This window comes from Stegodyphus dumicola, chromosome 9, assembly GCF_044657685.1.
Source record: "Stegodyphus dumicola isolate Sdum_Otavi_A_Nest chromosome 9, ASM4465768v1".
NCBI classification, from domain to species: Eukaryota; Metazoa; Arthropoda; class Arachnida; order Araneae; family Eresidae; genus Stegodyphus; species Stegodyphus dumicola.
In genome coordinates, this window is record NC_140776.1 from 124,431,987 (window position 1) to 125,008,702 (window position 576,716).

Below are 576,716 nucleotides of genomic sequence, written 5' to 3' on the forward strand. Positions count from 1 at the left end.
TTTTTTATACTACACACTGAGGGACTCCTATGCAGTTCAGAGCTTACAAAAGTCATTACAAATGAACTCGCTGCATACTACCAGTGTTTCACGGTTTAAGCAACTCAATCGTTAATGCGCTTGACTTGCAGATGATTCCATCTAAGGAAAGGAATAACCAGATTTTTTTCATATGATATACTTGTTGTTTTTATACCTCAAAGGAAATGTATTGTTTTTGCCTTAACTTATACAGTCATACACGATAATTTATACAGTCATTCACATATAATTCACAGATTCTCAGTGAGCTGAATCAGTCTGCTTTTTATAAATTGAGAGATGTTAAAGCAATATATTCCTTTGCGCGAAGCAAAAGACCCACCTTTCACGGCCCGTCAAGCATAGATGTTTCATTCGTCAAAGGATAAAAAATTTAATTTTAAAATACAAGCAAACTGTCGTTTAACACGGTAAATGTTAGCAATAAATGTACTTCTTAAGAATTTAATTTTTTTACACTTTTTTAGTTCTTTTGAATATTTGCGCTTTGTTAGCACTCAAAGACATTTCTAATGCTATAATTTTAATTGATTAGAGAAATTAATTGGTATAAAATCATTTGATTCTTAATTTTAAAGTTTGTTTCACAATTTTAAAGCTTTAATATTTTTCTAATACAGTCAAAAGTCGTTAATCCGGACTCGTCGGGAGTTCGGCGATTCCGTATTATCGATTTTTCCGGATTATAGATCATCAGTTTAAATCTCGTAAGATGGCATGCTGAAATTCTAAAATTAAAAATATGAAACCGTAATTTATGAAATAAAGAACAATTATGATCTAAAGGGTATCAAAATTTACAAAAAAAAAAGCTTAATATTTATTTGTTTACTTTATTAAACATTTCTTTCAATGTAAGTTGTTTAAGTTGCTTCGTTTTATGTGATAATACTTTCTCTTTAATTCTATAAACAGACATAATTTCTTGTTCAGTTACAAAGTTCCGCTGTTCAAGTCCCGTATTTGCTGCGCCGAGAATACCGACTAACTTGTCAATCGAATTTTTTTCGTTTTCACTAACCTCTCTGTCACCTTCTTCATGTCTTTATCCATTTTTTACAGCAATTCCACTTTTTGTTTGATGGACATCAAAACATACTTTCATTTTGTAGATCCATTGGGAGCTCCATCATCGTAAATTCTATTTGTCATAATCGAAAGTTCAAGTTTACTTTTATAAAATTGCTCTTACAGTCTGAAAAAAGTAATAAGCCGGATCCAGTTAGAAGATTAAGGAACAACGCAATCATCAGCATTAATTTTAATAGATAATTAGATCATTTTAGCTTATACCGTTCGTTATACATTAAATGCGCACGCGAAAACGTATTCTGCACTTGCGCACACGCATATGCGCAGTCGTAAAGGTCTTACGCGCACGCGTAAACGCCTATGCGCATGTGTCTACGCGGCACATGCGCAGAAAGTTTTTAGCTTTGAGTTTCGGATTATGGGTGTCCGAATTAACGACTTTTGACTGTATCTTGAAATTTTTAATGGTAAGCTCTTTAGTTGACCGCAATCTGAAGATCTCAATTTCCAGTCTTTTTATTCATTTTATTTTTGATTTTAAATAGTAATCAGAAAGACAGGATAAAACATACTGTAGGAGGGTGATTTTCTGAGACTGACTGGAAATGCATGTTTCTTAGGAGACAATTAATACAGGATATAATTTTCATAATGTCTGCTAGAGGGGGGCATCTGCCTCCGGGCGCAGAATCCAAGGGGCACCAAACTGATGTTAGGACATTTTAAAATTAAATGTTTTCCATCCTTGGCAAGCAGTAGGGGGCGCAAAATCTTCAGTTGTCCTTGGGCGCTGAAAACCCTAGCTACTACTCTGGTCTGCTATAAAATATAGTCAGAGTTTTTTAAACAATCCCAAATTAACGTCTTTAAAAAATAAAAATTTCCCCCTCGTTCATTGTCTTGGTAGCAACAAGCCGCATAAATTCTTAAAAATTAGGAGACAATAACTTACTACAAGATTTTCCAAATTTACATATTTTACTTTTAACAAAGTGAACGGTCCTGGGAAAATATTTGAGCTAAACTGCAAGGAATACATTGTTAGCTCTTCCGGTTTCAAGTTTTAAAGATCATCAAATTAGTATTCGTCACATTTAGATAATAGTGAAATATTTCACATAAATTAAGACAATTAATAACATGCTCTACATTTTACACTATGATTAATTATCAATTTCAGCTGCAGCTTCACTGCATAAAAAGATTGTTATTTAAATACGCTGGATTTGGCAAGAAGTCGGCAAATGTGTAGCAAATTGGAGGAATTGAAACTCCGAGGGCAGTTTGCTGCATATGGATAACTTGAAGAACAGGGTGAAAAGGTCGTTCTAGCCTTGTACGTGTTCTCAGGATAGCTTGTCGTGAAGTATAGCATATCTTTAATATATTCAGTTCTTATTAAGCAACGTGTTCTTCATTTAACTTCAGTGGTTTCACAGCTAAATTACACTTCAATATCTTCATTAGCGTGAACCCACTTTTTCATCTTTATACTCTTTACGTTCTAATAATAAAATGAAGTTTATTTCTAAGAAAGCATATTGAATCCAGTAAAGAAATCAAATTCCAGTTAATAATGCTGTAAATACTCAGATAGATATATATGAAATGTATTTTAAGGATTTCTTGACACACACTATGTTAATTCATTGCAATGGTAACTGGTTGCATTTTGATTCAAAATATTTACTGCATTAATTACTGACACAAATTAGCACTTGGTTTCACTAACTTAACATTAACTTCACTTGGTTTAATTCACACAGGTACATTTTATATATTAGATGATTTAAGTCATTATCACTTAAAAGTTTCTGATTATCAATATGCAGAATAATTTGTAAACCAAACTTTACATGCATCTTACAGCAATCAATAATTTCCATCCGAATAGATCTAATTTTCTATTGGAACAGTAGAGTAATCCTTAATATTCCGAAACAAACATTAAATTGTTATATACAGATATACAAGCATATATATAAACACTCTCATTACGAAAAACTAAATGTACAGGTAAAAGTATAGTTTGGTACCCGATGGCGAAATTTGGCGGTACATGGATACCGATTTTGTGCAGTTCTTTGACTAGTTATTTTGGCTTGCGAAGCACAAAGCCAAAATAACAAGACAAACAATTGCACAAACTCGGTATCCATGTACATATCGACTTATTTTCACTTAAAAAAAAAACCCTGAATTGCACAAAAATGGCATTGCGCACTGTTTTAACTTTATCCATGTACACGTCGACCTATTTTCACTTAAAAAAAATCCCAGAATTGCACAAACTTGCATTGCGCACTCGCTTTACTTTGTCCATGTACACATCGATATATTTTCACTTAAAAAGTCTAAGGAGCTCCAAATTCAACAATATAGGCAAACAAAAAATACATAATCCCAATAAAATAAATTTTAAACCAAACAATAAAATAACATAAAAAAGGAAAAACATGTTATACATTTAAGCACTACCAAAAGCAAATATTCACTTACCATGATTTTCGATTTCTCTTCGTACACCCAGAGCCACATAAAAATCAAAATATCAATCATATTCAAATGACTTTTTTCAAACCAGGTACTCTTTCTGATCGAACGCTTCACATAGTGACCATCTGAACCTTTCTTCCTACAAACCCATCTAAATGGTTTTTACGTTCGACTAGAGGCATATCCTTCCTACATACAGGACACTTATAATAGCTACTAAGTAAACCTTCATTTACACACCAGTCAATTAAATCTCTTTTTCCCCTTTCGCTACAAATTGTACAGAAAATTCAAATTAATCTTACTACATTCGATCATTCTACCGTCTAAAGAATCAAACCAACACGCACCACAAAAACGCTTACAAAACATCCCATGATTCAAAATTCCCAGAATCATGCACCCGATTACGTCACAATAGGGTTTCCATAACATTCAATTCCTTAGGCTACCATAAATGAAACAACAACTTCACCATAATACAAGTGGTACCTTAAAGTATACGCTACCCAAATGTACATTCTAAGAACGCACTGCGTAACTCCCAAGAGCGGAATGTAAACAAACGTAAGAAATGTGACATCACTCATGTGAGCAGAGTTAATGGTGACTCTCATCTGGACTGTCATTGGCCAAATTCAAGCCGTTGTCCTAGCAGTGTTCATTTTGCTTTTATGCGCCCCGAACGCATGTTCCTAAAACGTACTCGCCGTACCCTCTGCTGTGACAATGCTGAATCACTATTGGCTGACCGACTTGCTACGTAAAAAACGTCACTTGTTTGGTCACGTGACAAGCCGATTGCATGGATTCTGAAGTGTTGTGGAAGTGTAATTTGTAGTTTGTTGTATAAAACGTAATAAATTTTGTATGCATATACAATTCTGAATTAATAATAAACCACTAAAAGGTACAGCTGGTAAAGAATATAGAACACAAACCTCTTCAGACATAACGCTTGAAGTATTTTATTTGGACGGCATAAGATATGTTTACTGGGAAGACACATTTCGGCAAACAAAATATATAATTATGCAAAAGAAATTTCGTTACCGGACCATAAAAGTATCTATTATTGTACTTTAGATTTTCAAATATCAGAGGTTGTGAAATAATGTAAGATAAATTTGATTTAGCATAAGAGATTCAATTTTGAGGGAGTTGGAGCTTGGCATGAAGGGATTTTTTAAATTTATTTCATAATAAAACAAGATTGGTTTTGTATTCTTGAAAATTTTTGGCAGAAGAACAGTTTAATCTTTTAATATTTCATTGGTATCTTAATATTTTCTGGAACAAAAAATAAAAAATGGAGAACTGTTAATATTTGCAGTAATAACCGATATTCTGAAAAAGAATATTGTTTTTGATTATTTAAAAACATAGAGCAACTTCTGATGATGTCCGTCTTTTAAAAAGGTACGAAAAGGCAAACTAGAACACTACTTTGTCATTGTCACCAGTAATATATCAAAAATATTTGTTTCAGTTTCGGATGTGGGTATTCATTTGCATACTAATTTATGTGAATCACAGGAAAAAAATAAGCATTCAAAAACTTGGAAACAGTCATTATGGTATTTCTAGGCAAAGTTTGGCATGATGAATTAATAATTTCAAAAAGTTGTGTAGTGGATTTGTCATTCGGAAAGCACTTTGTAAGGTTGGAATGTGCTCAGAATATCGTGGTATGCCTTGAATAATAAGAAGAAATGCTTACCAGCAAGGGTCAGAATTCAATAGAGCCAGGATTGTTGCCTATAGAGAGTGTGGATTATCGTTCTGTGATATTACCCATTGCACTAGTCGACATCCAACCACTGTTAAGCGAATATGACATGTATGGAATGCTGAGGATTATACTGAATGGCATGCATGATCTCAATGCCGTCCCATGATTAATACCCGAGAGGACAGGCATATTGTGAGGTCAGCCCTCCAAATTTACAACCACATCATAGACCATTAGTCAGAAAATGGGCAGTTTTGCAGCATGCCCAGTATCTGCTCGTACGGTGTGTCAACGTTTGCATCAGCATGGACTATCAGCACAGTGTCCATTACTTTAGCTTTCTTGACAATGCAGCACATAGAAAGATGGCTACTGTGGTGTGTCCACCAACAAAGCTGGATATAGGAGGGGCACAATGTCGTCTTTTCAGACGAGTCCTGTTTCTGTGTGCATTATTCTGATGGTCGTATAAGTGTCTAGAGGCTCCAAGGAGACCACACATCGCCTGGTTGCATTCAATATCGGCATAGGAACCCTAATGTGATGGTATAGGCAGCCACTGAGCACATGGCACACACATCTTTAGTTCAGATCGATGGTAATTTGAATGCCAGATCGGTACATTTGTGACATCTTACATCCAGGGGTTGTGCTATCTTTGAGGCCTGCCAAATGCAATCTTCCAACAGGATAATTCAAGACCACATGTTGCACATTGTGTTCTGACCTTCCTCGGTATGCAGTGTGTTTGATTGCTGCCCTGGCCTGTACGGTCTCCAAATCTGTCACCAATTGAAAACACCTGCTCATGGTTTGCTGAGGACTGGCCTAGCAACCCTCTCCATCTAATACGATTGATGAAGTGTGGCATAGACTTGAATCAGAATGGAATGAGATGCCGATTTCTGTCATTCAAGCGAAATTCTACTCAGTGCCTAACCGGATAAAGGCCGTTTTAGCTGCCAGGTGGAGCAGTTGTTTCGACTGATTTCGCACCCTGGTAAACCCCCAAGCTGCTTACAAATTTAATCATTTTGTCTTCATGCCATACTATTTACATACCACAAATATTTTTTTTATTTGCTTTCCTTCATGCTGTAGCAACAGTTTTAATGGCTATTAATGTATTATTGAGTAACAGTTATCTAAGAGATTTCAAGAGTAAGTACTTTACATAGTTTATAAAACTATTGCATATTTCTGTATAAAAATTCATGCAGGATAGATAGCGCCTAAGGATTTCATGCAGCCAGCAATGGAGTTGATAACACATTCATATTCGATGATTTTCTTTTATACTTTTCCCAACCACCAGTAGATTGCAAATAAAAAACAAAGTGACTTACTATTACAACATAGCCAAACTGTCCTGAAGTAAACATTAAGAATATGTACAAAGCCAAAATAATTATATTCGCGTAATATGTGCATGACACTTTGTTACTAATAAATATCAGAGTGTCTTGGATCAAATTAATATTTTAACAGATGAAAAATTAAGTTTGACACTAACATAAGCAACTGCAGTTTTTCATTATCATAGTGGCAGGGATATCTTTGAAGATATAATTAATGGCAACTACTAGACAGTTACAGGATCGCTATATATGTGTACAGTGGTTCTCTGCTTCGAAATCAGGAACTCTCTATTAATGGGTTATATCTGATAATGTGAAGTGTCCATTGCTGGAGGCGACTTACATCATCATCATGTTGGGAAAATATTTTGCATCATGACATAATTTATGTGCACGATAAGATACATAAAACTGTTTTGAGTGATATCAGCTGTAAATTTAGAAAGACACTTGGTACACTCCCTTAAAGTGGTTTTTCCATAGGTCTCAGGCATTGTTTAAGATTACATAAAGCAGTCAAGTTGATTCGTGATGAATTACTAACTCTATCTCAGATTTTATTATACTTATGAAAACTACAGATCTTGTTTAATAAAAAGCACCAGAAATAATCACTGTCTTATAGACTAGCCATTTAGTCGCTCTCATACCATTTGCCATTGTGCATAATGATATAAAAGTAATGCCTTAGTAGCACTGCTCAGTCAACATCATGATATTCATGAAATTTTCTAAGGGATAAATCAAACAAAAATGTAAGCAAAAGTCTTCTAAAAGATTATCTTCCCTAGAAAATACCAGCCAGATTTAAGATAAAAATACAGCACGTCTTCTGAGAAGAAAATAATTACTTACAAAATCATGTTTCCAAAACTAATAAAGCACCTAATTATATATTAAAATTTCAAAAGATCTACACAATTGATATTCAACTAAGTCTTGCATATCTATTATTTGGCTTCATAATAAGTTGTCTAAAATGAAGTAGTCATATTAAAAACAATATATTTTTCTTAATGATGGTTATATAAAATTTCTTAATAGAATGTTTTTTCTGAGTAAATGAATTAGAGTTTAAAATGATAAATATAATAGTTGTAACAGACCTATTTAAGTGTAATTGAACTATTTTATTCATGTCATGAACTGTAACCGAACTATTTTATTTAAACGCCATCTCGTGGCGATATGAAAAAACGTCAGTCGACCTCCAGCCGCCATGATGAAAGCTTACTATGTTATGTTATTCTCAATGTTTGATGTTCCATTTGGTATATGTTTCATTTTTTATGTATATTTCTTTTGTTTGTAACCGTTCCTGTGTGCTCTGTTAATAAATCCTTTTAAAGCTAGCCGGCATTAGTGTCTATTGAGGAACGGCTACATCACATTGGCGCCCAACTAAATTTGAATCCAAAATGGCGCAACAAAATGTTTAGAATTTCTGTTTGGCTTTAACAAGTTCTTACTCCCGAATTTAACTTTTAGTTGCTGGAGATCGGCTCAGTTTCTTTTCAGGTTTGGACTGCTGGTCAAAAATTCTAGAAACCAATTCTGGAATTAAAATTGTCATACCGTGCTGCTAGCACATCGAATCATCAACTGGACAATTTCAACGGAAAAGATAAGTTTCGTTTACATTATCGTTTAATCTGAGTTTAAAGTTCTTTTAAACTGATTATTTATTATAAGCTGCTTCTTAAAGCAAATGTAAATTCTTTACTGAAATCTCATTTATTGATACTACATAAGAGTATTAAACGAAAGCAAACAGCTTTCTGTTAACCAAACGTTATTTCTTGAATTGTAATTTGTTATTTTAAAATGTTAATTCGCATAGTAAATTAATTTGTGAATAATATTGTTTCACTGAATACATGTTTTGATGTTAAAGTTTGAATATATTCATGGACGTTGTTCATTAGAATTTATTAGTTTCGCTTCTGCATACAACAGCAGATGTTTCCCCCCCCCCCGCGGAAATGTTTAGACTAGCGATGATTTATGATGTGTTTACGTCAAATCTTTTATTATTTTTATTTCCTTTGAGTGCTTTTGTTCCTTATTAAATGTTTTATTCTACATAAAATAAAATATTGTACTTGTTGATTTATCTTTCGACGAACATTTTGAGAAGATGATTATAGTATAATACTTTAAGAAAATACGATTGTTTTCCTTTAATGAATGCATGTCTTAAAAAATATTTCTTGAAGCGAAAGAAAATCATTATGAATAAAATCGAATGACTATTTAAATAAAGTAAAAGAGTTACTAAGTGTGTGTTGCTTAATCAGCTTAATATTTTGTTAAGATTAAGATTTCGAAGAATTCAGCTTAAATACAAAAGCTTATGGTAAGACATTTATGTATGTTTTGTATGTTTGCTAACTAGTAAACAATTTTTGAGCAATTTATTATATGTTATTTTCTTGATACAAGTTGAATTTATGAGGGCATTTTATGATATTTTTACGACTTCGAAATAATAAACTTTGTGAGTATTATTGTTTACATTTATAAATACTGTTTAATAGTGGTATATAAATGTACGAGTAACATTGTGTACATTCATACATGCTGTTTAATAGGGGTATATACATTTTACTTAAAGGTATAATTATTAATTCTAAAATACTGTATTGTGAATAAAATCGAAATAACAACAAATTCAACTTCATCTTTTCCCTCCCCCCTGACCTCTCATATAATTATGGCTTACCTTGCCAAAGCACGAAAAGAGGATTTAAAACTCTCGCTGCAGAACTAGGTTTCACTGTAAACGACACTATGCGAGTAATAGATCTTAAAGATCTTATTGTCAATTCTGACACTTATGATGAGGCTTTTACCAGGAATCTTCTGGAAACTTTAATCGAAACTAGACAACAAAAACAACGTGAAAGCAACGATCTGGAGACACGTCAAAGAAAAGAACAAGAACTTTTATTAGAATTGGAACGTTTAAAATTAAACCTGGCAGCTGCTAGCTCAAACCCTAACTATGCCGCCTTTGCTTCAAATGCAGCTATTGGAACAAATATTCAACACCTAATCCCTAAATTTACAGGAACGTCTGACATTGCAACCTACCTGCAAATTTTTGAAAGACAATGTGAGAAATTTAATATAAAACAAATAGATTATATCACTCATCTCCTACCTCTTCTGCCTATAGACATTTCGCAAATTATTTTAAGAGAACCAAAAGACAAATTAGAAGATTATTCTTACATCAAGAAGATTCTGCTACAAAGATTCAAATTAAATGCTGAATCATTTCGAATTAAATTTACTACACACCAAAAACACCCTGGGTCTTCATGGAAAGATTTTACTTACGAATTAAACAATTATCTCGAAGAGTGGCTCCATAGTCTCGATGTTACAGACTTTGAATAACTCAAAGACTTGGTCCTGACGGATCAGCTTAAAAGAAGAGTCAGTAGTGACGTTAAGGAGCATTTTATTGATACTTGGGGAAAAATAAAGAGTTCATCTGAATTAGTACAGAAATTGGATGATTATGAAGCTGTACGTGTTAAAAATACGAACTATAAAACTGAACTTCCTGGCAGGCGGAACTATTCTTACAAACCGACTAATCCATCCAAACACAAAGTGGAAAATCGAACAAGTGACATACAGGGAACTCATAAAACCTTTTTAAATCGTAGTCAGCAACAAACAGAGGAAACGCGACCTCCTTTAATATGCTATGGGTGCGGAAAAACTGGTTTTATCAAGTCTAAATGTCCAGACTGTAACCCCCCAAAGACTTCAAATTCATCAAATTTTGGCACTATCCAAATCCGATCCTGTTTATCTTCCACTCGGACTGCTGTATTTCCAATTAGTATTGGTGGTGTTTCCGGTCCAGCTTTCGCCGACACTGGTGCTAGTCACTCAATTGCAAGTGAATCCCTCTATCATATTCTGCAGAAACAAGATGCAGTATTTGAAAAGACAACACTAGAGGTGTCTTTCGCTGATGGTTTGGTATCTGAAAAAGAGGTACTTCGCACCGAACAAATCATTCTTCTCGAAGGCAGAGAGTTCAAAACTCCGCTCCTTGTGTTTCCTGATGCCAAAAATAACTCGACTCTGTTAGGAACTGACTTTCTTCAAAAAGCTAAAATTGTTTTAAATCTTGCTGAAAATAGGTGGAACTTTTCTGATGAACCTCGAAGAAAATATAGCTTCGTGAAACCTCATCAATCCCAAGTACTGGAAGAAACCCCAGTTGTTGTAAACAACTGCGAACTACGAGAAAATGAAGGACAACAATTAACTGCAGCCCAACGGCTTGCAACTGATGCATTGCTTAACAAATATCACACTGTCTTCAAAGTAGGGGGAGAAGCCACTCCATTCATTGAACACCATATTAACACAAGAAACAGCCCCCCTGTTTCAGTCCCTCCATATCGAATGAGCCCAAGTAAGAAAGAACTGTTGAAAAAGGAACTTGATTCCCTTCTAAAACAAGGTATCATAAAAGAATGTGAAAGCCCCTATGCCTCTCCTGTGGTTCTGATTCCCAAGGCAAATGGAAAAGTACGGTTATGCATTGATTATCGTAACCTAAATGCTCAAACCGTTCCAGACACTTATCCTTTGCCACGTATAGATGATTTGTTGAGTGAAGCAAAACCGACACCTTATATGTCAACTATTGATTTGAGATCCGGTTATCATCAGGTGAGAGTAGCTGAAGAAGATCAAAATAAGACTGCTTTTGTTTGCCCTTTTGGTACATATAAATTTACGCGAATGCCCTTCGGATTGAGAAACGCTCCTGCCACTTTTTCTAGATTGATAGATAGGTTCCGTTCTGGACTTAATAATGTGTTTGCTTTGACATATTTAGATGATATCATCGTGCTGTCATCTAGCTTTGAAAAGCACCTTTCTGACTTAGAACAAGTTTTCGAACGTCTATCGTTATTCAAGCTCAATGCTAATCGTGAGAAGTGCCACTTCTGTTGTGAAAAAGTGAAATATTTAGGGCATTACATTACTAAGCATGGTATAGCTGTTGATCCACACAAGACTGCTGCCATTGCAGACATGCCATCGCCGAAAACTGTTAAGCAAGTGCAATCGTTCGTACAAACGTGTTCCTGGTATCGTCGATATATTCCAAATTTTTCTCAAATAGCCAAACCGTTAACGGATTTAACAAAGAAAAAAGCGCTGTGGAAGTGGGAAGCACAACAAGAAAATGCTTTCCAAGAGCTGAAATCCAAATTAATTAGCCCGCCGATTCTTAAGCAAGCTGATGGAACGAAGCCTTTTATCATTCGCACAGATGCTAGCAATGTAGCCATTGGAGCAGTGTTGCTACAAGGGGAGAAAAATGAAGAACACCCTATAGAATATGCCAGCCGCTTGCTGACTGCATCAGAACGAAACTATTCCACCATAGAAAAAGAAGCCTTAGCAGTAGTATGGGCACTCAACAAATTTAGAGGATATGTTGAAAGCCAGTCTATCACAATCACCTCTGACCACCAACCATTGAAATGGCTGATGTCTTTAAAGTCACCAACTGGTAGGCTCGCAAGATGGGCCTTACAAATCCAATCCTACAATCTGACTATCAATTACATTCCTGGACGATTGAACTATATTGCTGATCTATTGTCTCGTCCTATTTGTGAACACTCAAGTACAGATTCTTGTCAAGTATGTGCTGTCTCTGTCGAAATCCCTACTATTAGCCCTGCAGAATTAAGACAATCACAGCTAGAAGATGATGATCTTCGGAAGATCATCGAAACTTTTGAGAGTCCAGAGAAAGAAGCAGACTGTGCAACTTGGACTGGAAGAGGCTACGTTATGAACAGAGGAGTTTTGTACCGATATTCTCCTGATTCAGAAGAGGAAGAAGCTCAACTAGTTATACCTCAAAAAAGAAAAGCAGAAATCTTGAAAGAATATCATGATTCGCCAACGGCCGGTCATTATGGATCTGAAGGAACATTTTATCGAATAGCAAAAAGATACTACTGGGTTGGAATGAGAAAGGATATAGCAGAATATGTCAAAAGCTGTCTCGAATGCTGTCGTTATAAAGCCACTAATCAAAAGCCATCTGGCTTACTTCAAACTCCAGTCTATGCTCAACGTTTTGAGACCTTGTCAATTGATCTTTTCGGCCCCCTTCCTGAAACACCGTATGGTGAAAAATGGATTTTTATTGTGCAGGACTGTGCTACGAAGTGGACAGAACTATTTGCTTTAAAGGAAGCCACGGCCAGAGAATGTGCCACTATTCTTTTGGAGGAAGTTGCCCTTCGATTTCGGTTACCCAGGAAAATAATAAGTGATAATGGTACCCAGTTTACTAGTGCTGTTATGCAACAACTATGCTATATCTTGAACATTGATCAAAGTCTTACTCCTGTCTATCACCCACAATCTAACCCAGTTGAAAGGAAGAATAGAGATCTGAAACCACGTTTAGCAATACTTGTTGGTAACGACCATCAGTCATGGAAGGATAAACTGCCATTAATAAGGTTTGCTTTGAATACAGCCAAATGTGATTCAACTGGACATTCTGCTGCTTTTCTTCAATTTGCACGAGAGTTACGAACCTTAGATGATGTAAAGCATGATATAAAAGCCGTAATTGAGAACGATAATTTTGTTCCCGAAATTACTCCATATTTGAAACGTTTTGCAAGAAATGTACAACAGGTACGAGAAAGAGTCGAATTGCATCAAGATAAACAGAAACGTTATGCTGACAGAAAACGAAGAGAAACGGCGAAATTCGTTCCTGGAGATAAAGTTTGGGTCACCCTCCATCCAATCAGCAAAGGTCCACTGAAGAAAACTGCTAAATTCATGCCCAAGAGAGATGGTCCTTATGTGATAGTGACTACAAGATCTCCAACCACTTATGATATTGCCGATCCTCATGAACCAGACAAAATTCTCGGCAAGTATCATGTTTCAGCCTTGAATCCATATCAAGATCGAAATAAGTTTCAAAACACAGCTCGTGTAACTCCAGTGGTTCCCTTAAAGAAAAGAGGACGCCCGAAACGTGTAATACCACCCGAATCTGCACCTGTTGCACAAGGTGCTGGTGACGCTAAATTTCCTGCTTGTCAAACTGGAGCCCATTCATCTGATTCTCCGCCCGCTGCGCAAAGTAGACAAAGGTCAGTTCCTGACTTCTTGCCGAGACGTCTACGAAGTCAGAGGGGGAGGATGTAACAGACCTATTTAAGTGTAATTGAACTATTTTATTCATGTCATGAACTGTAACCGAACTATTTTATTTAAACGCCATCTCGTGGCGATATGAAAAAACGTCAGTCGACCTCCAGCCGCCATGATGAAAGCTTACTATGTTATGTTATTCTCAATGTTTGATGTTCCATTTGGTATATGTTTCATTTTTTATGTATATTTCTTTTGTTTGTAACCGTTCCTGTGTGCTCTGTTAATAAATCCTTTTAAAGCTAGCCGGCATTAGTGTCTATTGAGGAACGGCTACATCACATAGTGCTATAATAAAGCTTCGTAGGACTAAGGCTGGATTTCCTGCTAATTTGTACTTTAGATTTTTTTTTCTGCTTTGTGGAAATTTTCTCTTCTTCATAACATCATGCTTTTAATGTACCTTTAAAAGCTAATGAATTAATTTTGACAAGTATTTTGCTTGAGAGATGCTCTCATGGAAGCTACTAAATGATATTTGTCTCATACCTGCTTTTCCGATTAGAAAATACATGAAAGACCAAACCAGCCATGACCTGCCTGAGATCAGTGTACAAATATTTTCTGTCTTTAAATATGAAGCTAGATTAAATGATGTATGTTTAGTAAAACTCTTAATCTTTATAATAAAATATACATAAATATAGTATACCTACATAAATATGTATCACAGAACATTTGCTTAGATACAGTTAGGATAACTTCTCTTTTTGATGTTATTTTGCACAGATTTTTTAATCAAAATTGTCTCTAAAGTAATGTGCTATAGTTTTGTTTTGAGATTTAGAATAATGTCAGACAAAACTGGACAAAATTTATATTTTCCTAGATCCAAATTTTCCAACTTAATGGAAATAATGACATTCATCACATGAAGTAAAAAAAAAACATGAATGCATTTTAATGAAAAATTAATAACAAACAGCAATACCACTTTCTAGGAAATGATGATTTAAGTGAAAGAAATATTAATTAGAAAATATGTAAACTTACGTTTAACATGTATGTTACAAAAGTGCATAAAAGATAACAAGTTAGGTAAAATGTGTTTCATCAAAGAGTAAAATCTTCTATTAATGATTTACTATTAATAAATTATTAGTAGTTATGTGTACATTTGAGAAAGAGTATGAAAATCATCAGTACAGCGAATATGTTCTATTGATATTATCACTTAACGCACTTACCATTTGACTGTTAATAGACAAAAATATAAAAATTTCCACAATTTATTTGCAGAAAGAGTGTGGATGAATCTAAACAACATAGGAACATTTCTTTAGATCAGGAGTTCTCAACTGGTGGTATGCAAAGAAGCAAAGTATTTTTAACTATTAAATTAAAAAATTAAAACCCAACATCCTGATTGAGTTTTTTTTCTAACATTCGTAAATTTATGTGATTTGAGCTTTGTTCAGGAGTGGTGGTGGTATTAAAGGTTTTCAATTTTTGTTTAGATGGTACGCGTTAGTCAAAAGGTTGAGAACCGTTGCTTTAGATTAAATATTAGAAGAAATGATAATTGCAGTTTGTCTAATTTGTAGATTTCCACAGTGATTAAATTTTTTGGGGTTAACATTAATATAAATAACTGTTGTAATCATAAAACACTGACAGCCATTAGAAGCATAACATTACAGAAGACAGTAGGTAAAATCATATTTATTATACAGATAACTTTTAATACATGACTTACTGTACATGTGTGAGCAAATCAGTTAGACTTGAAGTATATGGTTTAGAAAACAGACTTTGAATATACCACCTTGTACAGCCATTGCATAAAACTGCTGCATGAAGATAAACAGATACTGGATGTGCACATAGAATATGTGAGAAAATGAGATTTCAATTATTAATGTTCAGCTGATGTAGCCATGGGTAGCCTGTGGTGTGCTAGTTTTCTATAATCATAGGCCTGATATATTCAGTAGATAACAAATCTGATGAAATCATAGATCAAGAGAAAAATAGATAAATTAAAAAAATGGTGGGAATTTAGGAGTTGTTCTCTGTTATGTGCCAGACATTCCTTGTTGATCACTAATTCTAGACAGCAGTAAGCTTCGAAAACTTCAGAGCAATAATAAATGATTCAGATTTTAAAACACTGCTTTTTTATTAGTATACATATAATAATCAATTTATGAAATGAACTTGAAACTAAAAAATTACCTTGCATGCTACAAACATTTTATGAACGTTGATCACATAGCACACTTTTAAATGGTTATTGATTTCACATTTTTTGTACCCTGAGTTTTCATACTGCATCATCTAATACATTTGAAGTCTTCCATTGGGCAAACGTTAAGGAGTACACTTTTGTACATACCTGATGATAACATACATAGCAAAACATTTGTTGTACGTAAAGACAATCTGGATAACTTCTCATTCTTTACTTGGATTCAATCATTATAATATGTGTAATATTTTCAATATCAGAATTTTTAAATCTGATAAGTCATTTACAGTAGCCCTAAACGATGGTGACTGTTCAACTGCACATTAAACATGTAGGCTCTTTTTGGGGGTGGGGCGGGTAATTTATTTGATTACAGTGTAGTAACTTGGCTAAGGGTAGAGATACTTTCAAAGAGAAATTAGCTTATATCTATTTCATATATGAGGAAAGCTACGAAAACACACATGCAGCCAACCCGTTCGCAAGGATGTGAACCCCAGGTCGAATCATCAGTATTCAACTACTTTACTTCTTGGCTGCTAACGAAGCCAGAGCTAGACATTTTATCACCTAATGCAATAACTGCTGCTTGCAAATTATGCCGTCCAATGCCTGCCTAAATTCTAAAAATTTTGACGCTCCTATATCCTGCCATCCATTGCAGTCATACAGGTTGCCCTGGCCACCGATGAGCATTAAACATGAAGGCAACTGAAATGTAATGGCAACATACGATTACACTTGGTTTCATACCTGTATGGGGATGCATAATGCGTGACATAATGTGCCATTTTGTTGATGCAGACCTATGGATGTGATCCTTGATGGTGTTGATGTATTAAGATTTATCTGGAAAAAATGAATTTTATATTATTTATCCTTCTATTTGCAAAGTTCTATGCATAACTATAGCTGTAGTCACTTATAATGTTCTAACAAGAGTTTGGTTAGGTTATTTGAATATGGCAAAGCACACGAGGGCTGCTTATTTTTTCTAACAAAGGTAGCTGAAACAATGTTCACTTTAAAAAACTCCTTGATGATGCAGATAACAATGACCAGTACATATGAAGAGTAGTTGCTCTGTAGCACCCCCTTAGTTCTGAGCTGCAGAATAATATAACTGTAACAGCCATAAATATAGAGGTATGTTATCTTAATCAATGAGTCAAACTAGTAAGTTCATTGCTTAAGCATTCACCAGCTTTAGGAAAGCAAGATCAAGTAGGGTAGTGCTATTTTTTTTAATAAAGAATCAATGTGCTTTAACAATGATACTTCAAATTGTGACTAAGGTATCTATTGATTATTTACTATATCTCAGATTTTTAGAGGTAGCTATTTCCCTGCAATGATGCCTGCGTGTTTTCTTTGGTGGTAAAGTGCCAATAAATATTTAACTGTAACAGTCATGTATAATCATAACTGACTTCTGATAATTGTATACTTAGTTTTATATTTCATTTTTGTTAGCCATGTTCTCCTTTTATAAATATGGGTCTCTTTGATTTACTAAAATAATGAAAATAGAAAACTGTTCGTTTTTTCTAGCTTCAGATTGCTATGTCATCGGATAGTAAAAATCTCATAGAATGAAATTATAATCATTCCAAAAGCATATTGCAATAGTAAAGTTCTGATATATGCAGCTAAATCATTATGTGGAAAAAAGAAAGTGGTTTGAGGGTTTAATTTTTGTTCATCACAATTCACAAAGTGTATGACTTACTCAAAATAATTCTAAAATGATGAATTTTGGTACTTTCTAACTATCTGAATCTCACAAAAATGCTGTGAAAAAGTACCGATGGTATACACCATGTTGCGAAAAAGAATTTATGTGGCTACACATGTCACTAAAAAGCATTTATGTGGCAACCCAAGTATACACGTAACATTCTCCCAGATATCACTTCTCCAGATATTTTCACCATGTAGTTGCAAATTATGATACTTCCTATGGGAATTTCAGCATTGGGGTGGACCACATACTGCAGTTTCTGTTGTCTCAGGTGAAATCTTTGGCAACATAGCTTTCTCCATGCACACAGCATAAAAGGCATCATATGCCTCTCTTTCCTTTCTCATTTTAGGATTCTGGTGCTAAAATTTTGCAATTATCTGATTTTTGTTTTAAGAAAAGTTTATAGGGAGAACAACGGTGAAACAAAGCCTAGAATTATGTGTATCTTGTGTGGAAAAAGAAGAATGTAAAACAATAGGTGGTGGTGGATGCATTGTTGAAATAAATTTAAAGATTATGCGAACAAATATTCCTCTCCTAACTCACCAACGAGTTTGCAAATGCTCTTCAATGTTGCCAATGAGTTCACGACTTTTCAGTGGGTCTGTGGTAAGAATCTAAATTCCATATATCTTACAGCTCTTGTTAAAGATGGAATTAAACACAGTAATTTTAATTTAAACATAGGAATTTTAATTTAATAACTTAATATATTTAAACACAAAAACCTATCGCTATGTTTCCATTAATGAAAGAGCAATCATCACCAAACAAAAATATTGGTGCCGAATGTATTCTAAAATATTAATGGTAAATTTAAGATTCATTCAAAGTGCAATTTATAACAGTTCCAAATAATCCCCCATCTTAAAAAAAAAAAAAAAAAAAAAAGTTATGAAATAGAAATAGGTAATGGAAGTGACCTGTATTTTAAAATATAAATGAAAATTTAGGATAATCCAAGCAATGTTTATATGTCTAAAGAATATATTCCTTACCACCTTATGCATACTAAAGGTTACTGATAGATTTAACTGACAACAGTTACTTTTGAAACAAGAATATTATGAAAGCTTCATAGGTTACATTTAATGGATACATAATTATATGCCTACATTGCTGTACCTATGAATGTATCCATTAAATATAGGTTATTAATGGATACATTTTCATAGATATAGCAATGTAGGCATATATATTTTGCTGTAAATTGTTTGGTAAATGTTATCCAGTAAAGGAAAAGACCACACGTGTGTTTTCTCTATATCACTACTTTGATCATAGTCAATCCTTAATAATATCTTCGGATCTCCAGGGTGAAAACTGAGATAAATTTAGGTGTATAATTGTAAGCTTTGTAATCTTGTTCTTAAAAATGTAGTTGTATCAAGATAAAACATTTAATAAACTATGTTAAATATTGTTCTTCGAATATTCCATTAGAAAAATAGCTATAAAATACGGTATAACCTAGTACCCATTTTCCTTCTTTTGTAGTGATCCGGTATTTTTCATGTGTGTATTGCATAAAGTATAAATATATATTAACATATGAATTAATTCAGGTGTACATAAAATCACCTCATGACTTCTTAACTGATTTTTTAAAGGATTAAAACATTACCGCTGTAGGCTATAAAGCGTTTTTTATTAGATGGGTTAGACATGCTACTTTGAACGAGAATCTTAACAAGTATCGTAACCTTTACCACGTGACAAAACAAATGACGCACAAAGCTCTATGTTACGTCTTTATTCTTCTAACCAATAGCAGCTATCACAGCAGGGGGTACAGAGAGTACGTTTTAGGAACATGCGCCCCGAACGCGTACTTTTACTTCCTCCCTAGGAAACGCAACCCGTGACTAAATTCGGCGATTTATCAGGTCTTGGCGAAATTATGACACCAAGCGCATGCGCAAAAGAAAATCACGCTGTCTGTTTATGTTTCAAATTTGTGATGGCCGCGAGTATCTCAAACGAGGTGGGAAATGAATTTTATAAAATTTTATTTGATGGATATTCCTACGAAGTAGTGTCTTCCATTTGTGTCAACATGCAACACTAAATAAGAAAGAGGCTAGTTTCGGAAATAAAGAATGTTTAGCCGCTTTGCATATCAGAATTAAAAAAAATAATAAGTATACAAGATGTCGTGATGAGTATGTAAAAAAGAATCTTTGCACTTTGATTCAAGTTTCATTTCGGCATACACATCGATGCGATGTTGCTGAAGCGTGGAATTGCTTGCGCAAGTGAGTGGGTGAAAGAAGTATTCAACTAATTTCGTGCCGGTAAAATAATAATTAATAATATAATATTTTTATTCTGCTGTACATCCACAGAATTCACTGTTAGTAAATACCGTCAAAATGGTGACGATAAAGGTGACGACATAGAATTGTTGTGCCTAATGGGCAATATGTTTTATTACGTTACGTGATATTGAGTACCTCATATTTCGTACAATGAATTTTACTTAAGATATCAGCATTATTTTAATTGCCCTAGTTAAGAAGCTTTGAAGGCATTTTTTGCAAAAGCTGAAAGCACATTAGATTGCAATTGTTAGGCATATTCATCCATTACATTATGGAATAATGAATAAATTTATAGTTTCTATATGTATATTGAAATGACAGCTTCAGAATATAAATTAATTCAGACACGATAGAAGGAAAAATCACTTAATTAATTGATTATTTAAAATCAATTAATTGAATGAAGCAATTAATAACACATAGTAACTTTTGAATTCTAAATATAATCACAGACTCCTTTAATACTAACATCAAAAACGTCTACTAAATCATTGACCAAGAGTGCACTTGGTTATGTCTGTCATTTAATTCTTGACACATTATATTCGACGATATGAATTTGCCCAGCTCTATCTCATTTTGAAACAATTATCAGGAGATAGATCCGAAGATCATCTACCCCGTTTCCGTTCCCATTAACTCTTGAGGACTTATTGTTCCATGCTATATACCAGGGCTTAATTTCTAAAATTAGAAGTGCCAGAGCCCTATGGAAGACTGTGACGAAGGAAAGAAAAAATAAATAAATAATTAAAATAGCTAATAATTAGATAATAAATTAAAATTAATTAATTAAATGAAGAAAAATGTAAAGATAAAGAGAAATTTAATAAATTATTAAATTAATTTTGAATAGTTAAATAGGAAAAAAGTATCGGACCTCGTCTTATGTGAGGCATTGTCCGGAATGACAATTCCAGTTAGCAGGGTTGCCACGCTACCTGGAAAACCTGGAGAACCGGGAAAAGTCAGGGAATTCGAAAATTGACCAAAATATTCAGGGAAAAGTCAGGGAATTTAAGTATTTTTGTCAAAATCTGGAAAAGTCAGGGAAGTTCATACAACGATCCAGCCAAAAAAAAGCGATTTTTGCGCCGATGTCGGAAGAGGTAACTTTTTTGGCGAATTATGTATCACGTGAGTGTCATTCGGGTAGCTGGCATAGAGCCAATTTTCGAAGCTCCAATTTGATTGTCTTTTAGAAAGGCAAAGCAACTTTTGGTTTCCAATATTCTCGAGAATCGCATGTGCAGTGCATGAACTAAAGAAAGTACCTGTTCTCGTATAAAACAAAATGGGTTTAATCCTAGTATACGGTAACATGGAGGTTAGAATCAAAGAATATGTATTGTAAAGAAGGAAAACCTCTCTGCAACAGACGTGGCTGTGGCTCCGTTCCATCATAGAGGGAAAACAGCTGTGCATGTCTGATATATCTGTTGCCAAAGCTCGAAACCGGTGTCGAAGTTCGAAGGTCACGTTATCAAGAGTTCATAAAATGAATATCGTTTAAAATTTCTTTAACCACTTGCGCTAAAAAGACGTGCCACGCACGTCAAGATGCTTTTGTCTCAAACCGCGAGCGACGTGAACACGTCGATAAGCATTTATCTCAAAAATGAAAATAACGTAGTGCACACGTCGCCTAACAACGAGATTGTTTATTTTTCGAGTTACAGCTCTGGATTGCACTCGCAGATGCGGAGCGGCGTAAATGAGACACTTTACCGCTTGTTACTCGTATATTGTAGCGCACGGCACCGCAACCGTGAAGTTTAGTCTTAGCGCAAGTGGTTAAACTCTAAAGGAAAAGAAAATATTTTTTGGCGCAAGTAAATTAATTCATGGATTAGTTATTTTCAGGGAAAAAAAAAAAAAAAAAAAAAAACTACGAAAATCCGTTTTTAAAATTATTGCGAAAAATCCAAGAAGAAACGTCCTTTGATAAAACGTTTCTTCTTGGATTTTTCGCAATAATTTAAAAGCGGATTTTCGTAGTTTTCTTTTTGTCAAAAAGCGTTTCTTCTTAACACGTGTTTCTCAATTTCCTGTACACATCGCGGAGAGGGAAATTCTGGCCTCCAGGTTCCGTCGCCAAATCCCTTGGCAAATTTTCCCTCCGCATTCTAGCGGCGTAATAGCATTTTACTTGTATGGAACCTTTTCTTCTTTACATAGACGTTCTTTGGTTAGAATAATGATGGGATTTGGCGACATCTTGATGCGCAGTAAACGGGTCATTTTGGTCTTGGCGACAATTTTCAAAATCGTGCCAAAGCCTTACCGTATACTAGAATTTTACCGCAAAATCTTTTTAAACCTTTTTTTTTCTTCTTTTTAATAAATACCTTGCCATTTTTCAGTAAAATAAAAAAATAGTAATCAGTCATCTAGGCTAGCCATGTAATATAACTATATTCGCTAAAATATCGTTGATTATTCTAATTCAATTTTTAAGTAATTATTTTTGTTATTCATATAATTTAATGTCGCTTCTTCCCTCTAAATTTATTTATTAGTAGTAAATAATATTTCCAAATTTCAGGAAATTTTCTCTGGCATAATCCTGAAATTAATTATAGCAGTATGATGACATACCAAATTTAATACAAATTTAATGCACATATTTTTTCCTTATGTATGCTGCGAAATAAATATAAAATACCTCAATTTATTAAAATAGATTTCTTTCTTTCGTTTAGCTGCAGAATGTCTGCAAAAAAAAGCCTTATTTTATTCCAGATTGGGAAGATTCTAATTTCAATCTTCAGTGGAGAAAACAACAACTATTATAATTATATTTGTGTTTTCAAGTGTTAAGGTGCCTTTTAAGAACATACCTCACGCAAATTAAATTTACCTAAAATCTAACCTAACTATTTAGCATTGCATTGTGATTTATAAGGACTGGATTAGCCTTGTGTTGAACTGGTGATGATCATGAGTAATAATTAAATAAAACATACATTTGTTTTCCAATATATATATCTTAAATTTTATTAAGTTACTTAAGTGGAAAACTAAACAAAATTATCAAACAAAGTATATCAAGAATAATTAAGAATAAATGTCCTCTGGGATTTATTAAATAATTAAGTGAATTTGCTACACAATACAAGTAATACCATAATTAATTTACCTCTTAGTACAGCCAACGTACATTACGCGGATAGACTGGAATTTTCTTGAAATACACCTGGAAAACCTGGAAAAGTCAGGGAATTTCATTCTCCTGTTTGAGTGGCAACCCTGAGTTGGATGCTAAGAAGCAGCTCAGCTAATTTCCGTCTGAGTTTAAACCCTGATTATACATAAAATGTACTATTCCAAGAGATGACAAGTATCACTCTTTTTTTGCAGCACCCCAAGGAAAAAAGATAAAACGATTAAAGCTTCACAAAGGAGAATAGTGAGAATTCTAGAAAGAGTATGAGGGTATGGAAAGCAATTTAACTGAAAAGTGTAGCTTGGAAGATAAAGAGGGAAGAGTTCAAGACTACCTGATCGCGGTGCCCTGTCGATATAATTCTAGCCGTCAAGCAGAAAATTTCCCTGATTACTTTTCCTGAATACAATGTCAGAATAACTATAAAACTTCTCGGTACAAGTGGCAGCCTCCCGTTTGGTTACATCATTCAGAAAGTCTACAGCTCTGCAGAAGGAAGTCACTAGCATGGAACGTCCACGACCAGGGTGTCACTTCTAGTTCTTTAAGGGAATACAAAATTTACCCGCTCTCATAAATTCATTGCATAGCCTGGAGAATAAGCCTTTGACATATAATCGGAGGCTTTTCTTTCCTCAAAATTCTCAATCTCTGTGCAATGCTTGAGTGCGATGGAAAGACAAGCTTGCATTCAGAAGTTAGAATCGGATTTTTAAGACATCTTTTCTATTAAAACAAAATTTGTGTGTTAAAATTGTGGTTTACTTGCATAAAAAAAGTGCCTGAGCCCTTTTATTTAGGGCTCCGGCTGAAATTATAATTTATCTCGAAAACTGAGAAGTACCGACGCAATTTAAGCTCTGCTATGTACACAAATGCCACAAAGTGAAGTGAAATTTAAATGCCACCAACCTGTACCCCTTTAATTCTCATTCTAAAGTTTTCAAAATAAATACAGATTTATCATATGAATACAAAACAAAAATATATGTGGTACTCAATTTTTTTTTTTTTTTTTTTTTGTTCATTCTTTAATAATCTCTTATGTGACCTCAATAATTTGAAAGAAAAAATGAAATTATATCTGAACAATGGCAAGTTCTGTATGTTTAGTAGAAAGCCCACTCAATCCCTAAATATTAAAAATAAATATTTAGGATTAATAAATATTTGGAAATTTATTATTCCCAAATTATATGATTATAGTAACTAAATCCTTTATGCCACCTCTCTTTTACAAAGGTCTTAAATTTACTCTCAGAAAGAACTAAGGGTTGTAAAAAAAAGCATGGATTTTCATTTTTCTAGAATGAAAAAAATGAAATTATTATTTAATATTTTTATTTAATGTAATGACTGCAAAAATGTACGCCTTAATTTTAAGAAAGTATACTGATCTAACACAGTTTTTTCAAAATGTTTTGATCATGTATGAAAATAAATTTTTGTTTATTGAATATATTAATTTTAATATTTTATGCTAACCATAACACAATATAAACATGAATTGCCGGTGCTGTGAGCAAACAGGCATAGAAATCATAGGAACAGTACACACTCAAGCAATGGTTAAGATACTACTCGATGATCCTCGTTCTTCTTTCTGCATAAAAAAATTGCATATCTTACTATCAGATCTTTGACAACTTAGGATACCAAACATAATCATTACTCAAACACCTGTAATTATAATGCACTTGTTGGCCTTTTAAATGCTAATTAATAATATATATATTATTAATTAGACTATGCATTTATTTTATCATTTTATATTTTAATTTGTTTAAATATAGTTTTAAAGTTTTTTTTTTCTAATCTGAGAACCTTTTTCTTTTTAAATTAATGGTAAATAGTCCTTTGATATACACCATTTTGTTTATAAAATGTTCAATGAGAGACTGCTTTCATTATGTATTAAAAAATCTGATTTTAATTAAAATTTGAAAATTGTTCTGTAATTATATCAGCTTGACACTATTAATTAAAATAATTGCCATCATTTTTAAACTTTAAATTTCAAGATGGTTATTTCTTGTAAGTGCGTAGTGCATATTAATAGCACATAACCTAAAATAGTAACAATATAATTAAGACACAATAACACGCCGAATAAATACTAATTCAGAAGTCAAACAACAAAAATCAGCGTTATATTTTCAAAACTTTCACAGCTAGTTTCGATGGTTTTATCGAACCACCATCCTCAGCTGCAAAACCGCAAATGAACAAGATAGGAAATAATGATTAGATAAGATAAGAAAGCCTGCACAATAATAAGCGAGTGGCGCCATCTGTTGGTGAAACCAGAACTAAAACATAATTTTTTAAAGGCCAAAGGTAAAGATGGATTGGAATTAGGATCGTTAACAAGAACAGAAAGATTTTTTTGAATGTGAAATGCCTCTAGAAAATCCAGTCCTCCAATGGAAGATGTTTTTTGAATAATTTTGGCAGCAGAAAAATTGAAAGTGTGATTTTCGGACCAACAATGTTGAGCAACAGAAGTCTTCTGTGTTTCATTTTTTCTAACATATGCCTCATGTTCCTTGACGCGAAATTTTAAGGCTCTCTTAGTTTGGCCAATGTAAATTAAACCACACTGGCAAGGAATCCTATAAATATCCCAAGAATTCATATCCGGAATGGGGTCCTTGAGTATGGAACTCGGAATTTTATTGATGGGAGAATAAACAACCCGAAAGTTAAATTTCTGCAAAATATGTGCAACTTTATAGCTAACTGATGGGAAGAAGGGAATGACAACAGAATTTTTATAATCTCTTAAAGTGTGCCTTTTAGTGTGTTAAGATGAGAATTTTTTAACTGCTTGATTAATAATGTTGGGTGAAAAGCGCCTGTCAATAGCTATTGCTTTTAAATAATTTAGTTCTTCATCAAGGGCCAGTTTGGAGGAGCAAATTTGAAGAGCACGGAAAACATAGGAATAAAATGAAGCTAACTTTTGTTTAGTCGGATGACATGATTTAAAGTGTGGTGGAAGGCAAATATATAACGCTGAATATAATTTGAAATTATTAATTGAAAGTATAACGCTGATTTTTGTTGTTTGACTTCTGAATTAGTAACAATATGCCAAACTTATGGTGTATATAATCCTGGTTGTATAATAAGAAGGAAAAAATATTAAAAACAAATCTTAAAATATTTTCATGCTTTTAAAATGAAATATATTTCTTGCAAGAGAGGTAGCACATAAAATTGTCATTTTGCCAATGTAATTAATATTTAAACGCTACAATTGTCAAATTACTTAGCTGACACATTAGACATAATTTTTCTCTTGTAGTAAATGGTTCTATGCTGTAAATCTTATGTCGATTAAGAATTCTCTTAACCTGTTCAATGTCCGTACGATTGTCATTAACTCCAATTTGCTGGCATGATAAATGCTTCTATATATTTTTTAACAATTTTCATAAAAATTAAAATTTGTAAGAAATAATTTCCAACATTTAGGATTGTGCACTGTTGTAGTTTAAATGAGAAATCAACTAGGATTTGATAAAATAACATTTATTTACAGACTTCAAAAACAAGCATGAGACATACCTAGGTATAAAATGGTTAAAAATTTCTGCATATAATTGTTCCAATCTACAACTGTATTGCATATTACAAAACTCAAATGAGGTCAGTCCATGGTACCAATGGTACATAAATTTTACAGCTCCAAGGAAATTTAGATGCTATCTTTCAAACCAAATGCGAGATCAGACTTTTTTCAGTGCGAGATCCATGATTAAAATGTTATTTTGTGTATCATAATTGGTTGTTTAATCATTATTTTGGTGTATCATAATTGGTAAAACACATCATTTCAGGATTATTTTTATAAAATTTTCAGCTATGAGGAACTTTTTTTCTGTAGTAAATTCATTGCTTCCTCTTCATTTTTTTTTTTTTTATAAATCTCAGGAAACTTTGCTATTGAACAAGAATTTCTATCTATAGAATTAAAGAGAAAGTGTTTTCACAAAAAAATAAACAAGTTACATTGAAATAATTATATTGAAATAATATTTATTTGTTTGCTTAATAAAGCAAACAAATAAATATTGAGCTTTTCTTTTTTGTACATTTTGAATCCCTTTAGGTCATACATACTTTTTTATTTCATAAATCACCATTTCATATTTTTAATTTTATAATTAACATCTTACTGAATTTAAACTTAAGATCTAATATGCAGTAAAATCCCAAATCTGAAATTGCCAATGTCATGAATATTCTAGATCTTTGACTTTGTACTATATCTCTAACAGCAGTCAGTATAAAGCCATGCTATACAGGATATAAAAAATTGCAGTGACAGCTTCTTTTTCAAGGATGTTCATAGTCTGAACAACATTTTGTTGTTTCAGAAACGCTGCTTAGCACAGCCAAAAACAAGTCCAGCAGACATTAAATTAAATTGATGGAACATCGTGCATAATTTTTTAAATTTCTCTATTTAATTTTAAATCTCTCATATGCTCAGAATGAGAATGTCAAACATGGCCCGATAAATAGGTTCTGCATGCTTTCATAGAGGACTGGGAAATAAATTACATCTTCTGTTTTGAAATGACATCAAAAGGAACAATTTCTAGATTTCATTACAAATGCTTTATATATTGCAGTCCAATGCACAATGACTATGGTTAGTATTAGAAAAATGCCACAACCCAAGCTGTACGGCATGTAAATTATATTTATTTAATGAGATTAAGAAAGTGTAATAAACAAATAATAACACATGAATATTTGGCTCAGTTCACTCATAAAACCAAGATGACTTAGCTGATCACATTGTTGCTATCTTCAGCAAGTTATGACGTATTTTAACACTGTTTTTTGCAGTGCCCATATAACAGAAAAAGTACCCACATTTTTAATAACAGTTTTTAAATGGAACACTATCATTATGAGTTACAAAATATACTTTTTATGTCTTATTAGGGCAAGTTATTAAATTATAAATTATAGAATTTTTTTTAAGTTTGAAAACTAACAGACTCTTAATGAAGAAAAAGTTACAGAAATGATAATTACTTATGTCAAAGTAAGAAAAGATATATTTATAATTTATTTAAATCTGTTATTAAAGGGATAGTAATAATCAATTACTCAAGTATATGTTAAAATCTAAAATGAACCTAACACTTATAAATGTAATAATTACTTAACATGATCTTTCAAAATATATTATCTAACTATGTTACTTCTGATTAACATTTCTTACATGATAAAATATTTCTCAGATTGAATTTTTCTTCGAAACTCAAATACATATCTTGAATATAATGCCACTCATGATATGTCTTCATATACAGTGGCTCCCAAAAGTGTTTGTGGAAATTATTTTGAATAATTGATAGATGGCGCTAGGGTTGCTTGTTAATGCGATGCGACGTGCCTTCTGAATTTCCATAGACTCTCCACCGGCAGCTCGAGAGATGGATGTTTAGATGCTTCGCACACTAATTGATTAGGAACACTTCGGTTCCTATTTAAAAGATTTCGATTGCGAAAGCAAATAGAATGTTTAATAACTGAAACACCATGTTTTGATTAATGATCTGTAAATATTGTACATATTAAAAGGGATTGATATCGATTTATAGATCTTAGAATATTTTGAAACAGCTGGTGCATAACGGCCGTAAAGAATTGGATTTAGCACATTGCAAGTGTGCGAAGTCAGCAAAAAGGTAAGACTAAATTTTCTAATTTGTAGAGTAACTATGGCGAAAGAGTCTGTTGCTAAATTAAAATCGAAACGCAAAGTTATTAGGACCACCGTGTCTAAGATTCTAAAAAAATCGAATCGGAATTGAATAAAGAAGAAATTGGTACAAATACATTAGAAGAAAATTTAGATCAATTAATCATAAAATCGAAAACTCTGAGTGAGTTAGATGCCCAGATAGAGCGTGACTTGAAATCAGAGGCGGAAGAGTTCGAAACAGAAATTCTATCTTGTATGGAATACGAAGAGAAAATTCAGTTATGGCAATTCTTAAATAAAAAATTGAAAGAATTAAATAAAGTAACAAATTCGGATAATCAAAACTCTCTTAACGAAACTAACTCTAAAATCGAAAGCAATAAATGTACGCGTCTGCCAAAATTAACCATCGCTAAATTCTATGGAGATTATACCCAGTGGACAAGTTTCTGGAACTCTTTTAAAGTAGCAATCCACGATAATGAATCTTTAACAAAGATCGAAAAATTTAATTATTTAAAATCGTACTTATGCAGCAACGCTGCAAACGCGATAGAAGGTTTTTGCATTTCGGAAACAAATTACGATGAAGTTATTGAAATACTTAAAAACAGGTTTGGCAGGAAAGATATAATTATAAACTCACACATGCAAAAACTCCTGAATCTTACCTCAGTAACCAAATCCAGTGACACTTTAAAACTTCGCAAACTTTGTTACACTATAGAAACTCAAATACGTAGCTTGAAATCATTAGAAGTCACATCGGATAAATACAGTTATATGTTGATTCCAGCCATAATGAAAACTCTGCCGTCTGATGTAACTTTAGAATTCAATCGTAAAACGGATTCGTCAACTTTTTTTAATGTTGACGAATTATTGCAGTTTGTTCGTTCAGAACTGGAAAGTCGCGAGAGAAGCCATCCTTTGCTCTCCACTCATAAATCAGAAAACACTTCCTGTGTTTATAAAGAGAAGGGTGGGAAAGGGAGTATCGTCAATTCCACTCAGCAGCTGCTGGCGCCGGTTAAAGAAAACAAAACTACTAATTGCTGTCTGTTTTGTAATACATCCAAACATGTTACTGAAGGCTGTGAATCACTGACAGTTGATGAGAAGAGAAATTTATTACGTAAACATGCCAAATGTTACCTTTGCCTGAAATCAAACCACCGTATAAAGCAATGTCGAAGCGATCTCGTCAGCTCCAAGTGCAAAGGTCGACATAACCGTTCAATATGCTTTCGCGCTGAGGAAGAACGAAATGAAAAAAATAAAAGTATAGAAGATTCGTATGTTCTCTCAGCATTCTCACGCAGCAAAATTAAAACTATTTCGCTTCAAACGTGTTGCGTAACACTTCGAAGAAATGCGCGGTCGGTTTTAATTAGAGCTCTACTGGATTCAGGTAGTATGCGTTCCTTCCTAAGCAAAAAAATCGCGGACAAATTGAAGCGTCCTGTTATTCGAACAGAGAATCTTTCGGTATTTACGTTTGGAAATAAAACACCCATTAGAAAAACATTTGACGTTGTTAAGATAAAATTACAGAACAAGGAAACACCGAATTTGAAAATCGAAATTGAAGCTCTCGTGACTGAACAAATTTCAAGTTCTGATTTACCACCTCCTAATCTTGATAGACACATTTTAGGCAAACAGTTAGATGGTTTACAACTCGCAGACTCTTGGGATTGCAAAGAAAAAATTACTCTTTTGATAGAAGCTGATCATTATTATGATGTAGTGACTGGGAAACTTAAGCGTATGAACAAACATTTAGTAGCTGCTGAAACGTTATTCGGTTGGTCTCTGCTAGGTTACACTAAAGGTACAGCACACACGTCCACAGCCTTTATTATCATAGTTGAGGAAGATATAATATCTGATCAGATAAAGAAATTTTGGAAGATTGAAGGTTTAGGTATAAAACCTGAAAATGAATCATCCGACAATACCATAATGGAAAAATTCGAATTGGAAATTTTATACAAAAATTCTCGTTACAAGGTTAGGCTGCCATGGAAGTCTGATAGACAATATGTGTTACATGACAATAAAGCAATTGCGCTGAAACGATTTGAGAAACTTGTAAAGCGATTTCAGAATAACCCTGAACTCTTTTATTCGTACCAAACAGTTCTACAAGATTATTTAGAACAAAACATCATTGAACCAGTTCCAGACACTGTTGATAGTGAATCTCAAATCACATTTTATTTGCCTCACAGAGAAATCGTTCGTAGTGATCGAACTACTAGTAAACTACATATCGTATTCGACGCGTCTTCACATGGACCTGATGAAATCTCGTTAAATGACTGCTTGCATATTGGTCCAAATTTGTATCCTGACATTTTTGAACTTCTTTTAGCCTTCAGGCTTCATCCTGTAGCATTTACAAGTGACATAAAGCAGGCTTTTCTTCAGATAGAAGTAGATGAGAAAGACAGACATGTAACGCGTTTTCTGTTTACTAAAAACCCATTCGATGATCCACAAAATTTTATAACTTATCGGTTCACACGTGTGTTATTTGGCGTAAATAGCAGTCCGTTTTTACTGACTGCAACCATTAAACACCATTTGAAACAATATGAGAAAATCTACCCTGCCACTTGCGAATTTCTAAATGATCACATTTATGTAGATGACATCATTGGATGACACCAAAACGTTGAACTTGGTTTCAATACCAGTTTAGAATGCGTCAGCATTTTTAGAGATGCTAGTATGATTCTACATAAATGGCACACCAATTCTCAAGAACTGCGCGAATTATGGATTAAAGAAGATTTTGAATCCAAGGAATCTAGTCACGTTTCGGAAGCTAGAAATCCTCCATTGAAAGTATTAGGAGTCGCTTGGGACAATCAAAGCGACATAATTTACTTTGCTGTAAAAAATTTGATAACATTTCTATCAAAACAAGTTAATACTAAACGTTTTGTCCTACAAGCAATAGGACGAATTTTTGATCCTGTAGGTCTATTATCACCGTTTGTACTTATAGTCAAAATCATATTGCAACAAATTTGGACACTTGCTTTAGATTGGGATGATGAACTACCAAAAAATTTATGTTCTGTATGGAAAACGTGGTGCAAAGAAGTTTTCCACGATATTACTTTTCTGCAATCGGTAACAGTGATGTGGAAAAGATTGAACTGCATTGTTTTTCTGACGCTAGCAAAAAGGCGTATGGTACAGTGGCGTGTCTGCGTATAATTTCTAGCAATGAACAAATATTTACGGTTTTTGTTGCTTCAAAGACTAGAGTAGCGCCTTTTCGTTAAAAATCGTATTCAGGAAATACAAAATTTGACATTCCCAGAAAATTGGCATTATTGCCCTGGTAAATGTAATCCCGCTGATTTGGCTTCGAGAGGAGCTAAACTTCGAGAGCTGAAAAACAATTCTATCTGGTTTCAAGGACCAGAATGGCTTAGAATGTCGTCTGAATTGTGGCCTCGACAGAATGAAGAGAAACCTGTCACTGAAGAAGAATTAGAATACCGTAAGAACATTAATGATATTTATGAATTTGTGTGCACAGCAGTTGAAGAAAGGCTTATAGACATCTCAAAATACAATGTACGTCCAAAAGTAAGTTCCGTTTGGTAATAAAAGTAAATTGTGTACAGCTACAGAAAAGTTATTTATTGCACAAAATTCAACAACTCTGAAACTACTTTTCCACATAACTGCCGAAATATTGCAGGCATTTGTCATAGCGTGGCACAAGTTTTTGTATACCTTCTTCATAGAAATTTGCCGCCTGTGTCTTCAACCAGTTGGAAACAGTTTCTTTCAGCTCGTCGTCACTGTTCAAGTGTTAACCGCCAAGGAAAGACTTGAAATGTAAGAACAGATGAAAGTCGCTAGGAGCGAGGTCAGGGCTGTACGGAGGATGGTCAAACACGTCCCAGCCAAATCCCTGTAGGAGGTTTTTCGTCACATTTGCAGTGTGTGGTCGTGCGTTGTCGTGAAGAAAAACACCTTTTGACAGCAATCCTCGGCGCTTATTCTGTATTGCGCGGCGCAATTTTCGAAGTGTCTCGCAATAAGCGTCTGCTCTGATTGTTTGACCACGCGGTAAGAAATCAATGAGTAAGATGCCTTTCCAGTCCCAGAACACTGTGCACATCATTTTTCGAGGTGTCAAGATTTGCTTCGGCTTAACATTTGCTGGGGATGAAGTGTGCCTCCATTCCATTGATTGCCGCTTTCTTTCAGGCGTGTCGTAAGAAACCCAAGTTTCATCTGTGACTATCTGTGTCAGAAATTTTTCGCCGCTTTCAGGATAACGGGTCAAAAACTGAAGTGCACTACCCATCCGTTTTGTTTTGTGTTGCTCAGTAAGAATCTTTGGTACCCAACGTGAGCAAAGTTTACGAAATTTCAGTTTTTCGGTAACAATTTCATGCATTAGTGATCGTGAAATTTGGGGAAATTCCATAGCGAGAGCACTAATTGTAAATCTTCGGTTTTCATGGATCTTGTCATCAATCGCGTGAACCAGTTCTTCTGTAACCAAAGATGGACGCCCACTTCGTTCTTCATCGTGCACATCACTACGTCCGTCATTGAACTTTCGAACCCATCTTCATCAGCAAATAGGACATTATTCCAGTACGTTTCGGGTGTATTTATCATTGATTTTTCGAATAAAAGGCCTAAGCTTTCTGTTTTTCTCACTAACAAAAAAACTTTTTACGGGCAGAACGCCCATGTAATCCAACTTCTCTGAGAACTTGTCGAACAGTTTCAGGTGAAATTGAAGTAGAAAACTTTGCATTAAATTCTGCAGAAACTTTTACAGCACTCAAACGTGGGCTTTTCACAAATTTTCTAATAATAAATCTCTCATCACGTTTAGTTAACTTTCTCGGTTGACATTTTCTTACCTTGTTTTCAATCCAATTTTCTTCTTTAAAGCGTTTTATCACATACTGTACTGTAGAATTGGATAAATTAACTAATTTAGCGATATTTCGAATTGATTTACCACTACTATGGTGAAAAATGATCAATTTTCGAATGCTGTTTGTAATTTCTTTACGACTGCGACCCATTTTTCAATAATAAATATAATATTATGAAGTAAACGATAAAAAATTAAAGCAAACGATTTTTTAAATGCCACCACAATGCAAAAATTAAAAAAAAAAAAAAAGCAGCGAACGATAATTCTAATTTTGAGTTTATCTAAAAATATTTCAGTGTACAAAGACTTTTGTGAAATAAGATGTTTGTCATTTTTTGATTATTTATTTCTTAAAAATAAAATTTTGCTATATTTAAAAAATATTTCATGTAATTTTGTTATGAATATATTATAGAGCTATTATTAAAATCTCATTCAGAAAGTTAACTTTTAATTAATGGATAGAGCCCTATTTCAATGAAAATCATAAGTTTACGAACACTTGACAGCGAAGGCTGTGTCCGTCTGCATAGCACCCCCCTGAAGCAATTTTGATCTAAATGATCCGCAAGCAAGTCTTCTACATAAAATAAGTATAATACGGGTCCAAGAATAGATCCTTGCGGAACGCCGGCCTTCACGTGCCTATTTCTGGAGGTATCTTTACCTATCTGTACATAGAAGGTTCTGTTTGAAAGGAAAGAGTGAATGATCTGTATAAGTTCTCTGCTGAACTTTAAGTTAATCAGCTTGTAGATTAGCCCCTCATGCCAGATGCGGTCGAATGCCTTCGCGACGTCTAGCATGAGTAAGGCAACATATCTCTTGTTGTGCAAAGCACCGCCTATGAATTCATTTAAACGTACCAGTTGTTTTGTGGTCGAAAGGGCTTTGCGAAAACCAAATTGCTGCTCTAACGGGAGCTTATCGAGATGAGGTTGAATCCGGGTGAGGAGGATCCGTTCTAAGATCTTGCCCATGCTGGGAAAAAAGCTGATGGGCCTATACCCTTCTGGTTTTGTTTGATCTTTCCCCGGCTTTGGAAGCACAATCATCTTGGCGGTCTTCCAGATCTGTGGGAAGTAACTGATGTAAAGGCATGCATTTAAAATGCCTGTGTACCTCGTGATGATGTTGATAGTGAGCCATTTTAAGCGACGTTATTTACATTGTCTAATCCGGGTGCTTTTCTATTTCTGAGCTTCTTAATTATATTTAAGACTTCTTGTGGCGAAGTGAGGTCGAGTCTATTATGCGTAGAATCAGTATTCATCCAGTCCGATACTCTGGAGCTGACTTCAGTCCAAAACTCTTGATTGCTTGGGGTAGTATTCGGGGAGAACTGTTTCTCAAAATGTTGAGCAAGAATATTACTTTTATCTATATCAGTGAGAGCGATACAATGGTCATTATAGATTGGCCTATTAACCGTGGGCTTATTCTTTAAGCGTTTAACAAACGACCAGAAAGAGTTACTAAGCTCGTTAAAGCTCTCTATCTTCTCGTCCCAAAGCTCTCTGCGATCTTTATTGATCTGCTTTTTAATTTCTCTACTGAATCTGTTCAAAATCCTCTTACTATTGGGGTCAAAGGTGATGTAGAATCTCTTTCTGAGTGTATTCCTATCTTTGATAAGATTCTTGATATGCCTTGGTAATTTGTCAGTGACCTGATGCCTAGGAATTTTTCTGGTGGCTTTGCTGTAAGCATTTTGGATATCTGCAGTGAGGTGATTGATCGCGAAGTCAATATCATCCGGAGTGCGTAAGCTTTGAGTATCCGTATGACAATCACTAAGAAATTCGTGGAAAAGTTTCCAATTAGTCGTGTTGATAAGGTCCTCAGTAACGTCCTTATTCGTGCCTAGTGTCGCGACGACCGGGCAGTGGTCAGAGTCAAGATCTTGATGAACTTCAAGGTTGAAGGAAAAGGCAGTAGTGGACAAGAAAACATCCAGAATATCGCCTATCCGTCGGTTCTGTGGTAGATAGATGTACTCACTTGGCACGTGTAAATAAACAGGGTGATTTTTGATAAATTCAGACAGCTTTGTGCCGTTTTTATTCGTTCTTCTACAGCACCATTCCTGGCTCTTAGGATTTAAGTCACCCGCTAGAATGATCTGTTTATTTGTATCTAAGATCTTGGCAAGGTAGTTAATATCAAGCATAGTCTGCGGCGAGTTATACATAGCATTAAAGTACACACTTCGGTAGTGAGGAAGGAGGACAGACACAGTGACAAGTTCATACCCATTGTAGCGTTCATCATTAATCATGCAGGACTGTATTGAGCTTCTGACATAAATAGCGACTCCCCCCCTCGGTGACTTAGACGATCGCATCTGTAACATTTAAAATTAGGAATCGTCATCCTTAAACTCGGCGTAGCGAAGGTTTCGGTTATCATAGCCACGTCGATGTCATGATTCGTAAGAAAATCGGTAAGTTCAGGAATCTTGTACTGAATGTTACGAGCATTCCATGTCATAATATTGATAGGGGCTCTAATTGGTCTAAAAATTGTGTCATTATCAGTAGTTGATGAGGACTTCACTTCTTGACTGGTTTGTTTAATTTCCTTGACCTGCTGGGATATCTGAAAACCAGCATTTTTGATAACGGAAACAAGTTCCGCTAAGTCGGTGAAGACCTGTTTGGCTTCACTCAGAATATCAGAATAAAGTCCGGAAGATAATGCCTGGGAATATGATTGATTCTCAATGACTCTATGTGTTAAGTTTGGCTGGCTTTCTTTTGGGAAATTTCTCACATCCCCTGAAACTGGAAGTGTGAGAACCCCCGCAGTTTACACAAAATAAGGGTTTATCATTGTTGTTTCGATCAGGACAGTCTTTACCACATCTGACACATTTGGGGGCATAATTACACCCCGCTTGGGTATGATTGAACCCATGACAACGAAAACATTGTAGGGGTCCTTGTCTGCATAGATATTCCTTGAATTTGATTTTCATATCACATAAGTAGCGTTTGTTGTATATTTCCTTTGACTTGTTACGAATTTGGTATTTAAAAAGCTAATGTTAGTTCAATTACAAATTAAATGGTTTTATTTCTCGCGCAGTGCAGCGCGTGACGAATATTAAAAGAAAGCTAAGCCGGAAAATTGAAAATACAAGAGCGCGTGCATTAAATAAATAAATATCTCTTTTTGATTTCGAGAAAGTACTGGAAAATTCTAGCGCGTGATTTTAAAAGCTTATAAAAGGAGGAAAACATCTCAGTTTGTAGTAGTTGCTTAGTTTTTGTTGTTGCTTAGAAAACTGCTCTTGTTGATTGTAGCGAATTCGCGGATTAGCGTTCTTTAGCTGTTTTGAATTACGTTCTATTGGACATTTGAGTAGTTAAAAGATAACTACTGTGAGATATTGTAATACTGCATGATAATTTGAGAAAATTTAAGCATTTTTGTTGTGATAATAATAAATTTTTGTTCATTTTTCATCGGACTTGTGCATTCATTTCATAACGAACCCGTACGCACGCAACAATTTTTGGTGTCAGAAGTGGGATTTGAATGACAATAACAAGAGCGATGGAAGAGCAATTAAGGCAGTTGATCTCAGCCTTTGCCTCGTTGAAAGAAGATATGAAATCTAATCAGGAAAAGATTGAAGCAGGACAGGAAAAGATTGAAGCAAGACAAGAAGAGATGAAAAGAGAAATTACCTGCATAATAGAAAATAAATTTGAGGTTATGGGAGGCAGAATAGACGCGGTTGAAATTAAAGTTGGACAAATTGAAGAAAAAGTCTTTTCTGTGAAAGAGCAAATAGAAGACAGAGTTTCGGCAGTGGAACAACAAATAGGTTACAGAGTTGATTCTGTCAAAGAAGAAATAGAAGGAAGAGTTAGTTCTGTTCAACAACAAATCGAATCCCAAATTGATGATAGGGTTTCTGCTGCCGTTGCCAAAGAAGTTGACAGCCTAAAGAAGTGCATAGCGATGGCAGGAAGCAATTCTGAAGGTTTTAAATTTCTATCTATGCCTGCTCGCTCCTCTCTGAAGCTATGCACATATGATGGGAAGACATCATGGCAAGTGTATAAAACACAATTTTCTATCGTTTCGGATGCGAATGGATGGGATTCCCAAACTAAGGCCTGCCATCTCGCCGCTTCTCTGAGAGCAGACGCAGCGGATATCCTGCAGACGCTTCCCGAAAACCAAAGACTTGACTTCGAAGCTTTATCCGGCGCATTGGAGCTGCGCTTTGGCGAGAAATGTTTAAAAGACTACAGCAGGCTTCAATTAAAATCCCGTCAACAGAAGCCCACCGATTCACTCCAGGAACTCGCCACGGATGTTGAAAGGCTGTCCCACCTCGCCTTTTCGGAGTGCCCGACAGAAACAAGAGAAATCCTGTCGCTGCAATATTTCATCGACGGCATCCGGGATCCTGAAATACAGAAAGCTCTTCGAATGGCAGGACATAAAAAGCGCTCTGTTGTACGCCATGAAGTTCGAGGCAGCCCAGCAAGCAACTAGTAGAGATCGCTACCCAGTTAGAGCTGTGCGAGTCCATGAGCCAGTGAATCAACTGATGGCTCGTTTAGATGATTTAGCCAGACAAGTCGACGCTTTGATACGGAGTAGGAGCGAGAAGAAAGTGGCTCTAAGGTGTTGGAGATGTGGTAGTGAAGGTCACCTAAGACGGAATTGCAGAACACCCCAGGGTACGGAATATAAAGCAGATGATTTTACCAGACAAGTCAGTGGCTTGAGACGGAACAGAAGTGAAAAGAAACTAATTCTAAAATGCTGGAACTGCGGAGTTGAAGGCCACATACGAAGAAATTGCAGAACATCCCGAGGTACGGAAAATAAGACCATTTCCCAGCAACGACGCAGTAAACAAATTAGTGACCATATCGAGGAACGGAGGTTGTCAGATAATGAAAAACCTTGTTTTAAAGCGCTTAAAATTTATACAGTGAGTGGCAACAGTAACGGAATGTCCATTAATGGGAATATCGATGGAGTTCCTTGCAATATGATCATTGACACAGGAACTAATGTTACCATCATTAGGAAAGATTTAGCTGAACAGTTTAAAGATAAACTTATTTGGACGCCATCCTGTGTTACCCTTCAGACTGCGTCTGGTGATAAGATCGACAAAACTGGGAAGTTAAACGTAAACGTCACGTTTGGAAGTGCCGCCTACCATCACACGGCTTATGTGGCGGATATCACAGATACATGCATACTCGGATTGGACTTTTTAAGGAAACACAATTTTTCCTTAGACTTCAAAAACAACAAACTGCTTTCAGCATCTGGTGACATGACTATACATCCTCAGAAGAGATCCTCACTTGGAAATACCGACGCCTTGTCCGAAAGACCCAGCTCGGGAAGCCGCCGAAATCATGCTAGGGTCGAAAAGAAACGCAAGACTACCAGCTATTCTCCATCTCAGAAGCTCTTCGGTCGAGACCTTCGTCTGCCTTGTGACCGCCTGTTTGGTCGCCCTACGGATGCGCCTTCATCGCCTGAGGAACACATCCAAGATGTCCAGGCCCGGTTTGAGGGGATGCACCGTTCTGCACGAAAGCGAGTCAACTTGGCGACGGAGAAAGTGAAGACCAGATACGACACGCGAGCTACTAGACATAGATCCAACAAAGGAAACAAGGTGTGGTTGTGGAACCCGATTCAACGAAAAGGACTGAGTCCTAAATTACAGTCACCTTCGGATGATCCGTATACAGTGCTGAACAGACTAAATGACGTCCTGGTTCGGATTCGTAAGTCTTCGAACTCGAAACCTAAAGTAGTTCATTACGACAGGTCATTACTATGGCCATAGTACATAATGTAAATAATTGTAAATAGTGTAAGACCATGGTCCTTTTTGTTTTTAAATGTGTATTTGATTTGATTTGTATTTAGTATTTGATTTGCATTTAGTATCTGATTTGTATTTGATAGCATTTGATTTGTTTTATTTATTGCATTTATTGTTCATGTTGTTTATTATTGTAATGTAATACTTATTAATGCATTTACGCCACAGTTGTAAGTTTAGATTCATGTCCAGGGATTGTACTGCCCGGGACGTGCAGTCCTTGGCAAGGGGGCAGTGTTACGAATTTGGTATTTAAAAAGCTAATGTTAGTTCAATTACAAATTAAATGGTTTTATTTCTCCCGCAGTGCAGCGCGTGACGAATATTAAAAGAAAGCTAAGCCGGAAAATTGAAAATACAAGAGCGCGTGCATTAAATAAATAAATATCTCTTTTTGATTTCGAGAAAGTGCTGGAAAATTCTAGCGCGTGATTTTAAAATGTTATAAAAGGAGGAAAACATCTCAGTTTGTAGTAGTTGCTTAGTTTTTGTTGTTGCTTAGAAAACTGCTCTTGTTGATTGTAGCGAATTCGCGGATTAGCGTTCTTTAGCTGTTTTGAATTACGTTCTATTGGACATTTGAGTAGTTAAAAGATAACTACTGTGAGATATTGTAATACTGCATGATAATTTGAGAAAATTTAAGCATTTTTGTTGTGATAATAATAAATTTTTGTTCATTTTTCATCAGACTTGTGCATTCATTTCATAACGAACCCGTACGCACGCAACAGACTTTTCATTTTTAGGAAAGGAAATTAGGAACAATGGGAGTTTAGTGACTTCCCCGTTGCGTCGTCTGGTCATCTGTTTTGGTAATTAAGTTGGTAATTAAGTTGTTCTAAATCAGATTTGATGTCCTCGATCAGGGTTTTGCTAGTGAGTCCCCGTAGGACAACTTTTAAATATCTATCCTCAGGGAGGATATAGGAGTGACGTTCCACTTGTTTTTCCTTTAGAATTCGAACTATGGATCTGTAATCGTCTGGGAATTGAGTCATGACCCTAATACCATCGGATATATTTACTCCATGAAATTTGATTTTATTCTGGTGGAAAATAGTGCTAATTCCTTTCCAACTCAGTTTGTTTTCTTTGAGAGTGATAGGAGGGATCTTTGAATTACTATTGTTTTGTGTCTGTAAATTAGTGTTTGTTTTATTGGAATTTTCATTATCAGATGGATTAGTGTTCATATTTTCATTAATCTGATTTTGTGTATTATCGCTGACTGCTACTGTCATAGCGTGTTCATTAGAAATGGTATCCAGATTTTGTGGCGTATTTTCAGATGATCTACTGAGTTTTATTTTCTTGAGATTTGGTCTTTGTGTGCGTTTGGTGACTGTCTGATCACTTTTGGTTTTTGGTAAGTCATCGTGCGAACTGGTAGGTTGATTAAGTGAAATTTCATGTACATGATTTTCGTGTAATTTGATCGGACTTCTATCTCTGTCACTTTCGATATTTGCATTTTGAATCAAGTTATCAGAAGTTTTATTTTTATCCTGTTGTCTTAACTGAGAGTTAACCGCAACTAGCATATCCATCATACTGAGCAAGAAATTGTGCATTTTACCTTCTGTGTCGGTAAATGTCAAATTTTGTTGTCTGACAATTTCGAGCTCTTTAATTTGTATTCTCACAGCATCCAGAATCGCATCCATTTTTCGCAATCCAGAATCCAGTAAATCCGGCGCCCAAATCAGCAATCCAAATCCCGCGCCCCGGGCCCACTCGAAGGTGCCCCGGCAGACGGATGAGCGGGCGAAAGTCTACTAGGCCCCTGACTCACACCTAACAGCGTGAGCTTAAGGGTAACTAAGCAGACACAACGACCAAAATCCAATAAATTACGCGCACGCAATAATTTAAATTATAATAAGAAAATTAAAATTAATCAAGCTAATTAATTAATTAACAATTAAGTTAAGTTAAATTCTTAACGCAATTAAGCGCTGCAACACGCGGTAGCAAAATGGCGGGGTATCACTCGTACCAGCAATCAAGCGTAATTCGCAAGAAAAAGCGAAAAATAATTTCTAAAATCATAAAATAAATCAAAATAATAAAATAATAAAAGCAACAAGGCTTTCATAGAATATACAAACCGCCGATTAGCATTTAAAAATGCTGATTCAAGAGGATTGAGCATGCATGTGGTCGCACTCTGTACAACACGCTAAATCAGACAGGGCGTACACGCAGAAACAGGATCGGTAGCAGGCACAATCTCGACGACGAACCTACTCCCTTGGCATCCACCCCTCGAATCATGATGAACAAAATTGTCAAGTAGCAGACAATAATTTATACTTTCAAAAATATACCTGCAGTTAAAAAAAATTTCCAACGAGACGATTTTTTTTAAAAATTTTTATGTGTTAATTTGAGCAGTTAATTCAGTTGCCATTTGAATGTTCTTACGTGGTAGTTATCAATCGAGTGTTTTTTTTTTTTTTTTTTCCCTGTGTGCTTTTGCCATTTTTTTCTGCGTATATTTCTTAAGATAACCATTATCTATGGATTTATTTGTGATGCTGAGAGAGGTGAGTAAATGTACACTGCTTAAAAAAAAAAAAAAAAAAAAAAAAAAAGGAGGGACGGTCTATATCTCCCGTTTTACTGGGCCGATTGACAAAATTCAAATTGTGTTTTTCATATCTCGAAAGCGCGACTTAGGATATATATATTAGATTTATATATAAGATTGTTCTAACAGGTATTTTGACTCAAAATCGAAGTTTTTCTGAAATAACATACCAATTTTTTTTCTATAATTCCATTCTACGACTCAAATTGTGCCCAAAATTAATTTTTTAAAAATTTGGTGCGAAATTTACGAAGAAATTCAAGAATTTATCTTAGCGAATTTTTTTCAGTTTGCGCCTAAAAGAATTCACCTTGGAAAACTTCTTAATATATGATATATTTTTCTTTCCTTTCCATTGTGCAGGACGAAAAAAATGTCACCCCGTTCGTACTTTCAAATAATATTAAAGTGCCTAAACCACATTTGATGTTATTATTGCTTTTAACAAATATGCCAAATTTCAAAACGCGTCAGTATATAAATTCACGTATACCTTCTGAAATTTTGAATAAACAACCGTAATTTCTTGCAGGTGCGCTTAGAAATACATCTACTTTAAGATTATAGTAATAATTTTATAGATTATAATTCAAAATTTTTTCGAAAATTTTATAAAAATTATTTTTAAATACAAATTTTAAAAATAAATAATAAAAAATGAACGAATTTTATTTGGAATGAACCTAAATTTCAAAATGTGAAAGGAAAAATCAATAAGTTTAATAAAAAAGATATGAATAAATATATACTGTTACGGATTTGGTATTTAAATAGCTAATGTTAGTAGACTTATAAATTAAATTATTTTATTCCCCGTGTAGTGCAGCGAGTGACGAATATTAAAAGGAAAGCTAAGCCGGAAAATTAAAAATACAAGATCACGTGCATTTAACATTTAATAAATAAATAAATATCTCTTTTTGATTTCGAGAAATTGCTAGAAAATTCTCGCGCATTTAAAAAGCTTATATGAGCGGCATGAAAACCTCTCAATTTGTAGTTGTTGATTTTAGTTAGTTTGTTGTTGTTTTAAGAGTTTGCTTAGAAAATTGCTCTTGTTGACTTTAGCCAATTCTCGGATTAGCTTTCTTTAGCTGTTTTGAATTAAGTTCTCTTGAACGTTTGAGTAATTAGAAGATAACTACTGTGATATATTGTGATACTGCGCGATTATTTGAGGACATTTAAGTTTATTTTGTTGTGATATAAATAATAAATTTTCTTCATTTTTCATCAGACTTGTGTATTCATTTTGTAACGAATCCGTACGTACGCAACAATTTTTGGTGTCAGAAGTGGATTTTTTTGAATGCCAATTACAAGAGCGATGGAAGACCAATTCAGGCAATTGATGACTGCATTTGCTGTTTTCTAAGAAAAGATGGAAGGGGCCGTTAACTCCGTTAAAGAGGATATGAAATTGGGCCAAGCATCTGTTAAAGCAGAGATGAAATAAACCAAGAATCCGTTAAAGACGAGATGAAATTGGGCCAAGAAACCGTTAAAGAAAGATGGAAGTTGTTCTGGAATTTTTTAAACAGAGATGAAAGCTGTTAAAAAGGAAATGAAAATAGTTCAAGAGGAAATAAAAAAAAAGATGACTTGCATTGTATAATAGAAAACAAATTTGAAGCTTTGGTAGGCAGAATTGACACTGTTGAAAGTAAATTTGGACAAATAGAAGAAAGAGTTTCTTCGGTAAAAGAACAAGTAGAAGAAAGAGTATCTGTTGTGGAACAACGAATCGAAGGAAGGGTTTTTGCCGTCCAACACCAAACTGAACAACAAATTAATGACAAGGTTTCAGCAGTTGTGAAAGAAGTCGATAATTTAAAGAAGTTCGTAGTGACGGCAGGGAGAAATTCTGATAGTTTCAAATTTTTACCTATGCCTGCTCGTCCCTCTCTGAAGCTATCGATATATGATGGGAAGACCTCTTGGCAAGTATATAAGACACAGTTTTCTATAGTGGCCGAAGCAAATAGATGAGATCCCCAGGCTAAGGCCTATCATCTCGCCGCTTTTCTGAGAGCAGACGCAGCGGATATCCTGCAGACGCTTCCCGAAAACCAGAGACTAGACTTTGAAACTCTATTCGGCGCTTTGGGGAAAAGTATCTGAAAGACTACAGCAGACTTCAACTAAAATGCCGTCAACAGAAGCCCACCAAAACACTTCAGGAGCTCGCCACGGATGTTAAAAGGCTGTCACATCACGCCTTTTCGGAGTGCCCGACAGAAACAATGGAAATCCTGTCCCTTCAATACTTCATCGATGGCATTCGGGATCCTGAAATACATAAAGCTATGTCGGATGTTAAAGATTTGAAAAGCGCTCTAGTGCACGCCATGAATTTCGAAGCAGCCCAGCAAGCCACTCGTAGAAACCGCCACCCAATCAAAACTGGTCAAGTCTAGGAGCCAGGGGATTAAGTCACTGCTCGTTTAGACGATTTAACTAGACAACTGAACGCCTTGAGACGGAATATTGGTGACAAGAAACCGACCGTAAAGTGCTGGAACTGCGGTGCTGAAGGACACGTATGACGAAAGTGCAGAACACCCCAGGGCACGGATGTTAAGACCGTTCCTAGCAAGCACCAGGGAAACTAATTATTGGCCATCTCGCGGGGCAAAGGCTGCCAGATAATGAAAAACCTTAGTTTAAAGTGCTTCAGATTTCTGCTATGAGAAGCGGCAGTAATGAACTTTTCATAATAGGACATATTAATGGAGTTCCCTGTAATATGACGATAGATACGGGAGCCGACATTACCATCATCCGAAAAGATTTGGCTCAACAACTGAGAAGCAAACTTATCTAACTTATCTGGACGCCGCCCTGCGTTACCCTCGAGACTGTGTCCGGAGAGAAGATCGATCGACATCGACGAAAAAGTAAACGTTAACATCTCGTCTGGAAGTGCCGCTTACCATCACATGGCGTACGTAGCAGAGATAACTGATTCTTGCATACAATTTTTCCTTAGACTTAAAAAATAACGACTTGCATTCTACATCTGAGGACATAGCCCTATTCGGAATTAATGATGAAGGAATGAAATATATCCATAAAATTATAGCTCAAGACGATATCACAACACCTGCAAGAACCGAGTTTTTATTTCCTGGATCCATAGCCGAAAATAGAAATTTCCGCTACGGCATCATACAATATCCCAATAACTGTAATAGCCCAAAAAGAGTACTAGTAGCCTCAACACTCGTCGACCTATCGAGAGCGGTTATCCCGGTGAGAGTTGTCAATGTAAATGAGAAGGCGAGAGTTATTAAGAAAGGTGAAGTGGACAAAAGCATTAGTTAAAATAAATTACAAAGTTTGACAGTTGATTATTCGCAAACTATTGAAATTTAAACCAAATTTGTGGAAATTGGAAAATGATAGAAAAATTTATGGAAAACTTTATATATATTTTTTAATATCGCGTATACTCACCTCGGTCACATATACATACCTCATACCTTGATTTCATAGACTTTGATAAGACTAAGTGTTGATCAAGTCTTCTGGAGTTGCACGCAAATCTTCTAAACGTGCACTTTTCAGCTCCTGGAGGGTCTGGAGAGGAATTTGGTGTGCTGAAATTCAGCGCCCTAAGGCATTCTACACATGCTCAACTGGGTTCAAGTCAGGTGACTAAGGCGGCCAATCCATTTGAGTGAATCCATTTGACATGTTGTGTTTGCACGTATACTGACACCACATATGCTCGATGAGGCTGAACATTTTCACTTATTAGCAAAAATTTTGAGCTAACAGCACCCCTAAACTTGGGGTTCCAGTATCTTGCCCACATATCTCCAAGCAGTTACAGTATATCATTGAAAGATATGCAGCTCGGTGCAGCCACTTGTCATAATTCCTCCCAAACCATTAAACCATAGTTGTGGGATATTTCACGGACATTGGGATATTTCACGGACAAGGGAAGCAAGTTGCATGTTAATTCCTCTCTCCAGATCAAAAAAGTCTGGAATCACTGTTCAGACTATATCTGGATTCGTCAGTAAACAATACTCTGGCCCAGTCGTCTTGGATTTAATGAATATGAAGACAGCACCAGTTTAAATAGGTCCTCTGGAAGCTGGAGTGTGTGAAATACAAACCATTGGTTTTTCTTGCATACAGTTTAGCTTTGTAAAGCCTTCGTGCAGCTGTAGAATGGCTAATTCGAGTTTCTAATCTGCAAGAGATTTGGTTTTAGACCAAATCTCTTGCAGTAGCTTCGTGGTTTCTTCGAGCCGATAACAGAAAACAGTCTTGTGATGCCGTTGTCGCTTTTGGCCACCCTTGACTAGGCTATCTGTCAGCTGATCCAGTGCTTAAAAATTAGCTCCAAACTCTTGATATGGCACTTTGAAGGATATTTAAATCTTGGGTACCTTAATTTGTATTTGACCACCATTGATTATAAAAATTCAACTTTCACTTAAAAGATGCCTTTGAACCATAACTACTGAATAGTCTCAGAAACCACATTCACTTTAAACAACACCACTTTCATCTGTTGGAATTGCTCTCGTAGCTTTTCTTGGCCGGCTTTTATTTCTCTCACTAACTTATTTTGTCCAACAGTCATTTCTTAATATCCGGCTTTCATGTCTTCTCATACGGCTTTCATCTCCTCCAGCTCGGCTTTCACCTCAGCCTTCATCTCTTCTTATCCGGCTTTCAACTCTTTTTGTCCGGCCTTCATCTCTTCCAGTCCGGCTTTTACAGTTGCTAAGATGTCCGTCAATTTCATTTCCTACACCATGGCTTTTTCCTTTCCGGATCAGTGGCATTCACTCGCAAACCCTACTCCTGACACCAGTTGATGCATTCTGCGGATTATGGATTTGGAATGATTGGCGACATTACTTGAAAAAGGATCAAAACACAATTTGTAACCCAGTATTTCACAGGAGAGTTCCAAAGATACGCTTACAATCGTCGGAAAACTACGATAAACCCGCTGAAAAAATCAGCAACACAGCCTTCTGGCTATCAGGCTATAACGGTGAAGACAGCTTCACGGCAAAATATTAAATACATTAAATACAGCTCTTGACTTGGTGGATCGCTCTCAGAGCTGAACACTTTCAAGGCACTCTTTACGATAAAGCAGGGCTTATGTAGCTTTTTGTCCTGCCTTCGAGAACATTCTGGGGCAAACCGGTAAGAATTTGTTGCAGAATGTTCTCGGTCCGTCTATGGCATATCGCTAATTTTGTCGCCAAATGGGCGATTTCGTTCAAATATGGCAACTTTGCCTCTCCTTGTCATTTTCTTCCAACCTTAAACCTGCTTTTCGGAGAAGCTATCTTACAGCGGCTGGACATTTCGCAACAATATCAAATTAGCACGAACGGGATTCTAACTGATTCATTAACTGCACATAAGGGGTTCTAACTTCATCAGTCTAATCTCTACTTAAAATAATCTCAGAAAATTAAAACAATCAGTATCTTTATCAATTTAGCCCCTTGGAAGTCTTTTGATAAAGATACTGATTACTTTAATTAATTTTTTCAGTTTATTTTAAGTGTTAAACTTTGTGTCTTTGTTCATTCAGAAACAGGGACACAAAGTTACTTCTTTCATTACGCCAACCCGTTGATTGATGATAGAGCGAAAGATGTAATTTTTTTTTTCCTTTTCATTTCTGGTTTTGGCCTTTTTTTCATTTATCATGCACTTTCCTATTTGCCTCAATGTTAAATGGACCTGCCTCTGTAATCTTAATTTCCTGGTGGAGCTTCATGACCGCACTGTTGCTTCTTGAGGCATTTCATGTTACATTATACAAGAGGTACTGCGATTTACATACAATGTCACTAAAATTATTTACTTATGTGCAAAATTCCTAACAATATTTTTCCAGCAACACTACTTTTTCATTTAAATTTGAACTTCTAATAATTTGTTGACCTATGTCAAAAACCATGATTTGTTATTTTATTCGTCATTACGAAAATAACTAATTCACTTTTTGCTTTTAACATTTTAAAAGTAACAATGATGATCTGGTCGCTTTTAATGCAGGTATTATAAAATGACATTTTTAACACTGAAAACAATCACAATGAATATTATTATTAGATATCTAATTTATATTGGTTTAGTATCTAAGCAAATAGTACGCTTAAAAAATGTAGATAATCAAATAATGTTTACAAAGGAATGTTTAATTTCAGCCCAAGAAATTGCAGAAAATATAATCCTCAGAGTTGTACACAGTGCGCAAGGCAATACAAGTAGAGCATCAACGCGTTTGCGCAATATCACTAATATGCACGCATGCGTAATAAAGAGTTTTAAAATTCAAATGTACATAAGAACATAATTTTAACTTAATATATATGTTACTGATTCATTCAAAGTGTTCTGTAATAATTAAGGAACATAATAATATACATATTTGAATATTAAAGCATTCTAAAATCCATAATTTTTAAATTCATATTTATACTGGGTGTCACCCGCTGAGTACCGCTCTGTTGCACCCCCTGGTGACGCCACTGGCAACAGCTTCAGTGGATAACATATCCGATTGTCGCAAATAAAACTTGTTTCGAAGTTAACAAGCTAAAATAAAAGTAAAATTAAAAATGATTCATAAGAAATTTACTTTTTTTTTTAAATTAAAAATGATTCATAAGTAATTTACTTTTTTTCATAAGTAATTTACTTTTTTTTTAAAAATCATTAAAAATACTGATTGTAAATTTTAATAAAAATTTCTGATCACAATATGAGTGGAGAAAAATATTTTCTTTTAGCAAACTTCAGGAAAAAAATACATTTAAATAAAACACATTTCAAAAAAGCTATTCTATATATTTTTTCTAAAAGGATTCGGAAAATAAATACTTCCGATTACTTTATTCCATCTAAAGTAGAATCCCTTTTTCAATAATAGATGGCAGCACTAGAGATCCTTGGATCGTTAAAAATTGGGGTCGTGTTTAAGAGCAATCATCCAACTCATCGTGTCTTCAAAGCTTTTCTCACCAGCTCGGCAGTTTTACTTTAAAAGCTTGACTTCCAACTAATTTAATATGTAATTTTTTGGGGGCTTATGCCCGCTTATTTGATTAACTTGAATTTTCTCCGAGTTGCGCATTAGTTTAGTGCTTATTTTCAAAATACCGCAAATGGCCACAGAGCGACATGCCATAGTACAAGTAAAAACTCAAATAGTTGACGCCTGAGTACCCACCATGGAGATTACGATGATAACGTTTTGCAGATTGTCAGGACTGTCACCTTCCCCCACGGCACTATTTTAGTAAGCTTCATCATAGACACGACAATAGCAACAACTAGGGATTTGAAAAGAAAATTTAACGTGCGCCTGAAATTGATTCCGCGTCTCCGTAAGGGATGATGGTGCATGCAACGAAAAATACAAAGTTATTAAACTCAACATTTCGGTTTTGGGCATCGTTTGAGCTTTTTCGGATTTCTTGCTTCTTTTTCGAGCGGGAATGGCTGGATAAAGGAAGTTTTCGCCCAATTCCAAGCAACACCTCACGCAGCAATGGCAACATATTTTTATGAAACTACCTTGGAGAGTTATAACATATGTGTGAACAAAGTGAAATCTTTAAAATCTTTCACCCTAGAATATTTATTACTAGACAGCTGTCTATGGAACTTATCATACTTCGTTAGAAATATCCGAATTTTATTTCTATTATGGAAAACCGGGCACATAAAGAAGATTGTTTCGCGCTGACATCTGGTGGCAGAATAGAACACTAAATGAAAGAAGCGGATTCATCGTAAGAAGATGGAAGTTATCTAAACCTCTCAGGATCGTATTAGAGGGCGTTACTGTAATAAGATAAAAAAATATAAATTTTAAATGTGTCTTACATTTCGCCCAAAGGGATTTTTTTTAGCCTTCTCTGTTTTACCTTTGTTTATTAAATGTTCTTTGCACTTAAACCATAAAATTCATTTCAACAGTAATATTGCAAAATAATTTTAAAATGAGCATATCTTTAGAATTTCTGATACACGGTCTCGTGCGCTGGAGATTATTATTTATTTTCCGTGCAGTTTTGCCATTTCGGCTTTGAAATCGTTGAATATTTTAATCAAAAATTCGTTGAAGTGTTACAAAATATGAAATCGGTAATAAAACAAATTTCAAATTCAAATTAGGGCTTCCATATGCCCATATTCTATGGAAGATTACGTTATTCAAAACTTGATGTCTCTAGGTACCGTTGTTTTATCACAATGAGAGAAACGTATATACATTTATGCAGGTTCTTCATTATTTAATTTCTTTAAATATAATACAGGGCGATAATATTTGGTTGCAACAATTCGGAAAGTGAACCGACATTTAAAGTTTTCAACGCAAAATTACAAAACGAAATTAATAGCCCTTCTAGGCTAACGCCCTTTGGACTGAAAAAAAGGGTGTATAATGTTTCCCGCTTAAGACGCAAAACACGTATCAAAATTAGAAATGATTTTAATTTCACAATTAATTTTGACAGATATTAATTTTAGAATTTTGAAAGTAATTTGAAATTTATTGTTTTTATCTAAAATTTAAAAAATATAGAACATCTAAACAATGATAATATTCCTCCTTTATTGAAAGCATTGTTCTTTCATGCCATTTATAAGACAGTTTTATTCATTCATAATGATTCTCTAATAAAGTTATTCTAAAGAAGAAGAAAAAATAATAAAATGAATTTAATGAATCTTGATTGCAATTAATAAAAATACACGTGAAGAAATGCATTTATTGCTTTTAAGTCGCATACTTTGTTATTCGATAACGTATACTATATTCAATTTGAAAGAAAAATTAAATATTTGAAGCTTTTTCGAATGGCAACGCACTAGTGCATGGAAGATTAAATATATTACTTAGGACAATGAATACAAAAATCGCCGAGTTTGTTGATTGAATTCGAAAGATATATTTCATTTTTCAGAGCGGCAAAGCATTCCTTTTTTATATCGTTGAATTTTGTGATTAAATTAGAAACATTGTATTAGAGGACGTTTCTGTATTAAGATAGAAAAATATAAGTTATAAATGTGTCTCTTCTAAGGTCAATTAATTGCTAGGTCAAAATACTTTTCGTTGAAAAAAAAAAAAAAAAAAAAAAAAAAAAAACAGAGCAGTATAATGTTTTTCGCTGTGTAAGACACAAAACACATAGCAAAATTCTAAAAAATTTTAATTCAGCACTTAATTTTGACCTTACGCTTCGTTGAGTGGCAACACTGAGCTTTTACATTGGTTAGTTTATAAGGTATTTCTCCCACCTTCTTGGCGAGCCTTCGTGGTGCGGTGGTCTGCATAGTGGGCCGTTATTCCAGAGGTTCGTGGTTCGATTCCCGGCGAAGGCAATTGCTTATTTTTCATCTTGCCTGCTTTCCCCCCCAAATAAAAACTAATGTCTCTACAGGTTTATTAGTCGGAAGTTCATAAAATTGCCCAAAATACGAAATAAATAAAAAGAAAATTCAAAATTAGGTGTTCTAGGCGCTCTTTCTCATGCGAAGTACTATCTGCTCAAAACTGGGTGTTGCCGCTGTGCCGAAAACATATATAAATATGCACATTCTTTGTTACGATTACACTAGCTGGACTCATTAAAATAATTATATTACATTTTTAATAACTAATTTAGACAGTTGGGCGCGCAAGTAACTAATCTCATTAATGCTCACAGGTATTGTACATTTTATTAGATATCAAAATGTAATGAAGTTTCAATGAACATCCGTGAAATGATAAACAAATTTGCTCTGAAAATGAAAGTTATTTTGAAAAATGAAATGAAACTTGTACTTGAGTTTGAATCTGAAAATTTTGTTTAATTATGCGGAAATAATATAGATGCACTATTATTTTTTTTTATCAAAGCTAGTTATTTACAATATAATAACCATTAATATCTAGACACTTCTTCTTAGCTAAGTAAAGCATGTATAAATATTTTTGTGTGAATGTCACTTTCCTATAAGTTTAACCCCCCCTCCAAAGACAGGCTTTAGCAATTAATAGACATTGGCCACTACTAAGGGGAGAAAACGGTGGTCTCTTTATTATGGATGCATTTGATAGGTTGACCACTTTTGGCTTCTATGAAGGGGACGGACAAATTACATCCATGTTTTCTTCGGGATTCGGACCCGGGCCCTTCGTTACGGCAGTCAGAGTCAATCACAAACCACTTTCCAGTCTTAGCGACAGCTTACTTTTAAGTTAAACAGATTAAAATAATTTACTTCCCATTTAAAGAAATTCGGAATATCTTTAAGGATGCATTTTTGTTTCGACAATACTCATGACGAAAATATTCTTATCCAATAACTGCTTATTCTAAAGTTAAAATTTAGAACGTGTTTTCATTTACACAGACACTAAAAGCATACACTTTGATAGCTATTAATAACTTCTTTATTAGGCACAGTTATTGAAAACTTGTTTCATTTCTAATATCGCAAAAGAAGCAATACAGTTGTACCGCTGTAAACATCCTTTCTGAAAAGCGTCAAATTTGGTATACCTCATAAGGTATTTATTTCTCCCGCCTTCTAGGCACGCCTTCGTGGCGTAGTGGTCAGCACGCTCGACGCGTATTCGAGAGGTCCGTTTATTTTTCACGTCTTCTACTTCCAAAATAATCTTTCACTACCAGGATTTGGCGATCGGGTCCCCTAAAATCCAAGTCGCCCTTTAAAAGGAGGAGTACATAAAGTATGTCTCCCGCTTTCTTAGCATGCTTTTGTGGTGTAATGGTAGCATATTCGACGCGTATTCGGGAGGCCCGTGGTTCGAGTCCCGGCGAAGGCTTGCTCATTTTTCATGTCTTCCAGCATAAAAAAATCCTAATGTCTCTGCAATTATCTCTCGAGACAAGTTGAAAATGACATAAAAAGCTGCAAATTTTGAAATTAGATACCCTAAATAATAATAAATAATTTGAAATTCACTTTTATCGTACAAGAATCAAATTTTTATAATTTTATTTTCTCATAATGAGTATGAAATTTCTTTAAATATTAGCAGAGGAAACGGGAGACCTCACTGAAAGTTAAATTTCGCTATTTGTCGAAAGTTACTTTTTTTTTTTTTAAAATTTGAAACTGTCAAAACATGAATATTTTCATCATTTAAAGCACTTCTGCGATTGGAAGTATGTCTACGACCGACGATAGAGAAATTATAGGCTGGCTGAGGGGTGGGTGGATATATATATATATAAATATACTTTTGACTGCAATAACAAAGGGAAGTTCACAACTAGATGTTATAACAGCTTCATATACAAAATTTCAATTTTCTACGGCTAATCGTCTTCGAGTTATGCGAGATATAGATGTACTTACAGGTCACGAAAAAGTCCCCTTTGAATCCACTTAAAATCCGTTTTACGACTTTTGTAAAACAGGAGTCCTTTATTCTAATACGTACGTACAGATACCATGAACCCCCCAAAAATAAATAAAAATAAAATAAAATAAAAAATAAAAGGTCCAAAAATGGATCCGGGGACGGTCTAAATGGGCATTTCCGTTGAAATATGATACCTGAAATTTTTCGCGATTACAATACTTCTTTTACTTCGTTTAAGGAAAAAAAAAAAAAAAAAAAAAAAAAAACAAAAAACAAAAAAAAAACAAAAAACAAAAAACGTCCAAAGGGGCGTTTTTTAACATTTTGTGTGTTACCTTTCTTTATTAAATATCATGTTCCTCGCACTTAAACCATAAGATCCAGTGCAACAGCAATATCGCAAAATAGTTTTAAAACGAACATATCTTTAGAATTTCCGATACAGAGACTCACGCGCTGGAGATAAAAATGTTTTTTCTGCACAACGTTGCCATTGCTCGCTTTGAAATCCTTGAGTTTGTTAATCAAAAATTCGTCAAAGTTTTAAAAAATAGGAAATCGATCATAAAACAAATTTCAAATTTCAAATTTGGTCTTCCACATGCTCATATTCGTTGGAGGATTACGTTATTCAAAATTCGATGACTCTATGTACCGTTGTTCTATCACAATACGAGAAATATACATACATTTATGAAGATTTTTCATTATTAGTCCAAAGGGATTTGAATCCCGAAGGACTATTAGTTTCGTTTTGGCATTTTGCGTCGGACTCATAAATGTCGGTTCACTTTTCAAACTGTTGCCACAAAATGTTAGAGTCCTGCATTATATTTGAAGAAATTAAATAATGAAAAATCTGCATAAATGTATGTATATTTCTCGTATTGTGATAAAACAACGGTACATAGAGTCATCGAATCTTGAATAACGTAATCCTCCAACGAATATGAGCATGTGGAAGACCAAATTTGAAATTTGAAATTTGTTTTATGATCGATTTCCTATTTTTTAAAACTTTGACGAATTTTTGATTAACAAACTCAAGGATTTCAAAGCGAGCAATGGCAACGTTGTGCAGAAAAAACATTTTTATCTCCAGCGCGTGAGTCTCTGTATCGGAAATTCTAAAGATATTCTCGTTTTAAAACTATTTTGCGATATTGCTGTTGCACTGGATCTTATGGTTTAAGTGCGAGGAACATGATATTTAATAAAGAAAGGTAACACACAAAATGTTAAAAAACGCCCCTTTGGACGTAATTTAAAATCTGAAACATTTCAGATTTTTTTTTTTTTTTTTTTAATTTCTTCAAATATAATGCAGGACTCTAACATTTTGTGGCAACAGTTTGAAAAGTGAACCGACATTTATGAGTCCGACGCAAAATGCCAAAACGAAACTAATAGTCCTTCGGGATTCAAATCCCTTTGGACTAATAAAAAACTGTACTGAAATATTTTCTCCGGCTTTTATATGCTTTTTAATCGTGCCCGAGAACATTCTGGTATTTTCTCGAGTTTTCTGGAAAGCAAAAGACTATAGTTACGAGATATCTATTTATTAAATTTTAAATGAGCGTGCTCTTGTATTTTTACTTTTTCGGCGTAGCTTTCTCTTAAAACTCGTCACGCGCTGCATTGCACGGGGAAATAAAACAATTTTAATTATAATTCTACGAAAAACAGTAAATTAAATACAAAATCGGTAGCAATACTACAGTGGAGAAACAATACTCTCTAAATCAAAAGCCTTAGCAACAGATGCTGTTAAGTTCTTTCCCGTTAAAGCGGCAATTCGAATAGAAATGGTCAATAACACATGTAATCGAAACATCTACGAATAAATATTCCTTTCCTACGGATTCATTTCGCTTTTTCCAGAAATACGATTGGCATATAAAGAATTTCATTTCTGGAAACTCTCCAGTGAAACATTTGGAAACGGAAAGAAGAATGCATACATCCGCGTATTTACCGTCCTTTGATCTGGTTTCGGAATTCAGAATTTCCCCTTATATTAATGTGTCTATAGAGAAACGGACGAAAAAGGAAATTCTCGGAGTCTACGGATTCCATATGCTGTTAAGTCACTTTTGTTCCGAAAGTAACTTGATAGCTATGTTTATTTAATACAAAGGGCGAAGCAGGTATCTGCCTGAAAGAAAGAATACGTTCGGGGAGGACTTTTCAAGATAACTTGATTCGCATTCATGTCATACATGGTTATGAAAACCCATGCTCTTCTTGGCGGTTAACCAATTAGCCACTCGTGGGTATCTAAATTGATAGACGGAGTTTTATAAATTTAAAATTGATCAGTTATCAAGATCATGGGGATTACGAATCATCGTCCACGAGAATGAAAATTAAGCTATTTTAATATTTTTAACAAGGATTTTTATCATTGTATTGCCTAAGTTTCCTTTATTTCAAGAAAACTTCATCCACTAAATCTTTTTGAAAAGCTAAGAACGGAGTTCAAGTAAAATTTTGTCTGTTTTATGATGAACTATGGAAGAAAACAATGATTCTGTTAAAGAATTTTCTGCTTCTTTTTACACAAACCTTCAGCTCAGTATAGCAGTCAGGTTCACTTCACACGAAATGGCTTTGAAAATGTGGGCTACATTACGTTATTTCAGGCAAAAAGAACATTCGATTTAGTTTGTTTACTAAAAGAGGCCTGGTTTCTCGGTAGGTACCCAAACCCCATTAAGTTATCAGCTGTTGTTATCGGTCTACATCATCAACTTATCTTTACTTCTGAATGAGTTGGGATTTCTTTCTCTTGATCTTTTTATTTCCCGCTATTTGGATTCTTTAGGTAGAATAAATCCCTGGACCATTACATCATGTCCCATTTGGCGTCGGCTAAATAGTCGACGGATACTAATGCACTTCGATTAGAGAAACGAAGTAATGAATTGAATAATAAATCTTTTCATGTATTATTTAAAAGCAAAAAGTAGTGATATTTGGATTAAAATGTGTAGTACAAATTGAAAGATTTTAAATTTGGATCTCTTGTTATACTAGACGCATGAGCAGCCGGCCTGCTAAAATACTTCTAAAAACGAAAAAAAAAAAAAAAAAAAAAAAAAAAAAAAAAAAAAATTGTAACGATTTTAAGGGGTCCAACAAATGCAGTGTAGTGAATTTAGTAGTGAATGTAGTGAAATTTCATAAAAATATTTAATATGGCTACTTAGACGTCTTATGATTTAAATGCATTTTTATTGAATCACACATATTAAAACAATAAGATAATTATTCTTAAGAGCTGTGTTTACTGCTTTTCAATTGCTTAATTTGTTAACCTTTAAGAGAAAGACTGAATTTGAAAGTTAAGTAACGGAATGGCAACATGTTTGCGCGTGGAAAATAAAACTATTTTATTTCAGACAATAGCAACACACTGTACTTAAATAACCGAATTTGTTGATTAAAACTGAAAGATAAATTGCATTTTGTTCAATGGAACAGTCCGGCGCGCTGATGAAAAGGGTTTCAAAATGTTGTTTTGTCTCGAAATATATCTTCTCAGAATATGACAAAGAAACAACACAAGTAAAACTTAACTTGAAATAAACGTTTTTCTATCTAGTTTATATAAAGTCCCCCCCCCCCCAAAAATGACCATTACTTTCGATTTCCAATAGACTATTCTATATCCAAATTTTCAGCAGGTAAAATATTGCAGACGACTTAATGTATTATATTATGGCATACTAGTGTTTGTAGAAGTTGTTACACACACATAATAAAAAAGAAGTTTAAATATTTTCAAAGAATGTGTCGTTTTTGCAAAAAATAAATGTTGAATTAAAAATAATAAATAAATAGACATTTTAGGTAATACGTAATTAATGAAATATAATTCATGAACCCAGTACTGAGTATTTATAAAAAGAAGTTGTACGGTAGGCATGTTCCGCTGCTCGCTGTTTCCCTCTAGAGAAATTTAAAAAAAGGATTCTAAGACAGAGATTCCCAGCATTTTTTTCACCTCTTTCATCACTTTTAGATGATCTAAAGTTTTGGAATGGGGCGGGGGGGGGATCTATATACATTTATTTAAATTTAGTTTATTTTTTAGTGTGTTTATAAATTAAGCAAGAAAAAGTATAGGAAATGTTTATAAATACCGAAACTTGAATAAAAGTAGTTTTTTATATTCATAAAATAAAACTAAATACTTAACATGTAAATAAAAGGGTAGCCGCATTCTGAAATTCTCTCCTGGGAAGGGGGGGGAGAATTCTTTCCTGATTGAGAACAACTTTCCTAAGGTTATATAAAAATTACAACATTTAAATTTTGAAGACTCCGATTAAGTTTCGGAAGATTTATGGAATTTCGATTAACGGTACAGATTTCTGGGAAATGTTTGGTGATAGTTTTCCAGTGAATATTTTAGTAATACGTATTTTTAAGAATATGTAGTTAGAATTTTCTTTTAGTTCTACACTAGTTATCATAAATTAAGAAAAACCACAAAAATCACGATTACTGAAAATGTTACATGTAGAATTTTATGAAACTTACCCACAATATACAACATATAGTAAGGTATTAAATAACATAAAAATAAATTACCAGATAATTATGGTAGTATAGAAATTAGCACATGTATAAAATGAACAAATCGAAGGTGTCAGTTTGCTATAGGAAAAGTACCTTCAATATGGAATATGGTCACCTCTAGAAGCAATAGAGCACATACAGCGATGCGTGATGCTTTCAATTATGCGGTCTATCAGTTCCAAAAGAAGCGAGAGCCATTGCTCCTGCAAAGCAGTTGCAAGCGCGGCAAGGATCTGAGCGGGCGGATTGAGAGCAGCTAGACGTCTCTCTAAAGCATCCCAAACGTGCTTGATAGCATTCAAGCTTGATAGCATTCGAGCTGGCCACTCCACGCGCATAATTGTTTCTTGTTGAAGATAATCATCTACCATGCGAGCCCTGTGTGGTCTTGCGTTATCGTCCTGTAACAGGAAAGCATCACTTATTGCCCCGGCACATGGGCGCACATAAGCATCAAGGATATCATCTCTATAAATGGGAGCATTCACTGTTTCCGTTGGAAAGACATGGAGGGCTGTGCCTCCACCCAAAGAGATGCCACCCCAAACGCAGACACTGTCTCTTCCGTATGCATTTCTTTAACGGATGTTTGACGGATGATAACGGGTTCCAGGTTCTCTCCATATCAAATAACGCCTACTATCGCTTTTTAGACTAAACCTGGACTCATCCGTAAAGAGAACAGCCCTCCACTGATCAGGCGTCCAGTAGACATGCTGTTGTGCCTACTGCAAACGGTCCCTCCTATGGCGTAACTTGAACGGCACGCAAATGGCTGGTCGCCTCGCCATACAGACCACCTTCGTGAAGCCTCCTACGCACAGTTGACGTTGACACCAACCTTTCGGTGGCTGCAGCAAGGGTGGATCTAAGAAGAGTCAGAGTTGTGGTTCTATTCCTGTATGCACATAATGTCAAATATCGGTCATCGGCGCTTGTCATAGCAGTTAGCCGTCCTTGGCTGAACCTCCTAGATGCCGAATCTGTGGTTTGAAATCGCCTTCAAAGTCTATGAACCACAGAAGGACTCACACTTAGCCATTTGACCACTTCTGTTTGACTTTATCCTGCCTCTAGTCTCCCAATGGTTCTCCATCGCAGTTCTGCAGGCAAATAATGCCTGGAGGTCATTGTTACGAATTGGCTATCTCAGATTTCTGAAGTCACTGTCACAGCGAAATATGTGGGCTTGCTCTCAAACATGGACTTTTATGCTCCTCGCAGGTGACGTATTCCGAGTGCAGCGCCACTAATTTGCACATTGCAGTTTTACTCAGCTACTCTTACTTGGCAACATATTAAAATTTTACACAGTTGGCTTATTTTTGTGGGAGTTATCGATATTCTTGTGATTTTTCCTTACTTTATGATAACCAGTGTTGTTAACACGAGAGTTTACCCGCTTTTAAATGTCCCCGTATTATATGCGCTCTGATTGGATGCTTAGAAATGGATAATTTAAGTATATAATATCTTTCGCTATTTTGAAAGAGTTAAAATACATATAAAAGATTAAACGTTGCAAACGATTTAAAATTGTTTGTATAAATAGTTAATGAATGCATACATCTTACAGCACATATTTTTTTAAATACGAATTTACTATCTTTTTTGCTTTTTCTGTTGGGAGATCTTTCATATAAGTATTCTATAATATTTAAAATTCCTAGCTTAAATATAAGTTTTATGAAGCCAGTTTTCCTCTAATAAGCCAGTTTTCCTCTAATAAGAATAATTTCGCAATTCATTTATCTCCTTTTATTGATTTAATCATCCCATACGTATCAGCTAAAGAACGTCTCGATTATTGATTTATTTAGAGTTATAACAGTGAGAGTTTAACTTCTTTTATAAGGTATTTCTCCCGCTTCCTTAGCGTGCTTCGTAGTGTAACGGTAGCACGCTTAGCCGGTACTCCGGAGGTCCGTGGTTCGATTCCCGGCGAAGGCGGTTGCGTATTTTTCATCTTTTCTGCTTCCAGTTAACCTAATGACTCTACACTTTATTTATTTTTTGTAATTACACGATGAAAACTTCGGTTTTTTACATTTGAATGAAGCAGAGTTGATGTGTAGTTGAGATTGTACACAAATTAACTAAACTGCATTTAATGGGAAAAAACTAAGACTGACGACAATTCACATTAAAAATACTTTTTTCTACGGTTTACTTTTCAAGCCGCCCATACTGCCATATCGAGAGCGTGGGTTGGAATCCTGGTGCAGGCATGAATATTTGTAAATGTATAGTGTCTGTGCGGCATGCGGGCCCTCTACTTATGCAGCGAGCCGAAAGTTCTCTCGAGAGATTGGGGTAAAGGACGAGGGAGGGAAAACCCTCGTACCCGTCTCCCCGAAGTGCTCTCCTGAAAATTGGGGGGAGGGCGAAACTGAGTAGTGTCGTATTGTCACCTGTATGGTGGCAAGGCTCTTTCCAACGACATGCGCAATCTCCTTGTTCTGATGAATTTCACGGGCTTGTTCCGATGTTACTGTCAGACAAGGGAGTTAAGTCACAGCAATAACAGTTTTTCAACTTAGATATACGATGTCTATTAATAAATCTTCCAAACCTTTTCAATAACACACCAATGCGATTTTACAGCGATGTCTGCTCAGGAGTACAGTCAGTGTCCTCAGGAAAATTATGAGTATTTGCTGCGTATTTACATTGTAATTCATCATCGCATCATGTCGCTTTGTTTAAGTTCTCGTTCGGTTTATTCGGCGTTTTTAAAAAGAGACTCATTTCATAAACAAATTATTAATTTTAAATTTTACGTTAAGTTTAGAAGGAAATTTAGGTGCTTACGTATTATCTCGTCTACTACGAAACCGTACCATTTAACCATCAAAATACGGGTAAATATAAACGTAATAACATACTCATAATAAAAGCCCTTTAGGTTTGTTGTAACTGCGATCGATTCTCGATAAGCTAGACTTTGTTTTAATGAGCTTATTAACTGTTTTTGCTGTACTTATTGTTGAATTTTGAAAAGAAAATTATTAAAGTTTCGGATATGCCTTCTACAGAACAGCAAGCTGTGGGTTAGTTTCAAAGTTCAGTTATTTTACCATAAAAATGTGTGTAGTAATGCATATAATGTAGTGAACTGAATGTGGCCCACAAAACAGTGATAGATTGTAGCAATTATCCGCGAGAAGTTTGTGTTCGTAGCGTTTTAAACAGAGCTTCCGGTAAAAATGGCCTAATAGAGGAAGAAAGACTTTTTAGGAAGCTCAAAACGAAGGGGTTCGAAAATGGATTCTTCTTTAAATAAAGAGGTATCAGTTCCTTTTGAATTCCATAGGAATTATTGGCGCGACTTTGGCAGGATCTCCGCCAAATTGCTCCAATTAGCCAATTTTAGAGATCGAGGGGTAGTACGTAAGTGTGAAATTTAAGTGCTTTCTGAATATCAGCTCTCTAACCGAAATGACGCAACACACCATGTTCCCAAAAGTAGTATTTATGTGGTGGCCCAGATATGCCCGTTGCATAACGCGGATTTGCATTTTCGAAATTGAGCGGCCATTTTTCTGAGTAGTATTTCTTTTTTGCTATAAGTATATTTGTTTTCATAGTAACGAACAGTAAAAAATTCTAGAGATTACAACCTGATAAAAAAGAGCATTGTATTTCTTTAAATAAGTTATCATCTGTTCTGTAATTCAAGAACGAATTAATCCATTTTACGTTCATATGAATGGAGAAAACACATTCAGTTCACGAATTTCACGAATGATCTACGGCATTCAGGAAGGAATGAAATGCTTGAACTGGGGTTTTGCTGAATATAATTTGTTTCACACAGGAATATGCTAAAGAGTCTTGGGCTCTACTCTTATATACGGCCTAAGATCACCCAATGTGGTGATATGTGTTCTGCGCTGGTTTCTGGCACGAAGATTTTGGGACGATGTTGTTTGTATGGCAATCCTTTTGACGTTGAAACTTAACTCTTTTGCTGCAGTGGTTTAATTGCTCTTTGGTTCGTGTCGTGCGTGTTTTGAAATGGCCTATATTGCAATGATAGACGTGATGGCAAGATTTCAGTCGCATAGTTTAGATTGTGTGGAAAGTAAATTTAGTATTAAAAGGTACGATGTTGGAGTTGTTAATGAGTCTTTTGTTTACGGGTGTGTTTATGAAGATCGAAGTGTATTTTTCAATTTTTTTGTGGGACTTTTAAAACGGAGTCCGAAATGCGGAGCTGCTATGAGAACTCGGACAAAGAAGGGCGTTTCTGATAGTTCTTGTGTGGATGAGTCAAATGGTTGCTGGTAAAGTATGTTTCTGTCAGCGGAGTTTAAGATTTGGATCGTGGCTTTCGTGTAGTAACTTAACTTTGGAGGAAGTTTTTATCGTTACTTTCGAAATTTTGAATCGCAGAAAGACATGTGATATAGCAAAATCTTGGAACTTTTGTTCACATACGTTGCGTGACTGGCGAAATTTTATTAACGAATGTATTATGGTAAGTGCATTTTATTTTATTGTTTTTATTTTGTAGAATGTTATGTTCATTGTTTTTTACTATGAATTTCTGTTGTTATTGTTGTTTTTCGAAATGTTTGTAATTTCAGTTATTTTAGTTTATTTTGTTGATTTGTGCACAATGCCTAGATTGTGCAATTCGTAGATGTTTTATTATCGCTGTGTACATGGATTCTTGTCAAATAATTTTGGTTAGAAACTTTACGTTTTTGCTATCTAAATTTTTTGTTTTTGTTTCGGATTTTTGGCTTAAATTATGTGTTGAAAACGTTGTTTTTGCATGTGCGAAAACGGCGTTTTTGGAGACATTTTAGGCTTAAAGTTCGAAATCTAGGCAAAATATTTAGATGGTAATATGGTACCGTGGAGTTTCTCACCAAAAATATTTGGCGAGAAATTTGTCGCCAAGCGAGGGCGTATATAAGAGTAGTTCCGAGTTTTCCTGTACTTAAGCTATGTATGTGTCTATATTTATAAGAATTTGACACATTTTTCACAATTTGTCGCTTTATTTTCAAATAAATATATAATATACATTCCAGAAAGAATATTTACAAGTACAGGCAGTTTCATATAACATTAAATAACACCATATATTTAAAGTCAAATGGTAAATTTATTTGTTACAGAAAAAGAAGAGATTCCTTGAAAAATCCATCAAAAATGGTTAAGTTAACATGAAAAGATGACGTGAAATATACAAATAGATATTTAAAGTTTTTTTTACCAAAACAATTGTTTTGGTTATATAAACTTATACACCTTCTTTAGAAGGGGCAGAGAAGATTGTATTTTATAATATGATCGGTATTATACAACATTGTCATCGGAGGTGGGTGAAGTATTGGATTCGGTTGTTCCATTCATCTTATTTTTCGACTAGAAATTTATTAATACCCCTTATTCTCATATTTCATTAATAACAAGAAGGAAATGAATAAAGCAAATTGTACTTACACATCACCTCATAAAATTAGGCGAAATTAAAACTGACTGTTTAATTCGGACGGCACCAATACGAAGAATTAACAATTTTCAAAATTTTAAAACAAATATTCTTACTATACGCAGAAAAGGTGTTCAGCTTTCGCAGGAAAGAAAGGTTGCTAGGTAGTTAAAATTTTGTAGGATGTTAGGATGGAGCTTTGAGTCGTTTCAGAAAACGGACGTATTTTCTTCTGTCTCTCTTTTTTTCCCAAGTGAAAAGGAATGAAGTGACAGAGAAGAGAGTGGCTGACAGGGCCGTGAAACGGTATTTCTGTTGGAAGGGCCATTTGCAACAAAACTTCATCAGGACATGCTGCAGATGATAGGACGAAACATCACATCCATTTTGGACGAAACATCACATGGACGATCATCAAATGATTGTAAAAAGAGTGTAAGTTTGCAGGTTTGACGATAAGTGTGCAATACGTCATCCATCAAAAGCTGTCCGTCAGCAAAGTGTGGGCTTAATTGGCCCCAAGAAACTTTACTCCAGAACATAAACGAAGGGAATACAACAAAAGGTTTTACAATCAACTAGGAATAACCAGCTAGTTGAGTGCATAACTGAGTTTTTACTGCATAACGGAGGAAAAGAATTCAGGGCAAATTGAGAGACGCATCTTGCATAAAGCTAATGCATCTCTTCACCATGACGCAATTGCTTTTGTGGTTTACTTAAGGTGTGGCTTCACCTCACTCTTCCATCTACCTGATCCCTCCGACTTAGCCCAGGCAGAGCTCAGGATGCATAAGCGCGTTATTGATATACGTGGTGATTAAATAGAGGAGTCACAATGTAAAACCGTACTTCCTTGTTAAAGCGGCTATCGTAAGCACTTTGATGACATTTAAAATTAATTTGGCGAAAATTTAAAAACAATATGGCAGCATACAAAAAATAAAAAATCGAATGTACATGAGAAAATAACGTTTTATTTATACTTGCCGTAATTTGAAATCTGCTGCTATTATAAGATGAAATATTAACACTTCTTGTTTTTCACCCATATTTAACTATGTATTGCACCATCTAAGGAAAATTGATTCTTCAGCCCAACCGTATATGAGGTAAAAAGCAGTAAGAAAAAGGAATCGTTGAACAACATAACCAAATTGTCGGTCCGAATTCACTGCAATTTTCACTTGCATCTGCAAATACTTCACATTCCAATAAAAGGATGGCGAGCTTTGCATTTTCGTATTCCGCCAAATTATGTATGCCAAATTCTGTGCCCTTGCAGAAGAAAAAAGAAAGAAGTGGGTTAAAAACCGGCATCTTTTTCCAGTTAATGGTAAGTTAAATACAATTAACATTTTAGATCGGAAAAATTACGAAGACTATGAAAGAATGAACGTTACGACGAAGAATGCTTATTCTTCTACTTGGCTGAAAGCTATACATGGCAAACATTTTAAAAGAAAAAAGTAAGGAAGAAACGATATGATGCGATTTAAACCGAGCTTGAAAATCAGATAGGTTTTTCAAGTTATAAATACCCGCCCCCCCCAAAGGTAAAAGACTGTTTCTTTTCCAAGTTATAATTTAAAAGTGGTAAACATTTTAGAGTCAGAAAAATACTGAATCGTGGATAAAACAACTTCATTGGTAACACAGCCTGAAAATTAAAACATATTAAAAATCTGTTAATTAAGTTTGCTATTTCTGGCGATTCATTTTCCGATTTTGGCGAGTAACCGAGGTGACCTTTAGCAATTATTTTTTCATGCTCATGTTTCCTCAAACATTTGAAAAATTCAGATCACGTCTTCAAAAGGAAAAATACGTTGTCCGCACAATAATACCGTGAGCATCTTTAAAATGTACGATTCACACCAAGAAAAGAAAATGATTTTTCTATATATAACCGTTCTACTAGGCCGATTTATAAATTTAACTTGTATTTCTGATGTCTCGAAAGAGCGACTTAGGATACATATTATATTAATATAAAGCCATTGTTCTAACATAGTTATTTTGATACAAAATCGGACTTTTCTGAAATAGCATACCGACTTTTGTTCATATTTCGATTCTACGACCCAAATTATGCCAAAGTGCCACATTTTGGAAAAATCGTACGAATAGTTTTTAAAAAATTTGCTCTCAATATTTTAGCTTCTGTATATGCTAATTGAATGCGGTATATATTTATTTAATCTCTCTCTCTTTTTTTTAAATTAAACTTGATTCCTTTTTTTTCACAGTTCGAAATTTAGGTTTAATCCAAATAAAATTCGCAGCTATTTTCTGATTTTAAAATTTATAATTTTTAGTAATTTTTATAAATGTTTCGGAAATATTTTTGAATTACAATCTGTCACATTTTCACCATCATCTCGAAGTAGATGTATTTCTAGGCATACCTGCAAAACAATTACAGTTTTTTATTCAAAATGTCCAAAGATATACGTAAGTTTATATAGTGGCACGTTTCGAAATTTGACATACTTGTTACAAGCGATAATAATGCCAAATATGCTTTACGTACTTTTTTAAAGTTATCGGAAAATATGAAAGATGTATCTATTTTTCTGCTTGTGCACAATAAAAAAAGGGGGAAAGAAAAATAGGTTGCTATAAATTAAGAATTTCGCCGAGCGAATTATTCATGGTTCATATTGAAAAAAAGTGAGCCGAGATAAACTTTTAAATTTCTCGGTAAGTTTCCGACCACATTTCACAAAATTTAATATTTAGGCGTAATTTAAGTCGTAGAATCAAAATATGGAAAAAAATTGGCATGTCATTTTAGAAAAAGTCCGATTTTGTGTCAAAATATCTATATAAAACAACGCTGTATATAAATTTAATATATATCGTAAGTCGCGCTTTCGAGATATGAAAAGCGCCATTTGAATTTCGTCAATCGACCCGGTAGAACGGGAGATATAGAACTGCCTCCTTTTTTTGTGCAAGATATACATTTCTCTTCCGAAAAATGACGCATTAGGCATTTCATCTGAATTTCCATTGGATCTCTTTTACCAAATTTAACAAATCTCAGAGCTACAAAATTTTGTAATTTTTATTTGAATATTATATATATATAATATATTTTCACTATATATGTATATAATAGAATGCAAATATGCAGTTCGAACCTGACGCGAGTGGAACTGTATTTTTGGTCTGGGGAAACACATTATAACACTTATAGTTATTAATATCATAAATTTAGGAATCAAATGATCAAATATTTGCTGAAATTTTTATTTCTTTACATCTAACAAATAACGTAGAATTTTCATTTGTTAATCATACGGGATTTACAATCTAATTTGGAAATGATCTACGTATAAGTTGACCCTTAATTATGAATTTTGAATTCAATATTTTAAATGCACTTATAATTATGAATTTCAAAATGATTATTCATTGCTTGGAGCATCACTACGCAAAATTAAAGCTACCTTAAACAGAACTGTAAGTTGTAAAATTTGAGATACTGTGAACAAGCTAATAATTAAATTATACCCTTACAATATCAGGGAAGAGAAACTCAGTTTTATTCCCATCGTTTTGGGTATTAATAAATGAAAAAAAAAATTCTTTCTATGTTGCTTACATTTGACACTCTGTAAAATAATATCTGGAAAATGGTGGCCATTTTAAATTTGACTTGACTGTCTCTATTCAGAGAATTCTTGATGACTCTCATGAGAATATCGGGATATAACTTTTGATTTGAGCGCCGAATACTGATTTTAAACAGTTATATGTTTCGTAGCATATTTTCAAACACATTTACTTTTAAATAATGTCAGAAAAAAATGGTTGAATTTTCGACCGGCTAGGCCGTATAAATACGTCAATGAATATTTTTCCTGGCACTTCCAAGCAATTTTGTGTACATGCATCTAAACATGTGTCCTCTGAATAGAGTATGTTTGTCAGAAGGGAAAGAGTACACAAGTAAAATAGAAGTGGCACCTTGGAGTTTTATTAAGAAAATATCTTTTATATCATGACATTTTTGGGAACTTTGGGCGTCTCGGAACCAAATCTTAAATGATGACCGATAAAAATTTGAAAATCAGAAATTTATGGCCATTTTAAAAATTACTCTAAAAAATGCAGCATTTGTCGCTGAAAATGTTAAATCAACCAGTAAATTTTGGAGTACTAAGCCTGTTCCGAATGGTAAAAACGTTATGGCACAATAGTTATGCAAAAATAATAGAATGCTGATTTTCAAAATTAAAAAAAAAAAAAAAGAAAAAAAAAAAGAAAAAAAAAAAAATGCGTCATAAAGTGTCGGCCTAAAGATAAAAAGAAAAACAAAACACTAAAATGAGATATTTAAATTACTTAATTACTTAATTAAATTATAGCGTTACTATGAGCCATCCTGACATACACATTGATAGGTAAAAACTAAATAGAAAATTTCATTTATTTCTTAATTAGGTAATATTATGAATCAAAATTTGTATTTTAATTGATTTCAAGAGATGGCTAGTTGCATAAAAGTGAGTTATTTTAGAATCTCCAGAAAGTACCCTGTATTGCCTGTTTAATGTGCACAAAATATGAAATGTCTAACCTATCGATCTGCTTATACTAATTTTTTCAAGCAAATTTCGTTTTGCTGTCAGAATCAGTTTTCCTCATGGAGATGTTTCCAATAATTTGTGCAACTGACGAAATAATTAAAGCTGTTATGACGACGTAACTCATGCTCGAAGTTAATACGAACAATTTTAAAGTTTCTTGCGTACTTTTATCGGCATGATGGCAAAAATATAATAAGATTTGCGATAAAATATTTCTGCAAATGTAGCAACAAAACATTAAAACACAGAATATATTGATCGATCTAAAAACCTTTTTTAATACATTATGAATTCAAATGTTTTTAATAAATGTATTTTTAATCTTTTCTTTGATGATGAAAACATCCCAAAAGCCACTCAATGAATTCTGTATAGACGTTTCCGAATACTTAAATATCATTGCTAATGGCGTGTGATTGAAACGCGAGATTCATGCGAAAATTCAGATGAAATTTATAGGCTTAAAATAAATTTAAAAATATGTTTAACTGAGTACTTCTTTTTGATCACAGTCTTTGGTAATTTGGTTAGCAACTGACATCAAACGACAGTTTCATTCCGCTTACATGATATTTTGAATCCATCGTTTGAAGAGTTGTGCTTGCCAAAATCCCTCATCACATCCACGCACCGACTGCAGATCTGTCCGGCGTTTTGGACAACCATTTCTTTCTTGACACACTTGGATGTTCGATCACATTTCGAGCAAACTGATTTTGTCGAATGGTGACTGAGTTCGGAATGACTCGAAGCTGCGTGAATATCGTCGGGGTTCTCCAAGGCATCTCCTAGCTCGCCCTTTGGCCCAATGATGACATAAGACGATTCTGAATTAGTATTTTCGCAATCCTGGATGCTTCCGTAGTCTTGCAGCTTGATAGAACAAGGCTTACCAGGAACTGTGAGAAGATTTTCTTGATGGGAACGATGGTTGTCCTTTCTGACCAGATGGGATATGGAGGTATCCGCCTCAAAGGACTGCTTAGATATCCTTAAAGATGGCTCTCTGTCGGAGTGAGCTATTTCACTATTGTGCTGGTGTGTCGTACGGCAAATACTAGCGTTGCTGGACTTCTTTCCGTAACCAATGCAAGTGAGAGTGTCCCAAAATGCAACTCGATACTTAGAAGACATCAGTGTGTAGAGAATGGGATTCACAGTTGCACTGAAGTAGTAAAAACAGCCTAAAAATGAAAAAGAAATTAACATTAAATACTATATGTAAAATAAATTTATGTCAAGTATTATAAGTAAAACTGATTCATATCAACTTCAACAAGAATTTGAAGATTTCGAATTTGAGACTTCCATGTATGTGGAAATAAACATTTGGAAAACACGTACGTATATACTATATAGATGTCACAGGATTTCGACTTAAGTTTAGCCGCTTGAATAGTGACTAGCGTTGCTGGTTGCCGTATCATTGGACACGAGTTCGAATCCCGGAGAAGGCTCGGATTAAAAAAAATATTTATTAAATGCTCCGCCATTAGGCACTACACGGAAAAAGACGTAGAGGACTTTTTGAGAGAAATTGGGCAGTACCCACGCTGTACTTGGGGAAAACCCAGAAAACGTCCATGCAGCCAGCTTGTTTGCTAGGAATCAAAACTATGTCGAACTATCAGCGTTTAGTGAAATTACCGCTCGGGCCTAGCGGGCCAGTAATTGTGAAAGGTTTGAATTTTTGTTAGGATATACTGTCTGTGCATTCATGGGGACACTAAAAATGCTGGTCAGCCGAAAGTTCCCACCAGAATTGTTATACTAGGGATACAGGGCAGGTGACCCACGGATCAGTTTCCCAAGCTGTTGTCTGCATAACGGAATGTAAGTGGCGGGCCATTTGAATCAACAATAACAACTGATTTAAGTTTTAAGTTTACAAATTCAGTATTAATTGTTCTTTAACCTATAAATCGTATAAAATACTTTTAAAAAATCAATTCACAATTTTTTAAAAATACAGTTGTATCTAGAAAATCACCTGCCAGTGTCCGAGTGGATAAGACCGCAAAACATTTTTTCTTTCGTCTCAGATTCGAAACCTGGACAACATGCTATTTGCATCGGTTTTTCCATTATTTTTTCCATGCTAGCCAGATTTCCACGCTAGCCCTTACTCTCAATGCTAGTCAGATTCTTTTTTAGGGGCTCTTCAACAACAGCATCCTTTCCTGTAGGCAGATAGCTTTTTTGTAATTTGTCTAATTCAGTTAAACAAATCGATGAAGCCTAGAATTCCTCGTAGAATCAGTGTATGGATTTCACTGCTTCTATTATTCAACAAACAATTAAGTATAGCATATTCTTGTATTTACTACTCATTTCTTCTTCATATAAGAACTTCTACTTTTTCGGAAATATAAATTCTCATACTAAGAGCATCTTTATAATTTGCTACTAATAGTTTTCCTACACAATGAAGGATAAGTTTCTGTAATTGAGAACTAAATTGATGTTAACTAAATTGATGAACTAATTGATGAACTAAATTGAACTAAATTTGTTGTTAATTTTTGCTTTTGATGGATTTCTGCGTTTCAGATTCCGTAACAACAATATAAATGTGAAAAGGGGCCATGTTCGGGAGAAACGACGTTCGAAGTAATCGGTGTCACCGACAAAACAGTTGAGATCTAATGGATTTTTTTGGCACGTTCCATAGCAGTTCATTTAATCATAGTTGTAGGAATGAACAACGTTCTTCAATTTAGTTGTAAAGCAATTTATTAGTTTCTTTGATATCGGATTTCTAACCTGGCAAGTTAATTCGAACTGGAGAAGTCAAATTTTTTGAATTTAATTTATTAAAAATTAAAATTTGCAAAGTTAGGAATCCGATCTCAAAGGAAGTAATAAATTGTTTTTTAAAAGAAAGTAATAAATTGTTTTTTAATTGTTTTTTGAAGAAAATTGCACATTCCTACAGCTATGATTAAGAGAGCTGCTATGGAACTTGACCATTCTTTAGATCTGAATTGTTTTATCAGTAATACCGACTACACCGAACGTCGTTTCTCCCGAACGTCGCCCCCTTTTCACATTTATGTTGTTGTTATGATATTAATTTTTGAGAAGCTAAATTAAAGGTTATGTTCTTATTCAGACACTTAAATGAAAAAGCATCTAAACAAATACATGACCTTCATTTTTTTTTTTTAAAATTGCGTTTACGCTGCACAAGTTTCTTTTTATTAGCAGTTTCTATATTTTCCATAACGGACGTAAAAAGGACGTAAAAATGCAAACAAAAGGTTAAACAGCTATTGATCATTGGTCATCAGGGATACAATAGGCATTTAGCATTTAAAATATGCTTTTACTTCTATATGAAGTTTTTACCCGAGGGCACTGGTGTTATTTTAAAGTTAAGAGTACAAAAATGCTCACGCCGAAAAGGTGAATTCATGGACTAGAGCCGCCATCTAACGAACAAAACACTCTTTAAGTGAACACAAAGGATTTAATCGTGAGCTTGAGATGTTGTAGGGAAAACTCAGTCAGTATAAGGACTATGAAAATAAAATTTACAGATGGAGAACACACATTTCTTGTAATATTTGAAATATGTTGTGGTTTTACACTTGCAATAAAAACGATTTGAAGATAGAAATACACAACACAAGCCACTAAGTCCAAAACCTGCTTAACCACTTCACCGGCGAGCAAAACTTCTATATTTTGTACCATTTTTCTCTTCCAAAGGTAAACATTTTATGTCTGAAATTTAGCTCAGTTAACGAGAGAAATATTTCCTTCCCCCTTCCACTACCTGTGAGGTCTATTGAGAAATTCTATTGAAATGAACCTGAACCCCGTACTTGTCACACTCAAGGACGTCAGTGACAACCCCATAAAGGCGACCATCGAACACAAAAGCTGGTACCTCGTAGAGGAGATATTATCAGCTTTGACCACACTACCATTTAAGACCAAGCTATGTCGTCCCTGGAAATCTGTTTTTATAATTATTTTAAATATAGGAATAATTTTAAAGTGTAATATATCATACATCATTTTATAAATAATAAAACTATATTCGTACGAAATATTCCTAAATTAAAAATCTTACATAAAAATAAATAAAATATCTTAATATCTTATATAATATATATATATATAAATGTGTGTGTGTGTATTCAGGGTAATGATGTGATGATAAAACGTGTTAAAAACTCGCATCCGTCTCATCTAATGCTATGCATTTTAGGACTTTTCGATTTGCATCTGATAATTAGTAAGAAGAGTAAAATCGATTGAAAGTTATTCAAATGCAAATGCCATTTTTGATTGTGAAATAAAAGCTTTGTTAATTAAAGCAAAAATCAGTATATTTGCTTATTTGAAATAGCTATAAATAATGTTTTGCTACTATTTTTCTTAATGCACTGTAATAAAACACGCTCGAATTACTTCTCATATATTTTCATACATTTAATTATTAGCCCAAAAGCGCTATTAATCTCATATCGGGATTTTTCGTCCTGTCAATTTAAATGTCTGAATCATTTTTAAATTGTTCCCACCAAGTATGTTATCGCCTTGCATTATTTTTAAAGAAATTAAATAATAAAGAATCTGCATGTATTGTGACTAATCGTTTTTGAGTTATGCGAGATACATACATACGTATGTACGTACCATACAGATGTCAGGAAAAAAAATCTATTTTGAATCTATTTTACTGTTTAACTACCCATTTAAAAAAAAATGACTTCTTTATTCTGCCCGTACGCACAGTTGGAAAAAGATTGTGAAAATGGATTTGGGAACGGGCAAAATGGATATTTCCGATGAAATATGAACCCCAAAAATTTTCGCGCTTATAAACTTCCTTTACTTCTCACAGTAATAAAATAAAACAAAAGCGAATACAATCACTTCAACTAAAAAACAGCCAAATAACATGAAAAAGTGGTACGTTTTCAAAGTGAATTCATTTCTCTACATTCAAAAAGTTAAAAAAAAATTCTTCAAGGAATCAAAATTAAAACAGAAAATATTTTATTTATACTAAGTTAATCATGAAGGGGTAAGGGAATTATTTCTATGCGAAATTCTTATTACTTCAGAAAGAGTTCAGAGTATACAGTGTATGTACTCAAAAAAAAAAAAAAAAAAAAAAAAAAAAAAAAAAAAGGCCACGTTCGGATTTGAAAGGATAGCATTTAAAACCTTCAGACTTCTTTGTCAGTTAATGGGAAGGTGTGTGAATTGTTGTGCATCTCTCGAAATCTGTGTTAAGGGGGATTATTCCCTCAGAAAAAGCGATCCCCCGTCGTTTGCTTTTCAGGTACAATCTGTGGAGTGAGTCTGGTCAATTAAGCCATCAATCACTTCTTTTCCTTTTCGACTGGTACTGAGGGGTAGGAAAAATAAGAAGCGTCGAATCTCTCTCGGGGGTCACGGTTCATGCCAAATTTCACCTCGACGATAGTCTGCCGTCGCTGACGGTTAAATAAACATTTCAAACTGACGATACTCTATCGGGGCAAACGGTGAAGTGGTTAAGTCAGGCATTCCAAAGTCAATAACCGGATGACAAAACACATAAACTTGAAAAACATATTTGAAAATGATGATAATAAATGAATACTTGAAGAGCAATGTACATATTTTGTAAAAAATTGAAGAAACAGAGTCCATAACCTGTTCTGTCTGGTGGTAAATAAACGTAAACACAGAAGAAAGATGATTCATCCGTGTCAGTCACGTGGGCGGTCACACACTCAGGTGCTGACCACCGCGATGCTGCTGGAAAATGAGCCTTTGAAGATTTAAACTTGAAAAACAATTAAAAATTGACCATTTTGGATTGTGATGGAGGAGTCTTGGCCTTTTGACAGTATGTTCAATAATTGGGTCACAGCTTAAAAGGTCTCGTATACGGTGGTATCCTGAATTTTGCATTTTCTGGAAAAAAATATGGCAAGTAGAAAGTGTTTCGTCATGTATAGAATCGAACTACATTTCTTTAAGTATTTGCTTGTTCCGAACATACCATGGAGAGTTTAAAGTCACCCTTAGTAATTTATTTTGAAAAACTTCTAATTTTTTACGATAGATTTTAGCAACAGTGCTCCAGGCAGTAATACCATATAGTAAAATGGGTGGAATCATAGTGAGATATAACATACATTTAGTTCTTATGTGCAGTTTCGAGTTTCTTCTTAGAAGAGGATAAAGGGCAATGACCCCCTGCTTAGCTTCACGTAATGCATTTGTAGTTTGTACTTTAAACGTTAGCTGTTTGTCAAGGAGCACACCTAGCTGTTAATTGGTATTTGCACATTATTAATTTGAATATCAATGTCGACAGGAATATTATTTTTATATCTTCTAAAAATAGTGACCTTACACTTATTTGGGTTAAATTTAATTCTCCAGATCTTGAACCAATGATCAGTGGTATTAACTGCAAACTTTATTTTGTAAATAGCGAGTTGTGGTTTTAAAGACTTCGTAAGAACGACAGTATCATCAACATATTTAGCATTTAATGGTTGCGAAATATCATTTATAAAGATGTTAAATAGGATCGGCGCTAAAATGCTTCTTTGAGGGACGCCAGGTTTAATGATCTTTCTATTCGAGGTGGATTTTCAAGTTCTAACTTGAAAGGTAGGATTTTTTTAATTGGAGTATATTGTTGCATGCGTACAGGTTCGTGAAAGATTTAATGCACAAGTCCGATGAAAAGTTAAAAAAAAATTATTATTATCACAACAAATAAAACAAAATGCTTAAATTTCCTCAGATATTTTCACAATATCCCAATGTCTCACAGTAATTATTTTTTAAACTACTATAAACGTTCACCAGAACTAATTCAAAATAAAGAAAGCTAATCCGATTTCATTGCGAATTCGCTACAGTAAACAAAAACAGTTTTCTAAACAAACTCATGAAACAAATCCTGAATTGAGATGTTTTCCTCCTTTTATAAGCTTTTTAAATCACACACGAGCATATTCTAGTCTTTTATCGATTTTTCCTGAAAAGCAAAAGCGTACAGTTACGAGATATATATTTAATAAACGCGCGTGCTCCTGTATTATTCATTTTTCCGGCGTAGGCGTTTTCTTCGAATAAGTAGCGTCCAGCTTTGCACGGGGAAATGAAACAATTTAATAACAAATCTATTTAAAATAGCTAATTCAATACAAAAACCGTAACACGGCCCCCTTCCCAAGGACTGCACGTCCCGTTCAGTACAATCCCTGAGCAGGAAGCCAAACTACATTTTAACTAAATAAAAGTAAATTTCAAAAATTAACTAAATTTTAACTGTATTTTAACTTAAATTCCCTTTATTAAATACTTGTCAAAACACACATAAATAACAAAAATAACGCAATGTATAAGAAAATATCTGAAAGAAATTTCTGTTGGTTGCAATTTATACTCAAGTGTATTAAACATATAAATATTATTATATTTTGGAACTGACATATAATTCAAATAATTTTAACAGTTTGAATTAACCACTAAATAATTTATTTTAATATAAACTGAAACTTGACAAACTAATATGAAAATTTCCCAAGCGGGACTACACTTAAGAATAAATAAATACAACCTATTCTTAGTCCATATCTCTAAATTGTTATTCCCTGAGATGCAATGATTAAAGACCTCTTTTTTTTTCCTTAGCTTCTTTTGCACCCCTGTCAGAATGCTGTTTTGCGCGTTATGTATGTAGTTTTGGCTGTGTGTCAAAGTCAGCTTCGTTGGAATGCAATGACCACCAGTGCTTTTCTTTCCCCTCTGATAAATGCTGTATTGCAATCAACTGTGCAATGAGGTTATTTTATGTGCATCCAAACCCTGTAATTTAGATTTGATCAAGAGTTAACTAAGAAGAGTAATGCGGAGCAGGGAATCCTAGGGCCTCGCTCGTCTCGTGTTCTATCACTAGCCTTGCACGAAAACTTGCAAATGATGTCCCGTTATGCGAAGATACTATAGTCACAAAGGTCCAAGATTCAAATCTGCACTTAACTCCTAACTTAGCTAAGTTCTGCCAATACCCGGAGCTGTTATTAACCCTTGCACCCAGTTCAGTATTATCATAAAGGTTACTAACCCATTCTGGAGGAATTAAACAATGCTGTACGGAATTTTCTTCTTCCTTATCGTCAGTCTTCGAGGTAAGAAACGATAAATTGTGAACGCGTGCATTTGGCCTCTGAGTTCTCTTCCTTCCCAGTCACCCTTTATGCGATGAGAATATAAAGAATTTTCTCCTTTTTCTAAAACTCCTTACATTAAATTCGAAAAGTCCAAATGGTGCTATTATAGCTGTTTTTTGTTTATCTTTTCCTGCTTCTGGGATCTGATAATAGGCTATATAGAAATCAAAATTAGAAAATATCGATTTGCTGTTTTAAACGTGGTGGAAGTCTTCAATTCTGGGTAAAGGGTGACGATGTGGTATTGCGACATAGTTTAAGCGGCGATAATCTTTGCATGCTCTTAGAGTGCCATCTTTTTTTTTTTTGGACTAAATGAGGTGGGCTTGCCCATGGTGATTCCATTGGTCTTATAATATTATTTTCAAGCATAAAGTTGAATTCTTGTTTGGCTATTTCTAATCTTTTAAGATCTAATTGTCTCGCTTTTGAAAAAATTGGTTTGCCATTAGTAGGTATGTTATGTTCAACATAATGTTTTGCTGTAGAAATTAGTAAATCAGGTTTTGTGATTTCCGGAAATTGTGTCAAAATCGTATAAAATTTATTATTTTTGTTTAAAGTGCTTATATTTGATTCATCGGCTGACAATGCAATTTCACCAAAAATGCTGAGTTTAGTTACATCATCAATTAACTTTTTGTTTTTAATGTTAATCAATAAATTAAACCGGTTAAGGAAATCTGCACCGAAAATGCCTGTACAGACTTTGGTATGATAAGTGGCAATTGAAAATTACGGCGAAGTCCCAAATCAAGAGTTAAAATTTTGTGTCCAAAGCACGGGATTTCAGTACCATTTGCAGTATAAAGTCGCTACTTATCTTGTCATTACACGTGGCTGGAATTAGGCTTACATCTGTACCACAGTCAATCAAAAATTTTATCCCATTCTTTTTGTCTATTACAAAAAGTCTATAATTGAATTCAAGGCAATTCTTTAAATCTTCAGCAGCAGAACCGGCTGGTAATTCTAATTCTACTGCGCAGGCAAGTTTTCCGAATTTTTCTAGTTACATGGTGGCTTACATTTTTCCGGAAAGCATCTGGATCGGAAAGTGAAGTGGTAATAACACGGCTTATTATCCGGATTATAAAGCTTCCAGCTTCTACTTCTGCCTCTAGATGATGATCTGTTTTTTTTTTTCTATATATGAGGACTTCTTTCATTTGATTGGTGATGGAAATGGATTTCTTCAATCCGCTTTTCCAATGATATTTTTTTTTTCCAGCAATTGTGAAGTGTTTGGCGACGCTCTCGAATTCTTAACTTCAGTTGAATGAGCCTCATATAAGTCAGTTTGTGAATTAATGTCGAAAATCTTATCACCCATAATCGCCAATTTATGGATACCTTCATCACTAACCGCCAATGTATCTATGATACGGTGCGGCAGTTTGTACATCCATAATGTTTTTAATATCATATCAGAAATATCACTAGTTAAAAAGGATTTCATTTTTTGTAATAGATGGCTGGGTTTCATGTCGCCAATTTCAATGCCAGTGAAAAGTCGTTTGATTTGTTTATTTTCGCTTTCTTTAAATATATTTAATAAACGCTCTTTTGCCTAATGAATATTTGGTTTCAGTCTTATCGGTTATTATATTCCAAATAGTATCTACATATTTAGGCTCCATTTGTGAGACAATGTAATTAAACTTGGTATCTTCCTTACTTATACCATTAATTTTAAACTGTACCTGTATCTGATAAAACCGAATTTCTGACTTATCTATCCAAAAAGGTGGAATTTTTATACTGATTTTCATAGTTTTCGAAGAAATTCGCACCATTTGACTGGTTTTCTGTTTTCTCTGTATTTTCTACAATATTTACTGTTGCTATGTTCAAGTCACCAAATAATGTAGAGGTTGCTACATTATAAAAGTTATTTTTTGGTTTAAGAATAACTTTACGCTACTAAATTGAAAAGAAAACAATTTATTATTCACTTTTTAAAGATATTCTTTTTTAAACAACTTCATTCTACGACTATTTTCGTTTCTATTGCTGCCATTCACTGTCTACATAAAGTTGTACAAAAGAAAAGATTATATGTGATTTGTAGAGGTTACAAACTCACATTCCTCCTATAACATTCCCTTAACTCGAAAGCTCACAGAACACGAAGAATAAGGGATGCCAAATTAAAATACTGATTTAAAGTTGCGCAGAAACGAGAAAAGACATAAAAATGGCCAAATAAATTTTGATAAATTTTTCATCCAATCGTCTCACAAAAATCTCCAGATCTAGGTCATCGCTATTCTCCCGCAGCGGAAATGAATGAAATTAATGCCATAAATCGTACTGAATGTAGAGTATTTTGTCATCTCTGAAGATAACTTTTTATATGTTTTACAGAGTTGTTTGGAATGTATTCTCATAACAAATTCAAGCGACATTTGTTTCTTGCCTTTGTTTCAGATGACGTCACAAAAAAGAATATTATTCCTACTGAATAAAGATAGTAATGTGAAACATGGTAAATGCGTTTCAGGGTGGATTGATGTGATTATCCAGATTTATGTGACTGAGAGCCCTTGACATTTCAGAGGCTAGATATTCTGAATTTTGATATTGCAATGACTGTTGCCTCAAAGAAAATGCTTTGCTGCTTCGAGAATTGTAAAATTACAAATGCATAATTTTGAAAGAAAGTGACCAAAATACTTTTTGGTGACAAAAGATAATTAAAATTTGCCGTAATTATCATGTAAATAATTTTTGTATGAAAAAAAAAGAACCCCATTAAAATATTTATGAAGCCAAAGAAATACCAGTGAAACTTGAAAAAAAAAAAAAATGGATTTGGAGGTTAAACAGAGCGTGCTTTCACTATTGAGTGCGCACGTTGTTATTTCTACCAGCTGTTTGAATTCTGAATCTCGGCTTCGTATTCTCGTTGCCAAAGTTCAGTATCAGACCAGTATGGTTTCTGAGTCAACCTGGTTAAGTTAAATTAATTTGTGCAGTCTTAAACTACTAGCTTATTTTAAAATTTAGTTTGTTATCATTAAGTTCCTCACTAGAAGTGGATGGTGAAATTGTAATCACGTAAAACTATGCCATCTGTAAATAACTGAGTTCAACAAAAGGATCTTTTACACCTTTACCTGTTGTATATGTTTTCTAAATCTCAGAAGTCGCTAAACAGACTTTCAAGTAGATCTCGTAGCAGTTAATGTTACAGTGAAGACTAGATCTGACAAGATATAAAAGTGTTCAATATATTTTACTAAACAAATAATAATTTCCAAACACAAACGATAATTTTTGTGATGTATTTTTATTTATAGCAAAAATTACGACAGGAAATATTGCCTACCGAAACATATCAACAACAATTTTGAAGTGTCCGAACTGTTGTGTGAGTTACTGATTAACACTTTTTGAACAAATTATGTTATTACAAGAAACATTTTGAAATAACATAATGGAAAAACATTTGAAGCCTATGTTTCAATATTTAGTACAAGATCAATTTCAAAAATACCAGTGTCCGAAAACAAATGTGAGCCACACTATAAGGTATTTCTTCCGCCTTCTTCGCATGCTTTCGTGGTTTGGTGGTCTGCACACTGGGCGCGTATTCCAGAGGTCCGCGGTTCGATTTCCGGCGAAGGCTTTTCTAATTTTTCAATCTCTTTTGCTTCTAAATTACCTAATGTCTTTATAGTGGCGCCCAAACTAAAAGGGGGTTGGATAATGATTCTCCACACCCAGGATTTGGCGATTGGGTCCCCTAAAATCCCCAGTCGCCCTTTAAAAGGGAGAGTATATAAGGTATTTCTCCCGACTTCTTGGCATGCCTTCGTGGTGTGGTGGTCTGCACGCTAAGCGCGCATTCCAGAGGTCCACGGTTCGATTCCCGCCGAAGTCGTTGCTAATTTTTCAATCTCTCTTGCTTCCAAATTACCTAATGTCTCTATAACAATATAGAGTGATTTTGAGGGCCCAGCTAGGGTAATTTCTTGCTCCGACCTTGTAATCAATAATAAAAGAGATGAAGAATTGTGTTTTTTATTTATAATTCGCTGATTTTGTTATAAAAATTTCATCATGTTCGCACAAAACACAAAATAAATAAATAAAACTCGAAATTCAGGTTTCAGGCTTCGAGGTGCACATGTTCAGGTGAAGGACTATCAACGATCAACATCTGGTGGTTCTAATTACCGCCGTTTTCCCACAATGTAAGGAAAATAAATACATACATAAAAACAAACAGAACAGATGCTTCCTTATTAATACGAGTAATAGAATAATTGAATAATATGATATTATATAAGTAATATTAATTCGTTATTGAACAATAGAGTTGCGATCATGTATTTTTTACGTTTACATTTCAATTATTTTGTAGTACTCGTAATTCTGAGCACGCAGTTGTTAAAACTGTGGAACTGACGGAAGGTAAAACGCGACTACATGCTTATAGAAGTTTACCTACCAAGCCTGAGCAACATTTCGCGATTTCTCAGCAACTTGGGGACATTTTGGAAGTTTTCAGAAAACGTTATTTTATGAACCTATGACCGAGTTTTCTACATTGTTCTCGCCTCTTTTTGGCTGTGGTATGTATAAAATGATCTGAGGATTAGTCTGCTTTATCCGTTATTTATGTTGTAAAGTTTATGTTACTTCCTTTGTAAAGTTAAATTCAGCTTGTTTTAATCTTGATTCTAATTTACCCTGCTAGATTACCGGCCGAATCTTTATCGCGTCTTTAACTAGCAATACCCGTATAGTTATTCCATTAGCATAGTACAAAACGGCAGGACCGGAAGAAGTGGATGAGTCACAAAATCGCACCATTGGTTATACAGTTACAATTCCGCCTCAGTTTTGATCGAGAAAGCACCTGATGGAATGGATCCCAGAAACTCACATCCCCTTTCTCTTATCACCGATCCGCTCAAGGGGGTTTTCGGTTCTGCGCTATTTTAGGTGCCCCTATGCTGCACATACAGTATACACTTACAAAAATCAAAGGCTTCTTCTCAAACCGAGCCCAACGATATGGCAAGCCAGCATCGCTAACCACTATACCGATCAAAGCAGCAAGTAAATGAACCAGAAATAAACAACTAAAGATTTATTGCCTTCTGCAACTCGAAGTATAAGAACTAAATCAGGGATTCCCAGCCGGAACGGTTTATTTCATCGACACGCCCTACGTTTTTCCATATAATGTACAGTATAAAACATGATCATAATATGAATAATTGCAAATAAATAACTTAAGGATTAAGTATATGAACAATTATTTTAAGGAAAATGGCTTATTAGATTTAGGTTTATTTTTTTGCATTATTATTATTTTTAATTTTACAAATATTAGCAAGGTTTTAGAAACAAATTCACAGATTCTAACTGCACAAAATTTCGATATTAACTAATGCGATGACTGCGCCTGATGTATCGATTTAATTTTTTTTAAATATTTGGCGTAAAACTGCTTAATTAAGTTTTTAAATCCCTTTAGTCAAAAATATCTAGCTTGTTTTTTTATTTTTCGAACTAGTTTGGAGTTCTTCGCATTTTTTATTGTGTTTCCTTGTATTCTTCTGTTTTACGTTTTCATAATGCAGTTACTTCGTAAAAAGTTTATAGAATTAAAAAAGATATTATAGGTTTTAAAACGTATTAAATAATTTTAGTGTATTTTTTCCTTACTTATTTTGTGCGATTGCTTCTTTACTGCATCACGCAGCTTTACATCTATGAACAATAAATTAGCAATTTTATTATTATTATTATTATTGATAATCGTTGGATTTTGATTATGCCACAGTTCATATTCCGCCACCAATCGATACCTTGATCAACGTAAACCCCTTTTAAAATTTCATCGAACACCCAGGGGGTTTATATCGACCCAGTTAGGAACTCCTGAACTAAACTAACCAATGCAAATTCGCTTCCATTTCTCATGCAAATGACAAATAATAGTGAGTTAAATAACACATAATTCAATAGCTTATGTTTGGATCCCAGAGCGTGGCTGTGCTAATTTCACGACTAATACTTAATATTCGATCAAAGAGGAAATTCACCAGCTAATAGAAAGACACTTCATGCCGAACAGCAGGAAAACAGCTTTTTTATGGCCGTCTGTAGTTTCCAATTATGTTTCTTTGAAAATTGAACTCTTAGTCACATTTAAGGCTCTTTTTATTTATCTATTTTATCTCTTCTAATGGGATAGACGAAAGAGCAGGAATATAGGACAGACTTTTAACATAAGCAGTAACATGTTACATTAAAAAAAATTGCAATTATTAACACTGTAAGATTAAACTTCTAGAGGATGGTAAAGAAAATTTAAATTTGTTTTCAATAAAATTACAAAATTTAAATAAATTGCTTCCAATGAAATCTCAAATAGGATCACTTAATTTTTTAAAATAATACGTAATATAAACCTAATTAAGAATTTATTAATAGTACATAATTTTATTTCATATTACAAAATTTAAATAAATTGCTTCCAATGAAATCTCAAATAGGGTCACTTACTTTTTTTAAATAACACACAATATAAACCTAATTACTAAGTAATTAATAGTACATACTTTTTTTTTTGTAAATACTATATAAAAATACAAAGTGTATTATTTCAGTAATAATATAAATAGTGCACAATTTGTTTTTGTAAAACACTAAAAAGAATGTAGGTTTTTATCTTAACTATCATTCCTCCCCCCCTTTTCTTTAAACCCTATCCTATTGAAATATTTGATATTTCCTTGAATTCTGATAAAAAATAATAAATTTAATCTTAAGTAAAAATACGTTTATATGGCTTATTACAGTAGCAACTATAGCTGCAGGGGGACGGACAGCGAATATTAAACGTATAAGTACAGCATGCGTTTTTGGAGCTATGCATCAGCTCAGGAATACCGCACACTGGTACAGCACGTATCATTGAATCGAAATTTATTGCTTTATGACAAGAGCATTTATTTGAATTATTTAAATTTATAATTTTATCAAAGATATTGTATAAATTTATTTTATTTAAATGCAAATAAGTTATTAAGAATTTATTTAAAAAGTATTTCTTTTTTTTTAAATCGTTATTATTATTTTATTATTATTATTATTTTTTTTTGTATTGAAGTTGGGTGCCTAATAACAGCCACGCGGCAAAGTCGCTGAATACTTGTAGTTCGACATGGGATCGAATCCCGGCGAACGGCCTAGTTGCATAGTTGGTTTTCGTCGTTTTTCCCTTGTGTAACGTGGATACGAGCAAGTTTTCTTTCAGAAGTTCTTGACGAAGGCATCCCTTCCCATAAGCAGATAGCGCTCCTGATGTGTTGCTTAATCAATCAACATAAACTAACCTGTATTCAGGTTGAGCCCCTTCGAATCACAGGTCCTAGGCTTTTATCTTATTCGACTATTAGTTAATCCGCTACTGTTTATTAAATTGGCAACTTTAATCACCAAGGTTTTAGTGAATTTTTTAAACATCGTCAAAGGCTTAGTTGTGGCGATTTTAATCAGAAAGACTGAGTTCACCATGATTTTAGCCTTTGGCTTTATCAGCAGTTCTGTGAATTGAAAGATTCTTATTGAGCTAAGGAGAATTCCAGTGTTAATCTCTGCTCTCCGCAGCTCTCTTGAGTTGTTTTTCTGCATCTGTAAAAACTGTTATCCCTTAAAGCTGTAATATAATTTTTCTTTTATCATCTAGGTTAATATTCACGTAGAAAAATTTTTTGATAAACCTGCAAAAGTATCAGTATTAAAAAGCTAAAGTACAAATATTAATACAACCAAATGCATTTGATGCAGAATAACAAAAAATAAAAAAATACACCCCTCAAAAACTTAAAAAAATTTTAAAAAAATGGATTCATTTTGCATTAAAATATAAGAATCAGACATCAAATCCCAGTGCAAAAAGTGACTTGTTTTATCAAAAAAATACTAAAAAAATTTCATTGAATACTGGTTTGCTTTTTTAACATTTAGAAATATCCTTTTTTTTTTCAAAACGTAAGAAAACCATATGAATATATATATGAATTAAATTGCCCTTCGAGAGGAAATAATATGCCATTAATTCAAGATAACCAAAGTGGTACTAAATATAAGATGTATTTACATGCTTATTCAAATTTCTTTTGCTGCATGTTTAGTCGAAAAGAGCTATTAGTCTCGAAACATGATTTTCGTTTCACTGTTCATTCGAGTCTGTTGTCATTCGACAGAATGAAAAATATTTATTTTTGGAACTAAATCTGTCTGTTATGGATTGACAAAAGCAATAAATGCATTTCTTAAGAATATTACTAATTTATTTTTAATCTCATTGATTGCATTTAATTCATGATACATCTAATTAAAATCATTCAACATTTTTATAAAATGGCATATTATGTTCACATTTCACTTTTCAACTTTTATCATTTTTGACCGAAAAATGAAATTTGCTTTCTAATAAGCTTAATCTAGACTATTAAAGTAATAGTTAATTGATTTTGTTGAGCAAACCAGAGCGGAGAACAAAACGAAGAAACATGTCATGTAATCAAGCTAAGGTAGTATTTATTTTCGAGATTTAAATTCTTAAATGCATGTGCTGAAAATAAATTGAAGTCTCAGCGTCGTCTTAAGCCGTATTTGATAAAAATAAATTTTGTAAAAAAGAAAAAAATTAAAAATGTCCTGCCATTAAAAAAAAAAAAAAAAAAAAAAAAAAAAAAAAAAAAATAGGGAAAAGAGAAGTAGGGTGTAAAAATAGAATTTGATTAATTAACGAAATAAATGTACAATACAATAAAGGATATTGTAGTGGAATTATTTGACTATCAGGATAAAATCATTAGCAAAATAAACAAATGTAAAAAAATGAAAGATTTATACCTGCTGTATAATAAAGGATTTCATTCACAATACGAAGTCGCCTCGTCCAATCTTTGGGTGCTACATACACCGCCAGCAGGCGCTGCGCATGAAACGGAGCCCAGCAGATGAAGAAGGCAATCACTACAGCAACTGGAAAACAAAAACATTTCGAATTAAACAAAAGCATCTCAAAGTAAACCAAAAATGTCAAATATAATGAAAGGTACGCAAGTAGGGGAAAGTGGTAGGTGTTTCCATCGAATAAACATTAAATACATTTTAATAACTCTCATTAAACTTTCAGGGCTTTGACTATTTTCACTAACTTAAGACCACTCTCATCGTAATAATGGTTAGCGATGCTGGCTGCGCTATCGTTTTGAACGTGTATGTAAAGAAGGGAAGCTTCCATAGACGTAATGTAAGCCAGTCTGATTACTGCGCCACTAAATTGTGAGGGGACAAATTTTTGTGACCAAATCGTCAGGTGTGCAAGAAATTAATGAATGTGGAACAAAATCAAAGAACTTATAAGATTCGTTCTTTGACACAACTTTTCGCGATAATATTTAAACTCGTATTTACGTAGACATTTTCCCCTCAAAATAAATAATCCATTAATTAATCTACTTGCGCGGATCACTGATTTGATTTACTTCGACAGGGGGTGAAAAATGGTATCACAGAATTCAGAACTCTTGATAAATATAAATATGACCTTGTACAACGGCTAGACAATTATTTGGCGTATGCGCGAAAAGGTATTAAAAACTGGATCTACTTCGGCACTGGTTCGATAGCTATTTCGCGCATGAGCAAAAAGGTATTAAGTCTGGATGGATAGCTCCTTTAAAGTAAACTTTGAAAAGTATATATTTCCCTCTGCGATCTTACGGAGTTATTCTTGCATTGGCGAAGCTTTCATTCTTAACATATACGATCTTCGACTCGGCTTCAAATCCTGGAGAAGGTTTGGATATTTTTGAAAGTGCGTAGTGTCTTTGTGGTATGTTGACACTTAAGGCTTTATTCAGACGACAGTTTTGCCGTCATAAAGCTTTGTGGTTTAATGCATAAAAGTCATTAAATCATACTTGTTTAGCAAGGTTTAAGCCACATCCAGTCAAGGAAGGGAAAGCTGCACATGCGTAAATGTATAGCTGACTCAGTGAAGCCATCAACCGATGTTTGCTTCGCTGTAATTGGTGGTTCTCGCATCAACTTGGCATAAAGTTTAAAAATTAGAACCTTTAGGCAAATTACTTAGACCAGTTTTTTGTGACGTAGCAACGAAGCTCGGCTTAAACCTGTTATGACTTTAAAACCAGTGTGTGAACGAAACTAAAAACATACGGCGAGCCGAAATTACTGTCGAATTGGTGGCAATAGGTGGGGAAGTGTAGAAGACTCTTGGACCCTTTCTCCAGAGATTCTCCCTCATAATTGTGATATAACCGGCAAAGTTGTACTATCACTTATAAGGCGCCCAAGGCAAATGCAAAGGACAGTCGTAATCCTGCGCTCCTAACCATGGCAGAATTCTCATATTTCTGTCTGACAAATGAGATAAGTCTCCAAAATTAACAATCTGAAGTAATCCTTGCTTGCTTTAGGCAGCTTTTGAAATAAACAGTTACATACGCACTTAAATTTTAAAATAAAAAGCTTAAATGTGTCCTAGCCATTGCCTGGGCTCAGGAAATAAAAGGCTATGAGAAGTCGTGTATGAAGTCGTGAAACGTCTGCTCAATAAATTACTGATTGTAATTTAACTTACGTATGTAGAAAAGCGTGCTTGTCTGTCTTCTCCCTTAACTTTTTAAATGAAGTGGATTCAAAATTATTTTGACTTGCACTGGTAAAATATCGTTCCCTTCAGATTTAGGCATACATCTCTTAAAACAGCAGACGTTCTAATTCCCTAGGTCGATCATCATGTGGTTCCACCAACGACCGAGCGGTAAAGTTGCTGAACACCGAGAAGTCTGACCTGGGTTCGACTGTGCATGGTAGTTTTTCCAATTAATAAGGTGGATACGAACCAATTTCCATCAAATTATTTTACTAAAGCATATCTTCTCATAGGTAAGTAGGGTAATAGCTGCTTTGCCTAAATCAATTAATTTGACCACACCGGTCGTCATATCGGCAAGCAAGAGCGGAAAGAAGTCTCTAAATATTAATGTTCTGAAATCCAGTTCCTCAGTTATACAAGAATTTTCATGCTAAATGCTTTCATGCAGATAATAAATTACGTATATGTTGTGATAACTGTGAAAAAATAACTTTAATTACTTTTCGAATTACGTTAGATAAGGGTTCGTAAAATAACTAAATAAGTAACAAAGATGAAAGGGTTCACAGTTCAGTGGTTACCCAAAAGAGCTCTTTTAAAATTTAATGTGATTTATCGGTACAGATTTTCAATCAAGATGGCCCAGGTGGGAGAGTGGAACATTTTATAGCACATAAGATGAATAGACACTTAGACCAGGTATTGCCAGACTTTTTCTTGCGATCCTTATAAAAAATGACTTTCTTTATCAATCCTCGTTACATTTTTTGTATTTTAATATATATTTTAATATATTTTTTGTATTTTAATATCAGGATTAGCTAATGCATTTCAACTGTTCTTTGGGCCATCCAAGTATATTCAAATTATCAATGTTTTGAAAGCGAGCAATAAAATTTTTTTGTTGATTTATTTCCTTTACATTAACTTTATATAATTTTTTCCTCAATTAATTATCAATTTTATAATGCGTTTTTGTAATCAACGCAATCTTGTTTATGCCGGATAATTTCTGGCACATATTGTGCTATAAAGCCCAAGTCGATCCTTTGATCAGCATTTCACCATTGACCCCCTTTAAAATTTCTTCGATACCCAGGGGGTCAATATCAACCTGGTTTGGACCTAGTTTGGAATCTCGGGACTTAGACAAACATGACAGCCTTATCTGCTGTATATTTGAAAAGTGAGAAATAAATAATTTCATTCAATAAAAGTATTAAATGTTTTCAATTAGATATATCATAAATTACAGAGTATCGTATTCTTAGGTAACATAAATTAACGAGATCTGGAAGACTGTGTGAAGAATTATCCTCAGGTCTTAGTTGCTACAAAAAGTCAGAAGAAGGGTGTAAAGAACCCTTTACTTAATCAGTATAATTTCACAGATGGTCCCACGTGGGCGTATACAAAGCCAACACTTGTGGCTTACCTCAAAACAGGTAACGATGAACTTAAAATAAAATATAATATGTTTAGCCTAATAGCCCACAGGATAATTTAACGCGCAGGAAGGTTCTGACTCGTAGAAGTCGCCGTAAACAAACCTCATGGCTAGAAGCGCTCTACGTCACAGAAATCTAATCGCTAGTAATTCAAGATAGCAACGTGGCCTTCAAACAGGCATAACATTCTCTGAAATCACCTTCCAAAAACGTGCCTTACATACTATCTGATTCTTTCTGCCTTATTTGAATACACGCGGGCTAACTTATTAAAATCCTGGCAAGAAAGCGTGGGCGAAAATGAGAATAAAAGGAAAGTTGTTTTGAAATATAAAATTAACTGTTAGCTAAATTAAATGCATCTCCACAAAACACCTTTTTATTTAAAGCAATTAGATTAAAAAATGAAAAAAAAATCTTAGGAATTGCAAGAATGGCTTTTATGTAGCTTAGTTTGTTAATGAAAAACATACAGAGTCATTTTAAAAGTTTACCAAATGGCAACAAACTGTCATGAACAGTGAAATAACGCATTGACAATGGACGACATTTAAAGTAAATCAACGAAAAATCTTATTTCGTGACGTAGTGCGCTGACGTAGAGCCATTTTGGGCTGAAAAAGTGCCCAAACAAAGTTGTCAGTACAAAGATAAGTTGTTAGCATTGTCAAAACATATGTCATAAAACGTGGTTGAGGAAACTTTTGTGCAAATCTGCAAATTTCAGAGTGAATAAATGTAATTAAAAGTTACGGAAACGAGGAAACGCTTTCTAATTTGATGGCTAACTATTCATTACCTAATGGGAAGTTACGAATAAATGTGCTTATTTTGGAAAAGATGACGTAATGTTGATCAGTTAGTGACGGCATATTGTGTTAAATACTATTAAAAAATTACTATACATGTTAATAATTAACTGCAATTAAGTTTTTTCTTCTGGAACCACTGTATCGTATTTTAAACAAATAACGAGTTATCGAAAAGGTATAACAACTAAATAGTAACTAAATTGCCTATAGGTACAGTATAAATCCCATTACTAATTTTGTAAAACATATTTTATGCCCTAAAAATACATAAGGTTCCTGTTTTCTTTCTTTCTTTCTTTTTTTTTTAATGGAAAAACAATTTTATATATGTGATGCTTTATATTTTTCTTCTACAGGTTTCACACAAAGGAAATTCATGTTTAATCTTTAATTAAGAAACAAAACGCAAATTAAACTTCTAGTTAAATATTTTATAAAACTTTATTTGATGACCTTAATTCCCGAGTATAATTAGTACGTTCACCTTTCTTTGCACTTTTTCTGATGATAAATGAGTTCTGCCATGCAGATTTAATTTGAAATTTTTTAAATTAAAATAATTAAATAATGAGCTGTTAAAGCAAACTAAACTAAAACTTTGTTAGACTTGAATTTGATTTTACAAGCATGCAAAGTGATGGTTCTAACGAAAATAACCATTATAATAAATAGAAAACGAAGATTTACAAACTGGTTAACGAATAATAAGTGACGGTAGTTTCATTGTACATTACCGTCTATCGAAACAATAATGAGATAATTACTCATTCACCTTAAACAAACTGACAAAGATGGAACGTACATCCTTACACACGAGTTCAGTCATTATTTTTATTTTTATCGTTTACCCTTTGAAGAATTTAAATAAATCTGCTTTATGCACGCAGACATCCTAGAATCCAAGTTCTGCTACAAATTTCGCTCGCATAGTTAAATAAATACTAGGTGGATGAAGTATACAGAAATTTAAGGAAGTAAAAAAAAATGCAACTATACAAGCTTCATCTTTCATGTTACCTAACTCCAAGGTGTTCCACATAAAACGCAATTCATATACAACGCGTATCGTAAAATATTAAATATGGGCAGAAGCATCTAAATGAAAGGATTTTCATTCGGTTTTTAATATTAGGAGATCTATGAGAGAATTGAATTCTGCAACATCTGACCATGTTATGCTTTGATTTTTCGCCCTCTATTGAGAAAGTGATGACGATATTCAACATAAATGCATTCATATTTTGGATTTGTTTATTTTGCGAGGTCAGCTGCCTAAAATAGTTAGCACAACAAACGGAAAATATTTCAATCAGTTAGTGCCATTTCACATATTTAATATTCGCAATTTAACAGCGCACGATTTAAATAAATGCATTTTTATTTAAATCGATCAGATTAAAAAGTAAAAAAATCTTAAGACCTGCGTTTATTGTTTTGAAACTGCTTCGGTTGTACTCGTAACAGAGACATTAAGTTTGAAAGTTAAATATCTTACACTTTCGTGTATAGTCTTTCAATTAATATTGTAATCTTTTTCTCTGTAAAAATTAAAAAAATAATTAATTGAAATATTTAAAAGTTTTTTTTTTTGGTTTCAAAATTCCATCTTATGTTCCACATTTCAGCCTTTTGAGCGATTACTTTCTTCCCAAGGTTTTTTAGTTTCGCTAATAAAGCCAAAATTGCAAACCTTAAGTCACTACACTCGCGATATTCCTAGGTTCCATTGAAGTCTAATGAAAGTTAACAAGGTTTTTAATTACTTATTGTGAGTTTTAATTAAGTTTTTTCACCTAAGTTTTATAATTTCCCTAAAGTTTAAAATTCTTTGGATTCTATGATATATATTTAAAGGTAAAATTTTGACTTACATTTTCACTGAAATATTTTTACTTTTTCGCTTTCGTTTTCAAATCTTTAAACAAAATAGAATTATCTTTATTTAAGGTACAAGATTCCAATTAGAATTTGTTTCCTTGCTTTGGGGAAAGGCCAGAACTTTCGGGTGAACTATTATAATTAAAGTACATTGAAATGGTTAATTGGCTAATTCTGGATACAGAACAGCAGGTATTTTTGTAGAAGAAAGATTTCAATTGGTCTCAGTGTTCCTTTCCTCTGATAAAGTGGCTTTGGAGTTGATTGAATTCCTCTTCTCTTACGTTCTTTTTTCTTTAAATTTCTCTAATTTTTTTTTTTTTTTGAACTGGGTATTGATTGTTTAAAAGTTTTTGTTTTTACATTTATTAAATTCTTTTTTGCATTTATAAGATTATTTGAAATTTATTAATTATGGATTTAAATTTTTTTAAATCTCTGTGAAACATTTGTTCTAGATTTCTTACTTTATGTCTTTAATGATAATTTTCAGCAGCTTAAATTGCGAAAATACTAGTCATATTTATATTTTGTTTTAAAAAATTGTTTTGCAGTTATGATATATATTGTAGAGACATTAGGTTTTTTGAAGAAGGCCGGAGATGTGAAAAATGAGCAATGCCTTTCGAACCAGGACCTCTGGAATACGCGCCCAGCGTGCTGACCACTACACCACGAAGGCATGCGAAAAAGGCGGGAGAAATACCTTATAATATATATATGTATAATATATTGTATACGTATGTAATATTTTGGCAGTCGGGCACATGAATGAAGCTTGGCATGAAATGTTGACACAGAAGAAGTTAGCTGTTTTGATTCCACATCTTTATTCAATTCGAATGGCAAATTATTATTCTTTACTAAGATAAGATTAACTTTAGGTTTACAACGTCATATTACAAAGGAAGGCAGATGAGAAGAGCAGCATAGGTCTTAACAGCAGAAGGAGAAAGCGGTTTCTCTCGGAAATGTCAATGCCAATGATTATAAGTTACGGAGTGCCTATGGTTCAAAACCTATGGAGCCAGTTCTCTATTTATAGGAGCGGTTACGTAATAAGCTCGAATGTTCTCGAAAGTACTGGTCTAGGAGTAAGAACCTGAAATTGCGGAAAGTTAAATTAGAGGATGCACAGAGCAAAGCCATCGTGTTTTTTATATTTTACATGTATATACAGGCATGTAAAACATGCTTAAGCTGTGTAAGGGTAAAGGATATAAATATGTAAAATATAAAATATCTATCTTTCAAATAATAAATTAATAACAGCCCTTTAACTTCCGTTTTCATTCTAAAAATGACAGAATAATAATTTCTCTAACTGCAGTTCTGCATAAATTTCTGCAGTTCTGATGCGCGCTTATCGATGAAATCTGACTTCAACATCTAGACATTAATCTGTCATGTAATATGAAATGGTATAAAAGGCAATTGCTTCGCCTGTTTCCCTCTCTTCTGATTCCTTTCTTTGCATCGCTTTGCTGTTATCCATTTTACTTTTCCAATTTTCTTCTATTAAGAAATGTAAACTGTACAAAATTGGGGGTGCATAGCGCACCCACAGTGATGATATGCATTATCAAGGAATAAAATTATTTGTGGAATTTACCGTTATGTGTGTTCTTCGAGTGTCATCTTTCACCTTTCTAACTACGCAGTAAAATTTCTTCAAGTTATAATTCAGAGAACCACCGCCAAATCATTGCAACTTTCTTTCACCGAGTCATGTTATTACAATAATGGCACAGTCTTATTACATATATATAAACTTAAAACATCTAAAGTCGAAATTAAATTAGAATTAAAACAAGAAGTTCCACAACAATATTAATAATTGCAACCATGGATAACAGGTCTATCATTTTATCTAAACAAAACAAAATTAATATAAGAATTCATCAGTAGAATAAACCCGAAAAATAAAAGTGCCAAAAACAAATAAAAAGTACAAGAATATAAAAATATAAAAGTTAATCTCATAGCGATCATTATGGCTAATTAATAGCGGTCAAAATGGATATTTTCGTTGAAATATGATATTTGGAAATTTTTATGATTATAATACTTCTTTTACTTCGTACAAAGAAGTAAAAATATCGTAACTCGGAGCAAACTATTCAAAGTAAAATTGAAGCACAGGACTAAATTACATGAAAAGGTGCAAGAAAAAAGTGTAAACCAGAAAAGAAAGAAGGAAAAGAAAAAAGGGGTTATTGTATCTTCACCCAGTTATTGTTTCTTCGAAGGACACCAGGGGGTTGGTGCAACTAAAGAAGTAAATGAATCAGCTTGTTTCTGAACTGATAATGGCACAAATTATAAATTAGAGTTTAATACTTCAATAAACAATAAAATATTAATCATAGAAATCTGCGTCTTCATCAGTCCAACACCTTAAAAATTAAACGCTTTTTAAACTCTCTCAAGTATTTCTGTCTTCGTTAGTCAAAATGAATTCCTTAAAAGAACGACGTAATGATTCGGTTTCTGAAGTGTTACTCATCTTAATGTTCAGAATGCATTTTACTCCCAATTATCTCATATCTCTAAAACAGAGCTAATTTCGGTTTATTTGTAATCTGAATGCCAAATTTATTCTGAAGCAGGAGGTTTTCGCATGTAAAATTAAAATTTTGTTCTTTCTTTATTAATTTTTCCTTTTAAAATCATTAGTAGCCGACTCCAGAACTATCTTAATAGTTTATCTTAAAGTTGAAAACTTTTAATGTCGTCCAAATGAGAAAGTACGTAATTTTGTAATGCATTTCCTTTAATGTTATAAGGTCTGCCATAACATGATAGGAAATGTAGCAATAATTAAATAATGCAATAATGCAATAAATTCATAACAAGATCGCATCCCACAATGCCCTTAAGTAAGCTAACATGAAACTCTGCTATAATTATATCATGGTCCATTAAGGGATTTCTTAAGTGTGTATCTTCCATTAAGGTTGTTCGATGTTACATCAAAAGCCATTTACTAAATTTATTTCGAACCCACACATGTTGTATTTAATGATTCTTAAACTTGTGCAGAATGGAAGGAAAAATTTAGACTTCTAAATCGAATATTATTTGTATTGTTAGCTAAACTAATCGAGTATAATTCGCTTAGTGATGTGTACAGTTTCAGATATTTAAACATATAACTTGCTATTAAAGGATTAAATTGTTCTAAATATATACAGATGGTCTCATTCAGTAGGAAATATATGCAGCAACAACTCGCATAGTCTCCATAAGCGATTCACACTTATTCCGGAATCTTTGAAATAGGACTAACAGAGAAACTAAATACCTACAAGAAATGATATAATTCGTTCCAAAAATTTTTTCCTTATTTATCAGTAAACAGAACGCGGTTAATAAATGCAGCTGTTTTAATTACTTTTTAAACTCAGGACATAGAAGGTTACAGCAAAGCACGCACGAGTAATCTGCCGAAGAGGAGGATGTCTTCCTGGAGGACTTTTGATTTTAGCTCCTTTACTACCAATTTAGTTTTGTAGCTAATTGTGTTTTCTTGTATTATGCCGATGTATTGTACTTTCATAGAGTAACAGATTTAATTAATTTTTTTTTTTTTTTAATGTTTAAAGGTTGTTTCTGAAGGATGACGGGACAAAGGTGCCTTGACGATTTTGTAAATAGAATATTATACGTAAGAATGGGTCAAAGAAATGTATTATTACGAAATGCCCAGCTACGGTAGGATAGCTTCCCCGCAAAGTGAGTTTAAGGTTGGTACAAAGTGAGAAATAAAGGCAAGATTACCAGATTTAGAGCGACAGCATTGGTGACAACATTGGCGATATGCCATAGACGGAGCGAGAACATTCTAGAACGAATTCTTATCAGTTTTCCTGAGAATGTTCTCGAAGTCAAAAGCTATATATATATACACACACATACATCTTGCCTGTACGCGTAGGGTAATAGTGTAGAGTATGTTGAGTTCAGTAGTAGTATCTTAAGAGATTAGCTTGACAGCAACCAAACCGAGTCGGGAGCTGTACTTTAGTGCTTTGCCGTGAAGCTGTCTTCACCGTTATAGCCTGAAGCCTGTGTTGCTGATTGTTTCAGAGTGTTTGTTGTAGTTTTTCGACGACTGCAAACGTCTCTTTGGAACTGTCCCTATGTAATACTGATGAATAAATTGTATTTTGATCCTTCATCAAATGTTGTCACCAATAACTCCAAATCCATGAACACGTAGAAGGCAACAACTGGTGTCAGAAGTGATATCTGCAAGCCAGTGATCCTCCTGCAGGATAAAGCCATATGGGGGAAATGAAGGATTTGATGAACTTGATAGCAGCTGTAAAGCCGGACTGGAAGAGATGAAAGCCGGGTAAGTATAGATGAAAGCCAGACAGGAAGGCTGTGGTCAAGAGCGAAATAAAATCAGGTCAAGAAGAAATAAAAGCCGGACAAGAAAACCTGAAAGAGCAACTCCTGCGAATGGAAGTGAAGTTAAAGAAGATTAAAAGCGACATCTTGGAGTTTGGAGGGAAAATTGGAGCCAAAATAAGAGATGTGGAAATGAGAGTTATGGCATCTGAAGAATCAAAGGACGAAGAAATGAAATAAGTAGCTAATGAGCTGTCTGAAAAAGATGAAGAAATGAAGGATGAAAAGCGGCTGAAGTGGAAATGGAAGAAAAGTTGAAGAAATAAAAGGAGTGGTTAGTAAAGCGTTTGAAAAAGGTGAACAAATAATTCATGGAAATAAAGTTCCTGCTTCCTCAACTGCTTGAAGTACAGATGGAAGGAAGCGAAAATGTGACTGTTAAGTTGATAGAAACTGATAGTGAAATTACGAGGTCGCATTTAGCACGTATCAAAAAATTCATGTGATGCAGAGATGGGAAGAACCTGAGGTGCAGCTTAAGCAGAGTGTTCCTGTATTGCAAGGAAATACACCCACTTCACGAACTTGTATCTAATAATACACGTTGTACAGACACAAACTTGATTATAAACCGAGATGCTTCTTTTTGTTAGGCATCGGATTCTATTTATAACTCCGATGCAAATATCGGAACTGGTTTTCAGGAAATAGAAGTAAATAAGCATGAACCGACTACTAAAAGTACCATGGTGAACTGTGCACATGATGCGAATAAACTGCAGAGTTAGCAGACTGTTTCAGATCTTCCTGTGGATGAAAAATCTGAAAGGGCTGAATCTTCAGACTGTGATATGGAAAACAGAAATACATCCGAGAACTGCAATGAAAGAGTATTTGACCCGGGTATAACTTAAAGCTTGAGAGTGAAATTCATTCTGAACATTAATTTATATAATTTAAAATTGTTATGTAATTAATTTGTGTATGTAACTTGTGTAAATATTTGTTGACTTGATCTTTGTTTACCTTATTTGCTTGTTTTGTTACCTTTTGGATTTGGCTTCTGACCAAGGATTGTACTGCCGGGACGTGCAGTCCTTGGGAACGGGCGCTGTTCCGAAATGCCCAGCTGTGGTAGGATAACTTGGGTTGCCAGCATGGGCAGGGGTGCCAGACTTGGGGCAAAATCGCCCATTTGGCTACAGATTTGGCGATATACCATAGACTGAGTGAGAAAATTATAGAACGGATTCTTGCCGGTTTTCCCGAGAATGTTCTCGAAAGCAGGTCGAAAACTATATATACCCTGTCTGTACGCGGAGTAGGGGGAATTCCTATCATAGTGTAGAGTATATTGAAAGCGACTGAACAAAGTCGGGAACTGTACTTTAGTGCTTTGCCGTGAAACTGCATTCAAAATTTTTTGGAATGACTTTTAAAGAACGATTTCAGTATAATAAAATTTAATAAGAATTTTCATAACGTACTTTTAATTTTTGAAGATATGAATTACTTATTTGAAAATTCTTCCGGCATATATTACAACAAAATTATAAATTAAATAAAGTTGCACACTAATGAAATCCAAAAGAATATCATTAAGTGGCATTTAAAAGGGAGGGAAATCCTTGAATTATTCTGATTAGTTTAATAACCGAACACTTAAGGCAAGTTGAAAATGACATCAGATGGCCCAACTTGAAATCAAATATTTCGGTCATCTTTTGGCCCACGGGAGTTATACCTTTTGCTTTCATAATAAGTATAAAATTTTCCATTATAGGGACGGGGGAATTCGTATAAAAATTTGGATTTCGTAATTTTTACAAAATAGATTTTTTAAAAAACAGATGTACACATGTATTAATATTAGAGTTATTTAAAGTATTTTTGTAATTAGAAGAATATATCTACGATTAAAGGTTGCGAAAATAAAAACCAGGTAAGGGCTTCTGTGGATACCGTGTACAAACACAGCACATGTACTGATTACAATACGGGTACACCGCGCTATACCAAATATCGGCATTTCATTCTATTTTGCAATTTCGTGAAACCGGTATTTTATTAGGTAAAATAGATGTATTTTGGATATTAGCCATAAATAGTAGATATTTATTATTATTTTTTTAGTTAAGGATTAATTAAAAATTTTGTAAAATGAATTTAATTTATAATACGTATTTGTTTTCATCGATATGGCAGCATAAACATCAATCATTTGCTGTCTCACTTCCTTTCCGATCTCCTCTCTTTGTGAGCGTAATAGTTGCCCACCAGCGGCCGAGCGGTAAAGTCGCTGAATACTGGTAGTTCGGTCCGAGGTTCGAATCCCGCGAACGGGCTGGCTGCATGGGCGTTTTCGTGGTTTTCCCCATGTGTAACGTGTTTACGAGCCAGTTTCCCTTAGAAAGTCCTCCACGAAGGCATCCCTCCCCTTAGGCAGATAGTCCTCGAGGCTTTGCCATAATTACACACACACACATATTGTGAGAGTAATATTAAAGTATAAAACCTATATGAAACTTAACCTCACATCACATGCCTTGACTCTGCTAACTAGCGTTTACCGGAATATTCAGACCTGGATTTCCTCGCCAGCACCTCACAGTAGCCTCGAAGATGTTGCTATGCGACGGTTTCAAGCTTATCGTTTATAGTATTTACATAATTATACATTTACATAATACGTCCCAAGTTGAAAAGAAAAAAGAAAACGAAAAGAAAGAGAAAAGGCTAAAAAGATCAAATTTAATTTAAGTTCGTCGGAAATTTCCACTCAAGCATTTATAAAAGGCAAACTCAAACCTGTCCGGAGGAATTCGCTGAAGACGATATTGATGAGTTAACATTGAAAAAGAACTGTCTGTGGAGAAAAAATTACAGTTCGCTATTGATAAAAATACCTGATGTGGACATCATATGACTTTTTTGTAAGGCCTATTCAATTATATACATTTTTGTGCTCCACTTCATTTAAAATTATTTCCTCTAATTTCATTTAAGATAAATTTCCTATTCAATCAGTTCATTCAGCTCTCATTTCACGGCAAGGCAAAAACACATAAAAACTCAAAACATCTTCATTGAAAATTGTTAAACACTAGGAAAAAAACAGTTTTTACAATTAAAAATTAGAGTTTTACGCAATTCTGTTAAAAACAAGCAATTCGGTCAGCGGGAAGACAAAATTTTCGGCCCACCAAATTGAAAATTAATTTTTGGTCCCACTGGCCAAAAAGACATTGACGGTTGTGTACCAATTAACTTAATTCACTATTATACAAAGAAATGAAATCAAATGGCAGCCTCGTTAGGCCTAGCACCATTTAAACCTTTAAACTGTTGATAATTCTACAGCTATCCCATACAGATTAATTAAAGGCATAAAAACTTTAGCTGGGTTGTAAAAACATAATTCAATCACATTTAAAGCAAAAAATGCACAATTTACCAACATATAAGAATAAAAATAACTGAGCTCACAGAGCTGGGTAACAGAATGGGGATATATATATATATATATAGGGTGCGGCAGCGTTCATAGCAGGATATTAAAAACACACCATAAGGCAGTAACTATAATTTATTTATTACCTCTTATGTCAATTAATAGTTAAAGGTATGCCATTTACTAATGTGTCCATTGCGTGGATTACTTTTTGAATATGATACCTGTCAAATGAAGCCCCCTCTGCACAACACTTTCATCTAGGCGGCGTTGGAAGCTTACCATAACTCGGCGTAACGTATTCCCTGGGACACTGCCGACCGCAGTTCTGATGCGATCCTTCAACTCGGGAATGGTGGCACAACGTATTCGGAAAACTTCTTGCTTCAGGTGGCCCCAAAGAAAAAAGTCTGCACATGAAAGATCAGGTGAGCGAGGCGGCCAGGAAATGTCACCAAAACGGGAAATTACTCTACCTGGAAATGTCTGTCGCAATGGTTCGTCCATGTCGATCTTTCCCATGACGTCCCAAGTTGAAATGTTGCCGAAATAGACGCTGTGTAGCAATAACAGAGTAGTTATTCCTGAAATAACTTTCAACAGCAAAGGCACGATGCTGTGCACTCCATCGATCCATATCACTGTCACATTCGAAATGGCAGCTCATTAGTACACGAATGCGGCACGAGCTGGCGCGCATTGATGCAGTACGTCATTGTACTACGCAAGTCAAATTACGCTATGAACGCTCCCTCACCCTGTATATATGCGTTTGGTGCGGCCGATTGTGACGAAAAAGGGAAGTGCCCAATCAAATGTTATAGCACTTTAATATACAAAATTTCAACTTTCTACGGCTGCTCGGTTTTAAGCACATACGTACGTACGTAAGTACAGGCGTCACAAAAAATCTCTTGTAAATCCATTTTACAATCTGCTTTGGAAGAAAGAGTCCTACAGAAGTCATTCAAAAACATCACTCAATTGGATTCGAGAGCGGTTTCGTTGAAATAGGATTCTCAAAAGTTTCACGATTACAATACTTTAAAAACCGGCACAAAACGTATTACAAAGTAACACAAAAAATAGATTTATCCAAAACCGTCAGAAGAGAGAATGAGTTATTAGAAGACGAATGGGAACTACCTAGAGGAAGTATATCCCCGAGGCAACCCTCAACCAGCGTAGATGCAGAAGAAGCATTTTAAACTGCAAGTAAGTTGGGCACAAAAATAATTTCCAGGGTAAATGACAATTCGAGAGATGTATTATGTTTTTTACTAACACATTTCTAAAATATGCAATTAATAAATTAGTTGTTTTCCTTCTATTAATAAATATGTGCAATAGACTACAAGACTTTTATGCGATATTTACTCATTTTTATAATAATACTATATAATATATTTTGTTCCTTTATTGCATTGTAATACTGTAATGGTTTACTTTTTATACTATATTTTTTTGTTTATTAATAATATTTGACTACAATATCTCTTTCTTTGTTTTATATATTTGTACATAAAAAAACTCTTTATATTTTGACACTTTATAAATATTTTGCATAAAACTAATATGGAAAAGAAAAAACTGTGTTCTTGTAACTTTTTCTGAAAAATTCCTAATACCGGTATTCCGGCACAATGAAAGAAATATCGAATATCTGTTAACTTATTTCTAGTACGGTAATACACTCACTAAGCACATGGATGAGCATGGAAAGCTGATGGAAAGCCGAAGAATGTGTTGAGATTCCTATGAGAATCTGAAGAAACTGATGATATTAACGTCCAAAGTACGAAACGGTCAAATTCATAAATGGATTACTGAGGGCTAATTTTGCCCAGGGCTAAAATAAAGAATAATCAACTAATTCATATAGAAGTTTATTTAGATTCTATATGAAATTTATGCTATTCAAAAGCTGAATCACACCTAATTTTAAAATAAGACAGATCCGTTTTTCGTTTATGTAGTTTCAAGATTAGTAATGTTCTTGAGTGGAAATATCTGGCTGAATATAGGACCAACGTCATGACCATAAAACGTTTAACATATATTCTCTAAGATATTATTCACTAATCCCTTTATGAAATGAAAGCCTGTAAATGGAATTGAAGCGCTGTACTATTTCAGTCCCAAGATCGAATTACCTCTTAGCACTTGGGCCATACACATAACTCCTTTGAAGGATTCTCTAAACGACATTCCAGAGACTGCTTCTATTTCCCACCAGTTTCACAAGTTCATCTCCTACAGGTGCTTGAGGCAGTAAACAATATCTATTATCATAATAATTTTCCAAGCATCCATTTTGCCAAGAGCTGAGGAAATATTTTGGTGCCAGGAAGACACTTTATCGAAATGACGGTCTAGTGGAATAAGAATTTTCAAAATTCCTGGTTTAAAATTTCAATTGAAGTGAATGATACGCAACTATAGGATAGATTCGGGCAAAGGAGGATATGAAATTAAAAATTGCTATTATCTCTGTGAAATTTAAACTTTTCCACAGTTTCACGAATCAAGTGCACTGTAATGTAAGTTTCGAATCCCACTCCCACCCAAAGAAAACGTTCTGTATAAATACTTTAAAAATCATAAACAGAATGGATAATTTTTAAATATTTATTAAAAACATTCAGTATTATTTAGTGGTACTGACGTATTAGGAGCGGTATTACCTCAGTAAAAAGTCATCGGATTTTCAGAATAAGCCAAACCCTGGGAAACATGCGCATAATTATTCCCCACATTTCATTAAGCAACATCGCTATTTTCGTATGCGTTCTTTCTCTTACATTCCGAGTTCAAACGGTTTTTTATATATAAATGATGAAATTTTTTGTCTTGAGTTCATTTGTGTGTTTTTAGTATTTGCCTGCAATGGAAGAAACTGCGGCAACATTTCTGCAAGAACGCAATACTCTGTCAGAAAACTGCTAAATGAACTCTGAATGCATTCTTAAAGCAATCTACGAAAAAGTATCAAAGAACAAAACCCCTCAAGTAAGTAGGTTTATTGCTTGAAGTGCGGGACAAGCACCTAATTCGAACGTGAAATGGGGTATGTAAATAAATTTTGCTGCATTTATAAGTCGTCATTCTTTTTTCTTCTGTAAACAATCACCAAACTTCGCTAATGTATCTATAAGTACCATAAGTAGCTATTTAATTAATTTCTGCATCCTTATGCAGTTCAGCTCATTTTAACGCACTAGACATTGTTTTATAGTCTGTTACTTTAATAGAGACTCTTCAAAGTCGTAGCGACCCTTCCCTCATTTACGATCGTAACATGTGTCATCATCATTGCATGGAGGAAGTTACGGGATTTTAGAAAATTAGAGGATTCAAACTTTTTCCCTCAGCAGTTCGTCACTATGGACATCAGGCATGGTTTGGGGGATCGGAATGTTGAAGTGCCTATTCTTGCATAAAAAGAACTATAGTAGTTCTACCGAATGCAAACCAAGAGTAAGAGTTTTTAACGGCGAATAGATAGTAATATTGATCCTGATGTCTAACCAGTAGTAAGCAGATATTTATCCGGTGTCTTCGACTATCTGGAGAGACCAGCACCTCCCGTATGGTTCCCAAGAACGCTCTATTGGAAGTAGATTAACAATAGATTCATACACAAGTGCGGAGATGACAGAGATTCTGCTCATGTACAATAGTTTTTGTTTCGTTTTGTTTACAGAGTAGTATCCAATAGTACACGTATTGCAACAAGAAGTACATACAATGTGTACATAACATAAATATAAATACTGTTACGAATTTCTTACATAGCTAGAAGATTTTAATGTAACTGTATGTGAAATTGTTGTATATCTTTCGTATAATGTAACAAGAAAATCTAAACGAGACACGCTATGCCGGAAAAGTAAAAATACAGAAGCAAGTCCATTTAACATTGAGTAAGTGACCCATCCATTTAACATTGAGCATATCAAACGGTAACATTGAGTAACATCTCGGTAATCTGACGAGTTGACAACGGCTTTGACAACTTATTTTGTCACCAATTTTGGCACGAAATCGCCAAAAGTCGCCAATCTTGGTCCAACATTTTGGTCTGATCCCTGTATAACCGTAATAGGTATTTTAATTGATCACTATATTAGCTGCAATTTTATTTCGACCCTCGTACTGTTTTCCAGTAATTCCAGTACTGTTTCCAGTAAGCAGAAAATTCTAGAAATATCTCGACAGCAGGTTGAAAATTATATAAGGTCGGAGAGAGCACCTGATGTCAGCTGTAGTTGTTTCGTTGTTTTTGTTCCGAATTGTTTGTTCAGTGTGAACTGAGATATCTTTGAGTTAGCTTTCTCTTTAGATGCGCTTTACATTGCGTTGTGTTTAACGTTCTTAGTAGTTTAAATGTAACTAAAAATTATACTCTGCGATACTTTGAACACCTGTACGAGTATTTCTGTAGAAAACTACAGAACGTTGAAATGTTTTTATTAGATAAAAATAAATTTTATTAATCTATCATTGATCTTGTGTACGTTCATTACGCCCTAATGCATGTAATGTTCAGCAGAGGCTAACTGCTAGATCGAAACCTAAATTCTGTCTCCTAATCACGCGTAAAACGCGGTTACGCGACCTTTCTCCCTTGCAATATTAGCTTAGCTGCGACAAGGTCACATTAGAATTAATTAAAATTCGGATGTTTTTGAATTATACAATGATTATTAAAACAGCTAACAGATAGCATCAGATTTTATTGGCGACAGGTCTCCTTGCCAACTTGTTTGTTGTAACCTGAGCAAGCGATTTCATCAGACAAGAGCTTTTTGTTCAATGTGTCAGAAAAGAAAGAGGAATATTATGATTGGTTATTCATCTCGCTGTGGAATTTTAGCCCTTGTTTTTCACATTGACAAACATTCTCGAGGGCTAAAAGTTGTATACTTTCGAACCTTATTAGCCCACCAGTATCCGAGCGATAAGATCACTGAGCATTAATATCTCACCGCGGATTCGGACCCTAGGCAACATTGGCCTATTTTTCAGTCATGACACATACTTTGGGTTTGGTAGTTTGGTTTTAAAGCATATAGTATGTAGTTCTATTTAATTATCGGATTTCAAGGGAAAAAAAAGGAAAAAATTAATATACATGTACAAAAATTAAATAAACATAATTTATTAAAACAAACAAATATAAACATAATTTATTACAACAAACAAACATAAACATAATTTATTAAAACAAACAATAATACTTAAGCAAATATACCCAGATTGATTAGTTATATTGCCTTTTTTCTCACTTTTAATTCTACAAACTCGTCAATTAGTTTTTCATAATTAATAGAGTTATTTAATAACTCTTTTTCTATATAAAGTAGTAATAAACTATTTAATTTTTGTTGGCCTAATGTGGATCTTAATTTTTTTTATTCTGGCTATTACTGAGAATGATCTTTAACCGCTTGCATTACTTATTGGAAGTGTTAAATAAATTCTAAGAATTATGTTTAAATTAGGGAATGTTGTAATAATATTATTTTTCTGAATAAATGACCACATGAATATAGGCGAAATAATATTTTCCTTACTTATAAAAGTCTTAAATTGTATTACTTCATTTTTCAGTTCTGCTAAGTTTAAATCTTGTTCAGAACATTTTAATTCCTCTATTGAAGACTCATTAACATCATTATCATGAAAAATTGTTCTGAATTTATTGTTAATAGCTGGATCTGAATATCCCTCAGATCGTTTTTTAATATTGCTAATTAAAGAATCGCATACGACAAGAAAATATTAACTTTAAAATATTCTTTGCCACTGAATCTTATTTCATGTTCTGGAATTTCACCATGAAATAGTTTTCGTATTTTCTGCTGTTTTTATCATTAGTATATGCAATATCTTTAAATTTGTCTGCTTCTTTTTCTAATTTGTCAAAATCATCTATAACAATTTGTATGAAATATATCAATGAATCATATATTAAAACTGCTGTATTTAGGGATTTGTCTTTTTGCTGAAGAGTCTTGTTTGAAGCATCTATTCTCTAAAATCTTTTTCCATATAGTAAGTAACAGTACATACTCAAATGTATCAAGTTTTTTATGTAAATCGGCAGCTTCGGACCTTGTTAATGGTTTTTCATCTTTGTTTGAGGAAAAATGACGTAAACAATGTTTAATTTCTTCAAAATTTTCCGTTAAGGATTTCACAGCATCGGAACGAGCAGACCACCTGGTGTCACAAATAGGTTTAATACTCAAGTGTTTGCTCTCACACAATTTTTACAATGCATTCCACCTATGTGTAGAGCTTGATAAAAATACGTGCAATTCCTGAACGATATTGAAAAAAGTGGTCATTTCCATGCAACTTTAGGCAGCAGCGTTTCCAGTTAAATTTAATGAATGATTTACGAATGGTGTCAAATGGGTAGAAAAAATATATTGGTTTATTCTGGATTGGAGTCTCTTATATTTACATGACATATTAAACGCATTATCATAACTCTGTCCCCGATAGTTAGTGATGTCTAAATCTATATTATTGAAAAATTCTAAAATAACTTTCTCCAAGTTTTCAGCAGTATGAGAAAATATAGGTAGAAATCCCAAAAATCTTTTTTTTATACCACTTGGAAGAACATAGCGAATAATGACGGTCAGCTGATCTACGTGAGATATATCCAAATTTTACTCTCTCTATATATATATATATAGAGAGAGTAATTTGGCTTCCTATATTTCGTTCACTATTGTGAGTTGTAAATCTTTCGATATAATAGAAATAAATTCATCACATGTTGTAGACGACAAATAGTTTATAGTACCGATGCCGCAGTTTGCATATTTTTTTATGTGTTCCCTCAAAAATGGATCGAACTCGGATAAATATTCCAAAGCACCTATATAATTACCATTATTTTCACTAAAAAACACTTCATTTTTACCACGAAACGCTAAAGAGTATGAAGAAATAAATTTGATTGTCGCTAGTAAACGTTTAAGTACTTCTCTCCAATATTTGTTTTTCATTTATAATTTCATTTTCCAGTTCAGTGTCAATGCGTCCGGTAATTTTATATCTTGTTATAAAAATTTAAATGGAGTTAATGTGGTCACTGGAGTTTTCATGCTTGACAACTTTTATGCACATTTTTCCAGTCATTCTTCCCTTTTGTCATTATCGTTGTTTGCTTGGAAAATAATTTACAGACGTAACAGTACAATAAGTTGTTGATTTCAGTATAAGCCAACCAATCTCTTTTAACTTTTACCCCGCTATTAATTGTTCTGAAGAAGGAGGTAATAGTTAATTTTCTTGTGATTTGTTTTGACCCTTCGTTGCATCGAATAGAAGATGATTCCAAAGATCCATTTATTGATTTTGATGAATTTTTTTATATAATACTCTCGCATATGGTGTCTGTTAAGTATTCTGGCCATAATGCAATATCGTTTACTTTAGTTTCCTCATTACTTTGAGATGATTTTAAATTTATATTTTCTCCTTTTGTTTCATCTTCACAAACGGCATTGCTTGGTTTTTCCTGCTGGTCTTTTTTGCAGAATAGTTTCGGTTACAAATGATGTTTCTGGAATTTGAGTAGGTGAAATTTGTAAAAATGATGGCGATTGTTGTAATTGTTCTCCATCTACATTTAAAAATTTATCCAACGGTCTTTTCATTCGTTTTGCTACTTTATCACGATCTGCTTTTCGTTTTCTTTTTTCACTTTCACTTAAATGTTTATAGGAACTCATTTTAAAGACCACGTACTAAAAAGAAAGAAGAAATTGATCTTCATTTAAATTAATTTTTACTCAGTATCACAATCACAAACAAAATCACAATTTGTGGTATTTTATATTATTTTAATTAGATAATGTAATACTTCTATAAAAACTTACAATTTTTAGGAATTCCAGAAAGTATTAACTATGAATCCAAAACAATCTATTTGCAATCAAGTCTAGGTACTTGAGTCTTAATTGCACAACTCACATAAGATGCAATACGTTCAGGAGACACTGATTTTAAATAGCTGCGTTTGACTTTTTAAACACGTGCATAGTAAATGCTCGATAGGCGCGAGGCTCGATCGTATTTACACACATCGAGACTCACGGGTTTGGAAGCACGGGAATGCTCGTCCACACTTGCCGACTTTAGCAATCAACGATTCGGCATAATTTGGATACGTTTCAGCAATAATTATGAATATCACGTTTCTCTGTTAAATCAAAAAAAATTAATTATAAAAATTAAAAACCTAATTTTCGGGCCCCCAAAATTACGGGCCCTAGGTGCGTGCCTAGGCCTTAGTCCGCCCCTGTCCCCATGTGTCACTTGGATACGAACCAGTTTTCCTTAGAATGTCTTCCACGAATGGCATCCTTCCCTGAGGGGGATAGCTCAAGAGTACTTTGGCTGAATCAATAAACCAAACCATCCAGAAATTTTATAGTAGGATCTAGAAGTAATGCGAACCTAAAACAAAATCAGTTTCACTCTTAGAATATTTTAATCCTTCGACTTTGAAGTGCCTATAGTTAGCTTTTCAGGATTTCTTTTACTTCTAATTATTATTATTTCTAAAGAGGGATAATCTTGTTTAAGAAAATTTGTTATTCCACAAGTCATGATTCAAGTTTCTTGAAATTTGATACCTAATTAAAATGGTAAGAACTAAACTTCACTTTTATGTTATTCAATACCCGAATGAAAATTTGTAGGAATAGTATATTCTTTTTAATTGGATTACATTTAATGGGTTGATTTATTTCATTTTGGCAAAGCACTAGACTCGAGTGCTGCCTACTTGAGGGATGCCCGAGAGATCTCGTGGAGGACATTTAAGGAAAACTGACTCTCAGTCACATTATACACTGGGAAAACCATAAAAAAGTCGATGTAGTTGGGATTTTAGCCCCAGACCGAACTACTATTGTTCAGCGACTTTACCGCTCGGTCGCTGTGAGGACCTATCTTAAATGTTTCGATATTTTAAACTCCAATATTTTTCTATTTGAAAAATTGTATCTGTGCAAAGTAATAACTTTTCCGCATGTAATCAGAATTTTATGTTTATGAGCAATTGCAACTACTGTCAATAGTCGTAATAGCTTATAGTTGAAACAGTTCCAGAACTGAATTTTTTTATTGTATTTGTTACTAAGAATGAAAGGGACAAAAATTTATGGAGTTGTGCTTGAAATACCAATCAGTGCTATGAATACGTTTTTCTGAATACGAGTTGAAAAGAGTTATAGAGCTAGAAAACTGACGGAAGTAATCCGAAAATGTACACTTCGAAGCCTAAATTTGGAATTTTTTCTTATTTATTTGATATTTTGTGCGAATTAAAAAAACTTTCGATGAAGTAACACAGTGCTTTGAAAGCAATATGTTGCCATTCGGAAAAGCGCAAAATAGTTGTGTTTTTAGTTTAATCCATAAATTCAGAGTTTTAAAAGAAATGTGTTGTTGCTACCCAAACAAATAATTTTATCTTTCACGCGCCGTTTGGCAAACTTAGGATAGTTCATTTCTCTTTTAAATTGAATCTATCTCTTTTTGATTAACAAATTAAGCGATTTAAAGCAATAAACGCAGTTCCTTTTCTATATTACTAGTTAATTACTAGCTAGACCCGCGAAATAACATTAGCTAGACCCTTTAAAAACCGTGATATATTTTTTCCTTTCCTAGAATACTACTTTAGGCCGATAGTCGAGGCAGTGCCTAGTAGATTGAAATTTTCAAAAGAGAATTTTTCTATTGTTTTTATTATTAAGAATGAGAAACAAAAAATATTGCTGTGCTTGAAGCGAATTGTGCTGTGCTTGAATGCTTGAAATATCGATCAGTCGCTTTGAGTATGTTTTTCTGAAAGTGAGTTGAAAAAGTTAGAGTTGGAAAAAGATTGATGGATAAGGGATCGATCGGCCTCTGAAGCGCTGTTAAAAGATTGCTGGGAAGCACTATAAGTGTTAAAAAGCAATTTAATTCAAAATGCTGGAAAGACGCGATTGCAGTTAAAGATTTGGAAACACGTGTCAAAACGTCTATAATACTACTTTCTGTAATATATATTTTAGGGATGACTCTTTCGCCAGAAGTGGGGAAAAATAATATAAAAAAAGGCATTTTAAAGGTGAAGATGCAGATTGGTCTTAAAAATTAGCTTTAACGGAAATTAATTTATTTCTATATTACCAATAATATGAAAGAATCTCCATTGCAATCATGCATTTGCATATAAAATGTTGAAATTATACGGATGATTAAAACATATTTATTGCATACTGATTAAGATGTAGATAAACGTATTAGTGCAACCACCATAGCAGAAGTCTTCAACTTTTCAGAATGTGCCGAACTCTGGCAGTCAATAAACATCCTTCAATCAAGCAACGTTGCTATTTTCGTATGCGTTCTATGTGTTGTATTCCAGGTTTCAACAGTTTTTATAGACAAATCGGGATACGTTTTTTGACTTAAACTCAATTTGAAATGTGCTCTTGTGAAATTTGTCAACAATGGAAGAATGTTTGGTAAAATTTCTGCAAAAGTAGCCCCATTTTGCACGAAATGCCTAAACATGGAACGAAATAAGCATAAACGAAATCCCTAAACGGAACAGCTGTGCTGTTAAAGTGAGAGTTAAAGCTCAAATCCTAGAGAAGGCATGGATGTTTGTAAATGTATAATGTCGGTGCGGCATTGTGGCATTCTAAATATGCGGCGAGCCGAAAGTCCTCTCGTGTGGTTTGTTGGAAGAGGAGAGGGGTAGAAGACACTCGAAACCGCCCCCCGGTAGCTCTCCATCAACATTGGGGGCTGAAATGAGCTAAATCGCACCGTCACCTGTCAGGTGCTCAAGGCTGTTGCCAAAAACAGGCGTAAACTTGCGCTCCTTACCATGACGAATTTCGTGGTCTTGGGCTGACTATAGGTCACACAAGTGAGCATAAGCAACAACGACAGATCTATCTTAGTCCTGTCCTCTCACACGCCTAAAAATTTTCTCTTTCAGCATGCAGCTCTAATATGTTTTATCATCATTAATTAATAATCTTAATAATAATTAATAATCATCATTAATTAATTAATTAATGCTAAGTGTCATGACTAAGCCTGCAGTTAAGTTTCAGAAGCTTTACTGCTATACGACGGGTCGAGCAATTTTCTCTAAAAGACATGCGCGTTAACTACTTTTGTCGCCATTTTATTTCAACTGAGAATAACGTTTTTTAAATGTAGAATGGTCATAAAAAATACTTCCCCGGTGTATGAACCTTTAGCGGCTTATCCGCTCAACAAATCGAAATGAAATTTCAGCTATTGTTAGGTATGGAGTCAATATTGTGGTGATTTAAAACAATAAAGCTCTCACAATTACATTCACAGAGAAAAAATTTCGAAATTTTCGAGTGGCAAGATCTACATTTTTCCTGCACGAATTGATCAGCACATTAACACGTTGAGTGCCACGCGTATTTCTTAGGCAATCCCGTTCAGGCCACGCGCGCCTCTTAAAAGCGCTGGTATTGTAGGGCCAGTGATTCTTATCGCAGTAGAAGATAGTTTACGTTTGGATCGTGATTCCTATAGGATCCAGAGTGAGTGAGTGAGTGAGTGCACCGCTATGATGGCTTCCGACCACGGACATGAACCAAACGGAATTATATACCATCACGGCGGGGAAGACTCCAGAGTAACAAGGTTGAATATTATATACTATAATAACAGTTTTTACATATTGTTAACTGCAAGGCACTAAGCGTTATTCTGTTTATCTGCTTTAAGTTCTGAACATTTGAAACATTATAATATTATGCAAGGTTGATTCTGCTTAGGCAGTGTTCTGAGATTTTCTCTATTTTATCAAGGGCTATTCTGTTTTTGAGTGTGTTAGTCATCCACATTGCCCAGGCACAGTCCGCTGGTTTCTTCAAGTGGATAGGATCCATCTTCATAGGATCCAGAGTGGATTCAACACGTTACGCGCCAAGTTTGTTTTGTTTTCTTTACTGTTTGGCCAACTAGATAAGATTTTATCGAAATGGATTCGTGGTCGGTGTTCCCTTTACAACAAACCAGTTCATTGCAGTTCTTGGACTCGTGCAGACAAAAATTTTCTTTAGCCCTGAGCGTCAAAATGTCAGTCCGTGAAAGCGATACCAGCAGTGAAATTATACTTGCTAGAAAACTGCCCAGAGTGGATGTATTTTTATCATCTTCTGACAAGGAGGAGGAGAATGGCATGACCTGAGAATGACAGCCTAAACGGAAAGTCTAGTGTCAGCTACAGATGGCTGACATGGCGCTCAACGTGTTAAACAACTATAATAGAGTTTATAAAAAAGTTGGAACGATACAAGTGTGAAGAAAATTGCCGGCGTAAGATATTTGTAAAGACGAGCATTCATTGTAAAAGACCCCTGATAATACTAGAGAGGAAAGAGAGGAAAAAACAACTTTCATTGGAATTACAATTTTTCATAGATTAATCTCCCGTAACTTTGCAGTTTCGTGGCAACAATGACCCTCCGACCTCATTTCGACGGATTCCTGGTTCTGGTTATTTCAAATCTAAGGTGTGAACATCAGATTCACGAGATTTGTCAGAACTGAAAGATGCCATAAAACGTGAGGTTATACACAGATTACACACAGATTCCTCCTGCAATGTTACTTTCGCTATTGTTGTCAACAATCTCCAGCATGTAATGTGTTATCGTTTGCGAAGGTGGGCACGTAAAAGACTTGTAATTCCAATAAACGTTTCTTTCTCTCTCCTGTCTTGCGTTTTCATTGGTCCTTTTACAACGTTCTTCTTTGGAATTGTTTTATGCGGGCAATTTCGTCATACCTGTATCGCTCCGAGCCATTTATGGTTTGTCAATAAAACACTGATCAATTTGTGCAGGAAAAATGTGGTGTTGCCATTCGAAAATTTATAATGTTTTTCACCGAAACCATAAACGTGAGAGCTCCGTAGTTTAAAATCATCACAATATCGACGCTTATCTTCAAATAACAATATCTAAAATTTCATTTCGATTGGTTAAGCGGATAGGCCGCAAGGCTATTGTTGTACGTGTATAGAAGAAGTTTTTTATGACCACCCTGTATTTAGTTTAACACACTATAAGGTATTTCTCCCGCCTTCTTAGCGTGCTTTCGTGGTGTAGTGGTCTACACACTGGGTGCGTATTCCAGAGGTCCGTGTTTCGATTCCCGGCGAAGGTGTTGCTCATTTTTCATCTCTGCAGCCTTCAAAAATACCTAATGTCTCTACAGTGGCGCCCACACTAAAAGGGTTATGGATGATCATTCTCCACACCCAGGATTTGGCGATTGGGTCCCCTAAAATTCCCAGTCGCCCTTTAAAAGGGGGTATATAAGTTATTTCTCCCGCCTTCTTAACTTGTCTTCGTGGTGTAATGATCTACACGCTGGGCGCGTATTCCAGAGGTCTGTGGTTTGATTCCCGGCGAAGGTGTTGCTCATTTTTCAACACTCCTGCTTTAAAAAAAACCTAATATCTGTACAATACTATCGGCCCCATTAGTGGCTGAATGTTCAAGATACTAAAAATACAAAAATTAGGAATACTAAAAATTGGCCCAGATTCGATACTAGGCAAATGGGCTGGCTGTATGTTTGATTTTCGTGGTTTACCTCATTTATGAATGAAATAGGGGAATTTCCCTCAGAAAGCTCTAAACCAGTTGTTCTCAACCTTTTGTCTAATGTGACCATCTAAACAAAAATTGAAAAACTTAAGTACTACCATTACATTTTAAAATAATTATTTCTCACTTTCTAAATAGAAAGAAAAAGAAAAGAAAAAAAACACTCTTTTTTCCATTTGCACAACTTATTGACTATTTGTATTAAATATAAAAATGTAAAAACATGTTAGATTAAAAATTGGTTAACATTTTAACTATCCTAAAATTTAGTGTGAAATTTGGGTCTGTTTAGGAGAGATTAATTTCTTTATGTCTGTTTTATTTCAGTTACTTTTAACCGTAAATTAGAATCCATTTTAAATTTTGTTCTCTATTTATTTTTCAAATATAATATGGAAGAAAAATCTTTGTTCGCACAAATAAGTTAAGCAAAAAGGCAATACAAATTTAATAGTTTTATTTGAAGTGCCTTTAAATTCTTTTTTTGGTTCATCCAAAAGTTTACGAGTGTTTTATTTTTGAAATCTTCAGTCAGAGTTAGATCACAGGAAATTTCTATTAATTTTTTTTTCTTCACTAGTTACAATTTCAGGTACATTTGAACAAAATGGATTTCTAATCCAATTTTCTTTTTCGTAATCCTCGGGGATATACATGTTGAAATTATTTATCAATGAAAAATAATGATTTTTAATGCCGGATGCTAATTCTTCTTTTATCTTCAAATTATTTTCGGTTAGAAAACTTTCATAAAGTGGTAAAAAGCTTAAAATATTATTATCCAATTCTTTGATTACTAACTCGAGTTTTTTTATCACTGCATTTATTTTATTTCTAATGGTAAAAAAATGAACACTTTACCCTTGTAATTCTAAATTGAACTTATTTAACTTCCAAAAATATCGGCTAAATATACTAAACGTGCCAATCATAATTCACTAAATAAACATTTTTGCAATTCAAATTTTGAATCACAGAGGAAAATTTGAATTTCTGATCGAAGTTCAAAATGACGATTTAAAACTACCTCTGGATAAACCACCTTACTTCGGAATATAACAAAAGCGTTTCATGCATACTCCCCATCTTGGCATAAAATCGTAAATATTTTTCAATTTATAGCTCAGCTTTCAATAAAATTAACAATTTACACATTTTGATTCAAAACGATTTTTATGTTCTCAGCGTACAGCAATCTATCATGAAGAGATTCACAAAATAAATACTTTTCGCCAATTGGTTTATCTACTTCGAAACGTATGTAAACTAATAATTGCATTAATAATAAGTTCGTTATATCAGAAAGCCCACAAGCGGCTGAGCGGTAAAGTCGCTGAACACTGGTAGTTCAGTCTGAGGTTTGAATCCCTCGAACAGGTTCGCTTCTTGCGAGTTTTCGTGGTTTTCTCCATGTGCAACGTGCATACGAGCCAGTTCTCATTAGAAAGTCCGCCACGAAGGCATCCCTCTCCTTAGGCAGGTAACTCTCAAGGCTTTACCGTAATAACATAAAACCAAACCAAAAAACCATTATAACAGTACTTTTATCCAGTTGCAGTGCGAAATGCTCACTGTGTTTTATTTGTTTGAATAAGTGTCGCTTTTATGGAATTTGCCATTTCATGAATTCGTCGACTTACTGTATCATTTGATAACGGAATATTATTAAATTAATTAGCCGCTTTTTTGATGACTAATGTTAAAATTATACCTTTAGTTGCTGGCAACATTAGGTTTTCTCCAATAGTGTGAACCTGTCCAGTCTAGGCTTACTAGGTAACTAGATTCCAAAGCTTTTTGAAGTAACAAGACCTTTCATTACTTGTTTACTATATTTGAACTCCGATAACCTTTTCTTAAAATATTCTTCAGATTTATCCTTTAAATTCGCATGCTTAGATTCAAGATGACTTTTAAGAAACAATGGCTTCATACGTTGATTAGATACGTTGTTTGCTGTACACCGCCAAACAACGCATTGAAGTTCAGGGTCCATTTCATCTCCATTCCAAGCAAATCCAAATGATAAATAACTTTCATTATGTTTTCTATAAACAATTTTTCTTTTCTTTCAATATTCTTAATGCTAGTAGATTGTTTTGGATCCATCACATGTGAATCGTCCCTTTTCCGCTTATCTGTCAATCATAGCCATTTTTCTATTTTGAAAATCTAGGCCTAATTTATTATTTTTTCGCAAATATTTAAATGCACAATATACTATGAGTTTTTCAAAAACAAACGACGATATTCTGAAATCGTATAGAAAAGTAAGGAATACAAAGCAACAAGAAGACAAAATACATGCTGTTAGAGACAATAAATCGACATAAAATAATTATCCTAATTGAAAATAGAGCAATATGAGCCCAGAAATGGTGGCGACATAAAAGTGTAGACATGATAATCAATCGATCAAGTCTAACAGAATTAATGAGATACTATTATATTTTTATACGGACTTGTTTTTATTTCCCATTAAATAATCCATTTTTAGTATTACTTACTTCTTTAAAAAAATCATTTATGACAAATTTTGTTATCTGTATTGCTAAAAGAATATTTGTGAAAATAAAAACGGATTATATTGTTAAAGCTTATGAGCGGTTATGAGCTTGAACAAAGCTCAAATCGCATAAATTTATGAGTGTTAGAAAAATTTAAACAGAATGTTGGATTGTTTAATAGTTAAAAATACTTTGTTTCTTTGCGTACCACCAGTTAAGAATCGCTGTTCTAAACAAAGGCATCCCTCCCTTTAGGTAGATAGCCTTTGTACACTTTGGCATATTCAAATTAACTAACCTAATCGAAATATTCCCTTACTTGTGTTGAGATTTTTTAAGCTTTTTGTTCAGCCGTAAGATAAACAGAGCTTTTTTATCCGTAAAGGGCATTAACAATTTAAACACTCAGTGAAGTTATAAGAAAATTTGTAACATACTTTGTGTAGAAATTACGTTAGAGAATTCCATAAAAGTTGTTTTAATAATCCATTTTTATTAATTTTTCCTGTCAAGTTAAAGTATCGAAATATAATCCTTTTCAATTTCTGGCTTTACTTATTTTTATATTCCTTAAAAATTTAAATCAGTTTAACGCACGCAGTTAACTTCAGAAAAATAATGACAGCAAATCATTCAAGAAGATTGATAACTCATAATTATGCTAACAAGGAAACGCTGATCTCAATTTGGCGTATGAATATCTTTTGTTACTTTATAAATGGAGCTCGAAACCTTTCGCTTGCGAGAAAAATTTTAAGCCTCAATCATTTTTTTCCCAATGAAAGAACTGTCACACTCACGCATTATTTTAAAGGATTTAAAATAATTTGTGCCATGCAAAAGTTTCAATTGAATAAAATGGAATTAAGAGCTATGACATTTTTCAATTTAATAAACATATAGCATGAAAGTTTATTCTCAATTTCGAAAGATATTATACGCTTTAGTTAGATAGCCTTTGCTTACTTTGGTATATTCAGATTACCTAACCTAATCGAAATATTACTTTACTTAAACAAAATCGAGTCTTTCGAAGGTTTTAATCAGATATAAGATAGTTCGATAGATACTCTCACTTCTCGGCACCAAGGCAGTTCTCGGTAAAAGCCGTAACACTCTGCGCTAGCAAATTGCAAAGCAAGGCTTAGCTGTCTTAAATTATTTCACAGTGGAAGGCCCCTGAAGCAATTTTATGCAGCCTTCGATTGCATTTTGGTTATGTATTTGTTGTAAATACTCTGCCAAAAGTTTGTGGATGGATAAGGTTATTGAAACAATAACTAAAACAGTAAAATTTATCATTATCTGTGGCATTATTTAAATAACATAACCTAAATATGCTTTTTTGTCCATTTATTTTACAATTTGAATTATTTATCCTAGCAGCAACTCGAATATTACTAATTCTAGAGTTTGGTTTAAGAATCTGGCAAACCACACTTGGGGTACTCGCCTAAGGGAAGGTATGCATGTCACGCTTAGGAAAATCATGGAAATCACTCACGCAGGTAATGCATTCGCCGTGGTTCGAACCTGGATCGAACTACCAGTCTTTTTCCATCTTAATGACACAACTACTAGTGAGCTAATAATAAAAGCAGTCAAGGCAAGTATCCGTAATACCCTATTTACATAACTAACAAACTCAGCCAGTCAGATAACCCATCCATAGCCCATCCAGATTTTCGAAAAACTCCAGATAATTATTTTTTTTTCTGTAGCTGATATATATATTTTCTATAATGCAATCAAGAAATATTTTTTCCTTTCCTTTATTGATGCTATTTCAACAACCATTATACAGCTGCAGAAGATGGCAAAAAATATTAATTTGTAGTAAGTACAAAACGACAGTGGGTATTTACATATTATCGCGTCGACCGTGAAACTATGTCCAGTTATGGATAAACATGATGTAACAACAGACTTATAACATCTGCGCTCTTGTTTGATGAAAACCAGACGATAAAGTGGTTAATGACTGCCGTACGGATCGAACCCCGTAGAAGGCATGAATGTAAACTGTCTGCCCCTTCATAGGAAGTAACAGTGGTTCATCTATTAGGTGTCTCCATAATGAAGTGGCCACCGCTTCTGGTCTCAGTAGTGGCTAACGTTCATAACGCCTAGCGCCTGCCATTGGAAATAATGTTTGATGAACCTTGATTGATTCTCGATAAGCCAGTTTTGTTTTATCAACAAAGATAGATATATATTTATTTGTCATTGCTGTATTTTTTCTTTCATTTTGAAAAAAATAAATAAATAAATAAAATAAAAAATAAAACTTACGACCTGCTTTCTGTAGAATAGTAAGTAGTGGATTATATTTTTAAGTTATGAGATCCTAGCATCAAAAAATGAGTGTATTAAGGATATGGTCAGCTGAATATGGACGATAAAACACTAATACTTTGGAACAATTATCTGCGGGAAGTTTGTATTCATAAAGTTCTAAACATAGCTTCCTGTAAAAGCGAAGAGCCTAACAAAAAGTAGAAATCAACGAAAGCCCTTTTAAAAGTGCAAAAACAAAGCGAGGTAGAATGCTGATTGCTCATTAAATGCTCATTTCTTGAGAATTATATAGATACAACTGGCGCGACTTTGACGAGATTTCAACCAACTTTCATGCATTGATAGTAGCTAACTTTCACGGTCGACAGGATAATACGTAAGTACTGGATATATCATAAGACACTGAAAAAAATAGCGATGAATGTCAAAAGACTAGTAAAACGCAATTTACTACAGTTATCCTGCTTACTGTAAAACAAATATTCGTTGTGAAGTGTAGAAATTGACACAAGTCCATCGCGTTTTTTCAGTCTCTTTTTAGGAAAGGCGTCTTTATTATGACTATATAATGCACCATTACGTAAGGAAAGAATATTCTGAGCTTAACTGGATTTCCGTTAAGATTTACATGATGTATATTAGGAACGCATTAAAGGCTAGTTTACATTAGGACTATTAGGACTTTACCATTAAGACATTAAAGGCTAGTCTACATCTTATATTTGCGCATCAAAATTTAATAGCTTCTGAAGAAATCATATGTACTATTTTCATCACATTACTTAAATCATTGAAAAGTTAAAACATGTAAATGAATTAATAAAAATATCTAGTTATATTTAGCCTAAAACAAACGATTTGGGTTTCGGGATAACCACCATCGAGTAGATTAAGTTTTGATTAAAACAGTCCGAATAATTGCAAGTTTATTGATCTTAAGCTAGCCTAACAAAGTGATAATATTAACGCGAGTGAAGTTTAGACTTTATACACTGATTACCAATAAGTATTTGGACACCTATGCAAATGACGATATCTGTGGTCCTAAGGTACGTTACGGACTCCGTCGGTATATATCGTGTAGGAAACAGCATCGGCTTTAGTCGAATGCAAGATGCAGTTCGGAGCTCTCTGATTTCGAGAAAGGTATAATTATCGGGTATCACAAATATGACCGATCCTTAAGGGACATATCTAGCGTTCTGAAGTACCCAAAATCGACAGTGGCGTATGTGATTAAGAAGTGGAAGGTGAGGGGTGATTGTCGGAATGTGCCCCGAGTCGGCAGACCAACGAAACTGAGGGATAGAGACCGACGAGTGCTGTTCAGAGAAATTCGGAAGAAGCGCACCCAACCGATGGCCCTCATCCGCGAGGAGTTTCAACAGGCATCCGGGAGTATTGTTTCAATGAATATCATCCGTAAGGAAGCACATCTGCTTGGTTTTCATGGTCGTGCTGCTGTCCATAAGCCTTTGATCACAACGTCCAACCGCGCTGCTCGGTTAATGTGGTGCAAAGCACATCGAAATTGGACCGTAGATCAGTGGAAACGGGTTCTTTGGAGTGATAAATCAAGGATCACCCTTTACCGTTCGGATGGCAGGGTCTGGGTCTGGCGCCTATCTGGAGAGCGTCTCCTGCCAGAATGCATTGTGCAACAGTCAAGTTCGGCGGAGGTGGAATTATGGTCTGGGGGTGTTTCTCCTGGTATGTGCTGGGACCCTTGGTCCCCATTCATGGTAAGCTCAACTCTGATGCCTACTGCCCTATTTTGGATGACAATGTGCTTCCTGCGTTGTGGCAGTTTTACGGGTTGGCCCCTGTTACTTTCAGGACGACAATGCCAGTTGTGATGTTCCAATGTTAACCAAGGCTTGGTATGGTGCCAATGGAGTTCATCGAATGGACTGGCCTGCCCAGAGTCCAGACCTGAACCCTATCGAGAACCTCTGGGACGAGTTGCATCGCCGAATTCAGGGGTGCACCACGCGTGCAAAATCAGTGAAGGAACTTCTATGTCTTCTCCAAGCCGAGTGGAAGAAAATACCACTAGCTGTCATACAAAGACTTGTGGAATGTATGCCCCGGAGGGTCCACCCTGTAATTACCCCTCGTGGAGGCTCTACGAACTATTGATTTTGAATAAAGTTAGTTTTTCTTTTCTATCACAGGTGTCCAAATACTTATTGGTAGTCAGTGTGTTTGACACTCATTCGAGCATCTAGTTGATATCTCAGTTTAGAGTGTTTTCTAGCGATTCTTCTTCATGTGTGTATAAGAAGAGACCTCTTATAGGTCTGCGCACTTCTAAATCTGCCTGAAACTTCTTGAATGTTCTATTTTAAATAAAATGATTTTCACAAGGAATGACAAATGCCGACCATTCTTATGAACGTTTCAGTCCTACCGAATAGTGGACGATTTGAATAAGGGTGCAAGCACTTATATAATAGGGCACCTTTATGAAGGCGGCTCTGTAACCACCGGTGTTCGATATTACGGCTCAGAAATACCTGCTGGTATGCGTATAAGCAAATTATACATTGCTAGGAAAACCGTTCTCAGTTAACCAATGAGAGACAAAATAAGCGTCTCCGTTAACTCCGCCTACGATGAAGATGCTATACGACTGGAAGTTTATTTACTACTGTCTTAGTTGTTACTAATGTTATACTGTTACGATATGAGGTCTACATAAACGGAATTCATATACAGTACTTTTTTCATTAAAAGATATATTTAGTTTTGAATGCGAAATATGGCTTACATAGGCCTCGTTTCCAGCCATGTAACATCATCATGGTGGATAGGATTGACAGCTATTGGTTAATTCTGTCTTAACAGTATACAGTTTGCTTATATGCGGCTGCCATCGGGACTTAGCTGAGCTTTTAGTTTATTCTTATTTACTGAATGTGCTTAATGCCTTATTTTAAGCCAATGTTTTCGGACATTTATATTCTGTTTTTCATTGAATAGTGTAGAGTGTGTTCGGAAAGACTGCATTTTTGTTTCTGCTACCAATCCGTAATGATGTCTATAAAATAAAATTAAGTTCTAACTGCTCTTGGTAACAATCAACAGCTTTCGAATCTTTTCATTCGTTTAATTCTTGAGAACAGAAAGAAAATACCAAAAATGATACAACGCTCAAAAAACATAATATTTAAAACAGCCCAATGAAATGAGCTTGAGAAACTAGGAGTAAAACACAAATTAGAATGGGAAAATTTGAACTTTTTAATGTTTCAAAATGCAAACAACTATTCAAATTGTTTTCAGATACGCTTGAAAAAATTTGTGACAAATACGTGAACCTTTCATTCGACACGATTTTAAATATTCAAAAAATAGGTTTCCAGTTTTCAGAAAAATATATTTGCAGAAATTAAGAAAGCATTCTAATTAAGATTCACTTTAATTAATCTGAGTATTAATTAATTTTAGAAGATTCATAATAAATATTAAAAGCTGCATGATTTACTTTTGGAAGCTCTGAAAATCAATTTTGTTTCAGCTTCGGAGTGTTGTGGGAAATTGATTCAAACAAAATGAATTATTCATCTTAGATATTTATATGACAGCTTGGCACACAGTCAAGAATTTAAACTGAAATCATTGAAAAGAAATGTGGCATTAGAAAAGAAATGTTTTTATCGCAAATGAGGCGTAAGGTTATTCCTTTCTTCGCCATTTTCAGAATACATTATTGTTTTTTCCAGTGCTTTTATTATTATTTCGGCAGTGGTATGTGTTATGTTACATTTGCATATTATCTATTTTATTATGTTTACGCCTTTACATCTATTATATACATATATTATATTTACACCTATTACATTATCTATGTATTTAGATAAAGATGAAGTTTGGTTTACTGATGATTTACCTAACGATGAGTCACGTTTGTTAAAAAAAATTTTTAATGAAAAAAGTTTCATAAAATAAATTTTTATAAAATAATTTATGTATTTTATAAAAATAATAATTTTTTATTTTAAACTCTTAAAATGATTAATAAACTCAAAGAAGAAAAACAATTTATAACATAGTTTAAATATGACAAGATATTAAGTAATTATATTTATAAAGTTCATCAACATTTTTATATCACGAATAACAAAAAAAATGTGGGGCACCGTTTATAAATTTATTATGATGAGTTCTTACATACGTTTGACTATGCAATTTAATTAATAGATTTCGTTATTTGGTGCTCAAGCTTTTATTTTTCTTGATATAAGGTTACAGTTAAATTTCATAAAGAGAATTATTTAAGCTCTTATTTTCATTAAAATATAGGATAATTTATTTTTCTACTTTTAGTTACCGTATATTCCGGTGTTACTTTTAGTTACTATATAACACGCACTTTTATTACAAAATATTTTTATTACAAAATATAAGACTGAAATTTACGGATGTGCGTTATATGTCAGATATAAAAATTATAGATTTAAAAATAAGGAAAAGATGAGCATACAATAGTTATATTTCTACATGTACCTAGTAAATTCTGTTTGCTTAAAAAAAAGTGACATTCTTTATGAACTTAAAAAAAATTCCTTAGCTGATAACATGAAAAGAATCTTACATTATATCTTCAGGCGCATCATCGAATTCCATTTCATCTTCATCATCGCTGTTACTATGATCCATAAATAAATAATCATCTTCCGTTCCATCTAGATTTTTAGATATACTGCACTTTTAAAATGAATTTTGAATTGTATCGAGTTTAATTTCTTTCCATGCTTTTATTATCTACTCACACACTATTTCTAGACTGTCATGACGCATTTGGTCTCTTTTCCTGCCCTGTTCCTTCTTTGCCTTCGATTTTCATTACAAAATCATGGCTTCAAATGTCTACAGAAAGATAAACATCTAACTGCTATTGCTGCGAATTCATTCGAGTCAGAAGTATATTCTTCTCTCAAATAACTTCGCTCTTTTTTCGAAACCCTAGAATAATATTCTGGGGCACAGCTGCATTGAATAAAACTGGACCTCTTTGCAGAATTATTTACTCCCTTAAACGTTACTCCCATGTTCATACTGTCGTTCCCTTTATGGCTTGTCAATTCAGTATACTATTGATCGAAAGCTTGAGAAAAATCTTCGAATGAATGATTTTAGAAGATAAGAGAAACGCACATGTATCTTTCAGGTTTCATCGTAAAGAAAAGGGAGCGCGCTATACGGCGCGAATATATCTAAAAACTAAAAATATGTCATCTGAAATTAGAGGTGAGTGTTTACACCGATGCACGTTAATGCTGATGCTGTGCTATCAGTCATATAATTCAACTGAAAAATCATTTTTTCAATAATGTATAATCATGCTTTTACCTTCAACAATTCTGTTAAGTGAAACGGTCGAAAAAAATCCGGCTTGCCGAAATACCTGAAATTACGTTAAAAATTTAATATAATCTTCACTTGAAAGACTTTTTCGCTTCACCTTGTAAGAATTATATTAATTTTATTAACAGTTAAATTTTGAGTTAAACTTCCTTTCCTATCGCTTCTTAATTTCAACTTACCACTTCCGGCCAGAACGTAGTTTTAGAATCACGTCTGAATGCTAACGAGGAAGAGCGGTATTTAACCGCGAATTCAACTGTCTTAGCGAGACAGATACCAGATATTCTGGCTGCACGCGTCTGCCTTTTTAGGCTACTCTCTCGTAAGATATTATTACGCTCGGCTGTACTTTAGGCCTTTGATAGCTTCGCAGTCAATTAGCGTTAAGCGGCCCATTCTGTTAGAATTTTGATAGTTTCGGCTATATCTCTTTAGTTAAGATTAGTTTAGTTTGATTCTTAGTCTCTTAAGTTCAAGCCCAAGTGTCGCCTTTATTGTACAACTCCGAGACGGAGTTCTCTTAAATCTTAGTTGAATAATAAAGGGTCTTTTAACCCTTTCCAAGTTTATTTATTGTCTCACGAGCTCAAACGATTATTCGCTTACTAGTTCTTAAAATTCTTCTCTTTTAACTGTAACTTAAAATTACACAGTGAGGAATCCTACAACGTGATAGTGGAAACAATAAAATTCTGCGATTTTTACTTTGTTTATTAAAAAAAGACATGTGCAAAACCTCGTTTTAGCATTAAACTGGAAAAAAAAATTTGAATTTTATAAACATCGCCCCACTGTATTGTCATCTTCACAAACATTGTGTGTATAAAATTTGAACTCTATTGCTTATCAAGAAGTTGTTTAAAATTCGATGATAAACTTTCGACCATAACGGCGAACACCATACGTGAGCTAAATAAATCTTAACGAGAAAAATAAATAGCGCGAAGAATATACATACATACATACCTTCATTATTTAATAACATGGATACATATAAAATGAATTTTTCAAATATAAACCCTTATTTAGCTGTTTTTCAGATATATCCTTTTCAATAGAATCATATGTTCTGCGAGGTATTCATGATTAATGAACAATTTTTTTTAATGAACTACCGCAATGTTATCACACACTTTGCATTTGAGAGGTATAGTTTTACACTAGTGTTCATAAATATTTTCGAAATTAAACTAAACTTTCTCTTCAAGCACAAGAACATGCATAAATTGTATATAACTATTTATAACGGTGTATTGCCTTCTTCATAAATTGATCAATACTAAAATATTATTATTAACGCCAACCGCCCACTAAATTTCAAAAAAGGAAATTACACCTCCGCTTTGAGAAGTTAATTCAGGAAATTCGATTATTTAATACGGAGATACGAGCCAGTTTTCCCAGGAAAGTGTTCCATGAAGGCATATCTCCTCTTAGGTAGATAACCTCACGGTGCTTTGCTATAAACAGGTAAACCAAGCAAAGATTATTCCATAAGGATATGTGTTCTCATCTAGTGAAAATATACTCTTCAAAATATCTCTCTATATTATTAATTGGAATCTGAAAGCAACTGACGGGCAGGAATAGTTTTTTTAACAAAACGAAATTTTTTTAATAAAATAATTTTTTATTATTTTATTCTTTTTTATTAAATTTATTTATTTTCGTATTATATTTTATTAACATTTTTATTTATAATTATTTATTATTAGTTTTTTAAAGAAATATTTTTTAATTTTATTATTTATTATTTTTTATTTTATTAAAAGCAATTGAGGGGCAGGAATATTTTTTTAACAAAATGAAATTTTTTTAACGAAATAAATTTTTTATTTAATTAAAAAGTACAGTAAGACCTCGCTTAACGCTGTTTCGATTTAACGCTCTTTGATATGAATTGTGGGATTCCCCGAAATTTCACGCAGGTTTTCCGATATCCGAAGCAGTTAATGTGTGTTTTTTTTTTCCTGCGGTGTTATACGAATGTATTTTTCAAACATTTGTTGACGTTATTGCAAGTATAAATTTTAATAATATAACGATTGATATAGAGACAAATATTATGATATTTAGGTTTTATTATGGGTGATAATAAAAAACACGAAAATAAAGCAACAAGAAAAAGCATTTCACTGGAAACTAAAATGCAAGTGATTAGAAGATTAATTACTGATGAACGTCAATCTCAAATTGTTGCTGCATTGAATTTTGAAACTTCAACAATAAGGATTATTCTTAAGAATAAAGAAAAAATACTGTCATCGGCAACTGCAACTATGACAAGCTCTGCAACCCTTCTATAAATAATACAATAAAGGAAATGGAAAAACGACTTTATATATGGACTGACGACGAAATTGAATGCAATATGTCATTAAGCCAATCTATTATAATGGAAAAAGCAAGAAGAATTTTTAATTACATTCAGGTTGAGGCAAGTGACACAAGTGAAGCTTTCGTTGCAAGTCGAGGATGGCTTAATAGATTTAACCATCGAAACAATTTTCATAACCTACAGATTACAGGAGCAGCAGCAAGTCATGATACGAAAGCGGCGGCTGAATTCCCAGCGGCATTAAAAACAATAATTGAACAAGGAAACTATCCTCCAGAATTAGGTTTTAATTTTGATGAAACAGGCCGATTTTGGAAAAGAATGCCAAAACGAACATTTCTATCCCGTGAAAAAAAATGCAAAAACATAAACCTTTCTTGGAATGAGGTAACAGAAAAATGTTTGAAAGGGGTGTGGAAGAACATTTGGCCAGATCTAAGCAAGGGCGGTGGCACTGGACACTCTGTCGATATGAATGAAATAGTGGAATTAGCGAAAAAAACCGGTTCAGATGAGGTAAATGTGGAAGATGTCAAAGAAATAGTGCAAGAAACAGTAGCAAGTCTTTCTAATGATGAGCTCAAGGAATTAGCGGACCAAGAAGAACACAAAATATTGATAGTAGTGATTCAGAAGAAGAGCAAAAGGAACATTCAACAGAGTTTATAAAAACTAGTTTGACCACTGTAACAGAAATTATGGACCAATTTATTGAAAATGATCCAAACTTTGACAGGAGTTCAAAGACGGGGTGTTGTGGATGCCTTATCCACTTACCAACAACTTCTTACAGAGCGCAAAAGGAATACACAAATTATATTAGATACCTTCTTGATAAAGTAAATACAGAAGAGACTGAATGATCTGAAATGAAAACATACTGACTTAGAATTTTATTTATTTTTATATGCATATTCGTTTATTATGTTTCTATATTTGTAAGAAATACATTTTTGTTTCATTGTTATAAAAACATAATAAATAAATTTAATGGTAAAATACCTGACCCATCTTCCCCTAATCCCATCATTTACATGATGAGATAACCTCGTTTAACGCTGTTTCATATTACGCTCTACTTTGATGGAACGTATACCCTGCGTTAAGCGGGTTCTTACTGTAAATATTTACTAGAATAAAAAAGCAAATAATGGAATAAATGATAATGAATAATTAAGAGAATAAAAAATAACGAATGTAATTTATATTTATTTTTTATCTAAAATCTAAAGGTTGGTACCTGCAAAAATTTATTTTGGTTACACTTCATAATTCAAACGTACTAACAGTTAAATTTCAAGCTGACATTCATTTTAATTAATTCAAGTTATTAATTGAATAATTAACCACTAAATAACTTACTTTTAACTAAGGCACAATAACACGCCGAACAAATACTAATTCAGAAGTGAAACAACAAAAATCAGCGTTATATTTTCTAATTTTCACAGGACTACTTTCGATGGTTTTACCGAATCACCATCCTCAGCTGCAAAAGCGGAAATGAACGAGATTGGATATAACGATCAGATAAGATAAGAAAGCCTGGACAGAAAATAAGCTAGTGGCGCCATCTGTTGATGAAACCAGAACTAAAACATAATTTCTTTAAAGGCCGAAGGCAAAGATGGATTGGAATTAGGATCGTTAACTAGAACAGAAAGAACTTAAAACATTTGCTTATCCCATCTGTTGCGAATTATGCCAGATTATATGCTCTTCCCAAAATTCATAAAAGTGGTATTCCTTTCCGCCCTATTGTATCAAATTTAGGTACTGCCTCGTATCCATTAGCTAAATGTTTAGTTTCTAGATTTTCAACTCTATTAGACAATGACATTTACACCATAAAAAATTCAATAGAGTTTGTAAAAAAGATTAAAAACATTTCTCCTAGAAATTTACTCATGGTTTCTTTTGATGTAAAATCATTATTCACCAATGTTCCAGTGGAGGGTGCATTAAGATGTCTAGAAACTAGACGTCGCGAATTTCATTTCTCTTGCATCGAAATTGATGAGCTAATTTCTCTTACTCAACTCTGTTTGAAACAAACACATTTTGTTTACCAAAATAAATATTACAAGCAAACTGAGGGATTAGCCACGGGAAGCCCCCTCAGTCCCATCCTGGCTGATATCTACACGCATTATTATCAAAATTATTTGAAACATTAAACTTCCCGGCATGGTTTCGCTACGTAGACGATACTTTTACCCTGTTTGAAGGTAATAAAGATGATTTAAATAAAGTTCTTTCATCAATGAATTCTATTGATCTTGCTTTTCAGTTCACTTTTGAACTTGAGACTTACAATTCTCTTCCGTTTCTCGAAATTCTGGTCACACGTAACACATCCAACTTCAGTACTACGGTTTACCGTAAACCTTCATCGGTTTGCCTTCCATCACACTTTAAATCATGTCATCCGACTAAACAAAAGTTAGCTTCATTTTATTCCTATGTTTTCCGTGCTCTTCAAGTTTGCTCCTCCAAACTAGCCCTTGATGAAGAACTAAATTATTTAAAAGCAATAGCTATTGACAGGGGCTTTTCACCCAACATTATTAATCAAGCAGTTAAAAAATTCTCATCTCAACACACTAAAAGGCACACTCTTGTTTTAAGAGATTATAAAAATTCTGTTGTCATTCCCTTCTTCCCATCAGTTAGCTATAAAGTTGCACATATTTTGCAGAAATTTAACTTTCGGGTTGTTTATTCTCCCATCAATAAAATTCCGAGTTCCATACTCAAGGACCCCATTCCGGATATGAATTCCTGGGGTATTTATAGGATACCTTGCCAGTGTGGTTTAATTTACATTGGCCAAACTAAGGGAGCCTTAAAATTTTGCGTCAAGGAACATGAGGCATATGTTAGAAAAAAGGAAACACAAAAGTCTTCTGTTGTCCAACATTGTTGGTCCGAAAATCATACTTTTAATTTTTCTGCTGCCAAAATTATTCAAAAAACATCTTCCATTGGAGAACTGGATTTTCTCGAGGCATTTCATATTCAAAAAAATATTTCTGTTCTAGTTAACGATCCTAATTCCAAAACATGTTTGCGTTCGGCCTTTAAAGAAATTATGTTTTAGTTCTGGTTTCATCAACAGATCGCGCCACTAGCTTATTTTCTGTCCAGGCTTTCTTATCTTATCTGATCATTGTATCTTATTTCGTTTATTTGTGCTTTTGCAGCTGAGGATGGTGGTTCGGTAAAACCATCGAAAGTAGTCCTGTGAAAATTTGAAAATATAACGCTGATTTTTGTTGTTTGACTTCTGAATTAACTTACTTTTAGCTTGAACTAAAATAAATAAATTAGGTAAATTTCCAAGTTTTCTGAGAAAATTTTCCAAGTGGGACAAAGTTTGAAATTAAATAATAACAACTCACTATCTTCCTTTTATATGTTAAATTTTTCTTTTACACATACAGAAAAAATAGATATGTTTTTATGTAAATAGTCAAACTTTCTTATTTCTTACCGCAACTGGACTCTTCATGGCATTTGGTTTCTGATTGTTTTAAACATCTAAATTTTTAGTTTTGGAAGGAAAAAATAATATAATTTTATTGAAATTATTACAATAAAATATACATTTTTTAAAACTTTTGTTGAAGACATGGAGACTTGCGCAGTTTAATCTTTTAATTAAAATAACTATTGCAATATTTTTAGCAACTTAACAAGACGAATGTTTCTATAAAAGAGCGCAAAACAGGTATATTCAGTTCTAAATATAAGTAGTGACATGATAGATCTAGCAACAAGTACAAAGAAACATATTTTATAAGCTGTACACAACGTTGCTGGCTTTTATGATTTTGCTCCCTTCTGATTTATTTGCGTATTTCTTCGCGCAAATACAGCAGTTGGCAGTTTCGTTGAGTAGCATATAATTTCTAGCTCTACCATTAAATAATAAAGAATCAGTACGCATGTTATCCTTTACACATTGAGGAAAAGCCTTAGGCATCTTGAACAGTTAATTTTTGAACACATTAGACTTCCAACCGAGCATATGCACCTGTAAGACCGATTTTTTTAATTTTCGAATTTGTTTCTTATTTCTTTAACATTTTGTGCGAATTTAAGAAATTGTTGATTGAAAACTCAGCCATTCAAGAGCTTTGTGTTACCACTTGGAAAACAGTTAAGTGCTTCAAACTGAATAAAAAAAACTTAGCGATATAAAAGAAGGGTGCTGTTAACCATCAAAATTCAATAAATTTGTATTTCTAATTTAATATCAAACTCAACTACTTGAAAGAAATGTGTTGCCACAACCAGTGTAAGGATCCTAAGTTTCACTAACGTTTATTTTATTTTAAATCTTTACTATCACTTCTTATTTTCTACTTCCGGCCAGAATTAAAAGCTTTTAACTTATTTATGCAAATTTATCTAACTAAAGCCAAGTACTTAAGTTGTGGCTTTTTGCCAAGCAAGAGAGAGGAAGGAGTTATTAGAAGCAGGCCGCTGGCCATAGTAGTTTTTCTCGTTTGCTGGTTGCCTTCAAGGCCAGAGGTTTAATCCTCTTGATAATTTTAAACGTATCGCAGTTTTAGCAGCTCTCTGTACTACATACGGCTTTTTGTTAATTCACGGCCAATATTAAAGTAGGCACTTGTATATTAATCCAAAGTTAGTTTAGTTAGAGTTTTAGTTAATATTTTTATATTCCTACGTTCAGACCACAAGTGGTTGGTCTCTGTATTCCGAAGTCCGGAAATCTCTGTAAAGATAGAAAAATAAAGGGTTTCGTATACCCTTCCTGTGTGTATTGCCTACTTCACAATTTATTGAACATAGCTTTAGTAAGCTCCCTCTTACGAGTCAGGACAGTGCGTGTTTCCAAAGCAAGTAAAGAGGAATACAGTTCCTGATAGTGGCGCCCGACGAAGAAGAATAACCATGGCCGAGTTTCAAGAAGAACCTGTGCTGCCTGCAGAAGCGGCTCAGAATCCAGAAATGCCAGCTGCCGCCCTGGAAGGATTTGGTTACATCGTCCAGACCATGCGCGTATCGATGAAACCTGAAGCAACATTTAATGGAAACTCACCGGTAACCAGTTTTTTGGAAAAATTAGAAGACCACTTCACGCTGTATCCAGTACATGAGTTCCAGAAAGTCACCTTAGCTACCAGCGCTTTGAGGGGCCAAGCGCTTAATTGATTCAAATGTATAGGCAGAAGCCTCTTGGGTCAAGCGGGAAGTTCCACCTATAATTATAAAAATTTTAAGACTGCCTTAGTAAAAGCCTTCCCTGTCGTAAGAGATCGTGCAAGATTAGAAACGGAACACTTCAGCATATATAAGCAACGAATCGAAAATCTTTCCACCTTTATTTTAAGAAAAATTCACGTCTTTAAACTCTTGTATGGAAACCGTCCGGATCCTGAGATAATCCAAGTGATTTTGCCGAGGTTACTTCCCCAAGTACAAGACTTTATTGAATTAAGGAATCCGACTACACTGGAAAAGTTATTTGAGCTAGCAATCCAGTTCTAAAGTAGAAGAACGGCGGACATTGAAAGAAGACGCCAGTATGAGCAACGAAACCAATTTGGTGCGCCAAGACCACAGCAAATTCAAGAACACGGCTACGGAAACAAAGCGAATCAGTGGGCAAGGAAACCCGAGCATTTAAAAACAGCCGGCGAACGTCGACAGTTCAATAGCAATCCAGGAAAAATGTCTCAAGGCCAGTGGAAAAAGAAGGAAAGCATGGAAATGAAAAAAGATTTAAACTAAAACAGATTTCTGCTGACGGGAGCGGAAATCCGAAGGCCAAGAAAACCCCTCTTCCTTCAAGTTAAATACAGTTATGGTGAAAAACTTGACTCATCCAAAGATTGAAATTTTGATTGAAATCCCAGCCACCGCACTCCTGGATACTGGCGCGCAGTGTTCCTGTGTGGCAGAAGATTTCTTTAGGAAGTATTTCCGTAGATACCGCTTATATAATTCGGATAATACGACAGTGTTAGCTGTGCAGGGAGAAAGATGCAAATGCATAGGTAAAATACCCTTATATATTCGTATCAAGGACGAGCAAGTAAAAATCATATTTTTTATCGTAAAAAATTTACAAGCACATGTCATTTTAGGGATATATTTTCTTTCAGAGGCAGAAGCAACGCTGGATTTTAACGAAGCGTCCCTTAAGCTGACGATGAAACAGTTCGAGAAGAAAAAACAGAACCACCGACGTTAAACCTCGACCACCTGCCTAAGGAAGAGCAACAAAAAATTCGACAAGTGGTAAGTGAATTTGCTTCGTTATTTAGTGATATTCCCGGATTTACTCAAGTTACTAACCATAGTATCGACACCGGAGATTCACTGCCAGTTCGCCACAAACCATATCGATATGATAAGAATAAAGAAAAAATTATAGAGTGGCACATTCGAGATATGTTACGTAAAAAGATCATAACGCCCATCTCAAGTAGTTATGCTAGCCCGGTTGTGTTATGTAAGAAAAATAATGACTATCCGGTAACACATCCGAAAAGGTGGCGTTTTGCAATTGACTATCGTAAATTAAACTCCATGACTAAATATCCGGTATATCCGTTACCTATTATTGAAGAAATTCTAAGGAACATAACTTCTACCAAATATATGACTACGTTAGACTTAACGACTGGTTATTTTCAAATAGGGGTTATACCGGAAGATGTGCCTAAGACTGCTTTTATAACCAAGTCTGGCACTTATGCATTCTTGCGTATGCCGTTTGGCCTTTCAGGGGCACCGGCAACATTTCTGCAATGTATGGACATTGTGCTAAGGCCTGTTCTTGGAAAGACCACATTTATCTATTTAGACGATATCATTATTACTAGTGATAATCTGGACCAACATGTACAGGATTTAAGACAGGTGGTTTCATTATTAAATGAGGCCGGTCTAAAAGTTAATGTCGAAAAGTGCAAATTTGCAGCCCTTGAATTAAAATACTTAGGTTACAAAATATCTCAAAGGAATCGAGACAGATGAATCAAAAATAATCGCTGTGCAAAAGTATCCGCCGCCAAATACGGCTAAGAAGCTCTCTTCTTTTCTAGGACTTTGTTCATATTATAGGTCCTTTATAAAAGATTTTGCAGCTATTGCTGAACCATTGTTAAAACTAAAAAGGAAAAAGGCAATATTCTCGTGGACGGTCGAAGCCAATAGTGCTTTCGAAAAATTAAAGCAAGCATTAACGCAAGCCCCTGTTTTGAAATTTCCTGAGAACGATGAGAATTTAGAAATTTCAGCGGATGCTTCGGATTATGCGGTGGGAGCGGTACTTTCGCAAAATCAGCAGCCCGTGGCATTTTTTAGTAGAACTTTAAATCAAACACAAAGAAATTATTCCGCGACTGAGAGAGAGGCACATGCAGTTCTGTTAGAAGTGCAAAAGTTCCGATCCTATTTTGGAAGGGCGCCAATAACAGTGTATTCTGATCATGCGGCAGTAACTAGATTGTACTCAGGGAAAAACTTATCCCCAAGGTTAATAAGATGGGCACTCAAGTTACAAGAGTATAATCTGGTAATCAAGCACACCCCCGGAAAATGAAAATATCGTAGCAGATGCCCTATCCAGAATAAAAATAGATGAAGAAGGTAATACTGTAACGGTGGCAATGCTCACAGCATGTACGATACATTCCCGAGAAACTGTAATAACCGAACTGGGTAAAGATCCTGAATTTAAAAACATTTATGAGTATTTAAAGGATCCTGAAAATTTTAGCCACCAAGATATTGCGGCGATAAGAAATAGAGCGGCCCATTACGAACTAATAGATGGTCTATTATTTTATACAAAAACTACGAATTCCAACAACGAATTTCGACCTGTTATCCCAGCTAGTCTTAGATTAAATATACTGCAGGAGTTACACGACTCCCCATTAGCTTCTCATGCTGGTATATGAAAAACCATCCAACGCGTACGCAAAGCAGTTTATTTTCCTGAGCTGAAAAAGTTAACAAGGGCGTATGTCCAGTCCTGTCCAACATGTCAAGCAGTTAATTATATTAATTTCCGCCCGGCCAGATTTCTAAATAGCATTAAATCCGAATTTCCAAATGAAATCATTGGCATCGATTTATTGGGCCCTTTCCCAAAAAGTCAGTTAAATAAAGGTCTCTCCTTGTTATGGTTGATCATTTTAGTAAGTGGACCGAAATTGTTCCCTTAAAACAAGCCTCCGAGAAATTAGTTACTGATTCTATTTTAAATAAATATATTTTAAAATACGGGGCGCCCCTAAAAGCTATATCGGATAATGGTTCTCAATTTGTAAGTAATATATTTGAAGACATATGCCAAAAACTGGGCATACGTCATTTAAAAATGGTCCCGTATCGGCCGCAATCAAATATAGCGAACGGGTCAATAGAAATATAGTGAAAATTATCCGTAGTTATGTTAAAAATTTTCATAAAAGCTGGGATAACTATGTCAATGAATTAGCTTTCGCCCTTAGGACCGCAAAACATGATACGACGGGCAAAACTCCTGCTGAGTTATTTTTAGGCAGAAAGATTATTACGCCGTTAGATAAATTATTTTATGTTCAACAAAGAGCCCCAGAATTTAAAATGGGCGATATAGAAAAATTAATTAAAGAAGCAAAAAAGAACACTGAAGTAGCACAGAGAAAACAGAAGGTTTATTATGATATGAAACGACGGGGAGTAACTTATAAAGTAGGAGATGAAGTGTTAAAAATTAAACATTCATTTTCTTCAGCACCAGAAGATAAAACTGCAAATTTTATCCACGATTTGAAGGACCATATGTCATAGAAAAATAACTCAGGCTGTAGTGGTGTTAAAAGCCAGGAATGGTGAAACATGCACCGCAAACGTTGACCAGATAAAACCATTTTATAATCGTAATAAAATGCCAATATTTCGAGATCTTTTGCAGGATCCGGCACGGCAGGCACAAGCTCCAGAGGTGGAACAACGACAATCACAAGGGCAAGCCATTAGGAGGCAGGAGCAATTGAAAAGAAAGTTTCCCCGTTGGAAAACTGAAGGTAACAAGAAAAAGAAGCCGTTCCACCGACCAGAAAAGAGAGAGCACGACAACCCCCAGAATGAAGAAGGGAGAAATACGACGAATGCAAAGAGAGCCAGGAGAAATGACGGCAACTATATCCCGGCTCCAAAACGGAAGATCTACCCATCGGATAGGAGTCTACGCAGCAAATGTCGACGAATTGATGAAGGAACACCAGCTGCAGAGGCAAAGAAACAAGAAAAATTTGAACAGCCAGCAACGAGATCCAGGCAAGAATGAGAGACAGTTGTCCCGGTTCCGCCAAGACCAGCTGCCATCAAACGGCCGAGACCACAGGCAGAGGCTAAATAGAAGGTCTTCAAGGGTGACCGAACTGGAAGGAAAAGAAAGTTCATGGAGGAAGGAACCGAAGGGCGAACCCGTACAAGACGGAAGATCAACCAGACTGTAGTATTCGCTATTTTCCAAGCCTGGGCAGAAAAAAGGATGTCTGAATATCACAAAGATAAGTAAAACTTTATGTTACTTTGAAACCTTAAGTTAATTTTTCATTCTTACTGCAAGTGGCAGAATTCAAGAAGTTTTACCTCATGTGAGGCCTACCTTTATCGCCAAAAAGGCGAGAAATGAGTTGTTACCTATTTTGATATTGTTTTTCAATTACTCGCGAGTAAAACTAAAATTAATGTATAATAGGAATGTGCAAATACTTGAATATTGTAAAAGCATTGATAATTTTTGAGAAAGGTACCTTAAGAAAATTGTAAAAAATTATTGTATAAAATTTTATTTAAAAGATTCTGGCAAGAAAGAAGTTTTAGTCTGAAAGACTTTTGAAATGTAGTATTTCAATGTAGAAGAATTGGCACTTGCTTGGAAAAGAATAGAAGTTAACAATGTACTACTAATGTATGTTTTAAAATGCGTAAAATTAACGGCATGTTAATTTGTCCTTATATACAATGTAAAATGTTATTTTAAAAGTTAAGAAATACTGTGATATGTTAAAAGTGAAAGTAATGCCAAAAATTTTAACTTATTCGTGTGACTGTAAAAAGAGCAAATTATTGTATAAATAATTTTATATAATATATAAAGGTTGAATGAATGTAGTTAGGCTCTCTGACGCTACACTTCAGAGTTAGCCACTTTTCAGAATAGTACCTCAGGGTTTAGAGATGAATATAAGGTGTGTTCTGAGGTCTTGTTATGTTGAATTTTAACACGTTAGTGTTTTGATTGCAGGCGGTAGTGTTGAACACTTGTACATAGACACGCTCGTGTTTGGTGTTTTCCTTTACAACACATGTCAGAGAGTACGAGGAGATAATTAAATAACGTCATGAATGAAATAAGAATGTTAAAAGAGAAATATAAGTATTCATGTCACTTGCCATTTAATTGTGTAACATTTCATTAAACTAGGTTTCCTTCCAGATCTCTGGAAGGAACCAGATTTCAACTAAGAAACTCCTGTTTAGATGCAGTACAGATGAAAAATCTTGTCCATGGAGTTGGTAATGTAAAAACGACTTTTTTAATTTCTAGTTTCTAGTGAGAAATGTTTGTAAAAGATTGGCCTCGCGTTAGATTCTAGAGCTAAAAGTTTTCAACAAGGTCGTTTTAGACCTCAGTTTCAAACTAATTAACTCTGGCGGGAAGTATGTAAGGATCCTAAGTTGTACCAACGTTTATTTTATTTTAAATCTTTACTATCACTTCTTATTTCCTACTTCCGGCCAGAATTAAAAACTTTTAACTTATTTATGCAAATTTGTCTTCCTAACGCCAAGTACTTAAGTTGTGACTTTTTGCCAAGCAAGAGAGAGGAAGGAGTTATTAGAAGCAGGCCGCTGGCCATAGTAGTTTTTCTCGTTTGCTGGTTGCCTTCAAGGCCAGAGGTTTAATCTTCTTGATAATTTTAAACGTCTCGTAGTTTTAGCAGCTCTCTGTACTACATACGGCTTTTTGTTAATGCACGGCCAATCTTAAAGTAGGCACTTGTATATTAATCCAAAGTCAAGCTTAAAAGTTAGTTTAGTTAGAGTTTTAGTTAATATTTTTATATTCCAACGTTCAGACTACAAGCGGTTGGTCTCTGTATTGCGAAGTCCGGAAATCTCTGTAAAGATAGAAAAATAAAGGGTTTCGTATACCCTTCCTGTGTGTATTGCCTCCTTCACAATTTATTGAACATAGTTTTAGTAAGCTCCCTGTTTCGAGTCAGGACAGTGCATGTTTCCAAAGCAAGTAAAGAGGAATACAAATCCTGATACCAGAAGTAAAATATTTTTATCTCTCACGTGGCGTTGCCTTGTCATTTAGCAAAGCATAAGATAGTACTTAATTTTCAAGGTTATCCTGTTTTTAATTAAAAAAATTATTTTCTTAAATTAGTTAATTAACAACTAAAATTTATTATCCTGTTATTTATTGGATCTGCGTTTATTGCTTTGAATTAGGCGATTTAAAAGCTGTAAATGCAGATTCATTTCAATTATTGTTAATTACTAGTGCATTCGAGAAATTTCTTCACATGGATTCATTAACAAAATTATATATTTTTTTCTTTTATTATAATAACTATTTTAGGCGGCTCATCGTGAAAGTGGCTTGTTACATAAATAATTACACCCAGTAGAATTTTAATCAGTTTAAGCACAGGTAAAGTATTTTTTATGTGCAATTTATTCGATTTTGAATAGCAATGTATTTTATTAACACTTTTATAGACACTACAGTCTTTGAGACGTACTAGCGATGACATAACAGCTTTCAAGAACCATGCGAATATAACTGAATGTATTATTGTTCAGTTATGAGTCCTAGAGAGGGTTCTTAAATTTCAGTGGATAAATTTAATGGGTGAATACTCATAAGTGTTGCAGTGATCTTTTAAAGAATACAAATTTAGTTGAAGAAAATTCATACATTAAAGAGTAATATCTTTATTTAACTAATTAAAAAGCAGTGCATTTAAATAATTATTCACATATATTTACTCCATTACTTATATATTTAAATAATTTTTAATAAAAACATTTTTAAGAAACAAAATCTCTTTGACCCTAAACGAAATTTATCAGGATAATTCAAAAAAGTAGATATTAAATTACTCTAACTTGATGAAAATTGTTTTACTAAACTTTAATTGAACACATGCTATGGATATGACAAGTGCTATTTAAAGAAAGATGTTTACAAAGGGAAATGCCGATATAATAGAAGATGTATTGCCCTCCGGCAAGCACTTTTAAAATCGATGTTCAAAACAACATAATACTGCTTCTGTTTAGTTTAAAATCCTGTATTTTTTATCAGCATGTTGTCAACAACCCGTTATTGATATATACCGTCTAGTAGGGTAGGGACACATTTCCGAAATATAAAAGCTCCTTTGCCTTACATATAAAAGCTTATATCCAGCATTTGAAACTGTTTGTGTTTGTTTATGTATCCGTTTCGCGAATTTCCTCAAAGTTTATTTTGAGTGCATGTGTGTTCTCACAGAAAAATCTTAGTGTCGTTCGAATCGTAGATTGTCTTCGTGAAATATTAGATCAGTCTTTGTTTTTAAAAAGTTTATATTTCATTATACATTTCTATTTATGTTCAAAAGCTTCCTATTTCTAGATAGAGATAGTCTTACTTAGGAATGTTTCCTGAACCTGTAACGTTCTTCTGTGATTTTTTATTGTAAAAGAACAATACTGAGAAGAACGGGTATGTTGTTAATTTAAAATAAGGTATGGTCCAACACGTTTTCTTGTCTACTTCAATAGCCAAACGTTATAGGTATAAAAATACAGTAGGCATTTATACATAAATAATTATAATTTAAGTTACAACATAAACCGATAGCGACATTTAAAATTTTTAAGTTACAGATTAATCGGTTAAGTTTGCTAATTTTGGCGACGAGGCAGGGCCGCCGTTTTTAAAAGTACTTTAATTATTTTAGGTTCAGTGTAATTAGAATATGTAATGATTATACGTAATCTCAGTTGATTGTATACTAAAGCACTCAATCAATGCCGAACAGTTTTTTTTTCTCTTTGAATTTTATATATCAGTATATGAAGTTTAGGAACTGCTGTATAAATCGTTTCAAAATAGCGAGATATCACATGGTTTATATATCTGCACTGCAAAATTCAAAGAAACATCTTTATATGTAGTCACACTTCTGCTCATAAAATAAGAAACAGAGGTAAAACACGGAATAAAACAAAACCTATTTAATATATACCAGTGAAGCTGATATAAAAGGTTGCTGTGGCATTACTAGACCACACAGCAAACAATAAAGCAAAGACATAAAAATCACATGCATTACTAGCATCACATCGCGAAAGACCAAATGGGTTGGAAGAATGTGCAATGGAAACATCACCCTAGTAACGAATATGATACCCTCTAGCTGAAAAGCATGCTTTTACAAAAGAGGCGAGGCAAGCTGGCAATAGTGTCGTTAATCGTTTGTTGTGAGAGTAGCGCCCATTCCTGTAGTAATGCATCTCAGAGTTCGTGGAGAGTGCTTGGCGGCACACTGCTACCCGCAGTTCTTCGTCCAAACATGCCCACATGTGCCCTTTGGGATTCAGGTACAATCTAGGTGACGGCAGATCTGGAATGGTTTCACTCTCCAGATAACCCCGCGCCACTCGAGCTTTATGCGGGTGGGCGTTAATGGCCATAAATATCACGTCGGTGTATTTATGGACAGAGATAAAAGGACGCACAAGAAGACGTAGAATTTCGTCGCGATATTGAACGGCTGTGATAGAATTACCAAGAATCACGCATAGGTCTTTGCGGCCGCTCTTTGCCATTCCAGCCCATTTAAGCAAGCCTCCTCCCCTTTAACTTTCTCTTTAGACGATGTTTGGCGTCCGATACGTGTCCCTGGCTTTCGCTATATCATTGCTCTTGCTCCTGTCAAATATGGAAAGTAACATTCGCAAAACGTCGCCCACGTCTCATATGGCACTCGAGCAATATTCTGACAAAAATTCCGAGCACAATTTCGCAGACTTAATTGCTGCGATAATACGTCAGATTTCTTCTTTAACTTCAGGAATGATCGGTATGCTTTTGCTGTAGCATATCAATTTCAGATAAAAATGCGCCTACTTAGCATCACTACAAGATGATTTGCTTGGCAAAATCACCATCCGCATTCTCCAGGACCATCCAATGAAAGCCGTGTTACGTGGTCGTTCGGCTTAAGCTGTTCAATCATCTGATTCTTGTATGGAAGTATACGCAAATCTTTCTCAATAATCGGCAGCGTGATGCTTCTGAAAAAGTCTAACTCCAAGTACCTGCGGCGAACTGACGTTCTCGAACAGTTAGGGACATTTTCGTAACCTTCGTAAAGACAGGTCTCCTATCTCAAAAGTCACGTGGTCACGTATTATCGCACACAGTGACGAAAGACGGAGACAACTGACGACTAATATGTAGGTATAGTCTCAATGTAGAATTTCTTTGCCCAACGACTTCTCCATTTAAAAGTAACAATATTGGTGTTTGAACTGAGGTAGAATTGGAGATTATAATGAGCCTGAGAGCAAGAGTTTGAGGTTTGGTTTGGTTTTAATTACATCAAATCACGCAAGGGCTATCTGCCTAAGGGAAGGGATGCCTACGTGAAGAACTTCTCAGGGAAACTGGCTCGTATACACGTTACACATGGATTCGAACTCGGAAAGAACTATAACGGTTTAGCAACTTTATTGCTCGTCCGCTGGTGAACTTACAGGAATTTGAGAGGTATATGTATATATATATATATATAATTTAGGAGTGTAAATAATAATAATGTGTGTAAGATATAACAAAATATGATAGCTGTTTCAAAAAAATAATTGGCGAATTTAGAATGTTAATTCAAAATTAACACCACATAAAATTAACACCGAATTTAGAATGTTAATTCAAAATTAACATTCTAAATTTGGTGATCTGCCCCTAAATTCATTTCGCACAGGTTCCAGATTTTTCTATTTTACGTAGCGTTTTAATGCATATGCCTCTTCTCCAATCAAATTAATTGTAAACCAAAATTCTGAACTGAAACTTTTACGACTCCCACTCTTTTTCCTCTGAAGTTCTATGATATTCCTCCCTTTTCCGCATAAGCTCTCCTGCCTGCCAGACGCTTTTCATGCATGCTGCTGCCGCTTACTTCCTTAAAATGACGTCGTACTTCAAAATGAAACTTGTATTCAAATATAATTAGGAAACACATTTTCTGCAAAAGGATGGTTTGATATACGTAAAAAAAATAAAGATTGTGATTTTTTGAGATACGTTGTGCTAAATTGCGTCATCATGCTTTCCACTCTGCCATCTTGAAGCCACTACTGTCTTTTCGGTCATCAGCGTAACATGGAAAGCTGTTAAAAGTTCCAGTGTCTTCATCTATGCATTTTAAAATTAGTTAGAGAATAAGGACTTAACATAAGAATTTTGAAGCATATAAGGTCTGGTTAAAAAGTTTTAAGACTGACTGAATATAAACTGCCTGAATAGTTTTATTTGGTTGGAACAAACGAAACTATATAGTACAAAAGAAAACATTTTGATTCTAGTCTGCTAATCGCATTAGGTTGAGTTGAGTTGTTAAGAAGAATATCATTTAGTGTTTGAATGTTATTTATGTTTGTAATGGAATCGTACTCGTATTTGGAACAAAGATGGGAAATTTAGTTTTGTTAAAAGCGGCAAAACTGCTAGCGAAACTTATCAAATGGTGCAGAATGCTTACTGTGAAGATAGTTTGCGCGCTGTAACGTGTTTTTGTGGTTTGGTAGATTTCGAGATGATAGAGATTCCTCTTGAACAGCTTTATACAGTCCAATGAGGGTTGTAGGCCAACGTTTGGACAGGTGACAGGTGAGAGCAGGTCCGCACACCCGGACGGCTTACATAGACTAGTCGGGTATCGTCCGGATCCCGCAACTATCTGAAGCTACTCCGAAACAATACAAGGGCAAAGTACATGGCCATACAAGGGCAAAATATAGATTTTTCTGCGTGCGAAATTAAACATTTCCTGGCTACATCGCATGCTAACACATTGCTACATATACTTGCTACAATATACATTTCATAATATGCATTGCGTTGATCATTGCACTGTACTTAAGGCACATTTACAACTCAATGCTACACTTAATACACTATATATTCTTTGCAACCTATTACGCTGAACATTATTCTTGACAATTCAACATAGATTCTGAACAATGTAATTGTTTAAAACTGACATAACTGGATTACATAGTACATAACTTCGTTATATAAGACAGACTTAAATAAATAACTTGATACAACATATTAATAAAATAAGAGCTCTTAAATAAAGAGCAAAATTGCACATTACAAACAATTTACACATTTTGCACACAGAAATCCTCTTTGTTTACTTTGTGCTGTACTTATAATATACAAAATACAGATTTAAGAACACAGTACAGCCCATATTACTTTTGATTAAATAACATGTTAAAAGTTAACTGTGGCATAAATTTTGCTGTATTCTTAAAACATACCAAAAATAACTTTGTAATTAAACATTCTACTGGTTACATTGCACCTTAACATACTGCTATATATAAAACACTCAATACACTAAAATTTTTATAATACATATTACATTGAACAGTGCACTATATATTGGACACCTTAGAAAACTCATTTCTACACTTAATGCACTGTGTGTAGTGGCTACATATTACATTGAACATTACTCTTGATTAAATAATGTAGGAAGTGGTAGTAACTCTTTGTTATATACAACATAATTCTTAATATGTTTGGATAGTTAGCCGACGTTTGGACAGTTAGCTTTTTAAAAGTCTAAAAGCGCAAACATCCGTTGGGTTATAAATCAGGAGATTTAGTAGGGATATGAGTGAAGAATATAGCTTTAATACCCGTTTCTTTTTGTTTCTTTAGGAAATGAACAGTAGATTTTAACGTGCGGCTGCTTGCTTAGATGGAGTTCTACTCATTGATGCCACTATACATCAATCAGTAGAACTAATTGATGTAGAACTAATAATTAAGCATGAATATGAAATGCCTACTATAAAGAGTAAGCATTTCATATTCGAAATTTGGGCATTCACTTTGGTTATTGACATTTCCTTGGCTTTATTTTTGCGACGTCTCTAAATGACATTTCGCGTCCAGTCACTAAAACCGTTGAATCACTTTTCACATTGCTGCCTTCAAATATTACTGTCCAGTATGACATTAAAAAAAATAAATAATGAAGAATCTGCGTGAATATATGCATGTTTCTCGCACTGTGAAAAATCAACTGCACCTATATCCATGAGATTTCGAATAACGTAATGTTTCACCCGAGTATGAGCACATGAAAGTCCGAATATTTAATTTCGAATTTGTTTTACTACAATTTTAATGAATTTTCGATTAAAAAAACTCAATATTTTCAAACGTAACATAAAATCTGAAAACTTTCAGAATTAAAATTTTTTTTATTACTTATTTATTTATTACCGTGGATTTGTCTGCCCGCTGAACTGTTTTAAAGGCTGTCAGATAACAAAAACACAACGAGACGGGTAATCAATTTCATGCATTAGCAAGCTCATCGTAATTAACGAAGTACTGATTTTAAATCACCTTCTAGAAATAATTAAACTGAGAACAGAATCAAATGCATGCGTATCCTTTACAAACGTTTCTATAAAACCATTAGGATAATGATATACTCGTGTTGTCGACTATACGATTGCTACCTCCGGAAACTCGTCCCTTTTCTTGTTGTGTTACGGTAGCCTTTGAATATTAAGACGGTTTCGATTTTTCGCAATTGTGCATTTAATGATTCCGAAAATTAAACAGCTACTAAGCAGGAAGAATGTTACTAGAAAGTTTAGTATCGATGTACGAAAATAAGAATTTCGAAGCTGTAAGGGCTTGATGCAAATAAATGTAGACACACTGCTGATCAAATTTTGAACTGTAAGATTTTAAAATAAAATAAAAAAAAAATTATGCTGAACTCATTCACATGTACAATCGAATTAAGGTTATCTGAGATATTCTGAATTGATGCCTTGTTGGATCACTGAAATGCCCAATACAAGGGAAAACCCCAACCATAGCGATTAATAAAAGATACTAGATATAAATGTTTTGTCAAACTTCGTTTCATACCGTTGTTGGTTGAATGTTACATTACAACAAAGAAAAATGCACATCCGAGCGTGTTTTTGTGGTAAATTGCGACAATGAGTTTCTTAAGAATGTATTTCCTCTCGTATTTTTCTTACAACCTATTTAGATTGAATTTAAAAAATTTCTGAAAATTTAAAAGTTATTTGCTTAACTTTCCCCTTCCTCAATGCGTTAAGAAAACGAGCTCTTTTAAATTTCAAAAAATGGATTCGTCCCAGTAGTGATTGTTTTCGTCTTACTAACAATGGCAAATCCTCGAAAACTACCTGTGAAAGTCACGTCGAACCTTTCCCTTTTAATCGTTGAACTTTATGCAGATCGAATACAAGAACTGATCCATCATAACGAAGCAAATGCGAACCGACATTCAACTTACGATATTTGTGAGTCAGCCGCACATTCACCTTCTCTAATTATTTATGGATGATTTGAGGCCTAAAATGTAGCAGAGACAGTAATGAGAATGTGCGAATTTTAACTTATGAAAAATTAGAAATAAAGGATATCTTATTACATATTGTGATGTTAATACTACTGTGTATTCTTATTGAATGTAGGTCTCTTCAAATAATAACAATGATAATAATAATTATATTGTATTAGTTACCTACAGTTTATCCGTGACTACTTTTCATTGCATTACTGTAAACGCCTGTTTCGAATATTAAATTCTGCGCATGAATTTCCTCTTTCGAATTTTGAACGATAAAATTACTTCAAAAAAAGGGCGAAAACTAGTTGCCAAATGCTTATTTGCCAGGCAAATAGGCTTGCTATTTGGTTAGTTTTTTTTTTTATTTTTCACCACCATGTAAACGAATATGAGTCCGTTTCTCTTAGATCTGAATCTCCACGAAGGCCACCCACCACCTAGGTGAATAGCCCTCATGTGCTTCGCCATGTTCAAATAGTCAGATGCGCTACTGATATTAATTCCTATTTGACGATTCAACGCTCTTTGATCCTGTGACACTCACTGCCGAATTGAAAGCTTAGGTATTTAAATAAAAACTGAAATTTTGGGAGTTCTGAATAGGTAGTTGAAGTTGTTATTTAATGGCAGTGTCTTTCGAGTTGGTGGCGATACTACTAGTAGTAGACCTGATTAGGTTATGAAATCTGTAAATTATTACTGTCTTGAAGCCAGGTTCGCGAACTGCAGTATTCAGGGTTTGTTTTTCTTTGTATACAGACTGTCTCAGAATAATCCACTCGATCTTTACAACAAGATATTTAAAACAATATTGAACGAACTGTTAAAGGTATTTGAATGAACTGTTAAAAGGAGAGACGTATATGGATTTTTTATGCTCTTGATATATTACTTAAGATAATCTCTACATATAATAAAAGGAAGAGTCTGTGTGTGTCTCGGTCTTGCTGCGCGTAAGCTAATAGACCCAAGGCTACGAAATTTGGTACATAAGGTGCATCTAGACAAGAGCCAGTGCATCGCATCAGACAAGACAAACATACAAATCGCATCAGACATAACGGGTATACCAGCAACAATGGCACGCAGCCATTTGCTGCTGATATATCGCTGTTACTCTTGTTGCTGATATCAGCACTGTTGCCACTCGGAAAAATGAGGACGAAAATTAGCATTTTAAGAGTTTTTAATTAATATCTCTGATTTTATCTTTTTTTTATGTTTGGAAATAGGTGGACGTCGACCTTTTCCAGGATCCAGAAAATAATTGTAGAAAGTTTGGTGACGTTAGCTCTAGTAGTGACTGAGTTATTATAGTGAAAAAACACACATACCTTCTCTCTATGCTTTGTATACTGGACTGATGACTGTTTTTTTCTTCAAAATATGAGATAAAATGTTATTAATTATACTTTCATTTTCAGGATTTTTTTGTTTCTTTCATGTTATTCATTGCTTATTTCACTGTTTTTATGATATCGAAACGTTTTGTATTATTTGTTTTAAGAAACAAAGATCTTAACTTCCTTTATACCATTTGAATTCTGAAGATACTTAGACGGGAGGTTGGTTAATTTATTCATTAGGATAATTAATATTTGTATTAAGGGATTTTGCTAATTTCGTAAATTTTTTATATTATATTTTAATTACGTATAATTTTAATTATACAAAATATTTTGCATGATTTTTTTTAGAAAACGAATTTCTTAACTTCCTTTATACCACTTCCATTAAGATTTTGCAACGGGAAGTTGGTTAATTTATTTATTAGGATAATTAATATTTGTGTTAAGGGATATTGCTTATTTCATTCTAATTTTTTTAATATATATATAATAAATTTTTCCTGAAATTTGTGTTTTTTCTTTCTTTTTTTTTAATAAAGTTGTTCTGCAGAGTAAAACTATGCAGTTTTTAACTTTTATGTTTGATGTTTCCTTTATGCACTTTTCCGGTACATTTAAAAGCCAGACGAAGGCTGGCCGTGTAGCGGCTAGTGCTTTTATAAATAATAATAATAATAATAATAATAATAATTACTAATGATTATAATAATAATCATTATTATTTTTATAATAATATAATAATCTGAATCTGAAAAGATTCAGACTTTAACGTTGAACCAAAGGGTTTACTCTCTCGCTGAGCTCGCAGTTTTTCAGTCTGCTCTTGGACGCACGCCTGAGCGTTTAAACACTTTTTTCCTTTTTAACTTTGTTATTACTTATTTCTTTCTTCGCACTTATGCCACAAAAACTTCAGTAAAATCATAAATTTTTAAAAGCAGCAAATTTTCAAAATATATGGTAGAGTGTTAAGTGTTGCGATACACCTTTTTATATTCTCTATATTATTTCTTTAAAAATTATGCATGGCGACAACATTTGTTGACAACATCCTATTATTTGAAAAGTGATACGGGCACAAAACGAGGATCAAGTTTTATAACACCTCTGGTACTAATAAAAATTACGATTTACAAGTTAGTCTTGAGCAATGAACCATGATGAACAGTCAAAGCCGATTACATAGATATATCAGAGTTCTTGTGGTGCTGCTGTGATGGTTATCATTGCCAAGGGTAAATCGTTGTTGTTGGCTTAGATTTCGTGCACTTTATCAGTGATTGTATAAACGTTTCCAAATCCGTCCCACTTTAAAAGCAGAATCACCCGTGAGACGATTCCGAGACATATGACACCTCTTATTACCATATATCACTTTCCGCTGAGTGCACAGAAGGTTTTCGAAGGCTGGACAAAGACTGGAGGCAAAAACTACTTTAATAAATTTTTGATTAGTCAGTAATTTGTAGATTCTAAAATACAGTATCGTCTTTCAACACAAAAACACAATTTTTAATCGATTCCAGGGAGTACCCGCCCCCCAGGCTACTTACGAACCTATTGAGTTGAAACATAAGTAATGGGCGTTTATGTTGTGTTTAAAATTACCCGGTAAAAATAAAATGTATTGGCATAACGTTTTGTATTATTTGAAAGAAAATCTTTCCCTCTACAAGATGGCGTCTTTGATTATTTGTCTGAGCTAATTTTTGTTATTTTTCAGATAATTAAACTGGAGTGTCAAGTCGACAAAAATAAGCATTTTCGACAGCTTATTCTTTTGCGTTTAATCGAAGCACCGATGCAGCAGAAGCTGCCCGAGAGATTTGTGAAGTGTATGGAGAAGAAGCAATGCCTGAACGAACTGCAACAAATTGGTTTGCCAAATTCAAAAATGGAAATTTCGACCTCGAAGATGCTGCTCGTTCTGGAAGACCAAATGAGTTTGATGAAGAGCGTTTGAATCAACTTCTGCACGAAGACGCGCGTCAAACTACTCCAGAATCAGCCAAACGAATGGGTTGTATCCAAATGACTATAGTTCGACATCTTGGGTCTATGGGAAAAGTCCAAAATTGAAATATTATTGATTATTTATTGTTTTTTGTTAAATTACAAATTTTAAATTAAAAGGAAACGGCCATTATTTATGTTTCAACCCAATATATCAATCGACGTTTGATTCTCGTTCTTGTTTAGAAGTTACGTCTGTCCGCGAGATTTATGTTGAGTGTCCAGTGGGTAAAATAAACTGCAAGCATATAAAAAACTTACTTAACATTTTGTTGACAGATCTTCGGATTCCTGTCTTTCTATGCTCGGCACTGCATCCGGATGCAATTGAAGAACCCCTCGAAGAATTTGTTTTGTAGGTCATGCGAGCGAATTTGGTTGTTCTCAGTTTCGCCGATATCTTCAGATAAAGGACTATTATGAATGTCAGCGGCAGAAAGAAGAACACGAAAGTCGCTATCTGCAGTAGAGGCCTCGTGATATGTTGTATTTCCATAGGAAGGCCGCAGAAGGCAGACTCCTCCAAGAAATGTCCTGAGCCTGGAAAGCAAAAAAAGAAATGATATCAGACCAGAATTTATATTTTATCAATATAAATTCTTAAATTTGACTTATTGTCATTTGTCCCATTTGTCTGACAATAACATCAGAACAAGTCCACGTTTAGCTTTCTGGCGAGAAGCATACGATTGCATCTGCTTTGTAATGGGTTTTAGACACATCATAGATAACAGTACGGCTTAATGGAAGAGTGTCATGTTTCTGTTCTGCTGAATGAAAGCTCATAATTATATATCATTTCGCTTATTCACCAAACATACAAAACGGTTATTTAAAATGTCTAAATAATGATTAACTAATTAAATAAATAATTATAATATGTATAAAGTATTTTCTCTCCCCTTTCCGCATGCCTTTATGGTGTAACTGAAGCACACTCGAAGCATATTTGGGAGGTCCTGCATTCGAATCTCTTCGAGGGTACTACACAGTTCTCCCGTTCCAGCATCGATACAACCTAATATGCATATGCAATAGTGTGAACTATTCTATGCACAAAGAACTATGAAACAGCCATTAATTTACCAATGAATTACATCTGCATTGAACTTATAATGATCAATTATATGAACTGTTATATGAACCACTTATTAAAACGAACTATTAACTACGAATGAACTATTAATTAGAAACTTTGTACTATATATAACTATATAGTACAAATATAATAGTATTATATATAGTACTACTATACTACCAGTCTGTGATTGCCGGCGTCGGCGAAACCTTCGTGGTACAAAACATTGTACGAGAAAAGAAAGCAAAGAGAAAAAGAAAAGAAAGCATCGCAGTTCTAAAACATAGTGGTACAAAATATCGTGGTCGAAAATAAAGCGATTAAAAAACTTCGCAGTTTAAAAACATCGTCGTCGAAAATATCTTGTAAAAAATAAAATACCTACAAATCATCGCATGACCATAAAATCACACACACGCGTTTTCAGGCTTCAAAAGTTGTAAATACATGTTCGTATAATGATTTGGGAGCGCAAGAAGCAAAGAGGGATTCTTTTACTTCTATAGTTCATATTTTTGAACGAGCTAATAAATTTTTGCTGAAAAAATAAGAAGGAAACTTAAGCATTTAAAAATTGAAAATGAGTAGAAAATTAATGCAACTTATAGAACTGAATAGAATTTTAAAATTATGTAGTTAATTAACAAAGTTTCATTAACAAATTAACCTTTTTTTATAAAGTTTTACTGATAGTTTTTTTTATAAAAAATACAGTCTAAAAATGCTTAGAAAAAGGAAGATAAATAAAACTGCATGAGGTTACCTCTATAAAAATTGCTTAGTTAATGATCAAATTATTCTCATTCACATTGTTAATCTGATATTTAGTGAAAATTATATATTGTTTTGGTTCCGTTTATTCTTAAAGTTCATTCACATTTCGTTAACATTCTTAAAGTTTATAGTATTTTTTGTTAACATACTACAATCAATTTTTTTATTCGATTTGTTAGTTATGAGGAAAGTGAGTTACATAATATGTCAGTATGGGATTTCAAAAACGCATGTGGGCGATGTTATCGTCATACGATGATTTGTAGGTACTTTATTTTTTACCACGTAAACTGCGAAGTTTTTGAACCGCTTTATTTTTGACCACGATATTTTCTCTCTGCGATGTTTTCTCCCTGCAATATTTTCTCCCTGCAATATTTTCTTCCTCGATGTTTTGTACTGCGACGTTTTCGCATTGTGTTATTTTTTCCGCGACGTTTTCGTCCGCGATGTTTTTGCCGCGATGTTTTCGGCTGTAACCGTTCTTGACCTCACTCTGTTAATCCATTTTTGTGCTTTTTTAACTTTATTATTAAGCATCGTTTTCTTCACATTTAACAGAAATATCACAAAAATTTTAAACGCAGTATAGCAGCGTATGTTTAGAGTTTCCCATGCAGTGTTAAGTGTTGGCATATATTTTCCTATTGTTTTCGGTCTTTTCTTAGTTCATTGTATCAGTGTTCAGCTTTTTTAGTAAGATAGCATACAATTTTTTGACTTTTTATTACTAAGGTTTTGTGAGGAAACCTTTTTATTATTGAATTAGATGGTTTTTACACTAACGCCACATAAAATTCCATTCAACAGCAAAATCGCAAAATACTTAAAAAAATCTTTAGAGTTTCCGCTACAAAGTCTCACTACTGGATATAAAAATGTCTTATTCCGTATAGCGTAGCCACTTTCTGCTTTCAGGTCGTTGAGTTTGTTTATCAAAAACTCCTCAAAGTTTTACAGAATAGGAAAAACAAATAATAAAAAAAATATAACTTCATTTTATGAAAATGCTGAATATTTTTAATTAGAGAGATGATGAATTAAATGTATTTTTAATATTTAAATGAATCCAATTCAAAAGTTAGAAAGGAACATTCTTAAGAACTGCATGTATTGCTTTCAAATAGCTTAGTTTTTTTAATCAACAGACAAATTCAATTTAAAAGATAAATATCTTACTTTTGCCGAAAGGCAGTAGAAATGAAACTATGAAAAGAGAAGCCACGCATTTGAAGTCATTCGAAGGAAAATCGCATTCCGAGACTAATAGCCCTCTAGGGCTTTCAATCCTGATAAAGTGCTGTAATTTTTTTTTACTGTTATTAGCACCAGATTACCATTATTAGTCTCGAAACTTAATTTTTTCTTCTTATCACTTTTGTGTCCAAATAAGTTTTCCAATTATTGCCACCAAATGTTATCGCTATGCATTATTTAAAAAAAACTTCCACGTTAAAAGGTCGTCTTAGATCGAATAATAATAATAAAACAGATTTTACATTATGCTCAAAACTGCGTTTTTTAACGTTTTGTGTGTTACCTTTATTTATTAAATATCATGTTCTTCGCATTTAAACCATAAAATTCAATTCAATAGCAGTATCGCAAAGTAATTTTAAAATGAGCCTATCTTTAGAAATTCCGATACATAGTTCCGCGTGCTTGGAGGTAAACATGTTTTTTCTCGTACAGTGTTGCCATTGCTCGCTTTGAAATCGTTGAGTTTCTTCATCAAAAATTCGTTAAAGTTTTACAAAATATGAAATAAATAATAAAACGAATTCTAAATTAGGGCTTCCAGATGCCCATATTTGGGTGGAAACGTACGCTATTCAAAATTAGATGGCTACCGTTGTTTTATCATAATGCGAAAAACATACATACATTTATGAAGATGCTTCCTCATTTAATTTCTTTAAATCTAACACAGGGCGATTATATTTGATGGCAACAATTTGAAAAGTGAATCAACGTTTATAATGAATCAACACAAAATGCTAAAACGAAATTAATAGTCCTTCTGGGCAAATTGCCCTTTGGACTTTAAAAAAAAAAAAAAAAAAAAAAAAAAAAAAAAAAATCTTAAATGTTTTAGATTTTAAATTACGTCCAAAGGTGTGTTTTTTAACATTTTGTGTGTTACCTTTCTTTATTAAATATCATGTTCCTCGCACTTAAACCATAAGATCCAGTGCAACAGCAATATCGCAAAATAGTTTTAAAACGAGCATATCTTTAGAATTTCCGATACAGAGACTCACGCGCTGGAGATAAAAATGTTTTTTCTGCACAACGTTGCCATTGCTCGCTTTGAAATCCTTGAGTTTGTTAATCAAAAATTCGTCAAAGATTTAAAAAATAGGAAATCGATCATAAAACAAATTTCAAATTTCAAATTTGGTCTTCCACATGCTCATATTCGTTGGAGGATTACGTTATTCAAAATTCGATGACTCTATGTACCGTTATTTTATGACAATGTGAGAAATATACATACATTTACGCAGATTTTCATTATTTAATTTCTTCAAATATAATGCAGGAGTCTAAAATTTTATGGCAACAGTTTGAAAAGTGAACCGACATTTATCCGTCCGACGCAAAATGCCAAAAACGAAACTAATAGTCCTTCGGGATTCAAATCCCTTTGGACTAAAAAAAAAAAAAAAGGCGACTGCTTAATAATAAAGCCAGAAAAAAAAAGTGTTTTAGCTGGAGTGAATCCAACAGCAGATTGATGGCCTGCGATGCTCAGGGACAGCATAAAAAATCTTGAGAAATTCTCTGGTGTGATGTTAAAATCGGAATACTTTCAGATCTTCTTTCTTTTTTGCCAGCGGAGGCCGTGAAATGACATTGGCTGAACTTCATTAACTGAACTTCATTATATGTAGCCTTTTTTATAATAAAAATGTTAGGCGGCTGAACATACAAACATACATGCTACTACACCAAGATGCACAAAAAATCTCTTAAATTCAGCCTCATATCATCATGCTCTATAGAAACGTACATACAGATTCTTCCTTATTTAAGAGTTTGTATGCAGCTTTATACGCATATTTCTAGGACAGTGGAAAAAAGAAAGGACTTAGAGCTAACCGAGGTTTCATGCACGTTGTCCGCCACCCAAATATGAACGCCTTTATGCTCGAATTGTGAATTTCGAATTTAGTTTTGATTTATTTCACATTTTGCTAGAATTTAACGAATTTCTGTTTAACAAACTCTGCAGTTTGAAAGCGAGAAGTGGCAACGTTGTTCGAAATTAAACATTTTTATCTGCGGTGCTGTAAACTGTTGCCATCGGCAAAATATGATAAATTTATCTTTCAATTTTAATTCACAAATTCGGGTATTCGAAAGCTATGCGTTGCCCCTGAGTCAAATAGAATACTGATTATCTTCACGCTTCAGTAAAGCTCAAGTTACTTTACTTTAAAATTTTTTCTTACTGTTACTGAGTAGCAAATCAAGTGACTGAAAAACAATAAACGCAGTTCATGTTCGTCATGTTCAATGTACCCAAGACATCTGGGCTCGAGTATTGTTTGACGAATCCAGATATAGTCTGAATAGAGATTCCAGACATTTTTTGATTTGGGCAGAGAAAAGAACACGCAACTTGCCTTCCCTTGCCCGTGAGAAGTCCCGTTTCCTAGACGCGGTTTAATGGTTTTGGGGAGGAATCACGACAAATGACTGCACCGAGCTGCACATCTTTCAAGGAGGTTCTGTAACCGCTCGGAGATATGTGGGACTGTTCAGGGTTACCTTAAGTTAGACTGTTCAGGGGTACCTAGAGTGCTTTGCGAATGGAGGGCAATGATCGACCTCGTCAGGATGCTTTCAAACAGGAAATATCACTCGAATGTATTGGCCACCTTACTCACCGGACTTGAACTCGATTGAGCACATGTGGGATGCTTTAGATCGCGAAATGTCAGCCCACCAAACTCCTCTCCGAACCCTTCAAGAGCTGAAAATTGCACTTTTTGAAGAATGGCGTGCCATTCCTCAGTAGTTGATCAACATTTTGGTAAAGTCTATGAAATCAAGATTGGAGCTATGCATATCTGACCATACACCATATTAAAGAAAAAATGTTCCCACAAAAGGTGATTTAATTTTTCCATAATTTGCCAATTTTCATAAATTTAGTTTCAATAGTTTGCGAATAATCAACTACCAAACTTTGTAATTTATGTTAACTAATACTTTTGTACAAACTTCTATTAATAATTTTTATTCAGGTACATTTCATTTCTGTCATTATACTTTAATTTTGATGACCAGTATACAATAACTATGTTAGGCGGCTGATTGCTCAAGAGGCTGGTTATTCTAATTGTCTCGAATCATGGCTTAATACAGTGCAGCAATATTGGATTAATACGATACATTTCCTTGGAGACTATTGAATTTTAATAACATTGTCTTTCTAATTCGTTTTCGAAAAGTCATACATTTTATACGCAGACAAGTATAACGTTTTTTCTGTATTCTGCTTAGCAAACAGCACAAAAACCGCTTATAGAAAATACATTCACTATACGAATAGTAAATAATTTTCTTGGAATTTAAAAGAGATAAACACTCGAGGTCATTCATTGACTTATTTATGAATGTCTTGGGATAAAAAAGAATTACACTAAGACCCCGCTTAACGCGGGGGATACGTTCCATCAAAGTAGAGCGTAATGCGAAACAGCGCTAAACGAGGCTATCTTAACATGTAAATAATAGGGTTAGGGAAAGATAGGTAGAAAATTGGTTAATTATTAAATTTAATATTGTTTTTTAATAAAAATAAAACCAAAAATTCATTTCTTACAAAAATAAAACAATATAAACGAATATACTTATAAAAACAAATAAAATTCTAAGTCAGTCAGATCATTCAGTCTATTCTGTGTTTCCAATTTTCTGATTTTTTTGTCAAGAAGGCATTATGATAGTTTGGCTTAATGGCATATTGCGCTCAATTTCGTCGTCAATCCATAGAGACAGTTGTTTTCCCATTTCCTCTATAATATTATTTCTAGAACAGTTAATTCTAGTTGCAGAGCTTGACGTAGTTGCAGTTGCCGATGACAGTATTTTTTCTTTATTCTTAAGAATTGTCCTCATTGTTGAAGTTGCCAAATTCAATGCAGCACTAATTTAAGATTGACGTTCACCAGAATCTAATCTTCTAATCACTTGCATTTGAGTTTCCAGTGAAATGCTTTTTCTGGTTGCTTTCTTTTCTTGTTTTTTATTATCACCCATGATAAAAACTAAAGATCATAATATTTGTCACTGTATTAATCGTTATAGTATTATACAAATTTAAACTTACAATAATGTCAACAAATGTTGTTTCAAATGATAAAAAGCAAGAAACACAACTACACTGTTTCGGATATGTTATTTGGAAACCTAGCGCTGCGCACAATTTCGGGGAATCCCCGTAGTGCTGCGAGCAATTTCGAGGAATCCCCGAGTTGAAAAAAAAAGAGCGCTAAACTGAAACAGCGCTAAACGAAACAGTGTTAAGCGGGGTCTTACTGTACTAAAAGTGGTAATTCACATTACCACAGAAAAATAAGAAGTTAAATCGAACATACATATGTTCTTATTCTCTCTCCCCCCCACTTACTGGGATGAACGTGTCTGAAGTTACAGAAAAGAATCCTTGCCAATATTTTGTTTTACGGTGAATTTCGTGGGGTGTGTGTTTTGGACGTCTTTTTTTTTTCTTCTTGACTATGGAAGAAGTTTAGAAAGAATGATAGTTATACGGCGGGATTTAAACTGTAGATTATTAAATATGCTGAAAAGAATGGAAACAGAGCTTCTGAAAGATAATAGAATGTAAGTGAAAAATTAATAAGGGACTGTAGAAAATCCAAACAGTCGCTGCAAGAAACAAATGTAAGTAGAGTATTCAGAGGACAGAAGCACGGAATTTTCTCAATGATAGAAAATGAATATTTTTCTTTTGTTCGTGCATTACGAAATGATAGATGTGCCCTATCTCCAAAGCTTTGGACGGAAGCGAAGATACATTTTATGGAATGAGATCGATTCACATTACAGCAGTGATACTGATACCTTTAGTGAAAGTGATTTATTACGAATTATGTATTAAATTTTCATAAAGATTGTTTGTGAATTTTATGTCTGTAAAAATATTATCATAAAAAGAAAAATGCCTCTTTTCTGTACTCAACTGACGAAAAGATTATTTAATAAACAGCACATAGTCTGGAAATATTTGATAAGTTACTAATTTTACTATGATGTATTTTTTATACCAGTAATGCTTTAGCATTACAGTGTACAATACTGTGTAGTAGATTTTCCCGCATAATAGTCGCACCCAAACTTTCTGAAAGAAAAACTGGCAAAGATGTGCGACCATTACGCGAATAAACACGGTATGTGTGTACAACATATCGGTTTCCATAACGTCTAAATCGATTTCCAACTGCCGTAGCAAATATATAGATTTCCTATTCCTGAGCTATGGGAATTCTTCAACTGAGCTATTATCCAAAGGAAATACATACCAGTTTATATTTACATGAGTGATGAAATTTTCATCGACAAAAGACTTTTCACGAAACCGTCTCAGATATTGAAAGTTGAATATACGATGTGGAATATCAGCTCAAGGATGCTTGTATACTGTTAGTTTTAATATTGAATTTTTTTGACATTTCGGTATAGTCAAAGAAGTATAAAGTTTAGGAGTCAAAAATAATAACTATAACAAAAAATTGGAGGCATGCCTTTCCGGATATCAAAGATATCGAAACTTGGATATTCTTGTAATTCCGAACGTGCGAATCAAAAAAAGCCAAATCAGAATTTTCATAATATGAAATATTTATTCGCTCGAACGTAAGATATTATAAAGGAGCAGGAATCAAAAGGATTTCAGATTCCACGCATCGATTTATTGAATGATAAATCAGGAAGGTTTGAGGGAATTCTGACTTTCTGTGGATGGTTCCGATAGGTTATTTGAATATGGCAAAGCAGACAAGCGATGTCTGTCTACCTAAGAGGAGGGAGGCCTTTGGGAAGGACTTTTTAAGGAAAACCAGCAAGGAATACAGTAAATCCTTGTCGAATGCGATTTCCCCTATACGCGGTATCTTTATTTTTTCCATTTGATTTAGCCAACGCTAAAATTTCATTAACAGGTGGTTCAACGTTCATTCATGAACACTGATTACTTGTTGGCATCAGTTCTCGATTTTCATCAAGTGAAACAGAGTTCTGAATGAGGAATTTTAAAGATTTCTATCGACTGGAGATAAAGCCAAAAAAATGGCACAAATTGCAGTGAAGGAGTTTCAAAAATGGAAGAAGTCATAAGAACTAATCGAGAAATGACTAATGAAGACTTGGACGATCTTACACCCACCGACAAGTGAAAGGTCTGATAATGAAGAAGTTAAAGCGCCTTTAAGTTTGAAGAAGTTAAACGAATTGTTAAAAAGGGCACAGAAACTGCAGGAATTTGCAATCGAGATTCAACCAAACGAAGAGAGAAGAGAATACTTCATGAAGGGCATTGAAGAAATCTGCACCCCCTTACTCAGAAACGTTTTTTTAAAGAGTTGCATCCTTTACTGTCTCAAGCAAAAATCACCAGCTTAAAAAATAAAATATTTAAGTTTATCTGCGCTCTTATTAAGTTGCAATAAAAATATTTTCAATTAATTTTTTCAATGAATGTTTTAATTAATAATTGTTGATTTCAATTAATGTTTTAATTACAGCCTAATTATAGTAAAATTTACATTTTACATTTTACTATAATTAATTATATTTACATTTTACTATAATTAATTATAGGTTTGTTTAAAAAGTATACATAAAACATTCTTGATTTCAATTATACCAAACACATTTTTTTCATAGTGTTAACTTTGGGGAACCCGCAATGCATTGATAACATAATCCACAAGTTCGGCGAGATATTACAGTATCTCGAAAACTTCATAAGATTACTTCAGATTGTTATGACTTAGTTAGGTTAGATGTAGTGTAACCTATCCTAACTAACCTGTAGATGGTTAGGCTATTGAATATAGGAAAGCTCACGAGGGCTGTCTGCCTAAAAGTAGGAAAAGTATCAAAAAGGGATTTTAAGGCAACTGGTTCACATTTACCTTTATCACGATGAAAACCAACACGAAGCCCCCCCCCCCGTTCCTTTGAGAAGCAACCCGGGATGAGTTACCACTATTCGACAGGGTTTAACTAGTACTTGGCAATTGTTAAGCGAACTTTCTATGGAAGTAGTCATATTAAGGCCCGTCTACACGAGAAGAAAAAAATGTTCAGCTGAGCAATAAAGCCTCCCTCACAAACATATCGCCTGACGGCATTTTATCTACAGAGTGTGTACTTTTCTATACGTTTTACTTACTATTTTGTATTAGTATATCACTGAGCCCTAATAGATTCTTCTGTATAAATAATGCCTGAAATTATCTCTCTTATTCTGTGCGCTTGTATATCATGTGGTAAGACCATTTTGATTCTGTGAATGTCTCATGTGAACTCTGCATAGAAACTTTTAGCACGCGTAATCTAACCGCGTCTGAACTCTCTAGCTCGTTTCGTCTTTTTATATTCCATATTACTTTTATATTCTTAATTTTCGTTACTTATTCATTAGTCTTCCTGCATTATAAATTTATTTTGCGATACGAAATTCAGATCAGCTTCGACGAATGTTGGATCCAGAGTCCGAGTACTCCAGCGTTTATATAATTCTTCCTGGGAATCTTATATTGCTTTCAGTGCCTTTATTTTTCAGGGTTTAACTTTTGAGATAAGTTCTCAAAATAATAGCAGTAATAAACAGAATACTTAGAAAGTAACACTGTTTTAAAAATGGCAGAAAAAAGTCAACATCCTAAACATGAATGAAAATTTTACATATTTAATCGTTCATTTGCTTCAAAAAAGGAAATAAACACACTACAAATATAAGCGGTGTTAACGCATTTTCAGAATGTTTTCGATAAAGAAATAAAGAGAGATAAATGATTTGGAATAAAAATTTCTGAAAATATCTTATTATATGAAGTGAGAAATGTTTTTGCGCTTTCCGAACAGAAATATTCTTATTTCATAATTCGAAAACTTTGTAAAATTCACGGAATTAAAATTTTTAGTGCAAAATCAGCAACATTATTAATCGGTAAGGGAAAAAACCTTCACGCTTGCCTTCTACAAGGAAAGAAGACTCCAAACGAATACCGCAAAAAGGTACGTACTGTTTTTAAAGTTAAATTGTTGGCAACAAGAGAAAAATCTCCCGACGCAAGAAAATGGTTAAAAAATCTTTAAATACATCTCTAAAGCAAATAAAAATAATTAACTAAATAACAACCAAATAAAAACAATAATAAACCAAGATTTCACCAGCTTTAGGCCGAGGCCAGTGGGCCTCGATGCAGAAGAATTTGTAGAACTCTGCATGAAAACTATTTAGTAGAAGATAAAAAGAAATACATTGTCACTGTAGATACAACTTGAATTTGTTTAATAAAACTGCAACAAAACAGGTCTACTTAATGTCAAAAAAGAAGCAAAAAAAAATTTACAAATCTGGTTCCATCTATGTTCAAAGAAAGTTTCCGTAAAAGGTTATGATTGTCAGGATACTCTTTCTATGGTATATTAAAAACAAGAAGAATGGAAAATATATTAAAATCAAATAAATATACTATCAATAAATGCCCGAAATTATCTCTCTTAAACGTCTGATATTTATACAGCAAATTCCATATTTTTAAATCCCAATGAGTTTCAAAGAGTGAAACGTCATCAAGACAAATTAACAAGTGCCATACCGTTGCTTGAAAAAATGAAGGGTGATGCAGGTATTGCACACATACGTTTTCACCGTATCCCTGCGAAGTCCTCCGACATTTCACCTATGGAAATGGAATATTGTGCCTTTAGTCTCACGAAATTATCCCTTTCTAAAGGCAGACCCACCACGACGGATGGACTCTGGAAAGTAGTGGAAAGCTAATGGAAACCAATAGCCATAGAAATTCTAAGTAGAGCTGTTCTATCATAATAATCACAATGCGATCCAGAAGAAAGGCTGAATGACAAACATTAAAAATATCCATTGACATCTGAACGTTTAAAAAGTACTGTTTACATTTTAAACAGTTATTAAGCAAAATCGTTCTGTAAACTTGTAAACGCACTCTGTAAGTACAAGAAACGGTGGGGCGTGTAAACAGTTAGATTTCATATATTATAGTATAGTTTTTAAATTAAAAAAAAAAAGAAATTATGAATCACTGCGTCATTGAAAACATATTTGTGATAAGAAGTATAGTATGACTACAATCAAATATTGCGGAATTAAAGGCCGGATAAGGACTTCTGTGGACACTGTAAAAAAGGAGTATAAAAGAAACTCAAAGATGATAAGTGAATAGTTCCTTAGAGTGCAGTAAAAACTTCAAAACAGTTAAGGAAAAACATGTAATGTCGATAAGGTTCAAGTAGTGGGTGCTTGCTAATCAATACTTGCACATTAAAGCTGGAAGAGAAAAAAAAAATCCCGGTGAGTTAAAATCCACTTAAAGTGAAAGGTAAGTGGGAAAAGATTATACAGCATTTGGCCTGAACAGCCATCAAAGCAGAGAAGTTCTTTTAATGGTTATTGGAGACAAAGTTACAACATCTTTGAAGAAAGGTACTATCGTCGCATTGCTCCTTCTATCCAAAATCGAACTCCTGCAGATTTAATGAGTCGGACTTGGTGTACCAGATGTTTTTTATATTTGTTTTTTATAAACTATATTGGTAATTGGTCAAGTTTCTGTCCATGGCTCAGAAAGAGAATGAAGACGTATAGATGCACATTCTCCTCACCATGTTAGACAACCTCTGCCATTATACGAAGGCAAGGTATATTGTAGATGAATTTCTTCTACTGAAGAAACATATTTGTTTGAATTTTTGGATCCGCTAGCAGCCTGAAGTAGAAAAAAGTATAATGAGGAAAATAATATGCAATAAGTATTATATATATAAAATAATACGTAAAGCATTTCTCTCTATCCGGTTAACGTTAGGTTTTGAAACTTTTAAAAATATTCGCATGATTTTCCCCTTCCTCTATGATACATAGCTCTTCCCTCTTAGGACTAGTTTAATGGAAAATTGTAATCCCTGTATTCTTTTTATTTTTATTCAGTGTAGTCAATTTATCTTTGCATTTTTGTATTAACATTTATTTCATTCCATTTTCCTTTGCATTTGTTACCTTATAAGGTATTTCTCCCGCCTTCTTAGCATGCCTTCGTAGTGGTCAGCATGTCTCGACGCGTATTCGAGAGATCCGTGGTTCGAGTCCCGGCGAAGGCATTGCTCATTTTTCATCTCTACTACTTTCGAAATAATCTAATGTCTCTTATTCTTTGTTACGTTACCCGTATGTGGCAGCTGTTTCCAAATTTAAGAAACTCCTCTAAGAAACACCTACTTTCACCTTACTTCTATTAGTCATATTCCAACTTATTCCAGACTTCCCTACTGCTGATATGTACGATCTTGTTCAATCTTTCGAAATCCGGATCTTTTGTTCGCTGGCTTTTCTTTCGATCAATCCGATGTTTTCTTGGGATGTATTTTGCGGTCAAAACTCAGTCATGTGAGGTGCTCCTGGGGTTTCTCAAGCTAACTGCCAGGGCACTAGCTCACACTACTGGAATAATTTTCTCCTTTCTATTTTTGGAGATAAAGTTAGTTAAAAAAATAGACGAGGTAATAAGAAAAGGAAAAAAATATATCATTAATTTAATGAGCCCAGCTAGTATAATTTTGCGATTTAATAGTAATAGAGATCAAAAAACGTGTTTATTAATTTAAATTGCTTACTTTAAGAATCAGTAACGTAGATTAAATTTGAAAGAAAAATTAAATATTTTAGGCTTTCCCGAATTTCTATGTTATTTTTCGAACTGATATATTGCTATTTTATTCGAATCCCCTTCGGTCGACGAAGTCCAACGGAAGCCATTGCTGTCTAGGAGCCAATGCAATTGTCAGTGTCTCCTTCGCTTATACGTATTTTCTGTATGACTCTCCGCCTGTTCCATTCTTGTGCCATTTGCAACGCTTCATACTTGTAGCGCGTTCTTTACTCATTTTTAATTTTCTAAAATTTTAAATCAATTTTTAAAAGAATAAGAAGAAAACATGCACGAATATATATATGTATGGAACAAAAAAGTTCCAGTGATCAACCGGGGCCCAACAGCGGCCGAGCGGTAAAGTCGCTGAACACTGGTAGTTCGGTCCGAGGTTCGAATACCGCGAACGGCTGGCTGCATGGGCGTTTTCGTGGTTTTCCCCATGTGTAATGTGTATACGAGTCAGTTTCCCTTAGAACGTCTTCCACGAAGGCATCCCTTCCCTTAGGCAGAAAGCCCTAGTGTGCTTTGCCATAATTAAATACACCAAATACACCAGTGATCAACCGAAACGATTCCTTCGACTATACACATACAAAACAAACTATACCATGAAATCGTTGAAACTGAACCTAAAGACTCAAGTCAGCCGTTTTCAGAGTGTGCTTGATCTTGCGTGTGTTTGCTTTCCATACACTGTCGCGCGTAGTTAAATCTCATAATTTAAAAAAAAGCCATTTAAATGGTGAGATGTCTAATCATATATGTTAAATATTTTTATGAAATGATACTAACTGGACTCATTAAAACAATTATTAGTCCAAAAGGGCTTTGTTCCTGAAGGACTATTGTTTTGTTTTGCGATTTTGAGTTGAACAACTATAAATGCCCGTTTCACTTTTCAAACTGTTGCCACCCAATGTTAGAGTCCTGCATTATATTTGAAGAAATTAAATAATGAAGAATCTGCATAAATGTATGTCTATTTCTCGCATTGTGATAAAGCAACGGTACATAGAGCCATCGAATTTTGAATGACGTAATCCTCCTACGAATATGGGCATGTGGATGACCAAATTTGAAATTTGGAATTTGCTTTATTATCGATTTCATATTTTCTAAAACTTTAACGAATTTTTGAGTAACAAACTCAACGATTAAAAAGCGAGCAACGGCAACACTCTACATGGAAAAAAACACCTTTTTATCTCCAGCGCCCACGGAACTGTGTATCGGAAAATCTAAAGATAGGCTATTTTAAAATTATTTTGCGACTTTGCTATTGAACTGAATTTTATGGTTTAAGCGTAAAGAACATGATATTTAATAAAGAAAGGTAACACACAAAATGTTAAAAAACGCCCCTTTGGACGTAATTTAAAATCTGAAACCTTTCAGATATTTTGATAATTATTTTAGGCGGCTGGCTGCGCAAATTGCTAGTATAAATACCAAAAATGAAATGAAAATTTAAGAGAATCAATCAATGGCAAATGCATGGAAAGTGAAGTAAGTTTTATAAAAAGCATTTTTATGAGTCGAACAAGGACAGAAAATCTTTTTGACGTTTGGAACGCAACATCATGTGGTTGAACTCATCAAAGAGGAAATTCAAACATGGAAAATTATACAGTTCTTATACGCAAGTAAACAGAAATGGTAATTGGAATTTTGGGCTTCCTTTACTGATTTTAAATTTAGTTTTTTTATATAAGGCGCCTGTCGGATTTTAGCGTCGATAAAAATTCTATGAATAATATCTGCCTTTCTACGTTATTTTTTTTGCTCAACGGCACTCGCGCACTTACTTTTTTATTCTTGCGTGAAAAAGATTCAAATACTTAGCGAAAACTCTGAGCTGAGGGCAAAGAAGTTTGTGTATTTGCAATGTGCATATTTGTGTATGTCAGTTAATTTATCTGGACTTTTCTAAGAAGTCATCCTCGTGTACTCTAGAAGGATTCTCTGACAAAAACCCACCGGACGAAAGCCCCCCCCCTCACACACAAAATACCGCTATGATAATTGCCTATGAGATTAATACCAGTGCCACTGCTAATACCCACACCAATGAAAAGGGCACATTGATAAAAGTCCATACAGATAAAAGCCCACACTGATAAAAGCGGCATATGGTTTGTATATTTATAATTGCAATTCTAATCTCGTACATGGGGTATTCGGATCTGATTTTTAATATCTTTCACATATATCTGTTTGCATATTTTATGACTAATTTATTTGTTTATTTTATTAGGTAGGGAAAAAGCTTTTCTGCTTCCTGTTTAGCAATAACGCTGCGATGATAAATCTTAAACTGTATTTTATTATTTATTTATTTATTGTTTTTGATATGATTATGTGAAAATGAAAAACATCGTTGCGAAATTCCTCACAAGTTATTTTTAACGTTATATGGCTGAGAGTAATTATAGTTATGTGTCAATAGTATAAAAAAAAAAAAAAAAAAAAAAAAGGAGATATTATTTTGTCATAGAACGGAAAAATTGTTTTCTAGATATGACGAGATATTTTGAAGCTTCTTTTAGTTGAACTAAAAACAGTATCTTCTTGTACCTTAAGGTACGCTAATTAAAAATAGGATTCCCTTTTTAACTGCTATTATAAGAAATCAAATTAGGCGTCTATATCACGAAATGTATATTAAACTCCATTCTCACAAATTTCTTACGTTTTAAATAAAGATTTTCCTTTTATCTCTCGTTTTTATTATATTCGTTCTCAATGTGACAATCTAGAGAGAGGCTTGTTTGAAAGCGTACATTTGCCTGCAGACATTCAACATGCGGCTCTCGGACTTTATCTTGGGATTACTATGATAAAAAATCTGATATGTACACCATATGACTTCCTCGTACGGAATACTAAATTGAACGCCTTTTTTCTGCATTTCATTTAAACGTATTTAATTGAGTTAAATCTACTTCGCCGATAGCGCATAAACTCCAATTGAATAAATGCGCTTTTTAAAATTCGCTATATTTATTTACCATAGCGATACTCTGGCGCTAGGGTCAACAGCGTTACATCTTATTCATTTTATAACTCAGAATGCACAAAAATTATATCATCTCAAGAATTATCTAATCGTTGCCGCATGTTCTATTTAAATACAATAATAAATCTAAAACGATGTAAAAAAGAGATTAAACAAATAAAAAAGAAACTGTGTTCAGAGACGATTCAGCGCTGCTTATCCTAATGCGCGTGCGCTACTCATAAACATTCTCCTCTGTCCGAAACAGGCTGGCGACAGTATTTTCTGCTAATATGGAAACACTTATTTCCTCGAATTTCATTAGAGATATATTTCTCATTCAATTAATTCAGTTCTCACTTCGCGGCAAGGCAAAAATAATAAAAACTCAAAATATCTTCATTAAAATTTGAAAGCTGTAGAAAAACATACCAAATACACTTAAAAAATTCAAAAAAAAAAAAAAAATCTTACAATTAAAATTAAATTTTCTACGCAAAAACAAGCAATTCGACCAGCGTACAAGAAGACAAATTTTTTGGTGCATAGAACTGAAAGTTTACTTTGTGTCTCACTTGGCAAAAAGACACTAAAGGCCGAGAAATTGATTTAATTTGTTGTGAACGCTTTGCTGAGTCAATATACGGGAGAATTTAATAACTTAAATGAGGATTCAAGAATACATTAAGCATATTTTAATTCGCAATAATAAAAGAAGACGTTACTTTGTTGTTGCGAAGCTTAGTTTCTATAGATTGGCAACAAATCCACTATTCTGATAACTTTCACATGCAAACAAATATGGCTGCCACGGTCAAAATTATTAGACTTAGCCGCATTTAAACAACTTGTAAATTGTTGATAATTCTATAAATATTGAATGCAGGTTTACTAAAGGCATACAAACATTAACCAAAGATAATTCAATCATTTTCAAATAAAAAAATGTGCTATTTACCAAACTATAAGAATTAAAAAACTGAGCCGAATAATATATATATACTAATTAGATATACTTTTGGTGCGGCCTATTGCAACCAAGATATGAGGTGCATGTTACATGTTTTGTATACATGTTGTAGTATACAAAATTTCAACATTCTGAGACTACTCGTTTCAGAGTTATGCGAGATACACACTTACATACGTACGCACGTACAGACGCTACTAAAAAATTTCTTCAGAATTCATTTTAAAGCAGTTTTATAATTCGTTTGGGGAGAAAGAGTCCTTTATTCTGTTCTTACGTACAGATATCACGCAAAAACATCCTTAAATTACATTCTATAGCGATCAAAATGGATATTTTCTTTCAAATATGGTACCCGGAATTTTTCGTGATTACAATAATTTTTGTGATTACAATAATTCGTGATCACAATACATATTCTGTAAAATTTTAATGAATTTTAAATTAAGAAACTAAATGATTTGAAAGCGACAGTAGTTTGAAATGAAAAGAAAGCAGTGGCTTTTCGAAACAAAATATTTTTATCGTCAGCGAGCAAAACTATTGCCTTTCTGAAAAGTGTAAGATATTTGTTTTTCAGTTTTAATTAATTGGGCTCTATGAAAGCTATAAGTTCCCACGGGCGGAAAAAATGCTTTTATGTTCCACGCACTAACGTGTGCCCATTCAATAAAGCCCAAAATTATTTTTAATTTAATTTGCAAAGTTATTGAATAATAAACAAAGGGATTTAAAAACAATAAATACAGTTTTTAAGAATATTTTTTTTCTGCTTTCCAATGTGGCTGATATATATGAACATGCATTAAAATCATGAGATATTTAACTAAAAATAGTCAAACGTTTATGAAATTATACTAACTGGATTCATTAAAATCGTTGTTGTGACTTGCCTCACTTGTCTAACAGTTAACATCAGAACAACCCCACGAAACACATCGTGGCAAGGAGAGCAAGACTATGCCTGTCGTTGGCAAGAGCCTATACAGGTGACAGTACGACTTTGCTCAGTTCCATCCCCAAGTTTCATAGACAGCACCTGACGAGGACGAGTCACCATCAACCTCTGGAGAAGATTTTCGGCTTGCCGTATATTTAGAGTGCCCACATGTCGCACAGACACTATATATTTACAAACATCCATGCCTTCTCCGGGATTCGAATCCGTCCCCTTCTGTACAGCAGTCAACGTCGCTACTACTACTATCCTGGTAGGGCAGCATTAAAATCATTATATAATTTTTTTTTTGTGTGTGTGATACTTATTTTAAGTGACTGGCAGCTCCAGCGACTAGCTTTTAAAGAACTAACAAAGGGAATGAAAAGTGTGCATGGCAAGCTCTCTAACACTCAACTGGGAATTTGAAGGACGCTATTTTTAAGCATTTTATGATTTTGCTATTGAATTGAGTTTTATGGTGTAAGTGCGGAGAACACATAAAAAGTTAATTATAAAAAGACGAAAACATTTTTTCGTTAACCATCTTACTAAGAAAACTGAATAGCAGTATGATGATCTGTGAAAGACAAAAAATATATAAATATGTGCTACCACTTATATATATATATATATACGTATATATATTTGTAATAATAAAATTCCATAGTCAAGAATACACTTAAATTTCTAACTGTGTGTTCTTTTCATTTTTAATGGCGACGTTCTCTTATTTGAAAGTACGGGGAATTAAATCCACAGGCCAGTAGTCAAGTTGTTTTTCCCGCCTTTTTGTACACGTACAGTTATAGAATGTTCTGGAAATATTTAAAGCGAATTGGATTAGCTGACGAGGCTGACGTCATTTCATGGAAGCTTCGCCTTTCCAGAGGCTATAAAAGGACTCGCAAAGGAATATCGGGGGGCTCTTTCTTAAATGTCACGATGCAGTAAACTTCATACAAAAAGTTATTAGTAATTCTTTTTATTTACTTCGGATATCTGATTTTGTAACTGCTATTTCTCCTGAATAATAATAAATGGATCATTTTTTTTTAAACTTATCGTCTGATAATTTAAGCTACGACTAAAGCTGGTACATCACATATGTATATATGTATGTATATATATATTTGCTAACTCTTAACATTGCATCGGGAGGTTCTAAACGCAGCTTTTAAAATTTTTGTGATTTTTGCTGTTGAACTGCACATGGCGTGAGTGCGTAGAAAACAATGTTTAATAATAAAACTAAAATAAAAAAATAAATAAGTAAGTAAATAAATAAATAATCGGATTTATACTACGCCGAAAAGAGTGTTTTTTTTTTTGTACTTATATACACACATCGAAGTTACGAGAGCATTTGGGCTGAAAATATTTTAAAACAGCATATCTTTAGAATCTCCAATAGACAGTCTCACGCTCTGGAGATAAAAATATTTTATACCGCACAGTGTGTTACAACTTACGCAGAGCTGGCGGTAGTATGTAACAGCAAGACACGGCTGCCAGAAATTGTAATATATTCAAAACCCCCAGCCTTAAATTTTCAAAAACCTAATTTGCGTTCTGATGAGGACTAAAGAGAAAAATAAGTTATAGTAAAAACCTAAATCATAGTAATTAGTTAATTGACATAAATTACTTTGCATCCTAAGCACAGATGTTTTGTTGCGTACATGAAAGAGGAAATTTAAAAATTACATGGCTGACGCTTACCGAATATACAACTTTTATTATATTTTTTAAAAACTTTTTTATCTAATTAATTAATTAATTTTTTTTGGTATTTCAATTAAGTATTACTAATAAAAATGAGCTGTTATTACTGTATTACTATCTTATATTTTGAAAAAAAAATATTTAAAATTTGGGAAGAACAAAAATCTGTGGATTATTTTCAAAGTTATTGAATGTATCATAGTTTTATCATACTTTCGTCCTACTGTGATAAAAGTATGCATTAATTATCAGCTAGCTGAACATGGCAACCGAAACGGTAACATACCGGAATATTGAACTACGGGAATTTTGTACTCATAGCATTTTTAAACTGAGCTTTCGGTTAAGTCGAAGGTATTATCAAAACAGTAAAAGTTGACGAGAGCTTCTATACGAAGCGCAAAACGGTGCGAGTCGAATATTAATTCTGTTCAGAATTCCGCAAGAATGATTAGCGCAATTTTGGCGGGACCTTTCCCACATTTAAAGGTTCGATGGTAGCTAAGTTTTACCATCGATGGGATAATACGTAAATACCTTTCCTTATATTAAAGCCTCATTAATTGCTCCTATATATTCTGCACATTATGCTGCCTTATTTGCAAACAGTTTCTTGAGGAAAACAAATTCTTGTAACTATATACTTGAGGAATAACAACTATATACATTTTTGCAATGAAATTCTAATCAAGGGACAAATCGGATTCAAAATTTGTAGTTTTAGGATAAATGAAAGCTGAACCATAATTGGCTTGGCATTACGCAGCGATACAGCAGTTAATGGATAAAAATATAGTTTTTATTCATAAAAAACACTTTTTTGAAAAAAACGTTATTGTGTTTTTTAATTGTGTAAGTACTTATACTGGCTACTTGCCAAATGAATGTTTTCTGGCATGTTTCAAGCATTCTTATGGCTGCAGAAAGTCGGCAAGATGATTTTAGTTCTAACGAATTCTAAGCGCGAAGAAACCTCATTAGGGGAAAAGGTACTCGGGCTTTGTTTCCAGTTTCTTTCAATGGTAGAGTTAATTTGGAGCTCACGTTTCAGGTTTTCAACTGAAATGAAAATAAAGCAGTGTTTGATTATTTACTGTTTCACAGGAAGACTTCTCTGAACGTTTTAGAAATTTATGTTATCTGGAGAGGGGGAGGGGGACTCTACAAACCGAAAGGAACAGAATTTATTTTGAGGCAGTATTTTTGCACGTAAACTCTGTTCATGTTAAAAATAATACTCTTTTAACTAATTTCTGATACGTAACAATTCCTTTTAGATATCCACTCTATTAACCGGCTCAGTGATCTCAATTTCTCTACTCTTATATGTTTGTAAGTTTCGCAGTTTTTGCTTCAAAAGTGATTTAATTCTGTTGTTCTTATCTTCCGGTTAAGGTTTTTATGCCTTTAGTAAATCAGCATACAATATTTGTGGAATTATCAACAATTTAAAATTTGTTTAAGTGCAGCTAAGCCTAATGAATTTTGCGATGGCGGAAATGTTTGTTTATATTTTAAACTTGGCAAACTAGCGGATTTGTTGCCAATCTAGAGAAACTAAGTATCGAAACAACAAAGAAAACGCATTCTTTTATTATTGCGAATTAAATCATGTTTAACCCATTCTGGAATTAATTCGAGAAAATAAGTGTTTCAGATTGACTTCGTAATTTTGAATATAGATATTTTGAGTTTTTATGTATTTTTGCCTTGTCGCGAAGTGAGAATTGAATTAATTGAATGAGAAATACTCAATCGTCTGTGAAAAACTGTTTCGTTTTTGTTTTGTTTGCTTAATTTCTCTTATACATCGTTCTAGATTTATTAAAGTATTTGAATAGAACACGTGAATTCTTCAAATGATATAAATTTTGTGCATTCTGAGTTACAATATGAACGAAATATAACGCTGTTAAATGAACCTAGCGCCAGAGTGACTCTATGGTAAACAAATATAGTGAATTTTAAAGAGTGCATTTATTCTATTGTGGTTTATGCGCTATCGACGAAGTAGATTTAATTCAATCCAATAAGTTTAAATGAAATGCAAGAAAAAATGCGTATAATTTAATATTCTGCAAGGAAGTCATTTTTTTGTAAACAAAGAAACCCTGACGAAAAGCTTCGGGTTGCGAAAGTTTGAGTTTCCGTTTCGAAAACATTGAACTAGATGGATGGTGGGAAATTATATATTTACTTTAGAAGAGTTTCGTGGGAAGAACAAAGTTTACTTAAAACAGCCCGTTGCTGTATGTTTCAAAATCGATACCTGAAGTATGCTTTTAAACGCCTTAATTAAAATTCCCATGAAATAAAAGTATCAAATCTTGAAAGTTTATTAAAAGTGAGAAATGTTCGAAAGAAGGGATTGGGTATGGTATGTATTTCCCTCTTATTTGCACAGTAGTTAGGTATTAGACAAGCATCACATTCATTAAAAAAATTCCGTTTTTTTTCTATACTTACCACTTTAGCCATCTGTCAAAACTTTCACGAGCCCAAAAAGTGTTATTTTTAGTTTCTGAAAATATTCTTTCTTATTTTTACAGTACTTTTAAATGAGGGCTTTGAAAGTGAATTGCAAATATAGAAGCTGAAAATTTAATTTGAGCTTCGTTTACTAATGACACTTTTTATTTAATATTTGATATAAAATTGTTTTAATTTGATTCTTAAATAACCTCTTTCAACAGTATTCAACCTTCTTGTTTTCCATTTCTTGACTAAAACCAATTTCGACTAGGTAAGAAGCGAGAAAAGTGAGTAAAGTTGTTCGGCAATAAGTTTTATTTGGGCTACTTCTCTCAAATGAGTTTTAAATTTAAAAACTCAGAGTATGCATGTGTTTCGAATATAGTTTGTGCTTGAGCATCCTCTTTCAGTTCAATCACCTATTCCTGCATCACAGTATCAAGATCAGATATATCGTAGTTCATAAGTTCTATGAGTCATGTTCGCACATTAGAATTTTTAATGTCTTGGAAGGGAACATTAAAATCTTTTTAAAATTTTGCAAGAGGCTTGTATATAAGAAATATATCTTCTAAGGAAATACAGTCCTTTTCAATAACGTATAATTGGTGTAATTGGTATAAGTTATGAAAGTTGTAGAGTCGTTAGGTTCTTTTTAAAGCTGGAGACGTAAAAAATGTGCATTGTCCTCACCGGGACTCGAAACTGGAGCTCTAGAATATGCATCGACTGTGTTACCGTTACACTACGAAGGCATGCTGGAAGGAGGTTGAGAATGCCTTATAAAGTAATGGAACTCTTTTCAATTAGAAAGTTCGTTTTGGCATGTTTTAAGAATAAAGCAAAATTTCCATGAGCTTTTAAAATAATGTTATTCCATCAAAAGTTAATATGGAATGTATTGCGTCTTCAGATCTGTTTCCTGTATTTTGTATATTCTACTTTATGTCACGCATGCAGAAAAATCTGACACTTTGAACTTGTATGATTGATACACTTGATTTCAGAGTGTAGCTTTACATAATTGCGAGATCCGGACGATACACGATTATGCAAGCCGTCCGGGTGTCCGGACCTGCTCTCACCTGCAACCTGTCGATATAAACAAGTCCATTTTAGAATGTCAACCAAAGATACTCTTTTCAGCTTTAATATGATTGATGTCACTTCTTGTAGAATTTTTGTCAAATATGAAGAATTCATATACACTGGTGTGCAAAAATTAAGGACGAGACGGTTTTTTCAATATAAATTTGTACAAAAGCTTTCCAAATCAACACATTTAATACCGTAAGACCCCAATACGTAAGGACATGAGTAATATAAGCAACACTTACTAAAAGAGAAATCAGAGGGATAAAAAGAAGCTTTATTGAAAAAGTAGCATGGAGCGCAATGCGACTGAAGGCCGAAACATTCCTGTGATGGGTGTCCAGCAAGAAACATCCGGTCTTTAATAGGGGATATGATCTCACCTGACTGCTAGGCAGGTTTCACAGCGTCTGCCCATGCTGAGAATGAGGGTGCCAATGAGTTGTTGAGGCATTGCTGCCCATTCGTCTTGCAGCGCCAATCGAAGCTCCGGAATCGTTACTGGTGGTAAGGTACGAGCTGCCAAGCGTCTGCCTAGAAAATCCCATACATGCTCGATGGGATTGAGATCCGGAGATCGTGCCGGCCAATCCATACGTTCAATATCCTCACTCTCTAAGAGCTGTTCGGCAGCTACTGTGCGATGACATGGTGTATTGTCGTCCATGAAAAGGAACTGCGGACCCATAGCGCCTCTAAAAAGACGCACACATGGAAGAAGAATCTCGTTACAATAACGGGTCCCGTTGACTGAACCTGCGTCGAAGATGTGAAGGTCGGTACGACTACCAAGCATGATGCCTCCCCAAACGAGAACACCGCCACCTCCATACCTGTCCCTTTCAATGATGTTCGAGGGATGATTGCGGCTTCCCCGTTCTCTCCAGATGAGTATGCGATGAGAATCGCTACTCAGACTGAATCTGCTCTCATCTGTAAAGAGTACTCGTCCCCATTCATTGTCTCTCCAATTCCGGTGTTCCCGGCACCACAGAGAACGTCTTCTCCGATGGGCAGGCGTTAGAGGTACACACCGTACAGGGCGTCGTGCAAACAGACCACCACCGTGCAGTCTTCTGGCCACGGTAAAACGCGATATCGGTCGTCCAGTCGCCTGTGTCGTGTGTCTAGCGATTTCTCCCGCTGTCTGCCGCCTGTTTCTTCTGGCCTGTAAGGCAATATACCGGTCATCTGCGGGTTTGGTTCCTCGTAGACGACCACTTCTAAACCCCCGGATAGCTGTTCCTGTAGTTTGAAATTGTCTCCAAAGTCGTGAAACGATGCTGTGAGCAATTCCGAACTCTGCAGCCACACTTGTCACACTGCGGCCTTCCTCCAACTTCCCAATCATTCGACCTCGGGTAAAAGCATCCAGATGTCGTCTAACAGATTGATTATTCGCCATTTCTCGCTGAGGCAGCAACTCGGTGTGATTTTAACTGCTATACGGCGTGCAATCTCTTTGCCAGAAACACTGATCTTACACCGACAACATGCTTTATACTACTCAGACACTCTCCCATTACGTCTACCTGCATATCTGCGCATGTGCTACCGTACATCACCTTACTTAATCTCCTGATTGGTCTTTCTGTCCGCTCTACCTCTTCGTTCAGCTGATATGCTAATTTTTCGACTTCGTCCTTAATTTTTGCACACCAGTGTACATATTGATGAAATCATTGTCGTTTGACTAGAACTTGTTTTAGTAAGTTCCAATAGCCGGCATGGGTGAAAAGATTAGGCATATACTTTGCTGGTTTCATTACTTTCATGATCTTCGAAAGTATTTGTTTGCGTTTGCTTGTGATCTTGCGTTTTACTTTTTTTTATACTGTTACTGGTTTTTTTGCACATAAAAATAAATATTTAAAAAAATTATTGTTTAAAAAATATTTAAAGTAATTTTTATCTGTATTTTCTTTATTTTTGTTATAAGATGTTTTCCTTACTATAAGATATAGGTTTATATCAGTAAAAAATTAATTAAAAATGATATTAATATTTTTGAATAAATGGTATCTTGATTATGTCTAATTTTTGCTCGAGCATAATCGACTATAGAACCCTAGACCCGATTATCATCTTAAAGCTGATTGAGCCTGTTCCTAAGACAGCTTTAAGAGTTTTTCCTCACTTGAGCCTCAGAAGGGAGGAATAAATAATTTTATTTCCGAATGAGTTCAAACGGGAAAAATTGCCTCATTTTATTTTTAATATAGTTTGCGTTTTCACATCCCTTTCTGTAAACGTAAGTCACTGCTTTCAATAGCGTAACACATTTTTTGTAGTGATTTATTTTGTTGGAATATGATTACATACGAAACAGGTTTTCATATATATTTGGGTTTTAGTTTTATTTTGCATTATTTTAGCAGAAGCTTTTAACTTCGTTTCACGTTTCCATCATTTTCATTTCTGCACGTAAATCGTTGGAATTCTTTCCGACATTTTCTAAAAAAAATTATTTTATGTTTCTGTGCTTTAATTTTTGCTTCGTCTCTAATGAATATATATAATTTTTGTGATCAATGATTTTCTTGTCTGCCATTATTAGAATACTTTCATTTCATTTCTTAGATCGGCCGTTACTAGTGTTAAAGGCTAAGATAAGAAAAAATCTGATGACTTTCTCACACGGCCTACTGAAGTATACACATTCTTTTGTTGCACATCATTTAAAATTATTTCCCCGAATTAGTCTAGCATAACAACCGATGCTTTAAGACAAGTTGAAAATGACATAAAAAACTGCAAATTTTGAAATTAAATATCCGGTCAATTTTTGCTGTATGGGAGGTAAACTTCTTATAATTTTATTTTTATATAACGAGTATAAAACATTCCCAAATGTAAGTACAGGAATCGAGAGATTGCATTAAAAGTTAGACCTTTGTTACTGCACAAATTAATTTTTTTTTAAAATTGATATTGCCAAAGCATAAATATTTTTGTCATTTAAGATGCTTTTGTAATTGGTAATATATGACTTCGACCATCGACTGCGAAAAGAAAGGCCGGAGGAGAACTTTTAAGCTGGGTAAGACGTGCTAGATATATATTTATATTTTTAGTATTTCCGATTGCAATAAAAAGGGAAGTGCACAACTAGATGTTACAGCAGTCCCATATAGGAAATTTCAACGTTCTTACGACTAATCTGTTTTGAATTACTCGAGATACGTACATAGAGGTCACGAAAAAATCCAAATTTGGATCCATTTAAATCCATTTCACAATCCGTTTTGGAAAAAAAAAATTTTTTTCTGTCAGAATGTGCAGAAGTCACGCAAAAAAATAATCAAAATGGATTCGGGAACTGTTAAAACGGATATTGAGATAAGGCTATTTAACTCATCACCATGATCATCCCTTAGCCCCTTTAAAGTTTCATTCACCCTTTGGGGTCAATAGCGACCCAGTTGGGAAAACCTCCTGTACATTTACTCAAAGGTAATTTCTCATTCGTTATGTATCTTATAGCTCTTGAAAGAAACAAGCTTATTATCTGATAAACTGCACTCACCGAGAGGGTAGTCGACGTAGTTGACTTTAGTGTAGAATGCGAAGGGCAGTGCGCAGACGCACGATATCACCCAAACTGAGGTGATAAACTTTATAGCTCTAGGTAAGGTGGACACTGTTTGTATGAAGAGTGGATGGCAAATGGCGATGTACCGCTCCAGGGTGAAAGCAACGATGGTCAGAACAGAAGCGTAGCTTGTCATCTCAGCTATGAGGGCTCGCATTTTGCACACCACCTCACCAAAACCCCACGGGTACTGCTGCCAATACACCTTCAAGTCATTCGGGAGACCTAGCAAAAACAAAAACAAACCTTTAATGAAGAGAATACTATGAAATCAGAATTAGAACTTAAATATCAATTAGTTTAATAACTTAACGATTAAATTAGAACATGATGGTTCTATAAATGTCGAGAAAAATTATTCCCAAAAGTAAAAATACAAGATTTCTTTTCAAAGCAGTTTATAAATAATTCCTATCTTGTAACACTTTGGAATTTATACAATACATGTATATGAAGCAGCAATCAATTAATAACACTCTATGAAGATCAAAAGATAAACGAATGGTAACCGTATGAAATTCAACGTCTTAACCCCGTCTTCGTTAGCTCGACACAAATTCTCAGTTATTGGATCTAATTCTTTACTCCATTGCTTGAAAACAAGGGATCTTCATCTCCCGCCATCCTGATAATTTCATAAAATATTACAATAAAAGATTTTAATTTTAATATTACAATAAAAGATAATAAAAGATTTTGGAAGTCTCATTAAATTAGGATTAGATTTTATGCAAGTAGCATAGTTCCTAAGATTAAGACCTTTACATAGATGTCCCGGCGGTCTTGATGAGGGTCGCATTTTTCAAGGATAGCAAACTTCATAAAGATGCCGACATATTTTGATTTTATGTCTTGGCAAGGGAAGCTCAACCTGGGAAAGGTGTCGGTACCTTTATACAAGTTGGTGACTGTTCTCCAAGGTTAAGACATTCACACGGGTGCCTCGGCAGTCTTCATGGTGGTTGCTTTCCTCACTGAATTTTATAACGATTCTGATATCTTTGAACCTTTATGCTACAGCACTCATGTGCCTTGGTGAAGGGCAGGCAACTTGAGAAAAGTCTGGACTTCTTTCTCAGTATTACACAAACACCGTCCACTGCTGCCAGCAGTGCACAATACTTAACATTAGCATGAAATTAAAGGGTTTGCTACGCATATTTCAATTATGAAACATGCTGCAACAAGCTGACATTTCATTCAAGAAATAATAGTGGATGCCATGTTAATTTTACAAAATAAATAATTATGTCGAGACAGTTACTTTATTTAAGAAATTAAAACACTTCAAAGTTATTATGTTCAGTTTTTAACTAGATTCCTTACATTAAATGTTATACTGAGAAATTATTTTAATTGAATTCAAGGTTTTTGTTATTCATTTTTAGATAGTATTAAATTGAATGCAGTTAGATTCCCGTGCTATCCCCTAAGGTCAGTAAATAAACAAGGTCGGGCTCTTTCCAACGCTCGGGCGGAAGAAGACACAAAGGGAGTAAGATATCGTTGCAGATTATGAGTCAGTGACGTTAAGGAAGAACAACCGCTTTAGTATACAAACTTTGTTACCGCCCTGAACTATATGGCAATTTAAGAGGCTGTCTGCTAAACTGAAACCACAGATGTGGATTCAGCATCCGTCTTGGCGTACGTTGCGTTTTCTCCTTTTTATGCAGACTCGAGCTTGCTGGGGAAGGACACTGCGGGGAATATTCTTGATGATGAAATGGCTGAATGACAGATGAGTTTAAGCATAATTCCTGATGGAAACGTAACCAGCAAATGCATTGCCTTTATGGGTAGTTGGGAGATTCAGTACTTGACTTTTGTCTCAAATCGGTAGCATCCGTAGGTAGCAAAATAACGTTTGCGGTGGTTTAAGTATGGGAACTTAATTACTGCAAAAGTATCCATGGCGGAAATTTGTTTTATAATTAATTACAAATCTACAGTTAATGGGATCCGAATTTCTTTAAACTCATTTCAAATTCTCATTCTTGCTACCTTTCTGCAGTTTTTAATGCTGAACGTCTTCAAAATGTTTCCTTCTCGTTACTTGAATAAAATCTACGAATTCGCCGCTCTGGTTAGTGTAATAATTAGAGATGGGTTGGCTGGGTTCGAAGCGTATTAGTATGTTTGCGGTATCCCTTTGTACTCGGATTTATATTTATGAAGACTTCTAATCAACTAAAACGTTTTGTGACATTCGGCCAAGACGAACACATTACACTTCAACTTGCACGTTTAGAAGGCAAATTTGAAACATTATATATATATTTTCACCAATAAACCCTTCGGCAGGCTAGTTGAGTCTTGTAGTAGATGTCCCAAGAATCTGCCGGTTGGGTGAAGCTGATGAACACGCCTGGCGCACTGCGAACATGCTTTACTGATTTATTAAACCGCTATCCCTCTGTCCCACTCCAGTCTAGATACCACTAACAGCGAAAGAAGTTGCTTACTAGCATAACTGTAAAACGTAGTGGATATATGGCGACATATGAGCTCAGTGGCAAAGCGTATTGTGACGACTAAATGGCGACATGCGAGTGCAATAGTAATCCGTATTGTGGCGACTATATGGTCTCATTGCAAATCCTGGTATCATTGCAAAGTTATGGCGCATTGATGTTTTGGAGAAGAAAGACAAGCAATTTTCGGTTTTCAAACGAGCGGCGGCATGCCTGGCAAATCAAGGGAATTTAAAAATTCAGCTGGATAAGTGATATATTATTCTTGATTATTATTATCTTATATTATTCTTGATATAGTATCGGTTGACTTATACCTTTTCGAGAGTAACGGTGAATGCGGTACAAACCAGCAATTATTGACTTCGCATAATTGTTTCGTACTTTTAAAATAATGGATTTCCCGCCATATTCAGATGATTGTTTACGATAGAGTGGATATCCACCACTGCCAGTGATAGTCTCGGCAAATAAGTATTGTTTCGTGCATTTCCCATCTGACATGCATGGTGAATTGTTGTTGAGTAAGTGATATGGACCCTGAATCATGGTTTCGGTGAAGATTTCAAATAAGTCTGGATCAATATCGACATCTGGTATTTCTGAGATTATCTGATCAGTTTGATCTGGTGTGACCTTCTCGATTCACCAAATCAAAATGTGTGAATGTGGCGATCCTCTTTTTTGCCATTCAGTGGAATACATCCAATAGCGTGTCTCTCCAAAAACATGATGCTTGACAATGAAAACCATTAAGGATTAATTTTTTTTTTAAAACCCATGCGGAAATATCATGAGTATCCGATAATGGTTGTCCAGATGATAAAAAATTCTTTTATTTCGTCCCACGCAAGATTGCACGTAAATGTAATGAATAAATCTGGCGGCCATATGCACGAACATGTGTCATTGCATCATGAGCATATTCATGCGTGTGCCGTGGACTTTCTGTAAATGCGGCCGATAGTCTGACTATTTTCCCCAATTCATTGGGATTCATATTGCCATCATTAACAACTGCGTTATGTAAATGGAACGAATTCTTCGGAACGCAACATGGTTTTGTAGAACAGTCATTCGGTTTCGATTTTCGCACACAGGTTGACAATATATTGATGGAATAATCATCGATACTTAAATATAATTTTCAGTGTTCTCGCGAATCATCAATCGATATGAATAGTAAATTCATGTCACTGATTTTATAATTCGGTTCCTAATCTATTTATGGATTTATTAAATTTATATTGAAATGATATCCATGACACTGACTTTCTTATTTGTTTCTTCTTATGTTTGTGGATTTCCCAAATTGATGTTGAAATGATATCCATCTTCTCCTTGCCAAAATAAAATTGGATATTGTAATCCGTCGTATGAGCGATGAGTTTCCGAGACTCGTTGAACATCTCCATTTCTGCGGCGAAAAACTATATCACGCGGGTTTCAATTCTTCGCCAACTATAACGATCGTTACTTCTTTGACTATTAGTTTATTTTATTGCCTTTCGTTTTGGCCGACAGTTGAATTGTCTGCTCTAACTACAACTTTGTAGTTATCAGTTAGCATTAGTTCAAGGAACCTAATAATTGAATTCATTCATTGTTTTTATCAAATAAAATTTGTAATGCAGCAACAATTTTTCGTTTAGTGCCCTTATTCAAGCGACAATGTCGAGCGATTTGTTCATCGATGTTTTACATGAAATAAATTTGAAGAAATTTGTGATCAGTATTCAGCAGTGATAGTAGTGATTCTGCATGATGATAAATTTGTCTTTGCACTTTGAATGTAGGCATGTAATTATCGTTTATGATATTTGTTGCTGTCATTTGGAAACATGTCTTGCACTTGCGTATGTTTGCCAAGAAATGTTTTGATTGGTATGTTTCACCTGATACTACGGCTAGTGATGGTTCAGGAGGAGACTTTAATTCTAACAATTTCACTTTTCCACCCACTCAGCACATTCCTGGTACTTCATTCTTAAATTTGGTGGCTGTGCATTACATGCATAATTTATTCATCTTTTCAACAACCAGACTTTGATGAAAACTGTAATATAATTAGCATCGTATTGGAATGCACCAATATTTAAATCAGCGTGTGCTGTTTGTCTGTATCGAGCAGTGCGTATTCGAACGTTTTCCAGTCTTGCTGCGTTGCTCGTCTGTTTCAGGCGAACGCGCTTGAGCTGTGCATACTCAAATGTTTCCCAGTCCTGCTTCTCGGTGCTCGTTTGTTTCATACGAAAGGGCTTGAGCAATGCGCATTAGAATGTTTTCCACTCTTGCTTACCGTTGCTTGTTTGTTTCTGAAGCTAGTGATCCCTTTTGCTTCAGAGCCTTTTGCAACAGCACGTTGCCTTTGGCGCATCATCACATGCTGAAAGCAAATTGTCATTTGGATGTTTTTATGAGACAGCTATCTTGTGTATAATGAATAATATAGTTGCCTAACATCATTAGATACTTCTAAGGTTTATCTAATATATCATAAAAGGAGATGTCTTATGGAAATGTTTTAAATGCAGAAAAAGAGTTTTGCGTTCATTTAACCATCTCAGGATCAAAAAGATTTGATACTCATTAAAAAAAATGAAACGTCTACCCTACCTCTCTGTCTTTTGAATACAGGTGAGTGAAATTCAAGACGTTTAGAAGTAATTTTCTAGTTGAATTAAAAGCCACTCGAAAACAAAATAAAATTATTAGATATCAGTAATTAAAGTACACGTTTGTATCCTCAAACAGAAATAAGTTGTAATTGAATTGTTTAAATAAATTGTAATTGGATTTTCGAATTGGAATTCATTTTAACAGAGTTAATTAAAATTCATTGATGGGAATCTAATTAGAAATTCTAGCATTCTGAGAAATGCAAACAAATTTTGAATGAGTTAATTAAATTTTAGTTAGAAAAGTAAAATATTTGGTTTACCTACTGAAAATGTTAAACATTGTTTAACCCTAATTAAAGAACATAATACTGGATTAACTAGAGTGTTGTTGTTTTGCCGAATTTTCAAGGGAAAATGGCAAGTTCTTCCTCTAAACAACGGTTGAGCGGTAATGTCGCTGAAAGTTTTTAGGTCGATCAGGATTCAAATCCCGGTGATAAAGCTAGTTGAACATGAGTTCCGTTTTCGTGGTTTTTTTTACTTGAGTCCTGTTTCTCTTAGAAAATCCTTCACGAAAGTGTCCATCCTCTTAGGTTAATCGCCTTCGCGTGCTTCATAATCATAATAAAGAAAAATCAAGCCAAATGTTCCGCATTGCTTTATTGTCTTCAATAAATCAAGCTAGACTGGTCGCTAAAGTTGTGGAAACATGCACGGAAATACGTATTTTTGTAGTATGTTCATCTATAACTTCATTATTTTATATAATGTCTGTGCGGCATGCGGGTACTCTAAATAATATGCGGGAAGCCGAAAGTGGTACAGAATGGCGTTGGTACAAAAAACTGTCTGGCCAAGAGGGAGAAGAATAAAAAAAGAATCTTAGTAAGGGGTATGACCTCCCTTAACTACCAAGCATTTCCTGAAATATCTCATACCTGTTCAATGGGATTTAAAAGTCAAGGCAACAGTCTAGCCAATCCCACTCTGTAGATATCTCCACTTTCCAGGAGCTCCTCAACATCATGAGTCACTAGGTAAAAACGCACGTGAGGCAAGTAAACTTCATTACAGTAAGAGACAGTTCATTATAAGAGGGAGAAAAATCAATGAGCCACTGTAAGGGTTATGACCGCTTCCCTATCTGCAGCTGATGCGTTGCACCGTCTGTTGATACCCAGCACCATATTATCTAACAGATCTTTGTGTTAGAGTTTCCTTTCTTTAAGAAGTCTCTGTTTTAGTTGTCTGGTGTCCTCCGGAAGGTTCAATTATGTGGCCAGGAGTCTTGCTAAAGTAACCAAACCGGGATACCTGTCGTCCGGATGCTGTGCGCAACTATTGATCAATGTTGCATGCTGTCTAGTTTCGATTTCTTTTCACCTGCAGGGTGATATATCGATCATCAGTTACCTTTATTTTCCATGGCCAGCCACCACGAACGTTTTTTACAGCTCTACCTGCTGTTTGAAAGGCTTTTTAAGATCATGAAAGAGCACTTTTATCAGTTCCAAAGTCTTGGGTGACAGATGCCAAACTGCGCTCCTGCTCAAGTTTACCAGTCATTCTACCAGGTGTGAAAAGCGTCTTGATGTTTTTTAGCCATATCGCATGTTCAAGCTCACTTTCACTTGCGAGAGAATGTCTGGAAATGTGCCTTGCATTTCTTTTTTTTTTAAAGTTGCCTTGCACTGCTCGCGCTAACTTCTCGTATTCTGCGTAATCTGACGTGTCTTTTGATGTCATGATTGGTTTTGCATTACCACTATGCTGAGTTGGTATTTCATTGCACCGATCTAAAAATGCTCTTTTCAACAATTTCATGGTTGTATGTTAAAACATGAATTTGTTGCTTAAGTTTTGTACTACCTTTCTACTGAAATAGCTTTTCATTGTCATTTCATTTTCACGTCTTTTCATTCTATCTCAAAAAGCTCTTTTTAACAATATCATGGTTTCAGGTTAAAAAATGAATTTGTTGCTTATGTTTTGCGCACTACTGGAATTACAACATTCTTTGTGTTAATTAAATAAGATTTTATTAACTTTAAAAGTGGATCAGTTAATTCAACTTACAAAACCTCTTAATGTTTTAGGCATCTTTTATGCTGCGTCAGCTGCAGTAATAAGCATTAGGATATATTGGGAACGACAACGCAACTAGACGGTATTTCGTAAACACAAAATTGTCCGGTGTTTTCAGACTTATGGGTGACAGAATAATTCAAAGCGGAAAGATTAAGATATTAGCATGAATTTGCTCACACATTTTAAACTCTTTGTCAAATTGTAAAGAATAATCACATTCTATTCATACATATTTCTTTTGTATTTCGGTTAGGAGCTTTGTTGATGGGGAGAGTGATTATAGTACGTAGTTCGTTTTTTTTTTTTTTAGTCCAAAGGGATTTGAATCCCGAAGGACTATTAGTTTTCGTTTTAGCATTTTGCGTCGGACTCATAAATGTCGGTTCACTTTTCAAACCGTTGCCATAAAATGTTAGAGTCCTGCATTATATTTGAAGAAATTAAATAATGAAAATCTGCGTAAATGTATGTATATTTCTCACATTGTCATAAAATAACGGTACATAGAGTCATCGAATTTTGAATAACGTAATCCTCCAACGAATATGAGCATGTGGAAGACCAAATTTGAAATTTGAAATTTGTTTTATGATCGATTTCCTATTTTTTAAAACTTTGACGAATTTTTGATTAACAAACTCAAGGATTTCAAAGCGAGCAATGGCAACGTTGTGCAGAAAAAACATTTTTATCTCCAGCGCGTGAGTCTCTGTATCGGAAATTCTAAAGATATGCTCGTTTTAAAACTATTTTGCGATATTGCTGTTGCACTGGATCTTATGGTTTAAGTGCGAGGAACATGATATTTAATAAAGAAAGGTAACACACAAAATGTTAAAAACGCCCCTTTGGACGTAATTTAAAATCTGAAACATTTCAACATTTCAGATTTTTTTTTTTTTTTTTTTTTTTTGTTGCATGGTTTACAGTTTATAAGTTAATTCATAGTTCAGCACGCAGTTTATGAATTCCTTTCATGGTACATAGTGTTGAGTGCAGTGCGTAATAGTGGTGTATCTGTCATACATTACACAGTACGAAGTCAGTGCATAGTTCGTAGTTTGAGTAGGTATGAGAGAAGTTGGGCTGTCTCAATATATGGAGATATTGAAGTTTATTTTCTAAAGGCACTCTTGCATAGTATAAGGGTGGAGAGTGGATATTCTTATTGTTGCATTTTCTGGAACTTGGAGAATTATTTTGAGTTGCGTGCTATGGATGACACAGGTCCAGTCCTTGGCGGTGTAGGAAATCAGTAATATTTTTGATGTCTTGGAAGATTTTAATCCGGTATCGTTGGGATGGTGAATGTGATGGGCTGACGTTAGCGGACACTAAAACGTGTTAAAGATGGTGTTGCAGTTTTCCTCTAATTGTTTTCATGTAGATACTTGAATTATGAAGGCAACATCGTCGGCGAAGGCAACAATCCGTGTGTGACTTGGCCACTGATAATCGATAACATTATTAAAAGTAATGTTACAGAAGTCCGCGGTCATTCACGACCCTTGGACATTTCTCTAATTTGTTTTCTGACGACTATGGAATTGTCGTAGATTACTATGCTTTGTGTGTTCTTTAGTCCATAATCATAAAGTACAGGTTTGATTCAGGAGCAAAACTACAAAAATTTTAAAAGGAGCATAGTAGCATATGTTTAGAATTCCTGAATATAGTGTTAAGTGTCGGCCTAGTGTTTCTTTATTTTTTTCCATCTTTTCTCAGTTCATCATATCCATGTTCAGTTTTATTAAAATATGGTTTACTAAACACGTTTTTTGCTCTTTTATTATTAACTTTTGTGAGTGTTAACTATTACGTTGTTAGCTATTACGTGACCAAAAATTTAACATCAAAATCACAAAATATTTAAAAGCAGCATATCTTTAGAATTTTCGACAGACAATTTCGCACGTTGGACATCAAAATATGTTATTTCCGTACAGTGTTTCCACTACTCGCTTTCAAATCGCTGAGCTTGTTAATCAAAAATTCATTAAAATTTTACAAAACATGTAATATAAAATTTGAAATTCAAAATTCAGACTTCCAGGTGCATACTTACGGATGGAGGACAAACTTATTCAAAATTTAACGGCTTCAGGTGCAGTCGTTTTTCATAATGCGAGGAACAAGAATACATAGATGCAGATTCTTCATTATTTAATTTCTTTAAATATAATACAAACGATAATATTTGGTGACAACAATTTGAAAACTGTTTTGCCGTTTATAGTGGACGATGCAAAATCCCGTTTCGAGACTTCCCATCCGGGCTGACGCACTTTTGGGCTATAAACTTACATGAAAAATTTAGTGTCATTTCTGATTTTGGAAGAATATTCAAAATCGCTCGATTTTTACCGACTATTTGGCACCTGCTATTTTAAATTGTCATCATCAAAAATTATATGTTTTAAAGTTTTAAAATGTTCACAGATTATGAAGCAAACTCTTCGCCGTTGGTTAAAAGAAGAATGATAAATATGTATATATATCTACTGCGCTATTTCGTACATTTTATTTTTAAAATATGTAGCATATAACCTTAAGTAGAAGGCAAAGTTTGGCTTCTTCTTTTGCGTCACGTGAATCGCTCAAATTATGATGTCATTATACGTCACACTATTTCTTTAATATAGATGTTATGTGTACTGTAATTACTTTATTTCAATCCTATGTAATCCAATACATCAGCCATAGTAGCCCACCAGCGGCCGAGCGGCAGAACCACTGAACATTGGTAGTTCGGTCCAAGGTTCGAATCTCACGAACGGGCTGTCTGTATTAACGTTTTCGTAGTTGTGCCATGTGTAACGTGTATACGAGCCCATGTCCCTTAGAAAGTCCTCCACGAAAGCATCCCTCCTCCTAAGCAGACAGCCTTCGAGTGGTTCGGCATAATGAAATACACCAAACACCAAACCTCAGCCTTAGAATCACCCATGTAAAAACACTTTAACCTTAGCTTGTGCCTGTCAGTGATAAGAATTAAACAGCTCCTTAAATCTAGTTAAATATTAAAATTTGGAAATTCATTAGCCAATTTCTAACGTAAAAAAACTGTAAATTTATTAAATAATGATATTACGATTGTAGTTTGAAAGAGTTATCTTTTTTAAATGTGCAAAAGGAAAGCAAGAAGTGCCGCTCTGTTCTTCATAGTTACTTTTTTTACCGGAAAGACAAATACAGAAAGTGGATATCGAAATAAATGGGAGGTTAAAAGAGGGGAGAAACATGCCAAAATAAAGACATAATTGTTTTGCTCCTGACGAAGAGGGTCCGGTACTTTTCGCCCTCAAAAACGATAGAGTTTCAGTGAAATCTACAACAAATAAGAACGTTACAGTCAAATTATCGAGGAGGACGGGAGATTGAAATAAACCCCCTAGTAAAAGTAAGAAAATATAATATTCTTCTAACACGTGACCTGCAGTCGTCTGTTGATCTACCGGTCGTGGATCGTTTTGTGAGGTTTGGTACTGTAATGTTATCGAACTCATAGCATTACAGTACCAAACCTCACGAAAAGAGGTAAATCATAAATAAAAACATTTTTTAATTATATAGGTTAATTTTTGTTGCATCACTAGATTATTATATTGAATTATGTAACATTACCAGAAGAATGCGTAGATGTGACCCTAAACAGGACCCGTCATATCTCTGGATAGTCGTCACTGTAATTTTAAACACATGAAAAAATGGAGATGGACTAAACTTCTGTTGTATGGTATCAGATCAAAACCGTTCGCTCACTAAAATGAAGCTTTATTTTTATGACTGTCTGCTCACTAGCAATAACCTTGATGAAAAAGATCAAAAACGAGAGCGGTGAGTGAGGATGAAGCGAAGAGAGAAAAGAATCGAATGAGCCTGGAATCGGAAAAATTGATTCAAACAAACGCTAATTCCCCGAAATGATTTCCTTTAAGTGTAGTTTTGAGACTCTTTATAATCTTCTTTTTACACAAATCTAACAATTAAATTCTAGAATTAAAATTTTTCAAAAATTTAGGAAATGATGGAAATGAAACTCATTTTTCTCCTCAAAAATGGGAAGCTGGCACGCTTCTTCCTTGCTCTCGTTTTACGCGAGTCAGGGATTCACTAGCGCAGTAATCAGTTGCTGGGGTTGGGGTAAAATTGTATTTATCGGTTTTACTGATAATGAAGGATTATTTTCGGGATAATGAAGATCGCAATTATTACCAAAGAAGTATTAATACTGTATTTATCAGTTTTACAGTATTAATTCTTCTTTGGTAATAATTGGGATCTTCATTATCCCGATCATTTGCCCATGGCTATCGACCCCCAGTCGACTCCTTGATTATTACTGACCCCCTTTAAATTTTCGACCCCTTTAACTTTCGAAATTTCGAATGGGACCCTGAAGGTCCCATTCGCTCCGGTTGGGAAGCCCTGATACACAATGACCTTATAGACATTCTATCGTCTGAGTGTTCGCACCATAGCAGGATCAACAGAATTTGTCTAGTGATTTATTGTTAGGTAGTTAATTCACATGATTGAGACTCATAATCAAAGGTAAATTACAGGTTAGGTCAGCTGTTGTTATAGGTATGGGCCGGTAGATCACCTATTGCGGAGAATACCAAAAATATTTTCCTTTTTGTTCTACACTGTTGTATCTGAATCTGATTTTTGAATTTATTTATTTAATCCCAAGGGGAAACTTACCCAGAAGGACAATTAATTTCGTTTTGGCATTTCGCGTCGTCCACTATAAAATGGCGTTTCATTTTTCAAACTGTTGCCGACAAATATTAGAGCCCTGCATTATACAGGGTGTTTATAAAGTCCCGGATCCATTTTGATGTTTAATAACTCATAAAATAATAAAGATAGATTAAAATTAATAACATAAATGGTTAGATAGACTCAAAAAGTTTCATGACCCTTGTCAATGAACTTCCACGTGTGCCCCGTCGTCGCACGTTCGATATTCAATTTCGCGCCAGGTACCGGCAAGCATGTGTTGTGGTCTATGCATTCTCTTTAATATTCGGTCGAATAAAACATCACATACAAAAGTACTCGAACAAGCACATCAAAAGTAAACATAACATTGCAATAGTTGCCAAAAACAAAAGAGAGAAAAATGCAATTAATAAGCAGACGGTATTTAGAAAAGTACAGATATTTAGACTGGAAAATGAAATTATCTGAAATTAACCACACGCGCAGACGATATTTACAAAAGTAAAGGTATTCAAACCTCAAAAGGAAAATATATAAGTTAGTCCATCAATAAATGCCATAAGTTTGATTATATCTTCATTATTTTATGAGTTATTAAACATCAAAATGGGTCCGGGACTTTATAAACACCCTGTATTTAAAGAAATTTCGTATTGAAGAATCTGTATGAATGTATGTATGTTTCTCGCACTGTGGGAAAAAAACAGCGGTATCTAGAGACATCAAATTTTGAATAACGTAGTCCTCCACTCGAAAATGGGCAACTGGAAGTACAAATTTGGAATTTGTTTTATTATCTATTTCGTATTTTGTAAACTTAACAAATGAACTTTAAAGAATTTTTGATAAACAACTCAACGATTTCAAAGCGAGTAATGCCAACACTTTATGTAAAAAAAAAAAAAAAAAAAAAAAAAATCCAGTGCAAGACTTTGTTTTGGAAATTTTAAAGTTATACTGTTTTTAAGCATTTTGCGATACTGCTATTGAATTGAGTTTTGTGGCTTAAGTGCGAAGAACATGATACTTAATAAACAAAGCTAACACACAAAATGTTAAAAAAACGCGCATTTGGGTGTAATATAAAATTTAAAACCTTTCAGATATTACTTTTTTTTTATTTATTTATTGTTTTGTGAAATAAACTAAAAATTTATAAATGGAAAGGAGAACAAGATTAAAATAATGTTCTAAATTTGTTCAGTTTCACATTAATAAACAAATGAAAAAAAGTCATGTAAAAGACTTTTGTTAAACATTCTTTATTGAAGTTCACAGCAAAATAGTCTAAGAATTTCGTACTATGTCATTTACATTATAATAAGAAAATACTTTTGAAAGTTTGAAAAAAATAACTCTGTAATAAGCCATCGAATATTGTTTGTAAATTCAAGGAACACTAGCAGTCAGCTTCTGCTTCGGAATTTCAATATTATCTCTTTGTTACGGTGTTCGCGAACGCGAAGTTAAAAATGCAGCACAATAAACATACTTATTTAAAGAAATATTATTTATAAGATAAAAGTATTCTTATCAGATCTGCAACTAAATCAGTGAAACGTTATGCTCGAGCATCATAAAAGTAATGCATATTCTATACATAACCGAACTTTATTTATACATAAAATAAAATTTATGCCAGTTTTTTTGAAATACCTTTTTCAATGCTTATAGATCAATGCGTATGTTTTCACAAAGTGTATTCAAACGTATTTGAATTATAAATGGAGGAAACATTCGTCAATGGGGGAAAATTATTTAGAGGGGGAGAGAAAGTCTGAGAGAATTCGTGTTTTAATTTCACATCAGAGAGTTTTTTTAGCGCTCTCAGTTTATAAATCTGCTCTAGGACTCAATTCTGCAATTACTTTTTTTAAAGTTTTATTGTTATGCATCCTTTTTTACACACTTACGCCATATAAAATTCAAAAGCAAAGTCACAAAAGTTTTGAAAGTACAAAGGATGTTCGCACATTTTTAGACAGATTACGGGACCGTTTAATTGATGTTTAAATTGTAAACAGTAAGTCTTTTAAATGTATATAATAAAATATAAATAGATAGTTACAAACAACGTATGCACAGAAATCTTTATCCAACCTTTATTTTTGCAACAATTGTCGCAGACATTGACTTCCAATTAGAAAAATGTTTGAAAGGAAGCAAAGATTCACATTTTAGCAATTTCAAATCAAAAAAGTTAATTTTTTTTTCAAATTACGAAATCTAACATTCTGTATGGGGTCCCGTACCCTATAATTATATTTAGAGAAATTTTATGCTCATTATAACAAATAAAACTGTCAGTAAGAACTTTTGTAAATATCTCATTATTATCTGATTATTATGTAAATATCTCATTAGAAATATCTACATTATTTCTAATATGCTATAAAATACGATAATCGGAAATTTTGAATAAAAAAATTGTAATTTTTTGCAGGCATGCTTAGAAATACGTATGCTTTAAGATGACGGTAAAAAGTTTATAGATTATAATTCAAAATGGTTTTTGAAAAATTTATAAAAAGTATTTAAAAATACAAATTTTAAAAATAAATCGTAAAAAAATGGGTGATTTTTATTTCTAATGAACCTGAATTTCGAAATGTAAAAGGAAGAATCAAGTAAGTTCAATAAAAAAAAGAAAGATTAATAAATATATACAAACTCAATTAACATTGAGGAGCTAATATTTTAAAAACTACTCGTGCGAGTTTTACAAAACTTGACATTTTGGAGTAATTTGAGTCATAGAATTGAAATATGGAAAAAAATTGGTATGTAATTTCAGAAAAAGTCAGTTTTTTTGTCAAAATATCTATAGTAGAACAATGCTATATATAAATCTAATACATATCCTAAGTCGCGCTTTCAAGACAACAAAAACGCAATATGAATTTCGTCAATCGGCCCAGTAGAACGGGAGATATAGAACTGTCCCATTCCCCCCCCCGCAGTGTACATATATATATAGGGCTACTAAGAAAGATTCTTTCATTTTTTCATTTTTATAGGAGCCATGCATAATAATTTTAAACATATTAATTTCCACTTATAACTCCTACAAACATGGATTCTACATTTTAATTACAAAACTGCATTTTAATCTTTTATATTAATTTACTAAATAGATGTAATTTATAGAGATTTCAGGGTTTCTATGCCATTCAACATCACAGATCATCATTCTATATTTAGAATTTCATAACGAAGCTTCGCATGGTAATATGCTTTACACCTTCAGTGAGGTCATATAACACGCTGACGAAATATAAGCCATGGCATAATATAATCTACACGGATATTGTGTTACATACATTTTATAGGAGAATTCCTCTTTGTTCCCAAGCGTAATGAAAATGATAGGATGTCTCGATTACATAGTTTCGAAATCGTCAGAGTATGAATTATATTTTATGTTCAGCAAAGAGTACAAAGTATTAATATTCAGAATAAGAACCAGTTATGTCTTAATTAAATTTGCATACAGGGAATTTTTTAAAAAGAACTTATTATATATTCTGCCTTTACGCACTACACGGAAAGGGAGGGATGCACCTTGGAGGACCTTTTAAGGAAAGTAGCTAGTACCCACGTTACACATAGGAAAAACAACAAAACCGCTCATGCAGGTAGCCTGTTCGCCAGGACTGGAACCCCGGACACAAGTACCAGTGTTCAGAGGCCTTTACCGCTCGGCCGCCGGTGGGCCAAAGAAGGAATTTCTGCTTGTATTTGTGATAATACTATGGCCAAGTAGAGGCATGAAGAATAAATAATTGTTATACAAGAAATAATGGTTTATATAGCACTATACTGATATTATACAACTTCAGATTACATATTTAAGATGTAATACATAGCACTAGCTATCGCGCACTTCTATCTACCTCATAATTCACGCCAGGAATGGTGTATTTTACAGACCATTCCAGTTCGTTTTCTGTGCAGTTTATATTAATTCCCACATATAATGACAAGATAACGCCGTAGTGTTAGTACAAAAATTGGACCAATAAATGCAAATATTAGATCAAAATCTACTCTTTGCGTCATTACATTTTTCTCACTAATACATAGACAGATACAAAAATAAGTGTTGTCTGAATTTTAATTGATTACAGTAATGTTTTATGCCGTTATCTTTTAGAGCTGCAATGTTTCCTCCTTGCTTTCATTTCTCGCTCGATGTTCTCCTCTTGTGTGGTATTTTCCGCGACATTTTCAGCCGCGATGTTTCACTTGAAACCTACGTCACAAAACTGTGTGTTCTTATTGAACTATCAATAAGAACATTGAACTATCAATAAGAACACACAGTTTTTGAAACTAGAAACAAACGGTTTTATAAATACTTATTAATTTAAAAATGCTTCACAAATTCGTAAAGAACTTTATGGTACTAGAACTGTTGTGTAGCGAATTTAATTTAATCAAGTGATTCATAAAAATCAAAATTTTAATTTGTAATTATTCAAAATTTGAGCTACACAAGTTTGGTTATATTCTTTTTTGGCTTATTAATTCTAGTGTAATATATTTTAGCTTTCCGAGTTTACGCGAACTGCGTCTTCAAACTTGTACAAACAAACAATGGATTTAGGTGAACTTTTCGCGTAATAAACTCAGTTTTTCATGTCAAAAATTAATTTGATTTCTTAGTATTTAATATCATTAGTTGCAGAAAAATTAGCTCTTTAATTTGACATAACGTTTTTTCTAAATTTAATTGCATTTCAGTTATGAGCTTTAATTAGTAGATATTTTCCGTTGTGCATACTGATTTCTGTAATGGGGAATGAAATGCCCTTTTCCGGTTGAAAAGTCCCTTTTTGCGAGTTTCAGCATTCTTTCGTTGGAACTGCTTGCAGGGCTGTTGAAATTCCAATTTCCCCTTCCACAAGGCGTGGTTATTTTGGCGAGGGTTTGGCGATTTAGAATTTCCGTTGAGGTTTCAAGGTGGTGGATTTGGCGAGTTTGCTAACATGAGGGAAGGCTGTTGTTGCAACTATTTTAACTTTTGGCGAAGAGTGAGTTGTGCCTACTTGGCAGTCCAGCGTCCTCCCTTTTAACGGGTTGTTTAGGGGGACGAACACACTTTTTGACTGTTTTCACTTGCCGTGAAGTAGGAGCTAGCCGACAGCTGATTTTTTGCTTCTGGAGCCATGTTCGAGGTGAAAATTTCTGAAGGGCCATTGTTAGGCCATAGCTTTCCGATATTATCCTAATGATGTTGGCTCCAGTAGCCGTTTCTCGTAGCACGCGGCCCGAGAAAAATGTTCGGCATTTTTATAAGGTGAATTCCTACTGCAGCGATAATAGCTCTTAAAAATGTATAATCTGCATTATCTAATTACCTTCAGCAGCGATAATAGCTCTTAAAATGTATGATCTGCAATAGCTAAATACCTTAAGCATCGATAATAGCTCTTAAAAATGTATGACCAGTTGGTGCCTTCTTCAAGATCCCCTACAAAAAAAAAAAAAAAAAAAAAAAAAAGGAAAATATTAGTTGATAACTGAATGCTGTCCTTATCTCCGGAATGTCAAGATTTTTTTTTTCGACAACAAATTTCTTCAACAGATATCAGTGCGGTTTTTTTTTCAAGAAAATTTTAAAGCTTCTAATTAAGGACATTCCATGCCCATAGTATCCAAGAACTTTTCTATTAGACTTTTGGGACTCAAAATGTTTTTAAGTTATTATTTCAAGAAATTCCGTGACCATAGCCTACAGGAACTTTTCCTTAACGTCTCTTTTGGTGTGTTAACACTTGGTTTCAAGAAATTGGTTTAGAGTTCCACCGCCTCTTACTCGCCAGGAAGGCTCCTGTGAAGTTTCAGCTAAGTGATTTTTTTTTTTTTTTTCTTTTCTAATAGTTAATTGTTAGGGAAGTAATTCTGTTTGTTGAGTTGAAGTAAAGCATTAAATTGACTAAGGATTTAATTTTTTTTAAATTATTGTAACTTAACTTAGTTGTAAAAGAAAAATAAGTTCTTTATGAAACTATTTAATTGAACTTTTGGAGATCCCTCATGGTGAGGATTGATTTGTAATAGTACCAGTATCTGAGCACTGTTGCTCCTCTCAGGGATTAACTTTGTTTGTTGAAGCAGGGATTAACTTTGTTGTAACATTTATTCGGTTAAACTATACTAAAAAAAAAAAAAAAAAAAAAAATTATGTGCAATAACTAAAGTTATCCATTTTTTAATTGATGGCATTGAGTGCAATAGTATGCAATATATTGCAGTATTGATTATTCTGTGTGAAATGTTTCTTTTTTTTTTTTTTGAACGTGTAACTTGTTAAATTTATTTATTTATTTATTTATTTTTGCTCCCCGGGGAGGGTATTGTTCATTTATTCCTAGTTTATTTCTGATATGCTTACTAGATTGTAAAGGTAAATTTTAATAGAGATTCTAAGGCTAAAGTAATATTACTCAGTAAGAGTATGGATTGAAATCTCAATAGTACTGAACTGTTTGAATTTGTTTTGATTTTCTAAGAAATGGATATACTAAATGCATAAGAATTAAATAAAATAAGTTTTTCTAGATCATTCAATGGTTAAATTTATTTTGTGTGTTCATGATTTTTACCAGTCTTTTACTCAAATTGATTTAAGGGTTAATCCGGAAGAAACACAACGCAAAAATTTTCAACTTTATTGTTACTAGTATCTTATTGCTGAATTGAGTTTTATTTTATATGTTATGGTCAACTTGTAGAGTACCTTTTGGTAACTTTGGAAAATTTAATGGTAAATTTAAAAAAACCATAACATTTTTGGTGCCGTGACTCTTCGAATCAATTTTAGCACCTAACATTTTTGGTGCCGTTCCCTTTCGAACCATTTTAGCACTTAACATTTTTTTTGTGTGTGCTGTGATTTTTGCACCACCTTTTGGCTTGCACTTATAATTGAACTTAATTTTGACTTGAGACTAGTGATTGTCATGTGTACTATTGCATATTTATGTGAATGTTTTCTTCCACATGTCTAGGCTTTTTACTGAAACCCTACTCCTCAGTTAGTTACAGTGACAGGGCTATACAGTGGTCGTATTACTGTGCTTATTTTATACTTATTATTTGAGGTTGCATACCAGATATGTACTACTGATACACATTTGGACTTTGAAACTATTGTATCCAAACACAAACATTTTCACGCAGTACCTGTTTAGTTAAGTATTTTCTTTTTGTGCAAAATTTTGTATTGCATTTTTACATATTGATTTTGAGGATTACTGTTTCACATTTTTGCAACTTATGTTTGCAACATAAGGTTAAAAGGCACGCGTGTTAATCTCAGATTGGGATACATCCCTACCTTTATGTGCTGGCAATTGCTGATTGCAGTTTAAAATGCCAAAGAAAGTGACAAAACGAGCAGCCAGAGCGGCTAGTAATAGTGCAATAGACTGGGAGGAGAGTCAAGAAGTAATGGCTCTATCAGTTTTTGGTTCTGATCCTCTGGATTCTGTTCCTCTGTTCTCAGGTGCAGACAAGGGAATTAGTCTGAATGACTTCTTAGATAGGATTGATCTCATTGCCACTCATGTCGGTTGGTAAGATGAAGACAAGTTAACAGTGATCAGAGTCAAGGTGGCAGGTGAGGCTGCTGAATTAATTAGGAATAATCCTAAGTTAAAGAAAAAAGCCAGTCTTGACTATTTCGTGAAAGCGTTGAAAGAGAGGTTCAGTTCAGTGTACAATTTGCACTCTAACATCCGTGCTCTTATTCAGGCTTTTCAGAAACCACACGAGTCAGTGCGACAATTCGCAGCACGTATAGAGGCTCTTTCGTACAAAACTGTACCAGTGGAAAGAAGCAGTGACCCTGCAGAAGAAGCACAGAGGCAGGATTTACTTCTTTCAGTGTTTATCGAAGGATTGCAGTTGCATTTGCGACGCTTGTTGCTGCCACTGAATCACAAAATTTTTGCATATGCTAAACAGCATGCAATTATTGAGGAAGACATGTGGGCTAAGAGCCATGCTAGTAGTGATTTTGCAACAGCTGAGGTTAGAGCAGTGAATGCTGCTAAGCCAGCAGTCGAAAAGTCAGTTACAACACCATCAGTAACCAACTCAGAGCTCACTACAGCTATTAAAATGCAACAGGAAAATATAGCTCAGCTTACAAAAATGATGGGCTCTCTTCAAACACAGGTGCAGAGTTTAATATCACAAGGTACTCGTTCAAGACCCATACAGCCTCCTTGTTACAGATGCAACAGAATAGGGCATGTTAGCAAGGACTGCTATGCGAATATTGTGCCTAATCAGCACTCTAGACAGGGTCAACAGAGATTTAGAAATAACCAAACAGCCAGGAGACATCGTAATAACACCACACCAGCTGTTTCGGGTACTCCAAATACCACAAGTGTGGCTACAAATGTTTTGAATCCCCAAGCACCAAGTTTTAAATTTAAACGAATTCAGGGTGGGGAGAAACCAATCTCCGTTTCGTCTCCTAAAACCGTTTTCGAGGTGCCATTGGTTTTTACAGTATCCACTAGTGAGGCGTCTTTGCCTATTGTTGAGGGATCTATTTTGGGGAATAAAGTAAAGCTTTTATTGGACTCAGGGGCAACTGTAAACATCATAGAAGCTAAATACATTAAATGTTTTGGAAATAAAATCTCATTGGATTCATGTAACATATATTTAAAGGGTATTGCTGCAGAAAAAGTAAAAATAAATAAGAAAATGAATTTAATAGTAGAATTTCAACAACAATATTTTGAAACTGAATTTTTAATACTGACACACCTCTTTCATCTCAGTATGGTGCTTTATTAGAGACTAAATTTCTTGCAGACAAGAATATGCATTTGGATTTCTCCACATCTCAACTGTTAGGATCAAATGTAATTCTTAAATGGAATCTAAGTCAGCCTAGTGCTATGAATAGTAATGTTTTCTCTACTTCAGTTTCTCAGTCATTTTGTTACTCTGTAACCAAACATAAATTACCACCTTTTTCTGAAAATATCATTAAGCTCACTGCTCGTTCTGAAAATTTTACTTCTGATACTGTCTTAATTGAACCTTTAGTAGAACATGCTCAAAGTCAATTTTCCATACCCAGGTCAGTTAATCAGACTTCTTCATCTAAGGAATTTTATGTCAAAATTGCAAATTTTTCGCCGAATACACTACATCTCAATAAAGGAATGAAATTGGCCAGTGCCCAACCTGTGAATGTCTTCACACATAACTCTGAACTTGTAAACAATACCACCATAGAAACAGGTGAGGATTTCGAGTCTTGGGGTGGTGAATTTGATCTTACACATTTACCTGAGCAGCAACAACAACATTTATCACACCTTCTCAGTCAGTATAGTAACATCTTTGCTGCCTCAGTCACTGAGTTAACAGGGTGTGACACCATCTTGCACAACATCAACTTGCGTGATAATATTCCTGTTAGGCAAAAGCCTTACAAAGTACCTTACCATCTCAGGGATGAATTAGATAGACAGGTGCAGAGCTGCTTGAAGCCAACATCATTCAAGAAAGTGACAGCCCTTACAGTGCTCCTGTTTTATTTGTTAAGAAAGCGGATAACACCTACCTTTTAGTCACTGACTTTCGCAAGTTCAATGAGAAAACGATAGAAGACAGTTTTCCTCTGCCTTCCATGATTGAGTTGATAGAACAGTTAGGAGATTCGAATTATTTTTCCACGCTTGATTTAACTTCAGGGTTTTTCCAGATGAAAATTCATCCTGATGACACCTTCAAAAGTGGTTTCTCGACTCCTTCTGGGCACTATGAGTGGTTACGAACACCTTTTGGTATGCGAAATGCTCCTAGTTCCTTTCAAAGGTTGATGTCTATAGTTTTGGCCAATCTTTCACCATTAAAAATAGGGATTTACATTGATGATATTGTCATTGCTTCTAAAACTTTTGATGAACATTTGGAAAAATTGAAGGTAGTTTTTGATAGACTAAAACAGCATAATTTAAAACTTAAGCCTTCTAAATGTCATTTTCTGAAAGAACAAATTATGTATTTGGGATATAAAGTTGTAAGGATCTTAAGTTTTACTAACGTTTATTTTATTTTAAATCTTTACTATCACTTCTTATTTTCTACTTCCGGCCAGAATTAAAAGCTTTAACTTATTTATGCAAATTTGTCTGGCGAACGCCAAGTACTTAAGTTGTGGCTTTTTGCCAAGCGAGAGAGAGGAAGGAGTTAGTAGAAGCAGGCCGCTTGCCTTAGCAGTTTTACTCGGTTGCTGGTTGCCTTCCAAGCCAGAGGTTTAATCCTCTTAATAATTTTAAACGTATTGTAGTGTTAACAGTTCTCTGTACTACATACGGCTTCCTGTTAATATACGGCCAATCTTCCACGTAGGCCCTTGTTTATTATTCCAAAGTTAAGTTTAGTTAATATTTTTATATTTTTACGTTCAGAACACAAGTGGTTGGTCTCTGTATTCCGAAGTACGGAAATTATTGTAAAGAGTGAAAAATAAAGGGTTTCGTATACCTTTCCTGTGTATCCTGTCTACTTCCCACATTTATTGAACATAGCTTTAGTAAGCTCCCTGTTCCGAGTCAGGTTCTGGAAAGCTCCCCAAGCAAGTAAGGCGGAACATTGAACCTGATAGTGACGCCCGACGAAGAAGAATAACCATGGCCGAATTTCAAGAAGAACCTGTGCTGCCTGCAGAAGCGGCTCAGAATCCAGAAATGCCAGCTGCCGCCCTGGAAGGATTTGGTTACATCGTCCAGACCATGCGTGCAGCGATGAAACCAGAAGCAACATTTAATGGAAACTCACCGGTAACCAGTGTTTTGGAAAAATTGGAGGACCACTTCATGATGTATCCCGTGCACGAGTTCCAGAAAGTTACCTTAGCTACCAGCGCTTTGAGGGGCCAAGCGCTTAACTGGTTCAAATGTATAGGCAGAAGTCTCTTGGGTCAAGCAGGAAGTCCCACCTATACTTACGAAAATTTCAAGACTGCCTTAGTAAAAGCCTTCCTTGTCGTAAGGGATCGTGCGAAATTAGAAACGGAACTTTTCAGCATATATCAGCAAAGAATCGAAAATCTTTCCACCTTTATTTTAAGAAAAATTCACGTCTTCAAACTCTTGTATGGAAACCATCCGGATCCTGAGATAATTCAAGTGATTTTGCCGAGGTTACTTCCCCAAGTACAAGACTTTATTGAATTAAGGAATCCGACTACACTGGAAAAGTTATTTGAGCTAGCAATCCAGTTTGAAAGTAAAAGAACGGCGGACATTGAAAGAAGACGCCAATATCAACAACGAAACCAATTTGGTGAGCCAAGACCACAGCAAAGTCAAGCACACGGCTACGGAAGCAAAGCGAATCGGTGGGCAAGGAAACCCGAGCATTTAAAAACAGCCGGCGAACGTCGACAGTTCAATAGCAATCCAGGAAAAATGTCTCAAGGCCAGTGGAAAAAGAAGGAAAGCATGGAAATGAAAAAAGATTTAAACTAAAACAGATTTCTGCTGACGGGAGGGTGCGGAAATCCGACGGCCAAGAAAACCCCTCTTTCTTCAAGTTAAATACAGTCATGGTGAAAAATTTGACTCTTCCGAAGATTGAAGTGTTGGTGAATAACATCCCAGCCACCGCACTCCTGGATACAGGCGCGCAGTGTTCCTGTGTGGCAGAAGATTTTTTTAGGAAGTATTTTCGGAAATACCGCATATATAATTCGGATAATACGAACAGTGTTAGCTGCGCAAGGAGAAAGATGCAAGTGCATAGGTAAATTACCGCTATACGTCCGTATCAAGGACGAACAAGTAAAGGTTATGTTTTTTATAGTAAAGAATCTGCAAGCACATATTATCTTAGGGATAGATTTTCTTTCAGAGGCAGTAGCAACGCTGGATTTTAATGAAGCGTCCCTTAAGCTGACGATGAAAGCAGTTCGAGAAGAAAAATCGGAACCGCCAATGTTAAACCTTGATCACCTGCCTAAGGAAGAGCAACAAAGAATCCGACAAGTGGTAAGTGAATTTGCTTCGTTATTTAGTGATATTCCAGGATTTACTCAAGTTACTAACCATAGTATTGACACCGGAGATTCAATGCCAGTTCGCCACAAAACATACCGGTATGATAAGAATAAAGAAAAAATTATAGAATGGCACATTAGCGATATGCTACGTAAAAAGATCATAACGACCATCTCAAGTAGTTATGCTAGCTCGGTGGTTTTATGTAAGAAAAACAATGACTATCCATTAACACATCCAAAAAGGTGGCGTTTCGCGATTGACTATCGTAAATTAAACTCCATAACTAAATATCCGGTATATCCGTTACCTATTATTGAAGAAATTCTAAGGAACATAACGTCTACCAAATATATGACGACTTTAGACTTAACGACTGGTTATTTTCAAATAGGGGTTAGACCGGAGGACGTGCCTAAGACTGCTTTTATAACGAAGTCTGGCACTTATGCATTTCTGCGTATGTCGTTTGACCTTTCAGGGGCACCGGCAACATTTCAGCGATGTATGGACATTGTGTTAAGGCCTGTTCTTGGAAAGTCCACATTTATCTATTTAGACGATATCATTATTACTAGTGATAATCTGGACCAACATGTACAGGATTTAAGACAGGTGTTTTCATTATTAAATGAGGCCGGTCTAAAAGTTAATGTCGAAAAGTGCAAATTTTCAGCCCCTGAATTAAAATATTTAGGTTACAAAATATCTCAAAAAGGAATCGAGACAGACGAAACAAAAATAATCGCTGTGCAAAAGTATCCGCCACCAAATACGGCTAAGAAGCTCTCTTCTTTTCTAGGACTTTGTTCATATTATAGGTCCTTTATAAAAGATTTTGCAGCTATTGCTGAACCACTGTTAAAATTAAAAAGGAAAAAGGCAAGATTCTCGTGGACGGCCGAAGCCAATAGTGCTTTCGAAAAATTAAAACAAGCATTAACGCAAGCCCTTGTGTTGAAATTTCCTGAAAAGTATGAGAATTTAGAAATTTCAGCGGATGCTTCGGATTATGCGGTAGGAGCGGTACTTTCGCAAAATCAGCAGCCCGTGGCATTTTTTAGCCGAACTTTAAATCAAACACAAAGAAATTATTCCGCGACCGAGAGAGAGGCACTTGCAGTTCTGTTAGCAGTGCAAAAGTTCCGAGTCTATTTTGGAAAGGCGCCAATAACAGTGTATTCTGACCATGCGGCGGTAACTAGATTGTACTCAGGGAAAAACTTATCCCCAAGGTTAATAAGATGGGCACTCAAGCTTGAAGAATATAATCTGGTAATCAAGCATACCCCCGGAAAGGAAAATATCGTAGCAGATGCCCTATCCAGAATAAAAATAGATGAAGAAGGTAATACTGTAAAGGTGGCAATGCTCACAGCATGTACAATAAATTCCCGAGAAACTGTAATAACCGAACTGGGTAAGGATCCTGAGTTTGGAAACATTTATGAGTATTTAAAGGATCCTGAAAATTTTAGCCACCAAGATATTGTGGCGATAAAAAATAGGGCGGCCCATTACGAACTAATAGATGGTCTATTATTTTATACAAAAACTACAAATTCCAACAACGAATTTCGACCTGTTATCCCAGCTAGTCTTAGATTAAATATCCTGCAGGAGTTACATGACAGCCCTTTAGCTTCTCATGCTGGTATTCGAAAAACTATCCAAGGCGTACGCGAGGCAGTCTATTTTCCTGAACTGCAAAAGTTAACAAGGGCGTATGTCCAGTCCTGCCCAACATGTCAAGCAGTTAATTATATTAATTTCCGCCCGGCCGGGTTTCTAAATAGTATTAAATCCGATTTTCCAAATGAAATAATTGGCATCGATTTATTGGGCCACTTCCCAAAAAGTCAGTTAAATAAAAGTCGCTATCTCCTTGTTATGGTTGATCATTTTATTAAGTGGACCGAAATTGTTCCCTTAAAACGAGCCTCCGCGAAATTAGTTACTGATTCTATTTTAAATAAATATGTTTTAAAATACGGGGCGCCCCTAAAAGTTATATCGGATAATGGTCCTCAATTTGTAAGTAATATATTTGAAGACATGTGCCAAAAACTGGGCATACGTCATTTAAAAATGGTCCCGTATCGGCCGCAATCAAATATAGCGGAACGGGTCAATAGAAATATAGTGAAAATTATTCGTAGTTATGTTAAAAATTTTCATAAAAGCTGGGATAACTATGTCAATGAATTTGCTTTCGCCCTTAGGACCGCAAAACATGATACAACGGGCAAAACTCCTGCTGAGTTATTTTTAGGCAGAAAGATTATAACGCCGTTAGATAAATTATTTTATGTTCAACAAAGAGCCCCAGAATTTAAGATGGGTGATATAGAAAAATTAATTAAAGAAACAAAAAAGAACACTGAAGTAGCACAAAGAAAACAGAAGCTCTATTATGACATGAAACGAAGGGGAGTAACTTATAAAGTAGGAGATGAAGTATTAAAAATTAAGCATTCACTTTCTTCAGCACCAGAAGATAAAACAGCCAAATTTTTTCCACGATTTGAAGGACCATATGTCATAGAAAAAATAACTCAGGCTGTAGTGGTGTTAAAAGCCAGGAATGGTGAAACATGCTCCGCAAACATTGACCAAATAAAACCTTACTTTGACCGTAATAAAATGCAAATATTTACAGATCTTTTGCAGGATCCGGCACGGCAGGCACAAGCTCCAGAGGTGGAAAAACGTCAAGCACAAGGACAAGCCATTAGGAGGCAGGAGCAATTGAAAAGAAAGTTTCCCCGTTGGAAAATTGAAGGTAATAAGAAAAAGAAGCCGTTCCACCGACCACAAAAGAGAGCGCACGACCACCCCCAGAATGAAGAAGGGAGAAGTACGACGAATGCAAAGAGAGCCAGGAGAAATAACGGCAACTATAACCCGGCTCCCAAACGGAAGATCTACTCATCTGACAGGACTCTCCGCAGAAAATGTCGCCGAACTGCGGAAGGGCCACCAGCGTCGGAGGGAAAGATACAAGGAAAGTTTGAACGGCCAGCAACGAGGTTCAAGCAGGAACGAGAGAGAAGTGTCACGGTTCCGCCAACACCAGCGGCCGTCAAACGGCCAGGACCACAGGCAGAGGCGAAAAAGAAGGTATTCAAGGGTGACCGAACTGGAGGGAAAAGAAAGCTTCTAGAGGAAGGCTCTGAAGGGCGAGCCCGCACAAGGAGGAGGATAAATCAAACACGAATCGTTGCTACCTTCCAGGACTAAGCTGAGAAAAGAATGTCCGAATATCACAAAGATAAGTAAAATTTTATGTTACTTTGCAAACTTAAGTTAATCTTTCATTCTTACTGCAAGTGGCAGATTTCAAGAAGTTTTACCTCATGTGAGGTCTACCTTTATCGCCAAAAAGGTGAGAAATGAGTTGTTACCTATTTTGGTATTATGTTTTTCAATTACTCGCGAGTAAAACTAAAGTTGATGTATAATAGGAATGTGTAAATACTTGAATATTGTAAAAGTTATTGTATAAATTTTATTTAAAACATTCTGGCAAGAAAGAAATTTTAGTCTGAAAGACTTTTGAAATGTAGTATTTCAATGTAGAATTGGCACTTGCTTTGAAAAGAATAGAAGTTAACAATGTACTACTAATGTATGTTTTAAAATGCGTAAAATTAACGGCATGTTAATATGTTCTTATATACAATGTGAACTGTTATTTTAAATGTTAAGAAATACTGTGATATGGTAAAAGTGAAAGTAATGCCAAAAATTTTAAACTTATTCGTGAGACTGAAAAAAAAAAAAAAAAAAAAAAAAAAAAAAAGAGAGAGAGAATAGTATTGTGAATATGTGTTAAAGGTTGAATGAATGTAGTTAGGCTCTCTGACGCTACACTTCAGAGTTAGCCACTTTCAGAATAGTACCTCAGGGTTTAGAGATGAAGATAGGGTGTGTTACGAGGTCTTGTTATGTTGAATTTTAACACGTTAGTGTTTTGATTGTAGGAGGCAGTGTTGAACACGTATACATAAACACATTCGTGTTTGGTGTTTTCTTTTACAACACATGTCAGAGAGCACGGGGAGAGATAATTAAAATAAAGTCATGAATGAAATAAGAATGTTAAGAGAAATATAAATATTCATGTTACTTGCCATTTCATTGTGTAACATTTCATTAAACTAGTTTTCCTTCCAGATCTCTGGAAGGAACCAGATTTGAACTAAAAGCTCCTGTTTAGATGCAGTACAGATGAAAAGTGGTTGTCCATGGAGCTGATAATGTAAAAACATTTTTTTTTTTAATTTCTAGTTTCTAGTGAGAAATGTTTGTAAAAGATTGGCCTCGCGTTAGATTCTAGAGCTAAAAGTTTTCAACAAGGTCGTTTCAGACCTCAGTTTCAAACTAATTAACTCTGGCGGGAAGTATGTAAGGATCTTAAGTTTTACTAACGTTTATTTTATTTTAAATCTTTACTATCACTTCTTATTTTCTACTTCCGGCCAGAATTAGAAGCTTTAACTTATTTATGCAAATTTGCCTGGCGAACGCCAAGTACTTAAGTTGTGGCTTTTTGCCAAGCGAGAGAGAGGAAGGAGTTAGTAGAAGCAGGCCGCTTGCCTTAGCAGTTTTACTCGGTTGCTGGTTGCCTTCCAGGCCAGAGGTTTAATCCTCTTAATAATTTTAAACGTATTGTAGTGTTAACAGTTCTCTGTACTACATACGGCTTCCTGTTAATATACGGCCAATCTTCCACGTAGGCCCTTGTTTATTATTCCAAAGTTAAGTTATAGTTAATATTTTTATATTTTTACGTTCAGACCACAAGTGGTTGGTCTCTGTATTCTGAAGTACGGAAATTATTGTAAAGAGTAAAAAATAAAGGGTTTCGTATACCTTTCCTGTGTATCCTGTCTACTTCCCACATTTATTGAACATAGCTTTAGTAAGCTCCCTGTTCCGAGTCAGGTTCTGCAATGTTCCCCAAGCAAGTAAGGCGGAACATTGAACTTGATAAAGTTACCAAGAGTATTATACAGCCTGATGATAAAAATTTAAAGACCATTCAGAGTTTTATTGCACCTAAAAATAGGAAAGAAGTTAGGTGATTTTTAGGCCTTATTGGCTTTTACAGAAGGTTCATTCCAAATTTTGCCCAAAAGGCACTTTAACTCAGCTCACTAAAGATAAAGTTCCATTTTATTGGTCACATGAAGCTCAGCACGCCTTTGATATTCTAAAAGCTGAATTTCTGAATGAACCTATTTTGGCTTTACCTAATTTTCTCAAACCTTTTTCCTTGTGTACAGATGCTTCTAATTATGCACTGGGTGCTGTCTTGTGTCAAGAAGATTCTAACGGTTTCCAACATCCAATTTGTTATGCTAGTAGAAAAAAGGTCCTGAAGCACGTTATAGTACTGTAGAGAGGGAAATTTTGGCAGTTGTTTGGACCACAGCACATTTTAGACAATATCTTCTTGGTAAACCATTTACAGTATATTCTGATCAAGCTTCATTATCTCATGTTTTAAAACTTAAAGACCCCACTTCTAGAATTGCACGTTGGATTATGGGTTTATCCCAATTTGATTATAAAATTGTTCACAAACCAGGTAGATTAAATTTAACAGCAGACTATTTATCTCGAGCAGTAAATGTTACACAGTTAATTCAAACTTCCATTACTCCTGAATTGTTGGAAATATTCAAAAAAGAACAAGCTTCTGATCCTTCTTGCCAACAGATTGTAAATGATCTTAAGAATAATAAGTCTCCTACACCTAATTCTCAGATATTTTTTGTAAAGGAAGATGTTTTATATTGCAAATACAAGAACCCCAAGTCACGTTGGCAGAAACAAGATAGACTAATTGTTCCTAAAACACTAGTATTAAGAATTTTGCAGGAGCATCATGATTCTCCTACTGCTGAATACTCAGGCTATCATTGAACACTTCATAGGGTTCAAAAGTCTTTTTTCTGGAAGGGTATGCATAAACAGGTGCACAATTACATTAAGTCCTGTCACTCCTGTAACCAGAAAAGGGGTCATAGGCCCGCTCATAAGGCTCCCCTTATGAGAATGCCTATGGCTTCCCGTCCCATTGAGCGAATTGCGATGGATATAGTGGGTCCCCTTCCAGTTACTATGGCAGGCAACAGATATATTTTGGTCGTAAGTGACTATTTTTCACGATGGCCTGAAGCTTAACCTTTGCAGGACACCACATCCATTTGTGCTTACCAATTGATTTATTATTGCAAACCAATTTTAGAACTTATGATGACACAAACAACTATTCTAAAGATTTGGTTTTGAGATTACAAAAGGCTTTTAACCCATTAACGGTTTCACCCGGATTTTCTCGTTCTTTTATGCAGGTCTCTTAACGGTTCGTTACGGATTATTGTTAGTTTAAATGTACCCTCGAAAACGGACAGTCCCGTGTTTTTGTATTATCGAAAAAACACGCCAAAAAGGACTAGCCCGTATTTTTGTATGTTTTCCAACCCCCAATGCCTAAGGGGACAAGGGTCCATGCAATCCTGACGACAATGGGTAATGGCTGTCATTAGCGTGGGGAGAAATCTCCTTGATGTTTTGGGATAAAGGTCTTACACTTACTCTAAAGAAACAAATTTATTACCAGTTACAAAGTGGATGCATATATAAAGGGATTTAAGAATTTCCGTTTTAGAGCAGTTATTGAATAAAAAATAGAATTTTTTACAAAATGAACGTTTACCTATAAGAGTATTAATGAATTAAAACGAGAAAAATAAAAGTAATAAATGCAAACATAAAAATCTGAGAATGCAAATCTTTCAGATTTTACATTACGCCCAAAGGGCGTTTTTTAACGGTTTGTGGGTTACCTTTATTTTTAAATATCATGTTCTTCGCACTTAAACCATAAAACTTCAGTTAAACATCAATACAGCAAAATAAATTTTAAATGAGCATATCTTTAGAATTTCCGATACACAGTCTCGCCCGTTGAAGATAATTTTTTATATTATTATTTTCATACAGTGTTGCCTTTGCTCGCTTTAAAATCGTTGAATTTCTTAATAAAAAATTCATTGAAGTTTTACGAAATAGGAAACATATAATAAAACAAATTCCAAATCTCGGCTTTGAGATGCCCATATTCGGGTGGAAATGTACGTTATTCAAAATTGGATGGGTCTAGGTGCCGTTGTTTTATCACAATGCGAGAAACATACATATATTTATGCAGATTATTCATTATTTAATTTCAAGGCAGATAGCCCTCGAGTGCTCTGCCGTAATCTAATAAACCAAAACTATTATTTAATTTCTTTAAATATAATACAGGGCTGTAATATGTGGTAGCAACAGTTTGAAAAGTGAACTGACATAGTTTTCAACGGAAAATGAAAAAATGAAGTTAATAGACCTTCTCGGCTAACACCCTTTGTTTTAAAAATAATGTATCGTGTAATTTAATGGGAATACGAGATTAAATAATTCTCTTTAAAAAATTCTTCTACAAATTTATATTACGAATAATAAAAACGTGAGGCTGTCTTGATAAATTTATAAATATTATACATCTGACAATGCGATTCAATTATTTGATTTCGTAGTTTAAGAGCCTGTGATTCTTCTTATAAAACTGTACAGGAATTTAGCAAAGAAGCTATTAAGTAATCTCTTATTACCATTAATCTATGCGATAAATTATTATTATTATTATTATTACTTTTGGTTCAGTCTTTTACTTCCAAGTATCCTTTTACCTCAAATAATCGAAAAAATATATAAATTTAAAACAAAATTCGCCCCCAAATCAGAAATTAGGTTACAAATTTCATGCAAATTTTATTTCAAAAGCTATGTTACGCTCTGTAAAATGATGCAAACTTAAAAATTTAAGATTTTTAGTTTATTCATAAATGGAAATATGCGCAAAAAATTTCTTCGACATTAAATTTTAAAAACTCTAAATCGAATTATTATCATCCGTAAACGTAATTGTACAAAATCTGAATTCAATAGCTTATCGATAAGCAGTTCAAAAATCGACGACGAGCTTTTGATTAAACACCGTGAATGAACTGAATACAATTTTTGGAACAGCTCTATTTTTAAGCACTTTGGAAAGATCGGTAAGTTGTTGATATAGCATAACCGTTATTTTTATAACATCCTTGGCATTATGAAACGTGTAAGTGACATTCATAAGCGATTCCTGACAGATCTGTTCATTTGTCAAAGTGGCTGCTTTTGAAAATATTGTGAAGTTCACTCGATGTGCTCCACTATCTATGATACTCATTAAAGATATTTAATAATGTTTTATTTCTATACAGAAATACTGGTAAAATTAAGAGGTCAGATATTTAATTATTTGAGTTATATAACTACTTATACTGTCTCAAGAAATTTTGAGTCATTTTGTAAAAATAACCTTTTCTTTAAAATTACTTTTTTCCCCCTACCCCCTATGCTTCATGACTTTATTACTATTCTGATGAATGGAAGGTTTTTAGAGACATTACATTTTTTTTAACAGCAAGAGACATGAAAAATGAGCAATGCCTTACCCGGGACGCGAACCACGGACTTCTCGAATGCGCGCCGAGCGTACTGAGACCACGAATGCATGCTAAAAGGGCGGGAGAAAATACCGTATATACTCCCCCTTTTAAAGGGCAACTGCGGATTAGGGGACCGAATCGCCAAATCCTTGCGGCGGAGAATCATCATCCACCACCTTTTTTGGTTTGGGTGCCACTATAGAAACATTAGGTTATTTCGAAGCAGGACATGTGAAATAGGAGCAATGCCTTCGCCGGCACTCGAACCACCAACCTCTCGAATACACGCCGTGCGTGCTGACCATTACACCACGAAGGTATGCTAAGAAGGCGGGAGAAAATACCTTATAGGTTACGAAAACCAAAAGTTCACTAGGTAGTCACAAATCTAACTAATAAATGCTCTACAAATACAACTTTTAATATTTTAGCAGAATTTTTTGGAAATGTATTTATATAGATTGTTTTAGAAATCGACACAGTTTGATGCCAGTTTAGAGGAGGGGTTGTTTATGAGCGTATTAAAAATGCTTTTCCCACTCAAAATGTTAACTACTTTAAAATAATAATTCATAATCGCACTGAAACTGATGTTTACAATTATTTCCCCTGAGATTTCTTTAAAAAGAAAGAATTACAATTGTGTTTAATGCAGAAAATTTAATGGAATTAGCATCTGCGCAAGAGGACGGAAACTATCAGGGGGAACTTTCTAAGGAAAACTAGATTTCCTTCACATTGAACGTAGAAAACTTTCACCGAACAAGCGTGTTCACCAGGATTTGAACTTATGTAGGATTACCAGTACTCAGCGGTTTTAGCGCTTGGCCACCGCAGGCCGATTAAAAATCTTGTTTAGAAACCTTTAATCTTGATTTAGTGTGACAGGTGCCGTAGTTTGAAGGTAAGGATTACTTGAATACAGCAAAACACACGAGGACTATCTGCTTTTAAGGAAAGAGATGCCTTCGTAGAGGACTTTTTAACGAGAAAAGTCTCATATTCATGTTATATATAGGGAAAAACATGGAAAAATACCATTCAGCCATCGTATTCGTTCGTCAGGGTGTAAATCGAACTACCAGTATTTACCGGCCACTAATATGGCCGTAGTTGAATAGGGGAAATAACTGTTGGATTGTAAGGCATCTAAATTAAGAAATAAAAAAAAAATCACTTCTGAGGTAATCTTAAACCCAAATTAAGTTTTTTATTATAATTATGAAAGAGTTCAACTCATTTGTTAATTTTCAGATCGTTAAAATTAGTGTGGCTTTAATGAATGATTATTTAGACCTGTTACAGGAAACAAATACATCAAAAGTTTCCTTTAAAATATCAGGAACTATTGAAAAATCTTCTGTAATTTATAAACGAGAAAACGTATTTATCCAGATTTTACATGTGTGAAAAAATAATGAATTTTGATCTTCCCTAGTAGAGACATTTGTAATTATATTTCTAGTTCCAAATTCAAAGTGAGAAATCTAGGTGCCTGAAGCCAGAGAACACTATCGATTCTTCTTGGCTTCTATTTTCAGCGCCGAAATAGATCAACTGCATGGAATTTTTATGATTTTTCTCAACATGTAAACTAAATGCGTGTAAGTGTTTCTTAGAAAGCTCGTCGGAAGTAGAATACCTTTATCTTGGTAGATAGATATCGTGTGCTTTAGTAAATTTAGCAAATCTAAACACAGGGCCGACAGTACTATGTTTGAGGCCTTTCTCTAACATAGTCGAATAGTGTATCGAACAGTCGAACAATGAAATCACCCTACATCGCCCTCTTTTACTTACTTTTATACTTTTATCTCAATATTATATATTGCATCCACAAAAATTTCTCTAAATTAATGTTATTTGGAATCGAAAACCATTTTATGCTTAAATACATCTTTCCAGATGTTTGTCTTTTACTCACTGAGAGTCAATGCTTCTTGAAGATGTCAATTCATGAATGAAAAATTATTTCTTGCTTTTCCGGTTTCCCCTAACCGTTCCCACAAAGGCCGAACCTTTGGGCAAAAACAGCCCTCCTATGATGTTAATTCCTCAGTAAAAGAGAGAGCACTGAACGGGGTAAAGTAGTAGAAATCTTGACTTTCCTTTTCACTCAAAATTCAATCATTGCCAAAATCTACTATAAAAGATATACTCCCTAAGGTATAAAATTTTTGTGTAATGAAATTATAAAATGCAATATATATATATATGCATTATAATATATACATATGCTAAAATATGAATGCATATATATATATATCATTGATTATATATATATATATATCATTGATTATATATATATATATATATCATTGATGACATATATATATCAATTAAACCTTTAGACACACTCACACTCCTTTAGACTCACTCACACTTTAGACTCCTCTAAGTCTTTCGTACATACATAATCAGATGTATTACATATATAGAATCACATAGTATCAGTAGGTGAAAGAAGAAAATAAATCCTACTGGTGAAAGATTGCTGAAGAAATTCAAAGCATAATGAAAGTTTCTTTTATCTTGGAATCAAAGAACTTTTTTATCGCTATAGTTTTTGGGAGACTATTAGATTAAAATGTAATAAATAAATAAGTATATGGAAGAAAAATAAATCTTTAAAGGAAGAAAAAGGAAAAATAAAACCAAACAATCAAATCATTTTCAGCATTAAAACCAATTTTAAGTGCGACAGTATATTTTCCTGCCGATACGAAAACTTAAGAAAATAGACAGAAATCTGCATTATTTCACCTATCAATATACGACAAATGGAATAACGATACAAGAAAAAGTAAATTTGAAAAATTTGCGAAAGTGGAATAATTTCGAATGCTGCACAAATAGAAAGATACCATGCAGATACATTGGATTTTTTTCGAAGCAAGAAATGCGAAAATTCAGCAGTGCCCTTTTTGTGCTTCTAATAAGGAGGTCTTCCAAATTCTAGCTGGAAGGACTTCCATTTATAACAAGATAGTGAAAATGGCATAATTCCTTATTACTTGTTTTCATTTAAAGGGCGAGAGAGAAGAAGCACGAGGCACTGTCGGAATAATTCATGTGTTAACGAATTATCGTCTGACATGTTTTCGTTGGGGTGCCATTGAAGAGACATAGCGTTTTTATAAAGAAAAAAAAAAAAAGGAAAAAAAAAAAAAACACGAAAAATCCGTTATCCTATCAGCGGAATACGAACCACAGGCATTCCGACTGATAGTCCGATTTACTATCACTTACACCCCGAGTTCAAATTCTAGCTGGAAGAAGCTCCATTGAGCAATTTCCAGCTCAAAGAAGAATGAGATAATTTCTCATAATCAATACGGATATATAACTGATGATTCTAAAATTCTATTATCATTAAGACTGGAAAAAATACACGATTTAATTCATTTTCATACATTTTAAAAGAAGTTAAATTTTTCAGAGTTACTATAAAATATTTATTAGAATGTCAAATTTAAGCATTTCAATTATTTATATAATAAAGGATAAATTTTATATTTATATAATAAAGAAAAATCGTTAATAATATCACTCTGATTTTAGTGGAGATATTTTAAGAAATAAATAAGTGAAAGCTGGAGGAAGAAAAACTATTTCAAGTTATATGTTTATCTTAAAAGTAACGAGAGAAAAACTATGTTAAAAGAAAAGGCACGCATATCGAAATTGTTTCCTGTACTGCTGACAAATTGTTATATGGCATGCATACTATAATGTTCATGAATAATTGATTGCTACTAGATTAATACAGGCATAGCATATTTCTAGGGACTGATTTGCTGTAATTTCCAATTTGATTTTTGCATACTTTTATATTTAGGACACTAATTACATCACACTGAAGATTACTCAATGCAATAATTCCATTGCAGTTTTATAGAAAATTATAAAATTTTCAGTTTCAATAAACAAATATATAATATTTCGATGACTCAGCAGGTAACATAATTTATTATCTTTCAAGTTTTTTTCGAAAACACCTCGGCAGATATAGAATCAGCCGCAGACTGTACTAACTTTAACAAGCGGCAGTATCTGAGTGTTCACATTTCTGTTTATAACTGCAATAAGAACAAGTATAAGTTTGAAAAGTTTACCAATGGCTATGTGGATAAAAGAGATGATCATAAGTATTTTGACCTGGTTTTGGTTTCTGGTCAATACCTTGGCTGTAGGGAAGATTTCGTGATTTTTTCCATGTGAACTAGTTTTCTTTATAAATTCCTCTAAGTCTTTCGTTAAGTACGTACAAAGTTGCTACATTAAACATTAGTAAGTGTTTACATAGGTAAACATTTTAAAAGCGACTAGCGTAAAGAAAGATTATTTAAATTATGTTTTTTAAAATGCAAATTCAGAACACTGAAAACCAAACAGTAAACATTATAAGACTAATTTAATAATCTTTGGTTTGGTTTACTTGAAAACTTTACTTAAAAAACGTTGAAATTTACAATGTTTACAACAAACTATTATTCTGCCATATTCATCGATTGCGTTAATCAAAATCTAAAATTATTTAACGTAAAATGTAATTATCCGAAAATTATGTAAAATGAGAATTTTTTCCCACTATATCTGTAGTTTACAATGGCTAGAAAAAAAGATAGCTCTAGATAATGAGTATTTCTAGAATGAAAAAACTCTATTGACTAGAAATAGTCTTTCGAGACCTTAGTGTCAGTTAGCCTGCGGAGGTCAGGTTCCCTTCCAAAAAAAAAGTAAAACTGTTTAAAATGCATATAGTTTAACGCTTCCTGTTTTATTTGGAATAACATTTCAAAAATAAAACTCGTGTTGGTTACGAACCAAGCAATTCTTAACGGGATAAAAAGCCGTACTTTGATAATGCTAGGATCATGCATTCAGTTTTCGTCGTTTTAATAAAATCCATTATGATACTTATGATACTGCATTTACGGATACAGAAGTATGATTAATACACTAATATCACAGAATGTAAGCTTTTTATGCTCTGACAAGTTTTGTCAAGATACCAATTTTTAGTTCATATACAAGTCGTAAATTCCCTAGCCAGATTCCTTTTTTATATAAATAGATGCATAGAGGAGAAAATGGAACAGTTAATTATATTTTTTATTCTTTTTCAAAATTTAATTCTTTTAGATATAATTTTTAACGATAAACGATATTCTGCTAAGTTATAATACAAAAATTATTACTAATAATAATTTATATCCTAATATTTATATCCTAATTTAATAATATTTATATCACTCAAAACAGAATTGGAAAACTCATTCAAATCATATTTAATCAAAACATTTTACGAAGTTATGGGAAAAAGGAATTTTGGGGTTTGTTTGATTTTTAACGGTGAATTCAATCATTAAAACATTTTTACCGTGTTTCCTCATTCATAAAACATTAGCAAAATAATTTACTAAATAATTCTTAGATGTAATAGTATTCTTGTTTATCTTTTGTTATATGACTAAAAGTAAATAAAAAAGCGGCTGGTATTCAATATTATTTTATTTAATTACAAATACTTGGCTATTGGTACTCAAGACATAGTCTTTCCATATTATCACTTTTCTATTAGGCCTTGAAGTTATGTTAACGACCTAATAGAATTCGGAAAATTCTATGATTGCATAAAACTGCGGGAGGTGCTAATAATGACAAATTTTAAATGAAAATAGAAATTTATTTAAATAAATTTATTTAAATTCTATTTGTGAGTGTCTGCTTTATGCATTTAATGTATCAAATGCAGAAAAGTGAGAAAAATCCATCCAACACAGAGAAATAATTCTTTCTAGTCTGTGGTAAGATTGTATCAAATTCATTTAAACTTCCGTTTAAATTCGAAATGCGATCTCTCAAATCAACGAAGGAATACATTTTTGGCTTTAAATTCTACATTAGTAGCAACTGTATAATAGCTAAACTTACCAAAATATTTGTAGAAAACCGCCAAAATTCTAGAAATTGCTATAAAATCCCGAAAAATATTAGGAAGATTATGCTTGCCAATTCCACGCTGAAAAGACGAAGATGAGCTCGACAGTAAACGAACAACTTGTGAAAAAAATTCAACGCTAAAATATAAATGCATATGCGAAATTTTCCAAAAATTTCTGATAAATATTGTACTCTCATCGTAAATATGTATGGACTTATAATGTGATGAAAACTGAGTCGGTAAAAGAATGGATTAAAATTTAATTTCCCAAAATAAATTGGTTTACTAAAACTAAATAAAATAGATAAGTAAATAGTAAAAAAATTGTGTAACAAAATAAATAATGATCTTTCTTAAAATACTGCCCAATAAAACATGTCGAATAATTGAATGTTCACAAGCTTGGAAGCTAAAATTCTAAAAAGATTTCGGAAAATTCGGCAGTCACATGTTAAAAGAAAGAAGTCTACAGGCTACTAGTACAAAGAAAGAGAAGGGAGACGAAACTAAACGGAACAACTACTTCTTGGCATTCAATCATGGAGGTAGGAACCATGCATTCCTACCTCCATGCATTCAATAGCGGGGAGGCAATTTTATGGCTTATCCATCACACTAAGGGGAAGCAAACATACTGCCTTAGGCTGGGCCATCTTAGAGAGATTTCAGAAAACGAAAGCGATTTTTTTTGGAGGGGTTTGTTGTCTGACAACGCGACCGTTTTAAAAGCATTTCGTTCCGAGAGGCGGGCTCGTTGATGGGTTAAATTAGTCAATCAGAATTTAACGGAGGCTGCTGAGCAAGAAAATTTACGTGGAAAGAATTCTCATGATAAGGACATAAAAGTGGGAGATTTGGTGTATTTATACACTCCAGTAGTTCAGCCAGGTATGGCTAGAAAACTCTCTAAATTGAATCAGGGACCTTTCAGGGTTATTGAGAAAGTGACTAAAGTCAACTATAAAATCTCTTCAATTACAAATCCTGATCGGATTCAGATGATACACGTGGACAGACTTACGAAGGTACCAGAGAGAATTACTTTTCCCACACTTCAAAAGGATGACTCAATTTTGACAGATAATGTAAAGAACTCGTCACACGATTCACCTTACCATCTAAGGCCTAGAGATACACATGGTTTTGCGTCGAAAAAGTGAAATGAAATATTTTGAGAATATTGTGTGTTTTGTATACAATTTTGGTTAAATTATTATTTGTTTCTGGTAATTGTATTCTATGTAGTTAAATTTTGTAATCAATTAGTATAGTTGTGTAGTCTTCTTGGCTTATCCTTGGTCGAGTGTTGCATTTGGATTTTACATGTTTTGGCATGTGAGCTTGTGATCAAGTTGTCTTGGATTGGAACTTTCTAGTCTCAATAGCCTGGTTTTTTTTTTTTGGAGGTTTTGATGGGCTGGTCTCCGTCTCCTCTCCACTTCTTAAGTTCAAAAAAATTTTATTTTCTCTCTCCTGAAATCACTTAGCCATGGTAGTTGGGATTTGTTTCGGTTAGAATTTTTGACTAGATAGTTTTCCAGCCAACACTTCGTGGTGATTGTCTTCTGTTCATATTAGTGCAACTCGTTTTAATTTCTTATGCCAAGGATTTATTAGTAGTTTAGTTTGCGCTGTACAGTTGCGGTGTTTACTCGTATGCCCTCTCGTATTGGTGGGGTGTCAGTTCTTAGGGAAGTGAAATTCTGTGCAAACAATGGATTTAGGTGAACTTTTCGCGTAATAAACTCAGTTTTTCATGTCAAAAATTAATTTGATTTCTTAGTATTTAATATCATTAGTTGCAGAAAAATTAGCTTTTAATTTGACATAACTTTCGTTTTTCTAACTTTAATTGCATTTCAGTTAGGAGCTTTAATTAGTAGATTTTTTCCGTTGCGCATTCTGATTTCTGTAATGGGGGATGAAATGCCCTTTTCCGGTTGAAAAGTCCCTTTTTGCGAGTTTCAGCATTCTTTCGTTGAAACTGCTTGCAGGGCTGTCGAAATTCCAATTTCCCCTTCCACAAGGCGTGGTTATTTTGCCGAGGGTTTGGCGATTTAGAATTTCCGTTGAGGAAGAGTGAGTTCCGAAGAGTGAGTTGTGCCAACTTGGCAGTCCAGCGTCCTCCCTTTTAACGGGTTGTTTAGGGGGACGAACACACTTTTTGACTGTTTTCACTTGCCGTGAAGTAGGAGCTAGCAGACAGCTGATTTTGCTTCTGGAGCCATGTTCGAGGTGAAAATTTCTGAAGGGCCATGGTTAGGCCATAGCTTTCCGATATTATCTAATGATGTTGGCTCCAGTAGCCGTTTCTCGTAGCACGCGGCCCGAGAAAAATGTTCGGCATCTTTATAAGGTGAATTCCTACTTCAGCGATAATAGCTCTTAAAAATGTATGATCTGCAATATCTAATTACCTTCAGCAGCGATAATAGCTCTTAAAATGTATGATCTGCAATAGCTAAATACCTTAAGCATCGATAATAGCTCTTAAAAATGTATGACCAGTTGGTGCCTTCTTCAAGATCCCCTACAAAAAAAAAAAAAAAAAAAAAAAAAAAAGGAAAATATTAGTTGATAACTGAATGCTGTCCTTATCTCCGGAATGACAAGATTTTTTTTTTCGACAACAAATTTCTTCAACAGATATCAGTGCGGTTTTTTTTTTCAAGAAAATTTTAAAGCTTCTAATTAAGGACATTCCATGCCCATAGCATCCAAGAACTTTTCTATTAGACTTTTGGGACTCAAAATATTTTTAAGTTACTATTTCAAGAAATTCCGTGACCATAGCCTACCAGAACCTTTTCTTAACGTCTCTTTTGGTGTGTTAACAGTTGGTTTCAAGAAATTGGTTTGGAGTTCTACCGCCTCTTACTCGCTAACCAGGCTTCTGTGAAGTTTCAGCTAAGTGATTTGTTTTTTTTTTTCTTTTCTAATAGTTAATTGTTAGGGAAGTAATTCTGTGTGTTAGGGACAATTATGATTTATACAGTACACATTTCCTTAAGCGTACTTTTGAGTTGGTATTGTCACTTCAATTGGTGATTGCAAGAACTAGTTTGTTTACATTTTGTGTCAAGCGCCAGTAGCTCTTGAATTGTTTTGTTTTGAACACTCGTATACTCAGTGGTGTTTGTTTATTTACATATATTTTGTTTTTTTACACACTTTTTCACTTGATTTACCTTTGGGGGGTTTCGTGATTTTACATTTACTTTACACATTTTATTTTAGGGCGTGTCACGTGTTGTTTGACAACACTTTTTGTTTTTTGATGTATGCTTGTTGTGTGCCAGGGACACTTCTTGACCCTCTTGCTCGGTTCACGAATGGATTTTTGCTAACCATACAATTATGGTACGATTTGATTTTCCTAACCAATTATGGTAGGACTTTGGATTTGCTAACCATTGATTGGGTAGGATTTATATTTGCTAACCATGACTCATGGTAGGCTTAATTGTAAATAGGTACATGTATCCTTCTTTGTGATTAACATGTGGTACTATCATGTACTCTGATTTTTTTCTCTTCGTATTTAGTAACTTATGTAAACCTTTTCCATTGTCTGTGGGTCCTAAAATTTTTTTGGCTTTCCCGATCATAGGAGGGATGTTGTGTAGCGAATTTAATTTAATTAAGTGATTCATAAAAATCAAAATTTTAATTTGTAATTATTCAAAATTTGAGCTGCACAAGTTTGGTTATATTCTTTTTTGGCTTATTAATTCTAGTGTAATATATTTTGGCTTTCCGAGTTTACGCGAACTGCGTCTTCAATCTTGTACACGCAAACAATGGATTTAGGTGAAATTTTCGTGTAATAAACTCTGTTTTTTATGTCAAAAATTCATTTGATTTCTTAGTATTTAATATCATTAGTTGCAGAAAAATTAGCTCTTTAATTTGACATAACTTTCGTTTTTCTAACTTTAATTGCATTTCAGTTAGGAGCTTTAATTAGTAGATTTTTTCCGTTGTGCATTCTGATTTCTGTAATGGGGGATGAAATGCCCTTTTCCGGTTGAAAAGTCACTTTTTGCGAGTTTCAGCATTCTTTCTTTGGGACAGCTTGCAGGGTTGTTGAAATTCCAATTTCCCATTCTACAAGTCGTGGTTATTTTGGCGAGGGTTTGGCGATTTAGAATTTCTGTTGAGGTTTGAAATTGGTGGATTTGGCGAGTTTGCTAACATGAGGGAAAGCTGTTGTTGCAACTATTTTAACTTTTGGCGAAGAGTGAGTTGTGCCAACTTGGCAATCCAGCGTCCTCCCTTTTAACGGGTTGTTTTGGGGGACGAACACACTTTTTGACTGTTTTCACTTGCCGTGAAGTAGGAGGTAGCCGATAGCTGATTTTGCTCGTGGAGCCATGTTCGAGTTAAAAATTTCTGAAGGGCCATGGTTAGGCCATAGCTTTCCGATATTACCCTAATGATGTTGGCTCCAGTAGATGTTTCTCGTGGCACGCGGCCCGAGAAAAATGTTCGGCATCTTTATAAGGTGAATTCCTACTGCAGCGATAATAGCTCTTAAAAATGTATGATCTGCAATAGCTAATTACCTTTAGCAGCGATAATAGCTCTTAAAAATGTATGACCAGTTGGTGCCTTCTTCAAAATCCCCTACAGAAAAAAAAAAAAAAAAAAAAAGGAAAATATTAGTTGATAACTGAATGCTGTCCTTATCTCCGGAATGTCAAGATTTTTTTTTTCGACAACAAATTTCTTCAACAGATATCAGTGCGGTTTTTTTTTTCAAGAAAATTTTAAAGCTTCTAATTAAGGACATTCCATGCCCATAGTATCCAAGAACTTTTCTATTAGACTTTTGGGACTCAAAAAGTTTTAAAGTTACTATTTCAAGAAATTCCGTGACCATAGCCTACAGGAACTTTTCCTTAACGTCTCTTTTGGTGTGTTAACACTTGGTTTCAAGAAATTGGTTTGGAGTTCCACCGCCTCTTACTCGCCAGGAAGGCTCCTGTGAAGTTTCAGCTAAGTGATTTTTTTTTTTTTTCTTTTCTAATACTTAATTGTTAGGGAAGTAATTCTGTTTGTTGAGTTGAAGTAAAGCATTAAATTGACTAAGGATTTAATTTTTTTTAAATTATTGTAACTTAACTTAATTGTAAAAGAAAAATAAGTTCTTTATGAAATTATTTAATTGAACTTTTGGAGATCCCTCATGGTGAGGATTGATTTGTAATAGTACCAGTATCTGAGCCCTGTTGCTCCTCTCAGGGATTAACTTTGTTTGTTGAAGCAGGGATTAACTTTGTTGTAACATTTATCCGGTTAAACTATACTTTAAAAAAAAAAAAAAAAAAAAAAAAAAAAAAAAAAAAAAAAAAAAGGAAAATAGAAAATTATTATGTGTTATTATTATGTATTATTATGCGTTACTAAAGTTATGCATTTTTTTTAATTGATGGTATTGAGTGCAATAGTATGCGATATATTGTAGTATTGATTATTCTGTGTGAAGTGTTTCTTTTTTTTTTGAACGTGTAAATTGCTAAATTTATTTATTTATTTATTTATTTTTTTTTTTTTTTTTTTTGCTGCCCGGGGAGGGTATTGTTCATTTATTCCTAGTTTATTTCTGATATGCTTACTAGATTGTAAAGTTAAATTTTAATAGAGATTCTAAGGCTAAAGTAATATTACTCAGTAAGAGTATAGATTGAAATCTCAATAGTACTGAACTGTTTGAATTTGTTTTGATTTTCTAAGAAATGGATATACTAAATGCATAAGAATTAAATAAAATAAGTTTTTCTAGATCATTCAATGGTTAAATTTATTTTGTGTGTTCATGATTTTTACCAGTCTTTTACTCAAATTGATTTAAGGGTTAATCCGGAAGAAACACAACGCAAAAAGTTTCAACTTTATTGTTACTAGTATCTTATTGCTGAATTGAGTTTTATTTTATATGTTATGATCAACTTGTAGGGTACCTTTTGGTAACTTTGGAAATTGTAATGGTAAATTCAAAAACACCCATAACAGAACGCCAAATAATGGCATTAAAGACGTCGAGTGTCAGCTGTATCTATTCGTTTCTCATCCACATTGTCAATATGATCAATATGAGAAACACTAGCATTATCCTCATTCCTAATAACACCAATTATCTCAACCTCTTATTTTTCAGTGACGGGCATTCCCGACATGTTTATTCAGAGCTTGCGGTATCATTGTCCAATGCCATTAATGATGGATACCTTTACCAGTCTTGAAAAATGTTATCTCAAGGTTTTCGAGTTAATTAAACTGGTAAAGAGGATATCGCCATTGTCAACGTATTAGTTCCATTCCCTGATGATTTCATATTAATTGAGTCTTGGAAAGTATTTTCGTAATTAACTCTTCAACTACGTACATTTCTTCAACTACGCGTAAACAGCATAATCGTTGTGAACATCATGTGGCAATTACAGAACGCTTTATATTCTTATTTAAGCCATTCATTGTGTGTGATTTGATTAATTACTTATGCGAATAGTAATTATTTTTTTTACCAAGTTACGATTCAGTGAGAATTTTTTAATAGCTTAACAATTTTGTTAATGTTTACTTCATTTTCTTTCGTAGAGAGTGCAAAATGTGCCCGACAGAAAAAAAAAAAAAGAAAAAAAAAAAAAAGGAAGTAGCTTAATTTAGCTTAAGAAGGATAATTAACTATCATTAGAGCTCCTTTTTACAAACAGTAGTACTTATACTAGATAATGCGTAATGTGTTCATTTAACTTCTTTATTCCTTCTCTACGCTTTTATGTCAATGTACTGCACATTTTGTTTTTATTTTGAAATTAAGTGGAGAAAAGCTTCCCCCCTCAAAGAAAGAAGGGGAGGGGAGCTGCTATTTAAAAGGAAGACATTTCAACTTAAATTCTCATTATTTCTGAAAAAAATATACTTTATTTCCTAGTGTATTTTGCAAACCTTTTTTAAACTAATTTTAACGTCCGATAATTGAGAAGGAAAAAATCATGCGAATAATTTAACTTCCGAAGAAAGAGGTTTTCCGAAAAACTTGTAAAAATACTATTAATGAAAAGTAGTTATTGATAAGCTACAGGTAACTAGCGCGGTATTATCTCTTTAAAATAACTTGAATACCAAAAGTAATGCATAGTAATATTAACATTACAATATCTGAGGGATGATAAGCCGGACACGTCCCGCTCAGACTCATTTACCTTGTAAGACCTCAGGGGCATTTCACATGAATGTCTTGATTGCAGTTCAAGCAACAGCCATTCCCAAGCAAAAGCCTCCTGAGCACGTTTTACTTATCAAGGGAAAAGATTCAGAGAGCACACTAGATAGTGCGAAAGCGCAAGTTTTAAACAACCTCAAACCTCATAAGCTTGGCATCAACATACAGCAAGTGAGGCTCACGAGATCTAAAGGACTCTTGATTAGATGCAAAGAGGCCACACAATTGCACAAACTTAAAAAGGTAATTGAAAATTCCAGCGTGCTGACAGAGCACTTAGAACTAAGAACTTCCCGTCCGTTTAGGAGCTCTCTCATAGTATTTGGAGTATCCCGGGATGTAACGGCAGACGAAATAAAAGCAACATTTGAAGATCTTTTGCCAGAAACGCGGTCGCCAGTTATCTTCTCAAAAGGCCCGAGACCTAGGTACGAAACTAGATGTAATTGGATAGTGGAAGTGACTACAGAATTCAAAGACAGGCTTCTCGATCACAAACGGGTTTATATTGGATTTAATTCGTGTCCGTTTAGAGAACACGTAAAAATAATCCGCTGCTACAACTGCCAATCCTTTGCCCAATTATGTAAAAATTGCAGATTCTTACCAGCCTGTACTAAGTGCGAAAAGGGTAATTTAACACAAGAGTGTAAGGCAGAAGAGGAAAACTGTGTAAACTGGGTTCACTCCAATACGCATAATAGCACAGGCTTTGACCCAAGTCATCCGGCAAGTTCTTCAAAATGTCCCGTATACCGACAGGAACTGCAACAAGGCAGCAAAACCAGATGTAGGCAGTGACCAACTCCGTCAACAAGTCACAGGACTTAGATTTCTCCAAGCCAACCTGCAGAGAGCTAGATCTACAAAGCTAAATTTCATGGACATTATGACAAAGGAAAATACGGATATCGCCCTCATACAAGAGCCTCACTTAGCAAATAGTCATCTGCCAGGAACTCCTCCCACAAGCAAGACGTTCCAGTCAACCTCTCAACAGGCTGTCATAATTTATAATGGTCCACTATCTCCCTTTCTTACATCTCAGGTGCAACACTCCGTTACCATTAAGCTAGAGACAACTACTGGACTACTGGACACCTTCAAATTATTAATGTGTACTTTCCACTAAGTGAGGAATTAGATCCTCTACTTATAGAAATCAGCACTGTCGTCAGAAACGGGAACAACCAAATCTTATTAACAGATGACTGCAATGCTTCAAGTCCCTTATGGGGGGTGCGAGTGGAAAAAATAAGAGGCAAAAACGTTTTGGAAGATGAAATGACAAACAGATTAAGCATCATAAACACGTCAGACTCACCGCCCACCTTCAACACTATAGGGGCGGAAGGTTGGCCAGATTTAACCATGGTTTCTTCACAATTAGAAAAAATCAAATGTCGAAATGGCATGTTATGGACATTCCCTCTCTGAGCGACCACAGAATAATTAGTTATCTAATAGGCGCTCATTTAACTTATAATCTGAAGCAGAGCTTCAAGACACCGTACGGAGGACATCAGAAGCTTCTTAATCTGCTTCGTCCTTATGTAGATCAATTAATTTTCAAATTCCAAGCAAGCAACACCATAGACGGACTGGATGATGCATAGAGGCATTTAATGGGAACTCTTACAAACACAGCAAAACAAGCGTATACGAAAAAAACACCGAGCCAGAAGAAGGAACTTTCCTGGTGGAATAACAAACTAACGGCAAACAGAAGCAAAGTTCGAACGCTCAGAAGACTGGCACAGTCAGAAACAGATCCCATACAAAGAGCACAAAAAATGGAGACGTACAAGAAGGCACTTGCACAATACAAACTACAGATAATAAAGGCCAAATCCGACTCCTGGCAGGAGCACTGTAGTAGAATATCGAAAATTTTTGTCAAAATACAAAAAATAGCCACAGATAAGGTCTTTAGACCGAATCAATCGACTGCGAATGTGGCCTCTGACGCACTAAATATAAGAAACATTCTTTTGGTAATACTGAAAACGGTTTTTTATTCAGCTGATCCCGCCAATAACTCAGAAATGCATACATTAATAAAAACGTAATTTTAGGAAAAATGCTGGTCAGGAATAGACCATCTTCCACTAACATCAGAGGAGGTAGACTTAATCATAAATGGTTTGGCAAGGAGAAAGGCACCGGAGCTGGACGGCTTAGACACTATAATACAATGCCTTGTATTATAGTGTCTAGGAGGTCTCAGAGCTGATCCATTCACTCTGCAAAGCATGCTGGAAAATAGGACACTCTCCGAAAGATATGAAACTGGCAGAGATCACTCTGTTTCACAAAAAGGGAAAAGATCACTCAGATACGACCTCCTACCGCCCGGTAAGTCTCCGTCTCATAATTAGCAAAGTACTAGAAAAGATCATTCTAATGAGGCTCAATTATTTCCTGAATAAAAGTTCAGTAATTAAGAAACAATAGTATGGATTCTGTGAAGGAATATCTACGGAACAGGCAGTAGCGGATCTCTTCAAAGTGCTGAAAAAGAATAGAGAGGAAGACAATGACTCAATACTAATTTCTATTGACATAAAGGGAGCCTTCGACAATGTCTGGTGGCCTGATGTAACAAAATCATTAGATTCAATCAACTGCTTTATTCAGATCTAAATGTTGATAAAGAGCTACCTTGAAGACAGACAAGTTCAAGTAACAACAAATGATGGAATAATTCAGCATAAACTGGAGAGAGGCTGTCCACAGGGTTCCTGTCTAGCACCAGCCATGTGGAACCTAGTAGCTAATTCAGCGTTCCAAATTTTTGAGAGGGAGAGTGGCGTACATCTGCAAGCTTTTGCGGATGATTTCGTTCTAGTAACTTCGGGAAGAATGAATATCGAGAAAATTACACAAAATGCACTAAATAGGTTCTTAGAGTGGGCACAAAGACATAAACTTACGATCTCAGCAGAAAGACTACCATGCTATTTATAGGGCGAAAAAGTGTAATGAAAAGAAATTCTACCATTAGACTCAACGGCAGCTCAGTAAAATGCTCTCCAAACATAAATACCTAGGATTTATTCTCAACAATAATCTCTCTTGGATTCCCCACTTAAAAGGACTCAGGAAAAGATGTATCGCACTCACAAACATAATGTTACGCACAACAGGACTGCAGTGGCAGCACCACCATGGGTGTTTAAGAGGTGGTACCAAGCTATTACAGAAAGAACTGTTGTCTACGGCGCAGCGATCTGAGGAAATACACTCAACGTAAGCATGCATTGATTATTTCTGTCCATGCAAAGGCTGCAGATCTTGCTCATCTGCAAGGGCTACAGAACTACTTCAACAAAAGCTCTGCAGGATTTGGCAGGAATTCCTCCACTAGACCTGCAAGCGGAAAGGGAGTCATTAATTGCAAGAGTGTTATGTCTAGGTGACGACGGAGTTCTGTGGGAACAACACCACTTTGCTGAAGACTTTGAAAAACACAAGCCAGTGACTCAAGGAGATCCGACTGAAACACATCTGAAAAGTGTATTCTAGGCCACTATGTGACACCAAAAGAAAATCACACAGCTATATTTACAGACGGCTCAAAAACCGAGACGGGTACTGGCAGTACCCTCTGCGTTTTAAAATGTGATACAGTTGTGTATAAATGGAAAAGAAGACTTGACAGTAGGAACTCAGTATTCCAAGCTGAACTGGCAGCACTGAAAGCAGCCATTCTGGAAGATGAACAGACCCAAATTACTATTTACAGTCATTCTGCCTCTAGCCTCGACGAAATCAAAGGTTACAAAAGCAGAAGCCAGTATCTCCAAGAACGTAGAAAAATCCTCCTCAGTCGTCTGCCATCAGAAAGGCCATGCCTTACGTGGGTTCCGGCTCACGTGGGCATAAAAGGCAATGAGGAAGCGGATACCCTGGAAAAAAAAAGCGGTAAAAGAGGTTTCAGTAACAGAAGTGCTAGATAAATTAGCTAGGTCTCATCTCAAAAAGATCACACTAAAACAACTGATAGACAGATGGCAAGCCAGATGGGACACAATGGATACAGGAAGGAGAACATATATGTTCCATCATTTGTATTATTCCATCATTCATATTATTCCATCATTTGTTGTTAGGAAGGAGAACATATATGTTCTTCTCAAAAACAACACTAGAGTTAAACTGCAAAAGTGGCAGTCACACACAGTTTTATACAGGTCATGGCCCTTTCCTGACCTATCGGCATAGATTCAACCTGAGTGACATAGAAAGATGTCAATGTGGAGAAATGGGGGATCCAGATCACTACGTCTTCCACTGCACAAACACGGCACAATGCCATATAAGAAAGCCAAGTCAAGCTTACTGTCCACAATGGGCTACAAATATAAGAACAAACAAAACAGCAAATAAAAAGCTACAAGCGGTAACCAGCCATTGTCAGAGAAAGTATTCTCTAATATGATGATAAGTGTCCCCAAACAGAAAAAATCAAGCGCTTAGCGCTCTGAATCATAAAATGAGCAAGTCACACTAAATCAATCTGTTAATTATGCAAAGTAAACACCTCGGACCTCTCAGCCCAAGACTAACTTAAATAATTAGGACCATGGCAACAACCTGCTTATATTCTTTAAAATTTTTACTTTTGCAATTAATGTACAGGCCTAAGACTCGAAAGACCAGATCGAGCCAGTAAAATCTTCAACTGCAATGACTTTTTTCTACACTTACTAATTGTACATTTAAATTACAAGTTTGTGATAAGTAGGTTCAAGAAGCGCAAGTCCAATTTATATTATCACCTCAACTTAAGTTTGTGAACGATATTATTCTTGGTATGGCATTTTTGCCTTCTTAATTTTAATAAATGTTCAACTTTTTATGTAAATATTAGGGAACAGATATCTGTATTTATGTGATCAGTTGTTTGTTTGAATCTCTCCCTAGTGATCAGCATTAAATGCTTAATTATGTTTTTTATAAATTATGTGCATGTTCTAAGGTGATAAAAGTAACTATGGAATTAATTTAGGTAAGGTTTTCTTTGTAATTGTATCAGCATTTATGTATTCAAGTGTTTGGAATCAGATATCAGTTTTACTGAGTATGGTGCTGTACTTTTCTGTTTATGTTCACTTTAACGTACTCAAGTCTGTGCTTATTACTTCTGTGTATGTACTATGAAGGTTAATTCGTACTTGTATACTTAAAAGGGGACATGCGACATGTCGATTGGCAATTTCGAGACGAAAGTTATTAAGGTATAACTTTTCTCAAAATAAACTTATACACTTGATTCTTTTTTTCATTTAAAATGCATAGATTACAGATTACAGAAAACACATAAAATGTATACTAAATGCCTAATATTTTTAAAAACCAGTTGTTTTATTTCACTTACCTTTGATGAATCTCTTCTGACAATGTGCTAGTTCGGTACACTTTTCTTAAAAAGTACTGCACCAATCGTCCTCAAATCGTGCATGGTAGTTAAAAACATATCATTTAAGAATAACAAGCAGTATTTTACATTTTACTTAAAAAGAAAAAATATTAAAAATAAATTAGTAAAATGCTTTGAAAAATCACAAAAAATTAGTATTAAATTATTAATATATCCTATACTAATGCTCGTAAATTTTATATCCTGCATAGCTTCAAAGAAATAGTAATGATAAACAACTATGGAAAATTGGAACCTTCCAGATCGAATAGATTTCAAGAAAAATGTACCGAAAGTTAAGAAAAACACATTTTGAGAAAAACGAAAAAAACCATTTAAACACTAATAATTTATAAAAAATATCATTTTAGTATTTTCCTGCACCATAATCATCTTGCACTCATATTTATATATTATACTTGCACTCATATCTCAGATGCACTCATATTTAGGGGAGACTTACATTATGGGTAACATCTTTCACATATGTATGTTGATTTCCGATATATTTTCTCCTCCCGAATGATTTTTTTCTCGGCATTTCCTTATTTACAACTTTTATTCACTAACATAACACAATAAAACAATCAAAAATAAACACAGAAAGCACGAATTTAAATGAAAAAGAATGAAAAGAATAGCGAAACACAAAATAAACAAAGCCAAGTTGTAAATAATAAATTCGACAATTATCCACCACACAGCTTAGTGAATAAGCCAATTTAAAAACATGTTACCAAATGTCTTTCAAAGAATCATATTATGACCAAGGAAGTAATAAAAACTGCTAAAACATCTGTATGTGCAAGCGATAATGGAATTTAAAACGTCTGTCCCTTTAAACTTGTGGGCGTGCCAGTGCTTGTTTACATTTTAAATGAGAGATTTGGGCCTTTTAAAATTTCGAAACATGCATAAATTATATATTTTTGGAATTGTCTGAGTCTACTTTATTTTTCTAGCCCAAAATTGAAAATTCGAAAATTTTTATGTCGTATGTCCCCAGTATTACTTAATGATCAGTTTTATGTATTATGTTCATCAGTTTTAGTTTTCATGTATTACGTATGCATTTTTAAAGTGTTATGTATGCAGGTATTAGGGATCAGATTTCTGTATTTCTGTACTCAGTATTATGTTAGTTTTTCACTTTAATATTCAGTTTTGTACTTATGTATGTATTATCCTGTCTACAAGTACTACGAAAGAAAATGTAGAGGCATGGTTCAACTTGTAAAACAACTCCAGTTTAATTTGCGTAAAGAACTAAATTATGCAGGAATTTGTTATCTTAGTGACAACAGGTACACAATCTTTTAAATGTTTTTACATAAGAGCCAGGCACATGGAAAAAAATCTGCGTTAAATTACGTTTGGAGCGCTAGGAATTAAAAAAAAAAAAGTTAAAGTTTACTATGTGCAATAATTTAATAGATTACGTCTTTCCTTCATGCAAGACCTACGATTTTACAAAAGCCCAATAAATATATGACAGTTCTGTCACGATTAGTATCCGCATGCAGACATTTAGCAAGTCCAGAAAATCCACGGCAGTTAATTTTTCAGGCAGAGTCCTCCTTTCTTTACTTTATCTAACACAAGTTTATCTCTATTCAAACAGCGATTCTCTTAACGGTCTTTTGATTGCTTCTTTGCTTAATTTTAAGTAGTTCCTAACGGAATACTCTTTCCCCGAACAACAATATCCAAGTTTACATGTAGACTTTTATGAGGCTTTTAGCCGTCTATTCGGCTGTGTTCCCGAGCAGGGTGGAACAGAGAGTAGATGGTTTCTGACAGGAAGACAACACACTGAGAGGCTAAGGCCAGCTCAGTGGTCTTCCTTGGTGGCACTCACTCACTAAAAACTGACTGAGTAATACAGAATGTAACCTCTACGACAATAATAATCATAAAGACTGATTTTTTAAACAACAGTAATAATAGATACATAGATTAATCGAAAGGCTTCCAGTTTCGAGTCAGAAAATATATTTTACAAGTTCCTTAATTGTTGTAATACTTGTAAATATTTTAATCTTTCTTGACAATTTTTTTCCGCATTGTTGTAGTATTTGTATTATTTTGTTTATTCATTGTTTTTAAAATAATAATTTTATGGCTTATTTTGTGCTTAATCTAATTCGCGGACACATGTCTAGAATTATGTATCTATTTGTTGCATATAATTGTATACTTTTCAATTCTAAGTGGATTTATTTTTTACTCTTTGGAATTGTAAAAATAGCTTAATAAGAATTCGAGATGCAGGCAATTTCTTTCCAGAGAGGCGTTTTTGTCGCCAGCTTGACTACTTTCAGGAAGAAGATTAGATTTTCGAAGCCCTACGACTGATTCTTCCAGAATTTCCAAGAGTCCATGCTGTATAAATACGAGCATACATACGGGTGGGGGGAATTACGGAGTTCATTTGTGAATAAGTTGCGACTCAACTGTGAGACTACCAGTTAGCTAAACTACAAGTTAGGGTCTAACCTTATTATAAGGTATTTCTCCCGCCTTCTTAGCATGCCTTCGTCGTGTAGTGGTCAGCACGCTCGACGCGTGTTCGAAAGATCCGTGGTTGGAGTCCTGGCGGGGACATTGCTCATTTTTCATCTCTCCTGCTTCGAAATAACCTAATGTCTCTACAACCTGGCAGTGATTTGAGGAACTTTTATGATTTATTTCGTGTGCTAAGGAGTAATTGTTACGTTTCCGCGTTCTCGTTGACTCATTTCCAACTAACAATGTGCTGTGTTACATTTACTTATCTCATAATACATTATTCATTTCTTCCTGTTTATCCGAATTCACTATTTAAAGAAATATCAACGATCCTATAGCTCGTAACGTTATTATGTTGCTTTCGAATATCCGATTCATCATTTTTACAAACTTTTCATCATGCAGTCATGATATTTGTGGCATATTCAAAAGTCTGTCATTGACATCTGCTAATAAGGTAACGAGTTCAAATTTTGTATACACGCTCTTTGGGGAGTGTGCAATGCGGTGAAGCGATGTTTTCAAAATTCGATTTAAATTTTTACTTAACTTAATGATTGAATGACCTTTTGCACATATCTTCACCTAATGAACATATTAAAAATCTCAAAAATTTGGGCTAAAGCAAAAAAAAAAAAAAAAATCTTTTAAATTAAATCTGTATCAAATTTTAACATCATTTCTTAGTTTTTGGAGAATTTTCGAAAATCGATTCCTTTTTTCTATTATTTGATGTTTATGGTTATAAAAATTTCAATACCTAGATATGCATCAGGCACAAATTTTGAATTTTTCAAGATTATAAAACAAACTCTTCGCTCATTTTTAAAACAAGAACGAAAAAAAAAAACTAATTGGACGAGAGCGCTCATAAATGAAGTACGTTTATGTACCGAAATACATTGTTGGAAGTATAGCCATTAGGTTTTAAATTTAAAAAGGATCCCACGCTGTTATTATGCGTGATATAAAATAGCAGACGAACACTGTAAACAGAATTATTTAATCTCTTGTTCTCATTGAACTATATGATAAATTATGTTCTTACGTTCAGTTCTTGAATAATTTTACGGAGTTTTAAACAAAAGCTTATTTTGTAAAAACTGAAAAAAAATTTAAACACATATTGTTGTGATGTATTATATCGTTTTATAGTTTTTTTAGTATTTTTGTTCAATTTTTACATTGAGAGTAATAGTTTAGCGTTTACCTTTTATGTGGCCACATATTTTGCCATATGGTCCTTTATTTCTTATAGGTTTTCCAGTTTTGAATCCAACGATGTTTTAAATTGTTAAAATAGCTTAACTAGAATGCGCAATATGGGAAGAAACATTCCTGACGGGCTTTGGTGACATTTGCCGATTTCTTGCCAACTTGGTGACTTTCTGGAAGTTTAGAGAAAAAGGTGTTCGAAGCTCAAGACCGAGATTTCCCGAAGCAATTTGACAACAGTTGTGATTTCTTGCTATCCTAATATCTTGCTATCCTAATTTCTTGCTAATATAATCAATTAAGCAATGGTGTTTGTTATGTGAATCTCTGATTATACTGCAATGCGATTTAGTAAAAGTTATTATGGAAAAATTTTTAATCCATTCTTAAATCCCGAAGCACCGTGAGAACCTTAATCGTTGTATGGTGGCAATATTGTAAATGCTAGACACATACTAATTTACTTCTTATAGAATATTTATATAAAACTGTGCATGAAAACATTCGTATGGTCTTTTAATATAGTTTACTAAATATCTTCCCAGTTTTCCAGAGCAGGTTAGTGGGAAACAAAGCTGTTCATGGGTTTCTTGCTTGCCTTGCCAGCGGGTTTTTGAAAAGTCGAGATTTAAAGAAATTGTGCAAAGTGACCCTCACCAGGATTTGAACTACTGTGTGAAACAACTACTATGAAGCTATGACGCATGAAACATCAGTTGTTTCCTTCTCAGGATTAGAATTAAGGATATACCAATTGCTGAGAGGATGTGATGAAGTCAGGACGCTTGACAGATAAATTATGCTCTCTCAGGGATTAGAACCATGGATCTACCAGTTGTATGAATGAACTGGAACAAGGGCATATTAAATATCAATTGTACCTTCTCAGAATTAGAACCATGGATCTTCCAGTTGCTGACTGGACGTGCTGAAGCCAGGACGCATGAAACATCAGTTGTGTCTTCACAAATATTAGATCCATGGGTCTTCCAATTGCTGTGGCGCCAGGACGCGTGAAACACTAATTAGAACCACGTATCCTCTAGTTGCTGACAGGATGTAGTGAAGCCAAGAAGCGTGAAACATCAGTAGTACCCTCACCGGGATTAGTATCATGGATCTTCCTGTTGCTGGGACGTGCTAACTGCACTTCTGTCAGAACAAACTGTCAGAAGTATACGCACGTACGGAAGCATATGATAATATTTATACCTCATTTTCAGAGTGATCCTGAAATTATGTATGTCACTGCAATGAACAGGTCAGCCACTCTGCTAATGCCAGCGCTTTGGGAAGCCACTGCTTGGCTATGACCTGGACGTCTTTCGAATTCAAATTAAATAAGTTTTGCTTTAAAATTTTCCTACTTCACTTATTTAGATGGTTCTTGATAATTTCGGGTGCTTTGTTCTCTCGCTTTGTTCTTCAGAGCTGGAAGGAAAATAGATAAATGAGTCGCAAAGAGAAATTACAAAATAACCTAACGAGATATTCACCTGAAAACTATTTTTATTTCCCAAAACAGCCTTAATAATTATTTATCTGTTTGTCCCATCGGTTTATCAGGGATCAATTACTAGCTGCATAAAATTTTTTGGGCTGCTCTCTCGCCTACATTAGGACTTCATCTTCAATATCGTTATCATATTGCAAAGCTTTTGCTTCGAAAATGTTTTCACTCGACCAAACAGGTTCTGCTACTGTAACTGTTATAGGGTATATTACATTTTTTTTGAATCAATTCCTCCACGTTCTGCTCTATTGAGTCTGTCTTAGTCTGAACATGACGCACACTTCTGTTTTTATCGAAGATTTTGGAGCGACCTGGAGAAAATTTCCCGATCCGCCCCCCCCCTTGTGCACGGCTTTACACAATGAGCATTTCTTTCCATAAAAAAGGAAACATTCCTTTATGAATATCTTAAGTTCTTTTGCCTTCTTTTCCGACACAAAAAAAAAGTGCAGCAGCAAGCTGCTATTCTCGTGTACAATCGTCGAGCGTCCATAGCTTCATTTTCAAACCGAACTAAGCATCTGCAACTAGTACTTCGTAACTCACGAAATGAATATCATGCACTAGGATGACTCGGCCACCTATTCACATAGTACATGGAAAGTACTCATTGCTGTTTTCAAATATATCAAGTATAACTTATATACATATATCTAATTTGCATCCTGGTAAGTATCTGGTAAGACAAAAGTTAGAAGTGATAGTGTTGACATTCTTGCTCTTCGATTAAGTGTAGCTTGTTGCATTGACGTGGCGAAAGAGCCACTCACCATTCTTGCAAAAGTGAGGAAATTTACTGATGAATACTTCTGTCTCTCAGACAACTCAGAACAACACAATGAAATGCGAAATTAACTGTTTGACAAAAATTTGGTACACAGTTCTTTTCGCAGCGGGAAAAAAACGATAAATATTGTTTTTGCTGTATTTCTAACGTTCCTTAGCTTTTGGTTCCTTAACAAATTCGGGGTGCTTCCTTCTGAGGCTTATTGTTCCGTGTAAGGCAATAAGGGAATTCTATTTCCTTGAGGATTGTTCTTTGGGCTTTTTTTTTTTCGTTTTTTGTTTCTTTAGGCATTTAACGAAATTATGCATTCCTGTTCTGTTTCTCAACTTCTGATCCTTTTCTTGTGTTCTCTGAAAATCTTTGAAGAGTTTCTTTGGCTTTTGATTGCCTGAAAAACATAAGGTCCGTTCTTCTGAGGGCTCACTGTTTCGTCTAAGAAGACAGTAAGAAAATTCTCTTCTTGGAGAAAGTTGCCTTGGTTTTTTTTTTTTTTTTTTTTTTTTTTTTTTTTTTTTTTTTTTTTGTTTTGTTTCTTGAGACTTACAAAGAAATGAGGTCCTGTCGTTTGATTGCTTGAGGAACTTGAGGTCTTTTATTCTGAAGCATGTTGTTTCGTCTAAGGTTATAAAAGGGATTTCGTTTCCTTGAGAAACGTTCCTTAGCTTTTTGTTTCTTTTGGCCCTCAAATAAGTACTTCTGTTCTGTTTCTGAACTTCAGATACTCCTATTCTGCTCACTGAAGAACTTTGAAGACTTTTTAGTTTTTGACTGCTTAAGAAACTTGAGGTCCGTCATTCTGAGAGTTCGTTGTTTTGTTTAAGAAGGCAATGCTATTCCTTGAGGAACTCTTTCCTTGGATTTTGTTTCGTGAGGTTCGCAAAGAGATGAGGTCCTTATATTATGTTCCTTGAGGAAATTGAGATCATACGGAATTTATTGTTTCTTCTACGAAGGCAGTAAGGAAATTTTCTTCCTTTGCCACTTTCATGGGCTCTGTTCTTATAAACACGTATGTAATTTGAATCCTGGTAAGAGCCCACGAAAGATAGAAGTGATAGTATAGATCAAGTAATAAGGTAACGAGTTGATGAACATAACATTGCACCCTTAGACCTGCTTCTCGTTTATGTTAAGGACACTTTTGCAGTAAGAACATTACTTCCGAAAGTAGGATAAAGCTTTCGGAGACACCCGTAAAAAGGACGTTGAGACATGCCCGATACCTTTATTACGTCAGCCAAATATTTTGCTCTTTATTTAACCGGCCAAATTATTTAAAGAAGCTTAATATAAGTTCTTTCAGAAAATAAAACGCTTCAGCCCCAAAGTCACCTTAATTCCGACAAAATTTCCATTTGGAAAAATAAAATAAAAAATGCAGCGACTAAATAATACTTTAAACCGAATTTAAAAAAAAGTATTTAGATTTTCTCAAGTAATTGCCCTTAATATTCGCCGTATTCATCGAGAAGCGATTTATATAATGGGGATGAAACAAATCTGCATTTTTCACGCACTTGTGTTTTAATGAGCAGTTTTTAATACGTTCTTACATTATTCATAACTGTATAAATTAACAATACAATGAAAGTGAAAGTAGAATTATTATCTTCTTTCTTTCAAACATCTTAGTGGCGAATTAATATTAGCATATTGTTGTTGAGATGCAGTCTATTACATATTTCGTTTCTTTTTACCTTGACGTGGGCGGGAAACAGCAATCTCCTTCCTCAGATTCCATTGTCAGTTTCATAAAAGTTAATTATTTTACCCCCTCTCTAAAAGCAAAAGAACGTCTTAATGATGCTACAACTTTCAGAGGCGAAAAAATTTTTTCGGCGGTTTAAACTTCAAATGTGAAATAATTAGGGTTAGAAGCATGAAAAACAGAATCAAACTAACTGGGAAATTGTCTAAATTGTGATTATGCCCTAAACCATTTCCTCCCCCACCAAAGAATTCCAAGATGGCAACCGCTATGTAGAGATGGGCTCTGATTTCTGCATTTGTTTCATGTTTAGCTATAAACATAAATCCTTACTAAACTTAGAGAGTTATTTTCATTGCTTTATGTTTGTACTTCTATCTAGATACTCACTGCAGCCACAGAGTTTAAAATAAAACTTGTAAAAATAGGCATAAACATAAGTAACAATAACTAAAATATTTATTGTTAATTATCAATATCTGATTACGCAACGGATAACTACAGTTAAAAGTTCTGATAATTTTCATCATACAGAATTGTTCAAAAGTTTGCCAGTTAGTAATACGTGCCAGTTATTAAATGTAAACCCTCTTTTTTTCCATCTCTGAAAGGATAATTTTCAACTTCAAAAACTTTAGCAAAAAGCCTAACTTGGAAAGAAAGGTTTATCGTAAATAGCTTATGAAGCGCTGAAAAAAAAATTTAAAACAAACTTAAAAACAAAAGTGATGATATTGCAAAAAAAGCAATTTCAGTACATGTTTTCTTCTGAAAATGTATAAAGGGGGGGGCAATAAGAACGGGAGATGCTGATCTTTGATGCAGAGGCTAATGCCAATTTTTATTAGATTCATTTTGATTGATTTTTTCTCATATAACCATAGACCATTCGCTTTTGGATTTTTTATTCGACTAGATTATTTAATCAATTCAAAGTACACGATCATTTTATCAACCTAATTCAATCCCGTTTAAATACAGAGCATCTCAAGCCATGACATTTTGAAATCTCATACTCCACTTGCCTTACCATTAACAACTCAAGAGGATTTTCAACTTGACTGATTTTAATTGCCCCTTACCCTCACTTGGTAAACATTCGCAAACTTCCATGGGGGATAGGGGTTTGAGCAACAATGCAGTGACATGAGTGTAAGTTAGCATTCGCTCACCACTCTACTTTCCATAACAATTTGGAATTTTTTAAGCCATTCAAAACTAACTTTTTTTCCTATGTTATTATAATTTACGTACTTGCTTTTTCAATAGTTTTTTTTAAAATTTTTACAGAAAAAATACCACGATTTCTAAGGACTTTTAATGGATGTAAAGAAATTTAGGTTCTAAGACCGGGACTCTTATTGTAGGAAACACGAAATAGACAACTGCTGATGAATAGCCAAGTACCAGAAAGAATCAAAAGAAAAGTGACCAGATCAACTAAACTTTGAAACCCTACTTAATTGAATTATGTTACCATCCACCTAACATTGTTTTCCATTCTGCATTTATAGATATATGCCGGCAATGAAACATTATTCGATATCTCCCGTGGGACATGATAGGATACGTTCTACGAATCTTTTAACAGAAGTGTGTCTAGTATTTCATCGACTGAGCTTGTCCTCTGCGGAGTCAATATACTGATCGAGTAACTCAGTGATCTCAAAAAGTGCTAATATAAAATAACGTCATGTGAATTACGATAACCTAGAAATGTATAACCTAACCCTGTTTTCTAAAAGGAGCTAAACTGGAATTTGTAGAACCTGACGAAGTAGGTTCAGCCAATTTTGATTGTTTTACATGTTAATATTCGAATGCAACTTATTATTTAAGATTAAAGTGTTTTTAATCATTTTACTTTTAAAATTCTCGAATTCTGCAAAATGTGATTAAATTATGAAAAATAAGATTCTGCTTTTGAGTTTTTCCTAGATTTCGCTAGAACAGCTTTTTTCTCATGATTTCAAGATTTCTTGATAAAAGTAACTTCAAACTACAATCGGCTAGAATAAAAGAATTCAGGATTTCTATGTCAATAAATCACCCTCAGTGCCACCCATTTTTCTCCACACATCGGTACGAGTACTTTATCATGGAGCCACACGTTTATAGCGGTCTTAATCATATTCACTTCTTTCGTACAATACATTTTGCTAAGATATTTCTGGAAAATGTGCCACAAGTTTTCCATCAGGCTCGTGGAACATCCAGGCTAATTAAATACAACAATTTTTTGTTCTACCATGAACTTTCTAACAGATTTCGATTGTGTCATGGAACCAGGAAATACTGAAATGCCCGTCCAAAGGTTTCCAAAAATGGTATAATTTAAGTTTTTAAAATTCTATGTATTTCGATAAATTCCTTATTCCGTCAATAAGAACTAGACGCCAAGTGCCATTAGGAGTAAAAACCCCCCAAAACATTTGTTTTTGAGAGTATCTGACGGTTTTTTGGGTTATGTTGAGGCCTGGCTGACTCACTGTTCGTCTAAGGTGCGATGTGTAACAATGAATAAATAAATGAATCTTACCATCAAAAATGACATTTTTCCAGTCTTTTATGAGCCAAGATTTTTTTCTGGCTCAAAATAGTCGTTTTTGTTTCATTTGTTATGTCCAGAGTTGTTTTTTAATTAGCTTTCTCGCCTTCCGAACAGCAGTGAAAAGTCTAGGCCGCACACTTAAATAATGACTAACAATACCAATAGATAATAGATCTATTTTAAGGTTTTTGCTAGTTTTGTTGGACTTATAACGTTACTTCGGAGTAGGAATAGATCAGATTTGGAAAAGTTGTTTACCTTTTCCTTTCGCATTTGCCCTTCTTTAATGGAGAACATATTAAGTTTCATTGTTAGAAAGTCATCCACGAAGGCATCCCTCCCCTTAGGCAGATAGCCCTAGTGTGCTTTGCTATAATTAAATAAACCAAAAACAAACCAAGTTTCATTGTTTCTCTTCGTAATTCGAGAAAAGCACAATTTTCAAACATTAGTCGCCGAAACTATATTTCTTAGAGCCTGTTAAATGCGATAATCTTTTACGCTGTACATCAGTTTTTGGTACACGAAAATGTGCAGTGCAAAATATATTTAAGAAGTATCCAAAAGCAACCTCCTCTTCTCACAACAACAAGCTTAAATATTGTGTAATAATCCTAATTTATTGCCTAAATCAGTTTTAAATAGTGAGCAGCAGACATCCAGATAACATTAAGCCAGCTAAAACTGCTTTTGAAGACCTGCTGCGCCAGCTGGCAACCGACTCAAAATTCAGCGAAAATATTGAGCTATCCAAATTAATTTGTATAATTCAATAATTTGCTCAATTACATAAACAGCCTATGCCTTGAGACCAGATTATCAAATATTGGTCAAAGCAAGAAGTTGCTAAACGCCAACAGCACCATTATGCGGCATATGGTTTGAAACTCACGGCCCGCTGGCTGCATACGGCTCCTGAAGCAATATTATGCGACCTGCGCATGCATTTTAGATATGTATTTGTCGCAAATACGGTCTTTTTTTAAAGGCATAGAGATATGGACTGAGCTCATGCGCGACTGCTATAAAAGGTTGTGGTTCTACTTTTGTCACGGTATGCTTGTGCATTAGGCCATGTGACTAAAATAAAGTAGAAGAATTTAAATTGTTTGTACAATCAGTAAATTTACTTTCTCAGCTAACGACTAGTGGCGCTTCAATATTATGTGGTTTCCGTTTTAAATTAAAAGAAGTTATTTAGCGGCTAGTTAACATATTGGAATTACCTGAAATAAATGCAAGTCACAAATTTAACATTTAGCTGTCAATTAGCTTTAAATATTAAGTTATAATCTACAGAGATTTCTTGCAGATACCATATTTTAGATTACAAATAAAAATTAAATATAAATTTGAATTTTTTGCTTTGAGTTTCTTACTATTACTGTTTATGTCGAAGTAAGTTAAATATGCTTAAGTAAGGTTTAAATTTAGTTTTGTTTTATTATGTTTTGTTATAAAACGCTTTTAGATTTCTTTAAAAAATTTTTCGACCTATCAGCTGTTTTTAGATCGCGCTTTCGGCTAGTATTCGATTTGAGTTGGAGACCACTGCAGCAACTAACATTTTAGCCTCAACAGCAAAAGAAATCTCAAAGTGCCAACACTAGTAGGCGGATGATGCTTTGCTGTTGGATGATGTTTTCGTTCCCAGAAGATATTCTTGCTTCTTCCAGTTCGCGTAACTTGTTAAATTCCTGTGCCGAAAAAAACCATCCACCATTCACCCTTCTTGCAAGAATGAGGACAATTATTAACAAACAGTCTCTCTCTCTCTCAACCATCTCAACACAACAGAATAAAACGCAGCTCTGTCTGTTTGGCGAAATTTTTGGTACACAATCCTCTTTATAAAAAGATTTTAAATTGTTTTCTATGAAATCCTAGGTTTCCTCGCCTTTTGATTCCTTGACGAAATTAAGGTCCTTCTTTCTGAGGTTTGCTTCGTCTAAGGCAGTGGTTCCGAAACTGTGCGCCGTGGCGCTCCGGAGAGCCTCTACCTGTTCACAGGGGCGTAGTGAAATATTGTAAATTTTCATAATTAACTGAACCAAGACATTTAGCCTCATAAAAAGTGAAAAGCTACATATATGTAGATATTTTGTGTGATTTGGTTTTACTTGATTTTGTATGAAACTTAAATCACCAGCGCAGAATTATCTTGGGAATGCGAGACGGCAACGACCCACCCTCTCGATTGCACGATATGATCACGATATATCTCCCGAGAATCTAACCTGAGAACATGTACAAGGCTAGAACGACCTTTTCACGGCTTATTCCGTATAATGAAAAGGTGAAATTTTCTTTGTATTTTTGCATTATGTTGGATTCGGGTTTGCATGCACCTACTTTCAGAGGTCATTGTTTGTGCCGGAGTCGAAAATCTACCATTTTCTTTCTTTCAGATTTCATACGATTTATGCTTGGCATAGAAATGTCAGTCAAATCAACAGGAAAAATAACAATTTCGTTATGGATTTATTAGGAAAATGCTTCCACAATTTGACAAAAGCATTCATGACGATAATATTAGCGAGACTGTGTAGTGGTTTTCCAGCTTATAAGGTTTTGAAATTAGATACATATGTCAAAGATGCAGCAGACGCCACAACAATTGTTTTCTTCTCCTCCCGCTCAGTAAATGCGAGAGTGCGTTAATTGCTTTTCTCATCGAGGGTGGGGTGAGTTTTCGGTTGCTGGAATTTGCAGTTTTCCCGATAATGTCAAAAAAGGGGATGTTCCTATTGGTCCCTCGATGATTGACATGATATTAGCAAATTTTTAAATAAAAAGCTGGATGAAACGTTATCCATCTATCATTTCGCTTCCTTTGTTCAACAAAATTTATATTTCATGGCGTAATTTTTACAATACGACATCTCGAAGTGGTAGAACTATACATTCTGTGGGGGATACACTTTCTACTATGTCCAGTGTTCTCTACTTAGGTTGAGCGTTAATCTAGACTTATAGAGGTGAGTAGAACCGACAAATCTGGACTGTTCTGGAAGATGTTGTGGAAAGTGTACAAGTATGCGTTGCCGGCTAGATTCAGTCAGTCGGTTTATAATCTAAGTCTAGTGAAATTAATCTCAGCGCTTCATAAAAATACACTCAAGAGCCAAAACATTATGACCACCTGTCAATAACGAGTTGGGCCACCTTTGGCGCACAATACAGCTTCAACACGCCTTGGCATGGATGCCACAAGTCCTTGATAGATGGCCGGAGACAGATTGTACCAGATGTTGTAGCACTGGTCACGCAAATCCGAGATATTGCGAATTGGTGGTCTTTGACCTCTGAGCTGCTGTCCCATGACATCCCAAATGTGTTCTATCGAATTGAGATCCGGTGAAATAGGCGGCCAGGACATTAAGTGGAAATTAGCATCATGTTCCTGGAACCACTCCAACACAATTGTAGCCTTGTGACACGAGGCGTTGTCCTGTTGGAACATTCCATTTCCAGCTGGAAAAACAGAGGGTAAGTAAGGGTGCAACTGGTCCGCAATGATGGTCAGATACCCTGTAGCATTCATGGTCTGCTCTACCACAACCACCGGGTCCCAGAGACGCCCAAGAGAACGTCCCCCAGAGCATAACACCGCCACCACCGGCCTGTGTATGACCTACTGTGCATTGAGGGAGCAACTGTTCGCCTGGAAGACGGCGTATCCTGACACGGCCATCGGCGTGATGAATGACAAACCGTGATTCATCTGACTAGGCAACTCTCTCTCACTGATCCATGGACCAGTCGCGATGTTCCCGGGCCCAGCGCAGGCGCAGTTGGCGATGACGCTTGGTCAGCAAAGGCACACGAGTGGGACGTTTGCTGCGTAGCCCCATATCCAACAGTGTCCGCTGAACAGTGTGCTATGATACTTTTCTACTTGGCCTTGCACTGTATTCGGCTGTCAGCTGAGCCACTGTCTGGCTCCAGTTTTGCTTCAAAATGCGTGAGATTCTCCGACGACCTTTTTCTTTGATAGCGTGTGGACGTCCAACACAATGTCGTCTACTTCTGGTTTCACCGTTGTTCATCCACTTTTCATACGTACTAACAACTGTAGATCGCGAACAACCCACGAGTCGTGCAGTTTCGGAAATACTTGCTCTGATCCTTCGAGCCATTACAATCTGCTCTCTATCAAAGTCGCTTAGATCCGCAGCCTTTCCCATCACACACAGAAGTAAGTGAAAGAATGATTCTTCAGACTGTCCAGCAGCAGTTAAATACCACTTCCACCTGATCATGTGCCTTCCACGTCATTCCAGGCGCGTTTCATCGCAAAATGTAGGGCTGGTCATAATATTTTGGCTCTTGAGTGTAGACAGTGAAGTAAATTAGTTCATGTAGTATAGTTAGTGATATGTAACTTCTTGTTTGTTGTCTTTGGTAAATAATCTTGAGATTTTTTGCTGTTGTATCTTGGGCGATGGACCAATTTTGAAATAGTATTAAGCGTAATCGTGCAGATAAAGAAAGTATGTCTTCAACCAGTGGCCTAATTGTGAAGAAATGAAAATATCATAGATAGGACGACAGTTATTTAAAGTTTGGTTTTACGTCAACAAAAATGAATGCTGAAGAGACACCACAATGTGTATTGTGAATGAAAGTTTTGACAACGGAGAGTTTGCTTCCAAGATAACTGAATTGCCATTTAAAAGCTAAACACCACACCATATTTTGCAAAACTCAATTAATTTTTGTAAGGAAGTTAAAAAAGAACTGAAACAAATCAAAAAAAAATTAACTGCATGAATGCAACAGTATCAAACAACGCTTTTCCAGCATCTTACAAAATGACATACAGAATCGCGAAATGTAAGAAATCTCACAAACATCGCGAAAGAATTTATTCTATCGGCTGCTGTAGAATATGATGAACATCATGTTTGGCGAGTCTGCTGGAGAGATGCTTTTAAAAGTGATTTTATTCAATAACACAATTAGTTGGAGAATACAACATTTGGCGGAGGATATCAACGATCAATTAATTGAAATAATTAAATTTGAATTGCAGCTAAATGAGGCTACGGATAATAATACGAATGCTTGTTTGATAAGATATGTACGGCTTATAGATGGTAATAATATTAAAGAAGACTTTCTATTTTTTAAAAATAACACTGCAGAAGCAAAAGCTCAGAGCCTGGTCAAGATTCTTCGAGATACTCATTTGGTGTCTTCTTTCTATGCGGAAATAATAATAGACGGATGGTTAGGTTATTTGAATATAACAGACACTTTACGACTAATAATGTTGCTTATTTTGCGCTAGGAAATATTATGGCCATGCATTTCGAAACGTTTTCAACTATGGGATAAGAATATTTCTCTTCGGAAAGCACAGAAACATATCCTTCAATCCACAGCTTGTTTGCATACGACATTTTGAAAGAAGAATGAATTTGAAAGTAACACACGATATTTATCATTTGAAATAATAAACTGTTGCTAAAAATTTTTATTACAAAATATTTGCATTTTAAAATTTTTTATCGAAGTCGTTTTAAAAGTGTGTAAACCCCCCCCTGTATAAGTAAATGAAAATTAAATACTTAAAAGGCTGACCACGTACCTTCCTTGAAAGTATCAAACCCCTCCCCGGCTAGAACCTCTGTATTAGAAGAAACTAAGGAACAAAATTACGAATTTCTCACGCTCCAGTTTTTCTTTACCAAAAGCAAAAAAGGGCAGACAATAGTAGTAAACAAAATGAAATATATATGAACTTAAGGTATCTCGAAACAGAAAGGATTTAAAGGAAATGTTTTGGAACCATTCGAGTGGCTCTTATCTAGTAGAAACTGTTTGTTATACTATCGTTTATTTACTTTTCGTTCTTCGAATGGTAGGGGTGGAAAAGGGGCGGAAATCTATTATAATCTCCCCACCCACACTAAAAAGCACAAATCTATGGCAAAGTGAGACACAATTCTCTTTGCACTACGTGACATTTTAAGATTATTCTTCTTCCTTCGTTTAATATGCGTCGGAGACTGTTTTTTAGGGAAACAAAGCCAATTGCAATGCACAGAAGCGAGTCTATTCCCTAAAAATACTGAAAGAAAACGGAATACGTCATGATATAAACTCATTATACTGGGCATCTTGTTAGTTATTTTAAATACCATTCCAAAAGAGTAATGGAAATACTTATGAAATGCAGTATACAAAAGGTTTAAGGAAATGTCCTACTATGTTTTCATTTGTTAACATTAACGTTGCTATTAGTCAAGAAATTCACTTTTTGTTCGTATCACTTGTCTGTCAGAAATGCTTTTAAAATTTTAACACCATTTCTTATTTAAAAAATTATTAAATATTGAAAAATCGGTGTGTATGTTCCTGGCATGATAGAAAAACGGCAGCAACCTAGAGCAACCGGATTTTTAATATACAAAGTCCTCCACCGCAACATGAGCATCTCAGAGTCCGAATTTTGAATTTCGAATTTGTTTTTTATTTATTTCACATTTTGCACACATTTGACAAATTTTTGTTTAAAAAATTCTGTTATTTAAATTTAAGAAGTGCCCAGCCTATTGCCTTTCATAAAAATACGGTTGTTCGAAAGCAGTGTGATGCCTCTGCCTCAAAGCGAATTCTTATTATCTCCATACAACCACTTGTTGCTGTTCAGTAAAGAGCAAGATAAAGAGCAAATTTAATCTTTCAGTTACTGAATAGACAAATTAAAGTGGTTGGCGAGCAAGTTTTTTAAAATATTTTTCTAATTTAGATTAAAATATTACGCCGAATAACGATTATTGGAGAAATTAAACAACAAGAACCTATGTAATGTTTGTAAATTTTGCAGGAATAAAATCCTGCAAAATTTTCAATTTTAAATTAAATTTTAATAATTCTAAATACTTTTTTCTAATTTAGATTAAAGTATCACGCCGAATAATGATTATTGAAGAAGTTTAACAACAAGAATCTGTGTAATGTATGTAAATTTTGCAGCAATACTTCCGATGGTTTAAATACAGAACCAACGAACCTAATCCTGCAAAATTTACCTATATTACGCTGATTCTTTTTGTTTAGCTTCTCCAATAATATTCTTTCTACATTTTAATCGGGTTGATTTTTCTTAAAAATTGAGTTCAAATCGTGAGATGTCTAATCGGAAATATTAAATATTTTTATGAAATGAAGGTACTCGCTGAAATCATTATTTACATTTTTCGTTTTTTATAACTCATTTAGGCTCGTTTCCTAAGAACTAATACAACGATTGAGTTCTATAGGTATATGGTCTTTAAATATTTTGTGATTTTTCTCTCTAAATTTATGATAAAAAAACATTTGCGACAACCGGAGTGAGTTCAAGAGCAGATTGGTAACCCGCGATGCTCAGCGAGAGCGTAAAAAACTTAACAAATCCGTTAAATTCCTTAAAATGTGATTCCTTTCAGATCTTGTTCCTTTTTTTCCCCCAATTTTATTTAGAAAGTTGGTTCGGATAATATGACCACGTGATGACTGGTAGAATAATGTGTTCCTTAAAATTCAACTCAATTCAAAGGTAATTTCTCTTTATTTAGAATATTTGAAGTTTTCTGTACATTTTATATATTTATGCTAAGTAATATTACTACGTATTCTTTATAACAATTCTTAAACTCGCATTATTAATTTAATTCTTTCATAACGGGTGCCAATTTTATTGCATTTGGGATATTATTATTACTGGCCATTTAGTTATTATAAATAAGAAATGCAATTTCTTAGGTCCAGCAGGTAATACATAATAACATAAATGAATCTGCTTTTATTGCTTTTAAATCGCTTTGGAAAATATAATGCATTTGAAAGAAACACCAAACTCTTCGCTGAATGACTACACACTGCAGCGTGCAAGATAAAAGTACTTTCAGTCAGGCAGCGGCAGTGCATTTCTTTTAAATCGCGGAGTTTGCTGATTAAAATAGAAAGACAAATGTACTGTATTTTTACTTCCTTGTACGAAGTAAAAAGGAAGTATTGTAATCGCGAAAAGTTTCAGGCAGCATATTTCAACGAAAATATCCATTTTGACCGCTATCGAATGCAATTTAACGATGTTTTTGCGTGATATCTGTACGTAAGGACAGAATAAAATACTCTTTTCCTTCAAAAAAATTATAAAACTGCTTTAAAATTAATTCTAAAGAGAATTTTTCGTGGCGTCTGAATGAACGTATCTCGCATAACTCAAAAACGAGTAGCCTCAGAACGTTGAAATTTTGTATATAGGACTGCTATAACATGTAGATGTGCACCTCGTATTTTGGTTACAATCTGCGGCACCAAACGTATATAAATATATTTATATTATATCCACTCTATTACCCCCGGCTCAGTGATCTCAGTTTCTTTACTCTTATATGTTTGTAAACTGTACATTTTTTTCTTTAAAAATGATTGAATTATATTGTTTTTATCTTCCGATTAGAATTATCAGCAATTTTAAAGTTGTTTAATTGCCGCTAAGCCTGTTTTTAATGGCGGCCATTGATGTTTACATTTGAAACAGGAGACTAGTGGATTTGTTGCCAATCTAGAGAAACTTAGCTTCGCAACAACAAAGATAACGCATTCATTTATTATTGCCAATTAAATCATGCTTAATTCTTTCTGGAATTTTTTCGAGGAAATAAGCGTTTAAGATTTACTTCGTAATTTTTAATACAGATATTTTGAGTTTTTATGTATTTTTGCCTTCTCGCGAAGTGAGAACTGAATTAATTAAATGAGAAATACTCAATCGTCTGTGAAAAACTGTTTCTTTTTGTTTTATTTGCTTAATTTCTTTTATACATAGTTCTAGCTTTATTATAGTATTTGAATAGAACTTGAGGCAACGATTAGATAATTCTTTAAATGATATACATTTTGTGCATTCTGAGTTATAATATGAATAAAATATAATACTGTTAAGTAAACCTAGCGCCAGAGTGTCGCTATGGTAAACAAAGTGAATTTTAAAGAATGCATTTATTCTATTGTGGCTTATGCGCTGTCGGCGAAGTAGGTTTAATTCAATCTAATAAGTTTAAATAAAATGCAAGAAAAAATGCGTATAATTTAATATTCCGTAAGTCATGTGGTGTACACATGAGATTTTTTTTTTTTTTTTTTTTTTGTGGCAAAGCACTTCAGCAGAGTTTCGGCTTAAATTTGAAACATATGTAAATATCTTAAGCTTTGCCAAGTGGCAACAAAAAGCTTTTACATTTTTATAGTGCCATTAAACAGAGGTTTTCATCAAACGTTTTTTAAATTCGCACAAAATATTACATAAACAAAAAGCAAAATCGAAATTCAAAACTCAAATTTCGAAGTGCACTTGTTCGGGTGGATGACTATGCTTGTCCAAAATTCGTTGTTGAAAACCGAGAAAATAGTTAGCGCTGCCTTGCAGCGATTGGTTTGGCTAGTTTATGTGATTACGGCAAAACCTAGATTGCATTGGATTATTTAATTATGGCAAAGCACACGAAGGCTATCTGTCTAATGGGAGGGATGCCTTCGTGGAGGACTTTCTAAGGGAAACTGGCTCGTATACACGTTACACATGGGGAAAACCACGAAAACGCCCAGGCAGGCAGCCCGTTCGAGGGATTCTAACCTCGGACCGAACTACCAGTGTTCAGACTCTTTACCGCTCGGCCGCTGGTGGACGCACGGCAAAGCCTAGAGGCCTATTTGTTTGAGGGTAGGGATGCCTTCGCGGAGGAATTTCTAAGGAAAACTGGCTTTTGTGTACGTTACGCATGGAAAAACCAAGAGATCTCCCATGCAGCCAGGCCGTTCGCGAGATTCGAACCCCGCATTGCAGCGGAATGAATGTAAAGAAGAGGAACTTTGGTTCTGAGAGTGTACTGGCAGGCGAACTTTAGGACCTAGAAGAAGACCCTTTACTCCTGGGCGAACGTTATGTAGAAACAAGAATAGAAACACATATCGGTTCATTATGAAATATAATTTCTTTGAAGTCTGTTCACCTAATAATAGTGCAAATGCCAATATGTATATTAAACGATATAATAAATGTTAGAGATAAGAAATGATCTGATGTTGTGTTTTACCGAATGGGCCGCCTTTTTTTTAATGCTGCTCTTATATTTGTTGGCTATAGATTTCGCCGTTTTTTCACAATTAGATTAATTTCGAAAGAAAAATATAATATATTTTTTTCCTCAAATGATAGCAGACTTCTTTCATATCGCAGAAGTTTTCTGATTAAATCTTAACATAAACATTTTAAGCTTTGCTGAATGGCAACAAAAGGCTTTTACATTTCGGTATTGAAAATCAATAGAGTTTATAATCAAAAGTTTCTTAAATTCGCATAAAATGTGACATAAATAAAAAGCATATTCAAGATGCGCATTTCGAAGTACACATGTTCGACTGGAAAACTATGCGTGTTCAAAATTTGTTGGCTGTAAATGCTGCCGATTTTGCACAATGCGATTCAATTCAAAAGACAAATATATTGTCTCTTTTCGAGTAGCAGCACACTTCTTTCATATCGCAGTCTTTCTGATTAAATCTGGAACATAAATATCTCACGTATCGCAGATAGGCAACAAATTGCTGTTAGATTACTGTGTTTATAAATGAAGAATTCATTAAATTTGGTATGAAATCAATAAAAGCAGATTCCAAATTCAAGATTTCGGCTTCACGCTGCGCATGTTGATTCACGGTGCGCATGTAGAGATCTGCATGAGTTCAAAACCTAAGTGGCTGTAGGTGGTGCTGTTTTCCCACAGTGAGAGGAAATACAGATACCGATTCTTCATTTCTTCATTTAATAGTAGAGATTATTTATTTCCATTTACTGAAACAGTGTACACTGTTGTACTTACTATACTCAACATTAAAAGTTTGATTTTGGAACTGTTTTGCAGGTCGTTTAAATTAATTAATGTAGTTCTGTCGAGGTTCGAAATCTAAAAATGTTTTCTTGAGCCCATTTTATGCATAAATTGAAATATTATACCAACGTAGAGGTAGCAAAAGATTTGGAAGCACCATTAAAAACAGACACTCCAATAAAGTTCCTAGAAACATGACTAAATGCAAAATAATTTACTTTTGACTGTTAAAAGTTAGTTTCTAAAGAAACAACTATGGCTTGTATGAGCTAGCTAGAGGAAATCTTCGTAAATTAGATCAACAAAGATTTGATTTATTTGATTATGGCAAAAAACTCTCAGGCTATCTGCCTATTGGAAGGTATGCCTTCATGGAAGATTTTATAAGCGAAACGGTCTCCTTCCACGTTATACATGGGAGAAACTGAATATTCTCCGAGAAATTAGCTCATTCGTCTGAGATTAAACCCAGATATTTAACGACTTTACCCGTTCGGCCTCTTATAAGTTTCCATAAGCTTTAAGCTTAACTGTATGGAATGTAACTATTATGAGTAAAATACGTTGAATCTTCTCTGAGACAACCATACACTTTTCTAGATGATTTTGGTTTTCTGTGGAGGTGGTGTGCTTGCAGAAGTGATGTTCAGTGCAAGTGTTTGTTAGTACTATTGGAAATACTGGTCACTTTTGGAAGTGGTAGATGTAGACAGGTGGTCACCACAAGAGGTATTGTATACAAAATGTTTAAAATTAAATCCTGTCGAATACCTTGTAAATTCTGATCAAATATGTTAAATGCTCTCTGAGACGACTATCCACTTTCTTTTCGATGAAAGTGTGCGTCTTAGACAGGCGTTCCTTTCGACGCAGATGTTTTTTTCTACTCTTGGAAATACTGATCACATTTGGAAGCAGTTGTCTTAGTAAGGGGGTTGCCAAAATAAGTTTATCAAATTATTGAACATGCATATCGAAAACTATAAAATTGAAAAACATTCTGGTGTAAGTTTTAACTGTCGCCCACATGGTATGGTGGCTAATGTTGCCAGCAGGGGTTGCTAACTGCCGTACAAAAGGGCCCAGGTTCGAATCCTGGAGAACGCATGGATGTTTGTAGCGTATAGTATCTATACGACAAGAGGGCACTCACAATACACGGTGAGCCGAGAGTCCTCTGAAGTGATTAGTGGTAGAGATATCGAGATGGGAGGCCCTCGGACTTTCCCCAGTGTGTTCTCCATCGAAAAATGGGAGGAGCTTAACAGGTAGCAAAGCCCCGAAATTATGTAGTATAGCTTTGGAAATGCACAGTAACCTTGTACATATGAAGAGGGTGTTCACACATTTTTTCAACAATTTAGATTTTGTCCTTGAATTTATAGATTAATTTTAAAAGACAAATATTTAATTATCGTCTGAAGCATTAAAATATTCTTTTCTTTAAAATGTCGCTGAAAAATAAACAATGGATCGAAGGTTTTATGTTTTAAGAAATGGACTTTTATCTTGGAAATCAATATACAATATGATAACTCAGCAAAACGCTATCAGAAGGAACATATTAGAAAATAAAATTCCAAGTTTTCTTTATATATAAATCTTTGCAAAATCGTTACAAAGATGTGTGAATATCCTCTGTATGTTTTAATTTACATAAATTGTAGTGCTAGCTTAAAGAAATTTCAAATTTGTGTTATTTCTGTTCCATATGCTCTATAATTAGAAGATACGCATGCACTGTAATTAAATATTAAAAAAAAAAATGTTTTAGTTATCGCAGGAAGCTTCAGTGAGGAATTTTTCATAGAATATCTTCCGAAGAGGAATAACTTAAAGCATTCTGAAAATAAAATTCTAATTTTTCTTTTAATGTTCAGGAAAGTTTTGCAAATTATTCGGTAGTATTGAATTTTTCCGGCTACATAAGTTTCATAGAAAGCTATATTTTGAAAATTTCTATTTTTCGAAATTTAAAAAACTAATTAAATACATTTTAACTTGAAATTTAAAAAACTTTTCATTTCAAACTATTAGTCTAGTACCAGGTATGCTGAAGATGAAATCATGATCAGAATTTTAAAATTACCGAGTAAGAAATGTTTTCTAGATAACTGAATATCTATTTTTAAAACATAAATATCTTACCTTATTTTGTGATGCCATCTATACATATTGAAGCATTTGAAATTTGTCAATCGTGGTGTTTTACTTCCTTGTATGAAGTGAAAGTAGTATTGTAATCACGAAAAATTTCGGGTTTCAAATTTTAGTTGAAATATCAGTTTTTTTTTTTCGCGCGATGTCTGCAGGTACGCACAGAATAAAGGTTCCTTTATTCCAAAACGGATTGTAAAATGGATTCAAAATCGATTTCTTCCAGATCGAACTCTGTAGGCGTGCATGTGTCTCGCATAACTCAGAAACGATTAGCCGTAGAAAGTTGAAATTTTGTACATCTATAACATCTTATTGTGCATCTTTCTTTTTTATTGCAAACGGGCTAAAAAAGGGGCTAAAAAGCCTAGGCTAAAAAAGCACTTTACTCGAAGGAGTTTTTGAATATTTCCCTATCTCAAAACAGATCCACTGTAAAATGTTGAAATTTTGTAGTTTGAACTGCTATAATATCTAGTTGTACACTTCCCTTTTCGGTTGCAATCAGCAGTACCAAAAGGGCACATCACTTGAAATATTTTTAAACCTATTAAAAACGTTTTACACACGTAAATTAGCCCACCAGCGGCCGAGCGGTAATAATCGCTGAACACTGGTAGCTCGGTCCGAGGTTCGAATCCCGCAAACGGGCTGGCTGCATGGGCGTTTTCGTGGTTTTCCCCATCTGTAACGTGTAAACGAGCCAGTTTCCCTTAGAAAGTCCTCCACGAAGGCATCCCTCCTCTTAGGCAGATAGCCCTCGAGTCTTTGCCATAATCACACACACACACAAACGTAAATTAAAGCCCCCCCAGCGGCCCAGCGGTAAAAGCCACTGAACACTGCTAGTTCGGTCCGGGGTTCGAGGTGCGGGCGAACGGGCTGGCTGTATGTGCGCTTTCGTGGTTTCTCCCATACGTAACGTGGATACGAGCCAGGTTCCTTTAAGAAGGACTCTACGGAGTATTCCTTCCTCTCCGCGCACTCCCTAAGGGCACGTAATAAGCAAAACGAGATTAAAAATTAATTACGCTCATTAAATACCTTCTAATATTTGTTTTTATTTTCATTTTGTTGATGATAACATCATAATAATTTAAAAAAACATAGTATTAAGATAAAAGACATGTATATTTATTTAAAGAGCAATAAAGGGACAAACTAGCCTAACATGTCAGATAAGATTGTAGAACTAATAATTGTATCAATATTTGAGGTTAATATAAATTAATATTTTAGCAATTGTGTAACTGTTTGCTTTATTAAAGATTTGGAAGATCATATCACTTTCAAATGAAATAATTTTAAATGAACTGCAGCAAAATAAATGTGTGTAATTTAATAAGCTCACAAGAAAATCATGTGGTGTCTACAATAAACTTCAAAAGGTATAATCTCCCAGGCATAAATTTCGAATTTAAATACAGACATTCACAAATGTCATTATTTTGATGCTGGAGGTTAATTGGGTGCCTATTACGAGACATTTTACTACATATAGAATTTTAGTACCAAATATACTAATACAACAAAATGTACTAATTCATTTAGTACTAAAGGTACTAAATAAATTTATAGTACTTTATTTGCTCATCTGATCTATAAGATGGTACAAAAAATAGTCACTAGAATAACAGATTATCCGGCTAATTAATTAAGGACAAAGTAGTTAATCAAATATCAGTAATTAATCAAAATAAATATTAGATGGGTATATTTATGAGTTTCATATTCTCGTTTAGTGCAGGCAAATACCTATTATTTTAAAGTGACTTTAAATTTTAGTTACGTAAACTGTATAATGAGAAAAATTATTGCAACTTGAACAAAAATTGCAACTTGAACATTTAACGGGTGTTACTATAATAGTTTGAACTAATTAGCGCTCTATTACAAGTTATAAGAAAGTCGCAAAATGTTTTCGGTTAAAGGTCTCAAGAAACAAGATTTATTTTTATTGGCAAAAGCTACTTGTGATGCTCTGTTGGAAATATTTACAAGAACTGGTATTCCGAAAATTATAGCAAGTGACCAAGGAACTAACTTTATTTCTCAACTGACACAAGAATTTATGAAGCGTCTTGGATGTCATCCTAGATTTTCAGTTCCAGGATATCCAGCTAGTAATGGACTTGTCGAGAGGTACAACCGAGTTTTGAAAAACGCTCTACATCACATCATCCGTATGGATCCATCTAATTGGGATAAGTATCTACCATATTTGCTCTTTGCTTATCGCGAGGTTCCCAATTATACTACAGGGGTTTCTACGTTTAAGTTAATGTATGGTCGAGAGATACGTGGTCCACTGAGTGTTTTGAAATCTAGTTGGAGTGGTGAAATACCGATACCCTTTAATATGAAGCAATCAGTTGTTGATTATTTACAAGAAATGAAAATAAACTTAGAACGAGCAGCTGATCAAGCATCCTTGATAGCATCTGAGAAACAGGCAGCTTATTCGAATTACTTTAATCGTCGAGCTATACCTAAAGAATTCAAAGTAGGAGACAAAGTTTATTTGCTTATTCCCGATTCGTCCAATAAACTTTATGCAAGATGGACTGGTCCAGGGGAGATTATAAAATACTGTCCACCTCATTCATATAAAGTCAAACTTTCAGATGGGAAAATAAGACATGTTCACGTGAATAAAATCAGAAAGTATATATCTAGAGTAAATGCTGTGGGTGTTATTTTCGAAAACGAAGAAGAATTTGGAGAGATTCATCCAACTCCGCAAGCTTCTTCTCAAGATATAGAAGTTGTTCTCCAAAAATTGCAACTTGAACATTTAACGGGTGAGCAACAGCAGCAAATTAAGCAACTCATAAGAAAGCACGAATCGTTATTTACAGGTAAAGTGAAAATTGCAAAGGTGGGTTTTCACAAAATAAAATTAAAACCCAATCAAGAAAGGAAAACGCCACATACCTACCGGATTCCTGAAACTTTAAAATCCAAAGTTGATGAACAAATTGAAGAGCTGTTAGAACTTGATTTAATAGAAGAAAGCAGTGCAGAAATTGCATATCCTATAGTTTGTGTGAACAAGAAAGACGGGGGAATTCGACTGTGTGTTGATTACCATGCATTGTATTCTGTGACAATTACTGATGATTTTCCTATGCAAAATGCTTCAGAACTTATACATTCAATAGGACAAGCTAATATAATATCAACACTGGATTTACTACGAGGTCATTGGGCTATTCCTATGGATCCTGAAAGTGGTGATTACACTTCGTTTAAAACCCATCGACAACAGTACAGATTTAAAGTTATGAGTTTTGCTCTGAAAAAGGCTGCAGCAACCTTTCAAAGAGAAATCAATAAAGCACTCCATGAATACAGAGACTTTGCCAGAGCATATATTGATGACATCGCAATATTTTCAAAGGACTGGAAATCTCATATGGTTCATTTGGATATGATACTCACTAAGTTGCAAGAGCTTCGCTTTACAGTCAATATCAGCAAATGTGACTTTGCCAAACGCAAATCAAATATTTGGGTCATGTAATCGGATCTGGAAAACATCAAGCCGATCCTGAGAAGATAAAAGCAATTTCCAGATTATCAAAACCGAAGACCAAGAAGCAACTCAGAAGTTTATTAGGCCTATGTAACTATTATAGGGACTATATTCCAAAATATTCTGAATTAGTATATCTACTTACTGAACTTACAAAGAAGAAGATACCTGAGGAAATACTATGGAAAGAAGAGCACGATATTGTTTTCTAGGAACTCAATAATGCTCTGATTAAAGCTCCATCGCTTTATCCAGACTGATAGAAGGATGAATATCCTTCTTTTTATTTGTCTTTTCATAGACCAAAAACATTTATGGACAATTCATAAAGACTTTAATTTTGGTGGTTAGATTAATTGTTAATTTTCTTATTTTCTTTAAAGCTTACTACAAGATATATCTTTACAAAGTAATATTTGTAAAGTTATTGAAATTAGTTACTTAGATGATTTAAATGTAGCATTCTTAACCATTTAGAAGTTTTTCTTTAAAATGTATACTTGTAAGAGTTAACTATTTTGTTATGCAAATGTTGTAATATTTTATATTTTTAGTTGATTAGTATTTATAATGTTGAATTGTGAGCACCAGGCTTTGTTGTCAGAATGTGTTTGGACATCCTGCCCAACCACAATCTTAGGGGGAAGGTGTAGTGCCTGGTCTTCCGAAACTGTAACCCTGAAAATAAGTAGCGCCCTCTAGGCGAAAAAACGGTAAGTTGGAGACTGGCTTTCGGTGGGAGAGGCCGATTGCTCAGTATGCTCAGTGTGGTAACTTTATAAATTTAACAATCCTATGATTTTATATATTTCCATTTGTACAAAGTGTATATAGTTTACGTTGATGGTGTGAATAAATTAAAAGATAAATCTGAATCTATTAATTACGCCACCGAACACGGCTGGATCTTACAATGATTATTATATTTTTAATTTGACATTCCCAAAACATGAATATTTTCGTCATTGAAAACATTTCAGTAATTAGAAGCATATAACAACGACCAATGATTGTGTAAATGAAAGCCGGGTAAGGAACTTTAAAACCAGTAACGAGGGTGTTTATATACACAGACTTTTGACGTTCATAGTGTAAGTTATATTTGGCGTTTATAATGTTAAACATTTTTGGCAATATATATTGCCAGAGACATAAAAAATGCGTAATGCTCTCCGCGGAACTCGATCCTGGACCTCTCGATTACATGCCGAGTGTACTATTGATAAATCATGAAGGCATGCTGGAAAGGATGGACCCTTTTAAAAGGCGGCTGAGGAAAAAGGCTCGCCTTTTAAAAGGAGAGTCAATCGCTAAATCCTGGGGTAAAGAGTTATCATCCACCACTTTTTAGTTCGGGCGCTACTGTACAATCATTAGGTTATTTTGAAGAAGAAGACATGAAAAATGAACAATATCCTTGCCGGATTTCGAACTTTGACGTTTGGAATACGCAGCGAGCGGGCTACTGATTCAGAGTTTCTACGGCTAATTGCTTTCATGCGCGATACATGCGTAAGTGCGTATACCGTCACAAAAAATCCATTTTAAAATCCATTTTACAATCAATTTTGGAATAAACAGTTCTTTATTCTGTCCGTACACATATATATCACTCAAAAATATTGACAAAATTCATTCGGGAACAGTCAACATGGATATTTTCATTGAAATCTGAAAACGTAAACTTTTCGTGATTACAATGCGTCCTCTACTCGTACAAGGAAGACAAAAAAAAAAAAAAAAAAAAAAAAAAAAAAGGAAAGGGACATTTTTATCCTTTTCTAAAAAAGCAATTATTTTTAGCAATGACGTGTTTCCCCCCCCCAATTCCTATTCAGATAAGAAATATTTTTTATACCATCAGCTGCTAACACAGCTTGAAATAAATATTCTAAAAAGAGAAAAAATATAATTTTAGTGACCTAGTATTTTATATCAAGGAGTGATAATTACAGACATTTCTTCTTTAACTGGTTAGTTTGTTAATCAATATCGCGCTGCTTACATTTGAATGAAAAATTATAAATTTAGCGCTTTAACGAATTATAACCACCGACTTTTTAATACACGTAATCCTCTAAAAAAACTAAATGTATGTGCTATAAAACTATGTGCAACTAAAGAGCCAGAATTTTAAATTTTATTTTGATTTATCTCAGATTTCATATGAATGTAATGAACGTTTGATTAAGAAACTCAGCAATTTCACAGTGAACAGGGGCAACACTGTTAGAAATAATGCACTTTCTTCTCTGGCCCGCCAGTCTGTTGCCATTTCGCAAAAGTTAATGTATGTCTTCGTCAATTTTAATCTCCGCTATCTGAAGACCCTTTTTTGTCGTCGTCCGAAATAAAATACTTTAATCTTTCACGCGCCAGCTTGTTGGTTTTCGATATGTGATATGTAACTTTCAGATTTAATCTGTGCGTTATCGAGTATCTTTTTCATGATAACTATTTTAGACATTTGTCTGTGCAAATGTCTAGTATAAGAGAGGAATAGAAGTAATGAAAAATTTTCTGCAATAATATAGAAGTTAGCTTAGTTAATCACATAACGTATTAGAATGCTACTTCGTTTTTACTTCCTTGTACGAAGTAAAAAGGAAGTATTGTAATCGCGAAAAGCTTCAGGCAGCATATTTCAACGAAAATATCCACTTTCACCGCTTTCGGATACAATTTAACGATGTTTTTGCGTCATATCTGTACGTAAGAACAGAATAAAAGACTCTTTTCCTCCAAAAAAACTAAAAAACTGCTTTAAAATGAATTCTGAAGAGAATTTTTCGTGGCGTCAGTACGAACGTATGTACGTACGTGCGTACGTACGTATCTCGCATAACTCAAAAACGAGTAGCCTCAGAACGTTGAAATTTTGTATATAAGGCTACTATAACATGTAGATGTGCACCTCGTATTTTGGTTTCAGTCGGCCGCGCCAAACGTATATAAATAAATTTATAAATATATCCACTCTGTTACCCGGCTCAGTGATCTCAGTTTCTTTACTCCTATATGTTTGTAAATTATACATTTTTTGCTTTAAAAATGATTGAATTATGTTGTTTTTATCTTCCAGTTAAGGGTTTTATGCCTTTAGTAAATCTGTATGCAATATTTTTAGAATTATCAACAATTTTAAAATTGTTTAAGTGCCGCTAAGCCTAATTTAATGGCGGCCATTGATGTTTACATTTGAAACAGGAGACTAGTGGATTTGTTGTCAATCTAGAGAAACTTAGCTTCGCAACAACACAGATAACGCATTCATTTATTATTGCCAATTAAATCATGCTTAATCCTTTCTTGAATTTTTTCCTGGAAATAAGTTTTTAAGATTTACTTCGTAATTTGTAATATAGATATTTTGAGTTTTTATGTATTTTTGCCTTCTCGCGAAGTGAGAACTGAATTAATTGAATGAGAAATACTCTATCGTCTGTGGAAAACTGTTTCCTTTTTTGTTTTGTTTGCTTAATTTCGTTTATACATCGTTCTAGCTTTATTATAGTACTTGAATAGAACATTTGGCAACGATTAGATAGTTCTTTAAATGATATAAATTTTGTGCATTCAGAGTTATAATATGAACGAAATATAATACTTTTAAGTAAATCTAGCGCCAGAGTGTCGCTATGGTAAACAAAGTGAATTTTAAAGAATGCATTTATTCTATCGTGGTTTATGCACTGTCGGCGAAGTAGGTTTAATTCAATCTAATAAGTTTAAATAAAATGCAAGGGAAAATGCGTATAATTTAATATTCCGTATAAGGAAGTCATGTGGTGTACACATCAGATTTCTGTATTTTAGCTCCAATCCCAGAAGTGTTTCTTCAGCAGTGGTCACTTAAAATACACGGCATCAAAAGTCCTTTCAAAAATACGATTGCAGTGAAAAGGCCTTACTGTCAGCGATAAGATACGTAAATCCCTAACCAAGGAAAGCACTTTCTTTCTTAGGGCTATGATGAAAGCAAAAGTTTATTAGTTTCATGAATTGGCAACAACAGATATTCTTTTTATTCAAGAAGGAAAGCTAGATCTGAACTTAAAAATTTTGATTTCAAAGACGTATTTAGTGGAAAACTCTTCTTTGAGATGTTAGAATGTTACGTTAAATTTTCAAAATGATAATGTTTTTTTAAACTTTTATCTTTCTCCCTCCTCTAAGGAGACTTGGGTAACGATAAAAACTTCTCAAAAGTGTTCGAGCAGATTGAAAATGTATGAGAGGCTTTCTATCTTTCTTTCTTGAAGTAAGATGTGATTTTATTTCAAAATGGGGAAAGGTTAAGGCAAGACTTATAGTTTAAATTAAATGTAAACACCTGGGTGATAGATGGCTTTTAGGAACTCGGAGAAACGAAGTTTTATCAAGACAGCTTGCTAGAAAATACCACCGAAAGAAAAAGCTGCAGACCGATCAAATGACAAGGGAAACTTTTCTATGAGCTCGTAATAAATCAAAAGATTCTAGTCATATATTTTAGAATTTCAGACTATTTATTATTGCTCAAGATTATTATTACGTTTTTACACTACCTTACAATTTCTTCGTGTATTCTCCACATAAAATTTAACTACAAAATCACACAGTATTTAAGAACAGCGTCGCTATATAATTTCTGATAGAATCGCTAGGTGTTGCTATACATTTATTTGATATTCAGTATATTGTTTCTTTGAGAACTATCCGATCGAGAATCCAGCCGCCTAAAATAGTTATCAAAGCGAGAAAATATTTATCAAATTGTTATAAAATGAACAACAAAGTATGCAATTATTTTAATGAGTCCTGCTAGTATCATTTCATAAAACGTTTGAACATTTCTAATTGGATACCACCCGAATTTCAATACATCTTTATTTAAATCGATCGTATTAAAGAAAAGAATAAAAATATTATTAAGAACTGTGTTTATTGCTCTTAAATCGCTTAGTTTATTAATCAGTAACCTTTCAGATTAAATTTAAAAGTATCCTAGGCTTTACTGAATTGCAACACATTTATTTCGAACATTTTATTTCTAGACGAGGCAACACATTGTTTTCATAGAGCCGAGTTCATTAATCGAAATAGAAAGTTAATCATCTTACATTATTCCGAATGGCAGCCGTTTAACGCGCCACAGATAAAAATGTTTCATTTCGAAAACTGTTGCCACTACTCGTTTTGAAACTATGAATTTATTAATCAAAAATTTATTAAAGTTTCACAAATCATCAAATAAATAATAAAACACATTCAAAATTCGTGCTTCCAGGTGAAGAACTATTCTGGTGAAGAACTACGTTATTCAAAACTAGATAGTTGTATATCTAGTTGTGTTTTCACAATGCGAAGAATATACATACATACATGCGGCTGCGTCAAATGTAACCCGAGAGACGCCATTCTCACTGGGAAGAGAGTTACGAAAGATTAATGAATATAAAACTGTTGTCTATATAAGCACAGAGAATAAAAAGCCGTATATATGAATGAAATACTTTTAAATTACGATAAATAGTGTTAAAAAAACTATATAATTTAAAATACATTTTAGAACAGTTCGATGTACTTCAAAGTTGAAAATTAAAAATTATGGCGCCTTTCGCAGTCATTCACTTGAAACAAGTGCCTCACCTAGCTCACACTTGTCCCGGCTCTGGTTGAGACAAAAGAAAGTTTCACAAAACAAATTTTTTGCTTTTTGTTATTAAAGAAAACAATGTATGGAATGAATGTATGAAATGTATACATAATGTACGAATGTATTAATTGTATGGATTTTGGAAACGAATCGGAAATGCATTTCATATTTTGCCGGTTTGTCATTTGATATGCTACAGAATGCTAGGAAATATGTGAAATGTGAATTGTTTCATAGATTGACAAGCAGTGTTCTGCCTAATTTAAAATTCCTAGGTATTCTATAGAATGCTGATTTTCATACATCTAGGGTAACATATATATGATTTGAGAAAATTTATTATGTAGATAGAATAATGACACTTGCAGATAGATGTAGCCGTCGATTCAACACACATATATACATATGTACGATATGTTACCGGTTTAAGTTAATTTTTAAGATGCGAAATCTGATTGACACATTCTTATGGGGGACAATTTGCATCTCACAAAATTCTGTAGGTCCAGCACATCGTTAAGACAATGATGACAGACAGAAGAGAGCAACGACGTGTTACTTTGACGCAGGCATGGGTAAAAGCGCATAACCTATTGAGAAGAAGCTTGGGAGAGATAAAAAGGAAGTTTTGGGTTCAATGAAAACTTTTAGTAATTGGAAAAAAGGTGTCTTCATTACAACACTGCGTTAAGATCACATGGTACGGATTAATTCTGAAGTGACATAGTTTAGATTGACATATTATAAATGGTTAGTATTTTTAGGACGGAAAAGGAGAAATATCCAAGTTAAAATGAAGAATAAAATTCACTATTACCATGTAGAGACATTAGGTTTATTTTTTAAGCAGAAGAGATATGGTCACTTTACTTAACCTGTTCCGCCAAACTGAGTTAATGGCACTACAGGGTTAGGAAGTTATCCTATTCATTGCTAGCAATCTGACGGTTAGGCCGCCTTTCTACATTTTACTTTAATCTGTAATTTCTTGGATATAATTATTTTCATTCACTTGCTTCATTATCTCTAAGATGCCCTTGTTGCAGTAGCAACGCCTTCGCCGGGAATCGAACCACGGACCTCTGGAATACGCGCCCAGTCTGCACACCACCGCACCGCGAGGGCACTCCAAGAAAGCGGGAGAAATACTTTATATCCTCCCCCTTTTAAAGGGCGGCTGGGGTTTTGGGAGACCCAATGGCCAAATCCTGGGTGTGGAAAATCATCATCCACCGCCCTTTTAGAGTACTGTAGAGGGTAGAGTACTCATTAGATATTTTGGAAGCAGGAGACTTGAAAAATGAACAACGCCTTCCCCGGGAATCGAACCACGGACCTCTGGAATACGCGCCCAGGGTGCAGACCACCACACCACGAAGGCATGTCAAGAAGGAGAGGGAAATACCTTATAACAAATCAAAAATTAGATGTTTGCTTTACATATATAATTATCTTAAACACACATACACACATATATATAGATATAATTTTTATGATGACTGCTTTAGGTGGCTTGCTATGAATCTTTTCCAAAGTTTTTTGAGAATACAATAATCAATACATAAAAAATGGTTTTGTTTAACCTCAGAATTTTAAAACTTTGAAAACTGACTACAGCTAGATTTTTTCAGCTACATTTCTGATTGGAGACAATCAAATGGTGAATATTCTTAGACATAATAGTATATTATTACTTTAATACAAGTCTGTTTCAAAATACAATAGCGTGTAAGTAAACGACATTGCAGAAATGCGATCGATTTTTGGTAAAACTCTCGGGCTAAGAAAGAAAATGGTGTGAGAAAAAAATCGGGTGCCAGTTGAAAGAACCAGTTAACGTTCCTTTGCGGAGGGGTGTTCGAGAAAGCGTTTCAGATAAATAATCGACTTTCCATTCTAAAAGAAAGCATCAAAGGATTTTGTTTTGGATTGGATTCTTTTTTTGAACTACTGCAGTAAGTTTATTTGAAATCTCTTCTGGCGCTCGCTCAACTAAAGTGTGTCTGATAGCTTTTAGCTTATACGTATTTATAGCATCTAGGAAATATTCCCCCCTTTTTTTATATGATTTTGAAAATCTTCACAGAAACGAGGAATAAAGGAGGTTTAAGTTTCGACATATCTAGTATTTCCTTTCCTCGCTCTGTGATAATACTATGTAGTTTTCTTTTATTTTAATTATAGTTTTATCTATTGTATTTGGACTACACTCGTTCATTTTCAGTATACTTGCTCATTCCAAAAGTAGATATAGTAAAGCCTACATTAATAAATTCTGTGCTTAAGTATATTGTAATACATTCTAGACGACGAAACCCCAAAACTTAACTAATAATAACATGCAAAGTAGAAGTTATAAAATGATTTTTGAAAGGAGGCTAAACAGTCAACATATCAACATGCATACATAAAAGCAAGCACATAGATATGCACATGTACACTGCGCAACAAAAAGGGGGCGGACAGTTCTATATCTCTCGTTCTACTGGGCAGATTGACGAAATTCACCTTGCGTTTTTCATGTCTCGAAAGCGCGACTTCGGATGTATAGTAGATTTATACATAGCATCATTTTAATATAGGTATTTTGACATAAAATTGGACTTCTTATGAAATCGCATGCCATGGTTTTTCCATACAATCAATTTAATTGCATCCTTCTTCCTATGTATTTTTTGTGATTTTGGTATTTCACATTTCTTTAATTCTTCTCATATCCGATTAATTTTACATTTTTATAGGAAATTTTGAAATTTTACCGGGTTTAATTTTCAGAGCCTGTTGTACAGAAATAAATTTGGATTATTTTGTTTTAAAATAAAAACCTGTGATACTGTAATATATATATAGTGACACTTACATGCAGGCAGAGGGATATACAAACATCCAGGCAGGTAGACAATCAGGCAGACAGGCAGAAAAACACAGACAAACAGACATACATGCCATACACACAAGGACATTGACATACACATGCAGACAGAGAGACAGTCAGATATCCAACAGGTGCCGCTTAATGTGATAACGTTTGTCCACGGCTATTTCAATAACATTAAGCGATTACAGCATTAAGGAAATAATAACATTAGGCAATGAGAAAATTTTACTTTAAAACAGCAACGGAATTTAACTAATTTAATATAAATGCAATAAAAAACATATAAATAAATACTTTCACAAAATTTTAATTAAAACATTGCAAAAGTAGTTTATGAATTGTTCTTAATGCAAAAGTTCATCGAAGAACTGTTCATAACGTTTCTAGAATTTATTTAACCGATTCTGTACCCCTAATCAAAATCTCGGAGAACATCCCTCACTGGAAGAGAACTTTTCTATGTAAAATTTAAAGTTCAGTAAAAAAGCAATCTTAGTTTGTCGTATAAGTTTTCACGACGGGGAAAAGGGGAATTGTCTCCACAAAAGATTTTGATTTTGTAGATTTTGAAGAGGGACCTTTGTGTGATCGCCCTAAAAATCGGTCGAGTTTTTCAAAATCTATGTTTGATTAAAATCGAAACCAAATTGTTGGACTACTGAATTCCTTACTCGGCGACATTTCTCTGTCACTTGACAAATTTAAAATAAATGTTTACCTTATTTAGTGACTTTACTTTGTAGAGACATTAGGAAATTTTTGGAAGCAGAAGATTGATGAAAAATTAGCAACGTTTTCGCTGGGAATCGAACCACGGACCTCTGAAATACCGGCTCAGTGTGCTGACCACTACACCACGAAGGCACGCTAGGAAGGCGAGAGAAATACCTTACAATTTTCTTTTAAAAATTTATTATATAATATTTTGACTCTATTAACCGAATTGTTGATCACAATAAGCAATGTATTTCTCACGTTTCTCACCTTTTATTTATAAACACATAAACCATTAGTGTAGTTCATAAAAATTTTAATTAAAAATATCATATGCTGTATTAGTTTTCTGTTGGAAACACAATTTATTTTCAGGAAATGGCACCAGCTCAACAGAAAGCTTTTTTCAACTACTGCAGAAAAGGAAAACTTGTCAATAATAATAATACGTGTTGGCGAGAGGAAGTTTTTTAAAGGAATACAATTTAAGAATGGGGGAAAAAGAAAGAAAAAATGAGCTGCAATTTCGATTTTTTTCAATTTAAGATTACTTCTTTGAATAATAAATATTAAAATAAATCTACTTTAAATGATTGCAATTTTCACTTTAATCCAGTTTATAATCAGATAATGCGTTTTATTGCAAAAGCTAAAAAAGGGAAAAAAGCAACAAAATAATGACATAAATCTTTTATTTCGATAGAAAAGTCACCCCCCCCGTACCGTCCATATCCCGTTCTTCAGAGACTTCGCGTTCTAAATTCGCTTGGTTTTTATAAGTCTTTTGTCATTAATGGCTAAGATTATTAACATCTCAGATAATTCCTCCGTTACACACACACACGCACACACAGAAAAATCACTGAATGGCTTAATTTTTTTAAATAAGCAAGGCAATAAAAACTGAAATAAGATTAAGGTAATTATTTTGCTTTTATAAAGACGAAATAAGAAGCAGCCAAATACCTCTCAACTTCATTAAGACACTGGAAAAATGAAAGAGAAGTAATAAGAATTTTAAAAGTAGACGTTATTCAAATTACAAATCTTGGTTCATTTTTTAAAAACTCTTCATATATTTTAAGGAAATCTGAGAGAGGTTACCTTTTCTGTAGAAGTAAAAATGTTCTCTTAAGTGTGAAAAATATTCTGCCAAGATTATAAGGTACTTAAGCGCCTGAAGCGCTTCAGTAACGAGTTTTAAGTTTAAATAAGCGCACACAATAAAAAACTAATAATTATATAAAGAAATCTACGTATGTTAAAACATCCTATACATTGAGCGCCTTTAAGGGGGTAATCTCTCTAAAACGATCACTTCACGAAGTGAGCACTATTTCTGAGAACATAAACTATCACTGGTGTTGAATGTCGTCTCCCTCCAGATGACCATCTCCGGAGAAGACCAAAATCATCGAATCGTGGACATCGAATCGCGTATTTATTATTTTCTTAAATAAACTATGTGAAGGCTTCTATTTATTTTATTTTTGAAAATATCTCCCTCTATCAGGATATAAGAACTTCTATAACATCTGTATGAGAAGATGTCTAGAGTTAAACTAAAGGTGACAACTCTGTTCCGAAACACAAAGAAGGAACAAGGCGGAAGTTTCATCAGAATTACTGGCTGGTCATATAATATGGCTTTCTTCAGAACGCAATTAACTTCTGACTTCAATAGGAGAACTTGGATAATATTACCCGGCCTGTTTCTAACATTTGAAGTAAAAGTAAACATTGCATTCACATTTTGTGTCTGTGTGTGTGAGCGCGCGCGCGTCATGTCCGTTGTATTTTTTTTTTTTTTTTTTTTTTTTTTTTTTTTTTTTTGAGTTCGAATATACAAGGGGTTCACAAAAGTTTTCACTCAGTTTTAGTAGACATAGGCTTCCAATTACGAAAATGTTTTAAATGACAAAAATATTCACGTTTTGGCAATTTTAAATTAAAAAATGAAATGTGAACACCACATGACGTCCTTTTACTCCTAATGAAATTACACATTTTTTTCTAACATTAACATTTATTTAAACTTATTAAAATATTTATTTAATTAATTATTAAAATATTTATTTAATTTAAATTATTAAATATTTATTTAAATTTATTTCTAACATTAACATTTATTTAAAGAAGAGAAGTAGAAATGAAGATATCTTATTAAATATTGCTTGTAATATTCTAATATATTCCTACTGGAATGTAGGTATTTAAAAAAAATAACATTGTGGTGGTTACTTATAGGGTATCTATGATTACTTCCCGTTTGTAATGTTCTTACTGCAACTGCGTTAGGCCAGGAGATATATTATTCCAAGAACTATAAATGCTTAAAACTTCAATTAACTTTTTGAGCAAAATTTAATAAAAATAATAATAATTTAATAATTTAATAAAAATAATTTAATAATTTAAATAAAATTTCAAATTGCTGAATATTTCTTATGAAAAGCTATTATCATACAATATTTCAAGGAAAAAAATCATTAAATGATATTTTTGAATTAAAAAAATAAAATTTTGTGTTCTAGACCGCCATAAATAGCAACATTTTTTTAGTTCGTATTACTTTAATCAAACAAAATAAAATTCAGTAAATGTCGAGTAAGCAAAATTCGTAAAAGATAAGCTGAGGAACAGTTTAGAGAACAGAATTCAATGGAATGAAAAGAGGATAAAAAATCGCTGAAATATCAAACGTCGCGACAATTTCATCGATTCAAGAAAGTGTTTTTTCGGCCATGTCTTGATTGGCATTTTCATTGTCATAAGGTACACCATCGTACCAAGTAAAGGAAAAAACGAATGTAAACAGACTTCAAATAAAATCTTTTAGCTGAAAGCAAAGCGATGGATATTTCTCCTGTAAATTGCCTTTTTTTTATAAATATAATTTAAGCGGTGCTAAGTTTCATTATGAGTTTATTTTTCACGTTTCTACGTAAAGGTTTTTCAAAGAAACTGTTTTTAAATAAAACAGAAATACTTTAGCTTGAGTTCTGAGGGAAAAGCCAGAAATCAAGTAATTCTGCACGTTTCAAAAGAAAACTATAAATAAATTTAAAAAAATATTAAAGGTTCCAAATTTGGACCAGAGGATTTATTAAGGTTTTTATGCTCTCTGTGAACAAACATCACAGGTCTCCCAATCCGGTTTAGACTCACAAACATAAGGTTTTTTTTTCTTTTCAGCTTTATTATCAAGTATCTCTTATCTCTTTTTTTTCGCATTTACGGCATATGAAATTCAAGAGCAAAATCATAAAATATTTAAAAATAGCATATCTTTCCGAGCTAGCTGTCAGCCTCCCTAAAAAACAGTTATCATGAAAAAGAAGTATATAATGATTGTAATGAGTTCAGCTAGTGTACTTTCATAAATTATTTAATATTTCTAATTAGACATAGCATGCTTTAAGTGCAGTTTTATTTAAATCAATCCGATTAACAAAATACTTTTAACAACAGCGTTTATTGAATTTCAATCACTTCGTTTGCTATTCCGTAACTTGCAGATTAAATTTTAATGTTAACTGTCTTATGGTTAACACAATTACAGCATACTGGTGAGTGGGGTAAGTATTCTATTTGTGGCAGTGGCAACACATTGCTTCCAAATACCCAAATTCGAGGATTAAAATTGACAAGGAGGTTAGAATAGAAGGAGGGAAGGTTCAACTCAAACGGTGAAGCTCGGCGGCCATATTCCTGTTATCGCTGTGACTTCTGCAAGGAAGTCTGTAATTGCAATATTTTTTTTTCTTTTCTTTTTGAAGCATGTCAGCTTGTGTTGTATATGGATGCACAAACAGATTTTCGAAAAAGATTCCTGGGATTACTTTTCACGCTAAGTATTGATTTTCTGTTTTTATGTAATTTGATAACTATGGTAAAAAAATATCACAATGTCATGTTGTTTTCTTTCCAGATGTGAAAAAAAGGACTTAATAAGAATATTTATATATCAAAATATGTTAAATACATTTTAATGTTTCTGTTTATAGCTGGCATCTTTATTTCTTAACATACAATGATGTATGCTAAGATTTAAACTGTATAATTTGAACGTTTTAGGTAATTCGTTTGATAATTTTCATGAAAAGTAGACACCAATTGTTACTATTTCTATGAATTGTAAAGGTGTTAAATAAAGTAATGTATGTATTAATTATTATTCATTTTAAAGTTTATTGAACTGTTAAGAATATAATTTGTGCATTTGATCAAGATAACAAAAACTAAAATAACTGCGCATAAACTAAAATAACTGAATTCACATAAATCTGTTTTATTTTAATAATATTTTTTTCCCTGTTGTTGTAAGTAAGTTCGTTGTGAAAAGAATCTATTTAAAACTTTCATTTTAAAAAAATGCAGCCTGTGACTATTTTTTTCAAATAATTATCTGCTATTAATTTCAGGTTAAATATATTTTAAATGATTCTTTAATAAATTGCAATATTGTGAATAAATCAGAAATATCACTTCTTAAAGGAAAAACTGGAAAGTACACCCAACAGGTTGCTAATAAAACCTAAACAAATTTTTGAAATATTCAGAGACATTATTTTTAAAGGCTTTAATGTTATGCACATGCATTTAGATTTCGAACTATTTATTAATGATTTTCTGTACGTAGTAAATTACGGATATTATCTTTATAACTTTAAAACAAAAAACTAACAGTAGCGAAGTATTTCATTATGAATTTTACATATTTTTAGTACAAAACGCATGCACGGAACAGCTTAAAAAACACGTACGTTTCACTGCCGTAATGCAATGTTTTGAAGTTACAAACATGGACGCCGCTTGTTCGGTGGAGTTTCATTCCCCGATAGTGGAGGAATCTGCAAACCCTCCCTCCTTCTATTCTGACCTCCTTGAAAATTGAAAGGTAAATATCTTAAATTTTGCCGAATGGCAACAATTTGGCGCCGTGGAGATAAAAATGTTTTATTTCAAGCAGTGTTGCCACTGTTCGAGGTCAAATATTGTTGAGTCTGTTAATCAAGTGTTCATTACGTTCACATGAAATATGAAATAAATCAAAATCTAAAAAAATGCATCAAACGCAGCTATCACGTTAATTAAAATGTTTGCTTAAATGGACTCTGTGATTTCATTTCTTGAAACTCTTTTAAATTTATATTGGGCCCACCAGCGGCCGAGTGGTAAAGTCGCTGAACACTGGTAGTTCGGTCTGAGGTTCGAATCCCGCGAACGGGCTGGCTGCATGGGTGTTTTCGTGGTTTTCCCCATGTGTAACGTGTATACGAGCCAGTTTCCCTTAGAAAGTCCTCCACGAAGGCATCCCTCCTTTTAGGCAGATAGCCCTCGAGGCTTTGCCATAATCACACATACACACACACACACTTTTAAATTTATAAAAGAAAAATTAATATAATAATACAAAAAAAATCTGAAAGCTTTCAGATTTTATATTGCTACAAAAGGAGCGGGTTTTCATTTACACATACACGTTTCGAGAAACGCCCCTTAAGGATAAAAACATTTAAAAACAGTGTATCTTTAAAATTTTCCATAGGCAGTCTCACGTTCTGGAGATACAAATATTTTATTCTGTACAGTGTTGCTGCTGATCGTTTTGAAATCGTTGAGTTTTTTAGTCAAAAATTCATAAAACATTTAAAAAATATGACATAGATAATGACAGAAATTTGAAATCCAAGATTTGCGTTTCAAGGTGTCCATACCCATATACGATTCAACGGCAAGATTACAACAATTTTAAAAGCAGCATATGTTTAGAATTCCTCGATGCAGTGTTAAGTGTTGGCATATGTTTATTTACTTTTTTTAGTCTTTTCTCAGATTATCATGTTAATGTTTAGTTTTTCTTAGTAAGATGGCTTACGAAACATTTATATGCGTCTTTTTGTTATTATCGTTCTGTGCGTTAAATTTATTTATTTGATATCACGCTCTTCGCACTTACGTGGCATAAACTCCAATTCAAAAACAAAATTCCAAAATATTTAAAAACAACATATCTTTAGAATTTCTGATAGAGTATCGCGCGTTGGAGATAAAAATATTTTTTTTTCCGTACAGTGTTGTCATTGCCCGCTTTGAAATCGTTGAGTTTGCTAATCAAAGATTCATTAAAACGTTTTTATAAAATATGAAATATAAAATTTGAAATTCAAAATTCGAGCTTCCAGCTGTCCATAATCGGGTGAAGGACCACCTTATACAAAATTTGATGGCTCTAGGTGCCGTTGTTTTTTCACAACGCGAAAAACACGCATCATTTATGCAAATTCTTCATTTTTTAATTTCTTTAAATGCAGGGCGATAATATTTGATGGCAACAATATGAAAAGTGATTCATCGCTTTTAGAGATTCGACGCAAGATACCGTTTCGAGACTAATAGCCCGTTTTTTTAACGTCCCTTTTGGCTAAAAATTTGATATACAGAATTCGAGCTTCGTGCTGCCCATGCTTGGCTTGAGGAATATGTATATAAAAAAGTCAGTGGCTGTAGGTGACATCGTTTTTTGCGGTGCGAGGAACATGTATTCATACATAGAGTTAATACATAGAGTTTCATCATTATTTATTTGTTTCAATAATACATGGAGATAACATTTGGCAGCAAGAGTTTGAAAGGGATTAGGCCAAAAAGTGAGTTTCGAGAATAATAACCTAGTCTTAAACCTATTCAGGATTCTGAGTTCTTTTCAGATAATTCGCTTAACATCTGTTAGGAGTTTGGTGCTAGTTTTCGCTATCAAAGAAAACTATTTATAAAAATTAAGTTATTTCAAAGAAAAATAAACCATAAATTACTAACACATTTTTAACACAAAAGGGGCTATTTAGACTCGAAATGAATTTTGAGTTGATTCGCTATAAACGTCATTTCACTTTTCAAATTGACTTTACCAAATATTATTGCCCTATATTATTTTTAGAGAAATTAAATTAGGAAGAATCTGCACGTATGTATATATGTTTCTAGCACTGTGAAAAAACGACAGCATCTAGAGCTATCAATTTTTGAATTACGTAGTCCTCCATCCAAATATACATGCATCTGGAAGCTCGAATTTAGAAGCCTGAATTTTTGCATTATTTATTACACATTTTGTAAACCTTCAATAAACTTTTGATAAGTAAACTCAACGATTTGAAAGCGAGCAGGGGCAAAACTATATGGAATAAAACATTTTTATCTAAAGCGTCCGATATTGTCTATCAGAAATTCTAAACATATGTTGTTTTTAAACAATTTCGTATTTTGCTGTTGAACTGAATTTTGGTGGCGTAAGTGCGAAGAAATGATATTTAATAAATAAAGTTGACGCATTTGAGTTTAATAATAAAAAGGACAGCATGTTTTTTCTTCAGTTTACTAAGAAAAATTAATATTAATATGACAAACTGACAGAAGGCTGTAAAAATATAAAAATGTATGCTTTCCCTTAACGCTACATGCAGCCTTTAAAAATGTTGTGATTTTTTCTGTGACGTAAGGGCGAAGAAAAAGGTGCATAATAATAAAAGAAAAAAGACCAAAAGAATTATGGGTTAGCAGGAGTGAGTGCAAGAGTGCAAGAGTGAGTGCGAACTCAAGAAGAGCACACCAAAACAAACACAGTAAGTTATAAAGTACTTTTTCCCTTCTTCCAGCATACCTTCGGGATGTAATTGGTAGCACACTGGTCGCGTATTCATGAGATCTAAGTTCGAGTCCTGGCGACAGCATTGCTCATTTCTCCTGTTTCAAAATAATCTAATGTCTTTACAAGTGCCGTCCGAACTAAAAAGTGGTGGACGATAATTCGTCACTACCAAGATTTGGCGATTGGGTCTCTTGATTCCCAGTCGCCCTTTAAAAGCGAGAGTACATAAGGTATTTCCTCCCTGCTTTCAACATGCCTTCGTGGTGTAAAGGTAAGCACACTCGGCACGTATTCGAGAGGTTCAGGTTCGAGTTCCGGGGAAGGCATTGCTCATTTTTCATATCTCCTGCTTCAAAATATCCTAATAGTTTTACAATGGGACAGTTAAAATCGAAAATTTTAGATTTTTAAAATTCTATTTAAATTTTTGTTTCTTTTTCTGGTAATTTGTTTAGGATGGTCAGCAGTGCAAGCCGCTACATCTTCAAATACAGCGTATTCTCGATTATCCGGCCGTGGAATATCCGCTTTACAGATTATCCGTATGTGGCGATGCTTGAGCACAAACGTAGTGATTGATGTAATGCCCCCCGCTCGAGAGTGCGTAAAAAGCAAAGACGAGCATGCGTCTTTAGGTTGTTTTAACGATTACTTTGTACAATTCGTTCTGCAAGTAAATAGCCGAAGACATTGCTTCGGTCGATTGCTGAGATTATTTTGTTTCATGCGTATTTTCATGCCTATATTCTTCTTATTCTTTTAAAATTGATTTGAAATTTTACAACTAAAAAAATGAATAAAGAACTTGATACAGTGCAAAGCGCAAGAAAATTGCTTTAATACTAAAACAAGAAACTTAACATTAATTGAAAGATTTAAAACATAGCAAACCGACAATAAGGCTCGCCGAAGAATGTGGAATCAGCTGGTAAGTCTTTCTGACATTGTTAATAAAACAAAAAGAATGCAAGGACCTTCACAAGAGATTGTGATAGTGCAGCAGGTCCTTCTAATTAAAAATACAAGCAAAGAAGATACTGACAGGTTCATCAGTCCCGAGACAGTAATGATGACTGATTTTTTTTAAAGAAATAAACGCATACAGTATACATGAAAGCTGGTAGTTTGGATTATCCGTGTTTTTATTATTATTCGTGACTACTTCGCCTGGACAGTTGGAAATACACCGTATTTAAATTTGTGTAACGTTTTTTCGAAGAAATAACTTTACATGCAACCTTATTCAAACTAATTGCATTATTTCGCACAAACAAAGTATCCCTAACTAAAGTTTTGTTTGTACTTTCGTTTCGAATATATGAAAGGTAAATTTTAGCTTCAGAAGTGTTATTAAGTCACGATCTTCAATTTTAATTCGTATCCTTTTTCAAATAAAAAGATGTTACCACCAAATTTTATCTCCATTTATTATTTTTAAAGAAATAATACAAAGGATATGTATAAAAATGTATGACAGAAAACAGAAAGTGTCAACAGAAATAAAAGGATGTTGCCATCAAATGTTATCGCTATGTGTTATTTTTAATGACATAATATAGCGAATATAGAAAAGTGTATGGAAATACTTAACTCTTTCGGGAAATCGAAATATCTGCTGTTTTTAAGTATCTGTGATTTTGCTTTTGAATTTTGTGTTGAGTCAATGCGAAGAAAATGATGTTTAATAAATAAGATTAAAAAGACAAAAAGTTAATATCACAAAGATTGAAAAAAGACTGTGTAAGTCATCTTACTAAGAAAACTAAACATTGATATTAGCAACTGAGAAGAGACTGAAAAAAATTAATAGCAACCCTACACTGTACGGGGAGTCCTAAACATATCCTGTTTTCAAATACTTTGTGTTTTTGCTCTTGAATTTTATATCCATAATTATAAGAATATGATATTTAATAATAAATTAAAAAAGACAAAAAGAGTTGTATAGGTCATCTTCTTAAGAAAACTGAATACTGATATGGCGAACTGAGTTAAGAATTAAAAAAAATAGGTAAATGTATGGCAACTCTTAACACTCTATTTGGAATTCTAAAAATATGCTGTTTTAAAACTTTTGTAATTTTGCTCTTGAACTTTATGTGGGTGAGTGCGAAGAAAGCGATGCTTAATAATAAAGTTTAAAAAAAAATGTGTTAGCAAAAGTGACGCCCAGAGCGGAATAGCAAGCTGCGGTGCTTATCGAGAGCCAAATTGTCTAGTAAGACTTTAAAATCTAAATACTTTCAGTTTTTCGTTTTTTCCTTTTATTTATTGACTTTAGCTTTTCTTATACCCTTTTTGGTACTATTCCGTTTTGAGGACCGTAAAAAATCGCCAAACTATTGTTGATGCCAGTGCTACCAAGAATTATTGTGGCAACCCTAACGCAAGAATAGAAGTATAATAGTAAATAACTATCTAAAGATTATTGTTTTAATTTAGATAAAACGTTAATTTCTTATAATACATTTTTATAATTATAATTTATATAAAAAAGGCTAAACATAACTGAATGGATTCCTGCATCGCTATTTCGTTACCGGGTTATCGCTAAAGCATAATTTCATCTCGTTGGTTGTTCGAACATAATTTTCAATAATGAATAATGCCTTTTCTTTGGAAAAATTCTCGGTAAAGTGCAGAATTTTCCACTTATTTGTTTGGCGCTTTTTGCAAGGTTAAAAACAATTGAAGTTTTGCCAATTTTATTTTACTTTTTAAGTGAAATAGGCCGATGTCTACATAGATAAAGTCAAGGGTGTGCGCAGCGCCATTTTTGTGCAATTGTGGGATTTTTTTTAAAAGTGAAAATAGATTGATGTGTACATGGATCGCAGACTTTTCGTCATGGGCAATTTCCAAATTGTTAAATCCATATTATATCAAAAAAAAGGATTTAAAAATTAAACTAGTATTTCAATGGCGTCTTAAGAAATATAGAACTATCTAAACTTACGCAATTTGAAATCAGCGCGTGCGCTAGATTTGGCCCGCTGTTAAATGGGCGCGTTTGCTAGATTTGGCGCTTTTGCGCATATATTTTCGCTGCAATTTTTTACGGTCCTCAAAATGGAATAGTACCTAATTTTTATTTAACTTTTAAAAATCCTTTTAACACCTTTAACCATTTAGCTGTTCATTTCGTACATTACACAAGATATATTCGGATTATATCGATTTATTTGTGTAAATAAAATTGCAATATAGTGTATCAAAAAAATTATGCTCAAAACCAAAAATATAAGATGTTTTAAAGCATGTACGATTTAACGCAAGTATAACCAAGCTAATAAAAACGTTTTAAAACTCGGCACCTCTTTAAACATTTGAAGTTATTTGGGAAGAACTGCATCCGCGTCCGCTTGGAAAATGAAATATAATTTTTGAGTGGCTGAAAAAAACTTTGTCTTTTTTTATTACGCCACTTGTTCGCATTTTCTCCCCAAGGAAAATGGGATTTTTGCCAAGTGAAGGATAAAAAAAGGGCTGACAATGATCCGTGTTCTTCCCAAAATTGCTGTGACAGAAAATAGTTCTTTTTTAACAATGTCTTCACGAGCGCCATGTGCCTCACTTCACCTGTTGCCAAGTTAATAAATAAATTTCTATTATTAAATAACGAAGAGTCTATATGCATGTATATTCCTTGCATTTGGGCAAACGGCGGCATTTACAAACACCACATTTCGAGTCTACGTAGTCCTGCACAGGAACACGTGCACCTCAAATTTCCAACTTTCTTTTTATTTCTTTCATATTTTGTACAAACATAAAATTCTTTTTATTAAAATCTCAGAGATGTAAAAGCTTTATATTTGTTAATGAAAATATTTAATATTCTTAATTCGATATCTTAAATACATTTTTGCTCAAATTATTCAGATTAAAAAGTTCAAAACGTTTTGTTAAGAACTACATTTATTGCTTTTAAATCGCTTGGCTTATTACTGAATAACTGACAGAATAAATTTGGAATTTAAATGTCGTAAGTTTTATTGAATGGCAACACGCTGGCGCATCAAAGTTAAAAAAGTATTTTATTTCAAGCAGTGGCAACATATTAGCTGATACATGTATATAAATAACTGAGTTTTTTGATAAAAACTGAGGGATAAATATCTTACATTTTGTGTCGAATGACAAAATTCTGGTTCGTTGGAGAAACAAATGTTTTATTTGGAACAGTGTTACCATTGCGCGCTTTTAAATTGCTAAATTTGTTAATCAAAAGTTCATTAAATTAGTATAAAATATGATATCAATCGAAAACAAATTCGAAATTCAAACTTCGGACCGCGAGATATATATGATCAGAAGGAGAATTAGGTATGTTCAAAACTGGGTATAGCTCGTCGTTTTTCCAAAATGCGACGTACAGGCATACAAATCCTTCATTATTTAATAAATCTAGACATTTGTGCAGCCATTCGCCTAAACCAGTCATTATATAAAAGAAAAAAAATACATGATTGTTTTAATCAATCTAATTAAAGCAAAATAACGGATCCTAAAAGTAATTAATAGTAATTGATATGAATCTGCATTTATTGCTATTAAGCTCTCACGCTTTGCTGAAAGGCAGCAGACTTTCGTATGTTATATAAAAATATTTTAGTGTCGGACAGTGACAAAACATTTGCTTTAAATCGCTGAATTTTTGGATTAAATTCGAAAGGTAAATGTATTGCGTGATCTCGAGTAACAGCACAATTGTTTTATATCGCTGAGTTTTCTGATTAAATTTGACGCTTTAACGAGGTGGCCACATAAAACTTTTTTATATCCACGTATTTGTTAATCAAAGGCCCTTAAATTCGCCCAAAGCATGAAATAAATAGAAAAACAATTTAAATCTAGAATTTCGGTTTCGAGATGCCTATGTTCGGCCGAGGAACATACATGCGTAAATGCAATAAAATTCTGCAAATATAGAAAATAACTCCATATGTACATAAAATGACATTCACAGACAGACGCGGCTAAAAGACAGGACATAATTTATTACCGGGCTCTTAATTCTTGCCATATATATTCTCACTGACACATCTTTATGAGTGAAATAAGCAGCCCAGAATTTTTTTGGAAGCTTACATTTCAGACATCTGACGATAGACAGCAGAGGGAATCGACACATCTCAGCAAGAGGAGAGATGAGAGGCAAAGCGAAAAAAGAGAGAAATAATTGTAGTGTAATTTCTTGAAGATAGGAGGATAGTTGAAATGCATTTAAGCGGTTATTGTTAGTTAGACGTTTGAAAGATGGCATGCTGTAGTAGCGTGGCAACAGCTGGTGGCTTTATAGATGCATAACAGAGAACTACAACTAGTAGGCATGGCCGTAGGTACATCACAGAATTTTATTTCTTGAATGAAACAATCCTTGAGAAGCATATCTAGGTGAATACAATATCATGGTGCGATATCCACCAGCACAATTTTGTATAACTTACATTTTCAGACAATGAACAAAGTGAAGCGGCAAAACGATGCATGTTAGTAGCAGTAAGGCGAAGTGGGAAAATTCGCATTCAGGAAAATGACGAAAAGTTTCTTTAATCTGACTGAATGAGAGCTCTTCCCATCGCACCAATATTATCTAACAAAGCAGGAAACGGATTAATTTGAAGAGACACAGTCCAGTAAGTCATTATAAACGATTTTTGCTTTAAGAACAGATAGGAGAGGTATGCAAATCAAAATAAGGAATTATGGGGCTATTTATAATTTTTATTTACATTTTTTTATCTTAACGTACATATATAAAGATTTATAAGGTATTTTCTACCTTCATACAACATGTCTTGATGGTGTAACGGAAGCACGTTCGGCGCGTATTCGAGAGGTCCAGTCCCGGCGAGGGCATTGTTCATTGTTCATCAATGAGCAAAAAACCTAATGACTCTACTGCTTCAAAATAACCTAATGACTCTACAGATTCCTCATTGCATAATAATACACATAAATGCAGAAATTTCCACTTGGAATTCATTTTTGATAAAATGGTGTCATAAAAGATTTGCTTTGGAAATAATTCCCTATCGTTTGGCATTGCTATTTAGAACAGTTAATTTTAATGCATCATTTTCCTTTCTTGAGGATTAGTTCTTAAATTATGAGATCCGTTTTTCGCTTGCAAAACTGTTCATATGTTGAACTAAAATTTGAACAGGAATATTTTATCCCAATTTCTCTGCAATTTTAATAATCTTTTTGTGTTTTTTATCACTATTTCCTTTAAAATTTGTAATGTTTATTTTTTCTTCGAAGTTCACCCACTCTTTTGCAAACTAAAATTTTCAGATGAAAGATTTTGTTTTGTTAAAAATTTTCGCTTTTGTATATTTTTCTTCCTTCACCTCTTTGTATTTTTCTGTTAACCTTTAACGCTAACCCTTTTGCAATTCTTGTCTAATCGTATAGTTTGAATCGACGTCGAATTTCGAGCACATGTTGAACACCGAAAAATATAAATCCGTTACTTGAAAATTATAAAAATGTGTTGCCATGCCGATTAGAGTTGAAACGCTTTCCCTTTCTCTCACATCACATCTGAGTATTACTCGCTGGATAAGTTTAACACCAGCCGTATCTTGAGCTGGTAATGTACCACTATACAGTATGTTTACTTTTGCTGAAGCAGCCTTTCAGCATTACAGATAAGCTAGGTGTCGGTTCTTTCCCTTCTCCCTTAACCTCCTTAAAAGGTATGAGATGGATTTGGGAATGGATTTTCCTGAACCTGTGCTGGGACAAAGAATACACGAGTTTTAAATTTATAAGATAATTTAAACTGTTATTCTATTTTCTTTTTCACTTCGGTAACAGCATTATCATGTACATGTTAAGATGGTATTCTATAGAGTGCTTAGGTATTATATACAATGCCTGGGAAAAGTGTACATTGTTGTTGTGGTGATTTATCTCATTTATCTGACAGCAACATCAGAACAAGCCCGCGAAATTCAACGTGGCAAGAAGTGCAATATTGCGCTTGTTGTTGGAAAGAGCCTTGAGTACGACACAGGTGACAGTACGAATTTGCTCAGGTCATTCCCAATTTTGATGAAGAGCACCCGGGGGATGAGTCTTAGGGTCTCCCACCTCTTTCCTCTACCACCAACCTCTCGAGAGGACTTTCGGCTCGCTGCATACTTAAAGTTCCTCCACGCCGCGCAGACACTATACATTTACAAATATCCATGCTTTCTCCTGGATTCGAACTACAGCACTTCGGTGCGGCAGTCAGAGTCATTAACCACTATCCCGGTTGGGCAGCGGGAAAGTATATAACAGTTCTCCTATTTCGTCCTTTTTCTAAAAAAGCAGGGTATTCTATTGAAAGGCGGAGTTTCCTACATTGTATACAATAGATATAGAAAATGAAACAGCACACTCAGTTTGATACTCTCAGATATAGAAATTGCTGTCAGATTCAGTATCTACTATTAAAATAATAAAAAATATTTTTGTATGGTTCTCCCACTGTGGAGAAACAACGGCAGCTGGAGCCGGTGTTCACCGAAATCCTCGAGACCAAAACATCATGGACACATCGTGGAGAAAACAATGTAAGGCGAAAATGTCGTCGTACGAAACATCGAGACAGAAAAGAAGCATAGAGAAAACATTGCAGTTCTAGAACATCGTGGTACTAAATATCGTTATCTATAATAAAGCTGTTAAAAAACATCGGACCTTGTAAAAAATAAAGCACCTACAAATCATCGCATGACGTTAACATCGCAGACAAATGTGTTTCACGCTTTAAAAGTTATAAATGTATATTTACATAATGATTTGTGATTTTCGTGAAGGAATGATGAATATATTTATCTCAATATTTCATATTTTTTAATTAGCTAACAAATTGTTGCAAAAATATCAAGAATCAAATTTAAGCATTCAGAAACTGAAACTGAAAGTTAATGCTACGTGTAATAGTTAACAAAATTTTAAACTCGTGTAGTTAACTAATCTTTTTTACACTGCATGTTTTCGTAAAAAACTGTCAGTACAACTTTATAAATGAGATTAATTGAATAATGATCAAAATTTTCAAATTTCGAAGCAAAATAAAAAATGTTTGGAAAAGAATATATATATATATAATTACTACCTAGCTTTTTAATATACATATATTATCATTTTAATGCTGCTAATTTTAAAGTTTGCTATTTTTTGCAGCCTACCGCTGCAATGATGTTTATAACCCACAGTTTAAATATTAGAATTTTTAAGTGCGTTATTATATTCGAAAGCATTCACCGTATTATAAACCATAAAAATTCAGCTTATAAAACCTTTTCCTTTCGGAGTGAACTCAATCATCGTCTTCGAGAAACACGCACACAGGGAACTCCTTTTCGACGCAGGTAGTAAAAAGTGCATATATTTCAAAACCGAAATATTTATTGCCGCCAAATGTCGCACTGGAGAACACATATCAAAATTCCCGTTGCCGAGTTGAAAGCTTTTTCGCATATACCCTGCGATGGCACATTCGACAAGAATGGCTATCCGACCGAACCGACCGTATTTCATGCCTCTGGGGGTGGGAAAGGAGTAGTAAATAGCCTAGCAAGAACAAATTTTCGCACTGCCATCGCAAAATAGTCTGTTCCCGTTTGCATCAACGTCCTACGCGCATAAGAATCACGGTCGCTTGCTTTAATGAGGCGAGAAAAGCGATAAGTTTTTCCCAGTTGCGGTTGGTATTTAACCGAGTGGAAGGTAGCGTAGGTTGTTCGCGTAATATGTCAAATTTCAGAAGTTTCGCTAGCTAAAAGTATGGCACTGTAGCGTTAAGGTAATACAGCTGTAACGAACCCGCGTTATAACGAACAAAGCTTTTGGTTCCGTAATGTTTCCTATTTTTGCTTACACATTTAATATTATTGCATGCTATAGAAAACCTCAATATTTCTGAAAATTGGATTCAATTGAAACATTTTTTAGCTTTTCAAATTTGTTCCAGAGTTTCGGCAAGTTTCAAAACTTTCTCTAGCTAAAATTATGCTATTGTAGCGTTAAACTAATATAGTGGAACCCCGCCATATCGAAAGAAGCTTCTGGTCGCGTCCAGTTTCCTGTAGGCGTAATACTATTTTATACTGTTATAAAACCTCAAAATGTCTAAAAATTAGATATAACGAGCTATATGGATATCTTCTATTAAAACATAGCTTCGATTTTGGGGTTTTTTTGTTTTCAAATTTTTTCCTGAATTTCTGCAAGTTTAAACAAAACATTTTCTAATTCCTAAATGAGCCAAGTTTAGGTTGTAAGATCCGAATTCCATCCACCTTCCTTAAAAGTTTTACGTTACTTTTCTTTACCTTCGGCCCCCAATTTTCTCTGTGTTCTAAACACTTTTTTTAATAGCGAGCATTAGCCATTTTCTAGGCTTCGGCCACTACTAAGGTCTGAAGCTGTGGCCATTTTGATTATGGACGCACCTAAAAGGCAGCCACCGTTGCCTCCTGGGAAAGGACAGACAATTTACATGCATAGCTTCTCCTCGGCCCATCAGCAGCCGAGGGGTAAAGTCGCTGACGCTGGTAGTTCGTTCCGTGATTTGAAACCCAACAAACGAGCTTCTCGAATGGGCGTTTTCGTGGCTTTCCCCATGTGTAGCATGTAAGCGAGCCAGTTTCCCTTAGAAAGTCCTCCACAAAAGCATCCGTTTTCCTAAGCAGATAGCTCTGGAGTGCTTTTCCATAAAAAAGTAAACCAAACCAAAGCACACACCTTTTCCTACTTGTCGCGAGCTTTCCTTCATAGAGATTGGGTAAAATTTAATTCACGTTTTCCTATTTTTACTTCCTTCTAACGAAGTAAAGAAAGTATTGTAATCACGAATATCATCGTTCAATGCAAATACCAATTTTGGCCGTTTTCGAACCCATTTTGACTATTTCTTCGAGCGGTATTTCTACCTACAGACAAAATAAAGAACTCTTTATTCGAAAACGGATTGTAAAGTGGGTTCAAAACGGATTCAAAATAGACTTTTCTTCGTGACGTCTATACGTATGCAATTCTCTCGCATAACTCAAAACGATTAACTGTAGGACGTTGAAATTTTGTGTATGAAACTGCTGTATCCAACTACTTGGGTTTTCCCTTTTTAATTGCAATGGTAATACCAAACGTACATATCTATATAACCACCTATCCTCTTACCTAAAAGTCTTTATCTGGCCGCTCTTTTCGCAATCACTGGTCGTAGACATACACTTCCACTTACAAAAATGTTTTAAATGACGGAAATATTTATGTTTTGGCAATTTCAAATTTAAAAAATGCTCATTTCTGACAAATAACGAAATCAAACTTGTAATGCAGTCTCCCGTTTTCTATACTTATGTTTAGGTGTGTGTGTGTGATTATGATAAAGCCTCGAGGGCTGTCTGCCTAAGGGGAGGGATGCCTTCGTGGAGGACTTTTTTAAGGGAAACTGGCTCGTATACACGTTACACATGGGGAAAACCACGAAAGCGCCCATGCAACCAGCCCGTTCGCTGGATTCGAACCTCGGGCCGAACTACCAGTGTTCAGCGACTTTACCGCTCGGCCACTGGTGGGCCTCACTTGTGTTTAGGAACATTTTATATTCGTTATGGGAAAATAAAATCATAATCCCGTACGACAAAAATTGACCGGGGTATTTAATTTTAAAATTTGCAATTAGTGATGATATTTTCAACTTGCCTATCAATTTCCCATATTCGAGTTAGAATAATTTGATGAAATAAGTTTAAATGAAGTGCAGTAAATAATGTGTATAACTGAACAGACTGTAAAAAAAAACTCATATGGTGCCCACATCAAATTTTCTATTTTTATATGTTTCTCTATGTATATATCTGTTTTTATATATTTATATATATATATATACATATATATATATATCTGTTTTTATATGTTTCATCTATTTTGTTATTAAATATTGTCTACATCTTAATATCTATTGTGTTCGTTTTAATGAATTTCACCAGGTTTACATTACGAACTTACATGCAAAGTATTCTGTTCTACACAATCATTTGCGATCCAGAAACGGATTAATTAATTTTACATTAATTCCTAAAGAGAAAATTGCTTCGGTTTATGAAAATTTCGGGTGATGAACTATCTTCAGAAATGAAATAAGTTCTTGAACCAAGATTTCGCTGTAATTTACAAACGAATTTAACTCTGATGTATCCTTAATAGGAAACTGTAACAATACAGCACTTTTCTTCTTTTTAATTTTGTAAATGACACACAGTTCCACATATCTGCTCAACGGTTAAATAAACGGAATATTCGTAACGACTTTTCAAATTAACTGAATTTCAATTTCAGTTTCATATTAATTTTGGAGATAGTACATAAATGTTTCTTTCAGGTAACATCAGCGCAAATATGACATGTCATTTATTTTCAACAAAAAATCTGTGTGCTTCTCTAATGTTTATTATTTAAAATTATATTAGCACTCGCTTATTTTTGAAGCAAATTAAGTATGACTTTAATTGGGATTTTTGTCCGTCTGATCACGCAATGTATACTTAAAACAGTTGAATAAATAGAAAAAATATTTTTGAAAAGTGCATTTATTGCTTTTCAATCACTTGGTTTGCTTCTCAGTAACAGAAAGGTTAAACTTTAAAGTTAAATACCTTGCGCTTTGCTGAAAGGTAACACAGACTTGAAAAACAAAAAAGATCGCTCTATCAGTTACACTTTACAAAATTTTAAGCTTTTCGTTTCATTTTAGCTTGTCTTTTAAAAATTCTTGCCTCTTGAGAAATTTTATAAATCATTATTTCGACTTTGAAGAACAGAATATTTCAGTTTTTCGAAGATTACGTGTATTATTATACATCTGTTAGATACGTGATAGATTTACGTGCATTATTATACATCTGTTAGAATACGTGATAGATTTACGTGTATTATTATACATCTGTTAGAATATGTGATAGATTTACGTGCATTATTATACATCTGTTAGAATACGTGATAGATTTACGTGTATTATTATACATCTGTTAGGGACGTGATAGATTTACGTGTATTATTATACATCTGTTAGATACGTGATAGATTTACGTGCATTATTATACATCTGTTAGATACGTGATAGATTTACGTGCATTATTATACATCTGTTAGAATACGTGATAGATTTACGTGTATTATTATACATCTGTTAGATACGTGATAGATTTACGTGCATTATTATACATCTGTTAGATACGTGATAGATTTACGTGCATTATTATACATCTGTTAGATACGTGATAGATTTACGTGTATTATTATACATCTGTTAGAATACGTGATAGATTTACGTGTATTATTATACATCTGTTAGGGACGTGATAGATTTACGTGTATTATTATACATCTGTTAAGCTCTGAAATTTTCATTTTCTACTTCGACAAAAAGGAACTTATATCGCTTCTCCTGTTTCAACGTTTTTACACCGTCAAATCTATTTTTAGAAACTTCAGTTAATCCATGGATACACTCAGATAAATACTCCTTCGAATTCAAAAAGCAGTTTTGTTGCTTGCAGATGTAATTCCGAAAAGACATGCTTATACATAATACCATTGACTTAAACAGAGCGTAATAATTGGGAAGAATACTGATAAGTCTCAGTTAAAAGCTATTTGAAGAGACAACTCCTAAAAATTACCTGTTCCAGAAAGCAGCGTATCAGTATTAATTTACATCTTTTACCTTCATTTAGAGTTTTTTATTACAAATCTAATCATGTTATATATTTTTAGAATCAGGAATGCTCATTTTATTTCTTAATATCGAAAGTGAGAAACCGATCTTTTGAATGTTTACGGTATTTCTTTCGCAGCCTTTTTCTTTTTTTTTTCTTTTCTTTTAGTCCAAAGTGGCAGTATGTCCAGAAGGTCTATTAATTTCGTTTTGGCATTTAGCGTCGTCCACTATAAAACGGCGTTTCACTTTTCAAATTGTTGCACAAATGCTCAAATCACAAATGCTCATTCCGACATCTTCTGGTGAAATTGCTAATTTTTTTTGTATTTGTCCCACGCACAATGATATCAATTGCCGTCGCGACGGATTTCAAGGAATTTACTGCTTCTGATATGTTAAAAAACAAAGTATTTCTTAAAATATCTTATGCCGGAGAATATCTAATCAATTAATGGAACTGAGAAATGCATTTCATGCTGCAGGTTTTGCTACTTGCTACCAGATAAATAAAAATAGGACAAGGCTTTTTTTTAAGCGTTTGAAAACAACAGTAGAGAAATGCGTCTTTTGCAGCAATTACGAAAGTGGCCAATTCCACTGGATTGCTGCCAGAATAGATATAATTTGGCAAGCGTGGTATGTACTCTAGTGTTATGAGAGTATGTCTCGTAGTCAGTTAAAGATCTGAAGCAGAAATAAAATTAAAAAAAAAAAAGAAAGAAAAGAAAAGAAAATCTGAAAGGATTCAGTGTTGAACATCGCATCAGAAGTTTTTCTCAAAGTTTTTTATGCTCTAGCTCGCAACATATCCGCCTGTGTTTTGGACTCCTTCCCACTCCACACAACCTTTTTTGCCTTTTTAACTTTATTATCAAACATCTTTTTCTTCGTACCTACCCTGCATATATTTCAACAACAAATCATATAATTTTTAAAACACAATATATCGTTAAAATTTCGTATTAATTTTTAAATGCTGCCGTACGGTTTTTTATCCAGAAGGATATTATTCTGAAACCTCCCTTTTGAGTCGAACTATACCTATAATAATGTAGAGAATATAGAAAAAAGTGTGTGACAACATTTAACACTTTATCGGTAATTCTAAAGATACCAATGAGGAAATATGCTTTAACTTTCACGCACCAGTTTGTTGTCACTCGGTGAATCGTAAAATATTTAAATTTTCTTTTAAATATAATCTGTCTGCTAATCATTAGCAAATTAAGCGATTTAAAAGAAAACATCGCAGTTCCTAACATCATTTATTAATTATCAGCTGGACTCGTGAAAGGACACTAGTAGAATTTCTTAAAAGCAATCTATGTACTTTTCATTTTTTATAGTAACCTTTTAATGCGATTGGCCGAACCGGTGGCTAGTTATTTGAAAAGTGAAACGGGAAACTAATGTGATTCGATGCAAAAAGGATGTTAAAAAATAACAGCCCTAAACATCGTCGGAAAAAACATCGCAAAGAGAAAACATCGCAGTTCTAAAACATCGTGGTACAAAACATCGACGTCGAAAATAAAGCGGTTCAAATTTTCGCAGTTTAAAAACATCGTCGTCGAAAATATCGTGGTAAAAAATAAAGTATCTACAAATCATCGCATGACGATAACATCGCAGACATGCTTTTTTCAAGTTTTAATAATTGTAAATGGATATTTCCATAATGATTTGTGAGCGCATGATGTAAAGAAGGATAATTTTTACTTTCACATTTTTTTATTAACTAATAATTTTTTGCTGAAAAAGTAAAAAGCATAGAAAATTAAATGCGACTTATAGATTATACTTTTCCTGAAAAATTACCAGTAGCAACTTTATAACTTTATAAAAAATGATTTATTAATGGCCTTTGTTAGTTAACTATAAGTTGCATTCATTTTCTATGCTTAAGTTTCCTTCTTATTTTCTCAGCAAAAATTTATTAGCTAATAAAAAATATGAAAGTAAAAACTATCCTTCGTTCCATCTTGCGCTCACAAATCACTATGGGAATATCCATTTACAGTTATTAAAAAAAGAAACAAGCATGTCTGAGATGTTATTGTCATGCGATGATTTGTAAATACTTTATTTTTTACCACGATATTTTCGACGATGATGTTTTTAAACTGCGAAGTTTTTGAACCGCTTTATTTTCGACGACGATGTTTTAGAACTGCGATGTTTTCTTTTTGCGATGCTTTCTCCCACGATGTTTTGTAACACGACGTTTTCGCCTTGCGTTGTTTTCTCCGCGATGTTTTCGGCTGTAACCGTCTCAAAACACGCTTTTGCATTACTTCGATTTTCATTCAAGTCTGTTGCCATTCCGATATTCTTTCATATTTAATCGGTGTTATTATTTTTTTAACTTTTCAACCTGATTGATTTCGTCTACCTGAAACAAGAACCAGGTTAAATATTTCTGAACGAGGGTGATTTAAGGATTAAGCTAAGCAATTTTACTTCAAATATTTGAAAAATTCATCAGTGTATCAAGCGCAGAAACCACATTCATTAAAAAGGAAATTTTTGTTCGAAGCACTTTTGTGTTCGAATCACTTTAAAATTATAGCCACCAAATGTTATCGTGATGCATTATTTAAAAATAAATTAAATAATGAAGTATCTGAATGTATGTGTATATGCTCCACGCATTATGGTAAAACGAAGGCACGTAGAGCCATCGAAATTTTAATACACATTGACTCAACCGAAAGTGGCCTTCACTCGAAGCCCGAATTTTGAATCTCGAATTTGTTTTTATTTCATATTTTGTAAAAATTTGACGAATTTTTGTTTAACAAACTCAGCGATTTGAGAGCGAGAGCTGGCAACACTGTTCGAAATAAAACATTTTTGTGCCCAGCGTCCAGACTGTTGTCATCGGAGAAAATATAAGATATTTATCTATCAGTTTTAATGCACAAATTCAGACCTTTTCAAAACAATGTACTGCACTGCCTCTGATAGAATACTTATTATCTCTCCATTACTGCTGCCATTCAGCAAAACGTAAGATATTTAAATTTCACATTTAATCTTTCTACTACTAGGTTACCAAATGATAAAAGCAATAAACGCAGTTCTTAAAAATACTTTTTTTTTTCATTTAATCTGACCGATTTATGTGAAAGTGCATTTTAATCACGAAATTTCTCATTGGAAATATTAAATGTTTTTACGAAGTAAAATGTGCATGTGTATATGGCGAAGAAAGTGATATTTAAAAGATGAAAAGAATTGTTTTAGCAGGAATAAGTTCTAGAGCAAACTAGTAGTCGGCTCTAGGATTGCTAATCTGCTCTAGGACCTGAGATGCTCAGCGAAAGCATAAAAGATCATTTGTGCGACGTCAATATCTGAAAACTTCCAGATTTTCGTTTTTTCCTCTCCAAGTTATTTGTATTCATCTGTTTTTATTATGATTATGATATATGCTGCGTATTGTAGAGTAAAATGTAAGGAGATTCGATGACGGATCGATGCAAGAAATGTTTTGGAAATCTGTGATCGACTGCACCAGAATACATGAAATATTCGTTTAGTGAACAGAGCGCTAAAGAATATTTAATCTTAGACGACCTGCAAATATTATGTTAAAAGCCATCGGCAAATAATTTAATCATAGTTTTGAAATTGTTCAGCCATATTTGGCAACAGCTGCTTTCCCATATAACTGACGACTTCATTACTAAGGAATTCGCTCCACTTATTTTTAACTAAGTTAATGCGAACATTTATTATTCCAAGCGTTCAGCGAGAATGTATAAAGTGTCACAGAATTGAGCTTCGAAGTTCCATATAAAGGAATTAGCATGTTTCGCACAGCGCTTCCATAAGCATCTATGTAATGAAACGCAGCATCTCATAACTGTTTGTGATAACTTAATTAGAAGCACGTTTATTGAAGTGATTGAAACAAAGATCTCTTGCGTTGAAATCTTCAATTATCCAAGGCCTTGTATTATTAAATAATCATCAGCTGCCTAAATTGGTAGTTATAAGAAAAAAAATGTATATTTATTTTAATGAGTCCAGCTAGTGCCTTTTTATAACAATACTATTCAATATTGCTAATTACACTCCTAATTGAAATACATTTTAATTTAAATCAAGCAGATTCTAAAGCAGAAAAAGTATTCTTAAGAACTCCGTTTAACTGCTTTGAAATCGCTTGGCTTATTACTCAGGTACAGACGGATAAAATATGAAAGTTAAATATCTTATGATTTACTGAATGGTAATACCCTAGCAAAAGTAAAAGTATTTTATTTCAAGCAGTGGCAACACTTTACTTTAAAAAAATTGAGTGTTTTGATTAAAACTGAAAGGTAAATTAATTGATATTTGCTGAATGGGAAGAATTTAACACGAGGGAAATAAAAATGTTTTATTCCGAATAGTATATTCGATTTTCGCAATTCGAAATTCAAAATTCGGGCTCCCAGGTGCCCATAGTCTGAGGAGTTCTACTTATGTGTTGTATGTTTATACGTATGCATGTCCGTCTCGTTGTGAAAAAACAGTGGCACTTATAGCTGCCTAATGTACAGCACGTAGTCACCTTTATATGCACCTAAAAGTCCGAATTTTGAGCTTCGAAAATTTAAAATTTATTATTATTGTTATTATTAACTTCGCATTTTGTGCGAATTTAAAGAACGTTTGGTTAAAAACTCAACGATATGAAAGCATTGTATTGCCACTCGGCAAAAAGTAAGACATTTGTGTTTCACCTATTATCCCAAAACTCAACGATATAAAAGAAACGTGTTACCTTGCGTAACAAACGTAACGTAATATATTACAAAAGAACTTTTGATAGAAATTTCAAAGAATTGACAGTTTTGTGTTACCACTATGTAAAGCGTAAGGTATTTATGTCTTAAATTTATTGAGAAAACTCGCTGATATAAAATAAGTGTGTTGCCAATGAGAAAAAGTATTAATTGGTATTTCGAATTTATTCAACAAACTCATGAAAGGTAAAAGATTTAATTTTTCTTTTAAATTTATTCTGTTATTAATTAACAAACTAAGGGATTTAGAAGTGCCAATGTAGTTTAATTTAAATTATTATTGGTTAATAGCTTCACACATTGAATTACATTAGATCCATTAAAATCAGCATACATCATTTTTCTTTTTTATGATAACTATTTTATTTGGCTAGTTGAACAACCGGGATTAGTCATAAATATGAGAAACAAAAACGTTTTTTTTTTCAAAGTAGCCAAACTTGTACTTTTCCTCCTCTAATTTGCTATAAATAGAACACATTTTTTATTTATTCCTGCCAAGGATAAAAATGCGAAGAAAAAATTAACGCTTAATTTATTCATGTTTAATTTACAGCCTTAATCTTACCGAGCAAAAAATGAAATTCTTTAAAGCTTCTTTGAGGTATAAAAGGCTTTTTCATGAAACTTGATAATTAATTTCTTTTCCTAATCACACATTTAAATTATTTTATAAGTTTTACTAATAATGTAAAAGAATGTTTGTACTGTTTCATTAAAATTAATAATAATTAATCGCTTCTTCTAATAAAAGTTTTAATTATTCGATAAATTTTAAATGATGGAAAATAATGTTTGTACTATTTATTTAAACTTAATATTTAATTTCTTCTTCTAATCATAAATTAAAATTATTCGATATGTTTTACTAATAATGGAAAACAATGTCCGGACTGTTCATTAAACTTGGTGACTAATTTCTTCTTCTAATCACAAATTTAAATTATTTAACGAATTTTACTAAAAATGGAAAATAATGTGTATACACCAAACATAATTAATAAAATTCATTTAAGTTTCGGAAAAATCGCAATGATAAAACTGATTATTTAGACTCCCCAAAAATAATTTTTAGATTTTGGAGAGGGATATGAAGCGAAAGAAGCAGTTAAGAAAGAAAAAAAGAAGACTGCATTTTCCTAACTCGAGCTTTGAATTCCAAATTTATTTTTTTAGCTCCAGAGGATGCTGCTAGTCTCGATCCTTATTTTTTTGTCGTATCACTTTTCAGATAAAAGGATATTGCCACCAAAAGTTATCGTCATATAAATAATTTTTAAAAATGTATGGGAACACAAATAAAAAGATAATGCTACGAAATGTTACCGTCATATATTATAGGAATAATATAGCTCATATAACGAAATATATGGAAACAGTTAACACACATATCGGGAATTCTAAGGCGATATTGTTTATAATTATTTTGAGAATTTGCTATAGAACTTTATGGGGCTTACGTGCAAGCAAAGTGAAGTTTAATATTTAAGTTAAAAATGAAAAAAACGTTTTGTAGGTTATCGTGTTAAGACAGTTGAATATTGATAGCATAAAAGCGGAAAACACTTAAAAAAGCAGAAAATTGCATGGCGCAATTTGCTTTTCTTACTTATTTTCGACTTGCTAATTTTGTTTTCAGAAAACTCGGCGATTAAAACAAAATGCATTGAATTATGTTCCTCTTTTTTTTTTTTTTTTCAAGATCAAATGTGCAGAGTTTCATAATGATCATGAAAAAAACTATAGATTTGTATAGATACAAACAAACAATGTTCTTTATATATACAGAGAAAGATCATTTTAATGGATTCAGCTAGTGTCATTTCAAGGGCTGAGTTAGTAATTAATAATAAAATTAATAATAATTTCGAAAACAAGATTTTGAAAAACCACCCCACAGGATCCACACTTAGAGCATTTATTTCAGAACGTTGCTCTTACGTCGCATTTGTTACATTCCTGCCGTCAGTGGAAGTCACACATTCTAAGACGTCGCTATTGTTGCATTTCCTCTATCAGTTCGTACTAAAACATTTAGATGGTGCAGTGTTCATTTATTGTTTAGTGTAGAACCTTTAAAGCAGAATTTAAACTAATACTTTCTATCCGTTTTTGGCCAAAATTTCGAAAATTAAGAATAAATCAGCCAAAGTGGACAGCAGTTTTCCAAAAGCTTGTTTCAAAAAAATAAAATAGAATAAAATAAAAATTACCGATTACAAAGCAAGCACTAGTTCTTACTAAAACCATCACATGTTGCCGTGTTAGATCTACACTGCTCTGAAGTTTTATATGAGCTCCGTAAAACATTGCACAATTCACGTCGAACCATAATAAGAAAATCAATGTCTACCAGAGATTTCAGAAGCATTACCCCCATCTCATCCCCCTACGTGAAGCCTCTTCAATCAAAGCCATGGCAAAGCCAGATAATTCATTTAGAGTATACCTTCGAATGCAAATTATGTCTATTTTTACGAAAACCGAAAGTACCATAAAGTTCTAATTATGCTGCCGAAGAATATATAAATATTCAAAGCCCAGCCCGGAAGCGTATACATGCGTGTCGGTATACCTGTGTTTTTTAGGGGATATGACTGCATGAAGGGGTTTTGGACATTTGTGTACCCGTACTCCTTCACGACCGTGTTTCTTGCAAGGGTTGGGTAATTTTACAAGGTATCAGATAAAATGAGAAGCCATGAACGTACGGAGGACATAATGAGATATAGCAGGGGTTCTCTACCGGTGGTACGCAACAGAAAAATAGCTGGTACGCAAAGAAGCGAAGTATTTTTAACTATTAAATTCAAAAATTAAAACCCTAACATCCTGATTGAGTTTTTCTCTAACACTCGTAAATTAATGCGATCTGAGCTTTGTTCAAGAGTGGTCGTGGTAGTAGTACTTTGTAGTGGTGGTACTAAAGGTTTTCTAATTTGTTTAGATGGTACGCGTTAGTCAAAAGGTTGAGAACAGCTGAGATATATAGATATATATCCTTAGAATCCAGCGGTATCCTTAGAATGCCTCCAATCTACCTACATCTACTGAGATATGTAGGTAGACTGGAAGCAGGCTGATCATAAGCGCAAGTAGCTACAGAGCTCAATGTAACGTCGTCTGCAATTTGCGGGAAGTTTCAGGACATCGGATTCATAACAAAAAGACCTGGACAAGGTCAATCAAGGTCCAAAACGACGAATTAGGATCGTTGTTTCTCACTTTCAGCACTGCGATGCAAGTCTGGTACAGCTTCACAGCTTTCACGTGAGCTGTATGCTGCCACAGAAACCCGAGTTTCACGGTCTAAGGTTGTCCGAAGGCTTCAAAGATAGGGCTGTATGCCAGAAGACCCGTTGTTTGAGTTTCGCTTGCAGTAGCCCACAAAAGAGCGCGTTTAGCAAAGTGCAGGTAACATGTGACTTGGTCCAGACTTCAATGGAGCACCGTGCTGTTTACAGATGAATTGAGAATCAGACTGGACACCGATTCTTGGCAAACCTGTATCTGGACAGAGTCCGGAACACGATAGCATTCCTCTCTCATCAAGGAAAAGGATCATGACAGTGGTGGAAATGCAATGGTTTGGGTAGGCATTATGTTGGACGACCTCACACTCCTGCATGTAATTGACGAAGACTCCCTGATTGCAATGAGGAGATGTTACAGACTTATGTTCGACTTTCAGGCGCGCAGTTGATCCGGTGTTCCTGTCAATGTACGACAACGCTCGCCCACATAGGGCTCAGAGGTGAGCCATTCAGAGGCTTTCATGATTAATTACCATCAAATTAATCATAAAATAATTGTCTACGTCTAATAATCATAAAATGTTGTCCGACGATTACTTGAAAAGTGAGGATATCCGCCGCATGGACTGGCCAGCCAGATCTCCTGACCTTAATCCTATAAAAGCATATATGGCACGCTCTTGGAAAGTCAAATTCATCTTCCTGCTATACCATCCCAGAGTTGAAAACTGCCTTCCGGAAAGCATGGGAACGACTGTCACAGGGACTCCTCAGCTGCCTCCTGTCCGGTATGTCGTCACGCTGCAGCAACCTGTCTGCCTGTGAGTGATTTATTTTCCGTTCGAATCACAACGGGAGTTCTGAATATCCCTGGAGCTATACTATCTTTACTTATGTATATCGATACCAAATTTCATTAATATTTGTCCATTAGTTTTTCAGAAATTCCATATAATGTGCAAATTATCTTAATTTTGCACACGATTGTGTATACTTACATACTTATGTAGAAATTATAATAATTTTTATCTAAGTTTTTTTTACTGTGTATTTAAATATGTGCTTAAAAGTCATAAGGAAAGATTTCTCATACTTTTTTGTAACATTAGACTACGTCTTTTGGGAGAGGGTGGAAATGAGTGCTAGTTCGTATGGGAGAATTTCTAAGGATTTCTGCGGTACTGAAACACAATTGTTTGAAATCATTTGCAAACCATTTACAATATACAATTTGCGACATAACAATTTAGCTATAATTTTTTGTCGCTAAATACCGTATTTACTCGCGTATTTTTCCCCCTAGCTTTACACTAGATTTTTCAAAGTTAAAAAAAAAAAGTCGAGTAGATTTCTCCGTGTATAGTTTTCTCCTCTGAGGGCTAATTTATTGGTAAAACATATTCCCTTGATTATTTTTACTTTTATTCACTGCCAATCGTATAAACATTTTTGTATTACCATTTCATCCATTTTATTTTCCCTTCCATTTATTATTTTTCTCAGATTTTACGTTAACGTGGCAGGTGTTTTCTCATTTAAGAAACTTTCCAAACATGTGATTTCAACTTACTTCCATGTTATTTACATGCCAGCCCATCGTAGCCTTATTTTCGCTGATGCATTATATCTTTTGAAATCTAAGTCCTTTTTTTGCCACCTTTCCCTTCTTTTCTTCCATGACCTATTTGAGAAGTTCGGACAAGAGTCATTCATGTAAAGTGCCCCTGGGGCTTTACAAGGTAGTTGATATGGATATGTCAATTACCGTTAGATATTGTAATGTTAATATTACTATGCATTTTTTATTGGAATGTAGGTTTCTTTTAAAACGTGGTTGTTACCAGTAATTTATCCATGAATGCTTTTCATTTGTTATGTTTTTACTGTAACCGCGTTCTTCGGGAATGAAACTACTCGCATAACTTTCTCTTTTATAGTTTCAGACAGCGAAATTAGTTAGAAAAAGGGGGGAATATGACCAAAAATACGTTACATGTTGATAATGTTCTTTCAAGTTAAAGAAAATTACCATCAAATTAATCATAAAATAATTGTCTACATATGTTGTCCGTTAAAGAGTAAAAATGTGTGTTGAAAACAAAAATAAATAAATTAGAAAATGAAAATAAAAATGAAAAATAGAAACTGAAAACAGCCAATTTCTTCCGTCTTAAAATGAAAGACGAAGCTAAACGAAAAGAAAATGGTAATTAAATACCGCAAGTGGGACGGCTGCCTCTTTTCCAAACTTGGCAAACACCGCAGCTCGTGTTTCTGTGACGGAAAAAAGAAAACGTCTCCCGAGAAGTGTCTTTAGAGGAATTCTTTCACCTCAAGATAATGATGCTATTGATCCCTGATTAACGTTATAACAAAACTAAAACAAAAAAAGGGCTTGTCAAAGTCACGACGACGCTTAGATTTTATTGATCCTTCTGATGCCATGCTGGAAAATTACTATTATACTTTTATTTATTTGGTTTTTTGAAGTTATGATGAGACAGACCTGGATCTTGTCATTCAAAGTCAACAACATACTTCTAAGAAAATTTTTTACATAAAGCTATATGGATGTATTCATTATAGGAAAAGTATGCAGTAAAATTATTGCGGAAGTATCTAATATTTAAGATCGGGTTTTGATAAAATAAAAGTATTTTAAGCGCAAAGCAGCATTAAATTTTCGTAAAAATTCCTATGATTTTTTTATTGTCATTAAATCAGCAATACACTAAGCATATTGTCGTTTATAGTAGTCATGTGACAAGTTTTTATTTCTGTACTCAAAATTTGGTAGCTCTAGACGACATCGTTTTTTCGCAGTGCGATGAACACCCAAACATATGTACAGAGTGGTCAAAACAAACTTCCCCGATATGTGAGACTCTAACGGCCTATCAGCTTTATCAATCGAAATTTCATTTCGATGCCAGTGTATAGCTTATTAAAATTGCTAAAGAGTAAATAAAACTGGTAACGCAAATAATACAGAATTTCATACAACTGGGATTGTCCATGTCTGACAAATCTAACTGAGCATAACTGAACAGTCAAAGACAATTCTGCAATTATCGGGTAGACTTTTGTCATAATCGCATCCACTCCCCCCCCCACCAAAGTTACCCTAGGGCAAAACGGAATCAAGAAAAAATTAGTTTTCTGTTTATGACGTTTTTTTCAATATTTCTCGAGGAAACCTTATTTATCTACAAATGTTTTATGCCGCCACTTTTGGTCCTACGAGTATCGTTCCAACGCCATTTAAGGTTTCTCAATGCGCTGATCAATTTGCGCGTGTGTTGGCTTTCGTAAATTTCGAAATTGTTTCGCTCTAACCTTAATTGTGAGACTTCTATCAAAATCATCACAGTCTTGAGATCATGCCTTGAATTTACAATATCTGAAATTTCCCTTCGATTTTGGGAAAGTTTCTTTTATGACCACACTGTATATATTATTCATTATTTAATAGTAGAAATTAGAAACTGGGTTCAGCACTTCAAAAAACATGACAAGAAATAAAAATATCGCTCAATTTACCACTTACATTTCAGTTTTGCGTCTTCTTGGAACTTTTTGAGATTACCCAAGAGAATGATGAAAATATGAAATAACCGAAAACATATTGCAGCGAAAGGGGAATTCAAAACGTGCAAAAGTTATAACTCTTTAAGGACAAGAAAAGGTGTATAAGACAGCAAGAAAAACGTTTTATGACATTAGAAAAGATGTTTTTAGAATATTAGACGAGTATTATTCAGTTTAGTTTTACTTATATACTGCCCATATATGCCCAGTTTAATAAAAAAACATGACAAGAAATAAAAATATCGCTCAATTTACCACTTACATTTCAGTTTTGCGTCTTCTTGGAACTTTTTGAGATTACCCAAGAGAATGATGAAAATATGAAATAACCGAAAACATATTGCAGCGAAAGGGGAATTCAAAACGTGCAAAAGTTACAACTCTTTAAGGACAAGAAAAGGTGTATAAGACAGCAAGAAAAACGTTTTATGACATTAGAAAAGATGTTTTTAGAATATTAGACGAGTATTATTCAGTTTAGTTTTACTTATATACTGCCCATATATGCCCAGTTTAATAAAAAAACATGACAAGAAATAAAAATATCGCTCAATTTACCACTTACATTTCAGTTTTGCGTCTTCTTGGAACTTTTTGAGATTACCCAAGAGAATGATGAAAATATGAAATAACCGAAAACATATTGCAGCGAAAGGGGAATTCAAAACGTGCAAAAGTTATAACTCTTTAAGGACAAGAAAAGGTGTATAAGACAGCAAGAAAAACGTTTTATGACATTAGAAAAGATGTTTTTAGAATATTAGACGAGTATTATTCAGTTTAGTTTTACTTATATACTGCCCATATATGCCCAGTTTAATAAAAAAACATGACAAGAAATAAAAATATCGCTCAATTTACCACTTACATTTCAGTTTTGCGTCTTCTTGGAACTTTTTGAGATTACCCAAGAGAATGATGAAAATATGAAATAACCGAAAACATATTGCAGCGAAAGGGGAATTCAAAACGTGCAAAAGTTATAACTCTTTAAGGACAAGAAAAGGTGTATAAGACAGCAAGAAAAACGTTTTATGACATTAGAAAAGATGTTTTTAGAATATTAGACGAGTATTATTCAGTTTAGTTTTACTTATATACTGCCCATATATGCCCAGTTTAATAAAAAAACATGACAAGAAATAAAAATATCGCTCAATTTACCACTTACATTTCAGTTTTGCGTCTTCTTGGAACTTTTTGAGATTACCCAAGAGAATGATGAAAATATGAAATAACCGAAAACATATTGCAGCGAAAGGGGAATTCAAAACGTGCAAAAGTTACAACTCTTTAAGGACAAGAAAAGGTGTATAAGACAGCAAGAAAAACGTTTTATGACATTAGAAAAGATGTTTTTAGAATATTAGACGAGTATTATTCAGTTTAGTTTTACTTATATACTGCCCATATATGCCCAGTTTAATAAAAAAACATGACAAGAAATAAAAATATCGCTCAATTTACCACTTACATTTCAGTTTTGCGTCTTCTTGGAACTTTTTGAGATTACCCAAGAGAATGATGAAAATATGAAATAACCGAAAACATATTGCAGCGAAAGGGGAATTCAAAACGTGCAAAAGTTACAACTCTTTAAGGACAAGAAAAGGTGTATAAGACAGCAAGAAAAACGTTTTATGACATTAGAAAAGATGTTTTTAGAATATTAGACGAGTATTATTCAGTTTAGTTTTACTTATATACTGCCCATATATGCCCAGTTTAATAAAAAAACATGACAAGAAATAAAAATATCGCTCAATTTACCACTTACATTTCAGTTTTGCGTCTTCTTGGAACTTTTTGAGATTACCCAAGAGAATGATGAAAATATGAAATAACCGAAAACATATTGCAGCGAAAGGGGAATTCAAAACGTGCAAAAGTTATAACTCTTTAAGGACAAGAAAAGGTGTATAAGACAGCAAGAAAAACGTTTTATGACATTAGAAAAGATGTTTTTAGAATATTAGACGAGTATTATTCAGTTTAGTTTTACTTATATACTGCCCATATATGCCCAGTTTAATAAAAAAACATGACAAGAAATAAAAATATCGCTCAATTTACCACTTACATTTCAGTTTTGCGTCTTCTTGGAACTTTTTGAGATTACCCAAGAGAATGATGAAAATATGAAATAACCGAAAACATATTGCAGCGAAAGGGGAATTCAAAACGTGCAAAAGTTATAACTCTTTAAGGACAAGAAAAGGTGTATAAGACAGCAAGAAAAACGTTTTATGACATTAGAAAAGATGTTTTTAGAATATTAGACGAGTATTATTCAGTTTAGTTTTACTTATATACTGCCCATATATGCCCAGTTTAATAAAAAAACATGACAAGAAATAAAAATATCGCTCAATTTACCACTTACATTTCAGTTTTGCGTCTTCTTGGAACTTTTTGAGATTACCCAAGAGAATGATGAAAATATGAAATAACCGAAAACATATTGCAGCGAAAGGGGAATTCAAAACGTGCAAAAGTTACAACTCTTTAAGGACAAGAAAAGGTGTATAAGACAGCAAGAAAAACGTTTTATGACATTAGAAAAGATGTTTTTAGAATATTAGACGAGTATTATTCAGTTTAGTTTTACTTATATACTGCCCATATATGCCCAGTTTAATAAAAAAACATGACAAGAAATAAAAATATCGCTCAATTTACCACTTACATTTCAGTTTTGCGTCTTCTTGGAACTTTTTGAGATTACCCAAGAGAATGATGAAAATATGAAATAACCGAAAACATATTGCAGCGAAAGGGGAATTCAAAACGTGCAAAAGTTACAACTCTTTAAGGACAAGAAAAGGTGTATAAGACAGCAAGAAAAACGTTTTATGACATTAGAAAAGATGTTTTTAGAATATTAGACGAGTATTATTCAGTTTAGTTTTACTTATATACTGCCCATATATGCCCAGTTTAATAAAAAAACATGACAAGAAATAAAAATATCGCTCAATTTACCACTTACATTTCAGTTTTGCGTCTTCTTGGAACTTTTTGAGATTACCCAAGAGAATGATGAAAATATGAAATAACCGAAAACATATTGCAGCGAAAGGGGAATTCAAAACGTGCAAAAGTTACAACTCTTTAAGGACAAGAAAAGGTGTATAAGACAGCAAGAAAAACGTTTTATGACATTAGAAAAGATGTTTTTAGAATATTAGACGAGTATTATTCAGTTTAGTTTTACTTATATACTGCCCATATATGCCCAGTTTAATAAAAAAACATGACAAGAAATAAAAATATCGCTCAATTTACCACTTACATTTCAGTTTTGCGTCTTCTTGGAACTTTTTGAGATTACCCAAGAGAATGATGAAAATATGAAATAACCGAAAACATATTGCAGCGAAAGGGGAATTCAAAACGTGCAAAAGTTACAACTCTTTAAGGACAAGAAAAGGTGTATAAGACAGCAAGAAAAACGTTTTATGACATTAGAAAAGATGTTTTTAGAATATTAGACGAGTATTATTCAGTTTAGTTTTACTTATATACTGCCCATATATGCCCAGTTTAATAAAAAAACATGACAAGAAATAAAAATATCGCTCAATTTACCACTTACATTTCAGTTTTGCGTCTTCTTGGAACTTTTTGAGATTACCCAAGAGAATGATGAAAATATGAAATAACCGAAAACATATTGCAGCGAAAGGGGAATTCAAAACGTGCAAAAGTTACAACTCTTTAAGGACAAGAAAAGGTGTATAAGACAGCAAGAAAAACGTTTTATGACATTAGAAAAGATGTTTTTAGAATATTAGACGAGTATTATTCAGTTTAGTTTTACTTATATACTGCCCATATATGCCCAGTTTAATAAAAAAACATGACAAGAAATAAAAATATCGCTCAATTTACCACTTACATTTCAGTTTTGCGTCTTCTTGGAACTTTTTGAGATTACCCAAGAGAATGATGAAAATATGAAATAACCGAAAACATATTGCAGCGAAAGGGGAATTCAAAACGTGCAAAAGTTACAACTCTTTAAGGACAAGAAAAGGTGTATAAGACAGCAAGAAAAACGTTTTATGACATTAGAAAAGATGTTTTTAGAATATTAGACGAGTATTATTCAGTTTAGTTTTACTTATATACTGCCCATATATGCCCAGTTTAATAAAAAAACATGACAAGAAATAAAAATATCGCTCAATTTACCACTTACATTTCAGTTTTGCGTCTTCTTGGAACTTTTTGAGATTACCCAAGAGAATGATGAAAATATGAAATAACCGAAAACATATTGCAGCGAAAGGGGAATTCAAAACGTGCAAAAGTTACAACTCTTTAAGGACAAGAAAAGGTGTATAAGACAGCAAGAAAAACGTTTTATGACATTAGAAAAGATGTTTTTAGAATATTAGACGAGTATTATTCAGTTTAGTTTTACTTATATACTGCCCATATATGCCCAGTTTAATAAAAAAACATGACAAGAAATAAAAATATCGCTCAATTTACCACTTACATTTCAGTTTTGCGTCTTCTTGGAACTTTTTGAGATTACCCAAGAGAATGATGAAAATATGAAATAACCGAAAACATATTGCAGCGAAAGGGGAATTCAAAACGTGCAAAAGTTACAACTCTTTAAGGACAAGAAAAGGTGTATAAGACAGCAAGAAAAACGTTTTATGACATTAGAAAAGATGTTTTTAGAATATTAGACGAGTATTATTCAGTTTAGTTTTACTTATATACTGCCCATATATGCCCAGTTTAATAAAAAAACATGACAAGAAATAAAAATATCGCTCAATTTACCACTTACATTTCAGTTTTGCGTCTTCTTGGAACTTTTTGAGATTACCCAAGAGAATGATGAAAATATGAAATAACCGAAAACATATTGCAGCGAAAGGGGAATTCAAAACGTGCAAAAGTTACAACTCTTTAAGGACAAGAAAAGGTGTATAAGACAGCAAGAAAAACGTTTTATGACATTAGAAAAGATGTTTTTAGAATATTAGACGAGTATTATTCAGTTTAGTTTTACTTATATACTGCCCATATATGCCCAGTTTAATAAAAAAACATGACAAGAAATAAAAATATCGCTCAATTTACCACTTACATTTCAGTTTTGCGTCTTCTTGGAACTTTTTGAGATTACCCAAGAGAATGATGAAAATATGAAATAACCGAAAACATATTGCAGCGAAAGGGGAATTCAAAACGTGCAAAAGTTACAACTCTTTAAGGACAAGAAAAGGTGTATAAGACAGCAAGAAAAACGTTTTATGACATTAGAAAAGATGTTTTTAGAATATTAGACGAGTATTATTCAGTTTAGTTTTACTTATATACTGCCCATATATGCCCAGTTTAATTAAAACTGTGGAACTGTAGAATAATTTCAATTTGTTTACTACAAATACAAAATTCCTTTTTTAAAGTAATTGTTTTTGGCCCTGGTTACTGTAGAAGCTAGTTATTTGAAAAGTGAAATGAACAACAAAAATTATTCGACGCAGAAGTGATTCGGGAATAATAGCTGTTCTGGGATAAAAATTGTTAAGACTACACTTAACACTGTATCGCTAATTCTAAAGATATGCTTGTTTAAAACATTTTGTGAATTTGTTGTTGAATTTTGGAAGAAAGTGATTTTTTAACAATAAAATTAAAAAGACAAAAAAAGTTGTGTCACCAGGAACGAGTCCAAGAGCAGATAGATATTCTGCGAGCTCATATAAAACCACAACGAACCCATTCTTGCTTCATTAAAGCTTAATCTTTTCACTTTTTTATTTGAATCTCGGTATTTTGGGGATCTAAATCTATTTAATTGGAATACTTCTGTAAAAAAAATTACAAATTTAGATCTATATTAATCATCATTGCATTCAACAAGAGAAAATACCATTTATTCTTTCAATTAGTAAATTACGGTTGTACAAATGGAAACAGCAGTTCCAAATGTTCCTTTAATCCATTTATTTCTTTATCTCTTTGACTTTCATTCTTTTATTCCATCACTTCTTTTTTTACTGTTCTGTAAGAGCATAATATCACCGAATGAAAGAGAATACATTATCAGGATAATAGCTAACATTCGAATGTTTTAATTATTCATGAGATCGATAAAATAGTTACGCTTCACTGAAATCCTTTTTGAATGAGTGGAGTAAACCTTTTCTCAGTTAAAAAAAAAATCATGAATTCATTTACTTGGCTGCAACAACGCGAATCTTCTTTCTCAGTACCTTAATATTCATTAAAATGAAAAAAAAAGATAGCTTCTTAGCTAAAAGGCTATCAAATTATCATATATCTTACTACAGAATTTAAACAGAGCAAACACGTATCTCCACTGAAATTATATTCTTTTTCTTCTTTCTGAATGCAAAGAAGTTGACTTAAACGTTTCATTCAGTTTGTTTAGAGATGTAACACAAGAAGAATTTACTTAAGCTGATTAGAAATAAAATACAAGCAGTGTGACGGACGAGTGAGCGGTTTACTGTGAACGGAAAACATTTCGTAAGCATTTGCTTAGGATAACAGTTGCTATGTAAAGTGAAAGCTATAAAAGTAGCTACCACGTAACTATAAAAAACATTCTGTAAAAGTTAATTATACAAAAGTGAAAAAGGATAAAATATGTCTAAAATGAATGAATAAATAAATAAATTTCTGAGTTTTTAACTATTATTTAACATTCTTGGGGAACACGAATTTTAAAAACACTTAGACTGAAACTCATAATTATCGAAATTATTGTTGCGTATATACAGGTTCATTATAGATAGAATGCACACGTCCGATAATAGTTTAATAAAATTTATTCTTATCAAAAGAAATTTATCACAATTTTGGAATTTTCCTCAGAGATATTCGTACAGGTGTTCACAGTGTCACGCAATATAATCAGCAGTTACACTTTAATCTACTAAAAACGTTAAACACAAAGCAGTACAAAGCGCATCTAAAGAGAAAGTTAACTCGGATTTCTCGATTCGCGCGGAAATAACAACTCTCAACAGCAGTAGTTAAACAACAGAACTCAGATGCTTTCTCTCCGGCTTTTATAGCTTTCAACCGGTCGCGAGATATTTCTAGTATTTTCTGCTTCTAGAGATTTCTGGAAAGCAATCCAATGGTGAAATTACGATTTCAGCTCACATAGTGGCCAATTACATTTATTCAATTTCAATACGAATTACCGAGATAACCATTTATTCAATGTTAAAAGCACGTGCTCCTGTATTTTTACTTTCCCGGCATAGCTTTTTGTTAAAATTTGTCTCGCGCTGTATTACACAAGGAAATACACAATTTTAATCATAATTCCACTAAAATTATCTATCCAAACACAAAATTCTTAACAATATGGTTTATCTTTAGAGAGAGAGGAGATTAATGATTAATATAGATGGCCCAAAGGAATAGCGACATATTTTTTTGAGTATATTAGATGAATATGCTTTTAGACTAACATAAGAAGACTAACAACGAATATGCATAATATATTCGTATAACGTTTTATAATATATATTTAAGTTCTATAGCTAGTTATATTTACGTTAGACAGCTAACATATAGTTTCGCGTAACGTTATGCACTTCAGTACATTTAAAAATTGCAAAAGCATGTTATATTACGGTATAAAAGAGTTTAATGTTTTTAATTAGATATACCATGAACGAAAGCATTTATATTCAAATTTATCCGATTTGGTAGTAAAAAGGTAGTATTCTTAGGAACTGCCATCTATTGCTTTTAAATAGTTAAGTTTGTTCATTAAAAAGACAGATTAGATATGAAAGAATGATAGCTTCTTTTTCCTGAATGAAACAGACTCGAATGAAAAGTGAAACAATCCATTAAAATGAAAAACTATTTATATGAACTTTAAATATTTTTAATTAGCTATGTCATGACTAAAATGCATCTTTATTTAACTATATCAGATTCAAAAGTAATAAAAATGCTATTCTTAACGGCTACATCTATTACATTTAAATAGCTTAGTTTGTTGAATAATAAGAGAGAGATTAAATTTGGAAGATAAATATTTCACATTTTTCTGAAAGGCAAAAGACTCGAATGAAAAGTGAAACAATGCATTAAAGTGAAGCAATACAAAATCTCTTTCCCAGACTAATAGCCCTTTTGGGCTGAGAAATTAAAAAGATTTAGATTTTAATGATAGCCCAAAAAGGCCCATTTAAATTTGAATATGGTTTATCAGTCATGGTTTCAATAGAGATGATCCATGGGAAAGAACCAAACATTTAACTAAAAGAAGAACATTATATAACTTCTGTATGTTTGAAAATACGCGCATTTGGTTTCGTAATGGATTGAATGCACACAGAATCAATGATTACGTGATAAAATTGATTTTTGCAAAAGCAACACTTGATATTTCTGAAAATCTCCAAAAGCTTTTCGGACAGATCTAATGCAAAGCTCATCTAAAAAGCGAAGCTCGCACAGATATCTCTCAGTACTCGGAGGTCTGTTTTAAACTGAGAACTGATACTCTCTCTTTTCTTATATAATTTTCCCCCACCGATATATACATTTTTATTATATATATTTTTATTATATATATATAATATATATATATATATAATTAATATATATTTTTATTATATATATATAATATGTATATATATATATATATATATATATAATATATTTTTATTATATATATATATATATATTTTTTTTTATTATATATATATATATATATAATTTATATATATAATTAATATATATTTTTATTATATATATGTAATTCCATTACCTTCGATTTCTCGAAATTGCTGGAAGACATACAGTCACAGTTACATGTGAGGGCAGGATACAGATACAATTACATATAGGGATCAATCACAATTTTACAGGGACCGGACCAAAATATTGCCGACAAAATTTATTCACCAAAACAATACCAGGTTAGCACTACCTTGTAAATTTAAGGAGATAGCCATTTATCTCAAAATTAAATGGACTTGCGCCTGTAACCTTATTTTTACATCGAAATTTAATTCTTGGGGCCTTTCATTCGACCATTTTAAACATAATTTTAGTAAAATTATTTACATACGTACATACTAATTCGTAACAGTGTGAAAGAATAATAGATTCTATGTTTTTCGAAAGGCAACAGATTCGAATGAAAAGTGAAACAACGCAATTATGTGAACCGTGCAAAATCACGTCTCGAGACTAATAGGCTGTTTTAAGCCCCCAAAAGAATAATTAATGTGCCATGAGCAGAAAACGTGACGTCATCTTTTAGAACTATTGAAAATTGAAAATTTATTTATATAGAGTAAATATTATATTATATTATATAATAAAAATGTATTTAGTATTGGATTATTTAGATTTTTAAAAAGTTGAAAAAATGTTTTTAAGAACTTCATATATTGATTTTAAATCGCTTAGTCTGTTATCCTGTAACAGATAGATTGAATCTAAAAGTTGATTTATTCTGTCAAATACGAGTAACTTACTCTATACTGAATTGCAACACGCTCACGCATGGAAAAAAATATTTTATTTCAGGCCGTGGCTTTTCAGTAGTATTGCTTTTAAAAAGCCGAGTTTGTTGATTAACATTAAAAGATATAAATAGCTTACATTTCGCCGAATAACAACAGTCTAACGCTTTACTGGAGATAAAAATATTTTATTTCGAACAGTGTTGTCACTGCTCGCTTGCAGATTGCTGAGTTTTTAAAAAAATCATTAAATTGGTGCAAAATGTGAAATAAAAAATTCGAAATTTAAAATTAAGATTTCGACGTGAAAGATGTTCGGGTAGAGGACTACGTGTGTTCAAAATCTGACAAGCAGATTCTTCATTAGTTAAGAAGGCAATGTAAGACAAGGCGCACTGCCTAAAGGTAGGGATGCCTTCATGAAGGGCTTCTTAAGGAATTGGCTCGTATTCGCGTCACACATACACAATACGAAGTGTGGTGTGGTGTTAATGCTTTAACGGTCTGGTGTTGAACGCCAATAAAAACACCGCATGAAGATTTTAAATGCGCATGGAAGCACCGCATGAAGATTTTATTGAACATCCAAAATAAAAGGCTACATACAATCAACAAGAGAAAAACCTATCTTAAAATTCCTTTTTTTTTTTTCAAACAAATTCAAATATCTCTACATTTTACGTGCGAGAGCCATACGTGGCTCTCGAGCCTGCGTTTGAAACAATGGTAACACATTAATATTATTTTTTAAAACAATTAATTCAACTTAACCACTATTGAAAACGTATTCGGAAGCTAAATAATAATAATTTTCATCTTATGCTCTCGAGACACCCTTGTCCATATTAAACTTCAGTTTCTTCTTCCTTTATGCGAACTTATCACCTTATCACAGAAGACATATTCCACTCCAACAGCCCTTTCACTGGGATACGAGCTAGGGTGGAATCCCCAGGGCTCAACAATCTTCCCGTTTGTCCGCTGACCGGTCCGTATGTAGAAAATACAATGTGATCCAGGTGTCAAAGCTCAAATTTTAAAAAATTCTGAGAATTGCAAAAGTGTATTAATATTAAATTATATCAATAAATATATTAGTACAAATAATGTACTACTTGAAATTTTAGTTGCAAGTTAGAATGCTATCTTCAAAATTGCTTGTTTGTTGCCAGATGGAAATGAAGGTTTCTTTGGCAGAAGGAATTTTTATAATTGACCATTACATAGCAGCGCATTCTTACAGGAAAATTCCTGAAGCGTTTAAAGAGACCTTCCCAGATGTTTGTGAATTTAATAAAATAATGATTTTATTTTTGGTAAATTGATTTCGAGAAACTGGAAGCATACGTCGTAAGACCGTAAGAAATACCGTCTGAACTCAGTTCGGACAAAATGGACAAACGGACGAAATCACAAACAACGAATGTGAGAAAGATGGCATCGCAATCGAATTTATGCATTGTGAAGTTTAAGTCAAGCATAAAAATTCGTAAAAAACCAAGCTCTATTTTGAACCAAACAAAATGGCTTTGAAAACTCACAGGATAAGCTTATATTACTTGTAACAATATAGAATTCTCAAGCAATGAAATAACTTGCGATTAATACCCATTTTGCAATTTCAGTAATTCTAGAACTTCGATATGCAGGGCTTTCCGATCACCCTGTATAATAACGATAGATTATGCTGTTGGAAATGGTGGTTTGTATTGCTGACTGCCGTATTATTGCAACTGGTTTCCTATCTCCCAGAAAACATGACTGTTTTTAAATGTCTTATATCTTTGCGGTATGTAGGTACTTAAAAACCTTCCAGCCGAAATTTCCATCGAAAGACCAGTACGCAAAGAGTAGTAGGTGACCTTGGATCCGTCTCCTGAGGTGTTCGTCATCACAACTTGTATCTAAGCATCTATAAGATGATTCGTTCGCCAACGGCAGGTTCAGTTCTTTCCTGTTCGCGATGAAATCCTTCACGTGATCTGTACCTAATTCAAATAAAGCAGTATAATTGCAATACAAAACCATATTTTACGTTTATCACTGCGATCATTCAAGCCAATTCAAGAAACCAATTAAAAGATATATCTTGTACGCCCTTCTTGTAACTGTTTTTTTATCAAAAGTCATTTGATACCAAGGCTACATTTTTAATTTTTTATAAAAAAATGAAAGTATGTATAATGATTTGAAGTTTTCACGAATATTCTAGAAAACATAAAGGTAAGGAAAATATCTCGCCCTTTAAACTTAGAAAACAGAACTTTTAAACAGAACCTAGAAAATCATGCTAACTAAATCAATCTCAGCTCGTAGTCATCCAACTAAAGGAAGCAGTAAATTTTGATTTATAGTAGTAGTATAGTCGTTAAAGACTACTACACTACAGAATTAAATTTTACTCTAAGCTGGCTCAGCCGGCGTATCAGATTCAAATGTAGTTATGCCTGTTCGGTTAGTTTCATAGTAACCGGCCTATCAAATTCAAATGGGGGCAGCGATAACGCAAAGCCGAATAATCACAGCTTATCAGAACTGGCAGAAACTATACGTAGCGTGACCGCTCAGGCTAGAAATAGGCTCAGTCTTACACTCCCAAACCTCAGTTTCGGTACTAGCTAGTCGATTGGCATTCTCGAGGGGGAAATGGGGAAAAAAAGAAGTTATAGTAAAGGCTGAAATCGTAAATAGCTTGTTAATTTAAATAATAACCTTAATAAAAATCATGATAATTTTGAATTACTGAAAGATAACTGGCCCATTTAGAGATTTTATTTCAAATTTAGTTGATAATTGTTGCAAATCTTTCAACTTAACTGTCAGTTTCATCTTGAGCCTGACAAACCTCGCAGGAAAATACATAGGTAATTTAAAATATATCATTCAGCATAATAAATCTAATAATGTTGCCAAAACGTAAATGTAATCGTCAGCATTTTATGGTGGTAATTTACTTTTTTTAAACTCTCAAACACGATAGTTTGTATTGATATTATTGCAGTTATATTTAGCATGTAGTTTTAATGGACTTGAATGAGTAAATTTACCACTGAAGATAATGAGATATTTCACTATAATTACAACGAAGCGACTACACCTTCTCTTTTGTACGTAACCCAAATGTGATCGACGAATTTATCCTAGTCAAGAGACACAGAGTTAGTCTATCGTAGACCCAACCCTTTGGTATCTTGCGGTTGACTGCTCATCTCGGCCTCAGTTTTCGTGAAGAACACTCCCCAAGGAAAGAATTTTGGGGTTTCTTGTCTTGGATACCCTTACTATCTGTTTCTCCACGGAACTTTCGTCTCAGGGGTAGTTTAAGAGCTCTTGCTACTCATTTGCAAACATTCATTACACGTCCGGGATAAGAACTCGGGTTCAACGATGTGGCAGCAGGCAACGCTAATCATTGTACCGATCAGACGAATGATATTCTGTGTCCACGAAAGTGCTTACACGGTCTTTATTTTCGCAACAATCGGACATTTACTTCCAAATACAAAATTGTTTTCAATGCCACAAACATTTATTTTATGTTCGTAAATTTGTAAAATTTAATTTTGTATAAAATACGAAACCTAACTTTTTATACACTCACCCAATCCTTATGCTTATACCTAGGAAAATTTTGAGCTCTTTATATAAAGGAAAAAGAAAAAAAAGCAAAATGTTTCACTCCAATATGACAAAAATTAATAGATATATTTGATATTACAAATATGATGGGTACACCACATGACTTCCTTCTACGGACTACTAAATTGTATTCATCTTTTGCTGCATTTCATTTAAACTTATTTCTTCGAATTATCCTAACTTCATTAACCGATTTCTTAAGAAAACATTTCGGGTATCATATTTCAAAGGAAATATTTCATGACGTCTGTACGTCTGTAATTTCGCATAACTCAAAAACGATTAGTCGTAGAACATTGGAATTTTGTATATGGAACTGCTATAACGTCCAGTTGTCTACCTCCATTTTTACTGCAATCGGTAGTACGAAAATTGCATATTATATGTTGTCATCCCTTTACCCGACTTAAAATTCCTTACCCGGGCTTTGGTTTCGCAAATGCTGGTCGTAGTCATATACTTCCAATTACAAAAGTGCTTTAAATATCAGAAATATTCATGTTTTCAGTGTCAAAATAAAAAAAAAGAGTTGGGAAAATAACGAAATCTAATAATATGGTCACCCGTTTTCTATACTTGTATTTGGGAACGTTTACGAAAACGTGTGTCTCCTTTACAACGAAAACTGACCGAGATATTTAATTTCAAAATTTGCAATTTTGGATATCATTTTCAACTTGCCTTGAGGATTGGATTAATTTAGAATAATTCGAAGAAATAAGTTTAAATGACGTGCAGCAAAAAATGTATGCATTTTAATATGCAGTACAAAGAAGTCATATGGTGGTGCCCACATCAGACTTTGTTATCACGAGCACAGAATGTTTTTCAATATAAATATAGGGGCCGGAGAAATGTGTAAAATGTTTGATTTCGTATTTTATACAAAACCAATTTTTTTAAATACGAAGACATGACTCTATTCAGAATTTGAAACATTTTTATAAATGAAAGTATGCATTTGTTTGCTGTAAGGTTTGAAAATAAAATTCGGGTAAGGACTTTAGTTTTGTGGCGTATAATAACTGCTATGGAAAAGCAAATAAATAATTAGTGAAACTGAATTCCTCTTTGTAAACAGATTAACACTGTTGCTCCCCCCAAAAAAATCCCAAATAAATTAAAAGAATTAAATGATCTGTTTATTGCTATTATCAGAAAAATTTCCAGATGCTTAACAAGAAAGTACATCGCTCGTTAAGAGTGACATACATTCTAGAGACATCTAGACCTTGTAGGTGATTATTTATATCTTCATCTTCTTCTTCGGTAAGTTGCTTTTCTGCGCTCTTCCTAGCATTTTGGAGTTAAATTTATTTGTGGGTTGATTTTTGTTGACAACCCTGGTGTTAACGCGCTAATGCGTTTCTTTTGCACTTGTGGATGAAATGTGTAAGGGGGTGCAGTTTTTGACTTATCTAGAGCACTTTGCATAAATGCGGCTAAGGTCACGGAGTAATGCTGAATAACTTAAGCTTCTGACAGCTGGGTACTTCATTTGACAGTTTGAGATCATCGGATTGGAGAAGTCGCGTCTGTTCTGAGTTCGCTCAGTTTAAAGTATGCCAGAACTCAATCAAATGTTGCCGGAAAATCAAATTTTCCGAAGGCCTCCACAGAAATTCAGACTAACTGCAGCTGTGCCACACAATTATCGCATGTCATTGATTCCCCCTGCATATATACACAGGTTTGGCTACAGAGAAACGGACGTATGTAGTTGTGGAGCGTTCTTAACCATTACTTACATGAATGTCACATAACGGGAACGCTACAACTGTCAAAACCATCGACAAGTAATAAACGAAAGTGATGCGAATGTCTCCCGGACAATCGTGAAGTTCTGAATAGAGAGATACAGATAATTAAATACATAAATAATAACTCTGATGAGTTGTAGCATCTTTCAAGACTAAAAACATCGTAAACATTAATCATTGTACAGACTGTAAACATTAGTTCTGCAATAACTAAAAACATTTTAGTAAATGTAACACTTAATAACACAATTCCAAATTCTGTTCAAAATTCAAATGTAAAGACAATGCTCCAAAATTTGTCTTCCAAACTATAACTGTTAAGTACATCATTGTAAATATCTGTAAAATTCCGTTTTCAAAATTTGTAAAATTCCAGTGTCTATAGGTTTTAGTTCTACATAATGTAAACCATTATCATCTACGAGTATAAACTATTATTGTGATTCGACTAATACACAAAAATAAATGTCCGATCGACCTGCCTGTCGACCATGCTTTAGGGCTGCTGGTCCGCTGGATAGTAAATAACTTCCCACTGGCTGTACATAATGTCTTGAAGCATAGCAGCAAATAAGCGGTCCAATCAGCGGTGCAAACAAACAAAAAAAAATCAAATTCTCCTGCAGAATAGATTACAAATGCATGTGGGTGACAAATAAAAGCTACATAGAAAAAACTGGTAAGTTTATCATAAACTTTTATTTAACTCATTTATGGTGTTTTTCGGTAGAGTCAAAAGTTTGTCATCGATTTTTAAACTACTTTCTATTAAAATATCGAGCTCACATTTCGAACACACACACTGTTTATCGACGATAAAACAATGTATGAAAGTAATTATTTCGAAATACGAATTTCATTTTTTAAAATTTAATGCTAAAGGATTTTTTGCATATACTTTTAACGAACAAACTAAATATCAGATTTTAACGTAAGTTTCCCGCAACCGTTTGCGTATATCGTTTGTGAACAGTTCACGTTGGCGTGTTTAATCATATTTTGTCAAACGAGTTTTGGCATTTGAAAGAAAGAGACTTGCTTAAGAACAATGTGTTGTGAAATTCCCGAAAAAAAAAGTTATCATTGAAAAAACAAGGCGTCTGAAATAGAACTATCACGCTACCAGATTAGAACCATCATTTACTTTCAGTTCTGTTGCAAAATGTCAGCTACAGAATGTCACCAAATCATGTGTACAGCTTTAGGTACTAATGTTGTATCATACGACATTGTGAAGGTTTGTTATCCAAAGTTCAAAAACAAGGACATTCAAGAAGCAGAGCGCTCTGGCCGGCCAAATGATGTTGATGAGACCTGCCTGAGAGAAATTGTGGAAGATTATCAACATGCAACCATTCGAGAGGTTGCTAAGGAGTTAGACGTTAGTGCCATGCCCATTAGTCGCGCTACCCATGACATAAACGTAACGTACAAGTTCAATCGCTGGGTCCCGCATGAACTGACTCCAGCAAATTAGGACAGACGTGGTCGGGCCTGCGCTCATCTGCTCGAATATGAACGCAAGAGAAAATTTGTGGACCTGATGATCTTTTGTGATGAAAAGTGGATTTCTTCAACAACGCAGGCCGAAAAGAGTGTTGGTCTGCGCCAGGTGAGCTCGCTGGTAGCATCACAAAGCGCAATTTGTCTAACAAAAAGATGATGCTTTATATCTGGTGGGATTGCTTCGGTATTATTCACAAAGAGATTTGGAAAAATGTAAAACCCTCAACAGTAAGGTATACAGCAAGATGCTAGTCCGTGTAACGCTGCTATCAAGGAAAAACGTCGAACTGAGTTCCGGCGAAAAACGGCAATGTTCCATCAAGATAATGCAAAGTGATTCCCCGTTTCTAATGAATCAACGCAAAATGCCAAAACGAAATTTAGCACTTCTGGGCAAATTGCACCTTTGGGCTAAAAGTTCTAAAAGAGCTCAGATTTTAACGTTCGCGCAGAGGAGCTGTTTTAAAGTTTAATGTGGTTTATCGGTTGAGATTATAAAAGGAGCTGGCCTAGGTGTAATGAGGCAGCAATTCATAGGTCATTAGATGAATATGCATTTAGACTGACATGGGAATTTTATATATCTTCTGGATATTTATGTATATTATTATTATTCTGTATATTATTATTTGTTACATATCTTATGTATATTTTCCGTGTAATTCCATTATATATCCGCGTATTTAAAAAGTGAAACGTAATTCTAGAAAAGTATGGAATGTTTTTAACAATTAGATTAATCACGAATTAATTTTTGTATTTTTATTTAAATCAGTCGTATTCAAAAGCAAAATCACAAGTACTGTTCTTAAGAATTGTATCTGTGGCCTTTAATAGTTTGCTGATTAATAACACACAGATTCAGTATGAAAGAATAATATCTACTTTTCCCGAATGGCAACAGACTCGACTGAAAAGTGAAATAATGCAAAATTGCGTTTCGAGACTAATAGTCCTTTTGCACTAAAAAGGAAACAAAGAAAGAAAATCTGTATTTAGATTTTAGTGTTTAGATTTTGACGTCCCATCAAAGTAGTTTTTTGTTAATGCTCTCGCTGAGCTCGCGGTTTACCATTCCGCTCTGGAATTTACTCAGGCTAAGACAATTTTTTTTGTCTCTTTAACTTTATAAATATCAAACATCCTTTACGTCGCTTGAAATCCAGCAAGCAAAATTCCAAAGATTTTAAAAGCAGAATATTTTTAGAATTCCGTCTAAAGTATTACGTTTTTTTACACAGGCTATTCGCGCACTTTTTAGACGATTTTTATTGTATTTACAGAAATATTTTACCTAAAATGTTTGTGTTTTAAATAATCTGACAATCCTTATTCATTCCAATCTTTCCATATCATAATTTTCAACTCAACAAAGCCTCTAGTAGCATTGGAAGAGGTATTTTATTCCATTCCTTTGAACAGCTTTCCAATGTCCCCAAGGAGGGTTGCAGGTCGACTTTTGGACAATCCGTGTTTTAAAAGTCCAATAGCGCAAAAGTCCGTGGGTGATACTTAAGAGATTTAATAGGGGATAAGAATGAAGGATATGGGCTCGATACCTGTATCCTGTTCCATTTTTTCCATGAAATGAACGTGTAACTACTCGTTTTGTCTTCACGCATTTCTACTGATTGATAGCACGGAGGGAATAGAGAAGGCATTTCATATTTGAAAATTGAGTCTAAAATATGTTCCTGACAAATGTGGAGCTGATCTTATTTCTCTCCACATTCTTTATTTTTAATTTGGCGTTATATGAAAAACCAGCAACAATCATAAATCCCTTCGAAAAACGATTTTTAGAGTCTTTGGATCATGCTTAAAGATTTTTTTTTCCACTTTCATGATAATAAATGGATCTCATTTTATCGCAGTCTTTTAAACACACACTTTTAATACTTTTTCATAAAGAATTTTGCAGCGCTTTCTGGGTTCGGCGATATGTCATGGAGAAAGACGATGTACATTATGTTTTTCGCCTTTTTAAGATTCAAATCAGCATTAATCACTTTGTTTACAGTTGACACCGAGCATGTTAATGATTTTGCAACTTGGTTTATTTTCTTTTAATATTAAAGGCCTACCTTTGCAACAATCTAAACATTTGCAACAATCTAAACATTTTAAACTTTAATTTGGTTTATTTTCTTTTAATATTAAAGGTCTACCTTTGCAACAATCTAAACATTTGCAACAATCTAAACATTTTAAACTTTAACTTGGTTTATTTTCTTTTAATATTAAAGGTCTACCTTTGCAACAATCTAAACATTTGCCACAATCTAAACATTTTAAACTTTAACTTAATTTATTTTATTTTTAATATTAAAGGTCTACACAATCTAAACATTTCGTTTTTCTCTTGACTGTGTATTTTGAACAATTTTTCCATCTGAAGTAAAATTTTGAACAATTTTTCCATCTGAAGTAAAATTTTGAACAATTTTTCCATCTGAAGTAAAATATTACCTATATATTCGAAAACCATGGCTTTCATAGCGTTTTTTAATTACTACATTTGCATAATTTGTTTTGCAAAGTGCACAAAAGCGTTTCCTTCGCAAAGTGCCTTCTATCCGGTGCTACTTCTTAAAAGCGGCCTTCTGAATGAAAAGAACACTGTCAAGTAGCAGACGATAATTTATGCTTTCGGAGATATAGTTGCAGTTAAAAAAAATCCCTTAGGGGCGACTTTTTAGTTCTTTGTATGAAGTAAAGGAAGTATTGTAATCGCAAAAATTCCGGGTATCATATTTCGATGAAAATATTCATTTCAACCGCTCTCGAAACCATTTCAATTTTTTTTAATATCTATATAGAATAACAGACTGTGTTTACCAAAACCTTTCGCAATATAGATTTAAAATGGATTCAGAAGAGATTTTCTTGTCGTCGGTACGTACTTATGTATGTATCTCCCATAACTCAAGAACGAGTAGCCCTAGAACATAGAAATTGTGTATATGAGAGTGCTATACCATGTAATTGAGCACTTCCTGGTTTCCTTGCAATCGGCTGCACCAATCGTATATATATAACCGTATAATATAAACTATATTAAAATTACGTATATGTTGACTAATAGCAATTCGCTATTTATTTTATTCTGTACATTTGCCTTACCAGGCTAGTTTGTATAATTTTTTCTTGCACCATTAATGTGTTTCTCATTTACTTTTAACCAGCGGACGCGTCGGGAAATGAAACAGAAAAATTGAGACTTAAGTTATATTAGGTATTTTTGTCTGTTTAATACTCAAAACATTTTTTCGTGTTCAGTCTAAATTCTTCTTTTTAACGAAACGCGTTATGGAGTTAGCTGGATTCGAAACTCATTGTGCATTTCCTTGATAAGTCCGTAATGAGATTCGAATTAGGCTAATTTACGATTTACCGCTTCTTTGTAATTTTACTTGTGTTTTAAATAATTTTTGTTGTACTTTTAAAATGTTTTAGGATGGTTTAAACTTTCATCAACATTTTTTAACTTTTAAATTTGAATTGAGTTTTACATTCACTTTTTATTTGTCAGTTTTTCTTGTTTAGTATTTCATACTTCTTGTATTTTAATTTTTTGCATTACAATTTATTCATGCATAGTGTTAAAAAATTTTACACGGGAATCACAGTATCTCATTTGCTTTTAAGCAATAGCTTGAAGAATTTCCTTTTTAATATATATATATATATATACATTTCCCCTCTGTTATCTGGCTCGGCAAACTTAGTTTTTTATATTCTCATATGTTGGTAAATTGTGCATTTTTTGCTTTAAAAGCGATTGAATTATGCAGTTTTTATCTTCTGGTTAAGGGTTTTATGCCTTTTGTTAACCATAATGCGATATCAACAATTTAAAAGTTTAAGGGGCAAGTTAAGCCTAACGAACGGCCATTTGTTTACATTTGAAACTCAGTAGAATAAGCATAATAAGTCAGTATCTACACCTTCAATGTCTTTTTGCTGAGTGGGATCAAAAGTAAACTTACATAGTTCACCTTCTTGCCCTCTGCCTTCTTGCCCGCCGGCCAAATTGCTTGTTTTTGCGTAGAAACGATAATTTAAATTGTAAAAAAATTTTTTAACTGTTGTTCGATGTTTTACGTTTTTCTATATTTTACAATTTTTAATGAAGAGCTTTTATGTATTTATTTTTAATGAGCTTTTATGTATTTCTGTTCTACCGCGGAGTGAGAACTGAATTAATTGAACGAGAAAGATATCTAATGAAATTCCAGGAAATAAATTTTAATAAAATGCAGCAAAAAATGTTTATGACTTATTAGGCAATACAACGAAGTCACGTGGTATCCACATCAAATTTTATTATAGCAAAACAAAATCTAAAACATAAGCACCCCACAATTTTATATACAACTAATCCACGTTACAAGATAATAGATGCTATAGCGTAGCGATTATTTACTCACTAGCCAAGCTAGAGAAAGTGGAAAAAAGGGAATTCGCACTTCAGGGCATATAAAGCAGTTTTTTGCCCTATATCTGGATCAGAAGCTTTTATTTCAGTTTTGATCGGTGATCGGCCAAGAGTTCTGATCAATGCTTATGGCACTGAGATGACATTAATGCGGTAATTTTCAAGTCCTGTAGTTTAGATTACAAGAAGGAGACGTAGCCATATTAAAATGAGTAATTTTGAGTTTCATATCTTACATATATATATATATATATATAATATGAAAAAACACAATTTCCATATTTAATTGGCTAAAACTTCTTTTATTTTTATTTTTATTTAATTTGGGGACTTCCTCTGCCTTAAAAATAGCGCTATAAGTCTAAACTGCGTCATTCAAATTCAAATTAATCACCCGTTCCTACGTAACGCTTAATACAGATACCTCTTGCTCAATCAAGTAATTGTAAACCAAAACGTTTTAACTCGGAACTGAAACTTTTTAACTCCCTCCCTTCTTCCTCTGAATCGCTAATTACGCTTACCTCCTGGCAAGACACTGCTGCAATCATATGCTTCCTTTTATCGTCATAGTATCAAAAATGTAAATGTTTTGGAAATAAGCACGATTGAAGTGCTAAGTGAATAGTGGCACAAATGTGAATTTAGATAAAAAAAAAAAGGAAATTAATCCGGCTCGACCTTGTTCCTCTTTAATATGGATCAAGTATCTACGCTAAACAACATTGCTACGCTTCTACGTCTCAGTGCTCTTACATCAGTGCTTCCAAAATAGTGCTTCGTTGCATCTATCTATCTATCTCTCTCAGTATATAATTTTGGTACAGCCAATTACAATAAAAAAGAAAGGTGCAGAACTTGATATTATAGCAGTCCCGTATACAAAATTGTAGCGTTTTACTGCGAATCGTTTTTGAATTATGCGAAATACACACGTACGTACGTACGTACAGACGTCACAAAAAAATCCATTTTACGATCCGTTTTGAATAAAAGGGCCTTTATTATGTCCGTACATACGGATATCTTCAGTATAATCTGATAACTGAAATTTTTCGAGATGACAGTCCTTAATTTACTTCATAGAAGGAAATAAAACAGAGTTATCCCATTCTTTCGCGCATACTTTTGAGGATATCTTGTTCATCTAGGAAGATCCGATATCGATTCCTGGCGATAGCACTTTTAATTTTTCGCATTTCTTTGTTGCACAAAACATAATAATTATCCGCAATAGCATTCATAGTAAAATGCGGTGGAGGATATCTCCGCATCACCTGGAATCAGACTCTGACTAGGTCTCGCGTGTTTCCCCAGGCCTTTTTTAAGTGGACGTTAAATGGAAGAAATTATCGTGTTGTCTCGTGCGTATTCTTGTGATGAAAATAATTAGCGCGTATAGTTAGCAGTTGGAAGACCTGCGTTTGGAATTCCGGGGAGGATACGTATGGCTTTCGAAGCTGTCTCGCTCTACGTAAAGCTTAATGAATTTCTAAAACATAAATGAAAATAATACATGTGCGTCGAAGTTTCAGCTTCCAAAATTAGGAAGAAAACGGGCTCAAGGAAAGCAGCAAAGTTGTGACAGTGACGAAGATACATTAAGCCATTGGAGTTTCGGTAGTGAGTGATACAAAACCTACAAATAGCGGAGATAGATGAGATAGTTCTTGTATCGTCTTCTTATTATTTATATTGTATCATATCACTATGTCAACAGTTTTTATGCCCGCTGTGCCGGTGACGAATGCCAAAACTGGACGCGAAGCGGTGGTGAACAGAAAATAATGTCAAAAATATAATCGTGCACTTAGACTTCAAAGAACTGCCCCGTTTCCTTTTCTTCTTCGATCTTTTCCATTCTTTTTCCCAGCATGAATGGTAGTATTAAAATCAAAATTATTTTTTATAGCTAGTTTTGGTGGCATCATGTTTCAAATGCTATCGACATGTATTATTTTTAAACAAATAAACAAATTTAATTTTATTTTAAACAAATAATACAACGAATATAAAAAAATCTCATGTATGCAACACATGACTTCCTTGTACGGAATATTAAATTACACGCATTTTTTTCTGGCATTTCATTTAAACTTAGTGACCCTCTGGCGCTACGCTCAGTTCCCTTAACAGAGTTACATTTCATTCATTTTTTAACTCACGATGCACAAAATTTATATTATCTGAAGAATTATCTAATCGTTGAACATGCTCTATTCAAATATTACAATAAATCTAAAACGATGTATAAAAGAAATTAAACAAACCAAAGAAGTAAAGTAAAACAAAAACAGTTTTTCACAGACGATTCAGTATTTCTCACTCAAATAATTCAGTCCTCACTTCTGCACAAGACTAAAACACATAAAAACTCAAAATATCTATATTAAAATACGAAGTAAATCTTAAACACTTATTTCCTCCAATAAATTCAAAATGGATTAAGTATGATTTAATTCGCAATAATAAAAGAAGGTGTTATCTTTGCTATTGAGAAACTTAGTTTGTCTAGATTGGCAAAACAAATCACTATTCTGCAAAGTTTCAAATGTAAACAATTATGTCTGCCATGTTATTTAAAAATTAGGCTTAACGCTCTTAAACAGCTTTTAAATTGTTTATAATTCTACATATATTGCATACAGATTTGCTAAAGGCATAAAAACCCTTATCGGAAGAGAAGAACAACATAATTCAATCATTTTTAAAGCAAAAAAATGCAAAATTTACAATCATATAGGAATAAAGACACTGAGATCACTGAGCCGATTAACGGAGTGGATATATATATACATATATTTATATACTTTTGGTGCGGCCAACTGCAACCAAAATACGAGGTACACATCTACATGTTATAACAGTCTTATATACAAAATTTCAACGTTATGAGATTACTCGGTTTTGAGTTATGAGAGATACGTACATACATATGTACGTACATACGTATTCACAGACGCCACGAAAAATTCTCTTCATTTTAAATCAGTGAAAAGTCTTTTATTCTGTCCTTACGTACAGATGTCACGCAAAAACATCCTTAAATTGCATTTGATAGCGGTGAAAATGGATATTTGCGTTGAAATATGATGCCTGAAACTTTTCGCGATTACAATACTTCCTTTTTACGTCCTACAAGGAAATAAAATTAATGACAAGCTTTAACACCTTATCGGGAAATCTGAAGATATTCGATATATAACGATAAAGCTATCTAAGATAAAATGTAAAGCTGTCTAAAGGTATCCGAATTTTTAACTTTCACGCGTCAGTTTCTTGTCATTTGGTGAAGCGTAACATGTTTAGCTTTAATTTTAAATTTCACCTGCGCGATATTTTTTAAGAAGCTATGCAATTTAAAAGCAATAAATGCAGTTATTTATCTCTTTCATTACTTAACACCTGATTCGCGAACTGACACTAGAAGGATTTATTAAAAACATTACAGAACATTTTTTTTACATGGCTAAGAACTCCAGCAGCTAATTATTTAAAAATGTAAACAGAGAGCAAAAGTGAGGTTCATGAATAATAGTTATCCTGTGCTAGAACATGAGCGGCAACACTTCACAGTGTATTGGGAATTCTAAACACACGCTGCTTTTACAAATTTTGTCATTTTACTGACAAGTGTTTAATAATAAAACTAAAAATAATTTTAAAAAAAATGTGTTAGCAGGAGTGAGTTTGTACGCACGCTTGCTAACACGATTTTATCCTCTCGAATACGCGCCGAATGTTCTACCAGTATACCACGAAAGCATGCTGAACGGAGGGAGAAAATACCTTACGATTCTCTTCGCTACAATCTGTTTCTTTTTATTTTTCCGCCTTCCATTTATTTCCTAGTCGAGGAAACAAGAACAAAGCAAGAATTGGACTAATGAAATCACATAAAGCGATCGCGTTGGTTTCGATATTCGAACAAACCATCATCCAATGTCTAAATTTTCTAGCTTCATGATATAAATAACAGAAAAATAAAATTTTGAATAACAATAAAATGAAATCTTTCTTCAAAACCTGAAAATTCTTTAGATACGTCCATGCCTTAGATACCCACTGTTTTTAACTCTCATCGTTTACAAAATAGGCATCGTCTCCAAAATAAACCTACTTAATATTCTTTTATATTTGCTACTATCATCCGTTGCTTTTATTCTGCTGTTTCGGATTCAGTTTTATCTGTCCCCGCAAATAAAACTCGATACGGTACAAATCTTAAATATTTAAGCGTGTCTGGGGGATTTTAAGTACATAAAATAACTTAAAATGCGTAAAATTTCTGTCGTCTTCCTTTATCTGTTTATTTATTTATATAGTATGGCATAATCTGAAAATACATGATTTCCGTACTCAACGCTACAGGAAAACAGTACTCATCAGTATATAACATTCTTTAATTAATGCACCTCAAAAGTACAAGGAGTTATGAGAAAATAAATATTTTGAATTAAAATAAACAAAAGGATGTTCCGTAAGTTAAGTTTTCATATAACAACTTTTTTTTCCGTGCTAGAAAAATTATTCTAGCTTAAAATATGAAAGAACATTTTAATGCTTATTTCCTGACATTTGATTCGAGTATAATATTTATAAGCTATTTGTTTTTAATTATGTAGGAAAAGACTTGAAAGAAAATGGCTATACTCTGGCTAAAATTAAACAGATTCTTTTCACATTATTTATATGGCTTTTAAAATTCATCTGAAAGCATTATGTTTATTTTATTGTATAAAGCGTGTTTATAATAAGAGATAAAGTAACTACATTTTTTCTCATCTTGTAAAGATTTTTCTCCTAGCCACAGGCCGTCGTGGAAGCACGGCCAATTAGCGTCAAATGGAGGCCCATTGTATCAATAGTAATTAGCTCCAAACGTCATTGTCTTGAAAGCAATTAACTCAAATCGAAGCCTTTGTTTTAAAAGCAGCTAATATCAATAGATAGCCGTTGTGTTGGAGACAAGTAGCTTCAACTGAAAGGCCATTGATTTGGAAGTAATTAATGTCATTTGGATGCCATAATTTTGGAAGCATTTGGCTTCATTAATTTGGAAGTAATTATCGCTAACTGGAAGCCACTGTGTTGGAAGGAATTAGTGTCATTTGGAAGCCATTTTCTTGGAAGTAATTAGCAGCGCTTAGAAGCTCGTCCAATTAGCATCGCAAGAAATAGGGCTATCATTTTAGCAAGGGCAATGGTCATTTTTCATGTTTCCTGCCCCGAAATAAATTTAATGATACTACAAGTGGCAGTGGCGTCTGAAGATAAAATGTGGCCAAATCAGAGACAATTTAGGATTTAATGATTGAGTTTTCTTCTTCCCAGTCGTTTTCTAAGTAAGGAAGAATGTAAGGGATTTTCTCCTTCGTGGTGTAATTGGAAGCACTACCTGCTAAAATCAAAAGCTCAGAATTTCGAATCCCGTGGATAGCCTATCTGATTTTTCTAGTTTCCTGTTCTAAAATAAATTTAATGACTGATAAAGTGTATTACACACTTGACTTACACATTGATAAAGAGGCTGTTGGATTTTAATTCAATATTTACATTGTTTAAGAAAATTAAAATGGCATTTTTTAAAAAAATGCAGCAAATGGACAGAAATAAAAATCTTTACGGTAAAAATCATATTAGAATAATGCAATACACATTTCAGCAATACACATTTCATTTATCTTTATTAGAGTTTAGAAATATACAGTAGTACCCCGCTGTTACGAACATTAAGAGACCGAGAGTTCGAGTCGGTATATCTGATTCGATAGAAAAGAATGAGTTATTACACAAAAAATCATAAAAATGAAATGTGAAACAAGCAGAGGTAAAACTGATTAATTTTGTTACATTTACCGAAAGAAAAGAAAAATTTATCAAATTAAAAAAATAATATCAAGATTTAATTGCAATTATTATCAAGCGCAGTTATTAAATCGATTCTTCTTTCCGAGTTATTGATTCTTCTTTCCCAGTTATCGACTCTTCTTTCCCAGTTATCGATTCTTCTTTCCCAATTTCCTCTGTAAATTACTTAGTATAAATATCATTATTCTGATTCTTCTCTGGAAATACCCATTATAGTTATATTGCAGTAAAACAAGCTACGCCTGCAAAATTTCTCTAACTCATTAAAATCATTATATTATATTCCTTTTTATCGTAACTAATTTAGGTAGCTGGCAGCATCAGCGGCTAGTTATTGGAAAAGTGAAACTGACAACAAAATGAGGTTTGAGAATAACAAATCCGAGCATTAAAAACCTTAAAACCTCTACTGCAACATTAAAATCTAAATTCTTTGAATTATTATTATTAGGCAAAAGAACTAATAGTCTCCAAACACATTTTTCGTTGCTTCACTTTTTCTTCGACTCTGTTGTCATTCGAGAAAATGTAAGACATTTTTCTTTCATGTTTCGTCTAACAGCTATTGATTAAAAAACTAAACTACTGGGTGGTTATAATTAAAGTGACCCTATTCAGATCACTCTAGAACCCGTTCTATTTGTTGAATTTATATGTTGAATTTGATTTCTATATATATATCTATATTATATGGACCATGGGAAAACCATTTCTACAATAAAAAATAGTTCAAATTTTGACTACCAGGAAAAATTGTGGCGCTTAGAAAAGAACAAAAAAATCTGTCAGAATCATTCAAATTTATTCAATTTCAGAATGTGTTCAATGTGCGCTCCATTGACATCATTTACGTGTTGAAAGTGCATTATAGAGTGTTCAATGGTAGCGTGAAGTAGCTCTCGAGGGCTTTTAGCAAGATGGCGTGTAATGCTGGCTTTCAACTCAGGTAAAGTCATAATTCCTCCTCCAAAAATACGGCCTTTTAAGAATCCCAATAACCAGAAATCACAGAGATTTAAGTCGGGTAAACGAGGAGGCCAGGCATTCGGAAAAGTTCGGAATATTACTCTATTCAAGTTAGCACGAAGCAGTTCTTTGACTTGGCGCTCAGTGTGGTGAGTTGCTCCATTTTGCATGACGACTGTGGTCTGATAAAACAGTTTTACCAGTAAAGATCGATCATTCTTCTGCAAGGGCATGATTAACGATGATAAAGGCACACAGAAAATGATTTTCTGGCTCTGGCTGCAAGTCTCTTTATAGGTTTGACTAATTTGCATAAAGAATTTTTGAAAATTGCCATCTGGGGGTCAAAATTTGAACTATTTTTTAATTGCAGAAATTTTTTTCCCATAGTCTATATGACGCATATATCAAGTTTCATCAAAATCCGATAGGCAGAACGGGTTCTATAGGGGTCTGAATATAATCACATTAATTATAACCACCCTGTATATAAAGCAATAGATGCAATTTCTTAAGAGCATTACATTTAATCCGTTTGATTTCAATAGCAATGCATTTAATTAATGATATATCTAATTAATGATATAGCTAGTTAAAAACACTGAATATTGTTTTTCCCATTTTACAGAAATATATAACATTCCCATAAAAGTCTACATGTATATTCATGTAACATCCTATAAAATATTTCGCTGTTCGACCTGGCCTAGCTATTCATAATCTCTACTGATAAAAACCAATTAAACTTTAAAAGAGCCCTTTTCGTTAACCATTAAAATATGAAACTTTTCGGATTTTATTATTATTATTAATATTGACACGAAATGTCCAGGCGCGGTGAGATAGCTTCCCGTAAAGCAGCTTTAGGGTTGTCATAAAATGGCAAAGGAAGGCAGGGTTGCCCTATTTGGCGAGAAATCGCCCATTTGGCGACAAAATTGTCGATGTGCAATGGACGGATGGAGAACCTTCTGGAACGAATTCTTACCGGTTTAGCCCAGAATGTTCTCGAACACAAGCCAAAAGATAAACCCTGCTGGTCCGCAGTCAGTTAGACTGTGCCTCATCTAGCGAGCTGATAGTCATTGAGCAAGTGTCTCAAAGTCTAGCGTCGAGTGCATCGAAGAGTCTCTTAGTGTATCGGCAGTTAGTGCATCGTCGAGAGAGTGTATAAAGCTCCAGGAAAGACTGAACCGAAGAGTCACGAGCTGTGCTCTGTGTGTCATCGAGTGCATCGCGAGTTGTAGCGTGGAGAAACTCGAGAGTACGCGGAGTTCTGAGAACGACCGAGCAGAGTCGGGAGCTGTACTCTTGTGCTTTGCAGGGAAGCTGTCTCCGCCGTTATTGTCTGACAGTGTGAAGGCTGTGTCGCTGATTGTTCCAGTGTGTTTATTGTAGATCTTCGACGATTGTAAAAGTGTTTTGGAGCTGTCCGGATTAATATTGGTAAATAAAGTGTGTTTCTATTTTCCATCAAGTGCTGTCGACGTTATTCACTTCAAATCCACCGTACGAACCCCTTACGAACGTGAAGGAAGAAAATAACGTAGCAACTGGTGTCAGAAAATAACGCAACAATATATAATGAAAATCAAAAATGGAAACCTTTTGCAGTCCTTTTAAAAAAAGTCACTGTTTGAAAATAAACATTCAGCTTTGGAATGCAAAATAAACAAAGCATGTTAAGTAAAAGAATTAATTAAAAATGTGATTTATATTCCAACCATATTAAATTCTTGTCATTTTTCCAGCTTTAAATTGTGAGGGCATGCTAAATAAAAAAAGATAGACTGTACTTTAAAAAAGAATCATCAATGTAAAGCTTTAGAAAATAACAAGCTCTTTCTTTCCGCAAATGACGAGAAGATGGCCCGATATCTTTCCATCTCAAAGAATAGCCTGAAGGCTGAAGACTTTTTGTCGAAAGGTGGAACCAGCAAAAATCTTTCTATTAGCATTTTTCTAATGGCGCGGCTATGGCTTCATAAATCTTCTCTCCTATGTTCGATGCTGTTTTATCGCTTGGTCTAGAGCCGCTATTAATTTTGGGGGTATTAACGCCTACAAAGCAAGAAGAAAATGGTTCGTCATAAAATTTTTATAACTTTCTCTTCGGGCGGCTATATTTTCGAGCTATTCATACCAAGTTTCAGAAAAATATTTTCCTTTGAAATGGTGTATTTTAAACGGCAGATAAATAAATAGAGTAAGAAATAAAGTAGAGTAAAATGGGGGAAGTTCCCTTCAGATAATATTTCTCATTTCCTACCAGATATTTATGATAGTTCTTAAATAACAATATATTGCCTAAAATGAATGATCAGTTTTAGTGAAAAGCAGTGAAAATGTAACCTTGTACCTGTCGTCAATTTTTTAACGAAATGGTCTTAAAAAAAGCAAAATTAGGTTCTTATTAAAACAAAATTAGATTTTAATCTTAAGATTTTATTACATTTTCTTATTTTCAATAAAACAGAAGTAGATTCTTATTCTTAATGAAAGAAGATTAGATTATTTTTCTTATTCACATTCTTAGGATTAGGTACGTTATCTCATTAAAGCGTTCGTTATTTTATTAAATTTCATTAGAAAACGAAAATTGATTCTTATTCTTATTCTGAAGAAAGGGTTAAATTTTTAACGTAATTCACAAGATTAGACAAGATTATTATTATTATTATTACATCACGATTAGATTTTTATTCCTGTTAAAACAAGATTAGAAAATTATTATTATTCTCTTATTATTAAGATTAGATTTCTTATTCTTATTAAACATGATTAGATTCCTATTCTTAAGCTTGGATGAGATTTTTATTTTTATTAAATAGGATTAGGTTCGTATTAATCCATCATTAGATTATAATTCTAATTAAAAAAGGGTTAGATTTATTTATTCTTATTTTTTATTTATTCTTATTTTCTTTATTAATTCTTATTCTTTCATTTATTCTTATTTTCTTTATTTATTCTTATTCTTATTTATTCTTTTACTTATTCCTAAGCGAAAAATTTCACCTTTACTATCGTTGCATTCAGGTAATGCAGCAACAAATCCCGTAATGCGCATGCGCCAATATAGTTTTCTTTCTTAATATTAATCTTTTGATGGATTTGTTTATTTCGCTTTTGAATGGCTGCTAATTGAGCAGTTAGATTATGAATAAATAAAGGAAAAATTTCAAAGGAAATTACTTTCTTTATTACGTAGTTACAGTTCACTACAAGAGTAATTAATTTAATAAATAGCTAAAATACCCATTAATAAACTTCTAATGGAATTTAAATAATAATAAATAAATAAGTAGACATATCTCTCAAATAAAAATAAACTCTCTAAAAATTAAAAACGAAAAGAAAGGAAAAAGATCTGAAAGGTTTCAGATTTTATGTTATGCCCAAAAGGAAGCTTTTTAACGTTTTGTGTGTTATCTTTATTTATTAAATGTCATTTTCTTCGCACTTATCACTTAAACTCAATTCAGTATCAATATCACAAAATACTTAAAAACAGCAAAACAGCATATCATTAGAATTTGCCATACACTGTCTCGCGCGCTAGAGATGAAACTGTTTTTTTCGTACAGTATTGCCATTGCTTGCTTTGAAATCGTTGAATTTGTTAATAAAAAATTTGTTAAAATGTTACAAAATTTGAAATAATAATAAAACAAATACCAAATTCCAAATTTAAGCTTCCAGATGCCTATATTCTAGTGGAGGACTACGTTATTCCGAATTTGATGTCTCTAGGTTCCGTTGTTTTTACACAGTGCAAGAAACATACATACATTCATGCAAATTCTGCATTATTTAATTTCTTTAAATATAATACAGTTCAATAATATTTGGTGACGGCAATTTGAAAAGTCATTCAGACTTTTACAGTGATTCAACGCAAAATTCCGTTTTGAGACTAATACCCTTTCTGGACGAACACTACTTTGGGCTAACTAAACAAAAATATATAAAGTTATAAAGAAATAAAATTAAAAAAGGAGAAAAAATCTGAAAGGGTTCAGAGTTTAACGGTCATACAAAATGGCTGATTTAAACTTTAACCCTCTGACCGGCCAGGGTTTTAACTAAGAACAAATTTCCCAAAACTACTATGAGAAAAAATTTTCTTGATTTTAATGTAAAAATTCTTTTGGTATTTTATACCTGGATTTGCCTAAATTTGTGTACTTTTAATGCATTGCCTTAATTTCTTTGATATATTTTAATATGCACGTATATATACGTTCTTACAGATATCACAAAAAATATTCTAGGCCGGATATATACGGGCTTGCCGGTTAGAATATGACTTATCGGTAGAGATTATTGGTAGACATGGTCCAAGTGGAATAGCGAAACATTTTACAGAGTATTAAACGAATGTGCATTACATGGGGACGTTATACGTCTTTTCTCGATATTTACAATGTGAAAAAATGTGTAACGCAATTCGACAAAATATTTAGTGCCTTTAATTAGATCTATCAAGAATTCGATAATTAGATATATCATGAATGGTGAATTTACGTATTTTTATTTAAATCAATCAAAAATAAAAAAAAAAAAATAATATATTTTTATGAACTGAATCTATTGCTTTTAAATCGATTAGTTTGATAACTAGTTAATTTAAAATAAAAAAATTAAATTTGAAATATTTATTTTTTAAATTATATTATTAAATTTGCAAGAATTCATTCTTACTGATTAAATATACAGTGTATGGACAAAAATATGGAAACACCTTGTGAAATGCATGTTTGAAAAGAAAGATTGATTTTAATGAAATATGTAGATGGCGCTGGCGTTTTTGACTACTGACGCCACCTATACAACTTCGTAAATGTGCTAAACAGTTCAGTTGTTGTCGGACTACTGTTATGTGAGGTTGTCATTGCATTAGGTCAGAGTTAACAGACTTCGAACGTGGGCAAATTGTTGGAGCACGTATGGTAGGTGCTTCCGTAAGCAAGGTAGCCGAGGTGTTTAGTGTTTCAAGAGGTACTGTATCGAAGATTTATTACGCATATTTGAAAAGCGGAAAAACATCATCTGCTAAATCACAGCGCGGACGAAAGTGTGTCCTGAGTGATCGTGACAGACGATCATTAAGGGCAATTGTGACGAAAAATAAGAAGACCACAGCTGCAAAAGTTACTGCTGAAATGAATGTTGTGTTACCGAACCCTGTGAGTACCAAAACAATTAGAAGGGAGCTTCATAAACAGGGAATTGCTGGCCGTGCTGCAATTGAGAAGCCACTCATCAGTGATGCTAATGCCCGTAACAGGAAAAGGTGGTGTTTAAGTCATAAAGCCTTGACTATAGAGCAGTGGAAGCGAGTAATATGGTCTGACGAGTCTTCTTTCACATTGTTTCTCACTTCTGGCCGAGTTTACGTCTGGAGAACGCCATCTCAAGCCTATAATACAGACTGCTTGTTGCCAAGAGTGAAACATGGCGGGGGTTCTGTTATGGTTTGGGCAGCCATATCGTGGTTCTCTGCTAGCCCCATGATAACTGTGTCAGGGCACACGACTGCCAAGACTTATGTGAACATTTTGGCCGATCAAGTTCATCCCATGGTACAAACTTTGTTCCCGATGGTGATGGTGTCTTCCAAGACGACAAAGCCCTTGTTCACACAGCTCACATTGTCCAGGACTGGTTTTCTGAGCACGAGAATGAGTTGTCCCATCTTCCCTGGCCACCACAGTCACCAGACCTGAATATTATCGAACCTTTGTGATCTACATCGGAACGGAAAGTGCGTTCTCGTTATCCACCGCCAACATCGTTATCTGAACTTGCCACCGTTTTTCAGGAAGAATGGTATAATATTCCCTTGGCAAACATACAGGAACTGTACTTATCCATTCCGAGAAGACTGCAAGCTGTTTTGGATGCCAACGGGTTTCCTACACCATATTAAGCAAAGAAACATGTTTTTTTAAAGGTGTTTCCAGATTTTTGTCCAACCCCTGTATGTAATATCTTATGTTTAGCTGAATGGCAACACACTCGAATGTAAAGTAATATAACGCATTAAAATGAAACTATGCAAAGCTATTTTTCGAATCTAATAATCCCTTTCGGCTAAAAAGATAAGGATAAAAACTTTCCATGCCCTGAAAGTCGAATCAACTTTATAGCCCGAAATATTCACTAATCTTTGCCCGAATAGCGAAAATTTCATGATATCAGCCTTGAAGACCTCGTCAAATACGAGTAATTTGAACAGAAATCAAAGAACTCTCTTACATTCTTTGGTTTAGTGATCACATCCACCATGTACAATAAACGCCATACAAGGTCCTAAGATTTGTTTGCGTCCTTGTTCCCCTACGTTAGGTGTCCCATCTATTTCGTATGGATATTTTTCAGATCACAGACGAAAGTGGGGTTGAACATGAAATAAAATTAATGTAAAGGTGTTTTACTTTACGGATGGAATGTGGATCCTAACATAAACGGGGAGGATTTTATGGACTATTTATTTTTTCTTTAAAACGTGCAAAAATCCTGGAGCAAATATAGAAAACACAAAAAATTAATAGCAAATCACTTTACGATTTGTAAATTAACGCTGAACTTTGAGAATTAGTCGAGTTGCCCTGCAATACTTGTTGGAAATTTCGTGCAATATTCACAGTCGTAGTTAATTAAGTAGAAGTCTCTTAAAATGACAAATACTATGATATTTAGCCCAAAGGACGTTAACCCAAAAGGCCGTAATTTCGTTTTGGCATTTTGCGATGGAAACTTTAATTGTCCGTTTAACTTTTCAAATTGTTGCCACTAAATATTAACGCTCTGTGATACATTTAAAGAAATAAAATAATGAAGAATCTGCATAAATGTAAGCATGTTTCTAGCATTGTGATAAAACAACAGTGGCCAGAGCCACCAAATTTTGAAAAACGTAATCCTCCACCGAATATGGGCATCTAGAAGCCATAATTTGGAATTTGTTTCATTATCGATTTCATATTTAGTAACACTTTAATGAATTTTTAATTAAGGAACTCAACGATTTCAAAGCGAGCAATGGCAACACTGTACGGGGAAAAAATTATTCCCAGCGCGAGAGAATGTGTATCAGAAATTTTAAAGATATGCTCTTTTTAATTTTTTTTTTTTTTTTGCCATATTCCTGTTGAATTGAATTTTGTGGTTTAAGTACGAATAACATGATATTTAATAAATAAAGATAACGTTCAAAACGTTAGAAAAAGGATCCACTGGGCGTAATGTAAAGAATCATTATTATTATTATTATTATTAATTTTTTTTCAGATTTACGTTTTAACATTTATCATAAAGGAACAGTAACAGCATATCAAAACTGTAACAAAAACTCGGCGAAACAAGTGGCAATATCGAATTTCTGAACAGTTCGCCTTTATTCGACATCTTCCCACTGAAATATAGGAAGTAAATAGATTGATGGTGGAACTTTAATAGAAACTTGTCTAAATGACTACAAGAAGGAAATCTTTTATCAGTCTTTTATCTGTACTATAAGTACAAAACTAAGGGAAAAAATAAGAGAAAGCAAGAGAAATGTAAATACAGTAAGGTATATTGGAGTCGGCTTCTATTTTTCATGAAGGATATACTTCATACATTCGAACTAAAACTGATTTATTATTTACGTACACAGAACGAATCCGAAATTAACTTCGCTTTTTTCTTAGTGTTCGCTTTTATATATTTATGCTCGTGCCTGCAGACGCGTTAATGTAATAAACTCCGGTAGGAAGAAAGTAGATGGAATATATCGACGACATTGGAAAACAAATTGTTTTTGTCGATATTTTTTTTTTTTTTTTTGAAAATCTACCGACAAACAAAATGGGACTTTTAGCAATTTTACAGCAAGGAAAGAATTCTTGCGATTCAGATCAAAACATCTTTCGTTAATTTGTTTCATTCGTTCGGCTGATTAAAGCATGAAACTTTCAGTTTAGAGTGGGACAAAATTTGAAGGTAAATAACAGAAAATGTTTTCTTTTCTTATTTACTAAAATTTTGTTTAACGCATTTAGAAACAAATACATACTTTTGCACCTAAAAAATTTTTAATTTCTTTATTTCTTACTCCAGCTTTCAGCTACAACATTTCATGGCGTTTCGATTTAGATAAAGTGTGTTACCTAGAAGAAAAGTGACTAGAAATTATTTTAACTGTGAGCTATAGATGCTCGTAGATCAGCCTGGCTCTTTTTTTTCTATCCTTTTTTTAATATTTATTTATTTTTAACTGTGGAATGAAAATTATCAGTACATAAATGTATTCCCAAACAAAGGGATAACTTTTCAAAAATTCGAAACCAAGGGTACTAATCTTTTGATAAGTACGAATAAAAGTTAAACAAATATGTATCTTCAAATCTTTGAATACGATTTATGTAAATTAATAAATTAATTAGTTCCATCTATAGATTTTCTGTAATGTTATTCACGCTCCTTATTAATCGTCACGAAAGCAATGTAACTCTGGATTCAAATTCATTAAAATCATACACATTCCAATTATACACAATCATACAAATTCTTGCCATAATAAATAGCATGATAATTATGATAATTAATTTAAGGTATATGTACAGAAGGCATTCATACATTTTGGAGTCGCTTAATTAATTTTAAAATGCAAAAAGCATTTTTAAAGTATTCTATCTAATAGCTTTTTATCTCTAAGTCTGCATCATGATTCCTATGATAGAAGAGCTTTTGGTTTAATTTTCAGAAGTATGATTTCCATTACTTTCCATCGTGGTACGTTTGTGCTTTGAAAGAGTTTTCGGGAGACCAGAGCTACAATAGTGCGCAGAAGAAATGTCAGGGAACTTTGCAGGAATACGTTGAAAATGTATATATGCAATACTTGTATCAGTCTTAATTTTTTCAAGGAATGGAGTTGTGCTTCTTTCATAGTAGGACTTGTTGCTTTGTCTTAGTGAAGTTTCATTCTTTAAAAGTCACTGGCATAAAGAAATGAAATTTCTTCCGTAAATATCGGACATAAAACATTCTCTTGATAGTACCTTGAACTGATTTTTAACATTTTTTCATTACTTTTCTTATTTTTAATTCCCTAATTAAAAAGAACCCCTCGACTATTATAGACCCCTTAATGAAACTTTCTTTGCATAGACGGAATCAGTTTTGTATATATATATATATGACATAATAAAAGCAAAGGAAATGACAGAGCACTGTAGATGCGTAGTTATCCTATATTGAAAAGGAAGTAATCTGATTGCGTCGTAAGCTAATGTGTTGACTTCGTAAATAAAACTTGGGAGTAGAAGCGATTTTAATTCCAATTGATATTTGTGGCCACAATCACTTGGCGCTCTAGTCGTGCCTTTCCACAGAAGATTTACATTTTTGATATTGTTGGGATAGAAAGCAAGCCAGCGAAATTACATCTTAGCACAGTAGAGGGAAAAAGCTGAAGTGCGTAGTTATGAAAGATGGAAGCACGCGAAGAGAAAAGTTTTGGTTTACAAGGACTCAATGTACGAAATCAGTGCCTTAAAAGCTCTGAACAAGAATTAAAAGGAAATGTGATTTCACTGGAAGACTCCTCCTGCCACTGAAAAATACGATCATGAGCTTCGGTAACCTTGATTCTTTAAGAGATCTCAAACAGCACTAACTCTCAAACAGCTCCTTGCGCGTGAGACGATAAGATAAGATCCAAATCCAATTCGACGTATTCCTGAAAAATTTAATTATTTTGTGAAAATGCAATAAAGTAGAGAGAGACTCGAGCAATTTTTCAAGAGTGCTCGATAAAGAATTTGGATTTCTACTCGTATAAAATTGCAATTAAAAACTACATTAAAAGAGGTTGAAAGCTAGGTGATAACGGCACATAAAAGTGCATTTCGTATTTCAAAAATAATACTTGAAAGCTAACGAGCAGTTAGGATTTCTTAAACATTTATATATTAAAGGCACTTTAAAATTTAAATTTTATTTGTAAATTAATTTATCGTTTAACTGAAACAGAAGATTTGCGCAAAGTTATGTTCAAGCACTGTATTTCATAAAATTTATGACTTATATTGCAGCTGATATTACTCAGTTTTAGGAAAGTAGGAAACTTGAAAAAAAATTGTGCGCTCAAGGCGGAGTCAAATGTCAGATTTTGCCAGCTGTACCTACTAACTGTACTACTAACTAGAAATTGCCAGCTGTACCTACTAACTGAAAAAAAAATAATTTCTTGCAATCTCCCCCTTTTAAAAAGTAGCTGGATATAGGCATGAGACCAAATGCAGATGAAGATTCCCCTGGGCGTTTACTCAAAAGCATTCATCGTTTTAAATGGTCGAAAACATCGCTCTTCATACCAAGAACATAGTCTGCGGCGGTAGTCTCAAACACAATTACATGTGGGCCAAATGCATGATCTAAAATTTACTGACGGGCCCGATTTTTTTAATGAAATTAAAATTTGTTAACAAATTTAAAAAAAAAAATATCTTGAGCAAATTTTAAATTTTGTTTACTATTTTTTTTTTTTTTTTTTTTTTTTCAGAATATAGGTACATAAAAAGAATAATAATATCGGAAAGGAAAAAGAAATCAAATTTGTGTGTTTTTAATCTGAAATATAAAGTTTGGTATTTGCAAGATATTTTCGATGGTTACACTTTGTAATTGAAATATATTGATAATTAAATATTACATTTTCATACTGGCATTTATTTCAAATAATCTCAGCATGTTTAATTAATCACTGACTACTTGCTTTAATTTAAGCTAAAAATAAACAAATTATGAGAACTTTTAAAGTTTTTATAACTTTCCAAATTATGACCAATGATCCGCTTGACTTGAAAAAACATTTTCGAAGTGGAACAAAATTTGAGAAAAATTAAGGGCAAGTTATTTATAAATTTTTCTTCGATGCACAAATATAAATATACGATGCATAACTATAAATATGCTTGTATGTAAATAATTAACAAACTTCTTTACTTCTTACTATCGATATACTTGATAATCGATGGCGTTTCAATTCTGATAAAGTTTATAGAGTTAGAGGGAAATTACCGGAAAAGGTTGCTGGAGACAACGGAAATTATCTTCATCGCAGAGTATAGATTTCCATCGATCAGTCGGGATCTTTTCTCATTGATTTTCAAATCAGAAAAAGAAAGCTTCTTGTGTATAAATGTATTCTCAAACGAAACGCTTATTCTTAACGCAAAAACTGGTAGCTGAGAACTTTTTGACAAGCATGAATAAACGTTAATAAGATCTGTATTTTCAAATCGTTGAATAAAATTTATGTTACGCTGACAATTAATTTAGCTGCGTTTTTAGATTTCGTGGTACGTTATTTATGTTCTTTTTTAATAGAAATGAAAATAATATAAACTCGGGCTTCAAATAACTAAAACACTGAAGCACTGTATCTGCAACAAATGCGTAATTGAAATTATTTCGTGGAGCGCATAAAATTACATCGGAGATAGCAAGCGGCCGACGGGCCGCTAGTATGAGATCGCTGATCTAGGGATGCACCGATATGACACCCGTAAATAGAGAGGGAAAGCCAGACATTTGCTTGAAGGCATTCGTTTTGAATGGCTGAAACAAACGGTCATCTGTGCTGTCTCATCACCAATCATCAAAAACGTTATCTAGGAGAGAGACCATTACTACACACATAAATAAAGGGGGGAAGGACACGCACAAACAGACAAGCCTCACTCGAGAGTCGAACCCACACCCTGGGTTTCGGACTAGCAGCGAGCCTCCTCTAACACTATACCAGGACAAGCGACGTATCACGGTTTATTTCGCGCACTATCTGTTACTTTTTTTTTTTTTTTTAAAGGCCTCTTTTAAGCTGTTGCCAGCCTAAAATTTACAGATTTCTCAGATTTTCTAAAATAATCAATGAAAAACCAAATGTTTTTCAAATTATTATTATTTTATTATTATATATATATATATATATATATATATATATATATATATATATATATATATATATATATTGCTTACGACATTGATTATTAACAAATCTTCATGGCACAGTTCAGAATGATATGATAAACGTGTATTAAAACGTGCAAATGAATCTTATCACAGTACTAATTGAAACCATATGAATTCCAAGGAAACAAATAGATAATATGAAATAAAAAGTAATCTTTGGTTAGGAAATATATAAAGATCTTCATATTTGAATAAAATATTCGAAAGAAAATCCGTAATATTCAATAGCACGTGACATACTTTTCTGAGTCTATGGATGCAATGAAACCCAAATGTATTGAAAGCAAACCCACTTTTTTTCAAGGCCGAGTCTCTATGTCATCTATGTTCTCAAGAGTCACCTATGCTCTTTATTTTTCGTTACAGTTGCAGGAATATTAAAAATGCACGTCACTGTAGGATTTTATTCAGACATTTCTTAGAAAGTTTCGGAAAACAATGTGTCCACAGATATTGATTTTTAGAAAGACATTCAGAATGCGTCAAACGTCAAAAAAGCGAGAAAAAAAGCCATTACCCTGGAATTGAAACTCGCATTTTAATTTTTAATTTTTTCTATGACTAGCAGCTAGTTATAACAGAAATATATATCATGTTCACGGAAGTCCTTACCGGGCCTTTAGTTTCGCAACCGTTGGTCATAGACGTATATTTCCAATCCCGAAAATGTTTTAAATGATGTAAAGTTTCATATATTGCCATTTTTACATTTAAAGAAATCAATTTTAGAAAAATTTTAAAATCTAATTTCTATGTATTCCAGCGGTCTTAATATTTAGTAAATTTTTGTACCCATGATAAAAAAACAAAACATTTAAAAATGAAAGATATCTGAAAGTATTCAAATTTTAACTTCGCACCAGAAGATTTGTTAAGGTTTTTTATGTTGTCACTGACTCACATTTTACTAGTCTGCCCTTGGACTGACTATTGCAAACGGAACTTTTCTTGTCATTTTAGCTTTAGCATTGAACATTGCTTTCTTCTCACTTATTCCACATAAAACTCGACTGTAAAATCACGAGAATTAAGTGTTGTCAGATATTTTTGTACTTTTTTCAATGTTGTTTCAGTTCATCATATGAACGTTCATTTTTTTAATGCGACGACCTAGTGAACTCTGTTTTATTTTTAATATTAAGCATCACTTTCTTCGCGATTACGCCAGATAAAATTTAGCAATAAAATCACAAAATGTTTGGCAGGAGTATATATGTTTAGAATTTACGATATAGAATTTCCGTTATCCGTTTAGAATTTCCTTTTAAACGTTGCTATTAATTTTTGGTCAGTCTTTTCTTAATTCATTTTATCAATGTTCAGTTTTCTTAGTAAGGTGATTTACATATTTATTTTTTTTGCCTTTTTAATTTGATTAAACATCGTTTTCTTGGAGTTACGCCACATAAAATTAAAAGCGGGGGGGGGCATGTAAAAGCAAAATTACAAAAATTTAATTTAAATATTTACAGAGATTTACAAACATCATTAAATTGCTGTTTCATAAACTCCATATAGTCATTATACATAAAAATAACATAAACTATTTAGCAGTTAGGAAATGTAATGTTACTTAGGTAATTGTTGCACAGACAGATAAATCTTAAAGTCGCAATAGACATACGAATCTTAAATAAAATTTACATATCCCCATTCAATTTTCACTATTTTACTCTTTTTTATCCTTATTCCAACTTAATAAAGTTGGATCGAATTTTTTCTGAAAGAGTTAAATATTGTTATCGAGCATTAACTCCCAAGTTTTACTTACTTAGAGAAGAAATATACTTCCATTATTAATACTGTACCTCAAAGTGACTGTCAAAAAATAAATTTCTGAAGTCTTATTTGGTTAAAGAATAGAGAGAAACGCATGTAGAGTGCAAATATATACGGAAAGATGCAATGCAAACAGAAAGCCGAAACTTTATCGAATTTTCGGCCATGATAGCACTACTACTAAAATAAACCCTTTATTAGCCGTCCGGAAAACAACAATACCAATTACGTTTACACAATTCCATAACTTAATTTGCTGAGATTCAGATTTACGAAATTAGCCGCCTTTCCTCAGCCACACCCAAAGCGCACCAATCGCATTGTAGGTAAATATATTCGCGTTCTGTGACGTCGCTAGAGACTTATTACATGATTTCTTCTGTCAACAAACTATTGAAATAGCCTTGCCATTTTTATTGATGCATAACAGGGAAATACTGTTGAAATACTAAAAAATGTTATGATTTAAAAAACACTGCATTTACTTGAGCAGAGTTTTAGCCGTTTATATGCATACATGTTCCAGCTTATAAATCTGTATTTAAAGTGAACATAATCGCATAGTACTACGCCGCTCATCAAAATAAAAGACTACTGACAAAAATTAATCTTAATTACTAGAGGTTAAAAATGATTAAAAGTAATTTGTAATTTGTTTATTTAACATAGATTACAATGCTCACGTATTCGTTAATCTCAAAGTATTGACCTTAGCAAGAAATTTATGAAAATTTTAAGAACATGGGAAAATTATTTCCCTTTTTTGGCAAAATCCCTTTCTTTCATAAACGTGTATGGTTACATCTAACAGAAATTAAATATCCTATCTTTATTTCAGAGAATTTGACCAAGTCTTGTGAAATATCCGTCGTATGCGCGGAAGCCCAACTTTGCGTTCATTTGCATTTAATTAGCATGAATAATGGCACTGGTTGCAAAATTAAGTTAGTGAGCATATTCTCACTATCCTTTAATTTTGATGATCAGTGTACAAATGCATTGTTCAAGCCTGGTTAAGCATTCATTTGGCATGCTGCAGCTTGGTGGACCTGAGACAATGGTCTCTCAGACTCATGCATCGACTGCGAACTTAAAGTAGAGAGATAGCGGGCTGAATTATGATAATTCTCTTTACTTCTTTGTAGGAAGTGAAAGAAGTATTGTAATCGCTAAAAATTTCGGATATCAGTTTCAATGGAAATTTTCACTTCGACCGTTCCTGAAGCACTTTTGAATATTTTTGCGTGGTTTTTGCACGTACAGAAAGAATGAAGGATTTTTACGTACATACATATGTACATAGCTAAAAATGATTGGCCGTAGAACATTGAGCCTTTCTCGATGGGACTGCTATGACATCTAGTTGTGCAACGCCCTTTCTTATTGCAATCAGCAGTACCAAATGTATAAAATGTAAATGTTCCTATTCCGCGCACTCAGCTTAAAAGTCCTTTATTTTCGCAATCATTGGTAGTACACGAATACTTCCATTTACAGAAGATTTTCAAATGACGAAAAATTAAATGTTTAAAATGTTAAAAATGTTTTGGTAATTTTAAATTTAAGAAAATTAATTTTGGACCAATAACGAAATCTGACTTTTACTGCGCTCTCCCGGTTCCTATATTTATATTTGGGAAATTTTTATACTCGTTAGGAAAAATTATTAATGTAGGAAGTTTGACTCTTGTACGAGAAAAGTTGACCGGGACATTTAAATTCAAAATTCGTTGTTTTTGATGACATTTCCAACTTGCCTGGAGGGATAGGTTAATTAAGTAAGAATACGAGGTAATGTTTTTAATGAAGTGCAGCAAAAAGTATGTATAATTTAATAGGCCGTATAAGGAAGTTATGTGGTGCACACATGAGTTTTTTTTAAGCCCAAAGGGCGTTAGCTCAGAAGGGATATTAATTTCGTTTTGGCATTTTTTGGCGTTTCACTTTTCAATTTGTTGCCACCAGATATTATCACCCTCTATTATATTTAAAGAAATTAAATGAAGAAGAATCTGCATAAATGTACGTATGTTTCTCGCATTGTGAATTATTGTGTTCTCCGCCTGAATATAGGCATCTGGAAGCCCAAATTTGGAATTTGTTTTATTGCCTATCTCATATTTCGTAAGGCATTTTTTTTTTATTAAGATACTCAACGATTTCAAAGCGAGCAATGGAAACACTGTATGGGGGAAAATATATCTTCAGCGCGCGAGATTGTGTATCGGAAATTCTAAAGATATGCTCTTTTAAATTTTTTTGTGATAATGCTGTTGAATTGACTTCTATGTTTTAAGTGCTAAGAACATGATATTTAATAAATAAAGGTAACACACAAAACGTTAAAAAATGTCCCTTTGGGAATAATATAAAATTAAAAATATTCACCTTTAAGTTTTTTTTAAATATTTTTTAAGCATTTTATCCATTCAATCAATGGTGACATCTTTTCCATGATTTTTTCTAAATTCTTGGAAGAATAAATATTAATTACAGTATTAACACCACATTATTCCCCACAGTTCTGAAAAACAAAAAGAGAAACTAAATCGCAAATGTAAGTTTTTGAATTAATTGGTAAATATTAGTCTATGAAACAATTAACTTTTATTAACATCAAATATTTATACAACTGTTAATACGATACTCTTACCTGAAAGAATACGATAGAGTACAAGTCCCCTTATTATTCTATAAATAAAACTTAATGCTTTTATCTATTTAATACTATGTTTTTTAAGTTATCTTGATGTAACTATCAGAAAATGAAAACAAACAGAAAACATTGCAAGGTTAATAAATTTTTAATTGACACTTTGAAAGTGTTTTTACTGGGTTTAAAAACCCTTTATGTAATGTGCCTTTTCGCCGCTGCCGACTGCAACCAAACAGGGAATTGTGCAACTAGATATTGTAAGAGTCCGAAATACAAAGCTTCAATATTTTACGAGAATCGTTTTTGATCTATGCGACATGCGTGTGCAGTGACGACATAATGGAACTACACAAAATGAATATTTCCGTTGAAATCTGAAAAAGGAAATTTCTCACTATTGCAATACTTTCTTTACTTCGTACAAGGAATCAAAAACATAAAAGCTGCTCAACAAAATGTTATAGCAGTCCCATATGCAAAATTTCAACATTCTACGGCTAATCTTTTTTGAGTTATGCGAGATGCATACCTATAAATACGTACAAACGTTTAGAAAAAATCCATTTTGCAATATATTTTGTGATAAAGAATTCTATAGCCTGCCCGTACTTACAAACGCCAAGTAAAAAATAGTCTAAATGGATTCGGGAATGGTGAAGAGTGATATTTACAATGAATTCTGAAAGCCAAAATTTTTCGCGATCACAATACTTCCTTTATTTCATAAAGGAAGTAAAATAAAATGCATTTGAACTTGATTCGCCTAATATTCGATGCGCATTCTACATTTCAAAGGTATTATAAGGTATTTTTCCCGCCTTCTTAGCGTACCTACGTGATGTAGTGGTTCTGCACGCTGGGCCGATATTCCAGAAGTCCGTGGTTCGAATCCCGGCGAAGGCGTTGCATATTTTTCATCTCTCCGGCTTTTCCAAAATACCTAATGTCTCTACAGTGGCGTCCGAACTAAAAGGGTGTTGGATAATGATTCTCCTCACCCAGGATTTGGCAATTGTGTTTCCTAAAAACCCCAGTCGCCCTTTAAAAGGGGGAGTATATAAGGTATTTCTCTCGCTTTCCTAGCGTGCCTTCGTGGTGTTGTAGTCAGCACACTGAGCCGGTATTTCAGGGGTCCATGGTTCGATTTCCGGCGAAGGCGATTGCTCATTTTTCATCTCGTCTGCTTCCAAAAAAATACCTAATGTCTCTACACAGTTATTGCGCTCAGAGCTATCTTTTTATATATTCCATTTCGCATACCGCTACCACACATCAAGACATATTAGATCACACACCGAAAAGGGAAAATACGGGAGGCGGGGCATACGGAAGTAAATGTAATAAGTACATTTTTTTTAGGATATGTATTTGAAATCCAATTTTTAAGAAATGAGAAATTCAGACATTTTAACCAAATACCAACGAAAATTTTTCTAGGGTAGGGGTACTTTCTGACATAAAAAGCTCGACTTTTATACCTGAAGTCAGTTTTAAATCAATTTATAATGAAGTTAAATTGAGTAAAACTCAAACGTCAGTGATTGCAGAAAGTGTCCATCGTTGTCCGGGCTTTACGCAGAGTAAAGGGGGCTGGCTCATTTAGGGCACGGGGGTAATTCTTTCTAAATCTCAGCTAGACAGTAATTTACCTTTTAGTTTGGTTCAAGGGGAATTGTGCAAAATTTTATCAAGCTCGAACAAAACTGCAGAACAGTGTAAAATTAACATCACGTCATGCAAGGGTTTTAGTAATATCGGAATAAAGTAAGATTTTTTGAATTACACATATAGAAAAAAAAAAAAAAAAAAAAAAAGACACTCTTCATTATATGTGTGTGTGTGTGTGTAGTTTTAAGAATTCAGATTGTATAATTTCACTCTTCTAGCTAGTAATTGTAATATGCAAAATGAACCTAAGTTTATTGCTTTTAAATGGGTTAGATTCTAATTAATAAAAAAAACGGCAAAGAAAATTTAAATATTTTACATTATGCCGAAAGACAACAAGCTGGCGTGTGGAAGATAAAAATATTTATATTCGAGCAGTGCAACACATTTCTTTAAAACACTGAGTTTATTGATTAAATTCGAAATACAATGTGTGACAACACACTTCTTTAACATCGACCAGTTTTCTTAATCAATTTAAAATATAAGTATCATACACTTTGCGGAGTGGCAACACTAAGTTCTTAAATTGCTGAGTTTTTTAATCAAAAATTTATTATATTATAAAAAACTTCATAAAGTTGTGTTTCCTGACTATCGTAAAGTGTACACGATGTTGAAAGTTGTTTGCTGGATATCACCAACTAGTAGAAGTACTAAACAGTCAGATGAAGAATGGAAAGAACCCTGAAGTAACTCAAATACATTTTAACAGTCAGCAGCAACTCGTGCTTACAAAAAGCCACCACTCTTGGTTTAAATCAAAAGGCAATGAATAACTTAATTAATAAAGTTAAGTCTAGCCTAACGCCTTCACCGGTTAACTATTGCGCAAGCTCGCTCTGACTCGGAATCGGCGTAAACAAGCGTAATCGCAAGAATAACTTGCCAAATTCGAATCGCTGGAGAATCAAAATTAGCAAAGTGGTTTTGAGGCAGACAGAACACGCTCTGATTTCACCCTCCAAAACCTTCCTTTAAATACGTCCGTCTTCCTACCTATTTTAATCGTCGCGCGTGTTGGAAATTTGCATTTTGGCTGGGAAATGAAATGAGAATTGAAAGAAAAGGTACTTAAAATAACGGGTTAGAAAAATTGAACGATACTCTGTAACCCATCTAAAGAATACAGACCGTGTGGGGGTCGGGTTTTCGAGGTATTATGTATACCTTCCTACTAGTTTGAAGGTCAAATGTGCAAAATTTGTTTGAGATCGAATAAAACTGTAGATTTGTATGAATTACACACAAGCGAACGGACACTCTTCTTTAAGTATATATATATAGTATGTAAAATATAAAAAATACAATGGCTTTGCTCTACGCGAACAGGCAACCTACACCAGTACTTTCGAGAACATTCTGGCATGTTACGTCATCGCAACTATAAATGAAGAGTTCGCGCCTTTTTTTTTTTTTTTTTTTCCGTCAGATTGCTTTTCTCCTGCCGCTTAAGAATTTTTTGATGCCGCTCTTTCCGTCTGTCTTTCTTTGTTTGAATAGTATGACGCAGTAAGTTTAAAGTCAATCCCATTTAGTTTAAGTTACTATTGCATATGTAATCTTGGAGAATCTAAAATAATAATGATTTACCATTTGAATTGACTATAGATGTGGAATCAAAACAGCTAACCTCTTCTGTGTCATCATTTCATGCCAAGCTTTATGTGTGTGCTCGACTGCCAAAATATGACACATATATATGCAGATTTTGATACCCCGGCTGGTATTAAAATTTCCTATATTTACTAAAATAGATTCCTTAAGACTTTTTAAATTCCTTCTCTTGATTTCTGTTTCATTATATTCAATAGCAGTTACTTAAATTCAAAAAGAATATAAACAAGAATTTTACATTGGCCTATCATACGCCATATGACTCTGAGAGTATCATTTTTCTTCGTATTTGAGTTCTTTGGGATTTTCCTGAACCATTTTGCACATTTTCTGTAATTTATGATCATATTCAAAAGCCCATCTGCTTTTGACGTGGGCTACTGTTGTTATCTAAGAAATGTAATTTTTTACGCACGACAGAAAACCGAAGCGAAAACTGCGCAACTCCTGGGTGACAAATTTTCGACTGCAGAGCAGAGAGGGGCTTTTACGTCATTACCTTCATGGCATGAAAGGGGAGAATTTCTCAGAATACGTGGATATGATATTACACCTTAAGGCGTGGGAAGCTCGCGCTTTTTTACGTCATTGTTGCTGATTTCAATAACATGTATTTTGGGGAACGGTAGAAAGTATTTCTAGGTGTTACATTCGTTTTATAACATCCAGGAATACAAAACTGTATTGTGATATCTATAATAAAACGCCGTTAAGACAGTGTGTCATCGATCATCTATAAAGCTTGCCACTCTGCAAAGTGTAAGATACTTATGTTTCAAGCGGGGACACTCCTCGATGTAAAACGTGCGCTGTCAATATTTGATAAACAAATAGGCTTTATAGTAATAATATAGTCTACAATAATAACAACATAGTTATTTAAATTTAATAAACAAACTCAGCGATTTAAAAGATGCATTGTCACAGCCCGAACTGAAATATTTTAATCTTCCACGCGACGGTGTTTTGTTATTCAGCATAGTGTAATATATTTAATTTTCTTTCAGATTTATTCCCTTATTACTTAGCAAACTGAGTGATTTAAAAGGAATTATGCAGACTAGCTATGTAATTTAAAAGTCTTAGGTTATCTATATTCATTACTTAGCACATTTTAGGCATAGCTACTAAACAGGTCGAATATATTTTTTCATTTCAAAACTTTCGTCATTCTAATGTTACAGATTTTAAGAATTAACTCCTCTTTGTATTTTTTATTTTATTTTCGTTTTATGTTTTCTTGGACTCGGCTCGGTTTATTGAAAATTATTATTATTTGATTTTGATGCTATAATTTTTTTAAAGTGTCCAAAAATGTGGGGATTTCAAAATTTACATAATCGTTTTGTTTTTGCATATGTTGGATTGCTTGTATATTTGTTCTTTATTTTCTTTGGACTCTGTCAAAATAATAAGTCTTTTCAAAATAATAGTTTTATGCTCTTCTTTTAAATTTATGTATGTTTTCTAATGATTTTGGGATTGTTTGCTGCTTATTTCGGGCCGTACAGCGGTTGGATTTATAAAGACACGCATTAATTTGATTGTTTTTATGATATTAGTTGTTCTCAAATTGTTTTAAGTTTCAGACTTTAACTTATGCTTTTATTGGTTCACAAATTACACAAATCACAGGCTGATTTATTTACTTCTTTCCCTGCACCAATTCCTGATGAGAATGCAGCGAAAGATGTAAATTTATTATTTCATTTTTGGTTTTGGCATGCTCCCCCCTCTTTTTCTTGCAGTTTGTCACAGAGCTTCTGGTTTTTGATTTATATATATATTTATTAAGAAATAAATATGAGATGCATTTTCAATACATTATTAGCCCAAAGGGGCAATTTGCCGAAAAGGGTTATTAATTTCGTTTTGACATTTTGCTTGATTCACTATAAACGGCGTTTCACTTTTTAAATTGTTGGCATCAAATATTAGAACCTTGCATTATATTTAAAGAAATTAAATAATGAAGAATCTGCATGAATGCATGTATGTTTCTCGCACTGTGAAAAAACAACGGAACCTAAAGACATCAAATTTTGAATAACGTAATCCTCCCCCGAATATGGCCATCTAGAAGCCCTAATTTGTAATTTGTAATTTGTTATACTATCTATTTTATATCTTGTTAAACATTAAAGAAATTTTTATTAACAAACTCAACGATTTCAAAGCGAGTAATGGCAAAACTGTATGAGAAAAAAACATTTTTATCTCCAGCACGTGAGACTGTGTATCGGAAAGTCTAAAGATATGCTCTTTTGAATATTTTGTGATATTGCTGTTGAATTGAATTTTATGGTTTAAGTGAGAAGAGCATGATATTTAATAAATAAAGGTAACACGCAAAACGGCAAAACGTTAAAAAAGACGCTCTGGGCATAACATAAAATCTAAGAACTTTATATATGTGATTAAAAAAATACGTAGTAGTGTTGTTAGACGTAGACTACTGAAAATGTAGATCCACAATAAACAAGAAATTTGGCGGTCAAGGCAGTTTTACTTCCACTATTATTTAAACTGAGATTTAGAGCCACAGTTCACTTTGCAGTCTAATAGTGCCTATTTTCAGAACATTTAAATTTTTGAATACAAATGCGACAGGAACAGAGCATAGCGAAATAACGTCTAGGCAACAACTGAGTTACAAGCGAAATGCCTTTATTCAATCTGGCAGTCTGTTAAGAGAAAAATTTTGGTTTAATTTAGAAAGATTTGAGTTCTCAGAGGTTGTGTTCCGAAATAACTATGTCATAAAGCATTGAGCAGGCCATGCAAGGCCAGGATTGATTTAGAAATGACGCAATCCAGAGAAGTTATTGCGACTTTTACAATAGAGAGAAAACAGCCAAATTAGAAAACAGCAATTAAAAGGCTATTACTAAATTAAATTATAAAGCTAATTTACATATTTTTAATCTTACATATATAGAGAGATAGATAGATAGACAGACAAATAGATATAGAGATACAGAGATAGATAGATATTGTTGCGTGCGTACGAGTTCGTAATGAATTGAATGCACAAGTCCGATTAAAAGTGAATAAAATTTATCTTATCACAACAAATAAAACAAAATGCTGAAATTTCTTCAGAGATATTCGTACAATATTGCAATATCTCACAGTAGTTATATATTAAAGTACTAAAACGTTTTACAGAACACAATTCAAAACAGAGAAACGTAGAGAAAGCTCATTCGATCTCGCCTCCAATCCGCCACAGTAAACAACAACAGTTTTCTAAACAACTACTGAATTGAGTTGTTTTCCTCCAGTTTCTATAAGCTTTTTAAATGCACGAGAACATTCTCGTATTTTCTCGACTTTTATGGATAGCAAGAGTACAATTACGAGATATCTATGTATTAAAATGTTAAATGCGCGTGCTCCTGTATTTTAATTTTTCGGCATTGCTTTCTCTTCAAATAAGTCTCGTGCTGCCTTGCACGAGAATATGAAACAATTTTAATTACAAATTCTACTAAAAATAGCTAAATAAATACAAAAACCCTAACAATATAGTTAGATAGATAGACAAATGATTTTTAATGAGTCTAAAATTAAATATCTTATGCGTTTCGCAATGACAAATGACTATCACGTGGAAGATAAATTTATTTTAATTCGGGCGGTGGCAACACATTCCTTTTTTAAATCGCTGAGTTTGATGAATAAATTCGAAAAGCAAATAAATTGCGAGTTGGCAACAACACACTTCTTTTACACCGCAAAGTTATGTGATAAAATTTGAAACATAAAGTTCTTACTTTTTGTAGAGTGGTAACACAAAGTTTTACCAATGACACGCTGTACTTTGTGCGGTTGTATAATAGAATCTACATTTCCAGCATGCAAAATATCAAACATTTAAATTTTCAATGGAACTAAAATATATTTTTTTTTTTTTCATAATAATTGTTTTGGGCGGTTAGTCATTTAAACACGTTTGAAACAAATACAACGCAACAGCCCAATATTTCGAAAACCATTTTTCTGATTACAGGAAACCAGAAGAATAGAAATCCATAAAGCGGGAGACCATTTGCTGTTGCATCGCAGGTGCGTCAGCAGAAACTAAATCGAAAAAGTTTTAATAGCCTCGGCACCAATCTGTCTGAGCTCTCCGCTCGCTTTGATGATAATGCTCGAAAGCTAAGAGAAGATTTCAAAATGAGAACTGTTTCTGATGTTTTTTTCCCTTCCCTCGAAAAGCTATAAATACCCGTTGCCACAGAAATATTTCTGATAGTTTCAGAATATGAAATTTTGATCCGATTATCTTTTTGCTACTTTTGTTATCGTATTTGGTAAATTAATTCGTATTATCGTATTTGGTTACAATTATAACATAATTACTAAAATTTTAATAGCGTTTTCGATATAAATATTAAATCTAATGGATCATGGATCAATCATTATCATAAATCATCTAATCATTATAAATTGCGTTGGCACTTCAAATTAAATTAACAAATTAATCAAATTCAATTTAAATTAACATTTTATTAAAATTAAATCGTTAATTGATTAATATCAAATATAATTCTTAATTAAAACAAATTATTTTGAATTTTCAAATTAAATTAAAATTACATATTTCTTGCGATGAGTTTTAATTCAAAATAATTATAACTTGAGATTTCAGTTATTGTCGCTTGCGATAAGTTTTAATTCAAACTGATTGCTACGTACGATTTCATTTATTATTTCTTCGCTACTTCAGTTACTTCAGTTATTATATGCGATAAGATTTAATTCCATTTAATTAATATTTGCGAATTCAAATTAATATTATTCGCAATAATTAAATTCAAATTAATTTAAATTTCTTTGATGATTCGAATTAATTATTACTTGCGAAAAATTTTAATTGAAATTAATTATTACTCGCAGTTTCAGTTATTATTACCTGCGATGCTTTAGTTATTACTTGCCATAAATTTTATTTCAAATTAATTATTACTTTTGAATTTAAATGAATTATTACTTGCGATTAATTAAATTAAAATTAAATATTTTATTAATTTAAATCAAATTAAATTAAAACCCTTCCACACTTCAAATTAAAATAAAATAAAATTAATTATTAATTGTTTAAGTTTTAATCCAAATTAATGATTACTTGCGATATCAGTGTTATTATTTACTTACGATAACGTACAGTTATTATTACTTGCGATAAGTTTTAATTCAAATTAATTATAACTTGCGAAATCAAAATGGTGTTATTACTTGTGATATAGTAAATTTTCATCTCTAAATTTGAAAAAAAAAAAAAAAAAAAAAGATTTCCTTTTCTACAAGATTTCCAATCGCTTTCAAATATTAAATTACATAACATCGAAAATAAACATCGGAAGCTGGTGTGGGTAAATTCGCAAGATCTCTCTACTTTCATCTTTTGCTGATAAAATTTCACACCCCATTTTACCATTGATTCGATATTCATATTCTAGCAACTCAATAGGACGTCTTCCTTCTGTTTGCCGTTTCGTAAGAAAAGAAACTGAAAAGAAAATATGCGCTTTTCCACAAAGGTATTATTTAAACTGTCACATGTTGTGAATCGTTCGCGAACTTTTACTTATTTTTACTTCCTTGTACGAAGTAAAAAGGAAGTATTGTAATCGCGAAAAGTTTCAGGCAGCACATTTCAACGAAAATATCCATTTTGACCGCTATCGAATGCAACTTAACGATGTTTCTGCGTGATATCTGTACGTAAGAACAGAATAAAACACTCTTTTCCTTCAAAAAAATTATAAAACTGCTTTAAAATTAATTCTGAAGATAATTTTTCGTGGCGTCTGTACGAACGTATGTACGTACGTGCGTACGTACGTATCTCTCAAAACTCAAAAACGAGTAGCCCCAGAACGTTGAAATTTTGTATATAGGACTTCTATAACATGTAGATGTGCATCTCGTATTTTGGTTGCAATCGGCCGCACCAAACGTATATAAATATATTTATATATATATCCACTCTGTTACCCGGCTCAGTAATCTCAGTTTCTTTACTCTTATAGGTTGGTAAATTGTACATTTTTTGCTTTAAAAATGATTGAATTATGTGGTTTTTATCTTCCGGTTAAGGATTTTATGCCTTTAGTAAATCTGTGTGCAATATGTGTAGAATTATCAGCAATTTTAAAGTTGTTTAAATGCCGCTAAGCCTTTTTTAATGGCGGCCATTGATGTTTACATTTGAAACAGGAGACTAGTGGATTTGTTGCCAATCTAGAGAAACTTATCTTCGCAACAACACAGATAACGCCTTCATTTACTATTTAAATCATGCCTAATCCTTTCTGGAATTTTTTCGAGGAAATAAGCGTTTAAGATTTACTTCGTAATTTTTAATATAGATATTTTGAGTTTTTATGTATTTTTGCTTCTCGCGAAGTGAGAACTGAATCAATTAAATGAGAAATACTCAATCGCCTGTGAAAAACTGTTTCATTTTTGTTTTGTTTGCTTAATTTCTTTTATACATCATTCTAGCTTTATTATAGTATTTGAATAGAACATGTGGCAACGATTAGATAATTCTATTCTTTAAATGATATAAATTTTGTGCATTATGAGTTATAATATGAACGAAATATATAAGTTAACTGTTGTATAAATATTGGATTATATAACAGTTAACTTAGTTTCCGTTATAAAATTATAGTATAAGTTAACTGTTATATAATTATTAATACTGTTAATTGAATCTAGCGCCAGAGTGTCGCTATGGCAAACAAATACTAGAGTGAATTTTAAAGAATGCATTTATTCTATTGTGGTTTATGCGCTGTCGGCGAAGTAGATTTAATTCAATCCAATAAGTTTAAATGAAATGCAAGAAAAAATGCGTATAATTTAATATTCCAATGGAAGGAAGTCATGTGGTGTACACATCAGATTTTTTACTTTTACGAGCGGCTTACGCAGTTAGCTGCCTAAAATAGTTATTATAATATATATATATATATATAATGATTTTAATGTATTTAGCTAGTGGAATTTTATAAAAATATTTAATGTTTTTAATGTGATATATCATGAAAAAATTAATATTTATTTAAACCAATCAGATTAAAAAATAAAAAGAACACCATAAGAACTACGATCCCTACTTTAAAGTCGTTTAATTTAATAAACAATAACAAAGAGATTAAAGTTGAAAGTTAAATCATCTACTGTTGCGAAATGCGGTGAGGTAGCTAAACTGCCAGCTTAGTGTTGCCAGAAAGTGGTACGTAAAGGCACAAAGTGGTACGTATTTGGCGCGATATCGCCCATTTGGCGATATTTGGCGAAAACATTGGCAATATGTCATAGATGGAGCGAGAACATTCTAGAACGCATTCTTAGCGGGTTTCCTCAGGAAAATTCTTGAAGGTAGGTTAAAGCTATATATACCCTGCCTATGCGGAGAGAGCAGTAGTGTCTTGAGTTCAGAGATTAGCTTGAGAGCGATCGACCAAGTCGGGAACTGCACTTTAGTGCTTTGCCATGAAGCTGTCTTCACCATTATAGCCTGAAAGGATGTGTTGATGGTGCTTTAGCGTGTTTGTTGTAGTTTTTCGACGAGTGTAAACGTCCTGTGTAATAGTGCATATTGGCGAATAAATTGTGTTTTAATTCTTCATCAAGTCTTAACAATTACTTCAAATCCACGAAACCGTAGAACGCAACACTATGCTTTACTGAATCGCAATATACTGGTGCCTGCAAAATAAAAGTATTTCACTTCAGAGATAGCCAATATATTGTTTTTAAATAATTGAATTTTTTGATTAAAATTACCTTCCATTTTGCCGAATATAAAAATATTTTATTTTGAACAATGTTGTCACTGTTCCTCTTCAGATCGCTGAGTTCTTAATCAAAAATTCATTAAAAATCGCACAAAATAAGAAATAAGTAAAAACCAAACTCAAAATTCGGGCTTTGAGATGTATGTGTCCGAGTGGAAGTTTATGTATGTTCAAACTACAATGGTTCTAGGTGTCGCCGTTTTCCCACTAAACGAGCAACATATATACATACATACATATAAACACACGTACAGCTTCTTTCTTATTTAACAATATAGATTTACTTCCTTTTTAATTTTACATAAAATAAGAGCAAAGAATTTTTTCTTTGATAACAAGGTTTAAAACAAAATGTTTTCGCAGCCAAATTGAGAAAATTTTCTTATTAGATCAAGAGGGCTATTACACGATTTTGTGTTCTTTTACTTGTTTTGTTTACTGTTTTACTTTTCATTCGAGTCTGTTGCCATTCTAAAAAAACGTAAGGTGTTATTCTTTTATATTTAATCTGTCTGTTATTAAATTAGCAAACTAAACTGCCTCAGAGCAATCTATATGTAGTTGAAAATACTATTCTTTTTTTAAATTTTAAATTTGATTGTTTGAAAAAAAATTCATTTCATTCATGATATATCTAATTAAAAAATTCAGTATTTTTATATAATTGCATTACGTATTTTTTCACTTTATAAATGTACAGAAGATATTTTGTGCATACGAATTTTGTACATAGAGAGGTGAAATTAGTGAAATTGTTGTATTTTTTATGAATAATATAGCGTGAAAAGCTGATAGAAATGGTGCTCTATAGAAAAAATATAGACGAAAGCGTATTTAACACTGTAAATGGCTATCTCGCTAATTTGACGAGATATTGCCAAGCTGGCAACAGTTTTGACGACTAATTTTTGTAGCCAATCTTCGGGAGAAATCTGCAAAAGTCGCCAATTTGGCTCGGTCTCTGCATTACCGTAAATAGGTATTCTAAGTAAATAATTTAATCGATGTTTTGTGTAACTTTATTCGGCCGTCATATGCCTTCTAGTAATTTTGAGAAGCAGAGTGTACTAGAAAATTCTCGGCGGCCGGGTGAAAACTATATAAGACCGGAGAGAGAATACAGTCCAGGATCACGATAAAACAAAAATAAGTTCAGAAGAAAGTAAAAATGCACTTATATCTCAATGGAATGAAAAATATTTCTCTTCACGCCGAGATATATGTATCTTTTTATTTTGTCTTCAGTCCATTTAAACATATTCTGATCAAATAAATAAATCCATAAAAATTTCATTTTGGGTTCGTATTTAATGCAAGGCGGATTTTTTCCCTCAGCTGTTAAAGTTTTTCCTCACATTCTGGTCGTTTATTATACTTCTAGTATCAATATCGGTTTTACTAACTGCTAAATGAAATATGGCATTAATATTTTCTGTTAATAGTATTCTCCGTTAATATTGCAATTCAGGTGTACAACGGAATTTGATATGAAGCTCAAGTGCATTTTGGCTGGAATTTTGATTTCCCTCAAAAGATTGAGAAGCACCGGAAGAGGACACCAAATGAACTCAGTTTTATATCCGACCTAAATTTTTCATGTCTTAAAACAGATACTAATAACACACTGAATGCGTTAAATTCATAACTTAGAAAATAATCATGTCAAAAGAAAACCTTTCTTTAATATCAGAAACGGTTAATTAACTATTTTTATTGCTTTGGGAAGTTTGGGTATGTCTCGTATTTTTAACTTTACATTTAATGCACATATCCACTAAGTTTTATCATTTTAAAATAATTTTTCTTTTTCAGGTAATTTATCGAAATAGCGGTAAAAAGCCTCTCAATTTCATCTTCAGCTATGCTTCAAAGTCTCAAAAACATTATGTCACCTTTATGCCACATCACCTTTTTACGTTTAATACGTTATCAGGCGGAATTCTCAAAGAAGCCCAGAAATATGAATAAACGTCTATACAATACGCCAGTTAAACAAACTGAAACAAAACTAAACAACTTAGCGTAAATTTAGAAGCATAAAACTCTCGTTTGCATAGTAGTAAACCTTAACACGTGCTATAAATTTCGATAAATTCGATGCTAAACATCTGTGGAGACATTAGGTAAATTGGAAGCAAGAGAGATTGAAACAACGCCTTCGCCGGGAATCGAACCACGGACCTCTGGAATACTCGCCCAGCATGTAGACCTCCACACCACGAAAGCATGCTAGGAAGGGGGAGAAATGCCTTATACATCAAACACTCATTTCTTCCGACTTGAATGCTATGCCGAGGCAGCACGCAAGTAGAGAAAAGTGATCATCCATCTAACGTTTTGCAGGAGAAATAGAAGGATAAAGTTTTCCATTTGTCCTCGGGAAATATGTTATTTCATTAATGATGTTGGCACGCAGAGGCAAAACTAGAGAAGACACAACATGGCGCAACTCATTCTGTTTTGAATGTCTGGTTCTAAATAAATTCGTTGAAACAGTTTTCAAAGCTGTATATTTGAAGTAAATTATAAGAATTTTACTATATCAATGAGTTGAAAAATAATAATACTTTTTATACAGTTTCAAATTTATATACTTGCTCTAAGACCGCGCTCCTGACGGTACTGCCTATTGCAATAAAAAAAAGAAGATGCTCAGTTTTCAGTTTTTTCTTGTACGAACATCTTTAATTGGTAAAACGGTAAAAACTTTAAGAACAAAATTTATGAACTAAATTTTGCGTAAAAATAAAGTAAAATTAAATAAGATTGATAGTACGTGATGCTTTGAAATAAATAAGGTAAAATTAAAGAAGATTTTATTTTATTTTTTTTTTAAATTTAATTAACATTTCAGGCAGTGATTTTCAAAACTATAATAGCATTACAAAACGATCATTTATTCGATTATACCATCATTAAATTATTAACATTAAAGTGGATTATTTATTTTAGTAATTTATAAAATTTTCTGAATGTAATGAAGGAAAAAAAAAGATAAAATAAAATCTAGAAGCACTCAGATTTTATATTACGCCCAAAAGGAACCCTTTTTTAACGTTTTGTGTGTTACCTATATTTATTGAATATCGTGTTCTTCGCCCGTAAACCACATATATTTGAAAACGGCATATCTTTAGAATTTCCGCACTGGAGATATAAATGCTATGTTCCGTACACTGTTACCATTGCTCGCTTTGAACTCGTTGAGTTTGTTAATCAAAAATTCGTTAAAGTTTTACAAAATACGAAATAGATTAAAACAAATTCGAAATTCGACCGTCCAGATGCCCATGTTCGGGTGGAGAATTACATTATTCAAAATTTGATGGCTCTAGATACCGCCGTTTTTGTCACAGTGCGAGAAACATACATGTATTCATACAGATGCTTCATTATTTAATTCCTTTAAATATAATACAGGGCGATAATATTTGGTAACAACAATTTGCAAGGAGACACGGACATTTATAGTGAAACAGCGCAAAATGCCGCTTCGAGCTAATAAATTAAATTAACAATAAACAAAAAAAGTCTTATGCAGAACTAAAAATAAATTTAAATAATAATCACTATAAAATACAAGCAAAATTAATTATTACGGTTAAATACAATTTTAATATTAGAATTAAATGTATAAAAATTAAGGAGTCAAAAGTGTTTATCACTATGATGTATTATGAAATATAATTGGAATAAAATTCCTTTATATAAATTGTGCTATAATACTCATCCATAATTTTAAAAAAACAACACAATTTAGAATTTTAAACAAAACGTTCAAAAATTCGTTTTTAAATTTTAATTAAATATTTTAGTATTTTTTACTTATTTACATCAATAAAAAGCATAAAAATTGCAAGAGAAAATTGCTTGTTTGAAATTTTCTATTAGTTCAGATTTAAAATATTATTTTCTAAAAGAAGTAGTTACAAATTTCCTTACAGCATAGGAAAAGCTAAAAAATATCCAGCCTTGAAAGCATGCAATAGCTTTATAATTATTTGGAACGTTAATTTTGCTTGATAAATATGCTAAATTTTTAAAAATCAATCTCAATTTCAAAAATAAAAATATGTAGAAATTCTAATTTGTGAAATGAGGCTCTACAACCAGCTTTTTCTTGACAAATATGCACGCTGCAATAGGCAACCACTGCTAAATTTCTGTAAGTCGTCCTTACTCCTCCGGATGTGATCAAGGTGACAGCCAGGAACGCATCAGACGCGGGAGAAAACCCATTTGGGTTGGTCTATTTCTTATAAGGTCCATACCAGATAGAGACTGACGTCATGGGATGCCAGAGGAAAACGAGACGTTGCGGTTTAGAAAACTAAGGACGATGTTTGCACGATGTAGCTAGATAGATATTTCTTATTCATTTAAATTGTACAAATGTGTAAAAAAACCTTTTTCCTTAAGTTTAAAAGATTTGAAGTGCTCTTTTTATGATAAGATAGCTGTTAATTAATCGGAAGTGCTCTATTTATGATAAGATAGCTGCTAATTCATCATGACTAGCCCTTCTGAGCTAGCCATTGTTCGAACGTAAAACATTACGTAATATAATAACACTTCCGGATTATACCTAATACAGAAAACAAGACATTTTTAAAATTTGAGTACGATGTAGTGTTACTATTTTCTTTAAACAGAAATATAAATCCTTAAAAGTGAAACATCGAAAGTAAAATTTCATATCGAAGGAGAAAAAGGAAAACGTTTGAGGATTTGCCTAGCATTAAATCTGTATTAAAAACGTAATGTTCTAAAAAATCAGGAAAATCGTGACTAATATTACTGTCGCACATTTTAATTTATTATTTGATAGACTTTTAAAAATGTGACTTTTATTGTAGAAAAGAATCTTAAACCATATATTGGAGAACGAATTCTTTAGGATTATCTCTCAATCTGAGTTACGGTATGGTATTCAAAAAAGAATGTATCTTCCTTTCCGGCTGAAACTATGTGTTCTGTTTGAATCTTAATCTCCCCTCCAACTATAACGAAAGGTTAAAAACAAAAATGCAGATATGATACGATTTTTGATGTTCTCATCCATAACTTCTGAAGAAGAAAACAATAGGCCGAAATGGCACGATATTTATTGCCACCTTCAGAAATTCTGAATCGGGAAAACAGGAAGTGGGATATCGCGATGGAGCACAATAACCTTAGTTAAAAACCTGGAATGGAACGATATTTATTGCCACATAGAAAGCCTGAATCGGAAAAGCGCGAAATAGAGTATCCCGATAGAGCACAATAACCGCAATTAAAACATCCGCTTCCTTTTATATCCGTAGGAAAAAAAGCAGAATAAAAAGTGGAAGGGGGAAAGCAGTGATTACGTATCCTGTAGCATCTCATCGCAACATTAATGCCAACTGACTAAAAGTATTAGCGATGAATGAAGTTCTTACAAACGCTTGCTACGAATTAGGTTATTCCACCCGTTGCAAGCGATGCCAAGTGAGTCGTTTTATTCTTAGATTTGTTGTTAGGTTTGATTACGGAGACTTGATTTCGTTGCTTGTTCTAACGCAATGATTACTCCCTTTTCAGCTCAAATTTGAGTTATGGTTATTTGGCGTCCGGGAGTCATTTAAATGCGCTTCCAGTAGGGTTGTGAAAACCAAGAAAGCTAAAAACTTTATAAATTCTTCTCTGCTATTAAATAATGAATAATTCGTATACATATATCTTCCTCGCACTGCGGAAAAAAGAAGATGCCTAGAGCCACCGAATATGGAACACACGTAGTTCTGCACCGAACATGTGCAACTCCAATCCTGAATTTTGAATTTGTTTTTGATTTGTTTCATATTTTGTGACAATTCAAGAAACTCTCTATTAAAACTCAGAGGTATAAAAGATTTATGTTGCCATTCAGCAGAGTTTAAGATCTAAGAGAAACCTTTCGAATTCAGTCAACAAACTGTGGTTTAAAAGAAATGTGCAGCCACTGCCCGAATTAAAATATTTTTGTCTTCTACGCGGCTATGTTTTGCTGTTCATCAGAGCATAAGATAATATTTAATTTTTCTTTCAAATTTATTATGTTAATAATTACCAAACTAAGTGATTAAAAATTAATAATCGCAGAATCATTTCAGTTATTATTAATTACTAGTTGGACCTGTAATATTATATTACATGGATTCATTAAAATTATTATGTATATTTTGAATTTTACTTACTTGCAGCTGCTCTATTTCAATCGCGAAAAATTTCGGTTTTTCACATTTCAAAGCAAGTGTCCATTTTGACCGTTCCGATAAATTTTGAATAAATATTTGCGTAACGTTTGTATGTGTGAACAGACTAAGGGACTCATTAGCCTCCCAACTGGGATAGTGGTTAACGAGGTTGACTGTGGTACCGAAGGGCTCGGGTTCGAATCCCCGAGATGGCATAAATATTTGTAAATGTATAGTGTCTGTGCGACATGGGGACACTCTAAAGTCCTCTTGAGAGATTTTGGTAGGGGAAGAGGGGTGGGAGACCTTCGGACCCGTCTCTCTGATGTGCTTTCCATCAAAAAGCAACTGAGCTTGTGGGCGGAACTGAGCAAAGTGCCACGATGAAATTCGTGGGCTTGTTCCGATATTACTGTCAGACAAGTGAGATAAGGCACAGCAACAGCAACAAGGACTCATTATTCTAAAATGGATTGTAAAATGGTTTGTTTTCGGGATGTCTCTACGTACGTACGTATGTATGTACTTACGTATATAATTTTATTCAAAATTTATAAAACTGCGAATTTTTTTTTTTTTTTTCGATTTCAAACCATGCATCAAATCGAATTGCACCATTTTTAGTATATGATTCTCCTGTATGCACCATTTGTTTCGACAGCCGAATTAAATATACTCGTGTGCAAAATTAAGAGGATTTCTGCCCCATGTACAGTTTCTGAAAAAACTAATGGAGAGATTTTTAATGAAATTTGGTATGAACGTACAATTTTAGCTGTGCTACTCAATATCCACTTTATGTAAGATGTGCTACTCAATATCCACTTTATGTAAGATTGATTATCAGTAAACCTCATAGTTCAAGGATGTCCGAAATTCACGTTGTGATACCGAAATGAAAAACGAGTTTAAGATGGGTACAATCCCCACTCACAGCCTGACAGGTTGCGCAGTGTGATGGAATATTGGACAAAAAGCAGTTGATCCTACTCCTGCAGCAAGCCAATATCTGTCAAGTCGATATGGGTACTTTGTTTTCACTTGACTTGGTGCTGAAAACATTTTCTCACGCAGATTTGCAGAAACAAACTGAATAGTAGTTTTTAAGCAGATTCATATAACTCACTATATTCCATTTCCATTGGCAATCAGCCCAGCGGTGCTACATGTTCAGGAAAAATATGGCGAGAAGCATCAAAATCATAGTACTTTAAATCCCTCTTTTGTTGGCAAGATTGAAAAATCCATAGGTTGGAAAACAGAATTTCATAAAATATCGATCTTGGGAGAAATCTAGATATGCCGTTAATTTTATTAGCCCAAAAGGCGTTAGCCCAGAAGGGCTATTATAATTTCGTTTTGGCATTTTGCGTCGTAAACTTTAAATGTCCGTTTCACTTTTCAAATTGCTGTCACCACATATTATAGCCCTGTGTTATATTTAAAGAAATTAAGTAATGAAGAGTCTGAATAAATGTATGTATGTTTCTCGCATCGTGATAAAACAACGCTACCTAAAGCTATCAAATTTTGAGTAACGTAATCCTCCACCAAATATGGGAATCTGGAAGCCCAGATTTGGAACTTGGAATTTGTTTTATTATCTATTTCATATTTTGTAAAACATTTTTGAGTTTTTGATTAAGAAACTCAGTGATTCCAAAGCGAGCAATGGCAACACTGTACGAAATAAAAAAAAAAACATTTTTATCTCCGCCACGCGAGACTCTGTATCGGAAATTCTAAAGATATGCGCTTTTAAAATTATTTTGTGTTATTGATGTTGAATTGAATTTTATGATTTAATTACAAAGAACGTGATTTTTATTAAATAAAGGTAACACACAAAACGTTAAAAAAAAGCCTTTATTACGCCTATATTTCGCCTTTGGGCGTAATATTAAATCTGAAAGCCTGGAGATTTTTTTTTTTTTTTTTTTTTTTTTTTACATTTCTTCACTTTTTTTATTTTTTTTCCCATTTTTTTAAAAGCCCGAGGACCACAAGGAGGTCTCTGAGGACCTCTTGGATCTGCAGACAACAGTTTGAAAAACGCTGCAGTAATGCAAAACTTATTCTCCGAAATTTTTATTTTTCCTTGAATTGAGAAGAAATTCTAAATCTCGAATTCTCACTTCATTTTTTGTTTTCTCGCTTAATGCTTTCATAAATTCGTACGCAGAGTTTTAAAAGCATTAAGGAGAAGGGTAAAGCAAAGATAAAGATGGTTAGGATCACCATGGAGGTATAAAAGTTTATTAAAAAGTAAGAAGATGAATTTTAGTTATTGCGCAGTATGTGAAGAATGACATTCTAAGATCTAATCTTATTAGCTATCATAGAGTGATCTTACGAGGAAATCTGGCACAGGCGTAAATAATACCAGCACAGAAGAAGGGTAAAACAAGCCCTTTATAATTCGTCATACTCTCAACACAAATGCACGTACTTCGTGCTTACGACTTGCAGTAGGAACTTAAAAATGATTTTAACAATAGCTTCAAAGATAAATAGTAGTTATGCACTAACAATTTAGTTTAAGGCTAACTAGGCTGACTCAACAACTTATCTGGCGATAGGCTTATTAAATGGCCAAAACGCGTATCAGCAACAAAAACAAAATAATAACGTGCACTAGCTAGCGAAATAACGCTCTGAATAATCTTTTAGTTTCGTCTGTTTTATACTTTCTTCACTTAACTTTAAATTTGCATCCTGGCAAGGAAATGCGAGGGTAAAAGGAGAGGTTCAGGAAAGATACCAAACTTAAAATTATTTTTTATGCAATCTAAGGGAAACCCTACATCATAATTATATGATTGTAAGAAACAAAGACGTTATTAAATGGGCTAACATTGCGAAGCGATTGATATTGATTACACAACAGAGTGATATTAGAATCTGTTGAAAAATCGCTTTTGATCTGGATGATAGGTATATGTAGAAGTGGGTAGAACACCAAAATTTCACCACGGGCGTTCACGTACAGTCCTGCCGCCCTAACGATGTTTTTCCACCCTGAACAGGGTCTCCTTCCTATCTTTCCCTACCCAACCTCTCCATAGAACTTCCGGTTCACCTGCTATTTTGAGTGCCCACTAGTCGCTCAGGCACTTATGCCTTACAAACCGCCATGCTTTCTCCGCGGTTCAAACCCGTGATCCATCGGCAGGGCAATCAACATCACTAACTCCTATGCCGGCTGGACGGCTGATGTGGATATCAGAAAAACATGTATGTACAATTATTATGTAATGTATTGCATTATTTATTACATATATATATATACATTATATATTTCTCCAATTGCCTTTTTTTTTAATTTAATATTAAACAGCGTTAGAATAATAACAACAGGAACTTTTATATAAGAACTTATTCATTATATAATTGAAAAGTTCGTCCAGTTTGGTACACCTTAAAGGTTTGGAACGAATTAATGACGTATGCCGAGGGGTCACTGTAGTCGTGAGTCCTGCAGGAATATAATGCTTGGCTTGTTTCACATTTGGTCGTAGGAGTTTACCAACAAAGGACTTCTTCCCCCCCCCCGTTGCGAAACGTGGATAATTGAAACCGTCTACAACTGTAGTGTAAATCTTAAATTTACTCAGAAAATAAATTTTATGAACTTCAATTTGCTATCAAGTACAATCGACCGAAACCGAGCCGGCAATATCTAGAAATGTCTTTGTGTCTCTTTTTTCGAAAAAGACCACGGCATCGTAGATTACAGCATACGAAGATGCCTACAAAATCAAATTAAAAGCGATTGTACATCGTATCCAGTCTACAAAATCAAATTAAAATTTACTATACATCGTATTCACAGAAGTTCTTACCAGCCTTTATTTTTGCAACTGTTTGTCCTAAATATAGACTTCTAATCACAAAACCTTTCAACTGACGCAAATATTCAAGTTTGAGTTTTCATAAAATAAAAGATATCAATTTATTCCAAAATAAATTAATCTAATTTTTTACACGGCCTCTCAGTTTCTATGCGTCCAGTTAGGAAAATTTCATCCCCATTACAAAACATTAAAAATAAAATGTTTTACTTCCGCACGACAAAAAGGGACAGGGATATTTAATTTCAAAATTAGTAATTTTTAATGTCATCTTCAATTTATCTTGAGGGATCGGTTAATAATGGAATTAGAATAATAATTTGAGGTGTATTTTTATTACTTAAATGTCACTAGTGATATTCATTTGCGATTTAATAACGTGTAACGTTCTTTAATTTTTAATTTTATTAGAATTGGCACACCGAAATAATACTCACACAAATAATTTTAAGTTTTCAAACGTTAAAGCACTTTATTAGTGCTTTCATGCAGCCTTTTTCTTTAGAGTAATAATTTAATAATCAGGCATAAGTTCATGTCTATCGATAATCTCTATTGATTAACCACATTAAAGTTTAAAAGAGCTCCTTTGAGCGATCGTTAAAATCTGAACCCTTTCAGGATAATTGTTTGTCAAATTAGAAAACAGTATTTGTTACCAAAGTAACTTTTAACGCTTGTATAGCTTAATTGCCAATTTATAGCTCAAAGTTATTAAAGTGATTCCGAGTAACCCTTTATACGCCATGTCCACAATATTCCTTACCCAGGCCTTTATTTTCGAAACAGCAGGTCGTAAATATAGGCTACCAAAATGTTTTAAATAATGCAAAAATTAGTGTTTCGGCATTTCTAACTTTTAAGATTTAAATTTTGAAAAAAATTACGAAATGTAACTTTTCATATGTTCTTTCGGTCCCTATACTTATGTTCAGGTAAATATATATCCTCGTTATGAAATGTAAAACCAGAGGTTTGACTGTCGTACGACCAAGACATATCGAATTAAAGTAGGGGATCATATTTAGAGAAGATGATGGTGTATTTAATTATGGCAAAGCACACTAGGGCTATCTGCCTAAGAGGAGGGATGCCTTCGTGGAGGACTTTCGAAGGGAACTGGCTCGTATACACGTTACACATGGGGAAAACCACGAAACCGCCCATGCAGCCAGCCCGTTCGCGGGATTCGAACCTCGGACCGAACTACCAGTGTTCAGCGACTTTTTAGAGAAGATGAAGAGAGATATATTTGAATTTGAACATAACTAAAAAATGAAACATCAGTTTAGACAAATGCTTCCTGATATAAATGAAATAAATAATTAGAATTTCTTTGCAGATTATCGCGAAACGTATTGATCAATGTTAAGTCATATCAAAATGAAAATCTTATTTACAGAATTTTATAGAATTCGCGTTCTAGAAAACTATGACAGGTTTCAGTATTGTCACGTAGTCAATTCCCTAGCATTATTCCTGTAAATTAAAAGTAAAAAATATTTCCAGTTCAATAAACATTTTGTACGATTACCCGTTTAAGATTCTGAAATAAAACTTCATTGGGTACATCAATAACGTATTTTTAGACTTTGAAAACTTATGAATGAGTGAAAATTCTTTTGGCATAGCAAATGTTCACAAAGTTATAAATTAAAGACACTAGCAAATCACAAAAGACTATCATGGAATAAGAACAAGGGGATCGGAAAGTAATGTCGTTTCTGCGCATGTCGATAACTGATTGTCATTTTTCAGCTCATTAGGTATCTCGAAGACGTGCCAAAGACATTTTAAGTTATTGTGACTTACTCACTTCTAAATAATTCAATATTAAACTTTTTTCTGTAATTTGGGGTGAAATCGCCAGCTAAATACCCAGAAGAGCATATCCGGCATTGTATGCTTTTTGAGTTTCGCAAGGGTAGTAACGCAACATTTGCGATGTTTATCCACGTGCATTAGACGTTCGTAAATATCAAAGATGGTTTTCCAAGTTCAAATCCAGTAATTTTGATTTCTCTGACTCCTATCGATCACAAAGACCAACAATATTAGACAACGACATGCTAAGGGCAGACGTAGAAGCAAATCCATGTCAAACAATCGAGCAACTGTCAAACACCCTTAACTAATCTTCGTAGACCATTCAAGAACATTTAAAGCAGACTAGAAAAGCAACCAGAGCAGATGTTTGGGTCACCTACAATCTGTCCGAAGAGAACATCCATCGCATGCAACGATTACTTCAACGGCACCATACAAAAACGTTTTTTGATCGTTTAATTACTGGAGATAATAAATGGGTCCCGTATGATAATCCAAAACGCAGAAGGCAGTTTTAATAGGGGTTACAAAGAGTTTATATTCCAAAACGGCGTTTCTGTGTGTTTGGTAGAGTATTCGCGGAACTGTTCATTTTGAATTGCAATATCTGGCAATTGTCAACAGAAAAAACGCCATTCTGCTACACGACAATGCAAAACAGCATTGTGTAAGACGAACAAAACATTAAAGAATTGGTAAAAACTTAATGAATTGGAGTGGGAGGTACACCCTCACCCACCATACTCGCCCGATATCGTACCCATCGGATTTCCATTTATTCCGATTCCTACAACATTTTCTTAGTGGCAAAAAATTTGAAAATTTGGATCATGTCCAAAATGCCATCTCGAGATATTTTCCTCAAAAACCAAATGATTTTTATCGGTCCGGGATTGAAAATCTGCACACTAGATGGCAAAAGGTTGTTGATAACGAGGGTGATTATATTATTGATCAAAAGTAAAAACTTGTTAAAATTTTATTCGTTTGAATTTAACGTAAGAAAGCTACATTACTTTCCGATCCCCCTGGTATTTAAAGGGAAAAATCAACCCCAGGTTATTGTAATGTAGTTACTAGCCGATCCCTTAATACAAACTTAATTTAACGTAAAATATCACAAATTTGGAAATTAAATATCTTAGTTAATTTTTTTAATACAGGAGTCAAACTTTATGTGTTCTATTTCTTATAATGAGTATAAAATGTACCAAACTACAGCTATAGGACCTGGAGGAACGTATAAACAATTATATTCGTAATATTTACAAAACTGACTTCTGTAAATTTAAAAATGCAAAAACACGAATTTTTGCGTCATTCAAAATATTTTATAACTGGTAATATGCAGGTGGTCTTAAAAAAATTCCGCGGTGCATCAACCCCTAGAGGTCTATCCGTTCAATCAACCGGAATGGAATTTCAGGTATTGTTATCTGAAGATATGCGCTCAAAATTGTGAGGATTTAACAGAACAGAGCTCTCACAGTTATGGTTAGAGCGAAAAAAATTCGAAATTTTCGAATGGCAACACAACATTTTTTCTGAGCAAATTGATCAGCGCACTGAAAAGCCATACATGGAGTTGGAACGAAGCACTTATGATGAAAATTTCCGGTGTAAAACATTTGCAAAAAAAGGACCATTCACAACACAACAGACGACAGGGGAAACACTTTTACTGGAATTTCAGCTTACTGGAAGTTTTCAGCTTGCTTAGCATTTAAAGATAAACTCATTTTCCGTATAGCAGCCACCACGTCTCTTCGATCTCGCTCTAATAAATTTCCGGGTCTGGGGCTATCTGTAATCTAAAGTGTACACATCAAATCTATAAGATTCGTCAGAATTGAAAGGTGCCATAAAACGTGAAGTTATACAGATTGCTCCTGCGATGGTGCTTTCGTCATTATTGCGTTCTACCTCCAGTGCAATGCGTTATCATCTGCGAGAGTGGACTCGTTGAAAATTTGTAATGCCAATAAAGGTTTTTTTTTTTCCTCTCTCCTCTCTCTCGAGTTGTGATTGATCCTGTACAATGTTCTTTGCAAATGTTTTACTCCGGCAGTTTTCTCCTTATGGCCCTATCACTTCTATGGACGCGCGTGCTTACCCTGGACAATTCCGAGAAACGAGATTCTAGTAGCACGGCTTTAAGCGGCAGGCTTCCGAGAAATGTTTCGTTTAGCTAGGAGGAACGTGTCCCGGCTACGAGCAATATTTTAAAACTTTTCCGAAAATGTTCCGGCTGGAGACGTGTTCCTCGAACGTTCAACCAATCAGACGAAAGACTTCTGAAGGATCACGGATAACTTTCAATATGGCGGTGGCTCTCACTGTGAAAACATGGACGGTGGAAATAGAGGCCGATTTAATTATTGCTGTTTTGTTGTAATAATATAACTGCCTGCGTCATTTTTAAAATGTTTATATATTCATTAAATATATAATCGTGGAAATTTCAGAGTTGATAGTATTTTACGACGTTCTTGCAGTTCGGATTTGTTTACAAATTGTTCATCACCAAAAGTTCGCCAACTTTGTCGTATTTCGTGCTGATCGTGTATTATCACTGTTATATAATAGAATTTTATTTTTTAAATTTAACTTGAATAATTTTTTAAAATCCGTTTGTATATGCGCGGCTTTTCTCCTAATTACTTATCTTTTAAATTGTTTATTGCATAATCAGTGACACATTTTAAACAGCATAAAAGATGCATAAAAAAAGAAAAGCATAGCTTACGTAATAATGAGAATACTCATTAAATTTGTCTGTTATTTTCTTGTTATTAATGAAATACTTTTTGGATCATAAATATATTAGAAACTATACTTTTATTCTATATGCTACATATTGAAACATTGGAAGTTTATGGATTTATTATTATGCATGATGAAAAACATTTGTATATACATTCATTAATATAAATCTTATTCATTACATTAATACTAATAAATATATATTAACAACTTCTAAACCATCGCATCTCTCTATCTGTATGTAAATATATGACTTATTAGATGTGTATATATATATATATGTATGTATGAATACAAAAATGAAGATTGGGAAAAAGTTTACTTGAAGTTACTTTTAATTCATATAACGATCATGTAATTGGCAGCAACTGTAGTCATCAGTTCTTTGCAAATTATTATGGATATGTAATAATCAGTTGAAAAATAAATGAGCAGCATTTGAGTACTCAAGAGTGTACACATTTTGTTATTGGTTTAATTCATAATTATATCATATGTATGATCTACGTAATATAAACATGACTAATAAATAATAAGAAATATAACAGCTGTGCATTTATAAGATTTGATTACATAAAACAGTGCACAACTGATTATCACCTTCATATCTGTTTACATTATGAATTGTACTTTCCAATTAAGTGCACGGGCCTATTAGTGGCCGAAGCGTCGTTGAACACTGGTAGTTCTGTCTCAGGTTAAAATGCCGCGAACGAGCTGGCTACATGGGCGTTTTCTTGGTTTTCTCCATTTGTAACTGGTATACGAGCCGGTTTAAAAAAATCTTCTACAAAGGGATCCCTCCTGTTGTTATCCCTCGAGGCTTTGCGGTAATCACATAAAACAAACTAAGCCCACCAGCGGCAGAGCGGTAAAGTCGCTGAACACTGGTAGTTCGGTCCGAGGTTCGAATCCCGCGAACGGGCTGGCTGCATGGGCGTTTTCGTGGTTTTCTCCATGTGTAACGTGTATACAAGCCAGTTTCCCTTAGAAAGTCCTCCACGAAGGCATCCCTTTCCTTAGGCAAATAGCCCTAGTGTGCTTTGCTGTAATCTCAATAAACCAAACCATAAAACAAACTCATGATGTGAACACCTAATTTCTAGAGTTGGTATAATTAATGTGTTTTAGGTATATTACCGAGTGTTCTATGGGACAGTAAACAACTCGCACATGTTTGATTGCTCATGTATTCATATGCTTAATTTGATCTTCATTTTGCTGAATAGTATCTGCTGGCTGTGAGGAAGTAAATATCAGCTATATAGGTTTTTGTCATAGAAGGTCTTTTTTTTTTTTTTTTTTTTTTTTTTTTTTTTTTTTTATCTGTTTGTTTAACAGTAATTATGAGCAGAACAGAAAATGCTTTCACCAGGTCAAAAATTTTCCAGTGAGCCATCAAATTTTCATTGAAATGCAGACAACAGAAAATACACATAAGCGATGTGTGATAAATAGACTTATTCAGCACACGTTTTTAAACTATTCTTAGTGTATACAGAATTTGGCTATTACTGATGTAATTGATTGCTATAACCAGAAGTGTGTTTATCTGTTATTTGAAGTGCCAGAGTGGAGATCAAAGTGATTAACTTGATAGCAATCTTTCTATTATCTTCCATTACTAACAATAAAGTTTAAAACGAAAAGCGTGTGAGCGATACAAAACAACAATAAGAAGCGAATGTCACTTGAAAGGAAATGTCACTTTCGCCAATCTGAGCGATAACTGGTTCTTGTTTGGCTTTCAGCCTGTTTACCCTGTTTCGCCTAAGGGCGTTTCTCAGAACTGTTGCTGCAAACGTTTTGTTCCGGCAACAAATATCGTATGTGATAAGGGTTTAAGTCTTCAAACTCTAAACTTTCATTACGGCAGGTTATCTCCTTACTATGGCATCGGTTACGTGCATCGGTTCAACACCATTTATAGTTTTGCAATTTGTTCAGGAAAACAGTGGTGTTGTCATTCGAAAATTTCGCAACTTTTTCACTGTGACCTTAATCGTGAGATCTGTGTTATTTTAAATCATTATAATCTCCAGCGCATATCTTCAAATAACAAAACCTGAAATTTCACTTCGATTGGTTGAGTGAATAAGCCGCGAGGGCTACTTATATATCGGGGGAGCTTTCTGTAACCATCAGGTATGTCTACGACCAACGGTTTCGTAATTAAAGGCAGTCTAAAGGATTTTGTGGACATGGTATTTATCATTTATAGTTGGCGCGAAAAGGAATTTACTCAGCTGTTCATTACCATATATTATGCTTGCAATTTCCTAAGAGCTACTTGCAAGCTGTGAATGTAAGGATTGTTGACGAGGTTAAGAATTGGGTCCGAATATAGCAAATTTCGTATTGAAACATAAGGTTTCCGAAGTCACCGAAGGTTCTTTCGGTCAATAGAAGCTTTTGAATGTTAGAAGCTGGTGTACAGAAGCTACGTTATTGAATTACCCTATAATTTCTCTTAACTGAATGGCATTATTAGACAATGAAAAGGCTTTTCATTCCAGTTTTAGTATACGTTTTGAAAAATAATCTATTGATTTCGAAGGCTATCAGACCCAAATCGCTCTTCCCCAGAGAGGTAGGGTGTTGAAAATAAATCAATAAAAAAGAAAATCGGAAAATAAATCAACAATTTTCTTTTTTAATTCTGAAAGCTTTCAGATTTTACATTACGCCTAAAGGGACCTTTTTTAGCGTTTTGTGTCTTAGCTTTTATTTATCAAATATCATTTTCTTTGCACTTGTTCGGGTAGAATTCTACATGTGGCTATAGGTGCCTTCGTTTTTCCGTAATGCGAAGGACATACATACATACGCAGAGATTCTTTACTATTTATTTTTTTTAAATAATATATGGCATAACATTAGTTGGCAGCAATTTGATACGACAAAAGGGGCACGGACAAAATGTGTGATTCGAGGATAATAATACCTACTAATAAACAATTCAGAAATTCTCGTCCAAAAAAAAATTAGGGTAATTTAAGATTTAATCTCTTTAACTGAATTTTCAATTATCTGAGGTGACTATTGTTTCAATTATCTCGAATAATCGAAATTTGGCTTTATTTAAGATATGTATGCTTCAATTCCAAATACTGGAATTTTTATTTTTGCTATAAGAAATAGGAAATGGCTCAAAAGGAAACGTGAAATTATCGCTTATAAGGTTAGCTCCAATGACGTCTCAATCAAAACAGCAGCTGCCATCAGTCAAACTAAGGGAATTCTCCTTCTATTCTCCTGTAAATCTTGCTTAAATGCTACCTAGTTTAAACTCTGGTGATGCTGACAGGTGAAGCCGAAGTAATAAGAAAGAACTATCATAAATATGTGTTATTTAAAATAAATCTTACCTGACTAACATGCATGAAGTTCCTGAAAATGAATCTATAGTATATGCCTCTGATTTAAAATTAGGCAAACAAGAAAACTTCCTGTAGCAGTGATTGTGAATCAAACTCTATCGATTTCGACTGAGATCGGATATAGGTTCCTCTTCTTCCCCCCCCCCCCCGAAAAAAAAATAATATGTTTGGAAAATGGTAATTTGTTTTCATTAAGTAAATATCTTCTTTACTTTTTATGTAACTATATTAATTATTCATTCTTTTTTAAATAATGCCATTAACTATCTAAATTTTCCATAATTAATGAGAATCCGGTCTTCTCTAATATTTTCTTCAGAATTCTATTTTAGTTTTTCACGTTTCATTACTATATTCCTCGACAGATGGCGCTTTGTTTATGTTTGCTTTACTACGCCTTTTTCTTCTCTTCTATCTGACTAACTAAATTATTTACAGTTACATCAACTTGAAGTTTGCAAATAAAGAGAATAACAAATAAAAATTCCGCTGCGTGTGGCCTTGTTTGCTAATGCAATAGTACTCTGATATTTACGAATCAATACATTAAAGTTTAAGAGTCTCATTCCTGACCTAACGCAACTTATATCACGTAACTACAACTATAAAATTAACTCACGAACAGTCAAGATACCTACCGGAAGAAAGTAGGATCCCCCCGTTCTAGCCGAGATATTCTATATGTAAACTTAGACCCTACTTTGTTACTTAAACACGACCTGTATTCAAAACTTTCTCGATCACGTTTCGAAAAGTACCAGTGTTGTACGTGGAAATGTACGTTCTAATAACACGGTTGTAATATATACTACTTAAGCATGTCATGTAAAACTCACTTGATAGCACATGCTGGAAACATATGAAAAGTACACTTGTATGTGAAGTTGTACGTCTTAAGATTACGGTTGTAACATGTAGCGCTTTAGCACATCATGTAAAACATTCTATATACATATAACACTATCGTAGAATGAACAACACAATCTCTGACGTGTTCTGAACGTGCTGGAGCTCCTTTGGTATAAATTACAATGGATTTGTTGCATGAGAAGAAACAATTTCGCATCACTAAAAGTTGGTTCAAAACGCGTAATAGTGCGATTTAACTTAGACTAGCAAAATGGCTACTAACAGAATACTAACTGGTAGAGCCGGGTAAGAGAAAGTAAAATTTCAAGTGTCGTTGCCAAAAATTCTACACTGGTTTCCAAAAATTAAGAAAAAATCGCAAAAATAGCAGTAACTCGTTCAAAAATAAGAAAATACGTTAAAATTTGAATATATTGTCAAATAAGACTTGCTGAGTAAACCTGCAATATGCAAATCAGAGGCACTGCAATCAAAATACGTCATCGGCGAGAAGTATAAAATTTTATGTTTCAGAGCAAGCCTGTAAATTTTGCTGTGATACTGAGATAAGAAATCTGATATAAACAAATTATAAAAATGACTTCCGGGCATCATTTGGCAGAACTGCGATGGAGAGCTATTTGGAAACTACGGGCAGGGCAAAATCCGACAGCTGTTTTCAGATGGTTAAATGTGAATCTATCTCTGGTTCAAAGACTTTAGAAACAATTTCTAACCACAGATTCAGCATCCAGGAGGTTCAGCCAAGGACGTGTGTGTATTTAATTATGGCAAAGCACACTAGGGCTATCTGCCTAAGGGGAGGGATGCCTTCGTGGAGGACTTTCTAAGGGAAACTGGCTCGTATACACGTTACACATGGGGAAAACCACGAAAACGCCCATGCAGCCGGCCCGTTCGCGGGATTCGAACCTCGGACCGAACTACCAGTGTTCAGCGACTTTACCGCTCGGCCGCTGGTGGGCTCAGCCAAGGACGACCAACCCTACAGTGAACGTTGACGACCAATATTTGCTGTTATGCGCAAGAAGGAATAAAATCTCAACTCAGATCCTCCTTGCTGCAGACTCTGGAAGGTCGGTGTCAACGTCAACCGTGCGTAAAAGGCTTAATGAAGGAGGTCTGTATACGAGGCGACCAGCCATTTGCGTGCCGCTCACATTGGATCAGAGAAGGAAACTTTTGAGATGGGCAAGTCAACATATCTACTGGACAGCTAATGCGTGCAAGGCTGTTCTCTTTACGGATGAGTCCTGGTTTAGTTTCCAAAGCGACAATAGGCGTTATTTGATTTGGAGAGAACTTGGAACCCGTTATCATCTATCAAACATCCGTGAAAGAGATGAATACAAAGGAGGCAGTATCCATGTTGGGGGTGGTATCACTTTGAATGGACGTACATACCTCCATGTCTTTCCACGTGGAATAATGAATCTCAGACCTATACAGATGACATCCTTAATGCTTATGTGCGCTCTCATACCACAGCAAACAATTTAGCGCATGGGATGGCCAGCTCGATTACCGGACCTAAATCCTACGAAGGGTGTTTGGGATGCTTTAGGAAGACATAGTTGCTCCCAATCTTCCTTTTCAAGCCCTTGCCACGCTTGCAAATGCTTTGCAAGGGCATTGACTACCACTTCCTACGGAACTGATAGACTGATAATTGAAAGAATCGCACATCGCTGTATGGGTTGCATTGCTGCTAGGGGAGTGCATACACCATATTGAAGGTAATTTTTCGATACCAAATTGACACATTCGACTTGTTCTTTTTATACATATGCACCATAATTTTCTGGAAATTTCTTTTCATGTTATTTTATACCTTATTATGTGTTGTACTCTGGATCAGTTTCATTAAATTCTGCACGTAACGTTTTAAGTAACCGTTATTTATGTGATTTTTTAATTGATGATAACCAGTGCATATTTAAAATATTCAAAACCCTTGCCTTAAATAGTCCTACTTCACATGCATCCTGGTCAGTGTTAACGAAAGGAGAAGCTTTGCAGAGATCCAAAGCATAAAAAGGGGTTAATTAACTTAAAATATACTCCACGAGAATGAAGTACCATTATTCTTGATCTATTTGTCTGCAAGATAAATACAGGGAGGCTTTGTTTGCAAAACTGTGCATACATTTCGAATATTGCGTTTAAAATAGGAAACCTCAGATTGGTCTTCAAAGGGATCAAATGTCAGAACAATATTAATGTTTAGTGAAGCAAATTATACGAAAACATTTTTCAACATTATTTTCATAATTAGAGAAATCCATAGGTTCTAAAGCAAAGGGAAAATTTCCACTTCTCCGAAGTGTTATTTTGACGCTGGATCGAAAATATTATTCCTGTATTCAGTTCCTAAGTCAATAGAGGAAACTCCTTCCTATAAGGACAAAAATGGTTTTGAAACTTTGCGTCCTGTAGCTGTTGATAGTTATGATGATGAGTTTTCCGTTAAATGTTGCTCACACTGATTTCTCAGACATTCAAACCATTGTAAAATAAATTTTATCTAACATGTCATTTTTAAGTAAATTTTTTCCTTCACATTCTGTCTCCTCCAACATCCGTCAGTGGAATGCTAGTTAAGCTGAAGTTAAAAAGCAAACGAAATTGTATTTTAGAAGAATGCTGTGTAACTAGACAATGTAGCTCTTTATCCTAAGACTTCCATCTATCTAAATTGTACATTTGGTGAGCGAATTGCAGCATTTGTTAGCGCGTATTAAAATCAACATCGCTGGAGACGAATTGATAAGTAAGATTAGATTTTGTGCTTTGTTGCTTTAAATATTCTAATTCCTGAAATTTCTCAAATGATGACAAGTACCTGTTACATTTTAGTTAAACTGTAGCGTTCTATGTGGCGACTTTTCTCGCTTGCCTTGCCTTATAGTAACATCAGAACACGTCCACGAAATTTATCATGACAAGGACAGCAGGATTACGTCTGTCGTTAGCATGAACCTTAGAAAGCTTATAGGTAATACTGCAACTTTGTAGGAGTTCTTTTCCGGTTTTTAGAAAACTCCGGAAGAAGGTCCAAGGGTTTCCAACCCTTCTTTCTCCACAACCAAACCACTCGACATGACGTTCACTTTGTGAGGTATTTTAAAAGCCCCCATCCCTAAAATTCATTAAACAAAACACATTATGCGTATATAATTACGAACCAGCACCTCCCATAGGCAGATGGGCTTTGTTTGTTTTGCCACGTACAAATAACCCAACGTAACCTTCTCCAGGATTCGAACCTGGACTTCACGATATAACAACCAGCAACGCTAACCACAGCTGGTACTATAAGGCGCAGTTTTAATAAAACTTTTAGTTAAGTTCAGGTGAATCAGGTGGATTCCCCCGAGGTTGGAATTTCAGAGTTTCAGTGGCGGGAATGCGGGTAGCTTTTTATTTAGCTGCTAAATATTTTCTTTTAGGTTATGAATATAAAAATTGGGTTAGGACACCACATGACTTATTTGTACACCTTACTGAATTATTCATATTTTTTGCTGCATTTAAACTTCTTTGCTAGAATTATTCTAACTTAATTAACCGATTCCGCGAGGTAAGTTGAAAATGACAACGAAAATTGAAATTTTTTTAAAATTAAATATTCCGATCAAGTTTTATTGTACGGGTGTCAAACTTCTCGCATTTCTATTTTTTCATAACGAGTATAAATCTTTCCCATATATAAGTATAGGAACGAGAAATAGCATTAAATGTTAAATTTCGTTATTTCTCCGGAATTGATTTTTTAAATTTGAAATTGCCAAAATAGGAATGTTTTTGTCATTTAAAATGTTTCTGGTTTTGGAAGTATATTTTACGACCAACGATTACAAAAAAAGAGGAAGTAAGAATTTTTTAAAATTTATTTTGGAATGTTTTTGGAATTTCTGAATTTTTGAAAATGAATGGAGTAGTTTGATATATATATATATACGAGTATATAATATATATATATGTATAGGTACGTTTGATATTGCCAATTACAATGAAAAAGAGAGTTGCACAAATAGATATAACAAGTCCAAATACAAAATTTAAACTTTCTACGGCTTTTCAGTTATGCGAGATATATTCGTTCGTCTGTACGTACATTAGTCACTTGAAATCCTTTTGCAATTCGTTTTGGAATCAAAAGTCATTTATTCTGTCTGTATGTACAGATATCACGCAAACAAATCGTCAAAATGGATTCGGTACATGTCAAAACGGATATTTCCTTTGAAATCTGAAACTCAAAACTTTTCGCGATTACAATACTTTCTTTACATTGTACAAGGAAATAAAAACTACTTTTATTCAATTTGATATTTATCATCATTTTCTAGACTTCTTGCTGTTTAATTTATAAAAGACATTTAAAAGTTATCTAAATCTAAATAAATGCGTACGTAAGTTTTCGAGGCTTGAAAAGCGTGGGAAAGGGGCAATGATCTCCTAGCAACGCTGAAAGGGCTGCATGGTACAAGACAGGTTGAAAACCATTGTATTTTCTAAGTGCTATCGAAGTTTAGTTAGACTTCTAGTTAACACAAAGGCAGAAACCATCAGAACAAGGTTAGGTTAAACAGGCTTACGCGGTGGATTAATTAAAACTCTTATCACTTGAAAACACAACTCAATATTTATATTCACATTACGGTTAAGCGAATTCCCATGTTGATTCAGAGAGATTTTTGTGTCCCATCTATTCGTGCAGTTCTGAATTCAAACTTAAGTCACGTATGTTTGGAGAGTCAGCCACAAGAGAGTGAAAATAATCAATTATTTGGCTTTTGACATCCAGTACTATAATTTTCAGTTCTGCGAGAGTATAATTGCAACTCACGTGTACTTCTTTTTGTAGCGTTTCTCCATCTTAAGAAAGATTTCCTCTAATGGACGACTGGAGATGATTACTCACGCGTCGTGTTTTGTGACATTTGGAAGAAACGCATTTTCCACATCTTTTATTTTACTTTCGGGGAAAAGAACTACAGCTTCTGCTTGAATTACTGCACCTTCGATATCTCCCGCCCGCCAGCCACCAGAAAAAATTAATTATTTCTGTCGGTGTACGAAGAACCCATATTTTCCTTTTCATTCTGGCGAATTATTATTTGTTTATTCGTTTGGATTTGCGAAGTTAACATTTCGTGATTTAAATTTGGTTTAAGCGATCATGCGTAAATTTAATATCAAAAGAAAATATTTTCGTTGTAGAGGTATCTTCACTTTCAAAGAAAAGTAACCTTTAACTTTAAAGCCAAATGAGAATTAATAAACGCGAAAGAGAAAACGACGTTATTTCAGAAATGAAAATAGAATATTGACCTTTTGAATGCTAGGAAAGGATATTTCGTGCATTGCTTAAAACTATGCTAAGAGAAGTGTACCAATCGAAATGAAATTTCAGGTATTGTTACTTGAAGATATGAGCTCGAAAATGTGAGGATTTAAAACAAGGAGCTCTCACCATTAAGATTACAGTGAAAACAATTCGAAATTTTCGAACGACAGTACACTTTTTCCTGAGCAAATTGATCAGCGCATTGAAAAACCACAAATAGCACTGGAACGACGTACGTATGATGAAAATTGCCGATGGGGAATTTTGAACATGCCCACCTTCGCAGACGATAACACATTGCACTGGAGATAGTTGACAATAATCACGAACGTACCATCGCAGGAGGATTTGTATACCTTCACGTTCATTACAGCTTTCATTTCTGACAGATTTCGTGTATTTGAGGGACACACCTTAGATTTCAGATAATCTCAGATCCAGAAATCCATCGACGTGAAATCCGGGGATAGCAGTGGTCTCGAAACTGGAAATTTCGGTCAGTTGTTATTATAATTCGCGTAATGTCTACCCAGATTTTGGACATTATTTGGATACCTGAAAAACATATTGAACTTTATAAGTTAAAAAGACAAAAAATTGTATTAACAGGAGTGAGTCTTAGAGCACATTGGTAACTTGGGATGATTATTGGAGCATAAAAAAACTTAACCCCTACTGCGACGTTAAAATCTGAATCCTTTCAGATTTTGTTTCTTTCTTTTCCTGTTTTGTTTCATTTCTCCAATTTGATGGAGCCAGGAATGACCCAATGATGTGCCTTAAGTCCATGGGGAACCTCCGGTGCAAAGTTAATGTCTGAAATCTTTAAAATGTTTCTCTTTCCTTTTTTCTTGCTTTTTATTTAGTTATTTTTACTTCCTCATACGAAGAAAAGGAAGCATTGTAATCGTCAAAACTTTTATTTATCAAATTTCAACGTAAATATTCAATTTAACCGTTCCTGAATCCATTTTGACTAGTTCCTTGGGTGGCGTCTGTACGTGCGGAGAGAATAAAGGACTTCTACAAAACGGATTTTAGAACGTATTAAAGCTGGATTAAAAATAAATTGTTTCGTGATGTTTCTACGTACAAACGTACGTATGTATGTCTCATAACTCAAAACGATTAACCATAGAATGTTAAAATTTTGTATATGGGACTTTTATAATACCTAGATGTGTCTCCTGGTTTTATTTCAATCTGCAAAAGTGTATATATATATATATATATATATATATATATACTACAATCTGAGCTACAATCAGTTTCTGTTGTAAAATTTGAGGAGTAACACGTCATCAGTGTACAGCTTTGTCCTTAACGCTATCTTGCCGCCCGAGAAATTCTCTGCTAATGAATAACCTCAATTTCAAGTGCAATATAAATTGGAAAAATAGATATAGGTTGGTAAGCTTGCAACTATGAGTCACTGTTAGTGGTCTTAGGTGTACCTTGCAGCTTATGATTAGAATAAAGTAGATACTGTAAGTAGAAAAAATTTAAGGTTAGGTTATGCTGCTTGAATATGGAAAACCCACGAGGGCTATTTGCCTAAAAAGAGAAATGCCGTAGTGGATAACGTTCTGAAGGAAAGTCACGTTATACATGAGGAAATCACGACAACTACCATGCAATCAGCGTGTCTGCCTGGAGTTTAACACATGACTCGGAAAAATGAGGTCGAAAATGATCGTTTTTCCGAGATTTAATTAACACCTCTGATTTTATATAATATATATATATATATATATATATATATATATATATATTGTCGAGTTTTTCCGGGATTCACAAAAGAATTGTAGAAAGTTTGGTGACGCTAGCTATAGTAGTGAATGAGTTATTAGCGAACAAACAAACACACAAAATTTCTTTTTTATATATATATATAGATAAATTGGTTTTCGTATCTCATAAAATTAGTGCTGTAGATATACATATTTATATTACTAACGTTACACCTATTATTGTAAAACATGTACACTAATTTACATTTTTGGTATTACTCTGTATTTACGTCATACTGTACAACTATTAAAATTACATAACATCACTTAAAAAATAACGCTAGCATAGTAAGTTAGGTGTATATTTGATATTAGCACAAAAAAGTTATTAGTCTTTAAACACGATTTTGCGTTATTTCACTTTAATACGTTATTTCGCTTTGCATTTGATTCTGTTGTCAACGTAACGTAACACGTGCGATATTATTCTTTCATATTTAATCTATATGTTATTTATTATAAAACTAAACCATTTAAAAGTAAAAGATTCAGTTCTTAAGAAAATTGCTTTTTTTTTTAATTTTTTTTTTTTTTTTTTTTTTTAATTTTTGAATGTCAGTTAAATAAAAATTCATGATACATCTAACTGAAAACTTTCAATATTTTTATAGAATAACATTACGTACTTTTCATGTTTTTAAACGTACAGAAGATATAGCATATTCATCTAATATCTTATAAATTGTTTCTCTCTTCCACCAGAACCATCTTTATCGATATCTTCTAGTGATTAACCGTATTACACTTTGAAAGAACGCTTTTGGGTGATCATTTAAATTTGAACCCTTTGAGATATTTTTAGGTATTGTTTTCCGTTAATCCCATTTTTGTGCTATATTTCTAGCAGCATTACATAATGTTTGTGTCGTATTGTATTGCTTTTATTGTTACAGTACATAGATGTGTTTATTTTTAAAACATATAAAAAGAATGTGGTAAATTGAAATAACAGCAATTAAATAATGAAGGCTCTCTATATCTGTATGTATGTATGTTTCTCGCAATGAGGAAAAACAATAGCCACCAAGTTCTAAATATACATAGTCCTTCACCCGAACACAAGCACCAGTAAGCCGAATTATATATATGTTTTTATTTATTTCGTACAAATTTAACTAAGTTTGATTAAGACACTTATCGATTTGATAGCGAGCAGTGGCAATAAAGCAAACTTATCTCTGCAAGCCAGACTAAGGTATTTGTCTTTCAATTTTAATCAACAAATGCGACTTTCTGTTTCCGCTGCGCGAAAAACGAATAATCTTATCTTCCACGCGCCAGCGTATTGTCACTCAGTAAAGGGTAAAATATGTATAGCTTTCTGATCTGCTACTGATTAACAAGCCAATCAATTTTAAAGCAATAAATATACTTTTTAAGAATATTTTTTCTACATTTTAGTACGACAGATTTAAAAAATAAATGGATTTAAATCATGAGATGTCTAATTAGAATGAAATAACACTAATTGTAAATCATTATATATGTTTTTATTTTGCGATGATTATTTTAGACGGATGGCAACACAAGCGGTTAGTAATATACTAATATATATAATTATTACCGTTAGACATATCCAAAACAAATGCAGATTCAAAATGAAATAATAGTAATAAGCATTAACAATATCATCATACACAAGTAACACAAGGTGATACACAAGTAACACAATAATATCAGGAATTGCAATATAATAATAGTAATATACGGTAGTAGCAGTAATGTAAAGTAATTTATGTATAATAAATGTACGTAGTAGTGTGAGTAACTGTAAAAGCTATGGATTAATGACATCAATATTAGACAATGTCAGCAAAATGCTATAATAAATTAAACGTGAAACTTGCATTGCATGAATTCAACCGTTAGAGAGCTCCAAGCAGAAGAAAAGTGGGAGGTAACATCATAATTCATGTTATAATGCAAACGTAGTCGAAGCATCTTTGGACTATTCAACAAAATGCCGAATTTGAGCACACTTTTTTTTTTTTATGAGAAACATATCCCTGGCATGCCCAAACTACCTACCTCTTCTCGGACCTCTCTGTTCACCCCTAGCAATATGGCTCTAAGGGTTCATCGTTTACAAAAAATTTAAGTCTTACGGACATATGTGTCTGTAAGGTTTTTTTTTTTTCTAGATCCTTACCGCGTGTCTTCGTGCCTGGCGAAGACATTGCTATTTTGCATGTCTCCTATTTTAATAAACCTATTGACTGTGTAACTCAACGCTAAATACCAAAACGGGCGTTCTTGAAATACGTCCAGAAGTACCAGAAATGTTGTAGCAAGTGCGTGTAACCCAAAGGTTGTTGTTTCGTAGTTTAATTAGCAATAGTGTTTTACCATTTAAAACAAAATTCCTGCAAACATTCGCTGTAAATTTATTGAACAAATTACACGCTTCTCTGTAAACTAATTGAACATATTGCATGTGTTCATTACATGCATTCATTACGTTCATTAATGTTATAACCACCCGCTTGCGAGACCAACCGCCTGAAATATTTATCATAAAAACGAAAACATATATGATGATTTCAATGGGTCTAGAAAGTTTAACAATTGATGTTAATCAATAACAGACAGATTAAATTTCGAAACAAAAATAAAATATCTTATGCCTTACCAAAAGGAAACACACTGGCACACAATGGTGCACTTATCGAATAGCAATACACTGGTTTGGTGAAGATAAAAATATTATTGAATGCCAACATTTCTTTTAAATTACTGAACTTAACAATCAAAATTTCGTCAAGATCTCACAAAAAAAAAAAAAAATAATAATAAATAAATAAATGTTAAAAAATTCGTGCTTCGAAGTGCACTTGATTGGACTATGTGCGTTCAATAATTAGTGGCTCTAGGTGTCGCCGTTTTCTCCTTTTTTGACTTAATTTCTCCGCTTTTTTTTTGACTAATTTTATCGTCCAAAAATCGAGAGGAGAAAATTATGCCAGTAATTTAACGTCTGTAGGACGTGGTCACAGTGAGAACGTAACAAATGAAATTTATAGGAAATCTACATTCCAGTAGGAACACATAGTTACAGTAACATTACAATATCTGGTACCTCCATTCCTACTTTCCTGTATCTTGAATCTCAACCGTTTGATTGTTGCCTCTGCTACACCACAGGCCTCAGATCCTCCATAAATAACTAGAGAAGGTAAATGTGCAACCGACTTGTCGAAATCCTAGACTAAATGCCTGCTCGTGTTTGTTTCTCTATGATGAGTCATTTCTTAAACCGGCATAACGTTCAACAGTTAGAAGGGAAAGATTCGGCAAGTCCAAAACAATGACTATAAGAAATAATCTGTTCTAAAATTAAGGACTACTCGTTCTCTGAACGCACTAAGGGAGGGGAAAATAACGCAATTATTTTTAAAATTTTCATAACGCGGGACTGAAAAGCTACGAACGGAAATAGGCTAGAAAATATGGCATCCGTACATAGGTATATATTCCTCATTATTAAAACAATATCTTCATTTTAGAATGAGTTATTTATACTTGGAAGTATTCAGGTACATGATTTGTTTTGCTAATACCCTACTGAAAGAATGACGATTACTCAAAATATCGAAGTAAATGTTCTCAAAATGCGTAGATAATTAGCAAACCTAATTACTAAATCTTTAGAACTGGACATTTTAGGAAACGGGAAACCTAATACAGAGCGAGTTTAAAGCTCCAAGTTTTTGTTATTTAATTGCTAAGCAATTAAAGTAGTTTAGAATTTGTGGTAATTAAAATGTCTTTTATATTTAATCATTAGGATATGTTGTTCTGCAAAGAAGAATTTTATTCATATTGGCTTCCTATTATCAAATCATTCCAAGTAAAATGCAACAAAAATAGGATATTCGTGATTGCTAGAGAAAAGTTCCTTTTTAAGAAAAAGCTTTATGAATATTAACTAATAAATCATTCTTATTTATGCCTGAATACGTTAAATGAAGTATATTTTGAAATATGAAGCTGTCTTTTGCTTTTGAAAAAAAAAAAAAATAACGATAAATAGTGCAGTTAAATTTTAATTGGATTCTTTGAGTAGAGTGTAAAAATAAAATGCACTAACGCTTCGTTTATTTCCTTCAAACTCTTAACAACAAGAAATATATCTTAGCGTAATATAGTGACTTTTGAAGAATTTATAACACCTGACACATACTTAATGTCAATCTATGAGTTACTTGGAAAAAATCAAAAACTCATCACATACATATATATATATACAGAGTGAGAAAGAAACAAAGATAGATATTATATTGCAAATGAGCATTATAAGTAGTATAAAAATAAAAATAAATTAATAATAAAAAATATTCAGAAATCTGAACTGTTCAAATTTTAACGCTCGCACAGAAGGGCTTTTCTAAATATGGTTTATCAGTACAGGATATCGATACAGATAGCCAAAGTGGAATAGCGAAACATTTCATAGGATATTAGATGAATTTGCATTTAGACTATCATAGGCAACTTTTATACCCTTTGCATGTTTAAAAAGCTAAAAATAAGAAATGTAATTCTATAAAAATATCCAGTGTGTTTAATTCGATGTATCATGAACTGGATTCAATTCTATTTAAATCAATCAAATTGAAAAATAAAAAATACTATTCTTAATAATTGTATCTGTTGCTTTTAAATAGTTTATAAGATATTTTCTCCCTCCTTTCCGCATACTTTCGTGGTATAATGGGAAGCACAATCGACGCGTATTCGAGAGATTCAGGGTTGGGTTCTCGGAAAGGGCCCTTTTTTCATATTTCCTGCTTCAAAAAGTAGAAGAAAAAAAAAAGAACTAATGACTCTACAAGTTTAGTTTGATAATTAATAACTAATAAATTATGGATGAAGGAATAATATCTTACGTTTTCCGAATGGCTCGAATGAAATGTGAAAGAACGAAAAATTGTGTTTTGAGACTAACAGCCAATCTGAGCCAAAAGAATAAAAGAATGTGAAAGGATTGAAATTCTATCGTCCCACCAGACAGTTTATATCCAGGCCTTTTATGCGCTGCTGATTACCACAGGTTATCAGTCTATCAGTCTGCTTTTGCATTTGTAGGGTTTCCTTTAGTTCAACTAACACATTACTCAAATTTTTGTTATCTTTCCTGAACTCCTCAATTTCCCCTCTCATTTCCTCGCCAGGATGTAAATTTAAAGTTAAGTGAAGTTTCAGAGCGTGTTTTTGCTCCAGTGCACGTTTCGTTTCTGACCTTCCTGTTACGCTGATATGCTCTTTGGCCATTTCCAACAGGCATAATGCCTGTTAAGTTTCTCGAGTCAACCTAGATTAGCCTAACTTAAAGTGTTAGACGAGCACTACTCTGTTTTAGATTTAGTTTTATTGCATTAGAAATTCTTAGTTTCTGCCGCAAGTTGTCGGTGTTATGTAAAGCACGAAGTATGTGCCTTTCTGTTCATAGTTGGTATTAATAAAGGGTTATTTTTGCCCTCCTTCTGTGCTGTGGTATTACTTCACGCCCTGTGCGAGAAGTCGCCAGGTTCATTTGTAGGATCTAGTTTAGTTCATGTGGAAAAGGAGAGATAGATCCTATACACTCACTCCTGCTAACTTTTTTTTAGTCCAAAGGGGCTTTGTTCCTGAAAAACTATTGTTTTCTTCGTAAGATGGCTCACAAACCTTTCGTTTTTTATTATTAACGGTTTGCATGTTAGACATTATTTATTAAACTTCACGCGCTTCGCAATTAAGCTTCATAAGCAAAAAAACAACGTATCTTTAGAATTGCAAATAAAATGCTAAGTGTTGTCATCCATTTTTTTTATATTCGCTATATTATTTTTTAAAAAATAGCCGATTGTGCGACCAGCCACCTAAAATAGCTTTCATAAGAAATAAAAAGTATATAATGATTTAATGAGTCTAGCTGGTGCAATTTCATAAAAATATTGTATATTTCTACTTACATATCTCATTTAAATGCCTTTTATTTACATCAGTCATATTAAAAAGTAAAAAAAAATATTCCTAAGGATCGTACTTTTTGCTTTTAAATTACTTAGTTTTTTTACTCGAAAAACTACAAGATTAAATTTGAAAGTTAAATATGTTAGGCTTTACTGAATGGCAACAACCTCGGTATGGAAGATAATAGTATTTTCTTTTCGGCAGTGACAATCCATTGCTTAAAAATAGCCGAATTTGTTAATTAAAATTTGACAGGCAAATATAAGTATCTTACATTTTTCCTACTGGCAACAATCTCACCCGCTGGTGATAAAAATGTTAATGCTCGCTTTCAAATTGCTGAGTTTTTTAATAAAAAATTCCTTTAAATTGTACAAAATATGAAATAAATAAAAAAATTTAAATATAGAATTCGGGCTTCCATGTTCATACGGCCGGGTGGACGATTAGGTGCATTCAAAGTTTGGTAGTTCTATTCGTTTTCCCACAATGCGAGGAACATGCGCAAGTTCTTCAGTACATAATTTTTCAAATGTAACACAGAGCGATAACATTTGATTGTAACAATTGGAAAAGCGAATCGGATAAAAAGTGAGTTTCGAGACTAATGTCATCCCTGGTGCTAACAAGAAAAAAGAAAAGAGAAAGAGAGAGAAAAAAGGGGAGAGAAGATTTATTTTAACTTAAACTGAAGGAAACAGTTTAAGTTCTGAATCAGTATCGGTTGAAAAAACAAGAAATATAAAAATACAGTCCTTTATATTGTAGTAATAATACCTGAATAAAGAATGAGGGAAAAAATGGCTTACCTCCAAAATATGAAAAATTCATGAAACTTCCGTTACCTTCGAAACGTGCGATTCCCAAATCGAAAGGTAAATATTTTACTGAATTTCGAAAAGAATTTTAGTTTTACAAGTACTCGAAATGGGATTTTGATGTACATTTAAGTGAAAAGTATTCCTTTTAATACTTCTGCTTCATGTTAAGTGGAACACATGAAGACTTCAACGGGGTTTGCATCAGTTCTTAAAAACGATACTTTTTAATATTTTAAAAGCTGAAAAATGTTCTTGAAATTTAAAAGGTACTTTTCATTAATGCATTTTGCAAGCTTCATTAAGGTAGGGACGGGCGTCTAATCAGATTATGGTCAGATCAATATGTCAGAATTAAATAATGCATATCTCAGTGTTGTTTCTTTACCCCCTTTCCGATCCAATTACATTTCAGTTCTTTATTTAACTCTATTTCATTTATTCCTTAGTCGGAGGGAAAATGTGAGCATCAAAAAGACATAACTATGTTTTAGTCTAGAAAATACTAAGATCTGTATGTTACCCGTATATTTTCAACACGACGAATTAACCTTGTCTACTTATTCCTAAATAAAATCTCCAGAATGATATTAAGTCATAACTAAGTAGTTATTTTAAGTTCTAAATTTAGTTAATTTAAATTCCTATGTCTTTAAATCATTACTAAGTAATTATTTTAGATTTTAGATTTGATTATTTTGAATTTTTATATCATTAAGTCATTATAAAGCAGTTATTTTAAACTCCTAAAATTATCTTAAATTTCTGTGTCATTTAATCATTGCTACGTACTTATTTTTAATTCTAAATTTAATTATTTTTAATTTCTATGTCATTTAGTCATTGATAACTAGGTATTTCAAAATCTAAATTTAATTTAGTTTCTATGTCATTAAATCAATGCTAAGCAATTAATTAAAATTTTTTATATTATTTTATTAATTTTTTATTTCAGAACTAATCAATTATTTTAAATTCTAAATAAAATTTTTATAATGTCAAAAACTTATTTTAGAATATTAACTACGTAGCAAAAACATTTCGTGAGGATGATCTTCACAAGATGAAACACTTTGAAAGTCAGTCAGTATTTTCGAGAACATAAATAAACATCGGTACTGAACATCATCTCTTTAAGAATACCCCCTCCGCAGAGGAACAAAATCATCTCGAACTGTGAGAAATCCTCCTAGAGAAAGTTTTCACTGTATTTACAACAAACATACATGCACTGCCATAAAAAATATATGCTATGCAAATATGTATATAGTCTCTTTGCGACTGCCCTCGTAAGGCGATCATCTTTAAACGGGAACAGTATTTCACAGTATATAAATATCAGAAACTGATCATCACCTCTCTACAGCTCAGAAGACAAAAAATCAGGGGGGGTTAACTTAAGTTATTTGAATATGGAAAAGTACCCATCGACGATCCACCTAAGAGAAGGGATGCCTTCGTGGAGGCCTTTCTACCGGAAATGGTTTCGTATTCAATTTACGACTAGGAAAAACCACGAAAAACAATCCTGCAGCCAGCCATGGGTTTGAAATAACGGTATTGATTTTTCTTAGCCATTCGGCCACCGATCTAGTCCACTTAGAGTTAGTACATTGCATATTCTTTTTTTTTTTTTTTTTTCAGTAAAAACAATAGTTTTAAAAATTCAGTACCTTTCAATAAGTATTGGAAAGTGAATGAATTATAATATAAAATCCCAATAATAATAATAACAATAATGACAGTAACAAAAATACCAATTTAAACACTTTTGTAACATCATTAACAAAAATCCTAATTATTAAAATAATATCCAATTAAAAGCATAAATATTATTAATGAAGCATTTACATTCCTAATTAGAAGCATCAAGTAAATTATTGATTAGAAATTTTTGAGAATTGATTACTGCATAGTTTAACTGGTTAAAGTGCTTTACTGCAGCATAAAGATCCTAGATTCGATTCCAGTCATATCGGATTTGTATTACTGTATTTCCGCGTCTATTTTTTTCCCTTTTTACTTCACTGTACGAAGTAAAAAATGTTGTGGCATCCGCGGAACCACTCAACGCTGGCCGAATGTGAAGGTATCGGAATTCTGTAACGCTAGCGCAAAAGAACTCCAATGTGCCAGGTTCAAGAGTTCTGACTCAAATTTGCCAGCATTGAACGGGTTCGCAGCCGCCACATACCCTCCTCCAGCATCTGTATGCTAATGAGAAGGGGTGACTTGTCGCGTTTTGTGCCCATTGCGTTGATGTATTTGATCTTTGCGCTAGTGGACTGTCTTCAGCTTCACTGGTTGGACTTAACTAGTTAGGCTCGTCGAACACTTGAGCAACACGGCGCGGTAGGTGACGTAAGTGACCTAGTTCATCAATTTTTCCCCAGATGGGTGGTTGGAGAAGGTGCGTCTGAGCACCTGAGTTGGAGAAGGTGCGTCAGATGGGTGGCTGGAGAAGGTTCTGTCGCGTCTGAGCCACCACAGCGGTCCCCATTCAACGTGACAAAAACAAATGAAAAGCACTCATGTAAAAGCTACCATTGGCTATCACAATATAACTTTTTTAAAAAGAAATCTACATTCCAATAAAAATATATGGCAATATGAATATTACAATATCTGAATATGGCAATATGAATATTACAATATATTGAGATGACGTAAAGGCTCAGATGTACCTCACATGAATGAATCTTGATCGCAGTTCCCAAGAGGGGCATCGGGAAAAGAAAGGAGAAGAATGAGATCAAAGGACCCGGACGTAGATTAAACATCAGCAGTATATAAGGTTGCAATGAATTAGAAAGTAAATAATAGAAGTACGGTGAAATCCCATATTTGGAAGATTTTTAAGTGCGAGAACACCTGCCACATCTGAGAAGTTCTCACAAAATGCGTTTCAAATAATAAGTGCAAGAGAAAATAAAAGAGATGAAATGCTAATATAAAAATTAAAATAAAATATTAATATCTGTAATAAAAAATAAAAGAAATCAATGGAATACAGTTTACCAATAAATGTGCCAGCTCTCATGGCAAAACTCTGTAGAATAGAGGAAAGGGTGAATTATGGGAATGTTTTTAAAATTTTCAGAACCTTGTGCTAAAATGCTACGGAGGAGGGGAAATACACGAAGAAATAATGTATATCTTTCGTAGGCGCAGTGGATTCACACATAATCAGTTCATTTTATGTTTTATATTCAATGAATGGTTCGTACATAATTAATTTCTTTGACTAATGGATAGTGAATAATTATATTAATTCATTTCTTTGACTATTGAATAGTAAAATAATACTAAATGTTAAATTTAAAAGGAATAACTTATATTATTTATAAACACGTAAGGAGCTTAAAATATATTTAATATAGTAAAAAATATGAGCTTTATGATGATCATTATAAACTGATCTATTATTTTCTACAATTGCAATTCTTTTGTTTAAAATTGGTAAATCAGTTATTCGAAAAAATATGCATAAAATGGATACGGAATCTAACAACTATTTGCTTAACTTATTGTTTTATATTTACAAATAGTAATGTTCTGATGTATTTTAATGGTTACCAAAATCCGGAGTCTAATGCAGCATAGTCGCCGTGTTTGAAACCTTAAAAACAGAGACATTTTCGCGAGAAAAACGGAGAAACCGAGGGTCCCGCCGCGAGATGCTCTTCCTTAACTTCGGGGAGGAAACAGAGGTCCAACCTAAAAATATGAATGGGATACAATTGAAATTCTTTGGTCCAAACTTTTTGAGGCTCTGGCAATCATTCTTCCGTAACATACATAAACAAGACAACAACCGAGAGATTTGAGACGATGCTCGACGGCACCACTTCAGAGAACTACAAACTGACTTTAATTCCTTTTACAGTGCATGGTTCGGACTACTAACCTATTTGTAATTCAATTCTGATGCAAAATATATTAGACTTTAATTGCATATTTTAAATGTTATGTTCTATGAATACTTTAATTTTACATTTTGTTGTTGTTGTCTTGTTTTTGCGCTTTTACACCGAGAAAATCCCGAGTAGCGAAGGAAAATTTTTACTTATGGAAATACATTTAAATAGAACGAAAAAAAATTAATAATTATGCACATAATATTTGAATAAATGTACTCCGTAATGTGTTATATGCTGAAATAAGGAGAATTAAAAACAGATAGTAAGCGATCAAATATTGCTTGAATCTTCATATAAAAATTTTCAAATGTCTACAGTAGATTAATACAACTCGGTATAAATGAAATTTAATATAGAAAATTTAGTAAGATAAATAAAACGTAATAAGAATATACAATTCAAATCATATGAAATTTAATAAGGAAAATTTAATAAGATCAATAAGATATCATAAAAGAACGCAGATCAAAATAAAAATGGAATTTAATAAGACTAAGGCCAATAAAATGTTGTAGGAGAAAAGTCCCCTTCAGATGAAATAAAGTTTAATAAACAAACTTATTCTGAAAATCATTAGAGATGAGAAAATGGAATTCGCCTAATTTAAGTTTAATTAATTCAATAAAATTCATTAATTGCTTGGAGGCATTTTGCTTCATAAAGGATAAAAATTAAAAAAACGGGGGGATAACGTATCTACCCGAGAGAATGTGAGGAATAATCGGAAGAGTTGTCATTAATGATATAATTATTCTTCATTCTCCTTCGTAAAACAACAGTAAAGGAGATACCGCGTTTCCCAATGCAGGAAAATTATTCGCATGCCTAGGCGCATGACACCACAAATTTAATCGGACTTTAGTCGTCGGTCAATCAATGATATCCACCACTGAAAAAGACTTAAATTCCACCCCCTACCGAGAAAGTAATTTAAAAACAGTAAGCACTTACCGAAAACAAGTATAAGTAGGTCAGAAATGGCCAGCGAAAATAAATAATAGTTCGTCGGCGTCTGGAAGTGAGAATTTCGGGCGATGACCAAGCAAACGATGAAATTTCCGATGCAGCCACTGATAAAAATGAGCGCGTACACCACAGTTATGGGTAACACGATAGAAGTGGGCATGTTCTGAGGCCCCAGGTGCATCTCTAAATATTCCCATATTGTTGTGTTGGTGCTTCCACTGACGTTCTCCATATTGTATACCGGAAATCACTGTAGCAATATAGTGGTTAGTTAAAACATAAAAGAGAATCCTTGATGCACAACACCATGCTTAGTTTTAACCCCAAGAAATACTTCTCGGATTTGTTCATTAGATTAAAGCATTGATGTTTACAAATCTGACTTAATTGCTTAATTTTTTTTACAATGAAAGATGAATACAATTCAAAGTAAACGTGTCCTGTATTTTGTGTTGGTTTTATGCAGGCTGGTTACGAATTACAAATAACTATCGACTCAGTTACAGTTAAAAAATGATTCAAAATCAGAAGTAAAGTTCTACAGTATTGTCTGAAGTGCTGATGAAAGCAGTTCACCTCTTAGGATATTAAGACGCAATGCTTTAATATCCGACTGGAACTCCAAACGATCATCTCCAGCGGGAGAGAGTTAGCTGCCTTCAGTGTTTCAATCCAAACTAAGCCGCCTCAGAAAAGTGCAGTTCGCAGCCTCCTAACCGAGCGTCTCTTTACTGGATGTTTAAGTTCACGTGACTTGTCGACTAACCAATGAGAAAAGACGGCAGGCGAGATGTCGGAGAGGAACAGCGACGGCTAGATGAAAGAAACAGTTTTGCTTTGCTTCCAACTAGCGATGGTAATGCTTCGTTTGTTTCTGGAGAAAACGTCGGACGACTTAAGGAAGAGGGCGATCTTGCCCAATAGATGAGTCATCCATCACTCAGTCGCCCGACAGAAGAGTGACACTCACTTTTCGCCTTCCCTAAGGAATTCTCGCCGCTCTAATTACTAAAACCTATCAACAAAATAGAAAAGAAACGCTAAAATAAACGTAGGTTTATTTTTATTTGGTTTAACCACAGAATACGATGCTCTCACGACTTACGTCAACAACAAAACGAAAATAAACTATGTTTAAGTGTACTGTGTGTTATACTAACCACCTTAAAGTATTTATTATAAAAAAGAAAAATATGCAATAATTTTAATGAGTCAAGCCAGTGGCGTAGCTAGAGCTTTAGCCACCTGGGGCGGTTCCTGAATTTTCCGCCCTTCTTGATATACAAACAAATAACTAAAAATGGTCAAAATAATATGTAGGGAAATAAATTCAAATTTTAAGTTTATTTTTGACGAAATATTTTAATTCCAACATTTTAAGATTATATTATTTTGATTTTTTTTTCCTCTCAAAACCGTCGATGGTATCGTAAAGGTCTATTTGATTGCTCCAGTTGGTGTAATGTAAACAGTATAGAAAGCTTCCCTAAATACAAAGCAAACATATATAGTTCTTAAATACATCTTAAAAATAAACAAAATAAATATTCGTAATTCTAAAATATTTTCTAAATAATTTTTATTTACAAAATTCTTCTCACAATCAGCAGCACTTAAGCAATTACGAGGAAAGTTCACAGTAGTATTACAATACTTGGAATTTTGTTTCCGCCCTTCTTGATTGTTATTTTAAAATAAACCGTAAAAATTGAAAAGGTCCGCCCTTCCATATCCCTATTTCGCTTTCCCAGCAATAACTTAAATAAAACTCTTCTTTATTCTTCTCCCATCCTTTTAACGAGTAATTGTTCATTATTAATGCACCGTGATCCTATTTTTGTTAATATTCATAATTTTCATTCAAAATTTTAAGTTTAATAAAAAAAAAGGTGTAACAAAAGTATTTAGCTGTCAGACTGCTTCCTCCATGCCCTTCTATCAATGCTACTGAGTTCAGCTGAGATGATTTCACGGCTGCAATTAGTAATTAATCTTCATTATTAAATAACACTTGTGGTCTTTCCCCCGAATATACACAAGAATTTTTTTCGATATTTCGTTTTAAATTGTTTCATAATTAGTGCAAATTTATAGCATTCCTTATTAACAAACTGAGCAATCGACAATCACTATATTCCCATTCTTCACAACGTAATATATTAATGTTTAAAATTTAATAAAAAACTCGGTTTTTAAAATGAATCTGTTGCAACTCAGTAAAGCGCAAGCTATTGTTTTTTTTTTTTTTTTTTAATTTAATAAAAGAACTTTGGTTTAAAAGAAATTGTTGCCACTGCCCAGATAAACTATTTTTATCTCCCATGCACCACAGAGTTACCGACATAGCGAAAAATAAGATACTTCATTTTTTTTTTTTTTTTTTTTTTTTTTTTTTTTTTTTTTTCAAATTTAATGTGTCCTTTACTGATTTATTAATAAAGCGATTTAAAACCAATATTTCTAGATTTATTTAATATTATTAATTTTTATTAACTATCAATTATATTACAGCTACAGAACTTTATATTTGTAATTAATAATTACTAGTGTAACTAGGGAAATTACACTAGCTGGAGCAATTAAAAACATCTTCACGCAAAAGGGAAGTGAAATCAAAGATGAAAAACTGCATTTATTGCTTTTAAATCATTTAGATTGTTAACAATAACAAACAGATTAAATTTGAAACAAAAATTAAATGTCTAACGCTTTTCCGAATGACAACACACCGGAGCACGCGATATAAGAATATTTTATTTCGGGCAGTGGCAACACGTTTCTTATAAATCCCTGAGCATTTTAATTAAAACTGGAAGAGTAATATCCAAATGGTAACACACTGCTTTTAAATTATAGAGCTTGTTAAAAAGAATTTCTTAAGGTTCCCCTAAAATCAATATATATTGTAAAAGTAAGTGTACACAATGTGAGAGCCGCTAAAGCCCAGAAATGAGTCCCGGTACGATCAAGGGAGTTATATGGGGTGCTAGCCCTTTATGTTCCTTTTATGAAGAAGGTTTCCGTTTTTTACCTTACAGGCGCGTTTTTGAAAATATGAGGGTTGAAAGTTTTGCCCTCTAGAAATTTCTAGAACAATCCAGAACATTTGAGAGAATTCCACAACATTCCCGAATATTCTGGAATGTTATGGAATGTTCGGGGATAGTCTGGAAGATTCGAGAACATCCCAGATAATTGTGAAACATACCAGAACACGCTCGAATCTTGCAGAACGTTCTGGATCATTGCGGACCATTTGAAGCCTTTTTTGTATGGGTGGGGCTATCCATTGGTAGGCGTATATAAAGAGAGATCCGTCGTGGGTTCGAACGTCAGTTTCTTAGCAATGAAGTGTGCACAGTGAAGCAAACAGTGAAATGTGAGTAATGAAAATGATACAGTGACTGAATATAAATCGAAAATAAAGTTCGTAAAATGTACTTAGTGAATTTCTTAATAAAAAGTTTATTTTATTTATATTATGGGATCAGTACTATTACTACCGAACGAAGACTATAAATTTCTGTAAGTACATTTCATCCGAAATGAAGAAAGAGAAATTGATCAACGATGCACAAACATCAGTGGATTGAGGCGAGAAATAATCCAAGATGCACAGAGGATCTTACATAAATAAAATCAACTTATTCACATATTCAAATGAAATTGTTGCCACTGCCCAGATAAACCAGATAATACAGCACTAAACCGAATGATATCTGATGACTATAAAGTTATAACTCGAACCGATAAGAGACCACTTGGAGAACGCGAACGTCGATTTAATGCACCTTAGGTAGGCGAAGTCGCCATTGTAATTGTGGACAATGAAAACACAAGCCGTTGCATGATACAACGGAGATGAGAAGGACTAAAACGCATTGCAGAAACATACCGTTCATAAGATGCCCTCCAATATCCATTAATATTTCTACAAAGATATCATTTTAACGTGAAACAAATCCAACCTGAAACAGGTCTAGACACAAACGAAAAAGTCATTTCCAAGGAGTTCTATGCTTACCGCTTAATGATCAGAGACAATGAAACATACATTGTGGCATTTACCTCAAAGACATTCTCAACACTGGCTTTTTATTCCAGCAACTCCTGAAGATATGTATGCAGAAGCGAAAAGGATGCTTTACGTAAGACTGAATCAGAGAAAGCTACGCACGGAAGAATACATCCACCTTCCAGGCAACGATCATAAATGAAGGAAACATGGATGACATTGGAACAACGGTAATTTTACCCTCATCTTACGTAGGAAGTCTGAGGCACATGTACAAATACACTGAAGATTCAAAAGAAAATTCCCGGTGAAGAGAGAATATACAAATCGATTGAGACGATGGTAAAGTTGAAGAAAGTGTTAACTTCCATACAGAATTTTCAAACTCCTTGCAAGTACCACGAATGCCACTATACTGCATTCGACTAAAAATTGGATATCTGATGACACTACTCAGAAATCTAAACTCACCAAAACTGTGTAATGGAAAAAGGATGGGCTTCAATCAATATATTATATTAATGCTTATTGAATAACTCACCGAAACCGAACTTATGACTGGAAAGGACACACAATATTTATCCTTAGAATACTACTGATATCTACTGAACTGCCATTCTAATTTAAAAGACTGCAATTTCTAATTAAATTAGCCTATAGTTTTATAATTAACAAAGCGCAAGGAAAAACTTTAAAACATTGTGGCATTTACCTCAAAGACTCCTGCTTTTGTCACGGGTCAGCTATACGTAACTTGTTCTCGAATAGGAAATTCGAAAAAAATTGTACATATATACTCCGGATAACAAAATGAAAAATGTTGTTTATAAACAAGTAGTTAGAATATGTTTTCAATAAAAATATTTTACCTCTTATATTTTAAAGGTTATCCTTTTATAACATTTTCCACACAACTCCCTGAACTCAATTTTCAACACCCTGAACGAAGCCGAGTACCCCAGCTAGTATGAAATAAATAAAGGCATCGTGAAATAAAAACCTCGGGGTTCGAGGTTCACATGTTTGGCTGAAGTTTTTTTCAGTGTTCAGAATTTGGTGGCTCTTGGTGCTGCCGTTTTTCCACAGTCCGAGGACAAACGCACGTATATAGTACATACACTCAAATTTTTCTTATTTAAGAGTACAGACCATCTATGATGTATTTACATTCGGAAGAAAAAAAAGGAGGCGATATTTAGTTATAAAGTAGATCTAATTTCAATGCAATTTCTTTTGCCAGTATGCTCATTTTTTAAATGAATGAATAAATTTAAGAAAATAAGCAACGGAACTGAAATCTGAAGTTTTCAGATTACTATTCAACAGCTCAAGGAAAAATCTGACATTTAACGTCCAAAAAAATTTAATTAGTTAAATTTATTATAAAAAATGTAAAAATAACATAAAATAAAAAAATAAAAAAACTATGAATTGCAACTAAAAAAAATTTGAACGAGTTCAGATTTTAACGATAACCCTAAAGAGTTCTTCTAAAGTTCAATAGAGTTTATTAATAAGGATGGCTCAGACGGAATAGCGAAACATTTCACAGTATATTAAGACGAATAATGCGTTTAGACTAACATGGGAACGTTACATATCTTCTGTATATTTAAAAAGGGAAAAATAAGTAATGTAATTCGATAAAAATATTTAATGCCTTTGATTAAGGGAAAAAACAAGGGAAATTAATTAATTTGATTTCCCTTATTTTAATTAAAGGAAAAAGTAATTAATTAAATTTAATTAAGGAGTTAAAAAGGGAAAAATAAGTAATGTAATTCGATAAGAATATTTAATGCTTTTAATTATCATAAATTAATTAAATTTCAGGATTAATTTAGGATAAGCATTAATGCTTATCATGCTTATTAATGCTATATTATATTAATGCTTATCATGAATTTAATGCATTTTTCTTTAAATCAATCTGATTCAAAAGCAAAAAAATTCTGATATGAGTACCACATTCCTTGTACGAGCTACTAAGTTATGTAGCCATTTTTGCTGCACTTCATTTAAACTTATTTCCTCGAATTATTTTAACTTAAAGCCTTCAAGGCAAGGTTAAAATGACATCAAAAATTCCATTTTTGTCGAACAGGAGCCAAACTTGTATTTTTATTTTTTCATAACAAGTATAAAACTTTCCCAAATAAATATGAGTGTAGGAACTAGAAAACCGCATTAAAAGTTAAATTTCACTAACTGCTTGTCGAAAATTAATTTTTTTATTGTCCGAACATGGATATTTTGTCATTTAAAACACTTCTATAAGGCTAAGCGAACGATTGCGAAAATAAAGGCTGGGAAAGGACTTCTAAGTCGGGTAAAGGGATGGGTATATAGTTTATGATGCAAGTTTGGCAGTACCAATTGCAATTAAAAAGGAAGATATTATTGCAGTCGTATATACAGAATTTCAACGTTCTACGTCTAATCTTTTCTGAGTTATGCAAGATACGTATATACGTACCTAAAGACGCCACGAAAATATTCCTTTTGAATGTATTGTGAGTCCATTTCACAATCCGTTTTGGAAAAAAAGGAATCCTTTATTCTGTCCGTAAGTACATCTCTTGTGACAGGACAACTTCTGTCTTAGGGTACATTGCCAATTGGAATTAAGTGCCGTCCCGCCAACTTATTCATCTACAATGTTGCGACCCCACGGCCCAGGGGCAGACCAGACAGCACCAGTACGGTCCCTGCCGAGCCTACACCGTCCCGAATAAACTCAGGCACAACCTGCGAAGACTGATTTTATACCCTCGTGGTCTAAGTGTGATCCTAGCCAGTACTTCCCAGGAATTCTCCTGAGTCAACCCCCCTTCCGAGGAGATGTCCGTAAGTACAACGCTGTGTGACAGGACGGCTCCCGTGTTAGCTTCTTGGCCTTTCGGGATTGAGTACCGCCCCGCACTTCCTACAATTTACCCTGTTGCGACCCCACAGAGCAAGGGCAGACAAGGCAGTACCAGTACGGTCTCTGCCGAGCCTGACCCTGTCCCGAGTGCCCTCAGGCCTTCTGTGAAGTCTGATATTATACCCCCGTGGTTGAGACTGCCTAGGTACAGATCCTAACCAGTACTTCCCAGGCATTCGCCTGAGTCAACCCCCGGGGGGAGACATCTCGCAAAAAAGTCCTCTACGTGGATTCGGTAGTGGTCAACATGGATATTTCCGTTTCAATATGATACCCGAAATTTTTCGCAATTGCAATATTTCCTTTACTTCGTGCAAGAAAGTTTTTTTTTTTTTTTCTTCTTTTTTTTCTTCTTTTTTTTTCCTCCAGTTGCGGGCTTTCGGCCGACTTCGAGTTAGCCATTACTAAGGCCTGAAGTGGCGATCACTTTATTATAGAGGCATCTAATAAGTGGGCCACCTTTAGCTTCTATGAAGAGACGGCCGTGTAAGGCAGTCTGCTAGACTGCAAGGCAATGGAGCCCCTGTTCTCTGATGTATAATAATAATATGAAGAGACGGAAATTTAAACCATGCTTTCTCAGGAATACAAACATGGGGTCTTTTGTATCGCAGTCGGCTCTCCTTACCAATATACCATCTCGGCGGCTCGTATAAGAAAGTAAAAATATCAGTTTTAAGAATTTCTTCTACTGTTTTGAAAGAGTTTATTTTATTCTCAATAGCAGACAGATTCGATTGAAAAGCCAAAACAATTCGACAACCAAACATTGATTTCTTTACATCAGATCTGTTTATATGTCGATAAGTTGTTCACCTTCCTTCACTAGCAAGCCTTCTGTATTTATTAGAGTACTTGAACGGAACTTTAATCCGGCCATTCTTAGATTTAATATCTGGGAAATATTCTTTTATAATTTTTCAGTTGGACTTTTATATTTTTTAGTTAATAAACCCTAATTAACTAGTGTGAGAGCTTTATAATTTTTTCTTTCAAATTTTATTTTGACTCTGAACTCTGAGGTTTAAGTCGCAGAACTCCTGGATTTCGAGGAACACAGTTTAGAGACCATTGTTTTAAATAGATATTCATCTAACACTCAATAAAATGTTTCGCTTCTCCCTCTGGGTCATCTCTAGCAGATAATTTCTACTGATAAATCAATTAAAATTTACAAAAGCCCCTTTAGGCGATCGTTGAAATCTGAACCCTTTCCGAGTTTTTTTTTCGATATTAAGCTCTATTCTCTCCACTTTTTATACGCGAAAAATAAATAAATGGACTTTCTTGTGGGCTATTAATCTGTGTGCTTTACAAAAGAATGTTCTGAAAACTGCGTCAAAATATTGGAAACTGTCCAAAAGCGACAAATGAGAAGAGAGAGGAAGAAGAGTCCGAGTACCGAATGGAATTTAATGAATTCTCTTTCTCAGAAATGCGCCGAATCATAATCATCCTTGTGTACCCTCAGTAGAGAATGTAGTAATTTAAAAACATTATCGCATGCGTATTATCATTATGTAATCCATCAAACGTCCCTCAGACGTGCAAAAGAAAGAATAAATAATCATGATTTATTTTATTTCAACATTTCAAAATGGGCATAATATTCTGGAAAATGAAAAAGAAAATTTCAGTTTAATACTGAGCTTATTTACTGTAAGGGACGAAGTAAATATTGCAAACCATGGGTAAATAATTTAATATAATTTTATAGAATATTTTAGAATTTATAAGGTATTATAAGGATTTTAATAATTTGTATGGATGATTTAGCATTGTTTTTAAGAAGTACATTTAATTTTTAAATAACTAGTCGCATAAAATAGTTATTATAAGAAAATATGCGCATACTGATTTCAATAAGTCAAGGTAGTGTTATTTCATAACACTTATTATTAGGTTCAGCTACTAATTATTAGTAATAGACATGAAGAACTGCGTTTATTCCTTTCAAATTGCTTAGTTTGTTAATCAGTAGCAGATAGATCGAAATTCAAATTGCGTTTTTATGTCTTAAAAGCGCGACGAAGGATATGTATTAGATTTATATATAGCATTGTTATAATATAGGTATTTTCACACAAAATCGGACATTTTCTGAAATGGCATGCCAAATTTTTTCATTACTTCGATTCTGCGACTCAAATTATGTCAAATTGCCAAGTTTTGTAAAAATCGCACCAGTAGTTTTTAAAAACTTGGCTCTCAAAAGTTTAGCTCCTCAATGTTAATTGAATTTGATATATATTTATTAATATCTCTTTTTATTAAACTTATTTGAATCTTTCTTTCATATTTCGAAATGCAGGTTAATTCCAAATAAAATTCACCTATTATTTATGAATTTATTTTTTAAATTTGTGTTTTTAAATAATTTTTATAAACTGTTCAAAAAAATTTTAAAATTATAATCTACAAAAGTTTTTCCATCCTTTTAAAGTAGATGTGTTTCCAAGCATACCTGCAAAGAATTAGAGTTTCTCATTCAAAATTTCCTAAGATATAAGTGAATTTACATTTTGGCTCGTTTCGAAATTTGGCGTATTTATTATAAGCGATAAAAACAAAATTGTGGTTTACGCACTTTGTTAAAACTATTTGAAAGTATGAACGATGATTTTTTTTCCGCTCGTGGATAATGACGGAAAAGAGAAGGAAAATAGGTTGCTATAAATTAAGAAGTTCGCCAAGCGAATTATTCTTGGAGCAAATTGAAAAAAATTTCACCAAGATAAATTTTAAAATTTCTTTATACATTTCTCACGAAAAATTACAAAATTTAATATCTAGGCATAATTTGAGTCGTAGAATCGAAATATTTATGTTCGAACAAAGCTATATATAAATCTAATGTATATCCTAAGTCGCGCTTCCGAGACATGACGCAATTTGTATTTCGCCAATCGGCCCAGTAGAATGGGACATATAAAACTGTCTCCTCTTTTTTCTTTTCGCGGTGTACATTTGGTGCCTGGCGTCGTTTTTTCTACAATGACTGAAAAAACATACCTACATATAGATTCTTCATTATTTAATAATTATTGCATCACGCGGAATAAAGAAATTTTATTTAAGGAGTTTGGGGTACTTATTTCGAAATCTCAGGTAAACAACAACTATGCAAAATTTTACCTAGAAGAATGTAGAACTAACACGGTGCCAAGTAATGATTTTAGTATGAACCAATAACGGGATAACAACAACGGCGATATGAACTTAAGACAGATACCGTGATTTCAAAATTTAAACTATGTGTAAATATAAATACATATTTTTTGTAAAAAAAATTATAAATTAATTACTTAGCATTTTTGACTTTCTCTGATAGCAAGAACGCAACAACGGCGACGTGAGAGCAACGTTCTAACATAAACGCCCTGAATATGGACCCCGTACTGCGGTATTTTTAAGTTTTGTGTAAACAGTAACTTTCCTCTTGAAGTCAAGTGTGCACAATTCCATAACGATCGAAATAATATTGTAGGTTTGTATGAATTATATGCACACGAAAAAGCAAGCGGACACTCTTCTGTAAGTATATATGAATTATTTTAATAAATCCAGTTAGTGTCATTTCAGGAGTCTAATTAGTAATTAATAATAATTGAAACGAATCTGCATTTATTTCTTTTAAACATGTTACGCTTTGTTGAACGATAAAGCACAAGAAAATATTTTAATTTGGGCAGTGGCAACACAGTTCTCTTAAATTCCTGAGTTTCGTTTATTAAGTTATAAATACAAATAAATATATTACGTTTTGCCGATTGGCAACACACTTCTTTTATATTGCTGAGTTTTCTGATTAAATCTGAAATGTAAAATTTTCACGCTTTGCGGAGTAGTAACACAAAGCTTTTAAATCGCTGAGTTTTAACGAACAGTTCGTTACACTAACGTAAAATATTTGTGTATACAGAATGCGGACTGCATGGTGTAATTTTTGTGAAATCTCATGCAGATAATAACTTTTGTTTCGTTTTTAAGGGTAGGTGTGGCAAATTTCATCAGCAGCGGAATGAAACTGTACTCTTTTATGCAAGACAAACACACGGGCACTGTTCTCTATTTACATAGCTGGAAAAAGGAAATCGTGTTTACGGTATTTAAGCCAAATTTAAATTTCGTTCTAACGCTTTAAGAAAGATTTATGAATTGAAGAGAAAAGAAATTGTAACGGAGATTCCAAAGGCATAAAAACAAAAACTAAGAGAGAAACATCTGAGCCAGAAACAATTGATATAACTGAAATCATACATCCTCATATTCCCGCGCTTCAGTTACCCCCAGTCTCCCGCAAGAAATGTCTCCCCAACGTGCAATTGTCCAAAGAAAGCCCAACTCTGAGGGAAGTCTCATTCTCTACTTAAGTGATTAACTGACTGCCGTTAACAATTCGTCATAACTTTAGGATCATAAATATATTAAACACTCACACTATATTTACAATAGGCCCTTATTAAGTTCCATAACGATAGTTCTGGGGATTTACAAACACAGGCGCATAAAATCAATACAGAAGATCGCAGACACCTCAACTCCGACCTAAACAGGAAGTTCCAACTGTCATGAGAGAGAAGAATTATGATTCTCCATCGCTGCTTTTGCAGTCAACGGTTTCGCAGGTTTCGTTTCTTGTTTGGTAATTATCTCCAGTTATGGTCGGACTAGACAGGAAAACTTCCCAAATCCAGGCAGATCATTTGAGTTGCAAATGAGCCGTTAATTAGTTTCGTATAGCAGAGACTCTTGTAATAAATATATGAATGTAAGTTTATTATTATCATTTAATTAGCAATCATTATTGTACTTTTATATTTCCCACATTCCTCTCACGCCAACTAGGTAAAAAATTTTTATAAAATTTCTGGACTGAAAATGAAATGAAAAATAAATAATAATGAAAATAATGACATAAAATGAAAAATTTGAAAAAAAAAAAATCTGAAAGGATTCAGATATTAACTTTGCACCAGACAGCTTGTAAAAGTTTTCTAGGCTCTCGCTGAGCATCGTAGGTTACGAATCTGCTCTTGTAACCTCCTCCTACTTAACATTTTCTTTTCTCTCTTTTTTTAGCTTTACTATTAAGCATCGCTTTCTTTTTCACTTACCCCACATAAAATTCAAAGCCAAAATTCCGAAATTTTTAAAAGCAACATGTGTTTAGAATTTTCAGTACAGTGTAAAGTGCTACTATTAATTTCTTTTCCACTTTTTTTTTTTTTTTTTTTTTCAATCTTTCCTTAGTTCATCACAACAATACTCATATTTCTGAAGAAGATGATTTACACATATCCTTAAGCCACATAAAATTCAATAGCAGAATCAGAAAATATTTAAAAGCAGCATATCTTTAGAATGCCAACAGCAACTTACCATTTATTAAATTGTTACCTTAACTACCAAACAGCTTTCTAGCCAGCAGCCTCGTAACTATCATGAAAAAAAAAAGCTGTATAATGATTTTAATGAGTCCAGCTAGGGTCATTTCATAAGAATAGTTAATATTTCTAATTAAACATCTCGAGATTATGTGCATTTTTATTGAAATCAATCAAATTAAAAAGTAGAAAAAATATTCCTATGAGCTGTGTTTATTGCCTTTAAATCGCTTGGTTTGCTTTTTAAGTAACCTTCCAGATTAAATCGGAAAATTAAATATTCTAGGCTTTACTGAATGGCAACACGCTAGAACATGGAAAATAAAAAGTATTTTATTTCCGGCAATGGCAACTCATTGCTTTCAAATAGCCGCATTTGTTGATTAAAATTGAAATACAAATATATTACATTTTGCCGAATGGCAACAGTCTGGCAAGTCAGAAATAAAAAATGTTTTATAATGGAATAGTATTGCCACTACTCGCTTTCAAATCGCAGAGAATTAGGCAGAAATTCATTAAATAAAAGAAATATATCAATGACAAATTCCAAATTCCAAATTCGAGATTCGAGTGGTCATTCGGGCTTCGAAGGTGGAGGACTAAGGGTATCAAAAATTGAGTGGCTCTAAATGGGATCGTTTTTTTCTAATGCGAGAAACTTACCTACACAGCGAAAAAAAAGTTCAGTTCGATATCTTCTGTTCTACTGGGCCGATTGACGAAATTCAACTTGCATTTTTTATGGCTCGAAAGTCCGAATTAGGATATGTATTAGACTTATATATAGCATTGTTTATAGGTATTTTGACACAAAATCGGACTTTTTCTGAAATGACATGCCACTGGATTTCTATATTTCGATTCTGCGACTCAAATTATGCCAAACTGCCAAATTTTGTAAAAATCGAACGTCTGGTTTTTAAAAAATTAGCTCTCAAAATTTTAGCTTCTCAATGTTAATTGAAATTGAAATATATTTATTAATATCTCTTTTTTATTAAACTTATTTGATTCTTCCTTTCACATTTCGAAATTTAGGTTAATTCCAAATAAAATTCACCTAATTTTTATGATTTGTTTTTTAAATTTGTGTTGCTAAATAATTTTTATAAATTTTTCAAAAAGATTAATTCATAAATGATGATTTGGAATTATAACCTACAAGCGTTTGCCCATCATCTTAAAGTAGATGTGTTTCTAAGCATACCTGCAAAAAATTAGAGTTTCTCATTCAAAATTTCCTAACATATAAGTGAATTTACATTTTGGCTCGTTTCGAAATTTGACGTATCTTATATATATGCGGCTTAAGTGCTTGTAGCCGATAGTTTATTAGTTGCTTGCGTAACTGCAAATTGTTTTATTCCCCGTGCAGTGCAGCGCGTGACGAATATTATGAGAAAGCTAAGCCGGAAAAATTAAAAATACAAAAGCACGTGCACTTAACATTTAATAAATAAATTTAACATCTATATATAATAAAATTCGCAACCGGCAAAAACCGGCAACGATGAAAAAAAATAAAATGAAATCAATAAATATCTGTATTATATGCAGCTTAAGTGTCTTTTTGTCGCCGATAGTTTATTGGTTGCTTGCGTAACTGTACTAGCCAATGGGGTAAAGTTGCCACGGCTCAGTGTTGCCGTTTTAATTGAGACGTAGGCAATTTCCTGTAAAACTAGCCTTTGCTATGACTATCCATAAGTCTCAGGGCCAAACGCTTAAGCGTGTTGGCATTTTTTACCTGAGCCTGCATTTGGACACGGTCAACTTTATGTTGCCTTTTCAAGAGTTCGTGAAAGAACGGACGTAAAATTAAAAATAATGGATGGTCCTCTACAAGGCGAGCTTACAAATAATGGAAAGATCTACACAAGAAATGAAAAAAGTACGACTCTGTGTCAAAAAACCTATATTTTAACAATATGCTACATATAAATATAATACACATCCCAAGTCGCGCTTTCGAGACATAAAAAACGCAATTTTAATTTCGCCAATCGGCCCAGTAGAACGGGAGATATAGAGCTGTCCCATTTTTTTTTTCTGCGCAGTGTACATAGTTAGAGATCCTTTATTAGTTAATCATTTTAAAGCGATAACATTTGGTGGCAACAATTTGAAAATTGTATTGGACATAAAAGTGATATGGATGAAATATGAGTTTCGAGAAAAATAGCATCTCTAGTGCTGACAAATGTACAAAACTTTACATAGCATGATATATAGCTAAAATAAAATGTCTTGATTTCAGGTTAAGAATGGATATTGAGAATGAGGTATTGTTGGAAAAATCCTCATGCCTTGTCCCTGAGTTGAACTCGGGACTTTCAAACTGTAACAATTGCACTTTAAATTTAACTAAGAAAAGTTTGCGTTCATTTTTCCCTATGTTTCTTGTCTGGTCAGGATGCAGTCTCAGACCCGATGTTTACGCAAACCGTATGACTTGCGACGTGACTTAAGTGCATGGCTTAAAACATGGATTAATCTTAACAAGACATTAGCGGAGCTTTTTCCGTGATTCTACCGCCTAGTGGCTGAATGGTTATGCCTACTACTGCCTGAACAGTTAATATCACTGAATACTGGTATTTCGAACCCAGACGAATGAGCTGTCCGCATGGTTATTTTTCATGATTTTCTCATACTTTCTCAATTATGTCCCGTGAATACGAACCAGATTCTTTTAGAACGTCCACCCCGAAGGCATCCCTCCCGTTTGTTAGATAGCCTTGGCATATTTTCCCAAATCCAATCCGTCATAAAATATTACAATAATGGGATGCGTTGAGAGATGTAAAATTCAAACTTCCACGAGAAATTATTTAAGACCTGATTTATAATATTTATAAGCACACTAGGGCTATTTTCCGGATTAGAGGGGTGCTTTCGTTGAGGATGATTTAAGGGAATATGGTTCATGTGCAAGCTGATTACGTGGAACACCCATGCAGATACCCTTCTCACCGTAACTGGAACTCCGGTTGAACATTGAAGGATGTAATTTGAAACAAACTCTTGCATTATTTTTTAATTTGGATCATTTTGATGGTCACATTGGTATTCCTCAAGGGATCAGCCTTCGCGGAAAACGTTTTAACGAAAATTTGCACTTAAGACATGGGAAAAAGCATGAAAACTCCCATACACGCCAGCCAATTCTCCAGAGTTTGAAATCTTTTTAAACTCCCAGTGTTCAGCGAAGTCACCGCTTGATCACCGGTGGGCCTTTGCCAATGGAAATCACCTGTTGTTTTTGGAACCAAGAGGCTCACTATTAATATTGAGATTCAAGATCTGATTGCTGCCAGCCGGTCGTGTTTCCAATTACGATACGAAGACACGTGAAAAGGAAGAAAAATATTTTTTACAAAAATATCGAAGATAAATCTTTCGCTAATTTTGTTGGGTTGATAAACAAATTTCAATTCTAAAGCATTGTAGATATATACGAGAACTTCGTCTCAGAAACTTGGTAGCTGCAAGTCCAAAAACAGATCAACTTCATTTGAGGTCCTGTGTAGAACGGAAGATAGCACAGCAAGATATATCTGCAGGGGTGAAAAAAGGAAGAAGTCCTATGGAGCGATGTCGGGGCTATATGGAGGGTGGGGTAATTACGATACGATCTTTATACATTGCATGTGTAACGAGTCAGCAATTACACCGGTTGTAACATAATTGATGGATACAACTTTAAGTGGTGGTAGAACGTACTATAACAAACACATTTTTTATAGGAATATATGGGGGAAGTGAGACGTTGAGACACAAGCACAAGTAATAAGGTATGAAAGGGAACGTAAATTACTTTACTTGCGACATCGTCTACACATGTTCCTTTATTAAAATGTTTACAGTAGTTGTTCAAAATTCCGGGTTTTAACGATAGTTTCCCGTTACCGCAAATATCGTCTGCACAAACAGTTCGCGTTGACGTTTTCAATCATATTTTGTCAAACGATTTTTGGTATTTGAAATAAAGAGACTTTCTTTAGAACACTGTGCTGTGAAATTTGTAAAAAATGTAGTTATCATAAGTACAAGGTATCTGAAATGGAACTATCACGCTACCAATTTAGAACCATCATTTACTTCCAGATCTGTTGCAAACGGTCAGCTACAGAATGCCACCAAATCATGTGTATAGCTTTGGGTACTTGTATCATATGCCACTGTGAAACGTTTGATACCGAAAGTTCAAAAACAAGGACTATGACATTTAAGAAGCAGAGCGCTCTGGCCAGCCTACTGATGCTGTTGAGGCTCGCCTGCGAGAACTTGTGGAAGAAGATCAGTATGCAACCATTCGAGAGGTTGCTAATGAGTTAGACGTTAGTGACATGTCCATTAGTCGTGCTACCCATGGCATAAACTTGACATACAAGTTCATTCGCTCAAAGCCGTATGAGCTGACTCAAGCAGATAAGAACAGACGTGTTCGGGACTGCACTAATCTGCTCGGATATTAACGCAAGGGAAAACTTGTAGACCAGATCGTCACTTGTGATGAAAAGGGGATTTACTTCAACAACACAGGCCGAAAGGGGGGTTGGTCTGCCCCCGCTGAGCCTGTCGGCAACGTCGCAAAGCGCAGTTTGACTAACAAAAGATCATGCTTTGTATGTGGTGGAAAGCGGTGGTATTATTCGCAAAGGGTATCTGGAAAAAGATAAAACCCTCGACACTAAGGTGTACCGTGAGATGCTAGTCAGTGTTGAATCTGTTGTCCAGGAAAAATGTCGAAGTGTGTTCCGGTGCAAAAAGGTAATGTTCCATGAATAATGCAAAACCCCATGCGCCTGCATTCACCGGCTGGACTCTGCACGGACTCGAATGGGATATTTTTCCCCACCCTCCATATAGCCCCGACATCGCTCCATAGGATTTCTTCCTTTTTTCACCCCTGCAGATACATCATGCTGTGCTATCTTTCGTTCTACACAGGACCTCAAATGAAGTTGATCTGTTTTTGGACTTGCGGCTACCAAGTTTCTGAGACGAAGGCTTTGAAAAAGTACCAAAACGTTGGCAGAAAATCATAGATTTGGGTTTTGATTACTACACGCTCTAAAGGTACTGCTTTCTCGTCTTTTTTTCTAACCATATTAAGTACATTCTTTGGCGGAAAACTTTTTTTGTAACCAGATAGTTTACCATACAGTAGCGGTTGCAAAAGAAATTATTTTTGTAACAATAACAGCTCAGAAAACAAAAGTTACGAAAATATTTCAAAAACGCGAAAAAGAATGGCTAGGAATGACGGTACCTATTTCTGATGCTTTAGATAAATTCAGCTTACTTATTTTAAATTCGGAAAAAAGTGAATCTACGATAGCACAAAATGAGGCCAAATAGCTAGCTAGTAATGTTGAAACATTCTACACATCCTACAAAATCGAATCATTTTATCATTTCTATAAAGAAATGTATCTAAACTGGAATCTCAAATGGAATTTTATTCCAAGAATGTAGTTTAAGAGTAAAATCAAAACTTAAAGAGGACAAAAAAGTACCTGCCGATTTTTATGAAACGGAAGTGAAGGAAATTTTACAATAAAGTCTTGCACATAAATTAAATTTTCGTATTTTTTCAAGAGCTAGAAATGCTCTTTTTTTTCGTTCGCAAACCTGAACGAAGCATGAAATCATATAAAATTGACAATAAAAAAAAAAAAACTTGAAAAATACTTTGCACAAATATCATCAAGAAATCTCGTTAGAAAATTCGAGCTTTCAGTACGGCAAAAAGTTTTCTATGAACACATTCTTGGCTCGGAAATATTTGAGCTGTGAAAATATACAGGTGTTACCAGAATTACTGCACTGGCTATTTTTTAACACAGTTTCAAAAAGTTTTTTTTTCTGGTTTAGTTCGCATCAGTGAATTCATTCCGCTTTTTGGTTTTATTGTATGTTTTTTTTTAATAAAAATATTTACATACAAATAAGTTCTATTTTTTTCTAACTGTGAAAAGAAAAACAAATGCGTACTTGCTTAGTTTACCCATTTTTTTCTTTTTAAGCAGCAGTAGGATCCACAAGCTGTCAGCACTGTATAAGAAAAAAAATGATGGCGGAATGTTATTTTTTCTGTTATTTTGTAAAGCTGCGAAGATGTAAAATGAAACGAAGCATATTTATTGCAATTATTATTTGAGTTATATAGTATTAATTATTATTAATTAACAAATTCTGTGATTTAAATGGAAATTGCTGCCACTCGGTATTTAACTGCTAGATGTCACCGGCAATTTGTGAAGTTGTGGATTGGGTAAAGTTAAATAAAATTATGTTCATATTAGTTGTTACAACAGACTCCATGCTCAAGACGCATCTTTTTTTCTGTTTCATTACCATTCATAATCGAAAAACTCAGCAATTAAAAAGGAAAAGTGCACTGTCATTCGGCAAAGCATCTCAGAGATATAAAAAAAGTGCATTGCCAGCTGGCAAATTGTAAGATATTTTGTCTTTCAAATTTAATAAAAGAAACTCGGCGTTTTAAAAGAAATTTATTGCCTCTCGGCAAATTTTAAGATATTCATTTTTCAAAATTAATCAGCAAAAATAGCGGTTTAAAGGAAATGTGCGGCTACTACCCGAAATAAAATATTTTTCTTCGCGCCATTGTAGTGCCATTCGGCGTAACGCAAAATAGTTAATTTTTCTTTCCCACTTACTCTGTTATTGATTAACAACGTAAACGATTTAAAAGCAATAAATGCAGTTCTTCATCTCTTATTATTAATTACTATCTGGGTCTTTGAAACTGCATTAGTTGAACTCATTAAAATCGTTATATATTTTTTCTCTTTAATAATACCTATTTTTAGCAGCAGTCCACGTGAGAGACTAGTACATAGTAATCCCCGGTCAACGCTGTTTCAGTAATACGCGTAATATTAGAATTCCCCGAAATTGCACGCGGTATCAGTATTACTGGATTGGTTTAGAACTGGCTGTTTGCTTGCGGAACACTTTGTTTTTGGTCTGTCAGCATGCGTGGAATCTACATTGCCCTAGTGTAAATATGTTTTCACAATGTTTTTTACTTCCTTGTACGAAGTAAAAAGGAAGTATTGTAGTCGCGAAAAGTTTCAGGCAGCATATTTCAACGAAAATATCCCATTTTGACCTCTTTCAAATGCAATTTAACGATGTATTTCCGTGATATCTGTACGTAAGGACAGAATAAAACACTCGTTTCCTCCAAAAAAAATTATAAAACTGCTTGAAAATGAATTCTGAAAAGAATTTTTCGTGGCGTCTGTACGAACGTATGTACGTACGTACGTATGTGCGTATGTACGTATCTCGCATAACTAAAAAACGAGTAGCCTCAGAACGTTGAAATTTTGTATATAGGACTGCTATAACATGTAGATGTGCACCTCTTATTTTGGTTGCAATCGGCTGCACCAAACGTATATATATATATATTTATATATAAATCCACTCTGTTACCCGGCTCAGTGATCTCAGTTTCTTTACTCTTATATGTTTGTAAATTGTACATTTTTTGCTTTAAAAATGATTGAATTATGTTGTTCTTATCTTCCGGTTAAGGTTTTTATGCGTTTAGTAAATCTCAATGCAATAATTTTAGAATTATCAACAATTTTAAAAATCGTTCAAGTGCCTCTAAGCCTAATAATGTTTTTGATGGCGGCCATTGCTCTTGTTTACGTTTGAAACAGCAGGGTAGCGGATTTTTTGCCAATCTAGAGAGACTTAGCTTCGCAACAACAAAGATAACGCCTTCATTTATTATTTAAATCATACTTAATCCTTTCTGGAATTTTTTCGAGGAAATGAGCGTTTAAGATTTACTTCGTAATTTTTAATACAGATATTTTGAAAGATAAAACTGAATTAATTAAATGAGAAATACTCAATCGTCTGTGAAAAATTGTTTCTTTTTTGTTTTGTTTGCTTAATTTCTTTAATACATCGTTCTAGCTTTATTATAGTATTTGAATAGAACATGTGGCAACGATTAGATAATTCTTTAAATGATATAAATTTTGTGCATTCTGAGTTATAATATGAACGAAATATAATACTGTTAAGTGAACCTAGCGCCAGAGTGTCGCTATGGTAAACAAAGTGAATTTTTAAGAATGCATTTATTCTATTATGGTTTATGCGGTGTCGGCGAAGTGGGTTTAATTCAATCGAATATGTTTAAATGAAATGCAAGAAAAAATGCGTATAATTTAATATTCCGTACAAGGAAGTCATGTGGTGTATACATCAGATTTTTTACATTATCAACTGGGACTGAAAGCATGGAATCACGTTCTTTGGTAGTGATGCATCTATACTCACGAATAACTGCATTCACGCGATCAGTGTCTGTCGGAGTAATGAATGTTCTCCACGCACTCTCGTCTCTCATTGAAGGATTTAACATCACTCAAACGCGTGGGTCCTAGAAAGACAGACTCTCTTTCCCGTACTATGCTTGGAGTCTGTGCCAAAATTCCTGGATATTTCCTGGAACGAGAAATTTGATCACAATGCGTTGTTCTACGCTCCGATGCTCCGAGGGAGCTGTTGTTCTCTCATTACTCTTGCGACTGTTAAACTTGACTGAGCAAGTTCCAATCTGTACGGGAGATAAAGTAGTAACATTAGCTGTATTCACCCAAGGATTCTACCCAGCGCAGTCCTGGGTAATGATTTGTAACAGCTACAGATCCGGTTATATTTAAATCCCCTTGAACATTTATATAAATTTGCAGATATATATGGCTTAGTTCAAAGTATCCGAACTAAAAAATGTTATAATAATAAAAAAATATTTATTTGTTTAACTGATTAATGAAAATCATGTCAGGTTATCCGTCTAAAGGAAGGCATCTTCTGCAGAGAGCTTACAAGAAATATTCGCGAAAACCACAAAGCATCCATGCATTAAACCCATTCGTTGGCATTTAAACCTGAGTTGAATACCTGACATTCAAGTGCTACTGTATTTCCACCTGAACAATGATAAGCTTATTCATAAAAGCTCGTAATATTTAATATATATCTCATTTTGATAAATGTTTCAGCCATTTCTATGTTTTTAGTAAAATAGTGCATTAGAGAAATTTTTAACTCAAATTTAACTTCCAGATTTTTAGGCAAAGTAAAGTTAAAATGTAAGGATTGTTATCCTTCCTTACCCCGTGCCTTTGTGGCGTAGTTGAAAAACACTTCTGGCTAGCATCGGGTGTTCAGAGCTCGATCCCGGCGAAGGTATTGTTGATTTTGCTTTGCATCCTGCTCCGAAATAAACCTAATGACTCAACATGTAGTGCTAGAAGTAAATGACATGGACGATCATTCGTTACAATCAAGATTTGGTGAGTAAGGGGAATGTAAGGAACATTCTCCTTTTTTTTTTTTTTTTTTTTTTTTTTTTTGCAGCCTGCCTTCATAATGTAACTGGAAAGCACGTCCAGTTAGTATCGAAAGGTCGAATCGAATCCCACAAAAGATGTAATTCATTTATCGTGCTTCCTGTTGCTAAATAACCCGACCGATTCTACAAAATTATACAACTTTTTTCATTTATTTGGGAGGTTACAAATGTCATGTTGCTTTAATACAAACTGAAAACTCGAATTGAATGCTTATACAGAATTTTGTACTACCAAGCAAATAATGCGATAATGAAGTAATACGTGCCAACAGAATGTTAGAGAAACTGAATACACACCAAACGAATGCAAACTTTTCGCATTTATAGGGAATATGAGGGATTTTGTACTATCAGTGATGGGGTTAATTACAGAGCTCAGTCCTTCAGTAATATATTTTTCAATGCATCCGGATTCTCAGCGCGAAGACTGTTTCTGGGCAGCAGCTTTTTTCAGAATATCTCGTATGCGTTATTTGCAAATGTCAAACTTGGTGCTCATGCCATCAATTCACCATTTTTCCAGTATTTTTTAGTAATATTTTTATAACTTCTTGATGCATAACACTCGGTGGCTGTTATAAATTAACGTAAATCATATAATGCTATTCAAGGAATTTCTAAAGTGTGTATAATGTAGTACGAGTTTACGTGGTGCACCCTGTCAGATACAGGCGAATCTCTTAAATACCGTGCATAGGATTGTTAACAAATTTGGAGAGGGCGGGAAGAATACACCCATTGAATCGTTATTTTTCTTCATATTATCAAATCTGTCCTTTTGAAAAGGTTGTTCCAATTAAAGGTATGAAATTAAAAATTAAGTATAAAATATAAAACAAATAACTATTAAAGCATTGAAAAAATATTATATGTAGGTATTATATATTAATAATTATATGTACAATTTATTAATGTATTATCAATTTAATAAAATAATAACTGTTAATCATTAATAAGAATTAATTAATAACGACTAATTGATAATAATAATGAATTTATTAATTGATAATGATCGATAAAAATTAATTAAAGATGAACTAATTATTAATTTACCAATTAATAATGACGAGTTATTAATGATTATTAATTAATTACTAATCAACATTTTATTATCATTATAATTAATATTATATATGAATGTTATATATGTGGGAAATCATAACATCCAATGCTGAATTAGAATACCAGGATTATGACGTCATCAGTATAGCATCACCCAGCGCAGTAAGAATCATCCCAGACAGCGCTGAGACCTGGTCGAGAGTGGAGGGTAGACGTGAGCAGACGGCTCACACGTCTTCAAGAGTTTATGAACTAGATTGAGCTTTTGATGTTATGCCTTTAGGTGTAAAAAAAACTGTTGGTGCATCATTATGTTAATCCTGCATACCGTTAACTTCATCTTTATTTACTTTTATTTCTTTCTATTAAATAAACCATTTAAATATTACTTCGTGCTCTCAAGCTGTGAATCAAGTCAAATTCTACAAAAAAATATGGCGACCAACCGTGCGGCCTCGAATTCCAAAATGTGCGAGTAGTAGAACTGTCCTTTGAACTGTGAAGTGAGTGAACTGTTCTCACAAGTATTCGATTTATTGGATTACTCGTATAAAGTGTGGATTACCCAATTGACGACGATCATCTGTCGGGTGAGTACAAAACTTTCTTTCCAATATGAAGTTAGTAGAAATTCCAGAATTGGAAGCAGCTTTAAAGAACAGTAAAAGTTCTGAAATCAAAAGTTTGCATAAGCTTATTTTTAATACTGATGGAGATCGAAATAACCGGAAAAGATTACGTGAATTTTCTGGCTTTATATTTAAACCAGATTCTGAAGAATTTAATAAGAAAATAGATGCAGTGCAGAATAGTTTTACTTTGAATGAGTTAATTAAAATTTGCAATGTACTGTGCATAAATTCAGAAGGTTTAAAAACGGAAGTAGTAACCCGAATTGTCTCTTACCTATGTGATTTATCTGTATTATTTGAAAATATTTTGCATGGAGAAAATAGTGATATTGAAGATGAAACTATTAATAAAATTTCTGAAGTAATGCTTGATGATAATCAAAGAGACAATCCTGGTTTTAATGAGTCTCAAGTAAATAACAGTATGCAGCTTCCAATTCAAGATCATTTTAAACCTCATCTTAGTTTTTCTGATATTGAAAGTATTGTTAATCCTTTTTCTGGTAATGCATATGAAAATGTTGATAAATGGATTGATGAATTTGAAGATGTTATAAACTCTTTGAAATTGAGTGATTTGCATAAATTAGTTTTTGCTAAAAGATCATTAAAAGGTAAAGCGAAACTATTTATTCAGAGTGAACCTAAAGTTAATGACTGGTGCAAGTTAAAAAAGCTTTTGAAATCTGAATATGGTAAAGCTTTTAATTCTGCTGAGTTGCATGAAATGTTATGTAAACGTAAATTAATGCCTAATGAATCTTTAGATGAGTATTTTTTGAAAATGAAAGAAATGTGTTCGCGAGGTAACATTGAAGATGCTTCATTAATTAAATATGTTATTGATGGTATTCCCGATTCTGTAGTGAGGAAAACTATACTATATGGTTGCGAAACAATATCTGAATTTAAACAAAGGCTTAAAATTTATGATAAAATGAGATCGGACAATGATAAGTTTAAAAATCCGAAACCGAAAGTAGACACTCAAGTTAAAGATAGAAGTAAGCCTGCCTCATCTAACCGAAATCAATCTAACGTTAATAAGGTCAAGTGTTTTAATTGCCAGGAATTTGGGCATTATTCAAAGCATTGTGTAAACAAATCAAAGGGTATAAAATGTAAGAAGTTCGGGCATTATTCAACAAACTGTCCAGAGCAGACCCCCGAGACACATCAAGCAGCTTTATTACAACGAATTTGTGACAAGGATAGAATTATGAAGACTGTAGAAATAAATAATCATTTAGTTGATAGTTTAGTTGACACTGGTTCAGATGTAACGATATGCAGCGTAGAGTTACACAAGCAGATTGGTTCTCCTAATTTAAATTGTAGCGATATCACATTAAACGGAATTGAATCAAAGCAAACGTACCCCATCGGCTTTTTCATTTCTGATATTTCAATTGATGGTTTTTTACTTCGTACGAAAATTTATGTTGTTAAGTCATTATGTAATCAAATTGTATTAGGTTTGGATGTATTGAGTCAGTTTAACTTCTCTTTTACCGAAAATGGCCTTCAAATAATTTCTCATCGGAATAAAAGTAATGTAAACTTGATAACTGCTGAGTCATATCGAAATTCTAACGTTCGTTGCGTTATGGGAAATTTGAATATTGCTATCTCATTGAAGAATGTTTATGATCCTTCGCAATCGTCTGGCGTCTCTGTTAATGTAAACAAAAGTCCCGAAAGCGGAAGTGAATCGACGTTTAATTACCTTTCACATATGGTGAATGCTATTTCTGTCAACGAGATTGATTTATCGCATATTTCAAATGCAGAACATAAAGAAAGACTGTGTAATTTAATTAATTCGTACCAGCCTCGGAAAAATAGACAATCTGACTTCAAGATGCAAATAAATTTATCCGATGATATTCCTGTCTGTCAAAATAGAAGATACATGTCTTTCGCGGAACAAAAAATTGTTGACGATCAAATTAAGGAATGGTTGAAAGAGGGCATAATAAAGCCTAGCAATTCTAATTATTCGGCGCCTATTGTTTTGTGTAACAAGCGTAATAATTCGAAACGTTTATGTATAGATTATCGTAAATTGAATAAGAAGATTATTAAAAGACAAATTTCCACTGCCTTTAATTTCGGAAGTACTTAATCGCTTAGAACAGTCAAAAGTCTTCACGACACTAGATTTGAAAAATGGCTTTTTCCATGTAGACATAGATGAAAATTGCACCAAGTATACCGCATTTGTAACACATAATGGTATCTACGAATTTCTTAAAGCTCTTTTTGGTTTATGTATTAGTCCAAATGTTTTTCAAAGGTACATTTATTCAGTATTTCGTGACTTGTCAAATGAAGGTGTACTAATTATTTATATGGATGATATAGTCATACCGGCTAATGATGAAGTTGAATGTTTAGACAAATTAGAAAGAGTATTCAAAACTGCTTCGGAGTATGGATTACAAATAAATTTCAAAAAGTGCCAATTCTTAAAGCGTAAAATTGAATTTTTGGGACATTTAATTGAAAACGGAACTATTCGACCATCACCTTCCAAAACTGTTGCTGTTCGAAACTTTCCACAACCGCGTAACTGTAAACAACTACAAAGCTTTTTAGGACTAACGGGATATTTTCGTAAATTCATTCCTCAGTATGCTAAAATAGCTAAACCTCTTAGTGACTTACTTAGAAAAGGTATTGGTTTTAAGTTCGATTCCGAACAACAGGAAGCTTTTTGCAGATTAAAAGAAATTCTCTCTCAGGCACCTGTTCTACGCATATTTAGGCAAGGATATCCATTAGAACTTCATACTGATGCCAGTAGTCAAGGCTTTGGTGCGGTATTACTCCAATTGTCTGATGATGGTAATTATCACCCAATCCAGTATATGAGTAAGAAGACTTCACCGCAGCAAGAGAAACTCTGTAGTTACGAATTAGAAGCCCTTTAATAGAAGCTCTGAAGAAATTTCGAAACTATTTGTTAGGGACTAAATTCAAAATTGTAACTGATTGTAGCGCTTTTCAGAAAACTTTAGATAAGAAAGATTTAACTCCTAAAGTTGCAAGATGGGCAATGTTTATTGAAGAATTCGATTACGGATTGTACATCGTTCAGGAAGCCAAATGAAACATGCTGATGCTTTAAGTAGAAATGCTTTAATTTTAACATCATACACATCCGATGTAACTGAGAAGATTCGGTTAGTACAACAACAGAATGAAGACGAACATGTGAAGTTAATCAAGAATTTAGTTGAGAAGGGAGAAGAAAATGGATTCTTCGTGAGAAATGATATTTTGTACAAATTTGAAAATGGTAAAGATCTTCTAGTAGTGCCAGAATCCCTACAGAATGAAATCATACAGAAGGTACATAAAAAAGGTCACTTTGCTGTAGATAAAACTGTGAATGCTGTAAAGCAAGAATTCTATATTCCCAGACTGAAATGCAAAGTTGAAAAAGTAATTGCTAACTGTATAGAATGTATACTGTACAACAAGAAGCAAGGAAAAGCAGAAGGATTTCTTCATCCTGTACCGAAAGAAAACGTTCCCTTGAGTACGTATCATATCGACTTTATTGGACCTCTTCCATCGACGAACAAGAGATATCAACACATTCTAACTGTTGTCGACGCTTTTACGAAATTTACTTGGTTCTATCCAGTGAAATCACCAACTACACAAGAAGTTATTTCAAAATTGAAGCAACAACAGACTGTATTTGGAAATCCAGCCAGAATCATTTCAGATCGAGGTAGTGCCTTTACATCGAAAGAATTTTCAGCTTATTGTACTGAAGAAGGAATAGAACATGTCAAAATTACTACCGGTATTCCAAGAGGTAACGGACAAATTGAGCGAATTCATAGAATTTTGATTCCTGTTTTGTCAAAATTATCACATGAAGATTCAACGAAATGGTTTAAGTATATTCCAGATGTTCAGAGAATAATCAACAGTACGACTACGAGAAGTACGAAATATTCACCGTTTGAGCTTCTCATAGGCACGAAAATGAAGAATAAAGAAGATTTGAGAATTAGTGAGATATTGAATGAAGAATATTTAAAGCAATTGATGCAAGAACGTGATGAAATGAGAGAAAATGCGAAAAACAACATTTTGAGGATTCAAGAAGAGAATCGAAAACAATTTAACAAGAAACGTAAGAAACCGAAACTATACAAGATTGGCGACTTGGTAGCCATTCAAAGAACTCAATATGGGACTGGTTTGAAACTACGACCTAAATTTCATGGACCGTATAAAATCATAGCTGTTCGATCAAATGATAGATATGAAGTCGAGAAAGTAGGATGCCATGAAGGACCAAATTTGACATCTACTGCGGCTGACCATATGAAGCCATGGTCAAATTGATTTGATGTTTGTATCAGCTCAAAGCCTAAGGACCTGATACTCTTTTTTTTTTTTTTTATTTTATTTTATTCTCTTTGCAGGTACATGATAGTGATGTCCATTCAACAGACATCGAGGACGATGCCTCTTCAGGCTGGCCGAAGCTGTGGGAAATCATAACATCCAATGCTGAATTAGAATGCCAGGATTATGACGTCATCAGTATAGCATCACCCAGCGCAGTAAGAATCATCCCAGACAGCGCTGAGACCTGGTCGAGAGTGGAGGGCAGACGTGAGCAGACGGCTCACACGTCTTCAAGAGTTTATGAACTAGATTGAGCTTTTGATGTTATGCCTTTAGGTGTAAAAAAAACTGTTGGTGCATCATTATGTTATCCTGCATACCGTTAACTTCATCTTTATTTACTTTTCTTATTTACTTTTATTTCTTTCTATTAAATAAACCATTTAAATATTACTTCGTGCTCTCAAGCTGTGAATCAAGTCAAATTCTACATATATTATATATATATATATATATATATAGATTACATATATTAAATATCAAATAAATATATAACTATTTAAATATAAAATATATTAACTAAATTAAATATTAAATTTGCCTAAATCTGCCTGTAGCAATCAAAAGTATTAAACATGCCTAAAATTAAAAGCAATAGCCAAATGGTAAGAAGTGTGGAACCGAAGAGAGACAGGCTGAAGAATGTGTTAGAAGACTGCAGTACGTAAACTTACACTCAAATCCGAAATATTAATAAATTGCAGTCAATAAGTTATATTTCGAAGCAGATTTATTTCCCACGATTTGGAATCAGAGACACAGAACTCTGCAGCTGTGGAGAGATAAGAAATCCAGTATACAGTTAGACAAGCTGCTCTTTTTAATTAAAGTCTACATATAAAAAATACTAGCACAAATAAACAAATATACTATAAATAAATATTTAATTAAGCCATGACACTCAGTTAGAAAGGTCACCAAGTAAGGAAAATCAATTCACGCTTTTTAGCAGACTTGTGTTTCACTGCATAAGAATAATGAGACTTTTTCTGCAATAAATAAATTTTAAACAAATTATTAATGTCATGAATTTTGAATGACTCTGTTAACGATTTAAGAATTTGACTAATATGACTACTACACATTGCTGCAATTACGAATATGCATATTATTTCAATTAGGTCTATGACTATGATTGCACTATCAATATGCAAAAATGTGAGTATAACACAGTTACGTCACTAATTATGACTCGATCATGAGACTATAAGATAACTATGTGTTCAACTACCTTATGTATGCAAGTATATTACACTGCATATGAATCACATATACGTGTATATTTCATCTACACGTTACCCTAAATGCATGAAATGCCAGTATTCTACGGAATATCTAGGCATTTTATAGAATGCCAAGCGTTTTTAGGTAAAATATGAGATATAATATTTATTACATACTTTTCTTATGAATTTTATATAATACTTAGGCATTTTATAAAATGACAAATGCTATTTAGGCAAGGAATGAAAAATGGACACGATTTCAAAGACGTGCATTGCTCAAAAATACAAATGTTGTTTTGAAAAAATATTGGAAGAATGCCGTTCAAAAGCTTTTATTCAAAATACGTAAAGAAAAATTAAATTTGTGTAAACCTAAATTTTTGCCTTGTTAAAGAAAACAATGAAATGAAAATATAGAGAATTTTTTTATGAATGTGTTAAATGAATGAACTTTGTATAAATTGTGTTCATTTCAAATATCCATACATTTAATACATTCATCATTTAATACATCGGTGATGTATTTCATACTTTGCCGATTTGTCATATGGCATTCTGAGGAATACCTATGAAATGTCTGAAATAGTAATCGTTTTATATATTGCCGGCCAGTTTCGTTTTTAAATAGAATGCCGGGTTTCATACATTTCATACATTATATGTATATTTCGCCGTATGTGTTATAAGTATATGCAATAGCGATATGTATGATATTAAAATGTAATATGTAATGATTTTAAAATGCGTAGATGAAAACAGTGGAACTTTTAACAGCTTAGATACTGGGTACGACCGAGAAGACTAGTGGCTTGAAGGTGGCAGAGTGGAAAGCATGATGACGCAGTTTAGCACAACGCAGCTTCAAAAATCACAATCTTTAATCTTTATTTTTTTTACGCATATCAAACCATCCTTTTGCATATAAGATGTTTCCTAATTATATTTGAATACAAGTTTCATTTTGAAGTATGACGTCTTAAGGAAGTAAGCGGCAGAAACGTACATGAAAAGCGTCTTGCCGGCAGGAGAGCTTATGCGGAAAAGGGAGAGTGTCATATCACTTTAGAGGAAGAAGTTTGGGAAGCGGAAAAGTTTCAGTTCGGAGTTTTGGTTTACAATTAATTTGATTGGACAAGAGGTATCTGCATTAAAAAGTTACTTAAGATAGAAAAATCTTTAACCTGTGAGAAGAGATGAATTTAGGTGCAGATTACCAAATTTAGAATGTTAATTTTTAGGTCGCCAATTATTTTTTTGAAACAGCTATCATATTTTGTTATATTTTACATATCCCACCCTTGAAAAGAAGAAGGCGTAGCGATAGAGAAGCCTTTTTGAGAGAAAAAGGCATTACAGCAGCAAAATATGAGAAATATTTAGAAATTACCAAACATAAAAATTAACTAAATCCTGAACAATAAAATTATAATACGTAAAATTTTGAATTCAAAAACAATTTTAAGCACTCTATTGTTTTAAAATAATTGCAGATTTTTATAATCCTATTAAAATTTGAGTCCAATCTATAAAAAGTTCTTCTTTCTCGAACATTCACATCATAATTTTGATACTTCAGTGAAAGATTTCCAAAATATCTTACACAAAAGATCACAATTATAAAGATTATATATACCCACAAATTATTATGAATGATCATAAATCTTAAAATTTTCACCAATTTTCACATTTATAAGTAATACTTATCATTTGGAATAGCATTGATGAAATCATGGTTTTTACTTATAATTACTACATTTTACAATTTTCGTACTTTACACAAACTAGAAGACCCCACAGCTTTCTCCTAGTACACACATCCAGCTATTTGGGCAAATCCACTTTAAACAGACTCATGTATTAAACTTTCATGAGTGATTAGTGAACTGCGCTACAGCATTCCATTATATTAAAAAAAATCAAATTCCATTACATGAAAAAATAAAAATTCTATATAAAAAATTAAATAAAGTGGTAGCCTTCAAAGTTTATACTATATGAGGAGGGTAAAAGGAACAATTATGCGGAGGTAAAACAAGCCCCTGTTTCTGAACCAATACTCCCTCAACATAATTTATGTTAAATATAAAAGATTGATAATTATAACATTCACTTACCATAATTCCAAACAAATTTAATATATTTTACTCTTAATTAAAATTCTGATATAAATTTTATTATTACCATTATTCAATTTTCTTAAATCGTTGGTGTTTACATATTAATTTTAACAATATTTAATATTCTCCCATTTAATAATTATTTCATTTATATTTCATAAACACATCATTCTAAAAATAATTAGAAAATTGTTAAAACTGAAATTTTTAAACATGTCTTTTACAAAATAATTCCAAAATACTTAACATTAATTCAAAAATTTTTGGCAAAACTTATAATTACTAGTAAAAATAAGATTTAAAAATCTTCCCTGAATAAAATCTTAGATACTTATCCATTTTGATATTTTGCTAAAGCTGTGCCAAATTTATTTTATATTTATCGAATTAAAATCATTTTGTAAGAAAACATGACACTTCCAGTATTGAGCAAGTTATTTATAATGACGCAGTTGAAGAAAACTCGAAACTTTATCACGTAACATCAAAACACATTTTCGGAATATCGGCACTTAATGTTCTGGATGGAAACAACTTTGAAGAATAAATTTAGAACCGAAGAAATTAATCTCACTTCAATACCACTTTTGACAACGCCGTTAAATCATTTTCATACTTGATACACCATATTTCGATGTTACAGTGACCTTGGCTTGAATGGGTATTCAGTGAAAAGTTTCCTTTTTTTTTTATTTTATCTATTCGTTAAACGATGTGAGATGAATAAGGACACAATAACACGCCGAACGAATGCTAATTCAGAAGTCAAACAACAAAAATCAGCGTTCTGATTTTGTTGTTTGACTTCTGAATTAGATGTGAGATCAGTTAAAATAAACTGCACTGGGAGTTTGAGGCAGCAGAGTTCGAAAACCATTGGGGAAACTTACACCAGATTAATCCTGTCGACTAATATATCGCTACGTTTTCGTTTGAAGGGGGGTATGTAAAATATAACAAAATATGGTAGCTGTTTCAAAAAAATAACTGACGACCTCAAAATTAACATTCTAAATTTGATAATCTGCCCCTAAATTCATCTCTTCTCAAAGGTTCCAGATTTTTCTATCTTACGTAACATTTTAATGCAGATACCTCTTGTCCAGTCAAATTAATTGTAAACCGAAACTCCGAACTGAAACTTTTCCGACTTCCACCCTTCTTCCTCCGAAGTTCTATGATACTTTTCCTTTTTCGCATAAGCTCTCCTGCCGGCAAGACGCTTTTCATGTACGCTGCTGCCGCTTACTTCCTTAAAATGACGTCGTACTTCAAAATGGAACTTACTGTATTCAAATATAATTAGGAAACATCTTATCTGCAAAATGGTTTGATATGCGTAAGAAAAATAAAGATTGTGATTTTTCAAGCTACGCTGTCCTAAACGGCGTCATCATGCTTTCCATTCTGCCACCTTCAAGCCACTACGGTCTTCTCGGTCATCTACGCAGTATGTAAACTGAAGTTCCACTGTTTTCATCTACACATTCTAAAATCATTACATATTTATATATATTTTTTAATAAAGGTATAGGTAGATGCGACTCAATTTAATTACAATTAAACACATCCGTGCCCGTGTTCTCCCGTCACTCATTCATTCACTCCGTCGTGTAATAATACTGCCTGTATTAAACTGCATGTCGATTCGTCACTCAACAGAATGTAAATTCCTTCTCTTTAGAGTAGTAAGATCTTTTCTGTCTTGAAAAAGGTGGAAATTTCTTTATTATTAGAACCACTACTTTCCTTATAAAAGCTCACTGCATAGTGAAAATATTTTATTTTTTTGCTATGCATTATTATTATTATGTTAAAGTAAAAATTTAATCTTTATTCTCAGTGTTACTCTTTTCGGAAGATATCTTGAAAGGTTCTTTAACTAATGGATACCAGACACACGATCCCACTTAAGCACACATAAAAATTTTTATTATGCATTGAATCTCCAATTACAAATTTGTTAAGATATTTAAGTTAACCTGCATTTATTCTCAGACAGAGAGATAATAAATTCGGAAAAATCATTTAATTCAAAAGAATTTGAACTGTTGAAAAAGGTAGCGTATTTTTAAACAAAATCAGTGCCTCAATAATATATTTCTTCTCGGAGATAATTTTAAATGGGTTCTCTGAATGCATTTCAGAAAATAAAATTCTAAAACAAAATTTAAGGCTTCTTCTCTGGCTAGATTTGTGTAAAAATATATTTAATATACTTAATATGTATTTAAAATTTGAAAAAAGTCGTTTCGAGAGAAATTGGAATCTGATACTTTTTCAAAGAGCTTACGTAAAGAGCTGCATTAACCATTAAGCAAAATAAGTAAGTGCTTAGGGCATGAACGATAGGAGCCCCACAAAATGGTTCTGGGAATTCATGGAAAGAGAGTACCATACAAAATTCTCATTGATGGTTTTACCATAGAATGTATGTTGCCGCTGCACTTCGACCGAAGAAATACTGTAAATGAAAAAAGAAATACTGTAAATGTGCGAGACACTCAAATCTCTGCAAGGCCTCTTAGGGCCTCAGTCTTAAATCTGGCTCTTCTTACTCTGCGTATTATTTTTTTAAATTTATTTTCAGCTTTTTATTTTGACAAAATGTAACTCCTTTAAAGCATACAACTATATCCCGTTTCCAGTTTTCAATGATGTTTTCGCTAGCAAACCTTTCGGTACCTCCATGGATATGCTCATGTACATCCTTCGAATTCAGATCTTTGAGAAGTATTTTATGCTAACAGAAGTAAATCTGAAAAGAAACGCTTAGCTATTAAACCATTGATATTGGTTACAGCCGAAAACATCGCGGCAAAAACATCGCAGACGAAAACGTCGCGGAGAAAACAACGCAAGGCGAAAACGTCGTGCTACAAAACATCGTGGGAGAAAACATCGCAAAGAGAAAACATCGCAGTTCTAAAACATCGTCGTCGAAAATATCGTGGTAAAAAATAAAGTATCTACAAATTATCGCATGACTATAACATCGCAAACATGCTTTTTTCAGGCTTTAATAACTATACATGGATATTACCGTAATGATTTGTGAGCACAAGATGGAAAGAAGGATAATTTTTACTTTCATATTTTTTATTAATCAATAAATTTTTGCTGAGAAAATAAAAAAGAAACTTAAGCATAGAAAATTAATGCAACTTATAGCATTGAATAGAATTTTAAACCGACATAGTTAACTAACAAAGACCATTAATAAATCATTTTTTGTAAAGTTTTCACTGGTAATTTTTCATGAAAAGTATGATCTATAAGTTGCATTTAGTTTTCTATGCTTAAGTTTCCTTCTTACTTTTTCAGCAAAAATTTATTAGTGAATAAAAAAAATGTGAAAGTAAAAATTATCCTTCTTTACATCTTGCGCTCACAAATCATTATGGGAATATCCATTTACAATTATTAAAACCTGAAAAAAGCATATCTGCGATGTTATCGTCATGCGATGATTTGTAGATACTTTATTTTTTACCACGATATTTTCGACGACGATGTTTTTAAACTGCGAAGTTTTTGAACTGCTTTATTTTCGACGACGATATTTTGTACCGCGATGTTTTAGAACTGCGATGTTTTCTCTCTGCGATGTTTTCTCCCACGATGTTTTGTAGCACGACGTTTTCGGATTGCGTTGTTTTCTCCGCGACGTTTTCGTCCGCGATGTTTTTGCCGCGATGTTATCGGCGGACGCCATTGACATTAACACAGCATAATAATTACGAAGAATACTGATAAGTCCCTATTAAAGTTATTAAAAGACATCTTTTAAAAATTGTCTCTATAAAAAGTGAAGTATTTATCTTAATTTAGATCTATTATTTTAATTTACCAGCGTTAGATATTACAAACTTAAACATATTATAACATACTTCTTTGCCTATTTTCCACTTTTTAGTTCCTTGTACAAAGTCTATAAGTATTGTAATAGCGAAAAATTTCGGGCATCATATTCCAACAAAAATATCCGTTTCAACCAATATATCCGTTTTGGCGCAGCCCGCAAAAAGGCCATAGGGTGAAGTAAAATCTGCCTGGAGGGTCAGGCTGCGTCCCTCATATCATATCTGTTTGAACCACTCTCAAAAGTGTTTAAAAGATTTTTCTGTGCGACATCTGTACGTGCGGACAGAATAAAGGATTGCTGTTTCCAAAATGATTGTAAATTGAATTTAAATTAGATTCATAACATTTTTTTTTTCTTGACGTAGCCGCAGAATGTTCAAATTTTGTATACGGGACTGCTATAACATGTAGCTATTCACCTCCCTTTTTCGTTGAAATCGGCTGCACCAATCGTATATAAAGATATTTATTCCCACTCTGTTACTGCCTCGGTGAGCTTAGTTTTTTTTTTTTTTTTTTTTTTTTTTTTTTTTTTTTTTTATTCTAATGTGTAAGTTGTGCACTTTTTTTTAAAAGTAATTGAACTATGTGCTTTTTATGTTCCGGTTAAGGTTTTTTATGTCTTTAGTTAAGCTGCATGCGATAGTTATAGAATTATTAACAATTTAAAAGTTGAAGTGGTCAGTTAAGCCTTACGAAACGCCATTTGTTTACATTTTAAAGTCAGTAAAATAGTGAATTAAGTCAGTTTCTTCACTTTCAATGTCTTTTTGCCGAGTGGGATCAAAAGTAAATTTTTAGTTTTGTGCTTCTTGTCGCTGGCCGAATTGCTTGTTTTCGGGTAGAAACTCTGATGTTAACCGTTTGAGTACGGTGAAGCGCTATCGCGCTTCACTTGTCGTATGCCAAAAATACGGCGCAGCGCGATAGCGCTTCTCTTGTTTTGTATCGAGAATGCGAAGACGCTGGTGTTGGTTATACTTAACGCAATTATTGAGAGCAGTCGTAGTGAGATCAGTAGCAGTTGTTTTATAAGAATTGGAAATTGTTTTCATTTTTTTACTAAGTGTTATGCAGCGTCTTCGCATTCTCGATACAAAACAAGAGAAGCGCTATCGCGCTACGCCGTATTTTTGGCATACGCAAGTGAAGCGCGCGCCAGACTCAAACGGTTAATTGTAAAAATTGCTTTTTTTAACTTTTAACTGTATTTGGCGTTTTATGTTTTTTGTATTTAACAATTTTTAATGAAGATGTTTTAAGTTTTTATTTATTTTTGTTTTGCTGCGATGTAAGAACTGGATTTGGTACTTTTCCGTTTGGCCGGCGCAAATCTTGCCAAGCAGACTTTATTGGCGACAACATACAGTATACATATAAAAAATATTTTTAAAAAATGTTAGTTTTAAGAATTCTTTTTTGAAGGCATAAACATTTTAATATCGCTTAAAATTTTATAAAAAGCCAATAAATAAAGACAATAAATTTGTAAAAAGACATTAATTTAAGAATTTACTATGCTTTCATGGTTCAACATCCTGATTCGCGGGTTCATATCACGTGACCCCAAGCGATCTCATCTCACGTAAACTACTCTACAAAAATCTAATGCTTTCAGTAATTATCTACATTAATTTCAAGTTAAATCTTAATTTGGAACGCAAGTTTAAATGCAAGAAATATTTTAATTCGTACGAATAGCTTACTCAGAAATTATGTAAAACCGCAGTGCTTTACTTCGCTAATGCATTCTCATTAGAATTGATGAATTTAACCCTTGACTTTACCTTTTCTATATTTTCGGCTTCGGGTAAGCGCTGTGATTGCATCCTAATTGACTTCATTACCGAAAATGGCCTTAGACATAAAACTGAACTATCTGATAAAAATTCTATGTAATTATATGCCACTATTGAAGAAACAATCAATCTGATAAGAAAAAGCTGCGACTTGTTTTGAAAATGAGGCGTAAAAGGTTACCAGCGAGAATATTCCGTTTGGCATCGGTTGTACCATTATTGGCAACTTTATCGCTTGCGCCGGCAAAACGGAAAAGTACCCTGGATTTTAATTGAATGAGAAATATAACATGTAAATGAAATTCGAGGAATTAAGTTTAAATGAAACGCAGCAAAAAATGTGTATAACTTAATAGGCCATACAAGGAAGCCATGTCTTGTCCACATCAGACTTTTTCCACGAAGTAACGGAAATATTGTAATCGCAAAAACTTTCGGGTATCATATTTCAATGGATATATACATGTTGACTAATTTTTGCACCTGTGCATACGGACAAAACTACACAGGACTCATTTTTTCAAAACTCTTTTTTTTTATAGTATAGGACCCTTTTCCAAAACTAATTGCATAATGGATTTAAAATGGATTCAAATTCGATTTTTGGATTTTTTCGTGATGTGTGTCCGTATGTACGTACTTACGTATATATCTCGCATAAGTCAAAACCGATTCGCTGTAAAACGTTGAAACGTATATGGCACTGTTGTGTAATAGGTCATTCAGGTTACCATAATTCCAGGAAATGACTTGCGGTAAAAAATGTGCATTACTTAATGGGCCGTACAAGGAAGTAATGTGTTGCCTGCATCAGATTTGTATTATAACTATGTTAAAGCGACTACTCGCCGCCCAAACGGGAAAGTGGTTAGTGACTCCCGTACGGAAAGGCGAGGGTTCTAATTCCGGAGAATTCAATGTCCGTCCCTTCATAGGAGGCAACGTTGGCCCACATTTTAGGTGCCTCCATAATTAAGCGACCACCGATTCCGGTTATAGTTGTGGTCATTGCATTGGGAAAAAAATTTTAGGCAATTAGCCGCACAAAGAATCAGAGATAATAATCGCAATTGCTGCCAACAATAACACGATTACTGACGTTGTTAAAGTTTTACGACTTGTTTGTTACCTTGAAAAGGTTAGGGAAAACAAATCCATCGACCTCGCCAATCATAAGAATTTTGATAGTTAGCTTCGGGAAGAATATCGTAATAACATAAAGGATTACATTTCACTAAATAAGTTCCTTTGGATTCGAAGCAGGACGCTGAACAATCATCGTTAAAAGCCACCCAGTTGAATAAATCCACAGTTATCTTTTTTCGTAATCTTACAAATTGCCTTCTCTGACTTCAAGACAGAAAAAGAAAAAATGGTTGTGCCGCCAAATAGTGTGTTTTCTTTTTTTTAAATGATAGAAGTTTAAAATTTGTAACACGTGTTATATTGATATATAATATTTGATAGGCGTATAAAAGGTTTCATCAATATCACCTTTGTTATTACAAATAAAGTATTCTGAAATATATTATTGAGAAGAAAAACTATAATACTTTTTATTCGCAATATGATATAATTTCATATATTGAACTGATACTTTGAATTTATATTCTGTTACATAATATTTTGAAACTATAGGTACATTTGGAAGCAACACTGCTTTAAACACTTAATTTGACTCTTTATTTTGATAAAAAAAACTAATCATTGGTTTTCGTAATTGTATTTTAGTAATATTATCGCCGTCTCATATGTTATATATATATATAATCTTATATTCTTGTATTATTAGCATTAGATGTGCTATTAATTTCAAACCTCGATGTCTTGTCTGCGTTAAATATTACTTTCTAGTATTTTTTAGCACGGATTAAACATGAGCTCATAAAGTGACGTGCATTAGTTCGTTACAAGTATTTAAAAATTAATAGATATTATTTTTTTATTTAATGAGCTGTTAAAGACGCTAGATCTAATCTCTTAAATTTTTCTGTTTCTTTGAGAGGTGAACTTCGTTCTTCTAAGGTTATTTGTTGCTGAATCAGTGTGCCGCGTCCTTACATCCAAGGGCTAAACATTATTTGAGACACTCCAAGCAAAGAATGCTCCAAGCGTCTCTGACTAAGCAGTGTAGATTGAGGGACAGCAAGTCAAACGCTTGGTAGGTGAAGGGAGTGACCATAAATTTGTGAAACAACGGGAAGACAGTGGCCTTAAATTAGTGTAACAAAATTTAATTTAAGACCTATGAATGCCTCTCGGGATGTAATTTTTCCTCAATTGTCCATATCACTTTTCAAATGTTGCCACCAAATGCTATTAGTCCAGAAAGGGATAATAGTTCTGAAACGGCATTTTGCGTCAAATCACTATAACCGGCTGTATCACTTTCCAAATTGTTGCTACCAAATATTACCGGCCTGTATTGCATTTGAAGAAATTAGATAATAAAAAATCTGTATGAATGTGTGTATGTTTCTCGCATTGGGAAAAAAAACGATACCTAGAGCCATCAAATTTTGAATAAGGTGTCCTCCACCCCAACATGGGCACCTGGAAGCCCAAATTTTGAATTTTGAATTTTATAAAAGGTTTTAATGAATCTTTGATTAACAAACTCGACGATTTCGAAGCAAGTAATGGCAATACTGTATGGAAATAAAATATTTTTATCCCCAACGCGTCGAAACTATCGGAAATTCTAAAGATATGCTGTTTTTAAATATTCTAGGTCAAAGGGGTGTTAGCTCAAATGCTTTCGAAACATGTATGCATGTGTAAATGAAAGAAACGCCTCTTTTGGCGTAATAAAAATTCTGAAAGCTTTCATATTTTTCCCGCTATTCATTACTTTTAAAGAAATATTACAGCAAATATTAAATACATATATATAATATATATATATATTATATATATGTGTATATATATATACCGATATATATATATGGTGTAGATATATATACACACCGAATGTTATCGCCAAGTATTATTTTTAAAGAAACAACATAGTGACTATAAAAAAGTGTATAGCAACATTTAACACTATAGCGCAGGGATTCTCAAATTTTTTTGAATTGCAATTGCAGGAAGATCTTTCCTTCCCCCTCCTTTCCAAAACTTGAAAAAAATACATATATTTATCGACATTTAAAAGACTTTTAAACGCGTTGTATAGAGCATAAAATGTAGAAAATATTCATAAATGCCAACATTTTACTGAAGTAACTTTTATATCCATATACTAAAATTAAATGCTTAACAGATGAATAAAAGATTGAATGTATTTCCCCTTAAGCTATGAAATTTTCCCCAGGGGGGAAATTGCTCTCTGGTTGAGAACTCTTATGGCGGAAATTCTAAGGATATGCTGTTTTTTACATATTTTGTTATTTTGCAGTTGAATTTTATGTAAGTAAGTGAGAAAACAATGATGTTTACTAAATAAAATTAAAAGGCAAAGTTAATAAAAATAAAATAAAGGTTATAAAATTAAAAAATTTTGGAAATAGCTGAAATGATTTGGGCCCTTTTGGTCCATTTTACCGTCGATGTCAGCTTTTTTTCTTTTGACAATGGAAGTTCGAATTGTTTATTTTCTTGGTCGTTTGTGTTTTAAATTAATATTCTCCGTTGCTCCGATTTCGCGTGTTCTCAGTCGTTTTTCATGAACGACTGAAAAACTTTTCCTCTTCGGATAAGCGATGTTGTGACATCGCTTTATTTGAAAAATGACATGGATGTCAAAAGCGATACGATGCAAAAGTGATTCAACGAAAAATTGAGATTCGAAAATAATATCCTTTTCTAGCTAATAATAAAATATCAAAAACAGTTAAGTAAGTCATCAAACTAAGAGGTACGTTGTATACTTTCTGCATAATTTAAGAAGTAAAAAGAAATATGTAATGTAATTCTATAAACGTATTCAAAGTTTTTAATAAGATATATCATGAATCAAAAGATTGTTTTTAAGGTATGCATATATTGCTTTTAAATACTTTAGCTTATTAATACGTAACAGAGAAATTAAAAATAAAAGATTAATATCTTACTTTTTTTCCTTACATAAATTCGAATAACGTGAAGTAACACATTAACCGTGGGACAAGCAAAATCGCAACACATTAACCGTGGGACAAGCAAAATCGCATTTCAAGACTTGTCCCCCTTTTGGGCTTTAAAAAAATATATAAAACAAAATCTGAAAGATTTTATATTGTGCCCAAAGGGGCGCTTTTTAACGATTTGTGTTTTGTGTGTCACCTTTATGTATTAACTATCATGTTCTTCGCACGGTTTTATACTACCGTGCAATTCATATAAAATTCAATTCAACAGCAATATCAGGGTTTTTTTTTTTTTTTTTTTTTCGTACAGCATTGCCATTGCTCGCTTTAAAATCGTTGAGTTTGGTAATCAAAAATTTGTTAAAATGTTACAAAATATGAAATAGATAATATAACATATTCAAAGTTCAACATTCGGGTTTCCAAATGCGCATGCTCGGGTGGAGTATTATGTTATTAAAAATTTGAAGGCTGTAGGTACCGTCGTTTTTTCACAATGCGAGAAATATATATACATTCATGCACATTCTTCATTATTTAATTTCTTTTAATATAATACAGAACGATAATATATGGTGGCAAAAACTTAAAAACTGATTCGCTGTTTATAGTAAAATTGTTGCCATTTTAAGGCAAATAGGCCTTCTGGTCTAATAACGCTTTGGGCTAAAAATGGCCTTTAGATCGTGCATTGGACAAACAGGCAATTACCGTTTGAGATACATCAGCATATATCTTTTTTAACTTAGATAGTTAAAGAAATGCTTACATAGCCAAACATATGCTATTAATATTTTCTTCTGTTTTTTGGAATAAAATACCATGCGATTGAAAACGGAAATCTATTACTCGAAATCTTAAAATTTTTACTTTTGTGGTTAAGAATAAAGGGTAAGGTTGATACAAAACGTTAATGAAATCTTGGTTTAAAAAAGCTGATTTAAAAAGTTGAAATTCGGCGATTTAAAATCAGAGTTAACGCTCAGCAAACCGTAAGTTATTTATGTTTAAAATTTAATCCGAAAACTGCGGTGATCTAATGAAATGTCATTGCAACTCATGAAAGTATTTGTCTTTTAAATTTAATCAACAAGCTCTGGGATTTTAAAAAAATACATTGCCAGTATCCGAAATATAATATTTTTCTCTCCCACGCGATAGTTTATTGCGAAGAAAGTGAATGGAAATTGGAGACGCAGAAGAAAAATTTTAGAGCAGAGTATTTTAAAAAAATGTCACAAATTACTTTTTGTAAGCAGACAAAAAATGTAAAGACGTTTTGAATATTTAAAGGCTTTTTTTAATGAATCGGAATGTCTTTGAAATTCTGCACTGCTATGACAATAAGATCACGAAAATGTCTGTCGGAAAATTCTCTTTGAAATGTCAAAAAAAGAAAGAAAGAAAGAGAAAAAAACGGCTGAAGATTATTTAGATTTTATCAAATTTATAAAAATTTATTGCATCAAAGGATTTATTAAACTGCTTTCGCTGAGCATCTCAGATTTCCAAACTGCTTTTGGACTCACCTCCGTTAGTACAGTTTTCTTTTGTCGTTTTAGCATTATTATTAAGCATTCCTTTCTTCGAACGTTCGCCGCACGACGCAATTCAACAGCAAAACCGCAAAATATTTAAAACCAGAATTATATTATTATTCCCGATATTAATATATTATTATACCCCCTGAATTTATACCCGTTATATAAGTGTTAGCGTACATTTTGCAAGTTGTTATTATTTTGAATAACCAGTTGTTTTACGATTTAGATCTGTAGTGTCATTTCTCTTTCCGTTTCGCTACCAGATGTAGATTAGTTCGAGAGTATATAAAATGAGATTTTCGGATCGTAAGACAATGCGCGTTTCTTCCTCTCGAGGCACGTTACTAGGTCTAGCGAGACAGATATTGCATTCGTCGATTTTTCATTGTAGTTGTAGCATCCGACATTTAAATTGTTACGCCGGTGAGAAGTTTGAGACAGCTTCGCCTTAAATCATTTGTGTAATCCTTGACTACTAGATTTAGTTTGAAATTTCAATTTACTGTTACTTTAAGTTACATCGCCGCAAGGAGTTGGATGAATTTGTAAACACGAGCAGTGCTTTTATGTTTCAATTCCGACTTAATAAAAAGGTGTATTTGAAAACCTTCTTACGACTTTTCACATGAAGAGATAATTCACTCCAAGTCTATTAGTAGCTTGGACTTGGTTTATGCTAGCAAAGTAGGTAGTTTGAAAGATTAATATCTTACGTTTACAATCTTTTTTTTATTTCTTCAGTCTTTTCTCATTTTATCATATTGTTACCGATTTGATTTTTATTTAGCTATTTTTAGTAGAATTTGTAATGAGATACATTCCGCAAGAGAAGTAGAGGGAAAATGGCTTTGCTTGTTTGCATTAGCTATACATAAGTCACGTGATCTCTGATGTCATCTGCATTGTTTGTTTACAAAAGGTATACATAAGCCACGTGATCAATGAGGTCATCGGAATGTATCTCATTAAAATTGTTTAATACTCCCGTGCAATGCAGCACGAGAATTATTTGAAGAGAAAGCTGCGCCGGAAAAATTAAAACACAGGAGCACGCACTTTTAACACTTTAATAAATAAATATCTTGTAATTATACTCTTTTGCTATCCAGGAAAATCCAGAAAATGCCAGAATGTTCTCCTGCAGGATTTAAAAGCTTATAAAAGCCGGAGTTAAAAACATCTCAATTCAGTTGTTTAGTAGTTGTTTACTTTAGTTCTTGTTGTTGATTGTAGCAAATTCGTAGTGAGATCGGATTAGATTTCTCTGTATTTGTTTTGAATTGAGTTCCATTTATATTTTAGTAGTTCAATATATAACTACTGTGAGCTATTGTAATATTGTACGAATATCTCTGAGGAAATTTCAGCATTTTGTATTATTTCTAGGAATAAGAATAAATTTTATTAACTTTTTATCGACTTGTGAATTCAATCTATTACGAATTCGTACGCACGCAACAATATCAATGTTCAGTTTTCTTGATAATATGACTGATTAAACATATTTTTGCATGTTTATTACTAACTATTTATGTTTTAACTGTATTAATTAAACCTCAAGTCATTGGCATTTAATAAACATAAAAAAGTATACTTTTAAAATTCCAGGTAAAATGTTAGGTGTTGCCATTCATTTTTCTGAATATTCGCTATGTTATATCTTTAAAAACTTGAGCGGCCAGCTGCCTAAAATAATTATGATAAAAAAAAGAAAAGTGTACGCTAATTTTAATGAGTCCAGCTAATGTCATTTCATAAAAAAATGTGTAATATTTCTGATTAGATATCCCATGATTTTAATGAGTTTTTATTAAATCAATCACATTAAAAGGTAGAAAAAATATTCTTAATAAATGTGTATTACGTTTAAATCGCTTAGTTCGTTGCTTATTAACCCTTCACTTTAAACCTGAAAGTAAAATATCTCAAATTTACTGAAAGGTAATATTTCGTGGAGTTAAAAATAAAAATATTTTATTTCTGGCAGTGGCAACACATTACTTTCAAATAACAGAATTAGTGGATTAAATTTGGAATATAAATACCGTTTATTTTGCCGAATGACATCAATCTGGCCGCCGCAGATAAAAATGCTTTATTAATGTTGCCACTTCTCGGTTTCAAATCGCTGAGTTTGTTAAACAAAAATTCGCTAATTTTGTACAAAATATGAAATGAATCAAAAGCAAATTCTAAATTCAAAATTTGGGCTTTAAGATGGCCACGTTAGGATGAAGGATTAAATTTATTAAGAGTGCGATGGCTTTAGGGCACAATGCCAAGAATATAGATACACACATACATATAAATTCTTCATTATTTAATTTCTTTCTTTTAATAATACGTACATGGCAATAAAATTTGGTGGCAATAATTTGAAAACTGATTCGGACAAAAAGTCCGTTTCTAGATTAACAGCACCTCTGGAGCTAAATATTGCGAAACATTCGTTTGCTTCATCTATTCTAACTAGTCTCGAAGCACTGTTAAGATGCATAATTTTCTGCATGCTAACTGTCGCATCGTTTAAAATACTCTGAAATAATTGAAAGTAATGACTCAATAGAGAATTTATCCTAGTAAAAAAGGAACTCGAGAATCAGAGCAGGAGAAATCTGATAAATAAGGAGGCTGGAACATGATTTGTTTCTTTCGTATCTTCTTTGCATTAAGTATCCTTCGACCAAAAATAAAATAATGGTCGAAAGCTGATATAACTTTGCTTGAACTACTACAACACGAATGGCCGGGGTTTCGTATTTTATTCTTTTCTCAACGCCTGCAACACCCTTTTTCAACCTCTCACAAAACTTTTTAATTGAATTATTGCACGTTACAGGCACGTTGAATGACTTCCGCGAACATTTTAAACAGAAGAGTATGTTGTCCGACAATAAGAAAAGTAGATAAATGAATAAAATAAGTGTTGATCCCTAATTTTATTATTATTATCATTATTAGATCTCATTGCATGCTTTTATCACAAGTACCCTTACTAGTACCGATGCATATTACTTTCGATAACAAGAATTCCACTGCGTCTTTTTCTCACGAACACTGTTCAGAGTGAAAAATAGTGTGGATTCAAAATTAATAAAAAATGATTTCATTTCGAAGCGCTTTGGTAAAGGAGGCAAAATGATGAAGGTATTCAGGCCGTAAGATATTTTCACCTTCCTTACTATGTTCTTGGGTGGTGTAATAGGGAAGCACGTTTGGCTAGCATTGGAGGATCTGGAGTTTGAATCCCGACGACAGCATTGCTGATTAATCATATTTCCTGCTGTAATAAGATTCTAAACGTGGTACCCGAACTAGCATGTGCGTCACAGCCTACATCATCTCCTTCCTAATGGACCTTTAAGTGGGAGAGAATGTAAGAAATTTTCTCCTTTCATGCGCATTGTCTTCGCATTTTATAAGAACGTCCGGCTAGCAATTTAGAGATTTTGAGTTGGAATTCCTGATAGGGCACCCTGATTAAAAATTTCCGATAAAAAATATTAAGAACTGCACAAGTGGCGTCTGAAATCAAGTGTGGTAAACGATATCTGCAACCACAACGATTTCGAGACTGGGTCCTCTTCTATCTAATTTTTCTTCGAGTAGAAGAGAAAGTAAGGAATTTTCTGTTTCTTTTCCATATTATTCGTAATGTAACTCGAAATACGTTCGGCTAGCATCAGAATGCATAGAATCCAAGTCCCGGGGAGAATTCGAAGAATCTTCCCGAATAAACCTTACGATTCTATAAAATTGATTTAAAATTAATTAGGACAAATAAAGTTTGATTTTAGTATAAAGAATTGCTCAAAATATTCAATAAGAGAAAATTTTTAAATTTATTATTTTTTAATTATCAGATGAAAATTTCAAAGCAGATGCCTTAATTAGCTTATTTCTCGTCAATTCAACCTTCAAATTCATAGAGTTGAAAACTTTTTTCATAAACTAGTCGTTATTGTCATTTAGAAACTTAACGTCAATATATTTAAAGAGATCTCTTAAAGTAACTTCTTTACTAAAACTTTCGAAGCAGGTTTAGTGAACAACTCAAACTTTTGAGCTAAGAAAAGAATAAATGTTCATTCAAATTCATGGTCTTACTAATTACTATACTTTGCTTACTAAGATTACAAAGAATGCCAAAATATCTTTCATAATCCTCTTAATTTACTGCCGTTAACGATTCTCTCTGTTTCAAGAAACCTTATTAATAACGCTTGAAAGACGTTGTTTTCTCATTACTAAGCAAATGTCGCTTGTCAGCTGCAAGGCAAGGTATTTGTATCAATAAATGCATCTTTATCGCATCTTCCCAGTATAGAACAAAATAAAATTTATAAAAATAATAAAATACAAGCCCCCCCCAAAAAAATCTGAAAGATTTCAGATTTTTAATTATGTCCAAAGAGGTGTTTTTTAACGTTTCGTGTGTGTTACCTTTATTTATTAAATATCATGTTCTTTGCACTTAAACCATAAAATTCAGTTCAGTAGCAATGTCGCAAATTAATTTTAAAACGATCTTTAGAATTTCCGATGCACAGTTCCGTGCCCGCTAGAAATAAAAAAAGGTTTTTTTTCCCCCGTAGAGTGTTGCCATTACTCGCTTTTAAATAGTTGAGTATGTTACTCAAAAATTCGTTACAGTTTTACAAAATATAAAACCGATAATAAAATAAATTCTAAATTTCAAATTTGGTCTTCCACGTGCCCATATTCGTAGGAGGATTACGTCATTCAAAATTCGATGGTTCTATGTACCGTTGCTTTATCACAATGCGAGAAATATATATACATTTATGCAGATTTTTCATTATTTAATTTCTTCAAATATAATTCAGGACTCTAACATTTAATGGCAACAGTTTGAAAAGTGAAACGGACATTTATAGTGATTCATAGCGAAATCGCAAAACGAAAACAACAGTCCTTCAGGGACAAAGCCCCTTTGGACTAAACATTTTATAAAGTTATATAAAACATATCTGGAATGGAACCATTTCTTAGCAGTGGGTGTTCCACGATAAAATTCATTCGTATTCAAACAGCTGCAGTAAGATGTAGAAAGGGTTGCACAATCTTCCCTCTAACATTTAGCTGATGGGTAACTTTATTTTTACCTGTGGAACTATTTTTACTATAAGAATTATTTATGCGGCTTTCATTTTCTACTGCTATTTTTATATTTAAATTAATTCAATTTAAAAAACAAAGTCTGAAAGATTTCAGATTTTAAATTACGTCCAAAGGGGCGTTTTTTAACATTTTGTGTGTTACCTTTATTTATTAAATATCATGTTCTTCGCAATTAAACCAAAAAATTCAGTTCAATATCGCAAAATAACTTTAAAATGAGCATATCTTCAGAATTTCCGATACACAGACTCGCGCGCTGGAGATAAAAATCCTTTTTTCTGTACAACATTTCCATTGCTCGCTTTGAAATCCTTGAGTTTGTTAATGAAAAATTCGTTAAAGTTTTACAAAATATGAAATCGATCATAAAACAAATTCCGAATTTCAAATTTGGGCTCCAGATGCCAATATTCGCAGTTGAATTACGTCATTCAAAATTGGATGGCTCTAGGTACCGTTGTTTTAATACAATGCGAGAAACAGACATACATTTATGCAGATTCTTCATTATTTAATTTCTTCAAATATAATACAGCGCGATAATATTTGGTGGCAAAACAGTTTGAAAAGTGAAACGGACATTCAGAGTAATTCAACACAAAATCGTAAAACGAAAACAATAGTTCTTCAGGGACAAAGCCGCTTTGGACTAACAATATTCATTATTTTCAAAAACATAAATATTTAAAGAACTACTTATTAATTATAAACACCAGTAAATTAATATAATATTAACATAACAAAGTTATTTACTAAAAATTAGCTCAATTCTGACAGTATTAATAATAGTAATAATATTCAGATTTATAAAAAATGCTACCATTATATAAGTATGTAGTAAATATTTTGTCCCCTACCTCTAAAATTAGACCATTTAAGATGTACGCGTTCCACATTTATACTGTTTCCACTTACGATTTTACTCGCATTAACTTGTCTAAGTGACCTTCTTAGACACCCACTCCCCCCCCAAAAAGATTTCTTTGTTTATTTTTTATTAAATTAATTAAATTTAAACCTCGTTCCTAGACGCCAAAATTACAAGATGCCAAAAATATTCCATTAGCATCCATAATTTTGAAAAATTGGGATATTGTTCATTTTGTAATGAAAACATTGCTTATCTAGAAAAAAATATTATCAAATTACAATTCATTTTTCCCACACGGCAAATTAAATCCATTATATTGTAGCAGAGCTATTTTATCTGTTAACATTGTTACGAAATTCCCAGCTGCGGTAAGATAGCTTCCCCGCAAAGCGGGTTTAGGGTTGCCAGAAAATGGCAAGTTAGTCATTTTTGCCAAATTTGTTCTGAAATCGCCCATTTGGCGCAAGAACTGGCGATATGCCATAGACAGAGCGAGAACATTCTAGAACGAATTCTTACCGGTTTACTCCAGAATGTTCTCGAAGGCAGGTCAAAATCCTATATAAACCCTGCCTGTACGCCGAGTAGCAGTGTATTTTTAAGTTTATTGTGAAGTGTATCGTGAGTAGTAGAGTAATGTTTTGAGTTCAGAGATAAGTTTGAAGGCGGTCGACCAAGTTGGTAGTTGTACTGTAGCTCTTTGCCGTGAAGCTGTCTTCATCATCATAGCCTGATAGCCTGAAGGCTGTGTTGCTGATTGCTTCGGCATGTTTATCGTAGTTTTTCGATGGCTGCAAACGTCTCTTTGGAACTCTCCTGCGTAATACTGACGAATAAATTTTGTTTTTGATTCTCATCAAGTATTGTCATCAATCCCTTGCACAACACGTAGAACGCAACAGTATGTTACTGTAATTTACGTATACATTTTCGTGTAACTCAAAGTCATAATTGAAATCGCACGCACTTGAAGTTGTCAAATCAATAGCTCCCCATTCCTATGAACCATTTTCAAGAAATTTTTTCTACTAAATAAGACCAAAAAAATAGAAAATTATATAGTTAAGTTATATAGTTATAAGTTATATAGTTAGCATAGAATTAGCGTAAATTTCCGTTTACAGAGAATTTTCACTGCCTTACTTACAACTTACGCTGCTGTAGTTAATATTTTATTCTTTAATCGGCGGAAAAGTAAGTTTATAGTGTAAGATCATTTAACATTTGAGATAAATGACTACTTCGCCATTTTGCCGAGATAGAGCTTTAAGTTGTCGATGGTTTCGGCGACTAATTTTTGACCCCAGACCCGACATTTGGCGAGATATAGCCACGCTTAGATAGTAGCCACGCTTGCCAACATTTGGCGAGATATCACCAAATGTCGGTAAGCGTGGCATTTAGCCACATTTTGGTCTGATCCTTGTGTAACTGTAACCGGTCTGATCCCTATGTAAATGTAACTGCATCCGGCCCTACGTAACTGTAGCTGTGTATGCCATCCAGCAATGTCGAGGAAACCAAGGTACTGGAACTTTCTCGGTGAACAGGGCAAAACTATGTAAGAAATGAGAGGGCATCAGTTATTTCAGAGTTTACCTGAGAATATTGAGAGTTCACGGTGCGAGTTTGCGCTCTTGAGGTTTATGACATTGCCTTGTGTTCAATGTTTTTAGTTGTTTAAAATAGTAACTACTGACTCTACTATGTCGTGATTAGAAGAGCTGTATGAATAACTTTGTGTAAAAATTTCGGAACTGTAAATTTTTTATTAGCCCAAAGGGGGTAGTTTACCGAGAAGGGTTATTAATTTCGTTTTGGCATTTTACGTCGATTCATTATATACGGCGAGTCATCCTTTAAATTGTTGCCACCATATATTATAGTCCTGTATTATATTTAAAGAAATTAAATAATGAAGAATCTGCATAAATGTATGTATGTTTCTTGCGTTGGGATAAAACAAAAGATACTAAAGCCATGAAATTCTGAATAACGTACGTCTCCACCTTTATATGGGCATCTAGAAGCCCGAATTTGGAATTTATTTTATTAACTGGTTCATATTTTGTAAAGCATTTATAAGTTTTTAATTAAGAAACTCAACGATTTCGAAGCTAGCAATGGCAACACTGTACGGATTTTTTTTTTTTTTTTTTTTTCTTTTTTTTAAATCTCTAGCGCGCGAGACTATGTATCGGGAATTCCAAAGATATGCTCTTTTAAATATTTTGTGATATTGCTGTTGAATTGAATTTTATGGTTTAAGAGCGAAAAACATGATATTTAATAAATAAAAGTATTACGCAAAACGTTAAAAAAGCGCCTTTTGGGGCGTAATATAAAATCTGAGGGCTTTCAGAGTTTTTTTAATGAATTTCATCAAGCTATTATCTTTTATGTGTATATTCAATCCGTTACGAACCCATACGCTCGTAACAATATACAAATGTATATGAAATTCAATATTCTCCAATTCCTGTAAAAAGTATTTTAAAATTGAAATGGGATTACTTGTTTATCTTGTCTGTTTCATTATTATTAATTTTTGTTTTCGATGCAAAATATCTAGATAACCATCTAACTTTATTTAATAGTTTAAAGATAATAACTTCATTCTATAAACTAGCAGCAGTACCTTTAGAGTTATCTCGCTTTCTTGGAGATGTAGAAACTACGGTGTATATCTTTCTCTGCAATGTTTCAATAACTCTCACTAATTTATTTCCTTTTGAAACATTGCAAATTCCCAGATCTTAACAATGTGCAACATCGCGCTTTTGAATCGAATGTAGTATATTTCTTGTTAGTTTTGCCGCTATTTCATTTATCTTACCTAGCATACTAGCTGCCCCATCAGAAGTAAGCATGACCATTTCTTTGTCTGTAGCAGATATTTCTCCATAAGATTCTTTTATTTCAGAAACAACTGAAAGTGCATCAAAAGATTTTAATTAAAATATTCCACTAAATATACCGTTATACTTGTTATTCTGTTATCCTCTGAATTAAACATCTGGTAATAGAAATGTCGTCGAGAGTTAAAGTGTGAAAATTAAATGGCTTGAGTTCGTTTATCATATGGGTTTTACAAGTAATAATTTCTAAACAACGTGAAAGCATAATTCTTCGCCAATTTTTTTTAGTTTTAACGTATTTTGCCCCGTGGTCATTTATATTCTGAACAGAATGCAACGAAATTTTAATGTTAATTGATAGTAATATATTAATAATTAATCTTTTCACATCTTCACAAATGCAATTTTTCTTTCTACGTACATGCAGGGTTTCATTTGATAAAGTGTTAATCCTCCTGTTTCCAGTAGCAATGGAATTTTTTCTTAATTTTTTTCACAGTGCACTGTTTATATGAGATTTAACAATTTTCTGTCCAATTAACAATTATGTCGTTTTGAAAAATTCTAGGTTACAATTTTCTGTCCATTTCCTCCCACTAACAAAATGAGTAATTTCCGTGTCAATCACGAAAATAAATACAAATACTTCCATTTCTTTCGTCATATAAAAGTCTTTGCTGTAATGGAATTCGTAATTTATTTTTACTGTTTGGTGTCTTTATTTCAATTATTTCATGAAGCCATTCGATTTTAAAATCACTTGTTTTTTCTTTTTTTACGAAATTTTTCCGCGGTTTACAGATAAAAATATAAGCATGCAGTACAATACATAATTACATATATTGTTACCAACGCTTTTGGGTAAAATACCACCTGATACTCATTATTTAACAATGTCGACATTAGGTATTTTTGAAAGGAGGAAAGAGGAAAAAATGATCAACGTCTTCGCCAGGAATCGAACCACGGACCTCTGAAATACGCGTCCAGCGTGCTGACCACTACACTATGAAGGCATGCTCAGAAGATGAGAGAAATACCTTATACACTACCTCTTTTTTAACTTACTTTACGTAAAATTTGACGTTACTTAGTACATTACGAGACAGCGCATGCGCACCAGCATCATTCCCTACAGTCGTATGCCACAAATGCGCTAACTGATAATATAACCAACAGATATTACCTAACAGAAATAACCAACAGGTAATATAAGAGATGAAATATTTAATATAATTTATTTTAGAGTAATATAAAATTATTATTACTATTACTTTAAATAGTGACATGCTTGTGTTCTGGTTAATTTTATGTATATGCTAAATTTTTTAAAGGAGTGCGCGTGCACAGCTTCAGGGAGCTCTGGTTGCAAGTGTTCTTTTATACCTTATTAGGAGTTTGCGGAGTTAGACACCTAAAATAGTTATTATTAAAACAAAAGAAAATATATATTAAAATAAATATCTGTGAAAATTCAGAATTTTATCTTCACACCAGAAAGTTGGTTAAGATTTTATAGGCTCTCGTTGACCACAGTTTCCTATTTTTTCCGAAATTTTAGCTTTTTTTGTCTCTATGACCAACTTCTTAACTTTTAAACATTTTAAACTTTACTTAACCTTCCAGCAGGCGCACTTGGCAATTTTACATGAGCAAGCGCGCGTCGTATTTTTTACGACATCTGTTATTTTACCGTTTTTGGCACGAAAAACGACAGAAATGAGTGAATATTGATAATAAATTTGTTAAGAAATAAAATATTAATCTTATTATTTCAAAATACAAATGATATCCCATTCAAATATAAGTAAACTATCTTTAAGTTCTTATGTTAGTAAGATGGAATTGCGATGACGTATTTCATTATAGAAAATTACAAATTTATTATTTAATAATTATATTTTAAAATTGAAGCTAGCCAGGTTCATCAAAGCCAGTATTCATCAAAGCCATGTATAGACAATAAAAAAGGAAAACACCTCGGTAGGAAAAAAAGTAAGTTTAGCATTACTTACTTCTGCAAGGAAATTGATTTCTTACTGGTTACAAAAACGCACTTTAAACTAAATTTAATGTTTTTATTTATATCTAAAAAATAGAAATAAAAGAAAATAAGGAATGGAAATCGCTATTGTTCTACCATCCAAAGGTTTTCTTGTCTTCCTTTTCTTCATCAGATAATTCTTGAAGAATCCGAGCAAAATCAGCTGGTTGCACATATTTTTTTTTTGTCATGAAAACCGATATAAAATTTACAGAGCCAAATGTATTCAAATTAAAATAATACACGGCAATTAATAGCACAAAATTACAAAATATTTGAGGAAAAAATATTTTCCGAATTTTAAAACACGACAACGCACGTGTCGTAACTTCTATGAAAAAGCTGCCACGTAGCAGAAAAGCCCAGTTAAAAAAAAAGTGAAATGACTTCCTGTTGGCCCATTCCATGATGTGGGGAAGGGTAGAAAGGACGAATAGAAAATGACCTTTAGACGTCTCAGCTTTGATATGCGAAAAATGGGCATTAAAAACTGAAGTTGTAGTAAATTTTGCGCATACGCGCGTGCTGGAAGGTTAAATGTTATTATTTTCGCATTTGCGCGACATAAAATTCAACAGTAAAATCACAGCATGTTTCAAAACAGCATATTTTTAGAATCCTTGTCGAGTGTTAAATGTTTTCCATGGAGTACCATACTTTTTTTTAATGTTCTCTAAATTATTTCTTAAAATATAATACATGGTTATAACGTTTCACTGCAACATTCCTTTTATTTGAAAAGGGATGTGGACATCAAAGCGATGCAACGTAAAAGTGCTAATCAAGATTACTAGAACTTCTGGTGCTATTAATGATTTTAGTGATTCCAGCCAGTGTAACTTCTTCTAATCATGATAGTATAATTTCGCCAAAATTATTGATTTTTAATAATGAACTTAGAGTATTGATTCCTTTAATTATAATAGTTTAATCATTTTACCTTTTATTAAGTTATCAAGAATTTGCTTGTATGTAAGCACGCAAATATGTACGTATGCATGTTCCTCCCACTGTGGAAAAAAAGTGGTATTTAGATTCACCAAAGTTTGAACATACTTACTCCTCCACCCGAACATATGCACCTAGATGTTCGAATTTTTACAGTTATAGATGTTCGAATTTATTTTATAGTTTGCACATATTTAACGAATTTTTTAATACCTCAGGGATCTAAAAGCAAAGAGGGGCAACAGTGTTCGAAATTAATAATTTTTATCTCGAGAGCTTCAGACTATTGCCATTAGTCAAAATGTAAGATATTTATCTTTAATTTTTAATCTACAGATTCGGTCATTTGAAAGGAATGTGTTGCCAACTGCCTCAAACAGTATACTTACTATCTACACGCACCAGCATTTTGCCGCACAGTAAAGCGTAAGATTCAAATTCAATCAGCGGTATTGCCACTGCTCACTTTTAAATCGTCGACTTTGTTAGTAAATAATTCATTACATTCTTATAAAATATGAAGTAAATAAAAAAATAGATCCTAAATTCAAAATTCGAAGTCTGAAGTACATATATTCTGGTGACGGATTATAGATGTTCAAATTTGGATAGTTCTAGGTGCCGCGGATTTCCCACGGTACGAAAAAAATATATATAATAATGAAGAATATTTACGTATCTACATATATATGATGAAGAACATTTGTGTGTCTATATAAGTAATGAAGAATATTATATATGCACACAAATATTCTTCATTATTTAAAGATCTACGTTTATCCATTTTATTACATAAAACTAAAACTGTCACTCGGGAATTTCACTCTTACTTCAAAATGAAAAAAGTAATTGGATTAAAGTTCTCAAATAGATGAGTTCGCTCAAAATTTGAAAATAGTTTCTGCAACTACTTCGAAGAAAATTGAAAACAATTAAAAAAACTATTGTAAAATACAGCTGAGTGAATCACAGTATTTGTAACTTATGGGGAGTAAAATCTTTTCGATAGAAAAAAGCATGAAAATTTTCTTTGTAAACAGCCTTATTATTATCTTAGTAAAACTCATTGCAGATCCAAAATATTTTATACCTAGAATTTAGATATTATTACCATTATTTTAAAGCAAAATTTCAGTTTTTGTGCTCAATACTATTTTTGAGAGAAAAATCTTGACAGATCCTTGAAATGACAGATTCCAGATAAATGATCGCCCTTTAGGTACACATAAAATGTTTCTTACGCATAGAACACTTCCAATTTGCATTTATATTTACAGATTCGCAGATATGCTCGGGAATTCAGTGAACCTATTTTTATTCTGACATGTAGAGTTAAAAACTTGGGAAACTATTTTAATTCAAATTTGAATTTTTAAAAAATAAAACACATTTTTTAGCAAAATCAGGGTCTCAATAATACATTTCCTATTGTAGATGATATAAATAGATTCATTCAATACACTTAGGAAAGTAGAATTGTGAAATAAAACTTTGAGATTATTTTACGGATAAAGGAATTCAGAAAAATACCTAAACACCGAAAAACGCGTTTTGTTAATAAAGCAGAAAAAGAAAAAAAGCCATTCTATCAATACGTTTTCTTTTGATTTTTTGACTTTCGAACCTTAATCATGTTGTAATGACGGCTGTGTAGATTCGCGTTTTCTTTTAGTTTGTCTTTTAAAGATTCTTGATTCTTGAGTGATTTTGTAAATCATTGTTTCAGCTTTAAAGAATGGAACTTAGCAATCTTTCGAAATCCCTTATACATATTACTGCACATCTGTTTTAATCTCTATTTTCAGAACTTCAGTTCCAAACTATAAGCTCTTCATAATATATATCTATATCCTTCTTTCCAGTTTTCAACAATTTTACATCAACAAACATATTTTTAAAAGCTTCGAGCCATCTATGGATATGCTGGGGTTAATAATTCTTCAAATTCAAATCTCTGATAAGTATTTTTTTTTTTTTTTTTTTTTTTTTTTTTTTTTTTGGTAACAGACATAATTCGGAACAGAAATTCTTATGCATATTACTGTTAATAATAAATAGGAAATAATAATTAGAAAAAATACTAATAAATCTTGTAGGGGTTATTTTAATTTTCTAATAGTCATTTTTCATTTTAAAACCCTTTACCTTACTCTCTTGTTTCCTACCTATAACTCCTTGCAAGAATGAGTTTTCAGTATCGCGTTTTATGTAAATGAGGTAGAACCAGTATTTAAGAATTAGAGCGTGTTCTGGCTTCTGGCCACGTCGTTGCTTTAAGCCAATCTTACTACGTTCGGCTGCATCGCTACGTGCTTGCTAGTAACTGTGCCTGCTTAGGACCAACTCGGTTAGTTATTTTTATACAGCTTCGGCTAAGTTTTAGTTTAGTAGTATTATTTTAGCTTCTTATTTTTTGCCTTAATCCCAAGTGGAGGGTTCTCTAAGTGCGAAAGTGGCCAATTGTGAAATATTTCTTGAGTTAAAATAAAAGGGTATGTAACCCTTCCTTGTACTTTGTAGTTTTTAAGAAGTAAGCGAAGAGTCGCTAAACACTTCTCCAAGTATTCTAGTTGCCAAGGGCAATCAATTCAACTAGAATCTTATAAGATAGTTAAAAGTGAATTCTTTAAAATTGTATGTTAAAAAAAATTCGCATGTCTGTTTTCATTTGCATATTGCCTTCATTTGCATATTGTCTGTTTGCATATTGTTTTCATTTGCATATTGTCTGTTTCATTTGCATATTTTATCTTAATTTACAAACATCTAGTACTTCCAACCTAAACATGTATATATTTTTGGACTTCTAAAAGTCCATTTTTTAAAATCAAAATAGAAAAACCTTTTGTTTGAAGCCAAAAATTTCTTTATCGAGGATCTTCATAAAACTTCTTGAAAAGTGCTTTGTTAGAGAAACAAAAACGTGTTTTCTAAACACAAATGATGAACATTGGACAAGTCTAAACAATAATTCTATTAATCGGTTTTCGTTTTGGCAGTCTCCCAAAAGACATCGGAAATTAAATCCAGAAACATATTAAGCAAAGAGCTTTTATTTGTCTTCTCTAGTCTTCTTCTTTAAAATTTATGTAAAGTAGACTTTAATTCTACTTTACATAAATTTTAAAATTCTCTTTCTTCAATTTAATGAGGTATATATTCATATCTAACAAACGTACAGAAGAAGGGAATTTATGAATCATATGTTATAAATAAAATCATTCAGAAGCTATTCCTTTAAAAACACATTTCTGAGGCATTTTAATTTACGAATTTGCATTTTTATATTATATTTCTTTGGTGAAAAGTTACAATGCAGCTTTAGTACGTGTCGCAAACAATGTATTTTCTCCAATACGAAGTGAATTTAAATAAGATTACTTAACTCCACTCTTGTTCATCAAATAAAAATTGAAAGGGTTTAAAACTGATTTCTAAGCTCAGTTTTGAGAATGGTGACAAAACTTAAGTAAAAGATTTCCTTCAAGAAACTAAAGATTACGGTTAGCTCGTAATAAGAATTTAAATTAACGTTCCCATCATTTAAAACCTTATTTTCCCTGCCCAGTTCTTAGATATACCAAATCAGTAGGTTTTAAACTTCGTCCCCTTTTTTCGGGGAGCCCCATCCTACACTTCGAAAAATAAATCTTAAAATAATATTTAAAGTAGATCAATATTTTACAAGTACTTTATCTAAAGCTAATTAAAGAAAATTATTCTATATTTTAATTAAAATATTTTAACATAATATTAATTTAATTTGGTTATTTAAAAGCATTAACTTGTGCTTCAGATGTCATTTACCTTCGCATTATATTTAGTGACAGGGGCGCGTGTTTCTTTACATAAGCAGTCGAAGTTTAACTCTAATCATGTTATATGCAGTCGTATTTCATATTCTGCATTTAATTCATATGCATAAGAGAGAGACGGATGTGTATTTATGCAGGGTGTCCCGTAAATGTTGCTACAAACTTCTGGTGGAGGTAGGGCACATTATAAGGAACCCATGCCCGGAAATGTCAGGGGTGAGTGGTAGCAGAGGCATAAGATGGAAAAAGAAATAAGAGTGATTAATTTGAAACATTTATTGGACACGAATACAAATGGTATACGACAGCTTGAATGTTACAACAGATGCTCGAAGTTTGCACCATCAGACGCCAAACATGCCTTATACCGACGGACCATCTATCCGTCGGTGTCAAGACATATTCAAACGCACCGATTGTTTCTTTGATTGTAGCAGCTGGGCAGGTGAGTCTTGCCACAAGATCCATTTCAAACACAACAGGATCGTGATACACAACACTTTTGATGGCTTCCCACAAAAAGAAATCAAGGCTCGATAAATGACTCCACTTCTTAATGACCTCTAGTCGCACAAATTTTGATGCAGATGTGCAAACAAACTGTGGTATGGCTGATGTCTATCGGAGAAACGTTTTCGATAAATGCGTGCAGCGGCTCGTCCATTACCCTCAGCTATTCCATAAACTAGGTGTATGTCTGCAAGCTCTCCTTTCTTATAGCGTTCCATACTCTTCGCATAGTGCCTACCGCTCGAATGAGGCAATCCTTACTTTCCACTATCACTCTCCTGTACAGCACCCTCTGGCGAAGTACAATGACGTTTCTGGGCATGGGTTCCTATGCAATTCTTAATCCTCCTGATGTGCCCTACGTCTACCAGAAGTTTGTCACAATATTTACGGGACACCCTGTATATATATGAGAGAGAGACGGATGGGAAGAATTCAGATTTTAATGCCGCACCAGAGGGTTCGTTCAGCAGGTCTTTTATGCTCTCCTTGAACTCGCAGTTTATCTATCTGTTCTTGTTGACACAACTTTTTCGTCTTTTTAACTTTATTATCAAACAACTCTTTCTTCGACCTTACGCCATGTAAAATTCAAGAGCAAAATCGCAAACGTTTTTAAGAAACATATCTTTAGAACTCTCAAAAGAATTTTAAGTGCTGCCATACATTTTTTAGCCCAGAAAGGCTATTGTACTTGAACCTCACGTATTTTGTCCGTTTCTTTTTCCAAATAATTGCCGCTGACGCAGTAAGACGAATAAAATAGCTCAAAAAATTTTTAAAAAGACAAAATATGTAATACGTTTTTATAAATCCAGTTAGCGTAACTTCCTGTGTCCAGCTGGTCTTTCATAAAAAATTGAGTTCATCGCTATCAAATCGCTTACTTTTTTAATTAATAACAGGCAGATTAAATTTAAACCAAAGATATCTTACTCTTCGCCAAATGGTAACCAAACAGGCACGTAGAATTTTAAAAATGTTTTATTCCGGATATTTTAAGAATTCCCAATAAAATCTCAAATGTTGTCATAGTTTCTGATTTTTTATATTCGATATATTATTTCTTTAAAACTACTACGTGGCGATACTATTAAGAGGCAATATATCTATATCTATATCTATATCTATATCTATATCTATATATATTGTATACTTCCAACTGAGATTAAAAACAAAATTCGAGAAAAGTATAAAGTACGAAGACTTTAGCAAAGAACTAGGAGTCCTGACTTAAAATTAAAACTTCGTACTCTCCAGAATGAGATCAAGGCATTATGTGACCAGCACATCCAATCACGACACACTGAATATATTCAGTCTTTAATGATTTCAGCCTTTGCCGTGCATCTGCCAGACTAAGCAAACAAAAATCATGCATTCCGTCCTTAGCAAAGGACGCAGTGACGGCTCATACAGACACAGAGAAAGCTCCAAACTCAATTCACAATAACGAAGGAATATTTTCTAATAATACCCCAAGTTTCTTCCAATATGATGCTGAACAATTTCTCCACTCCCATGTAGGAGGGACTTACAGTACACAACAATGAGCGAAATTAGCGAATATATAATATATAGCTGAGCTCAAGCCTAAAAAGGCGAAAGGATTGGACTCTATTTCTAATCGCATGATTAAACACCTTCCCACCAGCTATATATTTTTCTTAGTAATGTTAATAAATTAAATGTTATTGCATTGCTATTTTTCTCAAAGATGGAAGCGTGCGTTTAGTGCCTATTCAAAGACCTGACCTATGCCAATCAAATCCTCAAACTTACAGACCCATCAGCCACCTGTCTTTGTTAGCTAAGATATATCTAAGATATACGAATTTGTGCTACTTAAACGCCTGAATGATTTTTTTCCGGAGCCAAAAAGTTCTTATTGACGAACAATTTGGTTTCCGAGCAAAACACCACACAACGCACCAGCTTCTGAGGACAGTGGAGTTCATTCACGAAGGCTTTCGTAGCGAAATGCTTACCGGCGTACTTTTTCTTGACATCTCCAAAGCATTTGATAGGACTTGGCATATAGGAATCATAATCAGGCTCATGCTACTTGATATTTCGGTTCTCACATAATTAACTCGCATTTCACTAACCGTTCTTTCTCAGTAATAAGAGTTAATTCTATTATTTCGACGGCCCGCCCAATTCTAAGTGACGTCCCACAAGGTAGTCTTTTAGCACCTTTTTTGTTCAATAGTTTCATCAATGACATACTAAAATCACCCAGTGTCACTCTAGCACTTTATGCAGATGACATGTCCAAGTGTTTGTCTCCAAGCACAAACACTTGGATAAACTAATTTACAACATTCAGAGTTATCTCTCAATCCTTGAGCACTGGCTCATTACTTGAAAAATCAAAATTAATGTCGCTGAATGTGCTGCCATGATGTTCACACTGTCCCGACTTCCATACCCTTCCATTAATTTAAAATTCTTTGACGACTATATTCTCTGTATCGAGGAGTGATGCTTGATTCAAAATTACTCTGGCATCTTCACATTGAGATTACTCTCAATAAAGCGAAGAGCGTCAGATCTCAAATTTACCCCCTATTAGGCCGAAAGGACCATCTGTCTCTCAGAAAAAAAGCTCTTCTCTATACTTCAATTATTCGACCAGTTTTTACGCATATACCATTTGGGGTAACGCTGCGAAGACTCACATCAAAAAATTAGAAGCCTTTCAAAGTAAAACCTTATGGTTAGTCCTTAGTGCAGTCTGGTACGTCTGTACTGATGTGATTCACTCATACCTTAAAGTAATTGATGTTGTTATTAAAAAACTTAGTCAAAATTTGTTCCTCAAAATTAAACAGATTGATAACCGAGTACTTCAGCAGCTTCCTGTCTAGGATCCTGGTATTCCAAATTCGCAAAAACGACCAAATGTCATCATGGGCCGAGACTACGACATCTATCCTCCTAATCTTTCGTCTCTATATTTTGCTTTTGTGTTTTATCTATGTCATAAAAATATAAAATACCAAAAAAATTAAAAGTACAAAAAGTAAATAAATAAATAAATTACAAAAAGTCAAAACTTTTGACTTAATGATTTTTCCTATACCTAAACTCTCTCGAGCTAATGTGGCTCCCTCTAGCTTGCATCAAACTAACTATTTATGTAACCTTTCTATTTTTGCTCACTACTTAGATATTTTTATGATGTACAAGATTTAGAACCATAGGCACTCCGAAATACTTAATCATTGGCATTGTCATCATTTTATTCGTGCTCTAAAAGCAATACATAGCGATAATATTAGGTGGTAGCACCTTTTTTATACATTTGGTGGCAACATTTGAAAAGTAATACCGACAAATAAGTAAGGCTTGAAATTAACAACGCCTCTAGTCTTAAAAATTAAAAAGAATTAGAAACACTTCACACAAATACACGTTTTGTTATTTTTCAGACTTACATTAAATTTTTAAAAATTTCTAAATCTCGCTTTTTATACGAACTCCAAGTTCCTATTTATGAAAACTTTATATTCATTATAAAAAAAAGAAAAACTAAAATACTTATTTCCCATACCACAAAACCGACGCCAGATATTTAATTTCGAAATTTGGGATACTTAAACATCATCTCCAGCTTGCCTTGAGGGGTCGTTTATTAATTTTTTTAATAAAATAACTCGAGGTTAATTTTTCTCCGTTAAATGGTATTTCACTGGTATTCTTTTGCTATTTACGAGTCTATAGTGTGCTTTAATTTATAATTATGCTTTGTCATATGGGAATAACATTTATTATAATATATTTTTATGATAAAAATAACATTTTCCTAAATTTAGGTATAAGGACCGGTGGAAGTTAAAAAAAAGTTAGATTCCGTAATTTGTACAAAATTAAGGTTCATTACATTAATTATGTAATAAACATAAAAAATTAATAAGATTGGAAATATTTTCAATAATTATTCAATAATTATTCAATTATTCAAATAATGTTATGAGTTGTTTAAGTGTTAATACTAAATATTGGCTGTGTTTTTTTTTCCAACAGTCATATCATAAGACCCTGTAAATAAGATAATTTTTTAATGTATATTCATTAATATGTCTCAAGTACAGTTTAGGTTTTGTTACATTTCTCTATTCAGTCCGCGTACGGCTCTTGAATATGAACCTCAAAGTATGACTCAAAGTATGACAAAATGAAATATCTCCGTCAAATTCACTCGTACAGGAGTCATACTTTTTGTATAGTATATTTTTGTAATGAATATACAATTTATCGAAATTTTAAAATTTATGTAAATTAAGTATAATGACGAATGAAACGTATACAAAAATTTAGATTCTACAATTTTATAAAAAAATTTATAAAATTGACTTTTAAATATATGCCAAAACTTGAAAATTTGTGTCATTTGATATGTTTCTGTAACTGTATAAGGTATTTCTCCCTCTTTCCTAACGTGCCTTCGTGGTGTAGTAGTTCTGCACGCTGGGCCGGTATTCCAGATGTCCGTGGTTCGATTCCCGGCGAAGGCGTTGCTAATTTTTCAGTCTCTCTTGCTTCAAATAAATCCTAATGTCTCTACAACTGGATGTGTGCATTTGTTTGCCACTTGAATGTAAATCTATGCATTCAAATAATGAAGAATCTGTATATGTATATGCATGTCTATATATTCTTCTCAATGTGGAGAAATAATGGCACTTACAGCCACCCAATTTTGAATCCACTTAGCCCTCCACCATAGCATAAGCTCCTCGAAGCTCGAGTTTTGGATTTCAAATTTGTTTTATTGCATAATTTTACGAATTTGAGGAATTTTTAATTAACAATCCGAGCGATTTGAAAGTGAGCGCGGTAACACTGTTCAAAATAAAACAATTTTATCTCCGACGTGCCGCACTGCTGCCTTCTGGCAAAATATAAGATATTTATCTTTCAGTTCGTATCCACGAATTCGGCTAATTGAAAGTAATGCGTTGCTACTACCTCGAATAGAACACTCATGATCCCCATGAGCCAGAATGTTGCCATTCAGTAAAGCTTAAGATATTTAGCTTTCAGATTTAATCTTTCTGGTACTACAGTAGCAAACCAAGCGATTTAAAAGCAATGAGCGCAGTTCTCAAAACTATTTTCTATTTCTTAATTTGACTAATTTAAATGAAAAGGCATTTAAATCCCGAAGATATCTAATCTGAAACGGTGAATACTTTTAGAAAGTAACACTAACTTTAATCATTAAAATCATCATATTTTTTTTTTCTTTTTTTAAGATAAATATTTTAAGCAGGTGGCGGCGCAGTCGGCTAGTATACTAAATATTATTTTCAAGGTAGGCGTAAAAATTATTAAAATTCTCATACTGAAAAGAAAATGAAAATAAGCGAATGGATGACGGCACATGCATTGAAAATGAAATAAGATTTACAAAAAGCTTTTTTATGAGCTGAGCAAACACAGAAAATGTGTTTGATGCCCAGAACGCAGCATCATGAGGTTGAACTCATCGAAGAGGAACATTCAAACATGGAAATTTGTACATTTCTTATTTCTCATTGCGCAAGTAAATAGGAATGGTAATTGGAATTTTTTGCTTCCGTTATTGACTTTAAATTTGGTTTTTCATAAAAGTAAATTGCTTCTGGGATGCCAGCGTCGACAACAATTCTATGAACAAGATCTTAAGTTCTATTTATTCTTCTGAGGCAGCGGAAGTCGCGCATTTACATTTTCTCATTCTTGTATAAGAGATTCAAATTCTCGAAGAAAATTCTAAGGTGGGGACAACGAAGTCTGTCTTTCTGCAATGTGCGTGTTCTTATATTTCAGTTATTTTTATATCGTATGCTCCTTCTAAGAAGTCCTACTCATGTACTAGTAAAGTCGGTAATAATCAAGTCTATCTTTCCTCAATATGCATACTGGTATATTCCAGTTATTTTTATCTGGAGATTTCTAAAAATCATAATTATGTACTCTAGGCTAAACGGACGGCAAACTAGGTAAAATATACTTCGTTTCGTTTGCAATCTTCATATTGCCTTTTTTCCAATTATTTTCATTTCGAGATATCTTAATACGTCATGCTCTTGTATTGCGGGCTAAATAGTGAAACAGTTAATAAGTATAGTGTTTTTTTTCGAGTACCTCGGCTAATGCTGTTGAATTTTCATGCATATTGCATGCATTTATTCTTTTAAAAAAGCATTTATTTTACTTTGTTTTTGAGAACGTTTAAATATTTCTCAAATTCCTCTGCATTTTTTTTCGCAGTGTTATTTCAGCACTATATTCGAATTCCCTTTTCTCGACGAAATCAAATAGAGTTTCATCAAAAATCATTGTTGTCTCAGGATTAATGTAATTGTCAGTATCTTCTTCTGAATTTTCAGTAGCATTTTCTGCCTGTTCTATTCCCGTGATATTTGAAACGTTTGGTACTCGTAGTGTGTTCTTAATTTAACTATTTTCAAACCATGTTTGGACTTCGGCGTGTTTTTTCTCAAGTAGTCCCACTCGTAGCATTGAGTGTGCGTGCATAGGCACCGCCACGCACAAACCAAATAATTCGCCCTGGAATGTAAAGTTATTATTCTGTAATGTGCCTATTACTCTATGTTAGTTATTTTGATGTAGAATTTCCTAAAACGTTTTTCTCTTACTCTAAACCAGCGTATCTCAGCCTTTTGACTAACGTGTGCCATCTAAACGAAAACTGAAAGCCTTTTAGTACCACCACTCTTGAACAAAGCTCAGATCGCATAAATTTACAAGTGTTAGATAAAAAAAAAATTAAATCAAGATGCTGGGGTTTTAATTTTTTAATTTAATAGTTAAAAATACTTTGTTTCTTTGCATACCACCTATTTGCAGGTCATAATTAATTTTGACTTTTCATAATTATGTATTGATTCAGAAGTATAAAATTTAATAGCAAATTCACAAAAAAATAAATCATTCCGTATATATTTATCTTTATCATTTCGGATAGAGTGTTAAGTTTTGGCACACATTTGCTTGTATTCTGTACATTATGCATTCGAATATAACATATTGCGACAGCATTTCCTGACAAATTTCGTTGATTTTTGTTGCCTTATATCTTCTTTAACGTTCGCTATATCATATCTTTAAAAGTTATACATGGCGATAACATTTAGTGGAAGCATTTGAAAAGGGATGTGGACAAAAAAGTGGAGTAAAGACGAATAGCACTTCCGGTGACAAAATTAATTTTTTTTAGTTCTCTAAAGTGAATTTAAATTTGCTAAATTTAATTGTTGTCATTTTACGCATTTAATTCTTCAACGATTTGGTTCGGATATTCTCGAACTTCCTTGAGCGTTCTTTAACGAACTATTACGGAACTCAGCTCAGCGGCATACCCGAATGAAATCAAATTGAGAAATTACTGTTGTTACCTGTTCAAATTTTGGTGTTTGATCTCGGAAGTATTTTGTATTTCAGTATCTTTCTCCTACGGAAAAGGCGAAGAGACAATAAAAATAGCGTATGTTATTGAAATCCATAGAAGAATGTTGAAGTTTCTTCCGCCTTTAAATACGGCAAAACAAACTTTCTGTTCCTCCTCTGATGTGTCTGTTTCGCAATCCTCGTACGCAAGTGATAGGTAGCTTCCTTTTTAACGATGTATTACTCCCTTTAGAGGTATATATTCACATTAATTTATTTTCCTTATGGTTATGATTGCTCCCTTGCCAGCTGCAGTCACTGAATATTGCATACTTTCTCCAATGAAATCTTTGGTTTGTTATCTTTATTGATTGAGCCTTCCCTATTATTAAATAGTGAACTATCTTTAAGCATGTATGTATGTATATTTCTCGCATTGTGGAAAAAATCACTGCACTTAGAGAAACTACATTTTGAACACACGCAGTTCTCCTCACGAACATGGGCACCTCGAAGCACAAATTTCGAATTTCGAATTTGATTGTTTATGTATTTTGCATTTTTAATGATTTTAATGAATTTTTAAATTAATAAACTAAGAAATTTAAAACCAGTAAGCGATTTAAAAGCAATAAATACAGTTCTTAATAATACTTCTTTTTTTGCTTTTTAATGTGATTGATTTAAATAATTGATTTAAATTGTCTTGCTTTGATTGTTTCATAGTTCTTTTAGAAACATTTGCCGGGCTTCATTACATAAGTAGAAAGGGGAAGAAAAAAGAATATATATATATTTTTTGCTACAGAATCTTTAACTAGTCCATAAATTCTTCAATATCAATAAAAGCAAAATTAATTGAACCAACTTATATGTTAGCTAATATCAGCACTGAAAAATATAATAGCATACCAATATATTGAAATATATTGAGTATACCCTATACTCAAATATAACAAAATATGCCGAAATGTACATGCCAATGTTCGCTTGAAACCTAGGAAGTTTTCTAAATACTAATGTGAATATCACATATGTATAACGTAAATAATAATTTATAACATGAATAGCACGTACTCCACATGCGAGAAACGTTCCGAAAAGTACTAGGTATTAAAATGTACGTCTTAAAAACACGTTGTAACACTCATCATTTCAGAAGTCATGTACAACGAATTTTTTAGCACATGCTGAGAACATTTCGAAAAATACCAATGTTGCGCGTTGAATTGCAAGTTTTAAGAAACATGCTCGTAACACCCACCACTTTAGCATGTCCTCTGAAGCGTACTTTATATAACGCATGATGTAAATATTTCGAAAATTCTAGTACTTTGAAATGTATATAAGAAAAAGGCTGTAATACGCATCACTTTGGGAAGGCTTGAACGTACTTTATCGCACATCCTGGGAATGTTTTGAAAAATACCAATGTTGTCCTTTGAAAATATAATGGTGTAACATGTACCTCTTTAGCATGCCATGCAAAAGGTTTGTTCCCTGAATGTGCTCTGAACGTTCTAGTACTGTTTGGGGATTAAATACGGAAAGTATTAGGACGATCCATTTTCCGTATTTAATCCTTAAACAATACAATTGTTTTTGCTTAGTACAAAACAAAATGCTTTAAAATTATCTTCTTCATTCCCGCCTTTTTAGGGCATAATTAAATGCAATTATCGTGTTAAGAAAATTGCGCAGTGAGCTGCAATACTCACTGCAGATCATTGTATGATATCTGCTGCATCTGAAGTCTAGAATCATTGCACTGGATTGGTTAATTAAATTGGTGGATTCAAGAAAGTCATGCTTTGGGTTTATTATTAGTTTATTATTAAAAATCATTCGATATTTTTATGATATCATTCCATCTGGAGCCAATGAAATGACACTAACTGGACTCAATAAAACTATTGCGTATTTTTCTTTTTTATGATAACTGTTTTAGGCGGCTAGCTGCGCAATAGGATTCACTCTAATAATTAACGGCTTAAAATTTTCCTTTGACTTTCCTTTCCAAATCTCTATGTTGATCCTTGTGACTGAATTGCTAAAATACAGGATTGTCTGTCAATTTAATGTATCTGGCGGCAGCTGAAAGGATAAAATATATCTTGGGAAGTGTTCTTGGAAAATCTGTGTTCGCGAATTCTGTTATGTGTCCAGGAATTCGTTAATTCTTCTTGAAAGCCAGCTAAGCAGATGATGCAATAAATTCGGACAAAATGCTTTTTAAATAATAAATTAATGTTCTATAATTAATTAAGAAACGCACCCAAATGCACTACATGAATGTATAGCACAACACATGAAGCATACATAAATGACGAGCATTGCAGTCCCGCTGTATCAACTGCTCAAGCGCCAGTTATCATGCCAGCCTCCAATTCCATACAGTATATCCTGCCTAATTAACTACGAGTGCAGTATACAGAAAATATATAGAAGACTACAAAGCATTACAAGATTTGTACTGTAGGGAGCGCTTAGGAAAGCTAAGCACTCCCACCAAGTACCGAACTCATATAATTTCTAAAAATAATTTTCAGCATGTTTTTATTCTACTTCCTATCTCTCGTCGACTCAAGAAAAATATAAATTTCATTTCATTTTTGAATTTGACTCCGTACCACAAAGATCTTTTAAGCAATATGCTAAACAGTCGGAATGTAATTCACGTCTCGCCTTCAGCTCCCGGAATCAGTGCACGAGATGGAATAATATGTCTAACCAACAAATGGAATCCGACGATAATATTTAGACGCAGAGAATTTGTTGCAATGGAAGTGATGATCAACAAGGATACGTAAGTCATCGTGTCATCAGTGTATGCATCCCCAAATGAAGAAATAGAAGAAACAATACAGCTTATAGAAAATACGTTATTTCCATTCCCCATTGCCCATCGCATCATTGCTGACGATTTTAATTCTCATAATGCTGTCTGAAGCTATTCCTATATTGACCTTGCTTTAGAACGTTTTCATTATCAACTTAGAAAAGCTAAAGAGCTATAAACAGCCATAACATGCATTATATATATATATTACATATAAAAATTGTACAATCAATTAAGTTTCATTAATCAAAATCAGTACAATTAGACAAGACTATATAGTATATATATATGCAGGTGTCTGAATCCGTGAACGTTATCAACATTTGAATTTTCATCTGATTTTCTCTGGACTGCCTTTTTTGTTTTCGAAACAGTGTATTTTGCATTCAATGATTATTAACAGTATAATTGTATTTTGCATTTAGTCACTAGCATGCATTAATTTCTCTATACGGTATTTTCTCCCTCCTTCTAGCATGCCTTCGTGGTGTAACGGTAGCACACTCCACGAGTATTCAAGAGGTGCATGTTCGAGTCCCGGCGAGAGCATTGCACAATTTTCACGTCTCAGCTTCAAAATAACCTAATGGCTCTACAGTGGCGCCCGAACTTAAAGCTCGTGAACCACCAGGATTTGTCAATTGGGTCCCTTAATCTCCAGTCACCCTTTAAAAGAGGAAGTATATAAGGTATTTGCTTCGTCCTTTCAGCATGCATTCGTGGTGTAAGGGTAGCACACTCGGCGCGTATTTGAGAGATCCAGGCCCGAATCCCGGCAAAGGCACTGCTCATTTTCCCCGTCGCCTGCTAGAAAATAACCTAATTACTCTATAAATCCTTTTTAACACGTTATTTGTATAATTTTTCCTTTCGTAGAGAGAGAAGTATTTCGTCTTTGTTTCGCTAGCATTACACGAGGTGAAATGCAAAATGCATCGTAGGTTAATGGCTGTCCTCAATAATAATAATTTAATCAAAATGAAGAGCAAATAATTAATTTCGTTTCTCCGTCTTAGAACGGAGATGCTGTTGCTTTTGAAATGTAAGGCTTACCGGGAAGCGTAATGGCAGACCGCACATTGAGTTGAACAGTGTTAAACGAATGTCGCATACTGCGCATGCCCAGAAAACAATTTGGCGTAATTACTATGTTGGCGCGATTTGAAAAGAAGATAAATACGGTATTTGGTAGATGTACCGCCATCTGATTGTAAACAAATCTGGCGTTTAAATCTTCATAGAGTATAATGTAAATGTAAATTAATTACTGTGTTAAAATACTATTTTTTGCTGTACTGCTCAAATAACTAGAAAGCTGAAATTATTGCGAAGTAATGTAAAGCAGTGTTTGCATTCAAAATGTAAAATATAATACCTATAAATTCTGCACATTCCTTTGGAACTGTACACATTTTCGTTCAGAAAAAGACTGAAATTTAGGATATATTAGTTGAAAATTTATTCATTATACTTTTAAGCAATAAAAACAATTCAGGATTTACCATACGTTCCAATCGTACATACATAAAGAAACACTGAGGGATATAACAAGTGCTTGCAAATAACACTGAAGAAGTTTTACAATTCCTTAATGCTAGTTATTAAATTCTTTGAAATGATAAAATAAAAGCGCGAATATACGCTAACAAACTAAGCGAGATACTCCAGTTTACAATTACTGAATTATAACATGTAAACAAATTACATTTAAATAACGAATTATTACGAACATATGTTAACAAATATTAAATGCACTGTTATTGACAAATTACAATGAAATATATATTAGAAAAATAAGCAAGTGCAATCGGTATGGACGTTAAAATAACTAATAAGCAAAGTTCCACAACATTACAGTTGTAAACACCACTCGAACACACTCGACAGCCATGGTGATCACGAATAAGCTAGCGTAGGGTTGCTTAGTCGCCAATATTTCTCCCCGCGCCAAAGGTACACCATCAAGCATGCGCACTAAGCGAAATTTGCTTAACATTGTTCAACTCAATGTGCGGTCTGCCATTACGCTACCGGGATTGAAAAAATAAAAAAAAAAAAAAAAAAAAAAAAAAAAAAAAAAAAAAAATGGGGACAGTGCTATATCTCCCGTTCTACTGGGCCGATTGTCAAAATTCAAATTGCGTTCTTCATGTCTCGAAAGCGCGATTTAGAATATATATTAGATTTATATATAGCACTATTCTAACATAGGTATTTTGACACAAAATCGGACTTTTTCTGAAATAACATACCAATTTTTTTACATATTTCGATTCTGCAACTCAAATTACGCCTAAATATGAAATCTTGTAAAATTTGGAGCGAAATTTACGGAGAAATTCACAAATTTATGTTGGCACTTTTTTTTCAATTTACGCCAAGAATAGTTCACTTTGCGAACTTCTTAATATATGGCAACCTAGTTTCCTTTCCCGTGAGAGGGAAAAAAGTCACCATCGTTTCTTTTTTCCAAATAATATTCTTTATATTATATTTTTAATTATAACTTATTATTTTAAGTAATTTTTTTCTTTTTCGAATTTCATTTTAATTGTTTAAGTTGCATGTTGTTGTTGTCGTTGTTGTTTTTTTTTCAAATAACTGTTTTAAAAATTTCTATTTAGCTATTCGAACTGCGTAAATAAAAGTGTAGCGTTTATTTTTTATCAAATAGTTTTCTTTATATATATTTTTGTCATAGTTATTATTTTAAGTAATTTTTAAATTTTTATACTTTTATTTTAATTGTTTGTGTTGCATTGTCTCTTCAGATAATTGTTTCAAAATTTTCTATTTATTCCTTCGAACTGAGCATTTTAAATATATTTATTAATATAAATTTTCCAGAATTTGATTTTATTTATTTGAACTGCGTTTCTTTCGGAAGAATACTTTGTAATCCAGACTACGATGCGTTTGAAAACTGCATATATTAAAAGAGAAAATACAGTAAAGCACAGTTAACACGCCTTTCAATGTTCCGTTCAGAAAAGACATATATAAATAAGAGAGATGTATAACCGACATTTTAACTTAGGATGACTTGCATACACTGCTTTAAACAGTTTTATCATTGTGCCCTTTGCTTTACACAATTTTATCCTACATTTGGTTTCTTAAAATGTTATTTATATTTTAGTCAAATATTTTATTTTTGAAATCGCAAGAATCAAATATCATAAGATTAAAAGGTTTTAAATTTAAAAAAAAATACTAATACTAAATTTTACACAAAAATTTATTTTTTCTTCTCTTTTTCTTCAGGCATTCTACTTTATTCTTGCTCTTTTTCTTTACGCATTCTGCAAGTATATTAAAAAGCATCCAACTTTTCGAAATATCTTGATATTTCTGACAATCACTTTGAATAAAGTTATCGCTTTCCATTCATAAAGGCCCACAAACGGCCGAGCGGTAAAGTCGCTGAACACTGGTAGTTCACTCCGGGGTTCGAATCCCGGTAAACGGGCTGGTTGCATGGGCGTTTTCGTGGATTTTCTCATGTGTACCGTGTATGACAGCTGGTTTCCCTTAGAAAGTTCTTCACGAAGTATTTCGTCAGAGCCTTTATCAGTCTTTAGAGGCTAAACATTTTGAAGGTATGAGATGAAAGGAAAGACTGGTTTCATCAAGAGGTTTTGGTTTATTTAATTATGACAAAGCACACTAGGGCTATCTGCCTAAGGAGAGGGATGCCTTCGTGGAGGACTTTCTAAGGTAAACTGGCTCGCATACACGTTACACATGGGGAAAACCACGAAAACGCCCATGCAGGCAGCCCGTTCACGGGATTCGAACCTCGGACCGAACTACCAGTATTCAGCGACTTTACCGCTTCGTCTCTGTTTCACCAGGAGAGGAAAAAAACGCCTTTAGGTGACATCCACATACAATACTGGGTAAACTCCTGAATCTTCAAATAATTCGACTGAGAAAATCATGGGATTCTCCATTTATGATACGATATGTTCTATAATGTAATTTAAATTTATACAACCATATAGTCTAAAACCAGACGCTCTTCACTTTAATCTGCAATGATATCGTTTTTGTCTTTTCTGTTAACACAAGCTCAATTGATGGTATTTGCTGGTGTACACGTCCAAGCGTTTTCTCTTTGAACGCGTAAATTCTTTGAAGTATCCTGAAAGTATATTCAAAAGCGTCCAACTTTTTGAAACATCTTGGTATGTCTGACAGCCAAATTTTCAATGCAAATTTTTGCCTACTTTTCTCCCTAATTTTCTTCTTTCCTTCTACAGTTATTTTCAGTGCTCACACAAGAAAATTAAGATTTTTCGATTGCTAGACTTCCATAAATTTTGCATTCTTCTCAATTTTTTAAAATATCAGTTACATGAATTGCGTTTCAGCTGAAGACAGCTTTTCATTTTCTAGTCATTTTTACTATAAATAAAGTTTAAAGCGAAGTTCAAAGGATAAATATTTTAATTAACAGATTTTTGCTAAATGACAATGGAATAAAACAGTCCAGCAGGGTTTATTCTGTACCACCGAGTAACCCGATTCTTATATCGGCTGAAACAATCTAAATCATATTAAAGTCATGTTTTTTATACAATCTATAACGCGAGAGAAAAATTAGCTTCTTAAAACATTCTTTCTAAGAGAATTAATATAAAAGATTATATTTTTATATATATTTTAAAATCTAAGACTTGAACCATTGAACTTGAACTTTTTAAATCTAAGACAAAACTTTTAAAGTTTAATTTACATGGTGGTTATAATTAAAGTTCCAATTTGAAATGGTCATAAAAGAAAAACTACCACACCAAATGTTATCAAACTTGGGAATCGTGTAAAGGAGGTTATGGGAATTTATTTTCCGCGGAAAAAAAAAAGAGTTCAAAAACTCACCACCAGGGTAAAAATGGCGCTGTATACAATATTGTTAAATGAAATAATACATCTGTTTAAAATGTGTTTAATATTTTCCGAAACGTGTTACAAAGCATGTTCAATGTAGCGTCCAGCATTTTCCGAAAGTAAGTTAAATCCTGTTACTGCATTCTTAACAGCAGCTCTTAGCATATCAGGAGGAATGTTACGGACATGTCAGTGTATCACATTTTTCATTTCTGCCAAATTGTTTAGATTATCACCATAAACAGTGCTTTTGAGGTAACTCCATAGCCAAAAGTCACAGAGGTTGAGGTCTGGTGGGAAGAGGGGAAATGTTAGCCTATAAGACGTTCATTCGTGAAATGTTGCCTAAGTAACTGTGCGACACATGTGAGGTGGGGCCCAGCCCTGCATAAAAATCGTAGTATCTAAAATGCCACGTTACTGCAGTTCAAGTATCACGAAACATTTTAACACTGTCTCTAAGTGAGCTGCAATCACAGTGGTCCAGCTATCGACTGCTCTTCAGAGAAAAATGGTTCAGTTATAAAACTAGCTGTCATTCGACACTAAACGGTGTGGAATGACGGTTATGCAATCGAATGCAATGGAACTAGATAGATAACATGAGAGATTTCTTTGGCCCAAATCGATTAAAAGCGTTTTGAATCAGTATCTTCATGTGTTAGTGCCGAATTAAGGCTTCAAAAATTACAAATTAGCGATCTGTAAGAAAACGAATTCCAGATTGTACGCACTTGTGCGAGTGATTTGCGATCTCACATTTTCTAATTGCTAATTCGTGATTTTCACGGACGAATTTCTCACACGGATGGCGCACTCGACTTTTATCGCATTTAATGCCTTTCAATGGTAATTTGCCTACTTCAAAGTTTCTTAAGGGTATACAACATATTAAACCCGTGTAACAAAAGGTTGAGTTAGATTCCGACCCATTTTTCGTTTAACAATAATTGCATACAGCGCCACTTCCGCCCTGGTAGTGAGGTTTCGAATTTCCTTTTTTTCGCGGAAAATAAATTCCCATGACCTCCTTTACACGATTATCAAGTTTGATAACATTTGATCCAGTAGTTTCCCTTTTATGACCGTTTCAATGTAGAACTTTAATTATAACCTCTCTGTATATTATTAAATTTTAATTTGAAGCAATGCATTATATGTATACCGTGCGTAAAATTTTCGCTTTTATGGAAAAATAAAGAATCGAAGCAAATGTACTTAGGATAATGGACCAAAACTGAAAAAATTTCCCCTTCCTCCGAAAATAAAGTATTGAAACTTCGACCTTGAATTTATTGGGTTATCGAAATATTTAATTTGACTTATCTTCTAAGTCCTAGTTCCGACAACAATTCCGTCAAAAATTCCGAATTACTTAAGCTGAAGTAAAAGGTTTAGTATATATTCACTGTATGTTAATAAAGTAATCAGAGTATAATAAAAATATATTATAGAATTTACGCTGATGCAAGTTTTTGTCCGACTTCACAGCATGTAATGGAAGAGAAGGCTTGTAGAGATCTGTTTTTGACATGCCTCTAAAAGTATATGTCATACTCCTTTTGCCTCTTCAATGTCAAAAAACTTTCCTTTCAGAGACAACTTTAGTTTTTGGAAAAGAAAAAAAATCACAAGAAGACAAATTTGAAAAACACGCAGGACTATTGAATATACATACTTATTTTCCGAACACAAGCGGTTCTCCGACTGGTTATTGAATAATGAAAAGATGCATTGTCATGCAATACAAAACATTTGGAATACGTTTTCTGACTGAAAACGTAAGATTAAAAGTCATCTGCTTAATTCACAGCCATTTACAAGTCAACTTCTCGGGCAATTGCAGAATCGTTTTGATCCTGAGCTTGTAAGACAAACCTAATATCACTGGATTTAAACACTTCTTTAATCTTCCTAAAACGTTCCTCCTTTAGCTCATATTCCAAGAATATTAAGTGAATACAATTATTGCAAAAGAAATTGAATATTCATTTGCACTGCGGCTTGGTAGTTTACTAACGAGTTAACAAAACTTAAATTCTCCTTTTTGTGTCTAAGAATACAACAATATTTTAAGTATTTACAAATAAAATATTAAATTGGAGATTTAATTGGAGCATCACCAGTTATCTAGCATTTGAAGATTGTTAAATACTAATTGTTTGTTGCGAAGTCTAACCCAGGCTTGCATGGGTGGTTTTCGTAGTTTTCTAGGTTCTCTTTACAAATTTTCTCTATGAAATCATCTTAATCAAATAGCTCCCATGTTTTTTCTATGTTCAAATAACCAACTAACCTAGTTTAAGCACGATTTCCAAGTGAAGTTACTAGCAAAACCCGAATACTCATTACAAATTATGTAGCTTGCCAATCGGGAGTAACATGAAAGATACGGCGCCAATAATTGAATTGCTGTTACGGTACGCTGTTTCTAAACTTAGATGGTCATTCCTTAATTAAATAGCCCACCAGCGGCCGAGCGGTAAAGACGGTGAACGCTGGAAGTTCGGTCCGAGGTTCGAATCCCCGAACGGGCTGGCCGCATGGGCGCTTTCGTGGTTTTCCCCATGTTTAACGTGTATACGAGCCAGTTTACCTTAGAAAGTCCTCCACGAAGGCATCCCTTCCTTTAGGCAGATAGCCCTCGTGTGTTTTGTCATAATTAAATAATCCTATCCAATCCTTAATTAAATATAAATTAATTAATAACAATTTTGTAACTTCTACTAGAACTGACGGTAAGAATTGAAGTGCAAATAAATAATATCGTGTGCAATCTTGATTAATATAAAATTTAAAATATTTGCATAGAAAAATATTTGCATTCAGACAGAAAGTTTTTTGAAATATTTGCAATTACTTTATAAGAAGGATTTATTAATAAACATAATAATTACTTATTATATTACTGATGATTAGGATTCAGTTCTTGACAATTACATTCTAAATTAGAATTTTAAGGATATAATGAAAATACGCTACGCACAAAAATACATTTTAGGATAAAAAAAATGAGTTGATTTTTTAATGTTTTAAAAATTCTTAAATTCATTTAATAAACATCGTATCCTCGTTGTTAATTGAATCCAGAATGTTGGGTGTCGTTTATATAATTATTCTTACTTGTCCACAGAACCTGCTGACTTATCCAGCCATTAAGTAGCTTCAAATCATTTCTACATAACCATTGAACTTCCATTAATTCAGTCTCTAGAGGGTTGTATGTTTATATCATAATTTGACTTTTATAAAAATGATTATTCTAAATCTTATGTTTCTGTAAAAATATACTGTGCTTTTAAAATGTGGATGATAGTATCAGCCGCTCTTTCAGCCACTTCAAAAGCAACAGTTTGTTTAGAAATAAATTATGCAGTTAATGTCATAAAATTCAAATAAACATCAAACGAAAATTCTCAGTTTTAGACAATTCGATTTAAACGAAGTAAAGTAGCAAACGATAAAACGCCGAAGGTAAAAATTTACTCTTACATAATTTACTTTTATTTTTTTTTAAAAAAAAAAAAGGAAGACAGAGAGAAATTTAAAAAAATAGTTAAAAATTTGAATAATATCATTTATAATTTAAAAAAATAGCTTTCATATAGTATAAATAAATATTTATTACACATCATTGAGGGAAAAAATGTTATATAATTAATTCTCCGTAAAATTTTACTTGAAATTTAAGGTTAAAAATAGCTGTGGCAATTCACTGTAAAAAAAAATCCATAGACCACATTTGGCATTATTATCGCTCAAAAAAAAGATGCCAAATTTCAAAACTCTAAAATATGTAAATTCGTGTATATCTTAGAAAATTTTGAATAAAAAAGTCTAATTTTTGGCAGATATGCTTAAAAATATACCTAATTTAAGATGATGGTTAAAATTTTATAGGTTATAATTCAAATTTTTTTTTCGAAAAATTTATAAAAATTATTTAAAAATAGAAATTTAAAAAATAAAACACAAAAAATGGGTAAATTTTATTTGGAATGAACCTAAATTTCGAAATGTGAGAGAAAGAATCAAAAGAGTTTAATAAAAAAAAAGAGCTATTAATAAATATTTGCCAAATTCAATTAACAATGAGGAGCTAAAATTTTGAGAGCTAATATTTTAAAAACTACTGGTACGAATTTTACAAAACTTGGTATTCTGGCATAATTTGGGCTGTAGAATCGAAATATGTAAAAAAATTGGTATGTTATTTCAGAAAAAGTCCGATTTTGTGTCAAAATACCTATGTTAGAATAGTGCTATATATAAATGTAATATATATCCTAAGTCGCGCTTTTGAGGCATGAAAAACGCAGTTTGTACTTTGTCAATCGGTCCAGTAGAACGGAAAATATAGCACTGCCCCATTTTTTTTTTTTTTTTTTTTTTTTTTTTTTTTTTTAGAGCAGTGTACATCAGATCTGACTGAGGGCGCATCAATATCGCAGAGGGAAGGGTTTTTAAATCGGGCCATTGGTCTTCCAGTGGTATTTTCTATTGCATCACGTGATCTTTGCCGCGCTTAAGACCAGATGGTTGAAAATATTTTATCACACAATTTTACTGAATAATTAATAAATCGTGAATTTCCTATGAAAATTTCCAATGCGAAATTAATCCATATAAACATATTTATGAAGATTTCACTATCTAATTCAAATAATTTGAAAGAAATACAAATGGAACTTATTGGGGATAACTACGATCAAATACGAAATAAAATGTAAACAACTGATCTCAAAGATTCAGCGTCATTAGCAGTTGTATGTACCTATATCAGAATTACAACGAAAATTTTTATCTTTGTTGTTAATACAGCGAAAATGCAACTTTCATGAGCAGATGTTATGCAACAGTATTACAGTTGTCCAATCTCTTACGATGCAAGATAAAGGAAACTTTGTTATGACTGAAATTTATATATTTTCACGAAAACTTACTTTTATTTAAAAATGCTTCAAAAATGCAGATGCTTGAACTTAATTTTGAGTAAATATAAAATTTGTGAGTCATCTTTTATACTGTTACTTTATCTGCTAAAAAATGAAAGTTAATAAATTTTCGCAAAAATTTTTTGGAATAAATCAGCTTAAGCTTCCAACTCAGGAAAGGTAATAAAGCGAACAAGTCGCCTGCTTTAACTAGTTTGAAAGATAAAGGAAACTAGATTTCTAACAATAACTTCGAATAGCTATATTCCCAGACGAATACTTTTTTCTCTTTTGTTCTTCTTCCCTTCTATTTTCCGCAGCCGTTTAATAATGCAGCTATATTTCCACGGATACACCTGCCATTTCTGAAAAGGGAAATATTTTATTTTAGCAGTTTAGCTTGGAAAGTATCTGAAGCGTAAAATGAAATTTCTCAGAAATTTCAAATCTCTTCCAAATCAATCCTTTAGATACAAATTTTAGCGGATAGTTTCATTTTAAAATCTTAAGCATGGGGTTCGATATTGTTAAGAATTTTGTATAAATGTAAATAATTTTAATAAAATTATATAAAAATTGTAGTAGCTCTTGTATATTGTAACATGAAAGGCCTCAAGAACTGAAGCTTCGCAGGAAGAACGAGATTACAGGGGTAGGTTCATTTAACATTGAGGTAAAGGGTTATCTCGCCAATTTGGCGAGATACAGCCAAGTTACGGCTTTTCGCGACTAATTTTTGACATCAAATTTCGGAAGAAATCGCCAAAGGCGTCGAACTTGCGACCATTTGACGACATCTTGGTTCGTTCACTATGTAACTGTAACAGATCCGATCCCTATACAACTCTATCTGTGTAAACCTTTCCGCAGTTTCGAGAAATCGAAGATACTAGGAATTTCCGGCGGACGCGAAGAAACTATTAAAATCAGACATCTGTTCACAGTTTAGCTCAGCACTGAGGGTTCGGAGTACTGAGAATATTTAGAGATCACTGCGCTAGCTTGTGCCACTGGCGCTCTCTGTATTGCCTTGTGTTCAAGATTCTTAGTAGTTTAAAGTGGTTATGCTGTGTCGTATTGAGAAAAGGTTTAGGAGTACTTTTGTGTGAAGAGTTTCAGAACTCTAAAGGGCCTTTGAAAAAAATTAACTTTACAAGCTTTCATCGGTTTTGTGGGTGTTCAGTCTATTAAGAGCCCGTATTCATCTAACAATGCGTTCCATTGTAAACTTAATTTGCCAGTCTTGTAATGCATGTCACTAAAAGCAAGTCACTTCAGTAACTTGCTTTTAATTCACTCAAAGCCACTTCAGTAACTTGCTTTGAGCGAGTTAAATTCCATTCGCCAAACTTTTTGCATCAAATCGAACATTAATGAACTAAATTTGCGGTTTCTAAACTTTTCCTCCTTCCTTACAGCTTAATAAGACTTTATAATATAGATTACCCTTAACCTCCCCTTTCATAACTATGACCCCCTAACCCTCTTACAGTATTCCTCTTACAGTATTACGAAAATGAAGGCCAAGGCCTTCATTTTCGCAATCTTTGGTCATAGACATAGACTTCCAGTTACAAAATTATTTGAAATAGCGCAAAGATTTTGGCATTTTCACATAAATTACAAAATCTAACTTTTTATACGTTTCTTCGGTCCCTATACTTATATTTAAGAAAATGTTACACGCCTTTTAAAAAGTCAAATATATAATGTTTGATTCTGGTACGACCGAGATATTTAATTCCAAATTTGTCATTTCTGACGTACTTTTCAGTTTGCACTGAAAGTTCGGTTAATAAATTAATTAGAATAATTCGAGGTTAATTTATTTTTCTTAAATTCTATTCAACTATATTCTTTTCTGATTGACTAGTAAATTTTTTGTTATTTTGATATATTTGTTACGCTGAAAGAATTTTCAAAATTTACGAAGCTGTATTATTAATACACTCATTCAGTTATAATTTGAAATATAAATTAAAGATGTCATATTACAAGGATCGGAAACAATATGGAAACCTGAATTTTTATGACACTGCGGGAACCAGACATTTAACGACACCAACACTTTATTAACTCACAAACAAAACAAGAACAAACATTTAACACAAAAATAGAACCATGTTTATCATTACGCTGGCATACCTTCATTACTTCGCTACTAACCGTCTTTTCTCTAGTAAGTCACGTGAGAGAGGCCGTTCGGCTAAACTGCGCATGCGTGGTCAACACATCATGACAGATGGATAAAAAGTTTTTGTCTTTTTATTATTAACTTTTAATGTGTTAATTTATTAAATATCACGTTCTTCGCACTTAGTCACATAAAATTCAATTCAACGGTAAAATCACAAAACAGTTTTTAAAAACAGCAAATCTTTAAGTTTCGCGATAGAATTTTATGTTAGAAATTTCTATACATGCATTTATTTTCGCAATATTATTCTTTTAAAAAACTAGACACATAAAATAGCATTAATAAAAAAGAAAAAATATATAATGATTTTAATGGTTCCAGCTAGTGTAATTTTATAAAAATTCTAAATATTTCTAATTAGACATCTCGTGAGATAGTTGTTTATTAAAATCAATCACATTAAAAGGTAGGAAAAATATTCTTTAAGACTGTGTATACTGCTTTTTAATCTTTTGATTTATTCCTCAATAACTTTCCAAATTAAATTTGAAAGTATCTTAGGCTTTAGTGAATGGCAATACGCTGCAGAGTGGAAGTCAAAAGTACTTTATTTTCGGTCGCAGCAACAGATCGCTTTTACACAGCCAAGTATCTTAATCAAAACTAAACGATAAATATATTTTACTTTTTTAATGTCAACAGTCTCGGGCCGTCTAGATAAAAATTTTTAATTTCAAACAGTGTTGTCACTGCTTACTTTGAAATCGTTAAATGTGTTAATAAAAAACTCATTATTAAAGTTTTACAAAATATAAAATGAATAAGAAAACAATCTCGGGCTTCCAGGTTCAAATTTTCAGAAGGTGGACTAAAATATTTAAAATTCGATACCTGTAGGTACCGTCGTTTATACATTACGCGAGCAACATGCGCACATATATGCAGATCCTTCATTATTTAATTTCTTTAAATACAATAAGAGGGAGATAATATTTGGTGTCAGTAAAAAATGGTACACCTTTTATAGTGAACAAACACAAATTTCCATTTCAAGTCTAATAACACCGTTTGGGGTAAAAGGTTAAACTAAACGGCCAAAAAGGTTGTGTAAGTGATCTTACTAAGGAAACTGAACACTGATACCATGAACTGAGAAAAGATTGAAAAATAATGTATCATAACTCTTAACAATGGATTGGAAAATCTAAACATATGCAGCTTTTAACAATTTTGTGATTTTACCACTGAATTTTTTGTGGCGTAAGTATGAAGAAAATCGTATTTATAATAGTGTTACGAATTTGGTATTTAAAAAGCTAATGTTAGTTCAATTATAAATTAAATGGTTTTATTTCTCGCGCAGTGCAGCGCGTGACGAATATTAAAAGAAAGCTAAGCCGGAAAAATTAAAAATACAAGAGCGCGTGCATTAAATAAATAAATATCTCTTTTTGATTTCGAGAAAGTACTGGAAAATTCTAGCGCGTGATTTTAAAATCTTATAAAAGGAGGAAAACATCTCAGTTTGTAGTAGTTGCTTAGTTTGTTGTTGTTTAGAAAACTGCTCTTTTTGATTGTAGCGAATTCGCGGATTAGCTTTCTTTAGCTGTTTTGAATTACGTTCTATTGGACATTTGAGTAGTTAAAAGATAACTACTGTGAGATATTGTAATACTGCATGATAATTTGAGAAAATTTAACCATTTTTGTTGTGATAATAATAAATTTTTGTTCATTTTTCATCGGACTTGTGCATTCATTCATTGTTTTTTAAAGACAAAAAAAGGTTGTATTAGCAGGAGTGACTCCAGCAGCAGTTTGGTAAACTGAGAGTTCAGCGAGAGCATCATAAAAACCTCAACATATATTCTGGTACGATGTTAAGATCTGAATCTCTTTTAGTTTTCCGTTCTTTCTTCTCTATTTATTTATTTTGCATGCGAAACTATAACGAAACTGTAATTAAAATCAATTATATATAGAGACAATACTGTTCTTCCAAGTGTGAACTTTTGGAGGGGGATGATGAAATGGAGATTTATGCGCTTGAAGTAGGAATGACAACACGGGATTTACTCAGCCGCAAAGTCCTTGAAAGTTGAATGCGTTGCAATAAATTGTTTAGACCGTGCCCACAAGAATGCAACCACTTAACCTCCGCTACCTTAAACTAGGTCTAGTTCCGCTACATTTAGCACAGTTTGGATACTAAAATAGATACAGAAAAAGGCGTTTTAGAAACATTTTCGCAACAAAGACCAGGTTATTCTGATGTCATATTCTCCCTCCAAAGCCAACGACCCAGACGATTTATAAAGATCTAATGCTTCTGGAATCTGTTGACAGAGCAGACAGGCTACTGTAGGCATTTATTTATTTATTTGTTTATTTTGCATGAGAAGATTCTTTGCTAAGTGGCAATGTCTTCAGGTAGATTGCTAAATATAAAGTTACTGAAGTATCTGGACTTTAAGCAGAGTAAAGAGGCTTCATTTGGGAGGATAGAAGTAGATTTCACAAAATCTCAAGTAGAAAAATGATTTTTTTCTTATTTTGGTTCAAGGTGAATTGTGTAAAATTTTACCAAGCTCGAATAAAACTGTAGAACAGTCGTGTGCAACTGGTGGTTCGCAGGCATCTGGTAGCCCGCAATTCTATCTTTAGGAACGCAATGCTATCTTTTATCTATCCACCCACAGTCACAATATTGCCATAAAATAAAAACCTTAAACTTAATGTAACAAACACCAGTGAACACAATATTACGCCTTAAAGGGGCCTTTTTTTAACGGTTTTATGTGTTACCTTTATTTATTAAATATCATGTTCTTCGGACTTAACCATAAAACTCACTTCAATAGGAATATCGCAAAATAATTTTAAAATGAGCGTATATTTAGAATTTCCGATACTTAGTTCCGCGCGCTGGAGATCAAAAGTTTTTTTTCCCGTACAGTGTTGCCATTGCTCGCTTTAAATCCGTTGAGTTTGTTAATCAAAAATCCGTTAAAGATTTACAAAATATAAAATAGATAATAAAACAAATTCAAAATTCGCGTTTCCAGGTGTTTGTGTTAAAGTGAAGATTTGCGTTGTTAATAATTTGATGGCTCTAAGTACCTTCTTTTTTTCACAGCGCGAGGAACATACGCGCATTCATGCAGATTCTTCATTATTTAATTTCTTAAATATAATACAGAGCGATATTTCAAGGTTTTATCTGCGCAGCGGATTGATATTGATGTGCTTCTTAATACAAGCCAGTTCACTACTGGCTCCGTTGCATTTCTGCACCAACGAAGAATCATCCATCCGGCCATAGGGTAAACGGTTGTTAATTAATTCAGTTAAAATAAGTTGATAAAATTTCGCGCGATCAAACTGCGCTGTGTCTGGCAAGTTTTAAAATAACACTTTATTTTTCTTCTTATATTTTGTGATATGCTTGTCGACGAGATTGACGTGCAGGGTCACCGAAGAAGAAAGCCGCGTCGCTGATTGTCGTGCCGAAAGGATAGGGTTCTAATCCCGGAGAGGGCTGGGATGTTTGTAATTGTATGGTGCCGGTGCGGTATCGCGGCACTCTAAATATGCGGCGAGCCGAAAGTCCTCTTGTGTGGTTTGGTGGAAGAGGCGAGGGTTGGGAGACCCTCGGACCTGGGGTGCTCTCTATCAAAATTGGGGAGGGGGCGGAAATGAGCTAAATAGCACTGTCACCTGTAAGGTGCTCAAGACTGTTGCCAACGGCAGGCGTAATATTGCTCTCCTTGCCACGAGGAATCTCGAGGGCTTGGGCTGATGTTACGGTCAGACAAGTGAGCATAAGTAACAGCAACAGAAAAAGAAAATCAACAAGGAATAGGAGGAAGAGTTTTTATTTGCAAACGTTGTCGAGAAAGCAGTTTATTTTTTACGTACTGCTTCAGTAGCCATACCAAAGCGGTCAAATGTTGAAAGTCACCACACACTTTTTTATAAGGATTTCAACAGTAAATATCCACTGAGATCTGCTCTAAAAGCTCAGTTATTGAAATTTTCTCTAAAAGCCCTACAAAGCAGTCTTTTTACTCTCGAAAATAAGCAAAGAATCACACAGGAACATCATTTAAACTCTATAATTTCTGCTCGAGCAAAAAATTTGGATACGAGGAAAAGGTGGAGCACAGGAAAGTTATTGAAGAAGCATTTCTGAAACGATTCGTCATTCAAAGAAATCGTAATCTGACAATATCTGTATAAAAGCAAATGAACTTGCAAGACACTTTGGAATGACTAACGAACAACAAATTTAATAACTGCATTTATAATTATAATCACAATCAAACTTTAATAATAATTTTAATTAAATTTATTATTCACTTCTTTTAAGAGATGTGAGAATATTAATCAGTAGAAGAATATCCATTTTTCTCCTCGGGTCGGATCTTGGTAACCTCCAGCAGATATAGAAAACCAAACTTCCTGTCCCTTGAAGTTCGTTATAATGTGGTTCGACTGCAAAAGGGAAAAAAGTTATTTAACAAATAGTTTAATGACAACAAGATATTTTACAATATTCTCCTTACTAAATTCATCTACGAATAACTATAAGATAAATTCTTTTTCTCCTTTCAGTTCATGAATGATTTTAAGTAAAAGCTTATTTTTAAATGCCTTTTTTAAAATATTTTTTTATTCCTTCTCTAAATACCTATGTAGCAGCTGCTTTAACAATATATATCAAATACGCTGCTTTAATGTTATAGTTTTGTTATTTACATCGTATTTGTTGTTCCACTGTTTACAAGACATTCTAAGATTTGGCGGGTTGCTATTTTTAGCGTTTCGTGTATAAAAAGAAAAGAGATAAAACCTCCGCTGATCCTCACGTGTTCTGGATTACGACGTTTTGTTTCTTTTTTCATTCTTGATGAAAATGCCAGTCAAACATTTGGATAACTGCCACTTTTCTGGCTTACTCAAGCTTCGTATTTTGAAATACATCTTCGCATTTTGCCCCAAACTTTCTGTATTGTGATAGCAGTTATAATATTCTTAAGACCTGAATCTATTACTTTTAAACAATTTAGTTTGATAACTAGCAATAGACATATTCGATATAAAAGAATTTTATATTACGTTTTTTCGAATGGCAGCAGATTCTCATATGAACAGTAAAACAACTCATTTACGTTGGACCACGCAAAATAGCATTTCGAGACTATTAGGCCGTTTGGGCAAAAATTCCATTAAATTTCCACAAAATTTCATACAAATTAGAAACCATATTCGAAATTCTAAACTCTGGCTACGAGGTGCTCCTGATCGGATATAGGACTACGTGTATTAAACATTCGGTGGCTCTAATTGCCATCGTTTGGCCACAGTATAAGGAACATACATACATCCTTACGATATACATGAATGAATGAATACAGAGAGGCAGGCAGGCGGGAGAACGAACAGATGTTCAGGCAGACAGACTTTCCATTATTTAATAACAGGTATTAATGCCGATGGATTAATGCGTCTCAAATAAAGAATGTATCGGTGTAAGCAAAACCGATGCGGAGCCATCGAACAAACTCAGAGCAACAACAACTTATTTGCGAGTTAACCAAATCAGGAACCTTCTATAACAAATTTTTCTGCTATGAGAAATTAGGATAAGAAGACCTCCACCTGAAAATTAGCTCTTGTCTATTATCCAGATGAAACAAGCTTGATCAGATTTGAGGAACTGGAATATTGGACTTTTCCTCAGCTGTTTACTGCAAAGGAGTTTTCATTGTCGAATGTCACATATTACATTTTCGCTTTACCTCATTTTTAATGGTCCTGGTATGCCAAAAAGAACCTCAGTAAAATTAGTTTGTGTTAAAATCCAGATTTTACCTCCGAGACCGAGATTTTCCTCCTGTTTTCGTTCAAGATGAATTGTGCAAAATTTTACTAAGCTCAAATAAAACTGGGACCGAGTATAGAACTAACATGGCGCCATGGAACGGTTTTAGTAAGAACTGATACTTCCTTTGTTATCTGTTACGTCCCTTTTTCGGAAATGAGCTTTCGGAAAATCATAAACCATTTTGGCCGATTTCTGCACCGATTCCGAAATATCCTCGTAAAAGTGGTAGAAAGTAGCATTTAAATTCAGCTTTGAAGATACGTTTGGTAAGTTTTACAATAATTCAATAGTGACCAAACTCTTGGTAGACGTTTAGCGAATTATCAGTAATTCTAAAGCAACATCTGAAATTTAAGAAAGGTGTAAAAGACCCTTTATTTAAAACTAAATACGAACAGCTGGAACACCTAGTGCTGACAAATCAGCCAACCACTTGTGGCGATATAACTTAACACAAAGTTCAAATGTAAAATTTAATTTGAATAAGCTAGGAGACAAACGTTCCTCAAAGCTGGCTACACAGTTGGCTACGACGTTGGCTCAAATTTTAACCGGCGTTGATATTCAACTATCGGGTAATGTAATAATGTACAGCCGAAATCCACATTTCTTACCTTATCTAGTAACCCAATAACGTGGGCCTCGGAAGGCAGAACTCGTTCTTTTGTACAATCCAAAACCTTGAACCAGGTATGAAAATTTTGTTTAATTTTTAGCTTCATATTAGGTTTCCTTATGTATATATACTATATATAAGTGCTTATCCAGCCTTTATTATTGCATCGCTGGTCATAGTCGTATACTTCTATGTAAAGAAGTGTTGAACCATTAACAATATGTAACTTTTAATGTGATCTCCCAGTCTGTGTACTTATGTTTGAGAAAGCTTCATACTCGTTATAAAAAAATAAAAGTACAGGAAGTTTGACTCCTGTACAACAAAAATGAACCGGAATATTTAATTTCAAAATTTTCAGTTTTGGGTGTCATTCCCAACTTGCCTAAGGAACCGGTTAATTAAGTTGGAATATTTAGAGGAAATAAGTTTAAATGAAGTGTAGCAAACAATATACATAATTGAATATGCCGTGCAAGGAAATCATGTGGTGTGCACATCAGACTTTTTTTACTAATTTTATCGACCAAAAATCGGCAAGGGAAAATAAAGAGAATCATTTAATTTTCGAAGGAGGTGGATATAGTTGGAACATAATAAACGAAAAAGAGATGAACTACAGAAAACTATCCAGATATGATTTCTTAAAAAAGGCCTACCTTTCAATAAGAACACAATAGTAATATTAACATTATATGTTTCGAAAAAGATATATCTATTTCTACTTCAATGCAACTTGAATCTCACTCTTTGCCATTGCTGTGTCTAGGTACTCCTTAAGCCTCAAACCGTCCATAAATAATTAGAAAAGGTGAATGCGTAACCGACTAAGCGAAATCGTAGACCGCATGTTGGGTCGTGTTTGGTTTGTCTTGATGGTTGAGTTCTAGTATTAGACGCTGGCATAAGGCTCTACATTTAGGTGTGTGTGTATTTAATTATGGCAAAGCACACTAGGGCTATCTGCCTAAGAGGAGGGATGCCTTTGTGGAGGACTTTCTAAGGAAAACTGGCTCGTATACACGTTACACATGGGGAAAACCACGAAAACACCCATGCAGCCAGCCCGTTCGCGGGATTCGAACCTCGGACCGAACTACCAGTGTTCAGCGACTTTACCGCTCGGCCGCTGGTGGGCCGTTCTACATTTAGGAGGGAAATGTTTAACATTACATTTTCAAATACTTTGTAAGGTTTCGTGTTTGTTAACAAGACGAAGGCAACCACTGCGTGAATGAATCTATTTTATTTAAGGTAACTCGCCCTTTGAAGGCATGGTGAAAGTAAAAGGTTCTGCAAATATTTTTTCAGACCCTGGAGCTAAAAAGCTAGGAGGGAGCAATACACGGAAAATACAGTAATACTTAACTTCGATGCGCATTTAATTCCTCAAGGAATTTTGTAATTAGGTTCTTGCCTTAATTATAGTCATAGATATTATCTAAATGTACGAAGTAATAGCATATTCCATTTCCATTGTCTTACTAGCATCATGAATAATCAGTAAACAAATGTTCGGTGTATATAGTTATTTATCGTGCTGCAAATGCATAATTAGTTTCTGCATTTTAAATTGCAATAGCTCTCCGTACGTGGGCACGTCTTTCATAAGAGTATTCACTTTTAAACTCATTTTGAGGACGCAAGCTTCTGTTTCGTTTCTGTAGCTTTGAATATCGCAATATGATCTCTCCGGGCGGAGATGCCAAAGCAAGCCGTCGCTCAATTAATTATGAAAGGGGCAATTACATTTAACCGTAGAATATAGTCATAGTCGTTTTATTCTTCTGAAAGTGACATTAATGAACATATTCATCATATCAATTTTGTCTTTCTTTCTATAACCTCCATATGATATCGTATATTAGAAAAGGTGTTTGTGTGTGTGTGTGTGTGTGTGTGGACGCATGTGATCAGTATTCACGTTTACAGAGAGTTTAATATTGCCATATTTTTTTATATTGGCTATACTATTCATATTTTGGATGCAAACTGATGAAAGTGGCTGAATGGTTTGCTCCGGAAGCATTCACCTATAAAAATTCTTACTGCTCGGAATTGTTAAAAAGGTTCTAAATTTTTGTTTATTTTATTTTATTTTATTTTTACTTTTCTCGCACGTTTAATCGCAATGTTTACATGAGCTATAGACACACAAAATTACTAATTCAGTATCTGCAAACATTGGAAACTATCAAAATGTTGAATTTAATTGTTCTTGTTTTTGAAGCAGTGGATGGCAACGACTTGTAAAAGGATTTAAAATGGAATCCTAAATTTCATTTTGGAAAGCAGGTGAGTGGTTTTCTTTGATATATTTAAAATTGGGAATTTTATGATTCCAGTATACGATCCATAGCCCATTTTAAGCCTTATTATGAGGATCTAAGTTTATGATTTGCATTCTGAGGAACGTTTCGACGTCAGTTTCAAGATATGTGTGTGTGTGTGTCATTATGGCAAAGCCTCGAGGGCTATATGCCTAAGGCTAGGGATGGCTTCGAGGAGGACTTTACCGCTCGTGTTCAGCGACTTTACCGCTCGGCCGCTGGGTGGGCCCAGTTTTAAGATATGAGATGGTTGAGTTTTATTGATTTACCTACATTTATTCTTGTTTACTTTGGTCATCATTTACTGTTACTTTAGTGTTATTGTTTTTAGCGTTAACAGTGTCATCAGTTTCTTCGTTAATATAAGGAGGAAAAAAAGGTCGAAAAGAAAAAAAAAAATGTGTGTGCCTTGGACGTGTAGCTGCAGTTGAGTATTCCCAAAATAATAACTACGTAATTTTTATTTAAGAAAAAAGAACTTCAATAATACATTTTATTTTAAACAATTTTTCTCTCTCTCTTGTTAATTTGAATCATTAAAAAGTTATTGTAACGTCGACACTTGCTTAGATTACAAAAGAAAAAAATATTACATATATAAAATAAAAAAAAATTCTGTTTAAAAATATGCATATATACGTAAAATGAAAATAAATTGACATTTCAATTTTAAACCATTACAGACGCACTCCGCTGATTAATATTCATGTCTAGTAATATTTTCGAAAATGAAAGTAATTCATAACAGTCTGAAAGAGGCACTGAGTCTGAAATTGAGCAGTCAAAAACGTTTTGTTCTCTCCGAGATCTTTACTAATAAACATCTATCTGTATTAACACATCAAAAACGTTATTCGAGACATAACTAAGAACTGAAAACAGGCGTTGAACTCTGTACATGACAAAACAGTTACGTCTGCTGCCCATTTTAATTTAAAGCATTATTCGATTCGTTAGAGAATCGGGGACCTACTAGTAGGATATAAAATTACATACTGATAATAATTATAACATCAAGCATATTATTCGACACTCATTGACAAGCAAAACATCGCGATTATAACATGATGTTTTCTAATAGTTCTATGATGATTTCCAGTATGCTTTTCTAATGGAATTAAAATTGAAACTTAACACAAATTTTGAAATTTCAGGTATTGCTATTTGAAGGTATGCGTTCAAGATTGTTATGATTTGAAACAATAGAGTTTTCATGGTTACGGTTACAGTGAAAACGTTTCGAAATTTTCAAATGGCAACCCCAACTTATTCCCTGCGCAAACTGATCAGCGCATTGAAAAGTTATAAATGGCTCTAGAACAATACACGTATAACGAAAATTGCCGTTGTTGCAAAAACAGTATTGTCAAGGACAACTCGAGAGAGAGGAGAGGGGAGAAAAATTTAGAAGTTTACAACGTACCCACCACGTGCACCGACGTGCCAGTTTACACGTGAATTAGAAGTGTTTAAAGTGTTCATCTTCGCAGACAACACATTGCATGCAAGAAATTGTTGACAACAATGAAGAACGTAACATCGCAGGAGGAATCTGAACAACTTCCCACCTTATGGCATCTTTTAGTTCTGGCAAAGCTCGTGGATTCGATGTGGGTACCCTAGACTTCAGATAATCCCAGAACCAGACATACATTGGAGTGACGTCGATCGTTAGCGGTGGCCACGGAACTACAAAGTTACTGCAAAGATGTACGAAATTGCGAAGAAGCCACTATCCTGAAACACTGTATACTTTAAAAAGTCGTAATTCCAATAGAGAAGTTTTTAACCCTGTCTCCTCTTGTGTTATTCGTTGATCATTTACAATGCTTCTCTTTCCAAATGTTTTACGCCGGCAATTTTTGTCATACGTGTGTTGTTCCAACGTCATTTATAGTTTTCCAATGCTCATGAGGAAACTGCAAGAAGAAAGTAAATTTCGCCATTCATAAATTTCGAAATATTTTCACTATAACCGAAATATATTCCCATTTACTAAGTTACCATTGGTAATTTAGTAACCGTGATAGCTGTTTTGTTTAAAATCCTCTCAATTTCGATCGCATACTTTAAAATAACAATATTTCAAATTTCATTTCGACTAGTTGAGCGGATAGGCCGCTATGGATTCATACATCGGGAATATTTTTAACACGTTTATTATTTTACACGAAGAAAAAAATTTGAGAGCACTGAATACGATGTAAAACTATAGCATGAATCAATAAAAATGGCAATAAGATGTTACAGGTAGAATTCAGGAAAAATGAATAACTCAGAAAAAATTAGAAATTTAATATAGAATGTGATCTTCCTTAACTTGTACGTACATATAAACGTGAATTCATGCTTACAATAACGTTGTTAACCACAGTTTGGAAAATTAATTAGAACTCCTCCGGCAATGCTATGTTCGGGCCATTTACATCTCTAGAAGGAGATGTCTCCATGCAGCTGCTTTTTCAGCTTAGTCCTATAAATCTATCGGGTTAATATCAGAAGATTTCATCGGCCTTGCTATTGCTCAATAACTTTTTCAAGGAATTCATCAGCCAGGTTTGCTCGATGTGGGCAAACATTATTGCCCATAAATTTAGTCTTACTAAATTTCTAAGACCTCATCCTGATATCTCTGGCCAGCCACAGATCCAGTATCGGAAACGTATAGGAGTGTACCTTCATCGATCATTATTCCTCCCCATACCATCACACTTGTATTACTGAAACGATAACGTTCCACAATGTTTGAAGGAAGATTTTGCGTTCCTGACTTTCTCTAGTCAAATGCATGTTCAGGATCAGATGTTAAACTTAATACTCGGCTCATCAGTAAAGAGAATATGGGGCCATTGGTGTTCATTCCAGTTCTGATGTACTTTGCCCAACTGAAAGTTATACCTCTTTTGTTATGGAGACAGTGAAACACATTTCTTTGATTTTCTAGCATAAAGCCCTTTCTCATTTAGCATTCTATGTACAGTTTGCCATGATACAGCAGTTCCAGTCGAAGCTGCAAGCTCTGAACTTAACTATTGAGCAGTAGACTTCCTGTTACAACGGGCAGTTAATCTCGATCTTGAGAAGCAGTTATTCGTTTGCGAACTTGTCCAAGCTTCCTTATGACGATTTAAGATAAAATTGTTTCCATAGCGTACAGATTGTCTGTCTTGAAGTATTCACTCATCTCAGTGCTTCCATGATTGCCTGCCCTGCTTCTAAATGGCCAGTGATATGTTACTTCACAGAGTTTTCCAGATTATGTTTCGGAGTCTTAATAACTGGTTGAGTCCTTACACGCTGATATCTAACGCTGCATTTCAAAAACTCACTTTGAGCAAAACGTTTGGTTCACTTTCAGATAGCAGTGATTCGCATGTCAGAAATATCAGAAATATCATCAGAAAGCATTTCATCAGAAAGCTCGCATATCAGAAAGCTTTTCATTGAATGATGCTAATTAAGCTTGTCTTTCACACATTGCATGCAAAAATGTATTACATCGGTTTGATATTTCATGGAATATCATTAATGTTTGGTATGTAAAGATGAATTTGGACATGAGGGTACTGTGATTTAGAAATTAAAGGTGAGAAATTTCTTTATAGCCGACTGAAAACATTTCATTTCTGAACAAAAGATTTCTTTAAAACCCATTCTTAATTTGATTTACACAATGCAATTGGCCTCAATTTGCGCGCTTGTTCATGATAGCATTTGTGCTTTTTTACATCGTTGTGACAAAACAACACATGAAAGAAGGAAAAAAACGACATGTTGGTAGGACCGCAAGTAAAAGATGGAACTCGACTTGTTTAAAATGAAACCTTGGCTCAAAATAATTTAGGGTCAATTTAACTTTATTTTGATTGGCTAATTTCAAGTTTTAATTTTCAAACTAAAATTATTATTAGCTGAAGCATTGTATATCTGCATCATAAGCGTTTTACAAGAATCGCGTGGCGTGGTTTAATTTTGAATATACGCAGTTTGGACGGATTAAATGTAGCAGTTATTAGTTTTAAGACAGAGAGAGAAATAACTAGATTAAAATGAAGAGCTAAGAAACTTTTTCAAACTGAAGTTAGAACTTTGACTTATTTTTTTTTATCTTACATGCACAGAAAGAGAGGTGTATGAAGAAAATCAAATTCTGTTCTTTGTTTTTCAGTATTACAGTCGAATTCTGGAAGAGGCACTTTCTGATCATGCCATATCTCTTCTTAATTTGTCGTTGTTTGCATTGTTTTTTGTTGTAAAAGCTGTTTCTTAAGACAGTCAACTAAATTCTAAAATACATGCTTAGCGTAATCATATCTACTAATCTAAATGCCAACAGAAACTTGAAAATATACTGATTCAGTCAGCAGTCAAGCTAGAAAATGTAGCTCTTTGGCTGTAAGAAATACTAAAATCTCTATTTTTGAATAATTAGAAACCTTGTACGTTCGTATGTTTGCATCTCGCAGTATGAAGAAACAGCCGTATCCAAAGCCATCATGTTTTGAACATACGCAGTCTTGCCCCCATATATGTGCATCTCGAAGCTCGAATTCTGAATTTCGTTTCTGTTTCTTTTATTTTTTGCAAATTTTTTATTAACAAACTCAGTGATTTGAATGCGATATGTTGGCACTGCTCGAAATAAAACTTTTTTATCTTTGGCGAGGCAGTATATTGCCCTTCGGAGTATAAAATTACTTGCTTTCAAATTAAATCAACAAACTTATCATTATATATATATATAACTATTTTAGGCACTTTTATAAAAAAAAAGTTGATTTTTAAAAATCATTTTTTCTTCTAAAATATTATAAAACGTCTAAATTTTAATTTTTTAATAAGGGTTACTAATTATCGCATTAAGTAATCTCAATTTTAAACATTGAACCATCTCGTGGTGACAACCTTTCTAGGATGACCAGCTCTAAAAGTGGCGAGTATCAGTCAGAGCAAAAACAAACATGATTTTGATTCTCTTCCCTTTAAGACGACCTTCATCACAGAAGACCAAGGTCATATGGAATCGTCGGTGATTTGTGAAAAAGGGAAAAGCGTTCTTTTCTCTCTCTCTCTCTCTCTCTTTTTTTTTTTTTTATTTATTTATTTTTATTTTATTTTATTTTTATTTTTATATATATATATATATAAGGGGAAAATGAATAAAGTAAACTCAAAGCTTCTTTAAAAGTACACAATGTCTTCCTCCAAAACAGAGATAAGCTGAGATTAAACACCCCTATAATGGCTTAACTACTGTTGATAAACGGCATTAAAACCACTGACAGATGCAGGTTCTGTTGTAATTTTTTGTTAAGCATTACTTGTTTGCAGGGACTGTCTTGTGGTTATGTCTTAGCTGAAAAAAAGATCTTGTTCTAGAAGAAACGAAGTTTATTTTTCCGACGCTTTGTATTGTTGATTTACACAGCACATAAAAACAAGTATTTATCTGCTATTTCGTGAGTACTACAGCACATTCTGTATTTCGTATTTTTGACTGTACAAAAATATATACAGGGCCAGAAGACCTATAACTCTGAGTTTTCTGCATGCTTGTGACATGAACGAAACAATAAGCATGAACAGAACGAAACGCAGCCCAACCGGTGTAATGGTTAGCGTAGCTGACTGCCGTGTCGAAGGGCCGGGGTTGGAATCCCGGAGAAGGCATGGTTATTTGTAAATGCATAGTGTCCGTGCGGCAGGGGATACTCTAAATATAGGGCGAGCCGAAAATCTTCTCGAAAGGTTAGTGGTAGGGGAAGAGAGGTTGGAGACTCTCTGAACCTTCCCCGCAGGTGCCCTCCATCAGAATTAGGGTCGGAACTGAGCACCTCTAAGATGCTCAGGTAAACTCAAAACCTAGCAGGCGTAAACTTGCGCTCCTTGCCACGAGGAATTTCGTGGGCTTGATCCGACTATCGGTCAGACATGGGAGCATTAGCAACAACAATAGAATGAAACGGAAACTGACAGTTATGGCAAGTAAGCCAAAATCAACAAGGTTAAATTTCTGTTAGTAATGGGGGGGAGCCTCTGGCGCCATCTTGTGAGGGAAAAATACTTAACACTGAATTTTTAACAATTCACGTAGAAAACCAAAATTATCAAGAAAGGAGGATGGTCTTCTTAGAGATGATTTTCTTTACAAAGACATGGTTTTCTGCGTAAGAGTGTCCCAATTGTTGTGAGAAAAGAATGTTTATTCTCCGTATTAAAATTGAGTTTAATTTTTATAATTTCCCAAATTTGGAAAAATTATTTTATTCTAGAATTTTATTGTTAGCTATATGCAGAAAGGAGTTTTAGAGAATCCTAGATCTACAGTTCACAAATCAGTTCTAGAAATCAGTTCTGGAAGTTGGTATTTGACTGAGACAATTCTTTCGATTCCATTGCTCAAACGATTATGTTCACTTTGCTCTCCAGCTTGAGTAATAGTTTCCGATCCTTTCCGGTTTTTTTTTTTTTTTTTTTTTTTTTTTTTGTGTGTGTGTGTGTGTGTGTGTTCCATCTTCGCTAGCTGCTCTTGATTCATTTATCATTCCGGATGTTTTTAATTAAGCTTATTGTTAACTAACGGTGAGTAATAAAAAAAGAGCTGATTAAATTTAGCCAGCAAACGGTTCTGATATGATCCTACAAAAGAGTGGTTTTTTTCCATTTCTAAGACGCATGTATGCATCGTTTAAAATCCTTTAAAATAACTCGTTTAAAATACAAAATTCTTAATTTAATGCGACCCTAAATTCTCCTCTATATTATTACATAATAAAGAATCTGTATGCATGCATGTCTGTATGTATGCCTGTATGTACAGGGTGATCAGCGAATAAGCCCTAATCTCAAAATTAAATATCTCTACAACAAAGATCGATAGAATTATGCGGTAAACTGCACGTTTATTAGAAAACTGTAAAAATGGTGTACAAAAGTTATTAAGGAAATTGTTAACAGATGGCGCTCTAATCGCAATGACCTATCAATAACCTTTAAAATGGGCTTCGAAGTCGAAAGTGACTAGTGAAAAGAAGCTAGCGTAGAAAGTGAAATAATGTATTCCGTTGAACAACGTGTTTTTTGTTCTGGAATTTCACCGATTAGGACGTAGTCCTACGACAACACGTCACAGTTTACCAAACCGATTCAATGTTCCAGTTGAACCCGACGCGAAAACCATTCGCATGATCTTCACGAAATTCGAACGGACTGGCAGCGTGACTGATGATCGAAAGGGAAATGTTGGGCCTAGGCAAACTGTAGTCACTCCTGAAAATGCAGCCAAAGCTTCTGGAATTGTTCAGAAAAATCCTAGAAAAAGCATCCGACGGATTGCATCAGAGACAGGTTTGAAGTACACGAGCACGCAAAAAATATTAAAAAATAGCCTACGACTGTTTCAATACAAAATTCAAATTCATCAGACCATACCCATGAAAGCTGTGCAACAAAGGATTGACTTTGCGAATCAGATTCTAACAATGATCAACAACGATAGATTTGATGTGAGCTGCATCTGGTTCACAGATGAGGCACATTTTTATTTGAATGGAATCTTTAATAAACAAGAACTGGAGATTTGGGGCTTCCGAAAGTCCTAATTTGTGTGAAGAGAAAGCACTGCATTCGCCTAAAGTTACTGCATGGGCTACGGTATGCGCCAGAGACATTATCGGACCGTTTTTCGTACAAGAAACGATAACTACTGAACGTTACGTTAGAATTCTGGAACAATTTGTCAGCACTGAACTAGCGTTGGAGGATCGACCACATCGAACAGATAAAGTTTCTCGCTTTCTTCATGAATACTTTGAAAATAGAGTAATTGCGTTAGCGTTTCCGCAATTTACTGACACAGGGATAGTTTGGCCTCCATATTCTCCCGATCTAAGTCCTTGCGACTTCTTTCTGTGGGGCGCATTGAAAGACACTGTCTATCGAAACAATCCTTCTACTCTAAATGACCTCGAATCGTTGATTGGTGTTGCATGTGATTCCATTTCCGTTGAGACATTGCAAGACGTGATGTAAAATTTCATTGTTCGTTTACGCCACCTCATTGTTTCGAACGGTGAACATTTTGAAAAAATTTTATTTTGATTGCAAAGGCTACTTTACTTTATTTTTTTAGACTCCTTTCAGAGAAAGAGTTTTCAGCGCAGCGCGCCATCTGTTAACGATTTTCGTAACTAAATTTTCTAAACTTTTGTACACCCTTTTTACAGTTTTGCTAATAAACGTACAGTTTACCGCATAATTCTATCTATCTTTGTTGTAGAGATGTTTAATTTTGAAATCAGGGCTTATACGCTGATCACCCTGTATGTTCCAGACGGCGGTGCTTACAGTCACGCAATTTTGAACACATATAGTCTTCCTCTCGAAAACCTCCTCTTTGAAGGACTTTGAATTTTGATTTTTTGATATTTGTTTTGTGCGAATTTAATGAAATTTTGGTTAATAAAATGGGGGATTTAAAAACAATGTGCCATCATATGGCAAAGTCTAAAATACTTATGTTTCACATTTAATCAGAAAACTCAGCGGTTTAAAAGAAATGAATTGCCACCGCTAAAATAAAATACATTTATCTTCCACTCGCCAATATGTAACCATTCGACAAAGCGTTAGGTACTTAATTTTTCTTTTAAATTTAATAAATCTGATAATCATTAATAAACTGTATCTTTTAAATCAATAAATCAATACATACAGCCAAACCAATGAAATTACACTAAATGGGCTTCATTAAAGTCATTATATACCTCTTTGTTTTTACAATAACTATTTTAGCCGACTGGACGCGCAGGGAACTAGTTGTGGTAAAAATATAATGCATTCCAGAAGCCATTAACTAACATTTCTTCTCTGAATAGATGAAACGCATTGATAAATTAAGTTACCGCTATTTAATTAATCCTAATGCACGCCACGAACATTTTGATTCCTAAATAGATTTCCTTATTTCCGGAATTCAATCAACGAAATTCTTTTCGTCAAAATTAACCAATGTTGGTCGCATATTTTTAGAACCGAACTCATCTCTAGCATAATTCCCTAAAGAGCACGGTTTTAGATTATCCATAAGTTTGAAACATATTGATAACTTAATTATTGCCCCAGTGCATTGAACGGAACAAATCATTAAGATGAAACAATAATAAATATTAGCATTTCCGAGCATGGTAAATAAATTTAAGCCAATATTTAGTAAAATAAAGGAATTAAAGCTTAGCAGTGGATTCTCTGAATGAAGAAGTAAGTACGAGTAATTTAACTGTCTTGAGAAGAAAACTATTAACTGAAAAGGCTTTATTCCATTTTGGAATATTTGTCTTAAGCATTAATAATACTAGTTTTTCTTGTTAAATGGAAGTGAAAGGAAGATTCTTACAGGTTTCTCCTTGCATATTTTAACTCTGCTTATGAAACTTTTCCATCATCCAGTGTGTTTGTGGTGTCACATGAGACAAAAGAGCAATGACGACAAATATGCAGGAAAGTAATTTCACGCTGAAAAGAAAGCTGTAAGTGATAAAAAGAATATCTGATTTTGTTTTGATAATCAGAGTACAAATGTGCATAAGAATCAGCGTAAATTATACATTTAATTAATGTATTATATTAATTTTATTCATTTTGTAAAACAAGTAGTTGAAGTACGGGAAAAGGTTTCATTTAGGGAAGAGCTCCCCCCCCCCTTTAGAAAAAGTCATTTTTGGAAATATTCACGGAAAATTGATAGAGTACTTAATAAAGACTCATAAAACGATGAAGCATTGAAACTTAAACTCTGAGTTAAAACTAATTCACTGTTCCAAAGAGATAAATAGCATGGCGCCATCTAACGGTTTTTGTAAGAACTGATACTTGTTTTGCTACGGATTATGTCTTTTTTTGAAAAAATCACTATTCACTTTGGCCATTTTCTTCACAGATTTCGAAATATTTACAAAAAACTGATAGAAAGCGCACTTAAACTCTGCCTTAGATGTTCTACATTGTAATAAAGAGTAAATAAATTTACACTGCGTCATTAAATGGTTTTAGTAAGAACTGATAATGCAAGCGCAACAACGGCGACGTGAACCTAAGATAGGGTTCGTGAGCACAACATTCTAATACGCGCTCCCTGAGTCCTAATATATGCGCCTTTTCGAAAAATTCATTTTTCAAATTTTTATGTAGGTAACCTTTGTTTTATTTCAATGGTCAACTCTGCAAAATGTCTTCCGGATTATAATAAAACTGTAGATTTCTATAAATTACACACACGTGAACAAACGGACACTCTTCTTTATTTTTATAGAGCATTTTAATGAATACAGCTGGTGTCATTTCATATGTTTAGCTAGTAATTAATAATAATTGAAATGAATCTGAGTTTACTGCTTTTGAATCGTTGGTTAATTAATAACAGAATAAGTTTGGAAGAAAAAATTAAATACCTTACGCATTGCTGAACGATGACCCACTGCCTCTAGGAAGATAAAAATATTTTAATTCTCGCAGTGGCAACACAATTTATTAAATTCGAAAGCCAAATGTACTTCGTTTTGCTGAGTGTTTAATCAAAATTCATTAAAGTTGTACACGGTCTGTGTAAAAAATGGAGACCGCGTGGGATTTTTTTTTTTTTTTTAATCCTATGGAGAGAGTGATCTTCCTCTGGTTTTTAAGGTCAAGTGCGGGAAATTTCATAAAGATCGAAATAAACCTATAGACTTCTGTTAACTTCAAACAAATGGACACTCTTCTTTATACATAAATATATATGTAATATATTCAAACTCAGGACCAATGACCAGGAAATTGGGGGCAAAGGCAGATTAAATCTTCAGTTTTATTTTCGGCAACATGTTGCGGCTACACACAAGTCGGCACACTAAATGTGCCTGTTCCAAAAGGCTTACATTTTTGATAATTTTGTAGCAAGGAAGCAGATCAGAAGCAGCGCAGGTAGGCCAAAGTGTAGAAAGAAAGTGCGTAATGTTCAGGATGAAATCTCAAGTCCTGAACATTACGCACTGAGTTAGTTTTGGTTCTCAAAGCGTTCTGATTGGATGGTTAATATTGATGTAAAATTATTATTGGCTGTTAAGAGTTTTAGTTCCGCTTACATCATCATAATTACGTAAGAGTCATATGACATAGAGATTTTTCTCGAAATGACGCAGTGCAGAGAGGAGTTACTATTTTTAGAATAGAGAAGAGAAATTAATTTAGGTTGCTAATTTAATCTTTTACATATTCTTTTTCTTACATATATATGTAATATTTTGGCAGTCGGACACATGAATGAAGCTTGGCAGAAATGATGACACAGAAGTTAATTGTTTTGATCCCACAGCTTTATTCGATTGAAAGGCATATTATCATTCTTTGTTAAGATTCTTTATAAGATTAAGTTTAGTGCGTCATAATAGCCTAACAAAGGGAGGCAGATGACAGCAGCAGCATAGATCTTAATAGCAGAGGAAGAAAGCGATCTCTCTCTCTGACGCAAAATGGCACGAGTTCTCTATTTATAGAAGCGGTTATGTAATAGGCTGGAATGTTCTTGAAAGTACTGGTCTAGGGGAAAGATCCTGAAATTGCAGAAAGTTAAATTAGAGGTTGCTTGTTCGCATAGAGCAAAGCCATCGTGTTTTCTATATTTTACATATATATAGAGAGAGAGAGATTTTAATTTAATAATTTATGTTGCTTTATGTAAATTAAATATTTACATAAAGTATATTTTTAAGTCTCGGCTTGTTAAATGTAAGCAAAACATTATCTTCATAGATTTTTTTTTTCTTACGCATTTCAAATCGGCTTATGAAATCTTTCCTTCACTCAGGCTATTTGAGTTGTCTCGCGATGGGAAGGAAAAAATAATGGAGGCTATGAACTAAAGATAATTTCATGTTAAAATTAAAAATGTAAATTATAGGAAAATCTGATTTCTTTTGGCAATCAACATAAAATCGTTCATAAGAATCGTAATAATTTATATATATCTTAAAAATAATCACAATTAGTCCATTCTAATGCTCTAACATTTCGAAAGAATCACTGTAAATTACGCCTATTTTAAAGATGAAACCATGTATCAGCATGAGAAATGTATAAAAACGTGTTTAAATCAAACTTCAAGTATAAAAGTTCATTTCATTGTCCCATGTCACACACATAGGCCTAATAAAATTTACTTTTTCGCTTTAACCAAACACCGATTTCACATTTAATAAAAGTTTTAAACTTTCATATTGGTTAATGAAAGGGAAAATTTGATCCGCTATGACTTTTTCCGTATGATTTCAATGTGTTGTTTTTAAATAAAGTTTAGCAATTTTTTTTAATTTCTAAATTTTATAAATTTAGGGCAATGAAAAGAGCAAAGTTAGTTGTTCATTTTTTTTTATCTGAAGTCACTATTGTTTGTAAATCTTTTATATCAAATATATTTGAGTAATTACGTGAAATAAAGCAAAATTAATGGGAAATATGAGAAAAATTAATTTCACATTAAAAAATTGGCATTTAGGCCTAGGTGTTGTTTAGGCCTTGGATACAGTATAGGTCGCAATACGAACATGGTGGGCAATGAAAAGATGAATATCCAGTTCAATCTCAGTTTTAGAAAAAAAATTTTGGGTTATGAGCTCGAACATTTCTAACAGCTGTTCCGTTACCAAGACTTCTCGAAAGGATTTTAGAGTCGATAGTATTTTAAGTAGCCCCCTGCCACAAAGACAGCACAAACTTACAAATGTCCATTCTTTCTCAGGGATTCGAATCCGGATCCAAAGTTATGGTATCCGTTCCCTTTTCCTTTCAGCAAATAAAAAACTTTATTCGATATAAATTGGGGTATATTTTTTCCTTGAATGTACACTCAGCTTCAGGAAAAATGAAAATTAACCCCCTCTCCCCCCCCCGAAAAAGAACCAAAAAGCAAAATATATTACATTGACGTCAATGTAAATTTAATTATATTTTATTTTTTCTTGATAAATGGATTTTCCCCCCCCCCTTTACATAATTGAATGGTTATCAGAATTAGATCACAGAGCTTCAGCTCTTTGACTTCACATTTCTCATAATCAGTTTTTGATTATCGGAGTAGAAATCTGCAGTCGTCTGCAAGATAAAAAGGTCTTGAAATTAAAGATGAATTAAAAAATATTTCATTACTAGCCGCTTTCAGATTTATTTATCTTAACTTTCTTTTTCTGGCAATGCCGATGTTTTGGCTAATCAGCCTTTCTCATAGAAGTAATAAGTACTAATAACCTTGAAATCAATCTGGATAAAAGAACACATCATTCGCTTCTTTGTTTCTAATTATCTTTTGAATGGAAGAGGTCGAACGTGCCGAAAACATTGCATTCGAAATGCAGCATATTAACCAATGAATGAATTGTGTTAGGCTTCAGGTTTTAAAGGTGAACGTAAATTAACACTTCTATGGCGATACTTCTGAAAATACTGATTTTGTGATTGTGTTTGTTAACCTGTTAGAATGAAGACATTATGAACGGGTTCGAAGCAGATTAATATAGTTTGTGAGGACAGATTTTTACGTTAGCTTATAAGGTATTTCTCCAGCCTTCTTAGCGAGCTTTCGTGGTGTAGTGGTCTGTACGCTCGTCGTGTAATTGAGAATTCCGCGATTCGCTTCCCTGCAAAGGCGTTTCTAATTTTCATCTTGCCTGCTTCCAAAAATACCTAATGCGCTCATAGCCTTTCTTTTGAACTTCACTTCGTTAAGTTTTAAATGTCTAACAATTCTACATGCTCTAGGGCTAACTTAATTTGCGGCTTGAAGGCAAGAGTAAGGCGGTATGTTACGTGTAACAAATATTCTGGAATACAGCTCGAATTAATAAATTGTAATTATTTCAAGCAGTCTTTTCAAATAATCTGTGTAAACAGTTGTGCGATCAGAACATTTCTGTTTAGAAGATAACTTTTATATTCATTAAAAAATATTTATATTCATTAAATCTTAAGGATAAAAATAGAATGTCAGTTCATAAGAACATTATCAGCGTTCATTCCGGTTTTATTTAAATTTGGGCCTATCCTGTTAAAGATTTGGAACCAAGGACAGCTACTCTCATGGTAAAGCATGCATTTACTAAACAGCAAAACAGAGTCTGGAAAAGAGTGAATTATAATAAAGAGCCACATAAGATAGCATTTTATACTATTAGATAGCATCACACGGTATACTTAGAAGTACAAAAGAATGTTTTCAAGATAAGAATGCAGATCACGAATACATCCCGTTTTCCAGCATAACAAACTTCATTGCTTTTATCCTCTAGACGTATTTTACTTATTTATATTTTCAGTAAATAAAACTACGTTTTCTGGAAATTTTTACTGCTTTATGTACTGCCGCATATACCATTCTGTGGCATATCATTTTATATGTTGGCTGTCATTGTGTTAACAATATGGAAACATTAAAGATTTACGCACAGTGAAATGTTTTTTATTTTAAGAGAAGAACGTAATACTTTTTATTGGTCAAAAACTCATAAAATTATTATGGCGGCAAGAGGATACAAATAAACATTTTATAAAGTAAGGAAAGATTTAGTTGTTAATTTTATAAGATACTGAAAGAGGGACGTGGAAATACTTCTTAAATTCTTAAAACAATGCAATGTTTGATATGATCCAGAAAAAATATAAATGTTGTAGGGTTATTTTTACTTTAATTAAAAAGTTATTATTTTTTATCTTTATTGTCACTTATTCTTTCCGTTTCCTCATCAGGATGCAAATCAGTTTCACAGTATTTTAATCGAGGCTTTTGGATTGCAAGACAGTACGTATTTCTGCCTCTTGATGCTACGTTACTTAGTTTCGCTAGCTCAGATAAAATAATATTCTTCTGCTTTGCATCATGGCTGCCGTCATTAAAATTGTTACGTCGGTTAAAAGTTTCGAGCCAACTTCGCGTTAAATCAATCGTGTAGCTTTTGGCTCATAAGTTTTAAATCTTGAAACTGACTGTTATTTTCAGTTATATCTCCACAAGGGGCTGGCTGATTTGTCAAGCACGAGACGTGCATTTATTTTCAAGTTCTCTTTTAATGAAAAGGCTGTTTGAACCTTTTCAAGACAGACGCTCTACGTCTGTTAGAAATTTGAAACTAGTTTCTGCTATTAAAGAAAATGATACTCTGTAATGTGTCTAAGTCCGGAAAAGAAGCGTAACGAAGGACAGAACCTGTTAAGCTATTTGGCTTTTCTTTAGTGCATTAACTGCATATCACTGGTACGCATACAAATTTTTGGCATTAAAGAAGCCACTCTCGGCAGGCAGTATATTATTTTATGAGCATAGATTATTTTATGAGCATGGATGATAATACATTGTAGAGACATTAGGTAATTTTTGGAAGCAGAAGAGATGAAAAATTAGCAACCGCCTTTGCCGGGAATCGAACCACGAACCTCTGAAATACCGGCTCAGTGTGCTAACCACTACACCACGAAGGCACGCTAGGAAGTCGGGAGAAATACCTTACAACCTATCAGTATCTATTCTCAAATAATGAAAAAATATAACAGGTAGACATGTATGTATGTATATATGTACCTTATACTGTAGAAAAACGACGACACCTAGATTTTTTGAATGCACATAGTCCTTCATTCGAACGTAAGTATGAAACGACCCTGACTGGACACATCAAAATCGTTATATATATTTCTTTTATTTATTAACTTTTTTTGCTCGACAGGGATCGAAAGCGGCTAATTACACTAATAATTGACTTTGTAAAAATGTTAGATGGCCTCCATTTATCCGGATATTAATCATCCCAGTCACTTGAATTCCCGTGTCACTGGATCAATTAAAAGAAAAACGTACTGTTAAGTGCGTACAGGTTCAAAATGGATTGAATGCACACAGAAAAGATGGCAGATCGGTGAATTGATAAAATTTATTTTTCCAAAAACCCTTTTAACAGTTCTGGAACTTTTCCTACAAAAGTACTCATACAGCTCTTCTCATTTTCACAGAGCCTAATCAGATGTTACCACTTCAAACTACAAAGAGCGTAGAATATAAGTTTATAAAAAAATATCAAAAGCGTGAGCTCGTAGAGTGATCTCTCAGTACTCTTAATACTCTGAACTAAACTTTGAGCTCATTTCTGAATTAAATTGAAAACTAATAATTTCCTGTACCTTCCATTTCTCAAACTTGCTGGAAGCCAAACAGACAGAGAAAGTAGACAGATGGCTTGCTTTGCACCCATCAAGTCTTTCTGCCCGCAGGTCCAAAAATGAAGCTTAGATGCAAAAGAAATGTATATGGACAACGGGTGCATTACGAATTTTGTTCAGAAATTTCAGTGCAGTTATAGGTGAGATTGTTGTAGTTTTCTGCGTAATGCCACATGAAACCTCTAGAGATATAAGCTGTGCCGGAAAAGTAAAAATACCGTATAAGCCCACTTAAAATTAAGTAAATGGGTATCTCGGTAATTTGGCGAAAAACCGCCAAGCTGAGAACGGTTTTGGAGACTGATATTGTCTCCCAATTTCGCGAGAACTCCCCAAAAGTCGCCAAACTTGGTGACATTTTGGTCCTTTCCTGGTATCACCGTAATAGGTATTACCGTAATTGAATAACTGTAATTGATCCTTATATTAGCTGTAACCCTAACTCGACCCTCATATTTCCTTTCACTAATTTCGAGAAGCAAAAGGTACTAGAAATATGTCGGCGGCCGGGTGAAATAAGGCCGGAGAGAGAGCATCTGCTCTTAGTTGATTTTTTGTTGTTGCGAGTTGTTAGTTCAGAGTGAGAATGGGAATGCTGAGATATTTCCGGGTTAGCTTTCTCTTTAGTTGCGTTTTGCATTACGTTTTTAGTAGTCTGAAGTGTACCTACTTATTGTACTGTGTAATACTGTAAACATATATACGAGAATTTTCCCTCAACATTAATATCTACAGTAATGAAGAGTCTGCTTGTATGTATATGCCTCGCATTGCGAAAACATGGCAGCACGCAGAATCATCAAATTTTGAATACATATAGTCTTCCACCCCTCTCGATTTTCGAACGATAAAATTAGTTATAAAAAAGGTAATTCAGTCACATAGCGGGTATTTTCATTTTAAATATAGAAACCACAGTCACTATTAGGAACTAATTACAGCTATAGAGATATTAAAAGTAATCAAAAAGAATTATTATGCAAATCGAGCAGTAATATAACGCACCGCTAAAGCAAGCATTTTAAGTTAGAATTGGCTTTTGATTTATTTCATACTTTGTATGAATTTAATAATTTTTTTATTAATAAACTCAGTGACTTGAAAGGGAGCAGCACCAACAGTGTTCGAAATATAACACTTTTATCTCCAACATGCAAAACTGTTTCCCACCTGTAAGATGTAAGATATTAATGAATCTTTCAGTTTTAATTAATAAACCCGACTCTTTGAAAGTAATATGTCGCCACCGCATGAAATGAAATACTTTTATCTTCCGCGCGCCAGGGTGATGCCTTTCTTTAAAGCATATACTATTTAACTTTCAAATTTAATATGTATGTTGTAGTTTCAGCAGCTCGGCGTACTACATACGTACCCTTTTAAATAAAGGCCAGTCTTAGTGCTAGGCATTTGTATACTAATTCAAAGTTAGCTTTTAGTTAGAGTTTTAGTTAGTAGTTTTATATTCTTACGTTCAGACCACAAGTGGTTGGTCTCTGTATCCCGAAGTTTGGGAGTACTTGTAAAAGTATAGAAAATAAAGGGTTTCGTATACCCTTCCTGCTTATGTTGTCTGTTACACACAAATCTTGAACATAGCTTGAGTAAGCTCCCTGTTCCTAATTAGGACACATCATGTTCCCAAAGCAAATCAAGAGAAGCACAAGTCCTGACAAACTTTCCTCTTGGATCTCAACTTATCAAGAGTTTACATTTTATACACGAAGCCAAATTGAAAATAATAAAAATTCAAGTGATAAATAAACTATTAAATTACAAAGTTACAGTACCTGCAATCCAAGTGTTCAAATTTTAGCCTAGTGCAATTCGAAAGAAATAATCCAAAGAGCCTTCTCGGGTTTTCTGCACCATGAAAAAAAAAATCACATTATCATCACTAGAAAATTAAACGAGATTCTTGAATGAAGACCATGTTGTCTAGTTTTTTCTGGTTTTTATTCACATCACACACAAAAAGCATATTAGACTGAAAACTCCAAGCGTAATTAATCCGAGAACAGTAATTAATCCAAGATCAACAATAATGCGTAATTAATTCGAGAACAGGATGTGAAAAACGGAACAGCTTCAGTATAGCCCACCTTTTAAAGTTTGGCGAATTTGTTTTAGCGCCAAAGCACATGAAATACGTTGTTTTGAAAAATGGTTGCCATTCAGATTTTCGACGAAACTCTGTGTTTCAAAAATGGCTGCCATCTTGATTTCACCAGAAATCGTGGATAATAGAAATACATTTACGACTATTATACACGATTTTAAAAGAAAGAAATATTAAGGAATGATTAATGAAAATGATTAAGGTTAAAAGGATGTAATTTTTAAAAAAATGCCGGAAAATCTCACCTTTGCTTGGCTTTCCCAAATGTAAGATACCTTTGCATAGTATCTTACATTTTTCACACCAAGTTTTATCCTTCAATAATCCACAATCCATCAAAAATCCTCTAAAACGTTCATACTCTCTTGTTAATTCATACATAAAATATCTGTTTGGAATGCCTGGCTTTCCCAAACTTTTACGCTTGTGTAAAACCTCCCACCTTAAATTTTCCTTTAAAATCTCTCAATACTTAATTACAACATTACTAACAGCAGGTTTAGAGCAATCCATAACTAAATGCAAAGATCTAATCTCCAAAACAGTATTCTCCACAATATCTGAGCGTTAAACAATCGCCGAAAATAGTGTAACGAATTTTGTGTAGGTAGTTAATTTTAGTACAGTTCTAATTTTAAAATGTCATATTTCGCCGTGCAAATGCAGCGCAAGAGAAATTTTAAGAGAAGCTATGCCGGAGAAGTAAGAATACATTGGCAGTGCATTTAACTATGATTAAATGGATATCTTGGTAATTTGTATTGAAATTGAATAAATGTAACAGACTACTATATTAGCTGTAACCGTAATTCCATCCTCTTTTTTACATTGCGTTTGGCGAATAGTTTGGGTTACCACATCATATCATTTATCGCCGTTCTTGGCGATATTTTTTAGTTAAAATTCTGGGTGGGCTATACTGAAGCTGTGCCTGAAAAACTAGCCTAGTAAGCAAGAAAAATGTTTCACTCAAATTCTAAAGTCTTATTTTCGTAAATAGTTGCCTCGAGGCCTGCTGGGAAAAGAATTCAGATGACCGTTAATCACACCGTCTGATGACATGATCATTTTATTTTTAACAATCTGTTATGTATCAGATATGTGATGGTAATGAGCCGGACATTTTCCGCTACGACTCGTGTACCTTGTAAAGCCTTACATCTCACATGTGCGATTATTGACAGCAATTTCACAAGAGGGATATGGGAGGAACGAAGAGAAAGTTGGCGAACAAAAGACCCAGATTTCGAAAGTTCAGCTGTAGGTAAGGTTGCAATGAGCTGGAACGTAAACAGCAGAAATAAGGAGAAATTATATGTTTGGGTAAGTGTAAAAATACCTGCCATGTAAGTTAACAAAAATATGTACAGAATACATTACAAATAGTATAGGGAAAATAAAATTCTAAAGCAAAGATGCAAACATAAATTGTATACTCTGAATGTAATACAAAATACAAAATACAAAAAAATAAATAAATAAATAAATAAATACAAAAAAAAAAAAAGAATACAAATTACCAAGAAACTAGCTATCCCAGAGAAAACCTATGTCCAATACAGATAGGGCGAAATGGTGTGAATAATTTTAGAATTTTCAGAACCTAGCTCTAAAAAGTGGGAAAATGCAGGAGGACCGGTAAATGATCAAAATCTACGAATTTAACCATATATGTTACGTATGCTATTTCATTTACCTTTTAAAAAATAGTTACGATTTAGTGCATATACGATTAAAATAATTTTTATAGTACCTGCTAAAAATAAGCGCTTTAAATAACCGTAAATAAAAATATTTAATTAATTACGCAAAGCATTATCGTGAGTACAATTTTGTTGTTTGATGACAAGTGCAGAGGAATTTTCCTTAATCATATGGAAATTTTATGGTTGAACATAACTTCGCAACGTATGAATTTGATTGTAATTGTATTTTTCTCATACTCTTTGTTACTTAATAATATATTTCAATAATATATAATGCAATATTTTATCCCTAACTTCGTCCATTTTTTCCGAACAGTGAAGAAACGGATGGTCGCTCCATTTCTTGTGGTGAATGTTTTCCCGAACGTTTGGGAAAGTCCCTTTTAATGTTCCAACACTGGACTTAGGAGAAATTTTATTATCGCTGGTTCCAAGCACTTTTCTGTACGGACTAGAAAGCCCGCGATTCTGTAGCGAGTCGAATACGTGAACGCGTGAAACTTGCTACGGTGTGAATTGCATGGGACTATGAACATGGAGGTAGGAAGTAAGATGGAGTCGCCCTAAACAAGTTTCTCCGTACCCTGCTCTGAAGCACCGGCGATCCCTACGTGGTGACCAAAACATTGGGTCATTTACCATTGAGTTCTATGGGATTTGACGCGTTCGGGTGTAAATATTTTGTAATTACGTCGCAAATATACATATAAATGTATATATTTTCTTTTTCTACAACACTTCAGAGTCCTAAGTATGTGAAAACAACATATTTTTAAACAACATTTCATTCTGAACGGAATTAAATGCTACACTTTTCACAGGACAGTTTTCTCAGAATGGTTTAATTTGAATGAAATATTTTCACAAGTTTTCGTTAATTACATTAGAAAAAAAAATTAAGGTAATTCGATTTTATTCGGTTAAGGTACAAAAATTAAGATCAAAGTTTATAGTATTATAATTATTAAAATTATGCATTATTTCTTTTCTATTTATAGAGCTTTTTCCTAAAATACTTTCTTAAATATGACATGATTTTTTGGCTTCTTTTAAATCGAAAAATGTAAGTCAATTTATAATTAATGCTCTATTCGGTTCATTTTAAATTAGAGAATTATTAGGAATTAGCGAAATACTTTAAATAAGTATTTCGCTAATTCCTAATAATTAAATAGGTATTAAATAGTATTTGACTTTCTCTGAACATTTCTGAAAGGGAATAAAATAAGTTTTTTTTTTTTTAAGTATTATTTAAAACTTGTAACTGAGTTATTATAAAATTTAAAGGGAATAATTCTTTTAATTATACTTATCAGATTTTTTTTTTACCCTTCATTTCAACAATACATATTCCAAAACTCTTTATTACGTTCTTAAGTGCGCATCTCATAGCATTTGCTTTACAATACCTTTTAACAGATTGCTTTCCAATACGAACAATTCTTGCTTAAATAGTTTTATAACGTATTTGTCAACAGGATTTTAATTTATGTTTACAATTCAATATTAAGGTTATTATATATTTAGATAACATTTATAATCATTATAAATTAGATACATTTAATCATTAGATTTCTTCACAGTACTTTCACAGTTGTTTATAAGTGAATAAATTCTTCATTTCAAATACATTTATAAATAATTTAATGAATATTTAAGTACTTTGTCAAAGGCAGATACATGCTTTTTCAAGCACATGCATAAATACCCATACATATTTTCTATTTTTCATTTCCGGCATGTGCAAATCTTTAATATCTGTGCATTCACTATATTTTTCGTGTAAAGTAATTTACACTAATTTAGCATACACCCGAAAGTTTTACATAAAAAATATATATGAATATAATTTGAATGAAAATTAAGTATTATTTTTAATACCCACTCAAAGGTCAGTTTTTCTTCAAAATTCCTCCACGATGGCATCTCTCTCTTTAGGCAGATAGCCCTTGCATGCGTTACTCTATTTAATAAAAACTTAATCTGACCTATGTGCCTAATTACAAATATTTTAACATACATAATTTTATATTTACATTTAGCCATCAAGTTTCAAACTTTTCAAATCTTCTAGAAAATAAATTTTGGCAGATCTCTTTTAGCAATTTTCTTAAAATCTATATTTTTGTAGTGCAACTGCTTAGAATTTTATAAAACAAATTCATAATCAAAATCGTTGTTGTTAGTTATCGAAAAATAACCAAGATGTGATTTTTGAGTAAATGTCAGTAAACTATACAAATTGCTATTATCCATCACATTATGAATGTTTCTTTCATGCGAGAATGTCCCTTTTTCGATTTCTATGGAACTGTCGTGTGTCGAAATACTATCAGAATCTTGTCAAGCGAGCTTCTGAATGTAAACAAAGAACACCCCGTCTGGTGACCCAAGCTTAAAAGCAGTGCTTCACTTCTAGCGCGGAATGGCCTCTCCTCCCTTTCCTACCTCCATGACTATGAATGGGAGAATGTGGAGAAGAAATCCAACTTTTAAAGTTATATGCACAGTTTGAGACTTGACGATAAGATTCATCCAAGATTAAAAGAAATTAAATAAAAATTAAACGAAGGTGTATCCATTATTTTACTGTTTTTATTTTGCATCATAACTCAAACTTTGCGTAATCATGAGTAGTCAAGGTAACAAAATAAATCAACTCAGGAAATTAATCAAAAACTGTACGGTATGCAATGTTTCGAGTAGAAACATTGTTAACTTTCATAATATTGCCTAAAATGTAATAATAAATTGCTTCAAATCTATTTGGAGTCAAATCTGTACTACGCCTATTTGACTTTGTATCATTTACAGTAAGTTGTCAGTTAACTTACTTCTCATCTGGAGTGATTATTTACAGATAGTGGCAAGAAGCAGTAATTGACAACAAGTAGTGTCAGAGGGAGATTCGAACCTGCATCCACATCTGTGGCCCAAAAATTGAAAAACGTAAAACACTGTATAGGAAATATGCGCTTCTGTGCAAAACATTGGCCACAAAATAAGCCCTTAAACTGTTGATTACCTTAAATATAGAAATTAAACCAAGTGTAAATCAAACAATGCACTTTATCATAACAATGCGCAAAATAAATAATAAAAACAAAAAGGAATATAAAAGTTCCAGAAATTTACAACAATAATATCATCTAAACGCAGGAATGCAAAAATGAATTATTCCTCTACCATTTGAGCTAAGAATTCTACCATTTGAGAATAAGAATCGTCAAATGAGAATTCCGATATCTCATTTGACGATTCAATTTTAAATCGAATTCATTTCCGTTTTTTTTTTTTTTTTTAGGAATAAGATTGAAAATAGTGATAGTAATAATAATAATAATAATAATTTTACGCATCGATTCAGTTTTCAATATCTTTCTCTTCATATTTGCTCATTTGAAAATGCAATTCGGAGGGGAGGGATTGTCAAGAAACCGAGAATAAATATTTGAAGCAAATACCGAAAGGTAATAAGCGAGTAAAGGAAGGTCGGATGTTTAAGGTATTTCATATTAAAAAAATTCATTCGGAAACTTATCCTAGGCGTGAAGTTTCAGAGTGAACAAATATTTTTTTTGCTCCGAATATGAAATCTGATCTATAGATTGAAATACATTTTAATTTAGGAAAAGAAGAATATTTTTTTTAAGTTACTTTCAAGATCAAAGATATATTGAAAGAAATGAAATGAGAAAAGGAAGAGGGATGCCTCTAGAACAGCGGGTTCTCAACATTTTGACTAACGCAAACATCTAAACAAAAATTGGAAAACATTGGTACCACCATTACATTTTACAATGATTATTTTTCAATTTCTCAATACAAATATTAAAAATAATATTAAAGACATAAAGTAAGAAATTTAGAATTAACCTTTCACAAAAGACCAAAAATTGAAATTCATAATTAATAAATTTCAAATAATCTTATAAATGCAACAACAAAACTTCGAGGAACATTGAAAACAATTGAAATCTTTCTTCTACAAAAATCCTTCTTTTTTGTATCCAAAATTAACCGATGAACCATTTCAATGTATTTAAATTATAATGGTTTACCCGAAAATTCTGGCCCTTCCCCGAAGCAAAAGAAAAACAAAGTAAATTCTAATTAGAATAATTAGAATTACCTTAAATAAAGAGAATTCTATTTTTTAAAATAATTGAAAACAAAAGTGAAAATTTTTTTAAATCAAAATGTTTACTTTTAAACAGATAACCCAATGTATCATTTCAATTCTTTTAATAAAACAGAATTCTCTTTATTTAATTATTCTAATTAGAATTTACTTTGTTTTTCCCTTGCTTCGGGGAAGGACCAGAATTTTCGGGTGAACTATTGTAATTTAAATACATTGAAGTGGTTCATCGGCTCATTCTGGATACAGAAAAGCAAGGATTTTTGTGGAAGAGATTTCAATTGATTTCAATGTTCATCCCCCTTATCAAAGTAGCATTCAAGTTAATTGAATTCCTCCTATGTGTTTGCTCATTTTACTTTTAATTTCATTAATTTTTTGGAATGGGGTTTTGCTTGTTTGAAAAGTTTTGGTTTTAACATTTTTAAACTTCTTTGTTCCATTTATAAGATTATTTGAAATTTATTAATTAATGAATTTCAATTTTTGGTCTTTGTGAAATATTAGTTCTTAATTTCTTACTTTATGTCTTTAATGATAATTTTTCTGCAGCTTAAAGTGCGAAAATGCTAGGCATGTTTATATTTTGTTTTCAAAAGTATTGTTTTGTAATTATATATATATATATGTTGCCATTTGCACAACCTATTGGCTATTTGTATTAAATATGCATACATAAAAATATTAGATTAAAAATTGGTTATCATTTTAACTATCAAAATTTAAGTTATAATACTTTAATCCTAAAATTCATTGTGAAATTTGGGTCCATTTAAGAGAGATCAATTTCTTTATGTCTGGCCATATTTCACTTAGCTTTAACCGTAAATTAAGATCCACTTTTAATTTTGTTCTGTATTTTTTTTCAAATATAATATGAAAGAAAATCTTTGTTCACACAAATAGGTTGTGCAAAAAGTGAATAAAAATTCAATAGCTTCATTTGAAATGCCTTTAAATTCTTTTTTTCAGTTCGGCCTAAAGTTAACAAGTGTGTTATTTTTAAATCTTCAGTTAGAGTTCAATCACAGAAAATTTCTATCAATTGTTCTTTCTCTTCATGAGATTTTTTAATTTAATAGTTAAAAATTCTTTGTTTCTTTGCTTACCACCTATTTTTGTCTTGCGTACCACGAGTGGTAAGCGTACCGCAGGTTGAGAATCGCTGCTCTAGAAGACTGCGTGAGGAAAAATTAGTATAAATGTCTCTGTAATGTAAGAAATCAAAGTCTGTGAGTGAAGAATATTTGAAATGAATTGAATGTATACAGAACCGATGAAAGCTTGTTGAAATCTCTTTTCCAAAAACACGTTTCACGCTTCACATTTCTGGAACTTTCAACACAAAATTACATGTGCAGCTCTTCTCAGAATTACAGAGCACAATTAGTAATTGTCACTTCAAACTACCAAGAACGTCGAATACAAGCCAACGCAAAGTGCCTCAAAAGCAAAACCTTCCAGAGCAGATCATAGCTTAAAAGATCTACAGCCTGTGAGGTCTCAATCTCGTAGCTTCCAAAAGCATGTAATTGTTGTAAGAAACTGACCTGTTAAAGGCATATGCATGTTAGGTGGAGAAAAAAAAAGGCAACTTCATTACTAAAAATGTATCACGAGCGAGACCCGAACTCGCTATGAAAAGTAGCGACCCGGCGGTGTACCACTGTCCTGCCCTTCTCCGGAAGAAAGCTGGAGTTTTAGAATTCGAAGAAATTTATCAGTGGTTGTATAGCCCGGAATCTTAATATTAATTTATCTGCCGGGGTTTAGCATTCTTGATTTGTAATAAGGATAAACATAATTTGTTGGAGGAAATTTAGAATGTTCTGATTTTGGAAGATTTCGAAAACGGAGTTGATTTTTTTTTTCAAGCTAGCCCTGAAGGACTATTAATTTCGTTTTTGTCTTTTGCATCGAAAACTTTAAAAGGCTGTATATCGTTTCAAATCGTTGCCGCCATATATTATCGCCCTACATTATATTTAGAAAAATGAAATAATGAATAATCTGCATAAATGTATGTATGTTTCTCACATTGTGATAAAACAACGGTACCTAGAACTATCAAGTTTTGAATAACGCAATCTTCCATAGAATATTTGCATGTGGAAGCTCTAATTTGAATTTGAAATTTGTTTTATTATCGATTTCAGATTTTACAACACTTCAACGAATTTTTGATTAAAAATCTAAACGATTTCAAAGCCAGCAATGGCAACACTGTACGAAAAAAAAAACATTTTTATCTCCAGCGCGCGAGACTGTGCATCGGATATTCAAAAGATAGGCTCATTTAAAAATTATTTTGCGATATTGCTCTTGATCTGAATTTTATGGTTTAAGTGCGAAGAATATGATACTTAATAAGTAAAGGTAACACACAAAATGTTAATAAAATCCCCTTTGGACGTCATTTAAAATCTGAAACCTTTCAGATTTTTTGTCTCTTTTCTTTTGAGAGGGGGGAGGGGGAGTGTACATCTTTCTTCAACATGTTGCTATAAGTGAATTTTTAGTACTATAATTATCGGCAGGTTTGAAATTTGGCAACGTCGGGAAGTTTCTTGAGTTTTGCTAAGCATTTCACTTTCTTCTTTTTTTTTTAATATCAGCAAATCGTTTTCGATACTCGGGGCAACTTGGATCCGAATTTACATAACTGCGTTCACGGAAAAGGCACTTCGGTTTTTCTCCTATCTTCAAAGCACATTCTCAGCTTTTATGATTTTTCCCGCAATTGCCGCACCTTTCCTCGTTAAAATATCGGTGTTGTGTATGCCCGAACCTCCTAAATGCCGTTTAAGGAAGATATATCAACTTCGAACGACTTTAATTCACATACTAACCATCCCTTTAATGCAATCTGAAAATAACGTCAAAAAATGTAAATATTGAAATGAAATTTCTTAACCAGTTTTATATTAAGTACATTGACTAGAAGAGTGTATAAAAATTAGATTTCATAATTTTTACAAGTTTTTTAATGTAAAATTGCCAGGACATAAATATTGATGTCATTTAAAACATTTTGCAACTGGAAATTATGTCCAGGACCAATGGTTGCGGAAACAAAAGGCCACGGAAGGACTTTCGCGGACATGGTTGTTATCTTGATTTTAAGACATAGATTTGCATAGTTGATAGCTAAACAGGAATTTTGAATTAAGAATAGAGAAGTTAACGGTATTAGTTGCTTCTGAAAGCAAAATGAGAGTACAGAAGATGTTCACACATGTTTAGAACAATTTCAAAAGAAAATTTAAAAAGCAAATGTTTGGAAAAAAAATTTATAGCAACAGCTTATTATTTGAAATAAGAAATATCCTCTGCTATTTTTATATTTATTCAAAATGTGATTCAAAATTTAAATTTATTCTTCTTTCAAAATGTCGCATACAAACAAGCTGAGGGTTCAAAGACATGTTTTTGCGCTTTCCGAACAAAAATATTCCTATTCCATATTTAAAAAAAAGATATGATATGGCACTAAAATTTATGAATGCAAAATAAATAACGTTGTTAATGAGAAAAGAAAAAACAGTCAATCATTACTTCTAGGTTGAAAAAAAAATTCCAAACGAATATCAGTAAAACTTACGTACTGTTTCCAATGTTTCTAAAATTAAATCTTTGGTAGCAAGAGAAAATCCGCTGATGCAGAGTCTTCAAATTACAAAGTCTTTAAATACATCTGTAGCAATCATAAATAATATAATAAACCAAGATTTACAACTTAAAAAATTAAAAAACATAATGTTGTCAGCTTTTGCCGAGGCATGTGTATCAACGCAGAGCAATTTGTACTCGTAGAAGCCTGTATGAAAACTATTCAGCATGATATAAATGAAAATACATTAAAGGTCTGTTTTTTTTTTTTTTTTTTTTTAATCGAAAACGAATATAAAAAGTGTGCAACCCTGGTTTTGTGGATGGAAAAAAATTTCAGTAATGGGTTAATAATTGTCGCAGGATACCCTTACAAGGGGAAATTTAAAATAAAAAGAGCTTAAAAAATTTTTAAATCAACTCAGCGTACTATTGAGAAAACGCTTTACGTCTAATTTTTACAGAATCATTTCTTTTTATTTTTTTTCAAAGAGTAAAACTTGACAAAGCAGCAAATAATACTGCGAGACGAACCACTGTATTCCTTGAAAACAAAGACTGATGCAGGTATTTATTGCATATATACTATCTTTTCAACGTATTCCTGCGATGTTTCACGTATGGGCTGTTGTGCCTTGCTCTCTTGAAATGAGCTCTTTCTAAGCGCAAAACCACTACAATGGCTGGAATCCGGAAAGTAGTGGAAGAAGTATGGAAATCAATACCTATGGAAAATTTAAGAAAAGCCCTTGCATCATGGAAATCACGAGACAGATTTATGGAGCGGAAAAAAAAAATATATCAGCTGGAGCATTTAAAACAATTAATTTTCTCCTTTTAAACATTAATTAAATAGCCCTATGAACCGTTTTTAAAATGTGTTATTACCCTGTGTATTTTCTGTAATCAAAAACAAAGTACATAAATAAGTGATTATTCTTAAAATTAAAGTAGCAGACTTCTACGATAGAAGCAGTTTAAAACGAGCAAAGATTAAATTTAGTAGCTTATTATATTGTTGCGTTTTTCTTTTTTGGCACCAGTTGTTACGCTGTTTCCTTCCTTCACGTTCGTACGGTGCTCTTATGGATTTGGAGTGAATAACGACGACACTTGATGAAGTATTGAAACACACTTTATTTACCAATATTAATCAGGACAGCTCCAAAACACTTTTACAGTCGTCGGAGATCTACTATAAACACGCCGGAACAATCAGCGACACAGCCTTCACACTGTCATGGAATAGCGGTGGAAACAGCTTCATTGAAAAGCACCAGAGTACAGCTCCCGACTCTGCTCGGTCGTTCTCGGAACTCCACGTACTCTTGACTTTCCACGCTACAACTCGCGATGCACTCGACGACACCCAGAGCACAGCTCCCGACTCTTCAGTTCAGTCGTTCCCGAAGAACACACTCTATCGACGATGCACTAACCGCGATACACTAAGAGACTGTTCGATGCACTCGATAACCCTAAAACTGTTTTGCGGGGAAGCCATCTTACCGCGCCTGGACATTTTTGGTAACAATATATAGTATTTTATTCAACGTGGCTTTACTTTCTTTTTAAAACCTCCGACACTTTTCCAGCAGCTGTGTTTGCAATCTTCCGCAGTCTAGACATCCAGAACAAATCAATAAAAAAAAGGCGAAAAAAAACCTCTACCCCCGCCCAAATTAAAGCAGATGTGGTTGCAATTTCTTCCAAACAAAAGCAGGTTGATTAATTTTTGTTCTTTTTCTACTGTTCTTTCGCCAGCTGGGAAGAACAGTGAAGAATTTTTCTGATCCTCGTCACACAGCAGCGCAAATCACGCTGCAACTATTCTTTCTCCATGACAGAACGTTAAAAATACCTAAAATGGAACAAACAATTGGTTTTATTTTTCACATGTTTTTATTTGACTTCTTCCAGAAAATTTCTTCCGACACATCAACTAATCAGTTGCATGTCACACATCAGATGCCATATTTTTAAGAGCAAGTAACTCAGTTTCATTTATTTTCTGTCATATTAATCAAAATCGAACAAGAAATGTTCCTTCTCTTAATGCCACCTGAAAAGCGGAAAAATACATGTCATTCATCTGGCCATTAAAATGTAAAGTGACGTTTATTTCCATAAAGAAGTAGATACACACACAAAGCACATAATATTTATTTAGATTTAACTCCAGCTGAACTATGTGGAGTATATATGTTTAGAGTAGAGCATTTTTAAAGATGTAATTGCAATAAGAATCAGCGTAAGTTGCGTAAATTTGCAGGATTATGGTATATACTCTCGTATCCCTCCCTTTTTTACCTCCTTCTACAAGCTAAAGGAAATGCTGTTATCGCAAAAAATGTCAAGTATCATATTTCAAAAGAAATATCCACTGTCACCGTTTCCGAACCCATTTGGACGATTATTTTGCGCGACATTTTTACGTACGGACATTTTTAAGACTCCCTTTTCCCAAAACGGATTGTAAAATGTTTTTTTATAACGTTTGTACGTATATTTGTATATCTCGCATATTTCAAAAACGATTTGTACTGCCATTAGACTTTTTTGAAGAAGGAGAAGGCGGTGGACGTAGTCATATACTTCCACGTACTCGTTCCAGTTACTGAAATGTTTTAAATGACAACCATATTCATGTTTTTGAAATGTTAAATTAAAAAATAAAGAAAAATAAAGAATCTGAGAAGGCTCAGATTTTAACGATCGCTCAAAATGATTTGTTAAGGTTTTCTACGCTCTCTCTGATGTTGCAGTCTACCAGTCTACTGTTGCATTCATTCCTGCTAACCCATTTCTTTTCGTCTTTTTAGCTTTATTATTAAGCATAATCTTTTTTCGCACTTACATCATCCACAATTCAACAGCAAAAATTAGTAAAATGGCTTGCAAAACGCTTTTTTTTTTTTTTTTTTTTTTTTTGTCTTTTTATTATTAACGTTAATGCGTTAACTTTATTTATTAAATATCATGTTTTCTGCAATTACGCCACATTAAAGTCAATTCAACATTAAAAATTAAAATCACAAAATATTTAAAAGCAGTATATCTTTAGAACTTCCGATGGACAGTCTCACGCTCTGGAGATAAAAATGTTTTATTCCACACACAGTTGACACAGCTAGCTTTCGAATCGTTGAGTTTGTTAATCAAAAATTTATTAAACAATATGAATTGAACTACAAAAATATGAAATACAAAATTCAAAATTCGGGCGTCCAGGGGCACATGTTCGGGTGGAGGACTAGTTTATTTAAAATGTGATGGCTCTAGGTACTTTGGTTTTTTTCACAATGCGAGGAACGCGCGTGCATGGATACAGATTGTTCATTATTTAATTTCATAAAACATAATACACGGTGATAATAATCAGTGGCAGCAATTTGATGCGTGATACAGCCGTATAGTGGACGACACAAAATCCTATTTCAAAATTAATCGCCCATGCGGGCTAACGTCCTTTTGAATTTTGAACTAACTAATCTTGGACAGATAACTAAGTCTAAATCTGAGTAAGGTCTCCCGGTTACTATACTTTAATTTGGGGACAAAATATTATGGAGTCTCAAGGCGGGAGCGTCACATTTTTTTTGAGCTCTCACGTTTCTACTAAATAACGGCGGAAACATCGATACTTGAACATCGAATCATGTATCAGTAGTTGCAGTACTTTATCAAGAATACGAAGGTGTAAATTTTAAGACGATAATATACATCGTTTATAAATAATTAACAATTGATTGAATTTATCACGTCTTACGAGTAACTGACAGCTATAGGAAGCATGCCTGCAGTTTTGCATCTATTTCAAGTGCTTCTTCAGTGAAATTCTTTATGAAAGTCATATTCAAATGTGCAGTGATCAACGAAGATCTTGCTGATAAAGGTTTTGTTCCTGTACGGCTTTCAGGATTTTAATTATTCATTTTAATTTAAACTTTACTTAGGCAAGTCTCTGCAGAAAGTATACGACCCCTGTAAAGAACGTTTTCACCCCTCGCCTCTTCTGTGCTTGCAGAAGTTGGGGGTCTGTTGAGAATCGTTAAAAATCCCCTCATATTCTCGACCTTGAGAGGATTCAAGTTTCAGCGGAAAGGATAACGGCATTTCCTAGATGTGAGATAACTACCCAACTTGTATTGGTACTGTCTGGATAATACACATTCAAGGGAGGACTGCAAAAGGTAGACTTTTCTGAATTTAATTACCCTGAAGTATTCAAGTAGTTCAGTTCACAACGTGAATTATTTTATTCTAAATGCAGACTCTAATAACAAACAACAATCTAACGCAATTATCTTATCAGGTTCAATGTTTCTTCTAACCTTCTTCGGAAACATACAATGACCTGACTAGAACAGAGAGCTTACTAAAGCTATGTTCACTAATTGTAGTAAGTAGACAGGATACAGACGAAGGGTATACAAAACCCTTTATTTTTTTTTCTTTATATACAATGACTTCCGTACTTCGGAATACAATGACCCTCCACTCGGGGTCTAACTTAAAAGATATCAAAATAAAACTAAACTCTAATTTAACTTTAGAATAAGATTGGCCTTATAATAACAGGAAGCGTATGTAGCACAGAGACTGTGAACACTACAATACGTTTAATTTATCAAGAGGATTAAAACCTCTGGCCTGGAAGGCAAAGTAGCAACTGCGTAACTTCTAAGGTAAGCGGCCTGCTTCGAACTCACGGCTTCCTCTCTTCTGCTTGGCAAAAAGGCCACACTTAAATACTTGGCGTTCGCCAGACAACTTTGCATAAACTCCTTCACGCTTATAATTCTGGCCGGAAGTAGAAAATAAGAAGTGATAGTAAAGATTTAAAATAAAATAAACGTTAGTAAAACTTAAGATCCTTACAATCTAATCCTCAGCGTTGTTATAAATCTTTCTGTAATAGTAGGTACTGTTAAAATTCTGCTGACTTATTAATCTAATATTGGTTTTATCAAGAGTGCATAAATTTATCTTAATGATTCTTAATTAATGTGCAATAATTTATCTTATATAATTTTACTTTGCTTATTATAACAACTAATAATATTTTTATTATTTTCATTATTGTTAATATATACTATATATTAATGAATGCATAATATCAATTGGTTTTGAATTTATCGTGATTAACTGTCTACTAATTTGTTTAATCTTTTTTTTTTTTTTTTTTTTTTTTTTTTTTTTACTACAATTTTATTGTTTACCTGTAGTAGTAATTTGCTTATTGTATGTTGCTTATTATATGTATTGTTTGTTGCTTGTTGCTATTTGTTATTCCAATTTTGTAATGTTATAGTGCGCTGCGGACGGTTTTTTTTCCCTCTTCGTTATTAGTATTCATCTTCCTGCCATTAGCGCTAGTTCTCACCTCACTTCAAGCATATGAAGTTTTCTCACCTAAAAAATACAGTAACTTCAGTGCTATATACTGTTCTTACATTTGCTTTGTGTTCCTCCGACTTTCTTCATCGAACGAGTGAGCACTCTGTGCAAGGATTAGAACTTTAACAGGTTGAGAGATCCTCTGAGTTTTTTATTTTTAAGCTAATATTACTCTTTATCGAACGAGTGAACACTCTGTGCTAGGATTAGAAATTTAACAGGTTGATAGACTCACTTAGTATTTTATTCTTAAGTTAATATTACTATTTCATGTTAAATGGGGTCAAGAGAAACCTCCCCAACTAGATCAATTAGGACTACCAGCTCGAGGTGTGTGAGCCCAGAGAGATTAGACCATCCATCTTCCAGATTAGATAGGATTAACACTTTGACTCTGCACATCAAGTCACTTTTAGCAGAGTACAGAGGCCGTTCTAAACTAAAAATCGCAGACCACGAAGCGGTGTCCAATTATATCACAGAAATACTGGCTATAGCTTCTAATCAGGAAATCTTAATTGCACGACAGGAGGGACAAATACTTCAACTAGAACGACAACTTAATGCCAGTCTCTTCTCTCAAGCAAGAGAGCAGCACAGTTTTAAGGTCCCGGAGCTACAGGAAAACCATCCTACAGGACAACAAGACCGCCGGAGTTACGCAACTGTGGCCGGTAAGATTCAGAAAAAGAAGCCCCCTTCCATACAAGCAACAGCCATTCCCAAGCAAAAGCCTTCTGAGCACGTTTTACTTATCAAGGGGAAAGATTCAGAGCGCACGCCAGATAGTGTGAAAGCGCAAGTTCTAAACAACATCAAACCTCATAAGCTTGGCATCAACATACAGCAAGTGAGGGCCACGAGATCTAAAGAACTCTTGATTAGGTGCAAAGAAGCCACACACCTGCACAAACTTAAAAAAGTAATTGAAGAGTGTAGCGTGCTGACAGAGCACTTAGAACTAAGGATTCCCCGTCCGTTTAGGAGCTCTCTTATAGTATTTGGGGTACCCTGTGACATAACGGCAGACGAAATAAAAGCAGCATTTGAAGATCTTTTGCCAGAAACGCGATCGCCAGTTATCTTTCCAAAAGGCCCGAGACCTAGGGACGAAACTACCTGTAATTGGATACTGGAAGTGACAGCAGATTTCAAAGACAGGCTTCTCGACCACAAGCGGGTTTATATTGGATTTACTTCCTGTCCGTTTAGAGAATACGTAAAAATAACCCGCTGCTATAACTGCCAAACCTTTGGCCACCTAAGTAAAAACTGCAGATTCCCACCAGCCTGTACTAAGTGCGGAAAAGGTCATTTAACACAAGAGTGTACGGCAGAAGAGGAAAATTGTGCAAATTGTGTTCACTCCAATACGCATAATAGCACAGACTTTGACGCAAGTCATCCGGCAAGTTCTTCAAAATGTCCTGTGTACCGACAGGAACTGCAACGAGGCAGCAAAACACAGCAACAACGGATGTAGGCAGTAACCAATTCCGCCAACAAGTCACAGGACTCAGGTTTCTCCAAGCAAACCTGCAGAGAGCTAGATCTGCAACACTTAACTTCATGGATATTATGACAAAGGAAAATGCCGATATCGCCCTCATACAAGAGCCGTACTTAGCACATAGTCATCTGCCAGGAATTCCACCCACAAGCAAGACGTTCCAGTCAACCTCTCAACAGGCTGTCATAATTTATAATGGTCCGCTATCTCCCCTCCTTACATCTCAGACGCAACACTCAGTTACCATTAAACTAGAGACAACTACGGGACACCTTCAAATTACTAATGTGTACTTTCCACCAAGTGAGGAATTAGATCCACTATTAATAGAAATCAGCACTGTCGTCAGAAAAGGGAACAACCAAATCTTATTAGCAGGTGATTTCAATGCTTCAAGTCCCTTATGGGGGGCGCGAGTGGAAAACGTAAGAGGCAAAATGGTTTTAGAATATGCAATGACAAACAGATTAAGCATCATAAACACGTCAGACTCACCGCCCACCTTTCGCACTATAAGGGCGGAAGGTTGGCCGGATTTAACCATGGTATCTTCCCAATTAGCAAATCAAATGTCGGAATGGCATGTTATGGACATTCCCTCTCTGAGCGACCACAGAATAATCAGCTATCTAATGGGCGCTCAGTTAACTTATACTCTGAAACAGAGGTTTAAGACAGCTTATGGAGGACATCAGAAGTTCCTTAATTTGCTTCGTCCTTATGTAGGTCAATTGATTTTCAACTTCCAAGCAAGCAACACCATAGACGGACTGGATGATGCCTACAGGCATTTAATTGGAACCTTAACAAGTGCAGCAAAACAAACGTATAAGAAAAAAACACCCAGCCAGAAGAAAGAACTTTCCTGATGGAATGACAAACTAACGGCAAACAGAAGCAGAGTTCGGGCGCTCAGAAGACTGGCACAGTCAGAAACAGATTCCATACAAAGGGACCAAAAAATGCAGACGTACAAGAAGGCACTTGCGCAATACAAACTACAGATAATAAAGGCCAAATCCGACTCCTGGCAGGAACACTGTAGTAGAATACCGGAAATTTTTGGGAAAATACAAAAAATCGCCGCAGGTAAGGTCTTTAGACCGACTCAATTGACTGCGAATGTGGCCCCTGACGCACCAAATACAAGAAATATTCTTTCGGTAATACTGAAAACGGTTTTTCCTTCAGATGATCCCGCCAATGACTCAGAAACGCATACATTAATAAGGACGCAATTTCAGGAAAAATTCTGGTCTTCCATAAATGGAGACTATCTCCCACCAACAATAGAGGAGGTAGACCTAATCATAAATGGTTTGGCAAGGAAAAAGGCACCGGGGCCGGATGGCCTAGACAATATAATACTCAAGGCATTGCATAATGAGTTTCCAGAGCTGATCCACTTAGTCTGCAAAGCATGCTGGAAAGTAGGACACTTTTCGAAAGATATGAAGCTGGCAGAGATCGCTCTGTTTCACAAAAAGGGGAAAGATCCCTCGGATCCGACCTCCTACCGCCCGGTAAGTCTCCTTCCCACAATTAGCAAAGTTCTAGAAAAAATCATTCTAATGAGGCTAAATTATTTCCTGAATAAAAGTTCAGTAATTAATAAAAAACAGTATGGCTTCCGTGAAGGAATATCTACGGAACAGGCAGTAGCAGATCTCCTGAAAGTGCTGAAAAAGAACAGAGAGGAAGACAATCACTCAATAGTAATATCTATTGACATAAAGGGAGCCTTCGATAATGTCTGGTGGCCTGATGTAACAAAAGAATTAGATTCAATCAACTGCCCAATTCAGATCTTAAAGTTGATAAGGAGCTACCTTGAAGACAGACAAGTCCAAGTAACTACAAACGATGGAATAATCCAGCATAAACTGGAGAAAGGCTGTCCACAGGGTTCCTGTCTAGGGCCAACCCTGTGGAACCTAGTAGCTAATTCAGCGTTCCAAATTTTTGAGATGGAGAGCGAAATACATCTGCAGGCTTTTGCGGATGATTTCCTTCTAGTAACTTCGGGAAGAAAGAATATCGAGAAAATTACACAAAATGCACTAAATAGGTTCTTAGAGTGGGCACAAACACATAAACTTACGATCTCAGCAGAAAAAACTACCATGCTATTTATAGGGCGTAAAAGAGTAATGAAAAGAAATCCTACCATTAGACTCAACGGTAGCTCAATAAAATGCTCTTCAAACATAAAATACCTAGGATTTATCCTCAACAATAATTTCTCTTGGATTCCCCACTTAAAAGAACTCAGGAAAAGATGTATCGCACTCACAAACACAATGCTACGCACAACAGGACTGCAGTGGGGAGCACCACCATGGGTGCTTAAGAGGTGGTACCAAGCAATAACAGAAAGAATTGTTCTCTACGGCGTAGCGATCTGGGGAAATACACTCAACGTAAGCATGCGTAGATTACTTCTGTCCATGCAAAGACTGCAACTCTTGCTCATCTGCAAGGGCTACAGAACTACTTCAACGACAGCTCTGCAGGTTCTAGAAGGAATTCCTCCGCTAGACCTGCAAGCGGAAAGGGAGTCGTTAATTGCAAGAGTGTTAAGGCTAGGTGAGGATGGAGTTCTATGGGAACAACACCACTTTGCTGAAGACTTTGAAAAACACAAGCCAGTGACTCAAGGACATCCGGCTGAAACACATCTAAAAAAGTGTATTCTAGGCCACTATGTGACACCAAAAGATAACCACACAGCTATATTTACAGATAGCTCAAAAACCGAGACGGGTACTGGCAGTGCCTTCTGCGTTCTAAAACGTAATACTAATACAGCTGTGTATAAATGGAAAAGAAGACTTGGCAGTAGGAACTCAGTATTCCAAGCTGAGCTGGCAGCACTTAAAGCAGCAATTAATTATGTGAAGAGGAACAGACTTCTCCACATTACTATTTACAGTGATTCTGCTTCTAGCCTTGACGCAATCAAAGGTTACAAAAGTAGAAGCCAGTATGTCCAAGAAATTAGAAAAATCCTCCTCAGTCTTCCACCATCAGAAAGGCCATGCCTCACGTGGGTTCCGGCTCACGTGGGCATTAAAGGCAATGAGGAAGCAGACACCCTGGCAAAAGAAGCGGCAAAGGAGGTCTCAAGAACAGAACTGCCAGATAAATTACCTAGGTCTCATCTCAAAAAGATCACTCTAAAACAACTGATAGACAGGTGGCAAGCCAGATGGGACACAGCAGATACAGGAAGGAGAACGTATATGTTCTTCCCAAAAACAACGCTAGAGTTAAACTGCAATAGTGGTAGTCAGACACAGTTTTATACAGGTCATGGCCCATTCCTGACCTATCTGCATAGATTCAGCCTGAGTGACACAGAAAGATGTCAATGTGGAGAGGTGGGGGATCCAGACCACTACGTCTTCCACTGCACAAACACGGCACAGTACCATATAAGAAAGCCAAGTCAAGCTTACTGGCCACAATGGGCGGCAAATATGAGAACAAACAAAACAGCAAATACAAAGCTACAAGCGGTAATCAGCCATTGTCAGAGAAAGTATTCTCTAATACGACGATAAGTGTCCCCAAATAGAAATAATCAAGTGCTTAGCGCTCTGAATCATAAAATGTATAAATCACACTAAATCAATCTGGGCACACACCTCGAACCTCTCAACCCAAGACTAACTTAGATAATTAGGACTATGGCAACAACCTGCCTATATTCTTTATAATGTTTACTTTTGCAATTAATGTACAGGTCTAGGACTCGCAAGACCAGATCGTGCCAGTAAAATCTTCAACAGCAATGAGTTTTTCCTACACTTACTAATCGTGTATTTAAATTACAAGTTTGTGATAAATAGGTTCAAGAAGGGCAAGGTCAACTTATGTTATCACCTCAAGTTTATGAATGATATTATTATTGGTATGGCATTTTTGCCTTCTTAATTTTAATAAATATTCAACTTTTTATGCAAATCTTAGGGAAGAAATATCTGTATTTATGTGATCAATTGCATGCTTGAATCTCTTCCCTAGTGATCAGCATTACGTGCTTAATTATGTTTTGTATAAATTATGTGCATGTTCTAAGGTGATAAAACTAACTATGGAATTAATGTAGGTAAGTTTCTCTTTGTAATTATGTATCAGCATTATGTATTCAAGTGTTTGGAATCAGATATCAGTTTTACTGAGTATTGTGCTGTACTTTTCTGTTTATGTTCACTTTAAAGTACTCAAGTCTGTATTTATTCCTTCTCAGCATGTACTATGAAGGTCACTTCGTACTTGGCTAGGATTTAGACTACATAGCAGTACTTAATGATCAGTTTTATGTATTATGCTTATCAGTTTTATTTTTAATTTTCATGTATTATGTATGCATTTTTAAGTGTTATGTATGCAGGCATTAGGGATCAGCTTTCTGTATTTCTGTACTCAGTATCATGTTAGTTTTTCACTTTAATATTCAGTTTTGTACTTATGTATGTATCATCCTGTCTGCAAGTACTACGAAAGAAAATGTAGGTGAATGGTTCAATTTGTAAAACAACTACAGTTTAAGTATGCACAAAGAACTAAATTATGCAGGAATTTGTTATCTTAGTGATAACAGGTACACAATCTTTTAAATGTTCTTACATAAGAGTCAGGCACATGGAAAGTAAACTGCGTTAAATTATGTTTGGGCGCTAGGATTTTTTTAATCATCTTTTAATCTCTCTCTTTATTATTTATTTATTTTTTATTTATTTTTTTTAAGTTTACTATGTGCAATAATTTAATAGGTTACAACTTTCCTCCATGCAGGACCAACGATTTCACAGAAGCCCCGTAAAGATATGACGGTTGTGTCACGATAAGCACCCGCATGTAGACATTTAGCAAGTCCAGAAAATCCACGGCAGTTAATTTTTCAGGCAAAGTCCTTCTATCTTTACTTTATCTAACACAAGTTTCTGTCTATTCTAACAGCGATTCTTAACAGTCTTTTGATTGCTTCTTTGCTTAATTTTAAGTAGTTCCTAACAGGATACTCTTTCCCCGTACAACAACATCCAAGCTTATATGTAGACTGACTATATGAGGCTCTTAGCCGTCTATTCGGCTGCGTTCCCGGAGCAGGATGGAGCAGAGAGTAGATGGTTTCTGCCAGGAAGATAACACACTGTGAGGCTAAGGCCAGGTCAGTGGTCTTCCTTGGTGGCGCTCACTCACTCACTCACTTTAATTTGGGAAAGTTTTATGTTTGTCTTGAAAAAGTAAACATGCAAGTAGTTTGACTTCTAACAACAAAAATTGACTCGAATATTTAATTTCAAAATGTGCAATTTTTGGTAAAAGTTTACAATTGGGTGCCCCTTGTATTTTGGCGATTCTTTTTTGACGCCAAGATCGGCGCCAGGAAGACACAATTTCAAGACGGCCGCTACACAAAACCAAAATAAGAAGTCAAAGAATTGCATAAACTCTGTGTCCATGTACACATCGATCTGTTTTCACTTAAAAAAACATCCCAGAATTGCACAAACGAGGCATTGCGCACTGCTTTAAATTTGACCATGTACACATCAATCTATTTTTATTTTTTAAAAATCAGGAGGCTAAAGCAAAGTTAAACTATCATGGTAACCAGAAATGAGATTTCATTGCCAAAATTTTACAAAAAAATTGTCGCTAATCGAAGGGGTACCCAATTCTACACCAGAGCCCAATTTTTTATGTCATTTTCAACTTGCCTTGAAAGATCGTGTGTGTGTGTGTGTGTAATTATGCAAAAGCCTCGAGGGCTATCTGCCTAAGGGGAGGGATGCCTTCGTGGAGGACTTTCTAAGGGCAACTGGCTCGTATACACGTTACACATGGGAAAAACCACGAAAACGCCCATGCAGCCAGCCCGTTCGCGGGATTCGAACCTCGGACCGAACTACCAGTGTTCAGCGACTTTACCGCTCGGCCGCTGGTGGGCCCTTGAAAGATCGTTAAATTAAGTTAGAATAGTACGAGGAAAAACAGTTTACATGAAGTAAAGTAAAAAATGTGTGTAATTTAATAGAGAGGCACTGCCTGTTGAAACGAATAACAAATTTATTATATTGGGATATAATACATGGGATTGAAAGAACGTATTCGAAGGAAATCGGGATACTCAAATGTTCCTCTAGTAAACAAAGAAACTGCAAAAACATTTTCTAAAATTAGTATTAATCTCTTACGATCTTCAGCAGATGTCGGACAGTCCAGCACTGAAGCCGGAGCACATCCAACAAAGAACGTCCAACAGAAAGGCCAATGCAAAGGCCTTTAATAAATATTATAATTCGCCAAATATTTATTGTAATTAATCTCTAGGTATGAATAAAACATAGATCAGGTTTTGATTTTCAGTCCTTTTATTTTGTAGGAATCCTATAAATATCTCTTTAATCGTTCTGGGGAAAATACGCTTTAGAGAGAGGAAAAGAAGTGTGAAAAATCCAACTATGCTTTTCATTCAATGTAATAATGAAGCACGTTTTAAACACGATAATCTATTTCACTTAACCGGAATCTTCTTCTTCTATTATGTACAATAGATACAGAATGTAAAGAATGAACTGAGGATAATAGGAGAATGAAAGAGGTTTTTAAAAAAATGGGAAGAAATATCTCTAAGGAGATTTTGATCTAATCTAAGGAGATTCTCTCTAAAGGAGATTTTGCGTTGGTTCACTAATAAATGGCTATCACATTTTATATGGTTGCCACCAAATGTTACCTCCCTGTATTATATTTAAAGAAACTAAAGATTGAAGAATCTGCATGTATGTATATATGTCCTAGCGTTATAAAATATCTACGCTACCAAGAGCTATCAAATTTTCAATAAAGTAGTCCTCCACCGGAACATATACACTTCGAATCTTAGAAACCCGAATTCTCATTTTCGAATTTTTTTTTATTATTTTTCAGATTTTGTAACGTTTTAATGAATTTCTGATTAACAAACTCACTGATTTGAAAGCTAGTAGTGGCAACACTATTCGAAATAAATTTTACCCCCGGGGCGCGAAACTTTTGCCATTCGAAAAAATGTAACAAAATTTATCTTTCAATTTCATCAAACTCAGCTGTATGAAAGCAATGTGTTGCCGCGGCCGGCAATAAAATGCTTTTCTATTCCATGCTCCAGCGTGTTGCCATTCAGTAAAGTCTAAGATACTTTTAATTTAATCTGGAAGGTTAGTGAGTAGTCAGCTGAACGAAGCCTAGTTCTTAAGAGCCTTTTTTAAATTCTTTTTAATGTGATTGATTTAAGTACAATGTATTAAAATCATCAGAAATATTCAATATTTTTATCAAATTACACTAGCTGAATAAATAATTACATACTTTTTCTTTTTTTATTATAAATCCTTCAATCGGCTGGCTGCACGAACGTCTAGTTTTTAAAGAAATAATGTAGCGAAAATAAAAATAAGTATGTCAGAATTTATGAATTTATAAAATATGTAACTCTCTGTCGGAAAATCTAAAGATATGTTGTTTTTAAATAATTTCTAATTTTACTCTTGAATTGAATTTCATGCGGCGTAAGTGAGAACGTGATATTTAATAAATAAAGTTAATAACAAAAAGACTAACAAAATTTATTTTTTAGCCGTCGTACTAAGAAAACTGAATATTGATATGATAGACTGTTAAAAAGTCTAAAACAGTAGAAAAATGTATAACCAACGTATTGCATTAAGAATTCTAAAGACATGCTGCTATGCAGCTTTTACATATTTTGTGATTTTAGTCATGACAGGTGTGACGTAAGTGAAAAGAAAACGATTCTCAATAATAAAGCTAAAATAGCAAAAGAAAAAAATAAAAAGAAAGAAAGAAAATGGGTTTGCAAGCGTAGACTAGTTGACTGCGAGCACAGCGAGAGCAAAAGAGACCTTAACAATGCTCTTTGAACAACCTTAACAGTGCTCTTTGTTTAATATATTAGTCCAAAGGGTCAATTTGCCCAGAAGGGCTATTAATTTCGTTTTGGCATTTTGCGTTGTCTCTCTTTTCAGATTGTTGCCACCAAATATTATCGCCCTGTATTATATTTAAAGAAATTAAACGATGAAGAATCTGCATAAATGTATGTAGGTTTCTCGCATTGTGATAAAACAACGGTACCTAGAGCCATCAAATTTTGAATAAAGTAATCCTCCTGCGAATATGGGCATCTGGAAGCCCAAATTTGAAATTCAGAATTTGCTTTATTATCGATTTCATATTTTGTAAAACTTTAACGAATTTTTGATTAACAGACTCGTGTATTTCAAAGCGAGCAATGGCAACGTTGTACAGAAAAAACATTTTTATCTCCAGCGCGCGAGACTGTGTATCGGAAATTTTAAAGATATGCTCAATTTAGAAGTATTTTGCGATATTACTCTTGAACTGAATTCCATGATTTAAGTGCGAAGAACATGATGCTTAATAAATAAAGGTAACACACAAAATGTTAATAAAATCCCCTTAGGAAGTAAATTAAAACCTGAAACCTTCCATATTTTAACTTTTATTTTCTTAATGCTACGTTCACAGAACGCGTAAACAATTAAATGTTTTGTGTGGATATCTCCCATTTTCTCCATCTTCCCGTTTACTCTTATATCATCGAGGAATAGAGTCATGATATATTTTCGGCAATCTGCAGCGAGCAAATTGGCCCTTCGTGAGGACACCGAACCTTTTATTATGGCTCATTGCTGGTGCTTACTGAGATAATCATATCCCTGCGGAACATACTCTTGGGAGTTTTCCGTTGATTGTTTCTTGCTAAGCGTCAGGATTCATTTCGTTTCGGATGAAAAAGCGTCACTTGTGATATTATTGCATACGTTTCATTCTCTGTACCAAAGATTTTCCTCCTTTCTCTGGTAAGTTTTTACCGCGCTCCAGTAGCAGCGTTAACAAAAGCTTAAAACTAGTACAATAGTTCATATCGTAATCTTAGTCTCTATTATTAAATAATGAAAAATTTGTATGCTAGGATGGATGCACGTACATTCCTCCCATTGTGAAAAAGCGACGCCATCTAGAACCACTAATTTTTTAACGCACGTAATTCTCCATCCGAATATATGCACCCCCATGCCATAATTTTGCATTTCGAAATTTTAGCCCAAAAGGAACATCAGTCGCGAGTGGGAGATTAGTCTTCAAATGGCATTTTCTTTCGATGTATTTAAATGCGTTGCATCACTTTTCAAATTGTTGCCCCCAAGTATTATCTCATTATTATTATTTAAAGAAATTAAATAATGAACAATCTGTGTGAATATATGTATGTTTCTCGCAATGGGAAAAAACAACGGTACCTAGAGACATCAGATTTTGAATAACGTAATCCTCCATCCGAACATGGGAACAAGAACCTGGAAACAAGAATTGTGAATTTCGAATTTGCGTTATTATCTATTTCACATTTGTTAGAACGTTAAAGAATTTTTTATTAACAAACTCAAAGATATCAAAGCGAGCATTTATTTGATGTTAAGGATCGGGTAGATGCTTATGAATGAATCCGATTCAAAGAAAACTTATGAGCTACTTTGGGGGTCCTAAAACTGCATTTAATAAATTTCTAACACTGGGCATTGCGGTTGGGTTCATTTAATTACTGCAAAGCATTCGACGTCTTTGCCTAAGAAGAAAGATGCCTTCGTGTACGACTTTCTAAGGAAAATTGACTCGTGTACACGCTACACATTGACAAACCACGAAAACGCCCATGCAGCCAGCCCATTCAACGAATTCGAAAAACCGAACAGAATTACCAGTGTTTAACAACTTTATAAAGTCGAAATGTTTTGTATAAAAATAGCGAAAATGGATCGTATTCAAAATACCTAAAAAATCATATGTAATAATGGGACCCAATATATTAATTTGGCGGTGTGTGTTAAAGGATTATTAAATGTGAAATCAAATGAATTCCTTATTTAGTAGATTGCGTTGTGGATGCAATAACCCATAATACTTACAAATGTGCAGATAGAACTGTGTGATCTTGAAAGGAAATATGAAATCAAAGTGACTTATTCCAAAGGATGATAATTCAGATGTCACAAAATAAATTCATTTTTATTCTTTCTTTAACAGCTTCATTTCTGAGTAACCATTAATATAAATTAAGAAATTATCAGCGAGATAAACGAATGTAGGTCTTAAACAAAATCAGGATCGGAACATATAGCACATGTAATGCGCATAACCAAAATAAAGTTGCACTCAGATTATTCTTTTTCCATCAGCGTGAAACAAAGTATCGGTGAAAAAGGAACAGTCAAAGTTTAACGGCAATAATTAAGCGTACTTGATTAACCATGGTAATTTTGCTTTCTTCTTTAAACCAGGAAAGGATAAAATCACGTACACACGAAGACTTCTCAAAAGGATAAGGTGGTTGAACAAAAATTATTTACTGCAGCCATGTATTAGAAAACTGGTGTAATATTTTTTTCTTGAATCTTCATTTCAAAATCTCACTAAAAAGGAATTTCATGGTGTTAGCAGACAGCATCGAAGAAAGCAGCAAACGAGAAGAAGAAAAAAAAAATGGCACATCGCATAGGCCAGAGTGAGGACAGCCAGAAGCCGTCCTACACCTCCGAACCCCAGCAGTAGAGGAAGGAGAAACCGGTTGTTGCAATCTTTTTCGCCTTGTCCTTGTGCGGTTGCGGTTAGCACACCTAACGCTGAATAATGTGGAGGCCTGCCTACATAACATATTCACTAACATTAATTTTACTACCGCTTGGATTAAATTAAAATATCTGATGAGGACACCACATAATTTTCTTGTACGGCCTATTAAATTGTACACATGTTTTGCTGTACTTTGTTTAAACATATTTCCTCGAATTTATTTAGAGATTATATTTCTCGTTCAATCAGTTCAGTTCTGACTTCGCGGCAAGGCAAAAAATGCGTAAAAACTCAAAACATCTTCATTAAAAATTGTAAATTATAGAAAAACCTAAAACACCAAATCGAGTTAAAAACAACTAAAAAAAGGTACTTTTACAGAAAAGGTACAGTTAGAGATTATTTAAAAAAAACAAGCTATTCGGTCAGCGGACCGGAAGACAAAATTTTCGATGCACAAAACTGATAGTTAACTTTTGGTTCCACTGGCCAAAAAGACACCGAAGTTGGTGCACCAACTGACTTAATTCACTATTCTACAAAGAGTTTCAAATATGAACAAACAGCCGCCCCTCACGCTTTTAAATTGTTGGTAATTCTACAACTATTGCATGCAGATTAACTAAAGACCCTAATGAAGAAACCCTAACTGAAACATAAGAACAACAGAATTCAATCGCTTTTAAAGCCCAAAAATTCCCAATTTACCTACGTACGAGGACAAAAAAAAATGAGCTCACCAAGCTGGGTAAGAGAGTGAGAATATATGCAGCCGATTGCAAAGAAAAAGGGAGATGCACAACTAGATGTTATAGCAGTCCGATATATAAAATTTCAACGTTTTGCGGTTATTCGTCTTAAAGTTAGGCGAGACACATATGTACGCACGTAAAACGTCACAAAAAAGTCTCTCTCGAGTCCATTTTATATCCATTTTACAACCCGTTTTGGAAATAAGAGTCCTTTATTCTGTCCGTACGCAGAGATGCCACGCAAAAAGACAGTTCAAATGCATTTGAAAGCGGTCAAAATGGATATTTTCGTTGAAATGTGATGCCAAAAATTTTTTGCGATTACAATACTTACTTTACTTCGTACAAGGGCGTAAAAACAAAAGATACAAGGAAGATTTTAATTATAATTTCATATTACGAGAGCCATTAATTGTCACAATTTTTTTTATTTCTGATTGAGACATAAACTTTAGCCCACTAGCGGCCGAGCATTAAAAGCCGCTGAGTAATGGTAGTTCGGTGTTCGGTACAGGGTTCCAAATTACGGTGAACATGTTGGCTGTATGGGTGCTTTCGTTTTATTTTTCCCCATGTATAACATAGATGCGGGCCAGTTTCCTTTAAAAAGACACCCACGGGGCATTCATCTCTTTCCGTGTAGTGCCTAATGATGGAGCATGTAATAAATATAAACATTATTACTTAATAAAGGAGAATATATTGCTACATTTGTCTTCACGTACGGTTTCGTGGATTTGGAGTGAATAAGGACAACATTTGATGAAGTATCAAAACACAATTTATTAGCCAGTATTACTGAGGACAGATCCAAAATCACGTTTACAGCCACGTCAAACTTGCTAAAACAATCAGCAGCACATTTTTAAGGCTATAACGATGAAGCTGTCTTCACGGCAAAGCACCAGAGTACAGCTCCCGACTCTGCTTGGTCGTTCTCGGAACTCTACGTACTCTCGAGACTCTCCACGCTACAACTCGCAATGCACTCGACGATACTCAAGAGTACAGCTTCCTAACCCGGTTCAGTCGTTCTCGGAGCTCAACACACTCTAAGATGAAACTCGACGATGCACTAACTCGCGATGTACTAAGAAACTCTCTCGATGCACTAGACGACCAACTCGGCACAAGATTATGAGACACTCGCTCACTGACTGACTGTAACCTGACTGTTATATAAAGCAGGGTTTATATAGCTTTTGGCTTGCTTTCGAGAATATTCTGGGCTAAATCAGTAAGAATTCGTTCCAGAAGGTTCTCCGTCCGTCTATGGCATATTGCCAATTTGGCAGCAATTTGGGCGATTGCTCGACAAATATGGCAACCCTGCCCTCCCTTGCTATTTTCTGGCAACCCTAAACCCGCTTTCCGGGGAAGCTATCTTACTGCGCTGGACATTTCGTAACAGTATATCTTGTTCTTTATAAAAGTTTAAAATTTGTCGTCGTAAAGACAAAACTTTTATCAAAACCTGACCTGTTGATAGCCAGCGAACCTTGCAGTATTATGGCAGGTCAACACTATACGTTTCCTCATCTAAAGAGAGCATCTGCCGAAATTCACGATGACGCATTCTATTTACGCGAATATAGTTGACAATGGCAATGGTTCTATCCAGAATGTCTTGCAAAATGGTAGATTTTGCGCAAAGATTTTGCTGATGCAAAATGCAGTGAAATGATATCAATTTAAGTTTTCCTTTTTTAACAAAGCAACGAATCCTTCTTTTTTGCCTCTCATGGAAGGTCCGCCATCGGTGCAGACACTGACTAAATTACCGACATTCAGTTGTAATTTATTACATACTTCTTTGAAGTTTTCGAAAATATCGGCTCCGCGAGTTCTTCCAGTTAGTGTACCCAACGCAAGTAGTTCTTCGTAACATTGAAAATCTTTAGTTATAGCACGAATAAAATATAAAACTTGTGCCGAATCTTTTTATCAGTGCTTTCATCTAAAGCAATTGAAAAATAAACATCTTCATTTTGTATAATTGCATGAAGTTGCTCTGTTACATTTTGCGCTAATTCGTGCTGTCGATCTGTTACAGTTCTTCTTGAAAGAGGTAATTGTTTGTATTTGTCGACATTTCTTGGATCTAACATACTCACTGCTTCAACAATACATTCTTTAATTATTTCAATGTCACTAAATGGTTTGCCCCTTTTTCCAAGTATATGTGCTATTTTATACGTAACAGCAACTGCGGCAGAATTTTGATTTACAAAGGCACTAAAAGATGCCTGCTGATGATGCTTCTCATTTTTCAACTTTTGAAGTGCAGCTTTTCGTGATTCACCTTCTAAAGCGAAATATTTATGTTCTTTATGAGTCAAATAGTGTTTATTTGCATTCGCTTTTTTTAAAGTATTTAAAACTGTATTGCACAACAAACACATCATTTTATCTTTCTCAGCAGTAAAGAAAAAATCTAACTCCCATTCTACATTAAATGTTCTGTTTTCATCACCTAATTTTCTTCTCTTACTATTTGACATGATGGATAAAAAAACGAATATCAAATAATATCTTTAACAAAGTGTGTACTTTCTAGAAATACAATAAAACCGTGTTTCTGTTATAAGCACGCACTGTTAACTACAGTTAGCTGAAGATCGCAACAGGGAAGCGTTGAGAGATGCGAGTCAGAGAAGCCAAAGCAAGGTGTGACACTCAAATGGGAGATCTGAAACCGAGTTTTGTTTACTTCTTAGACAAAGTAGTTGGCGCTGCTAGCTGTGGGCCAGAGCCTCGCTCATGCGTGTTAGAGTCCGTTTCAGACTAGTATTCTGACGTCATATTACAATATGACTGTCTTTGGCGGGATTTTTCGCGCAACTATCATGGCGTTGATGTACAATAGTTGTTTGAAACGAACTCTACCATTTTGTACTAGGTGGCAAAGGGCCGCACAAGAACCTCGCGGAGGCCGCAGGTTCCCCACCTATGGTATATACATATATGTATGTATGTGTTTTTCTAGTATTGTTGAAAAATAACGGCACCTACAGCCACCAAATTTTGAACGCACAATCAATCATCCGAATATGCTTACCGCGAAGCCTGAATTTTGAATTTGTGATTTTTTTACTTGCTTCACATTTTATGCGAATTTAAGAAACTTATGATTAAAAATTCGATGATTTTAAAGCTTTATGATGCCACTCAGCAGAGCGTAAGTTATTTATATTCAAAATTAAACATAAAATTCAGAGATATGAAACTATGTTGCTACTTGGCAAAATTTTTCTTTCAGATTTAGTAAACGAACTCAACGATTTAAAAGAAATGTGTTTGTTACTGTCCAATATAAAATCATTTTATTTTCCAGGAGCCAATTTGTTATCATTTGGTTAAGAGGAAGATAGTTAATTTTTCTTTTGAATTTATTCTGTCATTCATTAACAAACAAAGCGATTTGAAAACAATAAACGCAGGTTCATTTCTAGCTTCGGTTCGTGAAATTATATTAACTGGATTCATTAAAATTATTATATAATTCTTTTTGATAATAATTCTTTCAATCGGCTTGCTGTATTATCGGCTAAAACGTCGAAAAAAGTACAGTTCATAATGACACTGCGGATAGTATGGTAAGTCCCTTTACACATTGTAGATAGAATGTAGATAGGAAATACACATTGCTGATTAGAGAAAGCAAAGAAAACTAAATTTGATTAGTATATTGTTATCCTGTTTCTTATTGCAATATTTCTGTGAGAATAATGGACTTCTTCGGCCAGCTTATGAGTCTCTTTTGTTAAGCGTTATTCCCAACAGAAGAAAGCAAGGGATGAAATGTGGGGAGGTCGGCCCTTGCAATCAAACTCATAGGTTATAAGCACTTTTATACGTTGCTTAGCAACCATCCTGCTTAACAAAACGCGCGCAAGTAATGAGGTTATTTATCAAACTTTTATCACAAAACTTTCCTAAATGTGATCATATTTAAAAACAAGATATTATGAGTCCTAAACTCGGAACAGACTAGTTATGTTTCGTCTGTTGTAAAAGGTTACAGTTTCATTTTTTTAGATGTTATGACGAATCAATAAATTTCATCATTAAGGCAATGGACACAGGAAAGGTCAGAAAACTTTAAATGTCAACCTAAAAGAACTTTTGATGGAACTGTTCCCTAAAACTTTGTCGTACGTAATATTCAGATATAAATAAGGTAGAAGTGTTTTCTACGTATTATAATTTATTTATGGTGATGGTATCACGTGTTTGTGACATAATCACAAGTTGCGTATTGTAGTTGTTAAAAAGAAAAAAAAGCTCTGACTTATTTATTTAACTGAAAAATGCTCAACTTAAAAATTGTTTTATGATCAGAAGCTTCCTAGGTAGCCAATAGAAACAGATAAAAACATCTCATGTTAAACTCTAATCACGACATCAAAAATTATTCATATAAACTTTTATCCCTCGTATTAAATTCCATAATGTAGTGATTAAATGAAGAAATGAAACAAATTGCTATTAACTCATTTACACTTGTTATGATGCTATTGCAACACTTAGTTGCACATGTATCTGGAAATGCAATATTTAATGGATTTTAAGAAGTTTCTTTTTGCATAGATCTACGAAATGAAACGAAGGGCAGGCTATAATCTTCAGAAGAAACCATAATTATCGCTTATGAATAATTAGCCATATGAATAATTAGCACTATTACAAGGACTTCATAATTTAATTAGCTTTTTATTTTTAAAATACCATTCATTCTTCAAAACTGTTTAAACAAGAATGTAACCATATATAATTTATAAATAAAATTTATCTAAGTAACATTATATAATAATATGTAATTAATTATGTATAATTTCAAAGGCACATGTTAAAAAAAATCCCACTTAGTCCAAAAAATCTCTTAATTATTTATATGAATCCTCTAGCGTTCTCGACACAGGCTAAATTCGTCCTAGCTCACCAGCGGCCGAGCGGTAAAATCGCTGAACACTGGTAGTTCGGTCCGAGTTTCGAATGCCGCGAACGGGCTGGCTGCATGGACGTTTTCATGGTTTTCCCCATGTGTAACGTGTATACAAGCCAGTTCCCTTAGAAAGTCCTCCACGAAGGCATCCCTGCCCTTAGGCAGATAGCCCTAGTGTGCTTTCCCATATTCACAATACAATACACCTAAATTCGTCCTAATACGTGAAAGAATGGTTTGCATGATTTTTTTTTTTTTTTAATTTCGTCTGATGTATAATGAGATTACGACCCAGTGAGATACATTACGCAAGACAGAAAGAATGACCTTTTTTGTTTATATTAGCTATGTGTAAGTCACGTGATCTCTGAGGCATTGGAATGTAGCTCGTTTCCTTTAGTTGGTTCTCCACGAAGGCATTTCTCTTAAGGCCGATAGTCCTGGATTTCTTTGTCGCATTGAATATTACAATGCACATGTTTATTTATGATCATTTCACACTCTCTGCTGTACATTAAAGCTTTAAAAGTCCTTAACCGGCCTTTATTTCCACTACTGGTTGTCATCAATTACAAAAAAATTTAAATGGTGCAAATATTCAGGCTTGGGCATTTGCAAATTAAAAACATCAACTTTGTAAAAATTACGAAATCTAACATTTTAGGTGGCCCCCCCCGGTCCTATACTTATACCTGAATCTCTGTTAAATAATAAAGTATCCGTGTGTTTACGTATTTTCCTTGTATTGCCTAAAAACGCGTGCAGATAAAGCAACCAATTTTGAAACGCACATATTCCTCTACCTAAATAATAAAAAATCGCAATATTTTAAATCAGGACTGGAAGTATATACCTTTCGAATAATCTAAACGCTATACATAACTGATTCTAATTATTATTTGGTATAGTCTCTCTTTGAGGAAAGATACTGAAACACTTGAGAACAAGTGTATGCATATTTAGAGAGAATAAGAGCTATTGCGAAAGGTTGTTCTAATTCTAAATGAAGTGAAATACTTCAACAATCTACAAAAATAATCATTTTACTTACAAAGCAACCTGGATTGCATCGAAGGTTCACTGCTAACTAACTACGTCGCAAACTAAAAACTAACATGATACCCAATAAATAAAGGAAACACACAAAACTCCAAAGAAAGGCCAATTTGGGCGCAATATAAAATCTGAAAAACCTTCAGTTATTTATTTATTTATTATTTTTTTTTTTTTTTTTTTTTTTTTTTGGCTACCAGCAATTAAACTTTAGATTCATTAGAAACGGTAAAAACCTTTTCTTTTGTATTTTCTAGAGATGTAGAATGTCATTAATATAAATATTGTGTTATCTTACTCCAATGCTGTATGCGAGAGCTTTGGATAACTACTCTTCCTCGAGTATTTTTTAATCTTGAACAGTCCGAGAGCCTAGAATATTTATAAGAGCATTGCAGCGTTACTTTGGTCACATCGATTTATTGCGTCATCATCAAGTATTTGATCAAGTAGAGTGGGAACATTAAGCTACCATGAAATCCAAGGAACAGTGACTGAATTTAAGAAATTTAAAATTTCTTAAATCAGTTTTATAAATTTTTGGGGGGGAAAGAGTCCTTTATTCTGCAGATGTCACGCAAAAACAACGTTAAATTGCATTCGATAGCGGTCAAAATGAATATTTTCGTTGAAATATGATACCTGAATATTTCGCGATTACAAGACTTCCTTTTTACTTTACACAAGGAAGTGGAAACATAACATCTAACATTACATCAAAACCAGAGGTCCACCCGTTTTCGCTAAACCTAGGAGGTTATCGGCCGAAAAACTCAAAGCAGCTAAAAAGGAGTTTGAATTTATGTTCCAAATGGATTTATGCAGGCCGTCTGAAAGTAACTGTATGTACTAAAAGTACTATTCATGATGTTCGGCTTACGCAGTGCGGCCCAAACATTTCAATGTTTCATGAACAAGTTGCTGAATGGACTAGAATTCGTATTTTGCTATTTGTAGGACATTCTAATAGCCTTTCGTGATGAAGAAGCTCATAATCAACATGTACGAGTAGTCCTCTTGAGAGACTAAAGGAATATGATCTGTGCATTAATGTGGCAAAGTGTAAATTCGGTCAAATTAACTTGCATTCCTGGCATACGAAATGTCAGCTGAAGGACTTGCTCAGTGGTATCAAAACGGACTTCTAAAAATAACCTGGCTGAAAGAAACGAGAAACGCCTTCCGAGCTTTAAAAAGATGTACTTAGTCATGCCGCCAATTCAGCCATCCGAAAAGTACAAAATATCATTAAACACTGATGCCTTTTACACTGCCATTGGAGCTGTTATAGCTATCAAATCAGGACAAGGAAAAAAACCTTCAGTTTCTTCTCCCGAGCTTTGACACCAACACAATGAAAATATAATGCCTATGACAGAGAGTTACTAGCCATCTATACAGTGAAACGTTTCAAACACGTCTCAGAGGGCTGATCTTTTACGATATACACTGATCACAAACCAATAACATTTGCTTTCCCACAAGACTTGGAAAAGCCTCGCCAAGATAAGATAAGCTAGACAAATGTCATACAATGGCCAGTTCTTATCTGATGTCAAATTCATCCAAGAGGATGAAATTATCATTGCTAACACACTCTTCTGTACAGACGCCATTTCTGTACTATCTGCAATAGACTTGCAAACTATAGCAGACTCTAAAGAGGATGAAGATGGAGATACTGCGAAGCAACACGAACTTAAAAATCTGACAAACCCATTACCGGGCAGTGAATAAGAAAATCTATTGCGATATTTCTACAAATCAGAATCGTTCATATATACATGCAGAATTTAGGAAGAAAATATTTTCGTTAATTCATAACTTATCTCATCTTGGTATAAGATTCAAACAAAGTTCATAACGAAATGTTTCATACGGTTCAACATAAATAAAGACTGCCAGCTTTGAACCAGAGCATGTTTATCATGCCAACGGTCTAAAGTCTGTAGACATACGCGGTCGGCTTTGATTCGAATTAAAAGTATCTCCACCCAGATTCCAGTGTTTAATCACAGGTTTGGTTGGTCCGTTACCTATTTGCAAAGGATTCAAATATCTTCTAACCATCATCTACAATACACAATGGATTGAAGCGGTGCCATTAGAAAATCAATCAGCGGAATCAATAGCTAAAGCTTTGGTTTATAATTGGTTTTTACGTTTTGGAATTCCAAATCGCATAACATCTGATCAAGGTCGTCAGTTTGATAGCCAACTTTTTCAATCCTTGAGCAGATATCTTGTTACAACTGCGTATCATTCGCTGACAAATGGCTTGATCGAAAGACAGCACAGAATTTTAAAAGCAAGCCTAAAATGTCACCTGCGGGAATGAAAATCGGCAGACCAGAGGCCGATCTGTAAAGTCGTTGAACACTGGTAGTTCGATCCGGGGTTCGAATGGATGGCTGGTTCGGGCTGGCTGCATTAATGTTTTCGTGTTTTTCCCGATATGTAATATGTACACAAGTCAGTTTTCCTTAGAAAGTCCTCCAAAGGCATCTTTTCCCTTAGGCGAATAGCGTTCGAGACTTTGCCGTAATCACATAAACCAAAACCAAACCTGGAATCAAAGTCATGGTTGGAAGCAGTACCTTTCGTTCTTTTAAGCATAAGATCCACCGTCAAGGAAGATTTAGGTTGTGCTCATCCGCAGAACTTGTATACGGATCTGCCCTAACATTACAAGAATTCTTTTCAATAATACCTCACATCAAACAATCGGAATTTTCTCAACACCTTCAGAGAATTATAAGAGATATTAAACATACCATAACCCATGTAAATAGAGCAGTCTTTGCTTCTAAACAACTTCCCAACTGTTCTCACATATTCCTATGCAACAACATAAACAATTCTTCATTACAGCCTGCCTATCTTGGATCATAGCCTGTAAACCCAAGAAACTGTGTATTTCGAAAAAACAAAAATTAGATGGCGTTTTCGTCCAGTATATTTTCCTTTATTCTTAGCCAGAAACATGATCAGAATATTAATTTATGGTGGGAAAGAAATAAGAAAGAAAACATACTCACCATCCCAGATTTATTAAAATTCCTTAAAGGCAAAGCGAGGACATTAAATGCTTCTAGAATTCCAGTAATACCTAGACGAAATCAACAAAGGTTTCTCTGACTGAAAAACATGTATACATGTGTAAACTGTGTAATGCAGAACACAAATTAATCAAATATTCTAAGTTTAAAAATTTCATCAGAGCAAGAAAGAGTTTCGACTCTGAAAGATAAAATTATTTTCGAAATCGCGTCTCCATCGGATCAAAGGTCTAACGAAAATCTGTCTACTGAAGCCCAGAAAATTAACGTTCATGCCAAGCCATTCAAATACGGATAGCGACTGTTTATGACAGTTGCTAAAGTGAATGAAAATTTTTAGAGTTAATAGGATGTTATTATCAACAGCATTAACAGAAATGGAGGAAAAATACTTCCAGTCAGACCTTTGCTTGACAAAGGAAGCATGATCCATCTTTGGTCATCAGAATTAGCTCAAAAGTATCATTTGCAAAGCGAAAATGTAAACATATGAGTAGGATGTTTATCAGATATTTCAAACTGAAAATGAGTGCGGTTATTTTCAATATAAAACAAAAGTGTACAGACGCAAAGTATATTTTTTCATTCCGAAAATTACTCATTTGTTGCCTTTTAGAAAATTTGACGTCTGTAATATTGAAATTCCAGAAAATTTACGTTAGCTGATCCAGGCTTGTTCCAGGTTTTCACAAACTGGGTAAAATTCAATTGCTTCTTCAATCAGAAATAATTTTCGAAACAGTTAATGCATTGCGGATTGATTTATGACAATATCGAAAAAAAAAAGCTCAAAAAGATTTTTGACTTGGAATCAATTGGTATTAAATATGATCCCAGTTCGATGAAGATAAAGCACTGGAGATATTCCGTAAAACTGCGAATTTCAAAAATGGCCAGTTTGTTGCTAGTTTGCCCTGGAAGAAAAACCTGGGAACACTTAGGCGACAGTTTCGGTATCGTAGAAAAAACGAATAAAGATTCTGGTGAGAAAAATGCAGCATAATAATGCATTAAACTAAAATACAAAGAAGCTTTAAATGAGTATCTAAACCAAGGGATACCATAAAAAGTGTTAGACACTTCGAAACCAGAAAGAAGCCAGTCTTTTATATGCCACATCAGGCAGAGTATAGAGAAGAAAGCATTACTACTATGTAGGGGTTATTTTAATTTCCTAACAGTTATTTTTAATTTTGAATAGCTTTCCTTCATTCTCTTGTTTCCCATCTATAATTCCCTCCTAGAATGAGTTTTCAGGATAACGTTTTATGTAAATGAGGTAGAACCACTAGTTAAGGGGAAGTCTCGGTCACTTTCGTAGAAGAGCCTAGAAATTCTTGGTACAGCGTTTTCTGCCTTCTGACCACGTTGTTAAGCCAATTCTTACTACGTTCGGGCGTATTGTTACGTGCCTACTGGTAATCGCCGGTGAGCTTTAAAAAAGGTCCAACTCAATTAGTTATTTCTGTGAAGCTTCGGCAAGTTTTTACTTAGTTTGCATTAGATTAGTTTCTTATTTTCTGCCTGAAGTTAAAACTCAAGTGGAGGCTTTCTGTAAGCCCGAGGAGGGCCAACTGTAAATATGCTTGGGTAAAATAAAAAGGGTAATTTAACACTTCTTTGGACTTGTTCTTACAGCGACACACTTTCTTGTCTGTTTTTACTGAAGTGTGTTAAATGACGAAACTCTCGAAAATTCATGTTTCGTCAATGCCAAATTTAAAAAATAAATTGATTTTTGACAAATAACAAAATCTAATTTTGAAGGCGGTTTCTCGGTTCCTAGACTTATGTTTGGGAAAGTGTTATACTCGTCACAAAAAAATAAAAATACAAGAAGCTTGACTAACAAATGGGAAAAATTTATCTGGATATTTAATTTCAAAATTCTCAATTTTTAATGTCATTTTTAACTTGTCTCGAGGCGGCTAATTTAGTTAGAATAATTCCAGGAAATAAATTAAATGAAGTACACAGAAAAATGTATATAATTTAATAGGCCGTAGAAGGAACTCATGCGATATTCACATCAGATTTGATTTAAAGAATGAAATCAAAATTTTCACAACGCAAAAAGGTAATACCGTCGCATAATGATACATGGATAACAAATTTAGTATTTCTCGTTGATATAACAGGCCATTTAAATATTCTCAATAAAGAACTGCAAGGAAAAGGTAAACTTATCACTGACATATATGCTTCTAATAAAATTAAATCGCAAATACGAGAAACACAATTAAAATTTAAAACATTTCGCACATTTTATTTGTTTTCAACCCCGACCTTTTATTCGAAGTGAAATATCTTAAGAATACGAAAGAAAATTGGCCTTATTACGACAAGAATTTGAAAGCAGATATAAGTAATTTAAAGATTTTACGTCCGAGTTTTAATTATTTTCATTACCATTAAAAGAAAATCAGAAAATCTACAAATGAGTATAACTCATTTACAGTTCGATTACAAAGATTTGGGGATACAGATATGATTAGCTTTTATTCCTACTTCTTAAAAGATTCTAGGATTCCTCACTCTTTTTGGTTAAAGTAAATGTCGAGGAACGTAGTGAACTGTTAAGCGACTTATCGCTGAGTTCAAATAACCAAAGATGTAGTCTCAAGAAAGGTTAAACTACCTTTTATTCCACTCAAAATAAGATGAACAGTTGCCCCTTTCTCCGGCTTACAACAAAGCCTCCACTCGGGCTTGAACTCAAAATAAGAAATAAGAACTAAACTATAATTAACTAAGAGAGAGACTTAGCCGAAGCTAACACAAATATCTACCGTAATTGGCCCTTAATTTAAACTAGCCGGCGAATAACAAAATGCACGTAATAAATGGCCGAGAGTAACAGCTTCAAGAGAGATTTAGGTAAACACACGCTACCTAGGATTCCTAGCTGTCTCTCACGATGCAAGTTGAAGTTTCCTTAAATACAACTTCTGACTCATTTGCATTCAACGCGATTCTAAAACCTCATTCTGGCAGGGAGTTGTAAGTGGATATAAGAACTGATAGGAAAGCACTTTTAAATTAAAATAACTGTTATAAAAATAAAATATACCTTACAAGATGAATCCTCAGTTACGAACTTTTCAATAAGAATAATCTCTTTGTTTGAAAGTACAATTTATATGGAACTGATTTTTCGCAATTAAATATAAACGCTTCTAACAAAAGGGTCTGATCGACCGATGAGCATTTACAATCCGTGATGAAAATTGTTTCCAGAAATTTTTCTTTAAGGATAACAAACATATAACGTATTTCTCCCGCCTTTTTAGCATGCCTTCGGGGTGTAGTGGTCAGCACGCTCGACGCGTATTCGAGAGGTCCGTGGTTCGAGTCCCGGCGAGGGCATTGCTCATTTTTCACATCTCTTGCTTCTAAATAACCTAATGTCTCTACAAAAGTTATTAAACTCGAAACGCTTTCAAGTTTTAAGCTGTATTAAAAAATATATAAATGTATAATCTTTTACAACGTACAAAAGGTTGCCGTCATTTATTGTCAAGTTTTGTTTCACTGCGGAACTTTGTTCTGAAAATTTTGTAAGTTTTCATGATTTGTTTAGTTTGTGTTAAATGTAAGTTATTCAGTCGTTAATTCGATGTACTATTTATTTGAAATGAATAGCAGTCAAAATATTTAATATTTAACTGCTAGTATGTTTGAATTATGAAATATAAACAAGATAAATTTATTGACCGATAGAAAATAAGCCCGATACATTTGAATTTTTCCCTTTATATTATTATTATTATTTATCTATATTTTGATAAATATTTAGTAAGATAAATTTAAAATTTAATTAGTTAAATTTTAAAATTCTCGGCTGCCAGCTGGTTTTAGATCGCACATTCGGCCCGTCAGCTACTTTCACGTCGTGAATGCGGCCCGCATGCAGTTTGAGTTTGAGACCACAAATCTAGTTAGTCATTTCGTAGATAAACTAAACTCTGTTTTCTGGAAAAACACTTTGTTGACGCTTTTCGACGAAAACGCGTCACAAGTCAGTGCCAACTTTCTACTTTCTTCTATCTTGACAGCCGTAACTTTTGTCCACACTTAAGTCATCACTCCTCGTATCGAACGTAGAATTAGCGACAGAGTGAACGTGTTTCCAAAACAAACAGTTGTTATGGAGTTCGCAACAACTTTTTTAGCAGCATATGATTCTGAACTTTGGATGGAAAAGAACACAGAAGAAATAAAATGTTTTCCGTATTCAAAGCTTGAAACAAAGTCCTTTTCGATGGCCCTTTCATTCATTTGATAACTTTTACTCAGTTATTTTTATCCACTCACGGTATTCGTCGTACGATCAGATTCTTGTAATCGACTTTTTAACTACTTTCTGATCATCTGTTGAGTTCAGATATTTTGTAAACACTCTGACAACACCATGGAGTCTTAAAACTCGATTTAAATTTTTTGGCATTTAGTACTGAAATTATTTTTCGCCCATATCTTCGTTTAAAGAACAAACCAAAACTTTTGGTATTTTACTGTTTGCAGCATCGGCTAGAGAGGAAAAAAACTCTTAATGAAGTTTATTTGATGTTTTAATGTAATTTCTGATTTTCTTTCGGACCAAATCGCTGGTTTTTTTCTGTCCATTTGAAATAACAGGATTCCTAAAGGAAGAGTGATTACTCATTGTTGAAAAATGATATCTCGAATTTATATTCAAAATTTAGTAGCTCTTCGTACTACTGTATTTCTACAATTTAATGCAAAAAAAAAATACATATATAGAGACTCTTCATTATTTAATAATATGGATTGGGGATAATAAAACTACTCCAATAGACCAATGATCAAAGGTTTTCTCTTTTTAACAGTTCAAGCGTTTATTAGTCAGTTCCTTATCAAAAACGTTATAATTAAATGTTAGGCTTTAGTAGAAGTTCAATTTGCAAAAGTTATTCGCATCTGCGTTTGCATACTTAACATCTTCATCTTAAGTCTGCTGTTTGAATAGTAAGTAAATGTTTGAATTGTGTGCACGTATTAATGACCAACTACTACACAATCCCATTTGGACCATGGAATACAAAAAGAAACGTTATGGCCTCTCACAATAGATTTTTGCTGTTGGAAGGAGTAGATAAGCTCCAAATTGATTCCATTCGGGCGTGCTCGAACCCAGTCTCGGATTCTCCTTTTTTTCTGCTCCGCTGATTCTGTTATCTACACCCACAGAATAAATGGCACAGGAAAAAAATTCTCTGGGTGACGGAATGCAGAGGATTAGGGGTGTGGTGACAAACGAGGGCAGGGAAATATTTGTTGTCTTTGCCAAAATAAAAATTAACTTATAGTTTGAGATTTGAAATGAATAAATCTAGATAAATAAAGAACAGAGTCTATTTGTTTGTGTGGTAATTCCTTCAAACCTACAGTTTTATTTCGATCTGGTGAAATCTGGCACACGTGACCTTCGAAACAAGAGAAAGGTCAGTACGTACATGAGATTTCTCAAAACACCATTCCACGAGATGCATTCTCTTTACATATACTAATTTACGCTAATTTAACGAACTTTTTATTGAAAACTCAGCAATTTAAAAGCTTTATATTGCGTTGCTGTTCAGCAAAGTGTAAATTATTCAATTTTACTTTCAAATTCATTTTGTTATTACAGAACAAACTAAGTTACTGAAAAAGCAATAAACACAGCTTCATTTCTATTTTTATTGAATACTAGTTGGACCCGTTAAATCACACTAGCTGAATTCTTTGAAATCATCTCTCTGTATTTCTCTCTCTGTATATAGGATGTCCCGTTAATGTTGCGACAAACTTGTGGTGTTGCGTGGCCCCAACTTGCCCGCAACAATAGTAGTGACTGCTATGAACTGGAGAGTACACAAACTCTTAAGAAGGGTTTAACTCCCTTTTTATTCCACTTTAGAAGTTACAGATGCGTTCGTTCACTTGACGCTCACAAACTACGCCGACACGGCGGTTAAATAAAAATAAGAAAGTACAACTAAAAATTAATAATAACAAGTCACTACTTACGAGGCTCTCTAAACGTAACTAACTTAACCGCGTTCTAGGATACAGCTGAGATTTCAGCAAACTTTCTGAATAAAAGGTTGAAAGATTCAACTAACTGCCGAAGCAAGCACACAGGCCGAAACGCGCGGTTCTTAAATTTCTACCTAGCAACCTTCACGCTCGTGAATCAAGAAAGCACACCTACAAACTCGTTTCCCTTCTATTTAACTCAAAATTACTTCCGCTGAAAATTTGAATACTTTGCGCGTTCTACTAAAATTTACATACTCTGGCATTGGCAATTCCAGGGGAAAGTAGAGGCTTGACAAGAAAGATAGCTTAAACTTAAAATAAATGTTAGTTAAAATAAATATAAACCCTACAAACTTCTAGGGGAGGCAGGGCACACCATAAGAATTAAGAATTGCATAGTTAATACCCGGAAATGTCAGGAGGTCAGGAGTAAGTGGTAGGAGAGGTAGAAGATGGGAAAGGAAACAAGAGTGTGATTAGTCCGAAACATTTATTGGACGTGAATACAAAAATGGTGTACGACAGCTTGAATGTTACAACAGATGCTCGAAGTTTGCACCATCAGACGCCAAACATACCTGACTCCGACGAACCATTGATTGCCGAACATATTCAAACACACATATTATTTTGTGTCTCTAAAACCATGGGGTACACAATTAACAATGAACTGAAGTTACTAGAGGACCCTAAAAATGAGCTGAAAAAGAAAGAACTTCAGAAACCTTTTGGAACTTTTTGGAAGAAATGTCATACGAAGAACGGATAAAAAAAAATTATCCTCGTTCCTCTAATCTGTTAAATTAGTGGAAAATGGGATAAGGTGTAATGTTTCGCATACTTATATCACTCCGATAAAGGAAGAGCAAACTACATCATATCAGTTTCAATTCTCACTTCCGAAAAATTTAAAAACATGGGCGTCAGCAAATCACATTCAACACATTTTGAGTAAAACGGAGACCCAGGGAATCTCAGTAAAGGTCGAAAGGCGCTTCGAGTGAAAGCAAAGGTAAAAGTAGATGCCTTCTAAAGATAATTACACTCTTAAACAAAAAAAAAAAAAAAAAAAAAAAAAAAAAAAACGAAGCACCACGACGCAGAGAAGATATAAAGCAAACTATACACAATTTGATATGCATACAGGTTTCGACGGAAAATGCAAAATTTTACATTTTGGCTGCCAATGAATGAACAGTTATCGCTACAGCGCACCTGATCTGCGCAACTGGCAGGACATTTAAGAAGAGAAATTACGATTCCAGGTCATGAATTCTTCACGAATTTCATTCCGTGTACTCCGGTAGACAGTAACTATGCCTCGCATACAGGTGCGCGAACGATATGCGCAGATGTCAGAATTTGAGAGAGGTCGTGTAGTTGGACTCAAAGAAGCCGGTTGGTCTTATTGGCGAATAGCTCGACATTTGAGCAGGAGCGATGCCACTATTAGACGATGTTGGCAGGAATGGGTGAACCATGGCCGCACACAACTTCAAGAAGGAAGCCGTAGGCCTAGAGAAACGACAGAACGTGAAGACCGAGCAATCGTCAGAGCGTCACTCACAGCCCCAGATGCATCATTTTCATGGATTGTAAATGCAACTAGTGCTTCAGTGACCGCAAGGACCATTCACAGATAGCTCACAGAAAGGAGGCTTAGCTCACGGCGCCCCTTGCACCGACTACCATTGACCTCTGTACAACGTCAAGCCCGTTTGCAGTGGTGTCGGGCTCATTCGCATTGGAATGTCACTGTCTGGAGTACAATAGTCTTCAGTGATGAGTCCCGCTTTGAACTAAGCCCCAATGACCAGCGAAAGCGAATCTGGAGACGCCTCGGACAGCGGTATGATACCAACCTGACTGTCTTCCGGCAGACAGGCCGACAACCAGGAGTGATGGTCTGGGGTGCCATTTCATTTCATAGTAGGACCCCTTTGGTTGTCATCCGTCGCAACCTTACAGGACAGCGGTACTTCGACGAAGTTCTAAGGCCCGTTGTGTTGCCCTTCATGTCACGCCACCCTGGGCTTACTTTTCAGCGAGATAATGTCCGCCCCCACACTGCACATGTTTCTACTGCTTGCCTTAGTGCTTGCCGAACATTACCTTGGCCAGCAAGGTCACCGGATCTCTCTCCTATTGAGCACGTTTGGAGCATTATGGGCAGGGCCCTCCAACCAGTTCGGGATGTTGACGATCTAACGCGCCAGTTGGACAGAATGTGGCACGATATCCCTCAGGAGGACAACCGCAACCTCTATCAATCGATGCCAAGCCGAATAACTGCTTGCATAAGAGCCAGAGGTGGACAAACGCGTTACTGTCTTTTTCACTTTGTGAAGCTCTATCACTTCTATAAATCATCCAGTTTTTCTCAAACTGTAATCATTTGTTTTTCTGTACATGTACATTACTTCTACCGATTTCCGTCTCATTCGGATAACTCCTTCTTGATGTGTCGTTGTTCTTGTTTCTTTCTTGTTGTCTAAGAGTGTATTTGATGTGGTCATGGAAATGGAGTTTCATATCCAAAGAACAACATCTTCATCATTTTCTACTAATGCTGTCACTCTCCTTCGTACAGCGAAATTAAATTATATTTTCGTCTGATCAATATTGCATTTATTTTTCCTGTTTATACTTAATAATTTACGTCGGTTTTAGGGTATGAACTTGTGCACAAAGTGCTGTTGCAAAACTTTAAATAAGAAATCATATGCATTCCAGTGACGCAATAATCCATTTTACATTATCGTATTTCAGCGCGTTTTCCTGCATTTTTTTTTTTTTTTTTTTTGCTAATTTTCTGGTTTGAAAATGCAAAATTGTGTGAGTAATTTAATTTCTAGAGAACGTAGTTAGATTAAGAACATAACAAATAGAAGGAGTCATGGATGAACTATAGGTAACTATCACAATATTATTTCTTTAAAATAAAAACCTACATTTCAATCAGATTCTTAACGATATTAACATTACTGTGTCTAATAAAATAATTTCATTTCTGCTTCAACATAACTTCATCTTACCCGTTCTCATTGTTGTCTGCACAACTCAAGCCTCGAATCATCCATTAATAATTACGCAAGGTGAATGTGCAGCTGATTCGAAGAAATCGAAAATCGAATGTCGATTAGTGTTTGCTTCGCCGTGATGGGTCTGCAGTCCTATTAGGCTTTCATAAAGTTCAACAGTTAAAAGGAAAGATTCGTTGTGACCTTCGCATGAAGTCTGCCAGTTATTATTATTATTATTGTTGTCAGTAAGACGAAAACAATGATCATATGGATGTATTCATTTTAAAATTTACGGAAGTTTGATCTCTGAATACAGAGAAGAAAAGGAAAATATAGCGAATATTTTTTTAATTCTCAGAGCCTTGCAGCAAAACGCTGGGAGGGTGGGAATATGCAAGGATATATGATAACTCCTATGGAGAAATTTGTTGCGATTTGCGAGCATTTCGGTTGACCAACACCCTGCGGGAACAATTTAAACTCGTAAACAGAGCGTTCACTGTATTTTATCATATGAATGATGTATAGGGTTTTTTAAAGAAAGATTTCCTACAGGCTTCAAAAAGATAGCTCCGGCTAATTCCTTAAGAGTGATATTCTCGAAATGTCATTAGCAGTTACAAAATTTCTCGAAATGAGTTAAATAATCCTGTGAAATAAATTTTAGAACGCTCATTAGCACATTTCTCTAAAAATGAAATCAAAATTTTTGCACGGTTGCTACAAAGCAGAAGTTCCAATTAGTAAGCTTTAAAGCAAGAATGCCCTCCAGCCGTGATGATAGTGTTAGTGACTTAACTGCCGTACCAAAGGGCCGGGGCTTGAATACCGGAGAAGGCATGGTTGTTTGCAAATGTATAGTGTCTGTGCGGCATGCGGCATGAGAGCATTCTAAATATATGGCGAACCACATGTCTTCTCGAAAGGTTCTGGTAAGGAAAGAGGGGGTAGGAGACCTTCGAACCCGTCCTACTGGAGTGCTCGCTTTCAAAATTGGGAGCGAAATGAGCAAAGTCGTACTGTCACCTATATGTTGCCGAGCGTCACGCGCAATCTTGCCTCCTTGCCAGGAGGAATATCGCGCGCTTGCTCTGATATCAGACGAGCGAGACCACAACAACAAAGCAAGAATTCCTTACATTTTAATCTGTATAGATAAATAATGAAGAATCTGTGTGTATGTATACATGTATGTTCCTCACAGCGTGGAAAAACTACGACACCTAGAGTCACCCAGTTTTGGATGCACATAGTCCTCCACCGGAACATGGGCACTTCAAAGTTCAAACATTTGGCGTTTATTGGCGCAAAAGAGCTATTAGTCTCGAAAAGCGATTTTACGTTGTTTCATTTTTCATCCGAGTCTTCTGCCATTCGGAAAAAACATAAAATATTTTTCTTTCATGTTGAATGTCTCCGTTATTTATGATCCAACTACCATTTCAAAGTAATAGATGCAATTCCTAACAATATTAGTTTTTTAGCTTTTAAATAGAGTGATTTAAGTAAAAAGGTATTGAATTCGCGATATCTCTAATTAAAACCTTTCAGCAATTTTATATTTTTGAACTTTTCACTCTGATTGATTTTTATAAAAATGCATGTAATTCGTGATATATCTAATTAAAATCATTCAATATTTTTATAGAACTTGTAATGTTCCCCCCCCTTTTATTCTGTAAAATAAGCATTGAGGAACCTAGTGAACAGTTAGGCAAATAAGCGCTTAAGTCCAGGAGCAGAAACACAAACTCGAGAAGAGTTAATTATCCTTTATTTGCTTCGAATAAAGATTGACACATGGCCCCTTTCTCAGGGCGTACAACAAAGCCTCCCCTTGGGCTTAAACTCAAAATGTAAGAGATAAGAACTAACTAAAGAAATTTAGCCGAAGCTAACACAAATTCTAAACTAGTTGGCCCGTAATGTTAAATTAGCTAGCGAAGCTATCAAGGGCACGTAATAGGCCGAGCTTAGTAACAGTTAGAAAGACTTATCCAAAAGGCAAACGAGAGCTATTCAGGAATCCTAACTCTTTCTCCCGAAATCTGTGGAACTTTGACTTAAATACTACTCGGCTTTTCATTTGCATTTAACACGAACAATTTTTGATGAATTAAGAATTGTTAATGACAAAAAATTATGAAAAAAAATTCAGAAATTGTATATGCATGGGACGAAACATGATGTCCGAATAATTGGAGGGAACGTGAGATAATTTCCTTGTGACTATATCCCTGTATGACTATTTCCCTGTGATGAGTCGGCATTGTCTCAATGATTTTTCAGTTGTTCATATTTTTTAAGTTTAAAATTTAAAATTAACAAAAATTTTTAACTCGCTTTGAATGTGATTTTAAATTGTATTTATTTTAACTGCTAGCTGTTGCTCAACATACAAGAGATTACTAACTTTACTTCACTTCTTCAGCATCTTTTAGGTTTAATTTTAATTATTAATAATTTAAAATTTTATTTAATTTAACTCTCTTTTGACCTTTATTGGAGTTGGTGAATAAAATACATTGTTAAGCTGGTTTAACCTTTGAGTTCTCATTGAATTTCTTAAAGTTTAGGCTAAATTGCCCAATTTAACAGGAGCTACATTTGTTTTTAATTTCATTATATTATTTGTAAATTAAATCTATGCAGTCAAGCCGCAGGATTCTAAAAATTGTTATGCTTTTCACTTTTTCATTATGTTATTACATACAGGATGTCTCAGACGGTCGTTGCCAAACATAACATGTTGGTCTGTCATACCACAACCAACAAGATTTACATAGGAACTAATGTCCGAACGGCGACCGCTAGACGGCAGTGCTCGCAGGCTTATGGGAGAGTGGGAAATGTGATCATTTCAGGCGTGGACGTTGCAGAAGGATGAATCTGTTTACTAAGTTAATTCTTTATAGACATTTTTGTAGAAAGAGTGTTATTGGATCTGATGGTTGATGTTCCAGCAGCTTATATACCGAAACATCTGGTTTCAGCATGAGGGAGCGCCTGCACATTTTAGCAGCTTTATGTGGGAATACCTCGATAGGACGCATATTGATCGCTGAATTGGCAGAGGCAGACCAGTTGCATGACCATCCGACCTGACTGCACCGGATTTATGCCTGTGGGGATACATGAAGTCCATGGTGTACCAGGTGACCGTAACATCGGATATGGATCTCGTCGCCAGGATCGCGGAAGTGGCGGCACGTGTCCGTGACACACCTGCCCATTTTGAACGTGAATCCCTGCGTCGAAGTTGTGAAGCATGCAATTTGGTGAATGGAGGGAATTTTGAACATCTTCTATGATTTAACCATGTTCTTTAATAAAAGTCATTTAATGTCTCTTTCGAAATCCTGTGTTTCTTCTCCTCTACGCTTGGGAACATTGCCCTCTAGCGCTCGCCGTTCGCATTTTCGGACACATGTCTCTACGTAAATCTTATATCTCATGGTATGACAGAGAAGCAAAGAATTTGAATTGAGAGAAGAAGTAAACTTTCAACGCCTCAGCAACGTCACGGAGAAAAAATTCAGTCTAAAATGTGTAAGGTCGACAAACTTTACAAGCGTGAAGGCAGACCTTGAAATTTATCTATGAATGCTATCCAAAACCGCCCGTAATATCTGATAGCCTATATTTAATGGTTTAAAAAAAGGAATTCTTTACCTAAAACTTATCATTCTTATTTCTTTAATCTTAGAAATATGTTATAGTTCCAGTTTTAATTTCGTTAACAATCCATTTTATGACATGAGAAGGTAATAAAAAAATCGTATGTAATAAGCAGTTGGCATTGGAAACTCTCATTGGAACATTTTATTTCTAAATTAGTATAAGCCAGATTATTAAAGAAATCAGGAACATTTGAACGTATCTCAGCATGAAGTTTTCTATGCAGTGCAGATGATATGCTTTACTTTTAAGAACCTATGGATGCTCAAAACTTCTAAAAACCGAACTTCATCAAATTCCTCAAATTTTAACATAATAATAACGCTAACCGCAAATGAACAATCCTAAAACCCGCCTCCGAAAAGAACAAAATAACATCTAACAGAAGCAATTTCAAACTAACTCTTATCTTAAAACCTAAATCTTAAAAAATTAAAACACTAACTTAAAACCTAAATCTTAAAAAATTAAAACACTAACTTAAAACCTAAATCTTAAAAAATTAAAACACAAACTCCAATAACAAAAATTTCGAATCCTTTTGTACAATGAAGGAGCTCGAAATCATCATCGGAATCGTCAAATTATCCTATTTAACATTTCTTATTAACAACTTGCTGTAATTCTACTTATGACTTAATTTGTTTGCATTTTCAGTTTTCCGTCAGCTGACGGGTAAGAATCGGTTCCTTCGCCCTTCATCTAAAACCAAGCAGTCAAGTATGCGCCCACTATTTGGGAGGGTGACCCCTGCAAAAGGTTACTTAAACGCTACGTTACGCGGTTTTCTTTAGTTATTTTAATAATAATGTTACACCTATGAGTTGACTTATGTAAATATATTACCATATACATTTAGAATGAAAGCATAATTTAATATAGTATTACATTAGAAATATTAATGTATTAGTAACTAATTATTAAATATTTAAGTGCGAAAATGATTAATTGTAAATTGAACACTTTTTCCGTAAAGTAAAAGAAATCGTACACAAAGTTTACCGCAGAATAAAGATTTTAAGTATAAATATGAGCAAAAGCTACTTCTCAAATAGCAGATTTATGCTTCGTACTTCACTAACATTTCAAGTAGAAGGAATTTCGCCAGCATCTTGTGCGTTTGCTTTACCGCATGCTGGCTTCGATTCGAAAGTCGCTATAGTCAGGCTAATTTACATTATGTCTACGAGAGATTGCCTTCTCCCTTTCATAGTCTTTGCAAACCAGCATATTAAGTTAAGCAACAACCTTTTGATACACTCTGAATATATATAAATCTTTATCCGGCCTTTATTTTCACAATCGTTTGTCGTAATCATATACTTTCAATTATAGAAGCATTTTAAATGTCGAATGTTAAGAAAGCGTATTAAATGCTCGAAAGCTTTGTTGAAAATATTTTTGTTTCGTCAATGTCAAATTTAAAAAAAAATAATAATAATTTGGGTGACATTACGAAATTTAACTTTTTAAGCGGTCCCCCATTTCCTACACTTATATTTGGGGCAGTTTTATTCTCATTATAAAAAAAAATGTGGATTTCAAAATATTGAATTTTTAATGCCATTTTCAGCTTATCTTGAGGAATCGGAAATAAATATGTGCATAAATTAATATTCCGTACAAAGAAATCATGTTGTGTCCACATCAGATTTTTTTTTAATAATACGTACAAAATTTTCCTAAATATCAGGAACTGTAGGAACATCTAAAAAGATTCGTAATATTTATAAAACATTTGTGTATTATAATTTATTTTATATTTCGTAATATACCTAAAACTGACTTCTTAAATTTTAGAAATGCCAAAGCATGACTCTACGCTATTTAAAATATTTTTGCAAGTGGAAGTATACATCTGCTCTTAACGGTTGCGAAATTAATTGCGGGATAAAACCCTTTGTGGACACCTTGTATATTGACTCATTCAAAACCTCTAATGTTATATTACACGTAATTATTAAAAAATTATTTTTTCCTTGTGAGCATGATACGTGTATATTATACAGGTTTTCAGTTATTATTAAATAAAGTTTCATTTTTCTTTATTGTTTTTGATAAATGGTTCTAAGCACATATTCGAAAGCGTTGGAAAAGTGTTTCTTTTACCATTTATTTCCCCGATGATACATTACTGCTACCTTTTCTTCTTGAAAAATGGTTGATACCGCTGCTAAGATAAATCTAAGTTCTTCCAGATTTTGAGATTTCGGATATGTCAGAACTTCCATTGTGGCATTCACGTCCTCGAAACGTAAGGTCTTCGATGCTTATTAATTTTTACGTGCTTAGTTAATCTAGATGTAGGAAGTTATTAATGCCAGCGCGATTAATGTAAATATGTGTGAAAATATACAGTGGCTCACAGCTGTTTTCAGATACTTGTATTTTTAAAATTCATTTGCACATATTTCGAATAAATATTGAAACATAGACTTCAAACTTTTTTAATACAGTATCATTTTTCACTATTTTAAGTCTTGCTAATCATAAAATAAACATCATTACAATATTCTTTATAATAAAATAACTTGTTCGAAATGTGCTTATCAGTAACTAATGTAGTAATTTGGACACACCAAATTTTTGTTGAGATGTTTTAGTAGACTATGTTTCATGTTGTAATTTTTAATGCATCCCAAGAATTATCGTCTGCATGGAGAAATTATGATTTGTTTAGAAAAATATACTAACGGTTCCATATCTGATGCGAACAGGGCTAGACGCTTCAAATTAACGACCAAGTCTTTTTGAAATTTAATTATTCACGATTTTTAAGACTATAAAAGAGTTTAAAATACTTTAAAACAATCCTTGATGTAAGACGTTTAACTGTCTTTGATATAATAAAATGATGCAAATTTGCATGGAACTGTTAAAAATGCTCTGAAATCTGGAGGGACACATTCCAAGCTAACACCAAGGAATCGCAAATTTATTCTATGAAAAATCATATAAGATCCAAACTTATCTCTGTAAAAATGCTTAGAGAATTTAGAATAATGATTTCCAATAAAAGTTAACCCTTAAATCTTTAAAAGAGTCATTTAGGATGCAATGGGCGATAAAATGGATACAATAGGCGATCAGCAGCAAGGAAACTCTTCATCAACAAGAAAACAGGGAAAATACACTTGGCGTTAACAAAACCTACAGTAAGCGAATTTTTATCATATTGGAAGCTTGTCATACGTGCAGAAGAGTTACTGTTTATTATATTTGAGTCTGACAAACGAATAAACGTGTAGCAAAATACTAATTAAGAACAGAATTTGCAAAACCTGTTGCCTAATTTTACTCACTGGGATACAAGCGCCATAGTTTCATGACGTTTCGCTGCCTTTAGAACCCGAAATTTAATGCTTATCGAACATAGTATGCTTTAGTATAAAGATATAAACATTCTTGATGAAGAAGCAAGCATCGGCAAGAAAGCTTGAAATGCAAAATGCATTCATATTCTATCAATATAACGATTCTAAAACATACAACTTCTAACATTAGCTTGTGTTTCTTAAACAACTATCCTGAAATTATCAAAACTTCTCCATATTCTTCGGACTTAAATACTATCGAACATGCAAGCAGTAAATTGCAGAAAGGAGTAAGAAAACACGATATTCCTTCGAAATTTCTAATAAAAGCAATTCTTACCTAGGAATGGAATAAATGGAACATTCTTACACGAAAAAATTAATTTAATTGATGCCAAAGTGCATGAAAAGTAACATTGTAGCTAAAAAATATCTGATAAAATATTGAATGTACCGTTATTTTGTTGTTTTTACTAAATACTTGTATAAACTGTTTGTTTAAAGTTCCCGAATACTTATGTGAGTTCATTTTCGGATTTTCTTAAATAATCTTTTAGCGAATACTTAAAGTAACGTCTTTCAAAACAAGCGGGTTTTAAAATAGATGATCAACAGTATATGTGAAAAAAAAGTAAAGTCATTTTGTAAATATTTAATCATTGATATTTGCAAATAAAAACGGAAAAACACAAATATCCAAAAACAAATGTGGCCTAATTTACATATTTTATTTCGTGGCACAGCTTAGCTCCTTTTTAACTTAAAATTCTCTGACAAAAATGTCTGAAAAATTATTTCAGGTAGAAATTGTAAGGCTGAGATATCAATAAAAAATTTTTTCGTTTGAGCTATCAAGAAGGTATAGAAATAAAGAAAAGAAAAAGATTCACAAAGCTTCGAAGGATTTGAAAATGCTTTAGAATTTTTCATCTACATAAACTTGTCTTTTATTTCTTCTTCTTGTTACTTATTACCTGAAGCGCGGCTTTTAAACACAACTAGTAGGCCTCATAAAGAGTCATAAGTGGATTATTTTGTATTCGGGAAAGACTTGAACCCAACCCGAATTTGCCGAGTTCTGTTCCAGTTTTTAACCAAGAACACCTCATAGGATGATATCCGAGAATCTCGGAACAAGTGCAGGAAAATAGCAGGAAACGCTATTTTTCTGTACTAGTTTCTCGAGACTAACTTCAGGACAACAGAACGATGATCCTCAATCCCCAAAGACATCATAGGCTTGTACTGACATTCTTCATCCATGATATGACTGACTAATCAGAGGGAAAATTATTTCTGCTAGTAAACCATACGGAACAAACGACGTTTTCGTTATTTAATTTGGCAGTGCTAGGATTGTTCCTTGCTCTGACTTCATAATTAGCTGTCTCTGGCGCTTCTTCTGAAAGTAGCGAATGTTTCTGAAAATATAACTTAATATTTAGTTATATTTCTGAAAATATAACTAAAAAATAAAAAAAAATAAAAAAATAAAAAAATCATACTTTTAAGATAACAGGCCGTTACAGGAATACATTACAGGACGTATATATTATAGGGAAATTGTATATATATATATGTGTAATGATTTGAACGATAGATTTTGGTTTTATGTAATTACGGCAAAGCCTCGAGAGCTATCTGCCTATTGGAAGGGATGCATTCATGAAGGCTTTTCTAAGGGAAACCATGTTACACATGGGGAAAACCACGGAAACGCTCACGCAGCCAGCCCATTCGCGGGATTCGAACCTCGGCCAGAACTACCAGTGTTCAGCGACTTTACTACTCGACCGCTGGTGGATCTCATTTAAACGATATCAATAATGTAATGTCACGGTTCTTACTATTAATTAATTATAATTGAAATAAATGTGCTTTTATTGTTTTAAATCGCTTAGTTTGTTAATTATAACGGAATAAATGTGAAAGAAAAATTAAATATTATCTTAATTTTTCGCTGAACAATAACGCATTGCTGCGTGGAAGATAAAAATATTTTAATTCGGGCAGTGGCAACATATTTCTTTCAAATCGGTCAGTTTGATTAAATTCGAAGGCAAATATATTGCGTTTTGTCAGTCAAGTATAATTTTTTTTTATATCGCTGGAGTTTCTGATTAAATTTGAAACATAAATATCCTTCGCTTTGCCACGTGGCAACGTAAAATTAGTTTTTAATCCAAAATTCATTAAAATCTCACAAAATACGAAATAAATTCAAAACTCAAAATTCGAGCTTCGAGGTGCACCTATTCGTTTCGAGAACTATGTGTAAACAAAATTCAGTGGCTCTCAATGACGTCGTTTTCCACAATGTGAATAACATATGTAAATATTCTTCATTTTTATTTATTTTTTTATTAATACAGAAGAGATGAAGAAAACATTTTTCAGATTATGAACACCATCTCTGCATCGATAATAAACCTCACCTCATTTCCTCAGAATACCAGAATCGAATGCAACCACTGTAGTTGAACATCTTAATGAGAGTTAAAAATACCAGTTACTAACTTGATGAGATGAATTACAATAAATTAATTTAATTATGAATAATTTAATTATAAATTATATTAATTGTATATTACTTATTGAATAATTAATGTTGTTGTACTTATTCAATAATTAATAAAGAATTAATTACGCTAATTAAGTTATTAATTACCAATTCATTATTAAATTAAAATACATCTCTTCATCTCCAGCTTTTGGCGTCGCTAAAGATGCTATGTAGATATTTCAATTTCAAATGATAAGTCATGGACACTTAAACTGCCTTAAGAAATTAGAAAGATTTGGGATTTTGAGTGTTTTAATGATTAGAATGTTAATAAACCCTTAAACCATAAAAACCGTTAGGTGTTTCTTCTTTCGTTTATGGGCTCACCAGAGCCCGTGTATTAAATTCTCTAAATACTGGTAGTTCGCTCTTGGTTCGATTCTAGGGAAAGGGCTGGCTGCATGAGAGTTTTCTTGGTTTTCCCCCTTTTATAGAATGGATAAGGGCCAGTTTTCCATCCAAAGTCCTCCATGAAGGTATATTTCCCCTTAGACATATAACCTTTGTATGCCTTGCCCTAACTAAATAAAACAAACCAAGCTTCCTTTTATGAGACTCATTATACTATTTTATTCTAATTTGAAGAAGATTATATCCAGGTTTCATCTAAAGATCCAATCTCATCTTTGTAAATGTTCTAATTCATCTGTGTTATAATTATGAAGGTTTTACTTATAATTGTTTGCTAGAATTCTCCTCAAATTTTCTAATGAGTGCTTGTATTCCAAAGCAACTGATCTCATCATTTTTCATTTTCTTCTTACTTTACTGATTTTATAGGTCCTTAAAATATTAAGAGGAGTTTTATTGCTTTGAGCATAGTTTTATATTCACTAAAATTTTGGGTATCTGCTGAGTGATATTCCATTCAAATTTTTATTGGAAGAATTATGAGAATTATTATTTTTAATGAAACTGCCTTCATTTCTAATGCGTCAAAGCTGATAATTGACCTTTGAATATCAAAAAATTTAGAGAGAGAGAAATTAGAATGCTCTTTTTCCAATTTATTTTCTTCTGCTATTAGAAAGTAAGGAAGAAAAAGTAATTTCTAGACTGTAACGCAATGTAATTTCACTTTAAAGTTATTGATTAAAAAGCACTTTTTTTTCAAGGTTAATCACTAGCTAAAAACTGAGTTTTAAAAACGGTTGAAAGAGCTGTTTCTGCAAGTACAATATGTTAAATGCTACATTCAAATGCAATATGCTCAGGGAAACTGTAATTTTAAATTTCTCTAGAGTCTCTGAAATCAACGTTCAAGAAAGGCAGGTAACTAGAAAGTGAAAATAATTATCTTATTTGAAATCTTCATTCAAGCTATTCTTTTGCAATTATCAGCTTTTCCTGATAAAACGCAATTGAACGAATATTAGAATACTCTGTTAATTGAAATAATATAAGCGCCTTAAATGCTGACTCATTATCCCAGTATTTAAACTATAAAGAAGAGAATAAAAGAAAATAATTTTCTTTCCTGCCTCAGTTAAATATTTTATCAAAAATTATCGCTTTCTTCGGAATTCCTATACATTAAATTCAGATTTCTCGTTAAAACGAGATTAAAGTAATTGAAGAAGGGCGAGTAAATACTCCATTACTAATCGCTTGGCGCGGCTAATAGCCTAATATAGTAACTATAAGAAAAATAAAAAGAAAAGTATATAATGATTTTTAATCCAGCTAGTTTGATTTCGGAAAAGCATTAAATATTTCTCATTTGATATATCTTGAATGACATACATTTTTTTATAAATCAATCATGTTAAAATTAGAAGAGTATTCTTCAGAACTGCGTTTACTGCTTAAAATCCTAATCATGGTTTGTTACACACTAACAGATAGATTACTGACAGTTAACTATCTATAAGGTATTTCTCCCACCTTCTTGGTGTGACTTCGTGGGGTAGTGGTTCTGCACGCTGGGCCGGTATTCCAGAGGTCTGTGGTTCGATTCCCGGCGAAAGCTGTTGCTAATTTTTCATCTCTCTTGCTTCCAAAAATTCCTAATGTCTCTATAGCGCTTTTCCGAATGGTAAAACACCGGTGAGTGAAAAATAAAAGTATCTTATTTCAGGTAGTGGCAGTATATTTCTTTTAAATAACCGAGTTTGTTGATTAAAACTGAAAGCTAAATATCGTACATTTTGCCGAATGGCAACGGTAGAGTGCGCTGGAGATGAAAATTATTTATTTTGAACAATGTTGCCTCTGCTTCCTTCTAAATCGCAGAGTTTATTAATTGAAAATTCATCAAATTAATTCGTACAAAATGTAAGTAAGTAAAAAAACACATTAGAAATGTAAAATCCGGTCTTCCAGATGTTCGGATGAAGGATTACGTGCGTTCAAAATTCGGGATTTCTAGGTGCCTTTTTTTTTTCCACAGCACGAGAAACATACAAACATACGTACAAATTCTTCATTATTTAGTAGCAAAGACTGAAGTGATTGGCGAAGAGTTTAAATTAGAAACGTTTGGCAAAAATTTCGTTTCACTGTAATCTCATAAAAATACGTATTCATTTGGGCTCTAATTGGATGATTTTGAATCAAATAAATTAGAACAGTTGCATTCCTGCAATATTTTGAGTGGTTGTATCATCCAATGGGGTGGGGTGGGGGGTAGGTAAAACAGCTTTTCGTGCAGGATAGAGTTTATTTTCCCGGAAATGAACTTCTTTTTTCCCTAAGTTCTGTTACCTATTTTTATCGGGTTTTTTTTCCCCCGAAAATTGAAAAACTTCCCAGTAATTTCTCAATAATAATAAATCGTCTTAAATTTTAATACAATGATGTGGAATAATTTCTGGACAAAAAGAGAACATTTTAAGTTACGCAATTAAACAGCCTCAATGCACTTCTGCTTACAGTTGAAGCGGTTACTGTTATTATTAAATTACGCTGCACATTAGTATTCTTACAAGGAATAATAAACTATTTAATTCGAAGGATTATGGGAAAACAGCTCTTGTCCTCACGCTTCGGCTTTTAATGATCGATAGATAATATGTTAAATTTGCAGCAGGTCCTGAAATCTAATCATTGCGAAACAAAGATTCATTTCTTAACATTTTTATGATGATTATGCCCTTTGGCCGCAGTCAAATGATCATTATATCCATTAATCATTCGTTTGAAAGATGATTATATCGATTGATCATCGATTGAAATGATGATTATATCTATTGATCAGCAGTTGAATTATCATTATATCTGTTAATCATCCATTTGAATGATGATTATATCGGTTGATCATCCGTTTGATGATGATTATATCTACTAACCATCTATTTAATGATGATTAGTTGGATATAATCATCATTAACAATGATATCAATTGATCATCTATTGAATGACGACTGTGTCCGTTGATCATCCGTTGAACGATGATTATACCCCTTGATCAGTAGTTGAACGATGATTATATCGGTTGATCATCCGTTTAAAGATGCTTATATTCGTTGAACAATGATTATATTCTTTTATCATCCTCTGATAGGATTATATCCGTTTATCATCGATTGGAGTAAAGAGGCGTAAATTTCGTTCACTGTAACTCTTATACCAAACTTTCAATATAAAAAGTTTTGCTTTCCGTATTTAAGCTTTTTGTATTCATATAAAGAGTTCAAAATTGGGGCAAAATTGGACAAAGGGAAGCGGTGCTTTATTTGAAACATGTAACCATTTTTAATAAGAAATTATGTTAAAAAATATTATCCCAAACTTTTCCTTTTTTTGTATTTAATACTTTTATACCAATGGTCACAATAAACTAGATTTTGTCTTAAATCGATAAAACGGAAGTGATACTTTACTTGAAGAACTGAACAGATTTTCGTCAAAAACATTATAATCCAAAACTTATCAAATTCGGTATTTCAAACTCGTGTATGCATATACGATAAAAATAAAATCATGATTCAAAACAATATACTGGATTTTGACAATATATGTTAAACCGAAATTGGTACTTTACTAATAAGTCTTAACAGATTTTCTTTGCAAAATATAGAATCACTAAAATAACAGTTTAATTTGAAATAATGCTGTATATATTAAGGCTACTTCCATTATATCTAGACATTATACTTTTTTATATCAAGCCTTAGAAGGGAATGATTTTTACAACAGAATTTCATTAAAAACTCTAGTAATGCAGGCATGTTACCAAAAAAAAAAAAAAAAAAAAAAAAAAAAAAAAAAAAAAAAAAAAAAAGGCACTTTCCTATTACGTTGCATTGTCGATGATGATGAGGCACTAGAGAAAACAACATATTTGAAAACACCTATTGTTTACGTCTTGCTGATCTCGGAACTCACGGTAATCATTATCCACCTGTCATTCCAAAAATTAACGAGCATTGTTCGCTAATACCTAAATATTGTGGGGATGCTTATGAAGATCAGAAGGAATTTAGATGTGTTGATGCTGTAGAAATAACATAAAAAGAAATTAAAGTACGGTATTCTTTACAAAGTATTTGCTTATTTTAAACACTTAATTTTCTTTAATTATTATAATTAAATTATATGTTATGTATTGGCCCAATAAAATTTAATAAAAAAATGAAGGGGAAAAAATTAAGTTTTCTTGTATAAATTCAAGAAAACTAGTTTTTACGCATGGCTAATGACATCTAATACAATGTAATCTAAAATTTCATATTTCAGATCTTTTTACTTTTTGTAAATCAATAATTTGAACGCGTATATTAGAGGATATAACGGTGCAGTACAGATCTGTTATTTTCATCTTCGGCTGCAATAAAACGTTTCAGAAATAGAAATAACATATTGTTACGGTTTTGTATTTATTTGGTTATTTTTAGTAGAATTTGTAATTAAAATTGTTTTATACTCCCGTGCAATGCAGCACGAGACTTATTTGAAGAGAAAGCTAAGCCGGAAAAATTAAAATACAAAAATGCACGAGCATTTAACATTTTAATAAATAGATATCTCATAATTGTACTATTTTGCTATCCAGAAAAATCGAGAAAATACTGAAATGTTCACTTTCAGGATTAAAAAGCTTATAAAAGCCGAAGAAACACATCTCAATTCAGTTGCTTACTTAGTGCTGTGATTGATTGTAGCGAATTCGCGGTGACATAGGATTAGATTTCTCAGTGTTTTGAATTGAGCTCTATTCAACTCTTTAGTAGTTTAAAATATAACTACTGTGCATTGCGATATTCTACGAATATCGCTCAAGAAATTTTAGCACTTTATTTTATTTGTTGTGATAAGAATAAATTTTATTCACTTTTCATCGAACTTGTGCATTCATTTTATTACGAACCCGTACGCACGCAACAACATCATCAAAATATTCATTGTAATAAAATAATTTATTCAAAACGTGCTAATCGGTGACTCACCTAGTAATTCGCACCCTCGGAAAGTTTATTAAAAATAAACAAGATTTGCTTTTGGAAATTATTACTTATTTAGCAACAGAATTACGAAGTAAATCTTAAACACTTATTTCTTCGAAAAAATTCCAGAAAGGATTAAGCATGATTTAGGAATAATAAATGAAGGCGCTATTGTTATTGCGAAGCTTAGTCTCTCTAGATTGGCAATAAATCTACTATTCTGCTGTTTCAAATGTAAATAAATATATCCGCAATGTTATTTAAAGATTAGGCTTAACCGCGCTTAAACAACTTTTAAATTGTTGATATTTGTACAAATATTGCTTGCAGATTTACGAAAGGCATAAAAACTGTAACTGAAAGATAAAAACAACATAATTCAATCATTTTTAAAGCAAAAAATGTACAGTTTACAACATATAAGAGTAAAGAAACTGATATCACTGAGCCGGGTAACAGAGTGGGTATATATATAAATATATTTATAAACGTTTGGTGCAGCCGATTGCAACAAACATACGAAGTGCACATGTACATGTTATAGCAATCCTATATACCAAATTTCAACATTCTGAGGCTACTCGTTTTTGAGTTACGCGAGATATGTACGTACGTACGCACGTACATACGTCACGCCACGAAAAATTCTCTTCAAAATTCATTTTAAAGTAGTTTTATAATTTTTTTTTTTTTTTTTTTTTTTTTTTTTTTGAAGGAAAAGAGTCTTTTATTCTGTCCGTACGTTCAAATGTCACCCAAAAACATCGTTAAATTTAATTCGATAGCGGTCAAAATGGATATTTTCTTTGAAATATGCAGCCTGAAACTTTTCGCGATTACAATACTTCCTTTTTACTTCGTACAAGGAAGTAACAACGAGGAGTTGCTCCGCAAGTTTTTCCTGTTTTCTGTTATTTTAAAGCGTAGCTTGTTAAATATCATCAAAATGTTCTTTGCATTAAAATAATTTACTATTACAAAAGTGTTAATCAGTAACTCACATAATAAATCGGACGTAGATAGTTTTGTCGAGATGTTTCGGAAGACGATGTTCCTTAGCATATTGTTTAAGTAAAAATACACCAGAATAATTATCGTCTGCATTTGGAAATTATTACTTCTTTTTTAGCAAAATATATTGAAAATCCTATATCTGAAGTGGACAGGGCAACACGCTACAAATGAACAGCTAATTTTGATCAAAATTCACGAACAGCAAGTATTCACGGTTTTCAAGATGATAAAAATATTAAAAATATTCGAAAAGTCCTAGTTACGAAGCGACCAACTATTTATGTATCAACGACGAAAGATAGCACTGGCTTTTCAAGTATCGCAGATTTATAAATATTACACTGATTCTTGTTTTTTTAACACTTCTAATGATCATTATTTGGCGTGTTATATTAACTCCAATAAGTTTTAACTAATTTCATTCGGAAAGCACTTCATGAAGATTGTTATTTGATTATTAATTGAAGCAAAATTTATTAAAATGGCAACATGTTTAATACAAAAGTAAATACATTTCTGAGCTAAAAAATAACTATTTTCCTGAAATTATTAAATAAGTATATAATAACTGTTTTCAGGAAATTATTAAATACGTATGTAATACCTATAAATATTACAACAGCCATTATCATTTCCTTATTTTTCTCAACATAAAATGCTGCTTCTTAAACTTTCGATTAATTTTATCCGAGTGTTTGGTTGATGTATACTAAAGAAGGACTGCCTGCAATAAATTTCGAAAATCTGTAACGTTAATTGTATATTTTTTGTTAATTTAAAGAACTAATCAATGTTTCATAAATGTAACAGAAATTAACAAGAAAGAATTTGGTTTTTCCGAGCCATTTAATGCTCTTCATGATTCGACTTCTTGCGCGAAACAACATTTAAGGGAATGACGACTAAATGAGATTTTCCTTTGCTCGAAAGTTTATACTCAAGTGAACAGCTTTTAGCTATAAATTTCAAAACCCATATATTAATTTGCTTGATTCTTTCAGATAATGAGATTTAGGAGGTAATAATTACAATACCTCCTTCGCTTCGCAATTTTTCCAAATTACTGGAATAGTCTTTACAGACCATTAAAACTGCACCTAATTTCTCAGAATTTGAGTAAATGAAAGAAAAGGAAAATGCATTACTTGCAGCTGCTTATAGTCAGTGCCTCTAAATTCAGTGGAAAGTTATTCTGCAGCTAAACTATTGACGAAATATGCGTACTTAGAGCGATGATCAACGGAGCAGACACTCTCGTAGAAAATAAATTTATTTACATTTTCTAAGAACGACAGGAGAATTCTATTATACGAAACTAAATCAAAGCGAAAACTTTTTTATTATTTTAAAAATAAAATACAGTTTAAAAAGAAGATTTTTGTGTAATAAAATTTTATTTAAAATGGATATGATAATTAATGCACTAAAAAGAGAAAAATAATTTTAGTATAATTTTATGGGAATAATAGATTAAAAAATTCTCTTCATGGAATTCATCAACAATTTCATATCGCAAGTAATAAAAATGTAGAGAGACTAAATGACGAAAAATGTATAAGCCAATCTCTTTTTAAATTTATCATGGCCGACTCACGCTTATATTATACACGATATAAAATTGTAGATGAATTCTGTAACTAGAATTATTTAATATACGATTTCCATTAAACTATATGAACAAACTGTTTTTCTCCTTTTAGTCCATTCATTATCATATCCATTTTAAATAAAAGTTTATTGCATAAAATAATTTTTAATTTTATATTCTTTTCTATTTTTTAGTCTCAATCAATAAAATTTCTATATCAGTTAAAAAAAAGGGCTTATAAAACCGAATATCGCAAATTCGTCATTAACTGAGCCAAGATGGCAAACTGCGACATTAAGTGCGCCAAGATGGCAAACTCAAAAGCAATTTTTCCACGAGAAATGCTTTTATTTCTTCTATTTACTATACACTGCAACACAATTTCAAAGAAAAATGTACAAAATCCCTCAATCAAAATATTTTTTAACACTTTTGTTTTGGGGTGAAAAGTTTGTTTTATAATCTGTGAAATGGTTTTAAACCATAGGCACTCCGTAATTTGAAATCATTGGCATTGGCTTCAAAATTTTATATCCGATACATTTTTAGATGTTCTAATTTTAAAATCATTAATCTCAAATAGTCAAAAAATACAGCAATTTTGAAAAATTCGCCAAAACATTTAGAATTTAAGTTACAATTTCCATACAAGTTTCTTGAAACTTTAAATAAGACAGTACATTTAGCTGCAAGAATTGGCATTTTTTTTTTTCTGCCGTAAAATTATTCGCAGCAAACCAAACATCTTCCTAAAGCTGGTTTTAACTCATATTTTAATGTTAATTAATGACATTTTCCAGTAAATTTTGGGCCCTCCCTGAAAAGAAAATGTTTGATGGGGCACCCCACCTATTCCATGTTCTGAATAGTAATGAGCTTTAAGTAAAAGATCATGGTTTAACTCTTACTAGAATGATTCTATACTTTTCAATGAAAGTCTGCTTAAAGTTCTAAGTAATTCACCTTTTACGGTTAATCATATGTAATCAAAATCTAATGTGTTGTAGAGTCATTGGATTATTTTGAAGCAAGAGTACATGAAAAAGGAACAAAGTTCTCGTCAGGACTCGAATCCTGGACCTCTCAATTACGCGCCGAGTGTACTACGAAGGCATGCTTCCACCACGAAGGCATGCTGGAAGGCGGGAGAAAATAACCTTACAGTGTTATTCTCAATCATATGCAAGTAAGTCTTAAATACCAAATTTGAGAAATTCTGGATAATGTCGTATCATATTTTTTACAAAATTCCTTCTCCTAGAATATAAGAATGACTCCTATAACGTTACTCAAGTACCGTAGAGGGCAATCGAATTACACTCGCAAAGATGGGGAAGTTCCATCCCTATTTTGTTAGAGATCATCTACAGCAGTATTCTTCAAACTGTATTCGGGGAGTCCAAAGTTCCCCCTAGGTTCCGCGAGTCGAAATAAAATTTGGGAAAGAAAATTAGAAAGTACCTAAACTAATGCACTAGTGTTTATAAACTAAAAAATATAAAGACACGTTTAGTTATCGTTGAAATGCAAGCACACTCCATTCACTATTTTAATGCGAAGGCAGGTGACACCCAGAACACGAGTTAATACTATTAATGAATAAATTACATTAAGTTTATGTTAAAATGTTATAATAACAAATACAGTACTTTTCTCTAATTTTCTTTACATAAAATACCTACAGCATATACATTTTTTTTAAATATTATTTTGAGATATATTTTTCTAAGTATGGATTGGGGTTCTCTGAATAAAACCTTCTAAGTGTTCCGTGAATCAACAAAGTTTGAAGACCATTGATTTAGGGCAGCGGTTCTCAACCTTTTGACTCACGCGTACCATCTAAACAAAAAGTAAAAACTTTTAGATTCACCTCTATAAAGTACTACTACCACCACCGCTCTTGAACTAAGCTCAGATCGCATAAATTTACGAGTGTTAGAGAAAAAACTCAATCAGGATGGTGGGGTTTTAATTTTTGAATTTAATAGTTAAAAATACTTTGCTTCTTTGTGTACCACATTTTTCTCTCTCCCAGAATTAACAGAATTCTCTCTTCAAACAATGTAATTTGTTGGAAAATTAAGGACATGGCTGATGACTTTTGAATCGACAGTAATTAAGAATATTAAAAAAGTCCCCCCTCAATCCCTATATATGATGATCGAACCAGGGCAGACCCCAGAACACCGGTTGAGAACCCCTGATCTAAGGTAATAGATCCGAGTATATGCCACCTTTGTTTTCCTACCAAAACCACTCGAGAAGTCTTCCGGCTCATCGGTATTTTAAGTGCCTCGATGCGGTATAAGCACTATACACTTACAAATACCCAATGCTAAGGCAGCCAGCATCGCTAATACTGATTAGGGCGGCAATGTATCAGTGCAAAAACACATGTACTGTACACTTATAAATACAATACATTCTTTAATGAATTAGTTTATAAGGTATTTCTCCCGCCTTCCTCGCGTGCCTTCGTGGTGTTGTGGTTCTGCGCGCTGTGCCGGTATTCTAAAGGTCCATGGTTCGATTCCCGGCGAAGACGTTTACTAATTTTTCATCTTTCCCGCTTCCAAAAAATACCTAGTGTCTCTACAGAGGCGCCCGAACTAAAAGGGTGTTGGGTGAGGATTCTCCACACCCAGGATTTGGCAATTGGGTCCCCTAAAAACCCCAATCGCTCTTTGAAAGAGGGAGTATATAAGGTATTTCTTCCGCCTTCCTAGCGTGCCTTCGTGACGTAGTGGTTCTGCACGCTGGACCGGTATTCGAGAGGTCCGTGGTTCGCTTCCCGGCGAAGGCGTTTGCTAATGTTTCATCTTGGCTGCTTCCAAAAAATTACCTAATGTCTCTACAAGTTTAGTGCCGATTTTCGCCTTCCTCTTGCTGATGTCTCTGCTGACGGAGTGATGAATGTTAACATGATGGAATCGCGTTACCTGAATGTAGATCGCATATTTTCATGTTAGAAGGTTTCTTGTTTCCAGTAACATGAATCTTGTTCTTTAGGGCACAAAGTGCACATATGGCACTTGAAAGAGACATGAATATAAATTATTCTTCTCCTAGATTCAAGCTGTGGTACGTTTATCCTGTCCTGGATTAACCATTAAGCAATATAAACACGTGTTTCGAGCATCAAAGAAAGGAGGCAACACAAAATGTTCTTTAGATATTCAGGAAAGAGGGCACTAAACAATTTACCATTTTCGATTTTAAAATGGAATGCATAAAGAATGAATGAAGAAAAAATTAATAAGCTTCTTCCAGCGATAACATTGTTTATAGGTTCTAATATAAAATCTTGTCTAATATTAGCTAATACTGAGGATCATGCGACTGAAGCGTCTTACTGAACAAGTTATCGTAACGTTAAAAGCGGAGAAAATCTTAGAATTGCTGTAACTTTGATGCTGCTCAATGCATGTTTGAAAAAGAACATATTCCCAGAATTAACAGAATTCTCTCTTCAAACAATGTAATTTGTTGGAAAATTAAGGACATGGCTGATGACTTTTGAATCGACAGCAATTAAGAATATTAAAAAAGTCCCCCCTCAATCCCTATATATGATGATCGAACCAGGGCAGACCCCAGAACAGGTTCAACCAGCGTAGACACATTGACGGCAGCAATTAGGGCCGCCAAAGTTTTAGAATCAAAAGCGACAAAATTAAGTAGCCTCAAAGACAACACCGGGTGGAAAAACGCCTAGAGCCAACCCTGGAGAGAACCAACGTGTTTCAAAATCGAGTTTTAATTTTATTTTTAAATTTTGTTGAACGAAATCTTTTATAGATTTAATATTTTTTTTGTAAAAGTATACGCCTAAATTTCATCGATAGCCAATAAATCCATCAGTTCATTTATTTTTTCATTTCCGTTTTAGAAATATTGATATTCAAAATAACGTTATGTTTTGGTTTAAAACAATTACTATCAATTTATTTATTTGAAATGAGTAATGTAATGAATGGTCTTTGTTTTATTATATTTTTCTGGCTTTACTCATTGCATTTTTTTAAATTTTAAGGTATTTAAATAATGCAGTAACAATATCTATTGTAGGAAGCTTGTAAGGGAGTGAGGGAGGGGTGAGAATCTTGAAAGGGTAGATTCGGGTACTTTTAAGAATAAATTCCTAGATACGCGTACGTGAGAGAGAAAAGCTACGGAAGCGCTGGGTTCGAAGAATAATCCATTTTCCGAACGGAGCAGAGGAGTAAACAATCAAAACATCCTACGCCATCTATGAGAGGGAACTGTTACTACTGTCTGTTTGGTTTGAAACAACTGAGCATTTCTCACGATCGAAATTTACAAGCGCATGAATTTCTTCATAGACTAAAACTTCCGAAATAGCACGTGATAAAAATACGGAATTGCTGAATATGCGATTAACCTGTGCGCCTAGTTCTGATATCCTGATATGATTAGGTATTGGTGGTCAAATTCGGGCGCAGCCCATGCCCGCCTAACGCTCTGTGTTTATTTTTGAAGTAAACCTTTTATCCCAACATTTATAAATTACAGTGACTCACATTTGATTTCGAACACTTGTATTTTTGGAACTAATTTGCATAGATCTTGTGCTAAATATTGAAACATAGATTAGAAATACTTTGCTTATATATTATATTTTTCCTTTATTTTAAGCCATGCTTGTTAATAAATGTCATCCAAATATTCCTTGTTAAAATTTAATTTATTCAAAATGTATTAGTCGGTAACTCACATAATAATTCAAGCACTCGGAACTTTTACTAAATTTTAACAGATGAATTTTTTTCATAGTTTTTTATTTTAAATGAAAATACGTAACAAGAATCATTGTCTCCATTTTTAAATTATAACTTGTTTATCAAAATACGTTAATAGTTCCGTATCTGAAGTGATCATGGCAGGACGCAACTAAGTTCTGTTATAAATTTAATTATTCATCATTTCTAATATAGTAAAAGTATTCGAAACATCTAAATAATCTTTGATGTAATCATTCAGCTAGCTTTGATGTTATAAAACTTGAAACCACGTTGAAGTGGATGGAGCGTCAGCCCGAGTGTGACACATTCATCTTCTCATTGTCAAGCGAATACGAGAATTGGCACCCGAAAACGGATGAAGACAGTCGAATAGCTTATTTTGACCGAGATGTTGAGCAAGCAATGACTTTCAGCGCTTGTAAGTACTATACAGTACGTTAAATAACATGCACGTAAAAGTGTTGCCTTTTCATTTTAATTAATTAAAGCCCCTCTTTTTCTTTAAAAATAGTTTTTTCATTCCATTTTCAACATACAGTAATTAATTTAAAGTTTACGTAGACCCTTTCTTCGGAACAAAATCTAATTATCCGAATTTTTGATTATCCGAATGGCGTCCGACCCAAATTGATTCGGATAACTGGATTTCTAATGTACTTGTCAAAAGGTATCGGTAAAAATTTAAAACTATGGGAATGGCTCCTTGCCGTCGCTACGAATTTATCACCTTCTTTGGGAACTGCAGAAGCCCTCTCATTAAATTGTTGTTCGATTTGTTGTTGAACAGGACAAACTCTTCCTTCGATTTGTTCTTTGACAGAAGAAACTCTGCAAACTATTTGTTGTTCCACGGCCGAAACTCTGCCTTTTATTTGTTGTCTGACAGAAGAAAGTTTTTCTTCAATTTGCCCAACTTTATTTTCAACCGCGTCTATTCTGCATTCCCATAGCCTCAAATTTGTTTTCTATTATGTCTATTATGTTCTAGCAATTTCTGGAAAGCAAAAAGAGTAGAATTGCTGTTACAGCTAACATAGTAGTCAATTACATTTATTCAAATTAAATATCAATTACAGATATAAACTTTTATTCAATGTTAAATGCCCACGTACCCTTGTATTTTTACTCTTCCGGTGTTGCTTTCTCTTAAAATTTGTCACGCGCTGCATTGCACGGGGAAATAAAACAATTTTAATTATAATTCTACTAGCATTAGCTATCTAAATACAAAATTCGTAACAATATATTACGTTTTTCTAATGACAACAGGTTCGAATGAAAATTGAAACAACTAATCTATCTAAGGCAAAGAATATCTAAGGAGATTCTTTGTCTAAGGCCAACACCTTTAAGAAGGTGTTGCTAAGGTCCATGGATACATTCAAGCACCTTATAAGAGATAGACTAACCCAGTGGGCGGGGCGCGCGTCATCGACATGTCCGCAAGAAAGAGTAGGGACGATCTGGTTTACTTTAACACTGAAACCTATGGCGTTTGTATCACATAACTGTTTTTAATTATTAAATGTGATATGTTGTATAATGATGAGATTATGAAAGTCAAAATTTTTTTCAAATAGGATTTAATATATCTCATTAAAACAGTTTTTACTGCATTTCGTGCGTTTTTTCCACGCGTAATTCTTGTACAAATATCTTTACTTTGGTAAAACGGTAAAAACTCTAAGCACAAAATTTATGAACTTAACTTTGCGGCAAAATAAAGTAAAATTAAATAAGATTGATAGTACGTGATGCTTTGAAATAAATAAGGTAAAATTAAACAAGATCTGTTTTCTTTTAATTTAATTAACATTTTCAGGCAGTGGTTTTCAAAGCTATAATAACATTACAAAACGATCATTTATTTGATTATATCATCATTAAATTATTAACATTAAAGTGGATTATTTATTTTAGTAATTTATAAAATTCGGTGCATAAAATTTTCTGAGTGTAATGAAGCAAAAAAAAATGAACCCAAAAGGAACATTTTTTAACGTTTTGTGGGTTACCTATATTTATTGAATATCATGTTCTTCGCCCGTAAACCACATACATTTGAAAACAGCGTATAGTTAGAATTTCCGCACTGATAAAAATGTTATTTTCCGTACAGTGTTGCCATTGCTCGCTTTGAACTCGTTGGGTTTGTTAATCAAAAACTCGTTAAAGTTTTACAAAATATGAAATAGATTAAAACAAATTCTAAATTTGACCGTCCAAATGCCCATGTTCGGGTGGAGGATTACATTATTCAAAATTTGATGGCTCTAGATACCATCGTTTATGTCACAGTGCTAGAAACATACATGCATTCATGCAGATTCTTCATTATTTAATTTTTTTAAATATAATACAGGGCGATAGTATTTGGTAACAAAAATTTGCAAGCAGGCACGGACATTTATAATGAAACAGCGCAAAATTCCGCTTCGAGCTAATAAATTAAATTAACAGTAAAGAAAAAAAAAATCTCATGCGGAACTAAAAATAAATTTAAAAAATAATCACTATAAAATACAAGCAAAATTAATTATTACGGTTAAATACAATTTTAATATTAGAAATAAATGTATAAAAATTAACGAGTCAAAGTGTTTATCACTATGATGTATTATGAAATATAATTGAAATACAATTCATTTATAGAAATTGTGCTATAATACTCATCTATAATTTTAAAAAAGCAGCACAATTTAAAATTTTAAACAAAACTTTCAAAAATTCGTTTTAAAATATTTTAGTATTTTTTACTTATTTACACCAATAAAAGGCATAAAAATTGCAAGAGAAAATTGCTTATTTGAAATTTTCTATTAGTTCAGATATAAAATATTATTTTCTAAAAGAAGTAGATACAAATTTCCTTACAGCATAGGAAAAACTAAAGAAATATCCAGCCCTGAAAGCATGCAATAGCTTTATAATTATTTGGAACGTTAATTATGCTTGATAAATATGCTAAATTTTTAAAAATCAAGCTCAGTTTCAAAAATAAAAATATGGAGAAATTCTAATTTGTGAAGTGAGGTGCTACAACCAGCTTCTTCTACAGGCTGCAATAGGCAACCACTGTTAAATTTCTGCAAGTCGTCCCTACTCCTCCGGATGTGATCAAGGTGACAGCCAGGAACGCGTCAGACGAGGGAGAAAAACCATTTGTGTTGGTCTATTTCTTATAAGGCCCATGGATACATTCCGATGACCTCAGAGATCACGTGAGTTACGTGTAGCTAATGGCAAGCAAACAAGGTCATTCTTCCTCTTCTTCTCTATGGGTAACGTAAACAATTAAATATTGTCACATATTTCCTTTTTTTATATTCCCTGTATTGATTCTATCTACCCTCTTATCCATCTTAAAAGTCATATATTTACAAAATAATTGTAGCCATATATTTCCAGTTTCAGAAGTGTTTTATACGACAAAAATATTCGTGTTTTGGCAATTTCAAATCCAAGAAAAAAAAAATTAATCTTGGACAAATAACGGAATCTAACTTTTAATGCAGTTTCCATGTTCTTATACTTATGATTGGGAACGTTTTATACTCGATATTAAAAAATAAAACTAGTAGAACTCCCTTACGACAAAAATTCAGCCAGATATTTAATTTTCAAATTTGCAATTTTTGTTGTCATTTTAAACTTGCCTCGAGGATCGGTTAATTAAAATAGAATAATTCAATGAAATAAGTTTAAATGAAGTGCAGCAAAAAATGAGTATAATTTAAGAGATGTACCAGGAAGCCATGTTGTGTTAACAACAATTTATTTATTTATTTTTTATTCGAAATTTTCTTCATGCAAGAATGTGCTTTGAATGAAATTATTACGTTTGTTGTCAAAAATATTAGATAGATCACTTTATTAGCAGAAACTGAAACTATGTTTAAGTATTTAAAATTTGTGTATAACCATTTGAAAGAAATGAAGCTTTTTCGGCAAATTTATTTTCAAATAGAATACAACTTATTATCGTCTGTCCCTCTAACACTTCGTTATTCAAATACGATTATCTTAATTTTCCATTTCTTTGCTTTCATCGAACATTGCTTAATCATTTTTTGTTTACTTCGTTTTTTGCCGCGGTTGCAAATTCAATGCTATGTCTCCTTAATCGCTAGAGTTCATTGCTCTGTTGTTTTTGAAACCATAATGTACCAGAGACGGCATTTTTTTTTTTTTTTTTTTTTTTTTTTTTTTTTTTTTTTTTTTTCCGTTTCTTGGTCCTTTGCTACGACGTCTGCATGCGAGCAAAAACGCGCGGGAAAATATTTTACTGTCGAATAGTATTTAGAAGTCGATCACGTAATAGGATATATCGAGTTTGTCACCAGAAATAGGGCTGTTTTTTCTGATGAATGGAGGCGTCTACATAATAGATGCTAGCGTATAACCGAAATCATTGGCCAGTTTTGATGGATAACGGTATAAATATGTAATCAATTCAGCGAAAGCTTTCTGTATTATGTATTAGTCGTTTCAGTATTGCTTCGCGTAGAGTTTTAAAGATTAAATAGTGTAAATAGCAATAACTAGTTATAAAGAATAATCATTTTTATTAAATAATCAAGAATATGTTTATACAGTGTCTCAAAATAGTGATGGGACACTTGTGCTTTTCAAAAAGAAACTGTAATAAAATTAATTAAAAAAACATGTAAAATTTTTTTGTGGGTGTGTTTCATACTTACATTTAGTAACAATTATTACATAACATACATTTTTTTAAAATATTAAAATATTAATTTAATAAAAATACAATTGTTTAGAACGGAGCAAAAAATGGCTCACATAAGTGATGGCACACTACGTACTATGCAACAAAAATCGTCTGAAGTAAGCAATAAAAATATCTTTTGGGGTATTTATTTTTACTCAAAAGCAATTGACAATAATTTATAAAATCGTCTGCAGTATTTCTCTCTAGTTTGTTTTGGAATTTTTGTGTTTTTTAGCTCTGTGCAGCTATGAATGCTAAACGAAAAGAAACTTTACCTGAAATTCGAAAATTAGTTATTAATTTGCATATTGAACATGGAAAATCTATTAGAGAAACAGCTGAAACAGTTAACTTGATCCTTCAACTGTTTTCAATATCATTAAACTATATAAAAAGAATCATATGATCCAGGATAAAAGAAGACCTGGCCGACCATCAAAACTATCCAATGGAATAAAGCGAATTATCGTTGGAAATATTAAAAAAAAAAGTCAAGAATGAGTGCTCCTAAAATTGCTGCTGATTTACAAGCATTATATGAGTAATTGTTAATCCTGAGACTATTAGAAAAGTAATTCGATCTGCTGGATATCTCGGTAGAGCAGCCAGGAAAAAATTCTTCCTAAGTGAAAAGAATGGAAAACTCAGACTGGCTTTCGCAAAATCCAACATAAATAAGAATTCTGATTACTGGAATGAAGTTCTATTTGCTGGTGAGAGTAAATTTAATATATTTGGTTCTGACGGTAGAACCTTGGTGTGGAGATAACCCAGGGAAGAAGTTCGCAAACAGAACTTGGTGCCAACAGTAAAATATGGTGGAGGAGGAGTTATGGTATGGGGGTGTATGTCGTCCTCTGGAGTTAGTAATCTTGATTTTATTGACAGTATAATGGATCAGTACAAGTATATTGACATTTTAAATCAAAATTTGAAATCTTTAGTACGAAAATTGAACCTTCATAACGATTTTAAATTCTACCAGGACAATGACCCCAAGCACAGTGCTTTGAACGTTAGACTGTGGCTGCTGTATAACTGTCCTGAAATAATAAAAACACCCCCACAATCTCCACAATTAAATCCCATAGAGAATATTTGACAAGAATTGGAATCAAGAGTTCGCAAACACACCATTTCTTCAAAACAACAATTAAAATCGGTGCTTCAAGAAGAATGGGGTAAAATCACTCCAGAAATCACAAAAAAATTAGTCGAATCCATCCCAAGAAGATTAAATCATGTTTTAAAAGTAAAAGGAAATCCAACAAAATATTAAAACCTTTTAAAAAGTAAAATTTTTGGATAAATATTTGATGGAAAAGTAAGTGTCCCATCACTTATGTGTGCCATTTTTTGCTCCGTTCTAAACAATTGCAATTTTATTAAATTAATATTTTAATATTTTGAGAAAATGTATGTTATGTAATAATTGTTACTAAATTTATGTATGAAACACACCCACAAAAAATTTTTATTGTTTTTTAAATTTATTTTACTACAGTTTCCTTTTGTAAAGCACAAGTGTCCCATCACTTTTTTGAGACACTGTATGTAATGTGCATTCATGGACGTTCCTCTCATAGTGGAAAAAGGAAGACACCCAGAATTACCAAGTTTTTAATACGCCTAGTCTTCCAAGTGAACATGTGTATCTCGAAATTCCAATTTCGATGTTTGAATTTGTTTTTTTATTACTTCCTTGTACAAAATAAAGGAAGTATTGTAATCGCGAAAAATTTCCGGTAACATATTATAAGGTATTTTCTCCCTCCTTTCTGTATGTCTTCGTGGTGTAACGGGAGCACAGTCGGCGCGTATTTGAGAGATCCAGGTTCAAGTCTCGAAGACGGTATTGCTCATTTTTTACGTCTCCTGCATAAAAAAAAAAAAAAAAAAAAAAAAAAAAAAAAAAAAAAAAAAACCTAATGACTCTACAGTGGTGCCCAAAGTAAAAAAGGTCGTGGGTGATGATTCTTCACCACCAAGGTTTGGCGATTGGGCCCACTAATTCCTAGACGCCCTTTAAAAGGGGATAATATATAAGGTACTTTAGCCCTCCTTCCAGCATGCCTTCGTGGTTGTACACAGAGCTTAAATTGCGCCAGAGCCCACCGAAGCCTGGCTCCGGTACTTCTTAGTTTTGGCGATAAATCGTAATTCTAGATGGAACGCACCGGAGCCGAAAATAAGAAGACTCCTGCACTTTTTCTCTGTAACTGAACAACAGTTTCAGTACAATAGAAATCTGATCTCGAAAATTCTATTTTTAGCTATAAAATTACAATAAAAAGCGCTTATTAAATTTTAATTTATCTCTACATTTAATTTAATTTTAATCATTTAATGACTTTAATCTTTAACTATTTAATTATTTTAATGACTAATAATTAATTATTAAATAACTGGACAATAATTATTAATTAAATAACTGAACCATAATTATCAATTAAATAACGATATAAATATTAATTATTAATATTATTAATTATTAATTAATTTGGTAACAATTAACTATTTAATTTTCAAGTTATTAATGATGACAATTTTATTTATTTACTTTGCTCTAGTTCCTCTTTCCTGGCGGTCTTGCATACGAATCCGGCACTTCTAATTTTAGAAATTAAGCCCTGAGTGTACAGCACACTCGGCGCATATTCGAGAGATCCAGGTTCGAGTCCCGGCGAGGGCATTGCTCATTTTTCACGTCTTTCTGCTTAAAAAAAACTTATGTCTCTACAATATTTCTAAGGAAATATATATTTCGATCATTCCCGGATCCGTTTGGACGATTTTTTTTTTTTTTTTCCATGACAACTGTACGTAAGCAGAATAAAGGATTCTTTTTTCCAAAACTGACTGCAAAATGGTATTAAAATGGATCCAAAAAGAATTTTATCGTCACATCTGTATGTATGTATGTGTCTGGCATAACTCTAAAACAATTAGCCGCTCTACGGCTAATCGTTGAAATTTTGTATTTGGGACTGCTATAACATCTAGTTGTGCATCTCCTTTTTGGCTAAATTCGGCGATACCAAACGTAGAAAACAATTATAATCTCATCGAAAACAGCAACATCCACCCAAACTGTCTAAAACTTAATAAGACCAATAAAAACTAAACAGAAATAGTTTATCTTGATATAAGTATTCCTAATCTAACAGAACTTAAACTTTTTCATAAAAGAAAAGATTTTAATTTTTCTACTAATAAATTGGAATTCCAACATATCTAGAAAAGTTATTGCAAATGCTATTATTAACCAAATTAGCAGAATTAAAAAAGTTTACACTGAAATAGAAACACAAAAAGAAGAATTTCTAATTATCACCAGAATTTTAAAAGAAAATGAATTGCGTTTAAAATCCCTTGATGGTCTATTAAAGAAATCTGGAGTAGTCTACACCCTATAATACTTTTTAAAAGTATGAATTTTTTAGCTGAAAGCTCCAAAAGAGAAGGATAAAGAAGGATGTTTTAAAGGGTTTATAGGATTTTTTAGTCCCAAGGAGCAATTTGTCTGGAAGGACTATTAATTTCATTTTGGCATTTCGTATCGATTCACGATAAGCGTTGCTTCACTTTTCAAATTGTTGCCACCAAAGATTATCGTCCGGTATTATATTTAAAGAACTTAAAAACCCAAAAAAAAATCTGAAAGGTTTTCATATTTTAAATTACGTTCAAAGGGGGTTTTTTGTGTGGAAGCCCTAATTTAGATTTGAAATTTGTTTTATTATCAATTTCATATTTTGCAACACTTCAACGAATTTTTGATTAACAAACTAAACGATTTCAAAGCGAGCAATGGCAACCCTGTACGAAAGAAAAAAAAAAAAACATTTTTATCTCCAGAGCACGAGACTCTGTATCGGAAATTCTAAAGAAATGCTCATTTTAAAATTATTTTGCGATATTGCTTGTGAACCGAATTTTATGGTTTAATTACGTAGAACATGATATTTAATAAAAAAAGGTTATTAAACAAAATGTTTAAAAACGCCCCTTTGGATGTAATTTAAAATCTGAAACCTTTCAGATTTTTTTTTGATTATTTTTTACTTTTATTTTTCTTTTAATTACTATTCTGTTATTAATTAAGTTCTTTATATATTCAAAGTCATCATGATAAGCCCAGGACGTGAAGACATTTTACTTTTCTAACAATAGTTCCTTTACTTCCTTTTTCAATCTTTTTCTATAACTTTAAAAAACAAAATTAAAAACTCTAAAATTCAACTTTATGGTTTTTCTACTCATTTCTACAAAACAATGATTAAAAACTTTTTGACCACTTTTTGGGCACCTTTGTAAGTTTACTATTTTTAAAGTATAATTGATGTTAAAATTTAATTAAAGTTTTACACTGAATGATATTCTCTATTACCAGTTTTTGTTTTAAAAGATTCAGAATTTACTTAAATTTCATTTTAATTAATAAAGTAATCGTTTTCTTTGCCAAAATTAAAATTTTCATATAAATATTTAAAAGTTTTTCTTTTGGTTTCAAAATTCCTTCTTTTGTTCCAATTTTTAGCCTTTTGAGCGATTACTTTCACGACAAGGTGTTTTAATTTCGCCAGTGAGGCCAAAATAGCAAACCTTACGCCACTAACTGTAAGGATCTTCAGATTGCGTTCCAAAGAAACATCTCGAAGTTTTTAATTGCTTCTTGAAGTCTTTTCACTAAATTTTTATAATTTCACTGACGTTTTAAATTCAATTTAAAATTTAAATTTAAATTTTTGGATTATATGCAGTTTGTTTAAAAGTAAAATTTGATTTGAATTTTTCAGTGAAGTTTTTTGTTATTTTACTTGCGTTTTCATTCTTTAACTAGAATTCTCTTTATTTAAGTTACAAATTTCTGATTAGAATTCACTTTGTTTTTCCCTTGCTTTGGGGAGGGGCCAGACTTTTTGGGTGAGCTGTTATAATTAAAATGCTTTGAAATGATACATCGGCTAATTCTGGAAACAGGAAAGCAAGGATTTCTGTGGAAGAGAGATTTCAATTGATTTCAATGTACCTGCCCCCGAAGCAGTAGCATAGAAGTTAATTGAATTCCTTTCCTGATTTTGTTGATTTTTCTTTAAATTACATTAATTTTTTTTTTAAATGGGGATTGGCTTGTTTGAAAAGTTTTGGTTTTAACATTTTTTAAAATATTTATTGCGTTTACAGGATTATTTTTAATTTATTATGAATTTCAAATAATTTTTGGTCTTTGTGAGAAATTAGTTCTAAATTTCTTACTTTATGCCAGAATTTTTTAGCAGCTTAATGCGCGAAAATACTAGGAATGTTTATATTTTGTTTTAAAAAGCTGTTTTGTAATTATATATATTCGCAGTCATTCATCTGTTTACAGAAGTGTTTTAAATTACAAAAATATTTATATTTTAATATTTTGTAATTTAACGAAAATTAACTTTTAATGCGATCTCCCAGTTCTTAAACCTACATTTGGGAAAGTTTTATGCTCATTGTGAAAAAATAAAAAAATAAAATTTTAAGAAATTTGACTCGCATGCAAAAAAAAAAAAAAAAAAAAAAAAAACCAGATTATTTAATTTGAAAATTTGCAATTTTTGATGTCCTTTTCAGCTTGGTTTGACGAATCGGTTATTCAAGTTAGAATAATTCGAGAACCTCTGCAGAAAACTAGTTTTTTTCTGGAATCGTGTTTCGTCATTCTGAAGACTGTTCACTGTATTTTTAAAACAACTGATATTACTAATAAAACAGATAAACGCCATTTAAAATAAAAATTTTAATATAAATCAATGAAAATAAAAAAGGGGGAAGGATTCTGCGGTAAGAAACTTTAATACAAACTACAAGAGCTGGAGACTTCTAAGTATTTTAATGACATTATTTTTCTTCCTTTCTTTCTCTCTTTTTTTTTTTTTTTTTTTTTTTTTTTTTTTTGTGGGGAGGAAGAGGGGCAATGTACCAGAAACCTGCAATTTTTCTCGAAAATATTTTAAGGTTAAATTTCGTTTTTACATTTATAAAATATTTGGTTTTAAATTAAAATGGAAAATATAATTTAGCTAATAGAATATTGGTTGATTTGGCGACATGTTTGTTGACTTAAGATCAGACTCCCTTTGAACCTATATCTTGAATAGTATCTACAATGTGACAACGTTTTTATAGCCTGAATTCTCCTACGATATTTTAACTAATATTTTAACCTGTTTATAAAATCGTAGTTTTTGATAATAAAATAATATCCAGTGATATATGATCAGCATTTGTCATAAAGTTAAAATCAGCATCTTTTTATCACATTAAGTGTATCAAGGAAATTTATCATAACCAGTTTCCGAAACTTACAGTAAAAATTCACTGCCAAAAAGAAGTAAACTGGAACTGATCTCCATTGCACTGCAACGGAATTAAACATAGGCCTGCTATCCATCACCATTCCAGAGTTGATAAATACTTACAACGCAGCGTTTCAGTGATATCGTTATACGGATAAAAAGCATATGAGGTATTTATCCTGCCTTCTTAGTATGCCTTCGTGGTGTACTGGTCAGCACTCTCGGCGTGTATTCGAGATGTCCGTGGTTCGAATGCCGACGAGGCCATTGCTCATTTTTCATCTCTCCTGCTTCGAAATAACCTAACAGCTCTATAGTGGTGTCCGAACTAAAAGGGTGGTAGATGATGATTCTCCACCACCAGGATTTGGCGATTGGGTTCCCTAATTCCCAGTCGCTCTTTAAAAGGGGGATTTTATAAGATATTTCTCCCACCTTCTTAGCCTGCTTTCGTGGTGTAGTGCTCAGCACGTTCAGCGCTTATTCGGGAGCTCCGTAGTTCGAGTCCCGGCAAGGGCACTGTTCATTTTTCATCTGTCCTGCTTCGAAATAACCTAATAACTCTACAAGCAAATGGACAAAATGATGACATTAGCTTCAACTTATGTTGTGTCTAACTAAACATGTCACAATTTCTATTAAATATAAATAGAACTTCTTGCCCTGTTTAGTTGACACGGAATGGTGAATAGAAATATACATTGATATTAAAAAAAATAACTGTTAGTGCTTCCCTTCAAATTCGAAGTTAGTACGTTATTATGCAAAGGATCTATTTTATCGCCTAAAATATTTATCATGAGAAAAGAAAACCTATATAATGATTTGAATTAGTTCACCTAGTGTGATTCCATTCTAATGAGGCATTTCATGATTTAAACGCTTTTTATTTAAATTGATCGGATTAAAAAATTGAACTAATATTCATAAAATCTCAGTTAATTCCTTTTAAATCGCTTATGTGTTTGTTAATCAGTAACTGGCAGACTAACTTTGGAAGTTAAATATCTTACACTTAAATATCTTACACTTATATACATATGCCTTATACCTCAATATCTTACACTTATATACATATGTCTTATACTTAAATATCTTACACTTATATACTTACACAAATATTCACACGTCTCCTTGAAATTTCCGAATTCCTTGTTTAAAACGGAAAGATGAATATCTTACTTTTTGCCGAATAGCAATACACTCTCTCGCCGAAGATAAAATGTTTTATTTCGAACAGTGTGCACGGTATTTCTCCTCCTTTCTGCATGCTTTCTTGTATAACGGTAGCATATTGTGCGCATATTCGAGAGGTCCAGGTTCGAGTCTCGGGGAGGGCATTTCCATTTTTCCCGCCTTTTGTTTCAAAATATCTTACTGACTCTACAGAGGCACCCAAACTAAAAAGGTGGTGGATGATGATTGTTCACAACCAGAATTTAGCTATTAGGTCTCCTAATCGCCAGGGGAAGTATATAAAGTATTTTCTCCCTCTTTTCTGCATGCCTTCATGGTGCAATGGCTACACACTCGGCCATCGTTCGCGAGGCTCGGGTTCGAGTTCCCGCGAGGCCACTGTTCATTTTTTACGGCTCCTGTTTCAAAACATCGTAATGAATGTACAAGTGTGGCCACTGTTCGCTTTTAAACCGGGGTATTTATTAATCAAAAATTCTCTAAATTTGTTCAAAATATTAAATAAATAACAAATTTGGACTTCGAGACGTACATGTTATGTCGGGGGACTACGTGAACTTAAAAGTTAGTTGCTCTAGAAGCTGTCGTTTCTCCAGAAAGAGAGGAACATACATCCATTCATAAATACATACAGGTTCTTCAGTATTTATTAATAGAAATAAAGATTGTACCTTCAGCTTCGAATTCAGTCTTTTACATCTTACTACATTATTAAAAGGTTAAAATTATTTTATTTAAAGTAAAGGAACAGAAGACGAAGACTAATCGAAGGTGCTAAATACTCAAAACCTTATTTACTACTTGAACCTTAATCGTAGAAAACAGGTTATTACAGTCGTTGTTCTAAAAGATCATTGCGAACAGTAATTGATGTCTTTTTAATCAGCATAATGGAACGTCGTCGGTAAGTACGTTTGACG

General features: G+C 33.6%; 1 protein-coding gene across 1 annotated transcript; it reads right to left on the minus strand.

Moving 5' to 3' along the window:
* Positions 1-63,413: 63,413 nt before the first annotated feature.
* On the minus strand, positions 63,414-387,941 carry LOC118204434 (neuropeptides capa receptor-like). Its single transcript, XM_085824053.1, has 5 exons — positions 387,232-387,941; positions 175,046-175,336; positions 147,784-148,062; positions 85,540-85,671; positions 63,414-69,639 (listed from the first exon to the last, which is right to left on the minus strand). The coding sequence occupies exons 1-5, from the start codon at positions 387,476-387,478 to the stop codon at positions 68,996-68,998; spliced, it is 1,593 nt and encodes a 530-aa protein (XP_085680179.1). The 5' UTR covers positions 387,479-387,941; the 3' UTR covers positions 63,414-68,995.
* Positions 387,942-576,716: the final 188,775 nt, after the last annotated feature.

Excerpts from the sequence above, each read along its gene's own strand:
- LOC118204434 (XM_085824053.1), bottom strand. The coding sequence starts at position 387,478 with ATGGAGAACGTCAGTGGAAGCACCAACACAACAATATGGGAATATTTA. Across the intron at positions 148,063-175,045 it reads CTACGTCGACTACCCTCTCG|GCTCAGGACATTTCTTGGAG; the intron begins GTGAGTGCAGTT and ends TTTGCTTTCCAG. Across the intron at positions 69,640-85,539 it reads AATCCTTTATTATACAGCAG|GCTGTTTTTACTACTTCAGT; the intron begins GTATAAATCTTT and ends TTTCATTTTTAG.